The sequence below is a fragment of the Anolis sagrei genome, chromosome 6, assembly GCF_037176765.1.
Source record: "Anolis sagrei isolate rAnoSag1 chromosome 6, rAnoSag1.mat, whole genome shotgun sequence".
Taxonomy (NCBI): Eukaryota; Metazoa; Chordata; class Lepidosauria; order Squamata; family Dactyloidae; genus Anolis; species Anolis sagrei.
In genome coordinates, this window is record NC_090026.1 from 109,874,734 (window position 1) to 110,451,449 (window position 576,716).

Here is a 576,716-nt window from a genome sequence, read left to right on the forward strand (position 1 = left end):
TGCCCACGTAAAAATGACTTTCGCATACATAAAAATAACCATTTTTGAACTTGGTTCCAAACATATGGAAGTGTATTTATTCCTTATGAGTTACCCTGGGCAAATATCCCAGTTTCCCCGAATGAACTTAATCATTTTAAATACAGGCTACATGTAGGAAAGTACAAAAAGAGTACAGAACCCAGGAAGAATGTTGTAGGTAAAGGTAGGGACTGACAGCAGGAGCTCACGCCACTCACCGGATTTGAACCTGCGACCTTTCGGTCAACAAATTCAGCAGCTCAGTGCTTTAACCCACTGCGCCACCCGGATCTAGACTCCCTTTTTTCGCAAGATGCAAATAAATGTCTCTCATTCATAGGCCATGTCTCTCTGCTAGTACCGTGTCAGATCTAATGCACAACCAACTGCACCAGCTGCATGTCTGCCATATTAATACACTGTTTAATTTTTTTCACCTTTCCCCAAGAAATCAAGAAATAGTTTTCTAAGATCTACAGAGACACTCGCTGGAACACCTCAGCAAGTGAGAGTCCAAAAGTGGCAGGCTCAATCCCAGAACCTCAATCAACGGCTGATACCAAATGAGAGACTCCCCCCTGGGCACACAGAGGACTGGGTGACTTGGAAGGCGCTGAACAGACTGCGCTCTGGCACCACAAGATGCAGAAACAACCTCAAGAAATGGGAATACAAAGTGTAATCCTCAATATGCGAGTGTGGAGAGGAGCAAACCACTGACCACCTGCTGCAATGCAACCTGAGCCCTGCCACATGCACAATGGAGGACCTCCTTGCAGCAACACCAGAGGCACTCCAAGTGGCCAGCTACTGGTCAAAGGACATTTAATCAAGTACCAAGCTTGCAAACTCCATTTTGTCTGTTTGTTAAAAATTTGTTTAAAATGTAATACAATTGTCTGGTTGATACTGACACGATAAATAAATAAATAAATAAATAACCTTTCCCCAAACATGGGATCCAAAATGGCTCGTTGTGTTGATTAAAACAGACTGTAACTAGAACTATATATAGTTTTTATTCTTAATGACCATGAAACCAGCTTCATTTATGGTGACCCTATGAAAGAGAATCCTCCAAGAGACCCTGTTATTAATAGCCCTTCAAAATTCTTGCAAACTCAGGCTGGATCTACACTGTCATATAATACACTCTCTGAATCCAGATTGTCTGTTTTGGATTATATGAGTCTACACTACCATATATTCCACTTCAAAGCAGATAAACTGGATTCAGAAACTTGATTATATGACAGTGTAGATGGGGCCTCTGGCCTGTGGCTTCCTAAAGTCCATATACCCGTAGTACAAGTCATTTCTGGTGTGAGAGAATCGGCCATCTACAAAGACGTTGCCCAGGGAATGCCCGGATGTGTTACATAACATCCTGCAGGGAGACTTCCCTCATGCCTCCCGTGTTTACTCTGCGAGTGTGGAGAAGAGCAAACCACAAACCACCTACTACAACACAATCTGAGCCCTGCCACATGCACAATGGAAGTCTTTCTTACAGCGACACCAGAGGCACTCCAAGTGGCCAGCTTCTGGTCAAAGGAAAGTTAGTATAATGCCAAGTTTTTACCTTCATTTGTGGTTTTTAAAAATGCATTATAAGTATTCTCAATTCACTTCTGACACAGTAAGTAAATGTAATGCAACCTTCCCTTTCTGCCTTTGGCATTACCACATATTACCATATTTTGTAATTAGTTATTTTGTCTCAAGAAATCTCAGCTTAATTATTTGGTTTTTAGAGGAAAATACAGGCTTGATTAGCTCTTGTACTCATTTGGGGGTTTTTTTTTGGGGGGGGGGGGGGTTGGCAGTCCAGTGTCAGTAGAACTTTCTTCCATCACATTTCAAATGAGTTAACTCCCATCAATATTCTTCATTCTGCAACTTTCATAATAACAGTCAGAAATACTATGACATGGATAATTTTGACTTTGATATTCAGTATCTTTCCACTTGAGGATCTTATCTAGTTCTTTCATAGCTACCCTCCAAGTCCTAGATTGTCACACTACATTGTTAAAGCGTTGCTACCCTACTTTAAATTCTATGGCAGCTTCCTGCTGAATCCTGGGATTTACAGTTTAGAGGGGTCTGGTCTTTATAATTCTCAACCAGAGAGGTCCTAGGCCTCAGTAAACTACTATTCTGATTTATTGACTGAACCAAGGTATGGAAACCTTTACACTTTTTGATGTCTTCTTCATCCAAGCTCCATAACAAAGAACTCAACTAAAACATTTATTTAAAACAATTGGAAACACATTTAAAGCATGGCAAATAGATGAAATCATGCCACACCTGTTTCCTTTTTGCCGGACTCAGGTAAAATTTCTTAGCAAAAGCATCTCACACACCCTTATGGAGTGCTAAACCAGTCTAATTGTTTCAGGGGATGGAAATGCTGATATATAGAGATTGTAATGGGAAAAAGTAGCCCTCAGTACTGCAATGGGCTAAACCCTTGTGCCGGCAGGACTGCTGACTGAAAGATCAGCAGTTCAAATCCGGGGAGCGGGGTGAGCTCCCATCTGTCAGCTCCAGCTTCTCATGCGGGGACATGAAAGAAGCCTCCCACAGCATGGTAAAACATCTGGGTGTCCCCTGGACAACGTCCTTGCAGATGGCCAATTCTCTCACACCAGAAGCGACTTGCAGTTTCTCAAGTCGCTTCTGACATGAAGGGAAAAAAATGGGAAAGAGAATCATAATCTGAGATCTCAAAGATCTGGTACTCATCATTGTCAAGTAGAAATGTATACTGCTATAGAAGCAGGTTTTCTGCTTCTATACACATATGAGATTCCTGTTGCTTACATCTGTGCTGTGGGATCTTTGCATAGTAAATACAATTGCTGCAGAAGGAAATATTTACTGTAGATTCCAAAGAATAACATGGCTAATAGTAGTCCTGCATGTTTAAACATGGAATTGAAATATGCATCAGAAATATTACAAAGTCCCCACTTAGGGGAAATCAATTGCTGTTGTATTTTGTTAAACAAGAACAGCAGAACATTATAAACATTAAGGGGTTTTTGATCCAATTTTCCCCACTCATCGAGAGCAAAACAAGATTCGTTACTGGTAGAATAAAGCTTACTATACACTAACTTTGAAAAACTTACTCAGGAAAAATATGCCTCATAATCTGCTCAGCTTCCAAGCACCCTCTGTAAACAGCTCATAAAGTCCTCACTGTGTAGCATTTTATGGTTGGGAAGGCTTTACATTTTTAGTATAACTATCGTTCTAGGCTGATAATCACAACTTTATTTTCCTCTTACTAAAAAATTAACCAGAATTCCAGTTACTTATTGTAGTAATATACCATTCCTTTTTAAATTATTTTTTATTAATTTATGTAACATATAGATGTTAAACAACATGGGGGACAATACTGAGCCCAGCGAGATCCCACAAGACAAAGGTTGTGGGGACGAGCGGTGTCCCCCAACAACATCTTCTGAGAGCGACCCTCCAGGAAGGACCAGAGCCACTGCAAAACAGTGCCTCCAAGCCCCATTCCCGTGAAGCATCCTAGAAGGATACTGTGGTCTAGTTATCAAAGGCCACTGAGAGATCCATGAGAACCAACAGTGAATACAATAGATGCAATGCATAATCAAAATCGATTGAATAAATCAATGATATCAATTGGATTGGATCTAGCCCAACAGTTAGGATAGGTTTAACTATCTGAATTTCCTTCCAGAGATTTGCCCTTTCAGGTTTCAGCAAAAGGGCTGTGATTATTTGGGGAACTATGAGTATTAATATTTAAGCAGTTGATCCAGCTTTTAAATTAAATCACTTTGCATAATGAATTTGTGGTTCACTATTAGTGGCAATTAACATTTTCATGTATCCCCAAAAGTGCTCTTTTAAACCAGCTCATTACAAATGACCATTTCAAACAAATATATCATCTCTCTTGAGTCATTTAGCAAGCAGACATGACTACCAAATTCATTATTTCAACAAGTGTATTATAAAATATCTTAAGGATAAAATAGACTAAGTCTCTCTTGTACTTAAAACACTAGTGGTTCGTAATGTCCTTGTGAAATAATTTTAAAAAATATACAGGGAACCGTTTAGAGTAGGAGTAAACAAAGTATGGTCTACATAAGGCATGGACAAACTTCGGCCCTCCAGGTGTTTTGGACTTCAACTCCCACCATTCCTAACAGCCTCAGGTCCTTTCCTTTCCCCCCTCAGCTGAGGGGGGAAAGGAAGGGGCCTAAGGCTGTTAGGAATGGTGGGAGTTGAAGTCCAAAACACCTGGAGGGCCGAAGTTTGCCCATGCCTGGTCTACATGCTATATGCAAATCTCGCTTCTTTTTTCCAGACTACCATAGGGAAAAAATAATTAAAAAATAAAATGAAACTCACCGTTACTATTCAAAATTCAGTGGTGAATACAGTAATGTTGTACTTGGCTAATGTCTCTTCCAGACCAGTCTAAGGAAGAATGGCTTTTTGAAATAGTTTGCAAAGGCTATGTTATAGGATCTTTATGAGGAGAATATCACAAAGATCCCTGAACTCCTTGTTGGATGGATGGGATAAAAATGAAAGACATAAATAGTATACGTACAGTGTGTGATGAGAGTATGCCTTCCAGTCGTCGGTCGACTTATAGCAACCCCGTGAATTTCATGGGCTCTTCTTCAGCAAGGAATACTCAGAGGTAGTTTTGACAGTTCCTGCATCTGAAATAGTCACTCGTATTTACTGATGGTCTCCCATCCAAGTACTCAGTATAATTGACCCTGCTTACCTTCCAAGATTGAAGTGGAGCTGGTGTCTTCAGGATATTTAGGCATGCAACATGTGGATCCCTCTTTGATAGGAGGCTTTGTCAGGGGAGGCCCTGCTATTGGTCCCACCTCCTTTACAGGTGAGACTGGTGGGGATGAGACAGGGCCTTCTCAGTGGTATCCCTTCGTCTATAGAACTCCCTCCCCAGTGAAATTAGATCAGCCCCCTCCATCCTGACATTCAGAAAAAAACTAAAAATATGGCTTTGAGACCAAGTTTTTGGTCAGTCAATTGGAGCAGTGCAATAAGAGATTACAAATAACATAATTAATGACTTGGAATGGTCCTGGAGTACAACTTGGATTGTGTGATTTTAATTGATGTTTTAATGTTTGATGTTTTAATTGTTTTGGATTTTAATGCATTTGTTTATTTATCAATATGTATATGCGTGGCATTGAATTGTTGCCTTTGTAAGGCTCCTCTGAGTCCCCTCCATGATAAGAAGGGCAGGGAACAAGTGTACTAAATAAATAATAAATAAATACATATAACAAATTGATTGATGTTATTTATTTATTTTATTTATTTATTTACAGTATTTATATACCACCTTTCTCACTCCTGGGGGCACTCAAAGCAGTTATCACATTCAATTATCTGCTTATGGCTATACATGTATGTATATGCCATTGACAATATAAAAATGGCCCCTATGAAATAATTTTGTAATATGATGTAATTAGACAAGTTTGCTTACTAAACTGATTAATTATTATTAGTTAATTTTATCCGACAGTGCCTTGCAGTACCACCTTCAGTTACAAGGTGGCAGACTTCACCCTTCCATAGACATTAACCTGCAGTTAAACTTGATATAGTCAGTCACTTCTTCAGACAAATTGTAAACAAGTAGTATTTCCCTTTATAGGAACAGCAAACAGCTTAGAACATTTGGGAAAGGGGGGGGGGGGGAGTAAAAGTGAAAATGAAGAATGATTTCAGACGTTTCAATTACTCTTTATGTTAACAGAGGAAACATTTCCCCACTGCTCTATCATCTTTAAAAAATAAAAACCCCTTTTTTCTGACATTTTTAGAGCACATTTCACTTATTGCTTTCTTCATATATCTAAAAATGAATATTATGCACCATCAAGGAATTAATGAGACATGTAAGATTCACTTTAAAGCCCACTAAAGCTGCTTTTCTCTGAGATATTTGAGTACATTATAGGCAGGAGGTTGTGAATTCCACCTCATTTTTCCTTATTTGAGAATAGCTTTCCCCTACCACGTGTTGATGTGGCCCAGTCTGGTGATCTAGAAAATAAAGTAACAAGAAAGTGTTGGTTTCTGATATATGTGATTTCTTTCTGCTTGTGGATAAACAGTATTTCTTGCTGTTTCTTTGCCAGTGTTGATGTAGAGATTGTCTGGTTTGCCTACTCTGGAACATGCAACATATCATTGTCCTTCTTTCAAATCTATGATACTATATCTGTGTGTGTAAATGATATATATCTATCTATATCTATGGCTGGATTGCTCTTTGTCAGGAGGGCTTTGATTATATTTTCTTGCCCTGGTGAAGGGAGTTGGACTGGATAGCTTTAAGTATTTTCTGTTGGTCATGGGGGTTCTGTGTGAGAAGTTTGCCACAATTCTGTGAACTATAAATCCCAATAACTACACTTCCCAAATGTCAAGGTCTATTCCCCCCAAACTCCATCTGTGTTCATATTTCGGCATTTTGAGTATCAGTGCCAAGTTTGGTCCTGATCCATCATTGTTTGAGTCCACAGTGCTCTCTGAATGTAGGTGAACTACAACTCCCAAATTCAAGGTCAATGCCCACCAAACCCTTCTAGTGTTTTCTATTGGCCATGGGAGTCCTGTGTGCCATGTTTGGTTCAATTCCATCATTGGTGGAGTTCAGAATGCTTTTTGATTGTAAGTAAACTATAAATCCCAGCAACTACAACTCCCAAATGACAAAATCATTTTTTTAGTGATGGTCACTCCTTGGGTGAGTAGGTGTCTTGTGGCCAAATTTGGAGGCAATTCGTCCAGTGGTTTTTGAGTTCTGTTAATCCCACAAACAAACATTACATTTTTATTTATATATAGATTTTATAGTGTGACCCCTATATCTGTGGAATCTGTAACTGTAGTTTCACCTATCAGGATTTGGCAAGATCTGTGGTCTCTAGGAATTTTCTAGGCCCTCCAGGCAATTCTATGGTATGCATCTCCTGTAAGTTACTTCTCTGGAGTTTTTAGTTCCCCAGCAGAGTTTTATGGTAACTTCTGGCAGAAGGTATTAATTTCAATAGGTTAGAATCATAGAATCATAGAATCAAAGAGTTGGAAGAGACCTCATGGGCCATCCAGTCCAACCCCCTGCCAAGAAGCAGGAATATTGCATTCAAATCACCCCTGACAGATGGCCATCCAGCCTCTGCTTAAAAGCTTCCAAAGAAGGAGCCTCCACCACACTCCGGGGCAGAGAGTTCCACTGCTGAACGGCTCTCACAGTCAGGAAGTTCTTCCTAATGTTCAGATGGAATCTCCTCTCTTGTAGTTTGAAGCCATTGTTCCGCGTCCTAGTCTCCAAGGAAGCAGAAAACAAGCTTGCTCCCTCCTCCCTGTGGCTTCCTCTCACATATTTATACATGGCTATCATATCTCCTCTCAGCCTTCTCTTCTTCAGGCTAAACATGCCCAGTTCCCTAAGCCGCTCCTCATAGGGCTTGTTCTCCAGACCCTTGATCATTTTAGTCGCCCTCCTCTGGACACATTCCAGCTTGTCAATATCTCTCTTGAATTATGGTGCCCAGAATTGGACACAATATTCCAGATGTGGTCTAACCAAAGCAGAATAGAGGGGTAGCATTACTTCCTTAGATCTAGACACTATGCTCCTATTGATGCAGGCCAAAATCCCATTGGCTTTTTTTGCCACCACATCACATTGTTGGCTCATGTTTAACTTGTTGTCCACGAGGACTCCAAGATCTTTTTCACACGTACTGCTCTCGAGCCAGGCGTCACCCATTCTGTATCTTTGCATTTCATTTTTTCTGCCAAAGTGGAGTATCTTGCATTTGTCACTGTTGAACTTCATTTTGTTAGTTTTGGCCCATCTCTCTAATCTGTCAAGATCGTTTTGAATTCTGCTCCTGTCCTCTGGACTATTGGCTATCCCTCCCAATTTGGTGTCGTCTGCAAACTTGATGATCATGCCTTCTAGCCCTTCATCTAAGTCATTAATAAAGATGTTGAACAGGCCCGGGCCCAGGACGGAACCCTGCGGCACTCCGCTCGTCACTTCTTTCCAAGATGAAGAGGAAGCATTAGTGAGCACTCTCTGTGTTCGTCCACTTAACCAATTACAGATCCACCTCACCGTAGTTTTGCCTAGCCCACATTGGACTAGTTTCCTTGCCAGAAGGTCATGGGGGACCTTGTCGAAGGCCTTACTAAAATCCAGGTACGCTACATCCACGACATTCCCCGCATCTACCCAGCTTGTAACTCTATCGAAAAAAGAGATCAGATTAGTCTGGCATGACTTGTTTTTGATAAATCCATGTTGACTATTAGCGATGACTGCATTTGTTTCTAAGTGTCTGCAGACCGCTTCCTTAACAATCTTTTCCAGAATCTTGCCCAGTATCGACGTGAGGCTGACTGGACGGTAGTTGTTTGGGTCATCCTTTTTTCCCTTCTTGAAGATTGGGACCACATTGGCCCTCCTCCAATCTGCTGGAACTTCTCCCGTTCTCCAAGAACTCTCAAAGATGGTTGCCAATGGTTCCGAAATGACTTCCGCTAGTTCCTTCAATACTCTGGGGTGTAGTTGATCTGGCCCTGGGGACTTGAACTCATTCAGAGCGGCCAGGTATTCCTGGACGACTTCTTTCCCAATTTGGGGTTGGATGTCCTCCAATCCCTCATCCACTCCATCTTGCTGAGGTTGAAGACTCTCTTTTTGTGAGAAGACCGAGGCAAAGAAGGCATTAAGTAGTTCTGCCTTTTCCCTATCCCCTGTCAGCATTGCCCCATCTTCTCCTCGAAGAGGTCCTATCGCCTCCTTGTTTTTCCTTTTTCTACTGACATAAGAATAGAAGCCCTTTTTATTGTTTTTAATGTCCCTGGCAAGTCTGAGCTCTTTTTTTGCTTTAGCCTTGTGGACCTTTTCCCTACAGGTGTTGGCTATTTGTTTGAATTCTTCTTTGGTGATTTCTCCCTTTTTCCACTTCTTGTGCATGTCTCTTTTGTGTCTTAGCACAGTTAGAAGTTCTTTGGACATCCATTCTGGCTTCTTTGCACTTGTCCTATTTTTTCTCTTTGTTGGCACGGTTTGCAATTGCGCCTTGAGTATTTCACTCTTGAGAAATTCCCATCCATCCGTAACTCCCTTGTCTTTTAGTATCTGTGTCCACGGAATGCTGCTCAGCGTTTCCTTCATTTTTTGGAAATCAGCTCTCCTAAAGTCCAAAATGCGGGTTTGACTTGTCTTAGTTTCGGCCTTCCTTTGTACCTCAAATTGCAGGAGCACATGGTCACTTGCCCCTAAGGATCCTACTACTTCGACCGCATCGATCAGGTCCTCCGCATTTGTTAGGATGAGATCAAGAGTAGCCAATCCCCTTGTTGCCTCTTCTACCTTCTGGACCATGAAATTGTCTGCAAGGCAAGCGAGGAATTTGTTGGACCTTGTACTCTCGGCCGAGTTTGTTTTCCAGCAAATATCGGGATAGTTGAAATCGCCCATGACTACTACATCTCTTCTCTGTGCCTGTTTGGTCAACTGTTGGCAGAAGACTTCATCAAGTTCTTCCTCCTGGCTTGGGGGTCTGTAGTAGACGCCTACAACGACATCTTTTTGAGTCCCAGTTCCCTTGATTCTTATCCAGATGATTTCAAGCTGGTTTCCCATATTGCTGTCTGGAATTTCTTCTGCAGCATAAGAGTTTTTGACATATAAGGCTACTCCGCCTCCTCTCCCCTGTGTTCGGTTTCTGTGAAAGAGGTTATACCCCTCGATATCTACATTCCAGCGATAGGAGTCATCCCACCAGGTTTCAGTGATCCCTATGATATCATATTTGTGGTGTTGTGCTAAAAGCTGGAGTTCGTCTTGTTTATTTCCCATGCTCTGTGCATTAGTGTAAAGACATGTGAGCCCCTGAGATCTTCCCTTGAGCTGTTTAATTGGGATTATTGTGCTTTTGGTACTTGGTCTTTGTTGTGTTTGTGCAGCCCTCCGTTTAGCCTTCTGGCAATTCCCAGACATTAAGGTTCACTGTTATCCATGTTTTTTTCTGTTTCCACAGTAACTTCAGAAACATATTTCATGAATATGGATATTATCTGCTTTGAACGGGATTATATGGCAATATAGACTCAAAAAATCAAATTCAAAGCAGATAATCTGGATTCAGATTACAGTGTAGATCTGGTCTCTGTTTTTACTGCCGAAGAATGTGGGAACATCTTCTCTTTGCATATTCTGTGGTTTATTACCTGACTACTATATAATCACAACCAAATCCCATACGTGTTTGGGTTTTCAGGCAATTCAGACAGGCTCCTGAACTTGTCTTTTTAAATATAATTATCACTTTTCTTTTAATCTACAGCAGTGAAAACAGGTTACTGCAGTGTTGTAAAACCTCAAAAATCCATTTGATGTCCGCTTTTTTGGATCACAGCCAGCTTGATCAGATCCATGAAGTGGGTTGAATCCATGAAGAATGATACCACAATATAATTATTAAAGTCTCACCTGGACCTTTGTTATTTTTAGCTGTGTCACATGGATATCACATTTAAGCCAGTATCTTTACTATCGTTCAATATATGGAACGATATATTGCACTGGCAAGCACTAAATGCATCTTGCATTCAGCATGGAAATACACCACACATGTTGATACCCATCTTTATTTAAATACCATGCTCACTGAACAGAGCATTTGCAAATTTTCTTCTTCTGTATGTGTGGGACTTCCCCTCTTCAGAACAAAACTTCCCCTCAAGGATTATGTTAGTGTTACCAGAACTTGACTGGGAAATTATATTAGTGAATGGTAACAAATTCTCCCCAAGGAGAATACCTATATTGCAACTGTGACCTAATATTCATCGCTTTTTTGGTGTGGTAGTAACGTTCAGTTAATGTTACAGTTACAAGAGTCTGTAATTATGTGCTTCTAGGTGTTAATAGTGGCTGTTTTTGATAACTTTTATGTGATATTGTTTTTATACTCATAGACCGTTTATGTTATACATTACACTTATAGTGCCTTTGTAAGCCACTCAGAGTCCCTTTTGGGAGATGGTGATGGGATATAAATTATTATTATTATTATTATTATTATTATTATTATTATTTTGCATAGAATTATGGAAAAAATAAACCCCTGTCTGATTCCACAGCAAGCTGGCTTCAGGAAAGGCAAAAGCTGCACGTCGCAAGTGCTGAACCTGACTCAGCACATAGAAGATGGCTTTGAAAGGCAGCAGATCACAGGAACTGTCTTCATAGACCTGTCAGCGGCTTATGATACTGTGAACCACTGCCTCCTCCTGAGAAAAACATATAATATCACAAAGAACTACCACCTCACCCGCCTCATAAGAAACCTACTACAAAACAGGAGCTTTTTGTTGAGTTCCATGCCAGAGAAGCAGATGGTGAAAACAGAAGAACAGCCTGCCTCAGGGGAGCGTGCTCGCTCCATCAATGTCCAACATTTACACCAATGACCAGCCACTGCCAGAAGGGACAGAGAGTTTCATCTATGCTGATGATCGTGCCATTACCGCTCAAGCAGGGAGCTTTGAGATGGATGAACAGAAGCTCTCCGAAGCTCTAGGTGCTCTTACTGCCTATTACAGAGAAAACCAACTGATCCCTAATCCATCTAAAACACAGACATGTGCCTTTCACCTTAAGAACAGACAAGCATCCCGAGCTCTGATGATTACCTGGAAAGGAATCCCACTGGAGCATTGCAGCACACCCAAATACCTGGGAGTCACTCTGGACCGTGCTCTGACCTACAAGAAGCACTGTCTGAACATCAAGCAAAAAGTGGGCGCTAGAAACAATATCACACGAAAGCTGACTGGCACAACCTGAGGATCACAACCAGACACAGTGAAGACATCTGCCCTTGCGCTATGCTACTCTGCTGCTGAGTACGCGTGCTCAGTGTGGAACACATCTCACCACACTAAAACAGTGGATGAGACATGTCTCATGTCTTAATGAGACATGCTGCATTATCACAGGGTGTCTGCGCCCTACACCACTGGAGAAATTACACTGCTTAGCCGATATTGCACCACCTGACATCCGCCGGGAAATAGCAGCCAATAGTGAAAGGACCAAGGCAGTGACATCTCCAGCTCATCTCTTGTTTGGGTATCAGCTAGCATGTCAATGACTTAAATCAAGAAATAGTTTTCTTAGATCTACAGAGACACTCGCTGGAACACCTCAGCAAGCGAGAGTCCAAAAGTGGCAGGCTCAAACCCAGCACCTCAATCCGTGGGTGATACCAGATGAGAGACTCCCTCCTGGGCACACAGAAGGCTGGGCAACTTGGAAGGCGCTGAACAGACTGCACTCTGGCACCACGAAATGCAGAGCCAATCTTAAGAAATGGGGCTACAAAGTTGAATCCACAACATGCGAGTGTGGAGAAGAGCAAACCACAGACCACCTGCTGCAATGCAACCTGAGCCCTGCTACATACACAATGGAGGACCTCCTTGTGGCAACACCAGAGGCACTCCAAGTGGCCAGATACTGGTCAAAGGACATTTAACCAAATACCAAGTTTGCAAAATTTGTGGGGTTTTTTTAAATCTCATTGTTTGTTTTGTTCTGTTAGAAATGTGATACAATGGTATGGTTGCTGATGACACGATAAATAAATTATTATTATTATTATTATTATTATTATTATTTGAAACACAAGATTTGCAAACAACAAACAAGGTCACTATGCTGGCTGTTGTATTGGATCACACATAGGATACTCCCCAAAGTGTCTAGGACTGTGTGATATATCAGCAAATAATGCATGCAGATCCCAATAGGGTGGCCTTTTGCAGCTGACAGATGGTAATTTTGTCAGCGCCGATTGTGCTTAAGTGCAGGCCAAGGTCTTTAGGCATTGCAGCCAGTGTGCCAATCATCACTGGGACCACCATGACTGGCTTGTGCCAGAGTCTTATTATTATTATTATTATTATTATTTCTGAATGCAACCCTATCATGCATTTTTTGCAAGATTTGTTCACAGTGGCTTTGCCATTGCCTTTGTCTGAAGTGTAGAGAAGGTCACCAATGGCTTCCATGCTTGAGTGGGCATTTGAACCCTGATCTCCACATTCATAGTCCAACACTCAAACTGTTACATGGCTCTAAGGACATGGTTTTAAATCCTCGCTAGTGTTGTGCCAACATGCTTCTATCACATGTTCTTTTGCAGGTATTAAGAAGGCAGTGTGGTGTGGGGTAGAAGACTGTATATTGTTTCACGAGTGAGTGACTTACAGCATACAAATCTTTTCCACAGATCAAGTATTTTACTTGATCAATAGGAATGTCAACAATGGCTATTGAACATTGCAGCTGAAGCAGGAACTTACTTCTGGAGGGTTGAAGCAACAATCAGAACTTGGAGAGATACAGATAAAATTAAGTATTTACAAAGAGCCTGAAGATACATCTACACTGTAGAACTGTGCTTCCCAATCTTTTTTTCTGTCTTTTTTTGACCAGGGACCACTTTGACCAGGGACCACTCTTCAACATTAGTACCAAAAGGGTTATGTAGGGGCGGCTCAACCCAGGCCCGTAGCCAGGATTTCGTTTCGAGGGGGGGGGGGGCTGAATTTTTTCAGGGGGGGGTTTAGGGGGGCTGAGTTTGGGGGGGGGGGCTGAGTCTGAGTGAAAGAGAGTCTACCCTAGCAAACCTTTTGTATCATTACCCCAATACCCCCATGCATATGGGATATATTGAGTATGGTGATCAGATCATGATATGAATAAACATAACAGTTTAAGTAATGCACCAGTAAGGCCTTTTCGCGAACCACCTTTTCGTGACCCCCCCCCCACACATGCCTGGCTTAACCCATTACACAAAGTAAGCATTTGCAGTATAGTTGATTTTAGTTTATTTTACCCAGGGGTGCTCTTGAGGCACTCTTGAGGGAAAATACAGCTTGACATATGCGAGTTGTAGTTACTGGGATGTATAGTTCACCTACAATCAAAGAGCATTCTGAACTCCACCAATGATGGAATTGAACCAAATATGGCACACAGAACTCCCACGAGGAACAGAAAATAGTGAGTAGTTGGGGGGGGGGGGGGCAAAGTACTGTTTGCTTACCATTGAAAATGACCTAGGGCTGCCACGAATCAGTTTTTGGTCCACTTTAGATTCGGTTTGGTTATTTGGGGTGCTGATTCATAAAATTGCCTTGGATAGACCACATCTGATTGCCCAATTTGTGTGCAGAGCAGGGCTGGGCCAACTTGGGCCCTCCGGGTGTTTTGGACTTCAACTCCCACCATTCCTAACAGCCTCGGGGCCTTTCCTTTTTCCCCTCAGCCGGGGGAAAGGAAGGGGCCTGAGGTTGTTAGGAATGGTGGGAATTGAACTCAAATCACCTGGAAGGCCCAAGTTGGCCCAGCCCTGCTCTGGATAAATACCACATTTGAAAATGCAAAGTGGAAGGAGGGGGAATCCCTTTTTTGTGTGCCGAGATCTTTCGACACAGCCGTGGGCCCCGCCTCGGCCCCGCTTTTTATCCGCCTAGTGAAGCGCTTCTCCTCCTCCTCCTCCTCTTCACTCTCGCCTCCAAGGCTTCCTCCCACGGAGCCCCGCCACGCGAGTCCGGCTGAAGCCTCGTTTCAGACGCCCCCTGCGGCCTGCGTGAAGCCGGCAAGGTAACAAGAAGGGGCTGCGCTTGGGAAAGGGGTCCCTCTTTCCCCCCTCAGCCTCCTCCCCGCCAAAAAGAGCGGGCTTTGGGACCTGCTCCCTTTTGAGAGGGACAGAAACTTTGCAAGCAGAGCGCAAGGGAAGTGGCGGGCGCCGGGCAGGTTGCGACAGCCTGGCTTGAAGGCTGAATGTTTGTGAGCGCGCCTTCAAGGCGACGCCTGGAGACCCCGAGACTTTCCAGAGGGCTCTCTGGGGGCAAGGGGCGCTTCCTCTGAAAGGTAGCCAACGCCACCAAGTTTATGTGTGTGCACGCCTTCAAGTAGCCTATGAACCTAGAGTAGCCTCATTAATTTCATAGGGTTTCTCATCACACTATTCCCTGTAGTCACCTACGGATGTGAGAGCTGGACCTTAGGGAAGGCTGAGCGAAGGAAGATAGATGCTTTTGAGCTGTGGTGTTGGAGGAAAGTTCTGAGAGTGCCTTGGACTGTGAGAAGATCCAACCAGTCCATCCTCCAGGAAATAAAGCCAGACTGCTCACTGGAGGGAAGGATACTAGAGACAAAGTTGAAGTACTTTGGCCACATCATGAGGAGACAGGAAAGCCTAGAGAAGACAATTATGCGGGGGGAAAGTGGAAGGCAAAAGGAAGAGGGGCAGACCAAGGGCAAGATGGATGGATGGCATCCTTGAAGTGACTGGACTGACCTTGAAGGAGCTGGGGGTGGTGACGGCTGACAGGGAGCTCTGGCGTGGGCTGGTCCATGAGGTCACGAAGAGTCAGAGACGACTGAACGAATGAACAACAACAACTCATCACACTAGAGCAGGGGTCCTCAAACTGTTGGAGGGCCGGATTATAATTTGAAAAAAAACATGAATGAATCCCTATGCACACTGCACATATCTTATTTGTAGCGCAAAAGATACTTTAAAACAATATAATAATTAAAATGAAGAACAATGTTAACAAATATAAACTTATTAGTATTTCAATGAGAAGTGTGGGCCTGCTTTTGGCTGATGAGATAGAGTTGTTGTTGTTGTGTGCTTTCAAGTCATTTCAGACTTAGGTTGACCCTGAGTGAGGGCCGCATCCAGCCCCTGGGCCTTAGTTTAAGGACCCTTGCAGTAGAGAATGAATCCACTTAAAATCCAGTTGCTGCCTCCTGCAGAATTTTGGGGTTTGTAGTTTAGGAGAAGCCTTTAACAGCCTCACTAAACTACAAACCCCAGAATTCTGCAGGAGGCAGAAACCGGATTTTAAGCGGATTCATTCTCTAGTGTGATGAAATTATCAGAGAGTATACTCAAAGGTGGCTTTATTAGGTTAGTCAACAGCACCGTAGCTTTTGTGTATGTTTCTTCAAGTCTCCCCTGGACTTGTGGCAACCACATTGGGTTCATAGAGTTTTCTGAGGCAAGGGATACGCCACCCAAAATACCTAGCCTTTTGTGTATGTGGTGTGTGTGTCATCAAGTTGCCTGTTGACTTCTGGCAACCCATGACATTTCATAGGGTTTCTGAGGGAGGGATACTCAGAGGTGATTTTGCCAGATTTTTCCCATGAAATGTGGCCAACAGTACCTATCTATTGTGTATCTTCAAGTCTCTTGAAGTGGCCACATTCCATAGGGTTTTCTGAGGGAAAGGATACTCAGATGTGGTTTTGCAAGGTCTTCCTCGGAAATGTAGACAACAGCAGCTTAGCTTTTGTGTGTGCAGTGTCTTCAAGGTGACTCCTGGGAACCCCAGGACTTTCCATAGGGCTCTCTGGGGCAAGGGGTGCATCCTCCGAAAGGAAGCTGACAGCACCTAGCTTTTGTGTGTGCACACCTTCAAGTAGTCTATGAACCTATGGCAACCCCATGAATTTCATAGAATTTCTCAGAGAAGGCATACTCAGAGGTGGCTTTATCAGATTCTTCCTCTGAAATTTAGTCAACAGGACCTTAGCTTTTGTGTATTGTCTTCAAGTCTCCCCTGGACTTATGGCAACCGCATGGGTTTCGTAGAGTTTTCAGAGGCAAGGTTTACTCAGAGGGCCTTCTTCTGAAATGCCACCCAAAATACCTTTTGTGTGTGTATTCAAGCCGCCTCTGGTCTTATGGCAGCTACATACATTTTGTAGGGTTTTCTGAGGCAAGAAATGCTCAAAGGTGGTTTTCTCAGGTCCTTGCTCTGCAATACAGCCAACAATATGTTTACTTGTGTGTGTGTGTGTGTATTCAAGCTGTCTGTGGTCTTGTGGCAATCATATGGATTTCATAGCATTTTCATACTCAAAGGTGATTTGGCCAGGTCCTTTGAAATGAAGCCCAGAGTACTTTGGCTCATGTGCATGTGGTTAGGAGCCTTCAGGTTGGCGGTGGACTTACGGTGATCCCATAAATTTCATAGAGTTTTCTGAGGCAAGAGAAACTCAGTAGGTAGTTTTGTCAGATCCTTCTTCTAAAATAAAGTCTATAATGTTTTGGCTATCATGTTTATGTACACGAGCCTTCGATTCATCTGTCAACTTATGGCAACTCCATGGATTTCTTATTATTTTCTCAGGGAAGGGATATTCAAAGGTAGTTTTGACATGTCCTTCTGAAATACAGCCTATAGTATCTTTGCTCTTGTGTGAGTACATATTTATATGTATGTGTATGAACTTTCAAATGACCCATGGAATTATGGCAACCCCATAACTTTTTATAGGACTTCCTTAGGTAAGGGAAAGTCAGGACCTTTCCACACAGCCTTATATCCCAGGATATCAAGGCAGAAAATCCCACAATATCTGGTTTGAACTGGGTTATCTACACTCAGATAATGTGGGATTTCCTGCCTTTATATTCTGGGATATAGGGCTGTGTGAAAGGGCCCTCAGATATAGCCTTTGCCAGATAGCTTCATCTGAAATACACCCCACTGCACCTGCTGTTCCTTAGCTTTCTCTCATTGTAGTACTTACTTAGGCCTCTTCCACACAGCTGTATAAAATCCCACATGATCTGCTTTGAATGGGGTTATATGGCATTGTGGACTCAGATAACCCAGTTCAAATGAGATATTGTGGATTATCTGCCTTCATATTCTGGTTTATATGGCTGTGTGGAAGGGCCTGACTTTTAAAATGTGGTAGTCTGAAAAGATTTTGTATTCTCACTTCTCTTCCTGTAGTTTACCAGCTCTGCAGAACTTCCTGCCCAGAAATTTGCAAAACCCTCTTGCAACACAGAACAACCACAAAGTTGATTTCAAGACCAACTGTATTTGAAAAAGGGTCATAAAAAGAATTGTGTCTAGTATCTGATGATAAAGGAGAATTAAAATGGGCTTCCCCTTTGCTTAAGGGTGTGAAAAGGGTTTCCTTTATTATATTTCCAAATATATTGAATGTAAAAGAAGAGGTATTTTCGTCACCATCACCCCACATAATCCTTCCACAAGCCACTGTGTGACTTTTCACATGTTTTTCTTTAGCAAAGTGTCCTGTGATTATGAGCCTTTTTGAGCAGCATGTAGGGAGTGAATCATGCATTCATTTTCTTTGGAAAAGTACAACATAAAGGTAAAGGCAAATAGCTAATGGTCATGCAAAAAGAAATAGTATCCCAAAACAAAACTTGAAATTTGTATTTGGACAGTCGATTCAGATGCCACAAAATCATCTTGCACTAGCTTTCTGTGTTCTTTACATTTTTCATTATTTTTCTTGACAAAGAGCTGTGGAGAATGTGAATGCTTGTACAGCTTTATATGATTCTTGAAATGGGTTAGTAAAATTCTTGCTCAAATAAGGATGGTAAAAGACATGGATCCAGCATGATATAGTTGTTTGAATGCTAGACTACAATGTTAACTTCCTTTTTTTCATGTCAGAGCGACTTGAGAGACTGCAAGTCACTTCTGGTGTGAGAAAATTGGCCGTCTGTCCAGGAAACACCCAGATGTTTTACCATCCTGTGTGAGACTTCTCTCATGTCCCTGCATGAGAAGCTGGAGCAGACAGATGGGAGCTCACCCCACTCCATGGATTCGAATCTCCATTGTGCCTCCAGGGCTCCATATTCACTTCCATGGCTTAATGCTATGAAATTATGGGAGTTGCAGTTTGGTGAGGCACCAACTCCCATGATTCCGTCGCATTCAGCCATGGAAGTTAAAGTGGTGTCAAACTGCATTAGTTCTACAATGTAGATGCATCCAGTATTTTCACTTGCATCTTATTTGAAGTATACAACATTGGGCGTGTTGCTTGTTATTCATATTATAGTGAAAGCATTTCTTGTGGTGCGTGAACAGTTGCAAGGTAGTTTCCTCAAGCGAGGCCCTGATACATTTTGAAACTGAAGCCATATGACTTGAACTTGCGTTATTTTAATTGGTTGTTTATATTTGATATTTTAGCTATTGATTTAAATGTAAATTGTTATTATAATGGCCAATTCTCTCACACCAGAAGTCTTGCAGTTTTTCAAGTAGCTCTTGACACAAAAAAAAATCCAGCCTGTTGTCCTTGGCAAAACTGTAAATTCCCTGATTATAAACTGTCTTTTATCGGGGGGGGGGGGGGGGGTGTCACCCTTGACTACAATAGGGGCTGTTCACAATAGGATTTGTAGTCCAAAGATATATGGAGGGCCACATTCTCAACCTCTTCTCTCAGGACATAGTCTCTGCACCTTTTAGAAATTTAAAAACAGAGAAGTTATGGTGTATCTAGACTGTAGAATTAATGCAGTTCTAATCCACTTTAATTTTAATGGCTCAGTGCTATGGGATAACAAAGTTTTACAAAGTCTTTAATCTTTTTCTACCAAAAAGTGCTAGTGCCTTACCAAACTATAATTCCAAGTGTTCTATAGCATTGAGTCATGGCAATTAAAATGGTATCAAACTGCATTAATTCTACAGCAAAAATTCACCATTATTTGTCTTGACATGGAGGTGTCGTGATGAAGATCATAGCACCTCTTTCTTTCTTTCTTTCTTTCCTTCTTTCTTTCTTGTATCAGGAGTGAGTTGAGAAACTGCAAGTCTCTTCTGGTGTGAGAGAATTGGCTGTCTGCAAGGACATTGCCCAGGGGACGCCTGGATGTTTTGATGTTTTACCATTCTTGTGAGAGGTTTCTCTCATGTCCCCACATAGGGAGCTGGAGCTGGAGCTGGAGCTGACAGAGGGAGCTCTTTTGCGACCCCCCCCCCCCCCGCCAGATTCGAATCTCCAACTTGTTGATCTTCAGTCCTGCTGGCACAAGGGTTTAACCCATTGCGCCACCGGGGGCTCCTCATGATTTTAACTTTCTTTATAGTTTTCCCAAAAGCACAGCGTTTCTATGCATAAACAGTAGATAAACAATAAAGTACACAATGTATGTCTTGTGTACTTTAAAGATGTGCTCCTTGGCTGGATGGCTACTGCATTTCTTATATATTTTCAGAACTTTATCAATCTTGCCTGTTCCATTAGTCTGGATCACCACTGAATAAGTCACTGTTGCTCATAACTAGTTCTGAATATGGAAAAACATAATATGAGCAACAAGACATCTAGATATTTTTCCAATTATGGGTGATTCTAAACAGATAGAATTACCCCAAAATCTTTAACATATTTTTTCCTGCAAAGAAAAAAAAGTAGGAACAAGCAGTGGGAAAACATGGTACATTATCTGGGAACACCCTGCTCCATAATATTCAGTGAAAGAGGTAGAAGGGTGATACATTGGAAGAATTGGGTGGAAGCAATCTCTGATTCTAATGCAATTTTTTATTCCAAAATTATTGTTCACCAACAGAGTAGAATAGCCTTTTAGGTTACTTGACAAGCTGCTAGAAAAAAATTATATTCCAGGAGAAGACTAAAATGTCTCTTGTAGATGCCTAAATACATTGTTAGATCTATGGTATGCTTCTAACCATGTATCTCAATAAAATAGTGAAGAGTAGAGACATCACACTAGCAACAAAGATCCACATAGTTAAAGCAATGGTATTCCTCATAGTCACCTATGGATGTGAGAGCTGGACCATAGGGAGTGAAGGAAGATAGATGCTTTTGAACTGTGATGTTGGAGGAAAGTTCTGAGAATGCCTTGGACCGCGAGAAGATCCAACCAGTCCATACTTCAGGAAATAAAGCCCGACTGCTCATTGGAGGGAAGGATAGTAGAGGCAAAGATGAAGTATTTGGGCCATATAATGAGAAGACAGGAAAGCTTGGAGAAGACAATGATGCTGGGAAAATGGAAGGAAAAAGGAAGAGGGACTGACCAAGGGCAAGATGGATGGGTGGCATCCTTGAAGTGACTGGCTTGACCTTGAAGGAGTTGGGAGTGGTGATGGCTGTCAGGGAGCTCTGGCGTGGGCTGGTCCATGAGACCACAAAGAGTCAGAAACGACTGAACGAATGAACAACAACAACAAACTGTGTATGCTTCTAATGGAAGCAAGGGGTTAGATTGGAGGACTTAGATTTTTAAAAGAAGGAACTTCTCTCAAAATTTGCAGGTAGCTTCTAATAGAAATTCATCTCTATAGGGTTCACTATTATTCATCATTTCTTGTTTCCACAGTAAGTTCAGGAACATATCCATTGGGGTATGGGGGAGGGTCACATGTTTTGTGCCCTTTTTCCATATTTTCTAAGTGACCCCACAACACATGAATAGTAATACAAAAACAACTATATCAAGCATCATTACAATGAGCAATTGAATACTAGTTCAGTTCAGAACATAACAGAGCAGTCCAAATAAACAATTCATTTCTGTTATACAGTATTAACATCATAAAATGTAAATGCATCAATAAATAGTCAACTGATAGAATGTATAGACTGTCAAAATATATGAGAGAGTCGGATATGACAGATGCAGCCTCATATCAACCAATAACAGAACCAGCATTTAGTTCATCAAAAGGGTCAAGTGTAGGAAATAGTAATGAGATGAATAGTAAAACTAGCAAATAAATACAACATAATTTGGAGTTGGGAATGATGAGATAATATGCTGAATATCTCTTCACGTTATTTCTTCTATAGCTTCATACTCTATTGAGAGTACAGAAAATACATCTGGCAGCACTCGCAAGCAGGGGCTCCTTGTCCCAGGACATGCAGTAGGTTATAATTATACACTGTAGGTTTGTGTGTGTGTGTGTGTGTGTGTGAAAGACTGCATTCAGATAGCTTACCCTTAGCCTACAATTTCTCCCTAATAGGTAACATGTATCAAAGGGGTTGTGCAATTGAACATACCCTGTTTTTAGATATGTTTTCAACTGCCCAAGCTGTGTGTGGATGTGTTCTGATAAGGAAAAATGTGTCATGTAAACTCCCATACGCTGAGTTTTACCATGGCTCTGTCTATACTTTGAGTGCATCTATAGTGTACAATTAATGCAGGTCAATGCTACTTTAACTGCCATTGCTTAATGCTATGTCGTTTTACAAGATCTGTAGAAATAGTCTCTGCCAAATAATCCTGGTGTCTCACCAAACTGTACATTCAAAGATCCCATAGTGCTCAGTTAAAGTGTGTCAAACTGTGTCAATTCTACATCATTAATGTGCCCTCAGTCATACACCATTGCACCATTTAGCCTAGTACACTCAAAGTAGTTCTCTAGGCTCTTAGGCAGAGGGTTTCCCCATCATTTATTTACCTGATCACCTATTTACCTGTTCCTTTTTAACTTGAGATGTCAGTGTTTTAGTTTGGGACATTCTGCTTGCAAAACATGTATGGTGTCCTGATTTCTGTGGCAATTTTAAAGTGTGTGTTGTGGCTGAGATGTTTTCTGATGATGAGGATGATGGGATTCAGATTCCTACTGGGATTCAGATTCCTGGCTCTGTGTCTGTGCCTCAAATCTCTGGGCCTGCTTCTGAGGCTCCCACAGACAGTGCAGTGTCAACACAGCCGTTCCCAGCAGAAAGGATTTTTAACGAAGGAGATAGCGAGCAGGTGCCTTCCCACGCCGATACCGAAAGTGTAGATAGTGACTTGACCTGGCAAGCTCGTCTTGATCTGAGGGTCAGGCGGAGTTCTTGTCTGGCCGGCAGACGAGAAGCCAGCTCGGTGAAAGGTCATCGCAATGCTTTTATGATGATGAGAGCCTAATGTTTTCATGTTAGAAAGGTATTTAGGCTTCTTGCAAACCCGGAGAAAGCGTCAGTTCAATGTAGCTTACTAGCCTGAAAGTTTCATGGAATAACCTTAGCCTGGAAAGCAGTACGCTTGGGATTTCTTGCTTTGTGATTCGTGGGGCAATTGTTTCATTGCTTGTACCTGGGACTCTGGTTTGAACTTTACCAATAGGATTGTGTCTCCTGCTTTTACCTGAAGATCTTTGGAACTATATTCTGCATTTAACCTTAATCTTTGGAAGTTTGCAATGCTTATTTTTTATTTTGACTTGGATTTTTTCCTCAATAAACTATAAAACTACAGCTCTTGTGTGGTGGTATTTGGAAGCAAGGTGAAGCTTACTCTGAGTTGCAACAGTGTGTTAGGGTTGTTAACGCCTCTGTAAGGTGTCCAATCCACCATGTTCTTGTTTGTATAGTGTACCATTGTAGCCAAATACATGCCGAAGGAGGAAAAAGTGGCAAAAGCGATTGTATTCAATGACCCAGTGTTGTTATATACTTAAATTGAAACCGCCCGTATAATAGATTCAAGTACTTCTGTTTATAGTGAAACTAATATTCAGCTCTTGTGGTTCTTAGCTGCCAGTGAATGTCCCTAGTCAACAGATTTCCATGCCGGGAATGTACCAATGCAGTTTACTTCTGTTCTCCCATCAGACATAAGAGGCACCCACTAAGGGCCCTTCCATACAGTCCTATATCCCAGAATATCAAGGCAGAAAATCCCACATTATCTGAGTGTGGTCTCAAATAACCCAGCTCAAAACAGATATTGTGCCTTGATATTCTGGGATATAGGGCTGTGTGGAAGGGCCCAAAGTCTGTATTTCAAGATAGATGTGTTGCCAGGTCATAGTGGAAAATAAATTGTCATTTTCAAGGTGTACGAAGGAAGGTTCTCACTGGAGCACTATTGAGAACAGTGAGCTAACCCTTGATCCAGAAAGCTTCATGAGGGGTGTGGAAGGATCCTATTTAGCAATTGGAGGAAAAGCCGTAACTTTTTAATGGTTAAGCCACCGTTACGTGAACTTTTGCATTAGAGAGAAGATAAACATCTTGGAATGAAATTGTGGTGTCTTTACATGACGAGCTAAGGGTGAGATGGTGGATAGAAGATTTCTCTGAAAAGATAGCTCTGTATCTTGAGGAGGTAACTGTTTATTGTCTATCAACTTGGGCTTAACAACAGACACAACAAATCAATCAGAGTTGGAATAGAAAGTATTCTAGAATTAACAGTAGCTCTTTAGATAGCAATAAAAATTAAGAGGAAATAATGTGTAGACTCTTTGCTCATTTGCACCCTGTTTAGATGGCAAAGGACTACTACAACAGTCTACGAACCTGTGGAAGCCAGGAACGAGGACAATGAATATGTATTAATCCTCTTCCCACCTCTGTGCATTCGGCTTGTATGGTTTCGGGCTACAAACAGTCTCCAATTTATGAACAAGATAGGTTCTGTAGGTCTGATTTTAAGTTAAATTTGTATGTAAGTCAGAACAAGTACATTTTTAAGTGTGACTCCAGATAGATAGATAGATAGATAGACAAACAGACAGACAGACAGACATAAAAGCTTTGAATTGGATAAGGAAGGGTTAACACTCTGTGGTGCTTGTTTTGCTATCTGTGCCCCTGTTCAAAAGATTTCACCTCACTTACTATCCCTGTGATAATTGGATTTTGAAAAATATGACTTGTTATGGAAACAAGGATTTGAAAAAAAGCTTCGGTGGAGACCCCTTTTCCCCATGATAACTCTTTCAGGAGTAAATTTCCCTTCCAAGGGGTAGATTTCTCTTACTTCCTGTTGTCTCATCCCTGTTCTTAACTATGAGTCACTTTTAAGTTGGATGTTTGTAACTTGGGAACTGACTGTACATTAAAACGGGAATGGTATCTTCCATACAGTTGTTGATTCCTATGGGTAAATTTCCTTTCATTGTCCTATGCATGCAAAAGAGCATTTCAAAAATATTGTAATGTTTCTTAATTTGTCTTAAGTATTATCAAAAGTGTACATAATGCTCCTTTACCATATTTGTGGTAGCTAGGAATATGTGTCTTCCCATTTTATCTCTATTTTGCTGTTCACTCATGCTCGGGGAGGAACTTTGGCGGTAGTTGCAGTTTATCTTGCCTGTTGTATAACTACAACTACAATAGAATCCTGTGGCTCAGTATTGTCAAATCCCAGGGGTCATAGTTTTACAAGGTCTTTGTTTTGTTTTTATTAACTAAAGTGTGCTGGTGCCTCATCAAACTACAAATCCAAGGGTCCATATAATTGGGTAAAGAATTGCTCTAAGATTTCAACTTCCAGTTACTAATAGGCAGGAACCCGAGTCTCTGAGATAAAGTTGGCAGATAACACTTCCTCTTTTTAAACATTTCTGCCTGTTGCATTAATAAAATCATTCATTTGGTTTTTTTCTTCACATTTTTGAAGTTTGTTATGTGTCCAGGTTTTAGTTTTCACTTGTGAAACTGCAGTTTCTAGTAATGTACATTAAGCATTTCTCAGATTTTGAATTCTCTCAGGGGCTTTTTTCAGAAATTTCTGAAGTTGTGATATGCAGACTTTATACAAGAAAGTAACTACCGAATGTATTAAATGAAAGGAGGCATTTGAAGAGGAACAATTTGTGGTCAGGTTCAAACAAGTTGGACTTTTTTTTAAAGTAGCATGTATATTCCTTTTGTTCTTTTACTGATATTAGACATGCGTACAAAATTCATTCCTACCATTTCTACTGTTCCTTTCATGTCTTTCTTTTCCCCTCCCCACATGAAAATTTGCTCAACAGGAAAGCCTGCTTTTGTGTGCATCTGAAGTTACCTCCTTGCCTTGGAAAGAGAGTGCATGTGTGGCAGGGCGTGCAGGCAGGCAGACCTGGAGCTTGGCTGCAAGCACGCTCTATGCATGCCAACACGCCCCACCATACACGCACTCTCGGAGAGTGTGGCAGGGCATGTATGATGGGTTGTGCAAGCAGACCTGGAGCGTGACTGCAACCGAGTGCCTCTTACTCTAGAGTAAGAAGCGCTCGGCTGCAGGGACTGGCAGGCGCGCACACTTTCCGGGCCTTCCTGCATGCCCCGCCACACACACACTCTCTTTCCAAGAAAAGTGCATGTGTGACAGGGCATGCAGGCAGGCTCGGAAAGTGTGCGTGTCTGCCAGTGCCTACAGCCAAGCACCTCTTACTCTAGAGTAGAAACAGTGGGTACCAGGTAAGAAGAACGAATGCCGGGAAGGGGAGCCAGTGGCTGGGGAGCCCCCTCTCCCCTAATGGTCCAATTTTCGGGCCCTGAAACAAAAGAACCACAAACAACCCTCCCAATTTCATGTTACTTACAAAAAAAATGGATCGGGGCCCCCAACGAAAGCCGGGACATGAAACGGGACAAGATTTACACCGAATGCACATGTCTAGTAATTATTACGTGCTTTCTAGTTCTTTGTTTTGTTACTTTCCAAATTAGAAAATACTGGGTACGTTAAGGGTAGAAACTGGACCCATCTAGATTACAAGCTGTGAGTCTGTCAGTAAATGCATAATAGACCAGTGGGATTGTGCTAATTGTGTTGCTCAGTGCTGTGAAGCAGATTTCCACTCTTTCTAATGGAGCCAATGCCTGTTATATCAGGCAAGGATTCCGAGAGCTCATACAGCAATACTCATGCTGGGCAATAAGAGCATTGTTTTGACTCTTCCTGTTGTCTCCCACAGTCTAAATACTCAGGAGCTTGACTCCACAATTGTTCTTGATGGATACTTTTGACTCTAGGGTCAGATGCATGGCATATCTCTCCAACTTCATAGCATGGGCACTAGTGGAAAAATGCCTTCTGTTCCCCTGCTTTCTGCCATGTGATGCAGTGCCAAATTACTTTTGATCTGCCACCTTGTCTTCTACCAAGCTCACAACTATGTTCCCATCTTACTACTGCTTGGTGCAAGAAATCTGTCTCTACATTTCCATCCTACTGCTTTACGGTTCCAGTGCTGCACACTTATCCCAATTCTTATTGTGGAATATGGCCCCCACAATGTGAGTCTTATAGAACAACAATACACAACACCGAACTAAGTAAGGAAATAGCCATGTTAACAAATTTCCCAATTAGAAATACGCATCTGAGCTCTTGTTGCTGTTTAGCATAAAGAATAATCTTTGGATACCTATAAATCCATCTTGCCTGAAGGGAATTTTTTATTTGATTTCACACTAATCAGTTGTGGATGTCAGGAATTACAGTTGCGGATAGCCTATCTGTTTGTTGGTAAGATTGCAAATTTCTGGTTTGTTTGTTTGTTTTAGAGTGAATGCAGTGAATGCTAAAACAAAGGAAATAAGGTTTCTCTCACACATTTCTCTTACCACTTACTAAATTATAAAATAGCATTCGAGAAGAATCCTTCTGAGTTTCCTACATACATTCTAAGCCAATGAGGTATGATAGGGAAGACTTGTCTGTCATTTTTTTTGGTATACGGAATAGCACTGGACTTACAGTTAAGTTAAAATGCTAGTCTATTTCATCCTGTGTTTAAAGCATGACGATTTTCTCCCAGTAATGTATTATTGGGGTGAGTGGCATGTTCTTTCTGAAAGAATTTTGAAATGCTCATTGTACATTCCTCATGAGAAACAATCTGATTGTTTATACTATGTTGTTATATGGTTACAAATATCCCACTTACAAATAACTCACAGTTAAGAACAGGAGTAAGACAACAGGAAGACAACAGAAATTCACTCCTGGAAGATATATTATTATGGGGAAAAGGTGTCGCCACTGATGCTTTCTCTCAAATCCTTTTTTCTACAATAAGCCATTTTTTTTTTCAAAATCCAATTCTCACAGGGACAGAAAGTGAGGTGAAATCTTCTGAATAGGGGCACAAACAGCAAAACAAGCACCACAGGGGCGTGTTAACTCTTCCCTATGCTATCCAAAGAGTTTCTGCTATCTGAGACTCTACTGTATACGCATGTATATACAGTAGAGTCTTGCTTATCCAACATAAACAGGCTAGCAGAACACTGGCTAAGCTAAGATGTTATATAATAAGGAGGAATTAAGGAAAAGCCTATTAAACGTCAAATTGTGTTATGATTTTACAAATTAAGCACCAAACCATCATGTTTTACAACAATTTGACAGAAAAAGCAGTTCAATACGTGTTAACGTTATGTAGTAATTACTGTATTTACTAATTTAGCACCAAAACATCACAAGATGTTGAAACAGCTGTGGATCCGGGTAGGAAGCAGACTGCGTTGGATAATGCAGAACATTGAATGAGTGAAGGTTGGAAAAGCAAGACTCTACACACACATATATATGGCTGGAGTTACACTTGTACCTGTTCCGACTTACAAACAAATTAAATTTAAGAAACCTACAGAACATATCTTGTTTGTATAATGATTCGATAACTGTGTTTAGCACAGTTTAGACAGAGGAGACATTTGTGCAATTTGAGATACAGATCAGACTATCTCCTATAGTGCAAATATGTGATATTACATTGAAAAAAAAATTAGAAAAGAAATTAATGCCAAGCTTAGGTGTATTAAAAGTGACAGTTCATATTACAGATATAGAGTGTTGCACAATGTAATGCAATTACATTGTGTTACTGCTGCATTAATACAATGGGGCATTGAATTGCATGTCATCAGTTATCAGCACCCTCAGTAACCTGAAATGTGAGGCAGGAACAATTTTGATCATACAGGAATTCAGGATTTGCTTAAGCAGAAGGATTTGAACTCATCCATGGTGCTGATAAGCAGAAGGCAGTGGCCTGCGAGCATTTACTAAATCGCACCATTTGGTTTGCTGTGTGAGGTGTTTTCTGGAAGGCTGAGAGGGAATTGGCCAAAGGATCCCATCTATTTCCCAATCAGTGTCCTAGACAAAGTGCTATGCATTTTTCTGATAATGTGCAAGTGTTAGTGGATTTTGCCGGAAAGCTTCACCACAGCTGGCAATGGAAGAATGCCACTTCATCAGCAGTCGTGCATTCATTTTTGTTGCTCAAGTGAAACCAGCCTCATTGAATAGAGCTGCCCAATTGATATTAACCTCATCTTTATCTCATAAATATGAACCAGTCTAAATGACATCTTACTAAGCTATATGCCTAAGGGGCCTTCTTGCTCATTTCTTTCCCTAGCAATTACCATATCTGCTCAGATCACTGATCTCTTCCATGTGTCAGTAACATACTGCATTGCAATTGTTCATTTATAGCATTCAGAGCCTTGTGGGGTATCCTGGAATATTGCAGGCATTTCTCAATTGCGTGGATATCAGCCATAAACTCATGACTGGAGCTATTGCTTTCCAGAAGAGAATGGACCATTTTTCTATCTATTAATTCTGAGCTTGGTTAATTTTTCTCCGTGATTGGCAATAGGTTAAAATACTGAGAGCAAGAGAGAGAAATAACTGACATTTACTATGGCAGAATGTGGAATAAGCAGTCACTTTTCATCATTTGTGAGATTTTTCTTGCCACATGAACTAATTCTAAGGACCAAGTTCTGATTTTATTTGTTTAGAAATTCAATTGAGTTCAAAGATACTTACTTCCAAAGTGGATTTTGGCTTATGTTTATATCTCTTCTTTTAAACCAACTTAACCACACTTTATAAATACCTAGATAATTAATTATGAATATTAACTCTGTGTGTGTGTGTGTGAGAGAGAGAGAGAGAGAGAGAGAGAGAGAGAGAGAGAGAGAGAGTGCTGTTGGTTTCTGCACACACACATGAGTAAGTCTTGTAGGGATAATAAGTCTGGTAGGGATAACACACACACACACACATTAATAAGTCTGGTAGTCAATAACACAATGCTGCTTTTAGATCTGATCTCACAACATTGAACATTGATCACTTGTTAGGCAATTTTCTCCAGACAGAATGAGAAGAAAAAATCTGGGATGAATTTAACCATTTTTCTGCTATTCCATTTCCATTTTTCCCTGGAATGATTCATTTCCACATGTAAGAAGTATCAGAATTATGACTTGTTTCTTCCCCTTCATAATCATGTGGTTGGTATATACTTTCTTTATAATGTCTTAGTTACGAGTCTAAAGGTTTGCTGTTTGTCTTTCCTGCTGGAAGCTATTCGACTCATCTGTTCACCCTTTTCTGCATATTAATTTGGTTGTATTTCTCACATTACGTAGCATCATTGCATTTGTCAGCTTTTCTTCATTTGTGTGTTTTGGTTCAGAAATTTCCAGACAGCTTCAGGATAAAAAACAGATCCTTTTGAAGTTCAAATTATTCCATTCTACTAGTAACAAAATATCCTGGATATTAACTGTGGACAGAAATAGTTGAAAAAATGATGACTGTTATTCTGAGAAGTAGCCTTGCTTAAAGTTGAACAGACCTGGCAATAGTTAATTGCCTGACTTGAAAGTTATCTTCATATGCCACCATAACATGTTAAATTCATCCATGACCAATTCATGTGACCAGGCTAATGAATCATGGCCAATAAGTTCAGTGGTCATATCTTCCCAAGTATCTAGTACTTTGTCGTCAGTCTTGTGACCGCCATTCAGTTCAAGTAAATCCTGTTAAAATTTCAGTCCTGATCAAGATGGTAGTCAGATTATTATAAAGTTTCAATTCTTTGTAGATTTGTAGTAGAGGTTAAATAATGCCCAACTTTTCACTGGAGGAAAAGATGAAGTACTTTGGCCACATAATGAGAAGACAGGAAAGCTTGGAGAAGATAATGATGCTGGGGAAAATGGGAGGAAAAAGAAAGAGGGGCTGATCAAGGGCAAAATGGATGGATGGTATCCTTGAAGTGACTGGCTTGATCTTGAAGGAGCGGGGGGGGGGGGGGGACAGCTGACAGGGAGCTCTGGCGTGGGCTAGTCCATGTGGTCACGAAGAGTCAGAAATGACTCAGTAGAGATTCTCAAGATACTGTTTTTCAAAGAATAGCCATGTTTTGGAAGAATAAATAAGAGCTTTTAATTTACTTGAGTTAGATTTGAGGTCTAACTCAAGACTATGATATTGTTTCTTCAGAAAATGAAAAGGTCATCCTAGCTGATCATTGGACCACTTCGAAGAAAGTTTCCCAAATATTTTTTTTAAAAATGAAATAGTTCATTACTTGGTATTTGGGGTAGACTCAAGTTGTTCATCATTTAAATCCCATCAACTTCAATAGGTTTACTCTAAATGTGACTTCACCTGGTACCAATGCAGAAAGGAGAAAGGAAGAGTTAGTATTAAATACAATATAGCAGTAGTTCCCAAACTCTGCTCTGCGGAGCTCTTAGGACTCTGCAAAGCAAATTGAGGGCTCCATGCTTCACTTCCCCTCCTCCAGCCATGCTTGGCCAGAAGCTTCCGCTGCTGAAGCTCCTGCTGCTAAAATTGCCCTCTTGCCATAAAGTCCCATTTCCCTTTATCTCCACCCTGTCCAGTTCCTTTTCACTTCAATTCCATCCAAAACCCTTTCCCTTCACCTCATTACTGCCCAGACCCTTTCCCTTTGCCACCACACCATCCAGACCCCTTTACCTATGCCCTATTATTATTATTATTATTATTATCATCATCATCATCATTATTAATTATTACAAAGGCTGGATGGCCATCTGTTGGGAGTGCTTTGATTGTGTTTTTACTACATGACGGAACAGGGTTGGACTGGATGACCCCTGGGGTCTTTTACTGAAATATTGTTAAGTTTCTAGGTTCTTGTAGGTTTTTTCGGGCTATCGGGCCATGTTCTAGAGGCATTTCTCCTGACGTTTCGCCTGCATCTATGGCAAGCATCCTCAGAGGTAGTTTTAAAACTCACTACCTCTGAGGATGCTTGCCATAGATGCAGGCGAAACGTCAGGAGAAATGCCTCTAGAACATGGCCTGATAGCCCGAAAAAACCTACAAGAACCTAGTGATTCCAGCCATGAAAGCCTTCGACAATACATTGTTAAGTTTCTGTTGGTTAAAATTGCTCTTCATTTTAAATATTGTATTGTTCTTTCTTTCTTTCTGCACTTCAAATAAGATATGTGTAGTGTGCACAGGAATTTGTTCATTTTTTCTTCTTCGATTAGTTCGCACAAACACTCTCCGTCCATCTGCCACTCACCTGGGATGTCGGTCAAATTTTAAAATGTAGTGCAGCCCCTGTGTCCAAAAGTTTGCCCAAGTTGGATATATAATGTATATATAACATTTCTTCTAGCTTCATGAGAAACTTTTGCTTCAAAAAAGGGCTCTGCAGCTGAAAAAGTTTGAGAGCCCCTTTAATACGGTGTCCCTTTCTGTTGCAGAAATGCTTGCTGTGTTCTTTGTAAACAATGGAATGGAGCATTCTCACCCATGTCTGATTTTTGCTTTTCAGATGGAGGAAGCATGTGATGATATAGATCAGATGTTCAGCAACCTATTAGGGGAAATGGATTTGCTGACCCAGGTAAAGTATGTCTTCATAACTGAAAGAAAGAAGAGAGAGAATCTTGTTTGCTGTGTTCCTCATTTCCTCTTTATTTAATAAGCATCAGAAATTAATTGTAGTGTACAAAGATTGGCACTCATTTGATGCTTTCACGTTGCCTGTGCAATGATTGCATTTAGACTCTAGAGTAAACCACCTCAGCACAAACAGTATGTTTTTCAAACCTTTTCACCTGAAGCAAAATATGAAAATGTCTCTTATACTTAGGAAGGGAGTTAGTCTATCATTTCCTGTTTTTGTTCAAACCTTTCCCCCCATCTTTTGAATATTATTATCTGTCACTTACTGCTTTAGACCCAACTTGTAAATGGAATTAAAAACAGAATAGTCCAAAACTTAGGGAGAATCTTTTTCTATGTGGACTGAGTTGTAGAATTGATACAGTTTGCATTCGTTCTGCAGTGTAGATCAGGCATGGGCAAACTTCAGCCCTCCAAGTGTTTTGGACTTCAACTCCCACAATTCCTAACAGCCAGGGAGTTGAATTCCAAAATACCTGGAGAGATCATTTCCCCCCACATCTGGTGTAGATGCACCCTTCATAATAGACAGATGTTGGAGGATAGGAGGAATTGTGCATGTGGAGCAATGCACAAACCTGAGCCAGTGTGTGTTTCTACACCAGGTGTGGGCAAACTCTGGCCCTCTGGGTGTTTTGGACTTCAACTCCCACAATTCCTAACAGCCTACTGGCTGTTAGGAATTGTGGGAGTTGTAGTCCAAAACTCCCAGAGGGCCAGAGTTTGCCCATGCCTGTTTTACACCTTGCGGCTGTTGCCTGAATCAGCGTAGAGCATTCGGAGGGATAGCATATGTAGCAACAATATTGCTGTCACTCTCAAGCATATTCATGGTATGATTGGCCACAGCCATCACATTGAATCTGTATCTAGCTTGGGATGGGCAACATTTTTCAAGCATTCCCTTGGAATTCATCATTGGGGACCACATATTTGTAGAAATCTGGGTTGCAGCTAGATATGGACAAGGCACATTTTCCTCTTGATGCTACTTCTGTCTGCCTTCTTCTCCTCTTTTCTCCTTGCAAAGAGGGTAGCCAGGGAAAAAATAGGTGGCTCTTTCAAAGGACTGGATCATTTATGTGCAAAGGATTTGTGAAAATAGGCCAAGAGCTGCATGTAGCCTTATAGGCATAGTTGCTGACTCTAATCCAGATGCTCTAGTGATACAGTGACAAAGAGGACCAACATACAACAACACATTTAAATAGTATTGCATTGAACAGTGCCAAGCAAATGCTATCCAACTGACCAGTTTAATTTAATTTAAAATCATCTGGGCACAACATTATTATCTTAAAGCCATTCGTTTGAAATGGTCCATAGTAAGTTCTTCTGAGATGATCTTACACCTTTGTTGGCTATGTACATTTTGTTTCCTTTCATAGATCAAAAATAAGATCGCACCCATTTCCTCATTCCCCTAAGTGTTAATTTTGAAGAGGAAGTGGTATTTCTTACCAACTACCATTTTTTATTTTTAGCCTGGGAAAATCTATGAAATTTTGATAAAGAGAAAAGGTAAATGAGAAATAATTTTGAAAGACGAGGAACTTCTACCCATTTTCTTGATTGGAAAATCCACTCCTTTTACCCAATACTTTCTATGATATGTTTTAATTCTATGAGGATTATAGACAGCAAGATGGTTTTAATTTAAAAGGCTATGTAACATTCTGCCAATAAAAATTAGACCTGTCTTCTCCCTGTCATCTCTTCAGCTCTTCATTTAGACAGGCCTTTGGAAACTCACCAAAGTTGCTCTGGAAGAGACTTTTAATTAGACTGTGGTGTTTCATTTTTCTTTTGTTGATGTATTTTGAAATATGTTTTAGTTGCTTGTGTTTTCTTTGATTTTATTGTTGTTAGCTTCCTTGAGCACTTTTTGGAGGAAAGGGGATATAAATTTGATTTTTTTTTCGTGCGAGGAGTGACTTGAGAAACTGCAAGTCGCTTCTGCTGTGAGAGAATTGGCCATCTCCAAGGGCATTGCCCAGGGGACGCCTGGATGTTTTACCATCCTGTGGGAGGCTCCTCTCATGTCCCCGCCTGAGAAGCTGGAGCTGACAGACAGGAGCTCTCCCCGCTCCCTGGATTCAAAATGCCGACCTTTAGGTCAGCAGCCTTGCTGGCACAAGGGTTTAATCCACTGCTCCACTGGGGGCTTTATACCTTTGATAAATAAAGTACTTATCACCCTGCAGTAAAAACTTGACATCATATTATTTTTTCTTTCTTTCAAAGGAGCTTCAAAGGATCCCAAACTAGAAGAGAGACCATAATCCACCTCTCTCTGCCATTTTCTCAGTCAAAATTTGTCTGTCTCAAATTACTTCTTGTCATACTGGGACTTTGAAGAAAGTGATTAATACAGGGAAAGGGCCTTCTAACACCTTCCAGTGCAATGGCTTTAATACAGTGTGCAACCATTTTTACAAATAGCCCCCCCCCCCCACTTCACCTATTTGAATTCCTCCCCATAGATTTTCCATAAAACAGAGATCAGAAAATGTGTAAAATGCTCAATTGTATTTCACTTATTTATGGATTTGAACAAAAAGCATTTGTGGGCTCAGTGCTCAAAATCAGGACTGTGGCACATACCAGTTTCTTTTTCTTTTTCCCTTTATCAGAGTCTGGGCATGGAAACTGTCCCACCTCCAACTAGAAAAGAATCTAATGATGGATTTAATTTTGCAGTTGGTTTTAAAGATTTAAATGGTAAGTTCTAGTCTTATGTACTCCTAAGCAAATAAAAAAAATAAGAGGATAGGTTGTGATTTGTGGGGAGGGAAAAAAGTGACACCAAAAGCTGAATGGGCTTTGTTCCCCTTCTAAAATTGTTAGTCTTGAAAAGTTTGAATTATTTGGTGGGGAAAGACCCTAGTTCTGTACATTCTCCCAAACTCTCATGGTTTTGAGTTTCTTCCACTTTATCATTCATTTTCTGTGCAAGTCAAGTTCCTGATACTAAAGCCTGATGGGTAATAACAAGGAGGCACTTGTGCCTGATGTTCTGGGGAGGGCATGATTTTGGTGGCTGCCATGATCAGAGATCAGGAAGTTTGCATGTGGTTCTGGGTGATGGAACATAGTACATGAGGGAGGCAGGATGGTAGGCAATGTAAGGCCTGCCTGTCCCTTCATGTGCCTCATTTGATTCCTCTTAATGTTTACTCATTTTCCTTGATGGAGAGCACTTGGGATTACTCAAGGGAATTTACAGGCTCTGCATGATTTTCATCCCATTCAGGGAAGGTGGGTCATATTGCCATGCCAAATTGACACGGTGAAGGTGATGCCCAGTGTTTGGGTAGACTCTGTAAAAGAGTAAACTGAGAGCTCTGAAATGCTTTACATGGAGGATTAGGTCACTTTCTCACATATCTTACATCTGTTTAAAGCTCTACAGGGCTGATGTCAGAAGAAGACACTTTGATCTTTCTAGAAGACTTACAATAGGGAATGAGCATCTTATTGGTTAGTTTGATAAGGGAAAGTGCATAAGCAGATGTGTCAGCAGGGAGTGAATGTAAGGCTTTGGTGTACATCCATGACACCTTTTTAGTGAAAGTTAGGGATCTGGAATTGTCTACACAGGTCCTATGACCTGAAGAGGTGGTGAAGGAGTGTACAGGCCCATCCAGACAGAGCCAAAAAGTGGGACCTGTCTCGGTTTTACCTGAGACGTCCAGACGATGCTTCTGGCAAAATCAAATTAATTTGGACCAAACCAAGGTTCCCCTGCTTTGTTCCAAATTAATTAAACACCTGGTAAGATCCATGTCTTTCCAGGTGTGGAACCAGGGACCGCATCATGCAATTCCCAGGCCCAATCCGTGTGGCCATCTTGGGTTTTTGTGTTCCAGGAGCCTGAAAAACCAAGAGGATGCCCACCCCCTCCTCCCAAACCCAAAATTTACCCCTAAAAAGTTAAAAATAAAACCTTACCTGGCCACCATAACATTCCTCCTTGTGCCAGGAACGTGCAAGGAAATGATGTGCCAGGAGATGGGGAGGAGGGACTTTATGGTGACCAAGTAAGGTTATGATGACCAAGTAAGTTTTTTTTATTTTTTAGGCAAAAATTTAGGGGGCTTGGGGGTGGCTGCATGTAGCTGCCACCCCCATCCCCCAGAAACCCTGAGTTTTGTTTTTGTTTTTTTTGGGTGGGAATGGGGACAGAAATCCACAACAAAGTGGGTTTTAAAACCCGCATTGGCACAGAATTCTGGGCTGTCTGGAAGTGCTCTACATTTCACACTAATTTGGGGGTTTTGCTCTCATTTATAAGCTCCTGTGATTTTGGTGGTAGTACCCTGGGTTTATCTTCCATTAAGTGGCCATCTGTGGAGCAAACTATCTATTGGATTGCCCTTAGGACTCTGGTGTTTCATCCAAAGGAAGGCTTGAGAAGGTAGTCTAGCCTAAGCTAGACCTGCATTAGTTCGTTTCCCTCTCTTGTTCTTTTTATGTCTTGTTATGGGCTACTCATTAATATTACTGAATGTGTTAAAACGACAAATAGATTTTCTTCAGTGGAAAAAATCTCTGATTTTTTTTCTGTAATAGAATCCCTAAATGCTCTGGAAGACACTGATTTGGATGCTTTAATGGCTGACCTTGTAGCAGACATAAGTGAAGTAGAAAAATCTACACTCCACCTACAAAAGGATACCTCCAATAACCAGCAAAGTGCTGGGAATCAGCCTCCAGCAAATGCTGCTGCTCCTTATGAGTATCAATCAGATTTCCCAAATATTCCTGTTACATATGTTGAGGATGACTTACCACCTCCCCCTGCAGAAGCAACCTTTGATCTTCCACCGCCACTGCCACCACCACCACCTTCACTATTGACTCCTGAACCACTCACTCAGGTGAGTAGATGGACGAATCTCTTTTCAAAACGCTCCTTACTCTTTTGTTTTTAAATAGTTCTGAATATACTTTCATTGCAACAAAAAAACTTGCTGTTCTGTATTGCAGTTATGGATTCATAACCTAGTTACACATGTGTTAGTGCTCTGTATTCCATAACACTATGAAGCCACTATTGTAAATGCCCACAAGCCCACCTTAACAGCCAGCAGCTGTGCCAAGCAAATCCCTTCAGCTGGCAGTTGGGATACAAGGAATGGGATGATGCCAGCCTTGTCTCACAATCAGGAGCAGAACAACTGCTGCAATTCGTTGTAACAGTTTTTCTTGCATCACCTTCCTTGTGCCCTCAGAGTCTTCTTTCACCATACAAGGCTGCTGGCTATTAAAGTAGATTTGGAGGATTGCCCCAGGAGATGTTACGTATGCATTTATAACTAAGTAGCCAGTGCAGAGTAATGGCAATAATCTATACTACTCATATATTTGTCCCTGATGTATTAAATGTAATTTCTTCTGAGCTCCACCCCTCTGACTTTTGATGAAATCACACTATAATTATATAGGAAGGGTTGGAATGTTTTGGTTCACAAAGGGGAAAAAAAATCAGATGATATGGAGATCGCCCTGCATGAAGTAGCATAGTTATTCTTACAGAATAGTCTTGCCATTTCAAGTGGCATTTCTCACTTTCAGTTGTTGCACAGGCAACCTGGTGCTCTCCAAATGTTTTGAAGTGTATCCAGACTATTATTTGTTCTGCTAGCTGGGGAACGTGAGAGTTGAGGTCCCTGCCACTGTAACCATAATGAGAATAAGTGAAAATATCAGATAATTGACATTTCCAAGTAATTTGTTTTGCTGGAGATGCAACGGATTTCCCCACATATCTTTCTGAAGCCTTTCTTCAGCAGTGCTGGAGTCTGCAGTGAAAGCCAATGGGAATTGTTCTATTAAAACATTCGATGGGGAAGGAATTGTTACTAAATAGAGAATATATTATTAATGTGTCGGTTATCTGTATGATAGCCATTAGTTAGGATTACATAGTAGCCCAGAATAAATTAACCAAATATAAAATAGACTAGTAGTACTCAATACAACAAAGTTTAAGAATCAATAGAATACCACCAATAAAATATTATAATGATAGAGAAAATTCTATCATTGATGTGAGCTAACAATGTAGTGTGGCAGCTTTAAAAGTCAATGAGATTTTGGCCTGCATAAATAGGAGTATAGTGTCTAGATCCAGGGAAGTCATGCTACCCCTCTATTCTGTCTTGATCAGACCCCACCTGGAATACTGTGTCCAATTCTGGACACCACAATTTAAGGGAGGAGCGGCTTAAAGAGCTGGGCATGTTTATCCTACAGAAGAGAAGGCAGAGAGGAGACATGACAGCCATGTATAAATATGTGAGGGAAAGTCATAGGGAGAAGGGAGCAAGCTTGTTTTTTCCTGCCCTGGAGACACGGAACAATGGCTTCAAACTACAAGAAAGGAGATTCCATCTGAACATGAGGAAGAACTTCCTAACGGTGAGAGATGTTCAGCAGTGGAACTCTCTGCCTCGGCATGTGGTGGAGGCTCCTTCTTTTAGGGCTTTTAAACAGAGGCTGGATGACCATCTGTCAGGGATGCTTTGATTGCGATTTTCCTGCTTCTTGGCATTGGGTTGGACTGGATGGCCCATGAGGTCTTTTCCAACTCTATGATTCTATGAATTCCTTTTTGTTATTTTAACTATTTGTAAAAGATGTAGTATGCAAGCCTTGCTGAACAAGGAGAGCAGAAAACCCCCAATGACATTTTCTAAAAGTAAAAAAAAACCTTTAAATGTTTGTGAAATGGTGGGGGAGAGGGGCCTCATTGAAGACTGGCACCTTTAAAAGGGGAAATACAATCTTACTTCCTCTTTCTTTCAGGAAGACCAAGAAGCACAAGCAAAAGCAGACAAGATTAAGCTTGCACTAGAGAAATTGAAGGAAGCCAAAGTTAAAAAGGTGGGAAGTGAAAGTTAAAAAGGTTGTGCAAACTATTGATGTTTATAAACTTAGTACATTTTCAATATTTTTTTCTAAATTTATCCACTATAAATTGTTTTTCCAAAGCATGTTATTTCCAGAAACTGTAATCAAAGGTTAATATGTTCAAATCACAAAGATAAAGGGCAAAAGAGATATACAATAGTCTTACTTATCTGACATAAACGGGTCGGCAAAACGTCTGATAAACAAAAATGTTGGATAATACAAAGTCTCCTACGCATCCAACACAGTGCTAGACACCTAGAATACTAACTACAAGAACTCAAAGAGTTAAGGCAAGGCAACACCTCGGGGATAGAACAGCCTAGCAGGAAATGCGAAGAGTAGCATGGAAATCACACAGGGAAGGTGGGAGGATGTTTCCGCTTCCAATCCTGCCTCTTTTCCCCCTTTCCTCCCCTCCTCCTCCTCCTTGTCTTGCCCTTTTCACTTATTGGGAATGGAGAGAGAGTTGGGGGGCATCCTTTAATTGAAGGGGAAATGCTGGAGGAAAAGGGGGGCTGTTGGATAAGAGCATCGGAAAAGATGGAATGTCGGATAAGCAAGACTCTACTGAATATTATAAAGTGTCATCACTTGATTTGACATCCACATTTTAAAATTTTGTCAGTTTAGAGACGACTTTTATAGATGTGTCTGCCAGGGCAATTTCCCACACAGTTTTAAAGTTCAGTAATAAAATATACAATAATAACATAAAGCAAAGATGCACCACTGAACAAGTAAAATCTGTAAAAGAAATGACACTATTAAATAGCAATGAATTAGAACATTAGCGTGAAAATTTTCGTTTCTACTTTTAAAGTCCGCCTTCCTTCCTTCCTTTACTTAAAACAGAAGTAATACTAATGGCATTAATGAAGTTTAGGCATTATCTGGCATGCTGTAAGGATGACAGGCAGATACATGTCGGCATGCATTGAAGCAATGCTCCTGCGCCATCAACTCCGCTGGACTGGCCACATTGTCCGAATGCCTGATCACTGTTTCCCAAACCAGTTATTATACTCCCTACTCAAGAATGGAAAACAGAATGTTGGTGGACAGGAAAAGAGATTTAAAGATGGGCTTAAAGCTAACCTCAAAAACTGTGGCATAGACACCAAGAACTGGGAAGCCCTGGCCCTTGAATGCTCTAACTGGAAGTCAGCTGTGACCAGCAGTGCTGTGGAATTTGAAGAGGCACGAATGGAGAGCAAAAGAGAGAAACATGCCAAGAGGAAGACACGTCAAGCCAGCCTTGACCAGGACCCCTCACTGTAGAAGAACATGCGGATCAAGAATAGGGCTCCACAGTCACCTACGTATCCACTGCCAGGGCACTAAACTTGGAAGGCCATCATACTCAGACAATGAGGGATCACCTAAGTAAAGTAAATGGCAGACTGTAAGGATGCAAACAATGCACCATTTATTTTTTAAAAGGAATAATAGTAGCAAATGTGATTAGTAGGTGTGTTCCCATAGAAAAGAATTGAACTGGAAACAATAACCTTAAGATACTGTAAACGCCCTGTTTGTTTTCCATGCAACACCCCAAACTTTGTCCCTTCCATTAATGCAATTGAAACCTATTCATGGAAAGGGACTTTTGTGCAAATTATCATACAGAAAGGTTTTGTGGTTAAGAGGTTCTTGGAAAATTTGGGGGACTTACATAAGAATGGGAAAAGCCGTAAATATTATATTGCCTCTCCTTTGACTAATAATAAAAGAGCAATTTGAGATCAGAACACTTTCATGTTTTCAGTCTTAGTGATGAGTAAAAGAGCTTTTTTATTGGAACAGAAATGTTTGCGGAGTTCCACCTTTTCAGTCTCCCTGTTCTGTGCTTTCCCCGATGATGTGACAACCTCCTTTTTGTATAACCAGTAATATAGTATTATAGTACTATATTATCGACTTTAACTGTCCAGCCTTTTCTCCTTTTGTTTGGTTATTGATATATTTATGTTAGTGATTACTGTAAATATTTTTGGAGCCCTTTTAGTATTTTTTTTCTTTAGTAAAACAAGAAAGGGGCATGTGTTGTTTTCCAAGTCCATTTTTGATACATGGCACATTTGAATCGGTAATGATCTCCAGCGCTTATCAACCCAGGCAGAATCGTCTGCACGCTAGCCTTTTAGTCCATGCTGAAATTAACTGACTCGTCTATTATCCTCTCCCAGCTTGTTGTCAAGGTGCACATGAATGATAACAGCACAAAGTCTCTGATGGTGGATGAACGGCAAGTGACACGTGACATCTTGGACAATCTCTTTGAAAAGACCCACTGTGACTGCAATATTGACTGGTGCCTTTATGAAATATACCCAGAGCTACAAATTGGTAGGTTGCAAAGCATTTGGGGATCTTTTCTCATCATATTAAATCTGTACAGTTTTTTCCAGAAAGCAATTTGAAAATGTTGTGTTTGATGACATTCTTCTGTTGTAACTGAACTCCTATTACTTTACATATGAAATTATAAGGTATTGGATCCCATTCTTACAAATAGCTGTGCCCTTGTGGAAACTGTACAGTGTTAGCCGCCTTGGCCCTAAGGGGAAATAGACGGGATGGTGATCATCATCACTATCTTATTTTAGTGGTTTGCCTCAAATTTGGAAATATGCTTTGGCATTGGAGTTTGGCTTTGCAATTAGGGAAGGATTATCTTTAGAGTGCCACATGCTGCCCATAAGCAACTGCAGAATGGTTAGGGAATGGGCAGGGTCTGATTTTTATCACTGTGGCTCCCCTTCTGGTTGAACTAATGTCATATCACTTTTCTGTCTGATTGTCACTCTTATCTTTCTACCCAGGGTTTTTTGTGTTATGGGAAATAATTCCACACATTTGTGACTGGTTTTGGCTGGAAATTAATGGAAAATGTTCAGTTTTTTTCAAAAGGGTTGAAAGCTTTTGGGGGACATCAGAGGCTAGAGAAATGGGACTGGGGGCATTCACCACCCTACCATATAGAATCATAGAATTGGAAGAGACTCCAAGAGCCATCCAGTCCAACCCCCTGCCATGCAGGAACATTGAATCAAAGCACCCCCGACAGATGGCCATCTAGACTCTGCTTGAAAACCTCTATGGAAGCAGATACCACCACACTCCAAGGAGGTAGCATATTTTACTGCTGAATAGCTCTTCACATCAGGAAATTCTTCCTAATATTTAGGTGGATTCTGTTTTCCTGCAGTTTGAATCTATTGCTCTGTGTCCTAGTCTCCAGAGCATCAGAAAACAAGCTTGCCTCCTCCTCAATGTGATATGCTTTCAAATGGCTCCCAAGTCCCGTCTCAGCCTTCTTTTTTCCAAGCTAGAGCTTAGGAGCCTTATAACCAAGGTGAAAGAAGATAGTGAAAAAGTTAAACATCTAAAAACCCAAGATTATGACAACCAGACTGATTGATAACGGGCATATAGAAGGAGAAAACGTGGAAGCAGTGACAGACTTTGTATTTCTAGGCCCGAAGATTATTGCAGACGCAGACTGCAGCCTGGAAATCAGAAGAAGTTTACTTCTTGGGAGGAGAGCAATGGCCAATCTCGATAGAATAGTGAAGAGTAGAGACATCACACTATCAATGAAGGTCTGCATAAGTAAAGCAATGGTATTAACTGTAGTAACCTATGGATGTGAGAGCTGGACCATAAGGAAGGCTGAGCAAAGGAAGATAGATGCTTTTGAACTGTGGTGTTGGAGGAAAATTCTGAGAGTGCCTTGGACCGCAAAAAGATCAAACCAGTCCATACTCTAGGAAATAAAGCCCGACTGCTCACTGAAGGGAAGGATATTAGAAGCAAAGATGAAGTATTTTGGCCACATGGTGAGAAGACAGGAATGGTTGGAGAAGATAATGATGCTGGGGGAATTGGAAGGAAAAAGGAAGGAAAAGGGAAGAAGGGCAGACCAAGGGCAAGATGGATGGATGATATCCTTGACGTCACTGGCTTGACCTCGAAAGAGCTGGGGGAGGCAACAGCGGACAGGGAGCTCTGGGGTGGGCTGATCCATGAGGTCATGAAGAGTTGGAAGTGACTGAACGAATAAACCATAAGCTGTTCTTCAGAGGGCTTGGACATGTTGTCCATCCTTGCAGTAGAAGGTTTGCCTATCAAAAAAACCACCATAAAATACAGGGAATTAATTAAAACATAAAAATAGAGGTAAATTTGGAAAGCTACTATATTCTGGAAAAATTGACTTAATTTGGTCTTACATGTTACAAGGGCATAAGTATTGAGACAAGTTGTTTCTTTCCTTGGCGAGAAATTAATCTTAGCTCTGATGGAGCTAAGCAGGTATGACCTTCCTGGCTATACATTGCTTCTTTCTTTATTTCTACTGTTTCCTTTATGTTCTTTCCAGAAAGATTTTTTGAAGATCATGAAAATGTGATCGGTGTTTTATCTGACTGGACTCGGGACACTGAAAACAAGATCCTATTTCTGGAGAAAAATGAAAAATATGCTGTGTTCAAAAACCCACAGGTGAAATAATACAATATGAAGCAAACTGGCTGATGTCGACCTTGTTAGTTTTTACAGTGAGATAATACCACAGAATCATAGAATTATTGAGTTGGAAGAGATCTTGTGGGCCATCCAGTCCAACCCCCTGCCAAGAAGCAGGAATCAAATTCAAAGCACCTCCAACAGATGATTATTTTGTATTTGCTTTGCATTCAGATTGTAATGATGAAAGGTGCAGAAAGCCATCATGATCGATATCCTGAAAAAGGTTTGAGCTTTTAAAGCAGTGGTTCTTTTAAAGCAGTGGTTCTCAACCTTGGTGGTTTTGGACTTCAATGCCCAGAAATCCCAGCCAACTTACTAGCTGTTAGGAACTGTGGGAACTGAAATCCAAAACACCTGGACTCGCAAAGTTTGGGAACCACTGCTTTAATTGATAAAAATGCAGAAGTGAGGAACTTTTGGCCTGCCAGATGTTTTGGGTCATTTATTTAATTTTTTACATACCTTTCTACTATCAAATGCCCTTTGAGTGGCTGAGGAAAGGTCTTCCCCTCATATTATACTAACTCGCACTTCTCCGACTTCTTTGGGAGAGAACAGCACTCAGCATTTTCTGTACCTAATCCCTTGCTCCCACTACCATCCTCCTTTTTCTTTTGATTCATGTCTTTTAAGATAAGATTGAAGACACTTTTAACAATATATAAGATGCTTGGGTGCCTTATTGGCTGAAAGACAGGGGACAAGTCCTAATTCCTTCTCCAAACCCATCCTCATCCATTCTCCTGGCAATCTGAACTTGGGTTAATGATGCTGAGTGGGGTGGGGGGTGGGGGGGTGGGAGGGGTCAGGCCTGGAGAGGTTCCATAATTAAGTGTAATCTCAATGGCTGATAGAAAATACTGGCTGGTGATTTATTTATTTTTTATTTGACTGGCATGTTGTTTGACTACAACTCTTGTATTCTTCATCATTCGGCATCATGACTAGAGTTGATGAGAGTTGTGACAGAGTAACCTCTGGAAGGCTGCAGCTTGTTCTGTTTAGTCAGGACACTGGGGTTTGAATTTAGACAAAAGACCTGTGGATATGATGTCCAACTTTAAAATGTCCTTTAACCTTTCCCCAATTCCAAAGCCACATGTGCTGTGGGGCTGCAATTGCGTTATCCTAGTCCGCATGGCAGATAATAAAAAGTGATGGGAGTTGTTGTTCAATAATATCTGGGGACCAAGATTGAATAAAATGTAAAGAACACCAACCATCATGTAAAAAAATTAAATAGTTGGCCCTCTGTATCCACGGATTCTCCATTCATGGATTCAACAGCCCTTTGAAGGCAACCATAAGGCTGATGAAAATGAGTTTGATACCCCTGGCATACAGCCCGCAATTGTGATTTATGGTTGGCATTTCATCTTTTATTACTTGAAATGTCATGAGGCGCCACCTCCTGTGACATCATCTCTGGCCCCTTCTACACCGCCATATAATCCAGATTTATTTATTTATCATGTCAGAAGCAAGTTGAGGAGTACAGTTATAATGTATTTAAAAACACAAAGTTAGAAACTTGGCATTATACTAAATGTCTTTTGACCAGAAGCTGGCCACTTGGAATGCCTCTGATTATCAAAGCAGATAACCAAAGCCGATAATCCACATTATTTGATTTGAACTGGATTCTATTAGTCTACACTGCTATTTAATCCAGTTCAAACCAGATAATCTGGATTTTGTACGGCAGTGTAGAAGGGACCTCAGATTTTGGTCTTGAAATCTCAGAGTGTGAGATAATCCTAATCTGGCAACCTTACTTGTAGGGACTGTGAAATTTCTAGCCCTCTTGTTTATGAGCCCCTAGTGGCGCAATGGATTAAACCCTTGTGCCAGCAGGACTGAAGACCGACAGGTCGGAGGTTGGAATCTGGGGAGAGCTCCCTCTGTCAGCTCCAGCTCCCCATGCAAGAACACGAGAGAAGCCTCCCACAAGGATGATAAAGCATCAAAAACATACAAGCGTCTCCTGGGCAACATCCTTGCAGATGGCCAATTCTCTTACACCAGAAGCGACTTGTAGTTTCTCAAGTCACTCCTGACACGAAAAGAAGTAGATACTGAATGTGTATTGGGGTGGTGACTCATTACAACTTGGGGTTGTTTTTTTTTTGTGGCAAAATATATTGAACTCACACTGGTGGCTACTACAACTAATACTAATAAAAAAATTGTAAAATGTATTTTTAACCCACCCTTTGTCCCCAGAGTGACTTGGGGAATACCTCACATAGTTCCTCTTTTCAGTAGGATTAAGTTGATCCAAAAGATACGGTATTGTAAATCCAAGTTTTAGGAAACTGGATCATCCAAGCTTCAGCTTTGTATGATTGAGGGCTATGATCATTGTCCTATAGGGATTTTGTAGGGAAAAAATGATTTGGTGTTCAGCTTACATGTAAACCATTGGACCATAGAATCCACTTCTCTTTTAGTAAATTGTGTGGCTGTTGTGCTGTTAATACGGAAGAACCAGGTGCATTCACTCACAATGAAAATATAGATAATTACACAGCTGTCTGCTTCATACTCACCAACCTTCCTGTGTACTGGTGGATGAAGGGTGATCTCATAAATAATTGTGTGCAATGTAACATTTTCTCAGGAGATTAGATTTAATAATGAAATGTTAGCGTGGAGGCTTCCTGGCATACATGTTTTTGACCTTTGCGTGGACTAACTCAGTTTCTGCTTGTAAAGAAAACAATGGAAATGTGACAGCTGATGAATTTGTGGCCAATAAAGATTCATACATTAAAATAAGTTAATCTTTTGGAGAATAAAGTAATGAATAATGTCTGTTTGAAAGGCATAATTTTCACTTAAGTTTTCAGTAGGAATCACAAACTTAAGAAACAGAGGAAGCCCCCCCCCCCCCCAACATTGGAAAGTACAGTGGACTGCTATTTGAAGTATGGCTCAGGATACCAAAATCTATGGATGGTCAAATCCCAATGGTGTAGTAAAATGCTGTTTCTTATATAAAGGAACAGAATCAAGGCTTGGTATTAGGATTTTAAAATATTTTCAAGTCATGGATGGTAGAATCTATGGGTTCAGAATCCGTGGATATGGAGGGCCAATTGTAGATAGAAAAGAGAGATGGAAACTTAAATTTAACCAGCCTTTTTAAAAAAGTAGAATAAACAAACATGAATTTTTTTCCACATCTTTGGCATCATATATCAGGAAGCTCTGACCTATTCTTGTATATGTGTGGTGCTGGTGTCACAAGCTTTGCTATAGAAAAATGCTTGAAAGTTTACATATGTCCACATACACATGTTCACATTGTAGTAGTGCTGGTAGTAAAGCCAGCTTATTTGGACCTCTTCACACAGGGCTTTTTTGTGCTCTTTTTTCTTCTTTGAGACAGGGCCTGCTGAGCATCATCAGATGACATTGGCTCGGCTCTGTCCACATTCCTCCCAAAGTGAACACCACCACGGGGAGGCAAATGTATTTTGGGTAGCTCCACATTTTGTGGCTCTTTCTTCTATATGATGGGGAAAAGAATAATGTTGCTGCTCTTCCACCCTCATGATAGGGACGGGGCGCCAGTGCACCTTGTCCTATCCCCATCATATGATGGGGGAAGGAGGTGAAGAGGACTGGCTGGAATAATGTGTTTCTTTATTATTTGTTAGAGAATGAAATCTGTATTAATTGCCATTTTGAGATAGATTGCTGTTGGTTCAGGCAACACGTCAGGAGAAGGGAAAAGGTAAGAGTGAGCAGGCAGCTTTACAAAAAAAAAGGACATTCTGCACTCATTCAAGACAAGGCTAAATTCGGTTTGGGAAGTAACAGATAAAAGATAAGACAGTTGCAAACTCTGAATAAACAATAGAATTCAGTCTGAAGAATCTGGGACATGCTCAGTGTGGCAACTGGAAGGGACAACTAAGAGGTGGAACTTGGAGGAGTTGAGAGGTGGGACTAGAAGAAAAGAATGTTAGTGTGTTAGACTACTAACCGGAGCCAGCTATAGGGAGCATGCGGTGCCCCTACTAAAGCAGCTGCATTGGCTGCTGATAAGTTTCTGGTCCCAATTCAAAGTACAAGTTATCACCTATCTTTGTGACCGTATCCCCCCAATGAACCGACGTGGGCTCTAAGATCTGCTGGGGAAGCCCTCCTCTCAGTCTCGCCACCATCACAAGCGCGGTTGGTGGGGACAAGGGAGAGGTCTTTCTCAGTAGTGGCCCCCCAGCTTTGGAACTCCCTCTGCAGGAAGATTAGACAGGGCCCCACACTCTTTTCATAGGGACTTGAAGATGTGGCTCTTCAATCAAGCCTTTGAGAATATTTAGTCCTTAGTTGTCCTGGATAGTAGTTGCACATCCTGCACTGAATCCCATGCCCTCTCTCCATTATTACAACTGACACTTATTTTATTCCAATGTTTACAAACCGGCAATGGTGCCAGTAATTTACCACCATGGTTAGAGGACCGCAGCTTGCTTGAGTTTGAATTGATGTTTTTATATGCACACGTGTTTTATTTTATTGTATTTTATGTTGTGTTCACTTTTATATTTGTTTTTAGGCATTTTGTGCCATCTGTAAGCTGCCCCAAGTCTCTTTGGGGAGATGGTGGCAGGATATAAGTATAAAGTTGTTGTTGTTATTGTTGTTATCTATGTGATTGACTGTGTCCTGTATAAATTCTTCTGCCATTTTCTTTGTTCCTTGTGGCACACTTGGCTGTTCCAAAAGTCACCCATTAGTTTTCTACTGATTAAATAAAATTCTGTAATTTATAATCTCCTCATTCCTGATTTAAATTTGGAAACAAGGCCAGGACTATTTAAAGGAAGTTCTGACTTCACAGAGGGAGGGCATGCGGGGTGCCATGAGTTGCCCCAGATGCCTTTCCTTTTGCCGGCGACTGCTGGCAAAAACTGCACAGCCCTAGAGCACGTGTAAAGAGGTCCTTTCTCTGCTCCTATTAATATTCTCCATTTGTGGCATGCACGTCCCTGAAAATGTGACAGGAATCAACATGATATTCTTTTGAATATCAGGTTAAAGTCTATGTGTTTTTCCAATCATTTTAAAAATGGTTTATAAACCTGGTTGATGCCATCTGTCTGTTTCATGTACGTTCCAACTTTTGCTGCAGAATCTGGGGTTACTGTTTTCTTGTTCTTTTTAGTTGTATATTTCATCAAGATTTCAAATTGCTTTTTGTACTGCCTGCTGCTATCATAAGGTAAAAGGTAGTACAATGAATACATAAATGAATGGATTTGTATGGCCCTCTCAGAAGTATTTTTTCTTATGCCGTCTACAGATTGCAAACTACTTGATTTCTCAGACACTATTTTCCTCCCATTGTATGTTCAGAAAGCAGAATCCCCAGAAAGCCTCCTATTAGACCTGTGGCCTCCTTCACTGTTGTTGTAATCGGTTGGGGACCACACAGTGATAAATGCACATGAACAGCATGCAGCTTCCTCTTTTGGTCTGGCCTATTTATTGGAGAATCCTTAATTATAAGCACTTTTCCTTTTCAAAGATGGGAGAGAGGTGTGTCAAATAAACAACAAGTGAGAAGAGGCAATGATAAGTGACACGCAAAATGATAGATACTTTTGTCTTTACAGAGACGTGAGAATCAATGTCATATGCTGTTGACCAAAACTTGTCAATTGTTTGTCAGTGCCAAAATGTAGTCTATAGCATGAACTCTATAGACTCTGGGTGGTCGATTTCTCTCTCCCTCGATACCACAAAATAAATGCCAGATGCTTAGATGTAAATTGCTTGTAGTCAGAGGAGGTTCTTCTTTCTTTCTTTCCCTTCCAGTTTGTCAGCAGCTGTTTTGAGTTTGTTTAGCGGTGTGACAATAACAAGACACAAAATGGCTTGTTCGAGTATATACAAACTAAAGCAAACAGTGCAGGTCTCTTTCTTGGGGATATTAGGTCTAATTGAATATGTTTCCTGTGCAAGCCTCATTGAAAGTGTTGGGAACTGTACAAGAATAGCATAAAATAACCCAGTATGTACTCCCTTAGAGTTAAAGCTCCTTTGAAATTCTGACATTTCCCCAAGTAAATATAGCTGGGATTTGTTTATAAGTTATATACTTATGCATGATTCATGCAGAAATCAACTCTTTTTCTCAGTGGGGCATTTTGAATTCGACAGGATCCTGTGAATTGGAGTAAATTTTCGTCCTTTGTTTATCCGAGCCTTCTCTCCCGTTATGTTTTTCCTATAATTTTCCCCCAGTCTTCACAGATTAGAGTCTGTATAATAAAAGTAATGACTCTCATAATGGGAATGCACATATTGATATGTAAAGTGTTTGGAGGACAACAAAATAAAATGGCTTCAAACTACAAGAAAGGAGATTCCATCTAACATTAGGAAGAACGTCCTGATTGTGAGAACCGTTCAGCAGTGGAACTCTCTGTTCCAGAGTGTGGTGGAGGCTCCTTCTTTGGAAACTTTTAAACAGAGGCTGAATGGCCATCTGTTGGGGGTACTCTGAATCCAGTTTTCCTGCTTATTGGCAGGTGGTTGGACTGGATGGCTCATGAGATCTCTTCCAATTCTATGATTCTATGATTGTATGATTCTATAAATCATTTTTAAAGTCCTACTTTGCCATATAGGTAAAGGCAAAGGCTTCCCCTTGACATTAAGTCTAGTCATGTCCAACTCTGGGGGGTACTCATCTCCGTTTCTAAGCCGAAGAGCCAGCATTGTCCATAGACACCTCCAAGGTCATGTGGCCAGCATGACTGCATGAAGCGCCATTGCCTTCCCCGAGAAGTGGTTCCTGTTAATCTACTCATATTTTGCATGTTTTTGAACTGCTAGGTTGGCAGAAGCTGGGGCTAAAAGCAGGAGCTTACCTTGCTCCCCGGATTCAAACCACCAACCTTTCAGTCAGCAAGTTCAGCAGCTCAGCGGTTTAACCCACTGCACCACTAGGGGCCCCATAATTTAACATGTATCTTTCTGTTTTTATCGCTTTGTGGTGTAGTGCTGTCACTTCTTGCATGCTGGAACATTATAGCAAGTAATACATAATGCAAAATATATCTACTAATAGCAAGTCATTCATATGTCAATATGTGGCTAGTTATAAGATCTATTTTCCCCATTTGCATCTTAATTCATATACTTTTAATATCCAGCTTCAGAAACTTCTGGATGAGTTTATGGTTTTTCTTTTCTACCACAAGATAGCTTTTTTCCTCTGTTTCCCCCAGCCATTTCAGGGTACATTTCTAGCTGTCTTTCTTGCATATGGTTATATAGTACTAAACACAAGCAGAATCTGAATTGGCCAGACATTTGGAAAACCATAATAGCATACATTGTGATAGAAAACTATACTTAGATTTGGTTATGTGAAACAATAAAGTAACATTGTGCTAAATAACAGATGTGAATCCACCTTCTTTAAAACATTCACTCCGAAGGTGTTTATATTTACGATTGAGTGTTAGTAAGTGGTTTAAAAATATTATTTAAGGGCTATTGACACAGCACTGCTTGTGTTTTAGAGCCTGGACTGAAGTCAGCTTTTTAATGCTTTGCTTGCAATGTTCCAATTCTTTTGAAACCCCCCCAGGATTAATGTAATTTGTTATAACATATCAGGATTGTTGTGGTCTGTTTCACAATTAGCCACCGTTGATATTGTACACGTGACAGGGCATGGAAATGAGGTGCCAATGATTCACTGTCAAATACTGACAGTCATGGAAACTTTCGTGTGACTTAAATCGGAACCACGTGTGAATTATACAAACAGTGTGATTTGAAGCGATGGGTGGCAATCACTCCATTCATTTTCTATATTCGATTTCACTACTGGATGTTCATTCTGGAAGGTATTGGGGGGGGGGGGGGGGCTCTTAACTTCCCAGTTATTCTACCACCACTTCATCGATGTTGCCATTCATACAGCTGTGCCTTGTTGTTGTGTTGGGAGGACTGAGTTTTCGGGAGGAAGACTGTAACCTGTTCAGATCTGTAAAAGATACAGGCTTTATTGTTGTTTTATAGTTCCTCTACTAGCTGTTGGTTTGCTTTCCTGGTAAGAAACCAGTAATCAAACAGGCAGTGGCAGTTGCCAGTACTTTCCATCTCCAGAAATTTTGCTTGCTTACCTCCTCTGGTTCAAGGAAGAGCCAAGTTAACAACAAGTTGCAACAGCATAGAAGCAGCTCTAGGACATATTTATCAATATGCCATTTGCTGGGGACACTACATCAGTAACTACCTCATCAGTAACTACCTTGTTGCCTGCTCTATCATACTTGTACTCTACTTGGAGCTTCAGTTGGCCATCAACCTAGAAAGTGGACTCTGAATTAGGTAGCCAAAGACCAAATGCAACTATTGTCTAGCACCTGTTTGTTTACAGTCTTAGACATGTGCAGTTTCTGATCATTATCATCTTGCTCACATCCTTTCTCTGTGTTTTTTATTAGAACTTTTACTTGGCAAACGTAGGCAAACATGAAAGCAAAGAAATGAATGAAAAGAGCAAAGAAGCATTACTCGAGGTATGTCAAATATGGGTGAGAAGTGGTACATTTGGTTATAACGAGACTCCTTTTATCTCTCTACACATTGGAATAGAAATGTTTTACTTCTTTGTTATTATAGAAAAACAGTTTGTTGTGTTATATACCGTATTCCAAAATGTAAATGCATTTCAGATACTCCCATCTGTTGTGGAACATGGCCTGGACCTGTATGTTTGAGATAGGCATAATTAGAAGTGATTCACAAACCCATACTTGTATGCTTCATAAAACTTACCAGTCCTGTGACAAGTGATTAAAGGTAAAGGTTTCCCCTTGACATTAAGTCTAGTTGTATCTGACTCTGGGGAATGGTGCTCATCTCCATTTCTAAGCCAAAAAGCCAGCATTGTCCATAGACACCTCCAAGGTCATGTGGCCGACATGACTGCATGAAGCACCATTACCTTCCTGCAGAAGTGGTGCCTATTGATCTACTCACATTTGCATGTTTTTAAACTGCTAGGTTGGCAGAAGCTGGGGCTAACAGTGGGAGCTCACCCCACTCCCCAGATTCGAGCTACCAACCTTTCAGCCAGCAAGTTCAGCAGCTCAGCAGTTTGACCCACTGCACCACTGGGGACTCAAGTGATTACAACACAATGAAAACAAATACATTCAAAGATATGATAACTTGCTGTATTCTCCAAACATACTGGAAAAGCGCATGCACCAGCTTCCTTTTCTACAGGGAAGGCTTTCTCCTGTGTTCATTTTGATAAAAAACAAATGCATTTGCCAATAATTTTCAGCCCAATAGTAATTATCTTGTTCTTCCTCCAGTTGTGGCAGATTAGCTTTTTTAAACAACACGTTAAACAATACACAAATATAAACAATGAAAAAATGTGTAGAACAAAGATGAATAAATCTAATATGGCATAAATAGGTGTGAAATCCAGTGCTGTTCATAAAACACATGGACTGCTCCCTATGTTTATGTGCAAATGTGTCTATATGCAAGAGAAGGAGCATGAATGTTATTTTGGAGTGCAGACCATGACAGTTTTAGATAGGCATGAAGATTTGGAAGAACAGAAAGCACTGATAAGGATTACCTTAGTGGTAGCCGATCACAAAGTAACTGTTATGTGATAACACTGACATCTTGCATTGATAAGCTAATGAACAGACTTTGTCTCATAAAAAATGGGCATCAGTACAAACACAAAACAGTCTATGTAGAATGTCAAAATATAATGTCAAAAGAGCATATAGTATGCTAATTAACAAAATCCCGAGTATATAGCTCAATTCAGTGGCCCAAAACAAAATCAAAAGGAGCAACCGCTCTCAAATGTAACAGTTCCAGGTCTAAACAAGGGTACCACTGTATATAGGCTTAAGGGATACATACAATGAGGTAAATCATACACAAAGTAAGCATAGAGTCATGAGGCTATATTGAAGATGGAGCACCACTCTCAAAAATCTTCATGGAATAAATCCAAATTAAGTCCAGTGAAAATGGAGCACTGCTTCTCAAAATAAGTCTCTGTAGGAGAAGTCCGAATGGCATTCAACAGGGGTGCCCGGGTATTTTTGTACCCTGTTTCGGGGAAAGAGATCCCCTTCTTCAGGAGTTGAAGTAATCAGCAACTCTAGACTCTTATCTATAACAAGATATAACATAACATAGAGTAACAAGTATTCTCCAGCAAAATTACAGAAGTAAAAATAATCCATACAACAAACATGTATACTCACATCATGCCAGATAGCATTTACAACAAATGACTCTGCTAGTAGTACATTCACACTGCGAGTACTTCTGTAGGTTCATCCACAGGTTTATAAAGGGTAATTTGAAACTTAAAGGAAACAGCTAAAATTAAGTGACTCATTAAGTCCCTGAGGGGAAAAGGTTTTCAACTTAAAGGTCCAATACATTTCCCTTTGGGATAGTAGTTTTTCTAAGTCCATGTGGGGTTTTGGAATGATGCATTCCAGAGCACAAAATTTAAAGGAGTTAGGTGAATGTTTGTATTGTGTAAAGTGTGAATATAGGAGGGACTCAGTAGATAAACATTTTATTCTGGATTTATGTTCAGACATTCTAATTCTCAAAGGTCTGGTTGTTTTTCCAATATACCACAAACCACAGTCACATGTTAGAAGGTAGATAAGGTTACTGCTATTACAATTGGAAAAATGTTTGAGTGTGGTGCCCACTTTGTTCCTATAGTTGTGTACCTCCTTAGTTTTCCATGATTGCGGACAGCATTTACAGCGTCCACAGGGGTAATGGCCTCTCAAAGTGCTTTTAGGTGTAGTAGTAGTAGTAGTTAAATCTGTATGAATTAACAAGTCTCTTATGTTTTTAGTACGCCTATTACCAAAAATGGGTGGTTTTTGGCAACCTGGAATATCTTGGAGAAGATGCCAGTGTTTTCTGATGATTCTGGTAATCTGTTTGGAATAGTGCGATAGTTCTTGTGTCCAAATAATTTGATTTTTTATGGGTTTGGGGCATTCTTTCAGTAAGGTAGTCCTATCTATTTTATCAGCTTTGGTTAATGCTTTCCTTATTACATGTTTGGGGTAGCCTCTATTTCTGAACTCATGGCTTAAAGTGACACTTTCCTGAATAAACTGTTCCTTGGTGCTTGAGTTCCGTTTAAGTCTGAGGAGCTGTGAAAATGGAAGATTGGTTTTTAAACTAAAATGGTGGAAGCTGTTGTAATGAAGATAAGAATTTTTATCTGTGGGTTTTCTAAAGTTCTTGACTAAAAGTTTATTGTGATCTTTATAGACTGTGACATCCAGAAAATTAATATGTGCCAGGTTGAAATGGCTGGTGAACTTAATAGACGTATGTATGGTGTTGATCCAATTAGAGAAACCTACTGCGGCCTCGGTTGATTTAAATACCATGAATATGTCATCAATAAATCGTCCATAATATATAATATTGGTGTGATACATATTTGAAGATGGATTTAATAATACAGTGTTCTCTAAATTAGCCATAAATAAATTGGCAATTGAGGGGGCCAATGGACTGCCCATTGCCACACCAAAGACCTGAAAGTAAAATTGATTTTGAAAACGGAAATAATTTTTCTCTAAAACTATATCCACCAGGTCCATAAGGAAATGTGTGGGTGGATGTAACTTGGTTCTGTTATGGAGGACATTCTCTATGGTGGTACGGGCCTCATCTAATGGAATGTTGGTGTAAAGTGAGGTGACATCAATAGTTACTAAAACACTATCCTCCTCTACTTTGAGGTTTTCTATAATATTAATGAAGTGCTTAGTGTCTTTGATATAGGAATCACAGAGAGGGACAAAGGGTTGGCAGAAAGAGTCCAGATACTTAGCGACTGGTTCCAACACTGAAGAAGAACCTGAAATAATGGGTCGGCCTGGGGGGGGAATAACACCTTTATGAATCTTTGGTAAAGTATAAAAGATTGGTATTCTAGGGAATTCTTTCTGAAGATATTTAAATGTAGAAGAAGAGATAAATCCCAGGGATAATCCCTCTTGGCACACAACCCTAATAAGGGACTGTATGTGTTTAGTGGGGTCTGTAGCAACAGGTTTGTAAAATTTACTATTAGATAACTGGCAGTTGATTTCCTTAATGTAATCTTTTTTGTTGAGTAGCACTATAGCTCCCCCTTTAACCCCACATGGACTTAGAAAAACTACTATCCCAAAGGGAAATGTATTGGACCTTTAAGTTGAAAACCTTTTCCCCTCAGGGACTTAATGAGTCACTTAATTTTAGCTGTTTCCTTTAAGTTTCAAATTACCCTTTATAAACCTGTGGATGAACCTACAGAAGTACTCGCAGTGTGAATGTACTACTAGCAGAGTCATTTGTTGTAAATGCTATCTGGCATGATGTGAGTATACATGTTTGTTGTATGGATTATTTTTACTTCTGTAATTTTGCTGGAGAATACTTGTTACTCTATGTTATGTTATATCTTGTTATAGATAAGAGTCTAGAGTTGCTGATTACTTCAACTCCTGAAGAAGGGGATCTCTTTCCCCGAAACAGGGTACAAAAATACCCGGGCACCCCTGTTGAATGCCATTCGGACTTCTCCTACAGAGACTTATTTTGAGAAGCAGTGCTCCATTTTCACTGGACTTAATTTGGATTTATTCCATGAAGATTTTTGAGAGTGGTGCTCCATCTTCAATATAGCCTCATGACTCTATGCTTACTTTGTGTATGATTTACCTCATTGTATGTATCCCTTAAGCCTATATACAGTGGTACCCTTGTTTAGACCTGGAACTGTTACATTTGAGAGCGGTTGCTCCTTTTGATTTTGTTTTGGGCCACTGAATTGAGCTATATACTCGGGATTTTGTTAATTAGCATACTATATGCTCTTTTGACATTATATTTTGACATTCTACATAGACTGTTTTGTGTTTGTACTGATACCCTACAAGTACTCTGGGATATTGTATAGTCATAAAAAATGGGCCCCTGTTCAAGCCTCAATGATAAAGCTGAACTTCTCAGCTGAACTTCTCAGTTGTTCTGTTGTTTTGCATTGAAAACTATTTTTAAGATCCTTTCTTCAAACACTAAAACTGTTTGAAGACAGTGACAACACAATTCTGTAAACGATCAATTCTGCCGGAAAAGAATCCCATGCTGTTTTTTCCAATCTTCATTCCGGGAGAGGAAAGAGTCTCTCTTGTTAAAACTGTGACAAGTATTCCTGCAGACCATTGTGACAAGTCTTACTTTAAGTACATCTTTCTAAATTCTCTACCACTTTCTCAATTCCTTTTAGTAGATAAGTCATGTGGCTGACCTTTTGAGAATGTGCAGCTCATCCTTGTCAGGTGAAGGCATTGCTTAAGGGTTCAAGGACCTATCTTGTGTATATATTTGTTTCATGTCAAAAGCATTACATAAATAAGTATAAAATTGATAAAAATAGAGGAAACACAAGCAGTTAAATAATTTTTGACCAAAAACAGGCAACAGGAATCACATTGTCTGTAGCTTTAAACAGTACTTCATCTGTGCATGAGGCAGGGCATTGTGGACAAGCATATTTGATTACATATTTGAATGTCTTGACTTCCGTTTCCATTTGGATGGTGCCTGCATTGTGGTATAAACAACTTTTAAATATTTCAATGTCCTTTTTAAAAATTGTGGATGGTTGAATCCATGAATGTAGAATTGGTGGATATGACAAACTGTTTATTGCTTAGGAGTCCTCGTGGGCTGGGTTTTATTTTGTGTCAAAAGCATTACATAAAATAGTTTATCTAAAACTGATAAAACAAAGGGATCACAATCTGCTAGATAATTTTAGACCAAAAATGGGCAACAGCGACCGCATTATCTGTAGCTATAAACAATTCTTCCTCTGTGCATGAGGCAGGGCATTGTGGGCAAGCATACAGGTGCAGAGTTGTTTCTTCTGCTCCACAGTTGCTCAAGGTGGAGGATTCTTCTAGGGAGTACCATTTTGCCAAGTTGGCCTTTGATCTGCTCATTCCACTTCAGAGTCTGTTCAGGGACTTCCAAGTTACCAATTCTTGGTTTGCCCCTGGAGGAAGACCCTCGTGGGGAGTCATCCATTTGGGATTTCCTGGTTTAGCTTCCCAGAGGGATACTCTTGCTGTTGCTGGGGGAACATTAAGAGGAGTGGTGGTTCTCATGAAGCTTTTCCATGATTTGAGTCTACTGGGATGAGGCTGATAGCCATGCAGAGGATGATTTTCACAGTCTTCAACCTTATTTCTCTCACAGTAGGCAGCAACTTCCTGTCACACTTTGAGGGGGGCGGGATGCCAGCTAACTGATAAAGACTATGGACAGGTGTAGGTTTGAGACATCCTGTGATTATTCTGCATGTTCCATTCAGTGCTATATTCACTTGCTTTGCACGGGCAGACATACTCAGCAGTTGAGTAAGACAAGGCCAGGGCTGCTGTTCTTATTAATTTTGGGTCTGCACCCCATGCGCTGCCAGTAAGTTTCTGCAGGATGTTGTTGTGTGCAGCTACTTTGTGCTTGGTGTTCATACAGTTTTTCCTAAATGTTGGTGTTCAATCTAAGGTGTAAATTGAAGGCCACAAATCCCATCATTTGCATCCCCACACTACAGAATTATAGTGCTATTGTTCCCATTTAGCTGCCATGGTTCTGTCCTATGGAATCCTGGGATTTGCAGTGTAGGGAAGGGCATTTAGAATTGTCAATTCGTTCACGCCAGTGCTTCACCAAACTACAATTCCCAGAATTCAATGGGATGGAACCATGGAATAATAGATCGGGGGGGGGGGGGATCCTTTTGGAAACTCTGGTGAGCTATTGCCAATCAGTGTAGACAGTACAGAGATTGATCAGTGGCCAGACTTGGTATATTGCAGCAGTTTCCTGTGTTCCATTCCTGATTGGTGTAATCTGATTTTCACCCCACAGGAAAGCTTCTGTGGCACATCTGTCATTGTACCAGAGGTTGAAGGAGCCCTTTATTTAAAAGAAGATGGCAAGAAGTCCTGGAAGAGACGTTATTTTCTTTTGCGAGCTTCTGGAATTTATTACGTACCCAAAGGAAAGACCAAGGTCAGGCAAGTCAAAGAACCCCTTTCAAGAAATAAAGCCATTCTTGAAGGTGGAAATAAAGAACTCCCAAAGTGGCATTTTTAAAAAAGCATATGGTGCACCTGAGAAGGGTTTCTCTTTGGACTGCAACACTTGTGCAAATACTGGGATGGAGTTGTTGAACTCTCTTGACACTTTGCCTCCCTCCATTCTTATTTTTTTAAGTCGATAACAAAAAAACTGTATTTATTTAAAATCCGACATGAAAAAAAATGAAAACCCTGAGCCGACAGTTAGGTCATTCACAACAAAACTGAGCCATTACTTTTTGTCTCACTCCCTATAGAAAGGAATTCTTTTACAGCTTACAAACAGTCTGGATTTTTGTCTGTCGAAATACAGACTTGATCTTTGGCTTATTCAGAGTAAGGCTGGAGAGAAAATCCTCATGTGGCTTTAATAGAGTTTTCTTTTGTTGTTTTCTTAGTCCTCTGTACTTTCTCTAGATCTTTCCTTCAGGGACTTTGGAATCTGTATATGCCAAGCCTTTCTTTTAGAACAACATATAGAAAGGTATCAGAGGTAAGACAGTTTGGCAGGGTTTCCGACCTCCAAGTGGGGGGAGGGAACTTACCTCCTGTTTTTCAACTCAGTCTCAGACATCTACATCTGATTTTCAGGGTTTTTTTTCTGGACCTATTTTCTTTGTTTTTAGGGTTGTTTGCATTTTTAACTATATGGGTCCTCCAGCCAGCTTTGTTAGACAATTTGGGATTTATTTTTCACACAGAAAGGAGTGCAATGGGAAGAGGTGAGATGGATGCAACTTGCAGGCACAAAATGTTGGTTGGGATTGCACATAGTCCCTTCATGCTTCACTTTCCCCACCCCAGCCCAGTGATTGTGATGATGGGGGATATTTTAAAACTAAGAGCCCTTCCACACAACCCTATATTCCAGAATGTCAAAGCAGAAAATCCCACATTATCTGAGTGTGGACTCAGATAACCCGGTTCAAAGCAGATATTGGGGGATTTTTGCCTTGATATTCTGGGATATCAAGACAAAAGGATCCCACAAAAGGTCACAGGTTTGAACCCAGGGAGCGGTGTGAGCTTCTGCTGTCAACCCCAGCTTCTGACAACCTAGCAGTTCAAAAACATGCAAATGTGAGTAGATCAATAGGTACCGCTCCGGCGGGAAGGTAACGGCGCTTCTTGCAGTCATGCCAGCCACATGACCTTGGAGGTGTCTATGGACAACGCCGTCTCTTTGGCTTAGAAATGAAGATGAGTAGCAAACCCCAGAGTCAGACACAGCTGGACTTAATGTCAGGGGAAAACCTTCTGGGATATTGGGATGTGTGGAAGTGCCCTATGCTACTGAGATCTGTGTCTATAGCTCTAGATTTCGACTGATTAGTTTGGTTTGAATCCTAAGAACTTATTTTTTTTTCCTTCTTTGTAGTCCATCTGCCCCCAAAAGTCTGAGGGAGGTTAGGGTGTTCCCCTCCTTGTTTGATTCTATTAGTAGGCAAGGACTTTTTCTTATTTCAATTAAAACCTGTCAGTTATTAATTGAATCACTTTAAGAGCACTTATACTGCTTTAATTGCAAAAACATGTTAATATTTAATAATTTAATTCTATTTTAATGTTTCTCTTTGAATGTTTTAACTGTGCCTATGTGGAGCCCTCCGTGGCGCAGTGGGTTAAACCGCTGAGCTGCTGAACTTGCTAACCGAACGGTCGCAGGTTTGAATCTGGGGAGTGGCATGAGCTCCAGCGTTAGAATCATATCGTTGGAGGAGACCTCATGGGCCATCCAGTCCAAACCCATGCCAAGAAGCAGGACAATTGTGTTCAGAGCACCCCCCAACAGATGGCCATCCAGCCTCTGTTTAAAAGCCTCCATAGAAGGAGCTTCCACCACACTTTGGGGTAGAGAGTTTCACTGCTGAACAGCTCTCACAGTTAGGAAGTTCTTCCTAATGTTCAGGTGGAATCTCCTTTCCTGTAGCTAATCCCAGTTTCTGCCAACCTAGTGGTACAGTGGATTAAACCGCTGAGCTGCAGAACTTGCTGACTGAAAAGTTGGCAAATCGAATCTGGGGAGTGGTGTGAGCTCCTGCTGTTCACCCCAGATTCTGCCAACCTAGCAGTTTGAAAACATGCAAATGTGAGTGGATCAATAGGTACCGCTCCGGGAAGATAACGGCACTCTATGCAGTCATGTCGGCCACATGACCTTGGAGGTGTCTATGGACAATGCTGGCTCTATGGCTTAGAAATGGAGATGAGTACCAACCTCCAGACTTGGACACGACTGGACTTACTGTCAAAGGAAAACCTTTACATTTACTTATACATAAGTGTACCTGTTTAAAATTAGTAAGCTGCCTTAAGTCCCTCTTTTGAAGAAGCAATAGATATGGACAAAAATGAAATAACGATAGTGGCCAATATTTGAAGAGAATGGATGCAAATTAAGGGTGCATCTGCACCAGGCATGGGTAAACCAGCGCTCCAGGTGTTTTGGACTTCAACTCCCACAATTCCTAACAGCCAATTGGAGGGCTAAAGTTTGCCCATGCCTGATCTACACTGTAGAATTAATACAGTTTTATACCACTTTAACTGCTATGACTCGATGTTAAGGAATCATGAGATTTGTAGTTTGGTAAGGCAACAGCATTCTTTGACAGAGAAGGCTAAAGACCTTATAAATCTACAACTCCCAGGATCCCGTGAATGCACACCTTGAGATTTGTTAATTTTTATAAATAACCATGCATGCTAAATCTAAAGTTGAATTTAACATCACATCTAGCTTCAGCCCCAATGGTTTGCTTTAAAGCATGACTAAATCTGGGGAAATTCAATGGCATTGAGCCATGGCTGCATTAATTCCACAGATGTTACCAGAAAAGATATATAGGATCATTCAGGCATGGGGAAACTTTGGTCCTCCAGGTGTTTTGGACTACAGCTCCCACAATTCTGATCTGGCCATGGTGGTCCACGCTCTGGACCACCATGGCCAGATCACTATACATCCTGGATAGATTACTGCAACGCACTCTACGTGGAGCTGCCTTTGAAGACTGTATTTTATAACTAATGCAGTTTATATCCACTTTAAGTGTCATGGCTCAAGGCTATGTAAATCTGAGAGTTATGGAAGTTGCAGTCCAAAACCCCTGGAGGGCCAAAGTTTGCCCATGCCTGGGATCACCCCAACAGACCTGTTCCTGTTTCCCTCCCAACCAGGAAAAGATTCATCCAGAGGAAGCTGTTGTGTGTGAATGCACACCTTGAGATTTGTTAATTTTTATAAATAACCATGCATGTTAAATCAAAAGTTGAATTTAACATCACATCTAGCTTCAGCCCCAATGGTTTGCTTTAAAGCATGACTAAATCTGGGGAAATTCAAAGGCGCTGTTATTATCCTTCCATTAAGAAGCATAACATGAGCGTCTGGATCTGTCAGAGACGATGCTTCATCCGCATCTGCTGGGCTCAAAAGCAAGGTGTGCAAGGAAGAGAAACTTGGTTGCTATAGCAACCCATTAAGAACAGGTTATGGTTGTTTCACAGCAGCAGACAAAAGGCTATTTGAGGTGAGAGGAAAACCTGCCCTTTTGCTGCAGCGCCCGAGGAGCAGATTTATAGATTTACATTTGCACTTGTTTACAAATACACCTTTGAACACAACCCTGAGAAAAGGCCTTATTTTTCAAAGATACTTTGCAAAAACAAAAGCCACCCTGTTATTGGGATGAGGAAGGAAAAACAAAAAGCATCCTACAGGAAAGCAAAAACACCTCTTTTCTGATCTGAAAAGAAAAGAAGTGTTTTGACAGAAAAGAAGAAGTTTCTACAGAGCCTCAAGTATTGAATCGTATCAATAGCTGTCTTTATGATCATGTGCCGGTTCTCTGGTTCAGTATCTAATGCAATGTATGTTTTGAATTTTTTTTTAGACATCCCGGGATCTGGCCTGCTTCATACAGTTTGAGAATGTAAATGTGTATTATGGTGTTCAATACAAAGTGAAATACAAGGCACCTACGGACTACTGTTTTGTCTTAAAGGTTCGTATAAGAAAAAAAATATTTCTGAATCGATGCATAACCCCATATCACATTTGCAGTGCATTGGGATCACCCATGAATAAGTTTGAAAGTTTCAAAAGTAGAGCATCATCTATTCATAGCTTTATCTATATAAGATGTTAACAGTGTAGTGCTATACATATCTCCTGAGCAGTCAATTCCAAGGTGGAGCCCCCAGTGGCACAGTGAGTTAAGCCCTTGTGCTGGCAAGACTGATGACTGACAGGTCGGAGGTTCAAATCCAGAGAAAGCGTGGATGAGCTCCCTCTGTCAGCTCCAGCTCCCCATGCGGGTACATGAGAGAAGCCTCCAACAAGGATGATAAAAAATCAAAACATCTGGGCATCCCTGGGCAACATCCTTGCAGATGGCCAATCCTCTCACACCAGAAGTGACTTGCAGTTTCTCAAGTCACTCCTGACAAACACACACACACACACACACAAAACAAATTCCAAGGTAAGCCTTTCTGCACAGTTTGATCTGTCTGCTTGGAAGTGCCATAGAAATCAGTGCAAGTTTACTTCAGAATAGACAGGGATATATAGGTCAATATTTTTACAGGTACTGCATATGATGCGTCTCCACTGTACAATTAATGTAGTTTGACTCCACTTTAAGTGGCATGACTCAAGGCTATGGAAACCTGGGGACTTCTAGTTTCCCCCCAGATCCATTCACTTTAATTAGTTGACTCCCTTCAGTCCTCCTACCTGTGTTGTGCCCCAAGGTCTTCTGGGAATCCCTCTTCTCCTTCTCTTTGAGACCCTGGGCAACGTCCTTGCAGACATAGTTTGTAGTTTGACTCCACTTTAACTACAACTCCTGGGAGTTTTAGTTTAGTGAGGCCCTAGTGCTATTTAGCAGAGAACTCTCAAGTGATGGCTCTGCATTTTTTTTACAGAGAAGGCTAAAGACCTTCTAAAACTACAACTTCTAGGATCCCATAGCATTGAGCCACAGCAGTTAAAGTGGGGTCAAAATGCATTAATCCTACTCTGCACCTGCACCCAATGCCCCATATTTCCTCTGCTTATAGTGGTAGAGAAACCTCAAACTTTAAATCTAGGTACCCTAATCCAGCATTTCCTAATTTGTTGCCTTCCAAATTCGTTTATTTATTTACTTTTTACTTTTATCCTTCCTTTTCTCCCAATGTCGGAATTCAAGACAGCTAACAATAAATACGATTCAGTGCAAATTGAGGGTGCATCTACACTGTAGAGTTAATGCAGTTTGATACTGTTTTTAACTTCCAAGGTTCAATGCTATGGAATCATGAGAGTTGAGTCTAGCAAGGCTTCAGCCTGCTCTGCCAAATAATGCTGGTGCCTGACCTAAATACAACTCCCAGCTAAAGTGGTGTCGAACTGCATTAATTCTTCAGTGTGGGTGCACTATAGTGACACTGTGAGTAACCTGGTTGTGAGAAGTTGACTCACAAAGCCTCCTGTCTTTTGTGCCCATCAAGGAAACAAACTCCTGGTATCCTCTTTAGGATAACGTCCTATAAATAGACCCCATTAATTTCAGTGCATTTGCAGCCATGATTCATGTGTTGTTTGCAATCCTTTCTGAGACCAAGAGACTAAATTCAACTTCCAAGCTGGATGGAATATGGCATTTCTTCTGCCATTTCAAAAAGCCACTGGCACAAAACCATAGCCTTAGCTTCTAAAAAAAATACAACCCTCAGTCGACAGTAGCAAGGTAATCTATATGTAAATTGGCTCGTTTAGTCAGTCTGTTGTGTCTCGGATACTGGGAGAATTTAATTATGCGTTTATTGGTGAAGGTTTTGCTTGAGTAACCTGAGAGTAATGGTGCATAATGTGGAATTAATCTAGGGTGAAAGAATTGGTGCCCTGGGAGCAGACTGGCACAATAGTATCAACATACACCATTTCTGTTCCTTAGTACCTGCCATTTTAAGACATCCTGCTGCATTTGTTTAATAACCTTCAGAGACATATTTTGTTGATAATCTCTACGAAATCTACTACCATTTTGGTTCATAACAGCCGTCTAAGGCTAGATCACATCACCTTATTTTATGTATAGTTTACCATGTTTTTTAGATACAGTGTAGTATAGAGGTCGCTGTTGTTGTTTTCATTGTTTTTATTTTGTACTCTGCTTTTCTTTCTGGACTGAAACTCAAAGATATATTAGACCAGTGGTTCTCAACCTTCATAATGTCACAATGCCTTAATATAGTCCCTTATGTTGTGGTGACCCCCAACCATAACATTATTTTCATTGCTACTTCATAACTAATTTTTCTACTGTTATGAATCATAATGTAAATATCTTATATGCAGGATTTATTTTCATTTGCTGGACCAAATTTGGCACAAATACCAGATATGCCCAAATTTGAATTCTGGTGGGATTGGTGGGGATTGGTTTTGTCATTTGGGAATTGTAGTTTCTGGGAATTATAGTTAACTTACAATCAAAGAACATTCTGAACTCTACCAATGATGGAATTAGACCAAACTTGGCACACAGAACTCCCATGACCAACAGAAAATACTGGAAGTGTTTGGTGGGCATTGACCTTGAGTTTTGTAGTTGTAGTTCACCTACATCCAGACAGCACTATGGATTCAAACAATGATGGATCTGGACCAAACTTGGCACAAATAGTATGTCCAAATGTGAACACCGGTGGAGTTTGGGGAAAATAGACCTAGACATTTGGGAGTTGTAGTTGCTGGGATTTATTGTTCACCTACAACCAAAGAGCATTCTGAATCCCACCAATGGTAGAATTGTGCTAAATTTCCCACTCAGAAACCCCAAGGACTCGCTGGTGTGAACCTCCATCCACCCTCACATGCTCTCCCTCACCCGCACATGCGCACTACACTGCCATGTGCCGAGCATGCCTGCTTGAAGTCTCAGAAACAGTCCTCTTATTGGGTGAGAGGCTGGTCAATCACAGCGGATAAGGGCTTTTGGTGGGAGGATTCACCATCTGTTTCCAAAAAGGAAGAGAAGAACAGGAGAAGATATCTTCAGCTTTCTCTGCCAAAGGAGTTCCTAAGACCATCAGAAATGTATGTTTTTGGCCACCCCTCTGAAACCCTTTTGCACCCCCCCCCAGGGATTCCAACGCCCAGGTTGAGAAACACTGCATTATATTGTTATAATGAGCCTTACAAGATCTGAGTTCTAATCCTTTCCATGGGTGCATCTACACTGTGAAATTAATTCTGCTTGACACCTCTTTAACACGTTTGGCTCAAGGTTGAAGTTGTAGTTTTAGAAAATCTTCAGCTTCCTGAGTCAAGACTATAAATCCCAGTGTTCCATAACATTGAGCCATGGCAGTTAAAGCGGTGTCAAATTCCATTAATTCTATTAACACCAGCACAATATAAAGCCGAAAGTTGTAAACTGCATCTCAAGGCACCTCCTTGGAAATGGGTGGGGCAGGAAACAGCTAGAGGTTTCTAGTTGATCTTGACTGCTTTACAATTAAGTGATGAGAGTTTTATCACATAGTAAAACATGTGGGCGTGGTTTATCACCTGCTTTGGCTTCTTAGAAACTTAGGGTGCTTGTGGTGCTGACTTAGAAGCAGGCAATGCTTATTTTTTGGGCTTATATTTGAAAAAGTGAAAGGCTGTATTTTCCTCAACCATCTGGGCTGAGGAAAATCTGTCATTTCTTGCATTGAAAGATCTGCCATTTCTTGCAGTGAGTAGTGTAGACATCTCTCCCTTTTCCCATTTTGTCCTCACAATAAATCCTAACAAATAGGATCAGGCTGAGAGAGTGTGCATCTGACCCAAAAACACCCAATGAGTGTCATGTCTTGGACTGCATCTACACTGTAGACTTAATGCAGTTGGGCATCACTTTAACAGCAATGGCTCAGTGCTGTGAAATACTGGAAATTTTACTTCTCTGAGGCATCAGCAGCAAAGGCTAAAGACTTTGTAAAACTAAAAGTCATGATTCCATAGCATTGAGCGAAGGCAATTAAATTGGTATCGAACTGAACTAATTTTACAGTGTAGATTAGCGTTTCTCAACCTGGGGGTTGGAACCCCTGGGGGGTCATGAGATGTCAGAAGGGTCACCAAAGACCATCAGAAAATACAGTATTTTCTGTTGGTCATGAGAATTCTGTGTGGAAAGTTTGGCCCAATTCTATCGCTAGTGGGATTCAGAATGCTCTTTGATTGTAGGTGACCAATAAATCCCAGCAACTACAACGCCCAAATGTCAAGGTCTATTTTCCCCAAACTCCACCAGTGTTCACATTTGGGCATATTGAGTATTTGTGCCAAGTTTGATCCAGATTCATCATTGTTTGAGTCCACAGTGCTCTTTGGATGTAGGTGAACTACAACTCCAAAACACAAGGTCAATGCCCACCAAACTCTTCCAGTATTTTCTGTTGGTCATGGGAGTTCTGTGTACCAAGTTTGGTCCAATTCCATCATTAGTGAAGTTCAGAATGCTCTTTGATTATAGGTTAACTACAAATCCCTGCAAGTATAACTCACAAATGACAAAATCAACCCCCCCACCCCCAACCTCACCAGTATTCAAATTTGGGTGTATCAGGTATTTGTGCCAAATTTGGTCCGGTGAATGAAAATACATCCTGCATAACAGATATTTACATTATGTTTCATAATGGTAGCAAAAATTACAGTTATGAAATAGCAACAAAAATAATGTTATGGTTCAGGGTCACCAGAACATGAGGGACTATATTAAGGGATCATGGCATTCGGAAGGTTGAGAACCACTGGTGTAGATGCACCCTCAGTAGGGATCAAAAGTCAGCTTTTCTGAAGCCCATTCAAAGATTGTGACCTCTTTGAGTCTCAGTCCAGAGATAATATCAGAGCACAAAATAATGATGATAACAGCAACAACAACAACAACAACCTCTGTATTACACTGTCTCTGAAAACCACTGCATTTCCTGATACCCTTCCTTCCACATATCCTTGAAACAGAAGCCCTTTACTCAGAAGTAGAATATCAGTGTTCACCTTTACAAAAGTATGCCATAGCCTTTGAGAAACTTGAGCCAGATTGCTTTGAATTTTTTATAGTTCTAATGAAAACATTTGAGAGGGAAGAGGACTGAGCCAGAGAGTTTAAGTAAACGTTATGCACCTTCAAACCCATGACACTATTTCAGCTTCCTTCCATTTTTCAGAGATGAAGGTTCTTCATGCTTTTTGATGGGAGACAGATATCATTTCTAAAATAAATAACCAAATATCTGCATTAATTCCTGATTATGCACCCTAAACAATATGTCATGGGATAATATTTATCTTTAAATATTAGGATTACTGAAACATTTCAATTAAAATACATATTTTACAAAATTGTTCTTCCAGCTGCTAACTCTGGAAAATAATACAGTAGCTTAATCAAAGTGAATTGTGGTCCATGAAAGCTTATGCTATAATAAATGCCTTTAGATTTGGCACAAATTCACAAAACTCAAACAGAAAAACAGTATTTGGCAGGTCTGGAAATTAAAACATTGAAAAGTATCTGATGCCATCTGCTGGATGTCACAGGTTCCTACAACCTGACATTCAATAAGTTAAAAGTTTTCATTATTTAATAGTGGCAAGATTAAATTCTAAATGCAGGCTGATTTATTTTTATACCTTGTTGTATAAAAATTGTTGTAGCAATTTCAAATCAGGCTTCCACCCAACATATGTATCCGTTATAAAACAAAACCTTTTGTAACATGTTGCACAAATATTGACAGCAAGCAATGCTCTGGTGTGCTTTATAATGCCTTGCTCAGGCATGCGTGCTTAATTAATTTTCTGTAAATTTGAAGGCATTCATTTTCTTTAATTTGAAGTTTATTTATGCCTTATTGTAAAATTGGTTTTATAGGTTATTGTTATAGGTATGGTTTACTTGTATTGTTTTAAAATATTGTGAGCCACTTTGGGTCCCATTTAGGGAGAAAAGCATGATACTAATAAAGGATTGTTATTATTATTATTATTATTATTATTTGTATTTATCTATGAGATCTTTTTTGCACTGTTGATTATACTTATGTCATTGTATTTATGCTGATGTGTTGTCAGCATGTGGCACTTGGAGTGCCTCTGTGAGCCAGCTCGAGTCCCTTTGGGGAAATGGTGGAGGGATGCAAATAAATATTATTATTATTATTATTATTATTATTATTATTATTATTTCAGGAGATTTTATTGGTAAAGTATTCTTCTTATTTATTATTGCCAGCACCCCCAGTTACAGAAGGAGTCACAATATATCAAATACTTGTGCTGTGATGATCGGCAAATGCTACATCAGTGGGTAACTGGCATAAGAATAGCAAAGGTAAGGAGGAATTTTATTTCTTAATAATACAAGAAAAACAGAATGAAGAAACGTAAGCAATAACCATAAGCTGGTATCTTGTTCTTGAGCTTCCACCATTGCAACTCACTTTTTGGGGTATTGTGGAGGTTGAAGTTTTGGTCCGATTACAAAATTGGCCAAAATCCCCTTCCAGGACTATCTTTTAAATAGCACAGCCTATGTTTGTGTTGTCAGAAGGAAGGGAAAGAGTGGGAACATTTCCAGATGCGTGCTACTGTATGTCTAGCTACAGGAAAATAACCTGGATACACCCCTGCTCTCTGCCATGTTGGTGTGGGGCAGGTTGCATGCTTGCAAGGTGATGGTGAAGGGTACCAACAGAAATGTATCCATGGAGACATAACTACATGATAGTAGTGTGCCTTCAAATGCAGGGTCTTACCCAAGAAATGTTACACTCTAGTTCGATACTTCTCAGGACATCAGATGTGGGGCACTGACAGTTTTCCCCTAATATGCCACAGATTTGGATCATGTTTGTGCCCACTGGCTAAGAAAAGCCCAAACTCATGATAAGTCAGAAATTACTTGAAGACATGTCACAACCATTATATTCATGGACAAAACTTTATTTGAAATTCCTCCCCATGAGCTCAGGCCTGATTGTGCCACACGGCTCTTCTCTCCCTACCTTTAGTTCAAGCAGATACCTGGAATTACTGTTCACTAATGTTTATTTGAGGCTGGATGAGCTCAGTAGTCACCTAAGCCCTTCCCTAGCCTCCCGTTGTAGGGTAGTAACCCCTCCATATAGAAAATATTGAAACTAAAGCATATTGGTGCAAAGAAAAATGCAGATTTACATCCATGTTTTCTTTAGTAGTATTGTTCTGTTATTATTCTTGTCAAAAATCCAAAGCCGTCCAACAATGGCAGGTTGGGCATGGCATGAAAGAGAATGAAATTGAGTTTTGCACAATTATTGTAATTATAGCATATTTGAACTTACTAGAATATCCCCCTTTTCTGAAGCAGTCTTCTCATTATGAGAGAATAATTCTGCGTACAGAAAACCTTCCAGTTGAAAATAATCTTAATTTTTATTCATTACAAATGACTAGATGTAAAAGTGAGTTCATCCAGTGTACTTGCACTTAAACTGATGTAAAGTGGGTTGAAATTGATTAAAAGGGTATATGAAATATTTAATGCAACGGGTTACAAGTAAACTCTAAAGTGGACTATGGTTTTATAGATGAGTTTTAGACACCCACATGCCTGGTTTTCTCCAGGGATTAAAATTACATTATGGTGGTCACTCACTTGTAGATGATTAAAAATATTTTAATATTTGTTTTCCCAGTATGGCAAGACACTGTACGATAACTACATTTGTGCAGTGCAAAAGACTGGCTTAGCTTCTCGATTGGCAAAGCCAGGGAATAATACTGTTTCAACTGTGGGATCATCTTCAAAAGGTACTAGTATATATTAAACTATGTATGTACTTGGTGTGCTGAAGGGTATTCTGTAGATTCTGGACCATATATCTAAATCATTATATAAGGAAATACAAACAAGATTTACAAAACTGTTCTGAGAACTCTTTATCTCATGAAGATTAACATATGATTGTAAATGTTATAAGTAGATATAATACATACTCTTTGATAACTTTGTTCAATTGAATTGGAGTTAGTTCCAATAATGCATTTGTAAATCTGTTGTTGTTTTTCTCTTTTACTGCATCATAGGTATTACTCATGCAAATGGACAGGTCCCCCAAATCATAAATCCAAATGTGGCAGTTTCTTCAGTGAGTGAGAAAGCTGCTGAGATACCAAAGGTACAAATAAAATGTATTAAGAACATTCTATTACAGTAGGGCTGGAACAGAGTAGATCTGGGTCGGCTAAAATACCGCTTTTTTCGTCTCAGGAGCGACTTGAGAAACTGCAAGTCGCTTCTAATGTGAGAGAATTGCCCGTCTGCAAGGACGTTGCCCAGGTGATGCCCTTGATCTTCTGATGTTTTATCATCCTTGTGGGAGGCTTCTCTCATGTCCCCGCATGCGGAGCTGGAGCTCATCTGCACTCTCCCTGGATTCAAACCTTTGACCTATGGGTCTTCAGTCTTGCCAGCACAAGGGTTTAACCCATTGTGCTACCAAGGACTCCGAAGCTGCTGAAGAATTCGGATAGAATTAGGCACATGCCCAAGTTATATCCCATGTGGACTACTATAACAAAATATAACTTGTAGCACCCTAAGATTTATTCTTTGAATATCTTGACTGTGTGATTATATTACATCTTCCTGTGTTGGTGGAATGGATGCATTGCAGTTAGATTTTATCCTGTTCATATGCAAGTGGAGGTTTGAATCAGTACTGAAACAATTCTGCAGAGGAATACAAGCAAAAACAGGAAGTGGTCAGGAATCGACTGAGCCTTCATTTGCATAGTAACTTTTAACTGCCAGCTGCCACCTGCAGAATGAAAGGGACCTGTGTATATTATATCCCCAGTTGGGCTCTCTTCATCTTAACAAGTCCAGTGATACACAGTGAAGACAAATTTGTCCAATACTAAGCTAGTAGCATGATAGCCTAGGTATCATTTTTTTATTTACCTTATGCGATGGATGCATTGCAAGAGATCAAACACCCTATCTCTCTTCTGTTTCTATACAGCATTTAAGTAAAGGTTGATAAATTCCAGTAATTTTGGTTATACCAAGTGTCTTGACTGGCACAAAATGCAGAATACGTAGGATCCTGACTTCAGCAAAATGCTAGCAAAGAAAATCCCACCCACCAGTCTGTAGTATACAGACCATAGAAATGCAACCTGAGGTTATACAGCAGTTATTAAAAACTCTGAATCCAGATTTATGTGCATGAAACTCTAAATGAGTTGATTTCCCCATAACAGTCCTTCCCCCTCACTTGAAAATGTTATATAGATAATGGGTACATGTCATATGGAAGGGATACCCAAATATCAGGCAAATGCACTTATTTGCAGAAGAGTTTGGTAATAGAGTTGAAAGAAACCTCCTGGGATATCCAGTTCAACCCCCTGACAAGAAGCAGGAAAATCACCTGGTATTTTAAATTATGTTGATTGCAAAGAAATAAAAAAACTAGTAAGTATTGTTGAAGGCTTTCATGACCGGAATTACTGGGTTGTTGTGAGTTTTCCGAGCTGTATGGCCATGTTCCAGCAGCATTCTCTCCTGACGTTTCACCTTCATCTAAGGTAGACATCCTCAAAGGTTGTGAGGTCCTCATGCTGGACTGGAGACAGCACTGAATATCTTTTTATCCTTCCGTAGCTATCAAAAGCTCTCTTGACAGCTATGTTGTTTCAAATGCCTGGCATTTCCAATGAGAACAAAACTTTCTAATTAGAGATTGTATCGTCGAGGTTTTCCTAAATTAAGTGGTGATCAGTAGAATTATGACACTCTAATCTGAAGCTTCATATTTCCAAGTAAATGTAAGGCAAAGCTAAAATAATGTTAGTGGGTGGACCAAGACTTTTTTTTTTTAATTGGAACCGATAATAGAGAGGCAGGCTTTCTAGAGGGTGGCTTTCTATCAGGGATGCTTTGAATGTAAATTTCCTGCTTCTTGGCAAGGGGTTGGACCGGATAGCCCACGAGGTCTCTTCCAATTCAATGATTCTATGCTTTTGAAAATACATTTAATTGGTCCTTACCTGAAAGAGTGTACAAATGTGAACCTCCTAGCTATGCATTCCTCCTGTCAGCATGATACTACAGAGCCATAGTTTCTACAATATCCGTTTAATCTAAACATTTTTGGAATTATTGTTTCCTTTTGTTAAAAGGTTAAGAAGCCAGAGAGTGTCACGGATGTCAGGCAATCACGGCCACCTCCCATGCCACAATTCAGGCAGCATAAACCTGGTGGGTTACATCCACCACCCCCTCCGCAAAGACGATCTTCTGCAGTAACTACTTCTCTGAACTTACCAACTCACACTGAGAGAAGGAATACATCTTACACTTTTGAAACAGAATTTCCACCTCCGCCTGAATTGTTGCCTCCACCACCAGAACTGGATGAACTGCCACCACCACCTCCACCACCTCCTGAATGCTATGAAGCCCCTCCTGATTTCATTCCTCCACCACCGCCTTCCTACATTGCTGACACAGGCAGCCCGGAGATGATGATGCCACCACCACCTCCACCTTCATTCCCCGCTCCTGATATGCCTCCACTAATCAGGAAAAAGCCCCCGCCTCCTCCAAGAAGACAGGAAGACAGTGAGGGGCAGGCAGGAAGGCCAAGGCAAAGTGCACTTCCAAGGGGAGATGGAGTTGGACAAGGAGGAGATTTCATGTCTGATTTAATGAAGGCATTAGAAAAGAAAAGGAGTGAAACATCATGAAATAAACAGATGATATTCTTGGGTGTGGGATCATGGAGAGGATGCTCCTGAGAAATTGTCTGGAGAGCACTTCCTGGTGGTCCAAAGGAGTACATGGTACAGAAAGTCAATTTCATCAGGTCAACATTTCTCGAAGACTTTTTGAAACAGGGACTTCCAGTGCTTCTGATTCTTAGGGTGAAAATGTCTGCTGGGGAAAGGCAGATTCTACAGTGTTGCCTCATTTGATCCAGCAATTAGTTGACAGAGATGTGCAGCAACATAGGGTTGGACTAATTTATTGACATTATGAACATGGTGCTGAGGCACTTCTAGAAGTAAAAGTGTGAATTCTGAAACAGAAAAATGATAGCCTAAAATTTTTGTAAATATCCATTCTCAACTGGCTGGAGCTACAAAAACCATTAAGCCAGGATCTACCTTTTTGCTTCCCATTTTTAAATAAAAAGTTGATGATGCTGCCCATTACTATTATTCATCCTGATCACAATGTATCACACCTGATTTCTTGATTACTTTGAGATTAAGAACCCCCCAGAAGTGTTAATGATTCCAGTATGAACACCTGCAGGCAACACCTGTACTAATGCTAAAAACTCTGAAAATGTTTGAAGTTTTTAATCTAAGTAATTAATCTTTTCCTACCTCTCTGTCATTTATGAGTCACCCAAATTCTTGACTTTTCTTTTTGACAGTGTTCACTTCCATTAATAAAATTCTCTTCTGTCTTCCCACTGGTGTCAAAATTAATAAGCAAGCACTACTTTTTTGTTTAAATACAGCAACAACACATTAGAGACCACCTCTAGGAAAAGTGGCTTTATTACCCGGAGCCTTCCTATTTACATTCAGATTTTGACTTCAATCCAATATACCATTAGTGTTGCATAAATATCTGCAGGCAGATCTACGCTATGTTGAGCAATATATCCACCTCTCCACTCCTGACATACATTGAGATCCTTGAAGCTGTCTCCCCATAAGGCCCTGGAGCTTTGCAACAAACAGGCAAGATCAGAGAAGTCTCTGGCTACATCCCCCATAGCCAGGTGCAAAATGATGACATGAATCCTCCACCTGTCTCAGCCCTGTTATATTTATTGTGTGCCTGGCTATGGCAGATGTAACCAGAGACTTTGCCGATTCTGCCTGCTCAGCATGATGCATGGAATGGCGGAATGGAGCACCTTGAGAGCCTTTTCAGGGAAAGAAACAGTGCCCCAAAAAAGCATAAGGGACACTTATGCATGCGGTATGCTCCTAACAGAATTCTAGCCTTCAAGTTTAAGATAGTGGTAAACAAATCACCAGCATGGCATTGGAATATGACTAGAATTTGGGGTTTGATTCCCCACTGGCCATAGAAACCCTCTTGAGCAGGTCACACACTCTTAGCCCCAGTAAACCTGTTATAGGTCCGCTGTGCGATGGAAATGACTTGAAGGCACACAACAAAGAGCTCTCCAGATAATGTTGATGTAGAAGTCCTATCATTAGCCAATGGTGGAGATTAGTGTAAGCAATATCTGAAGAGCCACACTTTGCCCAGCCTTAGTTTATGGTGTTACAGTTCTTGTAAGCCACTCCATTGTGACTTTAAATTGAGAAGCGGAAATAGCCCGAAGGAACTAATAGTTCATGTATGGAATGAGCATTGCCATTTAGGCTGTTCAGCATAGCGGCAGGTGGCATTTTTTTTTTTGCTAGCAAATAAATGGCAAATAAAAAGAGGAAACTGGTTCTTGGCCTCAGGAAGCCCACATAGTCTAAATCAGTCTAAAAGTTTCACTAATTTTCTCATAATGCCACAGGCTTTGCTTGACACATGCTATTATCCTTGAGGCAAAATATTCTTTCAACCGAAGGGATCGTTACTAGATGATTTTGTTCTAACATTTAGAATACTGATTTCTGGTGCCAATTATCCTCAGCAATAGTTATTTATAACATTTTCCAAACGCAAGCTTCCCCAAGCTTCTAGATCAGAATCTGGGTGCCATTTATACAAAGAACCATCTGTTGAATCTAACTATTCTCATGACTATGGCACCGCAAGAAGAGGAAACTTATGTTGTGATCATAATAAGATAAATGGCTGAGACCAGTCTTTCTCTACCTGGGGGTCGGGACCCCTGGAGGCGTCGTGAGGGGATGTCAGGGGTCGCCGAAGGCCATCAGAAAACACAGTATTTTCTGTTGGTCATGGGGGTTCTGTGTGGCAAATTTGGCCCAATTCTATCGTTGGTGGGGTTCAGAATAATTATAGGTGAACTATAAATCCCAGCAACTACAACTCCCAAATTTCAATATCTACTTCCCCCCAAACTCCACTAGTATTCATATTTGGGCACATTGAGTATTCGTGCCAAGTTCGGTCCAGATCCATCATTGTTTAAGTCCACACTGCTCTCTGGATGTCGGTGAAAATACAACTCCAAAACTCAAGGTCAGTGCCTACCAAACCATTCCAGCATTTTCTGTTGGTCATGGGAGTTCTGTGTACCAAGTTTGGTTCAATTCCATTGTTCGTTGAGATCAAAATGCTCTTTGATAGTAAGTGAACTACAAAATTCTGCAACTACAACTCCCAAATGACAAAATCAACCCAACCCCCCCCCCCAACTCCACCAGTATTCAAATTTGGGTGTATCAGGTATTTGTACCAAATTTGGTCCAGTGAATGAAAATACATCCTGAATATCGGGTATTTACATTACAACTCGTAACAGTGGCAAAATTATAGTTGTGAAGTAGCAAAGAAAATAATTTTATGGTTGGGGGTCACCACAACATGAGGAGCTGTATTAAGGAGTTGAGGCATTAGAAAGGTTGAGAACCACTGGCTTAGATCATTCTTCCAATGGAGAGGAATCGAAATTGCCAATTTTGCAGGGCAATTGGAGTAGGCAGTGAGGCAGGATTATCTTACTAAAAGATGGTGGTCATTCTATCTAGCCTACTCCACTAGATGGCATAACCACCATCTTTTAGTGGTGCCTAATGGAATTTCAATTTCCACCAATCCTGACAATGGTGAAAATTGTAGTTGTAATCCAACATTTCTAGAAAGTACTAGGCTTTCTAGAAATGGTCAGAATAATGCATATATATACAGTTCTTTGAAAGAAGGAAGAGAATAGAGCCACTGAGTGACACAAAAGGCGCAGCAACAGATTACAGATGTGATAAAAATATCATTTGTGTGTCCTTTTGCATTATTCAAAGGTTTTATATCTTTATTCAATCTTGATTACAAGATATTTTTATCAAGATGAACAGCTGATTTTAATGTCTTGGGCCCAAGCAGGGGGGCGGTGTGCATAACCAGCTCTCTCAGCCACAGTCTGCATCTGAAAGGGTGACTGTAAAATCTGTTGCAAGAGGCGGACCTGAAAATAAAATGATGTTACAATTATTATGGCAAAGCTACAAAATGAAGCTGATCTTACTCTCTTATATCTGCCTTTTAAACAGTTACTGATGAACTCCACATTAATGTAGTTTTAGATCTCTCAAGTACAAAGGGTAAAAGTCAGCATGACCATCTTACTTCCGAAAAATCATTCTTTTCAGCTTTTTGGGCAGCCGATTCTGCCATCCAATTTCGGAGCACATACCGAGGATTAATACCTGAAACCAAAACAAAAATTTTAGTTGTGTGTATAAAATTAACTAAGGCTTTTCACTAGAGATTTATTATACTCAAATCCATGTTCTTTAGTAGAGATAAAAGAAAGCAATTAACATTTTCAAAGGGCTGGAAGTGAACCAAAAGAAAAATTCAAACTAACTATCTGTAATTCCATTTTCCATTGTCTAGAAATTAAGCACTATCATTTCCTTTAGAGGGAGCCCCCGGTGGCATGGAGGGTTAAACTTCTGAGCTGCTGAACTTGCTAACCGAAAGGAGCAGGATGAGCTCCTGCTGTCGGGCCCAGCTTCTGCCAACCTAAGCAGTTCAAAAACATGCAAATGTGAGTAGAGCAATAAGTAGCGCTCTGGGGTACATGCAGTCATGCTGGCCACATGACCTAGGAGAAGTTTATGGACAACGTCGGCTCTTTGGCTTAGACATGGAGATGAGCACTGCCCCCCAGAGTCAGACACGACTAGACTTAATGTCAAGGGGAAATCTTTACCTTTTTCCTGTACTAGAACAAACGACTATACTTCTACACCAGTGCTTCCCAACCTGTGGACCGCAAGACCTAAAATAAGGTCTGTGAGACATGCGGGGACATTTGGCGCCAGGGGTGTGTGCCGCCGTTGGAGGAGAGCTCTAGATTATTAAATATGGTTTTCTATGGACAAGCAGATGGTGACTACTGGATGGCATATGTTCTGTATCAGGAACTACAGCTGATGAGGTCTATCCAATGGGATTTTCTGAATCAGCACCCCAAATAACCAAACCAAATCTAAAGCTGACCAAAAACTCATTCGTAACCCTTTTACACCAATTTTTCCATTCCAATTTTTCCTGAATCTATTTTTATAAAAAGAGAAACAATTTATTGCAGGTCCTTCATCCCACAATTCTGCCTATATTATGCTTCCAGCGTTACATTGATTATATGGGAAATGATGTTTTCAAGCGAATTTGCATAGCTGTAAAAATTAGACACATGGTGCCAACTATATAAGGACTTCTGGGATCCCCATCATATCATAGAATCATGGAGTTGGATTGGCCATCTAGTCCAACTCTCTGCCATGCACGAAAAGCACAATGCAATCCCTGACAGATTTCTATCCAGCCTCTGTTTAAAAGTGGTGCTGTGGAGAGCCCTATTCAATCCAAATGAAAGATTTGTCCACTCCCATGTCAATGAGGGACATGCTCCACGTCAAGAGTATAAATCTGTCTGGTTACTTCCTAATCCCTACTTCAAACAGCATGAACTCCAAATGTAGATGATAGTTAGCTTGTCATCTAGTGACTAAAATGGTACCAATGCATTGACCCTTAAATGAATTTTGAAAGAGACCAAGCTGCACACGACTGCACTCTCCTGAATATGAATTTTTCCAGAGATCCATCATTCATGGTCTTGGGATTATGACTCAAGAGTATTCTAGCTAACAATATTTTTATTAAAGCATAAGAAGGATATCCGCAAGATGGAACATGTCCAGAGAAGGGCAACCGAAATGTCTAGATGTCAAACCCTATGAGAAGGGGCTTAGGGACCTGAGTATGTTTAGTTTGGAGAAGAGAGGGTTAAGAGGACGCATGATAGCCATCTTTAAATATTTGGCTGTCACACTGAAGAGGGGGCAAGCTTGTTTTCTTCTGCTTGAGAGTCTAGGTCACAGAGCAATGGATTCATATTGCAGGAAAGGAGATTCCACCTAAACATTAGCAAAAAACATAGTGATGTATGAGAGAGCTGTTCAAGAGTGGAATAGGCTGCTTTGCTTCCACCTAGAAACTGATGCCCTCACTGTGGGAGAAGATGCAGATCAAGAATAGAGCTCCACAGTCACCTACCCACCACCAGGATACTACACTTGGAGGACCATCATCCTTGGACTACAAGGGATCGCCTAAAGACCATAAAAAGGATGAGATATGAATAGTTGTCTATGCATATGTGTTTATATCTAAGAGAGAGAGAAAAAAGAAAGTGGGAATGTGTGCGAAGGAAACCAACCATGGCACCTCCTACTCTAAACAGCAGGACTGTCCTCCAGGAATTTGCTCCACTATTAAAGGCTGGCAGCTTCTCAGTAGCTATAGAGTGTATCCATGCATACATCTTGGCATGTAAAGGCTAGAAACAGGGGACTTTATAACAATCTTTTTTTTTTATTCCCCACGCCTGCCTTTAAGCTGATTAAATGTAATAAACAATTCAGGGAAAATTTGAAGGCAAATTCTGCTAGATCAGTAATCCACTATCTATCCAACAGAACAAATGCTCAGAAACAGAAGCATTTACACTGAACTGTGAGATAAGTAGACATTCTTGGAAACAGAGAATTTAATTATAAAGTGCCTAGTTTATAAAACTGGAAGAAGTGGCAGGGTTCTTCTTTAATTAAAAGTATGACTTCAAGTTTCATCCCTTAATTATAAAGAACACACAAAGATGGTTACGGGTGAAATCCGCAGCAGTACTGAAATCTTATCCATATTTCAGAGGGCAGTGGGGGCCTCTACAAAATAAATCCAGACTATTTATCTACCTGGTTATTTATTGGGCAATTAAAAGTATACATGCTTGTGGCTACAACTTTACTTAGTTATAAGGAAACGTGTTTTATAAAACATAACAAAAATAATTCAGTTAGGGGAACACTAGTAATAAACAAATTACCATGTAAGATATATAAGGCAGCTAGAAATGCTAATCTAAAGTTATGGGTTCATGACTAGTTTATATTCACTATTCCTATGTATTCACTAGTTTAGGGAATATATATGGAACGTGAAATGTTTTTCAATCTGCACCAGACAGTAGCTACTGCAAGTAACAGGTGTCAGTTCCTGTGTTGACTAACATTACCATCTCCTCCTGCAAATTATCTCTATAGAAGATTTGCACAACCAGTGGTCCTCTAGAGGTTTAGGACTCCAACTCCCAATAGCCCTAGCCAGCTTGTCCAATGGCCAGGAATTCTGGGTGCTGAAATCTAAAACACATGGATTATGCAGAAATGCTCTAGAAATGCTCTAGAGCAGTGGTTCTCAACCGGTTAACAACACTAACAATATAGATGATGGGAAAAGAGAAGAACTGATCCACATATTAAAATAACAACAGAAGTACTTTCCTATACGTACATGCGTTTGGAAGCCCACCATAATATCATTATCTTAATTAAGTGACAGGAAAGAGTCTGGTCTGTATTAGGAGATTGTGAATACTTCAGAAGACTTTTTTAGCTTGACTCACCTGTCATTCTTCTTCTTCTCTCTGAATCTAAGTCACCTGTATTGCTACATAATACACAAAAAAAGAGAACCAGAAAATTCAATTTGCGTCTCTTGTTTTGTATGTCTTATCTGAACTAGTCCAGACAAAACAATCTTGGGCTGCTAAAACATAGCTGACTGAACAGGGAATAAACATGAACAAGAATATAAAACTAACAGAATCAGATTTTAATTATGATTTATTAGGTCAACCACTTAAAGACAGTAATAAAATGTTCAATACCTAAGATATGATGCAACATGCGTAAACATACACTGCCAGCAGCATCTCATAGAAAAAGTGTCTCTTGCTCTTTTATTTTTAAAGGAAAAATGTTATTTTTAAAGGGGAAATGTCTATTGACTGCCATGAACAATTCTATCCTACACAATTTTTGTATGAATTCACTGCACATTCTCAGCAGAATTCAAGAATATAAAAGAATCTACTTTATTGGTAATCAAATAACAGAGCTCTCAAAGACAGTAAGAGTTGTCTTTGCTTCTGAAAGTATTGCAGTCTGAGGGAACACTTTTTTCCAGCCAAACCAGGAACTTCAGGGACACAACCAAACAGGGAAAAGATGGTCCCTCCGATGTTATGTTATGTGCTGTGCACTAACTCATTCAATAGTCACCAAATAAGTATATTTACATGTATTCGCCTGCTTTGCTCTATCTATTGCTTCTATTAGTGTGGCCTGAATGTCTATTCTTGTTGCAAGAGATGGAAGAAACCAGACGGACAATCTTTAGTATTGAGCAGAAACTGGTGCAAAGTCACTTTTCCTTTTTTTGCAGAACTGCGACTAGACAGGAAAGAGTGGGGCATGTTTGGCCCTTCAGATGATGCTGGATTGTAACTTTATTTATTTATTTACTCTATTTGTAGCCGACCCTTCTCAACCTCACAGGGGACCCAAAGTGAGTTTACATACGGCAACTATTCAATGCTTTTGAACAACAAACAGTTCAAATACATTAAGTTAAAGTTTCAATATTAAAATTAAATGCACCTTAAAAACATATAAAACATTACAATCACTACTAAAAATCACGCCATTCACAAGTGTAATCTGGGGCCATTCCAAAAGTCATTGCACATAATTCCGTATTGCACCCTAGTTAAATCTCCAAAGGCTTGACCCCAGAACCAGGTTTTTACTTTCCTTCTGAAGGCCAAGAGGGAGGGAGCTGATCTAATATCACTTGGGAGAGAGTTCCACAGCCGAGGGACCACCACTAAGAAGGCCCTGACTCTCGGCCCCACCAGGCGTGCCTATGAAGGATGCAGGACCGAGAGCAGGGCCTCCCCAGACAATGTTAATCTCCAAGGCGGTTCATGTGAGGAGATACGTTCAGACAGTTAAGGTGAGCCAGAAGTGTTTAACTCCCATCATCCTTACAACTAAAGCATCATCCACCAGAACTGATGTTACATGAAAACAATCTTCTTTTAAACATTATTTTAGGTGGCAATATCATTCTAAGCATTGTTTAAATGTGTGTCCAGACCTCTAAAATATCTTGGGAGATGTCCAGTGCCTTTTCCTTTTCTATATATACAATCTATCTCTTTAACTATCTACCTGTGTATTTGCAATCACTATAAATTGATACAATTGTATTTTTTTTACCTTTTCAACCTCAAGAGATAAAGATCCACCCAGCTGGAAAAGAACTCATGTTCAGCCACGTCCTGTAAAGCCCAAAAATCCTACATGGAAATAATTAGTTATATATAGTTACACAATGATAATAAAACATGTGTTGCTTCATGATATATATATGAACAACATAAAGCAGTGATAAAATCATCTACAAGGATTTCTGGTGATCTGCAACAGTACTGAACAAAATTTCCACATTATGAGCTCCATATCTACCATCTTTGCAAGATCAGGAGTAAGAAGACAAGCATATGTTATCAGACACACAGTTCTGTTGTTCCAGCTATGACTATCCACCCTATGAGAAGATGTGAGAGAGGGAAAAGAGAGACATGTGGCCAAAACTCTGCAAGGATGAAAGATTCAGTAACAAACTAAAAGGATTTCCGACCAAGATGGATGGTAGAGGCATGGTAGAAAAGGATTACTTGCAAGTGAGAAGCAGTAGGCAGGAAAGGATTACTAAAACTTCACCTTAACTAATATGTTCCCTTGGCAATCCCTTTTATCTTAGATGCTTTTCTTTAAGTCCTGCTGCAATTCATGTCATGAAAGCATCCAGGGAGGTCAGCAGCAAAGACAGTGCAGAGAAAGGTCTTGCAGCTCATTTGAGATGAACTGCGAGAAAACAGTCAACAGCATACGTTTTCATAAACTAAGGGTGCATCCACATTGTAGAATTAATACAGCGTGATACCACTAACTGCCATGGCTCAATGCTATGGAATCCTGGGAGTTGTAGTTTTACAAGCTCTTTAGCCTTCTCTGTCAAAGAGTGCACGTGCCTCACAACTTCCAGGATTCCATAAAATTGATCCATGGCAGTTCATGTGGAAATAACATTAATCCTATAGTGTAGATGTACTCTAAATCTAGTTCGTCTATTGCATATGGTGAAATAGACCAACTACATCACACTAGAGAATGATTCCACTTTAGATCTGGTTTCTGCCTCCTGCACAATTCTGGGATTTGTAGTTTAGGGAGGCTGTTAAAGGCTTCAACAGTTTCCATCACCATGCCTTAAAATCGAATTTATCATATAATCAATTATTAAGATTAAAGCATAACACTAGCCTACAGGAAGACGTCGAATCCATAATAGAGCCCTTCAAAGATTCATTAAAGATGAGGGGATATCCAGAAAGAATATTGGATTCAGGATCCCCCAAAACAAGGACATTGTACCCAGGATTACTTCTTGTTGTGTTATGTATATATACCAGACATTTGGACATTTCTCCTTTTCATACTTATGTAGGTTATGTTTCAGGAGTTACAATATATAATGTTAGTACCCAGGAGCCCCCGGTGGCGCAGTGGGTTAAACCCCTGTGCCGGCAGGACTGAAGACCGACAGGTCACAGGTTTGAATCCAGGGAGAGGCGGATGAGCTCCTTCTATCAGCTCCAGCTCCTCATGCGGGGACATGAGAGAAGCCTCCCATAATGATAAAAACATCAAAAATCATCCAGGCGTCCCCTGGGCAACGTCCTTGCAGACGGTCAATTCTTTCACACCAGAAGTGACTTGCAGTTTCTCAAGTCGCTCCTGACACGACAAAAAAAAAGTACCCAGTTGGGACTGTAAAGCAAGATTATAAAATTGTTTGTGAATTGTCTATTTTATTTCTACCATTTTTGATCTAACTTTAACCTCTGAATACTCACTACTCCTTCTGTCTGTCACTTCCCTTATGCACAGGAATCATGCATAATTCATTATTGTCATTTCCTTGACAGTCTGAAATGCTGATTTGATATTCCTTGGCTCAGAAATGTTGGATTTAAGAATACCTCTTACAAATAGATGCCTCATTCAGCTCAAAGGAACTTTCCATTGTTTTTTTGTTGTTGTTGTAAAACCAAGAATTATTTGGGGAAACTTTATTCTGTCTGAAGCTCATTCATTTAAAAAAGTAAATTCAAGTCCAATTAGTGGGCCAATTCATTTTCCATTCAATCTCATGATGTGCATAGGTTTATTTGGTGAATCCACTAATAGTTCCACTAAAATAGCAGGTCTGAACATTGTGATGTTCTAACAATGGTTTTTAAGTCCCGGTGGCGCAATGGGTGCTGGCAGAACTGCTGACCAAAAGTTCGGCGGTTCGGATCTGGGGAGCGGGGTAAGCTCCCGTCTGTCAACTCCAGCATCTCATGCAGGGATATGAGAGAAGCCTCCCACAGGATGGTAAAACATCCAGGCATCCCTTGGGCAATGCCCTTGCAGATGACCAATTATCTCACACCAGAAGCGACTTGCAGTTTCTCAAGTCGCTCCTGACCTGAAAAAAACCCCATATATTGCATGCCATATCCTCCTGCATATTATCATTTTCTACTCTTCTGTAACAAATTTTAAAACAGCACAGACAAGTTGACCCCAAAGGCTGATCAAAACAAGAACAAAACATCAATTGGCATATGTACTTCTTAAGCCTTCAAGAAGGACATATGCCAATGGATGTCGTTCTAAATATGGTTGAAAAGCAAACTTATTCTGTTTTGGAATGAAGAGAAATCTTTAAATTACAATTGTATGCTATTTTAAGAGAGGTTTAAGCCAATTTGGGGCCCCTGGTGGTGCAGCAGGTTAAGCCGCTGAGCTGCTGAACTTGCTGACTGAAAGGTCAGCAGTTCGAATCCAGGGAGCGGAGTGCGGTCCTGCTGTTAGTCCCAGCTTCTGCCAACCTAGAAGTTCGAAAACATACAAATGTGAGTAGATCAATAGATACTACTTCTGTGGCAAGGTAACGGCACTCCATGCAGTCATGCTAGCCACATGACCTCAGAGGCGTCTATGGACAATGCCAACTCTTCGGCTTAGAAATGAAGATGAGCACCACCCCCTAGAGTCGGACACAATTAGACTTAATGTCAAGGGGAAACCTTTACTTTTCCTTTAAGACCATTTATGACAAGTACAGGACTGTATGGTTAGCTACCCAATTTTTTTTTAATGCTTCAGCTTATTACAAGTTTTCCCAAATGTCAGTCGACATGATTACAGTGCTCCTTGAAACAGTCATGTACCTTTTAAACAGCATTACAGAAATACATGCTGCACAGAGAGTTGGAGAATTGCCTTTTCCAAGTGTGGAAAGGGCTTCCAGTCACCACTTGTGATGTGAATTAATCAATACAAGCCCTCAAGGCTTAGAAAATACAAGAGGCAGGACTAATGAAAACATAAACCACAGATTTTATCTCAAACCTATCTGAGTTTTCCATTTGTTAGGCTAATGATTTTAGTCCAAGGAGGATAGGGGGCTAAATCCAATTTTAGTCTTTTCCAACTAAAATCAATAGGACTGAGTTTAGTTGTGATTATGACCCATTCATTTAAATCAGCCTATTTTAAGTAGCATTATTTAATGCCACATTTTTTTCCTTCAAAGTACTAAAGGGATGTTTTAAAGGACAAGAATTACTCCAGCACATGGGAAGTAAAAAAAATCCTTGTAATACTCTCTCAGTCTTAAGTGGAAAGCCATGCTAAACCTCCTCGGACTAAATCTTGCCAAAAAAAACCTCTATGATAGGTTGCCATAAGATGGAGTCAACTTCAATGACACAAAACATCAATTTTAAAGATTCTGTCTAGGACAGACGCTTTGAAGTGAGCTATTGGAATTAAGACAGGGCAAGGTGTCAGTAAGGGACCAATCCAACCTTAAGCTTGCTAATGAAAACAGGGTATTATTAGATTATGGGATCAAGGCGAGTTAAAAAAATAAGCTCTCCAACCTTTATGATTCTGTAATTGGTGTCGATTGTTCGCACTGCAAATACCGTACGGACCCCCCCCCCCCCCCCGATCCATAAGGAAAACATTCTCGGACTTTGCATGTACACATGACGTCGCAAATAATACCAAACATTATTATTTTCAATGGGATGAGCAACAGAGATACTGAAGAGCATGTACAAGAGGCACTAAGTAAATAACTGAATTAGTGAAACTGCATATATTGGTTGCATGAATATGGGGATTGTTATGCTCCCTCTCCTTTGGCTCCTGCTTGGAAAACAGTCAAATTCCTGGATGCTTTGCTACCATGGAAACAGAGATTGAGAAAGATCCACAACGGAACAGGCAGCTGTTTCACTGAGCTTAGATACTCTTGTCTCCCCAAAACAAACAAAACATATCCATATCCCTCATTTCTGCTTTCAATGCACAATATTTTAATTTTAGCAACCAACCACACCACCTTTGCAAATTACTCTTAAAAGAAACAAATACCTCCTAATACAGTCATGGATCCAGATTTAAAACCATTTACACATTCTTCAAATGCAATGTATAAGTACCTTAGGGATGCTAAGCTCCTTCAGTTGGTCTTCTGAAATCTCACTGAGCTGTCGAAAAGTCATGGTGAAATCTGCTCTCGAATCTTCCATGAGCTAATAAATATTAGCAGATTTCTGTGTCACCTTTTTAGTTCTCTGATAAACTGCAGTTCAAATATTTAACCGGAGAAAGAAACTCACTTTAAGGAGGAATGCAATTAAATAGTTATCACCATCATCATCGCCTAGGAGACCTAATTTTCGTTTGAATATTTCTGAAAAGCTAAGAGTCAACAGAACAAAATGTATTAACACTACAACACTGGAAATGCCTGATATATTTTAAGTGAAAAAGATGATTTTGACTATTACATACCATCTATAATATTGCTCAGAATATCCCATAAGTATCTGAGAAGCCCTGTTAAATGAAGATGTGACATGCTCGATCAAAATGTATGCTAGATATAAAACTAGCAAATCAATTACACAAAACTCACAGAATCATGTGCCATTTTGTAATTCTTCTTAAAAAGACAGAGTGATTAGCCAGCTGGTTCAAGAGTCGGATTAGGATTCTGGGAGACCAAGGTCCAAATCCCTGTTCAGCCATGGAAATTCACAAGATGACTTTGGCCAAATCAAAGTCTCTCAGCCCCAGAGGAAAGCAATGGCAATCCCGCTCCAAATAAATCTCACCAAGGAAACTCTATGAGAGGGTTGTCATAGATTGAATCGACTTGAAGGCACATAAAAAAATATTTTTATAAATCAGTAACTTTACCCTGTTAGTTTAAAACAGAGTATTCTACTCATGACTGAATCTTACTTTCTTTTCTTTGTAAAAATTCCACACAATGTATATACCATATATACTCGAGTATAAGCTGAGTTTTTCAGCCCTTTTTCATGCTGCAAAAGCCCCCCTCGGCTTATACTTGATTCAAGGTAATTAATCATTTAATCTGTTGTTGTTATTATTATTATTATTATTATTATTATATTTATTATTTTACTCTATTATTATTACATTTATTATTTTACTCTATTTATTATTATTATTAAATTTATTATTTAATTTTTATTATTATATTTATTTTATCTATTATTAGTATTATTATTATGGTTCCATTATTTTACTCCATTATTATTATTATTACATTTATTATTTTACTCTCTTTATCATTATTGGAAGAATACATAAGCATATTTACATTGAAGAAGGTTAGAATAATGGTTTAATCAGAGTTGGACAGTCTTAGCTTAAATTACAGTTTTATCTAAAGATTCAAAAACATTTAACCTACTGATGCCTCAATTAATGACATTTTATTGGTATCTATTTTTTATTTTGAAATTTACTAGTAGCTGTTGCATTTCCCACCCCCGGCTTATACTTGAGTCAATACGTTTTTCCAGTTTTTTGTGGTAAAATTTGGTACCTGGGCTTATATTTGGGTTGGCTTATACTTGAGTATATACAGTGTGTGTGTGTATGTATGTTTGTCAGTGTTATGCAACAAAATGTTGACTTTACAAGACGCGGTAGGTTTAACTTGGAGAATTAACATCTTCTATTTTATGCTGTTTTAATTCCATTAATTTGAAACATAACACTTTTGGAAATGAGCCCTCTGCTAGGAAAAGCCATATTGCAAGACAAAATCAGTTGGGTTCCTTCAGATGTAACAGAGCCAGAAATGAATATTCAGCCTGCATGCTGCCCTTTCCTTATGTGCCAGTTTGGGCACTTCGGTCTTGCAATTTAAAATCACATTTTAAACATCAAGCCAACATTTCCCAGACATCCTGGGACACTCACATAAAGGAAGCACAATTGAAGTACTGAAGAATACATGAGCAGAAGAGGAGAAAATTCAGGATAATAATAGCTCTTTTTTTTTTTTGCCTTCACTATTAAGTAAACCAGGAATGTTACATCTGAACTCACAAACCTTGTAAGGAACAATATGTAACTGGTCCCATCCTGAGATATTCCCACAATATCATTAATTGGTTATTGTTGTGTTTATTTACTTAATTTTTACCCAACTTTTCCCCCGACATATGGACTCAAGACAGCGTATTACGGGGTTTTCTTGGTAAGATTAATTCAGAGAGAGCTTGCCTTTGATTTCTCCTGAGGTTGCGTGGGAGTCCACAACTCTACCGTGGCTCAAATATTCAATTCTGGAATAAATACTATACATTTCCTATTACAATTCCCATTACATGTGTTCAGATGTCTACTGTGGCTAGATACACAAGGAACTGGAAACTGCATCAAAGCAATGATGCCTTATCAGGACAGGAATAGACACAGTGTTTTCCCCCCTTCTTCTTAGAAGAGTCAATGCTGCTAACAGAACAGATGGAAAGGAAGCTTTCAAGCTGACCATGTACAAAAACACTGGTGGCCAAAGAGACCTCTTTTCCATTTGGCTCCCCAAACTAATTTAATCAGATAAACATCTTTTTAAAGGCATCTTAATTGCTGGTGTTTTAGTTTTGTCTTTTCCATTTGGACAACAGCAGCAACACCAGGCCAAATCTATGAAAGGGAACTACCAATATCTGCCAGTTGTATGCATGAATTTCTCTTTTCCTCCTCTTGTTTCTTGCAAGTTCTGTCTTCTGATTTCCAAAACCATTTCTTCTAACGAACCATCTTTCTCTTCTCACATATGGCCATTAAAGCATGTCTCATCTCACTGGCTCTTTTAAGTGTGAAGACATTTCAAAGGATTACTTACAGCTGCTTTTGTCTGGGATCCAATAAACGGTTTAGAGCCTGTAACAGCTTGTTCAGATTAAACAGCCCAACATTTGCCTGGTTTCCTATTTTATATCGTCTTTCATCGTCAGATGTGTTTGGGACAAAGTCTGAAACAAAATGGCATTTTTATGTACAAGAGAAATTCAGAATTTGAGTAGGTTAATTTTTCATCTTGATTGAAATTAACAAAAATCCTCCAGGCCCTATTTTTTTTATCTACAATTCTACAGATATTCATTTAGCCCTAAGAACTAATATTTGCCAGAGAAAGAACATGTTGTTAGCACAGTAGTTTACAGATGACAGTTATGTTCTTTTCTTTTTACAAATGGAAAACAACCATAGGTTTTGAAGGCATCCCTTTCTTCAATGTCTTAAAAACCTACAGTTGTTTTCCATTTGTAAAAAGAAAAGAACGTAACTGTGCCTGTAAACTAGGCATCAATGTAAGGCATCAATTTCTTCAATGTGGAGCCCCTGGTGGCACAGCGGGTTAAAGGGGCGGGCTGCTGAACTTGTTGACCGAAAGGTTTGAAACCAGGGTGTGGGGTGAGCTCCCTCTGTTAGCCCCAGCTTCTGCCAACCGAGCAGTTCGAAAACAGCAAATGTGAGTAGATCAATAGGTACCGCTTTAGCGAGAAGGTAACAGTACTCCATGCAGTCATGCTGGCCACATGCTCTTGGAGGTATCTACAGACAACACCGGCTCTTTGGCTTAGAAACTGAGATGAGCACCAATGCCCAAAGTTGGACACGACTAGGCTTAATGTCGAGGGGAAACCTTTACTTTTTCTTCAATGTATTTTGAATGTTCACTGATATGAACATTGGGTTACTGTTAGAATAATACTGCTACCTACCATTCAAAAGAGAAAGCAATATCAAAACTTCAATTTTCATGTTGAGTCGCCAATAGGTTGAGAAAGGTGGTATACAGATATAGTAAATAAATCAATTACACATATATTATTTTTCCCACAGTCATTCTGCAACGGCAAGATTTCCCCAATGTCCAAAATCCTTTGCCATGCCTTTAAGTAGAAACACACAGTCATTCAGTAAATGAACACACAGACCTCTATCAAATGCAGATTAAAAGACTATATGTCTTCTATAGAGCAGGGGTCCTCAAACTATGGGCTGGGGGCAGGATACGGCCCTCCAAGGTCATTTACCCGGCCCTCGCTCAGGGTCAATCTGAGTCTGAAACAACTTGAAAGCACACAACAACAATAATCCTATCTCACCAGCCAAAAGCAAGCCCACACTTCCCATTAAAATACTAATAAGTTTATATTTGCTAAAATTGTTCTTCATGTTAATTATTGTATTGTTTTTAAGTGTGTGTGTGTTTTTGCACTACAAATAAGCTACGTACAGTGTGCATAAGGAATTCGTTCATGCTTTTTTCAAATTATGATCCGGCCCTCCAACAGTTTGAGGGTTTGTGACCTGGTCCTCCATTTAAAAAGTTTGTGGATCCCTGCTATAGAGTGTCCATACAAGTGTGAATAAGAATCATGGGAATCATTCAAAAAGCAGATGCCTGGGTCCAGTGTTAAAGGAATTTCTTGAAAGCTTTGCTTCACTTGTTTGGTGTAGCTTCCAATGTGAAACAAAATGACCACTTTGGTCATATTTGTAACAGGCCAAAAAGACTAATGTCTCGTTCATATATAGCTAGCTTCCACACATGAAGAAAAATACCCTGCTGACTTTGTGGCCTTCACTTCCTTTGTGCTGACAAGCAGGGTAGTGACAACTGACAGCTATTCCTGCCAATTGCACCCTAGAGAAAAGACATAAATTGTCATTCAGCAATTCAGAATCACCCCTGGCACATATCAGTTGCCAAGCAGGATAATCCATGCTGAGACACTGCTCTCCTGCTAAATGTTTGCTTTCTAGGTTATGGTGTTATTGTCATTTGTATTTGTTGCTATGCAGCATCCATTATGGATTCCCTTTAGAGGGCAGTTATTGGTAAAGAAAATTAAGTATTCAAAATAAAGCCACAAAGGGGCTTTTAAAAAATTATGAATGTAACAAACTGGATTGGTTTCTCAGCATGTTAGATACTCTTTTGTCCCACCGTAATCAAGAAGGTTCCACTAAATATAGCAGAACTTAGGAAAGTTGATGACACAAAGCTTTTGCAGTTGTGTGAAAGAATAAATTTCAGGAAACAATAAAGAATGAGAATGTATCACACAAACTAAACACATATACATGCACCATTTGTTTAAGATTCTGTATTTTTTATCTCAGGCAAAATCAATTCTGCATTCATGTAAGCTGTACTCACCTGGGTCGTAAGAATCCATGAACCCAAATGGGCCATAATCTATGGTTATAGATAAGAGGCTGAAATTATCAGTGTTGCACACACCTAAAATTAAATAAGAACATTATTTATTTATTTATTTATTTATTTACTATTTGAGAAATTTATATCCCGCCTTTCTCTGAGCACAGACCCAAGGCAGTTACAACAGAATAAAAACATACAATACAAAGTTAAAACCACCCTTTAAAATATAAATATTCGAAACAGCAAATGCAATAAAACCATGTGGACATTAAAATCAAGATAAAAACATAAGAACAACCAAGGTCGGGTTTTCCCTTGACATTAAATCTAGTCGTGTCTGACTCTGAGAGGTGGTGTTCATCTCCATTTCTGTGCTGAAGAGCCAGTGTTGCCCATTGTCTGTAGACACCTCCAAGGTCATGTGGCCAGCATGACTGCATGGAGTGCTATTACCTTCCTGATAAAGATGTACCTATTGATCTACTCACATTTGCATGTTTTTGAACTGCTAGGTTGATAGAAGTTGAGGCTTACAGCAGGAGCTTACCCTGCTCCACGAATTCGAACCACCAACCTTTCAGTCAGCAAGTTCAGCAGCTCAGTCACCAGGGGCTTCGCCAAGGTGGATGAGATCAAATTATTATTATTATTATTATTATTATTATTATTATTATTATTATTCCACAGGAGATTCAACTTGAGGGCATCTAACAACTACAACAATAAATGAAGTGCAAAATGCCAGGGTGAAGGCTTGGGGGAGGAAGATTTCATCCTATTTGGGAGATTTCACTCAATTTTAGCAGAACCTAAGGTATGTTAAGGAGCCCCCGGTGGCGCAGTGGGTTAAAATGCCGAGCTGCTGAGCTTGTTGACCAAAAGGTCGCAGGTTCAATTCCGGGGAGCAGTGTGAGCTTCCGCTGTCAGCCCTAGCTTCTGCCAACCTAGCAGTTCGAAAACATGCAAATGTGAATAGATCAATAGGTACCACTCCGGCGGGAAGATGATGGCACTCCATGCAGTCATGCCGGCCACATGACCTTGGAGGTGCCTATGGACAACACCAACTCTTCAGCTTAGAAATGGAGATGAGCACCACACCCCAGAGTCAGACATGACTGGACTTAATGTCAGGGGACAACCTTTACCTTTTAAGGTATGTTACATTTGTTTAAAAAAACCCAAACAATACCACAAATATATCTCACCATGAGCAAAACCTACTGACATCCATAAGGCCATCAACTTTGCCGTCTCAGACACTACTGTAGAGAAAAAGGCCTGAAACAAAACAGAAAGGTTTGCATACTATAATTCAGATACACTTTTGTCAAACATATGGCAACAACTCTGCATCATCCACTTTGCTATTTGATGATGAATCCCAGCCTACATTTTTACAAGAAATATCTGAAAACAATTAAGTCTCAAGATAAACTAGATATGAAGTGAGAACCCTACAGTGAATTTTTGCCACAATTTATTTAGAAATCTGGGAAAACCAAATAACTAATACTAATGACTTCATCACATTAAAACAGAGATGTGTTTGGTAGAGTAGAGCTCAGTCAGACTCGGTTTTGAAATGATAACAAATATTTCCCTACCTTCATCACATTGTTAAATGTATCCGTGTTACTCAGTTATATGCAACATTATTTCAGTTCATCTGCCATCACACTGTAATTGTTAGGCACCGCCCACCAGTCCTCCCCCTTGTTCTTTGTGGGGAAAACCCTCCTCTCTTTGAAATGTCAGCTGTTATGTGTCTTCAATTCTGAAGCAAGGAAGCAGGGAGGGAGGGAAGGAAAGCAGCCCTCTCAGCTGCCCCACAGAGAAGGGTATGGACCTTAGAAAACTATAACTCCCGGGAACAGCATAGTATGGAGACATGGTATTTAAAGTAAGGTCCAACTGCATTCATTCCACAGTGTAGATACACCCAGAGAAGGGTATGGACCTTGAGAAACTATAACTCCCAGGACCACATAGTATGGAGCTATGGTACTTAAATTAAGGACTGCACAGCATGGAGACTTGGCATAATAATAATAATAATAATAATAATAATAATAATAATAATGATAATAATAATGGTATTTACAGTGGGTCCTAACTGCATTTATTCTCCAGTGCAGATGCACCCAGAGAAGGGTACTTTTGGCTCTTCCCACAAATTGGGGAAACATTTCATTTTAAACCTGAGAACAACGAATGCCATCACATTACAGATCATTACTAAAGATCCACTTTCCCACCATCTCCTCAAACGTTTGAAAAGAATGCTGCCCCCCACACTTAAAATATGCAAAGAATGCTCTATCCTACACTTGAACCCAACCTAATGTGATGAACACAGTGGCTTACCACATTCTAAGTGTAGCACTCAGTGATATTTAGTAAATGTGATAAAGTGGTAAGTATCACTGTAGCTGTATGCTTGTGGGAGGCTTGGACCTGAAAGAACAGTCCAGGTGAAATGGGTTAAGCCCTCTTCCACAGTGTGCATTTCCCAATCTTCAAAGTAACCACCCAGGACTACTAATTATTCACAAGTAAGTGGCCACTGTGATTACATGCCAACTTCATTGTGTTGTTTGGCTTATGGAATGTCACTGTTAAATATGCACCAACAGCAATATTAGTATTGCCATAGTAAGAAGTAGTAAATATACAAAGTGCTTCCTTTTAACTAGAAGAGAAGGCAGAAAGAGAAAGAGGATAGATTTAAAGTTAATTGTGAATTGTACATTTTTCCTATCTGTATTACATACATATGTATAAAAATGTTTGCTATGGATGTTTATGGAAACATCTTGTATCTTACCAGATATCTATTAGAATCATTCCGTTTTATTGATGGAAAGTGTTCATCAATGACAAGATCTAGCAGAGTTCTAAACAAACAAAAAAGGACATTCCATCAATGATAATGTGAAACAAAAGTGAAAGGATTATTCAGTTTAATCCTTTATCTGGAAGCCGAAAACATCATTTTATTTAACTGCTCATGTTAAATAAAATTAAACTGGGCTGTAAGAAACAAGAAACTTCTTTAATCAAGAAGTATTGTGTTTGTTTATGCTTATATTCTGTCTTTTTCACCAAATTGGGTGTCAAATTATATATTTTAAAAATCCATTTTAGTTATTTGGTACAGTCATCCCTTCGTTTCAAAAGATTCTGTTTAGTAAAGCTCTTCTAGAAAATCTCTTCAGTGTTGGGAACAGCTTTTAGAACAGTGGTTCCAATCTTTTTTTGACCAGGGACCGCTCTCCAACATTAGTACCAAAAGGCTTATGAATCAGTTTTTGGGCAACTTTAGATTCGGTTTGGTTATTTGGGGTGCTGATTCAGAAAATTGCATTGGATAGGCCACATCAGCTCTTGTTTCTGATACAGAACATATGCCATCCAGTGGTTGCCATCTGCTCGGCCACAGAAAACCATATTTAATAAGCCTCGGCACTTTAAGAGGGTTTTGAGAGAACAGTCACTCTCATTGTAACTGTGTAGTAATGGTGAGGCCATGGACCATATTTTAGTTCTTGCAGACCACTGGTGGTCCACGGACCACAGGTTGGGAACCACTGTTTTAGAGGATGCAAGCATCTTTGATTGAAAGGATTTGGCTGGATGATGTTTATATATAAGTGAGCTTTCAGAAACCTGCTTTTGCACATCAGCTTCTATATTATATTGCCCAGGGAGAAATATAGATATAATACAGATGAATAAAGATTATAATAAGGAAGAGTTCATTTCTAACCTTAGCAACTCCAGTTCTCCAGAATGAGCTAATATTTCTAGTGATCCTATTCGAAACCATGATTTGGCAACACGTAGGACAATTGCACCTAAAATACAAATGCATGAGAATATTATTCAATAAAAAGCACTCTGAACTAGAGCAATGTGTCTGGACCAGCTCTAGGCATACACTTTGTGGGAGACACAATGAAAGAAGCAGCTCTTCTTGTGCAGTGGAATCATTAAACAGCATTGGGAGCCATATGGGGTTGCTGAGCTGCACTTTACCCACTTCAGTTTAATTTTACATATACACACAAGTGCAAAGCTTCAGCTGTTCAAATCCAGCTTTAGACCTCAATGGAATAACATATAAAAGAATAAATAATTCATTATGTTAACATACTCAAAGCAGAGAAAATGGATGTAATACTGCCCAATGTATTTTTCTGAAAGGCGCACTCCAGAAGCTATTGCTTTAAGATCTTAAAAACATACTTTTAGCACTGAGCAAACTAGGACAGTGAACAACGCACTCTTTTGTGCAGGTCTTAGAAGGTTTATGCACCTTTTTTCCTTCAAGATTTTTTCTGTTACAAAAACAAAATGCACAAGTGTGATTTAAAGATAATTATCTGGAGAGTCACAGTGTCACCAAACAGTTAACACAAAAGGTCAAGCTTACCTCTTTCTTTCTTAACATTTCCATTGTACAACCGATCCCGCCACACATCATCGTCACTGACAACTAAGCTTGGAAAGAAAAACAAACCAGCAATTAACCATGAGGCAGGTTAAATTGATTTCAGGAGTGTGTATTATCGTAAGCCTGCTTCACCATTTGATCTGGAGCCCCCGGTGGCACAGTGGGTTAAACCCCTGTGCTGGCAGGACTGAAGACCGACAGGTCGCAGGTTCGAATCCGGGGAGAGGCAGATGAGCTCCCTCTATCAACTCCAGCTCCTCATGCGGGGACATGAGAGAAGCCTCCCACAAAGATGTTAAAAAACATCAAATCATCTGGGCGTCCCCTGGGCAATGTCCTTGCAGACGGCCAATTCTCTCACACCAGAAGCGACTTGCAGTTTCTCAAGTCACTCCTGAAATGACAAAAAAAAACCCATTTGATCTTGGCTGTAACTAATTAGTTAGGATGGTCTTTTTGCAACATCACTGTTATGATTCTGCTCTCTGGTGTTTTCATAGTTGGCTATCAGACTCTCTGCTAAACCGAACACGCACAGTGCCTATTAGGCCTTATCAAAACAGCAGCTAAATCCAAGGTTATTTCTATGGGTCTTTCGACATAACACAGTTATAGCACCATGATTTCACTTTAACTGCTATGACAACATCCTATGCGATTCTGGGAGTTGCAGTTTAGGAACTGGCACTTAAGATTTCTCAGCCAGAGAGTTATAATGGATTACCAACTATAAATTATGGGATTCCATGGGATGCAGCCATTGCAGTTAAAGTGAAATCATACTGCTAAAACTGTGTGGTGTAAAAAGATCCCAACTTTACCATGTCAGCCCAACGAGAAACTGCACTGTTAACAGGTTTAATCCTCCAGATTTTTGGACCTCTTATTAATCTTTATGATCATTTTAGGTTGAAAAAGATGAAAAGACTTCCTTTATCCCATGCCTTTGTTGGTTCGCATATTATTTAGCTGGGACTTCATATTTTATGTCTTGTGTTAGACATTGCTACAACTGGGAGCACAATGGCTCATTTGTGTTGCCTTGTCTGTTTATAACTCGGGACTATGTCGGTTCTCGTTTTTATTGTATTTTAAAGTTGGTTGTATTGTTTAATCTACTGCTGCAAACCGCTCCGAGCCAAATTGGGAGTGGCAGTATACAAGTCTAATAAATAAACGAATAAATAAATAAATAAATAAATAAATAAATAAAATAACACAATTCTTCAACTGCTTCTTGTGTATAGAGCTGTCCATTTTCTTATCCTTATAAAGGAATCTACATCTTTTAATGCAGTGTTAGATCTGTTTATTTAGGTATTGCAAGCTACTTTTTGGGTATCATAATGAGGACTCTATGTTCCTTTGGTGGAGCTTGCCCTTTGGTCTTCATAATTTTGGAATGCTGCCGAGTAGGTTTTGAAATGTGTATTAAATGCTTCTCTGCAGATTCTTTACCAGTACAACTTGTTTAGAGGCCGTTATGTCAATGCTATCTGACAAAACACCAGGATTTTCAAGTTTCTTCCAACAACTATACATTATAAAGGTATTTACAGAATGCATGGGACTCCTATTTGGAGGAAGCAGAAGCAAAACAAAAATATTCTTATGCTGAAAAGGAGCACTATCTGATGTGCCTGTAAAACCAACTGTCCTTCGGTATACCTCACAAGTTAACTCTAACACCAGGGTTTAGCTCTTTTGGAACTGTTAACAATGCTTAGGAATAGCCTTAGGAGGGCAAATGTAGCTGCAAGTAAAGAACCTTATCTTTAAAAAGCAAGGCCTTTTAGGCAGATGTGATGGCACAAGCCTGAAATCCAACAGCTCTGGAGCCTGAGGCTGGTGGATTGATCTTAGAAGCTCTCAGCTATGCTGACTAGTAGTCTGTACTAAATTCGACATCAAAAATGGTAATCCTCAGGGACCTGGGAAACACAGTCTTGCCTAAAGATGGCTGAACGGGCTCACGTCAGAAGCAGAGCAGTCACAACTTCTGTCAGGATAATGCCTGTGCATAACCCCAAATCAATGCACTGAGACCTTTTAAAGGCTAGCTGGAGGCAAAGTGAAATAATTTAGAATTTGGGAGAGTGACTATGGGAAAAATGAATGATTGTACTAAGGAAAGAAGCAAAGTTCATATTAAACTTTGAAATAACTAACGCTGACATAATTCATAATGTGGTCTGAATAATTCCTATAAATGAGAGGAGTGGAGACTATGAGGCTTTCCAAATGCTATTCAAGTGTAAGTCCAGCAGCACAGGCTAAAACCTTTTTATTCAGGCATGTTTTTAAAGAAGAAAGATTTTTTTTTGAGAAAAGGTGAGTTTTATTGTTGTATTTGTTATGTTGTTGTTTTATTGAGGGCCTTGGCCTTTGTAAGCCGCACCGAGTCCTGCAGGAGATGTTAGCGGGGTATAAATAAAGTTAATAATAATAATAATAATAATGGATTTAATGTTGAAGATTAGAGGATTGACTGAAAAATGCTGGATGATCAATCTAGCATTCAAAGTCAACAAGTGCTGTGATTACAAATACATGTACTATATAAACCTATAGTACAATCTTAGCTTTCTTGGACCTCTCATAGATCTTTGGGACCACTAATATACTCGGATTAGACTCAGAAAATAAGTCTGCTTCAAAAACTAATGTTGCAGAAATTATTCTCTGCCCCATAATCCTTGGCCAGCAGGTTCCAGGCCATGCATATACATTAATTCTACATCTATATGAAACTTTTGAGAAAACATATCTACAGTTTCAGACCGAATAGATGCTGGGAAATAGTTTTGGGATGGATGAGTATAAACATGCTGTAGTTTAACCCTTAGAAGATCTAAGTCTTGTCAGCAAATAAAAGGGTTCAAATTGAGATGGTGCATGTGGGAGGTCGGGACAGACAGGATCTAGGACTACCTTTTACCAACACTGGTTGATGTATCAGCTACAACCTCACCACTAACGGCGATAAAGGCACTAGCTAGATCAAGGTTTCACAACTTTAATACACTCTATGTGGGACCACATTTGAAGCATCTACAATCTTTCCTGTGGTCATTCAAATTCTTATTGTGGCTAGATGACTGGATCATATTACACCAATTTTGCACCATCCTGAACATTTAGATTCACCATATATACTTGAATATAAGTTGAGTTTTCCAGTCCTTTTTTAAGGCTGAAAAAGGCCCCTCTCAGTTTATACTTGAGTCAAGCTTATTTAGTATTTTAATCTGTTATTATTATTTTATTATATTTATTGTTTACTCTATTTATTATTATCACATTTATTATTTTACTTTATTATTATTGTTATTATTACATTTATTATTTTACTGTACGATAATTTTCATTACGTTTATTATTTTACTCTCATTATTATTGGAAGGATACTTAAGAACATTTACATTGAAGACGGTTAGAATAATGGTTTAATCAGAGTTGGACAGCCTTATCGTAAACTACAGTTTTATGTAAATATTCAAAAACATTTAACCCGATGCCTCAGTTAATGTAATTTTATAGGTATCTATTTTTATTTTGAAATTTACTAGTAGCTGCTGCATTTTCCATCCTCAAATTATACTCGAGTCAATACGTTTCCCCAGTTTTTTTGTGGTAAAATTAGGTGCCTTGGCTTATATTCGGGTTGGCTTATACTCGAGTATATATGGTACCTATGAACCAGCTCAATATCTGTGTCATTTGCTCAACAAAAACCTGTCTTGCTAAATTAAGTTAGTAACACCAATGACGGAAGTAGTCTTGGCTTCCACAGGAATAATTTCTTGTCAAAAATAAATACTCAAGCACTATGTACCACTCCGATTGTAGAAAGTGCAATTACTTCTCCTGAAAGCAAGGTGCAATCAAGAATCTGTTGCTTAGATTTAAGGCAAGCAGCCAAATCTCTTTCTGAAATGAATTTCTACATGAACAGAACAGAGATTTGGACAAACTTATGCTTAGCAGAAGATAACATCTTAAAACTCTCTATGGGGGATTTGACCGTCCCTTGAGAATATTTTAGGAATTCTATTTAAAACGCTGTCCCCTAACAAGTAAAACAAGCTAAACAAATTGATGTCCGACTTAAAGTATTTTTAAAAAGGTACTTTTTAAAAAGAATTTTACCAAAATATGCAAACTGGAAAATGAAAGAAGACCAGCTATGGCCAACTAGGAGGACTAAATACATAATCCACCTAGCAGGAGAAATCAGTATAACTGTGAAATAAGTTAATACTGTATCACTCCACTAGATCTTACTGTTTACTTTAGAAACACAAGTTTATAGATCTGAAGATATTGGATTAATATATTATATTATATATATTAGTATCTTATATCACTCTATGACTGTAACTTTCTGTTGTGAATATAACAATACACAGATCTAACAGTACGGTTCCATCTAACTAGTGTTCTTGGATAAAGTACATGCTGTTTCCAACTCTTCTGCCAAGACTCAGCACGCATTTTTGAAGAAACTGCAGCAGCTGAGACACAACAGCTTCCTGTTGGCAACAACAGCTTCTCATTGGTAAAGATCTAGCTATAAGCATGGGGAATTTGGGAAATGGGGGGGGGTGAGTTAATTATTTATGAAGGGAAGTCTGGAAAAGTTTCCAGAATGTTGCTCCCCGACTAAGTAGCCATTTTATTATAGAGATTCAAAACAACATGCCAGAAACAGAAGGGAAAAAAAACCTAAATTCTGATTTAATGCACAATGCCCATGCTCAGGATTGCCTTTTAATTGAACTGTGTCACAGCAGTGTCCAAGAATAATAATTAAGTCAGTAGGAGCTTTCATGCTCATCTTGTGCACTTTGCACCTAATGATGGGTCTGAGAGATCTGTTGTTGGAAGAACTAAGCAGATCTAAAAAGGATGTACTTCAAAAAGCAGATGTTGTTTTCCCAGCTAATGCTAGGGAAAGCTCTATATATACTTGGGAGGGAAAAAAACCTATTTGAACAGCCAGGAAGGACCTTAATATACAAGCACACTCGGTATCTTCTCATTCCATTGCAGGCCTTTTAGAGTAATAGGCATTAATGTTCCAGTGACAGAAGCAAAGCGCATCACACATATTATAGGAATAACAACTGAGTTGTAGTTTCTATATTGTAACGTGCAGCATTATCTACTGCATGCACACAGAAATTCCTCAATCATTTAAACAAGTCAAATCTTGTGCCTATTTAGCAAGCAGAAGCAGAGGTACTTAACCCTTTATGTACCGGATAATTACAGTTGCCATATCTCTGTTTTCACTGCAATCCAAGACAGTGGGAGGTGGAAGGGAATGCAACATATTTATTTATTATTTATTTGTGCTGGCTCGCACAACCTGGGGATCACAACCAGGCATAGTGAAGTCATCTACCCTTGCACTTTACTTACTCTGCTTCTGAGTAGGCATGTCCAGTGTGGAACACATCTCACCACGCTATAACAGTGGATGTGGCTCTTAATGACACATGCCGCATTATCACAGGATGTCTACACCCTACATCACTGGAGAAATTATACTGTTTACCTGGTATTGCACCACCTGACATCAATCAGGAAGTAGCAGCCAACAATGAAAGGACCAAGGCAGTGACATCTCTGGCTTATCCCCTGTTTGGATATCAGCCAGCATGCCAATGCCTTAAATCAAGAAATATCTTCCTAAGATCTACAGAGATACACCTCAGCAAGCGAAAGTCCAAAAGTGGTAGGCTAAAACCCGGAACCTCAAGCCATAGCTAATACCAGATGAGAGACTCTCTCCCCTGGGCACACAGAAGACGGGGTAACTTTTGGTGTGAGAGAATTGGCCGTCTGCTCTCTGGCACCATGAGACACAGAGCCAATCTCAAGAAATAGGCCTACAAAATGGAGTTTACAACATACAAGTGTGAAGAAGAGCAAACCACAGACTACCTACTACAATGCAACCTGAGCCCTGGCACATGCACAATGGAGGATCTTCTTATAGCAACACCAGAGGCACTTCAAGTGACCAGCTACTGGTCAAAAGACACTTAGTATAATGCCAAGTTTTTTTTAAAAAAAAACAAAAAACCAAAAACCTTTGTATCTTTTAAATACATTATAACTGTCAACAACACATTACCTATACATGATATAGACCATAAAATAAGCATAATAAATAAACATTTATCATTATTATTAAAAAAAATCCCTGGGCCTCAGGCCACTGAGGTTGCCTTTAAAATATTATACTAAAAATCACAAAGCTCCGAATCTTTAGCCGTATGAACCTAGCCAGAACAGATGGCCTTCAGTGATGGATCTCAGTAATAATCACTGGCTGCCTAGTTGTAGCTTATTGTGGGTTGTCGGGAAAGGCTTGTTTTTCCATAGAAAGGTTTTAACCTGGGAGCGAAAGGCCAGTAACAAGGGGGCCAAACACACCTCTTTGAGAAGGGAGTTCCAGAGCCGCGGGGCCACCATCACCATCTTTCGCCTTTAGAATCTATTAGCTTGGGAAATGAGAGTATACTTGCAGGGAGTTAGTGGCAGAAAGATTAAGCATTCCTCTTCCACCAGTTTAGCAAATGTTCTCCCCTAGGTCCTGCGTTGTTAGCAATATGAGACAAACATTGATTTAAGCCTATCTGCTGTACTTCCATAAGAAGTATAAGCTTTCGCACAAGACAATTAATGGGAATGATAAAACAAAGCTATTTCAACCTTTTCTCAGTGACATTTGTAGAAGCATAAAATCTCATCTTAACAATGAAAAAAGCACAAAAACAGATTATATACCTAGCAGCTCGGCTTGTAGGAATTCCAAGATAATGCATAGCCTCACTTCCCAAAAATTCTCGAACAGAAGAGTGAAGCACAGCTCTGCCATCCCCATTTCTATGAAAAAGAAAAAAAGCAAAACACATTTTCACAGAAACGGTATGTCTTCAAAGAAAGCACTTCTGTGGCACTTTTAAGACTGACTAATCTGTTTTCAGCACAAGCTTTTTGTGAACCACAGTCTATGGGGAATTAAAATATTACCCTCTTAGAATTAGAAAAATACTGAACTTCATCTAATTTGTATCCTTTGAACGCAGAGCTTGGAAATGTTGCATTACAAGTAACAATGTAACTTGCAATGCACTGAATACTGTTTATACAGTAATGACGTTCGTAACATAACAGTTGCTAAAATGTAACTTTTAAAAGTTTTTTAGTTACTCCTACAAAACTATGGGTTTGGTGAATCATAGAATCATAGAGTTGGAAGAGATCTCATGGGCTATCCAGTCCAAGCTCCTGCCAACAAGAAAACATAAATAACCTTATATAAAAACACTAGCTGTGCCCTGCCACGCGTTGCTGTGGCCTATAGTAAAACTTATCAAAGTTGAGGTAGATATCTGGACTATTATGAAAGAGAGGTCCCTACCTATTCCTTCCCCCTTTTCCTCCCCCTTTCTCTCCTTTCTTCCTTCTCTACCTCTTTCTTTCTTTCTTTCACTACTTGGTTTCATCCTTCTCTCTTTCCTTCATTCCCTCCCCCTTTCTTCCTTTGCCTTTCTTCCCTCCCTGTTTGCTTCCTTCTTTCACTTTTTATTTCCTTTTATTTTACCACCATCATAACAATAACAATAATGCAATACATTGCCTCTGGGACCTGACACCTCTCCCATTCCCCCAGGGTCTCATAGGAACAATAGCATAATAATAATAATAATAATAATAATAATAATAATAATAATAGAAATAACAACCTTTACCCGCCACGTGTTGCTGTGGCCAATCTTCCCTCTTTCTCTCCTTCTTTCCCTCCTTCCTTCCCTCCCATCTTTCCTTCTCCTCTTCTTTCTCTATCTCTTTCCTTTCTTCCCCCTTTTTCTTTCTTTTCTGCTGTCTCTCTTTTCTTTCCTTCCATCTTTCCTTTTCTTTCCTTTTCTTCTTCCTTCTTTCTCTAACTTTCCTTCCTTCCCCCTTTTTCTTTAACTCCCTTTCTCTTTCTTCCTTCTTTCCTTCCTTCCTGTCTTTCCTAGATTTTGACAGGGCGGGAAGGGGCGGGGTGGGGTTTGGAGGTGGCGTGAAGTAAAAGGAGGTAAGATTGGGGTGGGGGAGTGATGGAGCGTGGGGTTGCGTGTGTGTGTGCGGCGGCGGGGGGAGTGATGGAGCGTGGGGTTGCGTGTGTGTGCGGCGGCGGGGGGAGTGATGGAACGTGGGGTTGCGTGTGTGTGTGCGGCGGCGGGGGGAGTGGGGTTGCGTGTGTGCGTGCGGCGGCGGGGGGAGTGATGGAATGTGGGGTTGTGTGTGTGTGTGCGGGAAGCGGCGCGACGGGGCTTGGAGTGAGTTGTTTTTCATTTTGAGTAGATATGTTTGTACCTTGTGGGTTGTGTTATGGGCATGGGAATTTTGGTTAAGTTTCGTTGGGGGATTTTTGAGTTTTGTTGTTTTGCCGTTTTGTGAGTGTGTTGTTGTGTTGTTTTTCATTTTGAGTAGATATGTTTGTACCTTGTGGGTTGTGTTATGGGCATGGGAATTTTGGTTAAGTTTCGTTGGGGGATTTTTGAGTTTTGTTGTTTTGCCGTTTTGTGAGTGTGTTGTTGTGTTGTTTTTCATTTTGAGTAGATATGTTTGTACCTTGTGGGTTGTGTTATGGGCATGGGAATTTTGGTTAAGTTTCGTTGGGGGATTTTTGAGTTTTGTTGTTTTGCCGTTTTGTGAGTGTGTTGTTGTGTTGTTTTTCATTTTTAGTAGATATGTTTGTACCTTGTGGGTTGTGTTATGGGCGTGGGAATTTTCGTTAAGTTTCGTTGGGGGGTTTTTGAGTTTTGTTTCCTCGTTGGATGCCCCTAACAAATTTATATATATAGATTTATCAAATACAGTTATTGTGGGAAACTCATCAATACAGGTGGTAAACTATAGCTATCTGACCATCTTTCATCATGGTAGCACTAAATGCTGGGGAAAATGGAAGGGAAAAGCAAGAGGGGCCGATCAAGGGCAAGATGGATGGATGGGATCCTTGAAGTGACTGGATTGACCTTGAAGGAGCTGGGGGTGGTGACAGCTGATACAGAGCTCTGGCGTGGGCTGGTCCATGAGGTCACAAAGAGTCGGAAACGACTGAACGAATGAACAAGAACTAAATGCAAGATCTCCCAATATAGATCTGATTTTACCTCCCACATAATTACCTTTTGGCTATTATGATAAATAACTAATTATATATGGATCACTCATTAACCAATACTCTTCCTTTCAATTATCTCTTACATTAGTGGTTGTCAGAAAATATAGAAAGTCGAGAAATCCTGCTACTCAGTATAGTAAAAAAACAATTTCATGCACATCTGCAGTTTATTCTATAAGTTGACCCTAGATTTTGAGGTGGCTCTTAATGCTGGAACAATACATGAAACAAAGGATTTTGCTGTACAAGAAGAAACTGATTGAAATCCCTCTCCAAAATACGCAACAAACCTAGAGTAGGGAGTTCTTCCTGAACCTTTGAGCTGTAGTTCCCAACTAACACCAAACCTGCAAAAACAATATTGCTATTAGTAATGTCAACAAATTGGGCAGCACAGCAAATAAGTGTGCAAGTCCAGAAATCCCGAATTCACGTATTGCTTCAGTCAAAAACTCCATATCCACCTTTGGACACTGCCAATTTTAGACTCCAATCTCCCACACTCAATCTTTAATCTAATCTGCAATATATGTAAAATAAGTACCAATATCCCTCTGAAAGACTGTTAGAAGGTTTACTACAGCAATGTAATTTCTTAAAAATCAATATTACCATTTATTATTTATTTCATATCAAAAGCATTGCATAAATTAGTATAAAACTGATAAAAATAGAAGGAGCACAAGCGGCTAAATATCTTTTGACCAAAAATGGGCAACAGCCAATGCACTGTCTGTAGCCTCCAACAACTCTTCCTCTGTACATGAGACAGATGCGGTGTTGTCTGTTCTGGTAGAGGATTCTTCTAGGTAGTGTCATTTTGCCAGGTTGTCTTTTGATCTGCCCACTCCACTTCTGAGTCTGTTCAGGGACTTCCAAGTTGCCCATTCCTGACCCCAAAGCATTGCTTTTAAACATTTTAAGTATTACCATTAATAATAATAGTTACTAATACATTTTCGTGCACATCATGGTTCATTATATATTTACCTGTTTGTATAAACGCCAATCAAATGAGCCCTTCCATCACCCAGCTGGCCAGCCCAGCTACCAAACTAACAAGAAACAGGAGATATTAATTAATTATTAATCTGTTTTATTTCCAGCAAATGTACATAATCCCATATTTAAAAAGCAAATTCTACATATTTTCAAAAACAGATTCAGTGGATGTCAAGTGCCGTGATAACACTATCCTCTTCAATTTTGATGGTGAAATATGGCAGTAGCAGGCAATGAGAAATTGAGCTTATTTTTTCAGTCATTATTAGAGGTTAGAGCTCTGATTCACAGAAAGTTCTACGAGTTTGTAAACCTTGTCTACGAGTGTGCATATGAGGTCTCAGCCTATCAAGTGAATTTTGGTGGAAGTTTCCCACACTTCTTTACTATGGTCATGCTGTCCTAATAGGCATTCCTATCCAAAACATCTGCAGGACCAAAGTTTCCATACTGATGAAATATATGAGAGGAGCATTGTGAAAGAAGAAAAGGAGACAGAACAATGAAAAACCGAGAAGTACAGTTTTCAAACAGAAAAGCTTATTGATACTGTTATTATTTACCTGATGTCCACCATATCTATGGGCCAAGGGAAGAGATCCCCAAATCACTTTTGCACCGCTGACAAGCTGTAGAAAATCTTCTGAATCTGACACTGATACATCTAGGTCCAACATGTCTTCCATGACTTCCTGAAAGGAGACAACAATGCAGGAATTACTAAGCAATAACATAAAGTTCCACATAGTCTGACATGCAAAGACTCCCTTTCTATGAATGGATTTTTCATGGCTGTAGGCCACTTACAATAGTGAGTGTTAAGCCAGGCTTAACACAAGACATTTGATGCCCCACTTTTACCAACCCCAATCAAGGTGGACATCTGGGATAGAAGATCTCATAAGCCTCTCTTCCTATCCTAGGCAGTAAAACAACAACACATTCACATTATATTTTAATGTGTAATGATGATGCATTGTGCTATTTTGTATATTACTGTATATGAACACATGTTATGAACCGGCCTGAGTCCCTCCTTGGAGGTGAGAAGACCGGTATATAAAACTTCCAAATAAATAAAAATAAATTCAATAAATATAATACTATGCAACAATACATATTATGTTTATTATTGTATATATGTAGTATGTTGGAAATAGCAACCGTCTTCAAGCCTCCGTTAGTAATTTGTTATGTATATAATTCAGATTCCTTAGAATAAAGGAAAAGGTTTTCCCCTGACATTAAGTCCAATTGTGTCCAAATCTGGGGGTTGGTGCTCATCTCCATTTCTAAGCCAAAGAGACACCTCCAAGATCATGTGGCTGGCATGACTGCATGGAGGGTCATTACCTTCCCGTCGGAGCAGTACCTATTGATCTACTCACATTTGCATGTTTTTGAACTGCTAGGTTGGCAGAAGCTGAGGCTAACAGGGGGAGCTCACCCCGCTCCCCAGATTCAAACAGCCAACCTTTTGGTCTGCAAGGTCAGCAGCTCAGTGCTTTAACCCATTGCACCACTGGGGACTCAGATTGCTTACTGTATTGTATATGTGTAAATTGGTATGAAGTTTTCCTTTACTCTAAGTTGCGAGAGGGGCTGCTGACCACGTGACCAGATCTGGGACATTTCAGATCTCAGACTCCACTTTTGAAGTCAGTAGAAACAGAATGCTTTAGAGCAGGGGCCCTCAAACTTTTTGAACAGCGGGCCAGGTCACAGTCTCTCAAACTGTTGGAGGGCCGGATTATAATTTGAAGAAAAAAAACAAAACATGAATGAATTCCTATGCACACATCTTATTTGTAGTGCAAAAAAAACCCCCACTTTAAAACAATACAATAATTAAAATGAAGAACCATTTTAACAAATATAAACATTAGTATTTCAATGGGAAGTGTGGGCCTTCTTTTGGCTGATGAGATAGGATTGTTGTTGTTGTTGTGTGCTTTCAAGTCATTTCAGACTTAGGTTGACCCTGAGCGAGGGCCGTGTAAATGACCTTAGAGGGCCGTAATGCCCCCCAGACCTTAGTTTGGGGACCCCTGCTTTAGAGACTCTATCAGACTCTCAGAACAGAGATGCTTTAGACTTTGGACTGTTGAGATTCGAAGAAAGATACCCTGTGTTATCTGCACAGAAAAACTACTTCAGCCTTATATGTAACTGAACTGATAAGCAATTTACCTGTATGCTGAATACATGAAGTTTGTGAGTAAACCAACTATGTTATTTTAACAGAGACTACTTTATTTTGGTTTCTTGAGAGTATGATTCAAAGGAATACATTTTATGGGAGAGTAGATGTTTTTGAGCAACCGAAGTAACACTTCTGAAACACTGGTTTTGTGCATTGGCCTGTAGCGTGGTTAACCAAATCCCCATGCTAAGTCTATGAGATGCAAAAAATTAAGAGTCCCTCCAGAACTGCAAGCACTATCTCAAGCAGATATTGACAATTTATTCACACTGTCATTACTTGCCACAATAGCCGATGTAGTGAAGCAACCAAGTTGGGTGTGTGTGTTGAATGCTCTCATTAAGGAGGCCAGACTTGGTGGAGGTGGTTGACAGGGGCGGAGCGGCAGGCTATTGAAGGCTGCTCTGCCCCTGCTGTGCTCTTTGCTTGAGCATGAGCTAGGAGGCAGGTTTCAACCCTCCCCCCCTTGAAATTTTCAAACCCCTCCCCAAAAAAATTTGACCCCTCCCAAAAAAAATTTCTAGCTACGGCCCTGGCATTGGCATATCTTTGTTCCTAACAGTTCAATGCGATATCTAGGGATATCAGTCTAACAGCTGAGAAACCTAATTGCCTTGCATGAATACTAGTGGATATTTACCACTAAGGAGAAGGGTGACTCAAGCGTGTTTTTAACTCTTCTTAGGAAGATCATACTTTACAAAAGATTACTATCTCAAACAAGATCATGCCTTTCCAAAATATTATGATTATTCCAAATGCCGCCCCAAGTTGCCTTCAGGTTGATATGGGTGGGATAGAAATAATGTAAATAAATAAATGTAAATAAATAAATAGTGTGAATACCAATTAATCTCCAAAAAGGGTCATGGCTCCAAAAGCCTGTGGAGATTCTTGGTTTTCCCAAATTGTCATGAATGCCATTTTCCAACACACTATTGTGAACACAATAGCATATATTATGAAGGTTGTATTATGAGGGTTACATTTTTGTTCTTGAAGATTCCATTTTTTAAATGAAGACATTCTTAAGTAAGGCAGCAACAGTTAGCACCCAGGAGAAAAAAAAAATAAAGCCTAACCTTTGAAACGCCTACAAGCAGAGCTCTGGATTTAAATGGAGTAGGGTAGACAACTGAAAAAATGGAGTCACGAACTTCACGAACATAGTTTTCCTGAATGGAATCAATAGGAAGGGCAACTAGAGAAAACAAGCAAAATCTTTTAATGCCGTGTTCAGTAGACGTACAGCAAAACAAAGTAAAACATGACTGGGCCTGCTCATGAACGCCAAACCCCTTTTGAGCAGTATCTTTCATATCAACCCAAATGCCATGGAACAATGTGCTAGATTTGGTTTATGTCCTCAATGGTACAAAAGGTAGGGGATGAAGAAGTAGGTCAGGTGTTTTCCCACAGTTTGCATTTCAAGCCTAGTCTTAATATGGATATTGCAAATAAATTAACGGTAATGCTCATATTAAATTGTTCCCAATAGGGGAATATTTGGTTTTCTGGATTTTAATATGCAGACCCCAGAAAGCATGGCAAGGGACTGTGGTATTTATTGTCCAAAAGATGTGAAGGACTAAAGGTTTCCGATTCCAGGATTATAGCAAGGATTCTGAGGGAGATATGCAATGGCTAGTACCAATTTCTAGAGGTAAAAAACCCTAGCTATTTCTCTGAACTAAATTTGGTTTTGAATGAAACATGGGCATTCATGGTTAAGTATAAAGAAACACTGCAGACTTTATCTTAAGTAAAGGTAAAGGTTTTCCCCTAACTTTAAGTTCACTCATGTGATCATCTCAATTTCTAAGCCAAAGAGCCATTGTTGTCCATAGACACCTCAAAAGTCATTTGGCCTGCATGACTGCATGGAACACCATTACCATCCCACTGGAGCGGTACCTATTGATCTACTCACATTTGCATGTTTTCAAACTGCTAGGTTGGCAGGAGCTGGGGCTAACAGCAGGAGCTCACCCCGCTCCCCAGAGTCGAACCTGCGACCTTTCAGTTAGCAAGTTTAGCAGCTCAGCGGTTCAACCCACTGTACCACCAGGGGCTCCAGTATTTTTCTTAGCAAACATAAAAAATTAAGTTTGGATGATGGAACTAAGCCAGTGGTGGGAATTACAAGGCCATGCAATCATTGTTAGGCTGTTGTGAACTCACACCTAAATCCCACTAAAATCAATTGGTCAATACATGTATTTCTAGGTAAAAATAGCTGTAATTTAGGACCAGGCATGTTCTCCTCTCTTCCCATTTTAATATATTTTAAATTAATTGCTGGCAAGTACATAATCTTGGATAAATACAAAGAAAGCTATCGAGTACCTGTAAATTTTTCTGTAGAAAGTCTCCATTCACCCAAACTAAATAACTTCCTTTTCCTTTCACAGTAGTCTTGCTCTAAATTTGATGTATTGATGTATTTCTGAACATAGCTAAAATTCCTTGCAGCAGTTAAAGAGTCCAGGAGGTAGCATCCAGTCTGGCATACTAGCATTAAACACGTGAACAAGCATTGAACTTCGGAATGTCTTGACATACTGGGTCCTCGAATTTTTCTAACTCAAGTCTGCATAGAATCAAAAACAAATAAAATAAAAAACAATTATGATTATTTAGATTCAAATCTTTTATGTTGAAGAAACTGTCTGTTAATTAATTCAAAGACATAACTTTGGGCCATTCTATACTGACAATATAATATAGTTCAACGCCAAATAAAAGTACGAGTACAATAGACTATCACGAAACCGACATAAAAAGCAACCTAGATGATGACTTCAGGATTGCTGCTATGTTCTACATGTTTTAATTTGTATTTTATATGTCCATTTGATGGAGCCCCCAGTGGTGCAGTGCACTTTTACCAACCCCAATCAAGGTGGGACAAAATTTGGAAGCCACACTGAACCCCCCTCGTAGTGAGATAGAGTGGGATTTTTGTTGTTTATTTTTCAGTTGCTTCCGACTCTTCGTGACCTGAGGGACCAGCCCACGCCAGAACTCCGTCGGACGTCACCACCCCCAGCTCCTTCAAGGCCAAGCCAGTCACTTCAATGATACTATCAATCTATCCACCTTGCCCTTGGTTGGCCCCACTTCCTTTTTCCTTCCATTTCCCCCAGCATCCATGCTTTCCTGGCTTCTCATTATGTGGCCAAAGTATTTCATCTTTGCCTCTAATATCCTTTCCTTCAGTGAGCAGTTAGAGCCTGTGACTTAAGAGTCTGGAAAAGTTACTATTTGCACATGTTGATGGGAGGGACTTTGGGATATATAGCCTTCATAAATAAATATTTTGAACTTTTTCTAACTGGCAATGGCATCTAGACTTTCAGGTTGGAAACTTTTTCTATCTCTGCTACTGAACTCTCTTGTTGAAGAAGTGAAGGACAGAACCTGAGTCCTTCTGCACACAAAGGATGGGGTTGACCACTGAACTATGGCCACCCCCAGCTCCTTCAAGGTCAAGCCAGACACTTCAAGAATACCATCCATGCACCTTGCCCTTGGTTGGCCCCTCTTCCTTTTTCCTTCCTTTTTCCCCAGCGTCATTGTATTCTTCAAGCTTTCCTGTCTTCTCATGACATGGCCAAAATACCTCATCTTTGCCTCTAATATCCTTCCCTCCAGTGGGCAGTCAAGCATTATTTCCTGGACTATGGGCTTGTTAGGTAGTTATTGTTGTTTATTTGTTCAGTTGCGTCTGACTCTTCCTGACCTCATGGTCCAGGCTCCCTGTGCACCGTCACCACCCACAGCTCCTTCAGAGTCAAGCCAGTCACGTCAAGGATACCATCCATCCATCTTGCCCTTGATCAGCCCCTCTTCCTTTTTCCTTCCATTTCCCCTAGAATCATTGTCTTCTCTAAGCTTTCCTTTCTTCTCATGATGTGGCCAAAGTTGCCTCTATTATCCTTCTCTCCAAAGAGCAGTCAGGCTTTATTTCCTGAAGTGTGGACTGGTTGGATCTTCTCACGGTCCAAGGCACTCCCAGAATTTTCCTCCAACACCACAGTTCAAAAGCATCTATCTTCTTTCGCTCAGTCTTCCTTATGGTCCTTATACCTTATGTTAGGTAGATATAAAGTAAATAAAGTAGAGCGGGGTTACTTAATTACTTATTTACTTAGGCAATCCCTTGTTGGCCGAGTAGGATAGTCTTTCAGGATCAGTATTCTTGTGTCTGTAGGTGACTGTGGAGCTCTATTCTTGACCTGCATCTTCTCCTGCAGTGAAGGCATTGGTTTCCAGGTGGAAGGCGGTCTCAGTCGGGGTTGGCTTGACATGCCTTCCTCTTGCCACATTTCTCTCTTTTACCCTCCATTCGTGCCTCTTCAAATTCTGCAGCACTGCTGGTCACAGCTGACCACCAGCTGGAGTGCTCAAGGGCCAGGGCTTCCCAGTTCTCAGTGTCTATGCCAGAGTTTTTAAGGCTGGCTTTGAGCCCATCTTTAAATTTCTTTTCCTGCCCACCAACATTCTGTTTTCCATTCTTGAGTTCGGAGTAAAGCAACTGCTTTGGGAGACGGTGATCAGGCATCTGGACAACGTGGCCGGTCCAGTGGAGTTGATGGCGGAGGACCATTACTTCAATGCTGGTGGTCTTTGCTCCTTCCAGCATGCTGACATTTGTCCGCTTGTCTTCCCAAGAAATTTGCAAGATTTTCCGGAGGCAGAGCTGGGTTGAGATAAAGTAAACAACAACAACAGCAACAACAACAAATAACGTGAAGGTATAGTAAGAATCTCCAAAGCCCTCAAATTTACTCAATATGCCCAAATGTAAACACTGGTGGAGTTTGGAGAAAATAGAATCTTGACATTTGGGAGTTCAGAGATCCCTGTGGACTCAAACAATGATGGATCTGGACCAAACTTGGCACGAATACTCAATATGCCCAAATGTAAACACTGGTGGAGTTTGGGGAAAATAGAATCTTGACATTTGGGAGTTCAGAGATCCCTGTGGACTCAAACAATGATAGATCTGGACCAAACTTGGCACGAATACTCAATATGCCCAAATGTAAACACTGGTGGAGTTTGGGGAAAATAGAATCTTGACATTTGGGAGTTCAGAGATCCCTGTGGACTCAAACAATGATGGATCTGGACCAAACTTGGCACGAATACTCAATATGCCCAAATGTAAACACTGGTGGAGTTTGGGGAAAATAGAATCTTGACATTTGGGAGTTCAGAGATCCCTGTGGACTCAAACAATGATGGATCTGGACCAAACTCGGCACGAATACTCAATATGCCCAAATGTAAACACTGGTGGAGTTTGGGGAAATAGAATCTTGACCTTTGGGAGTTCAGAGATCACTGTGGACTCAAACAATGATAGATCTGGACCAAACTCTACAAGAATACTCAATATGCCCTAATGTAAACACTGGTGGAGTTTGGGGAAAATAGAATCTTGACCTTTGGAAGTTCAGAGATCCCTGTGGACTCAAACAATGATGGATCTGGACCAAACTCTACAAGAATACTCAATATGCACAAATGTAAACACTGGTGGAGTTTGGAGAAAATAGAATCTTGACATTTGGGAGTTCAGAGATCCCTGTGGACTCAAACAATGATGGATATGGACCAAACTTGGCACGAATACTCAATATGCCCAAATGTAAACACTGGTGGAGTTTGGGGAAAATAGAATCTTGACATTTGGGAGTTCAGAGATCCCTGTGGACTCAAACAATGATGGATCTGGACCAAACTCTACAAGAATACTCAGTATGCCCTAATGTAAACACTGGTGGAGTTTGGGGAAAATAGAATCTTGACCTTTGGAAGTTCAGAGATCACTGTGGACTCAAACAATGATGGATCTGGACCAAACTCTACAAGAATACTCAATATGCCCTAATGTAAACACTGGTGGAGTTTGGGGAAAATAGAATCTTGACCTTTGGAAGTTCAGAGATCCCTGTGGACTCAAACAATGATGGATCTGGACCAAACTTGGCACGAATACTCAATATGCCCAAATGTAAACACTGGTGGAGTTTGGGGAAAATAGAATCTTGACATTTGGGAGTTCAGAGATCCCTGTGGACTCAAACAATGATGGATCTGGACCAAACTTGGCACGAATACTCAATGTGCCCAAATGTAAACACTGGTGGAGTTTGGGGAAAATAGAATCTTGACATTTGGGAGTTCAGAGATCCCTGTGGACTCAAACAATGATGGATCTGGACCAAACTTGGCACGAATACTCAATATGCCCTAATGCAAACACTGGTGGAGTTTGGGGAAAATAGAATCTTGACATTTGGGAGTTCAGAGATCCCTGTGGACTCAAACAATGATGGATCTGGACCAAACTTGGCACGAATACTCAATATGCCCAAATGTAAACACTGGTGGAGTTTGGGGAAAATAGAATCTTGACATTTGGGAGTTCAGAGATCCCTGTGGACTCAAACAATGATGGATCTGGACCAAACTTGGCACGAATACTCAATGTGCCCAAATGTAAACACTGGTGGAGTTTGGGGAAAATAGAATCTTGACCTTTGGGAGTTCAGAGATCACTGTGGACTCAAACAATGATGGATCTGGACCAAACTCTACAAGAATACTCAATATGCCCTAATGTAAACACTGGTGGAGTTTGGGGAAAATAGAATCTTGACATTTGCGAGTTGTAGTTGCTGGGATTTATACAATCAAAGAGCATTCTGAACCCCACCAAAGATAGAATTGGGCCAAACCTCCCACACAGAACCCCCATGTGGGCCACAGCAAGGCGTGGCAGGGGATGGCTAGTACATAGTAAGTAGAAAAGAAGACTCTCCAAAGCTCCCACCATGTATGTTGCTGCCTTCTTCCTCCCCCTCTTCCTCCTCCCTGACGAGGCCTTGCTCGGCCCACATTTCCCTCCGGCGCCTCAGAGAAGAGAAGGAGGAGCAGGAGGAGGAGGAGGCGGTGGCCTTCCTGCCGGCCTCCCACGTGTCGCCCCAGGCCCGGGCTTCCGCGTCCGGGTCGAGCAGGCTTCCCTGCTGCTGCTCCTGCCAAAGCGTCGCTGGGCCCGAGCGAGGAGTAGCAGGGCGAGGCGGCGGCCATGGCCCTGTCCTGGAGGCTCCTCTGCTGCCGCTGCCCCTGCGCCCTACCCCGCTTCTGGAGGAGCCTGGCCTGGAAGAGGAAGGCCGTGAGTGAGGAGGGAAGGAGAGAGAGGAGGGAGAGAGAGAGCGCGGGGAGAATGAATGGCAGGGAGGGAGGGAAGGAAGGAAGGAAGCAAGGAAGGGCGAGGCCTGGCTGCCCTTGAGAGCACAAGCAAGGTTGTCATTCATGCCACCTATGAGTCCACCCAGGCTGAGGAGCCCTTCTCTGCAATGCCTGAGACTCCTCTGTTTGTGTTTGGTTTTTGGAATCTTTGCATGATCCTAGAGAGAAGGCTTACAAATGGGAGCCAAGGCTAAATCAGGAAAGTCCAGAATATGATATTATCTACTAGCCATCCCCTGCCACGGGTTGATGTGGCCCACATGGGGGTTCTGTGTGGGAGGTTTGGCCCAATTCTATCATTGGTGGGGTTCAGAATGCTCTTTGATTGTAGGTGAACTATAAATCTCAGCAACTACAACTCCCAGATGTCAAGATTTTCCCCAAACTCCACCAGTGTTCACATTTGGGCATATTGAGTATTCTTGTAGAGTTTGGTCCTGATCCATCATTGATCTTTGGATGTAGGTGAACTATAACTCCAACAATATTGAGTATTCTTGAACTATAACCTCAACAATATTGAGTATTCTTGAACTATAACTTCATCAATATTGAGTATTCTTGTAGAGTTTGGTCCAGATCCATCATTGATCTTTGGATGTAGGTGAACTATAACTCCAAAGCCAAGGACACTGCCCACCAAACCCTTCCAGTATTTTCTGTTGCTCATGGGAGAACTGTGTGCCAAGTTTTGTTCAATTCCATCATTGGTGGGGTTCAGAATGCTCTGTGATTGTGGGTGAACTACAAATCCCAGCAACTACAACTCCCAAATGTCACATTTGGGCATATTGAGTATTCTTGTAGAGTTTGGTCCAGATCCATCATTGTTTGAGTCCACAGTGATCTTTGGATGTAGGTGAACTACAATTCCAAAACCAAAGGACACTGCCCACCAAACCCTTCCATGTGTGCCAAGTTTGGTTCAACTCCATCGTTGGTGAGGTTCAGAATGCTCTTTGATTGTAGGTGAACTATAAATAATAATAATAATAGTAATAATAATAATAATAATAATAATAAATCTTTATTTATACCCCGCTACCATCTCCCGCAGGACTCGGTGCGGCTTACAAGAAGCCGAGCCCAAATACGTCATAAAACATAACAACAACAATACAACAATAAATAACTCATAATGCTCTGTGATTGTGGGTGAACTACAAATCCCAGCAACTACAACTCCCAAATGTCAAGATTCTATTTTCCCCAAACTCCACCAGTGTTCACATTTGGGCATATTGAGTATTCGTGTAGAGTTTGGTTCAGATCCATCATTGAGTCCACAATGCTCTCTGGATGTAGGTGAACTACAATTCCAAAACCAAAGGACACTGCCCATCATTGGCAGTGTCTAACCTGTATAAGTCGTATAATGGCTGAGGTTCAGTTTTCTGGAATATTGAATGTCCTGTTTAGACTTGGCTCCCTTCTCTAAAACTTCTCGTTATGAACATGCAAATATTCCAAAACCCAAATACTTCTGTCAGGCACTTCCACACAGGCTGAGGTTTCTTCCTCTGAAATGCCTGAGAGGAGAAGTGTTTGGGTTTTGGAATATTTGCATGTTCATAGAGAGAAGTCCTAGAGATGGAAGCCAAGGCTAAACAGGAAATTCCAGAATATTATATTATCTATAGGACTTATACAGGTTGAGGTTCCATTCTTAGAAATGCCTGAGATAATTGTTTGGTTTTGGAATATTTGCATGTTCATAGAGAGAGAAATCTTAGAGTTGGGAGCCAAGACTAAACAGGAAGTTCAAGCATGTTATATTAAATATGGGGTCTATACAGGTTGAGGAAACCTTCTCTGAAATGCCTGACAGAAGTATTTGGATTTTGGAATATTTGCATGTTCATAAAGAGAACTTTTAGAGAAGGGAGCCAACAGGAAATTCAATATTATTAAATTTTGGAATATTTGCATGTTCATAAAGGGAAGGTTTAGAGATGGGAGCCAAGTCTAAACAGGAAATTCAGTATTATAATATCTATAGGGCTTATACAGGATGAGTTCCCTCAGGGAGAGAGGACTGAATATAAATAAAGTATTATTATTATCAGAGAGGAGAAGTGTTTGTGGTTTGGAGATTTGGGGGATATTTTCATAGATGGGTGCTGAGTCTAAACAGGATGTTCAAGCATATTATATAATATTTTTGGGGTCTATACAGGCTGAGGTTTCCTTATTTGAAATTCCTGAGATAAGTGTTTGGGTTTTGGAATATTTGCATGATCATAGAGAGAAGGCTTAGAGACAGGAGCCAAGACTAAGCAGGACATTACAGCATATGATATTATCTATAGGGTCCACACAGGCTGATTTCCCCTTCTCTGAAATGCCTGAGAGAAGTGTTGGGGTTTTGAAATATTTCCATGTTCATAGAGAGAAATCTTACAGATGGGAGCCAAGTCTAAACAGGAAATTCAATATTATAGTATTGTGCTCGCAGAATTGCAGACCAAAAGGTCAGCAGTTCGAATCCGGGAAGCAGGGTGAGTTCCCATTTGTCAGCTCCAGCTTCTCATGCCCCTACACGAGCGAAGCCTCCCACAGGATGGTAAAATATCTGGACATCCCCTGAGCAACGTCCTTGCAGACGGCCAATTCTCTCACACCAGAAGCAACTTGCAGTTTCTCAAGTCGCTCCTGACACATACACAAAAATTAAAATCAAAGTGATACAAAGTTTATGGTATAATATTAGTTAGGCGTATTTTTATAGTAACTCTCAAGCAACCAGAAATTACACTGATGCAGCATCTACCAAACACCATGGATACCAGTTAAGTGACTTTATATACAACATTTCTAATCTTTTTGTGAATGAAACAAGGGGTTCATATATACTGTAAAAATTAATGCAGTTTAAGACTTGTTGAAATTCCATGACTCAGTGCCATGGAATCTTGGGATTTGTAGCATTATAAGATCTTTGGATTTCTTTACCAAATGGTGCTAATATCTCATCAGACTACGGCTACCAGGATTCCATGGCATTGAGCCAGGGCAGTTAAACTTCATTAATGCTACAGAGTAGACGCACCCAAAGTTTGTGTCCATTGAACCATCAGCAAATGAAAGTGTCCCTCTCTCAGCCACCCATATGAATAGTTTTGGAGCATTTGGGATTTCTGAATAATGATACTCAACTTGTAACAGGGTTGTTAAGCAGAAGTGCGATAGCTGGATTGGGGTCTTATATTATCAAGATATATAACCATCATTTTAAAAGTTGAAAGTTAATATTAATAATGTATATATATATATTTAAAAAATAGGCAAAGTATCAGGGTGAGGAAGATGAGTGATGTTGGGAGATTTCCTCCCTCACCAAACTAGGGGTAGAATTAAAGGGGGCAAAATTATTTTATTTTTCATATATACCTTATACACATGGCTTGAAGGAAAGGGTAGCATTTGCATGAAACATATCGTTTATATACAGAATATCAGAAAGCAAAGATGTCACTTTCTCATCCACTCGTGGACATTTTCAGATTTTGGAGCATTTTTTATTTCTGGAAAAAGGATACTCAACTTGTGGTGAGGGACAAAGTTGAACTCATCCTATAAAATGATGACAGGTGGCCAAAATTGCTAATTTACACACCTGCAGAATGAATTGAATGTATTTGTTAAGTTAACATTTTATTGTCAATTATAGGTTATTATATTCTGCCTTTGCTTCTATTGAGAGGAAGGCAGTGTGGAATGGTATTATTTTTTATTTATTTATTTCATCTACTTATACCCCGCCCTTCTCACCCCGGGGGGGACTCAGGGCGGCTTACAAAGGAGGCACAATTAGATGCCCAAATCACACAACAAACAATACAAAATATAACAGTTCAACAATTAAAATGAAACATCAATACCTATTAAAATCATAAAAACTATCTCATGTCAGAGTCCATATATCAGAGTCCATATATCCATTCCATTCCATTGTCCTTGGTACTATGTTTCATATCTTTATATGCACTGCAGCCCTATGAAGTAGGGCAGGCTAAGTGTGATTGGGTTGTTGTAGGTTTTTTGGGTTGTATGGCGATGTTCTAGAAGCATTCTCTCCTGAAGTTTCACCTGCATCCTCACAGAAGTTGTGAGGTTTGTTGGAAACTGGAAAATAGGGTTTATATATCTGTGATTGGCCCAAGGTTCTGGATTCTGTTGTTCTCTTGAAACAAAAACGTAGACTTCTAGGCTAATATACACTATAGTCAACTGTCTACATTTGCTGGGGTTAGGGCAGAGCTTTCCAAACTACATGTTTTGACACATTGGTGTGTTAGCTGAAATGTGTAGGTGTGTCATAAACATTAGTACCAAAAGGGTTACGAATCAGTTTTTGGTCAACTTTAAATTCGGTTTGGTTATTTGGGGTGCTGATTCAGAAAATTGCATTTGATAGACTACATCAACTCTAGTTTTTGATACAGAACATATGCCTTCCAGTAGTCACCATCTGCTTGCCCACATAAAACCATACTTAATAAGCCTCGGCACTATAAGAGGGTTTTGTGAGACGGTGTAGTAATGGTGTGGCTGCGGACCATATTTTAGTTCTTACAGACCACTGGTGGTCCAGTGACCTCAGGTTGGGAACCACTGCTCTAGAAAAACGTCCTATAACATATGTTATACCGAAAATTGTGAGAAGATGTGAGCATAACTCCATTCTATGCTTCTTGGGCCATGCACCCATGTGTTTTGGCAACTTCGGAGCTTGTGTAACATCTTTCAGCTTCGTACAACAAGAACAGTATAGATTCAGAATGCTTATATGGAGACTGCAAAATTCTTGCAGATTTGCTTTTGTCATAAGAGGAAATAAACCAATAGCAGTGAGAAATGGGGAAAAGTCTTGAGGATGTAAAATGAAGACACTTTTCATTGTAAGCACTGTACTTCCTTGTGTATACTGAGCGTCAGAGTAGAATTTTGTAAATTGGAATTGGTTTAATCATTAATCTTAAGCTGTTACTATACTATAGATGGCTAACATAGGTAGATGTGATAGACTGGCAGATAATGTATGTAACATTTTCAAGGCCACATTCAATGACTCTGAAAAATTATTTTCAAATGAACACTGATCTCTGTTTTCCTTTCTTTTTTCATGTAGACATCAGATTTTCTAAGAGAAAGTTCATCTTTATCATTTCCAAGAATGCCCAGTATATTTTGGCGGTAAGTTCAAAACATTGTATTGCATGATTGTCAGGTCCTTTCAGAATCTGCAAGGCAATTGACTTTTACTGCATGCTGACAAAACTTTCCAGTTCCTGCCCATTTGGTCACTACATAGCCCTGCATCCATTTGTCTTTGCCCATTTGTTGATGTCATGTACACTATCTACTGGATGTCATAACTAAATAACTTATGGCAATCATAAACAAGAGTATTTGATAGACAAGGTGAAGCTTTTTAAAGGTGTAACTGCTATTGATGCTCCCATTACCAATATAACTATAAATCGATACATTATTTTACAGTCACATTCACAGATCTCCTTTTGTCATGCACTAGTTTGGAAAGTTAAGTTCTTGCCTTCCCTTCACAATCAACTTGGTTTAATTTCTACTTTAATTTCTCTAAAAATGCTGAGTCATGTGGATGCCATGTTTGGAACACTTCTCACTGGGATGTCCTTACAGGATCCTACCAACATCACAAATTGTTTTGCTTCTAGACGTGTTAGTGTTCCTCAAATGACTTTTCCCTGTTGTGATATCAAAGCTGAAGTAAAGATAGTAAGAGTTGGGAGAAGATCATGCCAAGAACAATTTTGTTAGATCAGATCCTGCACTTTGCAGGCACTACATCATTTAGGATCCAGAGGAAGTCTTAGTTTGATTCAGAACTGGACATAGAATCCATAACCCATCAGGAAGAATAAAGAAAATCCTATCCATATATAGATCTTGTAAGATTTTCATCACTGTTTAACATATCTTGCTGGAACATTCATAGTTTTAAGTGTTCATCAAGTCTTTCTGCAAGTCTACTTTGCCTCACTTGTCAGTGATATTTTGATACACAAGCTTTATTCTATTTCCTGTTTTACAGCCTAGTTGCCCTTGCTGTAGGGAGTACTGAAACAAGTCACTGGTTTTAAAAAAAGTATTTTATCTGCATCAAGGCTAGTGTGTGATGCAGTTTGTCTCAACTTTCTGTCATGCCATATACCTCAACTATGCCTGCCTGACTGCAGAAGGCCTGTTAAAACAAAATTAACCCACTAAAATACATGCTGTGTAGGCCCCTATAGTGTCTAGAGCTGGTGTGTGTTTGGAGGCATGCACTGTGCCCTGAATTTTAAAACATTTTCAGAGGAGAAAATATTTTTTTAAAAAAACAGGCCTCATGACCTCACAATTTCTAATTTGCTTTCTTTTTCAAAACCCCTTTCCTGGCTCTAAAACATCCCAACAATACAGCTAAATCATCCCCATGCTGCCTAAGATTTCAAAATATGTTTCAGCTGCTTGTGGGCTCTTGGGGGCCTAATAAAATGGCCATGCTTTGCATTCCACTGTTCTAGATGTATGGCTAGATAATGCATTTGTGGACTCCACTAAATATTTATGACTGTTTAGTGGCATAGTTCCCAGTGCTGATACAGAGGTTATAAAAACAAGCCAATCAAACTGTCAGTTACTGGAGGTCAAATTAGATGCTGTGGAAGATATGGCTATGGTTCCTTCACTCTTCTACATCTTTTGTTAGATACCACAAGATGGTATGAGCTGTGATGACATACAGTTGGCCCTCGGTATACACCGATTCTGCCATCCACCCATGGATCCTTGGGCCCATTCTAATTTGTTTGTTTGTTTCATTAATATACTACTATTCTCACCCCTGGTGGGGGACTCAAAGCGGTTCACAACAAAGTATACGGTAAAATTCAATGTCTTACAAATTATAAATGCATGACATGACTAAAAGCATACACGATAGATTAAAACCAATAAACTATAAAACATAAAACATCAGATATAATCTTCATAAAACTCAAAACATTCAACATTGCACAAATTCCAAATATATCTTGACTATTTGATCTCACTCCCAGCATGCTTGCTCGAAAAGCCACGTCTTAAATTGTTTCCTAAACTCCAGGAGGGAGGGGGCTGATCTAATCTCGCTAGGGAGGGCATTCCACAGCTGAGGAGACACCACTAAGAAGGCCCTGTCTCGTCCCCACCAGTCACTCCTGAGAAGGCGGTGGGACCTAGAGCAGGACTTCCTCAGCCTATCTTAATGCTTTAATAGGCTCATAAATCTTAAATAATAAATAGTGTCTTGCATATCTCCATTCAACATTACTTGAAGAGGATTGGGAAATGTGTGCTGTGATATCGCATCCATGTTGTTTGTATTAGGAATGCCACAAAGCAGAGGAACGAATTGTGTGGAGCAGCAGATACTCCATGTCTTTTATAATATCTAGCTTGGCACAAATCCTTGGATATGTACCTATGACTTACCAGTAGAGAGAAAGCTAAGCTCAAAAAACTTGTAACATTTACAGTATTAGAGTTTTCTCTTTGTAGAGCTCACTAGAGGGTTACAGAGGTTTTCACTTTCAACACAGCTGCTGGGCCCTTGTTTCATCACATTCTCACATCTGCTTCTATAAACCCGTACATGGAAACAATGGTGCAGCAGTAGAGGATTTTATAACTTTAGAACGAAAATTACGCAAACTAGAAAGTGGGGAATATGCTTTTATTGGGCTGCAGTTGATTTTATTGGATTTGTTTTTATTGAGGCAGCTTTATTTTTTGTTTTTGAAATACAAGCAGTATACAATGCTCAGAAATTAATAAATTCTCATCAATCCTTATCAATGCAGCTAATGGTGAGGAATGATGGGAACTGTAGGCCACCAATGTTTGACGGGATATTTTTCATTCCTTATATAAATTGCTTGGAGTTCATGATTGCAATGTGAATATTTTGGCTAATATTACTTCCAGGTTTCATCACACAACAGTGCGAACACATAGCTGTGGTAAAGCGGTCAGTGATGAAAAATACAGAGATCCTTTTAAACTCGGAAGGAAAGACTTAAAAAATCTCTATGAAGATATTCAAAAGGTAAGTTACTCTTGCAGGGTCGGTTCTGCTAAAGAGACTCAATCCATTTATATTTAATTGACTTACACTACTAGAGCAATTGCCCAGAGTTGCTTTTTTGTTTGTTTACAGGAATTACGGGCATCCACGACAGATCTTAGAGAAATGTGTGAATATTACTTTGATGGAAAAGGGAAGGCTTTTCGACCAATGATTGTGGTATTAATGGCTAGAGCGTGCAATTTTCATCACAACAGTTCTGGGTAAATACTTAAAAGGTTCTTTTGAAGTTCTTCTAAGTTCCTCCAGAAGTTTTACTGTAGCACTCAAACCACTACGCCACCATGGGCTTTCTCTTGTTGCACTTCATTATTAGAGTTACTAAAACCCACTTTGTAGCTTTTGGCTGTTAAAATCATTAAGGGAAACTGCCCTAAAATATAGCAGAGAATTCAAAAATCAAACAGGATACTAAAAGCTTGAGCATCAATGTATTGTCGAAGGCTTTCATGGCCGGAATCACTGGGTTGTTGGTAGCCAATATTAAAAACTCTAAAATTACAACAGCAAAACAACAGAGAGGAAATAATCAAGGACATCTAATCGCCTCTCAACAAAAGATTGCCCCAGGCAGTGCCAGGCCATCAAATGCTAACCAAGGTGGTCAGTTGAAACATTCACACCTAGCTCCAACAGACAAGAGTTCTTTGTCCTACTCTGGTCATTCCACAGATATATAAACCCATTTTCCTAGTTCCAACAGACCTCACTACCTCTGAGGATGCTTGCCATAAATGCAGGCGAAACATCAGGAGAGAATACCTCTAGAACATGGCCATATAGCCCGAAAAAACCTACAACAACCCAGCTTGAGCATCAGCTCATTAGTGAGCAGAGCGTGAAGTGCCATGTGGCTGTAAATAATTTAGAGCTTAAGAGGTAAACATGCAGAGTCCAATCTTAAAAATCACAAAAGATTTATTTACAGAGATAAGAAGGGAAGAAGGGAGGAGAAAAGAGGAGAGGAAGAGAGAGAGGAGTGGGCGGAGCTATACTGTACATATACAGTATAGCGTCCCTACATCGCAGTTTTTCACTTATTGCGGGGGTTCCTGGAATAAGTGAGGGAACACTGTATATGGTTCCATGGGGACCAATTAACTTTTACTGTGCCTAAGCTCCAAACCATGTAAAACTTTGGGTGCTTTCTTCGTCAAGCGTTTTAAAGTGTTGTTTGCAGACACACATAATAGAAAAGTGGATTTTCTATTGATCTAGTCTGGCCCAACATTCATTCTGATCAGGTACTTTCCCTAGATAAACTTTGCAGAGTCTAATGGAAATAGTCGTCCAGTAATTGGAAATTTCAGTTTTAGCGACTGTGGCTCACATTCATCAATAAAATCAAAGAGGATAAATCGAGCTAATTCCTTAAGAGCCCTTCATTTTACTTTCCAGTCCACCATGCTGTGAAATAAAATACCCTATGTTTCATGAAGAAGTACCGTATATACTCGAGTATAAGCTGAGTTTTTCAGACCTTTTTAGGGCTGAAAAAGCCTCTCTTGGCTTATACTTGAATGTGGGTCCTGGTCGGCTTATATTCAGGTCAGCTGATATTTGGGTCCTGGTCGGCATATATAGTAATCAGAGTTGGACAGTCTTATCTTAAATTATAGTTTTAATATTAAATATTCCAAAATATTTAACCTACTGATGCCTCAATGTGATTTTATTAGTTTCTATTTTTGTTTTTTTGAAATTTACCAGTAGCTACTGCATTTCCCACCCTCGGCATATACTCGAGTCAATACGTTTTCCCAGTTTTTTGTGGTAGCATTAGATGTCTCGGCTTATATTCAAGTCAGCTTATACTCAAGAATATACGGTACTTCATTTCTCCCCTACTAGATAACCAAATGTTAATATTCAGAATAAGAGGATAGTTTCTCACTCTACATTCATTCTGCACTATTGTGTCCTTCTAATCTCCATATTATCTACGAGATCAGAACTACTTTTTAAAACCCAATTTTGAGTGTTAAATGCTGTGGCTTGAAGGAAATAGTAAGTAAGTCTGCATGATGGAAGTTTATTGCAGAGGCACTGAACATTGAAATATTTGCCATGAACCACAAATTTGTGTTTCGTGTCCTGTTCCGATCAGGATCCATGGCTTACTTTCTCTTGATCTCACCCCCTTTCCATTTTAGGGAGGTGCAGGCAAGCCAGCGTTCTATAGCTCTAATTGCAGAAATGATCCATACGGCTAGTCTGGTTCACGACGATGTAATTGATGATGCAAATTCACGAAGAGGAAAACTGACAGTTAATCATGTCTGGGGAGAAAGGAAGGTGAGTTTAACAGTGCAAGAACTTTTGCATATGGAGTGTGGGTTTTACGTGAAAAGCCAGAACCGTTTGAGAAAAAGTATACATTCAGTAATAATGGAATAAGAAGTGAGGGCAAACATTACCTTATACTTCCAAAACAAAATAATTGAGGATAGAAGTTTTAGATGGAACAGTTTCTTTTATACCAATATGCTGTTGTGGCTCAGTCTGAGTCTGAGTCTGAAACTGAACTGTTTGGGCCTTTGGGGCCTGAGCTGGGCTTTCTGAGCCTGACTTTCTGCAGGATGACGAGGAGGCTGATGGGTTACAGATTCCTTTACATCAGTGGTTCTCAACCTGGGGTCCCCAGATGTTTTTGGCCTTCAACTCCCAGAAATCCTAACAGCTGATAAACTGGCTGGGATTTCTGGGAGTTATAGGCAAAAAACATCTGGGGGATCCCAGGTTGAGAACCACTGCTTTACATGCTCCAGACGGGGCTGATAGTGTTCTGAAGAAGAAACAGCAAACCTGTTCCCCGGGGAAAGGAATGTGCCTTTAGATAGAGACAGTGAAATCCCACAAGTGCAGGTGGAGACTAATTTCGGTTCCCAGAGTGATCTGGCCCAGCTGTGCCGAGATAAGGAGTTGTATAGCCTTGAAGATAATGGTGAATTAATGAGCAGACAGGACCATTTATAATTAAGGCTTCGCAGAAGCACACGCCTTGCTAGCAAGAGGGAAGCCAAAGGTCAACGCAATGCTTTAATGATGTAGCTGACAGGCATTTCTTGTCAGTCCAATGTTGCTTCTTACCCGTGAACTTCTGTGGAATTGCTTTGGCTTTTGCAGAACGCTTCTGGCTTCTTGAAGACTGGGATTCTGATCCTGTTTTTACCTGTTTGCCATGGACTCTTGTTTGACCATTGCTAAGGGATTATGCTTTATGTTATTTGCCTGTGGATCTTGGATTTGCATTTAAGACACTGTTTTGCCTATTGAACTTTTGCATCTTTATTTTTCTGTTTTGATTTTGCTTTTTCTCAATAAACTACAAAACTACAGCCTTGATGTGTGCTGCTGTCTTGAGCAAGGTGGAAACTACTCTGAGTTGCGACATATGCTTTGAATTGCAACCAATGCATGTTGTCTGTGGAAGTGGGAACCCCAGCCACACACATACATAAAATTTTTCATTAGGTATATAGATTATCAGGAGAAGGAGACAATTTTGATGCATTCTAAAACAAAAAGTTTCTGTTTTAAAGCAATTCATTCTTTTCCAGGCAGTCCTAGCTGGTGATTTCATCCTGGCCGTAGCATCACAAACTTTAGCACGTATTGGAAACACCACCATTGTTTCTGTGCTAACACGGGCAATTGAGGATCTGGTGCGTGGTAAGGCTTTTTAAGAACATATCTAGCGAAACGTGATGACATTTTGTCTAGGTAACCAGTTGAATGATATCGGTGACCTCCTCTTTTATAGGTGAATTTCTTCAGCTGGGTTCCAAAGAAAATGAAAATGAGAGATTTGCTCACTACCTCGAGAAAACCTTTAAGAAGACCGCTAGCCTTATAGCACACAGCTGTAAAGCAGTATGTACGTTCCGTCTTTCCTGTTGTTAATAATACTGTGATGTAGAGATGAGATTCTGGCACTTCTTTTCTTTGCTAGCTTAAAGATCTATTTACTTCCTGCTTCTCTGGCACTAAAAACCAACTTATTGCAAACAATTTGCCGATATGTGTCATGCCTTAGAGCAGGATGGATGAAGTACGGTCCCCAGAGATGAGATTTTGCTTTCAGAGTCTTCCAAGGATCAAGAAATTGCACTCAATGCCCTTCAGAAAGCCTAGGTGGCATTTTCTTTATATTATGAGCCTGCTTTAAATCCAGGAAAGGCATTTTTTAAAACGTGAAGTAAGCAGGAAGCCAAAACCGAGTTCTGGGAAGACGGCAAACATGGTGAAAAATGTCCTCCACAGCCCTTACGACTTAGGGACAAAAAAAATTGAGGTTCTTTGAATTGGGATTGGTTGTGCTCCTGCCCCCAAAATCTGATATATTAATGCCGCTTTGCCCTTAATATCACACAATTGGCCATCCATCCCTAGCAGGATGAAGGGACTTAATAGCTATTCAGCCTTTGTTCATGTCAGTGTCCCAATCTAAGTGTTTATCCAGCAATGTTTTGCAATGTTTATTCAGCTTCATAAACATTGATCTGTTTATGAAGAATTCCTAATTCTGGTATTATGATACCAGAATTCTGCTGTTTGTTATGTTACATTTTGCCCTTGAATGACTGGTTTCTCAGTGTCTCCCACCTGATTATTTGTTTTGATTTTTTAATAGAGACTATAGAATATATATATGCACATTATTTCCTAGTTCTAAGAGTTATTATCACTAGTTCAAGTTTTGACTCAGGCTAAAAAGTAAAGGTAAAGGTTTCCCCTTGACATTAAGTCTAGTCGTGTCCGACTCTGGGGGCTGGTGCTTATCTCAGTTTCTAAGCCGAAGAGCCACCGTTGTCCATAGACACCTCCAAGACTATGTGGCCAGAATGGAAGGAAGGAAAGGAAGGATAATGGAAAAAGAGAAGGAAGGAAAGAGAAAAGGGAAGGAAGGAGAAAGGAAGAGAAGAAAGGAAGGGTGAAAGTGTGGAAGGATGGAAGGAGAAAGAGGGAGGGAAGGAGGTAAGGAGGAAGGAAAGGGAGAAGGAAAGTCAAAAGGGATGGAAGGATGAAAGGGTGGAAGGGAAGGAGGAAGGAAAGAGAAAGGGAAAGAAGAGTGAAAGCATGGAAGAATGGAAAGAGAAAGAGGGAGGAAAGGGAGGGATGTAAGGAGGAAGGAAAGAGAAGGAAGGAAAGACAAAAGGGAGGAAAGGGTGGAAGGGTAAAAGGGTGGAAGGGAAAGAGGAAGGAGAGAAAGAAGGGTGGAAGGGAATGGAGGAAGAGGTAGGGAAGGGAGGGAGGGAGGATCAAAAGAGAGAAGAAAGAAGAGAGAAAGGGAGAGAGGGGAAGATGAATAGGTGGAAGGGAAAGGAAGGAAGGAAAGAGAGAAGGAAGGAAAGACAAAAAGGAGGAAAGGGTGGAAGGGAATGGAGGGAGGAAGAAAGGTAGGGAAGGAAGGGAGGGAGGATCGAAAGAGAGAAGAAAGGAGAGAGAAAGAGGGAGAGAGGTAAGGAAGGAAGGATGAATAGGTGGAAGGGAAACGAGTGAAGGAAGGAGGGAGGGAGGAAAGAAGGAAGGAAGAATGAAAGGGTGGAAGGGAAGGAGAAAGAGGGAGGGAAGAAGGAAGAAAAGAGAGGAGGAATAAAGGATAGGATGGTGAGAGAGAGGAGGGCCTGAGAAAAAAACCTAAGGGGCCGCAACCGGTCCCCAGGCCTGGATTTGCCCATACCTGCCATAGGCAGTATCTTTACCATTCTTCTTAACTCCCCATGTTCCCAATATATATTTATGCATGTAGTGTTCAACTCAAATTGTCATTGCATTAGCAATGGACAATCAGCTTGCAAGGCATAATTCTGCCTTGGCAGTGATATGAGCAGCCATAATAAATATTTAATCGGGCTAATCTATATTCAGAGCAATTTTTTTCATGCTGCAGTCTGTCTGGCTTCATGTTTTTTTTAATAGGTCTAGGTTTGTGCGTACTTAAATGTGTAAATAGTTTCTGGGGGTGGTCAGGAATGCAACTAATGAAGACTTCTCTCTCTTCAGGTGTTTACTGTTCCTGTGCCACATGTACAAACAGTGCACATTAACAAGCTGTTTTCTTTTGTTTCCCTTTCAGGTATCTATTCTAGCTTGCCCTGATCCCAAAGTTCATGAAATAGCGTACCAATATGGAAAAAATATTGGAATAGCATTTCAGGTAGGGCGTACCATCGGTAACTAAGGAAACACTCATAAGAAGCAAGTTGTAGTAACAAACTGAAAGCACATATGTTATAACTATTCCGTGAGTGCTTTGTTAGAAGATCTTAAGGTGTATACTGTAATAACATTGGTTGTTCTCTGTTTGCAGCTCATAGATGATGTGCTGGATTTTACATCCTGTTCTGAGCAGTTAGGGAAGCCAGTGTCAGCAGACCTTAAGCTTGGAATAGCCACTGGTCCTGTATTATTTGCATGTCAGCAGGTAGGTTTAATAAAGAAACTGTCTTCTTCATAGGTTAAACAGTTCAGCTGGCACATGAAAGATGCCCATTCTGCAAATCAAGGCTTATATTTAAGGAATAGGATTTATGGAATAGGATTGCCAATCAACACAAATATATGTCTTCTGGACTAGGGGAGCGGGTTTTGATGTTTAGGAGGTATAGTTCAGTTTGCATGGGGTATGTGTGTGCTTAGAACCAGCAGGACTGGGGGTGGTGTTTCCCAGCAGGCATTAGCCCTCAGACCTGCCGAAGTTGTCCACGCCAGTTCTAAAGTAACATTCAACTCTTAGTTATAATGTCCCACTTTCTTATGACATAGTCAAAAATAACGAATGTAGTAGGGTTTGTTGATAGGCTAGAGCAATCTTGCCAGCAGGACTGCTGACTGAAAGGTCAGTGGTTTAAATCCGGGGAGCGGGTGAACTCCCATCTGTCAGCTCGAGCTTCTCGTGTGGGGACATGAGAGATGCCTCCCACAGGATGGTAAAACATCGAGGTGTCCCTGGGCAATGTCCTTGCAGACCACCAATTCTCTCACACCAGAAGCAATTTGCAGTTTCTCAAGTTGCTCCTGACATGGAAAAAAATCTTGCCATATAGTTCTTGTAGGGAGGAGTTACTTTAAAAAAATATTTTCCTTTTTTAAAAAACAGGAACTCAGTCACATTCAGGTTCACTTTGTTTGACAAAGAGTTTTCCCAAGGGAAAAAAATCATGGCAAAATTATCATGTCCCCCGCGGTGGATCTGCAAGTGTACTTTTTACTAACCTGCTCTAATCCATTATTGATAGTTTCCAGCCACTGTAACCATTCCCTCTTTTTTCTGATTTGTAGTCTAATTCTAAAATATATTACAATCCACCCTCACAACTGAATTAAAACATAGATCTGTGAAGTTAGGTACCTGTTACATAAATCACATTTACAGAAATATTAATCTCACTTAGCCTGATTTGCATGAAAATTATCTTTTTGGGGGAAAGTTTGGGACTAACTTTTGGGAAGGTTTTGTAAATCTGCTTGGATTGTGAAGCAAAAGGGTAAGATGATGCTCCCCAAGTTTGCAATCAGTTGAATACAATGCTGTATACTTCAAGGATAGATTTTTGGAGGTAGAGTTAATCTTTGTTCTTCATTCTGCTCAGTTTCCAGAAATCAATGCTATGATAATGAGGCGATTTAATTTGCCAGGAGATGTCCAACGTGCCCAGGAATATGTTTTACAGGTAAGAAAAGAATAACATAAAACAGATCGTATTCACTATAGTGTCTTGTGTTACAGCTGTTGTTCCCAACCTTTTTTTGACCATGGACCACTTTGACCAGGGACCATTCTCCAACATTAGTACCAAAAGGATTACGAATCGGTTTTTGGTCAACTTTACATTCGGTTTGGTTATTTGGGGTGCTGATTCAGAAAATCGCATTGGATAGATCAAATCAGCTCTAGTTTCTGAAACAGAACATATGCCATCCAGTACTTGCCATCTTCTTTCAATCCTGTGGCGGCTGCCTCCTGCAGAGTTCTGGGGTTTGTAGTTTGGAGGGACAGGACTTTTCCCATTCTCAGCCAGATAAGTCCTGGGACTCACTCAACTACAAGCCCCAGAATTCTGCAGGTAATTTTAAAGTGGGACTGAAGTATAGTGTAACCAGGAAAGTCCTATCTGATCTTGGAAACTAAACAGAGTTAATATTTGAAAGTGAGACCATCAATGAATACCAGGTGAAGGAATTGGAAAAAATCACTTTGTGAGGCCGACTCAGCAACGACTGAGTTGTTTGGCTTCAGTAGCAGTCTAAACTTGGGGTAGGGGCACAGAAAATGTTTTAAAAGCAAGTAGCTTCCCTCTCTGTGATTTTCCTCCTCTTTTTCCCATGGCTGCTCCACGTGGTGCTTCTGAAGCAACTTCTCCCTTTCCTTTGGTTGGGCACTTAGATGACCATAATATTCAAAACTAATGTGCACCCTAATTTTAGCAATGTTTTTTAGCCAAAAAAAGAGAGAGATACACATAGTAATGTTTTTTAGCCAAAAAGGAGAGAGATGCACGAATAAAAACGGTAATTTCCACTTGCAGACCTTCAGCGCTGTTTCTTTGTTTTTCAGAGTGGAGGTATACAGCAGACCACTTACCTCGCCCAGCGCTACTGCCATGAAGCAATGAGAGAGATCAGCAAGCTCAGGCCCTCCCCGGAAAGAGATGCCCTTGTTCAGCTGGCAGAAATTGTTCTCGCCCGAGACAAATGACACATCTCCTTCCATTCATTCTGGCAGCTAATTTACCAGACTGTGCCTAAAACTATATTTGCAGAACATCTTGGCTTACTTCCAGCACAGTAACCATCCTTTTTTAAATAAAATAAAATAAGTTATCCTCACTGAAAGAAATATAACTAGGGTTTATATGAAGTACAAATGTTTTATTGAAGGAAGCCATACAAAAAGATGAAAACATGATCTGTCTGTTAAGCTGGTAGCAATGCCCTGTGTCTGCGTGGTCTCTCTTCTTTTTTTCTCTTTTTTTACAAGGAGGGTTCTTGTTTCACTGGGCACTGTTTACATTGTTCAATATTGACACTGAAGGCCACAAAGAATAAATACAATCAATGTGATGAAAAAACTCATTTCTGTAATCCCTGGTGTGTTGCTGGGACTACAAAAATACCTTGAGTGACCTAATTGCCTGTTAGAATCTCAGAGTACCCAGAAAATTAAAGGAGATCGGTTTATTATAAAAGACTGTACATAAAATTTTGTAATTAAAACAGGTTATATACAGATGAAGAGATGGTCCAATTTATAAAGGGAAATACAGAGATTTTATGGGATGCTAATTCTTCTCAGAAATAACATGTTAACAATTAGGAAAAGGCAAAAAAGCATTGAATATAATTAGATTTTTTTTAAGGTAAGGAGACGAGGACTCCTTCAGTGTTTAATGTCACACTAGAAAATAATTGCAACCGCTTTCACACATCCAGTACACCTGCTTAATATCCATCAGAGCAGCACTGAATGCCCCAAATACAGGTTTCCTAAATAAAAAGAAACAAATCCCTTCCTAAATCATAGTCTGTCTTAGAGTATCTAAGTAATACAAATTTTGTACAAACAAACTAGACATTTCGGCTGACCTCATGCTCAAAATGGAGGTGTCAAAGTGCACACTTTCTCAAAGGAGCAAAATAAACTGTGACAGCTTGTGTCCTAACCTAGGTGAGCTGATATTGGCTCCTCTCAAGGAGATGCATGGATAAGCACCTCTGATATTGCTCACCTCCATCTGGGCCCACAGGTTCTGTGTATTATTCATAGAGACATCTAACCCTCACCCCAGTAATCTACTTCAGTACAGTGAATGTGGACAAGTCAGTAGCAAATCCCTCCACTGATGCAGTTTTACTTTCAGCAGGATATGAGACCTTCATAGTTAAATGGACAACGCTTAAGTGATGTGGTAAATGAAGAAAAACAAATCCCCCGCAACCCTGTTATTACCGTGCTTGTCCTGACACTAACTATTCAAAGAGGCATAAGTGGTAGTCTTCTGATGTCATCATTTCCAGTCACAAAAAATGAAGCTAAGGAGTTGTGCAATTTTACATAAAGAAACTTCATTTTCCTTTAAGGCAGCGTTTCTCAACCTGAGGGACGGGGGGTCACAATGTATTTTCTGTTGGTCATGGGGTTTCTGTGTGGAAAGTTTGACCAAATTCTGTCATTAATGGAGTTCAGAATGCTCTTTGATAGTAGGTTTACTATAAATTCCAGTAACTACAACTCCTAGATGTCAAGGTCTATTTTCCCAAAACTCCACCAGTGTTTGCATTTGGGCATATTGAGTATTCATGCCAAGTTTAGTCCGAATCCATCATTGTTTGGGTCCACAGTGCTCTCTGGATGTAGCTACATTGAGCTCCAAAACTCAAGGTCAATGTCCAACAAACCCTTCCAGTATTTTCTGTTGGGCATGGGTATGCTGTGTGCCAAGTTTGGTTCAATTCTATTACTGGTGGAGATTAGAATGCTCTTTGATTGCGGGTTAACTATAAATCGCAGCAAATACAACTCCCAAATGACAAATCAACCCCCAACAGTATTCAAATTTGGGCATATTGAGTATTTGTGCCAAATTTTGTCCAGTAAATGAAAATACGTCCTGCATTTCAGATGTTATTACAATTCATAACAGTAGCAAAATTACAGTTGTGAAGTAGAAATAATTATATAATTAAATAATTTTATGGTTGGGGGTCACCACAACCTGAGGAACTGTATTAAGGGGTCGAGATATTTGGAAGGTTGAGAACCACTGCTTTAAGGGGATGTTTCATTGCAGACTTGTAATCAAATGGCAACCCTGCCGATAAGGGGGAAGTTTGCTAAATCGCTGCTTTAATATTGCTTTGCAAGGCAAGCCAACAGACGTAATGGACAAGACCTTTGGTTCACTTATGTATTTTATGAATGGAAAATTCAATGCAATTTTACTCCAAAAAAATTAAAAAAAATAAACCTCAGGTACAAAGTACATACACATCATAAGACCACCCATCTTTGATTCACATGAACACCTCAGAGACTCAAATGACTCATTGGAATAAACTTTTAGTGAAAGTACTCCAGGTAAAAGATTACAACAAATTGGAAGCATCTTGGATTTTTCTGGAAAAAAAGTATAATTCAATACATAAGTTTGTATGCATGCTTTTAAATGAATACTATACTTGGAGGATGAGCAGGAATCTAAACAAAGGTAAATGACCAGCACTATCAAAATTTCCAACCAGATTTAAAGTTAGTCTAACATAGTTGTTAGTTTACCATGCTGCACTGAAAAAAAAAGTAATGGCACAATTTGATTCATGAGTCATTAAATATTATATACCCTACTTCCCCAGAATATTTAGGCTGGCCATAGAAATCAACAATGCATTAAGTAAATAAGCATAATCAGTAATAAACAGTTGCTCGTTTTACAAACTCTGTAGAGACAAATGCTTACGGATGAACATTCAATCATACCATTTAAACAGTATGGCCTGGAAAGATGGGCACGTTTTAAAAGAGTATTAAGACAAGTGTTAACCTTTTAAGTTTACCCTTTGTAAATAATTATGGCATGATTGAATACAAGACCTGGCCTGAAGAGGGACCTTAATCCGCATAGTGCATGATTGATTCAACATAGTTTCCAGGAAACAGGCCAGTCACTCTGTTGGAAACGCCTTCATACCAGCCGTCATCGTTCTTCTTGATAACATAAATGATTGCACCCTCCATGAATGACAGCTCATCATCCTTGTCCTTTGTGTAGTCATATATGGCAACAACTAGGAACGAGAAGAAAAGAGTCAAAATGGATTTTGTCGTAAATCGGGCTCAAAGCTGCTTCAAGAGCAATAGGGCTGACAGCAATGGTTTCGGAATTTAACCTGCAAACTCATTCCAAATGGACAGATGCACACTAACAACCAGAACTAGACTAATCTGGCATTTTAAACACCAGCATCTGTATTTTAATTGCAAAGTGATCACTTAGTAGCAGAACATATGGTATGCATGCATGGCATCGCAGATTCAATGTCTGGCACCTCAAAGGATCTTGGGCAAAAGGCCTAAGAATCATTCTTGAAGAGCTGCGGCCAGACCAACAGAAACACTTCATTATAGGACAGTTTCATACATTTCCCCGTATTTTATCCATAGACGATACAGGTGAAATCCAACCCCCACCAAATTTAACAGACTATCTCAGTCCCAATGTGGATCCTTCATTGTCATAGACATATATTGGAGCCCCTGGTGGCACAAAGTGTTAAACAGTTGTGCCAGCAGGACTGCTGACTGACAGGTCAGTGGTTTGAATCCAGGGAAAGCTCCCTCTGTCAGCTCCAGCTCCCCATGTGGGAACATGAGAGAAGCCTCCCACAAGGATAGTAAAACATCAAACATCTAGGCATCCCCTGTTTAACGTCCTTGCCGACAGTCAATTCTCTCATACCAGAAGGGACTTGCAGTTTCTCAAGTTACTCCCGACATGAAAAAAATAGACACATCTATCAAGTGTTTGGGCATATGGAATCAAAATAGCAAGTCCTTTCTAATATTTTGTCAGAAACCATGCCTAGATTATATATTTTATATACTTCCCCCATTTACTCAAATAATAGTGTCTATTCCAAATCTTCTGTTGTATGCAACGTTAAATGTTCAGTTAACAATTCCAAAAAGTCTGAACCCTACCAACAATAACAATTTACTGGATCATGTGGTATATGGTGAATCAACGCTTACAAATTCTCATTGATGCAATAGCTCTTATTCTATATAAGACTATCAATAAGATTTAGGCCAAAGCTTGCAACACCAGGAACAGTATCCAGAATATTAACAGAACAATATTACTTAATATTTACACATTTGCTTACCCACATGCCCCTACCACCTTCTTGGCCATAACAAGTCATATTATAGATTAGCCTACCACAAGGCTGGAGACTATACTAATCAGATTTCAAAGTTATAACGGAAAGACCAGAAAGAGCAGCATCCTGCAGGCATCTGCTTCTCCTTTTTAGATAGTTAACCATTCCACAATCAACACAAACTACACTGAGTGTGAAATCTATATTATGGCACCACATTGTGTTCAACTATTCTTATCATTTTCACCCACCTACAGCCACTTTAATAATTCAGGAGTGTATCTGCTGGCTTAATTTTCCAAGTTACCAAGACAAGACCTCCAAGAAGTAGCATCAGGAGCTGCTTTGATCAACATGTTCATGTGAGTAGCACACTCACATGAGCTGAATAACAAGACTCCCAATTAGAGTTGGCCGTTTTGCCAACCTCTTCCTACAGTAAGGTGTAGGCCTTAATAATGATTCCTTTGGAGCAACCAACAAAATATTTCTCCATGCCCCTTCTGTTACAGATCTGGTCTTCCTGACTTCAGACACCCTTCTAACACATACACAGCTTCACTCAATGTATTAATATTAGAGAGCTTACGAACTTCGCCATGTGAGGCAGACTTTGCCTGTTCTCTCCACCATCTACCAACACAGAAGCAGGATGTTTTATTGCTGTACACCTTTATACAGCAATCAAGAGAGTACTAACTTCTGTTGCTACAGGTAGTTTTGCAATCAGATTTTCAGAGCCAAACCATGCCAAAGTTCTATACCGATGAAGACCTGCCATATTCAACCTGCAGAGGAATTGGCATTCTTGCTGCTGCTCGTAACAGAAGAAAGAAGGAAAAGTAAGACACCTAAGACAGAAAGGGCATGCTCATTCCTTGTTCATGGGAGACACTTCACAAAGAAATTTATGGGGGAAAGGAATTATGATTAAAAATAAAGGCCATACTTGCTCACTGAGATTTACATGCATAAGGAGGAATCACAATTAAATGCAAAACAGAATTTAATCCAAGGATTTAAAAATCAATGCCAAATAATACTGAGTTCTCTTACAACAACTAAGGCACTCGTTCTATTTTGTTTTATTTTTAAACCAAGAGCTAGGTCTCATATTGGCAAGACTTTAAAAGCCACTGTGAAAAAGTGAAAAAGGCTCTTAACTCATTTGGAAAGTTATTTCTGGAAAACCATCCTTCTGAAACAAACAAGCTAAACTAAATCCAATTTGCCTTATTAATGGATTATTTGCCTTCTCTCATTACTAAGTGCTTAAAGGTATATTTTAAGATTATGCTATACTTGTTTTTCCAAAATGAACTTGACCACTGTGAGAAAGAGAACTACTACATCTTGGTCCAGATTGGAAAGAGATCCTCTAATCAGAAATGACTTTGATACGCCCTTGGAAACATGTGCATGTTTGGTTCCAATGACCTAAGCCCATTTATTAAACAGCTAACTAGATCAGTGTCTTTGTCACTTCTTTGTAATCATGCATTTCAATGCTGGAAGTATTTCTAGAACACTGGTCGTACTTAAATTTCATAGTAAACCGCAGCAAAGAACAACAGGAACAGATTTGTGCTCATGTTTCTTACCACCCTCAACATGATGACACTGCTTATCTAACCATGCCCAGTTGAATAGAAGGCACATGGCATTTCTTGTTAGAAACTCTAACTTACGTTGAGCCTAAGGTGAATCTATCATTTTTTTTTCTACCAAAATTTACTCAGAAAGTTTTTGCCAGTGCATTCATATAAGAATGACAGAGCATGTCTTGCTCAAAGACAGCCAAAAGGGTTTGAGGCCTGTGCAAGGATTCAAATTCTGCTCTCCTGGAGATCTAGCCCAACTATTTATACCACGCTGAATCAGGTTAAGTTAAATCTTAACTATACTCGCAGGAACATCTCAGCAAGTGAGAGTCCAAAAATGGCAAGCAAAAACCCAGAACCTCAAGCCATGGCTGATACTGAATGACAGATTCCCCCCTGGGCACACAGAAGACTGGACAACTTGGAAGGCACTGAATAGACTGCACTCTGACACCACGAGATGCAGAGCCAACCTTAAGAAATGGGGTCACAAAGTGGAGTCCATGACATGCAAGTGTAGAGAAGAGCAAACCACAGACCGCCTATTACAATGCAGTCTGAGCCCTACCACATGCACAATGGAGGACCTTCTTATAGCAACACCAGAGGCACTCGAAGTGGCCAGCCACTGGTCAAAGAAATTTATTTATTTATTTATTTATTTATTTATTTATGGCATTTGTAGCATGCCTTTCTCAGTCTTACGGCAACTCAAGGCAACTTACAGAATTGGCAGAATTTGATGCCATACATTCACAAAAATAAGAGTTAAAAACATTCAACCTAATATTATAAAAACCATATAAAACCATTAAATATAATTTAATATAATGCCAAGTTTTTAAACTTTGTGTTTTTTTAATACAACTGTACCCTTGGTTTGCTTTCAATATAAAGCAACTTAATTTTGTGGTATAGAAATCTAATTCCTTTTGCTAAAGCCTATAAATCACTATTCTAGTGTAAATAATTAGTCAGCTGTGGCTAGGTAAAGTGGACAGTTCCAAAAACTCCTTTTCTCAGCCATAAGAGAAGACAAGAAAGAGATGAGGTAAGCCTGAGGTTGTTGTGACTCATTCACAATATGGTAAATCACAACATTAAAATGGTTCGGACATCTTATTGATTCTTAGGCTGCATCTACAGTAGAATTAATACAGTTTGACACTAGTTTAACTGACATGGCTGAATGCTATGGAATCATGGGAGATGTAGATTTACTAGTACTTTAGCCTTCTCTGCCAAATATTGCTAGTGTCTCAACTCCCATGATTCCATAGCATTGTAGTTAAAGAGACATCAAAGTGCACTAATTCTACAGTACTCTCAGAGTTAGCCTATGAGCTAGGGCAAACTTTTCCCACTGTGTATTCTTAGTTGTGAGGCATCTGTGGCTGTAAACTAGTCCTTCACATAGATTTTGCCATAGGTTTGTTGTGAGTTTGGCATTAAGCACAGCTGGCTAGAAAGTACAATTTTTAGATATGTGCTGGTCAATGACCGAAATAAGTGATTTTATTTGATTTGAATTTTTGGATATCCTGCAAAAGTGCTGTGAGGATAGCATAAGGAGAAAAGCAGGACATGTATATATTAAAAAATAAATCAGTCACACGTAGGGGTCATATTGTTATCTTCCAATACAAATATGTTAGAACTTCACCTTTCTCAATATAGCTTTTAGGCGCCCAAGCAGGATCTCCATCTGCGTATGGATCATTGTACTGCACTACTGCAGCTTCTTCATCTTCATAGTCCACTGGAGGTGGAGGAGGAGGTGGAGGGGAGTCATCAAACATAGGCATCTCATCAGGTGGAGGTGGCGGAGGCGGAGTTGGACTGTCGGCAACTAGAAAGTCAGTGAAAGGAGGACCTCTGTTAGGTATTGAGCAAATACATATAAATGCATGGCCAGGGCTCCATATCTTCTACAGAAGCTAATGGCATGCACTACGGTATCATGCAGAGATTAGAAATGAATGCTTGATGTGTTAAATTGCTACAATATACAGCCTTGCAGGTTACTGGCAGCCACATAACTATAGATGCTATTTTCAAAGCAGACACTTCAAAGGCTTAAGCTGACCTCTAGCATGATGCCAAAGATGATGATGCCAAACATTGCATCACTTCCTGTTTAACAGGCTGAGATGGAACCTGCTGATGATTGCAAGCTCAAACATAAATGTGTCATTCTGGTCATTTCGACGTTGCTTTATTTGAGGTTTTAATATAGACATAGATATAACTACTGCCAAAGACAACCCCAGGACAATTATAAAAGTAATATAACAATAAATCCATAACACCAATAAACCACAAGGGTAAGGGTGACCTTTTAGATCAGGCATGGACAAACATTTTTGCCCCTGGCTGCACTGTGGGTTCGGCTGAAAGGACCGAGCCAGGAGGGAGGGAGGGCAGCCAGGCCTGAGCTGGGTGAGAGGGGCCAGGGAGGGAGGAGGCCTGTGAGAGGATGGGGCTGGGAGGTGCGGGGTAGGGCCTGGATCATTCTAATGTTTTCCTTTTGGCATAAGGATGGGGCTGCTCACCCCCATCCTTATGCTGGGAAGAAAACAAGACATGCGGCGACTGTCCCTATCCTCCTCCCCTGATCTTCGGGCTGTCCTCTCGGCATTATGCTGGGAGGAGGGCGAGACAGGCGATGACCAAGAGTGCTCCGAAGGGCTCTCAGCCGCTGCGTGCCTTCTTCGGGGTGTCCTCTTGACATAAGGATGGGGCCACTCACACTGTCCTTATGCCGGGAGGAGGGCGAAACATGTGGTGGCTGAGAGCACTCCAGAGGACTCTCCGCTGCTGCGTGCCTTCCTCCCCTGTCCTTTCTGCATAAGGATGTGTTGGGCCACCATGGTCTTACGCTGAAAGTACAGGGAAAGTGAGGAGGGCCAGCCCACAGGCCTTAGTTTGTCCATGCTTATTTTAGATTATTACTGGATTCCAACTGCCATTACCCTACCAAGCACAAGTATGGGGAAAGGGAGTCCCGCTTGAGGGTCACATGTGCCTCATCTTCACTTTAGACTGTTTTATAATGTCAGAATTCTCAAAATGTCTGAACAAAAGGAAGTGTATCACTCTGGTATCTGATAGAGCAAATAACTGGTTCCAATCATACTTCCTTCAAGAGGGCATTTCAGAGTTCAGGTGCCACCAGAAAGAAAGATTCCTCCAAATTAATGAACTTCTAGACAGAAAGCCAGTGGTATGAGTAAAACTTCAAGTTCAACACCATCCCCCAAATATACTGATGGAAGAAGATTCTTAGGTAATCTGCAGTGTCTCTTGCCCTCTTATTTTGGTATCCTACATGACTGAAAACTACATACTGTACACATTGAGTGGTCTACAAGATTCAGGAAGCTTCACCACAGTCCTATAGCTCAATCCGGCAGGCATAGCCCACCCACCCTCTGACAAGTCTCTGCATCTCCAATTTATATCCCAACATGTGCAACAATCATTATCCTAAATGGCTCCTCACTGTAACACAACAGCAATGTGACTCTGACATGTACAGCAGTTGTGGATCAGAGCAAATTCACTTATAGGCATCTAAATCCAGCCTGTAAATCGCAGAAGTAAATCCATTAACACAGCATTGATGGTCAAAGAACCCAGTACATAGAGTGGATTAAGAGAAGCCACTAAAGAACACAAAGAATATTTTGGTGCAACTGAGGTATTCTACATACATTGGAATATCAGATGCCTGGAAACATCTCTGCAATTAGCAGATGCTAGAAGAGATGGGCCTTTGATACAGCTTGGAGACATTACTTTTTTAATGATATGCTAGTTAGAAGATTCTGGAGGCTGTAGTCTAAAATGTATTCTTCAGACAAAATCCAACTGCTCATTACAGTCAGGACAGACCCATTGGCTCAATGGAACATACATTTGACTTTCCAAATTCCTGTTGATTCAATTGAGTTTATTTTAATTGAAGTAAACAACTGAATAAAGGCAGTAATGTGGTTCTCTGCTTCCTGAGACTACTAAAAACTATTCTATACAGCCCCTTCTTTTTGTATGCAGTAGATAAGAATCTGATTCATTTTTTTCTTCCATCCAGTCAAATGTAAAATGACAAGTATATCCTGAGAACCTCTACCATCAGACCTACTGAAATGGGTGGGGATGCCACTTTTCCAATACAAGTTTGCTGCAAATTGCAAGCATTACATTTGTTTTGTCCTAAGCCATTTAATGTAAGAAACAGGCAGTTACAGAAAAGTAGAACAGGCAATGAACAGGATCCACAATGACTTTGAGCGGCAATAAATATTCCAGAATTTCCTTGAGCTTAAGAACAAAACAAATGCTATTGAGGGTCAAGCATTTCTCATCTCCTACAGGATGGTAAAACATCCGGGCATCCCCTAGGCAACATCCTGGCAGACAGCCAATTGTCTCACACCAGAAGCAACTCACAGTTTCTCAAGTTGCTTCTGACATGAAAAAAAAATCTCATCTTACTCCAGCAAATGAAAATATTTTTGTGCATAAAGGAGCCATCCTATACCAAAACTTTTCAACAGGTACTGGAATATAGTTGGAGTGCACTGCTTTTCTCCTGATACCTCAACATAATGAAGAAAAACATAATAAAATCTATAAGTCTCCATGTACCTTCATTTAATTTACATTTTAAGCAGTTGAGTTTTTAAATCACTAATCAATACTTTTCCATTTATTCATTATTTTAAAATGTAGGGAGAAATGCAAAAATAATTGCTTGGATTTATCTGAACTAAGAAGTGCAGGCCCTTATATTCTGCAACTTTAGAAAGTTGCTGAGCAGAACTCATTAGCCAGAGTTAATTTCCCCTTTATAAAGTGTACTCTTTGCATCTGAATTTCACATAAGCTTACTGCACAGATGATGGTTTCACCTTTGAAATGCTCTGGAGAAATTTAATCCATCTAATCTCAATTCTGCAGTTGCATTATTGGCAAAACTGCGGCAGGACACTTTTTCAAGATGTACATAGTATCTTACCACACACACACACACTCAATCCACTAACAACAAATGTGTATTAAACACTTCCGTTAGATGGGATTTTTAATAATGATCTGAAAATACTTGTAATGAAGTGTTTCTAGGATACCATAAAACTAAACCAGATACCCACCTTTCAACAATCAAGAGCAAAATTAATTAGTCCTATAGAGCAGTGGTTCTCAACCTGGGGTCCCCAGATGTTTTTGGCCTACAACTCCCAGAAATCCCAGCCAGTTTGCCAGCTGCTCGGATTTCTGGGAGTTGAAGGCCAAAAACATCTGGGGACCCCAGGTTTGAGAACCACTGTTATAGAGTATTCTCAGCTTGTTATTGAAAGTTAAGTAAGATCATCCCGATCTAGTATTTGGATCGGAGACTGACCAAAAAAATTACCCATTTCTGAATTACCTAAGAAAACCCTGTGGAATACATAGGGTCACAGTAAGTCAACAACTGACTTGGTGATATGAATATATACACATAGAGCTTAAAGGTGAACAACCAAAGCACATGCAGTCTTTCATAGGATTTCCTGTCCTAATAATTTTCCATTAAATAGCCAGACATCAAAATGATTATTTATGTAAATATGGGTGTGCATGTGTAGAATATGCTGGACTGCATAATACATGCATTTGTTTTGAACACATCTTCAATCACTTTATTAAATCAGATGGAGCCCCAGTGACGCAATGAGTTAAACCAGTGGTTCTCAACTTGTGGGTCCTCAGATGTTTTGGCCTTCAACTCCCAGAAATCCTAACAGCTGGTAAACTGGCTGGGATTTCTGGGAATTGTAGGCCAATACACCTGGGGACCCACAGGTTGGGACCACTGGGTTAAACCCTTGTGCCAGCAGGACTGCTGACCAACAGGTCAGTGGTTCAAATCTGGGGAGATTGGGTTAAGCTTCCTCTGTCAGCTCCAATTCCCCATGAATTTCCAGAATTTCCTTTAGCTTTAGAACAAAACAAATGCTATTGAGGTCAAGCATTTCTAATCTTTCACAGGATGGTAAAACATCCAGGCGTCTCCTAGGCAACGTCCTTGCAGACGGCCAATTGTCTTACATCAGAAGCAACTTGCAGTTTCTCAAGTCACTCCTGACATGAAAAAGAAAATCAAAATTAAATCAGCTTCAATTTTAGAGGATCCTTCCGGGATCCAGACTTCACCTGAAGACAGGGTTGTCCTCTCCAATTTGTTGTTGTTATTTTTTTCTGTACACTACACACACATACATTTATGTGTTTGTATCTAGGAAGAAAAATAATCATGTGCATATACATCTACACCATTCCCAGTCAATGAGCATATTCATAGTGCCAAAATGTCACTAATAATAATAGTAATTCCAGGTGCTATTGGAAAAACTGAGAAGGCATCCTTCAATTCTACAACAGCAGTGGACTGCAAAACATCATTAGCACCTGGGGAAGGAAACAAATTCAAATAACTCGCCCAAACAATAACATCTATCAGCAGAGTCTCAGTGGCCAGCCATGCATGCTAAGAGAGAGAAAGAAAAAGAGAGAGCCGGCTCTACTCTTTGGTGAAGCTGAGCTGCCCAACTTACTGTTTTCCTGCACCCTGGCCACGAAGCCTGTGAGAGGTATCTGTGGAGTCAACTGAGGCATAGGGGGAGGGGGCGGAGCAATAGTAACTGGAAGCAACACACACCACAAACAGGGGAGTAAACACAGATACAGGAAGAAAAAAAAGGAAAACAAAAACAAAAAGCAGCTGTCAGTAACAATGGATCACAAAACAAGGTATGCAATGAACAACAAAAAGGCACACAACAGGACCTCATTCAAAGTTTGCTTTCCCAATAATACAACTACTGCTGAACTCTATTTTAAGTCAACTGGAAGTTGAAAAAAGGGAAAAAGCAACTACATGGAGAAAAAAGTGCCACCAACGCTCTGGCTTTCACCAAAATTACGTGACTCTTTCAAATTCTTTTATTTGTTTGTTTATTTAATTTTTTTCACCCTGCTCTTCATTCAGAGCAGCTTACAGGCTTATAATCTACGATCTTTGCTTTCAACATGGAAACAATGGTGTCACGGAAGGACAAACATCTTATAGCAAAGTCTGATAGTACAAGAGAAAAGCTGTAACTTTTGATGCAGATGTTGCAATAAGATTCCATGGTAAAAAAAAAAAAGGAAAGCCAGCAGGTACCAACTGTGTTTTACAATTGGCCCTAGAACTTAATGTTCAGAAAATAGATCAAAAGCTTTAAGGATGATATTTGCCATTATATTTCTTTAAAACAACTTTGCATATAATTGAAGCCTGTTAGAAATGATTGGGTGCACATATCAATATGTATCATAGAATTTCCTTTTTTTTTTTTTACACCTAGCCTAAACATTCCAAGAGGACATATTTGCTGCAACCGTACCTCAAGAAGCCTGATTTGGCCATAGTGGTCCATGCTTTGGTTACATCCAGATTGGATTATTGCAATGCACTCTATGTGGGGCTGCCTTTGAAGACGGCCCGGAACCTGCAACTGGTGCAAAGGTCGGTAGCAAGGCTTCTAACTGGATCTAATCACAAGGAGTGCATGACGCCCCTATTAAAGCAGCTTCACTAGCTGCCAATACGTTTCCGGTCCCAATTCAAGGTGCAGGTTATGACCTACAAAGCTCTAAACGGTTTGGGCCCCACCTATCTTTGTGATCGCATCTTCCCCTATAAGGCAGCACGGGCTCTAAGATTTGCCAGGGAGGCCCTCCTCTCGCTTCCACCACCATCACAAGCACAGCTGATGGGGATGAGGGGGAGGGCCTTCTCAGTAGTGGCTCCCTGACTTTGGAACACCCTCCCCAGGGAGATTAGGCAAGCCTCCACACTGTCCTTCTTTTGTAGGGATTTGAGAACCTGAATGTTCCAGCAAGCATTTGAGATTAATTGGTCCATGCCCAGTCCCTAAGTTGCCATATTGTACTCTGTTTTGCACTTCATCCACTTCTCCGGCCCTATGGTACACTATTTGCACTATCCCTTGCCCTGGCCTTTTTATAGCTTGATCATGCCCATTTTAGAAATCTTGGTCATTGTTTATGTTGAACCTGGTCTGATGGAGCTTCAATGTAATCTGTTCTATTCTGTTATATCTAGTCTGTTTCATCTTGGCTGTTGTATTTTATGATGCTCCTATTTTAATATATTGTGTTTTATGGGTTGTTTTTGCTTTTATGTCTTGTGGACATCTTGTCCCATTTGTAAACTGTCCCAAGTCCCTTTGGGGAGATGGTGGCAGCATATAAGAATAAAGTTGTTGTTGTTATTGTTGATATAATATTTGCGATGGGCTTTGTTTATTGCAGCATTTCAATTAAATCAAGATGATAGACTTTCAATTTCTTTCAACATACTATGCTCAACTGTCAAGAATTTTTTCATAACTTTGAACTTGCATAAAAGCATCATGTGGATGGTTCTCTGTCATTGGCAAAGCAGTCAACATCAACAAGTTACATAATGCAATCAAAATGAGATCTGTGTGCAAGGAAAATTCTAATTATATATTTTTAAAAATACTTAGGTTGATGAGAAGGTTGAATTGTGAACTGAAGGTTGAATTGAGTTCTAAGTGAACTGTGAAAGAAATGGTAGTGATTTGAAAGAAAGATGTCAACAAGGAGCCAAAAAAGTGGATGTTATCTCTGTGTATTATCTGTACATCTTTCATTCTGAAACTTGCCTAACAGAAAATGCCAAGCCTCCTCAAACACAACACAAGTATGCTAAATCTACATTAGAAGAAGACAAAACCTATATCTCATTAATTCCACAAACCTACTTTTTGTATATTTGTGTCCAATCTGCATCTAGAGAAGTGGTTCTCAACCTGTGGATCCTCAGATGTTTTGACCTTCAACTCCCAGAAATCCTAACAGCTGGTAAACTAGCTTGAAGTTCTGGGAGTTGCAGGCCAAAACACATGGGAACCCACAGGTTGAGAACCACTGATCTAGACTATTAAGGTCTTCCATTGTTCTAGCTTTTTATTTTTTGAAGTACCTTTGCTTATGGCCTCACTAGCAAGTTTGTAACACCAGTAAGACAGTCTTTAAAATTCTCAGAGTACCAGGATACCTTTCTATTGTAGCATTTCTTCAAATCTAAATTCAACATGTCTCAAAAGCTCTGTGTTCAGCAGAGTAATATGACTGGAATCACAAGTTTGAAACAGGTTCTAGATTTCCAAGTACATCAACATTTTAAACAGTGTTATCACTCAATATTTGTAATTTGACAATTAAATCCAGCACCCAGGTGACTTCAAAACCATCTTGTGCCAACATAAACAACACACAACACAACGAGAACTTTTACAAAGATTTAATTTCCAATAATCATTTGTTCTTGCCCTCATTCCCCCAAACTAGATGTTTCTCTTGGTATGAAACATTCAGCCAAAGGGAATTGGAAACTTGGAGGTGATATTGTTAATACTGGGGCATTAAATTAGACGTTTCAGGGGAAAAAACCATTAAAACAACCAGCAAATTAAAATTAAATGCCAGTAGTAATATTTAGTGATACAGTAAAAGTATGTGCTGTTAAAAAAACCCATGACAGCATTAAACAACGAGGACATTTTCTAATGATGTTTTTGTCCAACTGAAAAATTACTTATACTTCTTTAATGAACATGGAATATAAACACTAATATCTATCTAGCATCTCTCAAAAGTATGGACTGGGTTGGAAATTTAATTTCATCTTATGATCCACCTCATCACATGGAGAGGAGCAAGAACCCATCTATCCATTGTAACTGTTAACCTCCACCCAAATATCCCTATATATGAAGAAACTGCACTGTGATATAGACTGATACAGACTGCAAACATACAGCCCAATATGTAGAAACTGATGCAGCACATTCAAATGTATTCAATGAAACAGACAATCAGTTGCATCAGTCTTGACTATACCTGTACCGTTGTTCGATACAGATCACTTCAAATACAAAACTCCTACATGAATATGCAAGTTCACTGAAGATGGCACTTGGGATGTGATGAGAAAAATAAATTCACTCTTGCTCCACTCCACATGACCCACCAGACCAGTATGAGAGACACTCTTGCCATAGTGAGAAACAAAGAAAACTTAAGGTGAAGAAAAGAAATAGCAACTTTGATACCAGTTTGAAGAATTAATCTTTCAAATGGTTCTTGCTTAGTACAACCACAGGTTAAATTCTTAGGTCCATTCAGATGTAGTGATCTTAGTTCTAATAAAACCATGGTCAGAGATTAGGCTACAGTTTCCCAGTTCAGGTGCAACAGGAAACTGTGGTTCATTAAACCATAACAGTACTGCCAAAGCTAAACACACAAGGGAAGGGAGCGACAGACATATAGCATGCCAGCTCAAGACTGGTCCTTGGCTCAATAAATCACGTTTTATTAGACCAAGATTGTTATATCTGAACAAGGCCTGAATAAACTCCAAAGCAATGTACGACCTTCAAAATGGTTTCTGCAAAAGCAGCCCCAGGAGTTTTGTGCTCTGCAATAACCCAGCAGCTTACTTGAATTTTGAGAATAGAGAGGCCCGCCATTAACATGAGGTTGAGCAGAAAATGAAGCGGTCACAGAAGGATTCCGCCTAAATCCACCAGAAGAGGCCGAGGAAGTAGTAGAGTTGTGTCGGGAAATCTGCCTGGTCATTGTGCCGTACTGGGAACCAGGAGCTGACCCAGGAACAGCTAAAACGTAGGAGTCAAAAGGAACCAACAAGACATAAGCCAAAAACAAAACCAAAAAATAACACCTTAGGACAGACTGAGTGTAAAAAGAAAAAAAGCAGATGCGAATGGAGATGAATTAAGAGATATATGAAGTCCGAAGTACAGCAAACACATGAAACCCAAAACCACAGAGTTCACGGAGAAGATTAAGAACACCTAACATACATTTGTGCCTGTGCGTGTTCAGTGGGGAAAGGTGATTATTCACCCTGCTAATATTTCATTGAGGGATTCAGTCATTTAAATATTCAGACTATGGTACCGATAAAACTGATTTGCCTACATTGCATTCAGAAAATTAAATGCAGTATCTTTCATATTATCAAGGGAATGAAAAGAATGAGATGGAAACCACAAACACGTTTAGCTTTTTAAAATTCAAGGGATTTCCATTTACCTCCAAAAGGAAAAGAAATAAATTAATAAATTTGCAAACATAAACCTCCTGCAAGGAACCAGGTCAAGCTTGCCCCATTGACTAACTCTCAGCTTTTCTCCCAAAATTGTGATGACCTTATCCTCAAAATCTTCTCAGGTCTTTAAAGATGAGAGTTTTAAAGATAGCATTTGTTATTAACAGATTAGAATCGCCAACAGCCTTCATTGTCAACTTAGAATGTATTGGCTACCTAAATATGAATTAATTTTTTAAAAGACTGCACATTAAAACTGCTATATAAGTAATGATGATCAGTCTATTCACAATTCTCCAAGTTTACTCAAATAGCAAAGGTGATGAAACACTTCATGCTTTTAAATCTAAAGTGGCCTTGTAAAGCATGCAACTATCTTATTTGCTAACATATAAGACTTCTTCCTTTGCAGTTCACAGTTCTGAAATAAAATATCACTATATACAGATAAATATGTGTTACAAATATATATGGCAATGGTCTAAAGACTTTCCACTGATAGATGTTTCCGTTTTCACAAGCTAGGGAGCCTGCCAAACTCCTTATTCACAGCAAATGCTTGAAAATTGCTGCTGTGGGGAAATCCTGTAAAATAACACTAAAGATGGTATGGAAGGATGCAGCAGGTAGAATCAGTCAGCAATAACTGGGTGCCGTATTAGGCACAACTGGAAGTACTTACCACAAAGCCACAACTGGATCCAACCCTGTTGGACTTTTAAGATTAACAGAATGTTCACTAATGTTATCTGGGTCAAAGCCTCTCAAGTTCATGTTTTGTAAATGTCAGCATGACCAGAGCAAAATAATCAGCTTAAGTATATAAAGTACAGATCTTAGAAAAGTTACAATTTGATTCTTGCAAAAACATGTATTCTTAAGCAAATATTTCAGCTCATTTCTATAACTTATGCAAACATGGACAGGAAAAAGCAAGCCACCTAAATTAAGCCTACCCTGATATACAACACATATTAATTTTTATCATGCTGCTCTCTCTCCCTCAGATGTGTTGGGCCACATGGCTTGATCATGTGGACTAGGAGAACAGAAACTATCTTGGGGACACTTGGTTGGGGAGAACTACAATATTCATGTGGATGAAGTCTATGATAGACTATGTGCCTGTATACAACAATCCTTGGTATGTCCTACAAGAAGATTTTTGATCAAGACCAAGAAAACTGTCTGCCTGAAATCTTGAGGCAATACTGACAATCAATGTGCAGATCATTCTGGGCTCAAAACAATAGGTCTCCTTCCTGCAGTATAAGGAAGGTTCTTGTATTTTTGTTTAAATCTTCAGAGACTTTCACCACAGAAATATTAGTTGGGATTAAAGTCGTTAAATCCCTAATACTCCATTATTATGCTAGATCATATATATACACACAATAAAACATAAAGTTATAAATGCATTAGTTGGAAGAAGAGGAGGAAAGGAGAGTAGGATTATCAGGTGTTATATCAACAAACTGTTGAAATTCCAGCACACTCAGAAGATCTCACCTATCATATTGCCCATCATGAGAGGCGGGGGCACTGGAGGTGCTGGTGGAGCTTCGGGAGGAGAAGGAACAGATATGTGTGCTATTAAAACAGTTCAAACTGCCAAGTCAAGACTTGGTCCAGAATTCAAATTTTCAAGATACTGTGAAGACCCTGATTGGATACAGGTGTCTGCACTTTCGTCCCATGTCCTAGTTCATTAGCTACAACTTGCATTATCCTATTCCGTTGTTCCTGTGTACACTTGGCCATGTTTTTATGACTGTTCTCACCATAGGTTATTGGGCAGTGTTTTTGAGCTTAAATTATTGTTTTATATGCCATAGTGCTGGATGTGGAGAAATACCTGTATTTCAAGAAAGGATGGAGACATCCCTTTGTAGACACCAAAGTCTGCATTCTTTCAAGTACTGCTTGGTGAACTGATAGAAATAGGAGGAATGTTCAATCCCATGTTAGAGTTTTTTAGAGATGAGACTTGGATACTAAAGGATAATGACTGTTTTGAACCATTTGAGGAGTATTAAGAGAACGAAATGAACCAACTAGCTCAGAATCTATATGTGGTGGAATTGCAGGATACATTGCCAAAGTCAGGGAGGGAATATGAAGAACATCATGTAATTCTGAGAGCAGGCAGGGAACTGAAAATCATAATCCAAGAAGATGAATGAGGAGATGGCAGAGAATCTTGACATTAGTTGAGGAGGAAGGCTTCACTAAGCATGTGGGTGAAGATCAGGCTGTTATGACTCATTGGAAGTAGGAAAATTATGAGATTGCTGAAACTGTGATTAAAGTGATCAGGGATGGGAATTGGAGAAGGAAAATGAGATGAAGAGGGAGAATGTTATAGAAAACCACATCTAAAGTATCTACTGCTAAGTGTGAGGCATTTGCCTCAATCTTTTGCCAACTTTGGAGGGGAGCAAGGGAAACCCTGTGTTAAGATCAAGATATAACCTGGATTAAAATAGGTTTAAATGGTGTCGACATGGAGCTGATTTATGTAGTAATCTTAAAGTCAAGCCGTTAAGATAATTAACAAAATAGGGACTTAAAGGGATTAAATGGTCTTGAAGTAGATTTTTTTTCATTCACCCAAGTAATATGAAAGTTTATGTTGAGGTTACATTATGAGAAAAAATAGAATTATATAATGTGGATAATGGATTTCTGCCATTAAAAAGTGATCAGAGTAATGTTGTTTGACTAATGTGTATGTTTTTTAACCAAGACACTGAATGTGTGCCTTCCTTTTTTGTTTGCAAGCACGCTTTCCTTCAGGAAAAAACTAAAATCATGGTTTTGGAACCAGGCTTTCGGCTAGTGGATGCAGCAGCACTTTGGAACATGGAACGGGACCTGACAACTGTTATGATAATTTGGAAATGGATATGTGATTATGTGATTATGTGTTTATATAATTAATTGTTACTGTTTTTAACCTTTTATGTATTTATGGTTTTATACTGATATTTATTGATATTGTGGCATCAAATTGCTGCCTGTGTTAGCCGCTCTGAGTCCCCCGCCCCGCCCCGCCCCCCTGGCAAATAATAAATAAATAAATAAGTCCCCTCTGAGATATAGGGTGGTCTATAAATAAGGCATTATTATTATTGTTATTATTATTATTAATATTATTTGATATACAACAAGTTTAATACATAGCAAACAAGATCACTATACTGGCTTTTGTACTGGATCACATATCAGACACTTCCCAAGTGTCTAGGACTAATAATGCATGTAGATCCAAGTAGGGTGGTCTTTTGCAGTTGACAGATGGTGATTTTGTCAGTGCTGATTTGTTTTCAAGTGCTGACCAATTGCAGTACCTAAAGATACTGCAACCAGTGTGCCAATCACTACTGCGACCACCTTTACTGGCTTGTGCCAGAGTCTTTGCAGTTCGATCTTTAGACCCTCATATCATGTAAGCTTTTCCAGTTGCTTCTTATCAATCCTAGCGTTGTCTGGGATTTTAACATCGACAATCCATGCTTTGGTTTTTTTCCACGATTGTGAGATCAGGAGTATTGTGCTCCAAAACTCTGTCAGTCTGAATTCGGAAGTCCCAGAGTAGTTTTTACGTGTTCATTTTCTATAACGTTTTCAAGTTTGTGATCCCACCAGTTTTTTGTCACAGGCAGATGGTATTTATGGCACACGTTCCAATGGATCATCTTATCATAATAATGGATCATGGATGTGTTAAATTGTTAATTTTAATGTTTAAATATAAAATTTTAGTATGAGCTCAGTTCTGAAAAATTGAATATTGCTTTGTTTAAGTAGAAGTAATTATTATAATTAACTACTGTCAACGGATGGGAATTGAAAATATGGTTTTTATTACATTCCTGCAGGATAACTATTTTAATATTGCAAGTTTTATTTTATATGTGTATTAATGAAATTGATAGATTATAGAGACAAGTCTATTTCTATAAGTGGGAGGCACTTTTCGTTTTTCTTAGTGTTCTTTTTTGGTTATACCTTCTACCTTTCTGAACATTATAAATGAAGGTGTTATGTTCAGAGTGACCTTTTTGCATCTATATACCAATGACTGCATTTATTCAGAACTTGCCTACAAAACTGAAATAGTAAAGAATGAAAATCTCACATGTAATGTTTTTTTAAAAAATTAAGGTGTTCCTCTGAACCAAACAAGATGATCAGAAGCATCTGGATCAAGAAAGGATACTGCCAAAAAAGGCAGTCAAGAAAATACCTTGGCCAACAGTTGGTGGCGAGGGTGTAGGCACGGCAATGGGAATGCCAATACTGCTGCTTCCGCTGTTTTCTCGACTGCCACTTCCTCCACTACTACCACTACAATAAACAAAACAAAACAAAAAGAAGAATGCAAAGACATAAGCAGTTGTTTTGCAAGAACAGCAACTTTAAAATGAAATCAATAGCGAGACAAATTATCTCAATTTCATGACAAAGCCATGAGCTATAAACTGGATCTATTCAAGACAGAGAGATCCGTGCTGCTTATTATCATATCAGCAGAGCAGAATGCATGAAATTGCAACAGATACAGATGTAATTAGCTAGGTCATTAGATACTCACACACAGGCCCAGTTTTAGCTTTCTTAGTATTTAATTAAAAAGTGTAAAGAACACTCTGAGAACTAAAGAACTATTAGACTACGTAATGTTCTAAATGATTACAGGAAGCCTGAAGTAATTAAGGGTGATAAACTGCATGTTAAGTAGCTTCGAACACATGATTTGTAGTTGTGGTGTGATGGGCACTAAATAACTTTTCTTGAACAACAGGAAGGGCCTAAATCCCCTGAAGACCTCAGATCGCATCTGATTTTGGAAGCTACACAGTGCCAGCTCCATTTAATACTTAGATGGGAGGGTGTCAATGAATGCCAGGTGCTGTAGGGTATATTTCGAAGGCAGAAAACGGTAAAACCACCTCTGTATATTACCTAAGAAAACTCCACAAAAAATTACAAATTGAAAGGAGACTTGGAGGCACATATCATAGACTTGTGTTGTTGAAGGCTTTCATGGCTGGAGTTTTCCAGATTGTATGGCCATGTTCCAGAAACATTCCCTCCTAATATTTCGCTCACATCTATGGCAGGCATTCTCAGAGGTTGTGAACCAATTAGAGTCAGCTAACACCTCCCAACAAAGGATCCCCCCAGGTAGCAGGTAGTAACCAGCAAGCCCAGGTAGCAACCAGCCAGGCTTTGAAGCCAAAAGGCTGTTAAATGCAAATCAAGGTGGCCATTTGCAACATTCACACTTGCCTCAAGCAGACAAGAGTTCTTTCTCCCACCCTGGACATTCCACTGATATATAAACCTAGTTTCCAACAGACCTCACAACTTCTGAGAATGCCTGGCATAGATGTGGGTGACATGTCAGGAGTGAATGCTTCTGGAACATGGCCATACAGCCTGGAAATCTCATAGCAGCCCATATCATAGACCAGTGGTTCTCAACCTGGGGTCCCCAGATGTTTTTGGCCTTCAACTCCCAGAAATCCTAACAGCTGGTAAACTGGCTGGGATTTCTGGGAGTTGTAGGAGTTGAGAACCACTGTCATAGACTGTCAGCAGCAGGAGGTGTCCACTCTTCCCAGCCACACCAAAGCAAATTTTCCACCACTGGGCAGGTCCCAATTTCCACCCTTCTCCCATTCCATAGATGCCATCTACGAGAGTGACAGGGAGACCGATGTCAAGGTAGACATACTCTCTTCCTTATTTCATTCAATGTGACTGGTAAAGGAGCTGAGAGGAGCAAGACCACACCATCATCCTTGTAGCTGGCAGCGACGGGGTGGAAGAGGGCAGGACAGCCATCCTACAGCCTCAAGCCACCTGAGCACGAGGGAGCATGCGATGGCTGTTTGGACACCCAATGCTGATTCCACACAGGAATAAGCAGTGGGTGTCTACATTGCCTGAACACAGGAGAAAGCATGAATCATAGTGCAAGATTTGGGTTATTACCTGCATTTTAAAAATCTAGGTGCAAGCTACATTAAGCGACTTTCCCTGGGTTAAACTGGATCAGCCTGTGTGTGTTTTGTGGCCTCTTGCAGGCCGAACCACACTCACACCAGCCCTAAGTGTAGAAGGGGATCAAGAGATCTCATTCTGCCAATGAATAAAATGTATAAATCAAACAACACCAATCAGTGGTTTGTTGTGAGTTTTCCAGGCTGCATGGCCATGTTTCAGAAGCATTATCTCCTGACGATTCACCCACATCTATGGCAGGCATCCTCAGAGGTGGGCAAAATGTTAGGAGAGAATGTTTCTGGATCATGGCCATACATCCCCCCAGTGATTCCAGCCATGAAAAACTTCAACAACACAACACCAATTTGCATGAAGAAACAAGGACTAAATGATCTCCCAAGCACAGAACTGAGAATGAGGAGGTGCTATGCATCCAACAAGCCATTAATGCCTCCAGTTCACATACCCAACTGAGTAGGATCTGAGATCCCGCCTCTCCCATGGAAAAATGGAGCTGCAAAGTGCCCCTGGGTGGGTCAGAATTTAGCTGTAGGAAACTAACCCCAGAGATTCAAAGCAAAATGGAGAGTTAAATTAGCTGTTACTTGCCAGTTGACATTAAGGCTACTGAATGCATTAAAATGTAAACGAGTCATGCAGAAATATATTAAAATACAGTTTCATTGCATTCTGCATACTCGTCCAAAACAAGACACTGTTAATCCCAAGCATTCAAAATCAGTGACACACAGAGCTGCATAAAAGAGATATCAAAGATTGTAATGAGAATCAGAGCTCGTTCCCGCAAAAATTAGTGCTCTGCGTGCCAAAGATCCTGAACTTGTTGCCATGGTTACAGCTGAATTTCGTACCACAAACCACTTGTGACACTGAAGAGTCCATTTCCGTTGCCTCACATAATGCGTGCACGAGAAGGCACTTAATACAACTGTTTTAAATAAGACAATGTTTAACTGACTGCAGGCACTCTCAAAATAGAACTGTTGTCGTTTTACAAGATCTACAGCAAATGTTGAACTTTCATTATGCAGCTCAAACAAATTCACAGTGCTGCTCATTAAAATGACCACTGCTATGCCTTTTAGCCATTAATGCAGCCCAAGAAACTACCGTACTGGAAAATCTTGCCTCGAGTTCCCTAAAGCGAGCAGCTGCAGTATATTCTTCTCCAGAGGATGGCTGACACTTCTAGGAAGCAAATGTGAAAATGTTCCTGTTCATTCAGAAGAAGCCTGGGCAATGTGGAACAAGCGAGAAATACTGCATGCCTTTTCTAGGGAGGATTTAGAGACCATTCTACATTATTGGGAGGGGGGGGGGGATCATATGGGAATTCCTGGGACGGTAACATAGCAAACTAGAGGAATGGGAGTGGTTCGCATATGTCATTTTTCCTTGACTTAATACTCTGAATTGAAAAGTAACTGCATTGAAATGCAAGTTTTGCATGAAATGAGAGGTGATTAAATGTGATTGTTCAACCTAAGGACACATTCGAATAAGAACCCCTTTAGAACTTGAAGGCTGATGGGAAATTATGCCATGGGCTGGTAACTACAAGGCTGATAATTACTATTTCCTGTGCTTGTCATAGAATTAATACATTTTCTCCAGCTGGAAAGAAAAACCAGTAACATTCAGCTGGCTGTGGCACAAAAGAAGCTTCAATAGAAATTTGGCATGTTTGAATAGAAGTAAATAAACGTATACAAGAACTTACATAGTGCTGCGAGCTTCATAAAACTGAACAGTTTTCAGTCTGATAGATATGGCATTTTTGACTCCTCGCACCACCTAATACAAAATTTCACTCTCCCAAGTTTAACTGAGAATAAGATACAATTCCCCTTCGTATCTGATGGGAGTTTGGATTTAGGACCTCTGCTCCTGGATACCGAAGTCTGTGGATGCTCAAGACCCACTATATACAACGGTATAATGAAATGGTGTTTTTTATATAAAATTGCAAAATTAAGGCTTACTTTTGGAATTTTGTTTTGTTTGGGGAAGGAGTTATTGATGGTTGAATTGGTGGATATAAAAATTGTTGATATGGAGGAACAAATGTATGTGTTTTTGTCTCTACAAAATACTATTGCTATCAATTTTATTTTATTTGAGGGGTGTTGTTTTTTTTCAAGGGAAGGAATGGCACACAGCAAGTCAAATATTGCTCTGACTCTAATATCTTTAATTTTAACTCCAGAGTATGCATTTTTGGGCGATTATTCAGTGGTGTAATTTAGCCTGCCATTTTTTCCAAACAGCTCAGGGTAGCTAGCACTCTGATTCTCTATGCTAGACCACCAACGATTGAGGTCGTTATTGCTAGCTCTCCATTCTGGAATTTGGCAGAAAGTTAGAAAACTATTTTTTAAATCTGCCTTCAGCCACATCAGTCTACCTCCTGACTAAAAAAAGGCACGCAGATTGAATCCATAGTTCTATTTGGCTCTTCCTTTCAAAGAATCATAGAGTTAGAAGAGACCTTGTGGGCCATCCAGTCCAACCTCCTGCCAAGAAGCATTAAAATTGCATTCAAAACACTCCCGACAGATGGCCATCCAGCCTCTACTTAAAAGCTTCCAAAAAAAGGAGCCTCTACCACACTCCGGGGCAGAGAGTTCCACTTCCTTTGTCCAAAGAAAGACCAGCACTACTATCGAAGACCACATATTTCAGTACATCAGAGGTTCCCAATATTTTTTTGACTAGGGACCACTTTGACCAGGGACCACTCCTGACAGACATCCAACCTCTGTGTAAAAAGTACCAGATTGTATAAATTGTCGTAGTGTACTGCATAATATGTACCCAGCACCCTTCAAACATTTGCTATAAATCCCTGACCAGTACCTATGCTGACGTAGTCCAAAAGGTTTGAAACCCTAAAGATCTGAATAGCACTAGGTTTCTTATTTCTTCATCATTATTTTAGACTGAGCTAAATCTAAATCCAGTTTCTTATTGTGTCATTTGTAAAGTCTCAAAATCCACCTGTGTGTTCTGGGTCTCTGGTTCAACGATGCTGTCCTTCCAGGACTGTGCTGGCTTCCAAGTCTTGCCGGACTGGTCATGTAATCATTAGGGACTGTTGGTGGCTTAACGGGCTCCAAAGTCTTATATGGAGTATTCCGCCTAGATACACACAGAGAGAGACAAAAGCCTTCTTAGTTTACAAGAAAAACAAGTTACTGTAATGCTACCCTACAGCTTAGTATGTGTCACTGAATGAAGTAAAGGTAACGGTAAAAGCTTTCCCCTGACATTAAGTCTAGTCGTGTCCAACTCCTGGGGGTTGGTGCTCATCTCCATTTCTCAGTCAAAGAGCTGGCATTGTCTATAGACACCTCCTAGGTCATGTGGTCGGCGCACTGTTACCTTCCCGCCAAGGCAGTACCTATTGATCTACTCACATTTGCATGTTTTTGAACTGCTAAACTGGCAGAAGCTGGGCATTACAACGGAGGCTCACCCTGCTCCCTGGATTCAAACCACCCACCTTTCGGTTAGCAAGCTCAGCAGCTCCACAGTTTAACCTGCTGCAACACCAAGGGCCCCTTACTTAATGAAGAAGGCTCATATATGTTCAGAGAGTGGCTGGACTTTTAAGATGTGTGAATATAATATCATACTTTAGCTATCCGAGCAGTAACAGGTTGATGCTTTGAGAAGCATCCCGGTCATATCTACTATAGCTATTGATATGACAGCTACGGAGCAAAGGATTGTATTGGTATTGGTATAACATTATTCTTACACAATTTAACAATGAAGGAGAAACCAACTGCAAAATATACAGCCTTTCAATACAATGCAATTTAATGCATTTCCATCACCATCTTTCCCTTGAAATTCATAGGAAAAATTGAGTTAAGGGAAACATAAGTCCGAAAGATAACAATTAAAGTTATTTCAGGAGAATACACAACCTCTCCACGTGTGAAGCCAAAGGATGTGTCCCCGAAAACGTTCCCATAGGACTACACCTCCCACTGGACTACAGCTCTCAGAATCACCCAACTTGTACAGCTGGCGAGAAGATGCTAGGAGGTGTAATCCAATTCTGGAGAAAACAAGACCCATTGCTATTTCCCATATTATTATTATTATCATCATCATCTATCATCTTTATTTATATTCTGCCAAACTGGGATTCAGGGCATCTTACAAATCAAATGAAGCACAATATAGTTAAAATATTACAAAGATCAACTTTAAAATATAATTACATTACTCATAATATTTTAAAAAAAGGAAAATAATAAAAAGAAATGAGAAACAGTACAATTAAAACAATAGTGCATCCTCTTAAAACCTCTTAAGTTCTAGAAGGCCAATCAGAATATAGGTGGGACCCATTACATTAAAGAAACATATATAAATGATGTCTGGGGGGAGGGACCGCATTGAATGAAGTTTATTTGAACTTGAACTAGCAGTTTTATTCAGGCACAGGTTGGGTTAGGCATATCAGGTAAAAAGAATCAGGGAATTCTTCATTTCTCATGATGGAATATGGCAGGCAGGATACAAGGCTGATTAATCCTGCTCTGATGCAGTCTATCAATTAGAAGTCAGCTGGATAAGAAAGCTGCCTTTCACCTGCCCTACGTTTATCAGAATGGGTGTTTCTCAGAAAAACAGCAATATTTTTTAAGTTTCACAAATATTTCCTGTGAGATTATGTAAGGCAAACAGGAAAGCTGTTGTTGTTCATTCGTTCAGTCGTCTCCGACTCTTCGTGACCTCATGGACCAGCCTACGCCAGAGCTCCCTGTCGGCCGTTACCACCCCCAGCTCCCTCAAGGTCAGCCCAGTCACTTCAAGGATGCCATCCATCCATCTTGCCCTTGGTCGGCCCCTCTTCCTTTCGCCTTCCACTTTCCCCAGCATAATTGTCTTCTCTAGGCTTTCCTGTCTCCTCATGATGTGGCCAAAGTACTTCAACTTTGTCTCTAGTATCTTTCCCTCCAGTGAGCAGTCGGGCTTTATTTCCTGGAGGATGGACTGGTTGGATCTTCTCGCAGTCCAAGGCACTCTCAGCACTTTCCTCCAACACCACAGCTCAAAAGTATCGATCTTCCTTCGCTCAGCCTTCCGTAAGGTCCAGCTCTCACATCCGTAGGTTACGACAGGGAATACCATGGCTTTGACTAGGCGGATCTTTGTTGCCAGTCTGATGTCTCTACTCTTCACTATTTTATCGAGACTGGACATTGCTCTCCTCCCAAGAAGTAAGCGTCTTCTGATTTCCTGGCCACAGTCTGCATCTGCAGTAATCTTTGCACCTAGAAATACAAAGTCTGTCACGGCCTCCACGGTTTCTCCCTCTATTTTCCAGTTGTCAATCATTCTTGTTGCCATAATCTTGGTTTTTTTGACGTTTAGCTGCAACCCGGCTTTTGCGCTTTCTTCTTTCACCTTGATTAGAAGGCTCCTCAGCTCCTCCTCGCTTTCGGCCATCAGAGTGGTGTCATCTGCATATCTGAGGTTGTTAATGTTTCTTCCAGCAATTTTCACCCCAGCTTTGCATTCATCCAGCCCCGCACATCGCATGATGTGTTCTGCATACAAGTTAAAAAGGTTGGGTGAGAGGATGCAGCCTTGCCGTACGCCTTTCCCAATCTTGAACCAGTCTGTTGTTCCGTGGTCAGTTCTGACCGTTGCTACTTGGTCCTTGTACAGATTCCTCAGGAGAGAGACAAGGTGGCTTGGGATGCCCATCCCACCAAGAACTTGCCACAATTTATTATGATCCACACAGTCAAAGGCTTTAGAATAGTCAATGAAGCAGAAGTCACGCTTGGTCTGACCTCTCTGCCACAACCGTCCCGTCTTGGGTGGCCCTTCACGGTTTCGCTCATGACATCATTGAGGTGCTCAAGCTCCAGCGCCCCGACAAGGCGGTGATCCTTTGCTGGAGAACAGGAAAGCATACAAGGCCAAAGTATCTACACAATCTGTTTTGTTCCCTGGCTTTGTTTATTACATTCGTAACTGCTTTATGACTCAGTTTTGAGTAGGTTAGCAAAGTATGAATTTTACACAGCAAAAAACGGTACTCTGCAATTACGATATCAGGAAACCTGATAAATGTGCTCAGCAATTACGCAAATCCTTTCCTACCATATAGAAACAAGTAAAATATGTTTAAAATGCCGATATGATACTGAAACTGAATGAATTTATGTGCCCCTCTGCTGCAGCATCGTTTGAAGACTTTTGACTACCAAGGCAGGAAAATGGCAATTGCTGTCAGGAGGTAGAACTTTCTTCTCTCTGCTGAATGACCCTTGACTTATCCTAAGGCGATATTAAAATCCTTAATTTTGGCTTCAAAACTCACCCTCAACTTATACATGAGGTTGAGCTATACACAAGTATTGTATGTATAAAATTAATACTGGAAACAGTTCTAGATAGCAAGACTTCAGGATGTTACATGGATTCACCACACTACTCTATTTAGTGCATGCATGGGCAAACTTTCTAACTTGGAGGCTGCATGTTGGGCCAGAGTGGGGTGGGTGGGCCGGGCGAGAGGGAAGGGGTTCTCCCCAAGTCCCCTCGCTGCCCTTTCCTCCCCTTCCTCTTATTTTTCGGAGGCAGAAAGTGAAGGAAATAAGGAAAGCGTTTGGATCCTGAAAGGGTTGGTGTTGGTCAGGATGAGATGGTGGAAGGGGGAGAAAAAAATATATCCATTAGACCCCGTATTGCCTACTCCTGATATAGAATCCTAGAGTTTGAAGAGACCTCCAAGGGCCACCCAATCCAATCCCCGGCCATGCAGGAAGACACAATCAAAGCACTCCCAATAAGCCTCTGCAGAAAAGCCTCCAGAGAAGGAGACTCCAACATACTCTGAAGCCACCTATGCCATTCTCCAGGAAGTTCTTCCTAATCTTTACAGTCGAATCTCGTTCTCTACCATTTGAAACTATTGCTTCCCTGTGGCCTGGTCTCTGTGGAGCAGGAAAAAAAATCAGTTTTTCTCCTCCTCTTCCTCCTCAATAGGACTTTTAAATCCTGAAACATGGTTCTCACATTCCCTCTCTACCTTCTCTTTTCCCAGTTAAACATTCCCCAGGAGGAAAAGAGGAAGGAAAAAGAGAAGGAAGGAAGGGTGGAAGAGAATGAAGGGAGGGAGAAAAGAGAGAAGGAAGGAAAGACAGAAGGAAAGGAAAGGAAAGGAAAGGAAAGGAAAAGAAAGGAAAGGAAAAGAAAAGAAATAGTGGGAGAAAGGGAAGGAGGGGAGGGAAGAGGGAAGGAAGGATAGGATGGAGAGAGAGAGAAGAGCCTGAGAAAAAAGCCCAAGGGGTTTGCCCATACCTAATTTAGTGGGATAAATCAGTGGTTTAAATGTCACTCTGGTGTAGTGTTGGCCCTAAATATTTATTTATTATTTCTTTATTTACAGTATTTATATACCGCCTTTCTCACTCCTGGGGGGACTCAAAGTGGTTTTGACAAAAGACTCTTAAGTGTTGCTTTCCCTGCTCGAATCCAAAAGAGGGTTGAGATACACTATTAAAAATACACCCACCTATCCACATTCCTTCATCTCCAATACATCTAAATCACTAGCTGTAAAAAATCAAAAATTACTCCTAGAATTAGTGCACAATAAAATAATTAATTCCTTCAGTCCTCTTAGCACTAAATAGCACTTACTGGCATTTCTACAAATTGATGGCTCTTAACACTCTTTTTTTCCAGCTCTCAGCAACTTCTGTCTGCTCAGTGCATATTTATACATCCATCCATTCCCATCTTCTGCTCTGTAAAATGGTGTTGCGCTAATGGCTCATTTCTACCCTGCACTGTCGTCTTGAATTTTAGTTCTGTGAAACATCCGCCTACAACCTACATTACATAGTTTCTGCTCTGAGTGAGTTCAGTTTGGCAGCTTCTGCTTTTAATGATACATACATATAGCTTTAAAAATTATCATATGGTCTGTTTAAACTTCCACTAAAAATCTAAAACGGATAGAAGGCAATTAGAAAGCAGAAAACAGCATTTTAAAAATAAACACGGTAAAAGCCGATTCACGCACAAAGACATCCCCAATTTTTAAACTTTTTTTAAAAAGTGTTTCAGTCCCAAATCAACAAGTCAGCTGCACATTGGGAGGAACTGTAGAGCCAGCTCTTAACTGAAGTTCTAAATATTAAATGCATTTAGATATTAAATATTAAATATATTTGGATGCACCTCTACAGTTCAAGTATCCATTAAAGTACTACCAATTTCATGCCAGGTCGCTGAAGCATAAATTTGCTAAACTGGCTTTGTACATTTCCCAATGATGATGAGTGACATTATGCATTAGTTTCTATCCCTAGCAAAAGAGTTATGCCTTCTACACACATAGAGACGCACAAATGCTTTACTGAGCCAGAGTTAAAGTCTTTTTTCAGGCTCAATGTTTGTCTTTTAGCTCAGGCAAGAGTTCTTAAATGTCTTAAGCTTATTTATTTGAAATATTCATACAATCAGCCCTCCATATTTGCTGGAATGAGAGGATTCCCATGTAAGTATAAAAAACATGAATAAAAAAAGCCTTTACAAAATACGTGAGAGATTACCTTTCTAGGAATCCCTAGGTCCTCCAGCAAAACCTCTGACAGAAGCTGACAATAAAGTTGAACTGGAGGACCTAAATATTTCTACACATTAATCAAATCCATGAGTAATCAAATCTGCAAAAGTTAAACCCACAAATACAGAAGCACAATTGGCAATGCTCAATTAATCAAATGGTTCTGCTAATATAAAAGCAAAAATAATGACTAAAATCACAACTTTTATCATTAAAAAGTTCAATCACTCAAACATCATCAAAAAGTACTTGCAATAAAATTGAAACAGACTAGAAAGAATAAAAATACTGAATCCCTGCTGGAACAGGAAAGATCTAAATACGAATGCCAGGTTGAGCTCTTGGACTTTTCAACTTCTACATCTACCTCGATGAGTGACAGATTTCACTTGGCTCATTTTCCAAAATCCACAGATTTGCCATCCAAGCCCAGAACTTCAAGGAATTAGCTCTTCAAGGGCTGGCTTTGAGTCCTTGCTTGATCAACCATTTCTGTGTTTCTGAACTGGGGATTTCTCTCAAATGCTCCTCATCTTTAACAGCTATTATAATACACTGCTATCCATATTGGGAATAGCTGCACTAAATAAATTTGGCCAGTGCAGTTGGGTGAAAAATGTAGCTGGTTCATTTTTGAGACCTTTCTAAAATTCAGAAATTGTCTTTCAATATTTGAGAGGAAGAAAACAAAAACAAACAAAAAGAATATGTGAAAAAGTGAAAAGGCCAGATTCATTATTCTGTATTTACAATATTACCCCACAATTCAATGCAGCAATTTGTGTGGTGTGTACTCATAAACTGCCAATAATACATGTTTCATAGCAGGAGTGCTTTTTTCCTGATCATCCTTCTCATAACTTATCTGACTCCTCCACAAAGTGGAGTGAAGCATATAAACAGAGCATCTCCGTTATCAAAGTACTGCTTGTTGGATTCCCATCCACATTCTCCAAGAGCATGACGTCTATCCTAAATACTGTTTCCAGCCCTGGTTGATCATTCATGGCACTGGCAGAAAATGCCCCAGTCTTCTGAGAAGCCTCCCAGTCATTGATTTGGAAATTATTGAGTTACTGGTTTAACTCCAGCAGCACAGCCACTTATCTAAAAACATTTGTCTGGGTTCGCTACTTGACTTCCTTCCTGATGAGTCAGTAAAACAACTTTTCCCAGCCTGGTGGCCTCCAGATGTCTTGCAGGATACAACTCCTATAACCTCCAGTGAGAACGGCCAGGCTGATTGAAGATGATGGGAGCTGCAGTCCATCTTATCTGGACAGGATCTGTTTTGGAAAGGCTGCAGCTGAGTGTATTCACCCATAACAAGCTTTTGGATTCTAATGTTCCTGTGTTACAAACAATGTCTCATCCTAGCCAAGGCTTATTTCTCCCAAGCCCCTTTTTAGTTTTTATTCCAGATCCTTAAAAGTGTTCTAGGGAAGTGGTTCTCAACCTTCCTAATGTTATGACCCTTTAATACAGTTCCTCATGTTGTGTTGACCCCCAACCATAAAATTATTTTCGTTGCTACTTCAAAACTGCAATTTTGCTATTGTTAAAAATAGTAATGTAAATATCTGATATGCAGGATGTATTTTCCTTGTTAATTCTCCTTCTCCATGGGATTTGGCCTTGGAGGGGTCACTCCACCCCTCTCTAAGCCCTGCTCTCCCAACTCACCTTCTCCCTCCTCTCCTCCTCCTCCACCTTTACTCCGAAACAAACCTCCTTTGCTCCCATCTCTTCCTCCTAAAATGGCAGAGGGGTGGAGGGGGCGGGGCTGAGTGATGTCACCACCTTCCTTTGGAGAAGAAGGGTCCTCTGGGAAGTGAAGGGGCGGAAAAATGTCCATGGTGTATCGGTTCCTAAAACCATTGGAAATGTGTGTTTTCCCATGGTTTTAGGCAACCCCTGTGAAAGGATCGTTCGATCCCCAAAGGAGTTGTGACCCACAAGTTGAGACCCGTTGTAAAGCCAGCTACAGGAAGAGAAAATATCCACTGGATTAAATTGAGCACATGGACTGGATACTTATTTTCTGAAATTGCTAGACAGTCTAAACAGAACAATCTAACTATTTCAGAGGTGTCCTTTTCAGAAATAAGAAATCTTCATCTTCAGTTCAGACAAGCCAATCTGCAATGTTCTCACACAAACTGCAATCCCATACATCACTCACTCTGGAAATAATCCCAGTAAAATCAGGTTAAATTGCTTAAAATGGGTCAAGACAGCCAATTATTTAACACAATCTGTAGCTCCTTAAAAAGCTCAATCCTAATGCTAATATTTCATATCAGAAGTGAACTGCACACAGTATTTAATATCCGAAGACAGCAGGACCTCACATGCTAGATAATGTTGATCTAAGCAATTTAAACTGTGTTCTTTGTCAACATAAAAGCAGAATGAGAAGTCTTATTCTTACCCCAAAGTTCCCCGGCCTGACATGGGAGGACTTGGTGGTTTTTGTGTAGGCGGATTTGTTCTTGACAAAGTGCCAGTTCTCGCAGGCTGATTGTTTCCGTGCTGAAAACAAGAATAACGCTTTAATTTTTGGGGATGGAAATAGCTCAAACTATATGTGAATGCAATGCTTCAATACACTAATGTGAACTGAGGATTCCCAGACAGCTATTAGACCGCAGCTTCTGCTACTGCATACTGGATTAAACAGAATAAGAGAAATCAATGTCTAAGCTTTTTATTCTCTCTCCCACCCCACATCACCATTTGCAATTTCATATTTGCTGTAAATGAAACCTAAGCTGCACTCAGCATAAATAATGGCTCAAGAACCAAACCTTATTTCAGTGAAGGTTTTTGATCCACCAAATGTATTCTGTATTCAAGGTATACTAATTCATTTACTTAGTCCAGCTATCTAATTAGCATAGGCATGCAAGTATTTCCAGGAAACCTTATCTAAAACACAGATCAACAAAAGAAAAAGCATCTACTGAATGAAAGCAAAGCACTATGTATGTTAGAGGAGTTAAATGTTATCTATAGGTAAAATGCATATGTCAATATATCAGTGATATATTAACTGTCAGTTGGAGCTGAATTTGAGCATGTCTAAAATAACCTATGGGGAGGGAGGGAGAGGAAGAGCAGAGAAATACAGGAAAGAGAAAGTGCTAGCTTTCAGGTGTAACGGCTCAGCAGCCTCTATTGTCATGGGGTGTGGTGGGTCAAATGAGAAATAACTCCTCTTACCTTGGCTTTTAGCCACTTACGTTGGCAAAAAGAAAAGGAGGAAGAAAAGTACACATTAATGGCAAAGCTATTACTCTCCATGGCAGGTTCATATACTAATGGCACAATACTGGTAGTAGCATTTCCCCCCTTTTCACTGTACAGTCCCACTGACATTTACAGTCCAGGTACAGGAATACACTTTTAATTTTGCATAAAGCAGGCATCTGTTGTAATACACTTTGGTGTTTTTTTCAAAAAAAAAATGGTGACAGAGCTTCAGCAATTGGGAAACACTTCTGAAACAGACATTTAAGTACTGTTCCATTATCCAGGTGGAAGCCACTGGGGGGCACTAGAGAGAGAGATGGATAGTCAATTTTATGGGTGGGGAGGAGTTGAAAGGGGAAAACCATTTATCCCATTATAGCCAGTTATGCCCCTTCCCTCTCCCATATTATAAACAAGGGTTGTTTCAATGATGGGGACATGGGTGAGGGAATAACAGGGAAATAGGGTAAAATGGTTTTCCTCCTTCAATCCACCTTCCACCCACATAAAATGGACTATCCTTCTCTCTCTCTAGCGTCCCCTTGTGGCCTCCACTCGGATAATAAAACAGTACTGACATTTCACCAACAAATGCATTAAAAATCCTGTAAACACTTGAAAGAGATGCAAGAAGATAGTGCTTCGGGAGAAAAACCAGCACCCTTAAGAATGTTCTTTGGTGCATGTCTGCCTGGCCTTTAACCAAACAGAATCCTATATAACAATGAAGATTACATGAAAAACACCCCTCCCTCCAAAAAGGATGATCTTCCAGTTCTGGGCATTGTCTAATAACAACACAGACTAACAAATATTTGAATAGATATGTGTACCATCTACAGCAAGTCTTTTTATCCTAACATATGCATTTAAGCCCACTTTAATTAATTATAAATATATCAATTATGTTCTAGAAAATCAATCTTCTTTGCAAGCAACATATACTCAGAAAATTAGATCTAATTAAGAAGGTTATATAGCTCTTCATATATTTGCATTAATTTATTTCACAGCAACAACCTTGGGGAAATTCTCCAACTGTTATCTGATGCAGGAATTGGAGATAAGATTAGAGATATTGCATATTTTAATGCACAGGAAGGCACGTTGTCCACGTATCTGCATTATATTTGGTACTCTTCCAGAACTTTAAAATATTCTGACTTTATGTAAGCTGTATTAATGTCCTTATATTCTTTCTGGCATATCATGGGTGTTGCTTTAAAAAGCACCCAGAATAAAAAGCTTCTTCTGCGCCTTCACGTTCTTTCCAACTTATGGAGACTCTAAAGTGGCCCAGACATTGGGTTTCTTAGCTGAATTTTTTTCAGAGGAGGGGTTGCTCTTGCCTTCCTCTAAGACTGAGAGTGTGACTTGCCCAAGGTCACCCAGTCAGTTTCCATGGTCGAGAGGCAATTCACACTCTGGTCTTCCAGTGTCCTAGTCCAAAACTCAAACCACTAGACTCTGCTGGCTCTCAACTGTTCTTTATTTTTCCTAAATACTCGAAGTGGGTTCAAGTGTTAGCACTCTATAAAGTTAAATTATAATTACACCCAGGGCTTGGATAAGTTACATTTTTGAATTACAATGCAAAGTGTCTCTCAGCCATCATGGCCACTGCTGTCCCAAAAAAGTAGCATGTCCAGTCTCTGTTTACACTCATATTACAAATGAGGGGGCTGGAGCCAAGACATCGGGTCAGTGCCTTTCAGATGAGTATCAATGAATTCATGGTTGGAGGCAGCAATTTCTAGGGAATTCCAAACCCATGCTTAATTGTCATAAGTACTCCAAATGGTCCAATAATCGTATTAACTGTGGCAAACGGCACCCCATTGTAAAACATAAATAAACTATTTATAAATAAATAAATAAAGTATTTATTTATTTACTTTATTTCTATACCGCTTTTCTCAGCCCTTAGGCGACTCAAAGCGGTTTACACAACAATGCAAAATATCACAAAACAGTATAATGCAATTAAAACAGATTATAACATCAACAATTAAAAAGTATCTAGTATGATGATACTTTGCAACTATTAACACAACATTGTGGTATATACAGTAAATGTGTTGGAGGGATAGGTAAATTAGATCACATTTTCAGATTTTGGCATGTCATAAGCTAAGTCACAAAGTCATCTCTCCAATTTTATCCTACTGTTGGGAGAACTATGACATGGAGCTCTTTTCTGATATAGTCACATTTATATGGAACCAAAGCTTGGGAAGGGATCTAAAATTTCTGCTTTTTTTCTATTCCCTTTCTTTAAAAAGAAACAGAATCCTGTGATTCTGGAAAGAAAGGTCCATGTTCTTCTGACATTGGTTTCCATAAAATTTAGCAGAGACATATAAGCTTTTCATTTTGCACTTTAAAACACTGCTTGACTGTCTGGTTTAACATGCCTCTGAACTCATTCAACATGTGTTTACATGAATTGAAGGAAGTGCCTTGCAGAAATTGCTCTGCTGGGCCAGAGGGTGGTTCTACCAAGGCATGCAGAGATAACTAACAGTCTGTAACTGTAGCTCTTTGCATGGTCATCTATGCTCTCACACACATGGGTCCGTCAGTGCCTGGTAATGTAGGATGGCATGAACATAACTGATGACTACACAAAACCTGGGATCTAGAACAACACCAATGATTCAAGCTGGAACATGTCCTTAGAAGGATGACAAAATTTGGTGAGATGCCTGAAGGTCAAGCTGTATGAGAAGCAGCTTAGGGAGTTGGATGTGTTTAGCTTGGAGAAGAGGTTGAGAGGGGACATGATACCCATGTTTACATATTTGAAAGGATGTCACACTGAGGAGGGAGCAAGCTTGTTTTCTAGTGCTCTGTTGCTGCCCATGACTAAGCAGAGAGTATCAACCCTGATAACTGCATTCCTGAAGTTCACAAAAGTACTCTATGTTCATATAAGTGAGGGATTTTCATCCCATCAATTCTGGGGTGGGGTTGAGGGGGCAATCAAGAAAAGAATCACCAACCAAGATGGGGAAAAAACAGGTTAGTGAGGCGTAGGAAAACACAGAGGTTGTAAAGGTACACTAAAAGAGGGGAAAAGGAGAGAAACTACCCAAGTTACGACCACTATTTCTTCCGGTGCCTGAAGGAGCTGGGTTAGAAACAAAAGCTACTGAGTTCTGGTGCATTCAGTTTGGATCTCTGTAGATTAAAGATCTATGTTTGTGATGCACAGAGATCATGAAAACTTCCAGTTCTGGATGTCATATAGAGAGCATAAACACAGATTGAAACCCACAGCAATTGCAACTAGTTAGCACATTGTCACAGCCATCTCCAGGTTCAGACACTCCCTGTTCCCTTCTATTTCTCTGATGTAATCAGGAAAAAACTGGAAATCCGTACTTCAGTTTTAGGCTATTCACAATTAAATTCAAATGTAAAAAAAACTGTTGTTAATCTTAGCTATTGATAGCTAAATGAAATAAGCCAATTTTGATACAAAGCTGATGAATCTGGGCTGTTTCAATGACCCATACTTGCCCCAATTTAAGGTTTAGACACCATGCTAGCTAGTGATTAAATGACAATGTTGTTTTTTGCTACATCTGAATCACACCATGGCCTTTGAGGTTTCTTGTTTTGCTATCCTGGTGCATCCTTAAAGGGATTATTAGTGCCAGTTTGGCATATAAAATTGAGTCATGTTCACAAAGATGACGGAGCAAGATGTAACTTTTAAGTGGTATCAAACTGGGCTATGTTTAATAGTTCTTTAACCTTTTAGGACTACTTTAGATAGACTAGATGTGTCAGCTAACTTAATAATTATTTCAAATAATTGAGCATGTTTGGAAAGAGAACACAATTCTTACCTTTACACCATGGCCCACATCATCCAACACCGTGTAGTCTATAGGTTTTCGAATATACCTTACAGGACGCTCCATATTTGCAGGAGCAATGATTTTGTGTGTTCTGGATGTATTTTTATTGGTCGTCAAAATGCCAATTTCTCTACGGGCCACCTTCTCTTTATGGATGTCCACCGTCTGCAAAGGAAAAATGACATATTTATACCTGAGGAGGAAAGTTTTGATCCAAAACAAGACATCAGTTTACAATATTTATTTTTATTTTTGTTATACATCCTTTTATTCTTTTCTCTGTATCAGTTTAACTTGCTGAATAACACAGACTTTCAAGTAACTGAGACATGGAAAGAAACTGTATGTGGAATACTTGCCACAGATCACTTTAAAACTAATTTTCTGGAGTGGTCATGTAATTTCAAGACAGCTAGTATTGTCATGCTCGGATGGATGTCTATTGCCCCTTGCAATTATGGTGCAATTACACTTATAGGATTACTGTATACCTTTCTGCTTATGGAAAGAGGAAAGGGTACACAATAGTCCACATCATTTTATGCTATAAGGACAATTTGAGAAGTAAGTTACACATTCCCCCAAACCACATGACAGTGAGGAAATTGAGCAAATTGCTGCAAAGAAACCAAGAGAGGCTGAGCAGAACAGACCTCCTCTGGATCGATTAAAACCTGAGACTATTAAACCCAAACTCAAATAAAGAACCTGTACCTACATTTTCAGACCATACAATTTTTTTTGAACAGAAACTGCCATGACTGTGGGTTTTTGAAACCTTATCTTGTTCTAGTTATAGAATTATTTTTGTGTGTCAGGAGCGACTTGAGAAACTGCAAGTCGCTTCTGGTGTGAGCAAATTGGCCATCTGCAAGGACGTTGCTCAGGGGACGCCCGGATGTTTTACCATCCTGCGGGAGGCTTCTTGCATGAGAAGCTGGAACTGACAGAAGGGAGTTCACCCCACTCCCTGAATTCGAATGGCCGACCTTTCAGTCAGCAGTCCTGCTGGAACAAAGGTTTAACCCACTGCACCACCAGAGGCTCCAGTTAGGAACAGCAATGTGCATTCCAAGTGAAGTTAACAACTATGAGGATTATGCCCAGAGCACATAAGATGCATACTGAGACAATGCTATTTCAGAACTCTTTCATTTCCAGCTTCCTACCCACATCCCTCATTTGGCCATTTTCTTCCAATTAAAATGTAATTGGGAAAGACAAATTACTATGTTCCTTGGCTAGGCAATCTTTGTCACCGTGTTAAAATGCTGCATAAAATTAGTATATATCATCACGGCGGGGGGACGGGGGGACGGGACGGGGGGACTCCAAGACCAAAATATAACTAGTCAATCTGGATACAACAGAGAGTAGACTATTACACTGGTATTACACACACGCACTCCTTCTCAGACCAAGAGCAAAACAGCTTTTTGATAAATGTAAATACATAGTGGATACTGAATATATGCATACACATTCAAAGAACGTTAACTCTCATAAAGCCAGAACTATACATGGAAAATACAACACAGAAATACAGTATAAATTCATCAGGAAGAGATCTGTGTATAAACTATTCAATAGCTATACCCCAGTGGGGAAACCACAGCCTCCTGATTCACTGAACTGCAGTTTATAGGAGACCTAGCAAACATAGCAAATCGTGCAGATCCTGGGAGATGCATTCTCATAATATATACAAGCCTGAACTTTGCTAAATCCTGAGCAATATAAAGTAGTTCCCAGCAACACAGCCTTCAGTATTCCTGTTCAAAAAAGATACAAATGTGAAATTCTCTTCCCCACCCCCCCTTCTGAATAGGAAGGAATGGCCATCCACATGCCTTGACAGGTGCCAACGCTCATGTATAAGGCACTGTTGCAGCAGCTGGCTCCAATCCAAAAAAGAACACACTAAAGCCCTATTAAAACTGATAAATTACTCATAAGTAACTTGTCCTTTTGATCTGAATGAGACTTATGCATAACTAGCTTTCACTGGATTGAAGCCATCATGTCTGCATTAAGGCCGTGATTATTTATAAAGGAGGAATAGCTGTCTTCTGTGACATTTTAAAATAGAAACGACTAGTTCTCTGCTCTTTAATTATACAATAACATGAGATAATACACACGAGAGAGCGATGGGATGTAGTGTTTTCAGCACTGGACTACAACTCTGGAGACCAAAATTTGAAATCCAGCTTGGCCTTTGAAACCCACTGGGTGACCTTGAACAAATCACTCTCTTCTCTCTCAGTTTCAGAGGAAGGCAAAAGCACATAATCTCTGAACAAATCTTGGCAAGAAAATTTCAAGACAGGTTGATGTGAGGATCGCCATCAGGCAGAAACAACTTGAAGACACAGAGCAACAATATACACCAAGTTCAATTATATGACCTCCATAAATGAGACAAAGTGCACCTCATGTTGCTGCTGGTACTCTGATGGAAGAGCAAAAACGTCTGATGCTATATCTCCTATATTGGAGAGAAATATCAGCTCAATAGTACATGTAGCTTCTAAAATTTGATTTTAGAAGGCTACCCACGTCATACTTTTAAAACCAGGCATGAGGTCTAGAAACTTTTCATAGAAATAACATCCTGAAACAGGTGGGAATGAATCAGTCGACTTCTAGACCATGCTAATTTTCCATGTACACTTTCATAACATTCACTGTTATCAAGAGATAATTGCCAAACTTGTGAAATTGCCTCATGAAAAATAGTTTTTGTCTTGGAATGGACCAATTTTCGATTTTCATAGGAGAGATGAACACAATTTTCTTGTAACCTAACACTGAATTAGCTGAGCAGCAAAACAAATAACAGATAAGCCTGACCTCACCTTGGTTATACAATATACACAGAGGGAGATAATAGGACAGGAAACTGAAACCTTTTCTACTTCACTTATTCCATGTCTTAAAAGACGGTGGCCTGGGGTCACACATTATATCTATACAGATATACCTCACAATGCAGAGACTGAGAGGTTCAAGTGCCTGCTCTCCGCTTATTGAGATTGGAGGTGGGATGTGAACAACTGAATTATCCCCTCACCAATTTACGTAAGTGAGGAAATGGCTCTTTGCTCCCTAGTCCATTTGTCCCGCTTTCACTCTGCTAAGTGATTGTTGGTTAATAGAGTGAGATCAGAAGAAAGAGTGACACTACAGGGCATGCCAATTATCACACATTGCCTATATATGAGTCAATAGAGAGGCGAGCGAAATATGGTCATGTGGCACCACAAGCATTTGGCATGAAAAGCAAATGCTTTTTCTAGGAACACTAAGAAGTGGCGAAAATATGCACAGATCAGAGGGCATTCCCACTTAACTTTAAAAAAACCAAATTGGTTTTACAGCCACTGTTTTTGCTTCTTTTAGGAATCAGTGAAGCCCCTGGATAGCCTGGGGCAGAAAACTAGCCATTAGACTCAGAAAATATGCCCATTGTGATTTAATGGTATGATCCCTCCTGACAGACACTCATACAGGCATATTTCCAGCACTTGGCTTTTCTTCATAGGGATTAACAACAAAATGAAGAGCCTTTTCAATTTGATCAACAGCATATATACCTATGACTATTCTAAAGAATAATGCATGTCCATTGCCTCCATTAGTCGGAATGGGATATTTGTGCAAGCATTTCAGTTATGTATCTTGTTTTGTACTAGCTTTAAGAACCTATTTCTGAGTTGCAAATTGTTTGTCAAAGGTCTTCACTGAAGCCTTCTGGAGCCTTTGGTCATTAGATATTTGGAATACAACTCCCAAGTTTACCAATGTAAGAAAAGGTGGTACTTGGGATCTTGATATCATTTGGAGAACCAAAATTTGGAGTAAGGTAGCATTATGTCGATTTCTGATGTTCAGTAATATCAATGATGTCTTGAAGGCTACCCAGCTCTAGATATAACTGTGGTCCTATTATTTCCTTAAGTACAGGTCAGGAAACACTAGAACAACGGTTCCCAACCTGTGGTGAGTGGACCACCAGTGGTCTGTAAGAACTAAAATATACGGCTCTTGCAAAACCCTCTTATAGTGCCGAGGCTTACTAAATAAGATTTTCTGTAGGCAAGCAGATGACAACTACTGGATGGCATATGTTCTGTATGAGAAACTAAAGCTAATTTGGTCTACCCAATGCAATTTTCTTAATCAGCACTCCAAATAACCAAACCGAATCTAAAGTTGATCAAAAACCGATTTGTAACCCTTAATGTTAGAAAATGGTCCCTGGTCAAAGTGGTCCCTGATCAAAAATAGGTTGGGTACCACTGCACTAGACCCTCTATATTTACTGGACAACGAAATGGTAAACTTTATAAATTACACTAATAACGTGCTTTATAGACCCAACATTTTCTGAGTTGATGAGTATAAAGCTGATGCGTCTTCCCTAACGCTGCCTCCCAGTATATTAGAGTACAGCTGCCACTGCTCCAATTATCATGGTCGCTGGTTATTCTAGGTGAGTGATGGGATTTGTAGTTCCAACATGTATGCCGTGTGCTAGGCTGGGGAAGGCAGTGCCATAGCTGAAGCGCAAGCTACATAATAAAGTGAAAATAGTGAAAAAAACAGCAGCAGAAGTAATAGTAGGCCTTTCAAGCAAAGTATTAGGGGGCAGGGAGGAAACCCAGAAGAGGTTCACCATATGTATCCAGCAATATTTATCTCATGTTTGACACTGTTCATAATAGCACGCTGCCTGATGGACAAGAAAATACCCTCAGATAAGAAGTGAGAAAAAAGAACAGAGAAAAAACATAAAACAAAGTGCATTGTTGAAGTTTTTAAGCATAATTTTCTTTTGACAGCTCTGAGTCATTTCACGTAGTCAGCTTCTAGACTTAGCATGAATTGCTCTGAGACACAAAGTGTCTCAGAGCTGTGGGCAAATGCATTGAAATACCATTTAAATTCCAGCCGCAGACTCATGTAAGAATGGAAATTGGGACTTAGTTCGCACACTGATACTTCAAGCTCTGCTTCATTCATACAAATGCTATATTACGTGTATTGTGGAGGAATTGCCAACTCTGCAACAATTCTCTGCACATCAAACCTGGCAACTTTCCAAAAAATATATTCATCTTCAAAAAGCAAAGGGAAATTGTTGTGTGCTGTCAAGACATTTCTGACATATGGCGACCCAAAGGCCATCACACTGCTTTATGGCAGAACTTATTCAGAAGGGGTTTGTCCTTACTTTCCTCTGAGGCTGAGAGAGCATGATTTGCCCAAGGTCAGCCAGCAGGTTTCAATGGCTGAGTAGGAATCTGAATCCTGGCCTCCTTAAGTCCTAGTCCCAACACTCCAAACCATGACACTATACTGGCTCTCCAGGGACATACAACTGGAAGACGTAACCTAATCAGGATTCCCAAACACATTTGCACAAAGATGTGCAATGTGCATTCATATATAAATTCGACAGAGCTCTGTTTCCTCTAGGAAAACTGGCATAAAACTTACATTTCCCTTAGAAAACTTAAGCCACTCTAGGTCCTTAAAAAATCAAAGGAGTTATCTGTTTTAGACCCAATACCTGTATAGTGGAGGAGAATAATATCACCATTTACAAATGTTAAACACACATATTTTATGCAATACATATCCATATGAGAGTTCAAACTAGCAGATGTTCTACAGCAACACACACACACAATGATAATAATAATGACTTTATTTCTATACCCCGCCACCATCTCCCTGAAGGGACTCGGGATGGCTTACATGTGGGGCAATTGTCCATAGAAACATAAAAGGAAAGCAATCTACATTGAGTGGGCCCAGATATCACTTGAAACAGCAGGGTACACAAGCAGAATCCCCAAAACGTCACTGTTACCCACATTCAGAAGGGGTACACACACCGTTTAAATAAATGAATCCATACCTATCAACTTCCTATGCCTTCTCAATTGCCAAACAATGCTTCATCTTATTAATTTCAAATACGAAATTAATAGTACCACAAATCCTTAAATTGACTTTGTCTATAAACTTGTCAGTGATGTGTACAGTAGAAACTAACAAATTATGTACAAAACCAATCTGTGTTAGACTGTCAAGATACATAGCTTGGTGGGCATCATGACCACAAAATACCATCACTAATACATTATCTCAAACAACTGAAAGCAGAATGACAGGAACCTCTGTCTACTGACCCATTTCTTGTCACTGTGAATCTTAAGTGATGAATAAAACCATGTGTCTCTTCTCAAAGGAAAACTGCTCTACAAGCCCATTTTAGCTGACCAGTCACATTAATGCTTAGCGTCTCCCAAAATAAACTACTCATAGTTGGTTGTAGCATGCTCATGACTCACTCTACAGTAACCCTGGTGACATAAACATCTGTAGGAGACAATAGCTTATCAAATTTTAAGGCCAGCAAAGATTCTGCAGCTCCCCTACTTCATTTTAAAATATCTGACTGTCAAATTATAACAATGCAAAATTCCAGCAATTTCTGGCAAACAAGAGGCAGACACCAATGTTCTCTCCTGGGAAATGTGAGCTATAATTGACAAGTTTCAGGGAACCTTCACAGGATTTTGGGAAAACCCATTTTTCTCTCTGTCTTCAGACAACTGCTCAAAAACACAGGAAACCAATTTGGAGACATATCTAGAGGGGACTGTCCCAAGGGTTCTAGAGTTCCCCCATCAATCTGAAACCAATTGAGAGCAAACCATCAGAACTCTGAGGAACAGGGATGAAGTCCTGTGCATGAGCCTTAGGGTGGTGATTTTGACTGCAAAATAAAATGGGGTCTCAAAATACACAGCACCTTAGGCCCCTTCCACACAGCTGTATAAAATCCACATTGCACTGGATTATATGGTAGTGTGGACTCAGATAATCCAGTTCAATGCAGATATTGTGGATTATCTGCCTTATATTCTGGGTTAGATAGCTGTGCGGAAGGGCCCTGAATTTCATCAACTCATTCACATCTACTCAGTGTCCTGTCTTCCTTGAGACCCATTTGAAGAAGAGCTTGAAAAGTGCCTATGGGAAGGAAGTAGCATGAAATACAACTCTCTAAATCTGTCAGGGTTGATTCAGTGAACGGACATGTAAAAAGTTACTTTTCTGAGTTCTACTCTGTACTTTCTAATTCCCGACAGCTTTCACTTGAGGCTTCAACACTGAGCAGGTCTGAAAGCACTATTTAAGAGATCCTTTGAACCTTTATCTAAGAAACTACTGGCTTCTTTGCAAGTTTTCACTAAGAACTTTCCTAAGTCCTGTACAACCAGTCTGTTAACTGGAAGGAACCAGCAGCAGAAACTTTGGTGCCCCTGAAAGAGAACGGTTTTTATCTATGAACCTAAGCCGTCAGACGCCAGATTATATCACACCATTAAATCTATCAGATCTGGCACCCTGTCTGTAAAGTGGGTAGCAGCTGCTAAAGCTGCATGTGGAGAAAAATGGCTTTCATTCTGAAACAAGTCTATTGTACAAAGGTGTTTCATTAAGAAATGCCACATGGGAAGGAAATCCTTTTCCCCTCCAAGCCTTTTTGCAGTCTCCTATACAAATGGCCCACCATGAAGAACAAGAGCTTTCCTTGTCTCTCTTCTAAACCTCCAGATGCAACCCTCCCCTACATATAGCATATTTTCACAATGAAAATAGTCCTGCAGTTTGTAGTATCTTTCATTCTCTATATCATTGATTCCCAACCTGCGGTTCGTGGACCACCAGTGGTCCACAAGACCACTCACCAGTACTACACCATTGCCTCGAAACCACGCAGCAACGGGAAGGACCGGTCTCACAAAACCCTCTTATAGTGCCAAGGCAACGGGGATGTTGGGAGGGAGAAGCTGCCTACCCATGAAATATTACTACTACCACATCAGCTCTAGATTATTAATTATGGTTTTATGTGGATGAGCAGATGGAAACTACTGGATGGCATATATCCTGTATCAGAAACTAGAGCTGATGTGGTCTATCCAACACAATTTTCTGAATCAGCATCCCAAATAACCAAACTGAATCTAAAGTTGACTAAAAATCAATTTGTAACCCTTTTGGTGCTAATGTTGGAGAGTAGTCCCCTGGTCAAAGAGGTCTCTGGTCAAGTGGTCCCTGGTCAAAAAAAGTCGGTAACCACTGCTCTATATTGTTGCCATAGGAAACACCACTGTATCATATATAATGCACTGAGCATGTTATTACCAGAAACAACTATTTTGTAGCCCATTAGTAATGGGAAGTTGTAGTCTTCAGAAAGCTGCACTTTTAGAGTGTAGCACTCATATGTAATGAAATACCGAATCATCTATTTGAACCATACACTCACTTAATTCAAACAAGGTCTATACAAGAATTGCACCATGTGACTTGCCCAAGAAGGGCAGGCCATTTGACAGGCTAGGAAATGCCTCTGTACCAAACCAGAATTTCAGGAAAGTCATACCTTGCACTCAAATACATAGCATGTGAAAACTAAATCTTTAAAGGGCTCACTTGTACTTGTGATGGCAATGTTTTTTCCTCCTCCAGTTCAAAAGGACATAATGACATAGTTAACAGAGCAAAGCGCACGCTGTCAGAGTTAATCCAACTTCGAAGTTCTGCCAGTATAAAAAACTCAGTGTCTGCCCAAATCGTTCCTTTGTGCGGCACAGCTCTTGTGAAGTGAAGAACTCATTTTTGGCCTGAGAGAAAACGTTTCCATGATTGTAACCGTAGAGCAGGAAAATGCCACTTAGAAGAAATGTCAGTAGGTTGAGAATTTTCACGGACATTAAAGTAAAACAAATCATGTAGCTAGCTTTGATATTCTTGCAGTTGACTATACATGGTGCACCCTCTTCCTCAGTGAGTATACTCTCAAGGGCCAGGAGTTCACTTTTGCATTGATAAGGGGGGAAGCCTACTAGGTTATAACAACAGGAAAATCTATAAGGCCCCAGTCTATCTAGTGATATTCCACTTTCCTGAATATTTAAATATGTAGTGCTGTTTTCCTTCAAGGAATTCTGCTATACCACTGGTCCCCTGTACCTCAGAATTCTGTATCCATGGATTCAAATACCCACAGCTTGAGAAGATCCCCTTTTGATTTTGAACCTTTTCGTAAAGGACACAATTTTACCACACAAATTTATATCAAAGGATATCCGGGGGGGGGGGGGGGATCCTGGAACCTAACCCCAGCAGATACAAAGAACCGAGTATGTTTTTAAATAAAGCATTTAAAACTACTGGCAATCACAGGAATATAAGTTATCTAAAGAAAAACTCCCCAAATATAGAGATATAATATAGACAAGCTTCCAGAGAAAATCTGCTTTTAATAGCCTTTTGAAGGAGGACAGTGAAGGGGTTATTCTAATTTCCTTCGGGAGAGAGATCCAGAGGTGGGGGGAACTGCAAGGAAGGCCCTCTCTCTTGTCTTCATCAACCAAGTTTGAGACGGGAGTGGGATCAAGAGGAGGACCTCCCCTGATGACCGCAGCGTCCAGGCAGGTTCATATGAGGTAATATTCTTTAGCGTTTCTCAACATTCCAAAAAACTTTTTCACAATTTCTGGAATTGTGAAAAATTCCAGAAATTGTTATTCCTACTCAATAAATAATATACATAACATTGAGATGTATGCAGAAATTAGAAATGTTATGCGTTTGGAGTACAAATCCCACTGACGACACCGGCTGGAGAATTCTGAGAAGAAATCTGGAGAATTCTGGAATAATTCAAAAATAACTTTCTCAAATGATATGTGTATGTGTGTGTGTGATATTCATAGAAAACACTGGTCTTGTACTTCTAATCTGATTAAGGGAAATATTCCAGAGGCAACAAACTTCAGATCTCTGCTTGCTGTATTGCTTGAGTGAATTTGTGAAATTATAATCTCCAATCTTTTATTAATCGATTGCTATGCAACTCTGGAAAATTCCAAATACATGCAAAATATGACTTTGTCTTGATTTTCTCAAAGAGGATTTCATGCAGCATACTTTTGGCTCCAACACCTAGTTTGTTTGTCTGTCCTGATTTTGGGTTCAAAATGACAAGCTGTGGCTTTGGATGTAGGCCCTCCTGGCAGTAACCATACACCATATTCCCAAACTCCTGCTCTGTTGAATATTCCCAAGGTTGAACAAAAGAACTAGTATTGTATCTTTTCCATCAATACTGCCTACAGATTGGATGGGACAGTAGAGGCCTCCCAAGGTAATACACCACCTACTGATAATTGTACACTGTACAGGTATACCGCAGTTAACCAAACTTTTGACAGTGAAGTCATTTTCACAACTCCCAGCTCCTCCCTTTCCTTCTCAAGTTATGTATAGCTACAATTTAATCAGGAGCATTGGCATTATAAACTTTTTTATGATATTTCTGCCTCTGGCACCAAAATTTTAGTTACAGTAGTCAATAGACAGGAACAGATCTACCTCACTAAGTGATGTCTACCTGTACTATCTTTATATTATCACTAGCTGTCCCCTGCCACACGTTGCTGTGGCCCAGTCTGATAATTTGGAAAATAAAGTAATGAAGTGTTGGTTTTTAATATTTGTAATTTCTTTATGCTTGTTAGAAAACTGTATTTCTTGCTGTTTCTTTGTCAGTGTTGATGTAGAGATTGTCTGGTTTGCTTACTCTGGAACATGCAACATATAATTGTCCTTCTTTACAGGTCCCTTTCAAATCTATGATACTATATCTGTGTGTGTATGTGTGAATCGTATACATCTATCTATATCTATGGCTGGATGGCTCTTTGTCAGGAGGGCTTTGATTAAGTTGTATTGTCCTGGTGAAGGGAGTTGGACTGGATGGCCTTAAGGCAGCATTTCTCAACCTGGGGGGGGGGGGGCAAGGAGTGTCAGAAGGGTCGCCAAAAACAACCAGAAAACACACTATTTTCTGTTGGTCATGAGGGTTCTGTGTGGGAAGTTTGCCCCAATTCTATTGTTGATGGGATTCAGAATGCTCTTTTATTGTAGGTGAACTATAAATCCCAGTAACTACAACTCCCAAATGTCAAGGTATATTGCCCCAAACGCCATCTGTGTTCATATTTGGGCATATGGAGTATTTATGCCAAGTTTGGTCTAGATCATTCATTGTTTGAGTCCACAGTGCTCTCTGGATGGAGGTGAACTACAACTCCAAAACTCAAGATCAATGCCCACCAAACCCTTCTAGTGTTTTCTGTTGGTCACGGGAGTCCTGTGTGCCAAGTCTGGTTCAATTCCATCATTGGTGGAGTTCAGAATATTTTATGATTGTAGGTGAACTATAAATCCCAGCAACTACAACTCAAAAATGAAAAAAAAAAATTTTCACTGATGGTCACTCCTTGGGTTAGTAGGTGTCTTGTGGCCAGATTTGGTGGCAATTTGTCCAGTGGTTTTTGAGTTAGTATATATATATATAGAGAGAGAGAGAGAGAGAGAGAGAGAGAAGACAGACAAGACAGGGACAGAGAGAGAGATTGACTGTTAACACTGCAAAAGGCTAAAATACAGGGGTATTAATTTTTTCACAATGTTTCACTAAGTCACTTCCCTGTGGTAGCTAATGTAAGGTGAAGAAATATTATATCCTATCAAAACACAAAAACGGACGAGTGGGTGCTAACCTTCTGGCCTCATGGGAATCTACCTAAAACAAGTTGGTCACAGGTATTGATAAAGAGGCAATGTGTTTTATCTTTACTGTAGCAAAACCTAGCAATGTAGGCATGCAATAGTTTATCAGATTGCTTGGTAAGAGAAGTTCCTCTCCCATTCCGTTCCAGTATTGAGATAATTTAGAAGCATCAAGAGCCTCTTTTTTTAGCAGTAAGGAACCAAGCTTAAGGCAAAAGCAAGTGTGCATTTAGAAGAGGCACTAGCATAAGTATACTCTTGTTGAGGCTCTTGTTGCATAAGGCTACAGATATGTAGCAGTCCACCAAGAGCTTTTCCATTTCATTTGCTAAGTTGCAGAACTTAACTAACATCTGCTGGCACATACACAACTTTGGAAATTTGCCCAAGGGAAGGACCTCAAAAGCAGCAACATCAACTTCCATGTAAATTCCTTAGGGATGAACTGCATATTTCCCAGGCTGGGCTGCATGCCCTGTTTTGGAGGATATTGCGAAGTGGGATCTAGTAGCGGAGTACAAAGAACTCTCAGTCAAACTAGAAATCAGGACAGACAAACAAACTAGGTGTTGGAGCCAAAAGTAAGGCCAGAAATGCTTGACAGTCTAGCAGCTCTTGTTGCTGAAACAAAAAGTGCTTTGAGAACGGTGTGGTGATTTGAGCTCTGAAGTAGGACTCTGGAGATCAGGGTTCAAATGTCCGGTTAGCCATGGAAAGCTACTGGATGACCTTGAGCAAGTCATGCACTGGGGAAGGCAAAAACGAACCTCTTCTTAAGAAGAATTGGCAAGAAGAAAACCCGATGATAGGTTCTCCTTAAAATCACTAAGAGTCAGAAACCAACTGAAAGGTGCACCACAGTTTATATCCCATATGCACGCAATGGCCAAAGTGATTGGAGAGAAGTAAATCTGCAAGGTCCTTACTAAAAAGGATAACACTGACACATCAGGAAGTCACCACCTACAAGGGCTCTACACAATTCCAGAAACTCTTGTTAATGAAGCCAGGGCATTGTGCCTTCTGTGAGTTGGCTCTTTTCTCCCTTCCCTCTCTATTACCTTGTGTTATAATATCACACTGCATGTCACAGCCTCTGAGATGATATCACGGGCTAGGTAATTCAAGATCTTATGATCAAATAGTTAAATGGGGTCCCCTCCCCCAAGACTCTTTCACAGCCCTTGGACCACACTCAGCACCCCCCCCCCATTCCCAATTTATTTCTCTCTGTCGTATTTTCAAAGAGCTTTTTTCTGTTCTTGCTTGTTCCCAGAAGTCATGGTATGTGTATAACACGGTGTACAATGGCCCAATCCTCCAAAATGATGTAACCCAAAAATTATAATGACAAGTTATCTGACTATTTCAGTTTCACTTTTTGAAAATAATTTATTTTACTTTACTTTGTAATTTTTCAGCTAGGTATGGCTTGCAGCTGTGACATAAGAAGAAAAACTGTCGCTTTGCCCCACAGAAGTCACACATTCCTGCATTATGGGATAGGACACAGATACTTTGGAGGGGGAGACAACCCTGTGTTTGTGTTAACATCTGAATACTGGCACACAGTATTCTCCAGTTATGCATATTTTGCTACATGAAGAGCCAATAAGGAAACCTGTTTTTTTTTTTTAAAAAAAAAATTATAATTATATGGCCAGGCATAAATTAATGAACACAACATCCAGGGGAGGGGACCACACATTCCTATCAACAAAATCAAAGGAGAGCTATTCAATTTCATTGCTATTTACTGTTTTAAACTGGGGAATGTTAAAAATGAGCCTTTTGATTACATGCACTCTAAGCCACAAAGCAGAATGAAATTATAGATCTGCAAAGCTTCAGTCCTCAGTAAAGAGAACTTAAGAGGCTCTCTTCTCATACTTCTAATGCAGACAGGAGAGGAATGAAGAACATAGGAGTATGTTTTATACTTTTGACTACTGGTCCATGTAACCTAATATTCTTAACTCTCAACTACAACATTTCTCCAACTTTTCAGCCAGGAGTATTTCCCAGTTTTATCATAAGATTGCTGGCATTTTTGTAGTGTCCCATCCAAGTAGTAACTATGCTTGGCCTTGATAAATTTCTCAATTCTGGCGAGATTGTGTATGTTCAAGGTCGCATGGCAAAATGCTATATACGCAGTTTCATCTGTCATGGTCAGCATCTCACTTTTAAGTAGAAGTAGTAACCTTTCTGGGGAAATACTGATGCAGGAAGGACCATAGTCTCTAATACTATGGTCCTTCCTAAAAAAAATGCTTCCATGTGTATTAACCATGACTGTACATAGATACTTTAGGTCACAATGCAGATATTCGAGGAAACCATGTGCAATACTTTTCTCTTCAGTTGTTGATGTCTTAGAAAATCCTTTGAGATCAGTATTTGGACAAACTGCAGGTTCACAGCAGGTCACCAGCACTGTAACGGCTTGCATGTTTCCCTAATTATTAAACACTAACATTTTCTTTAACCCTATCTAGTAATAAATTGTAAATCCATGTTTAATTTTCATAGATTATTTCAAAACCTTTTAATAATGTTTATATGTTTTTTAATTTTATGTTTATAATGTGTATGTTTATTTTATTATTTGTTGTTTGAGAAGGCATTGAATTGTTGCCAATTGTAAGGCCACTTCAGGGTGAGAAGGGTGGGGTACAAATGTGATAAATAAATCTATATAAATAAAAATGTAATGTTCGCTTGTGGGATTAACATAACACAAAAACCACTGGGTGAACTGACACCAAATTTGGACACAATACACCTATCAGGCCAACGAGTGACCATCACTCATAAAAACACTGAAAAACACAGCAGAAGAGACTTAAAAAGCAAAAAAATAATAAAAATACAACGCATGCGCAAAACCACATATATATACACATATACACAAATATATACACACAGATATACACACCCAAAACACATATACACAGACTGGGCCACAGCAACACGTGGCAGGGTACGGCTAGTAAATAATAAAATTTGAGGCACAGATTTCATCATCTTGAGACCCATGGATTTCATCTTTTTATTCTTCTTCTTATTATTATTAATAATAATATTATTATTATTATTACCTTTTTATATCATGTCCCTTGCACAAAAGACAGATTTGACAAATCTCAAATCACTCCCACCATTTAGGTCCTTTCTCTCTATTCTATTCCTCTTTCTCCCATGAATTCTTTACCACATTCTAACATTTAGTCTCTGGTCTCCTCAACTTGTGATTACGAAAGTCAATTATTACAGCCTAGCTGCTACCATGCTTGTGGCTAATAATATATGCACAGAGAGCTTAAATAATGTGCACTGTCCCTGAAAAAAGAATGTTCGTAGTGATTTTTTTCCCTAATTCTGAATTAAACGTACCTGCACCGAGGAGATTAGACTAGAGCCTTGAGCCTTAAGACTAGAGCCTTAAACACTCATCTTGAAGCTCTAAAGAGAGACTTAAATCATTTAAAATTTGCATATTTCCTTTTTGGTTATCAATAATAGGAGAAGAAAAATCCATCTGATCCACCTCATTTATCTCTATCTATTAATCCCCCCTTCCCTGAAGCAAGCTTCACAGACTAGAAGTCACACAGATTAAAATGGTTTCAGCAAAAATGATAGTACAGCACATCCCAAAACAGTTTTGGTTAAAGGCATTATGAATTCCCTTCTCAACTATATGTGAAGAACTGGTTTCAAAAAGCTGATCTCACAATCATCACTGTTGCCCTTTGTAGACTGTATGCGGATTGAAAATGGAAATTAATGCCTATAGTCGGCAATGGCCTATTGTCCATTTCATCCATGACAGAATGGCAATCTTATGAAGTCAAACCAATTAAGGTGGATAACCCTGGTATCTTGTGTGTTATCGTTTTTGTACAAGTTATGTAATTGTTTTATATGGACTAAGTTATACCTACTATGTTCTGAGATTTCCCCAACCTGATTCTACCTTGGAAGAATAAAGATCACCAAGCACTGGTTTCTTAGTGCAAGTCCATTTCAGTTCTTTGCACACAGGTTTTAGCGACTGATGCATGTTTAGGATTGCAAAAGGTGATGTCAACTGAATATTGTATATATATATATATATATATATATATATATATATATATATATTTTTACCAAATAGCCGCACTGTGAATAATTTATTATTCAATTTTGGCAATAAAATAATTGCTAAATTTCAACAAGATATATCAGAACAATGTTTTATTAAAAAAGACAGAAAACTCTCATTACTTTATATGCCTCTTTTGCTACTTTGGCTAAAATCTCCACTTCCCCAAACTGAAAAGTATTCAAAGACATAGCTGTGTTAGTTTGAACACTATAAAAATATAGAAATAAATCATGTAGCATCTTTGAGGCCGAAAGAAATTTCTAGCATTAGCTTTTGTGAGCTCCTGTCTGCTTCATCACATGCATTTCAAATTGGAATGATTGGTTCTAATGATCATAGACACCAAAGCCTTCCTTTCCAAGGGTTATTGTGAAGTGTTTTCACGGGAAATATTGTTTTGCCCAATAAAATGATTTATACAAGCTATGACAGATAAAATACTGGCCAGAGGGATCTCTAAACTGCAGTTCAAGTTACTTATCCTTCAGGTAGGATGCAAATCTTTTGAGCAGGTAAACACACCTCTGGTCACCAAAAGGTCTGTGTATTCTCTACTTGAGGTACTCAATATAACTGAAACATGTTGCCCCTTAACAGTTTAACATGTGTATATGCTCTTAAAAATAGAATTTTGGACTGCTTGAGGAATTCTTTTTTCAGCTTGATGAATTCTTTTTCTGCACACAATAGTCAATGATTTGAATATTTCAAATAGGGAGGGAATTAATGTTCAAGGGGAAAGGATATACTTTTATGATAAAAAAAACCCCCAATGAACATGAATGAAATGTATTCTACTGGGCAATTAATAATGTTTTTTCTTTCATACTGTATACATTAAATAAAGCTCTGCCAAAAGCATATATTTAAATGCAGATAAATTATACTGTGGAATATATTGTTGAAATGCCAAAGGAATTCTACCAGAGTTCAACTCAGTACAGAAGAAATAAAACTTGAAATACACAAAATAGGAAGGTCAGACACAGTGCCATGAAGACAGATGGCTTTTCTGAAAGCAAGAGAAGTATCGTCTATGCACATGTCATAATCTGTCAAAGTCATATGGCTGAAACACAAGAGAAGAAAACAGGAAATGTGGAGTCTATTTATGGGTCTGTTATCCCACATGGACTGGGGCAAATACTCATCACTTTGGGTTTGCACTTGAAGTAACCACAGCACATCATGTTTTGTACTTTTTTCGTGTCAGGAGAGATTTGAGAAACTGCAAGTCGCTTCTGGTGTGAGAGAATTGGCCGCCTGCAAGGATGTTGCCAAGAGGATGCCCAGGTGTTTTACCATCCTGTGGGAGGCTTCTCTCATGTCCCAGCATAATGTTCTGTACTGATAGACAGACAAGCCTGGTGACCAAACAATCCAGAATTATTCTGAACAGCAACACCATGAATATCCAGAGCCTTTGCTCTAGTAGACAAGTGTTGAGAGGGCACAGGTGTGTGTTTGCAGTTTAACAACAATATTCAGACTATCCGCACTATCCACAAGACTACAAGAACACAAGATCTGATCAGATCAAGACTATATCTAGTCCACAGTGGTCAACCAAATGCCTATAAGGATCCCATAACAGAAAAAGAAGGCAGTAATACCCCTCCACTGTGGTTGTTTGCTAGAAAAAAGTCCCATGAATCATAATCCTTGATAGTGAACTGGTTCCATTATTGTATCTTTCCTGTATTTTCTCCCACTATCCTTTGTACAGGTGCCCCCGGTGGTGCAGTGGATTAAACTGCTGAGCTGCAGAACTTGCTGACTGAAATGTTGGCAGTTCAAATCTGGAGAGCGGGGTGAGCTCCTGCTGTTAACCCCAGCTTCTGCCAATCTTGCAGTTCGAAAACATGCACTTGTGAGTAAATTAATAAGTATCACTTCGCGGGGAAGGTAACAGTGCTCCATACAGCCATGCTGGCCAAATGACCGTGGAGTCATCTACGGACAACGCCGGCTCTTTGGCTTAGAAATGGAGATGAGCACCAACCCCTAGAGTCGGACACGACTAGACTTAATGTCAGAGGAAACCTTTACCTTTTTATCGTTTGTACATCCACAGTATTCCTGTGGTTGCATTACGGATTTGTATAAAGGCATTACAGTACTGGCCATTTTTAATTTCTTCCCTGCAGACACTGCATTTTCATGTCACGCAAAGTGCTGTTGCAAACATGAACTATCAAAGATGACCCCAAGATCCTTGTCCTGGTCAGCTGCCACCAGCTCAAACCCCATCAGTGAATATGTCACATTTGATTTAGTTATTTTTGCAACAAAAAGTACACTACTTCACCCTTACTTACAATGAACTATGTTTGCCATGGTCCCTTAAGAACTCTTTGCAATCTTTAGAAAAATATGCAGAGATATTAAATATCAGCTGTGCAGATAAGACAGTCAAAGACATTCGGGTCAGAATTTTTAAAAGGGTAAATTATCAAGTTTTCAGTTCTGGGTGCATTCACACAGCTGGGTTCAAAAGGATTAGTATAAAAATTCAGAGCATGGATGGGAATCATGCAAACTTCCACATACCATTGAACTGCAACTCCCAAGAGTCCTAGCTGACATTGCAAAAAGTAAGAAATGCAAGGAATTGCAACCTATCAGCTGGAATGCCACAAAATTCCCAATCAGATACTGTTTTGTAGTTGCTTTAAAGGGAACTGATTTATCAGTGAGTTTATCATATATTTGCATATCACATATTTGCATATCATAAATTAATTAAATATATACTATAAATCACACATATTATGAGAAAAAATGTAAAACCAATTTCTGAAAGAACCAAGCTACCCCGGTTTTTTTAACAACCCAAAACAACCAAAAACCTAGAAAGAGAAAAAATGTTGGCAGATCTGAAGTAATCCATACACCCAACAAGACACACCCATATCAAAGAAGCATTCAGCGGGAGTGAAAGGGGAAACTAATGCAGACTCCAATGGATTTCATTTTGTTCTTAATGTGTCACAGCGGTTCTCCATTCTACCACTAAGTAAGTGATCAGACTGTGCACCAACTGTTTACATTAATACTTCCTTGGTCAGGATTTCTTATGAGGAACTGACAATGATAATTCCCACTGACAAATTATGTTATATGTGGAATCCTGCAATTTGTTTATTTTTTGTCATGTCAGGAGCAACTTGAGAAACTGTGAGAGAATTGGCTGTGCACATAATATTGGTAATATATTTAAAACATGGTTGACTGAAAAAATCTGAAGTCTTCTCTAGCAGTTGGGAGTCTTTTACTACCTCACAATGGGAACCGAACTCTGTGTTTATGTTCTGTGAATAGTAGTTTACATGCCAAGGAGCCACAGGCAACTTCTGTACAGAAGCATATGCACAAACTGTAAAGAAAGTAGCAGGTGGCTATAGGAGAAGCCAACAGGGAGGGGGACTTCTAAAAATAGATTTGGGGGGGGGGGGGCTATACAAATTTCAAATAAACTTCACATCTTGAGATTTCAATGAGAGCTGAACACCAGAAAGTTTCAAGATCTTTGACATAGAAAGTGAACATACAAAAAAGTGTGCATTTATTTATAACATTGTACGTCACTATAAAGAATGATTTTAGTAAATGCATGCAGAAGTATACTGAGCACGTTTGAATACTGATAGGCTTAAATTTAAAAGCATATAACATTTGACTTGGAACATAATTCAAAGTATGCAAAGTATTTGCAGCTTTTGGGCCCAATCCAAAGGAACCCATTTCCGGATCTTTGTTGTGAGGCACTGAGGAACCAATGATACCACAACTTTCTTGGTAAAGGGGTTATTTTCAATTTATTTATCAAGCAATCTGGTAAGAATACTGCCTCCAACTGTTCCTAGAAAAGCTCAAATACATAATTGGATATGTGTAGATCCTGGAGTATCTCCAAGGATAGGACTTCTGGGAGTTGAAATCCAAAACACCTTACCAATATACCCAGGATCACATAAAAATTTCTTGGGCCAAAACAAGTTGTGAGCGGAAACGTTTTTAAAGCCCAGCTGTAACACACCTCTATGATAATTTTGGGGGAAGCATATGATAGAATCGCCTGGAGGATGAGAACATTTCTAGGGGGACTGTTCCTCCCTATAGTTGCAAACACTGTAATTACATTCACAACAAGAACACTTCTCTTGATTAATACATACTCACAAAACAAACGAGATGTGAAATAGGTTACACCCATTGCCTTTCACCACTGAAAGCTATTAACTTCGACTTCAGCAAAGGTATCCAAAGAGCAGGCTAGCTATGATGCCACATATGGTAGTTATCTTAATAAACAAGAGGGAAGTGACAACAAATGGAAAATAAAAACATTCTCCCCACGCAGATCATTTACTCATAGAAGCTACATGAACTCTATTTTCCTCACATCAGCACATATCCGAAATTGCTGTCATACACAGCAGCTGCTTTCTCTATAGCTTCTGTCTTCAAGGAAATAATGCACAGATTGAACACGTTTTGCAGACTCTCTCGCTGTACTAAACAATAAACTAGCAGCTGAAACTATGTTCAGTTTGTTAAAAAAAAAGATCATGTTCATTACATAACTGGATTTTTCTATTTGCCTCTCTGTAATTATTTTTTAAACTACACTGAGTGTGTATAGCAGGGGTCCTCAAACTTTTCAAACAGAGGGCCAGGTCTCAGTCCCTCAAACTGTTGGAAGGCCAGATTATAATTTGAAAAAAGCATGAATGAATTCCTATGGACACTGCACATATCTCACTTGTAGTGTAAAAAACACTTAAAACAATACAATAATTAAAAATGAAGAATAATTTTAACAAATATACATGTATTAGTATTTCAATGGGAAGTGTGGGCCTGCTATTGGCTGATGAGATAGGATTGTTGTTGTTGTGTGCTTTCAAGTCGTTTCAGTCTTAGGTTGACCCTGAGTGAGGGCCGGGTAAATGACCTTGGAGGGCCGTATCCGGGTCCCGGGCCTTAGTTTGAGGACCCCTGGTATATAGCATTGACATTTCCATAAACAGGGGGTTTAGGAAGATTGAAATAGTTATTTCTGATCAAATCAAATTCATATTACAAATATTTTTTTATCTGGGCTTTGGACAGATGACCAGGTTTTTAGATTCATAACAAAGTTTTCTCTGAGACATGTTTGGAAGAAAGGATGGTGAACACCTAAAAGACATTATTGAAAAATCATCACTTATTATGGTCTATAACAGGAAGTCCCTGAGTTACAAGCATGCAAGTTACAAACGACTCAAAGTTAAGAATGGGGGTGAGATAATAGGAAGTAAGAGAAATCTCCCTCTAGAAAGGGAAATTCACTCCTGAAAATTATAATGAGGAATAGGTGTCTCCACTTAAGTTTTATCACCAATCCTCGTTCTACAACAAGCCAAATTTTTCAAAATCCAATTATCACAGGCATAGAACATGAGGTGAAATCTTCTGAACAGGAGCACAGACAGCAAAATAAACACCACACAGGTGTTAACCCTTCCCTATGTTATTCAAAGCACCCACGCACACACACACACATATTGGCTGGAGTTATCCTTAAAATGTACCTGTTCTAACTCACAAACAAATTTAACTTAAGAACGAACTTACAGAATCTATCTTGTTCATAACTTGGGGACGACCTGTATTAATTGCTCAAAAGCTTACTTTATGGTAGTGTTTCTCAACCTTCCCATTGCTATGACCTCTTAGTACAGTTCCTCATGTTGTGGTAACTTCCAGCCATAAAATTATTGCCGTTGCTACTTCATAACTATAATTTTGCTGCTGTTATGAATCATAATGCAAATATCTGATATGCAGGATTTATTTTCATTCACTGGACCAAATTTGGCACAAATACTCGATATGCCCAAATTTGAATAATGCTGGAGTTGGGGGGCATTGGTTTTGTCATTTGGGAGTTGTAGTTTCTGGGATTTATAGTTAACCTACAATCAAAGAGCATTTTGAACTCCACCATCACTCGAATTGAACCAAACCTGGCACACAGAACTCCAATAACCAACAGAAAATACTGGAAGGTTTTGGTGGGCATTGGCCTTGAGTTTTGGAGTTGTAGTTTATCTACATCCAAAGAGCACTGTGGACCCAAACAATGATGGATTCGGGCTAAACTTGGCATGAATACTCAATATGCCCAAATGTGAAAACTGGTGGAGTTTGGGGAAAATAGACCTTGACATTTAGGAGTTGTAGTTACTGAAATTTATAGTACACCTACTTTCAAAAAGCATTCTGATCCCCACCAATGAAAGAATTGGGCCAAACATCCCACACAGAACCCCCATGACCAACAGAAAATACTGTGTTTTCTAATGGTTTTTGGTGATCCCTCTGACATCCCCTCACAGCCCCCCCCCCCAACAGGGGCCCCGACCCATAGGTTGAAAAATGCTGCTTTATGGGATATATGAAATGACATCCTAAATGAGCAGATACAGGATAAAGCTCTTAGAAAGTAAGCTAGGCTTCATTTTCACTTTCATTTGAAAATGGCATGAATCAAGTCATAAAGAAAATTCACAGGCAGATTAAAACTTTGAGCTGAGCAGCTTCAACACTAACCCTGTTACTCAACTGAATAAACTCTTTGATTATTGGCTTATTGTTTCAACAACACTGATCATAATGAAAGAGGGTCAAGTCTATTTTCAAAACTGGAACTTTTGTACAACCAGCTGGACATTTAATCCAATAAGTAAACAGAAGCTCCATCTGGAGACTTAATGCATGGTTTTGAAAGTATTGTGATGATGGATTTTTGAGCAGATGCTGAGAATATGTATAAACCAGGAGTGCATTATACACCTAATTGAAATCCTGTAAACATATTTGAACCATGTCATTTGATGCATCATAATTATTATGGCTTTTCTTTTACTTTCAAAGAAATTGTAAAATATGTCCATGACTCACTAACGATGTGTACTGTATGACGATCCAGCCCTTGTGTATACCCAAACACAGTACATTAGTCTTAAAGCTTAATTAAATCCACTTGCAAACTCCAAGTAAATTCAGCACAGAGAGCAACATAGCAGCATTCGGGATAAGCATTTTTATACGTCTGACATCAGCAAATTCATTTGTAATACTGATAGACTGCCTTTCCAATAGCATTCAATATTCCTGACAAAAGCATATGTTCTCACTTATAGTATATCTCCTGCAATTTGGGAAACAGCATAAGACGCAAGTGTGCAGAATTAGCACTGCAACTAAATCAAATGTATTCTGGAGAACCAAAGTTTTTGAACCACTGACATAGCAATACCTCAATGGTAGCGGGCCATACTGCCTTTGTTTAGTTACAATCCTTTGTTTTTTAACATGTAATTCTCGGATTTTTAACAAAGTGAATAACATCTTTGCACAGTACTGCTTTCCATGTTCAAAATGTGATCCGTCATGGTACATAACCTCCTATTGTCTCAATGGGGCAAGGACATCTAAATCCTCTGCTGACCCAGTTTTTCAGCTGCTTTCGAAATGTCCTGTATTCTCTCTCTTCCTTCCACTTTCTCCCCAATTTTGATTGCTGTGAGCTGAATTCAAAGCTCAATAGTACTTTGCATTCAGTGAGCTCAGCAAGGAGGGAAGGATATTAGAGGAATAGATGAAGTATTTTGGCAACATAATGAGAAGACAGGAAAGCTTGGAGAAGATAATGATGCTGGGGAATATGGAAGGAAAAAGGAAGAGAGACCAACCAAGGACAAGATGGATGAATGGTATCCTTTAAGTGACTGGCTTGACCTTGAAGGAGCTGGGGGTGGCCACGGCTGACAGGGAGCTCTGGTGTGGGCTGATCCATGAGGTCATGAAGAGTCGGACGAGCTCAGCAGGGAGACAAGAAGACAGGAGGGGGAAAATCCCATCGTCCTCATTAAATTTAAGACAAAAGTAAATCACTGTCTTCTCCTAGTTTGTTCTTCTTCATTAATACCTTTTGCTTTCTCAGTCATACTCTGATGGTGCTTAGCCTCACATGATCCAGTTTTATCTGTGAATTGTTGGAGGATATTAATGGTGTATTGCTAAGCTTCTTGAAGGAATGCAGTAAAAGTGTTGTTTTATTTGCAACATTTTTGTTATTCTAACACTTTAAATATTTGTTTGTCAATATCTGTTCATTCAATTGACCTATTTGGATTTACCTTTATAAAATTCTATTCTTACTCAGCCATCTGGCTAAAATGTGCAGTCTTTGAATAGTATCATAGATACAGATTGAACACATCAATTCTAGCATATGTACCTAGCCCAGATAGTTTTTGTTTTCTTCAGGATCTTAACAATGTGAGATTAGCTGGAAATAATGAGGCAGCAGTTAGTGGGAATTGCTTGTTTCTGTGTTTTATTTATTCTATTCAATCCTAGCATTACAGCTTTAGCAAGCAGCCCCCATGGCAACCCAAGTTTCCAATGACATGGGAATACAAAAGGAAAAAAAGAAGCCAAATCTCTGGAAGAATTTCACTTTAGTTATAAAAACTAGATGAGCCAGAAAAAATGAGAACATCCATTTTGCCATCTACTGCTTCTGGGAAGCAATAGATCACTATTACAAAGCCTTGAACTCACACTAGGGCCTGTGATATTAGATTTCATGAGGTCATCCCAAGACATGTTTCAGAACATATTTGATTTCCATGAAGATTAGTTTTGAGATGGTTGTGTTTAAAAATACAGTGGGGTGGGGTGATATAACTTAAGTGAATGGATAGATGGGTGGATCATAAGGGAACATCTGAACATAGTCATGCACACAAATACAGGATTCTGAAGTGACTCATTACTAAAGGCAATCCCACATACACTTCTTGAAAATCTGAATTAGTTTTGCATCCAAATAAAAGCTATTGTATATACTCAAGTATAAACCAACCTGAGTATAAGCCGAGACACCTAATTTTACCCCAAAAACCTGGAAATACTTATTGACTCGAGTATAAGCCGAGGGTAGGAAATGCATCAGTTACTGGTAAATTTCAAAATAAAAATAGATACAAATAAAATTACATTAATTGAGACATCAGTAGGTTAAATCTTTTTGAATATTTTCATAAAACTGTAATTGAAGATAAGATTAAATCATTATTCTAATCTTCTTCAATGTATACGTGCTTACGTATCCTTCCAATAATCAGGATAGTTTATTTTAACTGTTCCCTTGCTCCTTCGCGGTTCGCTTACTGCAAACTCGCTGTTTCACGCTTTTCCCTGCACGGCCCTCCTCCTCCTCGCCTTTCATAGAATCAATAATAGAATCAAAGAGTGGGAAGAGACCTCATGGGCCATCCAGTCCAACCCCCTGCCAAGAAGCAGGAATATTGCATTCAAATCACCCCTGACAGATGGCCATCCAGCCTCTGTTTAAAAGCTTCCAAAGAAGGAGCCTCCACCACACTCCGAGGCAGAGAGTTCCACTGCTGAACGGCTCTCATGGTCAGGAAGTTCTGCCTCGTGTTCAGATGGAATCTCCTCTCTTGTAGTTTGAAGCCATTGTTCCGCGTCCTAGTCTCCAGGGAAGCAGAAAACAAGCTTGCTCCCTCCTCCCTGTGGCTTCCTCTCACATATTTATACATGGCCATCATATCTCCTCTCAGCCTTCTCTTCTTCAGGCTAAACATGCCCAGCTCCTTAAGCCGTTCCTCATAGGGCTTGTTCTCCAGACCCTTGATCATTTTAGTCGCCCTCCTCTGGACACATTCCAGCTTGTCAATCTCTCTCTTGAATTGTGGTGCCCAGAATTGGACACAATATTCCAGGTGTGGTCTAACCAAAGCGGAATAGAGGGGTAGCATTACTTCCCTAGACACTATGCTCCTACTGATGCAGGCCAAAATCCCATTGGCTTTTTTTGCCGCCACATCACATTGTTGGCTCATGTTTAACTTGTTGTCCAAGAGGACTCCAAGATCTTTTTCACACGTACTGCCTCCCTCCTTGCCTTCCTTTCTCCACTGCTTTCCTTCCTGTGGCTGTGGGAGAAAGAGGAGGAGGAGGAGGAGGAGGATGCTGGGGCCGGGGAGGAAATGGAGGGAACTTCCTGAGCCACTGCCACTGGGCCCAACAGGGGCAAAAAGGTCTGGAGCAAAGGGCTGTCCAGGCTGTACTGGGCTGCCACCGGAGGAGACCTGGCTGAAGTGCAGCAGCTCCTGTAGAAGCAGCACGAGCCAAGCAAGAGGGACAGGAGGAGGGAAAGTGGCGGAGGAAGGAATTTCATAACATGCATTTGAATCTTTCTATCATAAATGTATCTATTCCACATGTACATTCATGTATAGAAGACATGAAGCAAACTTTAATACGTTATCTTTCATCTTGTTTAACTGTTCTCATTTCATAACTATGACTCTCTAGAGCAGGCATCCTCAAACTGTGGCCCTCCAGCTGTTTGGGCCTCCAACTCCCAGAAGCTCCAACAAGCTTGTTCAAATGTCAGAAATTCTGGGAGTTGGAGACCCAAACAGTTGGAGGGCCGCCATTTGAGGATGCCTGATCTAGAGGTTTACAAGCAGTGTACTTCTCTATGAATTTGTTAGGCAGTTAATTGTAGACAGCACACTATCCAGAAATGAGCACCTCAGTTCTGAAAAGAGTGATTACAAAACCTGGCTCTAATGCCACAGATAGGTTTTCAGTTGGAGCTATTTTGCCAGAAGCACATCATGAATTATTTATAGAATACATAAATAATGGGTTATATCATTAGATTGAGATGAAACTCCAAAGATTTATATTCCATTGTTTGCTTCCTTGAAAGCAGCTCTTCCTACAATGTTATCATGACTTATTTACAGAGCAGGGGGCGGGGGAAGAATTAGAGCACTTACCTGCAGCAAATACATGTTTTTCCAGTATGGAGCATGCTTTTAGTACTTGGAGAACACCCACTTGAGCAAGATGTCAAGTGATCCACAAATTAGCCAAAGGTCCTTGAGGCATCTGTGTGGGCAGTAACAAATCTCATGGGCTTGACATACACATAAAGATGCATTACACAGGCCCACCATGCAGAGCTTTTATGCCTCTACATGATTCTTCCTCATCAAAAAAAAAGTCAGAGACATTAATACAAGCGAGGTTTTCATTTTATGGCTATCTTTACACTGTAAATGCAAGCTTGACTACAAATTATACTGGCCAGTGGATTCTACATGCTTCAGTTCAAAAAAGGTAGCTTTTCCACCAAGTTCTAGTGTGTACATTGACATGGAATGCTCACATTATATTTTCCATTATGCACATGATAAAAGAAAAAAGAAAAACAAAATGTGGAACCACTGATCTACAGATTTGGGGAGCTTTTTAAAGTCATTGATTCTGTCATTAGCTTTTTTAAGTCACTTATATCTTATGCTCGCCGTTGGGAAGCTGCTGTAAGACAGTTTTCTCTTGGCAAGTCACTGACAAATATGCATACTGAAAAACTGCTACCATGCTGATAAGTTTTGGCATGCTGTGACTAGACACCCCCACAAACCCACTAAACAGTCAGGAACATGGAGCAAGGTCAAGGCTGTAGACACTGTGTTAGACACTGCAGTCTGCACAGCAAGGGATTTTGCATGTTACACCAAGAGAGCAGAAGACTCTCCGCAGGTTTACTACAAACTAACAGCATGGCAAAACCTTTAAATGTGGTGTCACTATGGTAGAAAGATTATCTGCAGGAGCATGGTTCTTTAACAGCATACAGTGTTCCCTCGCTACTTAACGGTTCACTTTTAGCGGACTCGCTGTTTCGTGGGTTTTTGAAAATATGAATAAAAAGTATTAAATATTTACGTCCAGTGGAGGCCAGGGACCCCGGAAGTGTGGCGGCCTGAGCACGCCAGGGAAGGCTTGCCTCCCTGGCCTGTTGCTGCCTGCGTGGCTCTGGGGTCTCTGTGGAGGCCAGGGAGGCAGGCAGGCACCGTTGGATGGGCCGGGAGGTGGGTAAGGAAGAGCGGGTAAGAAAATAATATATAAAATATATAAAATAATGTATAAATATTTAAATTAATATGGAATCCCTACTTCATGGATTTTCACTTATGGTCCTGGAACAGAACCTACACAATAAGTGAGGGAACACTGTATACCTAACCTCCCAAATAAAGTAGACCTCTGCTCATAAGAAGAATATTCAGTCATTGACAAAACTAAATAAGGTAAACCATTCACTACGTGCCCTTCCATTAGGACCCTGGTATCTTATCATTCACCTGGCTGACTGTAGGCCAAAACATCTGGAGGACTAAAACCTCCCCACTTCTGTACCACTTGCAAATACATTGTAAAGTGCTGTAAAATTATTTTAAATACTGACAAATCAAAGTAACAAGATACAGTTGGTAACCTGTACGTTTGCTTTTCTTTAATACAGTTTCAATGGATGATATGGATCATAGTTTCTGGGTTCTAAATGTCATTTCCTAATTGGTTCTATCATAAAAAATGGAAAAAGTTTATTAAACTGCAAAAACTTTGTTTTTGGGGGAACATTCTGCAACACATTTTGCTATAGGTTGTCAATGAATATTTATTTATTATTTATTTCAAGTATTTATATCCCGTCCTTCTCATCTCTGGAAGGGGACTCAGGGCGGCTTGCAAAAGTTAACCATTAGATGCCAGCAATATACAAGTAAAATATCACAATTAAAACAGCAATTAAAACAATTATGTACATTCAATTTAAGACAGTCCGCCAGTTCAAACTCATAGTCCAGATCAGACCATAATCGGTCACTTAAAACAATCTCTTCCTAGTTTCTACATCTACTGCTGAAATGCTTGATCCCACAGCCAGGTTTTGAGTTTTTTTTACGAAAGGCCAGGAGGGAGGGTGCAGATCTAATTTCATTGGGGAGGGCATTCCACAGCCAGGGGGCCACTATGGAGAAGGCCATGTCTCTCGTTCCCACCAGTTGCATCTGCAAAGAAGGTGGGACTGAGAGCAGGGTCTCCCCGGATGATCTCAATGTCCTTGGTGGCTCACAGAGAGAGTTATGTTCGGACAGGTAAACTGGACCAGAACCGTATCTCATAGAGTCTTAGCCACTTCAACATAGTTTGTATCAGCCACAGAAACAAATTTTCTGAAGTATAACAACTACTTTCAAAGTAAGTACATACAATTAAACAGGAAATAACACTTTCAAACAAAGACAGGTTTTTTTTCAAATTTTGTTATGTAGTGTAATGGTTGAATGTTTTCCTGCCTGCCACTACTCTGCACGTCAGAGCAGGTTCCACATCTCACTCGCAAATTTCCAGCATAATAGTTCAAACACTACTACTACTCTATCTAACATTGGAAAGGAAGACAATCTGGGGTGTGATGGGACTGAGGAGGCTAGAAGGGAAGCATAGCTCTCCTGCTAACCTATTCTCTGCTCCAAACCACTCCCACTAAATCCAGGCCTTAATCTTCTATTTTTCAACACTAAAAGCATACCTAATTCTTTTAACCTTTTTCTCATATGCAACACTGAATAAAAAGCCTAGGTATGCTTTTAGTGTTGAAAAATAGAAGATTAAGGCCTGGATTTAATGCCAGTCCTGAAATGACCCAGTGGTGGCAGATTCTGCATTCTTGCTCTTGCAACTGGCAGTTCAAGAAGTAATAGGTTTAAATTACCAGATGGTACATTAGAGTTTACTAAAGGCTTAACTCATCATTGTATGCAAATGATTGCAACACAATTCCGGCATAGATGTCTCTGTTGCTGGCAGGAGAATTCCGTTTTCTATGGAAGCAGTTTGGAGCAGAGAATAGTTAAGGGCAGTGTTTCTCGAACTGTGCTCTTCCAGGTGTTTTGGACTTCAGCTCCCAGAAATCCCACCCGGGTTATCCGTAGTTAGGAATTGTGGGAGTTGAAGTCCAAAACATCTGGAGGAGCAGTTTGAGAAAGGGTTATATTTCCCCTCTATCCTCCCCAGTCAACTGGCTGTTCCTGGGTTTCCCATGTCATCAAGCAAATATAAGTCAGTGGTATTTGGAGCAAAAATATGACGTGGCAGTGTTTCTGCTTAATTGCGTGATCTCTCAGCCCCATCTTATCAAAGCTAGGTCAATATTTTATCCAACTTTATAGGTCAAAAGCAAGTTAATGTGCTTCAAAATATTTGAGGTACTAGATAAATCCCAACTGATGGTGATTTAAGGTACACTATATACCAGTGGTTCCCAACCTTTTTTTGACCAGGGACCACTTTGGCCAGGGACTGCTGTCCAACATTAGTACCAAAAGGGTTATGAATTAGTTTTTGATCAACTTTAGATTTGGTTTGGTTATTTGGGGTGCTGATTCAGAAAATTTAATTGGAAAAACCACATGAGCTCTAGTTTCTGATACAAAACATATGCCATCCAGTATTTGCCATCTGCTCACCCACAGAAAACCATATTTAATAAGCCTCGGCACCAGGGCCGTAGCCAGAAAAAAATTTCGGGAGGGGTTGAAAATTTTGCAAGGGCGGGGGGTTGAAAATTTCGCGAGGGGGGGGGGGTAGGGTTGAAACCTGCCTCCTAGCTCACGCGGAAGCAAAGAGCACAGCAGGGGGCAGAGCAGCCTTCAATAGCTTGCAGCTCTGCCCCTGTCAACCATCTCCACCAAGTCTGGCCTCCTTAATGAGAGCATTCAACACCCCCCCCCCAACTTGGTTGCTTCACTACATCGGCTATTGCTGCAAGTAATGACAGTGTGAATAAATTGTCAATATTTGCTTGAGATAGTGCTTGCAGTTCTGGAGGGACTCCTAATGTTTTGCATCTCATAGACTTAGCATGGGGATTTGGTTAACCAGTTAAAATTCATGAGTAAACCAGGTTTTTTTAAAATCTGAAACATTTCGGGGAGGGTTTGAACCCCTAAAACCACCCCCTCGCTACAGGCCTGCTCGGCACTATAAGAGGGTTTCACAAGATCAGTCACTCTCACTGCAACAGTATACAGTAGTAACGGTGAGGCCTTGGACCATATTTAAGTTCTTGCAGATCACTGGTGGTTCACAGACCACAGGTTGGGAACACCGCTATATACTGATGCATAAGTCTAGTAAAAACTAATCCAAAAACCTGGGTCAACTTATCTACAGATAAATGTAAGTACTGTACCTTAATCCTTATTAAAAAGGAAGCATTTCTTTCTCTGAGTATGGTGGCTAAAAGAGGGAGTCAATCTTGGGAGAATCTAAAACATGCACTGGCCTCATCTACTCTCTCCATCATGGCAACATTTCTGACCTTTTTCAATGCCTGGACAGGGAAATTGCAACAATGACATGGGGCAGTTGGACCTGAGGCAGCATTGGTGTTTTCCCCTCTCTGTGAAATGATGCTTGACTTATCAACAGGTCCTATCATATATATGGGCCCCCAAATCTACCCTTGATGAGGTAGACATACCTGAGTATATACAATACTAATCATCATTATTATTAGAGGCTAAGAGAAACCTCGAACCCTGGTTTCCTAATTGCAAGAATACTGTATATCAGGATTATGATAATTACTGAGGCCTAACATGATGCAGATCATTTAGTAGCTGTGAATACTGAGATAGATATAAAAGGAACTCCTGGTTCAAAAGCAGCTTTTGGATTTATGAGAAAATTATATCCACCAAAACTGACATAAAATAGAGCTATATGAATATGAGTACCAGTTTTTTCTGTTAAGTATGCAACTTTCTGAAGATGTATCAATTGTGCATTTAGTCATTATAGCTTCATTTAAACAGTCTCAGCAGTAATTGCTGCTTTTTAGGACTTTTTTCAAAATTATCAATACTCCAAGCCTGGGGTGAAAGTGGAGATGGAATTGTGTCTTAAAATAAACTAGAGAACTACACAATATACATTCAGAAAATCTATACCTACCGATAAAAGAACAGTTTCTTTCTCTTAAAAAATCATTGGTACACGAAATAATGTGCTCATTTTATAGCTGTAAGGAAGTTGTTTTCAAATGATCCAACACTATCAAAATGATGCAGAGTGCAGAAGATATATTTTTGGTTCTTGGTTTGGTGTTTTCCATCAGGCTAGATATACGTTCTCCAAAAATAGCACAAGTTACAAAACTTCTTGAAGCCATGCAAATGATCAGCCTTAATCGTGAACTGTCAAGATAACTTCCTACTTAACAGTGGCTTTTTGTGGCCTGCATTAAATGGGATATTTAAAAGGCTTATTTCTAAGGCATCTGTCTATAGTTCTCATTCTTACATCATTTTTATGCAAGCTGCCATCATATATATGATGTAAATTGCAAACACTGAAGGCTGTAAGATTGAAAGTAATTGCTTGGCTCTACATGTAGAGGATGTGTAATTAAATGTGACACTGATACTTCCAATGTTTTTGTAAAAACAGTCTTCAGAATATTACATATCCCATGTATAAAGTGAATAAAAAAACTTTAAAGTCGAGGTTAACATTCCTCTGGGAAACCTTTTCCTTTTCTGCCCCCTGGACATTAGAAGATTTCGGATAAAGTGTTCACTATTTGGCCCATGTCAAATTGGGACAGGCTTCTTGGAAGTCATTCAGCCCCACACGGATGAATCATCTCTGGATCTCCCCCATTACTTCCCAAGAAGATCTCTACAGACAGCATCTCCTAACAACATAAAATACACCACTGTTCCACCTGTCAGCTTTCCATTGAGTTCTCTGCTACCTTCAGTTGAGGAACTGGAAAGAAGTGGAAACTGATGGCCCTTCCAGGCAGGCCCTATATCAAAGGATCTGATCACAGGTTTTCTGATTTAAACTGGATTATAAGAGTCCCCAGGAGATCTCTGATAAAATTTGGGGAACTCATCTGTCAGAGAACTAGTTCCTGATCTTTCCATTGAGCTTTTATCTCTAAGTCTTCTTGGAAGTTCCTGCAGTCACCACACAGGATTATTCCAAGGCACTTTGCTGACCAGAAAAGGAGCAGAGAGTAGTCGCCTCCCATTTCTGTATAAAGAAGCATATTGAACTGGCAGTTGAATGGCATTTTATCACTGGCAGTGAGAATGCCTTCTACTGGATCTGAAGGCAGGAGTGAAGCCACATGGCACCAAAGAAAGTCCTGTCCTCTAACACTTTGCTTCTGAACATCCCCTCCAGCTGTTACACTCTTCTTCTTTTTTTTTTTTTAATATTTTTATTGAATTTTCACCATAATTGACATAAAGAAAAAGTAGCACATACAGACCTCTTCATCCCTCCACCACACACATGAATCCCCAGAGCTCCCAAAAAGAAAGAAAAAAGAGAAAAAAAATTAAAAAATTAAAAAACAATCAACATCCTAATCTACACCCTAGTGTGACTTCCTTTCTTCTTACTTTCCTCTAATATATTTTCCGTTTCCTCCTTGTCTTCTTTTTCTCGCTTCCATCATCTTTAGTTAATATATTAACCAGGGGGATTTATATACATTTCTTTCACACTCTCTTATTTAGCTTTCTTTTAACCATTCTCTCTTTACAATATATTCTTCCATAAGGTTCCAATCTGTTTGCTTCATACCTTGTCCATTACATTGTCTTAACCAATATGTTAATTCGTCCATGTCTTTAATATCAATGATTTTTTTGATCCAGTCCATTTTTTGAGGGATTTTCTCCTGTTTCCACACTTTGGCTAAAACCATTCTTGCCGCTGTGGTTAAAAAGGTAAATAACTTTTCACTATTTTTATCTTTAAATATATCAGAATCAAACATGCCCAGTAGATACATTTCTGGCCTAAACAGAAGTTCCATTTTTAATATTGCTTTACACTCTTTATGGATCATTTTCCAATATTTGTTAATTTTACCGCACGACCACCAAAGGTGGTAGAAGGTGCCTTCTTGGCTTTTACACTTCCAACACTTATTGTCGACCTGCTTATTCATAGTATTCAATTTTTGGGGAGTCATATACCACCTATGTAGCATCTTCAACCAGTTTTCCTGTTACACTCTTCTTAATGATGAAATTGGCCTTGTTGCAAGAAGCATATTTTTAAAATACATTGGTCTCCCAGATACACGATTTTCACAGCCCCTAACATTTCACTCCAGGAATCTTCATATTTAGAGGATCACTCCCAACACTGTTCAGTTTTCTCAGAAAACTACCATGTTCCCAAGGCACCCGGGACAAATGGGGAAAATGTGCACACCACATGATGTCCCAGAATGTTTATATGGTGAGCTTACTTTAGTTACGAAGGCTGCTTCCACAAATTCCACCCTCCACATATTGAACGCCCCAACCCCCTCCCCCCAAAAAACCCCAAAAAGCAAACCTTGATTTTACCATTTTATAGAATGAGGATTTTGGTCTTCTGAAATAAAACCTCAGTGGATACCAAGAGTCCACTGCACCATTTTTCACTGAAGCATCATTATAGAAACTGATGGCAAAAAGATAATCAAATATTTATATAACCTATTTTCCCTCTACATATAGGCACCATTTATAGGCATTTACTCATTACAATGGCTCTAAAATAGAAAACAAAGGCCTGGTGTCAAGTTTAGCTTTTTAGGTTAATGGTATGAAAGATTTCGACCTCTCAACCTTTGGGTGGAAAAAGGCAAACCGCCCCAACTAGGCACAAATTACTCAAGCCAATTTTATAAAGAAGTTTGAAGAGGCTTATAGAAAGGGGATTAATTTCAAAGAGACCTAACAACAACAAAAAGTTACAAATGGTGTTGCTAAAGACTACTGAAAAGCTTTACAAAGCATGAATTGTTCATAGTCTTTTAGCAAATAGTTCATGTATCAGGTGAATCAACAGCTTTCTCCATATTAGGGAACTTCAGCTGAAGCCAAAAGTTAAACAGAAGGGGTTGTGCTTTTGTACTAGTGGAGATTTCAGACTATGGCATAATTATTAATAATTACGATTAATAATGAAATTTTAAAACTACAAACTATCAGTTTACATGTATAAACCTAACAACATCCTACTGTCTTTTTAAAAGATGTGATGGACGCACTGTATATGACTAGTAACACAGAGAAGCAGGGTGCCCCCCCCCCCCCATGAACACCATTACACGAGATGTGCAGATAGGTATATTTGCACTAAGACTTGTATCCTTTTAAGAATCACAGGTAAGGAAGTGGGAACCTCCTTTAATTTTGATAATTAGGACCATGCTTAGCTATTGCAAATTTGCAATGAAACGTTTAATCCTAATTTCAAGTTTACTTGGCATTGTAAAAAATATTTCAGCATTTCAAAATTATATTGATGCCCTATATATTGTTTTAAAATAGCTTTTGAGACAATGTCCTTCTTAAAGCAAAGATTAAAATAATGTGAATATGGTAAAGAACTGCTGTTTGCAAATTTGAATGCATACAGACCAAGGCTGGGCTGGAGGGACCACATGCAGCCTGCAAGCCACACTCTGACCCTCCCTGATATAGACTGATCATTACATCTTTCTCAACCTGTTTGAAACCTCAACGTTCATCAAGCAGGATATATTTTGAAACTGCAATGACCATACTGCAGTTTATAGCATCTAGAGGCAGGTGAAATTGCAAGAAAGAAGGGAAGAACTGCCCTGCATGACCATCTTATCATCTCTAATTTAAAGTTAGTAACACTTACGGTACTAATAGGACATAAGTGGTTTCTCCAAGCTTCAGCACACTACATTAGAATGAACTAATGTTGCAAAGGTGGTCCATTTATTAGATGGGTAAAGCTGCTGTACTTAAATAATGTGGTTTCAAATAATTTCTAGTTAATGGTGACACTATCGCAAACTTAATACAGGGGTTTCTTGGCAAGATTTGTTCATAGGCAGTTTGTCTTTGCTTTCTGAAAGAGTGTGACTTGTAGAAATACTTTATTTATAACCCGCCCTATCTTCCCGAAGGGACTCTGGGCGGTTTCCAGCGATCACGGAGAAGGTCCCCTCTCTCGTTCCCAGTAACCATGCTTGAGATGGAGTGAGACTGAGAGCAGGGTCTCCTCCACAGACCGTAGTGTTTGAGCTGGTTTCTATGTGGAGATGCAGTTTTTCAAATAGTCTGCGCCCAAACCGTTTGCTGGTAGTCCAATCCTCAAACTACTATGCAACAATGGTTCTCTACAACCACCATCACCGATATCAGGAGGTAAAAAAAATTAAGATACGCTGGGTTACATTCTCAAATAACCATCCAATAGAAAAAGCAAAAGAACAGAGCTGACATTATTATATTTCTCATTCAGCAAAGCTGTAGCCAACCACTCCAAATCATTGTGTGAACCTCAGCTTTCTTTAACTTTTAGAGACACTTTCCTTAGGTCACTTTCAAGAAAATTTGGAAGTTCTGTGTTATAAACATCTCAATAAGCTATGCCAATATTTTCCTAGAATTAAACATCTTCTGCCAATCCAAACCACCAAACAGCCTGCCAAATAAAAGACAGTAGTTCAAAGTGCAATTTACATTAGTAATAAAGTGCTAGAGCCCATCCTATTAATCCAAGAAAATGGGAAAGTCTTATTCATTTATCCTAAAATATTGACAGCTTACAGTTCAACATAACAGCATGCAGAAAGAAACACAAATCCAGGGCATAGTCTTTGAGAGATCTCAGTTTTACTGAAGATGTTCCTTCTTTCAATATTGATATCTTCTCCCATGGATTTATGTGACTACTGTACAAAACCATGATTTCACCTTACATGGATGAGACCATGGTTGTAAACAGTACATCAAAAGACATCAAAGTTTGCCATTCCATCCAGATGAGCAAGTGTTTTTACAATTGCTTTCTAAATAAGAATTCAAATAATGACCAAACTGTTTTGGATTCTGGTTTGGAGGACTTGCGATCAAAAGAAGGAAATGTGAGCATGAATGAGGGAGACAGCATTCAGCCTGTGTTACTTAGGCAGTACCAAGATGTGTTTTGATATTGTACATGAACGAGCTGAAAGGTCTTCTATATCTTCTAGATTTTCTAGGGAAAAGTATATCCCTAATAATAATTCTCTATGGAAAGATTACCTGGGAAATGTGATTGATTGATGACTCCATTCTCCGGAGCTGGGATGCTTGGATATCCAGTAGTTGGAGCACATTGTTGGCCAATGCATTGATCTGATAAGCGACACTGGCTAAAGATTGAGTTGTATAAGCTTTGGTTTCTTCTAATGCTTTCCTCTTGTCTGGAGCCTGAAGGAGTGGAGAGAAAGAAAGAGATGAGTTTTTAACTTCCCGGAGGGAGAGAAGAGACTCTTAAAAAATTTAGATCACCCAGACCTCAACCTTTGTTGTGCAGTAAAATAAGGTAGAGTTGTAAATCTACATCAAATAAAACGGAGACAAAATAATACAGCACCCATATAATCTGCATTCTCTGTTGGTACTTCAGTAAAAGTATTGAACAACCAAGAAGTATTCAGTAAAGAGCACCTCTCATAATTCATCAGAGCAGCACTTTATAACTCCCTCACATCCTTCATTCTTAGTTGAATATGGAGAGCGATGCACAAAAAATAATATGACTAGAAAGCTCACCACATTTCTTAAAACCAGAGTAATTAAAAAATAAAAATGCAACACATTCGCATTCATACAAACAGATGTCTAAAAGCTGCCTAGAAAAAGCAACCACCTTTCATGTGTTAGTGGGAAGCACAGAAAGCCTAGTACATATTTAAATTTTTAAGTTACTACAAAAAAGTGGGGTTGGGAAAAATCTAGATGCAGCTGGTTTGTAATTCCCATAAGCCTAGTCAGAATAGAAAATGGTGAGGAATGCTGGAGCTGATTCCACACAGCTGATTAAATCCCACATTTTCTGCTTTGAACTGGGATATATGGCACAGATAACCCAGTTGAAAGCAGACATTGTGGGATTTTCTGCCTTGATATTCTGGGTTATATGGCTGTGTGAAAGGGCTCAGAGAGTCTGACAAGAATTGGAGGGTTGGGATTTACCCACCATCGACTATGAAACTCAACATCGCTATTACTATAACAAGAACAAAGTCAACTCACAAAACAAGCATTTTCCCAATATCCTTTGCAAACTGAAGTCCAAATAAAAAGATATGGTTGGTATGCTATTAACGACTTAGTTCATTAGCCAAAAGATGTAATGACAGCCACTAACTGAGATGACAAGTGTTAGACAAATTTACTGGTAATGGCTACTGCTCCTAATGGTCTTGCAATACAGGGATAGGGAGAAAGATAAGAGAATTGCTTAAGGCCACCCAGTGAGTTCATGGTTGGCCTGAGATTTTAATCAGGGTCTTTCTGATTAGAGTACTTACGCACTTTGCCAAGGAAGGTATATCAGTTCTTAGAACAGGGACATGTAAGAAAGTCTGACACAAAAAAAAATAACGAAAGAAAACCCCTAAGCCAAATTGCAGCTTTCTACTTGCCTGGAATGGAGATCGCTTATGAACTAGCAGTTTGCTAGATCTACCATATAGCTTACACAACAAGTTGGTATAGTAAAAAGTATTTTAAGGGAAGATAATTTTTTCTGTATCTAACCTGCAAGACTGAAAGAGCCAAAATATGTGATATCTCTGTATTCTAAAATTCAACTAATCCAGGCATGGGCAAACTTTCTAACTCAGAGGCCACAAGGCAGGCAGAAATGGGGTGGGAAGGAAGGAAGGAAGGAAGGAAGGAAGGGGATTCTCCCCAAGCCCTCTTCCTGTCCTTTTCTCCTTTTCCTCTTCTCCTTTGGAGGCAGAAAGTGAAGGAAAGACAGAAAATGCTTGGATCCCAAAGGGGTTGATCTTGGTCAGGATGAGATGGTGAATGGGAGAGAAAAAGTGTATCCATTAGACCCTGTATTGACTACTCCTGATATATAATCCTAATCCTAGAATCCTAGAGCTGGAAGAGACCCCCCCCCCCCCCAGAACCATCTAGTCCAATCCCCTGCTATGCAAGAAGGTACAATCAAAGCACTCCCGATAGACAGCCTCTGCTGAAAAGCCTCCAGAGAAGGAGACTGCACCACACTCCAAGGCAGACTATGTTACTCTCCAATAGCGCTTACTCTCAGGAAGTTCTTCCTGATCTTTTCAGTCAAATCTCTTTCCCTGCCATGTGAAACCATTTCTCCCTTATGCCCTGATCTCTAGAGCAGCAAAAACTCAGTTTTCCCCCCTCTGTCCTCCTCAGTGGGACACTTTAAAATCTTGAAACATGGTTCCCATGTTCCCTCTCTACCTTCTCTTCTTCCAGCTAAACATCCCCCAGGAGGAAAGAAAAAGAGAAGGGAGGGAGTGAGGAAGATAAGGATGGAAGGAAGGAAGGGTGGAAGGAATAGAGGGATGGAGAAGGAAGGAAAGTAAAATGGGAAGGAAGGAGAAAGAGAGAGAAGGAAGGACGGAGGAAAGAGGGAAGGAATGAAAGGTGAAAGGGTGGAAGGGAAGGAGGGAGGGAGAAAGAGGGAGGAAAGGAAGGAGGCAAGGAGGAAGGAAAGAGAAGGGGGGAAGGAAAGAGAAGAGAGGGAGGGTGGGAGGGAGGGGAGGGAGGAGAGAATGAAGGAGGGTGGATTTGAATGGAGGAAGGGAGCAAAGAGAGAAGGAAAGAAAGACAAAAAGGAAGGAAGGAAGGAGGAAGAGAGAGAGGGAAGGATAGAGGAAAGAAGGAAAGAAGGACGGACAAAAGGATGGGAGGGAAGGAAGGAAGAAGAGAGGGAGAAAGAGAGAGATAAGGAAGGGAGGGAGGTGAGGCAGAAGAAAAGAGAGAAAGAAGGTAGGATGGGATGGGATGATGTGAAATAAGAGGTCCCCTGATAAAAGAGCCCAAGGGGCTGCATTTGGCTCCCGGGCCTGGGTTTGCCCCTACCTGGACTAATCTGTGCATTTTAAGATCCCATGTCTTTGGTTTCTTAGAACTGTGGCACTCTTAATGTTGCCAAATCTCTTAATCAAATGTTGAGAATACATCACTTAGAGTTGATGAGTGTTCACTCAACAAGAGCAGCAATTCACCTTCTCAGAATTATTAGTATTGAAACAAGCAAACAATGCAGACAGACTACCATCAAGATACTAAGGAAGGAAGAAACAGTATTTCATTTTAAAGTAGCACTTTAGCTCTACCAGAGTGCTTCAGAGGTGGAAATATGAATGTTGGCAAATCGAAATGTGCAAACAGGAAGACTGGTTTTCAACTACTTAAGAGAATGCGCACACAGTTCTATGCAATCGGTTTTTTAAAAAAAAAATCCCTGAAGCATACATAGCCAGGAAATGCAGCACTCAAATGGCACTCAAGTCAAATGTTATATTTCCTGATGTCAGGACATGCAAACTTAAACTTTAAACTTTGCATAATTCACCTCCACATCTTCATAAACTAATAAACAGCAGTAAACCTAGAAAACAGGACAAGATGAGGGAACCATGAAGCAAATTACTTCTTTTGTTTCCACAGTAGCAAAAGGAACTAAGAGAGCAGCATAAGAAGTCTGCAGTACTTTCTCCTTTGTTTTCATTTGTTTCTGATACACAAAACCAGGTTTTTCCTGGAATATCAATATCAACTTTGATCTCTAACGTGAGTTGAATACAACAATGTTTGTACTGTCAGGGAAAGTGTTTTAATCTGTATTGTTTTCAAATGCGCTGTTAGGTACCTTGGGTCTCACAACAGCAAGAAAGGCGGGAGGTATGAATGTAAAAATAATTTAAGAAAACTCTGGACTTTGTAGTTAGTATGTTTCCTACATTAATCTTCCATTTTGTCAATACTATTGTATTTGGGTGGAGATTCACACGCACACACAAGACACCTCAAGGGGATCATATTATATCTGAATAAAGATATAAACATGTCTCATACCAAGTAGTTCTCCCTCAAGGGAAAATATATTTTTCATTTACTACTGTCTCCCTAAAGGAAACTTTCTGCAATTTGAAACCTGACTAGCATGGTTTGCTTACAATCTAATTAACTGTCTTGTGAAATATATCTCTGGCACTGCACAGATAAAAGCAAGAACATGACTATAAAAGCTCTATTCCGATACCAATGATCACTCTGTACACCGTGTTACAGTACACTATCATAGGCTCTTCCCTGCTGGCTTGAATGGCATATTCATGCTGTCCACTGATTTAAAAGGTGGGCTAGTGATGGTTGGAGCTATCCTAGAAAAATATCCTTCTTTTCAGTTATCAATTCGTTTTGAAGGTAGAGGTCAACAACTACAGCAACTAAGGTAGAGCTCAACAACAACTGCTATGGTGCTCAATCACATGAATTTTTAGGGATAGCGGCATTTCCAGGAATAATGTTTTCCCCTCCCCTCCAGCTTTCACAGCATAAGGAATCTTTTTAAGGCTTCTGAGATCTTTTCAAGCTTAAATATAATGGAGGGGAGGCAGAGGTGGGTCATGACTGAGGACGAAAGGACTAACTTGTGCTTGTGTTCTTTCCACTCATCTGTCAACGTAAGGTAACTTCATCTATTCCATAAAGGTTTTTTTAGACAAGGAAGACTCAGATATGATTTTGCCAGTTCCTTCCTAAGAAATATAGCCTACACCACATCCAAATACTAGCCAAGCCCTGCTGAGCTGCCAGGAGCCAATGGGATCTGGTGCCTTTGTGGTTTTGAGGCCCTAAGAGATAATTCACCTTTCACCAATGCTATGAAGTCTCCTTGATAAACTTACCCCTCCCTTGCCTCACACAGGTTTAACAAGAAACATCACTGGCACCAAGACATTATCTTTAAAAGATGAAAGAAGAGGAAAAATGTGTGAAAAGAGGTAGGAGTGCAAGGCAATCAGTCCCAATGTGCTTGCCCAAAACTAATCCAGTTCGCAGGCTGAAAAAAGGGCCATCACCCCTGATCTCAATGCAGGGGTCCAGAAGATGTACAATCCTGATGAGAAATGCATCACCTGCACAACAAAATTTGAATTTAATTCTTCCAGATGCTATAGAGTTTTACTTTCCTTTTACTGATGAACATTTTAGAATGTACAACTGTGCAATCGAACATTACAGCAAGCATAAAACAAATGGAGAAAGGGAGTACTGCATTTACTGATTGCTTTTAGATTTAAATATTTAATTGTGGTCACTTCCAGCTCTGATTCTATGAGTCTATGAATTATGTGATATATATTTTAAGCTGTTGTTTTAATGGTTTATTTGCCATTTATCACTCTGAAAGAACCTACTAAGGAATGTTTCATAAACTTAAAGAGCAAACAAACCATAAGGAGTCCCTGCAGTCTTAGTTGTGCCAAGAACAACAACATTTACAATCCAAACTAATAACATGGAAACAAATTGATTCTTATTTACCAGGGAGAGAAAAATGAGGACTGTCTCTTGCAGACATGTGCAGTCAGTATATTTGCAAGTTTTCAGTGAAGATGCGGCACTTTGTGGGTAATCATGATGGCAAAGTTGTGTCAACCCGTGCCTTGGCAACAGTGCTGTTGCTATCAACGTCCTAATTATTTCAAGCTGGATGATCAGGGTTGGTGTCTTACACATCTGAATGGATGCTAGGTTGGAGAACATAACTGGGAAATTCTACGATAATCCAACAAATATCTTTTTCCAAGATCTGCTAAACACTAAACAAAAGCTATAGTCAGTCCTTCACATTCACTGGTTTTAGGGGAACAGGACCTCTTTAGAAATGGGAAAACCATTTTTAAAAATTTAATCCGAAAGAACACATCTCTGGGAATCTCTCAATCCTCCATTGTGACACTTGGCAAACTTCTGCTAGAGAGACCACATTCATCAAATCCTTAAATAATCTAATCTGTAAGAGTTAAACCCACAAACATTTTGAACTTTCTAGAGACCATCTGAAGTCTTCTTCCAAAATGCTACCAGTAATGACTTTCTTTCACCACTCAATATATATATATATATGGCCAAACATATAGATCTTTTGTTATTGTTTTTCACATATTTGGGGGCAACTGCTGAGGTGGCTTATCTGGTCTCTCCTTTTCTCTCTGTTTTGCTATTTGTACATAGTAAGTACAGGCAGCTGCGGTTTACCCTGCCTGTTATGTGCAGCCACATACAGAAGATTAGGCTCTGCTAAAGTAAAATCCAATTTTTCGCAATTCGAGCTTTATTATTTTGTATTGTTTACTGTTGATACTCTACAGCACCCAACATCAAGAATTCTACTTCTTCAGCCCTCCATCATCCTCCCAATACAGTTGATGCTAAAATCTTCTACTTGTCTAAGAAAGAAAAGGGAGCTGGGGAGGCATAAAAATAACTCTGTAAAAGGAATATCTGCTGTCAAGATACCTTGTTAGCGGAAGTATGTCTAAATCTGGTAAACAATATATTTTATTTCCTTCTCTGGGAGCAGGAAAAAATAATTGCTTTGGAGAATACATTTTAGGGACTGACTGAGTGGAGGTCATTCTAGGTCCTGGAAACTATATGAGAGAAAGCTCAAAGTACTAGAGAAGAAAAAGATCACTGATATGCTGCCAGGAGCAATGACAGGAAGGAAAATTAAAGAGAGGGGGAGTGAAGAGCATGGAGATGATGCAGAAGTGACAAAGCAGCAAAACAGCCAAAATGGAAGATAGACAATCACAACGGAGAGAAATTAAGGAAGGCAGATTATTATCCCAGCAAGGCAAATGCCAAGACTCACTTTTTTAAATGAATTAAATTTTTATTTCAAACAGGGGTCTGTTTCAACAGAAAAACACAAAGGGGTGGATGCAGCTCCAAATTTATTTTTCTACACCTTCGTGGGCGAAGTCAGCATCACTGGTTGGTTTTCGATCTCATACAATTGAATGGCAGAAAAAATTCAGATAGTTCAGTTCATAGGCTAGATGGCTATGCATTTGTATTTTACCTTACTGTGAGCAACTTCAAAGACCTCATGGCTGAAAGGAAGCACATTTAAGCATTTTGATGGGTCAAGTTCAGAGCACTGGCGAGTTGCAAATACACTTTCATCCTACCTAAACTCCCAGAACCCTATAATCATTTCCTGGTGACCTGCCAGCTTTCTATAATGCTGCCCGAACAAGGGGGGGGGGGGGGAGACACCGCTACACAAATATGTAGGATTTTCACTTTCAAGATATTTAAACCAGTAAAAGGGTGCTAGATCAGCATTTCCCAACCTGAGGGTCGAGACCACTGAGGGGGTTGTGAGGGAGTGTCAGAGGGGTTGACTAAGACAAGAAAACACAGTATTTTATGTTGGTCATGGGGGCTGCGTGTGGGAAGTTTGGCCCAATTCTATTATTGGTGGGGTTCAGAATGATTGCAGGTGAACTATAAATCGCAGCAACTACAACTCCCAAATGTCAAATCTATTTTACTCAAACTCTACCAGAGTTCACATTTGGGCTTATTGAGTATTCATGCCACATTTGGTCCATATCCATCATTGTTTGAGTCCACAGTGCTCTCTGGATGTTGGTGAACTACAACTCCAAAACTCAAGTTCAATGCCCACTAAACCCTTGGTCATGCGAGTTCTGTATACCACGTTTGGTTCAATTCCATCATTGGTCGATTTCAGAATGGTCTTTGATTGTAGGTGAACCATAAATTACAGCAACTACAACTCCCAAATGACAAAATCACCCCCTCCCACCTAATCCGTGTTCAAATTTGGGCATATTTGGTATTTGTGCCAAATTTGGTCCAGTGAATGAAATACATCCTGTTTATCAGATATTTACATTACGATTCATAACCAAAATTACAGTTATGAAGTAGCAATGAAAATAATTTTATGGTTGGGGGTCATCACAACATGAGGAACTGTATTAAGGGGTCATGGCGTTAGGAAGGTTGAGAACTCCTGTGCTGGACAGTTCCTACTGAAAAGAGGTGTTAGATTTAGTCCAGCAGACAGCTGTATAAAGCCACTAGCCGGTAAAAAAGCAAATTAGATTACTTTAATCAGTTTACCTATGCCTAAAACAATTTGTCCACAGCACATTATACTCAACACAGGATGCTGTAAAGCTACAAGATTGTGCCAAGGAAGACAACAGCCAATGAGCTCACATTTCAGAAATGCACTTCCCTTAATTCACATCCCTTGTTGCTTAAGGGACACGCAATAAGGGATGTGAATTAAGGGAAGACTTCCCAGTAAAGAGAAGACTCTGACAATTTCACACATTTCCCTTTATGATCTACTAGTATATTCTGTCTGTTCAAATTTAAAAAGGGCTTAGGCTATCTCTCAAGAAAACTTACGTTTTATTCCCACCATTTTCATTTTATTGGGTTTCAGTGAATATCAGAAGATTTCTGCCCAAATAAAAGTATTACAGCATCACAAGAGAATATGCTTTTACTCTCAAAAACCTGTGCAACGTGCACGGGTGTTCAACAAAACAAATTTTAAAAGGGCTTAGGATATCTCTCAAAATTAAAACCTTCCTTTATCATTAACCAAATAGGATGGCTTTGACACACATTAGGATGTGTTCTAACCTGGATGCTATAGTTCAGCGTTTCTCAACCTGGGAAACAGGACCCCTGGGGGGCTCGTGCGGGGGGTGCCAGAGGGGTCCCTATCAGAAAGCACATTTTTTTTCTGTTGGTCATGGGGGTTCTGTGTGGGAAGTTTGGACCAATTCTATCATTGGTGGGGTTCAGAATGCTCTTTTATTGTAGGTCAACGATAAATCCCAGCAACTACAACTCACAAATGTCAAGGTCTATCTTCTCCAAACTCCATCAGTGTTCATATTTGGGCATATTGAGTAGTTGTGCCAAGTTTGGTCCAGACCCACCATTGTTTGAGTCCACAGTGCTCTCTGGATGTAGGTAAACTACAACTCCAAAAGTCAAGGTTAATGTCCACCAAACCCTCCCAGTATTTTCTGTTGGTCATGGGAGTTCTGTGTGCCAAGTTTGATTCAATTCAATCATTAGTGAAGTTCAGAATGCTCTTTGATAGTAAGTTAACTATAAATCCTAGCAATTACATTTCCGAAATGACAAAATCAATCACCCCCAACCCCACTAATATTCAAATTTGGGTGTATTGGGTATATGTGCCAAATTTAGTCCAGTGAATGAAAATACATCCTGCATATCTGATATTTGCATCATGATTCATATCAGTAGCAAAATTACAGTTATGAAACAAAAATCATTTTATGGTTCCACAACAAGAGGAACTGTATTAAGGGGTGGCAGCATTAGGAAGGTTGAGAATCACTGCTATAGCTGATACATATCCAATGGACAGAACTTTGGACCCTACTTGTCTAGTGATTATTACTTTGTGTACGCTGAAGATGCAGACAGAACTCTTGGAGAGGTTAAGAGCCACCAAATGTCTCTCATTATTTCTGTGGTATATAGCTAGCATATTTTGAAAAATGACATTCATTAAGAAGCACACATAACCTACAATGACTTGCTGAAGGTAAGGTAAGAAATCTTTATTAAGCCACTTCCATGATGATACAGTCTCAGATCAGTGACTGTGTAACAGTTCCTGCTTCTAAAGAATGGGAGAGCCAATTTTCATAAACATCATCTTCTCATGGCTTCACCCAAATATTTTTAGCAGCAGGATGAATCCTGTTTTATCAAGGGATGACCTGTGAGATGTAAACTGAGCACTGTTTTAACAGTGAATCTTCAATTAAGCAAGAGTCTGAAGTTAACAACAGGAACCATATGGTAAGAATATAGAAAGTGTAACTGTGGGCTGTAGGAGGAGATGAGGGTGAGAGGGAGCAGGAAATAACTGAAAATTGGCTGCTGGTCTGCTTCCAAGCTAAATACAAAGTGCTGGTTCTAACTTTTAAAGCCCTAAATGGTTCGGGTCCAGACTATTTGACAAACCGCATCTCCCACCATACACCAACTCGGACATTGCGGTCATCGGAGGAGGCCCTCCTCTCAGTCCCACTCCCGTCCCAAGCATGGCTGGTGGGAACGAGAGAAAGGGCCTTCTCCATGGCTGCCCTCCACCTCTGGACCCCCCCCCCCAAGAAGTTAAAGATGGTCCCTTCCCTCCTCACTTTCAGGAAACAGCTGAAGACGTACCTTTGCTCACTGGCTTACCAGGAGTTGGTAATACTACCATTATACCTCTGATTAATAGCTACCAAACGTATCCGTGCCCTGCTCGCCCCACCAGCTCAATAGACATCTTGAGCAATGATCAATCTATTTGCCCCCAAGGAACTGGGAAATTATTGCTTCTGTTCGATGTTTGATTTTTGTCTTATGTTTGTTATAACAGGCTGCGTTTTTTATTTAATTTTAGTTCTTAAGTCATAATTCAGGTTTATATGTTGGTTTGTTAAATGTTGTTAGTATGAATGAATTGTTGCTGTATTCGGGCATTGAATGTTTGCCTTTTATGCTTGGAATCTGCCCTGAAACCCTCTGGGGAGATACAGTGGAATATAAATAAATTTATTATTGTTATTGTTATTGTTATCGTTATTATTATTATCATCATCAACATTTCCTTTCTCAATCTTCCTGTTGCTCAAGTTAAGTGCCGATGAAAGTGCAATCAGGGTAAGGAAAAGATTTAGCTTTTAGGGTTATGGGGACAAGGGCCTTCAATGGGATTGAATATACTCGGTGGTCACAGAAGCCTGACTGATTGTAGGCAAAAATGAAAAATGGGGAGAGGGGAGGCATGCAGAAACTGAAATCCTGCACAGCTTCTCATATCCCAAGGGGTTTTTAAGGCCAGCCAAAAGAAAAGCCTCTTACCTACCATTTCCAATGTTCCGACTGAAAATTATTCTTTCAGCAGAAAGATCTTGGTTCAGATTGGTTGTCTGCAAACAGTGTGTTCCTACATCAAGTATGAAGCATCAATTTCCGTATTCCATATATCATTAAGAGTCATCACTGGGAGACAGACAATCTTATCAATCATGAAAGTAACTCTGCATACATTAAGTAGTAGTGACACATTTGATATAACATGATACACTGTTCAGTGCTTCTGCATATCTTGAAACCTCAATCTGATGCATAGTTCTTTTTAAGATAGTAAGTTGTTCTTGATATTAGGTTTTACGTCTTAAAATCTATATAAATAAAAATGTAATGTTCGTTTGTTGGATTAACATAACTCAAAAACCACTGGACAAATTGATACCAAATTTGGACACAATACACCCATCAGGCCAACAAGTGACCATCACTCATAAAACACTGAAAAACACAACAGAAGATACTTTAAACAGCCAAAAAACAAAAAAATACATTACAACGCATGTGCAAAACCACATATATATATATATGCAAACACGCATATATACACATATACACAAATTTATATACACACAAAACACATCTACACAGACTGTGCCACAGCAACGCGTGGCACAGGACGGCTAGTATAAGATAAAAAACTAATATGAAGTTTTAACACCAGATTCAACAATGTTGCAGAAACAGTTCATTTTTTTTCCTTCCATTACCTTGAGGAGTTCCTGTTAAGCGGTGTCTCATCTTTCTGCAAGTGATCTGTGACAATATGTCCCTATGGTTTAATTAACTCATTCACGCTAGATAATATTTACCTACTGTGAGCCAAGTCCAACTGGTGACAACTATTAAGATTTGCATATCCAGAGGCTGCTTCAAATAATTATGGAAGCTTGATATTTGGAGGTGGAGTGAGATACCGTTAAGATTTTTGTTCTTCCTTTACAAAGCTGTTAAAGGTTCATAGCAGGAACTGAGCCTTGCCATTACAGACCACGAGCAGGTCTGCCATGACCTCAATACATAAAACAAGGAAGAAAAATGCCAGGTCAGCAGTTGCAACAGCAGTAGCCAAGAAGTTCTTTGGTACCAATGGGAACAACCAGGAGATGAATATTTAACACAGCAGAAGAAAAACATGGCTACACAAGGCTGCTCTTAAAATACTGACTGCAGGCAGCTTGCTCTGCACATATTAGGGAAAGATCTACAAGGCCGTGAAAATGAAACATGCAGAAGCAAGGTCTAGCTAACAACTTCAGCCGGTCCAAAGAGTTGTGGCCAGATTGTTAAATGGGGTTGGCTACGGGGAACACACAACTCACATGTTGCAACAGATCTGCTGGCTGCTGGTCTAGACCCAATTCAAGTGATGGTTACAAACTACAAAACCCTACTGCAACACATTCTACGTGAGGTTGCCTTTGAAGACTGTGGTCCAAAGTGGTCCAAAGGGCGGCAGGCAGATTTCGATCTGGGGCAACATACAGGGAGCATACAACTCTCTTGTTACTCCAGCTACACTGGCTGTCAGTCTGTTACCATGCACAATTCAAAGTGCTGGCTTTAGCCTATAAAGCCCTAAACGGTTCTGGCCCAGCTTACGTGTCCGAGCGTATCTCTTTCTATGACCCACCTCAGAGATTAAGATCTTCTGGGGAGGCCCTGTTCTCGATTCCACCTTCTTCGCAAGGGCGACTGGTGGAGACAAAACAGGCCTTCTCAGTGGTGGCCCCTCGACTATGGAACTCCCTTCCTAGTGAAATCAGAGTAGTCCCCTCCCTCCTGACATTCGGGAAGAAAGTACAAGCGTGGTTATATGAACAAGCTTTCGGACAACAAAGCTCGCAGTGCAATAAGATAATAAGGAATAGTGAACGGACCAATGGAACTACTACGGACTTGATTTTGGATGGTGTGATTTTAACAACTGTTTTTAAATTGTGTTGTTTATTGGTGGGTTTTAAAATAAATGTTATTATATTAGCAGTGTTTAATTTTTATGCTTTATGTGTAAATGTTCTTTTATGTTTACGTTAATTTGATTAGGTTAATTTATAGTTACATGTTGTTGTCTTGCTATTATCTTTTGGTATTCACATGTATGTACCGCATTGAATTTTGCCTTTATAATGTTGGAAACCGCTTTGCATTTCCTTAGGGGGAGAAAAGCAGTATATAAATGTAGTAAATAAATAAATATCCGAAGGACCACACTCTCCCGCACAAGCCATGCTATCTTTTGAAATCTTCTGGAATCCTCTCTATTCCACCACTTTGATATTAGATTTGGTGAGAACATGGGAGAGGGTCTTCTCAGTGGTTGTTCACAGGCTCTATAATTGCATTCCTACAGAAATTTGATTAGTATCCTTGCTATCTCTCCACAGGCAGGTAAAGATCTTTTTGTTATGATAGGCCTTTGAAGACTGCTCCACTGAGCCCTTAGGGCTCTCCAAAACAGGGCCAGGAGCCCCCGCCCCCTCACCTAGGTAGCATGGGGCTTGTGGAACATGCCACTGGCATGGTCTGTTGGGGTTTGCCATCCCCACCATGGCCTTAAAGGCTTCCCTGCCGCCACTTTGACTGTGTTTCCTGCATGGCAAAAACAGATTGGACTCGATGGCCCCTGGAGTTTCTATTATGATTATTGCAAAGGCTGGCTGGCCCCTGGGGTCTTCCAATGAAATATTGTTAAGTTTATGTTAGATAAAATTGTTCTTCATTTTAAATATTGCATTGTTCTTTCTTTCATTTTCCCCCCACTTCAAATGAGGTATGTGCAGTGTGCATAGGAATTTATTCAATTTTTTTCCATTAGTTCACACAAACACTCTCCATCCACCTGCCGCTGGCCCAACCCATCTGTCAAATTTTAAAACAGAATGCAGCCCATGTCCAAAAGTTTCTTGAGGCTCCACAAGAAACTTTTCTTTCAAAAATGGCTCTGTGACTAAGAATTTGAGAACTCCTTAAGCCTCCCATAACATGCCGTGCTGTTTTTCTTTTAACTATTCCTATCTTAACTGGCTTTAATTTTTGGATAGTTTAACAGTATTTTTAACTTTTGAATGCTGTGATTATTTTAGGTATGTTTATATGAATGTTGGCAGCTGCCTTGAGATTCAAACTGAGAAAGGCAGGATAAAAATAAAGAACAGGGAACCATAGACAATATAAAATGTTATCCTGACCACAAAAAAATGATAATGATAATTCATAACACGACAGGGCCAGGCAGTATGTTTCTTGACAATGACATCAGAATCCTGGTGGAAGGGAGCATCACTTTTATGGGGCAAACCCAGAAAATCTTCAAAGCAGGATCAGGCGAAAGCATGACTTGCTGTAAATAAGGATGGGAAGGGAATTGTCATGCAGAAGGGAACACATGGATAAGAGTCTCCTTAGCCATAGTTCCTGCAATAGTGAAGCACAGCCCTGTTTTCATTATTTCAAGAGCACTGAAATATGAAATAGGATATATTATCCCATGTTAAATGACTTTAAACAGATTTAGGTGATTGGTCCTTTTCTACTATTTCTACATCACACTTCTCCAACTTTATACCTGTTTGAATTGCAGTTCCTATCATTCTAGAACACGTGCCATGTAGAAACCGACACCTGTAATATCTGGAAGAGCTTGAGGAAGTCTGATTGGTATGGACCAGAAAAAGTCTTGGGCAAACATCTCTTGCCTTGTTTTTGCTATGTCTGAAATCCCCTTTTGTCTGGGAGTGCAAGGGGAAAAAATCTAGCTCTTTCCAACCGAGAAAAGGAAGAAAGCTTTGATGAGAGATATACCAGTTCTGCTTTTGAATATTTTGTACAAGCAAATATGAATGCGGCTAACCCAGTTTTGCAAGGAGCCCCAAAAATATCCTGGAGGGAAAAGAAACAAGGCATCATGCCATCTTGAACAATCCAGCTTTCTGCTGTTATTGCAGCTGGTTGCAAAAATGGCCATTAAGCTGAGACAGAGGGGGAGAGCCACTAATGCCTCCTTGAGGGCAAATTTTGATTACAAAATGGTGGTTGCTGAAAAATACTATTTTGCAGTTAAGACATTGTCATAACCAGTTAAAAGAAAACATGCAAATTTTGTTTTTGGAACATGTTCTGTCCTACATTCAGTAAAATCTCCCAAAACAAAATAAAGAGTGTCGTGTAAGATGTGATTTGTTTAGCAGGATGAGTTCATGCATGGAAAACACAGAGAACATATTTGGTCAAAGACATTAACTCTGGATGGAACAACAACAAAAAAAACTCACTCAAATAAGAAAGGTAAAAGATATCTGAGATGTGCTTCTGTGGGAAGGTGTAGTTGTCTGAGTATTGATCTATAATTCTGGAGACCGTGGGAACGTCACTCTCAGAGCCCTTCCACACAGTCATATAACCCAGAATATCAAGGCAGATATCAAGGAGCCCCCAGTGGCACAATGGATTAAACCCTTGTGCTGGCAGGACTGATGACCGACAGGTCAGAATTCAAATCCTGGGAGAGTGCAGATGAGCTTCCTCTGTCAGTTCCAGCTCCCATATGGGGACATGAGAGAAGTTTCCCACAAGGATGGTAAAACATCAAAAATATCCGGGTGTCCCCTGGGCAATGTCCTTGCAGATGGCCAATTCTCTCACACCAGAAGAGACTTGCAGTTTCTCAAGTCTCTTCTGACATGAAAACAAAAGGCAGATAATTCACAATATCTGCTTTGAACTGGGTTATCTGAGTCCACACTGCTATATAATCTAGTTCAGTGTGGATTTTATACAGCCGTGTAGAAGGAGCTTCAGGGGAAGGAACTGGCAATCCTAATTTGAACAAATCTTGCTTTAAACAAAAAAAACACCTGTGCCAGGTTTGCCAGGTCACCATAAATTGAAAACAACTTGAAGGAATCAAACCATTTCAAAAAGAAAACTGGGAACATAAACTTTGCTTTCCAGGCTCAGTTTGGTGATCACATTTTTATCTCATTACATTAGCTCCAGATTCAAGGTTCAGTTGAAATTTGTCCTGAACATACAGAAAAAAGTGTGTGCAGAAAGATGTGGATAGAAAAAAAGTTTTTTAAAAAGTACAAATGACAGTGGCTGGAATAAGGAAATATTGTTTACTGTTGTGCATAACATAAATATCCAATGAGATTTGTATGTAACCCTGTGCACATATCCTGCAATAAAAAGGACATCAGAGAAGAACTGAAATATTCACTCTGGACGAGCTAAAAAGAAAACAAGGGTAGGAAAGAAGGCAGGGTGTGCCAGGTCTGTCTTCAAAAAATGTTTACATTGTGGCTCATGAGGATTATATTTAATTTAGTCATGCTGACTCATAAGAACTGTAATTTATTTTTAGAGACCTAAAATTCATTCAATGACATAATACACATTGAGACCACAAGGAAGATAGGAAGGTCCTCTCCCTATAAGACGCCTCTTAGGAAGGAAAGAAGCAAGAGAAGATCTTCTCTGCAATGACACCACAATTATGAACATCTTCTTTGCCTTAGAGCAGTGTTTCGGGACCCCTGGGGGGGATCGCAAGGGGGGTGTCAGAGGGGTCAACAAAGACCATTAGAAAACACAATATTTTCTGATGGTCATGGGGGTTCTGTGTGGAAAGTTTGGCCCTATTCTATCATTGGTGGGGTTCAGAATTTTCTTTTGATTGTAGGGGAACTATAAATCCCAGCAACTACAACTCCTAAGTGTCAAGATCCACAGCGCTCTTTGGATGTAAGTGTACTACAACTTCAAAACTCAAGGTCAATGCCCACAAAACCTCCCAGTATTTTCTGTTGATCATGGGAGTTCTGTCTGCCAAGTTTGATTCAATTCCATCATTGGTGGAGTTCAGAATGCTCTTTTATTGTAGGTTAATCATAAATCCCAGCAACTACAACTGCCAAATGTTAAGATCAATCCCCTCCAACCCCACCAGTATTCAAATTTGGGCGTATCTGTTTTTTGTGCCAAATTTGGTCTAGTGAGTGAAAATACATCCTGTATATCAGATATTTACATTATGATTCATAACAGTAGCAAAATTACAGTTATGAAGTAGCAACAAAAATAATGTTATGGTTGGTGATCACTGCACAATGAGGAACTGTATTAAGGAGTCGCAGCATTAGGAAGGTTGAGAACCACTGCCTTAGAGGTACAATAGGTACCAGTGTTAATGTCATTCCAGTATCCAATAAAAATATAGTTGTTTTTTAGTCATTAAGTCTGGCTTAATGTCTGACACAAATCCATATATGTGCATAGTTTTAAATCATTTTTAACTGTTTTCATTTGTTTTAAATCATTTTTAACTGTTTTCATTTGTTTTATGCTGTCTTCTTATCACTTATTACATTATTTAACAACCTTTTAAAATTATTTATATCATCCACATTCTTTAGACTGGTCAAGCTGATTTTTTGCATGTCTCTCTAAGAACTGTGGACATTGTATGGGATACAAATACTGTACTTGAATGAATGAATGATTAAAAGAGGAAAAACATTTAACTGAACTCTTTTAGATTATTTCAATCTAGAACCTTTACTCAAGGGGGGGAAAAATATTATTTATTTATTTATTTAAATCATTTATATTCCGCCATTCTTACCCCGAAGGGGACTCAAAGTGAAGCACAGCATATACACGGCAAACATTCAATGCCGGGACACAAATTCACATACAATACATAAACATTAAAAACATTTATCAAAATATTAAAATACGCCATTTAAAATTGTCCCAGTCATCTGCATCAAATCTAATTGGCCTGGTCTTAAATAAATATATGTATATATATATATATATTACATGAGATGTAATGTTTAAAAACCTGTGCCTAAGAAATTCAAACCACCCTATGAAATGACTGGTAGTGGATATTCAGAGCTGTGGATTGAGGTGTCATTTATATGCAGGCAACTCCCAGCTGTCACTCTTCTTTTCATCAAATTCCAGTGAAGCAGTGTATGTTCTGAATCACCGTAGGCTTTGGTAATGGATTGGATGAAGGGAAATAATCTGAGGTTCAGTCCAGACAAGAAAGAAGTGGTTAATGAATGGTCTGTCTCTGTCTGAGCGATGCTCAATCTGTTCCATTTCAGTTTGCACTTGAAACTCACATTGTCAGTAGAATCTTTATATCTTAGAGCTGCAGTTCTTAACCTTTTATTTCTCACAAATCCATTTTGAATGTATTTATTGCCTCTCAAAAATCTGTGGATACAGTGAGCCAACTGTATTTTATAATGCTCTTCTATATATATTTTTCAAACTCTTTTCTTTCACACATAGTTGTTTGGCTCTCAGGCAATACAAAAATGCAGTAAATAAACAGAACAGCACAGCAAGAAAGGAGTGGTTGCCAAAAGAGAAATGCAGCAAGTTTCTTCCCAGCCATTGGAAGATTCCAAAAAAGGAGGACAAGGGGGAAGTCAAATTCAAAAAGCCGTCCCAGGAACACTAGTTTGATGATAGATGAAGCCCACAAAACAGGAGAGGGGATACTGGAATAAGATGTGTACACTTTTAAAAACATCATGACTTTTTGGCCTAAAATGCATAACAAACCACTTTTTTTTTTGTCGTGTCAGGAGCGACTTGAGAAACTGCAAGTTGCTTCTGGTGTGAGAGAATTGGCCGTCTGCAAGGACACTGCCCAGAGGATGCCCAGATGTTTTTGATGTTTTACTATCCTTATGGGAGGCTTCTCTCATGTCCCTGCATGAGAAGCTGGAGCTGATAGAGGGAGCTCATCTGCGCTCTCCCTGGATTTGAACCTGCAACCTGTCGGTCTTTAGTCCTGCCAGCACAGGGGTTTAACCCACTGCGCCATCGCTAATTAAATAAGATCCCGGAAAGCTATGGTAAGAATTAAAAAGGATTGGTTTTTATGAATGACACTGTCACTCTTTATAGAATGTAGCACAACTCCTTCCCTTCTACATCCCTCCAAGCAAACCTTCCTGTAACTTCCTCTTGAACTAAATAAATAAATAAAAAATGCATTGAGGCTATCAATATAAAATCATACAAACAAACATGAATCAGAGAGTGATCTTATGGGTAAATGTTTATATTCTATATGCACCTTGAGGAACTAAAAAGGTAAAGGTTTCCCCTTGACATTAAGTCTAGTCAAGTCTGACTCTGTGGGGCTTATCTCCATTTCTAAGCCGAGGAGCAGGCGTTATCCGTAGACACTTCCTGGGTCATGTGGCCAGCATGACTGCATGGAGCCCCATTACCTTCCCGCAGAAGCGGTACCTATTGATCTACTCACATATGCACCTTTAGGAACTAAAAAAGTAAAGGTTTCCTCTTGACATTGAGTCTAGTCATGTACAACTCAGGATGATGGTGCTGATCTCCATTTCTAAGCCGAAGAGCCGGCATTATCTGTAGACACCTCCTAGGTCATGTGGCCAGCATGACTGCATGGAGCGCTGTTACCTTACTGCAGAAGCAGTACCTATTGATTTACTCACATTTGTATGTTTTCGAACTACTAGGTTGGTAGAAGCTGGGGCTAACAGTGGGAGCTCACCCTGCTCCCCGGATTCAACCACCAACCTTTCTGTCAGCAAGTTCAGCAGCTCAGCGGTTTAACCCACTGTGCCACCAGGGGGTCCCCTTAAGGAACAAAGCACTAAACAAATAGGATTTTGAAAAAGGCATAAAACAAGTCAAACATTTTAACATGTGTCCTTCTGCTATCTCATGAGTTTCGGGACAAGTAGGTTCTCAAAACTAATCTGTTTCAGACAATTCTATCAATTTTAGCAAATTTCAATGAAAGCAGAATACAAACTGTATTTAGTTAACAAGGAGATGGCATCTTCCCTGCAAATTTCCATCCTTTGTAGGGCATAAACAGGGGACCAGACCCAAAACAGCTTATACAACTATCTCCTGGGACATATCAATGCTGTTCAGACACTTTTTTAAAGAAACGTATTAGCCATGACAAGCCTTTCTGTTCCAGCAGCAATATTTGAAAGTGTCTGGGAGAAGATGGTAAAGATTACAGTGACATGAAATCTTTGAGAAAGTTATTGTTCTAGTACATAATTCTTCACAATTAAAGTAAAACCTGTCACAGCCATAACATCACAGTTTGAGTTTTAATTTTTGTTGTCATTTATGAAGGTAGTAGTAGTCATGGCTTAATTGTTGTACTAATTAAGCCAGACCACTGGAGGGTGTGCATTGGCAAGTAGCAGGAAAACCTGCTTGACACCTTGCCACAGAAAAGTTCTGTTAGTCATGGTTTGTCTTAATATAACCACGATTACTGGAAGGCTACTTCAAATTATACAATAACTTTAGACAACACAACAAGCTAGTAAATCATGGGATCTCTATATGTTGTGAATGGCATACTAGCGAATGCACTTCACTCCCACAAGTCAAAGCATTGCACATTGTAATAAGGTTAGCGCTACTGAAGTCTGGAATAATTGATTCACTGCACCCCTGACACAGAAAACACCAACCAATAATGTTTGTAAGTATTAGTCCTTCACATAAATTAAGAGAGTAACAGATATACACTTGGGGAGGGGGACCAACATACAGATTGTGTATGTTGTGAGGCAGTGGTTCTCAGCCTTCCTAATATTTATCTGTTACTCTAAAAGGATAACGTCAATGCATTAACTTTTGCAATAACCATATGTGGTTAGCTAAAGAACAATGCACACCAATGTGGTATTATTATGCCCTTCTCCCATCATTACCAAGCTATTTGTTCTCGGGTTTAGCTAACTATCGAAACACATTTGTGCAACGCAACTATCTGGCACCCAATAAACCACAGCCATCACCAGCAACTTCAATGCAAGTGGAAAGAGAGGCATCAGCCTATGTTATGTTTCTAATTAAATCAGGGAGAATTAGAATTCTAGAAAGACACCTCTGGATCAGATATAAGTATGCTCAATATATATGTCTGCATTAATGTGGAGAGAGAGAGAACAGGAGAAGAGTGTTGAGTTTGGGTTACAAGCCAATTACGCGCATAGCTACTTGATGGAGAAATCCATCTGTGATTTCATCAAGAGCATTACAAAAACTGTTTCCCTATAGACTGTCTAGATATTATTGATTATTTTTCCTGTTGCTGCTGTTGTCTGTCACTAATGGGGCTTGAAATTAAAACAGCTATGTTTACTTTGCAGACTACCATTTACAACACAAGCTTGTCTCTAGGAACAGACTCTGTCTGTAGACACCCAACAAACCCCTGAACAGGTTTACAGAAAGAACAGGATTTTGTGCATTTCACATTTGAACAACATTCATAAAACCTGACTATTTAGTATTATTTCATTTTAATAGCTTGCTAATAGGAGGGATTTCATTCATACCCAGGAATGCAGCATAATTAGTACCATCCTGTGGTTAGCTATGAGCAGTGATAATGGTTGATTAGAATGAAACTTTTTAGGAACTATCAGCCTCGGAGAGCTGACTGCTGTAACATATAAAATATTTAACGAATACATAACTGACTGAGTTAAATATAATTCCTTGCTAAAGAAAAACATTATGGAGTAAAAAGAAAATAAATGCCAGCTTTTTAAAACTCTGTGTTATGGATCTCTACATCTAAAAAACACTGAAATACATACTAGAATAGCTAAAGCCATTATGTACATCCAAAAATAGAACTATGAACCACATCCACTAAGGTATAAAAACCTTTTGCATTACTAACCAAATTGGAGACAAGGTTCCATTAGTGGCTGACTCTCCATTCTAGCGCTTCTCATTTCTGTACAGTTAGAAGTATTTTTATGTTCTCTCTATGCTAAAAGCATAGGTATTTGATTGTGTGTAATCAGTTGATAGTACACAAAGCCAAGGTACTACAAATATATTTATCAAGAGCACTATATTTTGCATGTCTATATGCCAGCATCCTCTTTGGTTCTGTATAGTTATGGTACATGTTCACCATATATACAAAACAGCATGCTGTAAGTAAGCCTCATTGTGTCAACAACAACCAGCACAATCTTCTTTCATTTCAAACCACATTTTCTGTCCTATATTGCAAGTTTTTTGGTAGGTTTTATACTTTAACAACTTACAGTGTAAACAAAACACAAAACAGTGAACATTTTACAAACATATAACCCCCTAACCCTGAACAAGTATCCTTTTCTTGACATTTATTTATAAATCAATCATTAATCAAATGTCATGTCCAAAATTCCTGACAAAAAAGGTTATACTGTTTTTCATTTTCACTCTGCAAGTTGAGTATCCCTTATTCAAGAAACATGGGATCAGAAATATTTTGAAATTCTTGTATTTTTATGTCTTACAACAGTTCTCATCATGTGGAAATCTTCAGTTATTTGAGTATAAGTCCCAAAATTTAGGACATTTATTTTGGCATATTTATATTGCTTAGAAGTCAAGGAGGAGAGAACCAAGTGGAATAGATTGCACTATCTCTCCAAAGACTTCCAGGCACTTCTGGGGCCTCAAGTATCATGCTGAAAAAATGGAAGTCACAATTCATTTATCTGATCTTACTAATCCAAGACGCTGACTGAGTAAGAATCAAAATGCAGTCATGTTTGCGTGACTCTCATGGGAAGATGGCATTATCAACTTAAAACAGCAAATTCTATTGACTATAATAAAACCATATTTTCTGTTAAAATGAGCTTCACACAATCAAAACAGAAATATGTTTTCTGATTGTACATGTTTTATTGTTGAATTGTCTTTTAAATACAAAATTAAGTTTTATATTTTGTTTTCAGTGCTTTTGTGCAATGCCTTGAGTGCTATTTTTCCAATGGAAAGGAAGAAGAGAAATGTAATAAATACAGTCTAGCTGAATATAGTATGTTTGGGTCATAAAAGGGGGCACAGGAACATTCTACTCACCAGTCATGACCTGCTTGCCAAAATTGTAACTGGCAAAACCACCTCTGAGTACTTTTTGCCTAAAAGAAATCCTATGACTGTCATGCAATAAGGGATTTGAGTTTGAAGGAACACATATGCAGTTGCGCGCAAACACAGAGAGTTCGAAAATGTGTCATTTCTACATAAATTCTTTGCTGTCAGTGGAAATAAATATTGAAAGAATGATGGGGTTTGCAGCTCATTTTTACAGGTCCTTGAATATTACTAAAGACCAGTCCAATATTATTATCATGCCATTATTTACATGGATAACTGGGCTTTCCCATTAGACTTAATGTCTTTGACCGTTTCCACCACCTTGGCAGCTATCTCTCCACAAAAGTCAACATTGACACTGAAATATAACACCGCCTGAGCTCTGCAAGTGCAGCATTTTTCTCGAATTAAGCAGAGTGTTTGAGGATTGGGACATCTGTAGGGAGACCAAGGTGCTTGTTTATAAAGCTATTGTCCTCCCCATACTGCTATATGCCTATGAAACGTAGACTGTCTACAGGCATCACACTCAACTCCTAGAACTATTCCATCAGTGTTGCCTCCGAAAAATCCCACAAATCTCTTGGGAAAACAAGCGGACAAATGTTAGCATGCTGGAAGAAGCAAAGACCACCAGCACTGAAGCGGTGCTCCTACGCCATCAATTCCGCTGGACTGGGCACGTTGTCCGAATCCCCAATCACCATCTCTCAAAGCAGTTACTATACTTCCAGCTTAAGAATGGGAAACATAATGTTGATGGGCAGGAAAAGAGATTTAAAGATGGGCTTAAAGCTAACCTTTAAAACTGTGGCATAGACACTAAGAACTGGGAAGCCCTAGCCCTTGAGCACTCTAACTGGAGGTCAGCTGTGGCCAGCAATGCTGCAGAATTCGAAGAGGCATGAATGGAGGGCAAAAGGAAGAAATGTGCCAAGAGGAAGGCATGTTAATCCAACCCTGATCGGGGTCACCTTCCACCTGGAAACAGATTTCCTCATTGCGGGAGAAATGCAGATCAAGAATAGGGCTCCACAGTCACCTACATATCCATCACAAAGACCTACCCTTGGAGGACCATCATCCTCAGACTACAAGGGATCACCTAAATAATGCTCTTGACAGGATTTTGTTTTCTTTTTCTGAGGGATTTTTCACAACAAATCAAGACCTTATCTCTAGTAGCCATCCAAAACAAGGAAAACCTCTACAGAAACATTTAACAAATGAGCAGGTTCTCATGGGAGCAGGCAGTTCTTTAGTTTACTCGGTCCTGTTTCATTAGGGCTTTATAGCTGATAAGCAGCATTACGAATTATGTTAACAAATTGTTAGCCAATGCAGATCCTGCTCAGAGTATCCTGAGCGGAATATTTTTCAGTCTCATTAACTACCACATTCAGGTAAAACTTCTGAACCACGTAGTTGGGGATAGAAGCCAGAATCCTGTTACTACACTGCATCGGTGTAACAGGCTTCCAACTTCTAACAAATAGTTGAATTAAGACAGCTGTAGGTACCAAATGTTCTCTGAGGAATCTGTTGGGTGGCACAAGCCTACACCATGTCATTCAGCCCTGCCTTTACACAACATATTGAAAGAACACGTTGGAATAATGCCAGCTCCTTTAAAATTGCTGCTACAATTGGGAATGGAGGAAACTAGGTACCAATTACCAATTATCTGGGCTGTAGTGGGAAGCCCTGTTCTCCCTGATAACCAGAATATCAGAACCAGAGCCTTCCATGACTTCTTGAGGGAGGAATAGAAATCCTCAGGGCTAATATCATTTCCCCCAGCAAAGTCCACATAAGCACCCTTGGATACCAGGAAAACAAATTCCTTTTTCCCAGGCTTTTAAGAAATGCTAATGCTTGTATTTTTAACTGAAAGTATTTTAATTGAACTGTTTGAACAGACTCTTGCTATTTTAGTTTGAATGTTTATTAATTCTGTTAATATGGTATTTCTGTTTATGTTAAAGAGGCCAGATACAAATTATGTAAATCAGAAAATAGCTGGATGTAAATAGGTAAATAACTGGCTGATGTAACCTGATGGTACATTTTGTACTGAAAAGAGCCCAGGCTGATTTGTTATAGTCTTGCTCACGGAGAACCTCCGCCCTTGTTGTGCGATGCCAGTATTAATACAATATTCCCTATTCGGCAACAGTACTCCCAACAAGCTGAAACATACTTGCTCATCTTCCAATAAAAACAGGCTTTACTACTGTTTATGCTTGTTTTGCCCTGTAGACAAAACAGAAGAACAGCTGGAAACCTATCCTGGGAGGTGTCTCCTCAAGCAAAAATGCTAAACTACATTCCACTTCAAAAACATTTTCTGTCCGGAAGACTGGGAGGGGGGAATATTGCTCAATTTTAAAAAGAGTAAATACACAACTCTTGCATGTATGTACACTGCCGTAATCTGAAATAAAGAACTTTCAAGCTCTCATAACTTTGGGGTCAACTGGATTGGAGCATGGCAAGCCCAAGAGTTGCAGACAGTGTCAAAAGGGATCTGTGTATATATACATACACACACACATAAAAAGACAGGGAGCAAAAAAAGACTTTAACATATATACGGAGGGATAGGAGAAGGCTTTCAGGTTAGTGTGAAAGGACACAGATAAGGCTTCTCCTCTTCCTAGCAATGCAATGAATTCCCTCTTCTGATGCTGCTTTTAGTAGCACAGAAAGAATGATCTTGGATGAGAGGAGTCTCAGTATCCTCTTCCTCCCAACAAATGATGTAGTGATGGAAATCCCTTCTCAAAAGAATACCACCCCACCCTAAAAAAAATTGCATGGAAGAGTTGGTGGTTTACTCATCTTTTTCTTGTGTCAGGAGTGACTTGAGAAACTGCAAGTCACTTCTGGTGTGAAATAATTGGCTGTCTGCAAGGATATTGTCCAAGGGACACCCAGATATTTTATCATGATGTGGGAGGCTTCTCTCATGTCCCCGCATGAGAAGCTGGAGCTGACAGGTGAGAGCTCACCCCACTCCCCAGATTCAAACTGCCGACCTTTCGGTCAGCAGTCCTGCTATCACAAGGGTTTAACCCATTGCACCACCAGGGACTAAACTTGAAGATGCTGGTTGTACCCTGAGTGTTCACTAAGAGTAATGTAAGAACATACTGTATATTCCAGCATATAAGATGACTGGGGGTATATGATGACCCCAACTTTTCCAGAGTTTGGGATATACTTGCCATATAAGACTACCCCTCTTCCAACACACACCAAATAAAAATTTTAAAAGCATCAGATTTGATTTCAATATGGTAATTTTCCTATTACTGTACCTCCTTCTCTGCCTCTCAGATCTCGCACATGCACACCTGCACCACTTCACTGCAGTCTTCAGGAGCAAGATCTGAGAGGCAGAGGAGGAGGTACGGTAATAGGATACAAGGGTGGGCCAGACAGGTAAAAGAGGTGTGTTTTTCTGGGCCCAGAGTCACTCCATCTCTTTTTTCCATACCCCAGGTGCCCCGGACGCCTGCAGCTTGCTCCACCCTTCACTTACACCTTCCCGGTGAGGCACCCCTTCACCTCACCATCAGGACCGCTTTAAGTCCACGAATCCTGATGAATGGATTTTTTTCTACCATACTTGTACAGCGTCGCCCTTAATGCTTTCATACAGTCGCTGCATATGGCAGGGATGCGGCCACTGCCATTTTTGAGCTCCCCACACAATATGCAACAACCACAGATTCTCCAATCCGGATTGAAAGTTTCCGCACCCGTTCTATAAGACAACTCCTGGTGTATAAGACTACTCCCGCATATAAGATGGCTCACATGCATAAGTCGCCTTATACTCCAGTGTATAAGACGACTTCAGTGTATAAGACTACTCCCGGGAATAAGACGACTCCCGCGTATAAGGCAACCCCTGACTTGAGATTTTCTTGGGTTAAAAAGTAGTCTTATATGCCAGAATATATAGTATTTGCTTAATTTCTACTAGTGAATTACTGCTATGCCTAAATACACTTAGGTCCTGTCTGATCTTGGGAGCTAAGCAGAGTCAGCTCTGGCTAGTACTTAAATGGGAGACTGCCAACGAACATCAGGGACTGGAAGCTATATTTTAGAGGAAGAACTGGCAAAACCACTTCTGTGTATTCCTTGCCTAAGAAAACCCTATGAAATTCATGTGATGGCAATAAGTCAACAGATGACTCGAAGGCACATACACACATAATTGTATATGAACATTTGATTCTTAACACTGGTGGCACCTCATTAGTATACTGCTACTAGCAGAGATATTTATATGAGAAAACCAGAGAAAGGCTTATTACACAGTCAAATGCCTTCCTGTTGAGTGGGATGCCATTGCAGATATTATGTTTGTGCTTGTTTTTAAAACAACACGGTAGCAAATTTCATATCTGTAGTTCACAACAGGAAACCTATAAAACTGTTGATGGTGTCAGGAAATTTAATTCAGGTAGCAATGGAAGTTGATTAGCATTTCACAACATTATTCATTCAACTACTCATAAAGCACTTTCCTTACTTGGCCACGGGCCATATGTACCCAACCCACCCAAATTCCCAGTGTTAAGTGCACTGATACTAGAGACACTACCCAAAATCAATACCTCGCACGCTGCTTCCTGCATTATGGAGCAAGGCGCACTCAGCACTGTGAGAAACATCAAAAATTCTTAACTATCATCAACTCTGAGGATGCCTGTCATAGGTGCAGGCAAAACGTCAGGAGAGAATGCTTCTGGAACATGGCCATATATCTCGAAAAACTTACAGCAACCCAGTAATTCTGGTCATGAAATCCTTCGACAACACATACTTAACTATATTAAAAGAGGGAGCTTGAAAATGTTACTAGACATAGTTACATGGCCATTGACCAAGCTGGGTGGTCAGATTCAGGGAATTTTCTCTTATTTTTGGACCGCATATTCCAGTCTCTCGGTCACAGTAATTAATTTCTGTGAGAATCTGTAGCCATGTTCAAGCTGCAATATAAAACGAACAAGATAGCTACAGTTCAACTGAAGCTGTACAAATTAAGCATATTTCTCTGTGCTAATTGCTTATGACTGAAATGGTCCATTCATCCCTAGATATGAGGCACTTGGAAAAGGAGCAGGACTCAGAAGTGCTTGATTCACTTCCCAACCTCAGTGACTCACACTTATTCACTAACTTTACCCTTTACTCATCTGGAAATGAAATATAATACGAGCTATTACACAGAAACATTGGCAGATTTCACTGAATGACTAGCAAAATAACTGCATTTTTCTTGTACTAAGAATACCCATCTGCCCTTCAAAAATAAGCATACCTTGATCGAGTAAGATCAGGGATCCTCAAACGTTTAAATTCTTTTCAACTGTATAGTTAACTGCCCTGATGGATTATATTCCATAGGCCAAATCTGGCCACCTATCCTGTCACTCTTGACACCACCCACTTTTTTCATTGAACATAAATATGATAATATCCCATTTAATCTTATTTGTGAAAACTTCTCTCCACTTGTTGGTTCATGGGAATGCTTATACGCCATTATTATTAAAAAAAATTAAAAATGGAAATATAATTTTCAGTACACCCCAGTCAGCATGATCATTAGCCATTCTGAGTAAGAGGTTCTGGGAGATAATGTCCAAACAAATAAATTTTCTAAGTTTTGCTTTTAACTTATGCGAAATTTGAATAAACATAAAGAAACAAAAGACTGCATCAAAAACAATACGTAAAATTTGCTTCAATGCTTGGCCTAATCCAGTGAAGAGTTTCTCTGTCATACTTTTTCTGGCAGTCTTTGTGAGAACATAAGGTAACTATAAAGACATTAAGTCCAGTTGTGTTCACCTCTGGGGGGTAGTGCTCTTCTCCATTTCTAAGCAGAAGAACTGGCTTTGTCAGTAGACACCTCCAAAGTCATGTGGCCAGCATGACTGCATGGAGCATTGTTATTTTCCCACAGAAGTGGTACCTACTGATGTACTCACATTTGCATGTTTTCAAACTACTAGGTTGGAAGAAGCTGGGCCTAACATCAGGACCTCACCCTGCTCCCCAGATTGGAACCGCCAACTTTCGGTCAGCAAATTCAGCAGCTCAGCAGTTTAACCCGCTGAGCCATCAGGGGGCCTTATATGTCTGATACGTGAGAACATATCAGACATTAATAGAAAATGAATTTTTACTGTGTGAACTTGAGACTGGTATGCATAGCTTGCCCCAATTTATCACAGACTATCCTTTCTCACTGCCACTAAGTGATAAACATATCTTGATGTATTTATAGTTTAGAACTGGGAATGCACAACTAGGCCAGTGTATACGTGGGTACTTTCTTTACCACACCAAGTATACAAACAGGCATGCAAAGCCAGGCAATTATTTTCTCATTCCCAATGAGCCTGGGGCACTCTCAATCAGCTGAAAGGATGTGAGCTGTCTTTGCCTTTAGGTTTTATTACTGCAACTCCTTTAATGTCTCCATGTCATCAATAAACCACAATTTTATTTCGCCTGTGATTTCATTTCACTTTGACAAATCCTTGAACTTGGCTGAACTGGGACCTGAGAAAATCAAGTCTGTTACAGCCTTCAAGACAATACAAGATACCTAGTAGTTCTAGCCATTCTGATGCCCAGCTATATTTTCATATTTACAGTTGATCAAGTCCACCCTGACCTTCAGGAGCGGGTCTCGGTTTCATCTGTTGCCAGTCAACAATGGAGGTCTGTTAGTAACCAATGTCTTCCACATACAAGTCAGATCTGGTCAGGAGGATGGCAGAACAATGTTTGGGAGAAAGAAGCACCACAAAGCTTCATAATGAAGCCAGTAGGCAAATAGAACACCGATAACTGGCAACAGGATAAAGGGATGAAGTGCAGGCTTCACCCGTTTTTCCACCCACAAATCATTTGAAAATGCACTGGCACCCTTATGAACTGCTGTCTTTCAAACGGATGACAGAGCGGCCATTGATACTACGGGAGGACAGATAAAACTCAGGACAGCCTAAAAGCAAACATCAGTTCAGAGTGGAAGGGAAGATACTGCATGTTAGATGGTAATAAATATTTAATAATGTTGAAATCTCTTCTTGACCAATGCACTGCAGTACTTTCCATATCACTGCACACAGCCCAAAGAGACCTGACCCAGGAAAGGGGATTTTTGCATGGAATTAATGTGTTGCAATAAAAAGGGCTGAGTTTTCATGTTGTTGCGGGAATGTCAGTGTTTCCAGAAATAAAGTATGCCAGACCCAGGGACTGAAACCAGAATCTCTTGGTGGCCTGAAGATAACCTATGGATTATGACCAGATTCCGTTGGGCCCATCTCTGGCAGGGATTCTTACAAAAATATTAGGCTAAGCATGACCTGGCATGTACTATACTTTGAGCAAACCATAGTTTATTTTTAAGAGTTTCTTATCACAAACTCCTAATTTGCAAATTTAATATATATAATATATACATCATATACATGCAAATTTAATATATATAATATATACATCTTTAATATGCATTTTAGCATTTTTAAATAGTACAGCACATCACTGTGCAATCAGTCCATTCCTGTCTCATAAAGTCAATGATTCAGCTACTACATTACAATTACAAAATAAGAACACTTCCTTGGTGTTATGTCATATTTCCTCAGGACCTAGTGAGACATAACTGGGCAGAAATGTTTGGAATCTATTATAACAATTCCACATTTCCCTTTGGGAGCACAAAGAGGTGCACAGTTTATATGTTTCATAAAAATCAGTAAGGTTTTATTTACATTAAGTCTAGTCGTATCATCTCCATTTCTAAGCCGAAGAGCCGGCGTTGTCCGTAGACACCTCTAAGGTCATGTGGCGAGCATGACTGCACGGAGCACTGTTACCTTCCCACAGAAGCAGTACCTGTTGGTCTACTCACATTTGCATGTTTTCAAACTGCTAGGTTAGCAGAACCTGGGTCGAACAGCAGGAGCTCACCCTGCTTCCCGGATTTGAACCGCCGACCTTTTGGTCAGCAAGTTCAGCAGCTCAGTGGTTTAACTCGCTGCACCACCATATTATTAGTAGCCAAATGATCAAAAGTGTGGAAAGAAAGATCAATTAAGTAGTTTGCAGATAATAGATTTTCTGCCACCCAGCTGCACCATCATCCTGTTGCCTGCAGTTAAATGCACATTTATTTCATCCAAACTGCCTCCAGTCAACCACAAGCCCTGCCCAGTACCCCCTAGGTAAAATCATGCATGATACCTCAAGTAAATCAGTGTAAGACAATGTATATCACTAGCAAAATGTCAGACAGAAGTCTTAATAGATACTGTATAAGTAAATGATTACGGTATACAACATTCTTTATTTATTTCTGTTTATAATATTTTAAAAAATAGCAGCAGAGTTCTCTGTGTATATCTGTCTGATTGTAAACTAAATTATCCCCCCTCTATTTCATCTAGATAGGTTTTTATCTATTTCCACAATAGTGAAGCCTATAAAACAAGATTTGGAAATTTAAGGCAGATTTACAAGAACGCAGCTCTTACACTCTTTCCCCCATTACTCAAATCCTAAAATCCCCCACAGTATTTGCATTAGCTTCCCTTTATTTATATTCAGTTCCTCATGCCTCTTCCCCCATCCAGCAGCTGACAGGCACTTTTAATTTCCTCAGCATTGTGGATTCTTTGAACCTCACTGGATCCTTTCAAGTCCCTTCCACCAGCATTCCCTTTTCATTCCGTTCAGATAAGCGCTGATTACCTAGAAGGCTTATCTGACCCAAAGGGCTAGGTGCGCTGCTATCTGGAATTCTGCTTGGTTGCTGCCTGCGTCACTGCACATGGGAGCCAGAAGCCACTTTCCAGTATAATACAATATTGGCAGCTACACCTTCAGCAGACAGAGGCAGAGAAATAAGATTCAAATCCAAAAGACTGGGAGCCAACCCTTTTCTGTCTTAAAGTGATTAAATTTAGAATGAACGCTGCCAGCCTGCTTTAAGTCACACTTGTCCAAACAAAGAATGCAAGGTGTCAAACGTATCTATCTGAGTGAGACACTTCCAGCAGATCCCCCAATGTTTTGGTTGAAGAGACAGCTGAGAGACAAAACCTGTTCTGTCTTCCACTTGGCAATGAAGAGTTGATGACACAATGAAGTCACCCTCCTTTGTTGGGGTGAACGCTGTACTCCCACCACCTCTCCAAAAGATACAGCATGATGCTGAAAGCTTGAAGGAGACCTCAGTTATGAAAATTTAGGTGTCTTAGACGGAGGTGGATTAACTAAGATTACCAAACCAGCAACTGAACTAATGTTTACCCAAGGCTTACATCATATTGAGACTTACATCTGAGTAGATTCCCATCAGTTTACAGTGCTAGTGAACTTAAGCGCTCAGGATGGGCTTGAGTCAAGGCCCCTCCCATTCATGCCAATTAATCTAACCACTACAATGGCACTGTCTTATACAGGGTGAGGCAGCATAACTTCCTTTTTTCAAAACTTAATAAAACCCATTGTATGAATCAGAATTTTTTTTATAATGTAGGTGCATAGCTAAAGTTTTGTTTTACGTAGTTTTGAAGATCAAATTAGGTAGGTGACGTCCCCCATTCTCCATACACCAAATAAACCGATTTCTGGCATTTGTCATTATTCTTGCCAGCATAGCAGGCGTTATGTTGGCAATTTCTTCCTGGATGTTGGTTTTCAAATCTTGTAGGGTCCTTGGACGGTTCACATAAACACGGGATTTCAAAAAACCCCATAGAAAAAAATCACAAGGGGCCAAATCTGGAGCGCGGGCCAGCCACTCCAAATCCGTTCGAAAAGTAGGCCTCAACGGCAAAAGCACGCTCCTCACTGTTCCAACGCATGATGGTGACTGAACTGTGTCAGGACAAAAGTTTATACTCCCGTCTCTCGAACGAGACCACTAGTGCTCTGCTACATCTTCAACCGACTGAATGGAGCGCATTTTAAAAAAGTTATGCTGCCTCACCCTATATGTATGCTACATTAATACTAAAATTATTTCACTGTGTAAGTATGTTTGTGGATTCAAGTCACCTGTTGATTTACGGTGACCAATGAGTTTCATGGGGTTTTCTTAAAAAAAGGAATACTCAAAGGTGGTTTTATGAGTTCCTTCTTCTGAAATATAGTCTACAGCACCTGGCATTTGTTGACATTCTCCCATTCGGTTTGGGTCCAGGCTATTTGTCCAATCACATCTCCCTACATAGGCCATCTTGTGCACCGCGGTCAGTGGAAGAGGCCCTGCTCTCGGTCCCACCCCCATCTCAAGCACGGCTGGTGCGAACAAGATTGCTACCCAATCTTCGTGATTGCTCCCCATTTCTGGAACTCCCTCCCTTAAGAAATAAAAATGGCCCCCACCCTCCTCTTGTTTAAGAAACTTTTGAAAATGCATTTATGCACTTTAGTGTATGGAAAGGAAAAGGACTAAGATACCTTCATCCATAGGAATGCTGGCAGATCCATTTGCATTATACGATGGCTATGATACACTTTTAATAAACACCTGTGCTAGCCATTTCAAATGCAATTTATTTCTAACTGCTTTTAATGATATATGTTTAATGTTCACGCATGTCTTAGTTTATTATCTAATTGATTTATTGCTACCTAGTTCCCATTTCAACGTTCAATCTTTTTCATTATAAGTTTGATGTTATTATTATGCATTATTTTGTATTATTTCTGATGTTGTTTGTACTTTGTAAGGCATTGAATATTTGCCTGTCTCTGTCTATAAACCGCCCTGAGTCCTTTTGAAAGAGAGGGAAGTCTAGAAATAAATTATTATTATTATTATTATTATTATTATTATTATTATTCAAGTAGTAACCAAAGCTAACACTTAGCTTCCAAAACTGAGCTATTATATTGTTACATTATTACACTGAGTTACATTGAGATATTCTGCAACAAAATATTCCAGATCTATTTAGAGTCAGCCCTGAATATCCACATATTAGGCATCCACCATTCATAGCTTGAAAATGTTTGAATTCAAAAAAGAAAACCTTGATTTTTATCACACCATTTTACTATGTTATTATATATAATAGTATTTGAGCATCCATGGATTTTCAAAAGCACAGGGTCCTGGAACCAAACCCAGGTAGATACCAAGGGCTCACTGTTTTTTGTAGCCATACGTCTCCTTCAGTTCTCCACCCTATTGTAAGGATAAGAGAAGACCATCCTTGTCAATGAAGAATAGAATTCAGTTAAGACTAACGTGGACACCAGTTGTATAGACTTCCTTACCAGTCCTCAGGATATACACACAGACACCCAGCACTGCCTGGCCTTGTGTGTCACACACTCTAATCCTAGGGCAGCCCCGTCAGCAGAGACACTGACACTACAAGCAAATCAATCCTCTCAAAAAGTAATCTCTGCACTAGTCCAACTGCAGGACAGATGGCTTTGTACAACTGCTGATATAACTCTGTCTTACACTAAAAATCAAATCGGTATTATCAACTCATTTATCACTTTAATACAGAATTGGGCTAAACCCACATAAAGCAGAAAAAATTAGGGATTAGCCTAAAAGATGCCATTCAGTTCTTTCTTGTATACCTTCACACCGAGAGACACCTTTCCCCTCTCCTTTCTTCACCGATTGTTAACATCCACTTTTGCTTTCAAAATATGATCAGCAGGCTGTGTGTGTGGTTAAACAAGTTACCATTAATTTTTAAATAAACTTTTCTGCTTCAGGGTAAAGCCTGTGCCCTTTTGAAACCATTTTGAAAACAGCCAGCAATACCACACAGGTCTGCCAAAGTTTCATCCAACAGAGAAGGAAGGGGGTAACCACACACCAAGCAGGTCAAAACATGTGCTGCGGTTGCCACACCACTGAATTTGTCATATCTCCTATGAGAATAACTAAAAGGAACCTCGCCTTTTTTTAAAAAAAGCATTTGTATCAGCAGCTTTCCTTGGGTGGAGCAAGAACTCTTTGAAGCAGAAAAACAGTTCAGCTCTTATCACTGTAAATATATAGAGAAGAGTTCAAACTCTGGCTGCTGACATTTCCAAGAGTTAAAACTTGCTCTCCCTCAAGGACTTTCTGGGTAAATTCCAATGAAGTCTAAACAGGAAAAACATTAATACTCCTTTGCAAAGCAATATTCAGACTACATGCTAGTTTGTGTGAATTATGACAGATTTACACCTCATCACAACTTTTTCACATGTTTTTTTCTCTGTTATGCAAAACATACTGTTTCAGGCATGTTTATAACCACACTTTTACCATACTGACATTACTGACCTATCCCAGTAGGATTTCCACAGCTCCTAAATTAGATAGTTTTAAATGCAAGTGAAAAATGTTATGCAATGTCCAGATACAGAAAAAGATTTTAGCTAAATTATCAGTCCATGCAAATCAGCAATAGAACCAAAGTGCCCCTTCCTCACTGGCCCTGTAATTTGATTTCTGCCTTACTTATTAAGGCATGGTTTAGTTACACGTAGATTACATATGAAAGACCTGCACTGCTTAGCATTTGTTATCTGCGCTCAACTCAAGGTGTTAATTCTTAACTTTAAGCATCTAAATAACTTAGGACCTGGTTATTTCCAAAGACAGCCTTGTTATGGAATCAGTTCAGTTATTACAATCAGCAGAAACCACCCGTTTAGAGAGTTGGGTTATGACTCTAGAGGCCAGGGTTCAAATCTACTCTCAGACATTGGAAGGTCTTAGGCAAGTCTTGCTCTCCCAATGTGAGAAGGAGCCAAATCTGGCCAAGAAAACACCATGATAGGGCTCCAATGGATCAGAAACCATTTGAAGGTACCCAACAACAATACAACAAGGACCCATGAAAGAAAGGGCTTTCACCTATATCAATACGGGGGCCCAGTGGCACACTGAGTTAAACCCTTGTGTCAGCAGGACTGCTGACCGAAAGGTCAGCAGTTAGAATCCGGGGAGCAGGTTGAGCCCCCGTCAGTCAGCTCCAACTTCTCATGTGGGGACACGAGAGAAGCTTCCCACAGGATGGTAAAACATCCGGGCGTCCTCTGGGCAACATACCTGCAGACGGCCAATTCTCTCACAATAGAAAAGACTTAAAATTTCTCAAGTTGCTCCTGACATGAAAAAAACCTATCTCAATCCCAAACTGTACAATGCTTCCCCTCAAAGTTGAGATTGTACCTCATGCTCTCAGCTTTTGGGGGCTGCAACACATTTTTACAACTTGCCCCTTTACATTGCTTTAATCATTTCAATGTTGTTTTTAATGTGATTCCACTGCTATTTTTTAAAATATATATTATTACTGTTTACTTGAATTCTTGTATTCCACCTTGGTGACCTTCATCATTCATATGTTACGTTATGGATGAAAATACCAATGAATCAATTATGTTTAAAAGTTAAGAAGCTTAGCATAAGAATTATGTTATCATGTGGATTTATAGAGGTAACAGGAAGGAAGGGTTTCCAAATTGTGCACACCACAGCTTACCAGAAAATCCACAACTTTTCAATTTATTGTGACCTCTTCTTCAGGAAATTAATTTAACAAGGAGGAAGGAACTCTGAGGAAATAGGAAAAGAAATGTGGCTGCATCTTCAAAACTATCTGGTTTTTATTTCCGCATAAGCTTTTCTGGATACAAACCCATTTTTTGGATGCACTGCAGAGCAATAAATGTTATAGAAGCCACACAGAGAAGCCTCTAAAATACCCTCCAGGTTACAGACTCTCTCCAACAGATCTGTTATATCACAATGTACTTTGAACAGTGAGGCTGGCATCACAAAGAATATTTAACTTTTTCAGTCAAGTAATCTATTACTAGGCTATTCCAAAATCTCCAATGATGCCTGATAAAATGTTTTCCTGCTTCTCAAAATGCTTTAATATGTATATAACACTTTTCATTAGCATTCCACAAACATTATCTCAATTCTTGTAAGAACCCTGTGAATTAAACTGGAATTATCCCCAATGGAGACAGAAAAATAGCTGTCAGCCTAAAAATATTCAACTGACTGTTTTTTTAAAAAGCAGGGACTTTTTAGCTGACAGCTCCCTCTCTTCATGATTGTGATATATCATATGTAAATATACAGCTTTCAAAAAGTTTCCTGCACAAGTTTCACTTTGACTAGGACTGATGAGTGCCGCAAGTTTATTATTTGAGGTGGGGATGTAATGCACAATTTCAAAAGCAAAGCCATTCGGAGTTAGACTTTCCTTTGAGATCAGGCATGGGCAAAGTTCATCCTTCCAGGTGTTTTGGACTTCAACTCCCACAATTCCTAATGGACGGCTGTTAGGAATTATGGGAGCCGAAGTCCAAAACACTGGAGAGCCAAAGTTTGCTCATGCCTGTTTACATCCTGTCACTCATTTCATAGCTTCTCAATATTTAAGGTTATCAGCGTCACTACACCTCCTATATCCAAACAAGTATTTATGTCATCTCTCTCTAGAGCAGGGGTCCTCAAACTAAGGCCCAGGGGCCGGATACGGCCCTCCAAGGTCATTCACCCGGCCCTTGCTCAGGGTCAACCTAAGTCTGAAACTATTTGAAAGCACACAACAACAACAACAATCCTATTTCATCAGACAAAAGCAGGCCCACACTTTCCATTGAAATACTATTAAGTTTATATTTGTTAAAATTGTTATTCATTGTAATTATTGTATTGTCTTGTTAAGGGTTTTTTGCAATACATATAAGATATGTGTAGTGTGCATAGGAATTAATTCATGTTTTTTTCAAATTATAACCCGGCCCTCCAACAGTTTGAGGGCCCGTGACCTGGCCCTCTGTTTAAAAAGTTTGCGGACCCCTGCTCTAGAGACTATATACTAGTCAAGGGCCTGAAATTTGTCCCGTTCATTTCATTCTTGTTTCTATGTCGTTCTGTCCATTCAGAGGGCACGAAACGGAAAGGCCCCTCCTGAAACGAAAAATGCAATCGATACGAAAGGCAGGTGGGCCTGCCTTTCAAATGGATTTCGTGGGGCTTGGCAGAGTTCGCAGCCAAGCACTGAATAAGGAGCGGTCCCTGCCAGACCTGGGTGCGTAGTCCCAAAGCCTGCAAAGCACCCAGACCTACGGGTGCAGACTCTAGTCTATGCGCCGGGGCTTAGCAAGGTCTGCATCTGAGCGCCAAATAAGGAGCGCTTCATACTCGGCGCTTGGCTGCAGGCCCGGGCACATAGGCCGGGAAGTCTGCACCAGTAAGCCCACAGCGCCCGGGCCTAGGGGTGCAGGCTTTGGGTCTACACACCTGGGCCTCATAGGGCCTACAGCCAAGCGCCAAATAAGAAGCACTCCTTACTTGGTGCTCGGCTGCAGGCCCTGCCAGGCCCGGGTACATAGCCCCAAAGCCTGCACCCGTAGGCCCAGGCGCTTTGGATCTATTATTTATTTATTTATTTATTTCGGGTACTTTTACCCCACCCTTCTCAACCCCCGAGGGGGGACTCAGGGCGACTTACAAAAAAGGCACAATTCGATGCCTGTACAAATTACACATAATGTACAAAACCATAGTTAAAACAATTATCACAGTTAAAACAATCAAAACAATCAATATACAACACATCATATAAAACTATGGGTGAAGCCCCCCCCCCCCCCCTAAAAAGAATGCAGACAAAAACAAAAAACAAATATTTGACCTCCTGATTTTGGGAGGTTCAGACGAAAATGGATCGAGGTCCCCATCGAAAGCCAGGACACGAAATGGATCAAAGTAAGTCCTAAATGCACATGAGTACTACATACTCTTTCCTCCCTATTGGTACCCGTATCTCAATGGACACAGACTACATACAATCCAGTTACATTTGGGGAGAGACCTACATGAAGAAACCCATATTCTGATTTTGATTGCTTAGGGAGTTACTAGGTATCGTAACAGCGGATCTGTGTGTTTCAGCATAGAACTGGCACCAAATATTTGGAAAGGGGATAAATGTGTGATGAACAAATAGCACAGATAAGGAGGGAAGAATCCTCCTAATGTACACTCATTTCCTGCAATTTCCTATCATTTTTCTCCTAGGCAGACACACACAGATATCGGAGTTCATCTGAGGAGAACCGCACCACAGGAGAACAGACAATGAGGAGGTACCCTGCAGACAGACACGACATTTCATGTACTTCTCAACAGACTTCTATACTTCATAAAAACAGACCCCCATGCTCATATTTCCATGCAATTTATGTTTGAATAATACTGTGCCACAGACACAAGTACCTCGGCCTTCATATTTGCAAATAAAAGATCACAGAGGAGCAAAGGCAATGCGAGGAGCAATGAGAGAGCCGTATTTCCTCCAGAATGCCATGTACACAAGTGAAAGTCTGAAGAACAGTTGAACTGTACATACAAAGACTAGAAAGGACAGCTAATGCTGACCTCAGGAACATTAGCAGGCAATGGCTAGAGTCAGACAGACCTGCAACAGGTTTCGTAAATGTTTGATCTAGATAAAAATCCATGCAGAATTATTAAACTGTGGTTTCTAAATATTAATCTGAACAGAAATGCACAACAATATTGCCAATAGAGATTGCAGCTGTAATCCTATACACATTTGTCAGGGAATGTTAGTGTGATATCCACACTGGGTTATGCTATGCATGTTCAATTAGAACACATACAGATCTGTACATCTATGGGGATTTTTCCCTCTTTGGGGGTGCAAATGGGTTTATATCAATCAGGCACATATATTAAAAAAGGTTTCAGGGAGAACAGACAAAGAAATTACAGGAAAAATGGCATTCCTTTACTAAGTAACTAGGAAACTTAAAGATAATATCAGGTTAAAATATATATCTGTATGTATTGTCGAAGGCTTTCGTGGCTGGAATCACTGGGTTGTTGTTCGGTTTCCAGGCTGTATGGCCATGTTCCAGAAGCATTCTCTTCTGACATTTCACCTGCATCTATGGCAGGAATCCCCTGAGGTTGTGAGGTCTGTTGAAAACTAGGAAAATGGGGTTTAAGGTAGCTTCCTGAGGTAGGTGTGAATGTAGCAATGGGCCACCTTGATTAGCATTTAATGGCCTAGCAGTTTTCAAGGTCTGGCTGCTTCCTGCCTGGAGGAATCATTTGTTGGGAGGTGATTAGCTGGCCCTGATTGTTTCTTGTCTGGAATTGTTTCTTGTCTTGTCTCCCACCCTGGATATTCCACAGATATATAAACCCCATTTTCCTAGTTTCCAACAGGCCTCACAACCTCTGAGGCTGCCTGCCATAGATGCAGGCGAAACATCAGGAGAGAATGCTTCTGGAAAATGGCCATATAGCCCGGAAGCAGCACAACAACCCTATATAGCTGTGGGTTGTTTTAATTATGAAAAAAAGCAAATCCATGCAATCAGAGGAATAAACGAGTGAGCTCTTTCTCCTGCTTGCATGCCTGGCAGTTCAATTCTCCCATATTCAGATCATTTCAGTATCGTTCAGCACAGCATCATGTCATGGACGTAATTCATTTAGCCTTGGTAAAAATTACACGCCAAATATTAAACAAACAGCATCCCCAGAGAATTCATTTTGCCTTATTAAATTACATGAAGTCATTCATGAGGGAGAGTCTGTATGCGCCTGCATACAGAAGAGAAAAAGAAGAGGGGATTGCTTCTCTTTTTATAAATACGGGATTTCTTCCCATTGCTACGTGAGTGAATGTGCCAAGCAATTCTTCACTGGTCACTTGCAATCCTTTTTCACCCCCAAAAATGGGGTGGTGGTGGTGGATAGATTGGATCTGCCCACTTGAATATCCCCCCAAAAGAAGCCGGATGTCATTATGCACTTCCATTCGGAGGCCAGCTTTACCACTGGCTTTCAAAATGCACAAATACATGAACGTTGTATCACTACCCCAAAGAGAAACAAATAGGGAAGGAAGGAGAAAGAGAACAAGTGAGAGAAAGAATGAGGAACTCAGCATGAGGAAGAAAAACAGACAGCTATAGGCTCCGGATTAAAGCAGTGTACTGTTCCTCCCCAAACACAGCTCTGGACACATCCAGAAACACAACACAAGGAAGCCTGTCTCATACTAAAGAATCCCTAAAAGGCACACCCTTAGATCCAAATGTCAGGGGGGGGGGGACCAGGCTAGAGGCACATCTGTACTATAGAACTGGCGCAGTTTGACACCACTTAATACTACAGGAATCTTGGGGTTGGTAGTTTGGTGAGACATTCATTGACAGAGAAGACTAGAGACCTTGTAACACAACAGCTCTTGCAATCCCACGGATTGAGCCATGGCAATTAAAATGGTAGCAAACTGCATTAATGCTATAGTATAGATCAGGCATGAGCAAACTTTGGCTCTCCAGGGGTGTTGGACTGTTAGGCATTGTGTGAGTTGAAGTCCAAAACAGCTGGAGGGCCAAAGTTTGCTCATGCCTGGTGCAGATGCATCTTCTGAGACATTGTGTTGCCTTCCCACACCTTTTCTCTCCATGCAAGTATCTGCAGAGATACTTGCAGGACTACTTCAGCAAGCAAGACTCCAAAAGTGGCAGGCTAAAACCTGGAAACTCACGCCATGGTTGATACCGAATGAGAGACTCCTGCAAATCACTTCTGTTAGCTTCTGGTGTGAGAGAATCAGCCACCTACAAAGATGTTGCCAGGGGGATGTCTGGATGTGTTGCAATCCTCCAAGGAGGCTTCTCTCGTGTGTCTCCTCTCAATGAAGAAATCGTTTTCTAAGATCTGCAGAGATTCTCACAGGAACACCCCAGCAAGCGAGAGTCCAAAAGTGGCAGGCTAAAACCCAGAACCTCAAACCATGACTGTTACTGAATGAGAGACTTCTGCAAGTCGCTTCTGGTGTGAGAGAATTGGCCATCTACAAAGACGTTGCCCAGGGGACATCTGGGTGTGTTGCAATCCTTGGGGAAGCTTCTCTCATGTCTCCCTTCAATCAAGAAATAGTTTTTTAAGATCTGCAGAGATACTTTCAGGAACACCTCAGCAAGCAAGAGTCCAAAAGTGGCAGGCTAAAACCCGGAACCTCAAGCCATGGCTGTATCAAATGAGAGATTCCCTTTCCTGGGTACATAGGAGACTCTGCGAATTAGAAGGCGCTGAACAGACTGCACTCTGGCACCACGAGGTGCAGAGCCAACCTTAAGAAATGGGGCCACAAAGTGGAGTCCATGACATTTGAGTGTGGAGAAGAACAAACCACATACCACCTATTACAGTGCAGTCTGAGCCCTGCCACATGCTTCTTATAGCAACACCAGAGGCACTCCAAGTGGCATTTGATAATGCCAAGTTTTAAAACTTTGTGTTTTTTAAATACATTACAACTGTACTCTCGGTTTGCTTCTGATACGGTAAATAAATGGACAGGCATGAGCAAACTTCGGCCCTCCCGGTGTTTTGGACTTCAACTCCCAAAACTCCCAGCCATCTTACCGGCTGTTAGGAATTGTGAGTTAAAGTCCAAAACACCTGGAGGGTCAAAATTTACCCATGCCTGGTGTAGATGCACCTTCTGAGACATTGTGCTGCTTACCCCCTCTCTTTTTCTTCATCTTTATTTCTCTTTCCTACCCCCTTATTCTCTCTCCCTGGTTTGCCCTCCTCTCTTACCTCTTTGAACCAAATTTGGCTTCTTCTCCCCCCCCCCCCCCAAAAAAACCCCAACCATCTTCAGCACTCTTCCAAGTGTACATCTGCATCAGGCATGGGCAAACTTGGGCCCTCCAGGTTTGCCCGGGCCTGATCTACACTTTAGACCAATGGTTCTCAACCTGTAGAGCAGTGGTTCTCAACCTGTGGTTCCCCAGATGTTTTGGCCTTCAATTCCCAGAAATCCTAACAGCTGGAAAACTGGCTGGGATTTCTGGGAGTTGTAGACCAAAACACCTGGAGACCCACAGGTTGAGAACCACTGCTGTCGACTTATTATAGTTTGACACCACTTGGACTGCCATAATAGTAATAATAAAACTTTATTTATAACCCGCCCTATCTCCCCGAGGGGACTCAGGGCGGTTTCCAAACAAAAAAATGGCAAGCATTCAATGCCATAATGAAAACAAAACCAAATTGAACCAATGAATGAAACAACATCAATATAAACTTATAAGCTTACTAATTGGAGCTAGCTATAGGGAACATACCCAAGCAGCTCCTCTGGATTCCGACAATTTTCTGGGCTCATTTCAAGATGCAAGTTATTACCTACAAAGCCACATATGCTTTGGGTCCTTCATCTCTTTCTGTGAACCAGCGTGGGCTTTGAGATCAGCAAGGGAGGCCCTTTTCTCGGTTCCACTACTGTCTCAAGCATTTTCTTTGTCATGTCAGGAGCGACTTGAGAAACTGCAAGTTGCTTCTGGTGTGAGAGAATTGGCCGTCTGCAAGGACGTTGCCCAGGGGATGCCTGGATGATTTGATGTTTTTGTCATCCTTGTGGGAGGCTTCTCTCATGTCCCCGCATGAGGAGCTGGAGCTGATAGAGGGAGCTCATCCGCCTCTCTCCAGATTCGAACCTGTGACCTGCAGGTCTTCAGTCCTTCCGGCACAGGGGTTTAACCCACTGCGCCACCGGGGACTCCGTCTCAAGCATGGTTGGTGGGGATGAGAGAGAGGACCTTCTCAGTAGTGGCTCCCTGGCTCTGGAATACCCTCTCAAAAGATATTAGGTTAGCCCCCACCCTTGACTCTTTCCGATCCAGCCTAAAAACATTGATTTTTAAGCAGGCTTTTGGCCTTGAGTAGGCTGAAATGGGCCCATATGAGGTTGACACTTTGGCACTGTAATTGTGATTTGAAGGCTGCTAGTTTTAACTACAAATGTTCTGCATTTTAAACTGTGTTATATTTTATTTTATGTGTTAATAGTGGTTGTTATTATAATTGTTGTGCTATATTGTTTTTATACCCATGTACCTTTTATATAATATACTACATTTGTAGTGCCTTGTTTCTCAAGTCACTCCTGACACGACAAAAAAAAGTGCCTTGTAAACTGCCCTCGTTCCGTTTTGGGAGATGGTGTTGGGATAAATAAAGATTATCATTATCATTATTATTACTAACCAAAAGTAAGTAAATTAAAACAACGTAATTACTTTAAAAGCATAATAAAACTGCCATGGCTCAGTGCTATTGAATTCTATGAATTGTAGATTTACAAGGTCCTTAGTCTTCCCTGCCAAAGAATTCTATAGCCTCACCAGATGACAACACACACAATTCCATAGCGTTGAGCCATAGCAGTTCAAGTGGTGTGGAACCCCAGTACTTCTACCATGTAGGCTGCACCCCTGGTCTGGTCCACCTTAGGGTGCATCTATACCAGGCATGGAATATTGTGTCCAATTCTGGGCACGACAATTCAAGAGAGATATTGACAAGCTGGAATGTGTCCAGAGGAGAGCGACTAAAATGATCAAGAGTCTGGAGAACAAGCATGTTTAACCTGAAGAAGAGAAGGCTGAGAGGAGATATGATAGACATGTATAAATATGTGAGAGGAAGCCACAGGGAGGACGGAGCAAGCTTGTTTTCTGCTTCCTTGGAGACTAGGACACGGAACAATGGCTTCAAATTACAAGAGAGGAGATTCCATCTGAACACGAGGAAGAACTTTCTGACTGTGAGAGCCATTCAGCAGTGGAACTCTCTGCCCCGGAGTGTGGTGGAGGCTCCTTCTTTGGAAGCTTTTAAACAGAGGCTGGAGGGCCATCTGTCAGGGGTGATTTGAACGCAATATTCCTGCTTCTTGGCAGAATGGGGTTGGACTGGATGGCCCATGAGGTCTCTTCCAACTCTTTGATTCTATGATTCTATGGGCAAACTTTGGCCCTCCAGGTGTTTTGAACTTCAACTCCCACAATTCCTAACAGCCGGTGGGCATTGCAGTCCAACACTAGGATTCCTGGGAACTGAAGTCCAAGACACCTGGAGGGCTGAAGTGTGCCCATGCCTGATTTACACTGTCCATTTATTTATCGTATCAGAAGCAAACTGAGGATACAACTGTAATGTATTTAAAAAACGCATCCCTTGGGTGACGTCTTTGTAGACGGCTGATTGTCTAACACCAGAAGCGACTTGCAGCATAGAATCATAGAATCAAAGAGTTGGAAGAGACCTCATGGGCCATCCAGTCCAACTCCATTCTGCCAAGAAGCAGGAATATTGCATTCAAATCACCTCTGACAGATGGCCATCCAGCCTCTGCTTAAAAGCTTCCAAAGAAGGAGCCTCCACCACACTCCGGGGCAGAGAGTTCCACTGCTGAACGGATCTCACAGTCTGCAAATTCTTCCTCATGCAACCAAACAAACAAAAACACTGTCCAGCAAACACAGTTTGACACCACTGTGGTTGTTGAGGCTCAAGGCTATGGAAACCTGAGAGTGGTAGTTCCATAAAAGTCTGTCCACTACAACTCCTAGCATTGAATCCTGACAACTCAAAGTGGGGTCACAATGCACCCATTGGAAGTGGGCAAGGGCTCTTGCAAAGGGAGGAAGGCCTGGCTGGCCTTCCTCCCTTTGCAAGAGCCCTTGCCCACTTCCTGTAAGGCGAGTGGCTCCTTCCCCCCTTCTTCCTCCTCCTGCCATGGAGGCGAGCAAGAAGGAAGGAAGGAAATGAAGGCAGGCGTGGGTCTTGGCCCCTTCCAAGGCGAGCCTGCCTCCCTCCCTCCCTCCTTGGCTCTCCCTTCTTACCTGGATGTAGTTGTTTTCGCAGTAGTCGGCGACCCTGGTGAGGTTCTGGTAGCTCTCGAGCAAAGCCCGCTTCCCAGAAGGGATTTCCTCCTCTAGTAACATCTGCAGCTCTGCCATTTTCCTCCCCTCCGCATCGCTCCCTTCTCCCTTCCAGAGACAGGCGCCCAGACCCCAGACCCCGCTCTCTCGCTGCCTTCTCGGTTATGGCGAGGGGGGAGATGCCGCCTGAGCCTCAAGAGAAGGAGAGAGAGAGAGGAAGAAGGAAGGAAGGAAGGAGAACAGAGGCGTCGCTTTCCCCACCCACACTCCCTCCTCGCCTTGGGCTTTTTTTTTTCCTTCCTTTCCTCCTCCTTCTCTTCCTCCCCCTCCTCCTTCACAGGAAAAGGCGCTCGCAAGGCACGCTGGGAGGTGTAGTTCACAAGGCTTCCTTCCTGGCCAGAAAGTGCTTCTCTGTTGCTGTCCATCCCTTGGGTTCAGCTGCACTGGTTCTAGGAGGGGAAAAGTTGTCCTGTCAATAGGAACCTGGGAGTATCAACACTGGCATATCATGCAATTTGAAAGTGGACTATATGGTCAGTGTAGCCCAGTACAGCAAGGCAGGGTACCCTCACCCAGGCCTGTAGCGAGGGGGTGGTTTTAGGGGTTCAATCCCCCCCCGAAATGTTTCAGATTTTTTTAAAAAACCTGATTTACTCATGAATTTTAATTGGTTAACCAAATCCCCATGCTAAGTCTATGAGATGCAAAAAATTAAGAGTCCCTCCAGAATTGTAAGCACTATCTCAAGCAAATATTGACAATTTACTCACACTGTCATTACTTGCAGCAATACCTGATGTAGTGAAGCAACCAAGTTGGGGGTTTATGTGTTGAATGCTCTCATTAAGAAGGCCAGATTTGGTGGAGTTGGTTGACAGGGGTGGAGCTGCAGGCTATTGAAGGTTGCTCTGCCCCCTGCTGTACTCTTTGCTTCAGCGTGAGCTAGGAGGCAGGTTTCACCCCTCCCCCCTGCCAAAATTTTCAACCCTCCCCGAAATTTTCAACCCCCCCTCCCCCGAAATTGTCAACCCTCCCCGAAATTTTTTTCTGGCTACGGCCCTGCCCTCACCCAACCTATTCTGCTTGTATGCAGAAGACATCATGCGACGTGCGGGACTTGATGAATCCAAGGCTGGAGTTAACATTGCTGGACGAAACATTAGCAACCTTAGATATGCAGATGATACAGTAGAGTCTCACTTGTTGTTGTTCATTCGTTCAGTCATCTCCGACTCTTCGTGACCTCACGGACCAGTCCACGCCAGAGCTCCCTGTCGGCCGTCACCACCCCCAGCTCCTTCAAGGTCAGTCCAGTCACTTCAAGGATGCCATCCATCCATCTTGCCCTTGGTCGGCCCCTCTTCCTTTTGCCTTCCACTTTCCCCAGCATAATTGTCTTCTCTAGGCTTTGCTGTCTCCTCATTGTTGCTACTAAGAGGTTGTAACGTACTTTATCTAAGTTGTTGTAAGGATCAATGTTGTTTGTGCTATAACTTTAAGTTGCTGTAAAGTTCAAGGCTGTTTGTGCTACAGCTGTTTGAGTTAATTGAAGAGTTAATTGAGAGTATTATTTTCATGTGTATAAAGATAGCTACTGTGTGTTTAGCTTCTTTGCCATTGTGCATCTATGCCTCTGTGCCATTCTGCCTTGTGTAAGCCAGGGACTATGCTGCAGATGTCCTGCGAAGACACAGCCATGGGAAGAGGACAAGGATTCCTGCTTATCACAGCTGAGTAATGATATCTCTCAGAAGATATTGTTTCATGTTACTTTTGTGGAAACAGCAATCCTGCTATTTTGTTTTGTATGCTGCCAATACTACAATATTTTTCTTTTCTACTCATGTGTTTTTCTTTTAAGAGCCAATTCATCACACACACAGTTAACTGGGCTAGAGTCAATCTGCATGCTACTCATGCTAACGCATGACACTCATGATGTGGCCAAAGTACTTCAACTTTGTCCCTAGTATCCTTCCCTCCAATGAGCAGTCGGGCTTTATTTCCTGGAGGATGGACTGGTTGGATCTTCTCGCAGTCCAAGGCACTCTCAGAACTTTCCTTCAGCACCACAGTTCAAAAGCATCCTATCTTCCTTCGCTCAGCCTTCCCTAAGGTCCAGCTCTCACATCCGTAGGTGACTACAGGGAATACCATGGCTTTGACTAGGCGGATCTTTGTTGCCAGTCTGATGTCTCTACTCTTTACTATTTTATCGAGACTGGACATTGCTCTCCTCCCAAGAAGTAAGCGTCTTCTGATTTCCTGGCCACAGTCTGCATGGTCAGTGTAGCCCAGCACAAAAGCTGGGTTGCAGCTAAACATTAAAAAAAAAAAAACAAGATTATGGCAACAAGAATGATTGACAACTGGAAAATAGAGGGAGAAAATGTGGAGGCTGTGACAGACTTTGTATTTCTAGGTGCAAAGATTACTGTGGCCAGGAAATCAGAAGACCCTTACTTCTTGGGAGGAGAGCAAGGTCCAACCTCAATAAAATAGTAAAGAGTAGAGACATCACACTGGCAACAAAGATCCGCCTAGTCAAAGCCATGGAGACCCATAAGAAAAAGATCTACACCAGTGCAAAAACTAAGATCCAAAGAAGGACAAGAGAACTTAAGAACATCTCATGGACAAAGAAGGCTGAAGAAATCCAACACCTGGCAGATACCCGTGATGCTCAGGGATTTTTCACAGCCACAAAGGTCATCTATGGACCAAGAAACCATGGCATACAGCCTCTACGCTCATCAGATGGAACCAAACTCCTGAAGGACCAAAAATCAATTGCACTACGTTGGAAAGAACACTACCAAAGCCTCCAGAACCGCAGCTCGAATGTGGCCAAAGAGGTTCTCCCACAAATCAGGGATGAGTTTGCAGCACTGCCTAGTTTGGAAGAAGTCAGCAATGTCATCAACCAACAAAAAATAACAAAGCCAGCAGACCTGATGGGATCCCTTCTGAAATCTTTAAAGAGGGAGGACCTGAGCTGAGAGGTTGGATGGCCATCTGTCGGGGTGCTTTGAATGCAATTTTCCTGCTCCTTGGCAGGGGGTTGGACTAGATGGCACACAAGGTCTCTTCCAACTCTATGATTCTATAATTCTATTATTCTACATGCCAAATAAGAATATCAAACTATCCCAAATTGGACTTGTTCCAGAGATCACTCTCTTGAGGACTGAGTGGAAAAATTCCAGATACATCCATTTCTAGTTTGGTTTCAGTCCACAAAAAGATTGCTTGGCCCTAATAGTTAATCCTAGTATGAAGAATAAGGTTGATTGGTTTTATTGTACATGTGTTGTTTGACTGTTTTATGCGTATGTGTTGGTCTGTTTTTGTTTGTTTGTTTTTTGCTTACTCTGTATGGATTTGTGTTTTTACAATTTGGAAACTGCCCTAAGTCCCCCAGGGGAGATAGAGTGGTATATAAATAAAGTTTTATTATTATTAAATATTCCTTTGATTTTGATACAGTTTTTATGCAATCTTACTCATTTCCATGGTATATGTAATGCAGGCAAATACTTTTAGCCCATATATGTTTCTTCGGGAACATGATCTGCTAGTACACCTAAAAATGAAATATGTATCGCATTAATCTTAAATAAAATGCAGTAATTAGATGACAAAAATAGTGCAGATACTGAAGCCGCATTTTTAGTCCTTTCTCCCCCAGAAATGTAAAGGGCAGAATCAATGCTATAATGTTTAAGGTTAGAATACCCACACCGGATGCCAACATTCATAATTTTGTTCATAGAGTTTGCAGTAAAGCATCTCTTTCCTCCTCCAAACACTTATTTATCATGTTACCGGGGCTGTAACCCCATGACTGGCACAAATGCATTTTAGGATGGAAGCCTTGATTCTGAAGCCTTGCCATCTGCTTTGCTTATGGCTTCATGCTGATTGATTTTCATATGGAAAGAACATCAAAGGGATCATGACGGGACATTCCCTTTCAAGGCATTCCCAGAATCCTCAGCTTTTTTTTCTTTCCTGCAGAAGACTCCAGCGAGAATGCCAATTAGGGCCAATGGCAAAGATGGTTATAACATGTGCAAAAGATCACAATGTACTCTCCTGGAGGTTACAGATCTGAAACAAAACTGAATTTCGAATTTCATTGTGTTGGTGGAGAAACATTCATCCACTTTATTGAACTAGTGGAAGATCTATGGATTAAATTGCTGAATTTCGGGTTCTAGTGAGTAGATGGTGAGTTATAACGTTTATCTCTGCATAATGAGAAGCTTATTTGCCAATTCTTCCAAATCACATCACTGTTGAAAGAACTGCTCTTAAAGGTCAACTGAAAAGCCAGCAAAAAGTGCTAATTCTAGCAGGCCTGACCCTTTTATTCAACATTATAGTATATACACTATAGAATTAATGCGGTTCAACTCTACTTTAACAGCCATAGTTTAATTCAATTGAATCATGGGAAATGTAGTTTTACAATGTCTCTTGTTTTCTCTGCCAAATTCCCATGATTGAGCCACGGCAGTTAAAGTGATGTCAACCTGTATTCATTCTACAATCCAGACACATCCAGAATGGACAATCTGCTTTCCATAGCCGATTTTGTGTATCACTTTCATGAAAAAGAAGCAGATTGTTTACTTTTTCTATTTTTATTGCTAGGGATGAGAGCAGACCTTGGAAAAAATCTGTGAACTACACTTCCCAGGTATAACTTGTCTAATTTCTGGCCTTAGATCAGTGGTTCCCAAACCTTTTTTTTAAACCAGGGACTACTTTGACTAGGGACCACTCTTCAACATCAATACCAAAAGGGTTATGAATCAGTTTTTGATCAACTTTAGATTCAGTTTTGGGTGCTGATTTGGAAAATGGCATTGGATAGACCACATCAGTTCTAGTTTCTGATACAGAACATATGCAGTGGTCAGTAAAAGGGAAGGAGTGGCAGCCAATGCAAAAGGAGTAGAAATAAAATAAAATAAAATAAAATAAAATAAAATAAAATAAAGAGAAAGGAGGCTCACAGACCAGATTTTTGTCCTCATGGTCCACAGTGAAGACATCTGCCCTTGAGCTTTGCTACTCTGCTGCTGAATACACATGCCCAGTGTGGAACACATCTCACCATGTTAAAACAGTGGATGTTACTCTTAATGAGACTTGCCACATTATCACAGGATGCCAGGAAGTAGCAGCCAACAATGAAAGGACCAAGGCAGTGACATCTCCGGCCCAACCCCTGTTCGAATATCAGCCAGCCCGCCAGTGCTTTAAATCAAGAAATATTTATTTATTTATTTATTTAGTACACTTGTATACCGCTAATATCTCAGCCTAAGACGGCGACTCATTGCGGTTTACAACATTTAAAAACAACAATATTCCAATTAAAAATATAAAACACATACATATACAATACACAGTATTGGGCCACCAATACAGACCAATGCATCTCTTAAATTAAAATCATAATCCAATTTCGTTGTCTGTGATTGCCAGTCCTTGATCAGAGATTTCATCGCATCGGATTAGCCGAATGCTTGCTCAAACATCCATGTCTTGAGTTTTTTCCGAAATACTAAATGCCATTTGATATAAGATCTACAAATATAAGATCTACAGAGATACTCGCAGGAACACCTCAGCAAGCGGGAGTCCAAAAGTGGCAGGCTAAAACCCAGAACCTCTGATATCAAATGAGAGACTCCCTCCTGGGCACACAGAAGACTGGACAGCTTGGAAGACACTGAACAGACAGTGCTCTGGCACCATGAGATGCCGAGCTAACCTTAAGAAATGGAGCCACAAAGTGGAGTCCATGACATGCGAGTGTAGAGAAGATAAAATCATACACCACCTACTACAATGCAACCTGATCCCTGCCACATTCACAATGGAGGACCTTCTTATAGCAACACCAGGGGCACTCCAAGTGGCCAGCTACTCGTCAAATGGCATTTAGCAAAAGCCAAATTTGAAAACTTTGTTTGTGTTTTTAAATACCTTACAACTGTATCCTCGGTTCACTTCCGACACAATAAGTAAATAAATAGAAGAGAAGGAAAGGGAATATTCCCCATCTCTGGAGGTTCAGGCAAAAGCAAACCACAGCAGCCTCTCCCAGCTTACCTATTCTTCCTTATGGATAACATTTTGCCATTTTGAACACATTCTGATGTTGCCTGTTCACACAGGCAACATCAGGTGTTCATCTACAAAATGTTTGAGGGTATGATTGTGACTGGAGGATTCTTGGTTTCCTTAGTCCAAACCAGTAACTTCTTGGAGGACAGTGTTTTCCTGGCTTCCTTCCAGGTGAGCTGCCTAACCAGGGCAAGGCAGCCCACTCTTAGTTGCCTGTTGCTAGGCAGCTGGTGGCATTTTTTTGCAGCGGCAGGAGCAAGCAGACTGCAGCCAGCCATTGCTAGGCAGCCAAAGCTGGTGGGGAGCCCAAAAATAAATACAGCATCGCTGGTCTGAGAAAGAGAACAAAATACAAGGGACAAAAATAAGCTGTGCAACAGTGTGTCGTTATGTAACTTGCCCTTCTTCCCCCTCCATCAATGAATACTTTAATTATTTGGTCCCTTTATACTGATCCCTCACAGTGTTACTTCTTCCTTTCACCCATTCTTTGTCTTCTGAGTCTGACTTTTTATGTAAACGAAATATACACAAATATCAGTCTAGACATTCTGGCTATTCTTTTTGAACATACTGGATGGAATAATGCTCCAACTGTCTCACACCTTCAGAAATGGATGAGAGCTAAGCAAAATCCTTTCCCAACATTGTGCTTTTCAGACATGTCAGACTACACATCTCACCTGGAAACACAATTGTTGGCAACAGGTGCAGATATTACAGCCAATGGCCATGCTATCTGGGGACAGCAGGAGTTGTTGTCCAAAATATCTGGAAGGGACGAGGTTTGTGAGAATAATAAAGTGTACTGAGAATGAGCCAGATAGTAAAGAAAATCTGTTCCAAGAAAAAGTGTTGATTTTTTGCAAAATAGATAAGGACAAAAAGCTGTAATTTCTGACCGCTGCATCTACAGTCGCCATATGGCAAAGCTTGTAAAAGGGGTTTGGGGTTTGTTTGTTTTTTTTACTAACATTCCCAGAATCCCCTAACATTGCAGGCAGTGGTCATACTGTCCAGGTCAGTGTTTCTCAGTCTGTGCTCCTCCAGGTATTTTAGACCTCAGTTCCCAGAAATCCCTGCAGGTTTACCAGCTGTTAGGAATTATGTGAGATGAAGTCCAAAACATCTGGAGAAGTAGTTTTATAACTTCTGGTCCAGGTGATTCTCAGTTCCCCAAGAAGCTATGATAAAAAGCAGAAGGATATCACTACTTCTCTCTGTCAACCGGTCTACCTGCTAGATGGGGAATTTTGGTTGCTAAAGTCAAAAAAGTATCCCCCCCCCCAAACTCTGCTATTTGGATTGATTGAAACCAAATGAACTGCTTGACCAAAAGCAACGGAAAAAAGTGCAAATGGATTAACAAAGGGCTTTCCCTAGCCCTTTCCTGGGCTATTAAAATTAAAGCCCCAATGTAAGTATCATTTTATACACACACACACACATACATACATACATGCATACACTGATGGCTCTTTAGTGTTGCAGGATATGGGACTGTCTCCTAATCATTATCTGCTTTTGATGACGGGAAGCTGCCTGGGACTATTAATGAGCTATCTGCCTACTGACGGAATGCACCAGCTATTTAGCAATCCTAACGAGATCCTTAGAGAACCCCTTAGGAATATATTATGTGTCCATTAGGAACTAGGGTCAGTCTGCTAATGAACCTTCTCAGGGATTTCAGAGCTCCTTTTCAACATGATAGCACATAAATGAGTCCTCTAACAGGACCCAGCTATAGTTATAACATCTAGTATAATCTTCACATATCGGCATATTTTTTATTCAGAAAATATATTTGAGCACTACATAGGACAGGTATCAAGCTCCAGAAAGACTGGAAGAGTTATTAAACATATATGAAAGTGATATGGTGACATTACCATTACATGATGGCCATAATTATTAGCAGCAAATGAACATTAAGATCCAGTGTGGTGTAGTGGTTTGAGTATTTAACTATGACTCTCAAGACCAGGATCTGAAACCCCACTTGGTAATTTAACCCACTATGCAAGTCACACTCTCTCAGCTTCAAAGACAAGGACAAACCCTCTCTGAATCAATCTTGGCAACAAAGCCCTGTGATAGTGTTATGGGTCACCATAAGTCAGAAACAACTTGAAGTCACACAACAACAGCAACAGCAACATTATCTGTTATTAAGACAAAAATAATCTTCAATTTTTGCTTTCCTTCAGTATCTTTTTGCTGTATAACAAAGGTGCTCCCCTTATCTCAGAAATTAATCCAACTCAATTTCTACAGTAATCAATCCCATCTTAGTCAGTTATTGCCTCTCAATGCACAATGAGGGCTGCGTCTTAATTACCGTGAAAAGCTTCCTTACACTTGAAAAGATGGATAACTCCCTGGGGAAAATATAATGGCTGCATTATGGGAAGATACTTTGGTTCAGCCCTTCAACTACACACATAGTTCACGTCTTCTTATGGTCAAGGACATTTTGATTCTCCAGACTAAGAATCCCCATAACAATGCCTCCCAGTAATTAAGCCCCTTATTCTTTGGAGATGGTTTGTACCCCTCCTCCTGTGAAACATCCAGCTGTTCCCCCCCCCCCCCTTTCCATTGAACAGCAGCTTGGATATATCTCCCCTCCATTTACACACTGATGGATTAGGGTTAGCGTGCCAAGGATAAATTAGATTAGACTTTGGCTGATCATGCAGAACTGCTATTATACAGTGATCGTTCTACATTCCTGCATACATTAAAAACAAAACAGGAAATGCTTCTATTGAAATATGAAACAAATATCCACAGACTCCAATGAAGATAGTTGCAATTTCCTGTCCTCGTTCCTAGATCATCTTTTCCAGATAACACTCTTCCCCAAACTGCTACCCTCCATGTGTATTGAATTACAGTTTCTATGAACCCTCAAACAGCTCCATTCTGAGTTGTTAAACACAACCTCACACTGAAGGATTTGACAGGTGTTTCACAAACTCTAGTACGGATTGAGCAAAACCCTTGCCCAGAATTTTGAAATATCCCCAAATCCAACACTGATCACATGGGTGGCTGAGTTAGTGACACTTTTGCCTTCTAATGGTTTACTGGACACAAAATTTGTTTCACTCACTATATTATTTGTTAAATTCTTGTATAAAATTACATCCAGGTGCTATAAAGTTTATATAAAACATAAATGAGTTCTGCATTTAGACTTGGGTCTCATCATATACATAAATACAGTTCTTCCAAAATCCAAAACACTTTCTGGTCCCAAGCTTTTCCCAAGGGTTATCCAACCTGTATCCACTCAACAAAGTAAAACAGCAACAATATATTGAGACGACCCTGCCGATATTCAGGTATAATTTACTTCAGGACAGAAATAAGAGAAAATCCCTTGTTTCAACCTACAGTTTCCTGCTGGAAATACTCAAATAAATCACTAATGAGGCACAGTCAGCCCTGGACAAAGGGACTCGAATAGGAAGCCTGCGCTTGCTGACAGACAATTCTCAACTACTGCAGTCATTAACAGCAGCATGCTATGCAAAAAAAGATGTAAATCCAGGAGCTAGATTCTGTAACTAAGGGTGCATCAACAGTGTACAATTAATGCAGTTTGACACCAGTATAATTGCCATGGCTCAATGCAATGGAATGCTGGGATTCATAGTTTCGAGAGACAGCAATACTATTTGGCAGAGAAGGCTAAAGACCTCATAAAAATACAATTCCTATGATTCCAAATAATTTTGTAATTTTTGGGTTTGTTCCCTTTGTAAGCCGCCCCAAGTCCCCTTGGGGAGATGGTAGTGGGGAATAAATATAAAATTGCCATTATTATTATTATTATTATTATTATTATTATTATTGAGCCATGGCAGTTAAAGTGGTGCCAAACTGCATCAATCCTACAGATGCAGATGCACCCAAAGCCAGACATGGCAGTACCAATACAGAATCTCATGTTGAACTAGAGTAATTTAAAACAGCCACAGATAGTGAGATCCAGGCTGCAGATAGCGGAATCCAAAGCACAGATACCGAGTCCCATTAAGTGGGTAGCTGATCCTGGCAGTGGGCTGCCTGTGGATCCAACTGCCTGGTGAGACGAAGAAGCTAAACCCAATGTTCTCAATCAAGAAATCTCACCAAGTTGAAGAAAAGCCACTGAGGAAGTTTATCCAAGTCAACTGTCAGCTTGCAGTAAGCCGCAGAAGAAAGTTGAGATTCTTGACAATAATAAAACAGACATTTTTATATAGTGTGTCCCTTTGAATTTCCAACATCCACCCTGCCAGGGCTGGCTTTGCCCTGATTGGTGGAGCACCCTGACGTCATGAACGGCTGGGAGGGATTCCCTCTGGGATTCCCTACTGGCCAATCAGAGATCATTCCTCACTTCCGATGGAGATTTCCAGTCTTCAATGGCTAGCAAGGAGCCAGCTGATGGTATCAGACAAAGAAGACATAGTTTTATGTAAGGATTACAATGTCCCAACACCAGGATGAACAAAGAGGGGCACTTAGGCCCCATTGGTTCTATTGTTTTGAAGATTGACTTGATGAGCCCAAAAGTCTCCTCTTCTCCTGACTTTCTCTTCAGCCATTGGGACAAAGAAGGAGAGAGAGCCCCTCCGGCTGGAGGTATCTCCCACCTCCACTCCCTCCTTTGTTTTTGCGCCTACCTTTAGGAAAGGTGGGCATCTCCACCTCTCTCTCTCTCTCTCTTGGTCCCAATGGCTGAGGAGAAAGTCAGGAGAAGAGGTGACTTTTGGTGCACAAACCGGGGTCTTCAGGCACGCTTCCGGACCCAAAGCGAGCCAGGCAAGGGAGCAAGTGCGGCAAGTGTAGTTACTGGGATGTATAGTTCACCTACAATCAAAGAGCATTCTGAACTCCACCAATGATGGAATTTAACCAAATATGGCACACAGAACTCCCACGACGAACAGAAATGATTGGTTGGGGGGGGGGGGCAAAATACTGTTTGCTTACCGTTGAAAATTACCTAGGGCCGCCTTTGCAAAAGAGGAAGAGAAAGTCACAGTTGTCAAAGAAGATACATAGAGATACATAGAGTCAGTTATAGAGGATAACACACTGAAGTGCACATTTATTAAAGTGTTACTTGGTGATGAACTAATAATGAAATAGGGGAAAGATTGTAGCAAAATGTATCACTGGCAACTGCTGTCGGGCTCCCAGTAACTTGCACGACTCTCCGCCACGGTACTGTCTTTGATACTTATATTTTGATACTTATATTAATGTCACCCAAACATCAATGTATCCTCAGATATTCTGTTCTTATGTCATTAGTTGCTATGGACAATTTGTCAGCAGATTTCCCAAGATCGACTTTCAACCAATGAATAGATAAGGCCTGTGCAAACTTGAACCCTCTATGTGTTTTGGACTTCTACTGCCACAATTGGAGTTGAATTCCAAACTCCTGGAGGGCTGAAGTTCGCGCAGGCCTGCTCTAAGACCCCAACCACCTCAGCCTGGCATTATTTGGAGAAGAACCCCCCAATACTTACTTAGGCTAGTAAGTATGGAATGGAAGAGATGCAGCTCACATTGCAACAAGGAATGTAAACCTTATGAAGTTGGTAAAATCTCCAAGCGATTGTAAACATTTCCCACTGGCAGAGTTTTCAGAAGAGCAGGGTTACCTTTATGGCCTGGATTCAGAGAGGATGCATTGCCAAACACACACTTGAAAGTTTGGATAATACTTCCTACATCTCATGGAATGCCCAATAATCTACAAAACAACTGCAAAACCAGGCAAAAGATTATTACGGAATAAGCAAGCACCGTATAGAAAAGAAGAGACACTTGTGAGATGAGTCACAAATGACTCAACTGTTAGCTTTTAAATATTTAGTTTAAAAGGTTTATTAATTTCTTCATCTCCAATTTAGTTGAAAGATAGCTAGGTTATGTAAGTGACATTCAAAAGGCATATTTTATTAATATTTCATTATTGTGACTCAGTTCAGTTAATACTACCATTAAATGCTGAGGAGCCCCTGTAAATCTCAAATTAAATCTCCTAAATTGTAAAGGGAGAGAAAAGATTTATTTATTTCGTACATTGAAAAAAAAAGTATAAAACTGATAAAATAGAGGAAGTGCAAGCAGCTAAATAATTTTAGACCAAAACTGGGTAACAGTGACCACATTGTCTGTGAGCAATTGTGGGAGTTGCAGTCCAAAACACATGGAGGGACAAAGTTTGCCCATGCCTGCTTTAAACAGTTCTTCCTCTGTGCATGAGGCAGGACATTGTGGGCAAGCATACAGATGCTGAGTGGCTTGTTCTGCTTCACAGTCACACAAGGTGGAGGATTTTTCTAGGCAATGCCATTTGATCTCCCAACTCCACTTCTTAGTCTGTTCACAGACTTCCAACTTGCCCATTCTTATTTTGCCCCTGGAGGAAGACCCTTGTGGGGGGCCATCTGTTTGCAATTGCCTGATTTTGCTGCCCCTTATGGATATTCTTTCTGTTGCTGGAGGAACATTAAGCGGAGTGGTGGTTTTTATGAAACTTTCCCTTGATTTAAGTCTACTGGGAGGAGGCTGATAACCATATAGTGGGTGGCTTTCACAGACTTATGCTCTTCTCCACAACTTATTTATATGAACAAGGGTTTTCTGTTTTGTTGGTAATTAAAAATAAGTCCGGGAATCGATTGAGAAGACAGTAGAGTCTCGCTTATCCAACCTTCACTCATCCAACATTTTGCATTATCCAACATAGTCTGCCTCCTGATTGGATGCACCGTTGTTTCAATACATTGTGATGTTTTGGTGCTAAATTTGTAAATACAGTAATTACTACATAACATTACCATGCATTGGACTGTTTTTTTCTGTCGATTTGTTGCAAAACATGATGTTTTGTTGCTTAATTTGTAAAATCATAACGTAATTTGCCGTTTATTGGGCTTTTCCTTAATCCCTCTTTATTATCCAACATTTTCCTTTATCCAATGTTCTGTTGGTCCTTTTATGTTGGATAAGCAAGACTCTACTGTAAGTGATTACACGTGTGTAGCTTTGAGCAATAATATTACCCTAAGATAACCCAACTTGTAAATAAGATGAAAGCTCAAAAATCACATTGATGCAAACTGAATGTTCTTTTTGAAATGTTCTTTTTAATATCACAATAATACTCTTAATTCAAGTTACTATTAAGTTTAATGAATATGTTTAAAGTTTCGGTTAAAGTTTATTTTTAGATTAACACAGTTTATTATTCTTGAATAGTCCCTGCTAACAACAACAACAAAAATCAAAGTGGTCCCTGGTCAAGAAAGGTTGGGAACCACTGATCCAATGTGACACTGAGATATTTAGGGTGGGAACAGTGTTCAAGCTCTTGGCCTTCCCAGGTAACTTTCAGTTACCCATTGGCTTCACAGTTATGTACGTGGAAAACACACACTTGTGTCTTGGCAGTGTTGGGCTTCAAGTGGTTATCTTTGTAGTAGCTGGAGAGATCTTTCAAGGCGTTAGTAAGTTGGTTTTCAACTATTTCAAAGTCTTTTGCTTATGGGTTGCTGTGAGTTTTCTGGACTGTATGGCCATGTCCCAGAAGCATTCCCTCCTGATGTTTCATTCACATCTATGGCAGGCATCCTCAGAGGTTATGAGTCGCCTTAGGGCTGAGAATGGCGGTATACAAATGAAGTAAATAAATAAATAAATAAATAAATAAATAAATTATGAGGTCTGTTGGAAGCTAGGCAAGAGAGGGTTATATATCTATGGGATATCCAGGGTGGGAGAAAGAACTCTTGGTGATAGTATGATAGCTGGGTCCCAGTGTCACTAGCATTACGCTGTTTCCGGAATGCTGCTTTGAGTACCCAGATTGCGGAATGCAGGCACGGGATGATACCACTGAAGTAATTTAACGCAGGGGGGACACAAATAATAGTGAAGGAATGTAACAGTTCCTTAATGAGAAATGGTAAACAACTGTTTGGGAAACTGTTTGGGAAGACCTTAAACTGGATAGAAATCAGCAATCTGACCCAAAATATTATTAAACGCTTCAATCTTGTTCCAACACCACATCCAGGCTGTCCATAAACTGTTGGGCACAAATTCAACGTGCTTGCCAAATATGGCTAGCTCCGTTGTCTGAAAGTGGTCAATAATCTGGATTACATTCATTTTACACCACTCCTCGTATTTCTCCCCCACTTTCTATCCTTCCTTCTAATACAACTACGAACTATTTCCCCGACTTTGTCCCCCCTCCGCCTCTCAGTCCGCCCACTCTCACTCTGCCCCCTCCCTTGACCATGTGGTCGGACACATGTTCCCTTCTCTCATTCACAGCCGCCATTGTGGAATTAGCGTAACGCTAGCGGCACTGGGACCCAGCTATGATACTATCACTGAACTCTTGCCTGCTTGAAGCAAGTGTGAATGTTGCAATTGGCCACCTTGATTAGCATTTAATGGCCTTATAACTTTTCTGAAGCTCTAGGTGCTCTTACTGCCTATTACAGGGAAAACCAGCTGATCCCTAATCCATCTAAAACACAGACATGTGCTTTTCACCTTAAGAACAGACAAGCATCCCGAGCTCTGAGGATGACCTGGGAAGGAATCCCACTGGAGCATTGCAGCACACCCAAATACTTGGGAGTCACTCTGGACCGTGCTCTGACTTACAAGAAGCACTGCCTGAACGTCAAGCAAAAAGTGGGCACTAGAAATAATATCATACGAAAGCTGACTGGCACAACCTGGGGATCACAACCAGACACAGTGAAGACATCTGCCCTTGCGCTGTTCTTCTCTGCTGCAGAGTATGCATGCCCAGTGTGGAACACATCTCACCACGCTAAAAAAATGGATGTGGCTCTTAATGAAACATGCTGCATTATCACGGGGTGTCTGCGCCCTACACCACTGGAGAAATTACACTGCTTATTAGCCGTTATTTCACCACCTGACATCCGCCGGGAAGTAGCAACAAATAGTGGAAGGACCAAGGCAGAGACATTTCCAGCTCATCCCATTTGGATATCAGCCAGCATGTCAATGACTTAAATCAAGAAATAGTTTTCTAAGATCTACAGAGACACTCGCTGGAACACCTCAGCAAGCGAGAGTCCAAAAGTGGCAGGCTCAAACCCAGAACCTCAACCAATGGCTGATACCAAATGAGAGACTCCCCCCTGGGCACACAGAAGATTGGGCGACTTGGAAGGCGCTGAACAGACTGCGCTCTGGCACCACGAGATGCAGAGCCAATCTTAAGAAATGGGGTCACAAAGTGGAATCCACGACATGCGAGTGTGGAGAAGAGCAAACCACTGACCACCTGCTGCAATGCACCGTGAGCCCTGCCACATGCACAATGGAGGACCTTCTTGCGGCAACACCAGAGGCACTCCAAGTGGCCAGATACTGGTCAAAGGACATTTAATCAACTACCAAGTTTGCAAACTTTGTGTTTTGTATGTTTGTTTCTTTGTTAAAAAAATGCAATACAACTGTTTGGTCCGCTCAAAAGAGAGAACACGCTCCAGTTGCAATGATGGCTCCCAACCACTTGGTGGCGCTTCAAACGTGTTGTATTCAGGCAGTGTGTGTGTGTGTGAGAGAGAGAGAGAGACGGGAGGGGGGTTGCCATGGTAGCCAGGATGTCAGAGACCGGAAGCACTAGCAGACGGACTACATTTCCCAGAAGGCACCGGAAGGGGCGGGGCAAGAACGAGTGCCTAGCTGCTGTTAGAAGACATTAACAGAAAGCAAAGCCTGGCTGTGGGCAAAGGTTACGGCTTCAAGGTAGGAATGTCAGGCTGTGCTCTTCTATTTGCAACCTGACATTTGAAGGAAGGGAAACAAAGTCAAATGGAGGCTTAGCTTTCCTCCAGAGTTACTGGATTCTTGGCCTACTTCTTTCTACTATAGGAAGTTGGGGGGAAATCATAGATTGGCTCTTGTTTGGCCTTGTAATTGTTGTGTTTTGGCTGCACTTGGGGGTCAGGTTATATTAGAGCCCCTTTGGGTGCATCTACACTGTAGACTTGACGCAGTTTGACACCACTTTGACACCACTTTGACAGCCATGGCTCAATTCTATGAAATCATGGGAATTGTAGTTGTAAATGTAGTTTTATTTGTAATTGGAGCATTAGTACATTGGCAGAGGAGTTTGCCCAGGCCTGTACTATAGCCTCCTCCGCCAACGTGCTAATGTCCCAACTACAAATCTCATACTGCATTCATTTTACCATTCAGACGTATCCTTTTTTGTTCTCTCCCTTTCCAGAAGAGTAATAGTAAGTTAAAATGGGAGCGTTGTGAGGGCAGGAGTTAATTACGATGTTTAAAATAGCTTTGCACTGCAAAAATAGGGCAAGTCAAATTGTTGGGAAGTCGTTGTGACTAGTTTCCAGTTTAGTGGGGAGTTTGTACATACAACCAAAGACACTACTTTACTCATAATTAGGTGTAAGTAAGGATAATATATAGGTATTGTGTTGTTTTTAATCAGCACCGTGAAAGAACTGGACAGAGAAATTGTTTAATTTTAGGGTTGATTGCAGGAAGAAGCAGAGATGGGTGTAAAGAGTGTATCTATATCGGATTGAGCCCACTTCGGCCCTCCAGGTGTTTTGGACTTCGTCTCACAATTCCTAAAAATTGTGAGTGTTGATTTGCTGTTGTTTGGCCTTGTAATTGTTGTGTTTTGACTGCACTTGTGGGTCAGGTTATATTAGAGCCCCTTGGGGTGCATCTACACTTAGTGATAATGTTGAATATTTTATTGCCTATGTTTTATTCTTAATTGCGTTGTATTGTTGTTTATTGTCTATATTGTTGTATTTGGGCTCGGCCTCATGTAAGCCGCACCGCGTCCCTTGGGGAGATGGTAAAAGGTAAAGGTAGTCCCCTGACATTAAGTCCAGTCATATCTGACTCTGGTGTGTGGTGCTCATCTCCATTTCTAAGCCAAAGAGCCAGCGCTGTCCGTAGACACCTTCAAGATCATGTGGCCGGCATGACTGCATGGAGCGCCGTTACCTTCCCACCGGAGCGGTACCTATTGATCTACTCACATTTGCATGTTTTCGAACTGCTAGGTTGGCAGAAGCTAGGGCTGACAGCGGAAGCTCACGCCACTCCCCAGGATCGAACCTGCGACCTTTCGATCAACAAGCTCAGCAGCTCAGTGCTTTAACCCACTGCACCACCGGGAGCTCCTGGGGAGATGGTAGCGGGGTAAAAATAAAGTGTAATAATAATAATAATAATAATAAAGACCAAAGCACCTGGAGGGCCGAATTTTGCCCTTGTCTGATCTACATAGTAGAAATAACACAATTTGAGACCACTTTAACTGCCATGGCTCAATGCTGTGGTGTTGTTGCACTTGTAGTTTTACAACGCCTTCAGATTCTCTTCCAGAGAGTGCTGATACATCACCAAACTATACAAATCCCATTATTTCATTCAGCCACAGTATTTAAAGTGTTGTCTATTTATTTCTTTTGCATCAAAAGCACTTCATAAATAAATAAAACTAAGTAATTTTAGGCCAAAAATGGGCAACAATGATCACATTATCTGTAGCTTTTAACAGTTCCTCTGTGCATGAGGCAGGGCATTGTGAGCAAGCATACAGATGCGGAGTTGTTTGTTCTGCTCCATAGTCGCACAAGGTATAGGATTCTTCTAGGTACTGCCATTTTGCCAAGTTGTCTATTGCACTGCCAACTCCATTTCTGAGTCTGTTCAGGGACTTCCAACTTGCCCATTCTTGATTTTCCCCTGGAAGAAGACCCTCATAGGGTGCCATCCAGTTTGGAATTGCCTGATTTTGCTGCCCACAGGGATATTCTTGCTGTTGCTAGAGGAACATTTAGAGGAGTGGTGGTTCTCATGAAACTTTTCCTTGATTTAAGTCTACTGGGAGGAGGCTGATAGCCATGCAATGGGTGGCTTTCACAGTGTTCAACCTTATTTCTCTAGCAATTGGCAGCAACTTCCTGTTGCACATGGGGGGCAGGGGTAATTCCAGCTAGCTTATAAAGTCTATCAACATATTTTATTTGTCGTGTCAGGGCAACCAGTCAATTGGATTACATTTCTAACAGAACAAAACAAACAAACAAACAGACAAAACACAAAATTTGCAAGTTTGGTAATTGATTAAATGTCCTTTGACCAGTATTTGGCCACTTGGAGTGCTTCTGGTATTGCTGCAAGGAGGTCCTCCATTGTGCATGTGGCAGGGCTCAGGGTGCATTGCAGCAGGTGGTCTGTGGTTTGCTCTTCTCCACACTCGCATGTTGTGGATTCCATTTTGTGGCCCCATTTCTTGAGGTTGGCTCTGCATCTCGTGGTGCCAGAGTGCAGTCTGTTCAGTGCCTTCCAAGTTGCCCAGTCTTCTGTGTGCCCAGGGGGGAGTCTCTCATTTGGTATCAGCCATTGGTTGAGGTTCTGGGTTTGAGCCTGCCACTTTTGGACTCTCGCTTGCTGAGGTGTTCCGGCTAAGCAGTGTAATTTCTCCAGTGGTGTAGGGCGCAGACAACCCGTGATAATGCAGCATGTCTCATTAAGAGCCACATCCACTGTTTTAGTGTGGTGAGATGTGTTCCACACTGGACATGCGTACTCAGCAGCAGAGTAGCATAGCGCAAGGGCAGATGTCTTCACTGTGTCTGGTTGTGATCCCCAGGTTGTGCCAGTCAGCTTTCGTATGATATCAACAGGTGTAGGTTTAAGACATCCTGCGATTATTCCACATGTCTCATTCAGTGCTGTTAAAGGGCATTAATTCTGCAGTTTAGATGCACCCAGAGTTAGATGCTGTTACATCCTGAAAGACTAACATTTCACTGGGCTGAGAAAGTGTGTTGTTGTTCATTCGTCTCCAACTCTTCGTGACCTCATGGACCAGCCCACGCCAGAAGGTACCAGTAAATCTTCTAAAGGTACCACATTCTGTTTGATCTTGGAAACTGAACTAGCTAGCCAACAAATATCAGGTACAATAGGCTGTATATCAGAAGGAAATAGCAGAAACTACTCCTGAGTATTCCTTGCCTAAGAAAATCTTATGAAATTCATGTAGTCACATAAATCAACAGGTGATGCACGCATACACCATTTCATATGCAAACCTTTTTAGTGCATACCATTCCTTGAGACTTTTAAAATCACTTTTTTTTGGACTCTATAACTGGGGTAGTCAAAGAAAGGTTAAAAACTTTGTCTCCACCCATCCACATCTCTTCCATCTCTTGTTGTTAATGCCAATTCTCAGGCTAGGACACTATGGAGCCATAGATTCAAGCTGCAGGAAAAGTGATTCCACTTCAGTATTAGGAAGATCTTCCTGATTGTAAGAGCTGTTCAGCAGTGGAGTATACTGCTGCCTTGGAGCATAGTGAAATCCCCTTCTTTGGAGGTTTTTTAATCATTTGAATGGTCATCTCTTGGGAGTGTGCTGTTCCTAAATGGCGGAATGGGGTTGGACTGGATGGCTCTTGTGACCTCTTACAACTCTATGAGTCTTCTGAGTAAACATACTATATAATCTATAAATCTGCAAGCATCTATGTAAGTTTTATTGAAAGAAATCCCCAGTGATCTCAGTGGAGTTTTCCATCCTAGCAACATGTGTAACATCACATTGCACAATATCCAGTGCACTTTTCAAAAATATACTGGGAGATGAACCTAAATAAGAGAGAAAACTAGTAGTACTTTTTCTTCTCATCCTTGTGCACAAACATTTCCCAGGTTCTTATTTTGACACCCCCTGAAATAATGGTTATTTTCTGTTTATTGTCTCTCCATCTTCCTTGTGGATTACCTCACTGGGGGCCCTTCCACACAGCTGAATAAAATCCCACATTATCTGCTTTGAACTAGGGTATATGGCAGTGTGGACTCATATAACCCAGTTCAAAGCAGATATTGTGGGGGTTTCTGCCTTGATATTCTGGGTTATATAGCTGTGTGGAATTACCTTCAGTCTATGTGTATAAGGCAGGCATGGACAAATGTTGGCTCTCCAGGTGTTTTGGACTTCAACTCCCACAATTCCTAACAGTCGTCTGTTAGGAGTTGCAGAAGTTGAAACCCAAAACACCTGGAGGACCAGAGTTTGCACATACCTGGTATATGGTGTATATGAAACAAATACATTTGATTCTAAGATCTCTCATGATGTCTATGCAAATAAAACTAAAATCGTGTGTGTGTGTGTGTGATCCAAAACGTTTAAGTTTCCAAGTATTTTGTATAAGGGATACTCCACATATACTATGTCCTCCGCAAATTCTTATGGGGTGTATCCACACTGCAGAATAAATGCAGTTTGGCTGCACTTAAGTGCCATGTCTCAAGGCTATGGGGTCCTGGGAGCTGTAGTTTGGTGAGGCACCAACACTCTTTGGGAGAGAAGGCTAAACACCTTGTCAGCATCCCATAGCATTGAGCCATGGCAGTTACAGCGGTATCAAACTGCATTCATCCTACAGTGTAGCACCCATGGATGTTGACTGAATTGAAACTAAGGAAGAACTAGTGGGGGGAGGGGGGTACTTGTATCTACACTGTAGAATTAATGTAGTTTGGCACCACTTTAACTGCCATGGTGCAACACAATTGGGGATCCCAGGAGTGGCAGTGTTGCAAGTAAAGCCTTCTTTGCCCCCCCCCCCAAAAAAAAACCAAGAAAGAAAGGGAAGGTGCATCATCCGAAGTACAAATCCTAGAATTCCATGGTCAAAAGGGTGCCAAACAGTGTTAATTCTACAATGTAGATACCACTATGGGCTTGGGAGGACACTAGAGTGACTGAGGAGTGAACTGAGTCCTCTGCTGGGGTTTTCTGCGTCTCGGTGTACTAGTATACTAGTTTCAAAGGTGTCTGAGACTTTTGCATCTCCTCTTCCTTGTGACTCTAATATTTCTCGTTCTCCCTTGGTTGCAGGCAATTTCCCCAGGAAGGGAAGAAGAAGCAGAAGAACAACACTCACAGGCGACCTCTTTAGGGCCCTGGAGGCGGAGGAGGGGGTCAACATGGCGGAGACAGAGGCCGAGTCCAGTGCTGGCCTCTCCGTCCACGAGACCCGCTTCGAGGCGGCTGTGAAGGTGATCCAAAGCCTGCCAAAAAACGGTGAGCAGGTGCAAGCTGGGATGGGCAAACTTCGCCCCTCTGGGTGTTTTGGACTCCAACTCCCACAATTCCTAATAGGCAAAGTTTGCCCAGGCCTGTATTTACCTCTTTTAATTTTTTTAAAACATGAACATCAAAGTGAGTTGTGTTTTGGAATTATTTAATGTTTTCCGCTTCAATTAAAAACATGCTGTTAAATTGCTCCCATAATGGCACGTGTTTCAATATGGGGTGAATAGAAGAATAAGTCCCATGGCAATCACAGCTGGAAGCAGCTAGACTACAATATCCCAGTCACTGATATTCTAAATGGGATAAAAACATTTTATATTAAAAGCCACATCGGGTTTTCCCACTGCAAAGTATGTCTGTCAATGGCTGTGGGTGTAATAAGGTTTCAACACAGGAGATATGTAGGTAGCTAGGTAGGCTGTCACAGAGAAAGTGCCATTGTCCATTCTTTTGTAAAGCTAGCATGCACAGTCTTTTTTCATTACATTCACTCAGGGCCCTTCTATACTTCCATATAATCCAGAATATCAAGGCAGGTAATCCACATTAACTGATTTGAACTAGATAAACTGAGTACACTGCCATATAATCCAGTTCAAAGCAGATAATCTGGATTTTATGCAGATGTGTAGAAGGACTTCAGAGGAAGTTGAGAAAAACAGTGGCCTAAATCCTGCTGCTAATTCCAGCTGGAGCAAACTTTTTGAATCAATTTACAATTTAAACGCTAGATCAATGAGTCTACGACCCCTTCCACACAGCTAAATAAAATCCCGCATTATCTGCTTTGAACTGGAATATATGGCAGTTCAAACCAGATATTGTGGGATTTTCTGCCTTGATATACTGGGATATAGGGCTGTGTGGAAGAGCCCTACTTCAACGGTCTCTTAACAATTGGATTTAATCCAGTGATACCTGAAAGTGAATGTGAGTGGGGTTTTTGTGTGTGTTTATACAAAGATACAATGACCAGCCACTAGATACTTTTAGCTCATAAAGTAAACATAGACAAGAGCTCTAATTGGGTTGATGTGGGTAATGGAAAATCTTAACTGAAACACTTGCAATGTGTGCTGTTAGTTCTCAGTATCCCTGTACTTTAAGCAATGCTATTTTGAATTCAAACAACTTTTGTATTTAAGAGCTGTTGTCCTAAAAGTTACATAATTTTTCTGAAAAAAAAAAACCTTTTGTGCAGGTTCCTTCCAGCCAACAAATGAAATGATGCTCAAGTTCTATAGCTTTTATAAACAAGCAACCCAAGGACCTTGCAATAGTCAGAGACCTGGATTTTGGGACCCTATTGGCAGATACAAATGGTAAATATGATACTTAAGAGCAAAATATGTTGTAAGCTGTTATTTGTAGACATGCCGTGCTCAGAATAGGCGAGGGCTGGCTATACTGTTTTTTTTTCCTGTGTTTGTTTTTATTTCATAAGTAGTCACAAGGCTCATAATTAGTCATATGTATGTGTGTGTTTCTATAGTAAGTTCCAGGCTTAATCCTTGGGAAGTCTAGAAAAAGACTTTGGAAAACCATTGCCAGCATAGACTATACTGGGTTAAGTGAACTAGTGATCTGACTCAGTATTAGTATGTAGTCATGGGCACAAAATTTGTCTCATTCATTTCAGCTGAGCACCGAGTAAAGGGCGCTTCTTACTCAGTGCTCGGCTGCAGGCCCTGCCAGGCCTGGGCACGTAGGCCCAAAGGCTGGACCCATAGGCCTGGGCGCTTTGGGCCTATGGGTTCACGCTTTGGGCCTATGCACCCGGGCCTGGCAAGGCCTGCTGTCGAGTGCCAAGTAAGGAGCGCTCCTTACTCAACACTTGGCTGCAGGCCCTGCCAGTCCTGGGTGCGTTGGCCCAAAGCCTGCACCCATAGGCTCAAAGTACCCAGGCCTATAGGTGAAGCCCCCTCCCCCAATAATGGGCCGAAAGAAAACAGATCTTTTGGGCCCGAAAATGAAAAACAAATATCTGACTTCCCGATTTCGAGAGGCTCAGACAAAAACGGATTGGGGCCACGACTGAAAGCCAGGACACAAAATAGATCAAGTGAAGTCCCGAATGCACATGACTATTAGGCCATGTTCTCTCACTCCTTTCATTTGAATCTTAACAGTAAATAAGTGCAATGCCTAATAGTATTAAATGGTATAAATGTGTGTTGTTTCATATAAATGTATAATGTAAGTCCTGCTTGCTGCCTTACCTCTTTGTATTTTAAATCTACCCAGTGAACAATATGAAGTTACTGGAATCAAATATAACATTCATAACAGAGTAGGAGAGATAAGAGTTGACAGTGGAGAAGGAAGGCTGGGTTCAGTGCATAAATGAATAGCACTAAGGGCGAATACAAAATAAAAGTAGAAACTTGAGGATGTTTGTGATGTTCGTTGTAGGGATGCATGGAGTGCTTTAGGGGACATGCCGAAAGAAGACGCTATGATTGCCTATGTTGAAGAAATGAAAAAGGTAAGAGTTGTGAGTACTAACATAAAACAAATGTCCCAATCATTTTATTTTTGGGCTCTGAAGCCTTGGAACTTGGTAAGCTTGAGAGGAGATTTCTGCACTTCATTTCATGGACTTTACCTTACACAACTGCCACAGTGTCAAGAGTTTTTAGGAGTGCTGGGATGAAAAAGTGGCCATTGGTTGTATAGTAGTTTAAGAAATGCTTGTGGTGCTAAGCAACCTACAGTGGACTACTGGAACTGGAATTGCTTTACAGCAAAATAGAGATGTAGAAAGACATGAGGCACTCTGATATGTTTGTTTTTAAAACTTATGATCTAGATTGGAAGTACTTTGGCTTTACAGAAACTCTACCAGGCCAGTTCAGATTTGACACAGATGACCAAGACAGTTTTAAACGGTGTATTTTAATATTTTGATAAATGTTTTTAATGTTTTTGTATACTCATAGGAATTCTTGTCCCAGCTTTGAATGTTTGCCATATATATGCTGTGCTCCACCCTGAGTACCCTTCAGGGGGTTGCCTTTGAAGACGGCCCGGAAGCTCCAATTAGTCCAACGGGCGGCAGCCATGGTATTAACAGGAGCAGGGCGCAGGGAGCATACAACTCCTCTGCTGTACCAGCTCCACTGGCTACCGATTAGCTACCGAGCCCAATTCAAAGTGCTGGCTTTGACCTTTAAAGCCCTAAACGGTTCTGGCCCTACATACCTATCCGAACGTATCTCAGCCTATCAGCCCACCAGGACCCTAAGATCTTCAGGAGAAGCCCTTCTCTCCATCCCGCCTGCTTCACAAGTGCGGCTTGCGGGAACGAGAGATAGGGCCTTTTCTGTGGTGGCCCCCCGGCTTTGGAATGCCCTCCCTACTGAAATAAGATCAGCCACCTCGCTAATGGCATTTCGGAAAAAACTGAAAACTTGGATGTTCGAGCAAGTTTTCAACTAATTCCGATGTGATGATGTTTTGATCATGGACTAGCAATCAAGGATAACGAATTGGATTACGACTTTAACTATGAGATGTTCCGGTCTGTATTGGTGGCCCAATACTATGTATGTATATGTATGTATTTTTATATTTTATTTTATATTTTTAAAGTGAATATTGTATTTTTAAATATGTTGTAAACCGCAATGAGTCGCCGCACAGGCTGAGATATTAGCGGTATACAAGTGTACTAAATAAATAAATAAATAAAATAAATAAATAAATATAAATGTTTAAAATGTTTAAAATAAATAAACAAATAATAAATACTTGAATCTTAAATGAAAAGTGTTAGCCTTTTTAAAGCCATTTTAATGTAATTGTATCTTAATTGCTTTTAGGGTATATGTTGTAATGTTTTACATGTTTTATTTTGCTATGTCTTATTGGATTGTTTTTAATTATTTGCATCTCGATGCTTAATTCTTTGTTGTAAGTTTACTGTTGTTACTGTGCATTATCTTGTATTATTTTGAAGTGTTTGTATTCATTTGAGGCACTGAATGTTTACATTTTTGTTTTGTGTCTTTAATCCACCCTGAGTCTCTTTGGGGAGAGAGGGTGATCTAGAAATAAAGATTTTTATATTAAGAAATGCATTAACAAAGTACTTAAATGCCTTGAAACTTGGAAAACCTGAATCTTGGGTAACTATGTAGAACTCCTAGTCTGATCTCTGTTTTTGTAAATGTGAGCTGAATGCCTATGTATTTCTTTGAGGCACAGATAGATTCCAGTGCTTCATAGTAAACAGATCCCAAAAATGTTGACACCTACTGTATATACTCGAGTATAAGCCAAGTTTTTCAGCCCATTTTAAGGGGGGAAAATCCCCCTTCAGCTTATACTCAAGTCAAGGTTATTTATTATTTTCCTCTGTTATTATTTTATTGCATTTATTATTTTACTGTATTATTATTATTATTATTATTATATTTACATTATTTTACTCTATTATTATTTTATTACATTTATTATTTTATTCTATTATTATTACATTTATTTTTTCTCTATTGTTATTGCATGTATTATTTTACTCTATTATTACATTTATTATTTTAACTCTTTATTATTATTCTTACATTTTCATTGTTTTACTCTATGATTATTATTTTATTACATTTATTATTTGTTTCTATATATTTTATTATTACATTTTCTCTATTTATTGTTATATTTATTGTTTTACTCTATTATTAGTAGTACATTTATTATTTTACTATTATTACTGTTACTACATTTCCATTATTTTGCTCTATTATTGTTGTTATTACATTTATTATTTTACTCTATTATTGGATGGTTATGTAAGCACATGTACATTGAAGAAGGTTAGAATAATGGTTTAATCAGAGTTGGACAGTCTTATCTTAAATTACAGTTTTAGGTAAATATTCAAAAACATTTAACCTACTGATGCCTCAATTAATTTTATTGTGATCTATTTTTATTTTGAAATTTACCAGTAGCTGCTGCATTTCCCACTCTTGGCTTATATTTGAGTCAATACATTTTCCAAGTTTTGGGGGGTAAAATTAGGTGTCTCAGCTTATATTCGGGTCAGCTTATACTCGAGTACATACGGTATTTATTCTGTGAACTGGTTGCTGATCTTACTTCAATCAGAATTTTGATTTATCTGATCTTTAAATCAATGTGAAACTGCTAAGGATAAACACTCCTTGAATTGCCTAAGATGAACATGAATTAGCTTTGGATGAATACTCCGCCTTGCCTCTTACACCAATAATTTTGCCTTTAACTCCAGGTTTTCCTATTTGTTGTAAAATGAACCTCTCTATAGCATCTCTAATGAAATGTTGGAGGGTAATATCAACACAGAAATGTATAGGCTGGTTATACAACATGATTTGTTCCTGTTAATCCTTCCCAAAACAAAGATTGAGTTTGGCTCATACATTCAAGCACAGGAGGAGTATTCATCCAAAGCTAATTCATGTTCATCTTAGGCAATTCAAGGAGTGTTTTTCAACAGCGCTCCATTCTTGAGTGATATATGTGATGAAAATAAATTCTGGCCAGGATCCAAAGTGTTGGGAAAGTAGTGCTTTAGATATTCTCTTGATAATGCTTCCACTTGGTAAACTTTTTTGAAATAGAAGTTTCATAATTTGTTGGTGATCTTGTACAGCTATCAGGTTTTTTTTCCAAATAGAAGCAATCCTCAGAGATGAATGCAAATCTCTTTGTGTACTCAGGTCCCTTCCACACAGCCATATAACTCAGAATATCAAGGCAGAAAATCCCACAATATCTGCTTTGAACTGGAATATATGGCATGTGGACTCAGATAACCCAGCTCAAAACAGATAGTGTGGGATTTTCTGCTTTGATATTCTGGGTTATATGGCTGTGCGGAAGGGCCCTCAGTTGGCTTTTGGGATTCCTGTCAATATTGTCAGATTATAAATGTTAAGGACAATGGTTTTATCAGGCTTTTTGCTGTGCAGATATGAGAATAACAAAGACATAGAAAGTCTTGATGAGAAGAATGTTTAAAAGCAGAACTTTCCGAATCAGGTTTACCTTGAAGAATACTTAACACATTTTATCCATGAGTTTTCTAAGACATTGCTAAACCTATTCAGATTTTTCTGAAGTTGCTCAGCAACTTGGAAAAATGAAAGTGAGGATAAATTATGAATTTAAACTGTTGTGCAAGTCTGGCTAATTTCAATGAAACTTTGCAAGAATAGCATGAAATAGATATGTTCCAAGACTTTACTTTTTAGAGAGAGCATTTGATGCCAGAGGCAGAAATAATATGGAAAGAACAGGGATTGTTTCTTGTCAATGTTCTTCAGCACATCTTTTATTCAAAACTTAACACCATGCACATATGAAATAAAACAACTGGGCCAGGTGAGCCTTGTATAAAGTAGACAAAAACATTTTGAACATTCTAGAGACCACGTGAAAGCTCTGCCAAAATGCATCCAGGGAAGTCTTTCTCCCCCCAACCCCCCAATTTTCCATTTCTTATGATTTTGGTGACCAAATGTAGAGATTTGGTTTTTAACATGCTGGCATGACTACATGGAGCGCTGTTACCTTCCCATCAGAGCAGTACCTTTGATCTCACATTTGCATGTTTTCAAACCGCTAGGTTGGCAAAAGCTGGGGCTAACAGGGTGCTCACCCCGCTCCTCAGATTCAAACCGCCGACATTTTGGTCAGCAAGTCCAACAGCTCAGTGGTTTAACACACTGTGCCACTGTGGGCACTGAATCAACAATAATATATTTAAATATTTGATCTGTTAAAAATAGTTCACATAAATTGCAGTTGGCGGGCAACATTATTACTTGCTGTGCTGTTTTCAATCCAATAACACTTAACGTGAAAGATAAGCAATATAGTAAATATGTTTAATGTTGTCCAAATTATCACTACCACATTATTATACCTTCACCAATATTTTCTTTCTTTTTAAAAACAGCTTGACAGAAATTGAATTTAAACTAGATGAAAAAAATAGCATACTATGCTTCAAGCACAGAATGAATTTGGTGAATGGAAGTATTCAAGGGATATTTGCTTCTTCTTACATTTGGGTTTTCTTTATTCTCTGTTATATAAATCTACACTTTTTGGGATTAAGTTAAAATAGGAAAAGCCCCTAAGACATTGTTTGATATTATTAGACATAATGAAAAAGGTAATGTGGGACTCTATGAAATGTACTTTTGCCCTATTCCTTATACAGGTGCAATTGGTAGGAAGTCCTTGTAAACTTTTGGAGGGGCTTCTTTTAAAATATGTAGAGTCAGATCTTCATAGTATAATTGTATATTAAAATTCAGAATCAGCTAGTAGGTTTCTTTGTGTTTAGGAGAAATGGCCTCCATGGCCTTCAAATGGTCTGGGAGTCAAACAATTGTCAAAACGGCCTGCCATAACCTAGAGGAGATATTTGGGTCATTCACCCACCCTAACCCTAACCCCAAATCCAGAAAAAATCTGTCTCCTGTAGATCACAAAACCAGCCACAACCTGCACTTTCCTTACTGCTGAATTACATGTTCTGCTTAGGACCATTTTGTTTTGCTTATAGATGTACAGGACTTTCTTCTGGTGCCATGCTCATGTGTGTCCTCTATCTGACATGCATTTTGTGTTCCTACAGATTCTTGAAAGTATGCCAATGACAGACAAGGTTGAAGAATTGCTACATGTACTAGGTCCCTTCTATGAAATTGTAGAGGACAAAAAGAAGAGAATATCTGACATCATAGGAGGTAGGGATTTTACACTCTTACTTACTCTGTTTTATGACACACAAATCACGTTAAACCACAATAATTTTAAATGATGGTGTGTTACTTGTCAGGGCAGTAGTCATGTGCACAGCCACCTCATTGTGATATGTTTACACCTACAAGGGCATCAACTAAAGGGCAAGAGGGGGGAAACTCTTGTGCAAATGCATCGTTTTCTGGGTGGCTGTGAGTTTTTCGGGCTGTATGGCCATGTTTCAGAAGCATTCTCCTGACATTTTGCTTGCATCTATGGCAGGTCTCCTCAGACGTTGTGAGGTCTTTTTCTGTTTGGCATGTTATAATTTTCATTCATATGTGTTGACAGCACTGACTTGCTACACCGAAAGGCTATCAATTTCCCAATCCTGACAATTTTTAAAATTAAAATTGAATCTATTTATTAAATGTATGCCTCAGATTTGCTCACATTTTAAAAAAACACCCTGAAATAGTGAGATTAGTTATTCCATGGTTCTATTTTTGAGAGAGGGACTGGGTATACATAGTTCAAATACTTTTTTTTTAGTTTATATAACTTTTGATATTGCTATTTTTAAATTGTTTTTAAATTGTGTTCGATTTTAGCCTGTTCTTGTAAGCTGCTCTGAGCCCCAGGGGAGTGGCGGCATATAAGTTCGAATAATAAATAAATAAATAAATAAATAAATAAACAGTAACGTACCATGTTCATCTTCCTTGGAAGCAATCAGAGGAGAGAACTGGCAAAACCACCTCAGCATATTACTTTCCTGAGAAAACCCTGTGCAATTCATGGAATCGCCATCAGGCAAGGCGTTTTAAAGTCACATACATTCTGTGGGAGGTGTTGGTTAAAGCAGTGAAACAAAATACTTTTGAATTTTGTTTTAAACTACTTTTTAAAAACAACTGTGAACTACTCAAATTACAAGTGAGGTTTGAAAGCCATGCTAAAAAAAAAACAACCCTAAAATGGTGTGTGTTAAAATTTTAGTACATCAGGATCTCAGGAAGTCATATAAGCTGGCAAGACATTCAAAATAGTAGCATTAAATTCAGATCTAGGTCATTGATTAACCTACTCTGATGTGGCACAATATACAAACATTGATTAAAAGACCCATTCTAGACGAACAAACCAAAATATCCTAGGTTAAAGTACATTAAAGAGGAAAAAACCTCCTGCAGAACATGTAAATATTAACTTTACTAAAGATTAAACTTGTCATAGACAGATTCTCAAGCTGTTTTTGTGACAGTACTAAAACATTAATATTGAAATTTGCATATAGTCCATTGCAAATGTGGAGTGGGTGTTAAGCATATTTTCATTATCTGGAGCAAGTGAATGAAAATATTTAACATCTCAAGAGGATATTTTACTGAATCAACTCTTTTTAAAGAAACACATCAGTCTTTAAAAAAATATTTTTACTGGGTTGTTTCCATTATTTCCCAGTGGTGGCTTCTTGCTGTTTTTGTGTTGTTTTGAAATTCATGCATGAAAACTGAGTATCACTTAGTGATATTTCTGAGTAAAGTGTTCAATCCAGGAGGGTTAATGGGCCATATCCAATATTTGTTGTTTTTGCGTGCCTTCAAGTTATTTCTGACTTAAGTGAGTAAAGGTAAAGGTTTCCCCTTGGCATTAAGCATAGTCGAATCCAACTCTGCGGGTGGTGCTCATCTCCAGTTCTAAGCTGAAGATCCAATGTTGTCCACAGAGACCTCCAAGCTCATGTGGCCGGCATGACTGCATGGAGCGCCGTTACCTTCCTGCCAAAACGATACCTGTAGATCTACTTACATTTGCATGTTTTCAAACTGCTAGGTTGGCAGAAGCTGGGCCTAACAGCGGGAACTCACCCCACTCCCTGGATTCGAACTTCCGACCTATTGGTCAGCAAGTTCAGCAGTGCCACCAGTGGCTCTGACTCAAGTGAAGCTTAACACAAACCCGTCGTAGACCCACAGAAATAATTTATTTCTGCCTTGTTCCATTTAATTCAATGGATCAGATAGGAATAATGCTGAATTTAGCCATATATGCCTGGATAAGGGAGAGAATATACATTTGGGGAGGATATATCTTGTCCCAGCTTTCTTTCAATGTAAAACAAACTACATGGCAAATTTGCAGGCATTGTTTACAACTGTGCAGATGGCACTATTCTAGAATGTTTTGTGGCAGAACGAAGTAGACTTTGCAACAAAATGTGACTCTGAAGTTCAACAAATGTCCAACTGTAGTGTACAAAGGTTAAAGGACAAAAGTGAGGTATGCTGAATCCCCAGCTGTTCAAGGGTAATTCCCCATACAGCTTTCCTTGAAGATGCACTGCTGTCACTTCCGCTCAAGTAACCACCTCAGAAGCAGGAGAACTAAGCATTCCCACTAAGTGCCAGGATAGATAGGGTGCTGAGATTAAACTGATGGTTGGATATTTACTTCTTTGACGAACTACATTGACCTCGTGAAAAAAACACAAAAAATTACACTTTCCCCTCTAGACTGGTGGTTTCAATGCAGGCAACAAAAATTAACTTGTTACAAAAATAAGCTAAAGACAGTTCTTTAACAATATATTTTGCTTTCACTTCTTTAAAAGTTGGGAACAGAGTAATACATTGAGTACAAATGCTACACAATAAGCACTATTAACCCAATTTAGTATTGTTGGAGAATTATTTGGGGACACCCATTTTATATAAAGGCTGATAGGACGTGGGATTCTTCATCGCAGATTCCCGTGCCTCTTTTGCATTTAGAAATTTGATAGGTTCTTTCTTCAGGAGCCCCATCCACCTCCTATGGGTATATCTGGCAATTAAAGTAATTAGTCTGGTAGGTTTTATTTATTTATTTATTTGCGGTATTTATATTCCGCCCTTCTCATCCTGAAGGGGACTCAGGGCGGATCAAAGAACACATATATGGCAAACATTCAATGCTGATTATACAATGATAAGAGAGACAACAGATAGAGGTATATGTATAGGCTTTTCCCCATCTTTCTGCATTTTTGGAGGCTGTGCTCGGTTCTAGCCACAGGGGGGGTGCTGTCACTCCATCTCCCTGCCGAAAAACTTTCTTTGTTCATAAACTTTCTCCTTTTTCTGATCGAAATGCCATGCCTAAGATACCTTCCCGCTTTAATGCGGTTCCTATTTATTTGCTCACACTTGTTTTCGAACTGCTAGGTTGGCAGAAGGTGGGCTAAAGGTCAGGTGCTCCCCCTAATCCGGGTTTCGAACTGTCAACTGTGCAGTTGGCAAGATTTATTGCAGCTTGGTGATTAACCTGCTGTGCTAAAGCCCGACCCTCTTTTCCTCTTGCATGATCCTGAAAGCAGCATGAATGTGTATGCTGTTCTGTTCACGTTGAAAAGACATCTAAAAAGACAGCAACAGCAACAACAATGCAGTTGGGGGGAAACCTGTTGGCATAGGCCTTTTAAGGTTATACAGGGTTAGTCAAAATGCATAGGCCAATAAGCCATTCAATTGAATGGCTTATTAGCCTATGCATTTTGACTAACCCTGTACTATACAGTTATACTATATAGTCATAGAAAAATTAGCCATCTTCACTGCGGCAGCAGTGGTAGTAACTATGGGGAAATTTCTGTTTCAATAGAATTATAACATTTGGGTCAATGACCCATATTTTTGGCTATAAGAAGAGTTTTGACTGTTCCAAAAAAGGAACATTGGTGCACGGCCTCATTCCCACTCATGAGAAAGATGCTGCTTTTAATTAGATTAGATTCTGCTAGTATCAGAATGTTTCTGTGATGCTTAAAAAATCTTCCCTAAATGAAATCAGTAGAAGTCTTATTACAATGCTAATATTTTAATAGTTGTTAGTCAACCTAAGAAGTGTGAAAGAAGTATGTTGAAATGCAAAAGCTTCTTAATGTTCAATGTCAAAACGTAATCCAGCACAAAGCCTAGGCTTGTTTACTGCGTTAGGTTTTCTAAATGGTTGTTTGCAGAAACAAGTTACTCCAGTTTGCTCACATACTACAGAGGTATGAAATACTGTTTACAGTTTTCAGCTGGAGACTACGATCTTTAGCCTCCAAAAGACAATGTGCATATGGTTAGTGGGAGGAGATTAGGGAGTTTCTCTTTTGTATGTATTTTCCCACTGGATTTCATTTGAAGACTGTATCATATGCGCACTTACTTTCAAAACACATTTCTCCTGTAAGCATAATCCCAACCTTACTATTCAGGTCTATAAAAACATTTAAAAGAAGATCAACATAAGGCCACTAAAAGAAGGATGTTGATCAATAAGTTGCTGGGTTCAGATGGCATGACTGGATAACTTTTTGCTTGGAGCTTTTGGGAGCTGGAAGAAAAAAAAATCCAGTTCATGGGCCTTATCTGACAAATGAAGCATTTCTCTTGGGATTCTAAACTGATTAACTTGTTAAAAGATTGCATTCCAGTGCAAAATGCAATCAAGATTTTAAGAAATGGTTCCTAAAATATATTGTATTTGCACCCGCTGCAAACAACGCTGAGGGGACAGATAAGAGAAAAACTAAAATGTAGTATGGACTTTAGTGGCTGAAATATCTTAAAGCAGTGGTTCCCAAACATTGGTCCACAAGAACAAAAATATGGTCCACAGCCTCACCATTACTACACTGTTGCCTTGAAACCACACAGCAATGAGAGCAGTTGATCTCTTGAAACCCTGTTATAGTGTCAAGGCAACAGGGATGTCGGGAGGGGAGAGCCTGTCTACCCATGAAAAATTACTATTACCATATCAGCTCTAGATTTTTAAATATGGTTTTCCATGGACAAGCAGATGATGACTAGTGGATGGCATATGTTTTGTATCAGAAAATAGAGCTGATGTGGTCTATCTTATGCAGTTTTTTGAATCAGCACCCCAAATAACCAAACCAAATCTAAAGTTGACCAAAAACTGATTCGTTGGAGAGTGGTCCCTGGTCAAAGTGATGCCTGTTCAAAAAAAAAAGTTTGGGAACCACTGCCCTAAAGGAACCAGATCCCATCCGATCTTGGAAGCTCAACAGGGTCAGCCCTGGTCAGTACTTGGATGGGAGTCAGCCAGTGAATACCAGGTGCCATAGGCTGTATTTCAGAAGAAGGAACTGGCAACAATGGTTCTTTGTATTCCTTATCTAAAATAATTCTATGAAAAGTTTTCCGTAAGATTTCCAACTTGAGCAACTTGAAGAAACATATGGATAGAAGGAATTTTAGAGCTGTATGCTAGGTCTATTAATCAAGCAGATAATTAAATTAAATTAAAACCATTTTCATTATAACTACATTTGTTGTTGTTATTGTGTGCCTTCAAGTTATTTCCAACTTAAGGTTGGAAAGATAAGCCTTTCACTAAGTTTTCTTGGCAAGATTTGCTATTGCCGTGCTCTGAGGCTGAGTGTGACTTGGCCAAGATGTCCCAGTGGATTTCCATGGCTGAGCAGAGATTTGAACCTTAATCTTTCCGCGCTCTGCTCAAACTTTCAGCCACTGTGTTGTGCTGATTCGTGCTCACTGCATTTACAGTGATCCAAAATGCCACAATATTAAGGTACTTCCTTGAGCCTGAGGAGACTTTGGACTTGTTTTCCCCTAAACATCCGTTCTTATCGTGCCACTGACATGTCAGATGGAAATTGCTTTTAGGAATAGGCAGCTAAGTATGAAATCTGTTGGTGACTGTTGCAAAATATAGCCATTCTATTTAACAGGTTTGGAATAAGTCTAAGCAAAAAAAAAAAAAAAAAAAAAAACCATTATCTTACTATCTGCATTAAAATGACAGGTTTTTGCTGACTTAGCTTCAAATAACATTTCCCCAGGAAATTATGTACAAAGAAAACTACCTTCCATTATTAAAGCTTAGTGCCTACTACTTGAATGTTAAATATTTGAAGAAACACTCCACACATTTCTTACCTCTGAATGGTGCTACTGTGTTTTTTTAATTCTTCAAAGCCTCTTACGACTTCATCTGAATGGCTTCTTATTTGCTAGGAGTTTTGCCCAATTTCCAACACTAGCAGACTTTCTGTACTACAATTATTTTTCTTAGTCTGGACAAAGCAAGCCATGATTTGGACATCTGTTTTGTTACTACTGAGAAAACAATATAGTTATAATGCAGCAAAAAGCCTTGAAATAACAGAAGTCTTAGAGTCCTTTAACCTAGTGAACTTCCTTTGGCTCTGCTGTTTCTATTCTCTCTAACTACCTCTACTTTTTTTTACTTGCTGGTCTTTCTCACTCTCTCCTGAAGTCCTTATTATTCTTAGGTTCACTTTCCCCCTTCTCATCCTTATTAGGCAGTAGAAAGTCTGTACTTTATAATAGTTTGGAAGTTCAAAAGACAGAAGCTGCTGAGAACTCCCTGAAGATTTAACTATACCAGCTCCAAGTGCAACTTTCCTTTTGTTGGTTAGAGAAGGTTAAGAAAGTCTGCCATCTAGTGTGTCAAGGCTACAGGTGGATTTTAATGAACTAAGATTGCTTCATTCTAAAGACAAAATGACCTCAAGGAGCACACACTTAGGTTTTCCATAGTTTCTGTGCAGTTTCAGGTGTCCAACTTTCATGATCTCAAAACTGGCAGAAAAGAAAAGTTTGGATATAGATGCTCTCAGTAGCCATAAATCAGAGCTCACTTCTTCTGTCACCAGAAGTGGACTGTAGTTCACAAAAAGTGTATGCCACAATGCATTTATTGGTCTTTGTGTGTTATCTTTTTCCATTGTTAGCTTGGCTGCATCAGTCAAGTAAGCCTACTCCACTGAAAACGTGTACATTTTGGATCTTGCCTTTTAAGCAATTCACATATAACAGTCCTAGTTCTACGCAATTCTGTGGATCACATTCTCTTGTGCTTAGAGCTTGCCTTTGGATTGATGTTCGTCTATCACAGTGGTATCCAACCTTCTTTTGACCAGAGACCATTTGACCAGAGACCACTTGGACCAAGAACACTCTACAACGGGTCCTCAAACTATGGCCCGGGGGCCGAATACGGCCCTCCAAGGTCATTTACCCGGCCCTCGCTCAGGGTCAACCTACGTCTGAATTGACTTGAAAGCACACAACAACAACAACAACAACAATCCTATCTCATCAGCCAAAAGCAGGCCCACACTTCCTAATGAAATACTAATAAGTTTATATTTGTTAAAATTGTTTTTAATTTTAATTATTGTATTGTTCTAAAGTGGTTTTTTTTTGCACTACAAATAAGATATGTGCACTGTGCATAGGAATTCAGTCATTTTTTTTTCAAATTATAATCCACTCCTCCAACAGTTTGAGGGACTGTGACCTGGCCCTCTGTTTAAAAAGTTTGTGGACCCCTGCTCTACAACATTAGTACCAAAAAGGTAATGAATCAGTTTTTGATCAACTTTAGGTTTGGTTTGGTTATTTAGGGTGCTAATTCAGAAAATTGAATTGGATCGACCACATCAGCTCAAGTTTCCGATACAGAACATATGCCATCCAGTAATATTTCATAATCTAGAACTCATGTGGTCTATCCAATGCAATTTTCTGAATCAGCACCCAAAATAACCCCAGTAACAGGCCTAAAAATGAAGACACCAAGGTGCCCCCTGCTTCCAGGCACCACATGGAACAGCTCTGCTCAGAAGGAGGGAGGAGGAGGAGAAGCAGCAGTCTGGACATTTGTTGTCATGCCTTTTGTGGGTAGTCAGCCTCTTCTCTTTCGACATCCCTGTTGCCTCAGCACTATAAGAGGGTTTTGTGAGACCAGTTGCTCTTGTTGCAACGGTGTGGCAACAGAGAGGCTGCAGACCATAGTTTAGTTCTTGGGGATCACTGGTGGTCCACGGACCAAAGGTTGGGAACATCTGGTCTGTCATGGCTAACCCCCAAAGTGTTCAGTTTAAGGCCCTCTTGGTCAGACTTGCCATGCCATCCAGCTCATCTATAACCAAGAATCCTGTCTAAAAGAAAGTGAAGGCTGTGGTTCCAGAAATCAAATCTCTTCCATTTTCATTTATTAAGAAAGTGTATGTGGTCAGAGAAGTACTTATGAACAACATTTTTAGTGTATTATTACAGTGTGTTCTGCAAAAGTTCCAATTTATTCATAAAACCAAGACATGGGAAGATTTTATGTTTCTACAAATAATGAAAGGACCATAGACATGATTGCCGTAGCACAGGGTCATATGTGTTTTTGTCATTATTCTGTTTCCTGTGTTATCTTCGTGAGGTGCATAATTCCTAAGATTTTTATCTTCATGGTTCCATATCAACAACCTTCTCAGAATCTGAGATGTTACAAGCTTATTTATAAATCTAATTTCAAGGAAACATGGTCTAAGTCACTGAATTGTAGGCAGATGGCATTGTGTTTTACTTGTGTTTTTCCTTTTAGTTCCTCATTATTTATCTTGTTACAGATTGATTTCATTGCAAGCCTGATTTTCAGTATATTGCATTACATTATAATGATACATATGTGTGATGTTTAGTCATTAGATTGATTAAATTTTGAGATGTTTTTAGCGACTTGGTTTTGTGTCTCTAGATACAATTGCCGTGTAATTCTTGCCTTTTCGAATAAGGATTAGTATCACCCACCTTCAACTTTGAGCTATTAATAAAGAAAAAGTGTGATTTCAAGCCAAAGATACCTATTCATTCTGTGTTATTAGACATAGTAGAGAAAGTAAAGTTTAGAAGAAATAGAAAGGAAGAATTTTAAAATTATTTTTGTTATTTATATATATTTCAATATTTTAGTTCAGAGTATTTTATATGTAGAGTTTAATAAAGCGTGTGTGTGTGTGTGTGTATATATATATATATATATATATTACTCTTTATTATACAATAGCGTAGGGAATTAGTATAGAATTTATTAAGGATTTTAAAGGCTTAGTTTCTGTAATCTTATTTTTCTCAAAATTTATTGTTAGTTTCTGGAAATATCATAATGTCTGTCCCAGCTGTAAATGGCAAATCTGAAAGCAGTGACAGTGGAGCAGAATCAGAAGAAGAACCACACCAAGAAGAAATCATAGAATTACAAGAGATTGAAAAAGGTATAGATTTCTGAACTGCATTTGTCTTTTATATATGGAAATACATAATGTGAGTGAATTGTGGTATTTCTTCTTGCTGCTTTATAATCTAAGATCTTTCCTTGTATGATTTAGACTTCTCAAGCAGAAACTAGCCATGAACCTTGTGAATAAAAGAGGAAGTATTCCAGGTTGTTTATGCAATTTCCTTTTCCCAGTCAACAACAAGGAGAGAAATGTGCTGGGCTTGGCAGTGGTGATAGCTACACAATGCTGAGAAATCCTCCTTGTACATTTTAGTCTTTTTTGAAAAGATAGCATTTTTACTTTCAGTGGAACTCTTAATAATTGTGCATGTGTTTACTAATCTTTCAAATAATGTATTTGCTTATTCAAAAGTCGATATTTGTAAAGAAACAAACTGAGCTGAAATACAAAAAGCAGTTTATTTGATTTTTTGTACTTTATCATAATTTATATCTTGCCTTTCTCCCAAGGTGTTATTTCTGAATTCAGTATTAAACATATCTGTGGAAACCTTAGAAACACAGTGATAAAAAGCAACACATTCTGCAGTGCGCTTTTCTTTCTAAATGTGCAGTCTTTTGATTTTACAGAAGAGCCGGAGAGCCTGCAACAGGACTGCAGCCCTGATAAGGAGCTGGGCAATGTTGTTGCCAATGGCTGCTGTGATGATGTGCCTGATATTAATCTGCAGAATGGCATACAAACTAAATCTGCTCTGAATGGTATCAGTGTGGATGAAGAGATAAAGAAGGGAGCGAAATATCTGGAACTACCTATCAAATCTAATTACAGTTCCCCTCATCAAGGTAATCTCATTATTTAAATTTGCCTCTGTGATGTGAGAGTTTTGCTTGTCAGTTTAGAAAGACCATTTCCCAATGTTTGTCAAGCTCTTGGCTGAGGATAAAAAAATATTTGTTTGATATAATTCTGTGATTGTTAGTGGGTTGTGGGGATAGGACATATTGTCTATCATTTTTCATATGCATATGTGCATATACATACATATATACAATAGATAGGCATAGTCTACTGTTTCTGGTAACTTAGGTATTAAGCATGATAAAGGTTTCCCCTTGACATTAAGTCTAGCTGTGTCTGACTCTGGGGGCTGGTGCTCATCTCCATGTCTAAGCCAAAGAGCCGGTGTTGTCTTTAGACACCACAGAGGTCATGTGGCCAGCGTGACTGCATGGAGTGTCGTTACCTTCCCACAGAAGCAGTACCTATCAATCTACTCTTTGCATGTTTTCAAACTGCTAGGTTGGCAGAAGCTGGGTTTAACAGCTCCCCGGATTTGAACTGTTCAACTTTCGGTCAGCAGCTGAGCAATTTAACCCATTGCACCACCAGAGGGCCCAACTTAAGCATGATATTAAAATTTAAATATCAACAAAAAATGTATTATTCTGTTTAAATAATGTGTTTGTTTCATGTGATGGTGAAATACTATACATTTCTTTGGAGGAGGCAGGACAAGCATTGGTCCCCAAGGGATGCACTTTGCTATCGCTGCTACAAGGGGTCAAAATATGAAACCTTTTGTGTGTCAGTGTGACAGAGAGACAGGGAAGTGCTCCATATGTCCTCCCTATACACCAACAGTCATTGGAATGTTTGCCCTGGATGTATTCTTTAATAACCATTCACGACCATTTTATAGCTTTTTTATTGTTAAATAGTTTAAATAAGATATGTTCATCCTAGATAAAACAAAAAAACAGGTTTTGACTTGGCACAAAATTAATCCCAATGTGTTGTGTGGGTAACTTACAGTATATACTCGAATATAAGCCGGGTTTTTCGATCCTTATTTTAGGCTGAAAAAGCCTCCCTTGGCTTATACTCGTCAAAGTTATTTATTATTTTACTCTGTTATTATTGCTATTATTATTATTATTATTATTATTATTATTACATTTATTATTTTACTCTATTATTATTTCATTTATTATTTTTCCCTATTACTATTGTTATTACATTTATTATTTTACTCTATTATTTTTATTATTACATTTCCATTATTTTACTTTACTATTATTACATTTATTATTTTACTCTATTTTTATTATTACATTATTTTACTCTATTATTACTGTTATTATTACATTTCCATTATTTTACTTTATCATTCTTGTTATTATTATATTTATTATTTTACTCTCTTTATTATTATTGGAAGGATACGTAAGCACATTAGAATAAGAATAGGTTAGACTAATGATTTAATCAGAGTTGGATAGGCTTATGTTAAAGCACAGTCTTATGTAATTATTCAAAAATATTTAACCTACTGATGCCTCAATTAATGTAATTTTATTGGTATCTATTTTTATTTTAAAATTTACCAGTAGCTTCTGCATTTTCCACCCTCAGCTTATACTTAAGTCAATAAATTTCCCCAGTTTTTTGTGGTAAAATAAGGTGCATCGGCTTATATTCAGGTCGGCTTATACTTGAGTACATACAGTATTTTTGAGTTACTGCTTTATTTGTTCCCAAACTGACCAACTTGGACTTGACTAGTTGATCATGTACTTATAGGCACTGAACTGAAGGAAGATAACACTGAAGAGGTCTCTGGAATTCAGCACTTGACAAGTGATTCAGATAGTGAAATATATTGTGACTCCATGGAGCAGTTTGGACAAGAAGAGGTAGAGTTTGTTACATTTTCTAAGTTATATGGAAGAACCAATACATTTACCACAATCTAAAGAGTCAATAAACTTCTGAATTCTATGAGATTGTTGTTGTTGTGTGCCCTTGAGTCGTTTCAGACTTATGGGAACCCTAGGGTGAATCTTGCTGGGTGAGTGAGCTTATTAACAAAAGACCCTCTTCGTAAATATACAGCAGAGTAACTTATTAGCAGCAGCGTGACCCAGCACCAGTAGCCCAAAGTGATAAAATCAACAAAAACACACAGACCAAAGTTATCTCTTCTATAGGAGGCTTTTCTTTATAGTAAAATAATATGGTTGCACTATTTACAAGAACAAGGTTTCCATAACACAAATAAAGTTTCTTTACATTTCTTTCTTTGCTTCCATGCTGGGCTTCTTTCTCATGCAGATAAACAGCTTTGCTCTCACAGAGTTTCCTCTCACACCAAAATTACACAGGAGCTTCACATAGTAGCTTCATACACACAGCCTCCTTCACACATTGAAGCTTCACACACAATGGCCTTCAACCTGGGGTTTCTCTTTCACAAGCTTCTCACACCAGGCCTACTCACACTGAGGCAAGCTAACATTGAGACTTTCTCATACTGAGACCTTTCTCCGAGAGACCTTTCACAGACCGAGAGCTACTAAACTACAGGCACAACTGCTTATATTAAACTGCAGCTTTTGCTGAGTCATTGTATCCATTTAACCCTTTCAGTCCTTGACTCACATTTTTGTAATTAAAAATACTTAGTTAATTTTTAATATTTCTGACAAATCTATCACAACTTTTTGACAAGATTAGTTGAGAGACAATTTGTCTTTGCTGTCTTCTGAGGATGAGAGAATGTGACCCTAAAATTACACTGTGGGTTTTTATGTCCAAGTGAGGATTTGAACTCTGGTCTAAATGAGAACTTATTTCCTTAAACACTAACCTTTTCGCAATTTCAAAAGCAGATTTGACATAGTATAAAGACAACTTTCTAGAGGCAAAATATGTATCTTTGCATTTAGCATGCACTTTATTTATGCACAACAAACTATCTATCTGTAATATATGTTATATTATTAGCATAGCAAAATATTAGCATTTATATTACTATATTGTACTATATTGTACTCTACTGCTATACTGTAATATTAGTAATATTGCATGTAATATATAATATATAATTAATATTATTATATTATGTTATATTGTATTAAATTATATTATTATCAATTTTATATGTATATACGATATATTATTTGCGGAGCACAATATTAGTATTATATGGTACTATATTGTTGCTGGGGGGAGGGGCCCCCAACTGATGGTAAAAGAGTTGGAACTGTCTTCCTGGCTTCCCCTCTTCACTCTGGCCCTAGAGTGGCTCAGAGGTGGCCATTAATCATTGTCTGGAGAAGTGTATAATTTGGAGAAAGGGAGTTTAGCTTTGTCTTCTCCTGCTGTAGTTCTGATAAAAATAATTCATACATACCATTCTGGAACAGATTTTTCTCAGTCCCCATATTATTTGCTGAAACAGATTGTCAGATTGTCATTCAAGCTGTGTTTCACCATTCCCAGCATCTTCCCTGTGGTGTATTTGTACTTGAGCTGCTTAGAACACTATTTTTATCTATTACTAGTAGAGTTATCAACACTTCTTTTCTAATGCTGGTTCCCCAATAATTCTAGAAATGGTGACTAGGTAATAACAATCAACGAGCAAACTGTGTTCACAATATAGCTCTCTATATACTGTATATATGATATTCCATGTATGGTGAAGGTTGGAGAAAGGGAAACTATTTTTCTTGGAGAATTATTGGTTCCAAACATAATAGATGCTTTTAATTTGTAGATGTTGGAAATCAATACGTCAACAAAAGAATTTTCAAAACATCCGTTCCATTTCTCAGAAGGAGATCAAAGTCTGCTAGAAACCTCTGGTTTTCTGGATCTTGGAAACTACAAGGTAGAAGGTATAAATGAAGCTGCAGTTGAAGGAAAAGGGGAAGTCAAGTGTGGCGGTGAAGATGGCAAGGCGAGTGATGGAGGCCCTCACAAAGAAAAAAAAGGTGGCGAGAAGGTTGACTTCTACGGAATCAGAAGGGGCCGAGGTACTGTTGGAATGTGTGCTCTGCTGCACCCGACGTTTTCTGTAATTTGTGGAATCTTGAACTCTTACTTTCACACTGTAATCTTTACATAAACTACGTTTTTATTTCTAAAGGTGTTTTATTCCCCCTCTTTTGTTTAGGACAAAGAATGCATCCTTTGGGTGATAGTGCTCAAGGTGGTCAGATGGGCAGTGGAGGAGATGGAGAACGATGGGGTTCAGACAGAGGGCCACGGGGCAGCCTCAATGAACAGATTGCAGTGGTGCTCATACGGTTACAAGAAGATATGCAAAATGTCCTACAGAGGCTACATGCACTTGAGACATTGACAGCCTCACAGGTAAAGCATCTTCCATTTTATCCTAGAAGTCAAAGTGGTGATATCCTTATGCTAGGGTAGATGTTTGCATACAGAAGGAACGATCCATAGATATGGTCAGGTAGGACTGGGAATTATACCAGCATGATACCCTAGGAAACTGTGGAACTCACCATAGATAATGCATGAAGTAATGGATCAAAGTAGCAGCATCTATTATTCAAATTAATATTTATTTTTAGAAACCTTTTTAGCTAGAATAGATATTGGAGATCCCTTCCCCCACCCCACAAATCTTTGTGAAAATTGTTCATAGGAATGCAGATGATTTTTTGAAGTATATGCAGGAAAGGCAGACTACTTAAACCATGAAAACTAGTGCACTGTTTGTAAAGGAAACAACTTACATGTAAGCTGTTTCATGTGTGAAAGTTCCAAAATCACTGTATTTTATTGCGGTTGGAAATATTTTAAAGCTTCAAACCAGTTGGGAATTGGTTTGCGCATGGAAGAACCTTGCTTGAAAGAGCACTGAGTCCTTAGACCAGTGTTTCTCAACCTTCCTAATGGTGCAACCTGTCAATACAGTCCCTCATGTTGTGGTGACCCCAACCATAAAATTTTGCTACTGTTATGATTTGTAATGTAAATAAATGATGTGCAGGATGTATTTTCATTTACCAGGCCAGATTTAGCACAAATACCCAATAATCCAAATTTGAATACTGGTAGGGTTGGGAGGATTGATTTTATCATATGGGAGTTGTAGTTGGTGGGATTTATCGTTCACCTACAATCATTTGGAACCCAACCCACAATGGACATGCACCAAATTTGGCAAACAAAACTCCTATGACCAACAGAAAATACTGGAAGGCAGAAATTGAACTTGAGTTTAGAGTTCACCTACATCCAGGGAGCATCCAGGAACTCAAACAATGATGGATCTGGACCAAACTTGGCACGAATACTCAATATGCCCTAATGTGAACACTGGTGGAGTTTGGGGGAAATAGACCTTAACATTTGGGAGTTGGAGTTGTGGGATTTATAGTTCACCTACAATCAAAGAGCCCCTTGAACCCCACCAATGATAGAATTGGGCCAAACTTCCCACACAGAACCCCCATGCCTTGAAGGCGCAAGCCTTCCTCCAGCGTTGCACGCTCTCCCTCACCTGTACATGTGCACCACAGTGCCATGTGCCAAGCACACCTGCTCCTTCAGAAACAGCCCTCCCCTTGGCTGAGAGGCCGGCCAATCACAATGGAGGAGGGCTTTTGATGCGAGGATTCGCCGTCTGTTTCCAAAAGGAAGAGAAGGACAGGTGGAGAGATCTTCAGCCTTCTCTGTCAAAGCGGTTCCTAAGACCATCGGAAATAGATGTTTTCTGATGGTCTTTGGTGATCTCTCTGAAACCTTCTCGTGACAACCCCCCCCTCCCCGGGTCCTGATCTCCAGGTTGAGAAACGCTGCCTTAGACCAAGCGTTAGTCCCAGCTGGAGGAGGAGATGTACTGAGTTAATAACATTCACTAAAACTTGGAATTAGCTATAACAATGTATGAAGAGGTCTGAAAATGTATGACAATGAGAGCCAAGGTGGAAGGTATGGAAGGGAACAGAAAAGCCTATAGCCTTATGCTGAATCTTTACATGTCATATTGTGGATGAAAGTGAAGAAAAATGTTAATACTTTTCCCATGCCATAATATAAAGCCATGAAGAAACATTTTAAACTTGATTTGTATTTGCAGGCAAGAACTGCAAGCCTCCATTCAAATGATCAGCAAATTTCACCTGTTAAGGTAAGAATTTGTCTACTTGTTAAAAAAAGCCATTTACATGTTTTTTAATGGGGGGCTTTAAAGCTAGGATGTCTTTTGACATTAAGGTCATTATAGAATGTGTTGTATGATATTGAGATAATCATTCTATAACACAGCCTTTGAAGTGCTACTTTTAGCTTCTGCTAAAATGAACTCTTTGTGTGTGTCTTTATTGTCATGGCAAATTCCAAGAATTCCATACAAATTTGCAAAAACATAATTAAGTTACTGGTATAATTCAGTGCAACAGAAATTTTACTGACTTTTCCTTTTTAATGAAAAGGATGTTGAAATTGTAAATTCTGTGTATGCTTACTTGAAAGTAACTTCTGATGCTTTAGTTGGAAATTTCTAGGTAGGGTGCTACCAGAAAATGCTTCTGTCAATATTCCCAAATTTGCAAAGAAGACAGATTTCAGGTGGTGGAGCAGTCATTGATGATGTCATTCAGTGTTAGTTGAGTCTTGTACTTTATTATAAAGACAATGTTTTAAAACTCAAAAGAAATTATAATAAAACATAAACACATACACATTTTAGATCCTTTGAATTTATAGTAAAGTATCTATAGTTCCTAATCTATAATTTGCATTAACCATTACTGAGTTGGCATGTACCTACATTTTGTATGACTGACTAGATTGTTGGGCGAGTGGGCTTATTAATGAAAGACACTCCTCATAAATGTACAGCTGAGTAACTTAGCAGCAGCAGCGTGACCCAGTATCAGTAGCCAAAAGTGATCAAAAGAACAAAAATACACAGATCAATGTTATCTCTTCCATACCACAAATAAAATTCACCCTTCACACTGGAGCTTCACACGACAGCCTTCTCATACTGAGGCTTACTTCACACAGAGGCTTCTCTCACAGACACCGTGAAGCCTTTTCTTACAGAGTAAGGCCTACCTCACACTGTGGGACCTTCCTAAGACCTACCTCACACTGTGAGGCCTTCTCACAGACTGAGACATTTTTCCCACTGAGGCAAACTAACACAGAGGCCTGCTAAGCTACAGACACACCTAATTATATAGAACTGCAGCTTTTGCGGACTCATTGCATCCTTTTAACCCTTTCAGTGTTTTGACTCACATTTTTGTAATTAAAAATACCTAGTTATTTTTTAATATTTCTGACATGGATGACACTTGTGTATTTATTTTTGGTGTTTAGAGACCATCATGGTGGCCCTTTGAGATCTCTCCTAATACTTTAGCCTTTGCTATTATATGGCCCTTTGTTGCCCAGTGGCTGGTGCATGTATATCTTCAAAGGAGAAGAAGGTAAGCCTTAAAAGTATGAAGATGCCTATATTTTAGTTTGATACTTTTGGAGAAAATTGAGTGACTTACATATTATATTCGGATTTCGTTCTGCTATCCCAGAAATACTTTACCATACTTTGAGGTTATTGTGTGAATTTAATCAAATTTGCTGCTAGGTTTTTATTACCACAATCACAATCACAAGTGTCATGAATGTGAAATGTTTACAGTATTTCTAAATTCATACACCTTCTCAGCAGGAGATCATACTGAAGAAACTGTAATGCAGACTTATTTTAATATTGAAATATAGCAAAATAAAGAAGTTCCATAAATCAAGTACAGTACTTCATTTTATACAGCAGTATCAGAGGATGATTTAGGTGGGCGCAAAATGTGGCCCATATAATTTGAAGACTAAGCATTCAACTAGTAAAATAGTGCAATAAGGATAATGAACTAATGGAATTGATAATTGGACAGGCCGTGGACTCAGATCTGGATTATGTAATTTAAATTGATGTTTTAATAATTAATGTTTAATTGTATGCTTTTAATTGTATTTGTTTATTTTTATTTTTATTTATTTACTCTATTTGTTTCCCACCTTTCTCCACCCTGAAGGGGGCTCAAGGCAGCTTTATATGTATTGGCATCGAATTGCTGCCTGCTGTAAGGCCACCCTGAGTCCCCTTTTAGGGCGAGAAGGGTGGGTTACAAATATGTGAAATAAATATAAATAAATAAAAAAGAAAATAAAATATTGCGAAGTGTGTGATCCTGTTTTGTTAGGAATACATGGAAGCGATCCAAAATGGTAATATGCATATTTTTTTTCTTTTCAGAAAACATAACTGAGGGCTGAATCTCACGTTTTACTTAAGGACTGCTAATATTTGGAGACTCTGGAAATCTAGAAGAACTTCAGGCTCTGGGACAGCTAACTCTTCCATCTAGTTTTTTGTTTTTCCCTTTGAACTACATGAATAACCCATTTCTCTTAGAATAAACACAGCTATCCCACTGAGCACTCACATGAACCTTAACTTAATTATTTCAGAATGTCCTTTATGGGTCATTATTGCACAGAATCGAAAGATCTTAATACAGCTCCTGAGAGCAGTTCAGTCAACTTTGCAGAGAAGGAAAAGCTCCTTAAACAACACAACATGTTTTAGTACATTGTTACTTCACCAGAACCCAACTATTTTGTACTGTCATTCAAGCCTTTCCAGATAGCACATGATAGGCAGTAGTAACTATAAATCTAGATTAATCCAAGTGACTGGATGATACAATACCACTTAACATCCTAGTTTGGGCAAATTTAATTTGTAATTGCTGCTATAAAGACGAGGTAACATTTTAGTACGTAAAGTAAAATCAAATGTTTGAGGCGGTGGGTTGTGCTTGCATGAATACAATCTCCATTATGTATATGTTTTTAAAACTTGGTAATCCAATGCTTCACCGTATTAAAGCAGCTGAGTTTGAATATGGCATTATATATATTGAATAATCCAATCCAGGAATGATGACTGTGCAGCCGTTAGCCAGATTGAAATCATGACTTTTAACAAAAAGTAACTTTCTGAAGTCTGTTTATTTTGGTGATTTAGGCATCAAGAGGGAAGGATGCATTTATTGAAAACCCTTTCCTTTATAAAACAAAATGGTTTTAGCCGAGTTGTATAACATAAGGTGCTGAAAACATGTCCTAAAACTAGCTACCATCTGTTTCAAGTGTATTTGTAGAAAGACTTTTGCAAATGGACTGAGGTTAGTGCCTATGCAAAAGGTTACATCTGAGGAGCCTGCCTTTTAGGCTTTGTAGATACACAGGCAGTGCTTCATTTGTGCTATCGTTGTGGCATAGGGTACAGAAAAGCAAATCTCTTGAAACAGGAAATCAACAAGCATCTGGTTGCCACGAAAGCCTGTATATCTGTGATTGAGCTGTACTAATTTATATAGCAAATATGGACCCAGTTGATAATCTCTTGTTCATATCAAAATTCTCATCTTGGTAGAAAATTCGGTTGGAGCTCTTCTCCGACATGGTTTTAATGTGGAGGTTTTCCTTTCAAAAAGTCAAACATCCAACATTGAAAACTCCCTTCTGCTGTTTGAGGTAACACTGGTTCGGTCATTAAGAAAATGGAGAGTGGCATTTGCGTGAGATCAGGTAGTTACTTACTGTTTATGCAACTGTGATGAACATATGCATCTGATTCAATGGAGCAGCAACTAACACATAGTCTAGTTTTCACTTGATTATTTTAGCAAGTGTGATACTAAAAAAAATATCCCTGTGTACCTAATTTGTTTGATAACGAACCCCCTACCATGACTCTTTACATCTCTGCCTCCCTTTAAAGACAATTTTTGCATTGTCACTTTATTACATTTCTGATTATATGTTTAAATAACAGCGTGTTTAGTTATAAGATTTCTGAGCATATGATTTGGAAATCAAATAATGAGAGTCAACATTACTTTGCGTGATGTTATAAAAATCAAACGTAAGTGATGGCTTCTTATTTGCTGCGGTCAAAAGAAAAATTGCAGGCCTGAAAATAGTGCCACACCACAGAAGTTATGTGACTCTGATACATAATTTCAGGATTGTGACATATTTTGCACTATAGAGTTCTTTGGACTGATAAGAAGCTCATGATCTTGAAGTTTGAAAAGCACCTTCATATTTGTTATATGCTTTATAATACATGTAATTATGGGATTGAAGTTTCTGCTTTGTTTAAATAGAAAATGGTTTAAAAGTTCAGTTTTTAAAAATTAGCTCATCTTCATCTATTGTAAATAACATTCATCAAATAAAGAATGACAGGAGCAGATTGCCTGAGAATATTTTACACGTTTTTTATGACTGGATGTGATGGTGAAAATTTCAGAAATATGGCAAGGTTATCTACACTGCAATGGCTACACTGTATGCAGAAACAAAAACACATAGGCCAAGATTAATCTGAGAACTTATATCATCTTCTCATGAAGTAAACCGCTTTAGATGGAATTATTAAACAGCAGGACATCTACTAATGCTCATGTTGCCATTCTGCCAGAAGAAGGCAAGAATGAAATCAGTTTGCGAGAAAAAGCAGCAAAAACAAGGCTTCTTCTCTGCTGAAAGCCATGCATAGAATACTTGTTCTGGAAGAGATCGTTGTGTCATCCAGTAGTCTTGACATCCTTTCCTGCTCTTCCTGTTCTCTAAACCACCACTTCTGAAGATTTAAATCTACGACAGAAAGTAGGCTCACAAGTCTCGCTTTGTGTCTCACTTCTTAATTTGATAATTAGTTAAGCGGTTTCAGAATAAGGCTAAGTGCAGATCACCAATGCTATCTAGGACATGTTTGTTTATTTTTATATGAGGTTCTGTAAATTACTCAGATATTTTGGGGACTGAAACACAAATTATATTCTTTACGGCCCTTGGTGGTGCAGTGGTTTAAACTGCTGAACATGCTGACCAAAAGGTTGGAGGTTCAAATCTGGGGATTGGGGTGAGCTCCCACTGTTAGCCCCAGCTTCAAAAACATGGAAATGTGAGCAGATCAATAGGTACAGCTCAGGTGGGAAGGTAACAGCACTCCATGCAGTCATGCCGGCCACATGACTTTTGGAGGTGTCTATGGATAACACCGGCTCTTTGGCTTAGGAATGGAGATGAGCACCACCTCCCAGAGTCAGGCACAGCTAAACTTAATATCAAGGGAAAACCTTTACCTTTTTTAGTTAGCTAGAAGTAAATAACTGTCACCGTATGGATCACACAGCCCATATTGTGATTATAGTGTTAACTTCATAGGAAAAAAGGAGGACTAGTCAAACAAATTCTACTAGGGGGAAGACCAAAGAACACTGCACTGACTATTTGACCAGGACGAAAAGTAGTTAAGACAGTTATACTTCCCATATGCAAGCAGTTAATTTCCAGTCCTAAAATACATGCTAACGATATGTGATCTGAAGTTTATCGTGATCAAAAGCTGAACCAGTCTGGCTTGAAAAGGGCTAAGCTGATGCAGTACCATTCTGAAAGAACACAATATAGCAATTTCTGGCAAATTGCAAGCATTCAATTTTTTTTGACTTACTTGTGATAATTTCAACAGTAGAAAAACAAATCAAGGAGCATTAATTTCCATCCAGTCGACCCTCCACATCTGTGGATATGATTTATGTGCTATCTAAAAATTTCTAGGTTCTCCAGTGAAGCTTCCACCAGAAACTAAGCATAGTTTCACACTGGAGGACTTAGAGATTCCTAGAGAGGTTTTCTCAGGTAAAACATACAGCATTTTTATTTGCATTGGCTCTGTGCCCCCCACCCGAGTGAATGTAAATGGTTGACTTTATATTTCCATATCAAGGGAATAGAGCAAAGACTAGAACAAAATTATCAGCTGGATGTAACTACTTGTATTACTTAAAAGGCGGCTACAAGGTATGTCTTACAATATTTTTATTTAAATGGTTTAAAAGATCAGTTTAAACTTCATATTTACTAAAATCTCACCTGATGTTCTTTATTTCATTCAGTTATAAATCTATAGTCTTAAATATACACAGGATGATTTTCATTTTGATTAGGTTGTTTACCTGGCTTTCAGAATAACCAAATGACTGCTTTTCAGTATTTAAACCTGTTGCATCCAGAAATCACAAGTAGGACATACAAAACCTACTTGGAGTGGGGAGGGATTTTGTAAATAAATAACGGAGTTAGGAAAAGTAGACATTGGCAATAATATGAGAGACAGTGGAGAATACTGATAGCTTAGCAGCAGAACCAGCAACACATAAATGACCCAAAGTGCCCGAAAGTGTGCATCCTAAATGGACTGGCACATAGGAGAAGCTGAACTGAAAATCTAGAAGTTGCTATGTTATATCATTAAAGTGGCCTAAAATCAACCTCAAATAGATTCTGACATGGAATTCCATCTGTACTTTGAACTACCTGCACATAAATAAACACATTGCTCTGCATATACTGTACTTGTCATGCCTATGATGACGGCCCCTCTCCCACAATTAGAAATACACTCTAGCAGCAGAAAACAATTTTTAGTGACTCATACCACCATTACCTATGTAGGATTTACATAAAGTGCAGTAACTACAGTAAAAGTACAATCGGGAGCTGTTTGGAACCAAACACGTCAACACCTTCGAATGAACTAAAAGCAGACCAGATTTTAAAAACAACATGGTTACAAAATAAGAAGCAAACGAATGCAAGGAAGGTTCATACATGTGCAACCCACTGAAAAGTTCCATTGTGTTGTTATTACAAGCTGAATCCGGACACTGTTAGATGCTGAGCATTATTCCTAGCTTCAAAATAGGTAGTGTCGGTCTCATCGTTAGGTTGGGGTATGAAGGGCATAGGCTGGTTGTGCAGATTTTCCCAGTCTACGCCGTGAAAGAACGGGTGACGCTTCAGCTCTACAAAAAAGAGTGTCCACAAACATTGTAAGATTTCCTTGTGCAAAAGCCTCACACTTCCCAGGTTCTTCAACTCAATTTTGGCTGTATTTAATGTGTTTTTTCTTCTAAATTCTGAAGACAACCTGGCTCAAGGTTTAAATAAATGCTGACTTTTCCTTGACTTTCTCCTAATGTTTAGAGTAAATTCATTTCTTTTCAAACGTCTGATTTTAGAATAGTAGAACAATACATTTTCATTCCCAGGACTTGTTGTTAGTCTTTCCCCTTCCACACATTACCATGGAGTGATTTCAATGAGTGAATTCACTAAGCAAGTGGCAATTTAGTGGCCCAGTAGTGGGAAAATGGCAAAGAACATGATGATTAAAATTAGAAGCAAAAAAGTATTTGTTGCTGATAAAGGGGCAAAAGAATTCTGGACATAAATCACTGCTTGGCCATTTTTAAAAATCATGTCAGAAGTAAATAGAGAATATACTGCAAGTCGCTTCTGGTGTAAGATAATTGGCTGTCTGCAAAAATGTTGCCCAGGGGATGCCCGGATGTTTTACCATCCTGTGGAAGGTTTCTCTCATGTTCCCGCATGGAAACTGGGGCTGACAGACGGGAGCTCACCCTGCTCCCCGAATTCGAACCACTGACCTTCAGGTCTTAAGGTCAGCAGTTCACCTGGCACAAGAGTTTAACCCAGTGGTTTTCAACCTGTGGGTCCCCAGGTGTTTTGGCCTACAACTCCCAGAAATCCCAGCTAGTTTACCAGCTGTTCAGATTTCTGGGAGTTGAAGGCCAAAAACATCTGGGGACCCCAGGTTGAGAACCAATGGTTTAACCCATTGGAGCATTGCAGCCATGTAGTCGTGTCAATGTGGCCTTTGAATAAGTCTATTTTATCACAGGATTTTCCATTGCTGCTGTAAAGCACCAACCATAAGCATGAATTCTAATTCTAATTCAATACAATGCATAAATCTGGCTTATTACACTATGTAACACATTTTTGTTGCATGGTTATTAATGCCATTTCCTAATTGGTTCTATCATAAAAACATGGAAAACCTTTCTTAAACTGCAAAAACTTTGTTTCTGTGGCACATCCTGCAGCACATTCTGCTATCGTTTTTCTAGCGTCGCAACCAATTCAGCATAGTTTGTGACAGCCACAAAAAATAACAGTAACACTTTCAAACCAGGAAAATATTTGTCAAATTTTGTTCCATAGTGCAATGTTTCTCAAACTGTACTCCAGATGTTTTGGACTTCAGCAGTTTGAGAAACTCTAACATAGTTGTCCCTCCATATTTACAGTTTTGATTTCTGTGGATTTGATTATTCATAGATTTCAATAAAATGTTTTCTATATGTTCTCCAATTTGATTCTATTGTCAGTTTTTTTCAGTCATATGGCAGGACCTAGAGATTTCTAGATAGAAAAGTCCTCCAGTGTGATTCTATGGTCAACTTCCAGTGAAATTCTATAGAGTCATCCTGGAAGGCCTAGAAATTCCTAGAGAGGTGTTCCCTCATATTAAAAAGATAGCAATTTCTTTATTCATGTTTTCCCCCTCATTTTTATAAGAGTCCTGTGCCCAGCAAATGTGGAGGACTAACTGTATTGCAAACATTCAACAGGATGCTAGCCTTTGTTTTTAATATTACAATTAGCACTGCCCTCCACTGTGAGCTTGTTTTGTTTTTCAGAGTCCTAATATTTGATCTCCTTTATGCTCCAAGAAAGGAAGGTAACTGAAATATCCTATATCCTTGAGATACCCTTCAGGGACTATTGGAATGTGTCCAAAAATAGGTTGCTGTGAGTTTTCCAGGCTGTATGGCCATGTTTCAGAAGCATTCTCTCCTGGAATTTCACCTACATCTATGACAGAGGTATCCTCAGAGGTTGAGAGATCATTCACACTTGCCTCCAGCCGACGAAGAGTTCTTTCCCCCACTCTGGACATTTCACAGACATATAAATCCCACTTGCCTAGTTTCCAACAGACCCCTCAATCTCTGAGGATGCCTGCCATAGATGTGGGTGAAACGTCAGGAAAGAATGCTTCTGGAACATGGCCATACAGCCTGGAAAACTCACAGCAACCCAGTGATTCCAGCCATGAAAGCCTTTGACAACACATTCAAAATATTTTAACATTTTGGTTTCTGGACTGTCAAATGAGCAAAAAGTGAGGAGTAAAATGGATACTGACCCTTAAATCCAGCTCGTCTACTACTTTCAATGGTTAAAAGGATATCTATTGCATTCTGAGCATTATCTGACAATTTCTCTTCATCTTCAGGCCATGGAATATCTAAAACAAATGCACAATCAATTAATACATTGGTATTAATGCTAAATAAACAACTTTTTGGCAAAACAGGCAATTTACCTCTTTTCAGAATATTCTGAAATACTTGATGTGCTGTTTCATCATTGAATGGTGGAATTCCAGTTAGGAACTCAAACAAGCAAACTCCTAGTGCCCACCAGTCAACTCCATGACCTGAAGTGAAGAAAGTACATATATACAAATCCCACAAGATGTACATGCAGTTTTATGTCTATATTTAGTAATGAAAGGCTTTGTTTATGAAATTAATAGGCAAATTATACCAAAAGGCACCAATTTTTTTCTGATTTTGGAAGCTAAGCAGAATTAGCTCTGGTTAGTATTGAGTGGAAAAGCACCAATTAATACCAGATGCTGTAGGCTACCTTTCAGAGGAAGAAAATCTCAAAATAGCTCGTATTCCTTGCATAAGAAAATTGAATTAAAGTTATGTCTGTATGATACATTGTGGGTTCATACACTCTAGATTTAACACAGTTTGACATCATTTTGCCATAGCTAAATGTAGGGGATCATGGGAGTTGTAATTTTTTTTTTAGCTTTCTCTGCCAGAATGATGGTGTTCATCACCAAGCACTGAACCATGGCAGTTAAATTATATTATTTCTCCAGTGTAGATACAGCCACTGTTTGGCAGTCTCAACTATTGGGTTGACATCTGTTAACCGAACAACTAATTCAAGAAACCTCAAGTTGGGATTAACCAACAGGATCCACCCTGTACCATTTTATTAAAGCTGTTCCTCCAAAATTAATATCTACCCAAATATTCCATGGTGGAAAACAGTCATCTCCAACATACTAAAACTTTCAAAAGCCAAGTGTGTCCTTGGAATGAACACACTCAAAACTTCAAATTCAGAGGTAATAAGAATTTTATGTTTCATTTTTAATACTTTTGCAATGCAATGCATGGTCTTTTTTTAAGTATATGTATCTTTTCTAGTTTAGACTCTGGTGAGAACCTAGAACTCAGCATTGTTTCCAATATATCTTATCTGCTGGTTGAACAGCTATCACAAAAGGAAAGCCAGTCCCTGTGAAACAAGTGCAGGGAAAGCATAAGCGAGCAAGGATCCTGAAGCACCACAATCCATTAAGCATCATGCATCTTGCAGCTGCCGCACTGCTAAAGTGCCAACTGGCCCATTATGTTGAGAACAAAGGATGCACTTGCTGTGAGAACTTGCCTGCACTGCAGTTACATACCCAAACTTTGAGGACAGGTTCAGACAATGTTCCTTGCTCATTCATTCCTGTTGTGGCCCGGGTCAATCTCTGGAATATGGAGGCGACCAGGGTGGTGGACATAATTGCCCCTGAATGCCCCCTCGCTTAGCAGAGCCAGCTCGTCTCCTTAGTTTACCAGGGAACTGGTGGTGATGAAGCAAGCAAGGTGGAGACTAGAGTGCATCTGGCGTAAGACTCAGGACGAATCTGACCTAACGCAAGCTAGAGCCTCACTTAAGGCCTACTCCACAGCAATAAAGGCAGCCAGGAAGGGCTTCCTGACTGCCCACATTCATCTGCAACAAATAGCTGTTCTGAGTGGTTAGGGGACTCCTCCATCCTGGCTCTCAAGAGGAGATTCCTGATCACTCGGCAACTTGATGTGGTGAGTTTGCCCATCATTTTGCAGATAGTCACTCAGATACATTCCGATTTAGACGTTAGCTTTATGGTAGTACCAACAGATATACCTAAAGCATCTCTCTGTCCTATTTTGTTGGATTTCTTTCAGCATGTTCAGCTTGATGACATGGAAAAGATTCTTGGAGCTGTGGGAATGACCACATGTGCTCGGGACCCTTGCCCTTCCTGGCTTATCAAACTTGCCAGTGGGGGATTGGCTGCATGGCTTAAGAGGATTACAAATGCCTTGTTGGAGCAGGGACTGTTACCACCTAGCTTTAAAAAAGCAATCACAAGGCCAATTCTTTAAAAACACCTCAATATTAAATAACTATCAGCCCATTTCAAATCTCCCTTTTTTGGGCAAGGTTCTAGAACAGATGGTGGCCTCTCAACTCCAGGGATTCTTGGATGAAACTGATTATCTTGATCCCTTTGGTTTTAGGTCTGGTTACGAAACAGACAGCTCTGGTGAATGATCTCCGCAGAGAACTGCATAGGGGGAGTGTATCCCTTCTCGTTCTCTTGGACATTTCAATATCATCAACCATGGTATCCTTTTGGGTCAGCTCTCTGGAATGGGTCTTGTGGGCACTGCTCTGCATGGCTCAGCTCTTCCTGGAGGACTGTACCCAGATGGTGATGCTGGAGGACACCTCCTTGGACCCCTTGCCATTTACCTGTGGGGTCCCCATGCTATTTAACATCTACATGAAACCGCTGGGTGAAGTCATCCAGTTTGGGAGTTGGGTGTCATCTCTATGCAGATGACACTCAATTCTACTACTCTTTTCTACCCCATTCCAAGGAAGATCCCCGTATCCTGGACCAGTGACTGGTAGCTGTGGTGGATTTGACGAGGGCCAACAAGCTGAAGTTTAATCCAGAAGAGGCAGAGGCCCTCCTGGTCAGTTGTGAGGTTGATCAGGATATAGGGTGGCAACATGTGCTCAATGAGGTTACACTCCCTCTGAATACACAGGTCCACAGTCTGGGGGGTCCTCCTGGACTCAGCGCTGTTGCTTGAAGCTCAGGTGTCGGTGGTGGTCACGAGGGCCTTTGCGCAGTTAAAACTGGTGCTCCAGCTGTGACTATACCTCAAAAAGACTGAGAAGACTTTTCTAGGAATCTTTAGGTCCTGTAGTGCAAATCTATGATGACATTCCACCTGAAGGATCTCATTGGGGAACCTACATTTCCTCTGGTGGAAATGGGCCTTAGAGTTACACTGGAGGAGCTAGAGCAGTTCCGTCAAACTTGTGGCCCTTCAGGTGTTTTGGACTTCAGCTCCCAGAATTCCAGGCCATTGGACAAACTGGCCTTCTGAAAGTTGGGGCCCCCAACCATCTGAAAGTTTGGCATCTCTTACCTAGAGAGTTCTAGAGACAATATATTAATCAAATCCATAAATGTGGTTGCGGACAGTATATGAATAATTTTCAATGAAGGTTAAAAGTGTCAGATTTGCTTACATGATGAAGAAACAAAGTCTGAACCAGCCAATTCATTCAAATAGCTCCTCTAAAAATACCTTGAAAGGAACTTCTGTTTACTTCTTGGTCTACAATAAAATTACATCCAGAATCAATGAAGCACAGAGAATTTATTTCCTTCAAGACAACTTGGATGTTTTTCTTCAAATGTTTAAAAATGGCAAAATCTATTAATATTGTGTTCTGCCTAAAAACCTGAGAGAAATGTTTTCATATCTGATCAAATTCCAAAATAGTATAGACCAAAACTTTTCGAACCAAGCTTGGGAACTTTAAGTCCATCGCGCAATTCTTCTAAAATGACAATTTCCCAGCTTCTACTTTGAGCAGTGCCATTATGCCTTGTTCTGCACAGTGCTATAAAACAAACTTACCAACGGTTTGAATTCCTGTGTGTGAAAAAAACATTAGGTAAACACTGTGGTATGTCTACATAAAATTTCACCACATTGCACTGAATTGTTAAATGCTAGTAATCTAAAGGGACCCCTGAGACATCTTTCCCATGAAATGACTGCTTTCCAAATACAATTATCCAAACTTCCTTCCCTTAAAATTTATATATACACACCATTTAGCTAATCTATGTTTGAACTAGATTGAAGATGTACTGTCTGTAATTAACACACTTTGCACACACAAATATTCATGTACGAAACAAAATATTCAATTTTGGGTTGCGGTGAGTTTTCCGAGCTGTATGGCCATGTTCCTGACGTTTTGCCCACATCTATGGAAGGCATCCTCAGAAATTGGGGGATCTATTGGAAACTAGGCAAGCTTCAATGCCTGACTGATTGCTGCCTGGGGAATCCTTTGTTGGGAGGTATTAGCTGGCCCTGATTGAAGCTACAAGGCCATTAAATGCTAATCAAGGTGGCCATTTGCAACATTCACGCCTGCCTCAAGCAGACAAGAGTTCTTTCTCCCACCCTGGACTTTCCACTGATATATAAACCCAATTTTCCTAGTTTCCAACAGATCCCTCAACCTCTGAGGATGCCCGCCATAGATGTGGGCGAAATGTCAGGAGGTAACGCTTCTGGAACATGGCCATACAGTCCAAAAAACTCACAGCAACCCAGTGATTCCAGCCATGAAAGCCTTCGACAACACACATTCAACTTTGTTTGTAATGTACCCCCAAAATATGTCTTTCCCCTTTATAAACTCCATACATCCTAATTTTGTCAGAGAAAGAACAAACTTAGGGACATTTTCAATATCCAACAGAGCAGCAAGAAAAATACAAGTAAATATAAGGAAAAGAGAACACTTATAACCATAGAAATGTTGTCAACAGAAACAGAATGAGGTTGTATTTGCATGGGTGTCAGTATATCAGAATAATGTTTTTTTCCCTCAAGAAGCCTTACCATGAGCCTTTGCCAAAAGCAGTTCAGGTGCCAAGTAATCAGGAGTTCCTAAAATGCGTTCCCCGTCAACCGGAGCAGCTCCTCTTCGGACACTTTTTGGGGTCCTGTAAGGTGTACCAGCATTTGTCTGAGGAGTCTAATGACAACAATAAATGTCAGGTAAATAGCAAAGTAACAATTCACTCTTTCAAACTAGTTGTAGGCTCAGACAGTGAGTTGCAGACTGAAAAGAGGTGTATTCAACCACACAGTGTAATATTTTCTGCATCTAGCACATTCATCACTCGTATGGTTCCAAAACATGAATTCAGACTTCTCCAGCAGAACACTTCTGTTCTTGCTTCCTATGCCAAGTCATCTACATATGATGATGCCTCTTCTGAGTGCTATTATTTTAGTTGCCTACTATTTAGTTAAATATTTATTTTCTCTTCCTGCCTGGAAGTTGAGTCGTTCTGAGTACTCAGCTTCAGAGCCAATTGAGGACTGTTTTCCAAATACATATGCTACATGAATTCAGTCATTTCTGCCATCCCACCACATGCACACACAGATATATATGGCAATGTGTGCACAAGGATACATACACCCCCTACCCACAAACTACACCCAATTTTGTAGCAATTTTCTATGATATAGCTGTTTAAGAATTTAAAAAATGGATCTAGCAGCATCTTTAACATTATCTAAATTGTATTTCAGCATGAGCTTTCATGGATTTCAATCTACTTCTTTAGGAGCATTGATAAAATGATGTTAAAGCCATTGGTTTTTGAACATGTACAGACAGTTGTGTGAAAAAAAGGTAAACTGATTTCCATAGGAGCTTATGCTAAAATTTAGAGATTGAGATTGTCCTTTATCCAAACTACTTGGGACCAGAATTTTTTTAGCTTTCAGGGTTTTTGGAGCAATTTTGAAATACCTGTATTAGAATACAAACATACATACATACATACATACATGAAATATATAGGAGACATGGACCAAATCTAAATATTAAATTCATTTATGTTTCACATATACCCTACACCACTAATACTCAACCTTTTTTTTTTAACCAGGGGCCACTTGAACAGGAGCCATTTTGACCAGGACCACACTTTAGATTCGGTTTGGTTAGTTGGGGTGCTGATTCAGGAAATTTCACTGGATAGCTATAGTTTCTGATAATGCATGCTATACAGTAGTCACCATCTGCTTGCCCATGGAGAACCATATTTAATAATCTAGAGCTGATGTGATAGTAATAATATTTCATAGATAGTCAGCTTCTCTCCTCCCGACATCCTCATTGCATCAGCACTATAAGATGTTAAAGCCATAGGTTTTCACGAGACCGGTCACTCACGTTGCCGCGTGGTTTCTAGGAAATGGTTTAGTAATGGTAAGGCCACAAACCATATTTGTGTTCTTGCGGACGACTGGTGGTCCATGGACCACAGGTTGGGAATCACTGCTATACACATAGCCTGAAGATTCTTTTAGACATTTAATAATAATAATTTTGTGCATGAAATCATGTTTGTGTACATTGAATAATCAGAAAACAAAAGTTTGCTACCTCAGTCAACCATGTGGATAATTTCAGATTTTGGAGTATTTCAGAATGCCAAATAAAAGCTGCTCAACCTATATTACAGTGGTTCTTAACTTGTGGGCTGCAGGCCACCATTGGTCCACAAGGATGAAAATCTGGTCCACGAGCCTCCTTCCTCCTTATTTATTTTACTTTATTTATTTATTTATTTTCCACTCCTTTAGCCCCACCTGCCACTGCTTCCTTGTCCCTGACCATGGCATATGTTCTGTATCAGAAACTAGAGCTGATGTGGTCTATCCAAAGCAATTTTCCGACTTGGCACCCCAAACCGAATCTAAAGTTGACCAAAAACTGATTCGTAACCCTTTTGGTACGAATGTTGGAGAGTGGTCCCTGGTCAAAGTGGTCCCTGGTCCAAAAAAGGTTGGGAACCACTGCTGTATTAGTTTGGCTTAATATTGCTGCTCACTTTCATTTTTCTCTCACTTTTTATTTTGTAGGGTTCTTAAAATGATATTGCAACGTACCTGGTATACTCTATAGGATGTCCCCTTCTGTGCAGGTGTGACAGTCATAGGATAAGAGCCACTGCAAGCAGAGACATCCATTCCTTCTACAGAAATCACGCTTCTTGATGGTTCGGACATATTCGACATATTTATCATGCTGTTATAACTCTGAAAGGCAACCACGTTTTTCTTGAAGAGGTTTAGGGCTTTGTGTGACTCCACTGCCGAAGATGAGTGAACACGAGTCTGTGTTTCGGTTGCACTTTTCACACTCCTGTCCTGATCATGTTGCTGTAGTTTGCTCTCCTGGAGAGCGCACTTCTCATTACCTCTTGAGCAACATGGGGATGTTGTGGACCCAACCTCTGTTTTTGCTTCCTCAAAGGTAACATCTTTAATGCTCTTGTCTAAATGACTGTCTGCAGTAGACACTTCTGGGAGGGACAGATCTGAGTCCAGACTCATACTTGCCAAAGGCTTCTCATCATCAATGCACAAGAAGCTGGAGTTAGCGTGATCCTTTTTGCCATTTTTTTCACAATCTGCATCTAAATAATCCAAGAGATTCTTAGCTATAAAAGGAGTGGCTGCTTTGCTGCCTTGGTTTTGGTGCGTCCAACTGCAATCTTTCGCTTGGCCACTGTCTGTACAAGTCTTTTGCAAACATCCACCAAATGTAAGGCAATCGATTTCAGATGTTAAGCCTGTGCTCTGTTTTTCAGGGATTTCAGTGATTTTACAGCCACGTTTGAAATCTGCATTCTTTTTTTTAACAAGGAAAGATTCTTGAGAAGGGCTGGTGTCAACCAACCCAAAGCGTCTTTTGACACCTGGCATCTCTACCATCACTTCCTCTTTTCTTTCTTTCAAAAGATTGCTGGAGTTCAGAGGGGACAGCTGGTCATTAGAGGATTTTGCCAGGGCAGGCTTTCCTGTACAGCTCTTTCCTTCCCATTCTATATATTCCGAGAGACATTTTCGGACCAAATCTTTGACATCACAATTTCTTACAGATATTTCAGGTGCATTAAAGGATTCAGTTCTTTCACAAACCCTGTTCCCTGATTCATTGCTGCTAATGGGAGAGATGGCACACTCCAGAGCCTTTCGCTTCAAGCCTTTAATACCATTGGTAAGCAATAAATCTGTATTCTTCGGTGTTTCTGATATAACTCCTTTGCCTGAGGTAGAAAAGAGTGCATCTTCTGCTTCCTGAAAATTAAGTATTGGTGTTTACAAACATGATGACACAAGTAATAAATAATAATAATAATAATAATAATAATAATAATAAATCTCATTTGCTGCGACATACTGTGTTTTTGTGTCAGTAAAATAATAATAATAACTTTATTATTGTATCCTGCCTCCATCTCCCTGAAGGGACTCAGGGAGTGTATCTTCCGCTTCCTGAAAATTAAGTATTGGTGTTTACAAACATGACACATAATAATAATAATAATAATAATAATAATAACAACAACAACAACTTTATTATTTATCCTGCCTCCATCTCCCTAAAGGGACTCAGGGCGGCTTACATGGGGACCAAGCTTAATATAAACAAAGTTTACAAAGTAACACAATTAAAAACATATAACAGTAAAATATATTAAAACCATAAAACCAATAAAATGTAAGACATCATAAAACATAAACCAAACATCAAACAACCAGTAGCCGAGAAAAGTGGGCATGTGCAGATTTGAGACTAATAGAGCAGGACAATAGAGCAAACACAAACTGTAGGGCCAGGGCTGAGAATAAAGTGCTGGAGATCCAACCCAAAGATTAGGGCTAGCCAGACTTAATCAGTAGCTAAACCATTATTCAAAGGCACACTGGAACATCCATGTCTTCAAGTATTTCTGGAAGGTGGACAGGGTGGGGGCTAATCTAATCTCCCTGGGAAGCGAGTTCCAGAGCTCTTAAAGAAGAGCTCAGTTAAATAATTCTGGAGATATTGTCAACCAAAAAATGGTTTCTCCTAGTTCAGGAGTATTATCCTATGAAGGATGTGTGTGTGTTCAGTTGTACATACAGTGAGGAAAGGAGACACATGCCCTCTGTCATTTGAAGCAACCCTTAGAGGGTGCTTGAGTATATAGGAAAGATCCCCTTAACACCTAGAGAACTAAAAATTCAAGAGAAGGGAAATGAGCAAGAAAAGTATATCTGCTCATCAACGTCTTACAGGACTATCATGCCTCAGGGCGAATTTTTAAAACGTCTTTGGAATGTCTCACAGCCCCAGAGTGCACCTTTGAATCATTTATTTTGAGCAACTCAGAGGAAGCAAAGCCCCAAGAGAAGGAAAGCAGGACGCCTGACCTGAACGTCTTTCTCCCACCGGGGGCTGCTGCAGCACTCAGATTCCATGCTGGACAATTGCGTGCGGGAAAGGCTGCTGGCGCTGGAAGTCCCATACCTTTTTCTGGACTGAAGCAGAGTCGGGGTCAGGCACCTTGCTGGAATGGTAGGTGTTATGACAGATGCATCGAGGCCTTCAGGGGGAAAAGAATCATTTTTGAAAGAAATCAATATGCACCATTTAATTTCAGAACATACTAATGGTGGTATGAGAATTAGATAATGATCTCCCTGGGAAGCGAGTTCCAGAGCTCTTAAAGAAGAGCTCAGTTAAATATATTCTGGAGATACTGTCAACCAAAAAATGGTTGATATAGTGTGCTGCCTGTGTAGTTTTACATCCTCTCACTACTCAGTCAATTCTTAGGCCCTAGAAGAAGCATTGATGGGGAAAGGCTGAGGCATTTGGCGCTCAGCTGCAGGCACTGGTGCTTTGGGCCTGCAAGCCACACACACACTCTCCTTGGAAAGAGAGTGCGTATGTGGCATGCAGTCCCAGAAAGCACCCACACCCGCCAGTGCCGTTTTCAGGAGAGGTGCTTGAAAACGAAAACAAGATCTTACAAATGAAACAAACAGAAACAGATAGTGATTCTATACAAATGCACAAGACTAATAAGAAACAGCCGCCGCCACCTCTCCTGCAACTTGGCAACTGTGGGGAAATTTCTGGAGAGGACACAAGCCCAAGAGAACAGTGAGTTCTATAAAAAAAAAAGATATACAGGATATGCACACAAGTCCCAAACAATTTTTATCCACAATGCTTAACTGTCAGCTTGTCTCTTCTGACTGCAAAGGATCACCCCCTTCATTATTTCATACTTTCTGATTTTTTAAAAAATTAGGATATTCTATAGATAACGTAACAAAAGGAAAAAAGTGCTAAGAAAGTTAATAAAATATAGCACATTAAAATCTGTTCTCAGGTACTATCAATCGCATCAAATTATAAGAAAGAAAGGGGGGGGGGCGGCGGAAAGAATAACATACTAATGGGAGTATGGTTACTCCTCTACTCTTCACTCTAGACTTTCTCTAATAATAAGGCTGCTAGATTTTTGTCACAGACTTGAGTGATTTGTGCAAAACAATATTGGAATCTGAACGCCTCCTGTTAAAGATCTAGTGCTTGGCCACTATATCTCTTTGACTTTTTAGCTAGAGGAAATTTAGGAGTCGCAGTACACAGATAACATGATCTGGCCTTTACAAATCTTTCCAAGGCAGCTTACAAAATAGAAATATGTCATTATAATAGTGAAATAACACGCATGCATTGAACAGCAAAACAACGGACAAAACCAGTGTAAAATCAATCAAGATTTAAAAACCTTCAGTGTGGGTACATTCCCAGAAACGCTATGGAGAGCTTTCCATAAATGGCACAACCACCAGAAGACCCATTTTTGGGTGGTTGTTAGGGAAAACTCCCAAAAACACAGCAGAGCATCCAAAATACAGACAGGATACTTATAGTTGAGCATTCAGTTCACAGCAAGCAAAGCGTGATGTGTTGTGGCTGGAAAATAATTTAGAGCTTAGGAAACAAAGATACAGAGCTCAATCCTTAAAATTACAAAAGGTTTATTTACACTGATAATAACAAATAAAGTCATTCCAACTATTATTCAGGAGTCAGGGGGAAGGGATTCCCTCAGCCTATTCTAAAGCTAACTAACTGTTCATCATTAAGGATTGCAGACTTGGGCAATGTGGGGTTCAATTCCTACAGTTATTTACTAAAGTTCTCATTGAGAGGAGAATTTGCAACATCAAAAGCTGTGATGATTATTCTTTATATAGCCCAATTCATGTGCAGATAAGCAATTCTTTGATCTGTAAAAATACTTACATGCTCTCAGGAGTTTATTTGATGTAGCTGGGCAGTCTTTTTGACTTACAGATAAGGGGGAAACAAGCCCTTGAGAAACCTGAGACATGTCTGCACAGATAGGACTTGGACTAGGTGTGTGCACTTTTCCTCCAACTGGAGTTTGCTGTCAAGACAACAAAAACATTTTCAGAAGATACAAGTAATCAAAACTATTATAAAAAATAAGAATTAGAATTTCATACTTCAGTAATGAACTAAATACTACTGACTCTTTACAATAGAATGCCTTTATAACACTTTATAGAAAAGAGGATACAATGTGGCACACGGAACTCCCACGACCAACACAAAATACTGGAAGGGTTTGGTGGGTGTTCTAGAGTTATAGTTCACCTGCATCCAGAGAGCACTGTGGACTCAATGATGGATCTGGACCAAATTTGGCATGAGCACTGGTGGACTTTGGGGAAAATAGATTTGACATTTGGGAGTTGTAGTTGCTGGGATTGATAGTTCACCTAGTTTTCTGATGGTCTTTGGCGACCCCTCTGACACCCCCTCGTGACCCCCCCCCCGGGTCCTGACACCCAGGTTGAGAAACACTGAACTCTCTGCCCCGGAGTGTGGTGGAGGTTCCTTCTCTGGAGGCTATTAAACAGAGGCTGGATGGACATCTGTCAGGGGTGCTTTGTATGCGATTTTCCTGCTTCTTGGCAGGGGGTTGGACTGGATGGCCCACAAGGTCTCTTCCAATTCTATGATTTACTACCACCTACCAAGGTGGACAACTCAGTGAGTGATGTGAGAAACTGCCCAGTTATTCCAAAGACAAAGCAGCTCCCCAGGGAATAAAGAAGAATCAATTTTGCACAGAACTAAGGGCATAGTTTGCTCAGTTCTTCTTAGAGCCATTTTATGACAAGCAGGGAAGTCTCCTGAAGAGAACACCAGAACAACACTTTGATGAGTGTGAAAAGTACAAAGTGAAATAGAAAGTTTGTGGCTTTCCAGACTCAGTTTGACTAAAGCTCCCAACCTCCCATAAGTTGCAGTCCTTCACTCTTTGGAGGTTCACTTAATTCCCACTCCAGGCATAGAGGAAATTCATCTGAATACATACAAAACCAAAAGAGCTGATGAGAGACAAAACTTGTCCAGGGGTGCGTGAATAGTCTTGCTTTGGTTTTGCCATGGATGGTGTTGTAAGGATATCCATCATATTGAGGTCTGAGTGGAAAAAAATAATAACATGTTTTATTATCATTTAATCAACAAAATATCATACTGATGAAAATGCTCTCCTATTATTCACTCTGGATTTGCCTCAGACCTTGCAAGACCAACAGAAATGCCAGGAAGTGAGGGAGGGAAGCATTAATATACTATTCACACCAACACAGAATTTATATTATAACTATAGAAGTTGGCTTGAAAACAGAAGCTCTACACCTCTGTCCGCTTTCTTGTCTGCTGCATCTACTTGCCTCTCAGGCCCCTTCTACACAACTGAATAAAATCTCACATTATCTGCTTTGAATTGGAATATATGGCAGTGTGGACTCATATAACTCAGTTATATGAGTTATAACTGATATTGTGGGATTTTCTGCCTTTATATTCTGAGTTATATGGCTGTGTGGAAAGGTCCTCTGAGCAATGCAACACTTTCTTCTAAGTCACTCAAGGAAGTGTGACTGGTCATATTTTCTGGAGTGACTTGAAAGTGAGCATTATGTCATTCTGAAATGCTGGTGGGCGCAGCAAATAGAGGTAGATGCATCAAGTACAAAACCCTGTGACAGCCATTGCATTAAATAACAAATACAATAGTGTCATTGCCTTGTTTCTCACATTCTCCAAAAGTAATAGGCATCATAATATTTTGCAACACACAATCTCTAAGCTCTTCAACACTCCCACTTTGGACCCACAACACCAAACGCTGGTTCTACTGCACTGATTGTTACAATCTGTTTGGGACATTAAAAAGTGTGGGACATAAATCTAAAAATAGCTAAATGATGTTATAGAGATACACTTGCATCTCTCAGCAGATCTCACTAAAAGCCAAAGTATTACTTCGCTCAAATTTCACAAATGTCATTTTGGAAATTACTTTTAACGGTCACCATTGTTTCAAAGTTCGTTAAATGGCTTTCGATGGGGAAATGAATTCCAACTTCTCTCCAGACATGCAAACCAGTTGCACCCTTCTTTGGACATAGCTTACATTCTACAGATAAAAATGCATATTTTAAATGTGTTTATGGATAAAATAATATTGCCTATTGTAACAAAGAGTAAACATTCTCATAGTTGGGAAAGCTCTCTCTCTCCTTGTGTGCGCATGCACACATACACACAGACACATATATAATGGTGTTACCTCTGTTCAGTGTAACTTTGGACAATCCAAAATCTGTCAACTTAATGTGACCCTGATTAGAAATCAACATGTTGTCTGGTTTCAGGTCCCTGTAATGATAAAGAAAATGAAATAAATATGAGATGTTTATTGTTTCAGGATCACCCTTAACAAAAATCACTCTACATCATAACGTTTCATAGTATATGTCAATTATCTATTGATGCAGGTTGTATCTGCACTCACTTGGTAGCTCTACACACCAGAGACAGTTTCACACGACAACTCTAGCATTATGATCCCACTTTAAGGGCCATTTTTCCATATGGAAATGTGAATTTTGCAGCTGGTTGTTGTTGTGGGCCTTCAAGTCATTTCTAACTTATGGTGACCCTAAGGTGCACCCAAAAAAGCCTTCTCCTATAATCCCACCAATGAACTACTGAAAGTAGTAGGATAAAGAAAAGGGCCTCTGAAGCAGATCTCAAAACATACTCATATGGACCTGAGTCATTTGAGAAACTAATTAGTTCAGTCCTTTTTAGATTAGAAACTCCTCAGGCTGACCAGGGGCTCTTCCACACAGCCCTATATCCCAGAATATCAAGACAGAAAATCCCACATTATCAGAGTGTGGACTCAGATAACCCAGTTCAAAGCAGATTTTGTGGGATTTTCTGCCTTGATATTCTGGGATATAGGGCTGCGTGGAAGGGCCCCAGGATGGGATGCATAAAAAAAAAACCTCCACGAAACAAATCTTACCTGTGGATTATCCCATGTCTGTGAAGGTAATCTAGAGCCAGGGCTACCTCAGAAATATATTTCACAGCCACGTCTTCATCAAAATAGCCATATATGTGAAGAAGAGATTTAACATCTCCCCCAATGAGATACTCCATTACCTGTTAATGAAAAACATTACTGTAAAATATTTTCATATTACTTTTAGTTCATGGCAACAGCTGGTCCTTATTCTTGTTGTTAATGGACAACCAGAGGTGATAGGAGTAAACAAATCACATTCCTCATACTTCTTAAAACTTATTATTTTTTCTTTTAAAAAATATTTAAGTGCCTTTATTCTTCAAATCTTTGTTAAAAATCCCAATTTCTGAACTTTTTGCTCTCTATAAATTGCTTTTACAAAAAGTTTCAAAGGAGGGAGCAAGCTTGTTTTCTGCAGCCCTGGAGACTAGGACGCGGATTCCATCTGAACATGAGGAAGAACTTCCTGACTGTGAGAACCCTTCAGCAGTGGAACTCTCTGCCCTGGAGTGTGTTGGAGGGCTCCATCTTTGGAAGATTTTAAACAGAGGCTGGATTGCCATCTGCCAGGGGTGCTTTGAATACAATATTCCTGCTTCTTGGCAGAGGGTTGGACTGGATGGCCCATGAGGTCTCTTCCAACTCTATGATTCTAGGATTCTGTCTTTAAAAGCCTACCTGAATAAAAAGGTTTTAGCTTGCCATCGGAAGAAGAGCAGGGAGGGGGTTGTTCTGACTTCGTTCCAGAGTTGAGGGGCGGCCACCAAGAAAGCCCTATTTCTCGGTCTCACTTTGCTTGATGGAAGTGGGACCGAGAGAAGATTCTCTCATGAAGACATCATGGCCCAGGCAGGTTCATACAAGGGGATGCAGTCAGCTAAATGTCCTGGACCTGAAATGTCTAGGGCTTTAAAGCTCATAACCAGGACTTTGAATTGTGCCCAGTAACAGACTAGCACCCAGTGGAGCTGCTGCAAGAGGGTTTGTCCACTCCCTGCAGCCAGCCCCAGTTAGCAACCTCTTTGGGCCAGCTTAAGTTTCTGAGCACTCTTCAGAGGCAGCCCCATGTAAAGCGCATCACAGTAGTACAGACAGGATGTAACTATGGCATGTACCACCATGGCCACATCTGTCTTCTCAAGGAACAGGTGCAGCTGGCGTAGAAGTTTCAATTGTGCAAAGGCCCTCCTGACCATCTCCGAAACCTGGGCCTCCAGGTTCAGCACTGAGTCCAGGAGAACCCCCAAACTGCAAACCTGTGTCTTCAGGGGGAGTGTGATCCCATCCTGATCTGCCTTCCAACTAACCAGGAGTATCTCTGTCTTGTTTGGATTAAGTTTCCATTTGTTTGCCCTCATCCAGTCCATTACTGATCTGGGGTTGACAAGACTGAAGCACAGACCATGAGGAATTGGTCCTCCCATTGACTTTACTTTTTTATTGTATCAGAAGTAAACCAAGGGAACAGTTGTAATGTATTTTAAAAACATAAAGTTTAAAAACTTTGGCATTATATTAAATGTCCTTCGACCAGTAGCTGGTCACTTGGAGTGCCTCCTCTGGTGTAAGAAGGTCCTCCATTGTGCATGTGGCAGGGTTCAGACTGCATTGTAATAGGTGGTCTGTGGTTTCCTCTTCTCCACACTTGCATGTTGTGGACTCAACTTTGCAGCCCCATTTCTTAAGGTTGGCTCTGCATCTCGTGGTGCCAGAGCGCAGTCTGTTCAGTGCCTTCCAAGTTACTCAGTCTTCTGTGTGCCCAGGAGGGAATCTCTCATCCAGTATCAGCCATGGGTTGAGGTTTTAACCTGACACTTTGGGACTCTCACTTGCTGAGGTGTTTCTGCAAGTAAATGGGTGATAGTATGACAGCTGGGTCTGGAAGCTCTGAGCATTACGGAAATACCGCAAAGGCGGCTGTGAATAAGGGAAGAGAGGGGGTGGAGTGAGAACGGGGAGAGCGAAGGAAGGATAGAAAGGAGGGGACGCTTAGGGTAAGGGTTGGGGTTTGGGTTAGGTTTATAGTTAGGGTAAGGTTTAGAGTCTGGGTTAATGTAAGGGTTAGGGTAAGGTTTAGGGTCTGGGTTAACGCAAGGGTTAGAATTTGAGTTAACGTAAGGGTTAAGGTAAGGTGTAGGGTTTGGGTTAGGTTTAGGGTTAACGTAAGAGTTAGGGTTAGGGCTTGGGTTAGGGTACGGTTTAGGTATAGGGTTAGGGTTTCACCATGAAAGAAGTCTTCCATTCCTTCTATATTATCTGTCTCGGCCTGGCTTACATTAGCTAAGGAGCAATGCAGCATCTCCTAACGCTTGGAGCTTCCAGACCCAGCTATCATATTATTACCAAAATAATGTGATAAGATGGCCAATTTTCTCACACCAGAAGCGACTTGCAGTTTCTCAGGTCACTCCTGACACGACAAAAAAAAAAAAACCAAAAAATGTGTGTACACTCCATGTACGAAGAGTTTACTCACCAAATAGACATTGTTTGCAGACTGGAGGGAGTAGTATAAGTGGACGATGAAAGGGCTTTTACTAAGAGCCAGGGCGTCTCTCTCTGCCTGTACTTGATGGACCATATTCTTGTGGATAAGATCGGCTTTCTTTACTACCTGCAAGGCAAGGCACACATACAGGGGGATATACATGTGGTCTCTCTTTCCCTGGATTCCCCTCCTGCCTCTCTCCCAGAAAGGCTGCTGCTCCCCTCCCACCTTGACGGCGTAGAGCTTCCCGCCCTTGCGGCCCAGGTAGACCTTCCCGAAGGCGCCGCGGCTGATGGGCTTCAGGATGGCGAAGTCCTGGATGGAGGGCGGCCGGGGCCTCTCTGCCTGGGGCCCTTCGCCCGAGCTCTTTTGGGCCGCGCCGGCCTCCATCGCCTTCCAGCGCCCCCCTCCCGCACTTCCCCGCTCTCTCCCCTTCCGCAGCTTCTCCCCGCGACAATTCAAAGCTAAGCCCCGCCCCTTCGACTGCCTACGTCACGCGTCAACAGAAAGGAACGCGTGACGTGGCTCTCGCTCAGCCCATTCCTAGAGAGAGAGGGGTGGTAGGCAAACAGCCCTGCTCCTCCACACGTCCGGTTTCGTATTAACTAGCAAGCAAAAAAAAAAAAAAAAAAAAAACCTCAAAAACTACAGCAGCAAAACAACAGAGGGGAAACAAACAGGCACATGAAATCACTCTCAACAAAAGATTTCCCCCAGGCGCTTCCAAGCCATTGAATGCAAATCAAGGTGATCAGCTGAAACATTCACAGCTAGCCCCAGCAAACAAAAGTCCTTTGTCTCACCCTGGTCATTCCACAGATACATAAACCCATTTTTCCTAGTTCCAACAGACCTCACTACCTCTGAGGATGCTTGCCATAGATGCAGACGAAACGTCAGGAGAAAAATTGCCTCCAGAACATGGCCATATAGCCCGGAAAAACCTACAACAACGCAACTCCTATTCTCTCTCTCCCCTGCCTCTATTCCCCCATTGGACTTCAGTTCGCAGGATTCCCGGCTGTTTTCTAAGATGGTAGGGGATTCTGGGAGTTGAAGTTCAAAACTGCTGGAGAGCAAAGTTTGGAGGCCACTGACTACATGGGCATTCCAGCCTCTCGAGCTGCACTTGCGCTGTAGAATTAATGCAGTTTGTTTGTTTGTTTATGTATTTATATTTCACTTTGTCTCTCCATAAGGAGACTCAAACCGGCTCACAATCTATCTATATAAATAAAAATGTAACGTTCGTTTGTCGGATTTACATAACTCAAAAACCACAGGACAAATTGCCGCGAAATTTGGCCACAAGACACCTACTAACCCAAGGAGTGACCATCACTAAAAAAAAATTGATTTTGTCATTTGGGAGTTGCCCACATTTGAATACTGGTGGGTTGGAGAGGGGATTGATTTTGTAATTTGGGAGTTGCCCACATTTGAATACTGGTGTGTTGGGGAGGGGATTGATTTTGTCATTTGGGAGTTGTAGTTGATGGGATTTATAGTTAACCTACAATCAAAGTGCATTTTGAACTCCACCAACAATGGAACTGAACCAAACTTGGCACACAGGACTGCCATGACCAACAGAAAACACTAGAAGAGTTTGGTGGGCATTGACATTGAATCTGGGAGTTGTAGTTCGCCTACATACAGAGAGCACTGTGGATGCAAACAATGATGAATCTGGACCAAACTTGGCACTGATACTCAAAATGCCCAAATATGAACACAGAGTTTGTGGGAAATAGACTTTGACATTTTGGAGTTGTAGTTACTTAGATTTATAGTTCACCAACAATCAAAGAGCATTCTGAAGCCCACAAACGACAGAATTGGGGCAAATTTCCCACACAGAACCCCCATGACCAACAGAAAATACTTAAGGCCATCCAGTCCAACTCCCTTCACTGGGGCAAGAAAACATAATCAAAGCCCTCCTGACAAAGAGCCATCCAGACAGATATAGATAGATAGATAGATATGATTCACACACACACAGATATAGTATCATAGATTTGAAAGGGACTCCTAAAGAAGGACAATTATATGTTGAATGTTCCAGAGTAGGCAAACCAGACCATCTCTACATCAACACTGACAAAGAAACAGCAAGAAATATTGTTTACTCATAAGCATAAAGAAATTACATATATTAGAAACCAACACTTTCTCATTACTTTATTTTCCAGATCACCAGACTGGGCCACAGCAATGCGTAGCAGGGGACAGCTAGTTAAAAATAAAGTCTAGCCGTGTCCAACGCCAGGGAGGTGGTGCTCATCTCCATTTCTAAGCCGAAGAACCGGTGTTGTCCATAGACACCTCCTAGTTCAGTGTTTCTCAACCTTCCCAATGCTGCAACCCCTTAATACAGTTGTGGTGACCCCATAACTGTAATTTTGCTATTATTATGAATTGTTATGTAAATATCTGATATGCAGGATATTTTGTTCACTGGACCAAATTTGGCACAAATACCCAATATGCCCAAATTTGAATACGGTGGGGTGGGGATGGGGGTTGATTCTGTCATTTGGGAGTTGTAGTTGCTGGAGTTTATAGTTCACCTACAATCAAAGAACATTCCAAACTCCACCAACAATGGAATTGAACCAAACTTGGCACATAGAACTCCCATGACAAACAGAAAATACTGGAAGGGTGTGGTGGGCATTGACCTTGAGTTTTGGAGTTGTAGTCCACCTACATCCAGAGAGCACTGTGGACTCAAACAATGACAGATCAGAACAAAACTTGGCATAAGCACTCAATATGTTGTAACGGTGGGGCCGTGGACCATATTTTCGTTCTTGCTGACCACTGGTGGTCCACATGGACCAGTGCTATACAGGAAACCTAAACAGTGGGACTCAATGCCAATTAAATGAATGTGTCTACTATACTGGAGAATCGATGCAGTTTGAAACTTTAACTTTCATGGCTCAAGGCTATTATGGCTTTCTAGCAATTGTAGTTTTATAAAGCCTTCAGCCTTCCCTGCCAAATATGCTGGTGCTTAACCAAACTAGAACTCCCAGGATTCCATAGCATTGAGCCATGGCTGTTGAAGTGGTATCCATTCCAGCTGTGAAGATGTGTCCACATTTCATTCACCAGGCTTTCTAGAGAAGAGTTCCTCCCCTAAAAATAACAAATCACTTTGTTTTCCCCCCTGTAACAAAGTGCCAATCTACTTTGACGGAAAGAAGAGGGAGGGAGAGGAAAGAATTGTGTGTGGGACAGAAAGCGGAAGTGAGGCCTAGGTGAGGCCTGCGAGGCGCATCCGGAGCAGGGCAATTTCCGGAAGTGACGTCGGCGCGTAGATCGGCGTCCGGCTCTCCGCCTGTGCCGGCAGCAGGAGGCGGCCATTTTCCAACCGAGCGGAGCAGCCGCTCCCGAGTCGCGTTAGTGGTCGAGGACGGGCCCGGAAGCCGAGAGGCCGCCGGGAGGGGTGCCTCCGAGGCCGGCCACCGGGCAAGATGTTTTCTTTCTCCACCACGGTGCAGCCTCAGGTAAAGACAGGCCCGGGGGTGGGCCCATTGCCTCGCACAGGAAGCCGCTCTATTGTCTAGGATAGTGAAGGCCCCTCAGGATGCCGAGCAGAGGAAGGAGAAGAAAGATAAGGGGGGGAGGAAGGAGGGAGGGAGCACGGCTCCATGCTAGGAAGTCACCCACACCGCTGAATAATTGTAATACTTCTTACTCCTCATACTCTTACTCTTATTATTATTATTATTTTAACTGCCATGGCTCCATGCTATGAAATCATTCACACAGCAGAGTAATTCTAATTCTAGTTACTCTTCTTACTACTATTACTATTATTACTATTATTTTAAGTGCCATGGTTCCATGCTATGAAATCATTCACACCACAGAATAATTCTAATTCTAGATACTCTTCTTACTATTATTGTTATTATTATTATTTTAACTGCCATGACTCCATGCTATGAAATCATTCACACCACAGAATAATTCTAATTCTAGTTACTCTTCTTACTATTATTGTTATTATTATTATCTTAACTGCCATGACTCCATGCTATGAAATCATTCACACCGCAGAATAATTCTAATTCTTTTTATTATTATTATTATTATTATTATTATTATGAACTTTATTTGTACCCCGCTAGCATCTCCCGAAGGACTCGATGCGGCTTACAAAGGCCAAGGCCTCAAAACACAACATAACAATACAAAAACCTAAAGCAAATTAAAAACAATTAAAGCAATATTAAACAACAGCCAATAAATAATACACCAAGACACAATAAAACTGGGCCGGGCCAGAGTAATGGGTACAGAATTAAAAGTGCTGATGTGACAGGTGATATGTAAGGATTATAGGATAAGTGCAGTGTTCGGCAATCTTAATTCTACTAAAGTGCTTTTGGGATTTATTATGGAGTTTTCCTATTCTGGGAAGGCACAGAATACTCTTCTTACTCTTCTTACTCTTATATCATTATTATTATTTTAACTGCCGTGACTTCATGCTATGAAATCATTCACACAGCAGAATAATTCTAATTCTTTTTGCTCTTCTTACTCTTCTTACTATTATTTTAAGTGCCATGGCTCCATGCTATGAAATCATTCACACCGCAGAATAATTCTAATACTTTTTACTCTTATTATTATTATTATTATTATTATCATTATCATTATTATTATTTTAACTGCCATGACTCCATGCTATGAACTCATTCACATAGCAGAATAATTCTAATTCTAGTTACTCTTCTTACTATTCTTACTATTATTTTAACTGCCATGACTCCATGCTATGAAATCATTCATACCGCGGAATAATTCTATTTACTCTTCTTACTATTATTGTTATTATTATTTTAACTGCCATGACTCCATGCTATGAAATCATTCACACCGCAGAATAAGTCTAATTCTTTTTACTCTTCTTACTGTTATTACTATTATTGTTATTATTATTTTAACTGCCATGATTCCATGCTATGAAATAATTCATATGGCAGAATAATTCGAATTCTTCCTCTTACTCTTTGTCTTACTATCATTATTGTTATTATTTTAACTGCAGTAGCTCCATGCTATGAAATCATTCACTCTGCAGAATAATTCTAATTCTTCTTCTTACTCTTCTTCTTAATATTATTATTGTTGATATTATTTTAACTGCCATGGCTCTATGCTATGAAATCATTCACACCGCAGAATAATTCTAATTCTTTTTACTCTTTTTACTCTTCTTACTGTTATTACTGTTATTATTATTATTATTATTATTATTATTTTAACTGCCATGATTCCATGCTATGAAATCATTCACTCTGCAGAATAATTCTAATTCTTCTTCTTACTCTTCTTAATATTATTATTGTTATTATTTTAACTGCCATGGCTCCATGCTATGAAATCATTCACACCGCAGAATAAGTCTAATTCTTTTTACTCTTCTTACTGTTATTACTATTATTGTTATTATTATTTTAACTGCCATGATTCCATGCTATGAAATAATTCATACGTCAGAATAATTCAAATTCTTCCTCTTACTCTTTGTCTTACTATCATTATTGTTATTATTTTAACTGCAGTAGCTCCATGCTATGAAATCATTCACTCTGCAGAATAATTCTAATTCTTCTTCTTACTCTTTTTCTTAATATTGTTATTGTTATTGTTTTAACTTCCATGGCTCCATGCTATGAAATCAATCACACGGCAGAATAATTCTAATTTTTTACTCTTCATACTATTATTATCTTTTCTTCCTATTATTATTATCATTATATGGCTCCATGCTATGAAATAATTCACATTGTAGCATTCTTATTTTTCTTCCTATTATTTTTATCATCATTATTATTACTATTACAATGATTTTAACTGCCAAGGCTCCAGGCTGTGAAATCATTCACATGGCAGAATTCTTCCTCCTCCTCCTCCTCCTATATTATTATTATTATTATTATTATTATTATTATTATTAAAATTACTATGTCTCATTGCTATGAAATCGTTCACACTACAAAAGTATTACAGTAGAGTCTCGCTTATCCAACATAAACGGGCTGGCAGAACATTGGATAAGCAAATTGTTGGTTAATGAGGGATTAAGGAAAAGGCTATTGAATGTCAAATTACGTTATGATTTTACAAATTAAGCACCAAAACCTCATGTTTTACAACAAATCGACAGAAAAAGCCGTTCAATACACAGCAACATTATGTAGTAATTACTTTATTTACAAATTTAGTACCAAAGCATTGCAATGCATTGAAATGGCTATGGATCTGGGCAGGAGGCAGACTACGTTGGATGAGCGAAGGTTGGATAAGTGAGACTCTACTGTATTATTGTTGTTATTCTTACTGCCATGGCTCCACACTACAGAATTATTATTAAGAATTATTTTATTTGTTACCTGCCTCTCCTCAAGCACAATTAAAATGCATACATGAAAGCAAGAAAATTAAAACACTTATCTTAAAAGATAGATATAACACCAAAGCACATTAAAATTAGAGTGAATGCAGTTTGACACTGCTTTAACTGCCAAGGCGCCTTGCTGTGGAATCATGGAGTTTTACAAGGTCTCTGCCGAGTAGTATTAAGGCAGTGGTTCTCGACCTGTAGCTCCCCTGATGTTTTGGCCTTCAACTCCCAGAAATTCTAACAACTGGTAAACTGACTGGGATTTCTGGGAGTTGTAGACCAAAACACGTGGAGACCCACAGGTTGAGAACCACTGTATTGAGGCCACACTAAACTACATCTCCCAGGATTCTGTAGCATTCAGCCATGACAGTCAAAAGTAGTGTCAAACTTCATCAATTCTCCAATGTAGATACACCTGAGGTTGGTTCAGACATTTGGCAGGGCAGTTAAGTATGCCAAAAGAGCCCCACTGGATCATCTTTTGACTTGTGGAGTATCTAGGAAAATTCCTTGAAACTCTGAGTTTGCTGATAAGGTTTGTTAGTTTACCTTATGCAATATGCTTGTAACCAGAAGTGTTTTGGATTTACTATATCTCCCAGAGTTTGAAATACCTGCATTGGCAAATGTAATAGGTTCACTTTAGAGTCAGCAGATGTCAGAAATTATTTGAACGCACACAACAACGGTGGAGACATCTCAGTATGGAGAATGCTCTTTGGACACTGAATCATGTAATCTCATGTAGTAGAGCGATGAGGAAATGAGCTGAAGGAGAGGGAAAAAAGCCACCATGAGTATCTGAAGGTTTTATCTATTTTAACTGTGCTTGAGGAGAGGCAAATAACAAATAATATCATTATTAACATCATCTTCAAGTATCTGAAGATACCAGTTGCTAGCTTTCTGAAAATAGTTGGCTTGAACAGTTAGACAGAAAGAACACACAACTCATACTGAATTCAAGATTGTAAATATGGATAGTGGGGAAAGTTTGTTGTGCTGTACAAACAGGGGTATTAGTTTCTGAGTTAGGCAGAAATGACAGATGTTTTTAAGTGTATAAAATGTATCCGTCTGATGTAGAAAACAAGTGCAGTACATTTTTGGACTTAGATTGAGTAAAATAAATACACTGAAGTTATTTTAAAATTATTTTTGTAAATTAAATGCATATGACTTGAGGGTGACTTTAATTTCATTTGCTGCATTTAAAAAATCTCTTTTAAGAGCATATGTTCTTATTGCTGCTACCCACCTTGCTGTCTGAGTGTTGCATATATTTAAAAGGCATTGTATATTATTCAAGATTAGAATTCCTTCATATGCTTTTAAAAGAGGAATGTTTTACTCAGTGGTTTTATATTACGATTTATATTAGGTCACAGTTCCTTTGAGTCATCTTATCAATGCCTTCCATTCACCCAAAAGTTTGGCACCATCATTCACTGCAACATCTAGCCAGTGTGTGCAAAAGGAAGCAGTGCCTGAATCTGATGTGCAGAATAGTGAGGTAAGAATTTTGGAAAATGTCATGTATTTATTTATGTTGCTGTATTATTTATCATGCTCACTTTTGTTTTTTCTCTTATGTTTTTTTTATTAAAGAGTGTTCTCAAATATAGCTGATTTAATATTACTGTATCTGAGACCACTGTATAACATTTTTGAAGTGTATAGTTGTTTTATAGGTAATCATTTATTTGCATGCAGTTGATTTAAAATGTTTACTCCATGGAAATAATTTTTAAAAATTGCTAATAAGTGGAGTTAAATTCTCTGCAACATGATTTTGTAAAGAAGAACATTTGAGGCTGTAATTCTGCTCACACTTGGAGTATGTCCTGTTAAACTCAGGGCCTATGGAGATTAAAGAATAACGCAGTGAGCCCTTCTTGATTGTGTGTTGTCGATGACAGGAATCACTGGGTTGCTATGAGTTTTCCAGGCTGTATGGCCATGTTCCAGAAACATTGTCTCTTGACGTTTCGCCTGCATCTATGGCAGACATTCTTAGAGGTTGTGAAACTTCACAACCTCTGAGGATGCCTGCTATAGATGCAGGTGAAACGCCAGGAGAGAATGCTTCTGGAACATAGCCATACAGTCCAGAAAACTCACAGCAACCCACTTCTTGATTATGTTAGTGTACCTTTTATGGCATAGATACGAATCATTTTTTCCTTACAGATGTTCCATAATGTTTCACTCCTGACTGTAGCTTCTGAGAGTTTTATTTTGGAAACATGCTGGGGACTGTAATAATTTCTGCCATTACTTTGTCGGATAATGGTCCTATACAAATCATGGCAGTCATGAAAAACCTGTGGCTTTTCAATTTTTATACTTTGTATTTGTAATCAATTTAGAAAAATGCTTGTGCTTGAATGTGGTAGGTCTTGCTTTCTTTTATATTTAAGCAAAATTGAGATGTCAGCATTATATTGGGGGAATATGGTTTAAATAACCATTTATAACAATTTTATATGGTTTAAATAACCATATAAATATGTGAACATACTGAACATGGGGATCAGAGGAATACAGTGAAAAAAATGTGTGATTTCCAGTTTGTTTTTATGCTTAGGAGAATTGTATTAGATTATGGGACTCAAAACAGTTGGACCTTACTTTCAGAATTACATATTGTTCTTTAAAAAATTGAATACTTCTATTTATTCTTTTTACAGCCAGTACTTAATCTACGAGACCTAGGACTTTCTGACTTGAAAGCTAGCCAGCTTGATGAACTAGTGGACAGGCTACTTCCTGGCTATTGTATAGAAAACAAAACCTCTTCACACTGGCAAACCTCTTATATATCTGCACAGTCCTTCTTTGAAAATAAGTATGGTACGTCTTAGGAAATTATATTGGCATACTGCATTAGTTAATTCACTTAATAAATTGAGTCATAGGCACACCACACCTTTGATACTCAGCTCCACTAGTGACCCAGAATTAATACTAGCGTTATTTATTTACGCGCGCACACACACACACATGTATGGTAGGCCCAGGGTGATGGGGTGGTAGATCATTCAGCGTACCACAATTCCTCATGCAAGATTGTAACCAACCAGGGTGTACATCCCCCCCCCCCCCCCGGTTTTCTGGGCATGAAAGCTTTTATAAATTGAGGCCTGGCTTCTCTTTCAGGCTACAAATTACTAACATAAGTAAATGTTGGTGAATATCCTTTCTATGGGCCAATATTTGATGACTTTTCAATGGTTTGCAGTTGCCCTTAGTCATGACTGTACTGTGTCTGGTTTTTTAGATTCTCATAGTATTATGTATTATGCCCCAATTTATAGTATTATGCCCCAATAGGGCTCAGTTGAAAGTTGAAATAGATCAGAGCAAACTGTACATTCAGAAGTGAACCAGATTGATTTTACATTTATCTGCATATAAATCTCTCACCTTATAATTTTTAATTTTGCTTTGTTCTGATTCAGATTTTCTGAGGCTCATTTTGATTTCATGTTTCAATCTTATAATATCTATAAAAATAATGACCTGACTTTTTAAGTTTGGTGCCTAAAAAATGAAATTGTGCTTTTTTATCATTTTCTAGGTTTTGAAGAAGTATTTAGCACCTTGCGTTCATCCTATCTATACAGACAGCATCCTAGCCCATTACAGAGTGTATGTTCAGATCTTCAGCGTTGGCCAGGTATGAAGAAAGAACTTTTGCAGTGGAACTCTGCTGATCACTTGAAGTCTCTGTGGCTTCAGGAGGTTGGGAGAACCTTTGGAGCAGTTCTTTGCTCCAAAGCTTCTCTTTGCTCTCCCTTCCTTTCATGGAGGGCTCTGTGAGGATATCAGTTCCTTTCATTTGCACAAGTTCAGTTATACCCAAACTCATAATATGGTTTTTCATACATTAATATACAGTATTATTAGACTAGTGTTTTAATTTTTAAAAACTTACAATATTTTATTTTCCATTATTCACAAGAGTAAAAAGTCATGCTTTTTAAAATTTCATTGTTTCTGGGAATGAGAGATTTTTGGAGCAGAATGAGTTATTGAAGCAGAGGCCAATTTTAGCCCATGCATTCCCACAACAGGTCAAAGTGCAACGTTTTCCTTCCCAAATTGCAGTTTGAAATTACTTCTTATTGCCTTTTCTGCATTGGGGGTGGGCAGGTGTTTAAACTTAATCTGAGTCTCATGTAGGCTTCAAGGGTTTTATGGAGCTGTTAAGGAAGTTTGAGGGCCATGAAAAAAAGTAAATGAGATCCCCAAGCTACTTTCCCCCATCTCTGCTTTAGAAGTTACTAAAGCTTATTTCCAATAGGATCAGTTAATGTAATGTTAAAATGGCAACTAAACCATCAGAGTTTTCTTTATTTCATAAATAACAAAATGTTCACAAAAATTTAAGGCCAAAAAGTTGGCATGTGAAACTAGCACCTTTCCAAGCAACAAGAGATACATGTCTCTGAATACAAGTTTGCGTTTTGAGTTTCTATATATTACGAAGAGTAGCAACTTTTTTATATATACACTTGATCCGTATGTGGTGAGAACATATATAGGAAAACAAATTTTAAGCCTTGTTTAAACAGCTCTTGTTTAAATAGAATCAGGTATGATTCAGTTACTGTTTCATTTTGTTATGTTACCTAGTGTTGGTTTCAGTCTTTTGACTGAAGTGACTGGGAGTTTGCTTCATTCAACATACAATCACTTATATGTGGGAAAATGTTAGAATTCCTTTAATAATTAGTGTACCAGAGATTCCAATAACTCCTTGGAGCATATTGAGAGGGATTTTGACATATATTCACAGTAGAAGCCTCTTCCCAGTGCACTGTCAGAACCTGCTTTGGAATCTGCTCAGTTTCCTATGTTGTTGCCAACATAGGAAAAATACTGCTTTTGGAACTATAGCCACAAACCAGCATGCAGCTAGTTATATAATGCATTGGATTCTTTTTTAAGTGCAGGATTCATCCATAAACCACTCAATATTTAAAACTTAAGATATATAACCATGGAAGAAACTGCTGAACACACATCTGCATCTTTTTAAAAAAATGCCAGATTTAAATATAACACATCTTTATATATGTTAAGTTTTCATTCAGTCTCGAGGCTTTAAGACTCTGAAATCAAGAGCAAGACGGCTGCAATCTACATCAGAGAGATTAACAGAAACAGAAACTGTAGCTCCCTCCTTTGTAAAGGTAAGCCTGAGAAACTTCTGTGTCCTGGTCATCTTTTCTGTCATTATAATGTATTCTAAAATGAGATAGAACAATTAAATAGTGTAAAATGGGCTTATACATCGACATGAGTTTGCAAACATAGTTATATAATTAAGAAATTGATGATAAAAAGAATAGATTATGGGAGAAATTACATCAGACATATTCCTTTGATAATGTACTCAAGCAGAGGGTATTCAGTATATCTTACTATAGGTGGCACAGCAGGTTAAACTGCTGAGCTGCTGAACTTGCTGACTGAAATGTTGGCATTTCAGTCAGCTGAATTTGCTGACTGAAATCCAAGGAGTGGGGTGAGCTCCCTCTGTGAGCCCCAGCTTCTCCCAGCCTCGCAGTTTGAAAGCATGCAAATATGAATAGATCAATAGGTACCGTTTCTATGGGAAGATAACGGCGCTCCATGCAGTCATGCTGGCCACATGACCTAGAAGGCTTCTAGACTTAATGTCAAGGGGAAACGTTTACCTTTACTATAGGAGAAGTCCCTCTGAAATATGTACATAATTACCTGTGAAATTAGCATCATCTAAAATTTTAATTACTTAATTACCTGTTCTAAGCATTTTCTTATCTAACAGATAAGAATGTCCTGTGTTTCAATAGTTGAGATTTGGACACAGTACTAGGATTATTTGTGCCAGTCAGCGGTTTGAATGAACAGTGCTCCATTACATTTTTGGGCAAAGTAATGTATTTCATTGTTCGTATAAGAATTGATTGCTACATCAGTTTTTTCAATCCCATTCTTAGGGACTTCTACTGAGAGATAGAGGATCTGAAGTTGAAAGTTTAGAGAAACTGATGAAAACAAAAAACATACCTGAAGCTCATCAAGATGCCTTTAAAACTGGGTTTGCAGAGGGTTTTCTGAAAGCACAAGCACTTACACAACGGACAAATGGTTAGTTGGTCCTATTTTTAAGCTTATTTATAGTGTAAATGAAAAAATAAAATTACTTGGGGAATTTACTTTCTTTGTCGTCTTTCCCCTTCAGTTAAATATATAGTAGTAATTATATACTCCCTTTATTGTTTTCATAATTTTACAGTTCTTCCATTATTTAATCCTTTAGTTTGGTATCTTTATCATCCAGGAAATTTATCTTACTGGATTTCTTGTTTTCTTCTTCAGATTCCTTAAGACGAACGCGTCTATTTCTGCTCATTCTGCTGCTGCTTGGTATTTATGGTTTGTCAAAAACCCCATTTTTATCTGGTAAAGGCTCCTTTTCTGATACTGGTTTGTTAAATGTTCATTTTTCTGAATCCTTCACTTCTATTTGCATTTTTCTATCAGATGTGATCATTTTGATTTCAATTAAGATTACAAATTGAAAAAAAACAATAAGATAATAATTTTCTCAGTATATGCTACCCCATGGGAGAGATCTAGCACTTTACTTTTTTGAAACCAGTAATAATTGAAAAGAATATATCTTTAGATCAAATACATCTCATGCTGGATGCAGTTCTTCAGTACAATACCCTTAGCAGTTTAAATAGTGTTGCAATGTCAAGCCTTTTCCCAAAGCTTGACATTGCAAATTCATTCAGCTTCTTGTTGTTGTTGTTCATTCGTTCAGTCGTCTCCGACTCTTCGTGACCTCATGGACCAGCCCACGCCAGAGCTCCCTGTCGGCCGTCACCACCCCCAGCTCCCTCAAGGTCAGTCCAGTCACTTCAAGGATGCCATCCATCCATCTTGCCCTGGGTCGGCCCCTCTTCCTTTTGCCTTCCACTTTCCCCAGCATAATTGTCTTCTCTAGGCTTTCCTGTCTCCTCATGATGTGGCCAAAGTACTTCAACTTTGTCTCTAGTATCTTTCCCTCCAGTGAGCAGTCGGGCTTTATTTCCTGGAGGATGGACTGGTTGGATCTTCTCGCAGTCCAAGGCACTCTCAGAACTTTCCTCCAGCACCACAGTTCAAAAGCATCGATCTTCCTTCGCTCAGCCTTCCCTAAGGTCCAGCTCTCACATCCGTAGGTGACTACAGGGAATACCATGGCTTTGACTAGGCGGATCTTTGTTGCCAGTCTGATGTCTCTACTCTTTACTATTTTATCAAGATTGGACATTGCTCTCCTCCCAAGAAGTAAGCGTCTTCTGATTTCCTGGCCACAGTCTGCATCTGCAGTAATCTTTGCACCTAGAAATACAAAGTCTGTCACGGCCTCCACGGTTTCTCCCTCTATTTTCCAGTTATCAATCATTCTTGTTGCCATAATCTTGGTTTTTTTGACGTTTAGCTGCAACCCGGCTTTTGCGCTTTCTTCTTTCACCTTGATTAGAAGGCTCCTCAGCTCCTCCTCGCTTTCGGCCATCAGAGTGGTGTCATCTGCATATCTGAGGTTGTTAATGTTTCTTCCAGCAATTTTCACCCCAGCTTTGCATTCATCCAGCCCCGCACATCGCATGATGTGTTCTGCATACAAGTTAAAAAGGTTGGGTGAGAGTATGCAGCCTTGCCGTACGCCTTTCCCAATCTTGAACCAGTCTGTTGTTCCGTGGTCAGTTCTGACTGTTGCGACTTGGTCCTTGTACAGATTCCTCAGGAGAGAGACAAGGTGGCTTGGGATGCCCATCTCACCAAGAACTTGCCACAATTTATTATGATCCACATAGTCAAAGGCTTTAGAATAGTCAATGAAGCAGAAGTAGATGTTTTTCTGAAACTCCCTGCCTTTCTCCATTATCCAGCGGATATTGGCAATCTGGTCTCTCGTTCCTCTACCTTTTCTAAACCCAGCTTGAACATCTGGCAACTCTCGCTCCATGTCTTGCTGGAGTCTTCCTTGCAGGATCTTGAGCATTACCTTACTGGCATGAGAAATAAGGGCCACTGTACGGAAGTTGGAGCAGTCTTTCGCATTTCCCTTTTTTGGTATGGGGATATAAGTTGATTTTTTCCAGTCTGATGGCCATTCTTGTGTTTTCCATATTTGCTGGCAAATGGCATGCATCACCTTGACAGCATCATCTTTTAAGATTTTAAACAGTTCAGCTGGGATCCCGTCGTCTCCTGCTGCCTTGTTGTTAGCAATGCTTTTTAAGGCCCATTCAACCTCACTCCTCAGGATGTCTGGTTCTAATTCATTCACCACACCGTCAAAACTATCCTCAATATTATTATCCTTCCTATACAGATCTTCTGTATAGTCTCGCCACCTTCTCTTGATCTCTTCAGCTTCTGTTAGGTCCCTGCCATCTTTGTTTTTTATCATACCAATTTTTGCCTGAAATTTACCTCCAATGTTTCTAATTTTCTGGAAGAGGTCTCTTGTCCTTCCTATTCTGTTGTCTTCTTCCACTTCCATGCATTGCTTATTTAAAAATAGTTCCTTATCTCTTCTGGCTAACCTCTGGAATTGCGCATTTAACTGGGCATATCTCCCCTTATCCCTGTTTCCTTTTGCTTTCCTCCTTTCTTGGGCTACTTCCAGTGTCTCAGCAGACAACCATTTTGCCTTCTTGGTTTTCTTTTTCTTTGGAACGTACTTTGTTGCCGCCTCCTGAACAATGTCGCGGACTTCTGTCCATAGTTCTTCTGGGACTCTGTTTACTAAATCTAGTCCTTCAAATCTGTTCTTCACTTCCACTGTATATTCGCTAGGAATGTTAGTGAGATCATATCTAACTGGTCTGTGTATTTTCCCTGATCTCTTTAGTTTTATTCTAAATTGGGCAATAAGAAGTTCGTGATCTGAGCTACAGTCAGCCCCAGGTCTTGTTTTCACCGACTGGATGGATGTCCGCCACCTTTGGCTGCAAAGGATGTAGTCAATCTGATTTCGGTGTTGACCGTCTGGTGAGGTCCATGTGTAAAGCCGTCTTTTAGGTTGTTGGAAGAGAGTATTCGTTATACACAGCGAGTTTTCCTGGCAAAATTCTATCAGCCTGCGTCCCGCTTCATTTTGTTCTCCCAGACCATGCTTGCCTGTGATCCCTGTTGTCATTTGACTTCCCACCTTGGCATTCCAGTCTCCTGTAATGAAAATAATGTCTCTTTTTGGTGTATTATCCAGTAGTTCCTGCAGATCCTCATAGAACTGATCTACTTCTGCTTCTTCAGCAGCTGTGGTTGGGGCGTATATTTGGATCACTGTAATGTTGAAAGGCTTTCCTTGCACTCGAATTGAGATCATTCTGTCATTTTTTGGGTTGTATCCAAGCACTGCTTTAGCGAATTTCTTATTAATTATGAAGGCTACTCCATTTCTTCGATGTTCCTCTTGTCCGCAGTAGTAGATCTGGTGGTCATCTGATGTGAAGTGGCCCATTCCAGTCCATTTCAGTTCGCTGACCCCCAGAATGTCTATCTTTAGTCTTGACATCTCACCAATAACAACATCCAATTTGCCCTGGCTCATAGATCTTACATTCCAGGTTCCTATGGTGTGTTGATCTTTAGAGCATCGGATTCGTCGTTCACCTCCAGTACCGTCGGCCGCTAGCCTTCCTTTCGGCTTTGAGCTAGCTGCGTCATCACATCTGGGGCTAGTTGAACTTATCCTCTGCTCCTCCCCAGTAGCATTTTGGCCATCTTCCGACCTGGGAGTCCCATCTTCCAATGGCATACCGACATATCTCTGTTTGTACTGGTCCATTTAGTTTTCTTGGCAAGGATACTGGAGTGGTTTGCCATTGCCTTCCCCAGGGATCACGCTTGGTCTGACCTCTCTGCCACAACCGTCCCGTCTTGGGTGGCCCTTCACGGTTTCGCTCATGACATCATTGAGGTGCTCAAGCTCCAGCGCCCCGACAAGGCGGTGATCCTTTGCTGGAGCTTCTTAGGTTATGTCAATATGTGTATGACAGTTTGGACTGTGAAGCAAGAGTGTCTTAATATATAGGCATTATCATTGTACTTTTCATTATAATCAGCCCAAATATTTGTCATCTTCACATCAAAAAGTGCACTCACCAGGAGAGGAGGTGCACAGGTGGTATTTATACAGAATTTATAAGATGTTTGCAGAAGTAAACTCCTTTGTGTTGGTCTTTACACATGATAAATGGCTAAAAACTGTATAGATCATGGGGAAACAAAAGTTTTATTTAGTTGCAGCTTGTTTCATTTGTGAGACCAGTTTATAATCAATTGAGCAGTTATGGGAACCTCAAATAAGAGAGAAGTACAGCTACAATACATGCTGTTTAAAATGGTTTATTTGTACATTGATCGGCAACATATTGTTAAGGGGTAAAAGTATTAGGACAATTAATGTTGGCATAAGTCTGTCTAAATAGTAATTTCAGTGCTTACTTTGCCAACAGTACGTTTTCGAACAACATCTGGGCTTGATGCAGCAGTAGACCCTATTCAGATGAAGAATGTCACCTTTGAACATGTCAAAGGGGTGAGTTTAAATGTTTGATGTCTCGTTCAGGGGGAATAGGCAGCTGTGAAAGGCTAAAAAACCACTTTATTTACCCAGGAGATGCTGGAGGGCCTTACCTAATGTATATGTGTAGGATCCAGCATGCTGTAGTGTTTTAAGCTCTTGACTATGACTGTTGAGACCAGAATTTGTGATCAACCAAGTGTAAGTTCACCTTAGAGTCAGAAATCACTAGAAATTACACAACAATAATACCAAATTTATTAATTAAAATGACACCATTTGCCCTCAAATGCCTCTAAGAGACAACATGTTATTTTTTTGCATTCTGGCCAAATGAAAGTTTATCCCAATTCTCTGGTTGCATGCAGTGGAGAAATCCACAAAGTACTGGGTTATATCTTCTAATCTTTGAAGCCAGCACAAGAAGATGTATCACAGTTCTTCATGGATTGCTATTCTGCACAGCCAAAAATGAATATTCACAGTGAGTACAGACACCTAATTGCTTTTCACTTTCACTTCTCATATTAGTTACCATTCAATCCCTGCTGATTTTAACAAAAAACAGATGATAGAAAAAATTCTATAAATAAATTTTAGACTTTCAAAAAAATAAAGATCTGTTGCTTCGTTTATACTAGAAGAGACTGCTGGTTTGTTTTCCTTTTAAATTGTTTAAACATTAGCTTATACAAGGTCAAAGTTGGCGTTTCATTTCTTGTTTTTAGAAGTGTAACCTGAGATTGAGTATAATAATCCCTTTGTAGTTCTGGGGGCTTTATACAATGTGTACTTTTGTTTTGGAACTCATTTTGCAGTATGCTTTGACACTGAATAATTATGTGTGCTTAATTTATTATATGTTAGAAACAAAGATAAATTTATACTTATATACAGAGTGCTTTGGATGCTCAGAGCAAAAGACTAGTTAAAGTACATCACAGGGCTTTGTATTTCCTAAGAAAAGGTCAAGTAGCATTGCTCTGCATCTTTCAAGGTTATAGCCAAAGAAAATTATTGTGGACCTTCATTGTATTCTTTAAATTTCTGATACTGTTCATTAATAAATATATCTTTTTATTTAACTGAACATAGGTTGAAGAAGCTAAGCAAGAGTTACAAGAAGTTGTAGAATTCTTGAAAAATCCTCAGAAATTTACTGTACTGGGAGGTAAACTTCCTAAAGGCAAGTGAACTTTTGGCTATTGGCAAGTTGCTTGATGGGAATGTTCAACCCTTTGTCTTCTTTGAGCCCATTGAGGCAACAAATATTTGGGAAGTGTGGCACTTATTTGTGTTTTGGAACTTGTGTTTAGTTCACCAATTTTGCTTTGTTGTTGACCATGTCACAAAGTTAAAAAAATCTAAATAAAATGATATTTTAACTGTTTGCTGATAATATTTTTCTCTGTTTCAAGTAATTTTAACTTTTATATACATCCTATTCGTAAGCCAAGCTGAAATGGGCTGTTATGTGGTTTCCCATAAGGTGCCATTCTATTTCCAGTGATCTTTAATATTTACAACAGCTAAATCAGCTGTCTCAATGTAAGACACACAAATGAAGACCTATCTCTTCCTGCAGACCTAGCCAGCCAGTCGAAAGCATGAATGTTATACTCCTGTCTTGTGTTTTGGCCTTTGTCCTGTGTAATTAATGTATATATTTTCAGAAATGTTTTGAGGCGTATATTTTGCAGAACTGCATTTTTATATGTGTGTTTGTAGAATTTTTATAGTATTTGTGTTTTGATTGTGTTGACGCTCGCCTCAAGCCATGGGGAGAGGCGGGTAAGAAATAATAATAGTAATAGTAATAGTAATAATAACAATAATGTCCAAAGAGCAATTGTTTTCATTTATCTAAAAGAAAAAATCCAAAACATGCTGCAAACATAATCTGATGTATTTTGGTTTCTATGTCTTTATTTTTCCAGGTATTCTGTTGGTGGGACCCCCTGGTACTGGCAAAACCCTTCTTGCCAGAGCTGTGGCAGGAGAAGCTGACGTTCCTTTTTATTATGCATCTGGGTCTGAATTTGATGAGATGTTTGTTGGTGTGGGAGCCAGTCGTATCAGAAATCTGTTTAGTAAGTTCAGCTTAGCTTTCTCTTAATTTGTTTTTTTCCCCTATTAGGAGTATTGACAGGCACATCTAAATGGTTTGTGCATTTTAGCTGAAAAAATGTTATCAAATTTTGTGTCTAAGTAATACTTGATATGTCTCACAGAACATTTTTTTTCGATGTCTGTATTATATGAAGACTTTGAATTCTGTTTGACCACTTGCAATCTGAAATAGATTTTCCAATCCAGAGTGAGCTGCATATCTTTTGAAAAAGTAGCAATAATGGCCATTTTTCTTCTTTGAAAATTTGTTCTTTTTGGAAAAAATATGATAAAAAGCTCATGAATCTCACTGAAAACATGAAGAGCGTGAACTACTGTACTGCAGCATTAAAAACTAACCTGACATCTTTCTTATTAGGGGAAGCCAAAGCCAATGCACCTTGTGTTATATTCATTGATGAACTAGATTCTGTTGGTGGCAAAAGAATAGAGTCTCCAATGCATCCGTACTCAAGACAGACTATAAATCAACTTCTTGCTGAAATGGATGGGTAAGTAGTCATTTTCTTTCAATGTGGTGTTCATTATGTTATAATTGGATAAAACAAAAACATGGGTCTTAGTGTATTTCCTTAGATGGGAATAATGTGAAACCAGATACGTTCCTTAGGAAGGGAGTATTTCAGCATTTAGGGCCAATCCATACGAGTAATCTCTCCAGATTTGTCAGTGTTCAGGGCAAAATTCCACCCAAATACAAGCAGTCCCCGAATTACAAACATCCAACTTACAAACAACTCACAAACAAGAATGGTGGTGAGACAACATGAAGTGAGAGAAGTCTAACCCTCGGAAGAGAAATGTATGCCTGAAAGAGTTAACATGGGGAAAAGTTGTCTCAACTGAAGCTTTCTCACCAATCCTTACTTCCACAACAAGCCATTTTTTTTTCAAAATCCAATTATCACACAGACAGGAAATGAGGTGAAATCTTCTGAACTTCTGAACAGGGGCACAGATTGCAAAACAAACTCCACAGGGGTCTTCAGCCTTACCTATGCTATCCAAAGCTAAAAAATTACATATTTTTGGCTGGAGTTACACTTTAAAAATGTACCTTTCCGACTTAAAGTGTCAACTTAAGAACAAACCTACAGACCTAGGGCCCTTCTACACTGCCATATAATCCAGGAAAGAAGGAAGCAACTGGATTATATGAGTCTACACTGTCATATAATCAAATTCAAATCAGATAATATGAAATTTATATGCCAGAGTAGAAGGAGGTCCTGTTTTGTTCATAACTTGGGGACTTTAGAAGACAGTAGTAATTGCTTCTTGAGCATCATAGTCCAAAAACCTAATTTCTTCCACTTTTTAAAACTTTAACTATATGACTATTGTTTCTAAGTGTTTGTGTTCGTCCTTCCTTGCTGGCTTCACCCACTTGGTTAAGAGCCCCAATATAGAATAACTCAAGCAATGTTCTCCTGTTTTTTTTTGTTTTGTTTTTTTTAGCTTTAAACCTAATGAAGGCGTCATCATCATTGGTGCAACAAACTTCCCCGAAGCATTAGATAAGTATGTGTGTGTGCGTATATATGCATAAAATGTAACTTCGCTTGGGTTGATTTTGTGCATATATGATTTTGAAAATGTTGAGCAATAACACAGGTGCATGAATAATGGAAAGGACTTACTAATACTCTCTGCTCATGGTTTTATGATCTTTGAAGGCAGCGCTAAAAGCAACTACCCACACTAGCCGCTTTGGGTCTCTTAAGAGAGGAAAGTAAGATAAAAACAAATAAAATAATAGCCTGCTTGATCGAGAAGAGTAATATTAGATGCATGACGTTGGCTAAAAGTTATGAGCTAGAGCAGGCATGGGCAAACTTTTTGTGTTTTGAACTTTAATTCCCACAATTCCTAACAAACTACCGGCTGTTAGGAATTGTGGGAGTTGAAGTCTAAAATCCTTGGAGGGCCGAAGTTTGCCTATGCCTGGGCTAGAGCTTGTTTGAACTAACCATTAGTTGACATTAGGAATATATCAGCTGAGTATGTGTGATGTGCTTTACCAATCACATTCTTTCTTCTCTATTTAATAAATTCTTCTAAATCTGCTAGGTAATGATTTTAAATATGCTCTATGATTCACAAGAATTGTTTTTCTTCCCCAATTAGTGCTTTAATACGTCCTGGTCGTTTTGATATGCAAGTTACAGTTCCTAGGCCAGATGTTAGGGGCCGAACAGAAATTCTGAAATGGTACCTCAACAAAATAAAGTATGATGAGTGTAAGTATAAATATACTGTATATACTTTGTGAGATGAAGATTCTTATAATTCCTGGCAACATGGGCAATAAATGCATATAGATTTCATAATTGAAGCTCAGGACATTTTCAGTGTTATGTTATAAAAGTAATCAATTCATGCAGGTCTGAAGCCTTGCATCCTCCAGATGATTCCGGTTGCATCTCCCATAAACCTTTACCATTGTTACTAGGAGGAAACTACAGTTTAAAACTTCCAGAGCAACAAAGTTTCTTTGCTCCTAAGTTTAGCCTAGGACTTTGTATGAGTACTCATAAATACATGTATCATAGATAGAATAATGTAATTTCATTCTTTTCTTATACTTTGCATAAATTCATAACTGCTATGTCTCTTGTATTGGCATATTGTTGCTGCTTTCATAGACTAGCTTGGGTTGCTAGTGGAAGAAACTATTTTTCCCATTTAAATAGTTCCTATCTCAACTTCATCCTTGGTTCTCTAGAATTCCATTTTATGATTATATTGTCAATAAAGTAATGTATTTTCACTTGGAATGAAATGGTATAATACGTGCAGCTTTGCGTTTACTGTGCATTCTCATCCGGGAGACTATTATTTGTGTTGATGTAGAACTTCATAATTAAGTTTTCATGTCTTCCTATTCGTACAGCTCTTGATCCAGAAATCATTGCCAGAGGTACAGTAGGATTTTCTGGAGCCGAACTGGAAAACCTTGTGAACCAAGCTGCATTAAAAGCTGCAGTAGATGGAAAAGATATGGTTACAATGAAAGAGCTAGAATTTTCAAAGGACAAAATTCTTATGGGTAGGTTTTCTTCCTATGGTAAACAAAGCTTAACTGTGATACTGACTTTGATAAGACACCGACAGGTACTTTAAAATACGATGTCTCCCTTTATCAAGGAAGATATTTTATATGGCTTTTGAGAACAACTAGTTTTGGGTTCATAAGGCAGAACTTCCGTTCATACACATTTTAATCCCAAATTGGCATTTTATTGTAGTAGGTAATATTAAGTGTGTTAAACGTTTGGTCTTTATTATTGAAAAATGGGGCAGGAATATATCAGCTGCTCCCTGTACCAAATAATTTTTACAGTTCTTTAGCGCTAAGGCATTAAAATCTATACCTAGTTGCTCATCCTCTTGATTGGTGTTTACATGTATGCCCAACTTCTTTCTGTTCTGATGAGTATTTTGGTTGTCTACTATTTTCCTTTCTTGACATTTTAATACCTTGCTAATTATATACAGTCTGTTTTTTTTTCTTTTTAGATTGCATTTTTAAAAAAATTAGTGTGGATTTTCTTGGAATATCCATAGTCAAAATAGTTATCTAAGATTATAACTATAAACATTAATACAAATTGCTATGTATCCATCAGATAAAAATTTCATCCAGCTCACAGCAAGTGTAGATTATTACCTATAAATCCCTATATGCTTCAGGTCCAACCTATCTTCAAGACCGCATCTCTTATGAACCAGTATAGGCCTTGAGATCTGCTGGAGAGGCCCTTCTCACAGTCCCACCACTGTCACAGGTGCAGTTGGTGAGGACAAAAGAGAGGGCCCTTCCTAGAGAGATTGGATTAGCCCCAAATCTCCAAACCTTCAGTTTGAGCCTAAAAACATGGCCTTTGATCTGGAGTAATATACTATGGGCATGTGATGATGTCAACCATTATTATTCAGTACTTCAGTTGATGTTTGAAGAAACTCAATGACTCACAGATATGGCGGTGTTTTAGAAATTTTATTTTTTTAAAATTTTATCAATGGACATCCATGGTTTGTATTCAGTCAAATTGTGTATTGTTTTGATGATATGTAATTCTATTTTATGTGTAGTACCTTGAGTGCTTCGTTAGCCACCCTGAGTCCCTTCGGGGAGATGGTGGAAGGGTACAAATAAATTATTATTATTATTATTATTATTATTATTATTATTATGTATTAAATTCTACATGAGTTAGAAAATATTATCTAATGCCCCATGAACAGAGTTTACATGCCATGAAATTCTATTTGCGGAGTTGACAAGGTTTTAAAGTGGATGTTTATTTTCAAATTCAAACATAACATCTATCATAAAGTGGTGTAATAAGACTTTATTTGTATTCTGCCCTATCTCCCCAGGGGGACTCAGATGGATTCCAGCAAACAAAAAACAGAAACAAACATTTGGTGGGCAACACTGGTATAAACACAAATACATACCTTTTAAAAGAGCTCTTGGAAGTAAGAGCGGCTGCCCAGGGTTCTTTGGAACATGAAGGCCCAGCTTAACCTCTCTTTTGAGGCTAGTTATTTCAATGGATTTCAAATTATAAGCATTGGAACCAGTATGAATAGGTTTAGTTTGACAACTCATAAAGTAATAGTGAATTAAGTGACTGTTACGCCCAGTCTGCCAAAAGGCACCATAAGGGAAGGCAGACAGGAAGCTTGGGGCAACCTTGAGAATATGCAGATGTGTAATAAAATAAAATAAAATCTAAACATGGAACCTCAAAAGACTCTAATTAAATGCTAAAAATAATCCTGGCTTTAAGACAGTGGGAAAAACCTGAAATTTAATATGAAGCAAGTGAAAAGGAATATTTATTTATTTATTTCCACTATTTCTACCCCATCTCTCCTCTACCCCCGAAGGGGGACTCAGGACGGCTCACATTTGGCAACGATTCTATGTCGCTACATATAAACAACTATAATAATACAACAACAATTAAAATACATAAAACATTAATTAAAACAGTACATTAAGCATTAATTAAAACAATAATACAGAATATTCTTGAAGACCGTTTGCCTGCTTGCTAGAACCTTGACATATGTACAGTACAGGCAACACTTTTTTGCACGCTTCATTGATAAATGGTAACTTTTTGTGTTACGTTTTTTGCTTTTCCTTGATTTCAGGCCCAGAGCGTAGAAGTGTAGAAATTGATGATAAAAATAAAACAATTACAGCCTACCATGAATCAGGACATGCCATCATTGCATATTATACGAAAGATGCAATGCCGATTAACAAAGCCACAATTATGCCACGAGGACCAACACTTGGACATGTGAGGATTTTGAATGATAGAGAAAACCTACTTTTGCATTAATGTTTGGTCAATAGACAGCTTCTGATTATTGAGAAAAATTCTCAAAACTAATATTGTGTATGTCATTTTAAAATGCCACAGCATAAAGTAATCATTGGGAGTTCGGTATTTTTCCCTTCCAACTTTAAAAGTTACTGTAAGCAGTAGGCTCGTGTTAGCTTAGGCATGGGCAAACCTTGGCTCTCCAGGTGTATTGGAACAATACAGAGCACTTGCTGGCTGAATCCAACCTGCCATGTCATTTTATGTGGCCCTCTAGATGCTGGACAACAATGCTTGTATTCTTCATCATTTGACATGATTATAGCTGATGGAAGATGTGATACAGTAACATCTGGAAGGCTGCAGCTTGTTCTGCTTAAGATAGTGGGGTTTGAATTTAGATACAAAGCTTGTTGATAGGATGTCTGAAGTTAAAATGTCTTTTAATCTTTCCCCAACCTCGGAGCCACAAAGGTTGTTGAGTTGCAGTTCCCATTATCCTTAGTCTGCATGGCAGATATGTATCCATGGATTCTCCATCCATGAGTTTAACAGTCCTTTGAAGGCAAGCATAATGTTGATGTGCCCTCGTAAAAATGAATTTGACACCCTGATATAATGGAAGACTAGGGAAGGATACATGGGATGGCTAGTAGTTGTTTGGCTCATTGCTCACTGGGGGGCAGCCTCTGCTCATTTCACATTGCATTACATGGCCTACGACAATTCCAGTTAAAATCCAAGAATTTTGATGCCCCTTGATACTGCAGAAATGCCAGGTATTCACTTTTTTGACAGCAGGTTCAGCCAGTAGCCTATTGCCGTAAGTCTCAGAGCAGCGAGGCAAGGGGTATCTTCTGTCCTTAACTGCTATTTCAAACTCAGTAGGAGTGGTAAATATCTAATGTGTTTTGCAAACACTAATATCTTGTCATGCAATTTCTTATTAAAGGTGTCTTTACTGCCAGAAAATGATAGATGGAGTGAAACTAGATCTCAGCTTCTTGCACAGATGGATGTTAGCATGGGAGGAAGAGTGGCAGAAGAGCTCATATTTGGAGGTGATCACATCACAACAGGTCAGTAGAAATCAAAAGGATATTATCTGAGGTCATTGTATCAGTTTTTATGTATAATGTAACTTCATGACCAGAATTATTTTTTTTCTGCTCTTTTCAATAGGGGCGTCTAGTGATTTTGATAATGCTACTAAAATAGCAAAGCTCATGGTGACTAAATTTGGAATGAGTGAGAAGGTGAGATTGCATTTAAAAATAAATGCCTTCCTCATGTTCAGGATGGTGAAAGATTAAACTGCCAAAGAACTGACATGTGTTTTGTGACTTCACTCGATCCTTTTCTTTCAATTATCAGCTTGGTGTCATGACCTACACAGATACTGGCAAACTCAGCCCTGAAACCCAGTCCGCAATTGAACAGGAAGTAAGGACACTTTTAAAGGTAAAAATTCTTGTTCTCTTATTCATGAAGTATAACTGTTTGGTTTGAATGACTTTTAACATGAACAGCTAGTTTTATCTCTTCACTTCATTTAGTGGTAAATCTACTGTGTGGCTATCTTCCTTATGGTAAAAACATTTGTTTACTGGAACCATCTTAATAATTTGGGTGATTGGCACTCTGCTGTTAACAGTAGTCCTTTTGTCCCAAACACATATGATGTTGTGCCTTATTTTCATTCCATCCCTTGTCTTGATATGCTCTTAGAATTCATTTACAGTATATAAATGCCCCTGGTGGCGCAGCGGGTTAAATTGCAGAGCTGCTGAACTTGCTGACTGAAAGTTTGGCAGTTCGAATACAGGAAGCGGGGTGAGTTCCTGCTGTTAGGCCCAACTTCTGCCAACCTAGCAGTTCAAAAACATGCAAATGTGAGTAGATCAATAGGTACCACTCCGGCGGGAAAGTAATGGTGCTCTATGCAGGCATGCTGGCCACATGACCTTGGAGGTGTGTACGGACAATGCCAGCCCTTTGGCTTAGAAATGGAGATGAGCACTACCCCCCGAAGGTGGACATGACTAGACTTAATGTCAAGTTTCCATTTACATAATGAGATGTTTCCATTTACTATGTAAATGTATATGTATAGGAATAAAGCCCAACTAAAAATATCAGTTTGTCTCCAATGGAGATTCTGGAAACAGTTTTAGTATACATTTTCTAGTTTCCATATTTATTTTAATTGTTTAATTTACTTTTAACAGGACTCTTATGAACGTGCAAAGCATATATTGAAGACCCATTCAAAGGAACACAAGAATTTAGCAGAAGCATTGCTGACATATGAGACTCTGGATGCCAAAGAAATTCAGATTGTTCTAGAGGGGAAAAAACTAGAAGTGAGATGATAACTTAACTCATCAAGCATCCTGGCGACTTCCAAGAATGCTGTAATCTCCTTGTGAAGTGTAGCTTTCTCTTCTTTCTGATACGTGTGATAATAATCACATTTCTTAAGGGAAAAACCAATTTGTCTTGTGAGCTTTTGTTACATTTTATTGATTTTTGTCTTCTTGGAAAGAAACACAAGGAGAAAATGACGTTCCCACAGAAATAGATGTCAGATCTCAGGGTTGAATCTAGCTTGTTTGGAAACCTCATGTAATGAACCTTAATAGTATGTTCTTAATATTAAGCTTCCCTGGTTAATTATTCCATGTGGACTGGGAGCGTAGCTGCTTTCTATATTCCATCATGGAGCATAAGAGTATTGATGACAACTGGCCATAATGACCTCTAATATCGGAGTTAATAGGTACCCAAGTTACCCAGGGAACATAAGCAAGGAGGGTTTGTAGGTGAGCTTCCCAGAGGCATTTCACCACTATTGTGCAAAAAGCACGCTGGATTAATTGCTCTGATCCAGCATTGCTTCAGTGTCCTTAGTCTTGAAAAATCTTTAAATGCGACAGTGGAGTGTACTTCTGAAATTTACAAAAGATGAAATAATGTATTTAGCAGGTCAGATAATATCTGGAAAGTTGGGGAGAGACATCACTGTACCAGAATTACTTTCCCATCCCTCTCCTTCATACCTATGCCAAGATGTTAGAATCCTTTGAACAGAGTCGGAGGGCAGAGAGGTGTAATAGAATTTATCTTACAGATGCCTTCCATTCATGTGAATATAACTTAATATTGAGGTGGGTGGGATTGAGAAGAAGAGATGTGTATCAAAGCTGAGAAGAACTACACTGTCGCCTCAGAGGCAGTATTGGGGGAGATGTTTCCATTTTTTTTTAGAGATACGGGGTGTGCTGCTGCAGTCCCTTGCTACTGTCCATACTATTATAGGTTTTTTTAAAAAATAAAAAAAGATGTTGTGGCTGCTTGAGGTTTTATCAATTTTCTCACTGGAAAGATGTCGATCAGTTAAAGAACATTTGGGATGACTTTTCAGTTTGGGTCATCTTCCCTCTGAGTTTGAAGTCTTCAGTTTCTTTGGCACACATTATAAGCACATGCTACCAAAATGCTTTAGGTAAAAAGTGTCCTCCAAAACAGATATGGACAAGTGCCAAAGGGTCTGGGGCTCATAGCCTCTGCTTTCCTCCAATACTGTATCATTTCATTTTCCAAAACTGAATTTGAATTTGGTTATTTCTGAGGTGGGGGGGGGGGGGTTCTTGGGGCCCCAGAAAGTGAGGAATACAGATTAAGGGAAAGGTATGCAACTCTCCATGTTGGGATAACACAGCAGTTAGGGACAAAGGCTTTCGTGGCCAGAATCACTGGGTTGTAAACTGTTTCAGCTGTATGGTCATGTTCCAGAAGCATTCTCTCCTGATGTTTCACCTGCATCTATGGCAGGCATCTTCAGAGGTTGTGAGGTCTGAGACCTCATAGTCACTGGGGATGCCTGCCATAGATGCAGGCAAAATGTCAGGAGATAATGCTTCTGGAACATGGCTATACAGCCCGAAACACTTTACAACAACCCAATTAGGGAAAACTTCAGAGAGGCCTTGACCAGCTGCTCTGTTTCCTTCTTGTAGTATAATGTTGAAATTGCATATAAGTCAAAATATCTTTCTTCCTCAAAACTTTTGTTAGATGTCTGGTCATGAGTGGATTTCATTTTCCAAAAATTGAACTCCAGCACTTCTCATTTATAGGAAGGTTTTTTTTGTTATTCTTTTTTGAAAAGTGCATTGTGATCCACGATGAAAAAATATAATGGGTAATGTTATTTTTGGAATTGGTAGCAAATCTTAATTACAGCAAAACCAATTTCAATTCGAATTTTATTTCTTGCTTTTTTCATCCAGTCAACTTGGGATCACATGGAAGGACCTCAAGAGCATTGTTTAAACAGAGTACCAAACTACTATGCTGAAAGGTTATAAATGTATTCTTTTTTAGTAGCACACCAGAAAAGATGAGCAATTGCAGCAACCTTGGCGCTTCCTATATTTTTGAATAAAGCTTTGTTTTAAATATGCAGAATGCTTTCTCTCTTTTTTGCAATTGTAAATTGCTTTAGCTCTGATTTCCCTCTTATGTAAACTGAGGTGTATAAAACATATCTTAAACTTGTAAATAAATTTGAGAGTTAAGCCAGTGTGTACGTTTTTAATGAATTGTTTTTAATTAGGAGGAATTTTATCTGGTCCCACTCACTTTGCTAAGAATCTGAATGTATCCACTACGACCCTACACAATTGAAATTACATTCCTGGCTAAATAGAAGTTTCTCATTATTGTTTTATGCAATGTTTGGCCCTGGTCTTTTGTCTTTGCTCACAAATAGAGGAGTGGAAATAGCAGCCTTGAGGGAAAGTTGAGAATATTTATTGCCCTGACTTGAGTGGAAGGATGTAGACACAAATGACATGCTATTAAATAGATAGACAGGGTCCTATTTGGTATTTTCAAGGCAAATAACCATATATTTGGATCGGAAGTAGGTGCTTTTAGCATGCTGACAAGATTTGTTATCTAAAGCTTTGGTTCTCAACCTGTGGGTCCCCAGATGTTTTGGCCTTCAACTCCCAGAATTCTAACAGCTGGTAAACTGACTGGGATTTCTGGGAGTTGTTGGCCAAAACACCCGGGGACCCACAGGTTGAGATCCACTGATCTGAAGGGTATTCGTTGCAGTCTCAGTTATTTTATCTAGGCCAAAAAGACTGATTAAAATATATAACTGTGTTGAATGGTTAGGGAAGAGTTATTAAAAAGATAAAATTGTAAATTCTTCAGAAGCATAAAACACGGCATTTTAATATATCAACTAACTATTGGCACAACTGGTCGACACTCCTTCGAGAGATAAAGCGAGGTATTAATCATAATCATCTGCCTGCCATGGTGCAGCTTTTAGCATTTTTTAACGTTGCAGCAGTCTTAGGTTTTTCCCAGTAGACCAAGCTTTCATCTTTCACCACTTAGAAAAATTGATGTTTTTGTTTTTGTTTTTTTCAAAATAAAAGTGAATACTGTGCCTTCAGGAAATAAAGCCCGACTGCTCATTGGAGGGAAGGAGAATAAAGGCAAAGATGAAGTACTTTGACCACATAATGAGTAGACAGGAAAGCTTAGGGAAGACAATGCTGGGGAAAATGGAAGGAAAAAGGAAGAGGGGCTGACCAAAGGCAAGATGGATGGAATCCTTGAAGTGACTGGCTTGATTCTAAAGGAGCTGGGGGTGGTGATGGCTGATAGGGAGCTCTGGCATGGCTGGTCCATGAGGTCACTGAGAGTTGGAAGCAACTGAATAAACAACAAAACTGCCTTAATTTTTATCAAAAAAGGAACTATCCCTTTGAGTGGCAAAAGGCCTTTTTGAAGAACTGATTTTTTTTTTTTATTTTGCCTGAAATTTCAGAATAATTCAACCTGTGCTTTATAGATAGCCTGTGATGGCTTGTTTTAGAGAACACCCAATGGTTCAGGTGCATTGTCATGACAGAATATGGAGCAATCATTAGTTTTGCAGTATTGTGCTGAGGAATGTTTTCTCTCATTTGCCTTGACTTTAACTTACAATCTCATGCCAACATTTGTCTCTTGAGTTCTGGTTCAGTAAAATCTTTTTAGAAGCTCCCTTGAGAAATTCCAAAGAAGGTTAATTAGAAGGCAACATTTTACTTGCCTTTAGGGAGTGTGGTCTAGGGGCCCACAAATTTTGATCATATTTTTTTGGGAAGGCAAAAACAAATCCACAAGTTGAAACAAGAAGAAACAAATCATTTGTTTAGAGTTTTCCAAATTCTAGTGGTAAATATTTTTAAAGCCAGAAAATTGCATTATTATTATTACTATTATTATTATTATTATCTTTATTTGTACCCCGCTAGCATCTCCCGAAGGACTCGATGCGGCTTACAAAGGCCAAGGCCACAAAACACAACACAAACAATATAACACCAAAAGCAAAATAAAAAACAGTTAAAGCAATATTAACGACATGCAATAGACAGTATATCAAGACACAATAAAAACTGGGCCGGGCCAGAGTAATGGGTACAGGATTAAAAGTGCTGATGTAGCAGGAGGTATACGAGGATTATAGGGCAAGTGCAGTGTGCGGTGTGCAATAATCTTTGTGTTGTTCATTCGTTCAGTCGTCTCCGACTCTTCGTGACCTCATGGACCAGCCCACGCCAGAGCTCCCTGTCGGCCGTCACCACCCCCAGCTCCTTCAAGGTCAGTCCAGTCGCTTCAAGGATGCCATCCATCCATCTTGCCCTTGGTCGGCCCCTCTTCCTTTTGCCTTCCACTTTCCCCAGCATAATTGTCTTCTCTAGGCTTTCCTGTCTCCTCATGATGTGGCCAAAGTACTTCAACTTTGTCTCTAGTCTCCTTCCCTCCAGTGAGCAGCCAGGCCATTTTACATCTGGTTATTCAAAAATTGCTGACCCTTATGGTAAAGTGCTTGTAGCAAAATCACCCTTGAAATCCCTTAGCAGAATATATAAACACTAGCTGTGCCCTGCCACGCGTTGCTGTGGCCTATAGTAAAACTTATCAAAGTTGAGGTAAGATATCTGGACTATTATGAAAGAGAGGTACCTACCTATTCCTTCCCCCTTTCTCTCCTTTCTTCCTTCTCTACCTCTTTCTTTCTTTCCTTCTTTCACTACTTGGTTTCATCCTTCTCTCTTTCCTTCATTCCCTCCCCCTTTCTTCCTTTGCCTTTCTTCCCTCCCTGTTTGCTTCCTTCTTTCGCTTTTTATTTCCTTTTATTTCACCACCATCATAACAATAACAATAATGCAATGCATTGCCTCCGGGACCTGACACCTCTCCCATTCCCCCTAAAAGGGTCTCATAGGAATAATAGCATCATAATAATCATAGAAATAACAACCTTTACCCGCCATGCATTGCTGTGACCAACCTTCCCTCTTTCTCTCCTTCTTTCCCTCCTTCCTTCCTTCCTTCCCTCCCATCTTTCCTTCTCCTCTTCCTTCTCTATCTCCTTCCTTCCCCCTTTTTCTTTCTCTTCTGGCCTCTTTCCTTCCTTCTCTCTTTCCTTCTTTCCTTCCCGCCCTCTTTCTCTACATCTTCCCCCTTCCTTCACTCCCTCTTTCCTTTCTTCGTTCCCTTTTTTCTTTCCTTCTCTCCTTCCTTCCTTTCCCCTTTTTCTTTCTCTTCTGGTCTCTTTTCTTCCTTCTCTCTTTCCTTCTTTCCTTCCCTCCTTCTTTCTCTACATCTTCCCCCTTCCTTCACTCCCTCTTTCCTTCTTTCATTCCCTTTTTTCTTTCCTTCTCTCCTTCCTTCCTTCCCCCTTTTTCTTTCCCTCCCTCTGTCTCTCATTTCTTCCTTCTCTACCTCTTTCCTTCCTTCCCCCTTTTTCTTTCTCTTCTGCTGTCTCTCTTTTCTTTCCTTCCATCTTTCCTTTTCTTTCCTTTTCTTCTTCCTTCTTTCTCCAACTTTCCTTCCTTCCCCCTTTTCTTTATCTCCCTTTCTCTTTCTTCCTTCTTTCCTTCCTTCCTGTCTTTCCTGGATTTTGACAGGGCGGGAAGGGGTGCGGTGGGGTTTGGAGGTGGCGTGAAGTAAAAGGAGGTAAGATTGGGGCAGGCGAGTGATGGAGCGTGAGGTTGTGTGTGTGTGTGCGGCAGCGGGGGGAGTGATGGAGCGTGGGGTTGCGTGTGTGTGTGCGGCAGCGGGGGGGGAGTGGGGTTGCGCGTGTGTGTGTGGCGGTGGGGGAGTGATGGAGCGTGGGGTTGCGTGTGTGTGTGCGGCGGGGGGAGTGATGGAGTGTGGGGTTGTGTGTGTGCGTGCGGCGGGGGTGTGTGTGTGCGGGAAGCGGCGCGGCGGGGCTTGGAGTGGGCAAGGCTTCCGCAGAGGGAACTGTGTGCGCGCTCCAGGGAACTTGCGGCTGGGCACCAATGCGCATGCTCAGTTGTTTTGCCGTTTTGTGAGTGTGTTGTTGTGTTGTTTTTCATTTTGAGTAGATATGTTTGTACCTTATGGGTTGTGTTATGGGCATGGGAATTTTGGTTAAGTTTCGTTGGGGGGTTTGTGAGTTTTGTTGATTTGCCGTTTTGTGAGTGTGTTGTTGTGTTGTTTTTCATTTTGAGTAGATATGTTTGTACCTTGTGGGTTGTGTTATGGGCATGGCAATTTTGGTTAAGTTTCGTTGGGTTTTTTTGAGTTTTGTTGATTTGCCGTTTTGTGAGTGTGTTGTTGTGTTGTTTTTCATTTTGAGTAGATATGTTTGTACCTTGTGGGTTGTGTTATGGGCATGGCAATTTTGGTTAAGTTTCGTTGGGGGTTTTTGAGTTTTGTTGTTTTGCCGTTTTGTGAGTGTGTTGTTGTGTTGTTTTTCATTTTGAGTAGATATGTTTGTACCTTGTGGGTTGTGTTATGGGCATGGCAATTTTGGTTAAGTTTCGTTGGGTTTTTTTAGTTTTGTTGTTTTGCCGTTTTGTGAGTGTGTTGTTGTGTTGTTTTTCATTTTGAGTAGATATGTTTGTACCTTGTGGGTTGTGTTATGGGCATGGCAATTTTGGTACAGTTTCGTTGGGGGGTTTTTGAGTTTTGTTTCCTCGTTGGATGCCCCTAACAAATTTATATATATAGATACCCAAACTGACTGACTTGACAGAATACAAAATCTTTCCTACATATCAGGGGAAAGATAGGTTGCTTACCTGCAACTGTGATGGTTTGGTCAAAAAGAAAATGGGGGTTTGGCTGGATCCGTCTATTTGAATTGGTTGGGAGAGGACAGAGCTACCACCAAAATTGTATCTTTAAAGTTTTAGAAGTTTCCAAGAGTGCTCTGCACAGGCACATAACGGTCCATTTGTGTGATTCAGAGACCATGACGAAAAACAGTTATGTACTGTATACTCCTGTCAAATTTCTTGCAATAATATTTTTCATATATCAGAAGGCCAAAGTTTGTGATATATGCAGTATATGGATTCAGTCCTAAAAAAAGAGGAGGCAGATTTGATGAGGCAGACCAAAAAGGAAACAAAAGTCCCCAACTGTTCTCCATCTAATGCAGTAAACGCCCATGGAGTTTCCCTATTACACAACAGTCTCTAATCCATCTTTCACTACATCAAAATGAAACTAAATTAATCTCATGACAATGGATAAATATTTGAGTACTCTTGTAGGCATACTGATACTTCTTTGTGTTTTTATTGTTATTGGTTAACACATAGCTATGGGTAACAAGGAGATTCTATAGAAGTTGAAGAACTGTTTTGAACTTTTGGGAATAGTTCAGTTAACAAAACTTTGTTTTGGGGATCCCCTTTCTAAGTGAGTCGCCTGCTCTGCCCTTCCAAGGAAATGGTGCATTTCTAAAAATAGTTGTGGAAACAATGTATTATTAAATTTCCTTGTTTCACCATTGATGCACTATTTCAGCAATGAGTAAGAAACAAATATTTGAGTATCCTTGCAGACACTCAAATATTTCTTTGTGTTATTGTTATTGGTTAACCCACACCTATGTTACCAAGGAAATTATGTGGAAACTCGAGAACTATTTTGTATTTTGGACTTTCACAATAGTTCCATCAGCAAAAGTTTGTTTTGAGGATCCCTTTTTTAAGTGATTCAACTGTTCAGCCCTTCCAAGGAAATGTTGCATTTCTAAAAAAAAGTTCTGTGGATACAACTTTTCCTGTTACACCACTGATATGCAATTTCAACAATGGGAAAGAAATGGAGGACCATACTGAGGCCTCTCTGAAGCTCTCCCTAATTGCTGCAAAAATGTGAGCTAGCATAAAATGGAGAGTGGCACCCAGCAAGGGCACATCTTCCATAAGTCTATGTCAGCCTTCCCATGGCACTTGCTCCATACTTTCTGGGGGTCTAAGGTTCCCTCCCACCGCAAACTCAAAAGTGAGCATCTAGTCAAAATTGGATTTGAAAAAATGAAATGATATGGAAGAAAGCAGACCAGCTGTCATCCATATCTGTTTTAGAAGATGCCTTAACAGTACTGCAAAACCACGCAAGGAAGATTGGATTGCATATACAAGCACTTCGAAGAATGAGCTATAAAATAAATATTGCAGACCTCCATCGTTCAGATCTTATTGCTGTTGTTGCACATGCAATGTATGTGTGTGTGTATATTGCACACTACTCTCATCATTTTCTGTTTAGTGTAATCCTATGCATTCTGTCTAGTGTAATCCTATGAATTGCTGACAGAAATGGCAGAAGTTGTCCCACTGCATAAGAGAAAAGAACGGATAATGCTGCTGCCAACAGTACCATGACACACTTCCGCTCCATTCTGCTCACTGATGCCACCTTTTCTCCAGAGTTGTACCATCTACAGAAAAACAATATCTGCTGTTCTTCAGAAAGGCCATCTAGGCCAAGATACCTAGCTTTGGTGGATCAGCACTCATATACTCAGAGAAATGTTGAGAGAGCCAGTGTGTCCACCCCGGGCCTCCAGGAACCCTTTTTGTGGTTTTTGCCACTTTATTACAGTGTGGAGGGTAGGAGGGAGGACTTTCTGAGAGGGCAAGGTGTACTTCTCCTCCCTGTATGTTGACAGTTTGTTAGTAATTATCAGTTTCTTATTTACCACAGCATTTAGTCAAACTTTATAAAATCGTACATACGAAGTTTAACCATTTTGACTTCTAAATAGAGTTCAAGCTTGGTAATTTGCTTTCGGGCCTATTTATTTGTCCTTTTGGGGATTTACAGTATCTGCAGAACTCTGCTCCAGCTTTCCATTTCAAAAGATTTTCTTTTTTTTCCTACCAGCTTCACTGTGCAGCTTTCATAACCATACTCAGAAACTGGAAATACAATGGATTTGATTATTTTGACATTGAAATTAGTGACACATGATTTCAAGTGATAATCTCCTATCATTTTTGATAGCTGCTTTTCCAACTTTCATTCTTATTTGAATTTCTTGACTTTTGCTTTCATTTGGATTGATGCCTACATTGTGTTCTAAACAACTTTTAAATATTTCAATGTCCCTTTTTAAAATTGTGGATGGTTAAATCCATGAATGCAGAATTGGTGGATATGGAAATTTGTTTATTGCTTAGGAGCCCTTGTGGGCTGGGTTTTATTTTGTGTCAAAAGCATCCGTTTTATCTAAAACTGATAAAGGGATCACAAGCTGCTAGATCAATGGTTCTCAACCTGGAGTCCCCAGATGTTTTTGGCCTTCAACTCCCAGAAATCCTAACAGCTGGTAAACTGGCTGGGATTTCTGGGAGTTGTAGGCCAAAAACATCTGGGGACCCCAGGTTGAGAACCACTGTGCTAGATAGTTTTAGACCAAAAAAGGGCAACAGCGACTATGTTATCTGTAGCTTTAAACATGCATAAGGCAGGGCATTGTGGGCAAACATACAGGTTGCAGAGTTGTTCTGCTCCACAGTTGCACAAGGTGGAGGATTCTTCTAGGCTGTGCCACTTTGCTAGATTATCGTTTGATCTGCCCACTTCACTTCGGAGTCTGTTCAGAGACCTCCAAGTTGCCCATTCTTGGTTTGCCCCTGGAGGCAGACCCTCATAGGGGATCATCCAGTTGGAATTGCCTGATTTTGCTGCCCACAGGGATATTCTTGCTGTTACTGGAGGAACATAAAGAGGAGTGGTGGTTCTTATGAAACTTTTCCTTGATTTAAGTCTACTGAGAGGAGGCTGATAACCATACAGTGGGTGGCTTTCACAGTGTTCAACTTTATTTCTATTGTAATTGGCAGCAAATTCCTGTTGCACATCCGGGGGGAGGGGGGGGGGAAGAGAATGCCGGCTAGCTTATAGAGTCTATCAACAGGTGTAGGTTTAAGACATCCTGTGATTATTCCACATGTCTCATTTAGTGCTATATTTACCTGCTTCGATTGGCCAGCTGATTTATACCAGACCAGGTAGGCATATTCAGCAGTTGAATAAGACGAGGCCAGGACTGATGTTCTTATTAATTTTGGGTCTGCACCCCAGGCACTATTACTAAGTTTCCACAGGATGTTATTGCGTGCAGCTACTTTGTGCTTGGTGTTCATACAGTGTTTCCTAAATGTTAGTGTTCGTTCTAAGGTGAGGCCAAGATTTTTAGGGTGGGAATAGTGTTCAAGCTCTTGGCCTTTCCAGGTAACCTTCAGTTTCCAGTGGGCTATAATACTTTCTATAAATACATGATTTTCTAAATAATAGGAAGGTAGAAGGGACAGTTTGGATTTGAAATCATCAAGAAATCATATGAAATGAAATGGTGCAGGACAGTTGTGAGTACCCGAGAGAAAACAAAAGAACATAAAAGGAAACATGAAAGAGAATAGAGAAGTAAGTATAGGGAACTATACATGAATCATTCATTCCAGCAAACAACTGTAATATGCCATAATGTTTATCTTCTTAAGCTACTTGCTATTTGCGTAAGTGAAATCTGAGAAATGGGGAATTTGCCGCACATTGATTTGCATGATTCGGGGGCAAGATGAGCCTCCCTAAATAAACCAGAGATTATCCAGTCACTATTAAATAGAAAGAAATTGCCACAACCTTATTTGGTTACAGATGTAGAAGTAGTCATGCATCCGGATCTACATAATCCACATGTTGATTGATTGAGATAGCAAATCCAGCCCAATGCCAGATTCCTTCGAATGACACAGGATGGTGCAGCTAGATGCATCCCCAACCATCAGGGGGTGTAGATAAGGTATCTACCTCTAGCTCAGTGGTTCTCAACCTGGGGTCCCCAGATGTTTTTGGCCTACAACTCCCAGAAATCCCAGCCAGTTTACCAGTTGTTAGGATTTCTGGGAGTTGAAGGCCAAAAACATCTGGGGACCCCAGGTTGAGAACCACTGCTCTAGCTGGACAGGACTGGCTCCATGTCACATACTCCAAACCCCCTAAGGAGACGTCATATTATGCCAACGCCTGATAGATACTGGTCACCCAATCCTGGATCAACAACCCATGCCGACCACCATAAAAATTGGTCTAATGGGATGAGCTCTTGTGGCCCACCTTCCACTAAACTACTAAAGTACCCCCTCCACAGCTGCAAACAAATAGATACCAGCCACCCGCCACACCATTCAATAGGGATCCACATCATTTTGCTGACACTCTGTGTCTTCCATGCTGAATTATCTTCCATCCTTTATTCTGTTTGCCATTCTTGTTCTCTTTCCAGCATATATTACCTTCATAGAAAGAGATCTCAAGGGCCATCCAGTCCAACCCCTTTCCATCCTACAAGTACATGCAATCAAAGTACTCCCGACAGATGGCCATCTAGCCTCTGCTTGAAAGCCTCCAAAGAAGGAGATTTTACCGTACTCTGAGAGAGCATATTCCACTGACACACAGTAATTATCATCATATAGTTCTTCCTAATGTTTAGGTGGCATCTCTTTTCCTGATATATGAATCAATTGCTCCATTGTGTCCCAGTCTCCAGAGCAGCAAAACACAAGATTCCCCCCTACTCAATGTCACACCTTTTCAAATATTTAAACAGAGCTATGAAGTCCCTTCTCAGCCTTCTTTTCTCCAAGCTCAACACACCCAGCTTCCTAAGTAATTTCTCATAAGTCTTGGTTTTCAAACCTTTGATTGTTTTGGTTGCCCTACTCTGGACCCCTTCTAACTTGTCAATATCCTTCCTGAATTGTGGTGCCCAGAACTAAACACAGTATCCCAGGTGAAGTCTGACCAATGTAGAATAGAGCGGGACTTTGGGTTCCCTTGAATTAGACACTATATTCCTATTCACAACCTAGAATCACATTGGCTGTTTAAGTTGCTGCACAATGCATGTTTCAGTTTGTCAATATCTTTCCTTAATTATAGTGCCCAAAACAGGACACAGGATTCTTGGTGAGGTCTGACCACAGAAGAATAAGGTGGGGTTATTACTTTCCTCAGTCTAGACAAAATATCCCTAATGATGCAGCCTAGATTTGCATTGTTTTTTTAAGCTGCTGCATCACACTGTTGACTCATGTTCAGCTTGTGGTCTACCAAGACTCCTAGATACCTTTCTCATGGATTGTTTTCAGGTCAGGTGCCACCCATCCTATATCTGTGCATTTCATTTTGATTGTCCAATTGTGGTAATGCACATTTTATTGTCTAAGTGTGGGATGGCACATTTCTCCCTGTTGAAATTCATTTTGTTAGTTTTGGCCCACCTCTCTCATCTGTTAAGGTCCTTTTGGATTCTCATCCTGTCCTTGATCAGTTTCCATCCTTCCGGTTGCTGCTTGGTGTCAGTCTTTAATGTTTCCTTCTCCCAGAGTTAGACATTGCATTTACTACATCCTTCCACTGCCTCCGACTCTAGTTGACACTGGATACCAGTTGGGCATCCAAGTGTTATTCTGGCTGAATGTATTCTCATATTTTCATATGGCTTGGATTTGTACTGTCTACCTCATGTTATGGTTTCCTTGGGAAGGCCACAATCTGATGCCACCCCTATTCTAAAAGAGTGCCCCCCCCCCCAATATCCAGAGCTAAACACACACTGCCATGAATTAAAATGTACTAAGTGGTGTGCTATCTAAATGGGCCAGGAACAAGAGGTTGCATGCCCAAATACCTATGCAAAACCTGGACCAGGCACAGTACTTTCTCATCCAGGCCCTGAAGCATGACCCCTACGCTGTGGTCACTTTTTAACCACCAAAGAAGGATACTATTTATTTATTGTGTCATAAGCAAATTGAAGGTACAGTTATTATGTATTTAAAAACATAAAGTTAAAAACTTGGCATTATACTAAATGTCATTTGGCCAGAAGCTGGCCACTTGAAGTGCCTCTAGTGTCGCTATAAGAAGGACCTCCATTGTGCATGTTGTAGGGCTTAGGCTGCAATGTAGTAAGTGTCTGTGGTTTGTTCTTCTCCACTCTCACATGTCATGGACTCTACTTTGTAGCTCCATTTCTGAAGATTGGCTCTGCACCTCATGGTGTCAGAGCACAGTCTGTTCTGCACCTTCCAAGTCGGCCAGTGTTCTGTGTACCCAGTGGGGAGATTCTCATTCGGTATCAGCCATGGATTGAAGTTCCAGGCTTTAGCCTGCCACTTTTGGACTCTCACTTGCTGAGGATACTGACCTCGTCTTTCTCCAGCTTTTCAAAACTGCCTCTCCTCATGCTGATTCCTCTGAATAAATGTAACATCTGTTGGCTGCTGCTCTATTTCCTCAAATGTTAAAGTTTTCAGACAGGACAGTATCCAATTCCATAATCACATTGAAAGTCTGATGGAGCTTTGTCGTAGACTCAGCCTTGTGCGAACGGAGAGAAACGATGCCGAAAGAGGGATTCTTTATGGACTCAAGCAGTTTTGCTGTTTTGAGGCATTTGAGGTGTTTTCCTCAAAAAATATTCTTTCCATTCTAGCCACCATTTTTGGGTACTTCTGTCAGCCTTTGGATTCCCCTAAACCAACTGCTTCCTTTTTCATTTCCATGTGTCTATGTATTTTGACAACATAAATAACTGCACTCCTCTAAACAGTAACAATAAAGGGAATGAAAATTGTGCATGGAAACAAATCTCAGAAGTAAAACAGTCTAATCCAAAACTTTTGCCCAGATAATATCTTATATTGAATATAGAACAACTGACAGGGTAGAGATAAATGTTGCAGTTTTAACATTTGTGCCCCAGAGCCCCTTATTGCACTGCTGAGAAGCCCTGACCATAGTTATGAAATCACACCCTTTATCTTTTGACTCATTACAAGTCTTTTCCTTGGAAAAGTGAGTTGGTCATCTTAAATTTCTGCCAACCAGTTATCTTGCTGATTAAAAATAAATACACTTGTATAAAATGCAAGAGTCTGCTTTTCCTTATTAGAGGGATATTCTGACATTTGCATCACATGGGAATTTCCACCCAGCTATAACTGAAAGGCTTCCAATTCTAAGCCTGCACGGGCCAAAATGAAACCAATATAAAGCAAAGCAAGTGAAGAAACTTGACAGATGTGATTTGTCTGAGTGATGACAAGACAAAAAAGCAGCAGTAACATAACTGTGTTTTAGTTTGTGGATTGCCATTGCATAAGTTTTGCTTCTTTTCTTCTGCTCACTTCTGAAAGCTGAAAGAATGGCAAAATGTAGAAGAGAATAACCTGCTTCTGTAAGTACTGATCATTTCAATATGAAACATTCCTACTCCCTCCTTTGCTGTACTTTTAATTTTCTTCTCAGATTGTTTACCAATGGGGTGGAAATCTTGGATTAATATGTTCTTAATTAAAAGAATGAAACTTTTGACAACTTTTAGCTTTTGTGCAGTGTTTCTCAACCTTCCTAATTCTGCGACCCCTTAATACAGTTTGTGGTGATCCCCATGCATAAAATTATTTTTGTTGCTACTTCATAACTGGAATTTTGCTACTGTTATGAATCGTAATGTAAATATCTGATGTGCAGGAAGTATTTTCATTTACTGGACCAAATTTGACACAAATATGTGCCTAAATTTGAATATTGGTGGGGGGTTGATTTTGTCATTTGGTAGTTGTAATTCTACCTAGAGTCAAAGAGCATTCTAACCTCTACCAACAATGGATTGAACCAAACTTGGCACACAGAACTCCCATGACCAACAGAAAATACTGAAAGGTTTGGTGGACATTGACTTTTGAGTTTTGGAGTTGTAGTTGATCAACATCTAGAGAGCACTGTGGACTCAAACAATGATGGATCTCGAGCAAACTTGTCTCATATACTCAATATGCCCATATGTGAACACTGGTGGAGTTTGGGGGAAACAGTCCTTGACATTTGGGAGTTGCAATTGCTGGTATTTATAGTTCACCTACAATCAAAGAGCACTCCGAACTGAGCCCACAATAGATCTGCACCAAACTTGGTACACTACCTACCTGACCAACATTGAATACTGGTGGGGTTGGGGGGCTGTTTTAGAATTCTGGGAATTGTAGTTCACCAACACTAAAAAGGAAGAGAAAGACAGATAGATCTTTAAGCTTCTCTGCCAAAGGGGTTCCTAAGACCATCAGAGATATGAGTTTACTGATGGTCTTTGGCAACCCCTCTGAAACCTCCCTTGCCACCCCCAGGGGTCCAGACCTCCAGGTTGAGAAACACTGCTGTAGTTGGTGAGATTATAAAAGTTCTTTCTTTCACATTTAGGGTTTTTCTTAGTGCAAACTTGTTGCAGGGGGTGGAAGAAGACTTTTGTATATTCTGCATACTATGTTAATAAGGCTTGCTTCATTATTAATGATGATAATATTTGCAAATATTATTTACATGGCTATTTTACAGCTATAGAATCTTAGAATTCAAAGACATTAGTCTTTCCACTGAGTTAAAACCTAACATATCTTCTGTTATTAGGATAAGTGACTACTCAACATTGACTTCTCAGTGGAGCAACACTCGATCTACAAAGAAGAGGTAGTTGTTTCTTCTTTTGAGTAGATTCCTGCTTTTAAAAGGACAATGTTTTAATAAATGAATGCATTTGGAAGTTCTGGATCCAGTGCTGCAAACTATATAATGGCAATCTAAAGCAAGCATGGGCAAACTTCAGCCCGCCGGGTGTTTTGGGAGTCAACTCCCACTATTCCTAACAGCCTCAGGCCCTTTCCTTTCTCCCTCATCTGCTTAAGCGGCTGATGGGGGAAAGGAAGGGGCCTGAGGCTGTTAGAAATGATGGGAGTTGAAGTTCAAAACACCCAGAGGGGCAGAGTTTGCCCATGCCTGATCTAAAGTAACATGTGGATAGTGTTTTCAATGTTGGACAGAGACTCTAAAGTCAAAGGTTAGAATACCAGTTTGTCCTTGGAAATGGTGACTCTGGATAAGTTATACTCTCTCAGCCTCAGAGGAAGGTAAAGCCAAAACCCTGTCTGAACACATCTTTAAAAGAAAACCTTTGATGGAATCACCATAAATTGGAAACAACTGGAACAAGACACTCTAACAAACCACGATATGCTGAGGGAGAGCAATTATGTTACAATGGAACAGAACACTAAAGTAGCTATGTTAATACTGAGTATTCATCACTGTCAATGTAGAAATTATTTATAAACTACAGACACAATTCATACAAAATTATAATCTAAACATTACGGACAAATTAACCAAGTTAGTTAGATGCATATTCTTTGAAGCCCTAAACAGTTCTGGCTCAGTCTATCTATCTGAACGCATCTCTCCCTACGAACCCCCAGGAACCTAAGATCGTCTGGGGAGGCCCTGCTCTCAATCCCGCCTGCTTTGCAGGCACGTCTGGTGGGGACGAGAGACAGGGCCTTCTCTGTGGTGGCCCCCCGGCTGTGGAACTCCCTCCCCAGGGATATTAGATCAGCCCCCTCCCTCCTGACTTTCCGAAAAAGAGTAAAAACTTGGCTCTTTGAGCAAGCATTCAGAACCCCGGAGTAAACAGACAAACTAGAAATGGAAATTGACCCAGGAACGGCCAAGACAATGTAACGGATGAAGATTTGAACAGAGGACATCGTTTCTTTTTAAATTGTTATTATGCACTGTCGTTTATGTTTAATTGCACTTAATGTTTTTGCTTTATCAATGTATGTATTTTGTTTCAGCATCGAATTGTGCCAACTGTGTATACCGCCCTGAGTCGCCTTCGGGCTGAAATGGGCGGGATAGAAATAATGTAAATAAATAATAAATAATAAAATAAATAAACATACGGGAGAGAGAAATGTCATGACTTCTAAAGACCTTCTTTTCTCCCTTAAAAATTCCAAAGTAGCTATTTGTTTGTGTAATGTGTAATGTGTATGTTTAATATTTTATATAAATGTCAGTAGCACAACAAAACATACTAAAAATAATGTTTGAGAGCCAAAGCAGCATGATATTAAGCATGCCATTAGCCATTTGGTAGAATTTCCTTAAAGATAACAGCCATCAATTTCCTAATCTGGATTGAAAACACAGGGAGGGAAAGCTTTCTACTATCTGCCTTGATATTCTGGGTTATATGGAAGAGCCTTTCGTAACTATTGCAGTTTGACACTACTTGAACTGCCATGGCTCAATACTATGGGATTCTCGGATTTGTAGTTTGGTAAGGCAACAGCATTCTTTGAAAGAGAAGGCTGCAGACTTTTCAAAACCACAACTCCCATGTTCCATAGCACTGAACCAATGCAGTTAAAATGGTGTCAAACTGCATTAATCCTACAGTTGTAGGTGTAGCCTAAGTAGCATGGCCAGCCCTACCCATAGGGGAATGAAGATGCCACAGCAGATGCCAATTTAAAAAAACAAAAAAAACAAGGGTGGACTTAGAAAACCCAGTACAAAGAAGATATTATGGGATTTTCTGCTTTGCTATTCTGGGATATAGGGCTGTGTGGAAGGGTTCACACTGCCGTATAATCCAGCTCAATGTGGATTTAATACAACTGTGTGGAAGGGCCCCAAGGCAAATGAGACTCTTTCCATATGTCCCCATTAGAGCGCTTGTGTCCCCATAGGAAACATTTAACCAATAATAAAAATGTGTATTAATTAAAATGTTTTTTTTTTCAAATTTCAAAATAACAGTAAACAGTGATGGAAACACAAGATGAAATTGCTATTGTGGGAATTGGATGCAATTTTCCTGGAGGTATGTACTGTGTACCATTCTAGTATGCTTTTAACAGTTTTTATAACTGCTGTTTACATTTTAAACTACTTAAGAGAAAGGCAACCCAAACTTTAAAACATTTAAAATAGGTAGTTTGTACAAATATTATACTGAAGGATATTTTATGTATTATTGTGTTCAATATGAGCCTTTTGGCTTCCAAGATCATTTTTGGATTTGGACGAATTAGATCTTTAAATCTATGAGTCCTTCCACAAAGCCATATAACCCAGAATATCAAGGCAGATAATCCACAATATTTGCTTTGAACTGGGTTATCTGAGTCCACACTGCCATATAACCCAGTTCAAAGCAGGTAATGTGGGATTTTATAAGCTGTATGGAAGGGGCCCAAGACTGCACAAATTATAACTAATCTCCAAACCAGAATGCAAAATCATAATTCAAATTTCATTTCCAGGTTTGTTTTCTGGGAAATGAAACTCTAGCTCTCCTTATATCAACATCAAGAACCATGGTTAGGGTAAAGCAAGGGATTAGAATTACTTTGCATACCTTTATGACAAGTATTTTATTTTGTCTGTAAACATTAAAGACAGATTAACTATCTTTAACCAGTTATATTTGTGCTTTGTAAATACAATCTTCAGACAAGCATTGGGCAATCACAACTTTTCATAAAATACTATTTTGCAACAGGGGAAGGACTTGATAATTTCTGGCAAGTTCTGGTGGAAGGCAAAAACTGTGTTCGAGAAATACCTCCAGAAAGATTTGACACAACAGACTGGTATGATACAGACAGCAACAAACAAGGAAAAACAACCACAAAACATGCAGCCCTTATTGAAGAGTAAGTTTTAAATATTAATAATTAGCTTAGGTACCCCCTGGTGTTTGGGTTAGATCTTTGATAATGATAAAAATTAGAAGTACTCATTGTCTGTTTTGGGGTTTTGTCACAAGAAATATAATGTGGATTTGATATGTGTGGGTATAAATGAATTGAATGAAAGGTGAATGAATGTCCTAATCCCACTTCCAACAGTTGTTTTTTCTCTCTCCCTCTTTCTGTATGTTATCTTAAATTACTACTAGACATTTCTTTAGTAGCTTTGTAAATAAAAGTTTTGGTAGTGTCATCATTTGGAATTCTGTTTCTTAGGTTTAATGCATTTGACAACAGACTTTTTGGAATTAATGAGGTGGAAGCGGAGTATATGGATCCACAGCAAAAGTTACTCCTGGAATGCACTTATAGAGCATTGGAAGATGCAGGGGTCACTAGAGAAAATATTAATGGCTCCAAAACTGGCGTTTTTGTTGGTAAGATTCTTAAAACATGTATGTTTTGATGCCGCTATTCAATTACATGCTACTACACCATTTGACTCTACTCACTGAGGGTGCTTCTAGATAGCACCAAAACATGAGATTCATATGCAGGATAAACAAACCTGGGACCTCAGAGCAGGGCCCCACACAGACCTGCCAGCCCTGGGCTTTCTCCCCCCACCATCCTCACAACCCTTCAGTGTCTTAAGATAAAACTGAGGACAAACAAGGGACATCTGCTGGAAGTATTTTTTAAAATCACCCAATTATGCGCTGATGCAAATACCTTAATAAAAATATGGAGAGATTGCTATGTGTACATATAAGCACCAGTACATAATGGCGGGGATTTTTTTTTAAAAAAATGCAGCCGGATTTCCCTCTTTCCCCAGATGCTTATGCACAATCTATTTAATATTATAAAGTTTAAAATAAACACTTCTAGAGAGCTCTAATGGCTCTCCACTTCTCCTCTCTTGAAACAAGCTAGAAATGAGATGTGTCTGCATGGAAGCCTGAATAGCTGACCAGCTTTTTCGGGCTTTTTAAAACCAGCAAGTGCGGGAAGCAGTCTCCACAGGGGGTAAAGAGGGAAATCCTGAACTTTACATGACTGCAAGGCCACACAGTCATGGGAAAATTTTGTTTTTTTGCCCAGAATCAGGATAAAAGAGGAACTTTTTGAATTGGGGTTTCCCTCCGTTGCTGCGAATGAGCATTGTGCACAAATGTCATCTGGCCACCCCCCCCTTTAACCCTTTCTCTCCTAAATTATAGGTATTGTCTGGAAGCACAATGAATTCAATTTTACATTTACAGAATAAAGAAGAGATAATAATTAAGTTAACAGAAATCGGTTCACCTGTATGTTAATTACACTGATTGAAACATGTTGTATTCTTGCTCGCTTTCTCATAGGCCATCTATTATTTTCACAGGCATGATGAACCAAGACTATAGACTATTAAGGAGTAGGACCAGCTCTACAATTAGCCATTATGATGGCACTGGGACATCAATGAGCATATCTGCAAATCGGATTTCATATATCTTTAATCTGACAGGACCTTCAATTGCCATTGACACAGCTTGTTCCTCATTTCATTATGCTTTACATATTGGTTTGAATGCAATTAAACAAGGTAAATTAATCAGAGTGGTTAATATTTATGTAGTGAAATTACTTATATTCTGCCTTTTCTCAAAGGAATCCACAATGGCTTATCTGACCTTGATAGTCATTGCCTACAAAACCTTTGAAATCATGGGATCATGCTAGCCAAAGAACCACTTCCTCCCATACAGTCCGGATGTGCTCAGTTTCTGAGACCTGTCTTATGTGGGATCCTAGACATTGTTAGGGTCCTAGACATAGGACGGAGACTTCTCTCCATTTCTCTGTGCTGCTGAAAAACCATAGAGGCCATCACATGACGCAAGGCCACTTCTGGTAGTTGCCTGTGGCACTCTGTTGTGGCAGTGCAGGGAAACGGAGGGAAGACTGCACTGTCAGGAGTAGGGTGATACCCAACTCTCAATGGGAGAAGCTAGGTAGAAGCAGAGAAAGGATGTGAGATGGTGGCCATCCCTGAACACTGAAAGTCACAATATCTGATGGTAGGGAATGAAAGAAGACGGTTTCCTCAACTTTCCCCTGCTTTCCCTGCTTTCATGTGATGAGGTACATAATTCTCTATTGTGATACTTAACTTGTGGAGGCTCCCTTTCTTTTAGCTTTAGGCAAAACATTAAGGCATTCAGTTTCCATATAGAGTTGTTTATTCTCATATTCTTGCTGTGCCACCTGTTCTGGTTTGGTACTATAGAAAGGTCGCTAGAGCAGTATTAGTAGTTTGGATATGTTGCATGACAGACAATAGTTTTCAATAAGTGTTTCATGGCCTGACAGCAACACAACATGTGGCTCCAAAAATCCATCTGTAGGAAGTCGATAACCAAGCACAATTTGAAATGAAGTATAAGTTCTCTGTCGTTTATTAAGTGACATTGTTTTTTGAATTATATAGTGGTTTTTTTGTTTTTGCAGAAAGCCAAACAGTGAGTGTAAAAGTGCCTCAAACATATATTCTTTCATCCCGCAGGAGACTGTGAAGCCGCTCTTTGTGCAGGAGTTAGCTCTATCATAGAGCCTGGGGTTTTCGTATCTCTTAGTAAAGCAAAAATGATATCTCCAGAAGGAATTAGCAAACCCTTTTCTACAAAAGCTGATGGATATGGAAGAGGAGAGGGCTGCGGGGTTCTCTTGCTGAAACCTTTAAAGAAGGTAAGTATGCCACATAGAATTTGCTTGATAAAAATCCCACATATTTTCATGAGAGGGGTATGGCTCATTTAATGTACATTCCGGTTATGGCTTTTCAAATGGGTATGCAATGTTCATAAAAAAGGGATATAATTTTACAAAATATATATTATTGCTGAAAAACATGGTTTTTGGGAGGCTTAATAATGGTGTCCTATTGTCCTTCTTCCAAAACAGGCACAGGAAAACTTCAGCAAAATATGGGGAGTTATCAACATGAGTGCTGTCAATCAAAATGGAAGGTCTGTCACTCCAATCACCAGACCATCTCAGCAGGAGCAAGAAAATTTGCTGCGCAGAATTTATCCAGTGTGTGTTGATCCGTCCACAGTACAGTATGTTGAAGCACATGGCACAGGAACCCCTGCAGGAGATCCTGTTGAAGCAGAGAGTGTAGGCAATGTCATTGCTAAAAAGAGGCCTTCTAACTTTCCACCTATCAAGATTGGCTCTGTTAAAGGGAACATTGGACACACAGAGTCTGCGGCTGGGGCAGCCGGCTTAATCAAAGTACTTCTCATGATGCACCATGGCAAGATTGTTCCATCCTTGCACTTTTCGGAAAGTACCAGCAGCATAAATACAGAGAAATTAAACCTTTCCATTCCAACAACAGTAGAGAAATGGGACGAGCCAAGTGAATTTGGAAGAATAGCTGGAATCAACTCTTTTGGATTTGGAGGAACCAATGCCCATGTGGTTGTCAGGCAGTTTAAGCAAACCCAAGTTCTTCCTTCAGTCAAAAGGCCTGTAGAATTATTTCTTATCTCTGCAGCTTCTGTTAATTCCCTCAAATTGACAATGGAAGACATGGCTAGATACCTTAAAACAAGAGACACCACAGCACTGCCAAATCTGGCCTATACTTCAGCATGTAGAAGAAGTCACGTAACCTACAAACACAGAAAAGGATTTGTGGTATCATCTCTCCAGCAGTTAGAACAAGAACTTGGTTCTGGGGCAGAAATGAAAATAGTTCCTGCAAAGAAGCCTCCACAGCTGGTTTTTGTATTCTCTGGAAATGGCCTGAATTTGAAAGGAGCATTTGAGACTTTATTGACATTTGAGCCAGTGTTTAGAGAAAAATTTAATGAAATTAAAGCAATATTTCAGAAATATTCCACCATAGATATTTTAAAATTAATGAAAAGTGAACAGGAGGATTTGTCAAGGCCTGAGTTTGCCCAGCCCTTAATCTTCACATTGCAAGTAGCTTTGGTTACCCTTCTGCAGTATTGGGGCATCAGGCCAGTTGCAGCTGTTGGGCATTCAGTTGGCGAAGTTGCTGCTGCCCATTGTGCTGGTTTGATATCCCTGGAAGATGCTGTCAAAGTCATCCATCACAGGAGTAGGCTACAAGCTAAGGTCACTGGAGGGAAAATGTTAGTTGTTGGTAATATCCCTGTTGAAGAAGTGTCAGCAGCCCTTGCCACATACTCTGACAAGGTCTGTGTAGCAGCATTTAACAGTCCTCAATCTTGCACTTTGTCAGGGGATGCTGATGCCATTGATGGGGTGCAGAAGCATCTAGCTGAGCGTTTTAGCACAAGAAGCATATTTCTTCATGTCTTAAATGTTCCAGCTGCATACCACAGCCACATGATGGATCCAATACTGACAGAGCTGGCAGCAAGCCTGTCAAATTTAAAGAAAGGGAATCCAGAAATTGACTTGATTTCAACCACAACAGGGAAGGCTGCTTCAGATGGTGATTTTGTCACTGGAAACTACTGGGCCAGACAGGCTCGAGAAGCTGTTTGTTTTGCAGAGGCCATTGTGATGTCAGCAAAGGACAAGGACAATATTGCATTTGTAGAAATAGGACCACAAAGAGCCTTGCAGAGGTACATACAACAAGCCTTAGGAACTCAGACCAAAGTATTTCCTTCTTTGCAAATTTTCAAAGAGCATGAAACACTTCTCAATTTAGTAAAAGGCCTCTTTGAACTGGGATTGAATCCATCCTGGGACCATCTCTTTGAGGGATATCAAGGTATACCAGCATCCTATCCCAGGTATCAGTTTGATCATAAGACGCTTGGGTCATTTAATAACCAGGACAGACATACAACTGAAAGAGCTGGAAACTTAAATCATTTGTTAATCCACAACGTTAGCCATGATAACACTGAATTCGGGTGCTCTTTATCCACGGCACTAACTCCTTACCTGTTTGAGCACAAACACAACGGCGTTGCTTTAGTCCCTGGGGCTCTTTTTGTGGAGCTTGCTCTGGCTGCTGTGCTGACTGGCTCCAGACCAAAAATGCCCATAAATTTATATCAGCTAAGCATTAAGTTCACCTCACCCTGTGTTTTAAATGAGGATCCCCATAATTTAAAGGTAAAATTGGACTCGCAAAAAGAAGGAAGAGATTTCAAAATACTGTCTTCTTCATCAGATGCAGTTTACACATCGGGACGAATCAAACAGAACTCAGAAGTCTGTATTGAAGAAAAGAGCATTGCATATAAAGATATTTTTCAGCGGTGCAAATTGTGTGTCAGCAAGAACGAAGTATATCAAACACTATCAATTTTTGGATTTCATTATGGTTCGATATTCAAGCAGCTCAGTGATGTGTTCCTTTGTGAAGAACTGAAGGAAGCGATAACCATTATTAGAGTGAGCAAAGAGATTAGGGAGGAAATGCATGAGTATGTTATCCATCCAGTGCTCTTAGACTGTTTTATGCAAATGATCGGAGTTGTGACTCTAAAATCTTCCAAAAGTGGCATGTGGTTTCCATCAGGCATAAACAGTTTGGTAATTCTTCGGCCTTTAGAGGAGGAAATGATGATATATATGAAAATCAACAAATCTACTGAAAACTACCTCGAGTTTTGTGGCTGCTTCACAGATAAACATGGCTCTGTTTTGGTTGAGATGAAACGAGTTAGTATAACTCTCATCAAGGAAACACCCAGGAATGAAAATAATTTGCTTTTTGAAAACAAATGGAAAGAAGCTCCACATTCTACAATGATCCAAACCCCAGGAGAAGGACCCAGATTTGCAGTCTTAGCTGACAAGACGGGAGTGTCTCAACAGCTGAAAAAATACTTGCACAGAAGTTCTACCTTTCTGATGTATGAAGAGTGGGAGGAATTATTAGAGCGCAGGAGCCCTGAATCATCTTCTCTGGACAAAATGAAGGCAGAAGTACAAGAGTGCGGTGATGTTTTGTTTATGTGGGGAATCCAAAGACTGAATGAAAAAACACCAGACACCATTGTTGCAAGTTTATCAAAGTGCTGTGAAGCTTTCCGACAAGTTGTTATTGCATTGAAAGAAATGAGACACCCTCAATCGTCCATCAAGCTCATCACTTACAGGACTGCAGACAGGAATGTTGACCACGTGAACCCTGGCTTCGCTTTGTATGGCATGGTACGAAGTTGCATGCTTGAAGCTACCGACATTGCTTTCCAGATGATTGATATCAGCTCAACAAGCACCATGGACATCCTGGCCTTAGTGGATGTTTTAGGAGGATACAAAGCAGATCTTTATCCTGAAATCTGGATTAATCAGGGAAATATCTACACTTCTGAAATCAGGCGCACTCAGGTTAAAGATGTGAGTTACAATAATCTTTCCCTTTCTATTGGTCATAACTCTAAGCTGGAGCCATTTCGTCTTTATACATGTGAGCCTAATGCAGCAAGAGGCATGTTTGCTCAGACGTCTAATTCCACTGATTTTCCTCTTGGTAATCACAGTGTAGAACTGGAAATTAAAAGAATACATATCCATACAGAAGAGTATTATCCTGTTAGTGTTTGCAGCAAAAACTTTGGAAATGCTTTGTATTGGAATTCACAAACGGTTGATAAGTACCAACTCATGGCTTTGGATTTCAGTGGAAAGGTAGTTGCAACAGGCACTGATGTGAAGAAGCTCAAAGTGGGGGATGATGTTGTTTCATGCTATCCTGTGGCTGGATCTTCAAGAGTCATTATTCCAGAAGCAGTATGTTTTAAAACTCAAAAAATGCCATGTTTTGAAATAGTCCCCTGTATGTCTTTTTTCAGGATAGCATGGGAAATTGTGCATCAGATGCTTCCAAAAACCAAGCAGAACAGATCCTTGGGCATTATTTCTCCTGATCCAGAGTCAGTGCTGTGCAAAGTACTTACTCACTCAGCCGAGGAAGCCGGCTGGAAAACAGTGTGCACAGCACTTGACGGCAAGCTGGAGGAACGTGTAGCTCAGTGCAATGCACTTGTTTTTCTGGCTCCTGTGGATAGATTACCCAAAGAAAAGTTAGTAAATCTCCCACATCTCCGGGATGTTGTAGTCCTACCAGATAACCACCAGTCTGAATGCATAAGATCTCTGATTGGAAGTGATCATGAAAACTTTAGAATTCATCTTCTAAACCTTGCCACCATTTTCCAGAAGGCTTCTTTGAAACATCCTCAGAAGGCTTTCTCCAACTGGCTGAAATCAACCGAACTGAAGCAGTTTAGGAACATGCCCTGTTCCATTTTCCAACAGGCAGGGAACAGTGAGAGGTCAGACACCGTGACCTCATCCACTTTTGCCTGCAGGTCTGTCCCACTTGCTGTACTGAAAGGCAATGTTCAGAAAAGCAGTATTTCTGACATACCAATTTATGAGTCCCAAAGGAAAATATTTAAGCAGAACACTGTTTACATTGTAACAGGAGGGCTCACTGGGCTTGGCTTTGAAACTGTGAGATTTATTGCTCAAAACGGAGGAGGGTGCATTGTCATTCTTTCCCGGAGAAAGCCCAGTCCTGAGAAGCAAAACGAAATACATAATATAGAGAACCAGAATGAAGGGAGCCGGATAATCAGTCTGCAGTGCAATGTAATCTTTCAACCGGAAGTTAAGCGTGCTATGAGTGCAATCAGCAAAGTTTTTCCAAACTGTCCAATCAAAGGTGTATTTCATAGTGCTATGGTTTTACATGATGCAGTCCTTGAAGCTTTGACTCTCGATACATTTGAGAAAGTTTTAAGTCCAAAGGTTGCTGGAGCTATCAATCTTCACTATGCCACTGAAGGGCAGGATCTCGACTACTTTGTGTGCTATTCATCCATTTCTTCCTTTTTGGGGAATTCAATGCAAGCAAACTATGCTGCTGCCAATTCCTTCCTGGATCTTTTCTGCCATTACAGGAGGAACTATGGATTGGCAGGACAATCCATCAACTGGGGTGCCTTGAATCTTGGAGTCTTGGAAGATCAAAATGACATTCAAAATCTTTTGGAATCAAGAGGTATCGCAACTTTGCAACTGAATGAAATTTATGAGTATCTGAAAGAAAGCTTATTTCTTAACAATCCCCAGCAAGCCGTTGCAAAGCTGAACTTTAGGGCTTTGAGCAGTCATTACTTTTCTCGAAATCAAGCCTTCAAAAGCCGTATGTATACAATTGCAGTAGAATTAATGGGAAATGAAGCTGAGCTGCCAAGAAAACATGAAGCTCATGCTTTGGTTCCTGAGAAAGCTGAAGACTATATCTTGTCATTGTTGAGCCAACTCACTGGTGCAGACCCAAGTGATATCTCAATGAATACATCCCTTTTTGCTGCTGGAATAGATTCTATGTTAGCTATGTCTTTACAGAATCACATTTTTCAGGAACTAAAGGTTGATGTACCCCTTGTGAAATTACTTGACCCAGAGACTACAGTACTTAGGTTAGCATCACTTGTAGAAGAAAAATCAACGGAGGCCATGATTTCCAAAATGTAATTAGTGAGTAATTAGGGAATGAGAACTGCTGGAAAAGCAGGACAAACATTGATAATATTTCTTTCAGTTTTAAATGCTGCTACTACTAGAGATGTATAATTAAAATCTGCTAAAATTGATTAGTTTATGTCAATTTCCTGAAACAACTAATTCTGGAAGACTGCCTTTGCAATGTTTGTCCTACATTTAATGTTCATTTTCATTTGTTGCAACATCTAAATTAGAGAGTTTCAGAGGCTATGTTTAACTCCAGCAATTTTAAAAGTGGTTTGAGAATTTAATCTCAAATATGCCTAGATGGCCCATGCGGTCTCTTCCAACTCTATTAGTCTATGATTCTGTATAGCATCTAATGACATTATGTCAGTGTATGGAGTTATACCTTTAGCATGTATACCATATTTCACTCCAATATCTAAATGTTTTATAAAGTAATTGTAGGAAAGTAAAACCAAAGTTCTAGCTTTGATGAACCAAAGATGTGCTTTTATATAATGGAAACTTTGTAATAAAATATAATCACTAAATATGCAATTTTTAAAAACAAATTATTTCCTGATGCAATTAATGTTGGGGGAATCAACCTTCTCAAGACTCCTCTATATGATGTTTGTTTGTTTTGTAATGTGTCATTTTATAACCTGCAGTAGATATATATATTGTTTTGCAGTTTCCTTATCTCTATATACCTAGAGCAGTGGGAGTGGCTGCAGGTCACGTGACTGACTCAGTGACAGTGCTTGTTTGAATGAGCTTGAGTTTAGAATTCTGTCAGAGTGTAGAAGCTCATGTTAGGAAACTGTTGAGGCTTCTGTTTTATATGAAAGTAAACTCTTATTAAAGAGAGCTGTATAAAACAACATAGTTTATGAAGAAACTGTTAAAGACTATAAGTTCAAGATACAAACTCTCTGAAATGTTACTGAAGTTTTTAATCCTTGACAAGAAATGTGCCTGTATCTTTAAATACATGAAGTTATCAATAAACAAAACTTGTTATCTTTAAAAGAAGTCTTCTTGCATCATTGTCTGCTGAAAGCATCAAACAGAAACAAAATATTGACATGCCCAGTGATTATTTATTAACAAATAAATTGTGCTACCCAGAGCAGGTTGTGATCCTAACAGTTCATGATCAATACCCTGATGGTCAGTGATCCTAACAAGTCATGATACATCATCCCCAATATTTAAGGCCTTTACACAGTTGATCGAAGAATATATAACTGTTAACTGACATACTGTCAACATTTATGCTGGTTTTAATCTATTAATAAATTCAAACTGCTTGTTTGTGCTGAATACTGATTTTTAACCACATTTCAAACATTACTGCAGTTTTTGATTTTAATTTAATCTCATCCCCTGCCTATTTTCAGGATGTGTCCATCCTGTTTCCAAGTTCTCTAATCTTCTATTATTCCTTTTTAAATAAGTCCTAAAATTACAGTGCTAAAGTAGTGAACCATAATGGTGCTATTCCTATGTTTGTTTCCTTTGAACAAGATGATCTGCACACACTTGGAGGAGACTGTGGAGGGAGACCTGTCTGCATCTATCTGTGTGTTTCTGTTTGTGTGTGATATTGATGTTTATTTTGTTCTTGAACACTAAAGAGGCATAGTGGTTTCAATAAATTGTCAGGCTTTACTTTTAAAGAGAATGGTTCTTTACCATGAGTTTCTTAAAAGCAATGTTCCACACACATGAATACAAACAGGTTATTTTTAACCTTTTGAAATCCTCTTTCCACACCAGCACTCTAACTCTATAGAGGCCTACTCTATTTCTTCTCCTTCTCCCTGAAGGCTTTAACTATTTTCCTCAAAGAGGTATCTTTCTAACAAACAGTTCCCAAACCTCTTCCTTCCTTCCCCTTCAAATCTCCTAACCTAACTTTTAAACACCAAACTCCCAACCGACTAAACTATGATTAGCTTAGCTCTTTCCTTTCCCTCTGACTCAATCCATCTCTGGTTGCTATCTGGTTACTCCAATTCCATCAGCCTATCAAACTGCACTTCCAGTTATGAGAGTATTCTGCTGATGTAGTAAATAATTGTTCTGTTTGAAATTATCTTGAGTCTTCACAGATGTGGATCTCCAGGTAACAAACCATTGTGTTCTGGGTTTGACTTGAAAAAAGCATTGTGTTTGTCTAATGTAAACAGATATCATTTCCTCAAAAGTTAATCCAGTTTCTGGTCAGCAAATGTGGACAGGTGTAAACAGATGTAAACATTTCTGTTATAACTTTCACAGTTCTTATCACAGTTTATTATGCATTTCAGTTCTGATTAACAACTTTTAATTACAGTCCAGCAAGCAGGTAGTTAGTAATTGCAGGCTTTAATATTTTTAAACTTGTATCTTCAAAATTATTAGGTCTCATCATACACCTTTCATTCAGTTCCATTCAAATCCACACATATCATATCAAATCCACATTTATCAAATCTACACATTATATTTCATGTGACAGTATCTCACAGTGTATCTTCACTGTATAATTAATACAGTTTGACACTGCTTTGACTGCCATGTCTCAGTTATATGGAAACATGGGAGTTGTAGCTTAGTAAGGCACCAGTACTCTTTGGCAGAGAAGGCTAAAGACCTTACAGAATTGCAACTCTCAAGATTCCATTAAGTGCCAGCCCTCATTAATTCTACAGTGTATCTGTACACTTAGACAGGTAGGCTCCAAACTGAGTGTGCCTTTAGAGATTTAACCCAATATTTTAAACCATGCCTAAAAGAGCAGCTGATAACCAAGATAGGCTTTTCAGTATGTAAGCAATACACTGGACCACTGAGAGACTTAGCTGTTAAGTATGGTACTGACTGAAATACTGGAGCATCCTTGAAAGACAGACCACACAGAGCACATTATGGAAGTCAAGTTATGGTGCAAGGCATTAATGATTTATGAAAGGCGAGTTAAACTGAGGAAAGATCACAGCTGGTGCAACCTGCAGAACTGTGCAAGAACAAGCTTTGCCACTGATATCACTGGGGAATCCAGGAACAGCAAATACCAGACTATGAATCTTACCTTTCAGGAAGAGCACAACACCTTACAGAACTGGTTGCAAACTAGTTCCCAAGCCACCTTCTTACTGATAACAGAAATGGCATCTTGTTTGGTTTTGAATTCCCCGTGTTAAAAGTGCTGGTTTGTAGTCCAGAAGATGAATATAAATATCTTTTAGTTGACAAGATTTGCATGTAGTGCTAATTCTCGTAATTCAGAATTGATATTACAAAAGAATATCTTGAGGAGGAAATGCTGAGATCTGGAATGAAAATTCCTCCTTGTCCCGTTGCATTGCACTACAGACATTGTAGGTCATTACACATTCAACATCATATTCTTCAGCCCTGAAGAATGATTTCACGTACACTATATATTAATGTATAAGTCAACCCTATGTATTAGAACATTACTCCACAGGTGGGAGGGAAGCAGGGGAAAGCGTATGGAAGAGTTGGGTCTCGTCTTACTCCAGCAAGGTCCATCTTTGGGGACAGCGAGCCATCCCACATCCTTTCTTCATCTTCCCGCTTCCCCATGCTCCCCCCCCCCCCCCCCGTTTTCTTCAATTAAGAGTTGAGTAACATCCAACTCCTGAAAATGAAGTCTTCTCTCTGTTTTTGCATTCTGGCAAGATGGATTCCTACACATGGACAGCAGAAGTGGCCATGATTCATGGGATGGCCTCTGTGGGATTCCATTTTGCCAGCATGCAAAAACAGAAAGAAAGAAAAGGTGTGTGTGTGTGTGTGGGGGGCATACATGGGATAAGATCCTATGTCAATGGGAGGTTTGTGGACTATGGAAAGGTAAGGGTCATTCCACAAAGAAGAGGAAGAACCAATGCCATCTCAGAGGAGCCGTTACCTTTTGCCACTACTCTTTCTAGGCATTCAAAAAGGCTAGTAGAGTGGGGTTGGTGCTTTTTTTAGGTTCTCCCAGGACAGACTAAGCTCTTGCTTTTCACTGCTCATACAATGATCAATTTTTGAGGTATGTGTGATTTTTTGACTAAAATTTCTAGATTTATATACATGTGTATATAGAGTAGTAAGGGTACTATCCAGATTTAGGGTAGTAAACTCTGTACTATCGGCTATATATGTGGTCTCCATCATCTTACTCACCTTATGAGTTGCTGCTCCTAATTCTGATAGTGGCACACATTACAAGGAACATTAGGATCTGTTGTTTTTTAATTAGTGGTATGGAGATTTTACGGCTGTGGCTCTGATGCTACTTCTTTGTCACAACAATTCTATCTTTCGAAAGATTAGTCATGTTTCATGAGGTTTCCCGGATCTGTGATGCTAGAGAAACAGCACAGCATGACAGTACATAGTCGTGTATTGCCTACGTGTCAGGAACTATAACTGGTATAACCAGCCAACCTAATCTGATCATATATAAAAATTTTTTAGGACAGCTAGGTGCCTCAAATGGATTCCTGTACAGAGTTAGGAATGGTGATCTTCAACATGGGAACTATTTGCGACTTTTAACTGATCTCTGTGAAGAGTATACGAGCCCTGAGAAATCCACACCTCAGGTAGGTCTTACTTAAACAGATTATACCTTTATTAAAGAAATAAAATGTAGTAGAGAAATCAAATTAAATGTAGCATGGACTTTATTTCTTTGCTTGTGTACTATAGTAAAAAGTTAAAGGTTTTCCCTTGACATTAAGTCCAGTCGTGTCTGATTCTGGGTGTGGTGCTCATCTCCATTTACAAGCTGAAGAGCTGGCGTTGTCCATAGACACCTCCAAGGTCATGTGGCCATCATGACTGTGTACTATAAGCATAGTATTAAATAGCTTTTTCTTGTATATCATATGTGTGCGTGTGTCTATAGCAGTGGTTCTCAACGTGTGGGCTCCCAGATGTTTTGGCCTTCAACTCCTAGTAATCCCAACAGCTGGTAAACTGGCTGGGATTTCTGGGAGTTGTAGGCCAAAAACACCTGGGGACCCACAGGCTGAGAACCACTGGCTTATAGTGATCTAAATACAATATCGGCCTCATTGAACTAAAACAAAATTATTTTGATTTCAGTGGATTTATTCACAAAATTTCTTTGAGCATTCCTTGCTTTATAAAAAAACCCCATTTAAATAGACAGATGACTTTAAGGCACATACACACACTATGAGGATTAACAATGGATCCAACACATGATAGATGTGCATATATAAATGTGAGATAGATCAGATCTTTCCCACTTGGAAATGATAGTTAGGATTTGGTTTTGTAGTTATATCCTGGTTGCATGATTCTGAACCACGTAACAAAACATGTGTGGCTAATGTCCTATAAAATGAGGTGCTCCCTCATTCACTTGGGAGTGCCTCACTTTATAGGACATGGAGACATAGTCAGTGACAGTGTGTAAATGCTTAATATGTTCACTTTTGAAATTCTCTTAAAATTTAAAGTGGAGTAACAGTTAATATTTTATTTAACCTAAATACTAGGAATGCGCAATCAATAAAAAAGTTTCAAAGGTCATTACAAAACGAGGGAGGGAGGCCTCTGGTGCTTTGTTTCTAAATGAAGGACAAAGGATGCTATAGGATTAAGGATTGATCTGATATGAACGGCCACCTTATTCCCATAAATAGAATAATACACATGATGGGAAACAAAAATTGGATTAAAATACTAGGGTGGAATAATAAATTGAAACAAGGAAAATATGGAGAATATATAGGTAGGGAGATGCTTTTGAACTGTGGTGCTGGAGGAAAGTTCTGAGAGTGTCTTGGAGTGCGAGAAGATCCAACCAGTCCATACTTCAGGAAATAAAGCCCGACTGCTCATTGGGGGGAAGGATATTAGAGGCAAAGTTGAAGTACTTTGGCCACATCATGAGGAGACAGGAAAGCTTAGAGGAGACAATCATGCTGGGGAAAGTGGAAGGAAAAAGGAAGAGGGGCCGACCAAGGGCAAGATGGATGGATGGATGGCATCCTTGAAGTGACTGGCTTGACTCTGAAGGAGCTGGGGGAGGTGATGGCCGACAGGGAGCTCTGGCGTGGGCTGGTCCATGAGTTCACGAAGAGTCGGAAACAACTGAACGAATGAACAACAACAACAACATAGGTAGGGAGAGTATGATGGAAGATATATCCTGAAAAGCACAGAGTTCAGAGAAAGGGCTGACTGGAGTAATATACAAAGGGATGATCAAAGATGAGGAATATATCATAAGAACATTACAAAATAAATGGCAAAAAGCGGCAGTACTTACAAGATAAATAATAGAGGACTTAAAACAGTGATTTCCAACATTTTTGACCTGTGACGACTTGACAAGGGGTCACTTGTTCCAGGGAACACTCTGACCAGGGACCACTCTCCAACATTAGTACCAAAAGGGTTACGAATCAATTTTTGGTCAACCTTAAATTCTGTTTGGTTATTTGGGGTGCTGATTCAGAAAACTGAATTGGATAGAACACATCAGCTCTAGTTTCTGATGCAGAACATATGCCATTCAGTAGTCGCTATCTGGTCGCCCACAGAAAACCATATTGAATAAGCCTCAGCATTATAAGAGAGTTTTGTGAGACCAGTCACTTTTGTTGCAATGGTGTAGTAACGGTTCCAGACCACTGGTGATCCACAGACCACAGATTGGGAACCACTAACTTAAAAAGAAAGGCTAGGAAAATCAAAATAGAGAATTACAAATGGAAAGGGAGTTTATTTGGAAATGGTATTAAACCCCAAGCACAACTATCAAATATGATTTTCAGTAAAAGTTCAACATGCTGGCACTATGGATTAAGCAAAGGATGGTATGTTCTCACATGGTGGGGAATGTTTGGACCCAAAGGCAAAAACATTTTGGGAACAAATAACAATAAAAATTGGAGAAATTACTGAAAATACCACTTCGAGTAAATATGTACCTAATGTTGATGGGAATATTAGGAAACAATAAGATCAATGTAAAATATCAATATTTATTCAAAGCAACGTGTTGTAGCTCAGCATCCTGACAGAGCTGCTACTCCTAGTAGCAGTGGGGAAAGGTCTCCTCGGGAGTCAGAGAGTGAAAGGCAGCGTCAACATGTTAGAGAAATCCTCTTGGCACCAAGCGACAGTGATATGTTTATGGGCTTCTCAGATTACGACATGGGGAATGGGGAAGCATTTAGAGGTGTTAAAAGGACTGTTTGTGAGCCAGAATCTGAAGGAGAAGCACAGAGGAAGCGTATTCGGGAGTTACTTAGGGAACCCACTTCTGAGGAGGACTTTTTGGGCTTTGAGGGGGATTTGGGGTCTGGAAGTGACATGGAAGGGGAGGAATTGGATTGGACTCAGGTACAGAATATAAGAGACATCTGCAACCAGCCCACTTCCAGCGAGGAGTTCGAGGGGTTCATGGGGGACTGGCAGCCAGGTGATTCTTGGCAGAATCTGACCCCTGATAGTAATTGGCAAAGGTGGAGAGATGGGCATTCAGCTGCAGACTTGGAAGGAGGTGATAGCGATGATGAAAGGGTGGGGAGCTCATCAAGCTCTGACAATGAGCTTTAAGTTCAGGAAGTTGCATCTAGTTGCAGGAAGCAAAGTGTCCAAATGGGACCTTATTCTTTGCCTTGCTAAACTCTCACCTTTGGGTCCCGGGCTCCAGCCTCGTGAGTTCCTGTTGTTCCAGCTTTCCAGTTTTCCAGCTTTGATTCCTTTGGATTGACCTCAGGACTGGTTTGACCACGCTCTGGCTTTTCTGGACTTTATGTGTTTATATTTTTGGGACTGAAACATTCTTTTGTTCTGAAACTGATTTTCTTGCTCCAGTGACTGTATTTCTGCTACATATTGATTTTTAAGCAGTTTGCTTCATTTTTAGTTTAATCTGGATTACGAGTCTACACTATAATCCAGATTATATTTTAGTTTGCTCTATTGACTCAATTTTGGTGTCAAACTACTCCAGTAGACTTCAGCACTGCTGTTAAGTGCTTTTCAAGACTTTTTGTTAACAATAAAGCTGTGTTTTACCATTTGAACTGTGTCTGGTGTGTTTGAAGGCATCTGGGTCCTGACACAACAATTCTTGCAGGAAAGGCCGTAATAACTTGGGGTTGGAAAGATGAAAAAAAGGAATATAGTCCATTGGAACAATTACTTGTTTGATCAAGACCAATCAGAAATTGTAGCAAGTGTTATTTATAAGGATAAGAAGGAAGATAAAATGAGAAAAAATTAAAGAGAATTGGTCGATACATATGGAATTGATAAAAAGAGGCAAAGCCAATCTAAATATTACACAGAGATGGGAAAAGCTGAGCTCATGGATGAAGTTCTCATGGCAATTGTGGTATTAGTATGGGGTGGGGAGAGGTGTGGTGGGAGGTAGAAAACAAAAATAAAAGTGAACAGAACTAAGAAATAATAGCTAAATGAGTGGATAATAAAGAATGGAGGAAGAGTGAGAAACAAGAAGAGGGCAAAGAAGTAGGTTTATAGATAAATGATGTGCATGGATTAAATGTACAAAATCTATTCATATAGCAAAATCTAATATTAATAAAATATTTTAATAAAAATAAATAAATATACATTGCAAAATTGTAGAAAAAGCTAGAGTTTGCCTTTTTCTGTTAGAGGGATATTCTGACATTTGTATCACACAGGAATTTCCAAGCCAGCTGTAATGGAAAGGTTTCCAAGCCAAAGCCTGCACGGCCAAGCTGAAACTTGGCAGATGTGTTCTTCATTTTGTGATGTGAATCATTACAGGACCAAAAGGCAACAGTCCCAATAATTTGGTTTAGTATTTGGATTGCCATCACTAAGATCTTTGATAGTTTTGGGTTTTTCTTTTCTGAACACTTTTGGAAACTGAAAGCGTGGCAAAACGTATGAGTGAACAACCTGCTTCTGGAAGTACTGATAATTTAAATATTAAAAATTCCTACTTCCTCATTGCTACACTTTCCATTTTCTTCTCTGATGGTTTACCAGTGGGGTGGAAATCTTGGATTAATATGTTCTCAACTAAAAGAATGAAACTTTTCAAAACTTTTCTCTCTTATGGATGGGTGTAACGTATTGCCTACTTTGCGAGGCTAGTGTGTCAGGGATGGCTGTACAAGGTTTGTTTGTTTTTTTAAAAAAAAGGTCAAAAGCCAGGCATCCATTTTGTGAGCACAGAGCTGAGCAGATGGAGCCAGCAAGCAGCCTTTCGGGCAGTGGTTCTCAACCTTCCTAATGCCGCGACCCCTAAATTCAGTTCCTCATGTCGTGGTGACCCCAACAATAAATTATTTTTGTTGCTAATTCATAACTGTCATTTTGCTACTGTCTCTTTTAAATGGTCTTTTAAGTTATGACGATGTTTTAGTTAATGTTTATCTGACTTTTTATTATTGTTTTTGGCATCTAATGGTTACCGGTTATAAGCCTCCCTGAGTGCCACCCCCCCCCCCCCCCCGGATGAGAAGGATAGGATATAAATGCCCTAAATAAATAAATAAATAAATAAAGTTATGAATTGTAATGTAAGAGCCCCACGAAACTTGGCACACAGATTGGCCATGACAAACAGAAAATACTGGCAGGGTTTGGGAGGAATTCACAGAGATTTAGGGGAGATGTAGTTCACCTACATCCCGGAGAGCACCGTGAACCCAAACCACTATGGTTCTGGACCAAACTTGGCACAAATATTCAATATGCCCAAATTTGAACACTGATGGAGTTTGGGGAAAATAGATCTTGACATTTAGGAGTTGTAGTGCTTGGATTTATAGTTCACCTACAATCAGAGCATTCTGAACTCCACCAATGATTCAACTGAACCAAACTTGGCACACAGAACTCCCATGACCAACAGAAAATACTGGAAGGTTTTTTGTTTTTGTTTTTTGCTCCTGCAGACACTCCAGAAGACTATTATTATTATTATTATTATTATTATTATAAAACTCAGTTGGAAGGAAACTCCAAATCCAGCCTCCATCTTTCTGCCAGGCAGGAAGATAGAATTACTATTCTATTATTATACATCATCATCATCATCATCATCATCCATTATACAGTATACAAATATGTGAAATTAATTAATTATGTGCATGTGTTTTGAACTAGGAGTCTGGAGACTTGGATTCTAATAAATGGCAATGGAGTGCCACTGGATGACCTTGAGAAAGACCCACTTTCTCAACCTCAAAGAAGGCAAAGGCAGACTCCTTCTGAAAACATCTTGCCAAGAAAATCCAGTGCTAGGTTCATCCTGGGGCCCTTCCAGATGGGCCCTATATCCCAAGATCTGATCCCAGGTTACCTGCTTTGAACTGGATTATATGTATCTTCACTGCCAGATAATCTGGGATAAACAGAAAACCTCGTATCAGATCTTGGGATATAGGGCCAGGGGAGGGAGGGAAAAGAAGGAAGGAAGAGGCAAGGAGATCCTGGGGGGGGGGGGTGCCTCCAGGGATAAGCTTTTCATGTGCTGAAGGGCTGAGGAGAGGAGGAAGGAAAGGAGGATAAATTGCATTAATCACTGTTTGGTGTGGCTCTTTTTGACCGGAGGCTCCAGATAAGCCAGTCAGCCGTTCCGGGGAGGGGCCCAAGGAGGAGGAGGCGACCCCTCAGAAATGGCCTAACGACCCCCCTGGGGGTCGGGACCCCCAGGTTAAGAAACACTGCTTTAGGGCATGTAGCACCACCTGATGGGTCAATAGCTCTGGAAGGAGTCTTCTCAGTGAAGAAAGTGGGCAGAGCTAAGCTGAGACAAGGAGGAAAGGAACTACTTTAAGTCAGCCTGGTTTTTGGAGTTAGGGTTAGAAGGCTTATGTTAGGAGGAGTGTAGTGGTGTGTCTTAGCTGAAGACAGAAATCCTCTTTGAGGAAGTGTTTTAAAATGAGAACCAGTCTTCATGAAGAAGAGCTAGGTTTCTAAGGTAACAGCTTCTGAGAGACAGAGTGCTGGGTTTTGGGTTTCTCTAGATGGGGAAGGCCCAGGGACAGTCAAACTGTCAAGATTAGAATTGTGAGTTGGAGGCTCCACAGTTTTTTCTTCAATATAGGATGTGACAACATCATGGTTCCAGGAGGAGGACTCCAGGAAAAGTTTTATTCAAGTGAACTGCATGGGTATAAATAGAGTGGGATGCGGTAGGGTAAATTGGCTTATCCTGAACTTATACTACCAGGGAGTTGGTAAGTGGTTTCCATTGAAAAGGTATCTCATCAATACAGTTTTCATGGAAAAGGATTTAGCTTTTAAAATCTATGTAAGCAGCTAAACTCACATAGGCTTAGATAAGATCTATTGTGTATATTAAAATGTATGTGCAGGAGCATTTTTATGAAAATGTCTTTTGCAAATTGTTCTGTTTCTAGGCTTGATGTGCCCAGGTAAACTGTGTAAGTAGTTTAATAACCTAGTGCTATTTAGAATGTATTTTGTGGGATGTAATTTATTGGACTGTATTTTACAAATTGCTTTTGTGTAAAACCTGCTTGTTGCACCTCAGCTAGGCTTCACCTTGCTCAAACACTCACCAGGAAGCCAAAAGTAGGGATAAACTGTTTTTTGAAAAAGCACACACTGTAAGAGAGTAAAAAATCCAAATAGGTAAGATAAAAAGAGTCCCAAAAGTCAGTTAAATCTCCAATGCAACGTTTAAAGCATGAACATAAATCCAAGGAGCAGGAAAAATAATGAGCTTGAATAATACAAAAGACAAGGAATAAAACGTCAATTTGAGTAATCCAGGAATCAAAGAACAATACATGGGTTTGTGTTCATGGTAAAATCCCCAAGACTTAAAGCAAAACTTGACCAGGGCATGGCTTGAAGCGAGAACCAAGGCAAGAGTTCCTTGCTTTATCTGCTATGATGCTTGATCTGAAAACCAAAAGCTATTCTTTTCCTAATTAAGGACAGCAAAGCATGAAAGCATTCCTTCGACCTTGAGTAGTCCCTCTCGGTCTCACTTTCCCATAGCCTGGCTTGCACCTGGAATTCTTCCCCCGCAGAAACAGCCTTGATTCTCTATCTAACCTCTCTTCCTGCCTGTCAGCTTCTAAAACAGTTTCATTTTCACACAGAGAATCACCCAAATCCCCCTCCATTCTCCCAACTAGGGAATCACCATCCTCTTCTAACATCCCCTGTCTGAGCATCACCAGAAGCATCAGGCCTTGCAGGCCCTGCACCCTCAAATCCCTCATTATCGTCCTCAGCTGGCTGAACTACACCAAACCCCTCATCCTCATCTTCAGCTGGCTGAGCTACGCCATTGCTGTAACCAGAAAGTATTGGTAAGTTTACTATTATATAAGTGCAGATACATTTGTATATCATTTAATTGTGTATTTTAATCTGAAATGTTTTAAAATGTGTCTGTTGACAATGCAAATAATTTCATTTTCTTGCCCATAGCTTCAGAAGAGGGCTTAGAATACCTCATCAATGATGCTCTGTCTTGTTAAATGGGAGGGAGGGCGGCAAATGTAACGTATTGACCTACTGTGCAGGTCTGGTGTGTAAGGGATGGCTGTAAAATGTTGGTTTTTTTTTTAAGGCCAAAAGTCAGACAACCATTTTCTTAGCTCAGAGCTGAGGGGATGAAGCGAACAGGCAGCCATTTTGTGAACACAGAGCTGAGGGGGCGGAGCCAGCAGAAAGCCTTTATGGTATGCGGCACTACCTGATTGGTCAATAGCCCTGGAGGGAGTCTGCTCAGTGAAGTAAGTGGGCAGAGCTAAGCTGATGCCAGGAGGAAAGGAACCATTTTAAGTCAGACTGGTTTTTAGAACTGTAAGAAGGAAGGTTTTTGGAATTTGGGTTAGAAGTGGAAGTTCAGTTTTATTCTTAAATAGTTATTTCAAGAAAGAACTATTGTTTTAAACAGACCCTGGTGATTGGGCTGTTTGTAATTAAGGAACTGTTTAGTGAAAGACTAAAAGTTTCTTGGGTTTTAAAGGTTTGACTGGAACCTGAAGTTTTAAGCTTCGAACTACTTTTGAAACCATAATGCTCTGTACCAGTATACTGCAACCATGAAGCTTCTGTGCCTGTTCTAAATAAATAAACAATCATCTTTCTCTGTTTGACCCAAATAAAAATCTCTGTGTGCCTCACATACAAGCAACACATATAAGGAGTTAGCCTACTGAAGAAATCTTAAATTGGTGGCAGCGAAAACCAAACATCATTAGTAATCCTATAACAGGATAGGGTCGCAGTTAAGGTCCCCTACCCTACTCAGTCATTTACATTTTGGTGGCAGCGGTGGGATGTCAAAGAATTGTGGGATATCTCAAATAGCTGGCCAGAGAGAAGGGAATTCTTTTCAGTGGGATCACTGAAGTTCTTTCTTTCATATTTAGGGATTTTCTTAATGTGAACTTGTTGCATAATTTTGTAAAATATTGGGGAGAACATTTTTGCAAATTGTGCATAATATGTTAACAAGGCATGTTCTATTATTAAACATGAGAATATTTGCAAATATTATTTACATGACTATTTCACTGTTATAGAATCATAGAATTAAAAGACACAGACTGGCATTGAACATGTGCCATTTTGGGTTGCTCTGAGTTTTCCGGGATGTATGGTCATGTTCCAGAAGCATTCTCTCCTGACATTTCACCCACATCTATGGCAGACAATCTCATAGGTTGTGAGGTCTGTTGGAAACTTGGAAAGTGGGGTTTATATATCTGTGGAATGTCCAGGGTGGGAGAAAGAACTCTTTGTTTGTTTGAGGCATGTGTGAATGTTGCAATTGGCCACTTCAAATCAAAGCATTCAAATCAAAGCATGACTGCTCCCTGCTTGGGGGAATCTTTTGTTGGGAGGTTTGCCATTTAACATTGGAAGCTGCCCTGAGGAGAGAGAGGACATGTTAAAAATAAATTATTATTATTATTATTATTATTATTATTAGTCTTTCCACTGAAGAAAACCTAACCCATTTTCTCTCTGATGCTTGGATGAAAATACTGCTCACCACTGAGTATTCAGTGGAACAACACTTTACCTACAAAGGAGGGTATAAGATGGTTTGTTTCTGCTTTTGCGTGGCTTCATGCTCTTAATAAATAGGCTGTGTTTTAATACATGAACTATATACCCAGCATATATACCCAGCATTGCCTGCTTCCTCCGTTCTCCAGCTCTGAGACAGCCTCCATGGCAACACTGGGCAGGCTCTCTTTGTGGCTTTTCCCTTTCTTCCTCCCTTTGATTCATACATATGCCATCTTTCTTTCCCAAAGACATCATAGAGGGCCACTTCACCTAGCAGGAGCCAATCCTTCACTGAGCAACAGACAATCCAGTGACATCATAGAGGGCCACTTGATGTAGCAACAGCCTTTCTGGTACAAACAGGCAGACGTACATATATATATACTTTGACTTTTACATATATAGAATATTTATCCATTGATCAATCAATCGATTGAGCAATAGATAGGTAGGATGGAGAAATGTCATGGTTTATAAAGATCTTATTTTCTATCTTTAAAAAATTCGTTTGTTGTTTGTGTATATTTAATATTTTATCTAACTATTGGCTGCAGTTACTGCTAATCTTGATGGAACATACTAAAAATGATGCCTGGGTAAAAAAAAAACACGGATAACATTAAACATGTCATTAGCTGTGTGGTAGAATTTCCTTTAAAACAGCAGCCATTGATTTCCTAATGTGGATTAAGAACATAGCGAGGGGAATCAGTTTTCTAACACTCTCCATTATGTTACATTTCCATATGATTGCAGCACTTTCCATACCTCCCCTTCAGAGTATTCATGTTGCCTTAGAAAACATTTACCCAAAAAATAAAACTGTATTATTTAAAATGCTTTTTAAAATTTCAGAATAACAGTAAAGAATTATGGAAAAACAAGATGAAATTGCTATTGTGGGAATTGGATGTAATTTTCCTGGAGGTATGTATTGTTTACAATGCTAAGTGAGATATTATTGTTTGCTTGTAACCTTTTTATTGCTGAGAAATACAATTTGGAGTTTAAAACTTTGAAAATAGGTACATATTTGGTACATTTTTTAATTATTGGGTATATTTCATGCATGGTTGTACTAAATATGGCTGGATCTACACTGCCATATAATCCTGTTCAAAGCAGATAATCTGGATTCAGAAACTGGATTATATGGAAGTATAGATGGGGCTTATGACCAAATTAACTGCCAAGATCATCTTCAGTTTAGGACAATTTAGATCTTTGAGCCTTTATAGTACTCGTTATTATGTCTTGGATAGCTTATGTTTCATGAGGAATTATTCTATATATCTTATAAAAAGTAATACTTTTGATATGGAATTTAGACCCAATAAAATGAGAAGGAACGGCCTGGTGAGCTATGCCAACCATGATTAACAAGCAACGTTCCAGATTAAAAATTCACCAGTGAAGCTAAGACAAAGGACAAAGGTGTTTTATTGCATCTTGGCCAAGATGTGATGCTTGCAAGCTCCTGCTCCAAATTTACAAGCATAAGAGAGCCTGTGCTCCACACAAGAGTCGTCATACAACAAGGTCCATTGTTCCAGTTTGAACCATCCCTCTTTTGTTTCTGATTGGCTGAGCTCTGATGATGTGGCTGGAAATCTCTTCCCAGCCACGTGGGGAAGGTTCTGTGGGCAGAGGAGTCTCCAGGAAGTGCTGGCATTCCAGGCCAGTAGGGGTACACAGTGGGGATGATGGGAGTATGAATGTCAGGCCCTGGAGAACAATGGAAGCTGATCTCTGTGATCTTGGCTTAGGATAGGTAAAGAAAAATGCCTATTGCTTGTTATATTCTTTGCCCTTAGGCTGAGAAAGCATTCCTGACTTTGGCTTGAGTTAGGCAGTTTAGTTTCTTATATTTAGTATATTTAAGAATAAGGCAGAATAAAAATACAGTTTATACATTTCAGATTTGAGAAATAGATGCATTATATATTAAAGGATAAAGATTACATAGAAAAGGATAAACATAAGTCTTGGCTTTGGGTGTCTATGCATGGTTATATCTTTTTCTTGTCCAGCCAGATAAAGGATGTTGCAATGCCTCAAAGTCTCCTGTGTCTTCAGCCATGCCTGTGGCCATTTGGCCTGTGGCCAAAACCTGGCTTTTTGAGCAAGCGTTTGGCTAATCAGCGCAATTGTACACAGAATGACGGTAAACTGAACATAGGAACGGTATAAGGATATGAGACTGGATCATGTTTGCGATCGAGGCATTGTATGAATGGTTGTGTGTTTGTTATTGGGTATGCTGTGTTTTAATTGTTATTGTTGTGGTAATTAATATTGTGTAAACCGCATTGAGTCACCTATTATAGGTTGAGAAACGCGGTATAGAAATAAAGCAAATAAATAATAAATAAATAATAAATAAATTTTTCAGTGTGAAACAATGCTGTATAATTTGCTTCCTGACCTAAGTCAGGTAGAGCTTAATGTTTTTCTCTTCCAAAAGTAAAATAGATCTTGTTTAATAGATTTATAGGAATAAAAGTGGAATAAAATATAGTTTAGAGAGGAGAAAGTGAGGTCTGGAAGTGATCGGGAGGGCTAGGAGTTTTATGCAAAGGAGAGAGCCATTGTATCTCATTCTGGCTTGTTAGTCTTGGAAACCTACACATCCCTAACTATAAATCCTTTTTTAAATTAGGGAAGGAGGCAATGGTGTCGAATAACACTTTCTTTTGGAAATGTATGCATTAGTATTTACTGCATAGGTACAGTGTATATAAAAAAATTAGATCATACACAACCTCATAATATCTCTATCTGATGTGGGAAAGTGTCATATTATCATTACATTAGAAATAAAAAGGTATTGTGTCTCAGATCCCATCACATGTTCTTTCTTGCTTTTTCTGTTTTCAGATTTATCACACAAACAGTTCCTGCCCACTCAATAAAAAAACACCTTGGGGAAAAAACTTTGGGAGTAGACCTTTCCTTCCAGTCCCACTACTTTCGAGTAGACCGGAGGCACTGTTCTAATTAGACACCACTTTGAGGACACAGACTTTCCCTTCTAATCCTGCTACTGTTGAACGGACAGGAGGCATTGATATGCATCTTCCCATCCTCCTTTGGGCTCCTCTCCTTCCTCCAATTTCATTGCTCTCCAAACAAAAGTTAAAAATCTAACCATAGCACAATTTTAAAAACCAAGATTCCTATGAAGGGGAAATGACAGGAAAAACAAAGTGGTGATATTTGGAACACTTTTTCCTTCATGTCACTGAAGTGATTCAACATGGGCAGATTTGACATCCCCATTTTTTTCAGTTTCATAGTGATTCCTAAACTCAGAAGTAATCTCTGCCTCTCCCCCACCCCCAACACCCCTGTTTCTAGACAATTCAGATACACTTTCTTCCAGCCATCTTTCCCTGTCATTTTTATTCGTTGAGTATTTGGTTGACGTGAAATTCTCAGGGTGGTTCCACACAGCCCTTTAATCCGGGAGGCATTTGGACATTCTCAATTTTGAACCGGGAACTCCTGGGATAAAGGTACTGTCTGGATGGGCACCTAGTGAAGCCAAAAAGTCATTGATGTAAGAAAATTTTATAAGGAAGAGAAAAAGGGGGTTGATTATATTTTTTTTAGTGTAATTGATTTGAGACAGAGAAAGACACTATTTCATTATCAAATTATACTCTGATATTTACTTTGAGGATGTTTATTGTTTCATTTCTTCTGTAAACATTTCAGTTAGGTTAATTGTCTTTAACAAATTATATTTATACTTGGCAACTTTAATGTTGGGAATTTAATATTTGGGAATCATTAATGCTCCTAAAATATTATGTTGCAACAGGGGAAGGACTCGATAATTTCTGGCAAGTTCTGGTAGAAGGCAAAAACTGTGTTCAAGAAATACCTCCAGAAAGATTTGACACAACAGAGTGGTATGATACAGACAGCAACAAACAAGGAAAAACAACCACAAAACATGCAGCCTTTCTTGATGAGTACGTTTTAAATATTATATCATATTTTCAAGATGGACCATAAACAATCTCCAAGCATATACTAGCTTATTTTATTTGCTGCAGCAGATGTCGGTATCTGAATGTGACAGCAAGAAACAAGATAATTTAGTATGTGCATTTCACATTTCTTGCTATTATGTAGCAGGAGATTATGCTTGGCAGAATACCAGAACCAAATATCTAAATATGTTTTTTATGACATCTAGTTCTAAGTATACTTCAAAAACATTTTGTGGGAGGAAAAGTTAGGAATAAGCAGTCATCTTGTCATAAATATTATATTCATTCTTTCTAAAAAGAAAGCATTTTATTAATTCTTGAAATGTGTAGATGTTCCAAATCACTGGAAGAAAAGGAGTAAAGCCATCCACAGATTTTCTAGCTTTCTTCTTTTCAGGCCTTCATGCTCCTAATGAAGGCCAAATTTGGACTCAGTTATTACTCATGCATATTACAAAGTGGAATAGATGAACCATGTTTATCAAACATTTTATTGTTCTAAAATCAAATATTTCATAAAAAAAATTTCTTTGGAAAATACACAAGAAAAAAATGTCTGCTAGTTCTCTTTTTGCTTTAGTTTACTATTGTTATATTTATTCATATCCTGCTTTTTCTTTCTTTAAAGAGACTCGGAGCTGCAGATCTTCTCATACAGTTTTTACTCTCACTCAGTACTTTGAATTTAAACTTCTTTGTGTGTGCATTGTTAACTGAATGCTTGGTCTCCACTGCTTTGGACCTCATCCCACAAGGGGACTTCATCCCACTTCTCTCCATAGGATCTCCCCCCCTCTACTTTGAAAGATACCCATATTCTATGTGCAGGGAGAGGAGTGGAGTTGATTTCTACCCATCTTCCTATTTATTTATTTATTTATTTATTTATTTATTTATTTATTTTATTTATATACCTATTCTCAACCCCTGGGGGGACTCAAAGTGGTTCACAACAAAGTAGATGGCAAAATTCAATGCCTCACAAAATATAAATTACAACACATAACTAAAATAGCATATAACAGTAGATTAAAACGATATAAAACCTCAAACATAGACAACATAGAACATTGGACATTGCACCAATGCCGATGTTTTCTTGGCTGCTTCATCTTACTCTCTAAATGCTTGCTTTAAATGCCACATTTTAAAGTAGTTTCCTGGACATCAGGAGAGAGGGGGCTGATCTGATCTCGCTGGGGAGGGGGTTCCACAGCAGAGGTGCCACCACTGAGAAGGCCCTGTCTCTCGTCCCCACCAGTCACGCCTGTGAGTGTGGTGGGTCCGAGAGTAGGACTTCGTCAGCTGATCTTAATACCCTGATTGGCTCATAAAAGGAGAGACATTTGGATAGGTAAGCTGAACTGGAAACATTTGGGGGTTTATAGGCTAAAGCCATTACTTTGAACTGTGCTTGGTAGCAAACCAGCAGCCAGTGGAGCTGGCTCAACAGGGGGGTTGTATGCTCCCTGTGAGTCATTCCAGTTAGTAACATGGTTGCTGCCCACTGGACTATTTGAAGCTTCTGAACAGTCTTCAAAGGCAACCCCACATAGAGCACATTGCAATAGTTTATTCGAGATGTAACAAGACTGTGGACCACCGTGGCCAAGACTGACTTCCCATCCATTTTTACACACTGCAGAGATGGAATCCCTTAGGCAACCACTAGATGTAGTCTTCGTCATTTGCTGGGCTCTGTGGGATTCTGCCTTTGAAGTGTGTAGAAATGGAGGACAACTTTCATCTGATGGGGTCCAAGATCCCACTTCCAATATAAGGTCTATTTTTTTCACCCTCTTTCGCTGTTCTTTAAACAATTACTGGAAATATTTCTAAATGTGAAAATATTTAGTTGCCTTGTAAATGAATGTGTTGGCAGTATGATATGATCATTTATGTTATTATTTGGGCTTCTGTTTTTTTGTTTTTGTTTTTAGATTTAACACAATTGACAGTAGACTATTCGGAATTAATGATGTGGAAGCGGAGTTTATGGATCCACAGCAGAAGTTACTCCTAGAATGCACTTACAGAGCATTGGAAGATGCAGGAGTCACTCGAGAAAACATTAATGGTTCTGCAACTGGAGTTTTTGTTGGTAAGATTCTTAAAACATTTATGTGTTTATGCTATTAAATGATTATATGCCACTACACAATTTGACTCCACTTTACAGAATAGAGAAGAGATAATGGTTCAATTAGCACAAATCAGTTTAATGGCATGTTAATTATACCAGTGGAAACATCTTGCATTTCTTACTTCCTCATATGATATCTATTGTTTTTACAGGAATGATGAACCAAGATTTTAGGATAATAAGGGGCAGGACCAGCTGTACAATTAGCCATTATGATGGCACTGGGACAGCAATGAGTATCGCTGCAAACCGGATTTCATATACCTTTAATCTGACAGGACCTTCAATTGCCATTGACACAGCTTGTTCCTCATTTCATTATGCTTTACACCTTGCTTTGCATGCAATTAAACAAGGTAAAGTAATGAGAATGACTACTATTTCTTTAGTGAAATTACTTGTATTTGCCTTTTTACCATGAAACTCGAGTTGGTTTGTCTGACCTTGATTGTCATTAGAGCTCTTCAAGGCTACATAGAGCAATCTGAAATCAGATGAATATCCCTTATGCAAAATGCTTGGAAACAGAAAGGTTTTGGATTTTTGAATCTTGTACTTGTATATATGTACATATTGAGATATCTTCGAGATTAAATACAAGACTAAACATGAATTTCATGCATGTTTCATATCCAATTTAGACCACATCTGCACTGCCATTAAATGCAGTGTAGGATTCGCATTAGCTTGATGCATCCCCACAATACACACAGGATAATGCAGTTGAACCTGGAGTAAGCTACTGTAAGTAATCTGGTTTGTTCCCAGGTTAGAAAAACACCAGCAAAGCTCCATATTGTCCTGGAAAGTTTGGACCTTTCCAAGTGTTTTGGCAGTGTGGTCTGCTATCTCAGGTGTTATTCCCCCGCCAGGTCGACCCATTATTTCAGGTTCATCTTCAGTGCTGGAACCAGTTGCTAAGTATCTGGACTCTTTTTGCCAACCCTTTGTCCCTCTCTGTGACTCCTATATCAAAGACACTAAGCACTTCATTAATGTTATAGAAAATCTCAAAATAGAGGAGGATAGTGTTTTAGTAACTATTGACGTCACTTCACTGTACACCAACATTCCATTAGATGATACCATAGAGAATGTGCTCCATAACAGAACCAAGTCACACCCACCCACACATTTCCTTATGGATCTGGTAGATATAGTTTTGGAGAAAAATTATTTCCGTTTTCAAAATCAATTTTACTTTCAGATCTTTGGTGTGGCAATGGGCAGTCCATTGGCCCCCTCTGTGGCCAATTTATTTATGGCAAATTTAGAGAAGACTGTATTATTAAATCCATCTTTAAATATGTATCACACCAATATTATATATTACGGACGATTCATTGACGACATATTCATGGTATTTAAATCAACCGAGGCCGCAGTAGGATACTCTAAATGGATTAACACCATACATACGTCTATTAAGTTCACCAGCCATCTCAACCTGTCACATATTAATTTTCTGGATGTTACAGTCTATAAAGATCAGAATAAACTTTTGGTCAAGAACTTTAGAAAACCCACAGATAAAAATTCTTATCTTCATTACAACAGCTTCCACCACTTTAGTTTAAAAACCAATCTTCCATTTTCACAGCTCCTCAGACTTAAACGGAACTCAAGCACCAAGGAACAGTTTATTCAGGAAAGTGTCACTTTAAGCCATGAGTTCAGAAATAGAGGCTACCCCAAACACGTAATAAGAAAAGCATTAACCAAAGCTGATAAAATAGATAGGGCTACCTTACTGAAAAAATGCCCCAAACCCACAAAAAATCAAATTATTTGGGCACAAGAACTATCGCACTATTCCAAACAGATTACCCGAATCATCAAAAAGCACTGACATCTTCTTCAAGATATTCCAGGTTGCCAAAAACCACCCATTTTCGGTAATAGGCGTACTAAAAATATAAGAGACTTGTTAATTCATACAGATTTAACCATGTCTACTACTACACCTAAAAGTACTTTGAGAGGCCATTACCCCTATGGACGCTGTAAATGTTGTCCGCAATCATGGAAAACTAAGGAGGTACACAACTATAGGAACAGAGTGGGCACCACGCTCAAACATTTTTCCAATTGTAACAGCAGTAATCTTATCTACCTTCTAACATGTGACTGTGGTTTGTGGTATATTGGAAAAACAACAAGACCTCTGAGAATTAGAATTTCTGAACATAAATCTAGAATAAATCTATGGAGTCCCTCCTATATTCACACTTTACACAATACAAACATTCATCCAATTCTCTCAAATTTTGTGCTCTGGAATGCATCACACCAAAACCCCATATGAATTTGGAAGAACTATTATCCCAAAGGGAAATGTTCTGGATCTTTAAGTTGAAAACCCTTTCTCCTCAAGGACTTAACGAGTCACTTAATTTTAGCTGTTTCCTTTAAGTTTCTGATTACTCTTTATAAACCTGTGGATGACCCTTCAGAATTACTCGCAGTGTGAATTTACTGCAAGCAGAATCACTTTTTGTATAAGCTACCTGGCATGATGTGAGTATATGTTATATGTTTGATGTATCCATTATCTTTACTACTGTAATTGTGCTGGAAAATACTTGTTACTCTATGTGATGTTATGTTTTGTTATAGATAAGAGTCTAGAGTTGCTGAATTTATCAACTCCTGAGGAAGGGGATTGCTTTCCCCGAAACAGGGTACAAAAATACCCGGGCACCCCTGTTGAATGCCATTGGGACTTTTTTTGAAGACTTATTTTAAGAAGCAGTGCTCCATTTTTCACTGGACTTGAGTTGGATCTTTTCCATGAAGATTGTTTTGAGAGTGGCGCTTCATCCTCATTATTGTCTTCAGTTTACATATAGCCTCATGACTCTATGCTTACTTTGTTTATATGACTTTTCTCATTGAATGTATCCCTGAAGCCTGTATACAGTGGAATCTCTATCCAAACCCAGAACTGTTATGTTTGAGAGCGGTTGCTCCTTTTGATTTCTGTGTACCACTGTATTGAGCTATGTACTGGGGATTTTGGTAAATAGAATATTATATGTTTTCTTGATAATACACTTTGACATTATGCATAGATTGTTTTGTGTTTGTACTGATATCTTACAAGTACTCTGGGATATTGTGTAGTACTGCTATCTCAGATCACCATGTGAGGTCATGGAGGCGTGGGGTGGCAATGTTTTCCTGCCCCCCAGCAGCCAAATATGAGTCTAACAGTGTCTCCCACAAATGTTTTTTTCATCCCACAGGAGATTGTGAGGCTGCTCTTTGTGCAGGCGTTAACTGTATTATAGAGCCCCATGTATTCATATCACTTAGCAAAGCAAAGATGATTTCTCCAGAAGGAATTAGCAAACCCTTTTCTACAAAAGCTGATGGCTATGGAAGAGGAGAGGGCTGTGCTGTACTTCTGCTGAAACCTTTAAAGAAAGTAAGAATGCAGAATAATATTTGTTTGACAAAAATACCACTTTTTTCATGAACTCTTAGTTATACTTCATGAGTATGTTTTATTTAACTCCAGTCATAGTTTTCAAATGGATAAGTATTGTTCACAGAAAAATGGTATAACTTTGTAAAATATAAATTATTGCAGAAAACAGGATTTAAAAAAATCTTAATAAATGTATTTTCTTGTTCCTTCTTCCAAAATAGGCGCAGGGAGACTTCAGCAAAATATGGGGAGTTATCAGCATGAGTGCTGTCAATCAAAATGGAAGGTCTGTCACTCCAATCACCAGACCATCTCAGAAGGAGCAAGAAAATTTGCTACGCAGAATTTATCCAGTGCATGTTGATCCATCTACAATACAATATGTTGAAGCACATGGCACAGGAACCCCTGCGGGAGATCCTGTTGAAGCAGAGAGTGTAGGCAATGTCATTGGTAAAAAGAGACCTTCTAACTTCCCACCTATTAAGATTGGCTCTGTTAAAGGGAACGTTGGACACACAGAGTCTGTGGCTGGGGCAGCCGGCTTAATCAAAGTACTTCTCATGATGCACCATGGCAAGATTGTTCCATCCTTGCACTTTTCGGAAAGTACCAGCAGCATAAATACAGAGAAATTAAACCTTTCCATTCCAACAACAGTAGAGAAATGGGACGAGCCAAGTGAATTTGGAAGAATAGCTGGAATCAACTCTTTTGGATTTGGAGGAACCAATGCCCATGTGGTTGTCAGGCAGTTTAAGCAAACCCAAGTTCTTCCTTCAGTCAAAAGGCCTGTAGAATTATTTCTTATCTCTGCAGCTTCTGTTAATTCCCTCAAATTGACAATGGAAGACATGGCTAGATACCTTAAAACAAGAGACACCACATCACTGCCAAATCTGGCCTATACTTCAGCATGTAGAAGAAGTCATGTAACCTACAAACACAGAAAAGCATTTATGGTATCATCTCTCCAGCAGTTAGAACAAGTACTTGGTTCTGGGGCCGAATTGGAAGTAGTTCCTGCAAAGAAGCCTCCACAGCTGGTTTTTGTATTCTCTGGAAACGGCCTGGATGTGAAAGGGGCATTTGAGACTTTATTGAGATCTGAGCCAGTGTTCAGAGAAAAATATAATGAAATTAAAGCAATATTTCAGAAATATCCCACTATAGATATTTTCAATTGGATGGAAAGTGAACAGGAGGATTTGTCAAGGCCTGAGTTTACCCAGCCCTTAATCTTCACGTTGCAGGTAGCTTTGGTTACCCTTCTGCAATATTGGGGCATCAGGCCAATTGCAGCTGTTGGGCATTCGGTTGGCGAAGTGGCTGCTGCCTATTGTGCCGGTTTGATTTCCCTGGAAGATGCTGTCAAAGTTATCCATCACAGGAGCAGGCTACAGTCTAAAGTTACTGGTGGAAAAATGCTAGTTGTTGGGAATATCCCTGTTCATGAAGTGTCAGGAGCCATTGGTGTATATTCTGGCAAAGTCTGCGTAGCGGCATTTAATAGTCCTCAATCTTGCACCTTGTCAGGGGATGCTGATGTCATTGATAGGCTTCAGAAGCATCTAGCTGAGTGTTTTAGCACAAGAAGCATATTTCTTCATGTCTTAAATGTTCCAGCTGCATACCACAGCCACATGATGGATCCAATATTGACAGAGCTGGCAACAAGCCTGTCAGATTTGAAGAAAGGGGATCCAGAAATTAACTTGATTTCAACCACAACAGGGAAGGCTGCTTCAGATGGTGATTTTGTCACTGGCAACTACTGGGCCAGACAGGCTCGAGAAGCTGTTTGTTTTGCAGAGGCTATAGTGACGTCAGCAAAGGACAAGGACAATATTGCATTTGTAGAAATAGGACCACAAAGAGCCTTGCAAAGGTACATACAACAAACCCTAGGAACTCAGACCAAAGTATTTCCTTCTTTGCAAATTTTCAAAGAGCATGAAACACTTTTCAATTTAGTAAAAGGCCTCTTTGAACTGGGATTGAATCCATCCTGGGACCATCTCTTTGAGGGATATCAAGGTATACCAGCATCCTATCCCAGGTATCAGTTTGATCATAAGACGCTTGGGTCATTTAATAACCAGGACAGACATACAACTGAAAGAGTTGGAAACTTAAATCATCTGTTAATCCACAACGTTAGCCATGATACCACTGAATTCGGGTGCTCTTTATCCACAGCACTAACTCCTTACCTGTTTGAGCACAAACACAACAGTGTTGCTTTAGTCCCTGGGGCTCTTTTTGTGGAGCTTGCTCTGGCTGCTGTGTTGACTGGCTCCAGACCAAAAATGCCCATAAATTTATATCAGCTAAGCATTAAGTTCACCTCACCCTGTGTTTTAAATGAGGATCCCCATAATTTAAAGGTAAAATTGGACTCGCAAAAAGAAGGAAGAGATTTCAAAATACTGTCTTCTTCATCAGATGCCGTTTACACATCGGGACGAATCAAACAGAACTCAGAAGTTTGTATTGAAGAAAAGAGCATTGCATATAAAGATATTTTTCAGCGGTGCAAACTGTGTGTCAGTAAGACCGAAGTGTATAAAACTCTGTCAAAGTTTGGGTTTCATTATGGTTCGATATTCAAGCAGCTCAGTGATGTGTTCCTTTGTGAAGAACTGAAGGAAGCGATAACCATTATCAGAGTGATCAAAGAGATTAGGGAGGAAATGCATGAATATGTTATCCATCCAGTGCTCTTAGACTGTTTTATGCAAATGACAGTAGTTGTAAGTCTAAAATCTTCCAAAAGTGGCATGTGGTTTCCATCAAGCATAAATAGTTTGGTAATTCTTCGGCCTTTAGAGGAGGAAATGATGATATATATGAAAATCAACAAATCTACTGAGAACTACCTCGAGTTTTGTGGCTGCTTCACAGATAAACATGGCTCTGTTTTGGTTGAGATGAAACGAGTTAGTATAACTCTCATCAAGGAAACACCCAGGAATGAAAATAATTTGCTTTTTGAAAACAAATGGAAAGAAGCTCCACATTCTACAATGATCCAAACCCCAGGAGAAGGACCCAGATTTGCAGTCTTATCTGACAGGATGGGAGTGTCTCAACAGCTGAAAAAATATTTGCACAAAAGTTCTACCTTTCTGATGTATGAAGAGTGGGAGGAATTATTAGAGCGCAGGACCCCTGAATCCCCTTCTCTGGACAAAATGAAAGCAGAAGTACAAGAGTACGGGGACGTTTTGTTTATGTGGGGAATCCAAAGACTGAATGAAAAAACACCAGACACCATTGTTGCAAGTTTATCAAAGTGTTGTGAAGCTTTCCGTCAAGTTGTTATTGCATTGAAAGAAAAGAGGCACCCTAAATCGTCCATCACGCTCATCACTTACAGGACTGCAGACAGGAATGTCGACCACTTGAACCCTGGCTTCACTTTGTATGGCATGGTACGAAGTTGCATGCTTGAAGCTACCGACATTGCTTTCCAGATTATTGATATCAGCTCAACAAGCACCATGGACATCCTGGCCTTAGTGGATGTTTTAGGAGGATACAAAGCAGATATCTATCCTGAAATCTGGATTAACCAGGGGAATATCTACACTTCTGAAATCAGGCGCACTCAGGTTAAAGATGTGAGTTTCAATAATCTTTCCCTGTCTATCGGCCATAACTCTAAGCTGGAGCCATTTCGTCTTTATACATGTGAGCCTAATGCAGCAAGAGGCATGTTTGCTGAGACATCTAATTCCACTGATTTTTCTCTTGGTAATCACAGTGTAGAACTGGAAATTAAAAGAATACATATCCACACGGAAGAGTATTATCCTGTCAGTGTTTGTAGCAATAAATTTGGAAATGCTATGTATTGGAATTCACAAACCGTTGATAAGTACCAACTCATGGCTTTGGACTACAGTGGAAAGGTAGTTGCAACAGGCACTGAAGTGAAGAAGCTCAAAGTGGGGGATGATGTTGTTTCATGCTATCCGGTGGCTGGATCCTCAAGTGTCATTATTCCAGAAGCAGTATGTTTTAAAACTCAAAAAATGCCATATTTTGAAATAGTTCCCTGTATGTCTTTTTTCAGGATAGCATGGGAAATTGTGCATCAGATGCTTCCAAAAACCAAGCAGAACAGATCCTTGGGCATTATTTCTCCTGATCCAGAGTCAGTGCTGTGCAAAGTACTTACTCACTCAGCCGAGGAAGCCGGCTGGAAAACAGTGTGCACAGCACTTGACAGCAGGCTGGAGGAACGTGTAGCTCAGTGCAATGCACTTGTTTTTCTGGCTCCTGTGGATAGATTACCCGAAGAAAAGTTAGTTAATCTCCCACATCTCCGGGATGTTGTAGTCCTACCGGATAACCACCAGTCTGAATGCATAAGATCTCTGATTGGAAGTGATCATGAAAACTTCAGAATTCATCTTCTCAACCTTGCCACCATTTTCCAGAAGGCTTCTTTGAAACATTCTCAGAAGGCTTTCTCCAACTGGCTGAAATCAACCGAACTGAAGCAGTTTAGGAACATGCCCTGCTCCATTTTCCAACAGGCAGGGAACAGTGAGAGGTCAGACACCGTGACCTCATCCACCTTTGCCTGCCGGTCCGTCTCGCTTGCTGTGCTGAAAGGCAATGTTCAGAAAAGCAGTATTTCTGACATACCAATTTATGAGTCCCAAAGGAAAATATTTAAGCAGAATGCTATTTACATTGTCACAGGAGGGCTCACTGGGCTTGGCTTTGAAACTGTGAGATTTATTGCTCAAAACGGAGGAGGGTGCATTGTCATTCTTTCCCGGAGAAAGCCCAGTCCTGAGAAGCAAAACGAAATACATAATATAGAGAACCAGAATGAAGGGAGCCGGATAATCAGTCTGCAGTGCAATGTAATCTTTCAACCGGAAGTTAAGCGTGCTATGAGTGCAATCAGCAAAGTTTTTCCAAACTGTCCAATCAAAGGTGTATTTCATAGTGCTATGGTTTTACATGATGCAGTCCTTGAAGCTTTGACTCTCGATACATTTGAGAAAGTTTTAAGTCCAAAGGTTGCTGGAGCTATCAATCTTCACTATGCCACTGAAGGGCAGGATCTCGACTACTTTGTGTGCTATTCATCCATTTCTTCCTTTTTGGGGAATTCAATGCAAGCAAACTATGCTGCTGCCAATTCCTTCCTGGATCTTTTTTGTCATTACAGGAGGAACTATGGATTGGCAGGACAATCCATCAACTGGGGTGCCTTGAATCTTGGAGTCTTGGAAGATCAAAATGACATTCAAAATCTTTTGGAATCAAGAGGTATCGCAACCCTACAACTGAATGAAATTTATGAGTATCTGAAAACAAGCTTACTTCTGAATAATACTCAGCAAGCCGTTGCAAAGCTGAACTTCAGGGCTTTGAGCAGTCATTACCTTTCTCGAAATCCAGCATTTAAAAGCCGTATGTATACAATCACAGGAGAATTTATTGGAAATGATGCTGAGCTGCCAGGAAAAACTGTTGCCCATGCTTTGGCTCCCGGGCAAGCTGAAGACTATGTCGTGTCATTGATAAGCCAACTCACTGGCGCAGACACAAGTGATATCTCGATGAATACATTCCTTTTTTCTGCTGGAATAGATTCTATGATAGCTATGTCTTTACAAAATCACATTTTTCAAGAACTAAAGATTGATGTGCCCCTTGTGAAATTACTTGACCCAGAGACTACAGTACTTAGGTTAGCAACACTTGTGGATGAGAAATCTATGGAGGCCAAAATGGCATAATTAGTGAAGGAGAACTGCTGAAAAGCCAACACAAAGATCTTCTCTTGCTAAAATGTTGATAATTTTTCTTTTTTAAAAATATTGTACTACTGATAATAGAGATGCATAATTTAAATTTGATAGCAATTTGTTCTTCTATGTTGATTTCTTGAAACTACCAATTCTGGAATACTTTCTTTGCAATGTTTGTCATATATTTAATGTTCATTTTTGTTTGTCACAACATCTAAAATAGAGAGTTTCAGGGCATTTTATTACTCCTGAACCTTTTAAAAGTAGCTGTAGTGTAAGATTTAAGCTCAACTATGACATTTTTTTGGGGGGGGGGTCATCCATGGCTGGGTAAAGAGGCATTCTGTGCCATCTTGAGAGCAAAATAGAAATAAGCAGTGAAAATGAACTGTTAAAGAAAATGGACTGTTAAATAAGTGAAAATGATGTCTAATAAATTAAGAATATCAACGCTGAACACCAGAGGATTGAAGAAAGATGCAGCAGACATTATTTTCTTACAGGAAACACACCAGAATAAACCAGGATCGAATGTATTAAAATCGAGCTGGAGAAGAAGCTATGAAAAATATTTTGGGTCGTCAAAATCGAGAGATGTAGCTATAATAATTGCAAAGAAATGTAAGTTTAATCAACAAGGTATTGATAGATGAGGAAGGTAGATATATAATAATGTTTGGTGAAATAGGGGAGGATAGATATGTCTTAGTAAATGTATATGCACCAAATGTAAAACAGCAAGAATTTTATGAAAATGTACTAGGTCAGATAGAGAACTATCACCAACAATATGTAATTTTGGAGGGGATTGTAATTCTTATATGGATCAAAAAAAGATAAAACTACGCAAATGACAAAAATTAGAAATAGTGAAACAACTGACTTAAGTAAAGTGATAAATAAATGGCAATTAAATGATGTGTGGAGAATGGTAAAGGGAGAGGAAAATATATATATATACACACTACTTGGCCGAACGTAAAGTTTATACAAGAATATATTACATTTTTGTTTCTAAAAATATATTGCATAAATTGTAATATTGGAATTATTAAGGTTTTGGATCATGTCCTGGTGTCAGTTGAGATTGCTTTGAAATGTGATTATGATAAAATGAGGAGGTGGAGATTGAATGTGAGAGAGATTGTGGATAGAATGAAAACAGAATGGCAAGAAATTTGGGGATTTAATGAAAGGGAAATACCAAAAGGAATACTATGGGATACAATGAAAGCGGTGGCGAGAGGGTTATGCATAAAAGATACAATCTTTAAAAAGGCAGGAAGAAAGGAAAGGGAATCTAGAAAAAGAGATAGAGGAGCTGGAAAAAGAATATGCAATAGACATATACAAACTTATGTAAGGTTGAGAGCTAAAAAAAGAGGAATTGAATAAAATGGAAATAGATGAAGTATAAGAAAATGTAATATACTTAAGAAAAGAATTTTTTGAATTTAGCGATGGGAATTCAAATATATTAGCCAAATTCAAACAGAAAAGGAAAATGGAAAGTATAATAAATATGATTAAAGATAAAACTGGTAAAATATGTAGATCTATGAAAGAAAAACTGAAAGTCTTTGAAGAGTTTTACAATGATCTATACCAAACGAAAGCTAGTTCCATAGAAGCAATCAGCAAATGTGTGGAGGAAATTTGGGAGAGGAGGCTGGAGGAAAAAGACAAAGAACTATTTGAACAATCTGTTAAGAAGATGGAAATAGAGGAAGTAATTAAGAATTTAAAAGCTGGGAAAGTTCCAGGTCTGGATGGTCTGGGAACAGAATACCATAAAAGTTTTAGAGAAATATTGATTCCATAACTATTAGAACTGAATAATGGAATAATGAAAGGAGAGAATATGCCAGAATCATGGAGGAACTCCTTAATAATATTGAATACCAAAACCTGATAAAGATTTAACAGACCTAGGGTCATATAGGCCCATATCATTAGTTAATCAGGACGCGAAGATTTGATCTGCTATAATAGCAATAGAATGAATCAATGCATGCACAAGTATATAAAAAAGATCAGCGTGGGTTTGTAAAAGGAAGACAAATATCAAAATTGATAGGGAGAGTATTAAAAAAAATGTGTGTGTTTCAAGAGAGGAAGATAAAAGCAGGGATATATTTAAAGCTTTTGATTGTGTGGGATGGTGGACATAAGGGAGATTATGAACAAATTTGGAATAGGAAGCAGAATAAACGGATTATTAGAACAACACTATTCAAAAAATTTAGCGGTAGTAAGATAAATGACGGAGTGACAAAAGAAATAAAAGTGACAAGGGGAACAAGACAAGGATGCCCTCTATTGCCAATTTTGTTTGCTCTGGTGATAGAATTATTTGCAAATGCCATTAGGAAAGATAAGAACTTAGAAGGGGTAGGAATAAAGGAAAAGCAGAAGGTGAGCTTATTTCCCGATGATACATTGTTATTTATTGAAAATATAGTAGGTAAAATAGATAGAATAAAGGATCATTTAGAGGTATTTGGGATAACGGGTTTACAAGTTAATTGGAATAAATCAGAAATGATGTTAAAAGAAATGGAAGAGGTAAATGTAGTAGCATTGAGGAAAGTAGTTAAAAATTAATAAGAGAATGAAAATATTCATTTATCTTGGTTTGGAAAAACAGCATTAGTAAAAATGAAAATACTTCCGAGGATCAATTTTATATTTAGAATGCTGCCCCTTCAGATTACAGAAGCAGAGCTAAATAGATGGCAACAAATGATAAATAAATATTGTAATGGTAGTGAAAGAAATAGATTAAACAAACAGTTATGGTACAGATCGCAAAAAGAATGATTAGCACTTCCTAATATTAAAAATATTAGGTCACTGCACACTGCACATCGCACTTATATTTAACCCTACATCCCTCCTGCCACACCAGCACTTTTAACCCAGTACCCTACTCCGGCCGGCCCAGTTTTAATAGTGTCTTGTTGTATTGTTTACCATTATCGTTTTTCTGCTTAACTGTTTTTAATTTGCTTTGGGTATTGTTTGTTGTATTGTGTTTTGGGGCTTCGGCCTGTGTAAGCCGCATCGAATCCCTTGGGGAGATGTTAGCAGGGTACAAATAAAGTAATAATAATAATAATAATAATAATGAATCAAACATACTGAGATGGGTTATAGAAGGAATAATAATAAAAAAGGTGGGTATCAAATGGCTAAAAAGGGATTCGGAAAAAGTGGAGGAAGAAATCTGGATATTTCTTAAGAGTATATGAGAAAAGAAATTAGGAAAATCAGAAACCCAAAGTTGAGCAATATACTAGTAATATGGAACAAATACAAGAGAAAGTTGATAGTGGATGGTTCAATAATAACCACAATTATAATGAAAAAGAAATTTCCAAAAAAATGTAAATATAATAATGAACAAAAAGTTAAGGGGAAAAAGCTTGGACAAAATAGGGGATTGGATAAAGGTTGGAATGAAGAAGAAAATGATTATGGAAGAATTTAGAGAAATAAAATTTACATGGTTCCATTGCATACAATTAAAACAATGGTTTAAAAACGGTAAAAAATAATAAAAATGGAAGTAAGATAAATTAATTCGAACAAATAATTCAAAATGGAAGGGATACAGAGGAGTATGAAAATTTGAAAGGAATAAGAAGATTAAACTGTGATGCCGAATAAGGGAGGAGGAGCCAAGATCTGCTGCCACATGGTCCTGTTACGGACAGGAATCCGTGATGGCTGGGCCCTTGCATTTATGGACATTCAAACTAACTGTAGAAGCCGGATGGCTGAAGGAAAGAGCTAAAAACGGATCTGCACTCAAGTCTTGTGAAGACTGCAACATTTTGTGTGTGTGTGTGGGGGAGGGGGGGTGGCTCGACATAAATGTAATAGGCAAGGCACCCACAAACAAGTCACCCACAAATGAGCTGACATCCCCATTTTTCAGCAGAAACTCATTCTTAAAGTTAGAAGTGTGTTTCAACAGGGAAGCATCAAGAAGCAATATTAAATGATGTGATATAAAGTGGCACAAATTGCCAATACTGACGAAACCTTCATTGTTGCTCTGTGGGTAGACATTTAATACAGCATAATAATACACCTACGCTTATAATATGGGCAAGTGCTACACACCAATAATCAATATTCTATTTGGATGAGAGGGACCAACAATGCCTGCATTTCATTTATAGCAAAACTCAGTGCTGCACTAGATGCAAATGAATAAATAGGAGCATGATTTTTTAAATCCAGGTAATGCAATGGACTTGGGTTTGTTTTTTTAAAAAAATAAAATAAAATCTGTAGCATTTTTAATGCTATAGAGGTAATTTCTTTATTATATCATGAATCACGTTTCATAATGTCCTGAAATCTTTAAAGGAGAGCAATTTTTTTCTCCAAATGACAGAAAACAAATTTAAAACAAGGTGCACAAATGTCAACTTATATTAATTAGATGAAGACTCAAATTGCTGTGCATGGCCTTGGCTTAGCACTGATCTCGAATGGATATGCCAGAGTCCATCAGCATGTCCCAGCAGAAAGAAAGAAAATATTCATGGGTTACAATCGATCCACAATCAGTGGATCTTTGTGGTCACCATCCTAGTTTCTGAACGGTTTTTGGGTGCTCCACTGCAAATCAGTTTTCTATAATTCACATCTTGACTCAGTTTAAGTGGCTGTGTAGAACCACCCAGAGATTCCATCACATTCTGATAGATAGTATCTTAGGATGCATCTACACTGTATAGTTATTGCAGTTTAAGACCACTTTAACTGCCATGGGTCAATACACTGGAATCCTGGGGGATGTAGTTTGGTAATCCACCAGCACTCTTGGGTAAAGAAGGCCAAAGACCTTGTGAAACTGCAACTTCCACAATTACTTCATTGTGTTTTTTTTTTCGTGTCAGGAGTGACTCCTGGTGTGAGAGAATTGGCCGTCTGAAAGGACGTTGCCTAGGGGACGCCTGGATGATTTTTGATGTTTTTATCATTATTGTGGGAGGCTTCTCTCATGTCCCCGCATGAGGAGCTGGAGCTAATAGAGGGAGCTCATCTGCCTCTCCCCGGATTCGAACCTGTGACCTGTCGGTCTTCAGTCCTGCCAGCACAGGGGTTTAACCCACTGCGCCACCGGGGGCTCCATGCATTGTGTTGAGTCATGGCAGTTAAAATGGTGTTGAACTGCATTCATTCTACAGTATAGATATACCCTTTAGGTTTTAGTGGTTTAAACCAACATTTTAAATCAGGCCTGGAAAGTAATACCAACTAGGGAAAGTGTTTCAATACAAAAGAGATATGAGCATTACACTACACACCACTTAGCAACTTAATTGTTAAATATGGCATCAGCTGAACATTCTTCAAGGACAGTCCATGCCAAGCACATCCTAATAATACTCAAGACATCTGGACAGGTGAGTCCATCTGAGGAAAAATCACAGTGCAATAAACAGAAGTGTCCAAGAAGAAGCTTTACCTTTGCTTTGATGGGGGAGTTCAGGAACAGCACAGTCAAGGAATAACGTCAGAATATGCATCAGACCTTTCAGGGAGAGTTTAATTGTTGGGCGAGTGGGCTTAATAACAAAAGGCCCTCCTCATAAATGAACAGCAGAGTCCTTACTTACTTACTTAGGTGTCTATACCAGAGATTTTAAGGTTGGCTTTGAGCCCATCTTTAAATCTCTTTTCCTGTCTGCCAACATTCTGTTTTCTGTTCTTGAGTTCGGAGTAGAGCAACCGCTTTGGGAGACGGTGGTCGGGCATCTGGACAACGCGGCCGGTCCAGCGGAGTTGATGGCGGAGAACCATCGCTTCAATGCTGGTGGTCTTTGCCTCTTCCAGCACACCGACATTTTCCGCCCTTCTTCCCAAGAGACCTGCAGGATTTTCTGGAGGCAACACTGATGGAATTGTTTCAGGAGCTGCACATGACGTCTGTAGACCGTCCACGTCTTGCAGGCATATAGCAGGGTTGGGAGGACAATAACAAGCACCTTGGTAATGTCAGAATATGCACCAGACCTTTCAGGGAGAGTTTAATTGTTGGGCGAGTGGGCTTAATAACAAAAGGCCCTCCTCATAAATGTACAGCAGAGTAACTGAGCAGCAGCATTGTGACCCAGCACCAGGAGCCCTAAGTGACAAAAAGAACAAAAACACACAGGCTAATGTTATATCTTCCACAGCACGCTTTTCTTTGTAGTAAAGCAATATAGTTGCACCATTTACAATAAACAGGTTTCTATAACACAAATAAACAAATCAATAGTAGCTTTACATACAACAGCCTTCACACTGGAGCTTTAAACACAAGGCTTCTCTCACGCAGATTGGCAAGTTCCCTCATTGAGGCAAACTAACACTAACTGGCTTTGGCCTACTAACTCTCCTCAGGGCGACGCTAGCTGTGGCCGACTGACTCTAACAGGCTTCGGCCTACTAACTCTTCCAGTGCCTGACTCACACTTTTGCAATCAAAAATACCTAGTTAATTATACCTATATAAATAAAAAAGGGGATTAACATAACTCAAAGACGACTGGGCGAATTGACACCAAATTTGGACACAAGAGACCTACTAGGCCAACAAGTGACCATCACTAGAAAAATTGATTTTGTCATTTGGGAGTTGTAGTTGCTAGGATTTATAGTTAACCTACAATCAAAGAGCATTCTGAACTCCACCAATGATGGAATTGAACCAAACGTGGCACACAGGACTCCCATGACCAACAGAAAACACTAGAAGGGTTTGATGGGCATTGACCTTGAGTTTGGGAGTTGTAGTTCACTTACATCCAGAGATCTGGACCAAACTTGGCATAAATATTCCATATGCCCAAATATGAACACAGATGGAGTTTGGGGGAAATAGACCTTGACATTTGAGATTTGTAGTTGCTGGGATTTATAGTTCACCTACAATCAAAGAGCATTCTGAACCCCATCAACGACAGAATTGGGGCAAACTTCCCACACAGAACCTCCATGACCAACAGAAAATGCTTAAGGCCATCCAGTCCAACTCTCTTCACCAGGGCAAGAAAACATAATCAAAGCCCTCTTGACAAAGAGCCATCCAGCCATAGATATATATAGATATATATGATTCACACACAGAGAGATATAATATCATAGATTTTATAGGGTCCCCTGAAGAAGGACAATTATATGTTGCATATTCCAAAGTAGGCAAACCAGACAATCTCCACATCAACACTGACAAAGAAACAGAAAGAAATACTGTTTATCCACAAAACATCAAGAAATTACATATATTATTTCTCATTACTTTAGTTTCTAGATGACCAGACTGGGCCACAGCAACGTATGGCAGGGGACAGCTAGTATTTAATATTTCTGACAAGAATATCTTCCAGATCTGGCTGAATCCAGCTTCCAAGATGCATTTCTACGGATAGCAGAACTTGCATCTTCTTGTGGTTTAATTTCAGTATGTTAAAGGTCAGGTATCAGTTTGTGTTCCATGTGATTGATGTAAAATTTAAATACCTTTTTAGATGAATCCAAGACTGGAGTTAAAATTTCTGGAAGAAACATTAACAACCTTAGATATGCAGATGATACTACTTTGATGGCTGAAAGCGAGGAGGAGCTGAGGAGCCTTCTAACCAAGGTGAAAGAAGAAAGTGAAAAAGATTGGTTGCAGTTAAACATTAAAAAGCCAAGATTGTGGCAACCAGACTGATTGATAACTGGCAAATAGAGGGAGAAAACGTGGAGGCAGTGACAGACTTTGGATTTCTATGTGTGAAGATTACTGCAGACGGACTGCAGCCTAGAAATCCGAAGATGTTTACTCCTTGGGAGGAGAGCAATGACCAACTTTGATAAAATAGTGAAGAGTAGAAACATCACACTGGCAATGAAAATCCACATAGTTAAAGCAATGGTATTCCCTCTAATAACCTATGGATGCAAGAGCTGAACCATAAGGAAGTCTGAGCGAAGGAAGATGATGCTTTTGAACTGTGGTGCTGGAGGAAAATTCTGAGAGTGCCTTGGACCTCAGGAAGTTCAAAGCAGTCCATACTCCAGGAAATAAAGCCTGACTGCTCACGGGAGGGAAAGATATTAGAGGCAAAGATGAAGTACTTTGGTCACATAATGAGAAGACAGGAAAGCTTGGAGAAGACAACAACGCTGAGGAAAAAGGAAGGAAAAGGAAGAGGGGCCGACCAAGGGCAAGGTGGATGGATGGTATCCTTGAAGTGACTGGTTTGACCTTGAAGGAGCTGGGGATGGCCACTGCTGACGGGGAGCTCTGGCGTGGGTTGGTCCATGGGGTCATAGAATCATGAGTTGGAAGAGACCTTGTAGACCATGCAGTCCAACCCCCTGCCAAGAAGCAGGAAAATCTCATTCAAAGCACCCCTGACAGATGGCAATCCAACCTCTGCTTAAAAGCCTCCAAAGAAGGAGACTCCACCACATGCTCTTGCGAGATTTAAAAACAATTTTGTACCTGCCAGTAATAGGTTCACTTGATCACCACCTTTTTTTTGCAAAACAAAAAAAAAATACATCAAGGGAACCACTGACCACATAGGGAAGTTGATGAGGAAACACAACATACAAACTATCTACACACCTACTATGAAAATCCAACTAACGCTACATTCAGCAAAGGACAAGAGGGACCCTTTCATTTCTACAGGAGTCTACTGTATAGCATGCAGCTGTGGACAAGTCTACATAGGGACTACCAAATGCAGCATTTCCCAAACACGAATCAAGGAACATGAAAGGCACTGCAGACTACTTCAACCAGAGAAGTCAACCATAGCAGAGCACCAAATGAATCAACCTGGACACAGCATATTATTTGAGAACATACAAATGCTGGACCACTCCAACAATCACCATGTCAGACTACACAGAGACCAGGGGCCACTCTTCAACATTAGTACCAAAAAGGTTACAAATCAGTTTTTGGTCAACTTTAGATTCGGTTTGGTTATTTGGGGTACTGATTCAGAAAATTGCATTGGATAAACCACATCAGCTCTAGTTTCTGATACAGAACATATGCCGTCCAGTAGTCACCATCTGGTCACCCACAGAAAACCATATTTAATCATCTAGAACTGATGTGGTAAAAGTAATCTTTTGTGGGTAGTCTTCCTCTCTCCTTCTGACATCCTGTTGCCTCAGCACCCTAAAAGCGTTTTGTGAGACTAGTCACTCTTGTTGCCACATGGTTTCGAGGCAATTGTGTAGTAATGGGTTGTAGTAATGTGTAGTAATGGGTAATCCATGGACCACAAGTTGGGAACCCTTGATATACAGGGTACTAAGGGCACTCACAAATCACTGCTCGTAATTCTGATAATGGCACACATTACAAGAAAAATTAGGATCTGTTGATCTTCTTCAGGGATCTCAATACAGTGGTCCCTCACTTATCGTAGATGTTATGTCCCTGGAGCTTCCGCGATAAGTGAAATTCCACAATGAAGGGGCACCCCTCACCTTCCCTCCACACCCCCTTATCTTCCTCTCCCTCCTTCTTGTTGCCGCATGGGGCCTCTTGCTGTCGTTTGGGCCCCACAATGCCTCCTCAGTCACAGGGCCCAAGCGGGAGCAAGAGGTCCCATGCGGTGATGAGGAGGAGGAAGAGGAAGGTAAGGAGGGTGAGGGGACGGCTCTTCTTCCCCCCTTGCCCTCCTTACCTACCTGATCCTCCTCTTCTTTGCCACCTGGGGTCTCTTGCTGCGATGCCGCATGGGGCTCAAGTGGCAGCAAGAGGCCCAGGCAGCAAAGAGGAGGAAGAGGAAGGTAAGGAGGATGAGGGGATGGCTCTTCTTCCCCACTCGCCCTTCTTCCCTTCCTCCTCTTCCTCCTCTTCGCCACCTAGGGCCTTTTTCTGCGACATTGCATGGGGCCAAGCGGAAGCAAGAGGCCCCAGGTGGCGAAGAAGAGGAGGATGAGGAAGGAAAGGAGGACAAAATTCTTTTTTTTTTTTAAATAAAAACTCTCGCAAAACAGCAAGTCCACGATAAGTGGACCGCGAAGGAGTGAGGGATCCTGGTATTTTATTAGTGGAGCTGCGATTTTGTGGCTGTGGCTCTGCTGCTACTTGTTTGGATCTCATCACATTAGAGAAGGCAAGTGGAAACCTTCTAACTTGGGGGCCACATACTAGCACTCCCTGCTAGAAGGACTGGCTGCCTGGTGATGGAAGGAAGGAAGGAAGGAAGGAAGGAAGGAAGGAAGGAAGGAAGGAAGGAAGGAAGGAAGGAAGGGAAAGAGGAAGGAAAGAGAGAAGAAAGGGAGGGAGGGAGAAAGAGGGCTAGAGGGAAGGAGGGAGGAAAGAAGGAAGAAAGGAAAGACCAAAGGAAAGGAAGGATGAAATGGGTGGATGGATGGAAGGGAGAAAGGAAGGAAAAAGAGAAGGAAGGAAGAAAGGGATGAAGAGAAGGATGGATGGATGGATGGATGGATGGATGGATGGAAGGAAGGAAGGAAGGAAGGAAGGAAGGAAGGAAGGAAGGAAACAGTGAAGGAAAGAAGGAAAGAAAGGAGGAAAGGGTGGAAGGGAAGGATGGAAGGAGAAAAAGGGAGGGAAAGAGGAAGGAAAGAGAGAAGGAAGGAAGGATAGGATGGTGTGAGAGAGGAGGGTCTGAGAAAAGAGCCCAAGGGGCCAGGCCCGTAGCCAGGATTTCGTTTCGGGGGGGGGGGGGCTGAATTTTTTTTCAGGGGGGGTTTCGGGGGGGGCTGAGTTTCGGGGGGGGCTGAGTCTGAGTGAAAGAGGGTCTAGCCTAGCAAACCTTTTGTATCATTACCTCAATACCCCCATGCATATGGGATATATTGAGTATGGTGATCAGATCATGATATGAATAAACATAACAGTTTAAATAATGCACCAATAAGGCCTTTTCGCGAACCACCATGAAAATTTCGGGGGGGGGGCTGAAGCCCCCCGAGCCCCCCCCCCCCCCCGGCTACATGCCTGCAAGGGGCCACATCCGGGCCTGGGTTTGCCCATACCTGCGCTAGAGAATGAATCAACTTTAAATCCGGTTACTGCCTCCTGCAGAATTCTGGGGTTTATTGTTTAGGGAGGAGCCTTTAACAACCTTACTAAATTACAAACCCTAGAATTCTGCAGGAGGCAGAAACTGGATTTAAAGTTGATTCATTCTCTAGTGTGATGAAGTACTTGTCACAATAAATTGGTCTTTCTAAATCTTAGTCACATCTCATGAGGTTACTTGGGTTGTGATGCTTGAACACCATTAAAAACACCGTTTAACACTACAGTACATAGTCATGTACTGCCTACGTGTTGGGAACTACAACTGGTATAACCAGCCAAACCTAGTCTGAGCCTGTGTCAAAAATATTTAGGACAACTAGGAAGTGCATTAGTATGGATTGCTGCACAGAGGTAGGAACGGTGATTCTTTGACATCGTTCATTTGTAACTTTTCTTGAAATTGATCTTTATGAGCCCTGAGAAATCCATGCCTCAGGTAGGTCTTACTTAAACAGTAATTACGTATTTGTTAAGGAAATAAAATTTAATAGAGAAATCTACTTTAAAATAATATGGACTTTGTTTGTCTGTGTACTATAATTATAGTAATGGAATTCTATTATATAGCTGTGTATCACATATCATATTTGTGTATTTCTGTTTATAGTGGGCTAAATCGATTAGCCTCATTGAACTAAAATAAAATTCCTTTGATGGCGGTGTGTCTGTTGGCATCTCTGAGCATTCCTTGTCTAGGAAAATCCATTTAAATTCATGGATGGTTTCACATAAGCTGATAGGTGACATGAAGGCACGTACTCCCTATAAGGAGGATTAACAATGGATTTAACACATCCTTGAGTCCCCCTGGGGAGAGAGGGCAGAATATAAATAAATTATTATTATTATTATTATTATTATTATTATTGACACAAAAGCACAGTATGTCACAGCAAACGAGATCTATATGCTGAATTTCGTATCACAAAATCACAAGTCGAACACTTCCCAAGTGTCTTTATTATTATTATTATTATTATTATTATTATTATTATTGGTAGGGTTCTGTTTTGTAGTTGTGTTCTGGCTGCATAGTTCTGATTCACATTACACAGTGGTTCTCAGCATTCCTAATGCTGTGACCCCTTAATACAGCTTCTTATGTTGTGGTGTCCCCCCAACCATAAAATTATTTGCGTTGCTACTTCATAACTGTAATTTTGCTACTGTTATGAATCTTAATGTAAATACGTGATATGCAGCATGTATTTTCATACACTGGACCAAATTTGTCACAAATATGCGATACAGCTACATTTGAATACTGCTAGGGTTGGGAGGAGGTTGCTTTTATCATTTGGGTGTTGTAGTTGCTGGGATTTATAGTTCACCTACAATCAAAGAGCACTTTGAACTCCACCAATAATGGAAGTGAACCAAACTTGGCATCCAGAATTCGCATGAACAACAGAAAAAAAACTGGAAGGGTTTGACCTTGAGTTTTGGAGTTGTTTGAGAGCACTGTGGATTCAAACAATGATGGTTCTGGACCAAACTTGGCACGGATACTCAATATGCCAAATGTGAACACTGGTGAAGTTTGGGGAAAATAGACCTTGACATTTTGGAGTTGTAGTTGCTGGGATTTATAATTCACCTAGAATCAAGAGCATTCTGAACCTCACCAGTGGTAGAATTGGGCCAAAGTTCCCACACAGAATCCCCATGACCAACAGAAAATTCTGTGTTTTCTGATGGTCTTTGACAGCCCCTCTGATACCCCCCTCGCGACCCCTCCAGGGGTCCTGACCCCTAGGTTGGGAAACGCTGACATAACAGAACTTGTGTGCATGATGTCCTGTAAAGCAAGGGACTTGACACACTAGCGATGTCTCATAGAGGCAAATGGGTGGCGAAATATGTCAATATGTCAAGTGTTTGTCATTATATTGTATCATGTTTTTCAATAATGTTATTATTTTTGAACTTTTGAAAACAAATGTTTTGGTTTAATCTTTCAAAAATTATTGTAAACTGCTTTGAACCCCACCTTAGGAGAAGGGATAAATTAATAAAGGGATACTTCCAATTCAACGGAAAAAAATGCATTAAAAATGCTCTCATATCCCCGAAAGAACATTTGAAGGGGTATTTGAAGGCATATAATTAAAACTTATTTTTATCAAGGGTGAAGAAGGGAGAGAGGCTCCTAATGTCATGATCTAGATCAGGCATGGGCAAACTTGGGCCCTTAAGCGGCTGAAGAGGAAAAGGAAGGGGCCTGGGGCTGTTAGGAATTGTGGGAGTTGAAGTCCAAAGCACCTGGAGGGCCCAAGTTTGCCCATGCTTGATCTAGAGTATGTTCAAAAAAATCTACAGTGCAAGGTGAATCTGATCCAGAGTACTAGTGTTGCTAATAGAAATGACGTATTAAAATTGGTGTTTGGTATTCATTGTGATGAAACTATGACATTAGCTCTATTTCAGGTTTTGTTGTGGTATAAACTAATTAAAGTGTTGACATAGATATCTAGGTGAAAGGCCTTTGCCTTCATGCTTTGCTCGTAAATCTCCCAGAAGCTTTCATCTGTCTCCTGTTGGAAAGAGAATGGTGGTGTTGAAGCACTTTTGATTGCACTTACATTATTATTCATTAATATGGGGGGGGGGGCACCTTTTATGGGTGCATCTGAGGGGTTGCAGGTGGCGCAATGGGTTAAACCTTTGTGCTGCTGTACTGCTTACCTGAAGGCTTGTGGTTCGAATCCACAGGATGAGGTGAGCTCCCTCTGGTAGCCCTAGCTCCTGCTAACCTAGCAGTTTGAAAACATGCAAATGCGAGTAGATCAATAGATGCTGCTTCAGTGGGGAAAGGCAAAAAGGCGCTCCATGCAGTCATGCCAGCCACATGACCAGTAGGTGTCTATTGACAACATAGGCTCCTTGGCTTGGAAATGGAGATGAGCACCTCCCCCAGAGCTGGAGATGAGCACCGCACCGCCTCCAGAGCCGGAAATGAAAAGGGAAGTCTTTGCCCTCTGCCTGTGTTATTTGTGTCCTATTGTATTTCATTGTAACAAGGCACTGAATGTTTGCCTGTGTCTGTTTATATGCTGGTGAATAGGTAACTACAGAATGAGACTTTAACAGCTTGAATAACGGATTATGCATTTTGGAAAACGATTTGAACATGAGATTATGGCCTGGCATTTTATATGGTTTTAATCTGTTTAATTGATGGATATGTGCTTTAATTGCTTATATGTTTCGATTGTTTATATTTTGAAGATATGTGTTTATTGTTTACCTGTGAGGCATTGAATTTTGCTGGATTTGTAAGGCGCCTTGAGTCTCCCCTGAGGTAGAGAAAGGAAGGGTAGAAATGAAGTAAGTAAGTAAATAAAGAAAAAAAATCCACTCTGAGTGTCCTCAGGGAGAAGGGAGGAATATAAATAAATAAATAAATAAATAATAATGATCTATACTACAGAATTAATGCAGTTTGACACAACTTTAATTGCCATGGTACAATGCTATGAAATCATAGGACTTGTATTTTCACAGACTTTAGCCTTTTCTGTTAAAGAGTGCTGGTGCCTCATTAAACCAGAAATCCCAGGATTCCATAGCATTGAGCCTTGGCAACTAAAGCGGTGTCAAACTGCATTAATTCTATAGTGTAGGTGCACCCTGAATTACATTTCAAAGGTTTTCCCTCCTACAGCTGCTATAGCTGTTCTACTGAATTCTTAAACGGATGTTTGCTGCTTCTGCTTGTTGGTTCTAGTCATTCCCCTTATGTACAAATAGCCAGTTATAATCTATAATCAAAATAAAACTGTCCACAAACAACAGCGTAGAAATGGCAATTCTGAAGTAAAAAATGTAACTCAAATAAATTGCATTAAAATGATAACAGTAACAGCCTAACATAAACTGATTGCTGCAAAGTTTGAGAATGTGAAATATTTCAAGGAGGAATGTTGTCTTCTGCTGTGATAAGATCAAGGGGAATGAAACAGAGATTGGATCATAATTAATTACGAGGGCGTAATTCAAATAACTCATCATGACTCATTCTTGGAAAGGCATTGGTCCCAAGTCTTTTAGAACATGTGATGTGGAATCGTATTCAATTTTCTTTATTGTGCCTTGCATAAGGAGGATAGTTCTGTGTATATAGGAACCCCTTATATAAAAATATGGCAGCTCAGGCACTGCTTGTGGCTAAAATCTGAATGAACTGGTCAAAAAACCAGAAAGCACTTGAACAACAATTTTAATATAATTGTAATAGATTCTTAACATAATCATAACATAGTCGAGACAATGTGTTGTTGCACTTTCAGTTGGCCGCAGAGATAAATGTGTTTCAAATAATCAGAACTTCCTAATTCTTGCATGGAAAAGCACCATAGCAATTAAAATGATGCCAAGGAGTATTAATTCTACAGTGCAGATGCATCCCATATTAAAAATACAATTTAACTTAGCTATTCTCACTGAGTGATTAGATCTCTAATTAACGAGATGTAAGATTGTCATGCACTCATTTATCAGAGGTCTATATTCTCTCAGCTTTAGTAGAAGGCAAAGGCCAACCCCCTCCGAACAAGTCTTGTCAAGAAAGTCCCATCCAAGGTTTGCCTTCTTCTGTAGCCTGTGGCCTGCCATCTGCTGTCTATAGTATATGTGGGACACACCTACACTGACCACTTGAATCCGCTCCCTGTGGCAGCTAAATGCACATAGATGTCAATACCTCTGGGTCCCTGTAAGTGAGGGATTGTCAAGCATTACCCAAAAAGGGACTTGTGCACATCGAAGTTAATAGCTCTGCACCCCGGAAGTAAAGGAGTGTGCTTTGTGATCCTTCACTTCTGTGGAGCAGAGCTACTTAAATTCTTAAGCATTCTATCGCACATTTGCTATTTAACAATACTGGCCCTATACCACTTGAATAGTGATAGCTTTCAGAATATTGTAGATGTTAAATGCTTAGAATACGTAAAGATCCCTACCAAGAACAAAGAAAATAATATTTTGTTCTAGAAATTAATAGTTGTTTTGCTTTCGTATTGACAGTGCTTTACAAATCTTCAATATATATATGAGGGTTATCTGGAAAGTAAGGTTACAAGCCATGTAGCTCTTGCGGGGAATTGTCACGGGGGAAGTTGACATCACTGCCATGTAGTGGGAAGCCAGCGGAAGTGAATGAGCAATGCCAGTTGTCAGTAGCTCATCGACTTGTGTTGTGGTGAAGGTTAGAGATGAGCGTCCTCATTTCATTTCCCTCCAAGTGCAAAGTTCACACTGTAATACATTGAAGCGATGGTCCTCCGCCATCAACTCTGCTGGACCAGCCACGTTGTCCGGATGCCCGACCACTGTCTCCCAAAGCAGTTGCTCTACTCCGAACTCAAGAATGGAAAATGGAATGTTGGTGGACAGAAAAAGAGATTGAAAGATGGGCTCAAAGCCAACCTTAAAAACTCTGGCATAGACACTGAGAACTGGGAAGCGCTGGCCCTTGAGCGCTCCAGCTGGAGGTCAGCTGTGACCAGCAGTGCTGCAGAATTTGAAGAGGCATGAATGGAAGGCAAAAGAGAGAAACATGCCAAGAGGAAGGTGCGTCAAGCCAACCCCAACCGGGACCGCCTTCCACATGGAAACCAATGCCGTCACTGCAGGAGAAGATGCAGGTCAAGAATAGGGCTCCACAGTCACCTATGAACCCACTGCCAGGACACCGAACTTGGAGGACTATTATCCTTGGATTACGAGGGATCGCCTAAGTAAGTCAATGCTAAATGTATGAACGCCGCTGCGATTCATTGTGAAATTGTTTCAGTTTATGGACAGGATGTAATGTTAATATAGTAAAGGTAAAGGTAGTCCCCTGACATTAAGTCCAGTCATGTCTGACTCTGGGGTGTGGTGCTCATCTCCCATTCTAAGCCGAAGAGCCGGCGTTGTCCGTAGACACCTCCAAGGTCATGTGGCCAGCATGATTGCATGGAGCGCTGTTACCTTCCCGCTGGAGTGGTACCTATTGATCTACTCACATTTGCATGTTTTCGAACTGCTAGGTTGGCAGAAGCTAGGGCTGACAGCGGACGCTCACACCGCTCCCCGGAATCGAACCTGCGACCTTTCGATCAACAAGCTCAGCAGCTCAGTGCTTTAACCCACTGCGCCACCGGGGGCTCCCCTAATGTTAATATAGCATATGACAAAATGGGTACAGAATACATTGTGAGACCATGAAGATACTTCGCAGAGCCATCCGAAACAAAAGTCGTGGAATGCTTATGGCGGGAGTCTGTCTCTTTCATGATAATGCACATCCGCACACTGCTCATGCAACACAAGAGTTGTTGACTTCATTTGGTTGGGATGCCACCCCTCTCACAGCCCTGATCTCACACCCAGTGACTATCATCTGTTCTCTAAATTGAAGGAACAACTTGGTGGAAAACACTTTTCCAACAATGACGAGGTGACAAACTGGCTGAAAAAGGCAAAGGGAAACTTCTATAACACAGGCATCAAAAACTTGTCCCACAGATGACAAAATGTATTGAACTGAATGGTGATTATGTGGAAAAATAATGTAATACCTATACTACAATCCATGTACATTTTATTAAAATATATTCATTCTTTTAAAAAATATTGTAACCTTACATTCCAGATAACCCTTGAGGAATCACAGGTGCTTTATTCTGACACATTTGAAGCCAGACACATTCATCATAAGGAGCTAAAATTACTTTGTTAACAAAGAGTCATTCTGAAAAAGTCCTTATGTCTCAAAGTCAGTTTGCACAAAGTCAGTCAAGCACGTATCCTCTCATTATTTATCATTCTCTTTTATTTTCTAGGGGCTGATTTCCTTGTCTAGCAGCCAGCACAAATTAAAACATAAAAGATGACATCTGAGATTCAAGTTGCTATTATGGGAATTGGATGCCATTTTTCAGGAGGTAATCCTATGATAAATAAAAGCGAATTTACCTGCACATTTTCCCTTTTCCTCATTCCTCAACTTTTCAGTTACTCTACAGAAAGAGGTATTGTACACTTACCATCTTCATAAGAACTTTGGTAATTCAAACTAAGGACTTATGATCTGAAGTTAAACATAAAAGCAAAATAGAAAGGTTATACATCTGTAGCTATGATGCTTAAGATATTGTGGCATACTGGAAACACCACCAATTGATCCACTACAAACTGGGGATTTGGCATTTCTTCAAGCACACTTCGTATCTTTGATTTCATTTACTACTTAAACTCTGAATCGTTCTATTTCTCAAACATTTGCTATTTAAAAATAATGGCCCTATACTCCTTGAATAGTGATACCTTTTCAGAATATTGTAGATGAATATTTAGATTATGTTAGTGGTTCCCAACCTGTGGTCCATGGACCACCAGTGGTCCGCAAGAACGAAAATATGGTCTGTGGCCTCACCATTACTACACCGTTACCTTGAAACCATGCGGCAATGAGACTTACTTTTACTTAGGCAATCCCTCATAGCCCAAGGATGATGGTCCTCCAAGTGTAGTGTCTTGGTGATGGGTCCATAGGTGGCTGTGGACCCCTATTCTTGATCTGCATGTTCTCCCTCAGTGAGGACATCGTTTTCCAGGTGGAAGGCAGACCTGGTCAGGGTTGGCTTAATGCACCTTCCTCTTGGCATGTTTCTCCCTTTCGACCTCCATTTGTGCCTCTTCGAATTCAGCAGCACTGCTGGACACAGCTGACCTCCAGTAAGAGTACTCAAGGACCAGAACTTCCCAGTTCTTGGTGTCTATGCCACAATTTTTAAGGTTGGCATCAAGCCCATCTTTAAATCTCTTTTCCTGTCCACCAACATTAAAATTCCTGTTCTTGAGTTGGGAGTATAGTAACTGCTTTGAGAGATTGTGATCGGGCATGGCGTAGGAGCATCAATTCAATGCTGATGGTCTTTGCTTCTTCCAGCACACTGACATTTGTCCACCTGTCTTCCCAAGAGATTTGGAGGATTTTTCAGAGGCAACACTGATGGATCGTTTTAGCGAGACCAATGAGAGCAACTGGTCTCGCAAAACCCTCTTATAGTGCCGAGGCAACTGGGATGTCAGGAGGGGAGAGGCTGACTACCCACCAAAGATTACTACTACCACATCAGCTCTAGATTACTAAATATGGTTTTCTGTGGGTGAGCAGATGGTCACTACTGGGTGGCATATGTTCTGCATCAGAAACTAGAGCTGATGTCGTCTATCCAATGTAATTTTCTGAATCGGCACCACAAATAACTAAACCAAATCTAAAATTGACCAAAGACTGATTTGTAACCCCTTTGGCACTAATGCTGGAGAGTGGTCCCTGGTCAAAGTGGTCACTGGTCAAAAAAAGATTGGGAACCACTGGATTATGTAGAGATCGTTACTAAGAACAAATACAATAATTAATATTTTGCCATTGAAATTAATATTTGCTTTACTTTTGTATTAGCAGTCATTAACAAATTTTCAATATACGTAGAATCACAGGTGCTTTATTCTGACACATTTGAAGCCAGAAACATTCTTCATCAGGAGCCAGAATTTAGTATACTTAGTTAACAACCAGTCATTCCGAAAACGTCCTTATGTCTCAAAGTCAATTTGCACTGTGCCAAGCACGTATCCTCTCATTGTTCACCATTCTCTTTTATTTTCTAGGGGGCGATTTCCTTGTCTAGCAGCCAGCACACATTAAAATATAAAAGATGACATCTAAGATTCAAATCGCTATTGCGGGAATTGGATGTAACTTTCCAGGAGGTAATCCTATGATAAATAGAAACGAATTTACCTGCACATTTCCCCCTTTTCCTCATTCCACAACTCTTCAGTTATTCTATAGAAAGTGGTATTGTACTTTTACCATCTTCATAAGAAACGTCTGTAATTCAAACCAAGGATTTATGATGTAAAGATAAACATAAAAGCAAATCTAGAAAGGTTATACATGTGTGGCTATAATGCTTGAGATATTACTGTGACATCCTGGAAATTCCACCGATTGATCCACTACAAACTGGGGGCTTTGCATCTTTTCGATCACACTTCAAATGTTTGATTTCATTTCCACAATAACAAGACATTAAAAATGCTTCCCTCCCATTAAAACTATTTGAACTCTGAATGAAATCCCAAAATATTGTGAAAAAGAGGACATTCCATCTGCTTTTTTCTTGAAAAAGTATAAGAGGATGTGGAATTAGGAAACTTCTGGGCACAATTTCAAATTGGCTCCCAAGTTCAATTTTTACTCAACTCAGACTCACTTCTGGTTTCCAATATAAGCTTTTAAAAATAATACCAGGCATTGGAAAACAGTTTCTGAAAATGCTCTGGACGTCATCTTTGGCTGAAATCCTTGTTTAGTGCCACACATATTAGCCAACAGTACCTTCATTTCAACATATATTGTGAATGTTACGAAATATAATGAAATATATTATGAAAATATATTATGTATAGGCAGTTCGGCTTTTACACCCTAATTAAAATCATAAAGTTAAGTCTGTAGGAAACTACCATATATACTTGAGTATAAGCCAACACAAATATAAACTGACTCATCTAATTTTACCACAAAAACCTGGGAAAACGTATTGACTCGAGTATAAGCTGAGGGTGGGAAATGCAACAAAATAAAAATACATACTAATAAAATTACATTAGCTAAGGCATCAGTAGGTTAATTGTTTCTGAATATTTACATGAAAGTGTAATTTAAGATTAGACTGTGCAACTCTGATTAAACCATTTTTCTAATCTTCATCAATGTAAATGTGCTTGTGCATCCTTCCAATAATAATAAAGAGAGTAAAATAATAAATCTAATAATAACACTAATAATAGAGTAAATAATAAATGTAATAATAATAATAAATAGAGAATAATAATAAATGTAATTATAATAACACAGAGAGAAAAATAATAAATGTAATACAAATAAAAATAATAGAGTAAAATAACGGAAATGTAATAACAGTAATAATAGAGTAAAATAATAAATGTAATAATAACAATAATAAATAGAGGAAAAATAATAAATGTAATAATAATACATAGAGAAAATAATACATGTAATAAAAATAATAGAGTAATGTAAGTGTAATGTAAGTGTAATAATAATAAATAATAATGTAAGTGTAATAATAATAAATAAAGTATAATAATAATAATAATAATAATAACGAAGTAAAATAACAAATAACTTTGACTTGAATATAAGCCAAGGGGGCTTTTTCAGCCTTAAAAAAGGGCTGAAAACCCCAGCTTATACTCGAGTATATACTATCTCTTAGGCGATGTGCTATCATCAGGGTTAATTTTGTGCAAGATTTTTTTCTCAGATGTAATGCACTCCCCTACCAAATTATATGTTATTCATACATACAAATCCCAATTACTAAGATATTTGCACTCTGAAGTAAAACCACCCTCATTAGGCATTTTTAAGTAATGACAGTATACGCAAATTGACATCCTGTCCTGACTTTTGGACATGACAATGAATGGATACATTTTAATCAGCAAATTTCAGATGGATTGAACAGGAAAGGCATGGCATTTTGGAAATAAAGACAGTACAATTAAACATACTTCCTTTGTTTGTCTGTTTCCTCATTCAACAGGTGAAGGACTGGACAATTTCTGGACAGTGCTGGAAAATGGCAGAAACTGTACTATAGAAATACCTCCAGAAAGATTTAACATTAGCGAGTGGTATGAGCCAGATAATAACAAGCCAGATAAAATATGTACAACTCGTGCTGCTCTTCTTGATGAGTAAGTCTTAAATCTTGCCAATAAAGTACAGGCAGCCCCGAGTTACAAACATCTGACTTACAGATGACTCATAGTTAAGAACAGGCTTTTTTGTGTCATGAGTGACTTGAGAAACTGCAAGTCGCTTCTAGTGTGAGAGAATTGGCTGTCTGCAAGGATGTTGCCCATAGGACACCTGGATGTTTTGATGTTTTACAGTCCTTATGGGAGCCTTCTCTCATGTCCCTGCATGGGGAGCTGGAGCTGACATAGGGAGCTCCAGCTCATCTGCACTCTCCTCAGAATCGAACCTCCAACCTATCGGTCTTCAGTCCTGCTGGCACAAGGGTTTAACTCATTGCGCCAGACAACAGGAAGTGAGAGAAATCTGTCCCTCAGAAGGGAAATTCATTCCTGAAAGAATTATCATGTGGAAAAGGTTTCTTAATTGAAGCTTTCTCACCAATCCTTGTTTCCACAACAACACATTTTTTTCAAAATCCAATTATCACAGAGACAAAAGTGAAGTGAAATCTTCTCAACAAGGGCACAGACAGCAAAGGAAACACCATAGGGGTGTTAATCCTTCCCTATGCTATCCAAAACTAAAATATATGCATGTTTGGCTGGAGTTATACTTCAAAAATGTACCTGTTCTGACTTACAAACAAATTCAACTTAAGAACAAACCTACAGAACCTATCTTGTTTGCAACTGGAGGACTGCCTGTATTGACACTTTCTAGATTTGCAAATTGAGAGCAAGGCAGAGTTTCCATCTGAACTGAGAGGATAACTGCTTTAAAAAATTCTTATTTCTTTTTCAGAGAAAATTCTCCCAGTTGTGTTTTTGGTATTTATTTAGTATTTATTCAAAAATAGATAAGAATACCATAAGAAGGCTGTGCTTTTGGTATTTATTTAGTATTTGTTGAAAAATAAATAAGAATACCATAAGATCTGAGCAGAAAATTGATCATAAGCTATGGGGAAACATGTGCGTATTGGTAATGTACATCTCTCTTTTCACGCTTTTTTGGTGCATGGTTGAGATCATGTATTGTGCTTGCATAGTGTAAATTTCCACTGATATGTCAATTTCAATGATGCATCAGGACTTCAACTAAGAAGAAAAGACATGGAGGTGGGGGTGGGGGGTTATTGTGGGCGTGGCGGAAGGCACTGCATAAAGTGAGCTGTGTCTGTTAGGTTAAACATCCCAAGTCCCAGAGAGTATTTTGAGAGAGTTTTGTTGGGTTTAGGTTTAGGTTGTTGTGTGAGCAGACACAGCCAATAGGGACGTGTGGGACTTTTTAGCTGGGAGTTTTAAAGAAGAGAGCTGGAGTTCTGTTTCAGTGCTCAATTGAGACAGCTAAATGTGGATTGTGAGAGACTTGCTCCAGCCACCTGCAAAGGCTATGGTACTGTATGTTTGTGTTCTTGCCACAGGAGTGGGTAATTATATTTCCAGCAAGTGCAGTTGGTAAATAAGTAAGTAAAGTAAAACTTTATTTATAACCTGCCCTATATCCCCATGGGGACTCAGGGTGACTCACAACATAAAAGGCAAACATTCAGTGCCATAAAAACACAACAATAAATTAAACAATACAGATAAATAATCTAAAACATTCAACCGTATAAACAAATCACACAGAGAGCAATAAAACACATCACACAATATCAATAAAAACAGGGTTAAAAGCAATATCCATATTTCATTCCTTGTTTCGTGGGCAAGATCTTCAAACATTCACCTCTCCATATGCCCGGGTGCATAGAAAGGTTTTTAGTTGCTTCCTAAAAGGGTACATTTCTGGGGCCATTCTGCTGTTTGGGAAGGAGTTCCAGAGACAGGGAGCAATTGCAGAGAAGATCCTCTCTCTTGTCCCCACCAACCGCATTGAGATGGAGGTGGGACCAAGAGGAGAGCTTCCCCTGATGAGCACAAAGTCCGGACAGGTTCATATGAGGAGAAGCGATTGGCCAGGTAGTCTAGACCTGAACCCTTTAGGGCTTTAAAGGTACTTTAAAGTACCTTTAAAGCACTTTAAACAAGCACTTTAAATTTCACTTGGTAGCAAACCGGAAGCTAGTGCAGCTGCCGTAACATGGGAATTGTTCTCTCCTTGTATGATGCTCCCATTAGTAACTTGGCTGCAGACCTCTGAACCAGCTGAAGCTTTCGAGTGCTCTTTAAAGGCAGCCACACATAGAGCATATTGCAATAGTCTAGTTGAGATGTAACTAAGGCATGTATTACCGTGGCCAGATCTGGGCTCTCATGGTACAGGTGCAGCTGGCGCACAAGTTTTAGTTGTGAAAAGGCACTTCTGGCCACTGCTGACACCTGAGGCTCCAGGGTCAGCGATGAATCCAGGGTCACCCCCAGGCTGCATACCTGTGTCTTCAGGGGGAGTGCAACCCTGTCCAGCACAGGTTGTATCCCTATACTCTGGTCTTTCTTACGACGGAACAGGAGCACTTCTGTCTTGTCAGGATTTAATTTCAATCTGTTTGCCCTCATCCAGTCTATTACTGTTGATAGACATTGATCGAACAGCTGAACGGTATCCTTGGCTTTTGGTGGAAAGAAGCAACAGAGTTGGGCATCGTCTACGTAAATGTAGCACCAAACTCAAAAACTCTTCAGTGGTTTCATGAAAATGTTAAACAGTATGGGTGACAGAATCTTTGAGGGACCCCGCAGGCCAATAGCCAAGGGGTCGAAGAGGAGTCATCCAGCACCACCTTCTGGATTCAGTCCTCTAGGAAATAATGGAGCTACTGTAAAACAGTGCCTCTTAATTTCATCCCAGCAAGACGACCCAGAAGGATACCATGGTTGATGGTATTGAACTCCACTGAGAAGTTCAGGAGAACCAACAGGGAGACACCCCCACTTTGTAGATCATCTATGTTTCAGTTCAGTTCAGTTGGTGACCATCTTGGAAGAGAAGGTCCAGCAACTTGAAGGCCTTGTATCTACTCTTCAGCACTTTAGGGAGCATGGGTAGAACAGATTGTCCTGAATGACAAACACACAAGCAATGTCTCTGAAAAGGAGGTAGAAATTGAGAGGAATGTGACACATAGAAAGACCAAGAACCATTCTGTGAGTTCAAAGCTGCAGAATTAAGCTGAAGCTTTCTGCCTTATCACTGATAATGAAGAAGAGGAACAGAATCTCCAGAAAACTTTCAGATTACCTTGGAAAATTCAGAACATGGAATGGTTCCTCTCAATCCAGAGTGGAGTTGTGTTCTACTAGGGGACACACTACAGATAGGGACAGAAGCCATGATTTGTAGGCCTGATGGAAAGTCTCAAGAGGTGTGCTGTCTTTCTGGAGCAAAACTCCATGATGTAACAGAAAGGCTAACAAGACTCCTCAAGTCCATTGATGATTAACCCCTTTCTTTGATATATGTTGAAACCAGTGCTACTTCAAGGCACAGCTTTCAAGATATCATAAGGAATTACAAGGGTCTGGATAGAAGGATGGAGGATTTTGAGGCATAGGTTGTCATTTTGTTTCTCCTCCCAGTTGAAGAACATGGTGAAGAAGCGAAGGAATGGTAGAGAGAAACAATGGGCTCTGCAGATAGTACCACCAGGACCTGGGCTTTTTGGACCATTGTCTAAAGTTTCATGAAGACAGACTTCTGGCAAGTGATAGGCTGCAGCTCACAGAAGCTGGCAAGAATGTTTTTGCTAAGAGGTTTAGTAACTTGATTAGGAAATGCTGGCATATGAAGAGCAGCTAATGAAGTTGGGTGTGTTTAGTCCTGAGTAGAAAAGGTTGAGAGATGACATAATAGGCAGGTTAAAATATATAAAAGGAACAAAACTCCATGATGTAACTACAATATTTAAGGTGATGAAAGTTTGTTTTTTGCTGGTCCAGAGACTAGATCACAGAGCAATAGATTCAAACTACAAGAAAAAGAGAATGCACCTAAAGATTAGGAAAAACTTATTTATGTTAAGAGCTGTTTGACAGCGCAATACACTACTGTACTTTGGAGCATGGTAGATACTTCTTTGGAGGTTTTTAAACAGAGGCTAGATGGCCATCTGTTAGAAGTGCTATGATTGTGTATTCCTGTATGATGGGGTTTGTACTGAATGGCCCTTGTAACTCTAGAATTCTGCCTTTTTTCTCTGGTGCAAACTTTCCAAGCCAAATGCAACATTGGATTGGGTATAATCTCTGCACTACAAAAATAATATTAGGATAGTAGCTGCTGTGTCTCGTCTAGACCATTTTTATGTTAATATCAACAGCATGTGGAATTACACTTTCATTGATTAAAGTTTCACTTTGTTGCATTAAGTTGTTAGTTGTTTATCAGTAATGCTGAATACAGCATATTCTCTTGCTTTCAATTTTTTTTATTTTTTAGATTTAATGCATTTGACAATCAGTTGTTTGGCATCAGCAAGAAGGAAGCTGAACACATTAATCCCCAGCAAAAGCTGCTCCTCGAATGTACCTACAGAGCACTGGAAGATGCAGGAGTCACAAGAGAAAACATCAGTGGCACCAAAACAGGAGTTTTTGTTGGTGAGCAATTGAACAATGCAAAAGACTTCTCTGATTAAATTACATAAACTGGGATCAGCAATGGGCTTCATAGATGCAGTGTTCTGCCATCATACTTATTTACTTTGGTGATCCCTTGTAGCCTGAGGAAGATGGTCCTCCAAGTTTAGTGTCTTGGCAGTGGAAACGTAGGTGGCTGTGGAGACCTATTTTTGATCCGCATGTTCTTCCACAGTGAAGCTTCCCAGCTTTGATGTCTATGCCACAGTTTTATGGTTAGCTTTAAGCCCATCTTTAAATCTTTTTTCCTGTCTCCCAACATTCTTTTCCATTCTTGAGTTGGAAGTATAAATAATAGCTTTGGGAGACAGTGATTGGGCATTTGGACAACGTGGCCAGTCCAGTGGAGCATCGCTTCAATGCTGGTGGACTTTGCTTCTTCCAGCACGCTGTCATTTGTCTGCCTGTCTTCCCAAGAGATTTGCAGGATTTTTCGGAGGCAATACTGATGGAATCATTCCAGGAGTTCAGTGTGACATCTGTAGACAGTTCATGTTTCGCCGGCATATTGCAGAGTTGGGAGGAAAATAGCTTTATAAACAAGCACCTTGGTATCTCTACGAATGTCCACCTTGGTATCTCTGCCCTCTAAGGTGAAGTGACATACAGACACCTGGGTATGTGTATGCATGGTTTCATCAGCTCTAGCTCTCTGAGTGCCCATTAGTAGAAACTCAGGATTGATGTGAAACAAATAAGTGTTTGGAAACACATTAAAGTGTTAGTCAGTGATTGAAAAATATAACATCTATATCCACAGGTCTAATGAATCGAGACTATGAGTCCATGGCCAGCAAGGCAGTTGCCAAAACAACCAATTACGATGGCACAGGGACAGTATCAAGCACAGCAGCCAACCGAATTTCATACACTTTCAATTTGAAGGGATCATCACTTGACATTGATACGGGGCACTCCTCATTCCTTTCAGCTTTACATCTTGGCTATCAAGCCATACAACAAGGTATGTGAATATTTGGTGGGAGTGTTCTAAAACACCCACACCCCATTTAATTAATTAATGATTTAATTGTTTAATTTTGAATCAAAGGTTCTGCTAGTAGAATCAAGCCAGGGATTTGATTGCCTACAGAAAAACCGCTGGGTACAAGATAGGATCTTTCACACCTAGCTTTGTGTTGAAGCTGGCTGGTTTTTATCAAAGCTGAATTTCTCCCAAAATTCTTCACCCCTGCTTTCTCAAAATGTTATTAATAAGGGAATCTCACTTGGAGTTCTATTCTGCCTGCCCTCTGCTATTGCAGGAGGTACTAGATTGAGCTTAGAGGGGGAAATTCAATCCCATGAATAAATAAAGTTTCCCCATGTATGGCATGCAGCCCCCTGAATCTGTTATGATGTGCTTCAAAACCTCAACATTCTTTTTTGGGACAGAAAACAAAATGAAAAAAATGTGTTGAATTGAAGCCCCAAATATTTTATTTGCTATAAAAACCAAGCCTTTGAATTTAAAGATTCCAGGAGTAGGAAGAAACCCACTTTTACATAGGTTGTAAGATCTCCTTGTAATACTTTACACAAAACAAACCTCATTTTGGGAGCCAAACTTGACTTCTAGTGATTTGTGGGAATTAAAAAAAATGTGGCCCTGTGGATTTAAAACTGACCCTCATATCTGCAAAGGTTCCTGTTGGGTTTTATCCCTGGACTGCACATGTCTTTGTGTCATCAAGTTTCTAGTCCTCAATAAGTAGCTAGTCTAGAGGCCAGGGCCAAGCTTAGAGATTCCTTTCCCCCACACTCCTATGCATGTTTTCCCAAAGGACTGTTTGTCCTTACTGTTCGTCACTGTCTCTTTCCCCTTTGATGATGTAGTAATTGAATTATATGAGTTATATGAATTATATTCCTCTTAAGTTTAAACTGTCCCCGGGAAGACCATGCTTTCTGCTTTTTCTTTCTTTCTGTGAGGATGTATTTTGCCTCTCTGTAGGCAAAATGTAGCTGCATGGACTTTGTTTACCTTTTACCTTCTTTAGAAGATGAGATTTAGCAAGATAGTTAGCTCCAATACTTTTGTATCATGAATATATTTCCTTTTGCTTAAAAAATATTTTGAGCCTAAAGTTTGGTTCACCTGCAGTCCTAAACCATCCTAAAGATTAGAAGGCTATCCCTTCATACCACATGTAAGTTCCTGCTGATGGTGGAGTTTATTCTTGGTACTCTGCTATATTTTGGTGGAATTACCCCAACAGTTAATACTGCCTTGACCAAAGGTAAAGAACATTTTTCTGCCAAAGGGCTGGATTCTATTCCAGACAAAATATTCATTACTACAACCCAGGGGGAGGAGCAAAGGAAATAGAGTATGGCCAAAACTATCAGCGTAGTTTAGATTAAAGCTTTTATTGCCAGTAGCTAAGTATAAATGAGATTAGAAGACATTTCGGCCTTTTAGACTGGAGCCCACCATTAAGCGTTTATTGCCAGTAGCTAAGCATAAATGAGATTAGGAGACATTTAAGCCTATTAGATTGTATCCCACCATTAAAGTGTTATTAGACTGTATCCCACCATTATCTCACCATTGGGAGAGATAAAAAGAGAGAAGCTACTCTGTTGTGTAACTCTAGTTGTAGCAAGCCCCTGGAGAGCAGTTTGATGTCCATGCTGGTTTCCTTTTGGCGCTTTGTAGAAGACAATGTTTATCAACCTCTTTGGAGCCTAAATGTTCACTCCAAAGAGCTTGTGCACATGGTTTAAATTGTTTTAACCTATTTTGATCTATTTAAAATACCCCATACTGATTTCACTTGGATGCAGGGTGGGATATTAATATTTAAATAAATTCATAAAAGACGTATATGACAAAAAATATAACAAGAACTATGCCATAAATGTGACCTCTTCTTGTGCATATAAATACGATACCAGTTTTAAACTGTTTCTGCCTTAGTTTACCTTTTTATTCATTTGATACAGGAGACTGTGAAGCTGCTCTTTGTGGAGGAGTAAATTGCATCATAGATCCTTGGAAGTTTGTCTCTCTCAGTAAAGCAAAAACGTTATCTCCTGACGGAATCACTAAACCATTCTCCAAGAAGGCAGCTGGATATGGAAGAGGAGAAGGATGTGGTGTTCTTTTGTTGAAGCCACTGATGAAGGCAAGTGCTTATTTATTTTTTTTACTCCTCATTTCCACAAGTGGTGATACATGATAGATTACACTCTGGGGATTTATAGTTTTTAAAACATTTATTTTAAAGAATGCAAGCAGAACATAAATAAGAATACTCCCTTTAGATGGCAAACTGGCAATTTCATCACAGGCTCTCCAAGAGAGTTGCTGGGTCACAAGATTCTCCACTTTCATATGGTGAGAATAGCAAACTAAAATTGAGGAGACCACAGTTCACATGTCTACTTAGCCATGCATGATGTTCCCTGTGTGACTTTATTTCTCAAGCCCCTTCCACACAGATGTATAGAAACCCACATTACATGCTTTGAACAGAGTTATATGGCAATGTGGACTCAGATAATCCAGTTCAAAGCAGATATTGTGGATTATCTGACTTGATATTCTGTGTTATATGGCTGTGTGGAAGGGCCCTCAGCTTATTTCACAGTTTCTCAGCCAAGGTTTCCTAGAACTTTAATCTTCCATATGAATTTTCTAGGGGTTCTTCAAAAAATATTTCAAAGCTGTAGATGTATTAATTTTTGTGCAGTGGTTTCCTAAGACTCGACCCTCGTGCATATGGTTGTCATGGGAAGTGAGTAGAGGACAAGGAACATATAAACTGTTGGATATCTTTGGGCCCTTCCACACAACCATATAACCCAGAATATCAAGACAGGAAATCCCACAATATCTGCTTTGAACCTAAATATATGGCAGTGTGGACTCAGATAACCCAGTTCAAAGCAGATATTGTGGGGTTTCTTGCCTTGGTATTCTGGAATATATGACTGTGTGGAAGGGCCCTTTGTAGGATGCATACAAGAGCTATTGACATTATACATCATTATGTATTTCTTGCCTCTTTCCTTCAATCACAGGCCCAGGAAGATTTCAACAAAATATGGGGTGTCCTCAGCATCACTGCAGTCAGCCAGAATGGAAAAACAGTCTCCAATCTGCTTCAAGTAGAACAAGAAAAGTTATTGCTCAGCATTTACCCAACACAAATCAACCCATCAGCAGTTCAATACATTGAAACCCACAGCATAGGAAACCCTGCTCAAGACATTGTAGAAGCGGAGAGCTTAGGAAATATCATTGGCAAGAAGAGGCTTTCTAATTTGCCAGTTCTCAAGATTGGTTCAATTATGGGAAATATTGGACATACAGAATCTGCCGCTGGAGCAGCCGGTTTGATCAAAGTACTTCTCATGATGCACCATGGAAAGATTGTTCCATCCTTGCACTTTTCAGAAAGCAGTAGCAGCATAAATAGAAAAGAATTAAATCTCTCAATTCCAACTACAGTGGAAGAATGGGTTGAATCTAGTGAATTTGGCAGAGTTGCTGGAATCAACTGTTTTGGATACGAAGGGAACAATATTCACATGGTTGTCAGACAGGTCAGGCAAAGTGAAGTTCCTACTCCGGTCAAAAGGCCTGTTGAATTATTCATCCTTTCTGCAGCCTCAGGTTGCTCCCTCAAACAGACAATGGAAGACACAGCTAGATATGTTAACAGAAATGACTCAATAAACTTGCAAAATCTGGCCTATACATCGGCATGTAGAAGAAGCCACATAAACTATAATTATAGAAGAGCCTTTCTGGTGTCTTCTCTGCAACACCTTCAACAAAAGCTTATATCTGCAGCTACAATGGAGGTATCCCCATCTAAGAAACCACCACAATTGATTTTTGTGTTCTCTGGTAATGAGCTGGATTTTAAAGGGATATGCACAGTTCTGCTGAAATCTGAGCCTGTCTTTAGAGACAAATGTGCTGAAATCAAGAAGGCTTTTCAACAGCTTTCGCCCACTGAAATTGAGGAATTAACAGAATCTGAGAACAAGAATTTGTCCAAACCTGATATTGCCCAGCCCTTAATTTTCACGTTGCAGGTAGCTTTGGTTTCCCTTCTGCAATATTGGGGAATAAAGCCAATTGCAGCTGTTGGGCATTCAGTTGGAGAAGTGGCTGCTGCCCATTGTGCTGGTTTGATTTCCCTGGAAGATGCTGTCAAAGTTATCTATCACAGGAGCAGGCTACAGGCTAAGTTCACTGGGGGTAAAATGCTTGTCGTTAGGAATATCCCTGTCCATGAAGTGTCAGAAGCCCTTTCCCCATACTCCGGCAAAGTCTGTGTAGCGGCATTTAACAGTCCTCAATCTTGCACTTTGTCAGGGGATGCAGATGCCATTGATGGCCTTCAGAAGCATCTAGCTGAGCACTTTAGCACAAGAAGCATATTTCTTCATGTCTTAAATGTTCCAGTTGCATACCACAGCCACATGATGGATCCAATATTGACAGAACTGGCAGCAAATCTGTCAGATTTAAAGAAAGGGAATCCTGAAATTGACTTGATTTCCTCCACAACAGGGAAGGCTGCTTCAGATGGCGATTTTGTCACCGGCAAATACTGGGCCAGACAGGCTCGAGAAGCTGTTTGTTTTGCAGAGGCCATCGTGACGTCAACAAAGGACAAGGACAACATTGCATTTGTAGAAATAGGATCCCAGGGAGAGCTGCAGACATATGTCACTGAAACCTTAGGAGCACACCACAAAGTTTTCAGATTCATGCAAATTGACAGAGAATACATGTCTCTTCTTAATATGGCAAAAGATTTGTTTGAACTGGGATTCAATGTTGATTGGCAGCATTTTTATGAAGGGTATCAAAGTATACCAGCAGCCTTTCCCAGATATCAATTCGAACATAAAAAGCTCAGGTCGCATCAAAACATCAGCCAGCAAACAAGTCATAAAGATAGACACTCAAGTCATCCTTTGATTTTCAGTACAAATAAGGAAAGCTCAGAATTCATCTGTACCATCTCTGAAGCCCTCACTCCATATTTATTTGAGCATAAGAGTCACAATGTTGCTTTAATTGCTGAGGCATTCTTTGTGGAACTAGCTTTGGCTGCTGTGATGACTAGATCAAGACCAAAACTGCCCTTACGTTTTTGCCAAACGAATATAATGTTTACAGAACCATATATTTTAAATGAGAATCCCCATGTCTTGAAGATAGGAATGGAGTCACAAGAAAGACTATCTGAATTCAGGATCCTCTCTGAATCAACCAATGTGGTGTATGCATCAGGCCAGGTTACTAAGTATCCTGAAACACCACTTGAAGAAAAGATGATTTCTTCCAAAGACATTTTTCACAGGTGTAAGTCTGTTATTGGAGAAAGTGAGGTTTATGAAGCTCTGGCACAGCTGGGATTTGAGCACGGTCCTACCTCTAGGCAGCTACGTGACATATTTTACTGTGAAAATCTGAAAGAAGCTATAACAACTTTAAAGGTGAACAGACAAATAGCAGTGGAAATGCATAAGTATTATATCCACCCACTACTCTTGGATTGTTTCTTACAGATGGTGGTGGTGCTGGCTAAAGTCACGAAAAAGAACAAAATAGGCTTCCTTTCCAGCATAAAGAGTCTCATAGTAGGTCAACCTCTGCAAGAGGAAATGATGGTGTATGTAAAGTTAAGCAAGTCTGCTGATAACTGCTTACAGTTTTGTGGATGCTTTCTAGACAAGCATGGATCTGTTTTGGCAGAATTGACAGGTGTTCAATTCACTTTTGTAAAAGAAACTCCAAAGAATGAAAATGAATTTTTGTTTGAAACTAACTGGAAAGAGATCACTTCTGAGCAAACAATGCAAAATCTACCAAAGGCTCCTAGAGTTGTAGTGTTTGCTGATAAATCGGGGATAACACAGCAGCTCAAGAATTACTTACACAGTGAGTCTAGATTTGTCCCTTATCATGAATGGGACAAGATGTTAGTAGGCAAGAGATCTGATGTGAATGCACAGAATAAGATTAATCTAGAGCTGCAAGGATATCAAGATGTTCTGTTCATGTGGGGTATCCAAAAACTGAATGAATCTTTACCAGAAAAAGTGGTGAAATACTCAGTGAGGTGTTGTGAAGCATTTCGCCAGGTTGTTATTGCATTAAGAGAGAAGAAGTCCAATTGCTCCATTACAATAATTACCTATAGGACCTCAGAAGGGAAAGTCGATCACATAAATCCTGGTTTTGCATTGTATGGCATGACTCGAGCTTGCATGTCTGAAGTCCCTGAAATTTCATTTCAGATTATTGACATCAGTTCTACAAACACAATCGATATCTCAGCTTTAGCAGATGTTTTAGTCAAATATAAAGCACAGGATTACCCAGAAATCTGGATCGATGAAGGAAGGATCTACACTTCTGAAATTGGACGCACACAGATTGAAGCCGCTGCCTTCAGTACACCTTCCTACCCACTCCAGGATTCTGAATGGTGCATTCTGTTCACAGCAAATCCATATGATGTGAAGGATCTCTCAGCAAAAGTGACCAGCTCACAGATCCAGCTTGATAAGCACAGTGTTGAGGTTCAAATTCAAAAAATAAGTATCCACTCAGAAGACTATTTTCCTGTTAGTATGTCAAGTTGTATGTTTGGCAAAACCTTGTACTGGAATTCACATACAACAGATACACACAAATTATTAGCACTAGATATTAGTGGTGTTGTAACTGCAACGGGTGCAGAAGTGAAAAAGATAAAAGTAGGGGACCATATTGCTTCATGTTATCCAGTTTCTGCAGCGTCAAGGATGAATATTCCAGAAACCATTTGCTTCAATACCCAAAAATTTCCATTCTTCAGAAACGTGCCCTGCATATCATTCTTCTGGATTGCAAATGTTGTGTTTCATCAAAGGTTGCCGATGCCAAAACATGGTGAACTATTGGGTATTATTTCCATTGAACCAGAGTCAGTTTTGTGCAAAGTGCTTACTTTTATAGCCCAGGAATTAGGATGGAAAACAGTAATTACCAACCATGTGACTGGAGTCTGGCAACGTGTTAATCAATGCTCTGCTCTCATTTTCCTGCCTCCGCTAAATAGAATATTTAAAGAAGCTCTAACTTGTCTTTTCCATCTCAAAGACATTGTACTTGTTTATGGTAACAAACAGCCAGAGTGCTTAAAGAATCTGACTGGAACTGATCATGAAAACATCCAGATCCATACGGTTAATCTTACCCATATTTTTCAAAAAGCATCTCTATTGCGATCTCAGAAGGAGATCTACTGCTGGCTTAAATCAATGAATATGAAACCATTAAAGCAGCTGCCATTTTCCCTTTTTCAGCAAGGAGGTGAGAGGTCAGATAATACGGCATCCTATTTCAACTGCAAAAGTGTCCCAGTTGCAGTGCTGACAAGTGATGAGGTAAACAGTAAGATATCAGACATCAGAATGCTTGAAACAGACAGGCGATTATTTAAGCAGAATGCCATTTATATCATTACAGGTGGACTCACTGGGCTTGGTTTAGAAACTGTAAAATTTGTAGCACAGAATGGAGGAGGTAAAATTGTGATACTTTCACGAAGAAACCCCAGTGCTGAGATGCAAAAGGAGCTAAATGATCTCCAAGATCACTGCAAATGGAGCAGAATAGTTAGCCTGCAGTGCAATGTTATTTCCATGTCTGAGGTTGAGAAGGCCATGAAATCCGTTGGTAAAATTTTCCCAAACTCTTCTTTTAAGGGTATATTTCATTGTGCAATGGTTTTACATGACGGACCTCTTGAAACACTCACCATGTCTCACTTTGAAGAAGTTTTAAATCCAAAGGTAGCAGGGGCAATCAATCTTCATCGTGCCACACAAGGGCAGGAGCTTGACCATTTTGTATGCTACTCCTCTTTTTCGTCATTTCTTGGAAATGCAACTCAATCAAACTATGCAGCTGCCAATTCCTTTCTGGATCTGTTTTGCCATTATCGGAGAAACAGTGGGCTTGCAGGACAATCCATTAATTGGGGTGCTTTAAATCTTGGAATTGTGCAAACTCAGCACCAGAGTCAAAGTAATGCACAACATACTAAGGGTTTAGAGGATCTACAAGTGAATGATATCCACGAGTATCTTAGAAAAACCTTAATTCTAAACAAGACTCAGCCAGCTATAGTAAAACTTGACTTTCAAAGATTGGCCTGTCATTTATTATCTGAAAATCAGTCACTGAAGAGTCGTTTTTATAATCTTGTTTCCAAAGAATTGGGTAGTAATAATCCTGAATTCCCTGAGAGAGTTGCATCCCAGAATCTGCCTCTAGAGGGACCTGTTGATTATGTTGTCTCGCTTCTGAAAACCCTGGTTGACACAATTCCTGGTGATCTATCATTACACACACCACTCTTATCACTAGGAGTTGATTCTGCATTGGCCCCTGTACTACAGAATCGTATCTTTGTGGACAGAAAAGTCAAAATATCTCTTGCAAAATTACTTGATCCTCACTCAACTGTTGCAACTTTAATTTTAAACTTGAAAGAACAGTCCAGCACAGCAGATTACCATGCAGCTGAAGGTACTGATTCTGGAAGCTGGTTGTAGGAACGATTTTCCCTTCTAAGATTGCAAATGAAGAGCACAGCCTAGAAAACTCACAGCAACCCAGTGATTCCATCCATGAAAGCCTTCGACAATACATTCCAAATGAACTTCCCTAGCATTTTGCCAATTATTTCATTTCAGAAATAGTTTGCCATGGAAGACAGGTTGTTAGTTGTAAACAAATCTGTCTACAGGACATGGTCTGCTGATCTTTAATGTGATTGGACAAAAAAAATGTATAGAAATCGATTACCATTATGCTAGTTAAAAAGTCTCTAATTGGACAGATAGATGCTGGGGGCATTATAAAACTAGCTCTAGAGAAGTGGTTCCTAACCTGTGGTCCATGGACCACCAATGGTCCGCAAGAACAAAAATATGGTCCGCGGCCTTACCATTACTACACTGTTGCCTCGAAACCACACAGCAATGAGAGAAACTGGTCTTGCAAAATCCTCTTATAGTGCTGAGGCAACTGGGATGTCAGGAAGGGAGATGCTGACTACTCATGCAAGATTACTACTACCACAGTAGCTCTCAACCTTTGGGTCCCCAGGTGTTTTGGCCTACAACTTCCAGAAACCCCAGCCAGTTTACCTGCTGTTAAGATTTCTGAGAGTTGCAGGCAAAACATCTGGGGATCCACAGGTTGAGAACCACTGTACTACCACATCAGCTGTAGATTATTAAATATGGTTTATTGTGGGTGAGCAGATGGTGACTACTGGATGGCATATGTTCAGTATGAGAAACTAGAGCCAATGTGGTCTATCCAATGCAATTTTCTGAATCAGCACCCCAAATAACCAAACCAAATCTGAAGTTGACAAAAACTGATTCGTAACCCTTTTGGTACTAATGTTGGAGAGTAGTCCCTGATCAAAGTGGTCCCTGTTCAAGTGGTTCCTGGTCAAAAAAGTGGTTGGGAACTATTGCTCTAGAGGTACCATTGTGACCTCAAATGCCAGCCTCTCACATATCAAGATAGCTGTTTTAATAGGTGATAAATGGGTTGCTGGTAAGAAATGGGCTATTCAAATGACAGTAATAATGATGGTGGTATTTCTTATCCTTGTGCTTTTATGTTTTCAAACACTCAAGATTGTAATGCCCATGGCTAATGGTTATTTTCCTTGCATGCTGGTGTTTACTTCACAGAGAAAAGCAGATGATATACAGGCAGTCCCCAAGTTATGAACATGATAGGTTCTGCAGGTTTATTCTTAAAGTGAACTTGTATGCAAGTCAGAACAGGTACATTTTAAAAGTCTAACTGCAGCTAGCAAGATATACACTTTGGCTAGCATAAGGGTTAACACTCCTGTGGTGTTTCTTTTGCTGTCTGTACCTGTGTAGATTTCACTTCACTTTCTGTCCCTTTGATAATTGAATTTTGAAAAATGTGGTTTGTTGCGGAAACAAATATTGGTGAGAAAGTTTCAGTGTAGACACCTTTTCCCCATGATAACTCTTCCAGGAGTGAATTTTTCTCACCTGTCTCACCAGCTGTTCTTAACTATGAGCCATTTGGAAATAGGATGTTTGCAACTCAGGGACTGTCTGTACACGTTCAATCCACATTAAAATATGATGCCATGTCTGCAGTGTAATGTAATGTGCCGCAAGGAGAAAATACACGTGTGTGTATGTGTATGTGTGTGTGTACTTATTTTCTCTTTCAAGTCATTTCTCCCTTCATCTTTTTGTTTAGTTAGGTTGGCTTACCACTCATCAATCAGTGCCCATGTCCTTGGAATTATGGAAACATTCCTGATTTATGTTTTGCTACCTTTATACTCTGTAACAGGCATGGGCAAACTTTGGCCCTCCAGGTGTTTTGGATTTCAACTCCCACAATTCCTAACAGCTTATATGCTGAAGTCCAAAACACCCGGAGGGCCAAAATTTGGCCATACATGCTCTATAACCACACTATTCAGGCTTCACAGGCTGTCCATGCCTTATAGAGCTCCCCCAATCACCTCCAATGGGAAATAAAGTTGCATCAACATTGTACAATTAATGCAGTTTGACTGTGCTGACTCAATACTATGGAATAATGGGAAATATTGTTTTACAAGATCTGTAGCGTTTCCGCCAAATCGTGTTGGTGCTTAACAAACTACAAATTTCAGGATTCCATAGCATTGAGCCAGGACAGATAAAATGATGAGAGACTGAATTAATGTAGATGCAATCCGAGGCTCAGCCAATGCCTCCAAACACTGGGTTAGACCAGCAGCTTCATTCCTCTTCACCACATAAAGGTAAAGGTAGTCCCCTGACATTAAGTCCAGTCATGTCTGACTCTGGGTGTGGTGCTCATCTCCATTTCTAAGCTGAAGAGCCAGCGTTTTCCGTAGACACCTCCAAGGTCATGTGGCCGGCATGACTGCATGGAGTGCCATTACCTTCCCGCCAGAGCGGTACCTATTGATCTACTCACATTTGCATGTTTTCGAACTGCTAGGTTGGCAGAAGCTAGGGCTGACAGCGGAAGCTCACGCTGCTCCCCGGAATCTAACCTGTGACCTTCGATCAACAAGCTCAGCAGCTCAGTGCTTTAACCCACTGCGCCACCGGGGCTCCTCTTCACCACATAGGGCATAGGGCTTACTAAATAATTCTGGGTTCTCCACTTGCTATTGTTCTGGTAACTATATTATATTGTATTAATTATTTATTTACACTATTTACACCTTGCCTTTCTCTACCTTCAAGGGGACTCAAGGCGGCTTACATAGAGGAAATTATTCAATGCCTTAAAAGGTGTACAATTCCAAAATATTAAAAATTAAAATTAAATCAAAATTAATAAATATGAAACATTTAAAAACATTCCGTTCCATTCTATAGCAACAAGATAGCTGTTCAGTAGTTCAACCCCATCCAGATTTTTTAGTTCAAACATGGAGTTTTTTTTAAAGATGATTTATTTTTCAAGTCTCTACCAACATTGCCAAGATACAGTACAAGGGTTTACAAGTGATGAGAACTGGACCGCACCCTCTCCTCCATCACAATTTATTTCCAAGTAATCTTTTCTGATGAGCAAACCATATGAATTCTCGATATTTACTACAAATTGCATTATAAAATCTAATATACTTATAAATAAAAGCTATAGCATATCAAAGAGCCCTGTTTTCCTAGTAAATAGTAATTTTATATATATTAAAATTAAAAGTAGAACAACAAAATAGAAGCATTAACAATAGTTACATCAGACACTCAATATATTTTCAAGATTTGGAAATTCAAAATGAACCCCTTTGTCATTATTTCCTCTGTTGCATTAATCCTTCCCAAGTGGACCCATAGGTAAGTAGAAGGTTTTTCCCCTCATTTTTTTTCATTTACATTAGAAATCAGTAAGAACCGTGTTACCCAAAAGATATTCTTCTTCTTCAGTTCTTTTGTTTGCCATCCTTGCTAGTAGGGTCCCTAAAGTTCATATTTTCCTTGACAGTTTCTATCATAAAATCAATTGAATGTTCTTAATCTCATTACCTGCATACTTTTACACCTATGGTGCAATAAGGGTCTTTGGACCATAATAAAATGTTGTTTTTGTTGTTGTCACAAAAAGAACAATTTGTCAGCAACCATACAGTACTTTTATGGGATAACTATGTCTTATTTCATAGGGAAGCGGTAATCAAAATCTTTGGTTTGATTTATTTCAGACGTTTCTTTTTATACCCTTTAAAAATCCTTCAAATGGCATTGATCCAGATTAAAAAATAGTATGCTACATATATGTATAAAAGCTTCTTTGGTGATAAAAATGCAACATAAGTTGGTTGAAAATATATCAAGTTTCTTCCATCACAACATCACTGATTTTCTAGACATGTCTGACAAATGTGGCATTGAGTGAAGACATGTACCCAATTAAAGGACTGACATCTTCACATTCAATACTGAAAGTGTCTTAGGTTTCAGAAGTAATCGTACTGCATGTTACACATTAAACCACATATGTCAAATGCAAAGTCTACAGGCCAAATCCAGCCATCTATGTCATTTTATGTGGCCTACAAGGCTTTCAGTGCCAAGGCACAATAGTTACATATTACAGGTAAAGGTAAAGTTTTCCCCTGACATTAAGTTTAGTCAAGTCCAACTCGGAGTGGTGGTGCTCATCTCCATTTCTAAGCCGAAGAGCCAGCATTGTCTGTAGACACCTACAAGGTCATGTGGCCAGCATAATTGCATGGAGCGCAGTTACCTTCCTGCCAGAGTGATATCTATTGATCTACTCACATTTGCATGTTTTTGAATTGCCAGGTTGACAGAGGCTAGGGCTAACAGCGGGAGCTCACTCCATTCTCTGGATTCGAACTGCCAACCTTTCGGTCAGCAAGTTCAGCAGCTCAATGGTTTAACCCGCTATGCCACCGGGAGCTCCAGTTACATTTATACAGTCTTGCAATTACAAACAGCCCTTTGAAGGAACCTTAAGGCCAACATGGTCATCAGAGAAAATGAGTTTGGCAAGATATCCAGCATGAAGCTGATAGTGGGTCCTTAATTTAAAAAAAAAACTTAGATTTTTCCCCTGAATACCCTAAATAAGGCTTATTTGGGAACACCCTAAGATAATACTAGTGATATAGCCACTTACTGAACTTCGGTGACTTCCATTAATATTCTTCTCTAGAACAATTTCACAACATTTTGTTAAAGAATTATTTCAGACAGATATTACAAAAGCCCACACTCTAATCCACAATAATGCTGAGAATATCACAGAAAACACATGGAAGATATGTGGTGAGAGAAAATGATCTTGCAGTTCCTCTAAAATTGCAATCTAGAAAAAATAGTTTTAGAAAAATTACATTGCAGAAAAAATATAGCTAAATGACAACATTCATGTTAAAAGTGCATATCCCTTGCAATTAACTGCATCGGGATTGTAAAACATTTAGAGGCATTTTGAATTTTCTTAGTGCAAGAAGTTTTAGCTTGTGTATATGTGTGCATGTGCTGTTAAACCACCTGATGACTTGTGGTGATCCCATATATTTCATAGGGGTTATTAAGCAAAGAATATTCAGGCGTTTTTGACAGATCTTCATTCTTCAGCACCTGTTATTCATTGCTATCCCCTCATCCATGGACTAACTAGGGCTATTCCTGCCTAACTTCCAAGATGAGATAGGATCTGATTGCACATGAGACAGTGGCATTCCTTTTCCATTTGAAGTATGAGACCCTTCCATAGCAGATGGCTGCTTACTAATGGGATACTGTGTCTGGGATGAACTACTGCAAAAGCCAAATAGTGTTAAGAACACAGGAATAAAAATGAGACCATGAGCGGCCCCAAATAAGATTACTAAAAACATGATCTTAAAAAAGGTCCTGAAAATATATGTGGTTGCCATAGAGAGCACAGCTACTCCCAACACTGTGGAAACTGCTCCCTGTAGAACAGGGTAGCCAAGATGGTAGAGAGCATCCACTGCCTTCTCATTCCCACTGGGCTTCTCACTAGAAACAAAGGCATAAGAAATATGAGCAGAAAAATCGACGGAAAACCCAATACAAATCACAAGGTTGATCATAGATATGGAGTCAAGATTCACATTCCAATAGGTCATGAAACCTGCTACACCAACAATAACAGAGGCAATAGCAAATGTGACCCACAAGGAGCAGATGGGATGGGGAATGAGTAATAAGGAAATAAGCAACATAACTCCTGTAGCGATCAGAATATTTTGAATGGTGTTCTGAATTATTACAAGGTACTGATCAAAGTAAATAAAAGCTGGGTGATAAACTATCATTGGTATCTTGCAGTCTTCAGCAAGATCTCTCAGTTCATTTAAGAGGATTTTTTCATCAACTGCAGTAGTAACATTAACTGTCTGTATGAAGAACCGTGATGCTGATACTTCAGTAACATTATAATTAATGTCCCACTCAGAATCTGGATTTGCTTTAAACAATACAGATAAATTGTCAATGAAAACATTGCTGTCATTTATATTTATGGGCATTCGTTGAGCAATGCTTTCATATATCTTCAGCCAAGACTCTGATAATTTTGCATCCACGTAAGATGAATTTTCTAATGCTTCCATGCAGTTCTCTATATCTTTACGAACAGATGGATCCCAATATGCTACACTTTCAGTGACAACAACCATAACCCTTGGACCATAGCCAGAAAAGTACTCCTTTTCCCAGTCGTAATACGGAACGACATAGGAATGGTCACTAGCAAGGTTTCGAAGATAGATTCCCTCTTTAATCTGTATACACCCATAAATGCAACTTCCCAGGTAAATAAGATACAGGATCACTACCACTGCTTTGGTCCAAGACTGTACAAGGAAAGGGCCATAGTACTTTCTAAAAAATCCATTCATGGGATGTTCAGGCTCTGCTTCATTGGACTCATCAAAAGACCCTCCTACACAGCAGATATTATACAGACAGCCCTGAGAATCCTGAGGCTCACGATTGACTTTCATGAAGGTGAGCCAATGTCTGTTGCTTTCTTCTCTTCTACCATTTAGAGCAAGGACAGCCCCAAGGAATGACAGGTTGTAAATGTAGCAGAACACAAAAGCGGTTCCTGTATAGATGCAAAATGACTGAACTGATTGGAAGGAAGTTGCAATTCCAATGTAGAAAGCTAAAACATCAGTAAGTGTTGTGATGGTAATGGAGACAGCTGCCTCTGCGTAAGTATCAGCCATCCGATTTCTGATGCTGTCCTTGACTCTTGTGTGTTGCCAGCAGGACACCAGGATGAACATGTCATCAATACCAACTCCTAAAGAAAGCAGATAAGATTATACATCAATTTCCACAAAGCATATAGATCACGGGTGTCACATGCATTGTCATGAAGGGCCACATCAGCCTTATGGTTGCTTTCAAAGGGTCATCTGTAATTGTAAGACTGTATACATGTAAGTATGTTGCCCTGGCATTGAAAGCTTCACAGGCCACATAAAATGATGTGGCTGGCCAAATTTGTTCTGTGTGCCTTGTGTTTGACATACGCGATACAGATCAAGCAAGAGAAAAACTGTTGTTGGGTTTTTTTCCAAATTATGGCAACTATAAATTTTCTTGGCGCAATTTGTTCAGGAGGGTTTTGTCATTGTCTTCCTCCAGGGCGGACTGTGACATGCTCAAGGTCACTCCATTGATTTATGTGGCAGAGTGGATATGCAGCCTTCTAAACAAGTGATCATTTTCCATGAAAGCTTGTGTTTAAATAAAAAACAGTTAGATTAAAAGGTGCTTCCATATTTGTTTTTCTCTCTCTGCTTCCTTCTTCCTTCTCAAGCAATTGTCTATTTTTTCAGATGGAAATAATAGAAATTTAGTAAGTAATATAGATGTGTTGGCTAGCTTACACCAGAAGGCTGGAAAAATACTCAAAGCAAGTGGGGGAAGTAATCCCGACTAGATACTTCTCTAAAACGAAAGAATAAAGAAATCAAAAGAGAAATCCGGTTGAAAAGTACCATTTTGAGTAGCAACGTTAAAAGGAGGAAAAACCCATGAGAATGAAGCACAGTAAAATAGCTAATATTCTTATTGAAATGGCAGAAGTGGACATTTTTCACTGACTCTTATTGAGGTATACCCATCAAAAGCTTACAGGGTGCATTTAAATGTGTATACAGAGAGCCTTCTCGGTGGTGGCCTCCCAACTCTGGAACTCCCTCCCTAGGGAGATCAGACACGCTCCCACCTTGTCCTCCTTTCATAATCAACTAAAAACCTGGATGTTCTGGTGCGCTTTTGACTAAGCAGCTCACCAGTAACTTTCTTGTCGCTATTTGAAGTCCCGCACTTTACATTGGCATACGTTCTACCTCAACATGTGTTACGACAGTATTTCCTGTCCAGTTTACTGTATTGTTGCACTTTCCTGCACTCCTGTAAAAATGTATTGCACTCATTGAATCTGTACCTCAGCTATGTTTCTTTCAGCCGTATTGTTTTTATATTGCTTTCAATTGTGTTGTTATTTGTTTTATCTGATGTTTTAATTGGTTAAAGTGTTTTACATGTGTGCTTTAATTGTAATCTTGGGTGTGTCCCTTGTAAGCCACCCCGAGTCCCCTAGGGGAGATGGTTGGCAGGGTATAAAAATAAGGTTGTTGTTATTATTATTGTCCCTCCAAATTTTCTGTTTTGACTTTTATGGACTTGATTATTCATAAATTTGATTAAAATGTCTCTAGGAATCTCTTATTTCATTCAGTGTTACTCTTTGGTCAACTTCCTCTAGTCATCCTGGAGTCTAGGAATCTCTAGGTCAGTGGTTCCCAACCTGTGGGTCCCCAGATGTTTTGGCTTTCAACTCCAAAAAATCCTAAGAGTTGGTAAACTGGCTGAGATTTCTGGGAGTTGTAGGCCAAAACACCTGGGGACCCACAGGTTGAGAAGCACTGCTCTAGGTCCTCAAGTACAAATGACCAATCTCCAGCAGAAGTTGACCATAAAGTCAATCTGGAAGACCCAGAAATGCCTAGAGATCATTCTCTGAGGTAAAAAAAAATATATATAGAAAATTCAGGTAAAAAATTATCAATTTTTTAAATTCACATTTTTCACTTTTACAGGGGCGCTAAGCCCTTAATCCTAGCAAATGTGGAGGCTGACAGTAGTTCCTCACTTACCTAGTATAAGGAATGGTGCATTTGCAGCCGTGATGACAAATGGCACCCCACAAAACAGCAGTAATCCAAAGCTGCTGAGCACAGAGAGGCCTGAGGACAGCACTCCAAAAGCTGCGACCCACACTTTTGTTCGTACACAGTCAAACCTGCAAAACAGATTGAGAAAAGTGAAATGAAAGTTTCACAAAGCATTTACATCCAGAGTATCAAAATAGCCAGATATACAACATTTCCAATAACCAAGGAAATGAAAACAGTTATTTTTACAAACGGAAGCTGACATTCTCAGATATTGATCAAGGCTCTCTACACATTCAAACACTGCCTCTAACATTTTTCTCTGTATGTTGAGTGTAGGGCCAACCTTATCATCGGCTGCAAAGAGAGAGGCAAGTAGTCATGAGACATAATGTTAGGAAGACAACCTTGTATATATTATAGTCTACAACAAGCTCAATACAGAACAAGTAGTGTTTCATCTACTTTAGGTCCAACAATTAACTGTGTATTACTTGTTAAATATAAATATCTCACGCTTATTGACTATGAGCTACAGAGAGAAAGTTGGGTAGAATGGGGAGGGGGCTCACACAATCACAATGTAAGAATTTTTTTCTTTCTTCCAACAATTACCTTGAGCATGACATAATTGAAAAGAATATCGTTAAGGTATATGTGATGGAAAAGAAAGGGATCACTTCCTTGCTGTTTTTTTCAAACTCTTGCTGTCTAGATAGCGAAGTAAAATAGGCCACCTGTCCGAATAACAAAAAGAGAGAGAGAGAAGAGAATCACCTGTTAGATATTTTAGCTTACTATTAGATAAGGTCCCAATCCTATGTCCACTTACCATTGCCCTAATGGTTTTATTTCTGAACAGGCTTGTACTATAAACACTAGGGCTCTGCAAAATTTACATTTTCTATTATAAATTGGATCTAATTTGTTAGATTTGTGCATATGATGCGATAACTGAAACGCAGGCATTGCACACGCCAAAAATTTAAGAATAAATTTTTTTACCTGGTATTTTTTTCTAAGTTACATAATTTGTTACTCTTGTTATAGTAACAAAACAGACACAAAACTTTAGAAATTACTCACCATCGCCCCCTAATTTTGTAATGGGTATTGAAACTTTTTTTCATCAAATGCACAGGCCTAATAAATTCATACAGTCAGCTCTCAGCATTTGCTGGAATTAAGGCTGCAAGACCCTTGCAGAAGTGGAAAAAATGTGAATAAAATATAACTGGAGAGAACACTCTCTAGGAGAACCCTAGGAATTCCAGTGTAATTCTAAGTTCAATATCCAACACAGTTTTAACATAAGTCCTGGTTACGCTGCCATATAAAATCCAGACTATCTGTTTTGAACTGGATTATATGGCAGTGTAGACTAATATAATCCAGTTCAGAGAAGATAATCTGGATTTTATACAGCTGTGTAGATGGGGCCACAGAGTCACTTCAAAGGACTTGAGATTTCTTGCGAGAATACAGCAATCAAGTCTGCAAATGATCAAATTTCCACAAGTGAAACCTGCAAATATGGAAGGATCATTGTATTCGGAAAAGTTTAAAGGATATTAAAGTTAATTGATGCAAGAAGAATCTGCAACAAGTTTTGGCATGTCCTGAAAACTTCATTCTAGTCCTTTTCCCCTGGTGTCGTTTTACCTCTGAATGCATAGTTAGGATTCTGTGGCTGTTGAGCTCTTTGTCTGAAGTGTTTGTTTCACTGTTTTATTTTTGTTTTGCCCAACAACGATTCATTCCCATGAATATGCCAACATCTCCCACTTGTTTCTCCAGTGTCCACACTTTGGCTACATAGCCATCAGCACTTTGCATCTAAGCTCACTAATGGGAAATATGATGAACAGAAACTAATAACAATGGTAATAACAATAACAATACATCCTTCCTCTCAAAATTCAAGGTTGCTGGCAAGCTACATAAAAGCATAACAGTTAAAATTACAGCATTACAGGCTGTACCTCTCACGGTAAAGCTCCTTTTTATGCAATCTTTTTAATAGATTAGAAATGTCCACAACATAATAAAATCAAAGCAAGCATGCAGTGATGAAACAGTAAATATTTAATTATTTCCTGGATGTCATTTTTAATTACAGAGGATTAAAAATTAAACAAATATGTGATATGTGTGCGCGCGTGTAGTTCTCTTCTGAATCAATCTTACCAAGAAAACCCTAGGATAGAGTCATTGTAGGTTAGAACCCACAGAACAATAAAGTGAAAATGACCCAAACACAGGCACTAAAAAGAACTTCATTGTATTGCGGCCACCCCCAAACTGGTGTCTTCCAGATGTGTGAAATCTGGTGTCATCTCAGCAGCTGGCGAAGGGCCCTCCCTGCATCCCAACTACCCCTGCCCTGGCATCACAGGGAGAAAATAGGGAACCAATATAGTTCCATCATGCTTAGGCCCAGAAGCATATGAAAGGCCATCCCTCTGTGTTGTGATTTTAATTGTTTTGAAAGTTATTTTATTCAGGGTTTTTAAAAAAATGACTGAGATTTGATGTTGATCCATTTTGAGAAAATTAAGCCCAGACTCTAAAATACAACCTGCTGTGCAGTCTTTTGAAATGAACGCAAGAGAACACTAGTCAACTCTAGATAGGAAATGATTGTGATATCACAATATTGTGGAAATATAGATAGCAAACTCTGTTGTTATAGAAATTTGTTTCAAGCAATATGGGGGAGGGGAATCAGGTTTACTTGGATTGTGGGCAGGGCTTTTGGACAGCTGGTAAATCACCAGCAATGATAAGATCTACCAACCAAAAGGTTGCTAGTTCGAAGCCCAGCTTGGCATGAGCTCCCGACTGTCAGCCCAGCTTACTGTTGAACTAAGCAGTTCGAAAACAGATTGAGCTGTAAGTAGTGAAATTAGGTACCACTAAAACAAGTGGGGAAGGTATTTTACGACACCATAAAAAAGAGGGATGGGGATGGTCGGGGAAGGGGCCCTTTGATGCCACGCATGGAAGGACAGGCGTGGGAAACCCTTTGAGGTATAGAAAGGGCCCCCAAAGGCCATCCAGTCCAACCTCATTTTACAGTAAAGGAAGACACCATCAAAGCCCTCCCGACAGATGGTCAACCATTTGGAAGGGAGTCCCAGAGGCCATCCAGTCCAACCTCCTTTGTCTGTCTGTATGTCCATCCATCCTTCAATCCATCAATCACTCCATCTACATATCTATCTACCTACTACATACCAACCTATCTATGTTCTATCCATCTACCTTCTGTTCCATCTATCAATGTCCCTTCCATCTGTCCCTTCTGTCTATTGCTTCAACTGGAATTCCTCTCTTATCTGAGGGTCACAGCAACGTGTGGCAGGGTATAGCTAGTTATATATATATTAGGCCAGGAGCGACGAGAAACTGAAAGTTGCTTCTGGTGTGAGAGAACTGGCAGTCTACAAGGACATTGGCCAGGGGATGCCCGGATGGTTGATGTTTTATCATCCTTGTGGGAGAATTCTCTCATGTCCCTGCATGGGGAGCTGGAGCTGACAGAGGGAGCTCAACCCGCTCTCCCTGTTGGTCAACAGTCCTGCCGGCACAAGGGTTGAATCCACTGCCCACTGGCGGCTCCCAGTATGATGAGCTCCCAAGGCCCCAAGGCTCCCATGTCCAGGAAAGAATGGGAAGGCAGTGTAAGGACTCCAGTATGATGAGGTCCTTACATTGCCTTCCCATGCTTTCCGGGACATGGGGAGCCTTGGGAACATTGGTTGGTACAACCATTCCCTCCAGTGAGGTCTTCTAGGGAGGTGAGGAGGCAGAGGACCTGAGACAAGGGAAGGATGAGGGAGAAGAGAAGTGATTGGGGAAGGAAGTGGGGCAAAGAGGAGGATTGGAGGAGGAAGAGAGCCAATCCGGAAAGGGAGGAGAGAAGAGGAGTGACTGAAGAAGGGATGGGGGAGAGGGCAGGCAATTGGGGAGGGGAGGAGGGAGAGATGGGAAAGGGAGAGAATGGGGAATTGGGGAAGGGGAGAGTGGGGGGAGATTCCTTCTCTCCCTCTTCCCCATCCCACATCACTTCAGGTGACAACCACCTGGTGGGACCCTTGTCATTCCTGGAGCTGCTGTAACAGGAGAAAGTCGGGAGGCTGTGCAGAGGTCATGAACTGAGTTGGGTACCAGAGGGCAGTTGGGACACCCTCTTACCTCCACAGCAGTGTGATGGACTTTGGTGGTGGAGGATATGAAATTCATCCCAAGACAGATCCTATATGCTCCATGTGGATGGCCCTAGGATGAGGGTTGTGTGTAGATTAGGCATGGGAGCAAACTTTGGCCCCCCAGGTGTTTTGGACTTCAACTCCCGCCATTCGGAGCCTTTCCTTTTCCTTTCCTTTTTGGGAAATCTGAGCTTTTCGAGCTATGTATCTCATCCACTTTGTTTCTAACGATGTTTTAAATCCTTTGTTCCCTCACACAATATTCAACTAGCCAGTTGTCTGGTTTAGCATTGTAAACTGCAATCAAAACAAAGGGAGTAAATTACAAAGGAAAAAAAAGTCAACCCTTGAACATGCCCAGAGAAACAAAAAAGTCATGGGAGGATGGGGAGAAGGAAGTAAGGAAGGAAAGAGACAAGGAAGGATGGAACCAAAGAGCAAAGGAAGCGAGAAAAGAAACAGGTAAAGAAGGAAGAAAGATGAAGGGAAACAAAAAGAGGGAAGGAAGGAGAGAAAGAAAGAAGAAGAGAAAGAGGGAGGGAAGGTTGGCCACAGCAACGCATGGCGGGTACAGCTAGTAAGTAAGTAAGTAAATAAATAAATAAGTAAGTAAGTAAATAAGTAAGTGAATGAATGAATGAATGAATGAATGCCTGGTGTAGAAGCGCCCTTGGGCCTGCCCTGAACCCCACCGCCACTTACCTCCAGGGAGGTGAGCTTCAAGGAGCGGAGAAGCTGTGGGGCGCTGTCGAGGAAGTCGTGGAGCCAGCGCTTGCTCTGCTCCATGGGTCCGGCGTGGTCCTCCTGCAAGAAGTAGAGGAGGCGCAAGGCCTTGGCGGCGCGGACGGGGCGGGAGGGGTGGTCCCCGGGGTGGAGGGCGACGCCTCCCAGGAAGGGTCCCAGCGGGAAGCGGCCCATGAAGAGCGGGAAGGTCAGCTTGGGTAGCAGTGTCTGGATGAGGTCGGGATTCCCTTGCACGGCGCTCAGGAGCGGGTTGGGGCTGGTGCAGTTCCCGCCGGGGCCGCTCCTGGCGCAGACCTCCTCGAAGGAGAACCCTGCGCCCCTCCGCACCGCCGCGTCCAGCGCCAGCAGCTCCGCGAAGGCTTCCGGCGTGAGGATGGAGTCTTTTCCCGGGGCGGCCACGGCGATGATAGCGGCGTAGGAGCCTTCGGTGCTGAGCCTCTGGGCGGAGAAGCGCCGGCTGTCGTCGGTGGGGAAGTCCGTCTGGACCAGGCGGCGCTCGCTCTTAGCGGGCCCCTTGACCGGCGTGAACTGCTCCTCGATGTCGTTGGCTTCGCGGGCCTTGAGGTGCATGAAGCCGGCGCCCAGCCCCGCCGAGAGGGCCAAGGGCAGCAGGAGGAAGGGCCACGGGTGGGAGCCCACACAGGCGCCCAGGGCCCGCAAGGCGCGCGAGAGAGGGCGCTCCACGCAGTCCGTGTGGCACCTCCGGCCCGGCATCGCTCCTCTCTGGCGCGGAGAAGAGAGCTCCGTTACTTTCGGTTCTCGGCTCGGCTTGAGGAATGCTGCGGGAGGATGCGGCTCTATTTTGGGCTCCCAATTGCCGCGCCTCCCTCCCTATCTTCTTTCTGGGCGTGGCTGCCATTTCCGAGCAACCGCCTGGTCGAGCCAGGCTCGGAAAGAGGAGGCGTTGCCATAAGTGCAAGGCGGGGGCGGGTCTTGGTTGAGAGACAGCCAGCGCCCATCCTTTCCCCAGAAGAAGAGTCAGGGGAAATCCCCGCCAGACAAAAGGCCCTTCAGTTATATACGTTTCTCTTCTGCGAACTGCATTTTCTTTTCTTGGGGGAAATTCTAGGAAATCCAAACTGGAGTAGAAGAGACACTGCCTGTTGCACTTGAGCTCTGAACAGGCCTGTAGCGAGGGGGGGGGGGGGGGGGGGTTAGCGGTTCAACAAGTATCTGGCCCCAGCCTGGTTACAGCCTGTGCTGGATGGGGTCGCACTCCCCCTGAAGGCTTGGGTGTGATCCTGGATTCATCGTTGAGCCTGGAGCCCCAGGTTTCAGCGGTGACCAGGGGAGCATTTGCACAGCTAAGGCTCGTGCGCCAGCTGCGCCCGTACCTTGGGAAGTCTGACTTGGCCATGGTAGTCCACACTCTGGTTACATCCTGTTTAGACTACTGCAACGCTCTCTACGTGGGGTTGCCTTTGAAGACGGCCCGGAAGCTTCAATTAGTCCAACGTGCGGCAGCCATGTTACTTACAGGAGCGGGACGCAGGGAGCACACAACCCCCTTGTTGTACCAGCTCCACTGGCTGCCGATTTGCTACCGGGCCCAATTCAAGGTGCTGGCGTTGGCCTATAAAGCCTTAAACGGTTCCGGTCCAAGATACCTATCCGACCACATCTCGACATACGAGCCCACCAGGACTTTGAGATCTTCCGGGGAGGCCCTGCTCTCGATCCCACCTGCTTCACAAGCACGGCTGGCGGGGATGAGAGATAGGGCCTTCTCGGTGGTGGCCCCTCGGCTGTGGAACACCCTTCCCGTGGACATTAGACAGGCCCCTTCCCTGTTGATATTCCGCAGGAAATTAAAAACTTGGTTGTTCAAGAAGGCGTTCGAACAAGAAGTGCAATGATTGGTAATGACTACAGGAATGGAATAACGGATAATGATACTGGATGGTGATTTGGATGATGAGACGACGCTGAATGGTTTTCGTAGTAATGACAATGCTTTGTGTAATGCTTTTGTATAATGTATTTGTATAATGGTGAGAATTGTTTTTATACTGTGTTTGTATTTTGTCCTTCCCATGTTGTACACCGCTGTGAGTCGCCCCTGGGCTGAGAACACCGCTGTGAGTCGCCCCTGGGCTGAGAACAGTGGTATAGAAGCAGAGTAAATAAAATAAAAATAAATAAATCAACCCCCTCCCCCCAAATGTTTCAGATTTTTTTTAAAAAAACCTGGTTTACTCATAAATTTTAACTGGTTAACCCAATCCCCATGCTAAGTCTATGAGATGCAAAATCTTAAGAGTCCCACCAGAACTGCAAGCACTATCTCAAGCAAATATTGACAATTTATTCACACTGTCATTACTTGCAGCAATAGCTGATGTAGTGAAGCAACCAATTTGGGTGTGTGTGTGTGTTGAATGCTCTCATTAAGGAGGCCAGACTTGGTGGAGGTGGTTGACAGGGGCGGAGCTGCAGGCTATTGAAGGCTGCTCTGCCCCCTGCTATGCTCTTTGCTTCAGCTTGAGCTAGGAGGCAGGTTTTGACCCCCCCCCCGTGAAATTTTCACACACACCCCCGAAAATTTCAACCCCTCCCAATTTTTTTTTCTGGCTATGGCCCTGGTTCTGAAACACATTTTCACCACAGACCAGATAATCCAGTAAGTCAAAGTTTATTTACACCAGTTGTACCCATACCTTAAGAAGTCAGACTTGGCCACAGTGGTCCATGCTCTTGTCACATCCCTGTATAGATTACTGCAATGCACTCGGCGTGGGGCTGCCTTTGAAGACTGTTCGGAAGCTTCAATTGGTTCAAGGGATGGCAGACAGGTTGCTCACCAGAGCAACTTGCAAGGAGCACACAACCTCACATTACGCCAACTCCACTGGTTGGCAGTTCAGAGTGCTGGCTTTAGTTTATAAAGACCTAAAGAGTTCCGGCCCTGCATACCTGCTTGAGCGTATCTCTATGAGCCACTTCAGAGACTAAGATCTTCTGCAAAACTAACAAAATGAAGTTCCAACAGACCTCACAACCTCTGAGGATGCCTGCCATAGATGCAGGTGAAACATCTGGAGAGAATGCCTCTAGAACATGACCATATAGCCTGAAAAAAACCTACAACAACCCAGTGATTCCGGCCATGAAAGCCTTTGACAATAAATTTAACAAAATGAAGTTCAAGTGACAAATGCAATATACTCCACTTAGGCAGAAAAAATGAAATGCAAAGATACAGAATGGGGGACGCCTGGCTCGAGAGCAGTATGTGTGACAAAGATCTTGGAGTCCTCGTGGACAAGAAGTTAAGCCAACAATGTCATGCGGCAGCAAAAAAAGCCAACAGGATTTTGGTCTGCATCAATAGGAGTCTAGTGTCTAGATCCAGGGAAGTCATGCTACCCCGCTATTCTGCCTTGGTTAGACCACATCTGGAATATTGTGTCCAATTCTGGGCACCACAACCTGGCAAAACGGCACTACCTAGAAGAATCCACCTTGTGCGACTGTGGAGCAGAAAAAACAACTCTGCACGTGTGTGCTTGTCCACAATGTCCTGCCTCATGTACAGAGGAAGAATTGTTTAAAAGCTGTTGCTGGTTTTGGTCAAAAATTATTTAGCTGCTTGTGCTCCTTCTATTTTAATCAGTTTTATATTTATGTTTGCAATGCTTTTCATATGAAATAAATAACAAGCTCTTTAGCTTTCTCTGCTAAATAGTGTAAGTGTAACTATAAACTACAAATCCCATAATTCCATAGCATTGAGTGGTTAAAGAGGTTTCAAGCTGCATTAATTCTATTGTGTAGAGCCAGTCTAGGTGACAAACCCAATAGTGGCAGGTGAAACACTGTCTCTAGTCTCAAACAGCTGTGCTTTCTCTAGTTGGGCCAGTTGTGGTCACAGTAGTTGAGCAATTTCATGAAAACAGGAACTGAGCATAGCAAAAGGAGGGGTTGAAATGACTTCTGTGCAGAGGCTGGTTTTTCTTTTGTTGTTTCTGGTTCTCCCTCTCTTCCCTCCCTACTCTCACATAATGCTCTTTTTTTAAAGGGAAGCTTCAGGAAAACCCAAATGACACACCACAGATCCTACATGCTAAAACCTGGGTTTAAAGCGATTAGTATTGTCATTATTTTTATCCAAAAGAGGGGCCATCTTTGCTGGGAAATTCCATTTCCTTCCTGGAAGCTGGGTTTAGAAACAAAGGCCGCCCCAGATGTTTGTAAGTAATAACAAAATTGGAATGCTACAATTTGGCACATGTTTGAGAAACTGGAAGGCCTTTCCAACACAACGAGACTTGCAGATCCACACCCCACAATTATAGTACTCTGATGCCAGCTGAATTTCCCTAACCCCACAATCTAAAGCAGCATTTCTCAACCTGGGGGTCAGGACCCCCTGAGGGGTCATGAGGGGTGTCAGAAGGGTTGCCAAAGACCATAAGAAAACACAGTTTTTTCTGTTGGTCATGGGGTTCTATGTGAGAGGTTTGGCCCAATTATATCATTGGTGGGGTTCAGAATGCTCTTGATTGTAGGTGAACTATAAATCCCAGCAACTACAACTCCAAAATGTCAAGTGTTCACCAGTGTTCACATCCACCAGTGTTCACATTTGAGCATATTGAGTATTCGTGCCAAGTTTGGTCCAGATCCATCATTGTTTTAGTCCACAGTACTCTCTGGATGTAGGTGAACTACTACTCCAAAACTCAAGGTTGGTGCTCACCAAACCCTTCCAGTATTTTCTGTTGTTCGTGGGAATTCTGTATGCCAAGTTTGGTTCAATTCCATTGTTGGTGGAGTTCAAAATGCACCTTGATTGTAGGTTAACTATAAATCCCATCAACTACAACTCCCAAATGACAAACCCCTCCCCAACCCCACCAGTATTCAAATGTGGGCATGTTGGGTATTTGTGCCCAATTTGGTCCAGTGAATGAAAATACATCAGTTATTTACATCACAATTCATAACAGTGGTAAAATTACAGTTATGAAGTAGCAACACAAATAATTTTATGGTTGGAGATCACCTGACACGGACCCTGCTACATGATCTTGGAGGTGTCTACGGACAATGCTGGCTCTTTGGCTTAGAAATGGAGATGTACACCACCCCCCAGAATCGGACACATCTAGACTTAATGTCATGGGAAGCCTTTACCTTAACTAAGTGGTTTGATTAATTTTTTAAAAATTATTCCACCCACATATTATAGACCACACTGCAACCAGGTTGTCTTTAAATTGTTTTATATTTATTATGAATTTTTAAATTGTTTTGGAAATTACCTTGGGCTTTGCTTTGGGAAAAAGGCATACAAAATGCAATGCATAAAGCAAACAGACAAATAAACAATAAATAAATAAATAAATACATACATACATAAGAATTCTGATTTCTCAAACACACACCTACTTTGCTCAAGTTGGCATCACCAGCTGCCACAACTACGACCAAACTGCATTTCTTTTCTGTGTCACATCCTCTTTCCACAAATGCATTTGCTGGCTGTGATGATTTCCAGCCGTGAATATAATTAGTGGTGTTTGTGGTTTATTTTTCCACACTGACAGGAGGCAACTGCATAATGTTTGCATCTACAATATGAGGTCTTTCAACATTTTATGACTTGGTGGTGATTCTAACTTTCGTAGCTCTCATTTACAAACCAGTACAAAAACCAAAAAAGGTTAAAAACACAGGAATAAAAATGAGACCATGAATCGCCCCAAATATGATAACCAGAGACATTATCTTAAAAAATGTTCTGAAGATGTATGTGCGTGACAGAGAGAGAACAAGCACTCCCACAAGGGTGGAAGCAGCTCCCTGCACAATTGGATAACCAAGGAGGTATAGAGCGTCTACTGCCTTATCATTTACGTTGGGTTTCTCACTGGCAACAAAGGAGTAAGAAATATGAGCAGAAAAATCGACAGAAAACCCAATGCAAATCACAAGGTTGATCATAGATATGGAGTCAAGATTGACATTCCAAATAGCCATGAAGCCAGTCACACCAACAATAACAGAAGCAATAGCAAAAGTTACCCACAAACAGCAGAGCGGATTGGGAATGAGTAGCAAGGAAACTATTAACATGACACCGGTAGCAATCAGAACATTTTGAATGGTGTTTGGAACTATTACAAGGTACTGATCAAAGTAAATAAAAGCTGGATGGTAAACCATCAGTGCTATCTTGCAGTTTGCAGCAAGGCCTCTCAATTCATTTAAGAGATGTTTCTCATGAACTGCATCGGTAATATTGACTGTCTGTATGAAGAACCGCGAAGCAAATATTTCTGTAGTACTCGAATTAATGTCCCACTCAGAGTCTGGACTTACTGTAAACAGGTCAGATAGACTACCAATGAATATGGTATGGTCATTTATATTTATGGACATGCGTTTAGAAACAGATTCATAAGTTCTCAGCCACGACTCTGATAAAGTTTTGTCTATGTCAGATGAGCTTTCTAAAGTTTCCATGCACTTCTCGATATCTGTGCGTACGGATGGATTCCAATATTCTACACTTTCAGTAACAACAACCATAACCCTTGGACCATATTCAGAAAAATATTCCTCATTCCAGTCATAATACTGAACAACGTAAGAATAGTCTACAGCTAAATTTCGCACATTTATACCTTCTATGACTCGAGTACACCCATAAAAACTACCGCCCATGTACATGAGATACAGGAGAACCACTACTACCTTTGTCCAGGTGTGCATAAGAAAGGGTCCATAATGGTATCTGAAGAACTCATTCATGGGATGTTCAAACTCTGTTCCTGTGGTCTCATCAAAAGATCCTCCAACGCAGCATATATTATATAGAACGCCCTGAGAATCCTGATGCTCACGATTAACTTTCATAAAGGTGAGCCAATGCCTGTTGCTTTCTTCTCTTCTACCGTTTAGAGCAAGAACAGCCCCAAGGAATGTCAGGTTGTAAATGTAGCAGAACACAAAAGCGGTTCCTGTATAGATGCAAAATGACTGAACTGATGGGAAGGGACTTCCAATTCCTATATAGAAGGCTAAAACATCAGTAAGTGTTGTGATAGTAACGGACACAGATGCTTCCGCATAGGTGTCAGCCATCCGATCTTTAATGCTTTTTTCCATTTTGGTGTGTTGCCAACAGGACACCAGGATGAACATGTCATCTACACCAACACCTGGACAAATGGTAGAGATATTATGTGTCACTTTCCACATGCCAGATGAGACAGAGGAACAAAACCAGTAATCAAGAATACAGAAGACAATGGTGCATCGAGTACAAGAGCTGGTGGGAACAACAGCAATGCTGGAAGAACATTTTGGAGAAACAGAGAAAAAAGAGAACACCCAGTGCCCTTATTCACATCAGTGGAAGCAAAAGCTAGACTTGGGATTTGGTGGCTTAGAGAAAGGAACAGATGAAAATACATATAAATGGAGGGTTAGCACTTTGGCAAGTTTCATAGGTGGAGGAGAGGTGGACCTGGAGGGGGATATGGATCAAGTGTATGGAGATACATCTTTACATCTTATAGAGAGACTATATGTACCAGACTCAGTAAGGAAGGCCCGGGAGTTTTGCAGAAGAATACAGTTGTCTCTCCACATTTGCAAGTTTAACTTTTGCAAATGTAGTTATTAATTATTAATACTTATTATTAATTCTATTACTTCAGCAGAAGTTGACCATAATGTTGCACTGGGGGACATAGCAATTTCTAGACAGACCACTTCTTGAAATATTTGTAGATCTTCCGTTGAGGCTCTTTGGTCAACGTCTAGTGGAGTCTGATCAAGGACCTCATTATATGGAAGTTTCTTTTTGTTTCTACCCGTTTCTACACACTTCAAAGACGGAGCCTATCAAACAACGCTTCTGGTGATTGCTTGTTGGACTCCATCTCCACAGAGTGTAGAAACATTTGGAAAATGGAAATCTCCAGAACTTTTTGGAGATTTTATGATATTTGGAAGTCACCACATTTTGAAAAACGATGCCATAACCTCTTGGTAAAATCGTCACCTGTTAGTCATAACTTTTTAGGAAAATTGCATTCATGCAGACAAAGATACAGAATTTCAGACGTGTTCCTTTTAGTTGCCCAAAAAAATCTGCTCTCCCTTAAAATATATTTGTCTTTAAATCATGCTCTCAAGAGAGAAAAATAAGCAGACTTCTTTAAAAGAAATATAGTTGGTTTACTCATAAACTTCATGTATTCAGCATACAGGTACTTTGCATATCAATCCAGTTACAAGTAGATTTGAAGTAGGTTCTCTGTATTGGTAATGCAAGGCATCTTTTTCATAACCAACAGTCCATAATCTGAAGCATCTCTCTGTTCTGAGAGTCTAATAGAGCCTCTACAGTCTGTTTTAACTAACTTCTAAATTGTATTGGTTTTACTGAAGTCTCTAAGCAAACAGTTCCTACTGAATTCTAAAGTGTTTCTAAAATGGAGTCAGAGTCCTAAACAAACCTAGTTCTGATCACATGGTCTGCAGCCCCTCCTACAACAATGCGTTAAAGTAAAATTGCAAACTACTATAGACATATAGAATACAGTAAACAATTATATGTAAAATAAATAACTAGTGGCAGCTTGAGAATATTGCTATTTCACCTGTGAACTTGACCTTGCCCCCTTCAATTTTACCTTTGCAATGCACACCAGGCATGAAAATGGTAGCGGACACTGCTTGGCACCTGGAGTGACAATATCATGCCGCTCGTCAGCTTAGAAATGGAGATGAGCACCACCCTCCAGAGTCGGACACGACTAGACTTAATGTCAAGGGGAAACCTTTACTTTTTATATATAATTATTTTATTAGACTGAACTTGAAAAAAAAAACATAGATCAACCCAGAATTCCCTTCACAGCAAAAGGAATGTATAGATGGAGAAAAGAAGAAGTTCAATTTTGTGCATAAGCATAGATAAGGAAACCCCACAAGAAATATATATACTTGCTCACTTACCCAATATAAGGAATGGTGAGTTTGCAGCTGTGATAACAAATGGCACGCCACAAAACATCAGCAATCCAAAGCTACTGATGACAGATAAGCCTACTGACAGTACCCCAAAAGCTGCCACCCACACTTTGCTTCTCACACAGTCCATCCTATAAAATAGATTAAGAAAAACCAAATTGGATTGTGAGTTTCATGGTCCCTACCAAACTGTATTGGCTGCAGCATTGGTCAATATTTGAGTTACATTCTCCATACCCATAAGGGAAAAAATGCAATTCATTTTTGAAACAAGCCCAGGCAGTCCCCCAGTTGTATCAAAACTTCTTAAGATTTAAACATTGCAACAAGCTATATGCGGGACTTCATGATTCAGATCAGAACTGGGATTTATAGACTGAAAACTTACAGAATATCTCAGTTAGAAGAGACACATTAATTAATGGTATTAACACTAGTGCTGACATACTATTCAGTAAATGACTGTTGGGCTTATCTAGATGGGACAACCAACAGGATTAACTCCCAAAATTACATAAACACACATATTTTTGTATATTGGTTACAATCTTGGAAATATAAGTCCCCCTGCAATTCAAGTGCTACATACTTTATATCAGGACTGCACTCAAAATGCAGTTTCCACTTGTTTTCTACAGAGGTTTAGCAATATGTTTTGGAACCCTGGGTAATCACCATGCCTGTCTTTTCAGCAATATGCATAAGGAGAGTCCGAAAACCCAAGTAGCTTAATGGCCTATATTCTATCAGTTCTTGATCTACGTCAGGGGTAGAAAGCTAGTGGATCTTGCTTGATCAACTCCAAGCCACTTTCAAATACTTTAGATTACCACAGGGATATCCTCACAACAATATATTGTTGCTGGGGAAATCCATGTCCCATCTGGCCTCTGTGGGGACTGCACAGAGAAATCAGGGGGAAGAGGAGAATTCAAGGAAAAGGGTGTCGGATGATGTCATGGGCTCTACTAATGTAAAAGTATAGGGATTTCTGGGTTGCTGTTAGTTTTTCAGGCTGTACGGCCATGTTCCAGAAGCATTCTCTTTTGATGTTCCTCCCCCCCTTCCTGACAACATGGCAACCTGGTCAGTTCTTATTTTATTTTAAGGCTTTGTGTGTGTGTGTGTGTGGGAGCTGGGTGGCGGTGGCGGCTCCATTCCAGTGTGGCAATTACTGCACTGGAAAGAGGAAAAGCTCTGGGAAAGCTCATTTCTTTTGAGTACCTGTGGGGGCTTAAACCCACTTTGGAGCAGGTTTAAGCCCAGTGTGGAAGTGCCCTTAGATTAGTCCTCCAGGTGGGTTTTAAATTACCTTTGATGAATAAATCCCATTCATTTATATGGGTCTACTTTAGACAGGACCAATTAACCCCCAGCTTTTTGCTATCTCGATTTTGCTCGTCCAGCCTTTCCTAGAGAACAGTGGTTCCCAACCTAATTTTGACCAGGGACCATTTGACCAGGGACCCCTTTCCAACATTAGTACCAAAAGGGTTATGAATCAGTTTTTGGTCAACTTTGTCGGTTTGTTTATTTGGGGTGGTGATTCAGAAAATTGCATTGGATAGACCACATGTGCTTGCCCATTTAATAATCTAGAGCTGATGTGATCTATCCAGTGCAATTTTCTGAATCACCACCCCAAATAACTCCAGGAACAGGCCTAAAAATGAAGGTGCCAAGGCATCCCCACTTCCAGACACCACATGGAACAGCTCCGCTCAGGGGGAGGGAGGAGGAGGAGAAGCAGCAGTCAGGAGGCTTGTTGTCACGCCTTTTGTGGATAGTCTTATAGTGCTGAGGCGACATCCCTGTTGCCTCAGCACTATAAGAGGGTTTTGCGAGGCCAGTTGCTCTTGTTGCAACGGTGTAGTAACAGTGAGGCTACAGACCATATTTTAGTTCTTGGGGACCACTGGTGGTCCATGGACCACAGGTTGGGAACCAGTGCCCTAGAGTGTCTAGCTACATAATAAAGGGAAAAGTCAATGTCTCCCTCCTCCCAAGACAAGGGGGAACACATTACCTTGAACACAACACAATTGAAAAGAATATTGTTAAAAAATATGTGATTGAGACAAGTGGGATCACATCCTTGGAGATTTTTTCAAATTCTTCCTGTCTGGACACTGAAGTAAAATACGCTACCTGTCAGGTTGGGGGTGAAAACAAGAGGAAGAAAATAAAGAATTAAATATGTTTTCTTTCTTAAGGGAAGTCATAATACTAACATTAATAAGAGTAACAACAACAACAACAACAACAACAACAACAACAAAGAGGATGGAATTATACTAAGAAAGTCAAAGAAGGTTAAGGCAAAAGGGAGGGAGGAATTGGAGGACTTAAAAGAAAGTTGAAATTCTCTGCCAGTCAAAACAGCAGCACGGCAGGGATTTTATATAGGAAATTGAGGAGATGAAAGTGGGGAAAAGGTTCAAGAAACAGGACTTTATTACCTAGCGAGAAGGGAGGGAGAGCGCAGGAAGACAGGGGGAAATTGTTGTGGAGAAATGGAATGAAGATAGATAAGAGGCACCGAGAGAAAAGGACAAAGGAGGCAGAGAGGTGTGGATGGAAGGAGGGAGCTTGCATGCACGTGTTTTAGAAACTTTAAGAACCTGTAGTATAAAAGGCTGAGTTGCATCTCAACCTCATGGCACTTATTTTCCCTGTTGCACACCCAATAGCTTTGCTCTGGCCAAAATAACTCGGCTGCATTTTAATCTCCTTGCCTCTAGTGTCAGACTGAAACAGAGATACTAGGGATTTGGAGCAGCACCTAACCTCAACAATAATGTTATTTGTTACTTACTGAACAGGGTACCCCAAATCATGTAGGGCTTTAAAAGTCATATCCACACTTGGTACTTTGCCTAGAAACTAATTGGCAGCCAATGGAGTGATTTTAGTATAGACACAACATACTCCCTCCTAGATGTTCCCAACCAATCCGGCTGATCTGTTTTGAACTAACTGGAGTTTCCAAACTTGGTACAGAGGAAACCCAATATACAGCACATTGCCTATGTCTAACCTTGGGCCGATAAGTCATTGCACTACTGCTTTTAGATCTTCCAATTCTAGGAAGGGGCAGAACTGAAGTCCACAATAAGCACTGCTGACCATCTCATCTACCTGGACCAACATTTGGAGATACAGATTAAAAGAACTGGAAATTCTGGTGGCCTGTGTGATGAGGTTGAAAGGCTGTTGGGTTGCAATTCCCATTATTCCCCATCTGCATGGCAGATAATCACAAGTGAGGGGAGTTGTCCTTCTAAGGCAGCGTTTCTTAACCTGGGGAATTGGACCCCTGGAGGGGGGCGTCATGAGGGGAGAGCACAGGAGGCTGGAGGGAGGCTTGCGCCAGCAAGTTGCAGGGGTTCTGTGTGTGGTTCAGTTTCATCGTTGGTGGAGTTCAGAATGTTCTCTGATTGTAGATGAACTATAAATCCCAACAACTTCAATTCCCAAATGACAAAATCAATCCCCTCCAACCCCACTAGTATTCAAATTTGGGTGTATCGGGTATTTGTGCCAAATTTGGTCCAGTTAATGAAAATACACCTGCATATCAGATAGTTACATTATGATTCACAACAGTTGCAAAACTACAGCTATGAAGTCACAACAAGAATAATTTGATGATTGAGGGTCACCACAAAAGTGGCAGACTCAAACCCAGAACCTCAGCCAATGGCTGATACGAAATGAGAGACTCCCCCCTGGGCACACAGAGGACTGGGTGACTTGGAAGGCGCTGAACAGACTGTGCTCTGGCACCACAAGATGCAGAGCCAACCTTCAGAAATGGGGCTACAAAGTGGAATCCACGACATGTGAGGACATGCGGAGAGGAGCAAACCACTGACCACCTGCTGCCATGCAACCTGAGCCCTGCCACATGCACAATGGAGGACCTTCTTGCAGCAACACCAGAAGCACTCCAAGTGGCCAGATACTGGTCAAAGGACATTTAATCAACTACCAAACTCACACATTTTGTATTTTCTCTGTTTGTTTGCTTTGTTCTGTTAGAAATGTAATATAATTGACTGGCTGCCCTGACACGAGAAATAAAATAAATAAATAACCACAACATGAGGAGCTGTGATGATGGGGTCGGGGCATGAGGAAGGTTGAGAAGCTGGCCCTCTCCCTCCATGCCCTCTCCCTCCATGGTTTCAAGGCCCAGGGAGGGTGAGGTGGTGTTAGGGGCGCCCACTGACCCGGATGGAGGTGAGCTGCAAGGAGTAGAGGAGCTGTGGGGCACTGTCGAGGAAGTCGTGGAGCCAGCGCTGGCTCTGCTCCATGGGTCCGGCGTGGTCCTCCTGGAGGAAGTAGAGGAGGCGCAGGGCCTTGGCGGCGCGGACGGGGCGGGAGGGGTGGTCCCCGGGGTCGAGGGCGACGCCACCCAGGAAGGGTCCCAGCGGGAAGCGGCCCATGAAGAGCGGGAAAGTTAGGGTGGGCAGCAGCGTCTGGATGCGGGCGGGATTCCCTTGCACGGCGCTCAGGAGCGGGTTGGGGCTGGTGCAGTCCACGCTGGGGCCGCTCCTGGCGCAGACCTCCTCGAAGGAGAACCCCGCGCTACTCCGCAGCGCCCGCACCGCCCCGTCCAGCGCCAGTAGCTCCGCGAAGGCTTCCCGCGTGAGGATGGAGTCCTTTCCCGGGGCGGCCACGGCGATGATAGCGGCGTAGGAGCCTTCGGTGCTGAGCCTCTGGGCGGAGAAGCGCCGGCTGTCGTCGGTGGGGAAGTGCTTCTGGACCAGGCGGCGCTCGCTCTTGGCGGGGCCCCTGACCGGCGTGTACTGCTCCTCGATGTCGTTGGCTTCGCGGGCCTTGAGGTACATGAAGCCCGAGCCCAAGGAGGCCGCCACCACCATGGGCAGCAGGAGGAAGGGCCACGGGTAGGAGCCCACGCAGGCGCCCAGGGCCCGCAAGGCGCGTGAGAGAGGCCGCTCCAGGCAGTCCGTGTGGCACTTCTGGCCCGGCATCGCGCTCTCCGAGGGAAGGAAGGCAAGCAGGAAAGAAGGAAGGAAAGAAGGAAGGGGCTCCCGGAGACAGTTGGCCCCTCAACCGCCCCTCCCTCGCCTTGGAAGCATTCCACCGGAGGACCAGAACGTCCGCGTCCAGGACCTTTCTACACTTACTCATCACACGAAGCAAAGAATCCACTGAAAATCCGGTTGCTGCCTCCTGCAGAATTCCCGAGGTTTGTAGTTTAGGGAGGAGCCTTTAACAGCCTCCCTAAACTACAAACCCCAGAATTCTGCAGGAGGCAAAAACAGGGTTTTCAGTGGATTCATTCCCTGGTGTGATGAAGTGTACAGGCAGTCTCCGAGTTACAAACATCCGACTGACAATCAGCTTGAAAGAAAGTAAGGGCACACACACATACACAGACACATATATTTCTCCCTCGAGGCACATGCGATTCATGACATTGCACTGCAGACAAGGCATCATGTTTTCATGTGGATTGAGCATGGGCAAACATCTGAGTGACAAATTATGAACCTATATTATGTATAGGCCCGGGTGCTGAATGTGGCCCCTTGGGCTCTTTTTTCAGCCCCCCCCCCTCACCATCCTATCCTATCCTTCCTTCCTTCTTTTCCTTCCTTCCTCATTCCCTCCCTCCCTTTTTTACCTCCTTCTTTCTCCTTCCCTTCTTCCCCCTCTCCCTTTCTCCTTCCTTCTCTCTCTCTCCCCCCCCCCCCCTTTTGCCTTTCCTTCCTTCTCACTTCCCTTCCTCCATTCCTGTGTTTCTCAACCTGGGGATCAGGATCCCTGGGGGGGGGGGGGGGGAGAGAAGAGAGGGATCGTCAAAGACCATCAGAAAACACAGTATTTTCCTTTGGTCATGACCGGAAAATTCCGTGGGTCGGGGTGAGCTCCCACAGTTTGTCCTAGCTCCTGCCAACCTAGCAGTTAGAAAATATGTAATGTGGATAGATCAATAGGTGGGAAGATAAAAGACACCCATGCAGCCATGCCGGAAAAACATGCTCAGGAGGGTCTACGGACAACAAGCTCCTTGGCATGGAAAAACGGAACAAGAGCACCTCCCCATGGCCAGAGTTGAGCATTACCTCCAGACACTAGAGATGGAAAAGGGAAACCTTTGCCTTTGTGTATTGTATGTCATTGTTCACTATATAAGAAGGCATTTAATGTTTGTCTATATATGTGCATACTGTAATCCGCTCTGAGTCCCCTCGGGAAGATAGAGCAGAATAATAATAATAATAATAATAATAATAATAATAATGTGATACATAAGAAGATTAGTACACAGCAAACAAGATCACTATGCTGGCTTTTGTATTTGATTACATGTCAGAAACTTCCTAAGTGTTTAGGATTGTGTGATGTATAGGCGAATAATGTGTGCAGAGCCAAGTAGGGTGCCCTTTTGCAGCTGACAGATGGTAATTTTGTCAACAATAGTAGTGACAGTGAGTCACCCGGGAAAATTCCTGCCTTGATGTTAACAGTTCCATAGCTTTCATTGTCCACAAACAACTTAGTTTTCCATTGTTTCATTGCATTTCAGTGAACTTGCTAATATTTTCACAAACCCCAATGACATCCAGACATTTGATGATCCAATTATGTGGCAGTGAGTCAAATGCTTCTTTGTCTTCTTCTTCCTCTTCTTCTGGATTACTTCATTGGCAGTATGATAGACAAGATGACTCTTGGGATACTTTCCATCTATACAGCTTTATAATTCTATGAATTGCATATGGTAGTCTGACACAGTGTGCTGTGCAGTTGGGGTTGGATTGTGTTTGTCCCCATGACAAAGGAAAGCAGTTTGGATCCTTTGAAAATAGTTGTGATTCACACAGAAGGATTCGTCCGAGAGAGAAGAAAACATATCACAGAAATCAAATAAATATATGCTGTTTATTATGCACCCCTCCTATTGACAACAATTCAGAAAGGACTGTAGTAATGATACAGCATGGATCAATATAGCTAAATGACACACACTAAAGCCAAATATAATATATCTGCAGAGTTAAAAGAAAGCCTAACTCCACCTTGAGATGAAACACCAGGCAGAGCTCTCATTTTTCTGGTCAGTCGTGTTTTTAAGTGTTAGCCAGTGATGCTTGTGTATATACGCTGAGTACCTCATACTCTCCTCTGAAAAGGTGGGATGAAACAAAAACTAAACTAAATAAATGAATAAACTGAGGAGGATAATTTAATTTAATACTCACACAAGATATATGCAAATCAGTCCTCTTGACACTGCAAGGGCATTGCTTACTCAAAGATATTTTAGATTTAAACATTTGAAGCTATGAATCTTGCCGAATATTTACTTCTGATAAATCCTACTTCGATGGTCTCATCTCATTTATAGATGAAAGGAACTTTGAACTGGGGTAGTGCATAACATAGACTTCCCTTGTTAAAACATAAGAGCCCTGTCTCCTTCCAAGATGAGTCCATTTCCTTTGACATTTAGATCTGGACTTGATTTGCCATATACTGCGTATTCTCAGATATTCATTCCATTGAAATCAAAAGGAATTATTCCTGGCAGATATGTTAACAAAGAACTACAGCCTAAGAAGGACAATTCTGAGAAACAACGATAATACAGAACTTTTGTCAGTTAAGGAACTGGATGTAAGTTATTTCGTGTTCACAAGATGTTCACCAAATATCTTATGCAGAAGGTAGAAACAATTTATGGATTTAGCACATCACTTGCCCATCTTTTTCTTCCATATTTATGTTATGACTGGCATGACTCTGAACTGTGAGCAGCATCCAAGACTCTAATACAGGAAGGTTAATGAATCGTCACAGTGATGTATAGATTGTTAAGTAGAATGGCTCCAAATAAATCCCATCATCTCATTCTATATTAATTTAGGGGTGTACCACATTGTACATGAATCCTTGTGGCATGTCATAATGTACAAACATGTAGTGATCTTCCCAACAAACCACAAATCATTTATTATAAGTATTATGCTCTACTGAAAATAGGTATTCTTTGCTAAGGAGCAGTTCTTGTGCTACAGAAGAAATCCTAGTGAGATGCCTTCCTCGTTCATTAAAAAGCCACATGATCATAAGGCCTTGCATTTACGGCAGCTGTTATTGATTTTTTTCATATTAGCGGTAGCCTCATTTCTAGTGTTTTGATCTAAAAATATGGCACTCCTTAACACGGGGACTTTTGACATCATTGTTTTTGATGCCGTCTGTTTAACAATTAGGCACAGCTTCTAAAGAAAGTTAAGAAAACAGGAATAAAAAGGAGACCATGAGCAAGCCCAAACATAATCACTAGAAATATTATCTTAAAACAGATTCTGAAGACAATTGTGTTTGCCAATGCTAGTACAAAGACTCCCACAAGGGTGGATAAAGCTGCCTGTATTATAGGATAACCAAGTCGATACAGGGCATCCACTGCCTTCTCATTCACTTGGAGTTTCTCGCTGGAAACAAAAGCATAAGAAATATGTGCTGAGTAATCTACGGAAAATCCTATGGAGATAACAAGGTTGATCATAGATATGGAGTCAAGATTAATGTTCCAGTAGAACATGTAACCAGACACACCGACAATAACAGATACAATTGCAAACGTTACCCATAAACAGCAGAAAGGATTGGGAATCAGCAATAAGGAAACCACTAACATGGCACCAGTTGCAATCAGAACATTTTGAATGGTGTTTTCAATTATCACAAGAAATTGATCATATAATATAAAAGCTGGATGATAAACTATCATTGGAATCTTGCAGTCTTCAACAATGCCTCTTAGTTCAATTAGGAGATTTTTCTCATCCACTGCAGTCCTAACATTGACTGTTTGGATGAAAAACCGTGAAGCTGATATTTCAGTAGTAGTAAAATTAACATCCCACTCATATTCAGGATTTAATCCAAACAGGGTAGCTAGATTTCCAATGAAATCATTGCGATTGTTTATATTTAGAGATATTGTCGAAGTGACCATTTCATAAATCCTGAGCCATGACTCTGATAAATTCCCCTCTATGACGGATGAATTTTCTAGTTTCTTCATGCAGGACTCAATATCATTACGAACAGATGGATCCCAATATGCTACACTTTCGGTAACAATAACCATAATCCTTGGACCATACTTGGAAAAGTATTCCTCTTCAAAGTCATAATATGGAATGATGTATGAATTATCAACAGCTACATGTCGAAGATCCATACCTTCTTCTACTTGAATACACCCATAAACACTACTCCCTATGTAAAGAAAATACAAGATTGCTACAAACGCCTTGGCCCAATTGTTCATGAAGAAAGGCCCATAATAACTTCTAAAGAATTCATTCATAGGGGGTTCAAGCTCTGTTCCAGTTGTCTTATCAAAAAATCCTCCCGTGCAACACATACGATACAGACAACTCTGAGAAGCCTGAGGCTCAGGATCCATTTTCCTGAAGGTGAGCCAATGTCTGTTGCTTTCTTCTCTTTTACCATTTAGAGCAAGGATAGCTCCAAGGAATGTCATGTTGTAAATGAAGCAGAAGAGGAAGGCTGTCCCAGTATAGATGCAAAATGACTGAACTGACGGGAAGGCAGTTGCAATTCCAATGTAGAAGGCCAGAACATCAGTAAGAGTTGTGATGGTAACTGATACGGCTGCTTCTGAGTAAGTGTCAGCCATCCGTTCTCTGATGCTTTGCTTTACTTGCGTACGTTGCCAGCAGGATACCAGGATGAACATATCATCAATTCCAATTCCTAAGAGAAGGAGGTTTAGAAATAGACGGTATAAGTACACACATGCCCATTTGAAGAATGTATAGGCAAACTGGGCATGCTTAGGAATTAATACTTATTTATTGGAAATCCTAAATACAAGTAACAAAGACTAATTTGCTATGTGTTCATTCCACATCTCCAATAATACAGTCAGTCCCCCACATTTGCTAGAGTTAGGGGTTCCACAAAAGTATTTATTTATTTATTTACTATATTTATATACTGCCTTTCAAACCCCGGGGGGGACGGGGGGACGGGACACTCATGCTGGTTTACAACATACTAGTATAGAAAAACTGAGAATAAAAAACAACTGCTTTCTCTTGTAGACAACACCTCTTTAGGAATCCCTAGGTCCTTCAGCATAACTCCATGGCCAACATCTACCAGAAGCTGATATAGGATTGTACTGGAGGACCTACACATATCTAAAGAATTTTATGAATATTTTGGCTTTCCGGTGCAACTATTATTTATTTATTTACAGCATTTATATACCGCTTTTCTCACCCCTAGGGGGACTCAAAGCGGTTTACACATAGATAATGGCAAAAATTCAATGCCTTAAAACTACAATATTAAAACCATACTTTAAACATAAATCATATTAAAAACAGTACATCATCAAATATCAAAACAGTTATTAAAACCATAAAACAATCTCATCAGTTATGGTTAACTACCAGCAAAAGTTGACCACAGCGTCACGCTGGAGAACATGGAGAGAACATAATTCACTTCGGGTCCAACCTATCTTCGAGACTGCATCTCCTTCTACTAACTGGCGTGGACATTAAGATCTGCTGGGAAGGCCCTTCTTTCGGTCCTACTACCGCCTCAAGAAAGGTTGGTGGGAATGAGAGAGAGGCCTTCTCAGTGGTGGTGGCTTCCCGGCTCTGGAATACCCTACTTAAAGAAATTAGATTAGCCTCTTCTCTTCAGGCCTTCTGGGTGAGTCTGAAAATATGGCTCTTCAGACAGGCCTTTGATGCTGAGTAATCCATGGCCAATGTGATGAATATGAGAGGTTGCTTACCTGTAACCGTAGTTTCCCTAGTGTTGTGCTGTGAATTCGCACTAATGGTACTTCTGCGCATGCGCAGCCTCGCTTCGGAATCTTCAGTTAATTTTTAAAAAGAAAAGCGGTTGGCCCCGCGCACACTCCCCAGGATAGCATAAATAGCCCGCGGCTGGCCAACCGCCTCCAGATCTCTTCCGCCGCTAAAGCAGCCAGAAGGAGGAGGCATGACAACTGCGGGGAGGATGGGCGGGGCCGTGCGAATTCACAGCACAACACTAGGGAAACTACGGTTACAGGTAAGCAACCTCTCATTTTCCCTACGTGTCTGTGCTGTGAATGCGCACTAATGGTAAAAGACTAGCGAGCTACCCACCTTGGACGGCGGGAGTCATGCCACCGCAGAAAAAAGGACTGCACGACCAAATTCCGCGTCCTTCTTGGCCTGGAGATCCAACTTATAGTGTGATACGAACGTCAACGGTGTTGACCAGGTAGCGGCTCGACAAATGGCATCCAAGGGCACACCCTTCCAAAACGCTGTCGTAGTAGACATCGCTCTCGTTGAATGGCCTCTTACGCCTGTAGGAAGCTCACGTCCAGATTTTTGATATGCCAACTTGATCACTGAGACTATCCATGATGACAGGCGTTGCGATGATACAGGGAGGCCGCAAGAGTCCTTCCTATACTTAACAAAAAGTTTTGGTGTTTTCCTGACGTCTTTCGTTCTACTAAGGTAGAACGCCACGGCCCTGCGGACATCTAACAAATGAAGACTACGCTCCAAAGGGGAGACAGGATTCTGGAAAAAGGATGGCAAAATAATCTCTTGTGACATATGAAAGAAAGATGTCACCTTGGGAAGAAAGGAAATGTCCGTGCGGAGCACAATTTTATCTTTGTGGAACCGGAGGTATGGTTCATCCGATCTAAGTGCGCAAAGTTCACTAACACGTCGAGCTGACGTTATCGCCACTAGGAAAGAAGTTTTCCAAGAAAGATGTGACATATTGCATGTTGCCATAGGTTCATAAGGCGCACTTTGAAGGGATGAAAGGACAACCTCCAGGCTCCACGAAGGGATAATCGGGACTACTGTTGGCTTAATGTTCCCGCACCCTTTAAGAAAAAGCTTTACTAAATAATCTGCAAAGAGGGAGGGCATACCCTCTTTCCTCCTGTACCAAGATATGGCCGCCAGGTAACACTTAAGGGATGATACTGATAAACCTGAATCTGATAACGAAGCTAAGAAATCTAACACTGCAGAGGTTGACGCTCTAACGGGATCATGGCCCTGTTCCTTCATAAACTTGGAGTAACGTGCCCACTTATATACATAGGAGCGCTTAGTCGATGGCTTTTGCGCTGCATCTAGTATAACTCTAACCTTACTAGATATATTCAAAGATGGTTCTAGCTGTCTGGGGTGATCCTCCAAGCAGTGAGCCTCAACATGTGGACGTCCGGGTAAAGAACCTGTCCGCCCTGTGATGTCAGTAGGTCTGTCCTGTTCGACAGACGTCTGTACCTCCCTCTGGACATCTCGAGAAGAAGTGAGAACCATGGTTGGCGGGGCCACCATGGTGACACTAGAATGCAGTTCCCCCCGTCCCTCCGTAGTTTTGAAATGACCTTCGTCAACAGTGGAAAAGGAGGAAACGCGTAGAGGTAATCTCCGTTCCATTTGAGAAGGAACGCATCCCCCAGGCACCCCTGTTCTAGAGCTGCTCTCCTTCGTGCACAATATAGGGGACACTTCGCGTTCTCTCGAGACGCGAACAAATCTATTTTCGGGACTCCCCAGATCCTGAAGATCGTACTGAGTTCCTTTTGATCGATAGACCATTCGTGGTGTGACATGGGGGCCCTGCTTAACTCGTCCGCCAGAGTGTTCTCCTCCCCTGGGAGGTGAACGGCCATCAGGTAAATCTCTCTTGCTATACACCATTCCCAGATGTGCATTGTTAACCTCGACAGAGTCTGAGACTTTGTCCCTCCTTGCTTGTTTATGTAAAACATTGTTGTCGTATTGTCCGTAACCACCTGCACTACCTTGCCCAACAGTGCCATCTCGAATGATTTTAACGCCTTTTCTACTGCAAGCAATTCTAGTATGTTTATATGGGCTGTTGACTCCTCTGGGGTCCACACACCCTGGGCAGTAAGACCTTCGTAATGGCCGCCCCATCCCCTCAAAGAGGAATCTGTTGTGACAACACTTGTTGGGTCGGGAAGCTGGAAAGGCAGACCCGCAGATACATTGTTTGGTTCTGTCCACCACAATAGAGAACGCCGCACTTCTTCCGGCATGTGCAACCGCGCATGGGGGTTGTCCAGGCCAGGGCGGAAAACCGACAGAAACCAATTCTGAATGGGTCTGAACCGCAACCGGGCATACGGCGTGACTGCAGTCGTAGACGCCATATGCCCCAGTAACACTTGAATTTTCTTTGCTGACACCCTTTCTGAACAGAGGATTCGCGCAGTCAGGGACTTGAGCGACGTAAACCGGTCCTCTGGTAGGAACGCCTTCTGTTGAGCTGAGTCCAAGATCGCTCCAATAAACTGAATCCTGCGGGTAGGTAGCAGATGGGACTTTGCTGTGTTTACCACGAGGCCTAGGGACTGGAGAAGAGAGAGTGTTATATCAATGTGTACATGCAGGCGATCACATGATTTCGCTACCAACAGCCAATCATCTATATACGGATAAACCGTAATGCCCCTAGTCCTGAGGTGAGCAGCGATCACCGCCATACACTTTGTGAAGACCCTAGGAGCTGTGGTAAGGCCAAAAGGCAGGACGTTAAAACTGAAGGCCCGGTCTCCAACCATGAAGGCGAGATATTTCCTATGATGCTCAGCCATAGAAATATGAAAATATGCGTCCTTCAAATCAATTGTAGCGAACCAAACATCTTTATTTAGAAGAGGGAGGATCATAGAGAGAGATACCATGCGAAACTTCCTGGAATCAATGTACATGTTCACTCCCCTTAAATCTAGAATTGGACGCAAACCACCACTTTTTTTAGTTACTAAAAAATAACGAGAAAAGAAACATTCACCAAACATAGAACGGTCTATAGGAGAAATAGCCCCTTTAGCCAAAAGTGTTTCAACCTCTTCCAGCAATGCTGGAGACTCAGGACTTGCTTCCAAATGGCCCAACGGGGGCAATGAAACAAACTCTATTGAATAACCCTCCTCAATAATTTGGAGGACCCACCTATCGGTGGTAATCGCAGCCCATGCGTGCGTAAATGGTCTAAGTCTATCTTTATACCAAATGTGGCCAACAGGTAAGGAAGGGTCAGATGAAATAACCCTGGGTTGCTGACTAACACCAATAGAGGAGTCGTCAAAGACGACGTCTTGAATTCCCTGTGTTCTTGGCCTTAGATTGGTATGGTTGATACCTAGACTTCGAACCATAATTCTGTTTACGATTAAACTGGAACTTGGAAGAAGTATTCCTATTTGTCTGATTAGCATTGTACCCATTGTAATTTGTCCTACGGTAAAATGGTGACGTCTGCTGCCAACGAGGCTTCTGTTGGTTACCTGGCTGCCATGGGTATGGGTACGGGTATTTAGCTGCTTGTAGGACCTCCCGTGAATGTTTAATCTTTTCGTCTGTTGTTGGATCAAAAAGACCCCCCTCATTCATAGGGAGGTCTTCCGCCAACAAGCGGCTTTCTTCCGATAAAGTGGAGGCACGAAGCCACGCATGGCGTCTTATAGCCGTGGCTGAGGCGAGAAGTTTACCGGATGCCTCTGCCATATGCTTGGCAAAGTCTTTCTGGAATCTAGAAAGAATAAGAGCTTCTGCCTGGTACGCCTTAGGAAGACGACGGTCTTCAGCCGGCAGGAGATCAATAAAAGGCAGCATTCTATTCCAGAGAAAACTCTGGTATCCGCTCATAAAGGTCGCATAATGAGCCATCCTAGCGAACAACCCCGCAGCTACATGGACTTTCTTCCCAAGGGAATCAATCTTTTTGCCCTCCTTATCCGGGGGTGTAATAGAATACTTCTTAGGCCTCTTTGACCTAGCTGCCTCCGCCACCACCGTGTTAGGTGGAGTGGGGTGGGCAATCCAGCGTGCCACTGAGAGATCCACTTTGTAAAGGAGATCTACCCTCTTTGGAACAGCAGGGGCAACCGACGGAGACATGTCGGGGACCTTAGTTAGCTTTAACAGGTAAGGCAGAGTTGGAAGCAACATGGATGGGGAATTATCCTGCTCTTCAGATGGAAACATGGGATCGTCCACTGTGGAAACTGGTTTAGGAGTAACAATGCCCAGGGCAGTTATCATTCTTCCAATCATCTGTGCAAATTTATTATAGTCCTCAGCACGGTTTACATTTGAGTCCTTGTCCTTCCCCACATTTGAAGAGTCCATCACTTCCACCGAAGAATCAGAGTCCACATTGTCAAGAGAATGTTGATCCTCAGCAATAGATGGCAATGGAGTATTCCTTTGAGAATAGCAGTTTCCCTGATGCTCATGTCTAACATGCATAGGGAAAGTCTCTTGATGTTGCAGTAATCTACAATCTTTATTTTTATGTCTTGGATGGTGAGTAACCTTCTGGTTTGGTGGCATAGGAGGAGGGCCACAGTAAATAAATCTTCCTTGGGGGGTAATTTCATAGACCCCTGGATGAGGGAGAGGAAGATCTCTTTCACCTCTTTCTCTCCATCGGGAGGAATGTGTGGATGAAGCAGACCTGGCCCTGCGGGCGCGTGCACGCCTGCGCACCCTTGCAGAACATGAGGAGTCAGAACATGAAGTTGAGGAAGTAGATGAGGAGGAGTCGCTGGAGCTGGAATCCCTGCGTCCCCTTTTTCGCTTATGAGTGCGCGAGGGAGCGCGCGCACGACGCCGAGACTGGGTCCCAGCGACTGGCATCCCTGACGTCGAGGCGGCAACAGGCATCCCCGACGCCGAGGGAAGCGTTGCCATGGGCGCCCGTCCTGGCTCCTCCCCAGAACCTGCCTCTTGAGCTGTAGGAGGAGCCGGCGCCGAGAGTGTAGGCATAGGAGGCGTCAAAGTCTCCTCCTGCGCACGCGCGGGGCGTGCTCCAGCCGGCCTCGGCCCTCTTTCAGTTTCACTTTCCTCCCTTGCTCGCACGGGGCGAGCGGAGGTCGATGCTGGCTCCGTTCTAGCTTTGGAGCCACGTGGAGGAGTCTCGCTTCCCTTCTCAAAGGGAGAGGCTGTCTTGGAAGCTGTGGCCTCGGTTTCTACGGCCTTCGGGAACTTAGCAACGGCCGTTTTGCTTTGGGAAGCCTTGGTTTTCTTGGATTTCTTTATGGCACCCGATTGGGCCGCCATTGCAGGTAAGGCTTGCTCTTTTTGGCTATTATTTTGATAAAGGTCAGGGAGAAGCGCCCGTTCATACAAGGCAGCCTTTAAACGGATCTCCCTGTTTTTCCTCGTCTTTGGTGTGAAGGACTGGCAGATCGCACAAGCTTGTGTTAAATGTCCTTCACCGAGGCATGCGATGCATAAGGAATGAGCATCATTGTCTGGAAAGTTGCCCTGGCAGGCAGAGCAACGTTTGAAGCTTTTTGTATTAGACATCTGTGCTATTTAGCAGAGATAAATAATAATAAAATAATAAAAGAATTGATCTGAGATGAGAGAAGATCCGAGCTTGCTGGCTTTAGCGCGGATGAAGAGATCTGGAGGCGGTTGGCCAGCCGCGGGCTATTTATGCTATCCTGGGGAGTGTGCGCGGGGCCAACCGCTTTTCTTTTTAAAAATTAACTGAAGATTCCGAAGCGAGGCTGCGCATGCGCAGAAGTACCATTAGTGCGCATTCACAGCACAGACACGTAGGGAAACATTGATAGCACTGGACCATACTTTGATTGTTATGACATATAGCCAGTTGGCAGGTTCCTCTGTGTTTTAGGAATTTTATAATTTTCAATTTTTTATAATTTTATTAATGAGATTTTTATGCATTGCTGATTATACGTATGTCATTGTATTTATTAAATCAGAGATAAGAATCACATGCTCATCTAGATGTCATTGGGCGGGAAACCCCAGCAGCCTTAGCCAGCTTAGCCAGTAATGAGGAATGTTGAGAAATGAAGTTAACCAGCTTGTAGTGCTACATGGTTCTGTGAACTCCTAAATCAAATGTTAGGAGCATACCCTTCCTTGGAGGAACAACTGATTATAAAATGCCTCTTTTCTCAATTTGTATGAAGGGAACATACAAATTATCCGACATAAATGGGCCGGCAGAACACTGGATAAGTGAAAATGTTGGATAATAAGGAGGGATTAAGGGAAAGTCTATTAAACGTCAAATTATGTTATGATTTTACAAATTAAGCACCAAGACATCATGTTTTACAACAAATTGACAGAAAAAAGGCAGTTCAATACACAGTAACATTATGTAGTAATTACTGTATTTATGAATTTAGCACCAAAACAGACAAGGGTTCTTTCTTTCTCCCACCCTGGACATTATTCCAGGCGGGAGGCAGATTGCATTGGAAAATACAGAATGTTGGATGAGTGAAGGTTGGATAAGAGAGACTCTATTGTACATGTAACTGTGACCGTATTAGGTAGGAGGAACAATTTGGGCCCCAACCTGATATTTGTTAATATATATAGTGAATGAATATAGTCTAAAATGTGTGTTTTTTCCTGCAGAAGGAGTCAATCAAAATTGTCGGTGTAACCTTAACCGATTTCAACTTGGTCTGTTATTGTGAAAATATCAAATATGGATTTGCCTTCAGAATACAAAGGGCCATGAAATGGGGAAGACTGTACTTTTGCTGGAAAAAAACGACTTTCTCTTTCTGTGTATTATTAAATGGGAAAAGCTATCTTATGTGAGAAGCAACAAGATCAAAAATCTGTATGTGCAAAAATGCAAATCTCAGTCTATGGCTTTCTGTGAAAAGCAAGATAAGAGGAAGAAATAAAAAAGGAAGATGCAGTTCAAGTGTAACATTAGTGTCTGGCAGAAAAATAAACTGGATTTGCATTATACAGCATGATCCTATTAATGTATTCTCAGATATTCATTCCATTGAAATCAAAAGGAATTATTCCTGGCAGATATGTTAACAAAGAACTACATCCTAAGAAGGACAATTCTGAGAAACGACGATAATATAGAACTTTTGTCGGTTAAGGAACTGGATGTAAGTTCCTTCATGTTCACAAGATGTTCACCAAATATCTTATGCAGAAGGTAGAAACAATTTATGGACATGCTCACTTACCAAGTATAAGAAATGGTGAATTTGCAGCTGTGATAACAAAGGGCACACCACAAAACAACAACAAGCCAAAACTGCTGAGGACAGCTAATCCTGATGACATCACCCCGAAAGCTGCGACCCATACTTTTGTCCGGACATTGTCTAACCTGCAAAACAGATTAAAAAGAACCTGGTTTATAAAAGTGAAGAATCTAACAGAATTCTGATTCATTCGACATGCCTCTGCCTTCTTGAACAAAACTACAATGCCACCTACAGTTGCTACATGGAACATGTACTGATACCAATCTCCAGGCCAGTGGTTCTCAGCCTTCCTAATGCCATGACCCCTTGATACAGTTTCTGATATTGTGGTAACCTCCAACCATAAGATTATTTTCATTGCTACTTCATAACTGTAATTTTGCTACTGTTATGAATTGCAATGTAAATATCTGATTTGCAGGATATATTTTCATTCACTGGACCAAATTTGGCACATATCCGCGATACACCCAAATTTGAATACTGGTGGGGTTTGGGGGGGGGGTTGATTTTGTGATTTGGGAGTTGTAGTTGCTGGGATTTATAGTTTACCTACAAACAAAGAGCATTCTGAACTCCACCAACGATGGAACTGAACCCAATTTGGCACACAGAACTCCCATGAACAACAGAAAATACTGGGTTGGATGAGCATTGACTTTATGTTTTGGAGTTGTAGTTCGCCTACATCGAGAGAGCACTGTAGACTCAAACAATGATAGATCTGGGTCAAACTTGGCACAAATACTAAATATGTCCAAATGTAAACACTGGTTTGGAGAAAATAGACCTTGACATTTGGGAGTTGTCGTTGCTGGGATTTATAGTTCACCTCCAATCAAAGGGCATTTTTAACCCCACCAATGATAGAGTTGGGCCAAACTTCCCACACAGAATCCCCATAGCTAACAGAAATACTGTATTTTCTGATGGTTTCTGGCAACATTTCCGACATCCCCTCATGACCCCCCCCCCGGGGTCCTGCCCCCCAAGTTGAGGAATGCTGCTCTAGGCTTTGAAACATTGCCTTGAGCTTGAACTTTTACAATGCAGAACAAGACAAAGATATATCAATTCCATGAGTCTCACAACGCTGACTTGGAATTGCTTCAGCAGGCTGGATCTTTATCCTTGCATGGCTCCATTTTTCCTATGAGGCTGTAGGAAGATTAAAGTCAAGCAAGACAAGTCCAGAAAAGGTGAAGCCCTCTTAACCCCATCTGTCCCAAAATGTTTTATATTGATGTTGAATTTTGCTGTGTTCTGTGTTTTGTGAACCGCTGTGAGTCGCCTTCGGGCTGAGAACAGCAGTATAGAAGTAAAGTAAGTAAGTAAGTAAATAAATAAATGTCATAAGCAAAACATATTTTGGTAGACTAGGTGCATTCATCTACCATACTTTCTTAGTACTAAAACCTCACTTAGGAGTAGAGATGTGTAGGATTACATTTAATATGTATTGCCTCTACACTTGCAACAACAGGATAAACACATTTGGGAAGACACACAACTACAATGATAAGGAAAACAGATTTCCCCCTTCCTCCCAAGAATAATGTGAAAGGTTACCTTGAACATGATAATATTGAAAATAAGATTGTTAAAAAATACGCAACAGTCACCAATGGGATCACATCCTCGGCAAGTTTTTCAAATTCCTTCTGTCTGGATAATGAGGTAAAATAGACCACCTATCAAGTTGGGGGCAAGAAAAAAAGGAAGATAAACCATGACATATTTTGACTCCTGTATTTTTCAGTGTTCGCAAGGGCTTAAAAAATAGGCTGTATCAAGCACACAAAACTATTGTGATTGTTGGGAGGGTGACAAAATGCAGCCTTGCCTGATGCCCTTGCCAGTTGGAAACCATTCTGTCTCTTTCTATTCTGCCCCAAAAGTAGCCTCTTGACTTGCATGTATGGTACTCTCAGAATAATAAAATGTAATGGCCCATCCATTTCTTTAAGAGTGATCCAAAGTTTTTCATGATCTAAACAATCAAAGTGTTGCTATAATCTACAGAACACAAGCTGATTTTCTTCTGACATTTTCCAGTGTATGCTTCCAACATGATCACCAATGCTTCTTCTTTTTCTAGACCATGCTTGGGCACCTGCAATACTAATAAGTTTAGATTTGTTAAAACTGTTCTTCATTTTAATTATTGTATTGTTTTAAAGTGTTTTTGCACTACAAATAAGATATGTGCAGTGTGCATAGGAATTCATTTATGTTTTGGGTTGTTGTAGGTTTTTTCAGGCTATATGGCCATGGTCTAATGCCTCTAGACCATGGCCATATAGTCCGAAAAAACCTACAACAACCCAGTGATTCCAGTCATGAAAGCCTTCGACAATACATTTATGATTTTTTAAAATTATAATCTGGCCCTTCAACAGTTGGACTATGGACTGTGACTTGGCCCTCTGGTTAAAAAGTTTGAGGACCCCTGGGTTAGGGTAAGGGGTTAGGCTTAGGCTTACAGTACGGTTCAGGGTTAGGGTAAGGTTTAAGGTTTGGGTTAGGGTAAGGGGTTCGGTTTAGGCTTACGGTACGCTTCAGGTTATGGTAAGGGTTAGGGTTTGGGTTAGCGTAATGGTTAGGGTAAGGGTTAGGATAAGGTTTAGGGCAAGGGGTTAGGCTTAGGCTTATGGTATGGTTCAGGGTTAGGGTAAGGGTTAGTGTAAGGGGTTAGGCTTTGGCTTACAGTACAGTACTGGGTAAGGGTTAGGGTTTCACCATTAAAGAAGTCTTCTATATTCTATATTACCTGTCTCTGGCCTGGCTTACATTAGCTAAAGGGGAGTGATGCGGCATCTCCGTAACGCTCGGAGCTTCTGGATCCAGCTATCATCAGGGGTGGCTCAACCCCTTACGCAAAGTAAGCATTTGCGGTATAGTTGATTTTGCCTAGGGGCGCTCTTGAGGTGCTCTTGGAGGAAAATAGACCTTGACATATGCGAGTTGTAGTTACTGGGATGCATAGTTCACCTACAATCAAAGAGCATTCTGAACTCCACCAATGATGGAATTGAACCAAATATGGCATACAGAACTCCCACGATGAACAGAAAATATATATCAGTGATTGGTGGTGGGGGGCACCAAAATACTGTTTGCTTACCATTGAAAATTACCTAGGGCCACCTCTGGCTATCATACTATTACATCTGGGGGGCCACGTTCGTCCAGACCTACCTACCTCTCATCATTGCATAGCCATGAGCAGGCAAATACTAAATATGTCCAAATGTAAACACTGGTTTGGAGAAAACAGACCTTGACATTTGGGAGTTGTTGTTGCTGGGATATATAGTTCACCTCCAATCAAAGGGCATTCTTAACCCCATCAAAGATAGAATTGGGCCAAACTTCCCACACAGAACCCTCCATGACCAACAGAAAATACTATGTTTTCTGATGCTCTTCAGTGACCCCTCTGACATCCCCCTGCGACCCCCTCAGGGGTCCCGACCCCCAGGTTGAGAAACACTGGTTTAAATAATGCACCAGTAAGGCCGATGCTTTTGAGCTGTGGTGTTGGAGGAAAGTTCTGAGAGTGCCTTGGACTGCGAGAAGATCCAACCAGTCCATCCTCCAGGAAATAAAGCCCGGCTGCTCATTGGAGGGAAGGATACTAGAGACAAAGTTGAAGTACTTTGGCCACATCATGAGGAGACACCAAAGCCTAGAGAAGACAATGATGCTGGGGAAAGTGGAAGGCAAAAGGAAGAGGGGCCGACCGAGGGCAAGATGGATGGATGGCATCCTTGAAGTGACTGGACTGAGCTTGAAGGAGCTGGGGGTGGTGACGGCCGACAGGGAGCTCTGGCGTGGACTGGTCCATGAGGTCACGAAGAGTCGGAGACGACTGAACGAATGAACAACAACAAAGGCCTTTTAGCGAACCACCATGAGAACTTCGGGGGGGGGGGGGGGAGCTGAAGCCCTTCAAGCCCCTCCCCCCCCCCCCCCCCCCGCTACATGCCTGGCCATGAGCGATGCCAGCGCCGATGTGGGCCAAAGCTCAGGAGGCGAGGTGGAGGGAGGGAGAGAGGGAGGGAGAGGGCGGCCCTACCTGGAGGCCGGTGTGGTTGAGGGCGCGGATGAGGCGGGGCGCGCTGTCGAGGAAGCTCTCGAGCCATCGCTCGCTGGCCTGCTTGGCGTCCTCGCGGTCCTCCTGGAGGAAGTAGAAGAAGCGCAGGGCCTTGGCCGCCTGGACGGGGCGCGCCACCTCCTCCCCGGGCCCCAAGGTGAGCCCCCCGAGGAAGTAGCCCAGGAAGAAGCGCCTTTGGAAGAGCGGGAAGGTGAGGTTGGGCAGGAGCGCCTCGATGCGGCGGGGGTCCCCTTGCAGGAGGTCGAAGAGCGGACTGGGCTCCCAGCAGCGCCCGCTCCGCCGCGCGCACAGGTCCGCGAAGGCCTTCCCGTCGCGGTTCCGCACCGCCCGCACCGCCGCGTCCAGCGCCAGCAGCTCCGCCAAGGCCTGGCGGGTCAGGAGGGAGCCGTTGGACACGGCCACGAGGGTGGCGTAGGTGCCGGGGCTGCTGAGCCGCTGGCCGGAGAAGCGCTGCGCGTCGTCGGTGGGGAAGTGCTCCTGCACGATGCGGCGCTCCTCCTTGGCCGGCCCGTCCACCGGCGTGAACTGCAGCTCCAGGTCTTTGCTCTCCCGCTCGGGGACCAGGATGAACCCGCTGCCCAGCGCCCCCGCCAGCAGCACAGGCACCAGCAGGAAGGCCCACGGATGCGAGCCCACGCAGGCGCCCAGCGCCCGTAAGGAGCGCGACAGGGGCCGCTCCAGGCAGTCCGTGTGGTACCGCCGCCCCGACATCGCCCCCACATCTGCCCCCGGGAGCCCCGGGCACCGTTGGCTTGGCTTCCTCCGCCCGTTCTTTCTCGGAAGCTCCAGCCGTCGGGATTCCAACACGGGTGGAATACGAAGGCCAAGCCAACGGCCCTTCCCAGCCATCCGTTCGTTGAAAGCCTACCACTCTGGGCGGCCTGTCATCTCTCACCCGAAATACAAGTAGACCCTGAGACAGGCCTGGGCCAAATTCAGTCCTCCTAGCGTTTTGGATTCCAACTCCCACCATTCCTAACAGCCTCAGGCCCCTTCCTTTTCCCCCTCAGCCGCTTAAGCGGCTGAGGGGGGAAAGGAAGGGGCCTGAGGCTGTTAGGAATGGTGGGAGTTGGAGTCCAAAACGCTGGGAGGACCCAAATTGGCCCAAGCCTAATCTATTTAGGTGTAACATTCAAGGGGAACTATAACTTGCCTCCTCTCACCCAAAACTTGCCAGGATCAAGCTGTACTTCCCTTCCTTGTCCTTTCCAACATAAGGACCACCCCCCTCCCCTTAAAGTCAACCTATCAGAGGTCAAAATGAGCAATATTTCCCATCTATCACACTGTTTCTCAACCTTCCTAATGCCGTGACCCCTTAACACCATTCTTCAGGTTGGGGTGGCCCCCAAACCATAAAATTATTTTCATTGCTTCTGCATAACTGTCACAATCGTAATGTAAATATCCGATACGCAGGATGTGTTTTCAAATTTGGCAGAAATATTCATTCATTCATTTATTTACTTTATTTGTATACTGCCTTTCTCAGCAACTCAAGGCGGTTAACAGGGCAAAATTAAATGCTTATAATGTCATAAATACAATTAAAAACATAACGTAATAAAAACTAAACAAATCAATAAAATATACATTCATAGTGTCTCCTTGTTAAAAATGTCTGCACTCATTGTTTAGTCGTTCCATTTTCCTATGTCAGTTAATCTGAATTTGCAAATGCTTGCTCAAAAAGCAAAAAATACTTTTTCCCCGGAATTTTAAAAGGGAGGGGCTGATCTAATATCTATAGGGAGTGCATTCCACAGCCAAGGGGCCACCACCGAGAAGGGCCTGTCTCTCGTCTCCACCAGACGTACTTGTGATGAAGGTGATAACGAGAGCAGGGTCTCCCCAGACGATCTTAAGGTCCTAGATGGCTCATAAGGGGAGATGCATTCAGACATGTAAGTTGGCCCAGAACTGTTTAGGGCTTTATGGGCTAAAGCCAGCACTTTGAATTGTGCCCAGTAGCAAACTGGCAGCCAGTGGAGCTGGTGCAACAGAAGAGTTGTACGCTCTCTGAGCGCCACTCCTGTTAGCAATCTGACTGCCGTTCGTTGGACCATTTGAAGCTTCCAGTCACTCTTCAAAGACAACCCCACGTATAGCGCATTGCAGTAGTCTGTACCCAATACGCCCAAATTTGAATACTGGTGGAGTTGGGTGGGGGATTTATTTTATCATTTGGCAGTTGTAGTTGCAATCAAAGAGCATTCTGAATTTCACCAACAATGGAATTGAATCAAACCTGGCACACATAACTCTCATGACTCACAGAAAATACTGATATGCAGGATATATATTTTCATTATTACAAATTGAATATAATTAAAGCGTAGTGATTAATCACAAAAAACAATATGTTTGGGGGAGTATGGACAATGGATGATGGGATTTCAACCACTTCAGCTCTGACTTCCACAGACCCCCACGAATGATAGATCTGGACCAAACTTGGCACACAGAACTCCAAGTTTGGGAGGAATTGACAGTGCTTTAGGGGAAAAACACTGATGAATCTGGACCAAACTTGGCACAAATACTCAATATGCCCAAATATGAACACTGGTGGAGTTTGCGGTGGAGTTCAAAGAGCCTACTGAACTCCACCAATGATGGAATTGAACCAATCTTGCCACACACAACTCCCATGACCAACAGAAAATACCAGAAGGGTTTGGTGGCATTGAGCTGGAATTTAGGAGTTGTAGTTCACCTCCATCCAGAGAGCACTGTGGACTCAAACAATGATGGCTCTGGACCAAACTTGGCACACAGACCCAATGTGGCCAACTTTAAATACTTGCAGGGTTTGGGGAGGATTGCCCCATGATTTTATGAGTTGAAGTTCACCCACAGGCATGTAGCGGGGGGGGGGGGGGGGGCTTGAGGGGCTTCAGCCCCCCCCCCCCCGAAATTCTCATGGTGGTTCGCAAAAAGGCCTTACTGGTGCATTATTTAAACTGTTATGTTTATTCATATCATGATCTGATCACCATATTCAATATATCCCATATGCATGGGGCTATTGGGGTAACGATACAAAAGGTTTGCTAGGGTAGACCCTTTTTCACTCAGACTCAGCCCCCCCCCCCGAAACAAACTCAGCCCCCCTGAATCAAAATCCTGGCTACGGGCCTATGCATTTTCTAATGAGAGCATTAATAAATTACATAAATTGCTTCTGCTGCTCCTTCTTATGATACTGCCAGGCCACTCTCAGTCCCACATTGTGCAGGCACTTTCCTCCCTGCCTTGAAGGAACTTCTGATCCTCCCTCCAGCCTCACACACTCTCCCTTGCGCCGTGCACTACTCTGCCATGTGCTGAGCATGCCTACTATCCCCTCCCCACTTGGAGTCTCAGAAACAGCCCTCCCCTTGGCTGAGAGGGAGGGCAATCACAGCAGAGGAAGGCTTTTGGTGGGCGGATTCACTACTGTCTGTTTCCAAAAAGGAAGAGAAGGACAGACATCTTCAGCCTTCTTTGCCAAAGGGGTTCCTAAGACCATCAGAAATATGTGCTTTCTGATTGTCTTTGGTGACCCCTCTGAAACCCCCTCATGACCCCCGCCCCCAGGGGTCCTGACACTGTAGTGTAATGCTCCTATGTACTTTCAAGTCCTCTCCAACCTATTATCAATTGGGGGGCGGGGTTTCTTGGTGAGATTTTCTCAGAAGAGGTTTGCCTCTACCTTCCTCTGAGGTTGAGAGAATATGATGCCCAAAGTTACCCAGTAGGTTTCTATGGCTGAGCAGGGATTGGGTTCCTGGTCTCTAGAGTCTCATCACCCAACATTCAAAGCACATTCAAAGCATGATACTACCTTGACTGCCTTGGAAATGACAGTTTAGTGGCCAGTGGAGTGCAGGAATAATGGCGAGGCAGAAACTGGACACAGAATGGGATCTCCAGAAAACACCTGGGAAGGTGCCTTCCTCGTCCGATAGATTCCATCAACGGAATCATGGCAATTAAAACAGGCTCATAGTGCTATAACTGTGTAATGTGAAAGGGTCCTTTGTCAATTTACCTGTCCGAATGCATCTCCCTTTACGAACAACCATGAAGACTAAGATCTCACGACCGCTGAGGATGCTTGCCACAGATGCAACAACTGAGTGATTCTGGCCATGAAAGCCTTTGACAATAGACAATCTTCTGGGGAGGCCCTGCTCTCGGTCCCACCACCGTCACAGGCAAGTTTGGTGGGGACGAGAGACAGGGCCTTCTCAGTGATTGCCCCAGCTATGGAACTCCCTTCCTAGCAATATTAGATCACTTCCAATGTTTGTGTATATTTAAGGTTTTATGTCCCGGCATTGAATGTTTGCTGTATATATGTTGTGCTCTGCCCTGAGTTCCTTGCGTGGTGAGAAGGGTGGAATATAAATGTTTTAAATAAATAAATAAATAAATATTTTTTCCAGTTTTTCTGGTGTAGGTTATATACTTGGTAGAGATTCCAAGGGCTACCTGCTATGCAGAAATGCACAGTCAAAGCACTAATCACAGATGGCCACCCAGCTTCTGTTTAAAGACATCCAGATGTTAATTTTGATTAACACACTGGAGCAGACTGTTTTGGACACATCCATTAACTAATACGAAACGAGAAAACTATTACCCAATGAAAGAAAAACGTATGTTCCCCCTCTCAAGGATTCAGGGGCAAAAGCTGAAAATTGATAAAATTGAAAAGGATATTGTTATAAAAAGTATGTGACAAAATGCAACTCTTTCTGTTTGAACAGTGAAGTCAAATAGGCCAGATGTTAGGAAAAAGGGGAAGAAAGAAGATTATTTTTTACAATAATACGAGGGTTGAATGAAAAGTAATGCCTCCACCTTCATAACTCCTCAACAGATGGCAGTACTGGTATACGGCAGGTACTGGCTTGTTCAGTAGACTCTCTTCTACACTTCCATTTTGGCGAGAAGCCTTGGCATTGAATGGTTGTGTTGTTAAAGTGTGAAGTATGGAACCCTGTGCAGACGGTCAGTCAATGCAACTTAAGCAATGTTCTGTCGTTGAATTCTTGACAGCAGAAGGTGTCGCCCCAAAGGGGATTCATCAGAGAATGCAAGCTGTTTATGGTGATTGTGTTGATGTGAGTACTGTGCGTCATTGGGCAAGTAAGTTTAAAGAAGTTGAGGTGGGAATATATGACTTGCGTGACAAACAAAGAGTTGGATGTCCTGTGACAAAAACCACCAAGTTTCACAAGCAAAGGGTTGACAGATTGATTCAGGACGATCATCGTATCACTCAGAGGGAAATTTCAAGCATAATTTGCATTTTTTAATGCACTGGCAAAATCTCTGTTTTTCTAATAGATCAGAGTTAACAGGTTATTCAGTCTAACAACTGAAACCATTGCCTTGCATAATTATATCTTCTATTATGAAGGGTCTTTTTGGCTCTTTTCTGAAAGGTCATGCTTTCCTAAAAAGTTATGATCTCCAAATTGTAATTTTTCAAAAGGGAATGAATGCAATTTTCTAAAATTTTGAGTGTTGGACTACAATTCTGAGGACCAAAGTTTGAATCCCAGGTTAACCATGGAAACCCAGTGGATCATTTCAGCAAATATAATTAGTCTTCCACACTTGTGGATTTGATGTTTTCAGATTCGTGAGTTTGAGTAGCATACTTGCTCTAGGCATTTTTACATTTTCCAATGTGACAGAAGACCTAGAGATTCCTAGAGAGACCATAATACCATAATACTTAAACTCATGAATTGGAAAATGTCAAATTTGCAAGTGGAAGTTGAACTGGAAGACTCAGAGATTTCTAGAGATGTAGTCTTTCAGATAAAGAAGTGTTTTTCAATAGGTGATTTTCCCACTTTTGTCAGGGGTCCTGGACCCCTAACCAAATGGGGAGGTCAGACTGTAATAGCATATCAGGCTCAGAGGAAGGTCCTGCCAGGAAAGTCCTGTGATAGCATTGCCTTAGGGTCACCATAAGTCAAAAACAACTTGAAGCCACAAAACAACAATACAAAATAAAGGACATTTGGAAGTACTTGGAACCCACCAAATTAGAATTAGTATATAATCTCTGTAATTATGTTTTCCCAAGTCATGGTTCACCAAGGCTTATGTTTGTCTTTTGTGTTTCAGATCTGAAGCAAGGCAGTGTTGCTTCCTTTACAGTAATGACTTTCTGCAGAAAACCTTTGATGTGAATGTATGTGTCCCTGTGCCAGAAAGGCAGCACTCAGTGCAGAAACCAATTGAGACAAGTGTAAAAAAATGACATAGGCTACGGAGAAAGAAAATCAGCACATTATGGCTATATTTGAAAGCATGTGCATGACATAAAATATAACAGAAATTACTATGCACTGTACAGGAGTGACTCCAGTATCAAGTGGAGCGATGGATGTATGGCTTTAGCTAAATAGGATCAACATCTGCAATGAATGGCTTCAATAGAAGGCACTAAAAAAATCTGCATATGTCAAACATACTGAAATAGCAAGCGTAACACTATTGGAAATGGTGCATGAAGCAAATGGGGCGTGAAGTATTTTTATTTTCCTTCCCATTTTCAAACTCCTGGTTTTAATTGCTAAAGCTCTAATAGCTTCAGATCTCATTATGTGCAGGGCCATCTGCTTCCATATGAGGCTACCCATACATTAAGGCCTTCAGAGAACCTGTTCAAAGTGCTTCTATATAGTGAAGTGAGGCTTTTTAATGGCAGCGTCCGTGTTATGGAACAGCCTACTGTACTTTAGATTGGCTCAGTTGGAACCATTGTTACTGTCTTTTTGGTACTTGTTGTTTACTTGGGCCTTTAAAACAGCTACGCGTTGAGCACCCCTTATGTGGAATTCCAAAACTGAAAATCGTTTCAAAATCTGGGTTGCTGTGAGATTTCCAGACTGTATGGTCATGTTCCAGAAGCATTCTCTTCTGATGTTTCATCCACATGTATGGCAGGCATCTTCAGAGCAACCAGCCAGTCTTTGACGCTACAAGGCCATTAAATGCTACTCAAGGTGGTCAATTGCAACATTAACACTTGCCTCAAGCAGACAAGAGTTTTTTCTCCCACACTGGACATTCCACAGATATACTATAAACCTCCCTTGCCTAGTTTCCAACAGACCTCACAACCTCTGAGGATGCCTGCCATAGATGTGTGTGAAACATCAGGAAAGAATGCTTCTGGAACATGGCCATACAGCCCAGAAAACTCACAGCAATCCAGACTTCACAACCTCTGAGGTTGCTTGCCATAGTGATTCTGGCTATGAAAGTCTTCAACAACAAAATCACTTGGAGGCCGAGAAAGAACGCTTCTCTAGGCTTTGCTAGATGCTCCAGTGTGTTTCTATATTATGCTGTGGAAGCCCAAGATATCAGGTAAGAAAAATAGGACTCCAATTTATATGTGAAAATCATATTATACAAAGGATCCCGGAAGGGATCTCTTGTATAATATGTGGTCCTACTGTACATGCCCTCTTGAATCCTACAAAATGTGCCTAGTTCCACGATTTGTTGACATTCCTCCAAGTAAGAGGAATTATGTATATTGACCACATGATGGCACCAAACACTCAGCTATAAAAAGGGCTACAGTATTCTTATGGTCAAGATTATTCTGCTTTTCAGCTATTTAGGTGCATCTATGCTGTAGAATTAATGCACTTTGTCAGCACTCTAATTATCATAGCTCAGGATCACGGGAGTTATAGCTTTGCAAGGCCTTATTTGCAAAGAGTGCTGGTGCCTCTCCAAACTACTATTAAAAAAATGCTGAGTATGCACACCCAATGTGGAATACATTTCACCACGTTAAAAGAGTGGAAGTGGCTCTTAATGAGACAATGCTGCATTATCATAAGATGTCTACACCCCAAACCACTGGAGAAATTATACTGTTTAGCTGGTATTGCACCACCTGGCATCCGCCAGGAAGTAGCAGACAGTAATGAAGGCAGTGACATCTCCAGCCCATCCCCTGTTCGGATATCAGCCAGCATGCCAACACCTTAAATTGAGAAAAAGCTTTCTAAGATCTACAGAGATACTCGTAGGAACACCTCAGCAAGCAAGAGTCCAAAAGTGGCAGGCTAAAACCTGGAACTTCAATCCATGGCTGATACCGAATGAGAGACTCCCTCCTGTGCATACATAAGATTGAGTGACTTGAAAGGTGCTGAACAGACTGCACTCTGGCACCACAAGATGTAGAGCCAACCTTAAGAAATGGGGCCACAAAGTGGAGTCAATGACATGCGAGTATGAAGAAGAGCAAACCACAGATCACCTGTTACAATGCAATCTAAGCCCCGCCACATGCACAGTGGAGGACCTTCTTATAATAACACCAGAGGCATTCCAAGTGGCCAGCGACTAGTCAAAGGACATTAGTATAATGCCAAGTTTTAACTTTGTTTGTGTTTTAAAATACATTGCAACTCTACCCTCAATTTGCTGCTGACATGATAAATAAGTAAACCAAACTACGATTCCCAGGTTTCCATGGCACTAGCCCATGGCTGTTAAAGTGGTATCACACTGCATTAATGGTACAATGTAGATGCACCTTCCAACTTAATCCTTCCCTTTTCAAAAATATTACATTAATTAAAAATGAAATACAGGAAAAAAAGTATGCCATTGCTGGAAAATATCTTAGTACTGTACTAATCAACACCTGTCACTCTTAAAGTCCTCCTTCTAAATATTGAGTTATCCAGAAAGGAAACATGACTTTAACCACCTATATCATTTCTAGAACGTTTGGTGATTTGCCTTCTATATAATTCCTACATTATGATGTTGTAGGATAAACATCTAGATTCTAGAAAGCTATTCCCTATAAACTTAGAGCCATCATGATACGCAAGCTGCTTCTGTAGGAGCTAGAAGACAGACAGATGAAGGCACTGCCAAGTGGAAAATAGATGGAAACTTGAAAGGTACTCATATAAGTAGCGAAGTACAAGAACCTATGGTAATACAAAATGTGGACATTTGCCAGACTGCGCTATTCAGCACAGACATTAATGAAAAGTGAGAGGGGCTGCAGTCCAATCCCATCTGGAGTTCAGCTTTTGGCATGTGCTTGGCTGTTGCAAAGGGGAAGTAACAAAATCTTTCATTATTTCATTGTTGGGAAGTGTTGACAAACTATACCCTTTGACACAATGTTTGATTGTTCCTCTAGGTGCATCTACACTGTGGATTTAATGTAGTTTGACACCACAGCTTTGCTACGTTTCCAGATTAACTTTGGCCTGCTCATAGGTACAGTAAATTTCGTTTCAAGAAATTTGCATTATATAGTTCTGCAAGGATGTGTCATAAGTTGCAAAAGATACTGACCAGAGCAAAAAAGAGGGTTATATAGGGGTAAGCCTTATTGAACATAGTTGGACTTGCATCTTAGAATTGTGTGATATGTTAGATTTGATTGACATTTGGGCAAAGAGAGGATTTAGAAATAATTACATTTTTGCCTTCAAAGCTGTCACAAAACAGACCAGCAAACTCAAGGAATCACTTCCATACTTCCTTAAACACACCTGTGATTTGAAGCTAAGCTGGATTTGGCCTAGAATCATAGAATTATAGAATCAAAGAGTTGGAAGAGACCTCATGGGCCATCCAGTCCAACCCCCTGTCAAGAAGCAGGAATATTGCATTCAAATCACCCCTGATAGATGGCCATCCAGCCTCTGTTTAAAAGCTTCCAAAGAAGGAGTCTCCACCACGCTCTGGGGCAGAGAGTTCCACTGTTGAACGGCTCTCACAGTCAGGAAGTTCTTCCTCATGTTCAGATGGAATCTCCTTTCTTGTAGTTTGAAGCCATTGTTTCGTGTCCTAGTCTCCAAGGAAGCAGAAAACAAGCTTGCTCCCTCCTCCCTGTGGCTTCCTCTCACATATTTATACACGGCTATCATATCTCCTCTCAGCCTTCTCTTCTTCAGACTAAACATGCCCAGCTCCTTAAGCCGCTCCTCATAGAGCTTATTCTCTAAACCCTTGATCATTTTAGTCGCCCTCCTCTGGACACATTCTAGCTTGTCAATATCTCTCTTGAGTTGTGGTGCCCAGAATTGGACACAATATTCCAGCTGTGGTCTAACCAAAGCGGAATAGAGGGGTAGCAGTACTTCCCTAGATCTAGACACTATGCTCCTATTGATGCAGGCCAAAATCCCATTGGCCTAGTTCCTAATGGGATGGGAGGCCACCAAATGATCTCTGACACCTCAAGATATGGTTAGGGGAAAAATCCTGTTGTAACCTTGGAAATCTATTTCCAGGCAGAGCTGTCAATAATGGACTGTTTGGACCATGAATCCAACACAATATAAAGCAGCTTCAGGACACACTTATGCTCTTCGCAAACCTTGTGTAGTCACGTCACAAAGGAAATCTGATTGTTTTGAGAATCAGATACCACGCTGTAACACCAAAGATTCATAGAATCATAGAGTGGGCCATCCAGTCCAATCCCGTTCTGCCAAGAAACAGGAAAATCACATTCAAAGCACCCCTGACAGATGGCCATCTGGACTCTGTTTAAAAGCCTTCAAAGAAGGAGCCTCCACCACACTCTGGGGCAGAGAGTTCCATTGCTGAACCGCTCCAACAGTCAGGAAGGTCTTCCTGTTGTTCAGGTGGAATCTCCTTTCCTGTAGTTTGAAGTAATTGTTCCACGTCCTAGTCTCCAGGGCAGCAGAAAACAAGCTTGTTCCCTCCTCACTATGATTTCCTCTCATGTATTTATACATGGCTATCATGTCTCCTCTCAACCTTTGCTTCTGCAGGCTAAACATGCCCAGCTCTTTAAGCCGCTCTTCATAGGGCTTGTTCTCCAGACCCTTGATGATTTTAGTTGACTTTCTCCAGACACAATCCATTTTGTCAACATCTCCCTTAAATTGAGGCGCCCAGAATTGGATGCAGTGTGATTTCAGGTGAACCAGTAACTAAGTCCCACTGGTTCTACACAAAGGACTTTCTTCTGGTTAAACACAGGACTTGGCAGCATGTATTTCGCTGATGTTCTCTCTGTCTGGTATTTGAATGTGGGATGCGGGAAGAGGTAGGCATTGATGTTCTTTCCCTCTTGAAAATAGCTTTTCCAGACATTGATGTCATCCCCAAAGTAGGAGTATATATTGCTTTTTATAGAATTTTAGGGTCCTTCCAGACAGGCCCTATATCCCAGGATCTGATCCCAGGCTTTCTGCATTAAACTGGATTATATGAGTCCCCATTGCCAGATAATTTGGGATAAACAGAAAACCTGGGATCAGTCAGTCAGGGCCCTTAGAGGAGAATCATAACGTGCTGCTGGAAACCTCTATACACTTTGCATATTAGCCGAGGGGAGGTTTGAGGGACAAAAATATAGATTTGGATATGACCCATGGATAAATTGAGGGCCATTCCATAGAGAAGGGAAAGTGTCAATGCCAGCTGCCCCTTATAACTGCCACAATTTTCCCAGCCAGGCATTAAAGAAGGCCAAAAGTGGTGCCATTGCAGAGAAAGTAAAGGGATTGGTACTTCTCTTAGTCTCTTACGGGACAAACAAAGCTCACGCCTTTCACCATTCTGTTCCTAGAGGGGATGGATTCCTTCTTAGGTAAAAGGTAAGATACAGTACTTATACTGTGTTCTGTGGATATATTGTCCTGGGCTTTTGGGGTGGATTTTTTTTCTAGACATATAACTGAGTATATGTAGTATTGCTTTTTGTGTGTCAAGAGTGGCTTGAGAAACTATTGTAGTGAGAAGTTGTTGTAGTGTGTAGTGGTGTAGTACTGCTGAAAACATGTTAGGTACTTGAGCGAAGAATTAGGCTACCGTATTATTAAACTGCTGTGCTGCTGAACTTCCTGACCAAAAAGTTGCCGGTTCGAATCTGAGGAGCAGGGTAAGCTTCCACTGTTAGCACCAGCTTCTGCTAATCTAGCAGTTCAAAAACAAGCAAATGTGGGTAGATCAATAGGTACTGTTTCTGCAGGAAGGTACCAGCGCTCCATGAAGTCATGCTGGCCATATCACCTTGGAAGTGTCTATGGACAATGCGGGCTCTTCAGCTTAGAAATGGAGATGAGCACCACCACCCAGAATCGGACATGACTAAACTTAATATCAGGGCAAAATATTTACCTTTTATATATAATACTGCTGAAAACATGTTGGGTACCTGATCAGAAAATTAAATTCTCAGACTGGTGAAGGATACCATTGAAAGGGTCACTGGATGTGATGGATTGCACCACTTTGCTGTGACTCAGAGGAGTAGATTTTTAATATTATATTTTATGACATTCTTTTTTTATTTCTAATTAGTAACTGGCAGACAGCCTGAAACAATAAAGAAGAATTGTATAGCCAAAATGCATTCACTGAGCAGAAAAATGAAACAAAAGTTAATATGCTGATTCTATTAGGAAACTATGTCTTCATTTCAAATAATATTCGTCGCTTTAAAGAAAAGAAGAATTCTATTTTCTAAGATCAGAGGTGGGGTGGTTTGCTTGCATAAAACTGCACCGTGCATATTTGCTTTGATAACATCTCTGAACTATTTCATTAGCGTTTGAATGATCCTGAAGCCTTTTCATGTCTCTAGGAGGAGGATGCATTTTCTTCTTGGAACCCTGCTTTTAGCGTGAATGGAAATTGCTTGTGTGTAAGAATGTATTTGGCAGAATACGCCTTGCCTGCTTAAAGTTCAGACAAAGAATTCAAGTGAAAGAGGAACAGCCGAAGAACTATATTCAGAATGAATGAGTGAAAAATAAGCAACCGGCCTTTGATTTCAGGTCCAACATGATCATAGGAATTTAATGACCAATATTTTCACAGGAATATATTCAGAGGTTGGAAATGTTACATTTTTGGACCGCAGCATGCCCCTTTCTCAAATTTCCCAGTAGCCATGCTGGCTGGGAGTTATAAGGTACATACTTTAGTGACACGAATTTGGAGTACTGTAGTGCACTCTACATGGGTCTGCCTTTTAGGACTATTTGGAAATTTATGCAGACAGAGTGTTAATAGGCAGGTTACAAGGACCTTACATTTCCCCAGATAAAACAACTTCACTGACTGCCAATCCCTTTCTGGATACAATTCAAGGTGCTGGTTATGACCTTATGCTATGTGATGGCACACCTGAGCCTTTACTTGGGGGTTGTATACCTTCTGTTAAGATTAAGACTCTTAGCAGACAGAGGCACTTTAGGCAAGGTGAAAAACCAAAATGAGTTTACTGCAAACAAGATGAATAGACGGTTAACTCCACCTGGGACTACCATAAGATAACTTTTTAAAAAATGCATTACAAAAGGAGATTTTGCTGGTTGCAGTAATCTCTCTGGAGTCTTTTATAACCATCGCTTTTCTGCAGAAAAGCAATGATTATAAACTGTCTTAATCTTCTTTCTTGTGAAGCATAAGATGGTCATAAGCTTCTGTTGTCCTTTGTACTGGTGGTATAAAATACTGCTGAATGTAGGTGCTAAGGATGCCTGTTTTTGGATTGCTAGGCCTAGGGTTTCCAGACAATCCCAAGCCTAAGTCACAGTAGCTCTGCTGGAGAAAGAGGAGGAGTCCAGCAAGAGAGCTCTATATGGGGAAATGGAATAGACCATTTCCTCTGGCCTCTGGGGGGATTTTAAGCTCCACCCAAAACTAATACAAAGAAAGGTATCTACACTATTGGGAAAACCTATGAACAGGGGGAACTGAAGTGGAGGAGAGGAAATGGCAGAAGTAAGACTTCACAGGCTATGACCTAAAAAGCTCTGTAAGTTCAAACTGTTTGATAGATCCCAAGATCTTCAGAAGGGAATCTCAGTCCTATCACTTTCAAAGGGTCTGTCCAGATAGTACTTTTATCCCATGAGCTTCCTCAGCAAACAGGATGGTGGCCAAATGCTATTCCCTGTAAATGTGGAAGCAATAGCTACAAAAGGCAAAAACAGCACAATTCCATGTGCAGGAATATTGCTGTTTTGAGCCCAATGTGCAGATCTTTGCATGTCTGTATGTCCCTGCACTTGGAAATCATGGGATTTTTTTAATGTGTGTTTGTTCCTGGGTTTTAGATGTTTGTTCCCGATTGGTTGGTTCCTAAAAAGAAGGTGACACTTGCGTAGAACAAAAACTTTGTTTGTGTGCCAGAAACGTCATTAAATGTGTGGAGAGCACATTTTCTCTGGCCAGGACAAAGTTGTGGCCCTATAGTCAACATTGCACATCTTTTCACAAGAAGAGCCATGTATAACCCAGGAACAGCACCCTGTTATTTGATGCCACAGGTACACAACCAAATCTGTCGGGACAGATGGCCAGGCAGCCAGGCTCTAAGAAGTGTCAATAATGACAAAAGTCTGTTCCTGGCTTGAAATTGTGTGTTCCTGTTTGATTGTGCAATGCTAACTTGGGCAGACATGATCTTATCTCGTAAACTTTGTTTGTGTGGCAAACACTTCATGAAATGTCTGGAGGGCACAGTTTCTCTGGCCAGGACAAAGAACAACTTTTGCAGTGATTTTCTGCAGTGATTCTCTGCATATCCGCATCTTAAGGTTTTGAAGTCCCGAAGCTGCCATTTTGGGAGCCTCTAAATCTCACAACAAAGCAACAAGTCTGGACAACAGAGGCAGAAATCCCGGGATTTTTTTGCTACTGTTTAAAATCTGTGGTTTAATGCTATCTGGAAGTACCCATATACAAGTTTGGTGGGGATATGAGAGAGGGCCTTCTTAGCGGTTGCCCCTGGGATCTGGAACTCCCTTCCTATGCAGTTTGACACAACTTTAACTACCATGGCTTTATGCAATGCAGTCCTGTATTTTGAAGTCTTTGAAAGAGATTGTAGGGGAATCTGAGCTGTTAGACTCAAAAATAACCCTCAGTTGGGGTAATTCCACTATCAATACAGCAGAGTACCAGAAGTACACTTCATAACCAGCAGAAACTTACGTGTGGGATAAGCTTTCATTGTTAGGATGGCACACAGAGTCAGAGCATTAAGTTCAAAATATTTATTGAAAAGAAATATACGTATAGTAAAGCTAGGATAAGCTTCTATTCTTAGGATGGCACACAAAGTCAGAGCATTAAGTTCAAAAATATTTATTGAAGTACAAGAAATACATTCTAGATAGAAAAGGTCTTGGAACTAACTAGCTGACTAAGTCTCATTTTCTAAGAAAGGTAAAAGGGTAAAAAGTAAAAAATACCCATGCAGCTACATTTTTGCCTAGAGAGAGAGGCAAAATGCATCTTCACTGGAAAGAAGGGAAGAGGCAGAAGAAATAATGGAGGATGGCCTCATGGCCAAGTCCAGGGCAATAAAAATAGCTTTAAAAAGGAAGTTCCTCACAAAGATTCCATTGCTACCTGTTCCATCTTCCAGGAACTTGGTTTGCATTGCCCCTTAGTTGCATGAAATACCATCTTTTTGCATTTCCCCAGGGTTGCTACAGTCTCAGCAGCACCCTGAAAGTTAACTATTAACAGGGGCTTAAAGCCAGCCTGCAAAAGCCTTTTGTTGTTATTGGTTTTAAAAAGTATCTTTTGGTCTAGAGTCCACCCTTTTTCCTGGGGATGAGATCTCCATTTTGGAGAAGCTCTCCTGCCTTCTTCAGTATAGAAAAAGCCTCCGATGTGCTAGTGGCCAAGCTAGGCAGCTCGGACAGGCCATTGTGAGTACCATTACCCTCTTGCCTTGGAAACTGGTGCGGAGTTCAGATAAGGGAAGACCTGCTCTTTCTAAAAGGTAGCAGCTTAGCGCTGGGGCAGAGAATTTCTCCCAATTTCTCTGCCATTACTTCATCCCCAAATTAATCTTGAGCTTGGATAGGGGAAGACCTGTTCTTTCTAAAAGATAGCAGCTCAGGGTTAGGGTAAAAGATCCCAGGATTTTTCTACCGTTGGGGAAAGTTAACTAGGCAGCTGAAGGAAAAGGGAAGGAAAGAACATCTATATGGTTTCCCAAGTTGACTGTTTGTGTTTGTAACTTCGCCAAGCTGTGCCAAGTCTGTCAAGGACTTTGAGAAATAAATGTTCTGTTTGATGTTCAAATCTGGACTGGCCTCAGTTGCTGGGAATTCTGAGCTTCTAAGTAAGGCACCCGCAGTTCACCCGGATAAAGGGAGAAGCACATCTTAGTTTTAACTTTATAGTGTCTGGGTGTGAAGGCACACTACCTATTCAAAAGAGATAGTGGTGAAGAGAAAGAATAGAGACAAAGCCCTTTCTGGGAAAGCATACATAGGAATGTGGGGGGGGGGGGGGGAGGAAACCCTCACTCTAATCTTATCTCTAGTCTAGCTACTCATTGAGGTCTGGAAACGTGTCAAGACTTGTGCAGTCCAGGGATGAAACAGAGATAAGTAATGACTTTGTGAAACTACCACTCTCATGATTCTGTTGCATTGAGCCATGGCAGTTAAACCACTGTCAAACTGCATTCATTCTACAGTGTTGATATACCCGTGGAGGCCCGAACAGCCCTTTCCCTGCCATCCTTCTGTTGGCAAGATTTTTTTAAAATCCAGACATGCTTTTAAAAAAGAAGGTTTTTAAAGAACAAGCTTTTAAGAGGGTATTGTACTGTTGAAATGCTGGGATTACCTCTTTCTTTTTTGCAAATTTAAGTAGGTTTCGAATACCAGTTTTTCTCCAGTTAGAAGGAGAAATTGTAAATTGGTCCCATAATTATAATATTCAATTATAATTATGTTTCTTTATGATATTTTGCATTTAAATCTTCATGCAGAGACTATTTTTCCTAGCGTGGTTTATTAATAGCTTACTGGAAATTATGGATTACTAACTACTCTCTGTATTTTGGCTCCAGCTAGAAACCCATCTTTCAAGGACATTTCCTTTCTAGCTGTTGAGAGATACAACAAGCTTGAGGCCTTTGCACTGAATAGCTGAATTCATGAGGGAAGGCAACCTGAGCCAGTGGACGCTGTGATGGATTTGTGCTTTCTAAAAGAAAGTGTGCAGTATGTGGATCGTAATAGCGTAGTCCTTGAATGTTGGAGTGTTTCCAGTTACATTGGGGTTATATATGTGTATATGTGTTGTTTTGTGTGTGCAAATTTCACATTTTAATAGTATTTTTAATGTTTTGAGGGTTGATAGCTGCTAGCCAAAAGCAGGGATATATCCAGATCCGGCACCATATTATTTTTTATTGATTACATTTTATTCTTCCTTTCCTTTAAAGAATAGGCTTTACATTTCGGCCAAACCTCAATCTGTTTCTGCTCACCAGATTCTGGTAGACCATTTTTGTGTGCCTCCTGAAAATGGGCAGGTAGCTGGATAGGTGTTTTTGGTCCGCAGCTGAATAATATGGCTAGATCCGGCCCATTGGCGGCAATAGGGAACTTACAAGGTTCCCCTTTCCATTCCTGGCACCCTTTCCTTTTTCCCTTCAAGGAAGCCTGTGTTTCAGCAATAGAGTTAAGGAAACACACTTCTGGGACCCTTTCCTTTCTGGACCACGTGGAAGCCGATTACTGTTCTTTCTCCTCTATCAGCATCACTCGATGTGCAAAGATGATATGTCCCTTCAAGGGAGCCTGGGTTTCAGCAGCTTGCGTAAGACATATCATCTTTGCACACCGCGTGATGCTGATAGGGGAGAAGGAACAGTGATCAGCTGCCACGTGATCCAGTAACAGACAAAAAATAGTGACAGCTGGGTCCTTGCCGTTACGGCCATCTGATCAAGCTGAACAAGCCAAATTGGCCAAATGGAACCAACTACTCCGAATCCATGCACAAGCCTATTAAAGAGTATGAGACACTATTGGCCCATTCCACCACTCTTTTTATAATTACAGCTCTGTGAAATAGCTCTGGTTGAAAGAAAGTGATGGCCCAAATTCACACTGTAGGCTGAATGCATGTCAGATACAGTTTCTGCTTATTCCTTTTAGAAGATCAAATGAATCCTTGCCGGCTACTAGCTATGATAGCTGAGAAATTCTAGGATATACAATCTAAAACAGGCATGGGCAAGCTTTGGCCCTCCAGGTGTTTTGGACTTCAACTCCCACAATTCCTAACAGCCGGTAGGCTATTAGGAATTGTGGGAGTTGAAGTCCAAAACTCTTGGAGGGCTGAAGTTTGCCTATGCCTGGTCTAAAAGCATCCTTATTCTAATATCAAAGTATGTTTTATGGGAAGTGCAGGTTTTCCATTATGTTTGGTCCTGGTTCTCTAAAGAAAAGGACTTCCATGTGTTTTGGGCAAACATTGGGAATGCCTATGTACACTTAAGAACCAAATTTGACAAACAGATTATATAACTGAAGGGCATTCATATTCTCTTTCAAACACACACTTTTCCAGATATAACACAGAAGAGAAGGTGGCTCCTTGACTTGTAACTAAAGTGGGATTTATTGTGGTATGAAGCCATCTGATACTTTTCAGGTGCACTAAGAGCAGACTTGATAGATCTGCCAAAGAAGGAACATTGTGTACAGTTTCACAACCCAAATAAATTTTACTTTACTTTACTTTAGTGGAATGACCTATAGTCATCATTTTTAGTTAAGACACTTTTTTGGATATATGTACTGTCTGCATTGAGCTTCATTAACAATATTGTGAACAAGCTTGGGTTCTATTTTATTTTGTTTCTGCTTCTTCCAATTTCTCTTTTTTTCTGTTGTTCCCTCTACTTTTCTGCCTTCTTTTACTTCAAAGAGTAAAATACAACACCTGTTCTTACAATCACAATCGGCAAATTACCACTCCAGTGATTTGGAGAATGCATTCATATTTACACGTGCATATGAATACATATTAAACTCAAAACAAGTTTGCTGTAAATTTTGAGAGTGTGAAATTACAGTAGAGTCTTGCTTATCCAACATAAACAGGCTGGCAGAACGTTGGATAAGCGAAAATGTTGGATAATAAGGACGGACTAAGGAAAAGCCTATTAAACATCAAATTATGTTATGATTTTACAAATTAAGCACCAAAACATTATGTTTTACAAATTGACAGAAAAAGGAGTTCAATACACAATAACGTTATGTAGTAATTACTGTATTTACGAATTTAGCACCAAAACATTGCACTTTATTGAAAGAGCTGTGGATCCTGGTGGGAGGCAGACTGCGTTGGATAATTCAGAACATTGGATGAGCAAAGGTTGGATAAGCGAGAGTCTACTGTATGTTGATATTGTTCATTTCAGTGTTTATATTTGAGAATATGGGGGTTTCATGAAAATTGCATTAACTAAAATGGAACCATGGAGAGAGGCAGAGATGGATCTTCCTGCTCAACTTCACTACAAACAGTACATTGGTAATTAAATCCGAGGAGCTGAGCAACACAGGAAAAACAACTGGCAGTGGTAGTGGATCTGTAGGTGTAATGCTGAACTCAGCTGAACCATAATCTCTTTTCCACCATAGTATATGTGAATGTGCTTACTGACATAACTGCTTAAACATATCCTTTATCAATTATTACTTTCTCACCCCCTCCATCCCATAATTAAAATCCAGGTTGTCAGGTGATGTCTCTCTTTACCTTTAAATTCTACCTGGTGAACCACATTATAATGTTCTGAAGATTATAGCAGCTGTTTCAATAGAATATACCAAGTGTTACAAAACAGCGAGGCAATGTTTGTCTTTTGTTCTAGGGTGATGTGTTTTTCATGTAACAGCAATTTGATAGAAACTACAGATTTTTTTAAAAAAACCCCAGAAATAATGTGGAACATTTAACTATCCTGAAATAGAAAGGAAGAAGAGAGGACATAGGGAAGGAGGAAATGAGGGAATGACTCAATCACAAAATATAAGTGACGGAAACATTGTGAAATTGACAGCTCTTGGTGCATTTTGCCTGTTAGTAGTGGGGGATGAGTTAATTGTGGGGAGGAGGCAGACCAATGGGATGCCCATCAAGGTGTGATGAGGGCTGTCACCAAAGGTGAGAACCAATCCTCAATGCTAGTTTGCCTCACTCATGCAATAAAGTCCCGATAAGAAGGCAGAAGTTGTATCAAAGCACACAAGTAATACAAATGGAAGAAGTTGATACTTGGACATAACTTCTGCCACTCTGATAAAAGTTTGGGAAGAAGGCAGTGAAACTGCATAATAAAAGTCTCTTCTGAAACAACAATAAATCACTATGAGTCCCCAGACTCTGAGGATTATCACTATTTCTCTTAACGTTCCTCTTAATGATCCCCCAGCAATAGCAAGAGTATCCTTCTGGGCAGCTAAACCAGCCGAATCAACCCTGGCGATCAATGGGGTGACAGATGTCACAGCCAGATCGCCCTCACATCCCTAAACCAGGAAATCCCAATTGGATGGCTCCCCACGAGGGTCTGCCTTCAGGGGCAAATCAAGAATGGGCAACTTGGAAGTCCCTAAACTGACTCAGAAGTGGAGTGGGCAGATCAAAAGACAACCCGGCAAAATGGCACTACCTAAAAGAATCCTCTACGTTGTGGAGCAGAACAGACAACTCCGCATCTGTATGCTTGTCCACAATGTCCTGCCTCATGTACAGAGGAAGAATTATTTGAGGCTACAGACAATGCGGTCGCGGTTGCCCGTTTTTGGTCAAATGATATTTAGCCGATTGTGTTCCATCTATTTTTAATCAGTTTTATACTAATTTATGCAATGCTTTTGATAGCAAATAAATAACATCATTATTTCTGTATTTGTGTGGAGCCAGTAGGTGGCAGTAAAGAATCATTAGGCATTGTGTTGCTCCTGGATTTTGTCTGATTGTCAGTGAAATTTCGTGTTTTCTACAGACATTTCTCGTGTGTCGGCCTTTGCATAATCCCTCTGCAGTTATCATTTTCCAGTGGAAACATGCATGGTGCATCTCTCTTAGAAACAATCACATCAGCAATTGTCTTAATAGAAAATCAGGTGGCTACTCATGGCCTTTGTCTGTGTTGAATCCACAATGGCAACTGTCCAGGAAACTTTATTGGCCACTCTTTCATCACTGAGTAGTGGTGTTAGTAGATTTAACTCTCTCCAGAGAGGCCTAATTCTGAAGCCAATTCTACAAAGAGCCCTATCTAGGTAAAAATGTAGAAAAGTTAATTTTTGAAACATAATGACCAGAATCCTCCAGCCATGACATACTAATTAGGGCAGTGTGAGATCTACTCTTCTGAATAGTCACTTTTGCAAGTTCTGGTCAAAACTACTTTTGCAGAGGGAGGGAGGGGGGGAAGTATCAACCACTTCCTCACCCCAATAATAAAAATAAACTATATTAACTCCCTCCGCCTTCTGTGACTGTGGAGCAGAACAAACAACTCAGCACCTGTATGCTTGCTCACAATGCCCTGCCTCATGCACAGAGGAAGAACTGCTTCAAGCTACAGACAATGTGGTCACCAATGCTCAGTTTTGGTCTAAAATTATTTAGCCGCTTACGTTCCCTCTTTTTTTTTATCAGTTTTATACTAATTTATTTATGTAATGCTTTTGACATGAAATAAACTCCCTCAGAAATCTGTATTTGTGGTATGGAAGGTGGAATTAACAGCACATCAAATCTATCAAAGAGCTTTGGACTGTAAGCAAAATGTCATTCAAATCAAAATTAATTCCGTCTCTGCAGACAAAGGTTTTCCAAGTGCCAAGTCCTCGAACAGGTGCATAATATATCGAAGACGCAGAAAAAAAATTCAGCCATGACTTATTTTCTCTGGGACAAAGAAGAGGTCATTAAAGCCTAAAATATAGAATAATTTTGTTTCAAAACTGTCAGGCATGTACTCCAGCATCTGGAACATATTGTGTGCCAGTCTCATGTGTTAAGTAGGGAACCTTAACTGTATATGAGAAAATGGGGTGAGAGATATGCACACGCACACGCTGTCCACCTGAAAAAAGTAATAAAGGAGGTACTGAAGAAATAATAAATCATCCCTCTCCTCACCCTGTGAATAAAATGTTCCTCAAATGAGATCGTTTTCCCTGCAGGATTTTATTATTGTAGTTTCAGGGACTTTGTGTTCTCTCTTTGTGCTTTTGCCCAGGGCCATTGGTCCCAGGCAAGGGAAGCTGTAAGGATTCGTACCCAAATGGGAATTTTATTTTTTTTAAACTGTATTTGTGTGCCACCTTTCTTTCAGTTCACTCAAGATGGCATAAGCAGATTTTCTCTCTCCTGATTTTGTCCTTATAACAACCAAATGATGTACGTCAGGTGCAGAGAGACAGCACCTGGTCCAAGGATGTCCAGTATGCTTTGTGACTCAGATTGTTTTCATACCAGCTTCATCTTCTGCCAAAGCAGTGGGATATATACCATAGATATGCTATTGGGAAGAAAATGTGTTTGTAAGTGTTTAAGGAAGCAGATATTACTGTCTACTCAGAAGACAAATGAATGGTCCTCAGATCAAATCAGGCCTGAACTCCTAAAAACAAACCAAGATGACTAAATTGAGGCCATCATACTTTGGACATATGATGAGATGGCATGACTTATTGGGAAAATGATAATGCTTAGTGAATTTGAAGTCAATAGGAAAAGAGGAAGACTACACTACATGTGAATTGAGTCAATTAAGGAATCCATACCATGGAAATTGGTTGACTGATTGAGAATACACACACATACACACACACACACTGCCCTTCAAGGCCCCTAAAGCAGCTTGCAAATTGTTATTTTGACCATTCCCTGCCCTCAGACTAATATATATATATAAGACACAAAATATAAGGAAACGCAGAAGGCAGGAGGGAAGGGAATTTGATTCGTAAGATGCTGGCTGCTCTTCTGTTTCCATAGCCAGGGCAGTGACAGTTGGAAAAAATGGCGGGCTTCTCACCAGCTGTTGGACCAAGGCATGATATTGAGCTGTGTCTGGCTTTTCTTTTCTTCCTCCATGGGAGTTAGGATGAAGGGAAGGATTTTCATCAGAATCAGGCCTTGTCACAATGGAGCTATGTTGCCTCTTTTTCTCTCCCTCTGAGGCCAGGGCTTTGGCAGTTGGGATGAAGGAAAGGATTTTCATCTGCTCCTGGCTCTAGGAATGATGGAGTTGTGCTTCCCTCTTCTTCTCTTCCACAGAGGCCACAACAGCAACAACTAGGAGAGTTTGCGAGACCCAGGAGGGTAGCTAATGATTGAGGCTCTTGGAGGTCTCCCATTTGTAGGGTTGCCATCAAAACAAATAACAAATGAAAACAAATGCTTTTGGGATTGTAATGCTACTTTTGACACTTCAGAATTAGTCTCATAACTGTACCAAACATTTGTACTATAACTTTCTTGCACACTGGGCAATTTTGGATGGCCACTCATGACCTCCTCCAAATTTATTTATTGATTTATTTACCCTATTTATACCCTGCCTTTCTCTACCCTGTAAGGGACTCAAGGCAGCTTACACATGGGCAATTATTCAATGTCTTAAATCACATACAATGTAGGATTAAGAAAAGGGTGACAGCCCTCCAGGAAATGTCCAGATAAATGACCTCATCACACTGACCAAATCAAACATCCTATGATGCCTCCAGCCTGCTTTGGAGACAGAGCCCCATGCCTACCATCACAAAAGGTCATGTGACTTCCAGTGGAGGGCACACCCCCAACTGGGGTTGAAGCGACCCTTCAAACAGATGATTCCATGCTTTTGACCTTATCACATAAGAGAGCCTCCCCCCATGTCTTTTTGCCAGTAAGCGTAATGAAAGGGCAAGCATGAGGGGCAACTCTGTCACCCTGAACACCACTCCGTGTAGAGACACTTCTCCCATCACACAGGGGAAGCGTTGTCCAAACAGTGTTTGAAGGAAAGCGTCCAAGGATTCTTCAACTCTGGTTGGGAGTGGTTCCTCCACTGGAAGTCACACAACCTTTTGTGATAGCAGTCATGGGGTTCCGTCTCCGAAGTAAGCTGGAGGCATCCTAGGATACTTCATTTGGTCAGTGTGATGAGGTCCTTTATCTGCCATTTCCTGGAACACTGTCATCCTTTTCCTCATCCTGCATTTCCTGCTTTTTTTTCACAGGCATAATTGGGCTACAACATTCCTTTAACATGCTCTAGAGCTTGTGTATTAGCTGCACCACTATAGTGGTAGAGTACAGTAGTGTGTTTTTTCAAAGAAAGAAACACGGGGCATATTGTGGCAATTCTCAGGGTGCATGAGATATTGGGTGCATATTTGTGGGAGACATCACTGCTTTCTCCATTATTTAAGGTAGAAATGCAAAATATTTTACATATGTGGGGTCACAGGGTCACAAATGGTGTAGCCCTTTTTGCTAAATCTGCAGAATTTGAACCTTTATTAAGACTATGTCCAACAACTACAGCCAAAAATTCTGGCCTAAATGGAGAACAGAAACTTAAAAATGTCTCAGTGTTGTGCAGTAAAAGAAGCCATTATTGACACACACTCATTTTAGTTAATAACGACAGTGTATTTCATTCAAGTCATTTAAAAAGCATCTTTATTTCTGCAGAGGAAAGAGAGGAAATCTTCTAAGGTTCTCTAATGTAAACATGTGCTGACATTAATTATTGTAATATTTATCTGCAAAACAGATGGTAATGCTTTCCAAAAATGTGCAAGCAGTGATCAGAATGAATTTATGGAGGCATTACCGTTTCTACCGTGTTCTCATCTAGGTGTAGCCTTGGACTCTGGTCCATGCAAAGGGCTGCTTTTTCAGTGAAGTTCTACCAGACAGATGGAAAACATTATTAACTACTGTTTTCCTTTCTTGTCAGAAATGTTTTGTCTAATCATCACATAATTACACATCCATATTGTAGTAAATCACGCTATATAAACATTTCAAACAGAGTGGAACTATTAAGGTGAAATGCAAAATATTCCAGACTTTAAAACAAAACAAATATGAAGTGAACCGTGCTGAGTAAGAAAACGCTAAAATCAAGGTCAGACAAAAATATAGCTCTACTATTTTGGTATTTGGCTTTCATAGAGCTGCCTTCTGCTAACCCACAGAAAGTAATGTCCTGGGTGCTTTGAAAGTTTTCCATCCCACTCCTGCTTTTACTATGCTAGTAAAGAACCTGTGATTTATAGCCACTGCACCCTCCACAAAAGTGAGTAAAGGGATGGATTGGGTCCATTATCCACATGGGTGTCCTCTTCCTGGCTCAGATTGAGACTAGTCTCTGAGATTGATTTCTCTCTTGACATCATTACTGCCTTCAGCAGACAGTCCATCACCTATCCTTCAGCAACCTACAGACAAAAATAGAGAGGGGCCACTTGTTAATGTTCATGTTCTGAAAGCCCACCACCAATACACATTGATGAAAAAGATGACTACGGAATATGTGGTGGTCTGAATGTTGTTGGTTTGCAGCTCAGCAGCCAGTATATCCAGTTGTGAGGAGTGATGGAAGATGAAGCTCCACAACATCTGGAGGGGCACATGGAAAGCATGTGTTTATAATTTGAAGGGAGGACAGCATACCTGGAAAATCACTTGCTCCACTTAAGAGTTTGTTCTTCCACCCTTTTGGTTTTTTTTTTTTTGCTGTTAAGTTATCTTTAATATATGATGATCCTATGAATGATAAACCTGCAAGAGCACTGGTTATTAAACATCCTGCTCAGGGTTATGGTTTCCTTGGTTGAAACAATCCATTTGTAATGTAACTTTACTTTCTTTTTGTAACTGACTTCATTACAAAACATTATTTGTTTTATCTAGTGTATGGGTTCTCAAACTTTTCCAGCTGCGGAGCCCTTTTTGGAGCAAAAGTTTTTTGTGGAGCCTCAATAAATGATTATGTTGTTTCTTCATTCAGTCACTTCAAACTCTTTGTGACCTCATGGACCAGCCCACGCCAGACCTCCCTGTCGGCCACTGCCACCCCCAGCTTCTTCAAGGTCAAGCCAGTCACTTCAAGGATACCATCCATCCATCTTGCACTTGGTCAGCCCCTCTTCCTTTTTCCTTCCATTTTCCCCAGCATCACTGTCTTCTCCAAGTTTTCCTGTCTTCTCATTATGTGGCCAAAGTACTTCATCTTTGCCTCTAATATCCTTCCCTCCAGTGGAGTATGGACTGGTTTGATCTTCTTGTGGCCCAAGGCACCCAGAATTTTCCTCCAACACCACAGTTCAAAAGCATCTACGTTCCTTCGCTCAGCCTTCCTTATGGTCCAGCTCTCACATCCATAGGTTACTATGGGAAATACCATTGCTTTAACTGTGCTGATCTTCGTTGCCAGTGTGATGTCTCTACTCTTCACTATTTTGTTGAGATTGTTTATTGCTCTCTGCCCAAGAAGTAAATGTCTTCTGATTTCTAGGCTGCAGTGTGTCTGCAGTAATCTTTGCGCCTAGAAATACAAAGTCTGTCACTATCTCCACGTTTTCTCCCTCTATTTGGCAGTTATCAAACAGTCTGATTGCCATAATCTTGAGTCTTTTGATGTTTAACTGCAACCCAGCTTTTGCACTTTCTTCTTTCACCTTGGTTACAAGGCTCCTCAGCTCCTCCTCGCTTTCAGCCATCAAAGTGGTATCATCTGCATATCTAAGGTTGTTAATGTTTCTTCCAGCAATTTTAACTCTAGCCTTGGATTCATCAAGCCCCGCACATTGCATGATGTGTTCTGCATACAAGTTGAATAGGTAAGGTGAGTGTATACAGCCCTGCCGTACTCCTCTCCTAATCTTGAACCAGTCTGTTGTTCCGTGGTCTGTTCTTACTGTTGCTACTTGGCATTATTCAGATTCCTCGGGAGACAGACAAAGTGATTGCTATTCCCATACCACCAAGAACTTGCCACAATTTATTTTGATCCACACAATCAAAGGCTTTAATAAAACAGAAATAGATGTTTTTCTGAAACTCCCTGCCTTTCTCCATTATCCAGCAAATATTGGGAATTTGGTCTCTTGTTCCTCTGCCTTTTCTAAACCCAGCTTGTACATCTGGCAACTCTCACTCCATGTATTGCTGTTTATATATCATGTTATATATTATATAATATATATCATTATATATAAAGGAGATTATATATAAAGGCGATTCCATCTGAACATTAGGAAGAACTTCCTGACTGTGAGAGCTGTTCAGCAGTGGAACTCTCTGCCCCAGAGTGTGGTGGAGGCTCCTTCTTTGGAGGCTTTTAAAAAGAGGCTGAATGGCTATCTGTCAGGGGTGCTTTGAATATGATTTTCCTGCTTTTTGGCAGGGGGTTGGACTGGATGGCCCAAGAGGTCTCTTCCAACTCTATGATACTATATCAGATATGGGCCAGGCCACTGGCAGATGGATAGTGAGTGTTTGTGTGAACTAATTCACAAAGTGCAAAAGAAAAAAGAAAAAAGAAAAAAAAGGGAAAGATAGAACAATACCATATTTAAAATGAAGAACAATTTAAACCAACACAACAGTATTTCAGTGCAAGATCCTTAGAGCCATCCATCCCCCTTCTGCCACTCAGGAAAAGTACAATCAAAGCACCCACAACAAATGGCCATCTAGCCTTTGTAACAACAACAACAACAACAACAACAGCAGCAGCCAATTGTAAGCCTTCCTGAGCCCCCCTTCAGAAGTTGAGAAGGATGGGATACAAATGCTCTAAATAAATAAATAATAGAAATCCCAGGTGCCATCTAGTCCAACCCCCTTCTGCCATGAGTGGTGGGAGGAAAATTGGGTTTTAGAAGCACAAAAATGGGGAGGGGGATCTGGGTGGTGAGAAAAAGAGTGTGGGCAGTGAGTGGTGGGGTGAGGGAAAAGGGTCTGTGCTCTGGGAGGGTGCTGCTGTTGCTGTTGTTTCAGGCAGCTCAAAACTTTAATTTCCCTGCATTCCTCAAGAGGAGGAAAGAGGAGGAGATGGGAAGCAGATTGGTGTTGCGGAGCCCCTCACTATCATCCACAATGCCCCAGGGGCTCAATGGAGCACAGTTTGAGAACCCCTGTTCTAGTGAATTATATTGTATCGTGATGTCTACAGTACGATCACCTCAGTCATCTTTGCTTCTGCGGCATTTCAGACTTTGTTTGCTTTAAGACACATTCATTTGGTTTTTTTTTTAAAGCAGTCAACAGTATCTGTAGATCTCTGAAATTAACATTATCTGGAAGACTGTATATTCCCATCTCTGTCCTTTACTGCATGGTGCCTTAGTATTTAGGTGATATCATTTCAATGCAAGCATCTCCCTGCCTTTTTGCTGGTTTTGCGGATGTCCTTTTCTGACATCAGCAGAGGCGCCCACACAACTAGCAAGAAGGTGCTTCTTGTTGATGTCAGCAGAAGCTCCATGGTTAGCTAGGACAACGCAGTACAGGAGATACACTCCCAGACATTGGCCCTGGTTTGGCTATTGTTTTGAATCTGGGATTGTTCCAGGACAGATTTACAGCAGGCTAAATTGCCCAGTGGAGTTGTGCCCTTAGTTTTAAACTTTTGACAATGGGAGAAACTCTAATAGTTTTAGCTTGATGGAAGTAGACTGTGGTCTGGGTTTGCAAGTAGTCTGGGTTAGATGCAAAGTGGTGGGGGGGGGGGGGATAATTCCTGGTCCATTAAAAAGGCAGTCTACAGCTAGACCTATTCAATATGTAGGAAACAATTTATGAACCTATAATGTTCTCATCTTTAGCAGAAAGTGAACTCTGGCTGTCCCAGCAAATCTCTCATTTCACCCACACAAACAGACCTCTTGCTGTGCTTGAAAGACGATGCACTAAACAGAAGGCTCACAGATTCAGGTTTTTTTGGAAAAAGGAGAAAAAGGAGATGGGGAAATTGTTTCAGCAGAAAGCACCCTGTTTACAAAGGGCAAGTCCCAGAGTATGAGTTAGAAGTGGAATTCATAACATAGACTATAGCTAAGTAGCACTCTAGTGAGTTTTTCATTTGGAATCCACTTTGAAGCCCAAAATAATATAGATTCAGAAGCTGGATATTAAAAACTATATATCTATAGTATGTGTTCTCTGTTTCCTCTGTTAAAATGGAGTGGGAGGAGAACACCTCATTTTGGGATCCAGATGTTCCTGCTGAAACTTGTATCTAAGTCTGTAGTTTGGACAGGGTGTTTTTTTGTATAAGAAGTCTGGTTTGAAATTCATGCTTTTGGCACCATAAAAATACCTCAGCTATAAAGCTAATGTCAGTCTAACTGGAAAGAGAGAATCGGATGACAGGTTCTTCTCATTCAGTATTTTGTTTTCCACATAGCAGCAAACAAGATGCCCTTGTGAAATCCTCAAGCAAAACAGGAATGTAATTCCTCTGGTGTGAGGTTGGTTCATTTATGCTTATCTCAGCTGTCTCTGTTGCCATTTTGGAAATAGATAAGGCATTATCATGTGGCCAATTCCAGGTAATGTTCACCCCCCCCCCAAAAAAAACACTTAGAAAATAACTAAAATGTGCAATAATGTCCTTGTGAACCCCAGCTTTCATTAGAATTATTTTATTATTTTATTTTATTTACAGTATTTATATTCTGCCCTTCTCATCCTGCAGGAGACTCAGGACGGATTACAGTGCACATATACATTGCAAACATTCAATGTCATAGACACACAACATATATAGACAAACACAGAGGCAATTTAAGCTTAATGAGGGTATGTTCAAATTCTGGCCACCAGGGGAGCTGTCGCTTCACGGCCCACTTGTGGCACCAAGTCCTTGATGGAGTACTTCCTCATTCTTTCGCCCGCTGCTGGAGATTTTTATGGTGTCATAAATTAATTAAATTAGCCTCCCTGCATAAGTGGTACCTAAATTTCCTACTTGACAGATGCAACTGTCTTTCGGGCTGCAAAGGTCGACAGCAAGCTAGACAAATGGTCGGGAGCTTTCTCCAACCTGGGCTGGCTTCAAACTCATGACCTTTTGATCAGTGGTGATTTAATGCAGCTGACTCCTAGCCAATTGTACCACATCCTGGAATCATTCTCAAAACAGTGATGGGATGTGTTGTGGCTTCACTACTGATCATCATTTTGGGGGTGATTCTAAAGAAAAATGGAGGTGTTTTAGTGTGCCAGTGGGATTTATCCCATAGAGAACTGGAAACGTCCATGCTAAAAGGTGGATTCTGGAAGGCATAATAATAAAAAACAAAAACAAAACATTTTGAAGTTCAATTCTGACCCTACATGTTTAAAAATAGGTAGCTTATATCAACAGAAGCTAATTTAACTATCATTTGCAATTATTAAATATTGTATTTCAAACATGTGTAAGAAGTGGGAAAAGAACATATTGTGAAGAAAACGAAAGCATCCGTCATCATCGCATGTGTTATTTTGGTGCTCTAAACACCACATAACTGGCCATCTTGTTTCCTTTACTTACTTCCATGGCATCTGGACATCTGGAAATGGTATGAGTTGTGGCAAGCATTAATAAAGATTCAAAAAATGCCATTAAAGTAAACGTTTGCCAGAAAAAAAAATTAAGGAAAATTAGTTGAAACTAATCAAAAACACATCCTACTGAAACAGTAGATTGCCAATGGAAAATTCTGGGAACATACTTATTATGATAGCATAGGAATATGTATTTACACATTTGTGAATATTAGTCAAGCTGTATTGTATTACCTAGAAGTATATAAGGAAACCATTTGGATGAAAAAGGGGAGAGGATTGTTAAAAGGTTAGAGAAGGCAGGAAATGATTCATAATGCAAAACTATGGAACCTAGAATCACTCCCTATGGCAAATACAGGACATAATATAAAAAAAAGAGATGATTTAAACATTAAATGTCTTGTTATAGCAATTGCTAATGCTACAGACATGAAATATCCATAGACATCAGAAACCCATCGAAACTGTGGGATCTGCTAAGACGTTTGGACACTTTCAGATGTTGCAAGATCCAGAGTTGTATAGCTTAAATTATAAGTTTGACATTCACAGAAATGTATTGTCAAAGGCTTTCATGGCCGGAACCCAATCACAGAAATCACAGAAACCAATTAAAAACTAACTGAATCACACATGTACTCCTCATATTATCAGGAAAGTGTGTGTGTGCTAATGACACTCACAAGTCCCACCTTCTAATTCCCTTCCCAACTGAGTTGCAAAGTAGAAGAGTAGACTCTCAGTTAACCAAAACTCAAGCAACCAGGACTCTCAAGCAACTGGGAAAAACATCAACAAAGAAATAATACTTAAAAATTAAATACAATTGTTAGCAAAAATTGTGCATCTAGTTAAATTTGTCTTTATTTGCTTTTAATTACTGCATTTCAATATTAATATGAAGTGTATATGGAGTTGATGGTATAGCATATTATTAGATCTATTTTTAATAGTAACTCTCAAGCAATTGGTGGCCCCTGGTAGCGCAGTGGGTTAAACCGCTGAGCTGCTAGATTTGTTGACTGAAAGGTCACAGGTTCGAATCCGGGGAGCGGTGTGAGCTTCCGCTGTCAGCCCCATAGACACCTCCAAGGTCATGTGGCCAGTGTGACTGCATGGAACACTGTTACCTTCCCATTGAAGCGGTACCTATTGATCTACTCACATTTGCATGTTGTTCAAACTGCTAGATTGGCAGAAGCTGGGCCTAACAGCGGGAGCTCATCCCATTCCCCAGATTCAAACCACCGACCTTTGGGTCAGCAAATTCAGCAGCTCAGTGGTTTAACCGGCTGCGCCACCAGGGGCTCCATATACTGTCGCCCATATAACCTTCTGAACTCCCTCAGGAGGAAATGTGGCTATGTCATACTCTAATAAAAAAATCTAAAAGAAAATCTAAATAAATAAATGTGTAGCTATTGTAGGTTTTCCTGTTAATAGAAGGCAACGGGTTTATGTCACAATGCCAGGGCTCAGGTAGAGGTGAATCAAAAAAACACCCAGTTTGTATCAAACAGTTTAATTAAATCAGCACTAACTTTCTGGCTGTTTTAATAGTCCTAATATAAAACACAAAGATAGTACTCAGTCACAGAATATAAAACAAAAACTTATAGCAAACGCTACACCATAGTCAAAGTGTCAAGTCCAGTGGTCAAATGCCGAGAGTTCAATGAGCAAAGTCCAGGGATCAAGAGTCTATACTGTAGTCAAAAGCCAGTTCAAAGATTCAAGGTCCCAGGTTTCCAAGAGTTCAGGAGACAGGTCAGGAGAAGAAAAATCCAGAAACCTGGTGGAAAATCAGCAGCATCTACCACCAAAATAAGACAAAAACCTTTCTCCCAAATATCAGTTCCAAGGTTAGCTCCTTAAATCCAGTAACACCCAGCTGCAACCTATCCCTTGCATGCCTCCACCCTTAATTGCTTTTACCTGTAAACTGTTACTTACAAATTACTCAGCCCTTTAGAACTGTGACTTACATTAACCCTTCCATCACCAACTGCTAGGTCTGCTACTACCAACCACCATCAACTGTGGGACATGATACATGACAGTTTCTCACAGGAAGGAAGCAAACCAGTAACAGGATGCATATGGTATTGTGAGAAACTAGCCTCAATGCTAGTTTGCCTTCTTTGTGCGATAAAGTCCTGAGTCTCTGTGGTCCAATTCTGCCAGGTTATTTCAGGGATGGGGGTTAATCACATCCTCGATCAACAGTGATATTCTTTGGTTGTCAATAGCTTGATCCCATTCAGATGAACATTGGGATTTTTACTGAAATTAAAACATAAAAATGTATATCATGTTTATTGTAGATCTGAGCTTGTCTCTAATTCTAATGTTCCATAAAGTGGAATTTTCACTGCAAGCAGAAAATACTTCACAACTCACTCAATGCAATTCTTGAGCTTAAAGTAATCCTTTAGAGGAGGTTGTTTGGTTACTGTACTCAACCTGGTGTCATTAGGGCATTTTGATTGAACCCTTTATTTTTCCTGCACTTTGCTGCCTAAGTTCTTTGTATGAACAAACCTCTTCAGGCTTTGTTACTGAAACCATTTCAGAGTTGTTCAGCTGGAATCTCAACAAGGGAATCTGTCAGGTTTGCAGACCTGAGCCATCTTGCCAAACTGATTTGTCTGCAGACAATACCTGGGCATGGCTCCACAATGTGAGATTATGCAGATGTCTAGATGTCAACATACATTTAGCTTTGATCATTCAGCACCTAGCAGTGCAGAGAGGTCTCAAATTTGCAAATTAGACATTTGATTCTGTCATAAGAAGTGATTGGACAAGGGTTTTGGCATTCCGGTATGGAAAACATGAAGTACCATAGTATAGTATGTTAATTTTATTCAGTAGGACTGGTACCATGGCTTTGTAGCTTTTCAAAATGCATATACTGTATTGCAGTAAGCCAAAGACAGTGTGTATATGGCTGTCTAGTCATCATTGGTCCACTGTATTTCACCATTGACAATGCTGGTTATAGTCAATGGGAATTGCTATCCAATAGCATTTGGGAGGAGAACAAGGGGGACAACTGCTTGACCTCACAACCATTGTGTTGTGGGGTCCCGCAGGGTTCTATATTGTCCCCCATGAAGCCACTGGGGGAGATCATCTGGAGTTTCGGGGTGTGGTGTTATCTGTACGCAGATGACATCCAACTCTGTCACTCCTTCCCACCTGCTACTAAGGAGGCTGTTCAGGTCCTGAAACGGTGCTTGGCCGCTGTGATGGTCTGGATGAGACCGAACAAATTGAAACTCAATCCAGACAAAACAGAGGTACTCCTAATTAGTCGCAAGGCTACAGGGTTACAGCCTGTGTTGGATGGGGTTACACTCCCCCTGAAGATGCATGTTCGCAGTTTGGGTGTGATCCTGGATTCAGCGCTGAGCCTGGATCTAGAGGTTTCGGCAGTGACCAGGGGAGCATTTGCACAATTAAAACTTGTGCGCCAGCTGCGCCCATACCTTGGGAGGTTTGACTTGGCTACGGTGGTCCACGCTCTGGTTACATCCCGTATAGATTACTGCAACATGTTCTACATGGGTTGCCTTTGAAAATAGTTCAGAAGCTTCAAACGGTCCAGCGTGCAGCAGCCAGGTTGCTAACAGGAGCAGCACTCAGGGAGCATACAACTCCACTGTTGCGTCAGCTCCACTGGCTGCCAGTTTGCTACTGGGCACAATTCAAAGTACTGGCTTTAGCCTATAAAGCCCCAAACGGTTCCGGCCCAGCTTATCTATCCAAATGCATCTCTCCCTATGAACCCACCAGGAACTTGAAATCGTCAGATGAGGCCCTGCTCTCGATCCCGCCTGCTTCACAAGTATGTTTGGCGGGGATGAGTGACAGGGCCTTCTATGTGGTGACCCACTGGCTGTGGAACTCCCTGTCTAGGGATATTAGATCAGCCCCCTTGACAATATAAGGTGTAATGGTTTGAGCATTGAAGTATGCCTCGAGAGAAAAGGACTCAAATCTCTCTCAGCCATGGAACTATTGGGGCCCTATCTACACTGACATATAATGCAGTTTGAAACTGCAATATGTGGTCAATGTAGACTCATATAATGCAGTTCAATGCAGCTAAACCAGGCATGGGCAAACTTTGGCCCTCCAGGTGTTTGGACTCCAACGCCCACAATTCAGCTTAAGTGGCTGAGGGGGAAAAGGAAGGAACCTGAGGCTGTTAGGAATCATGGGAGTTTGGGTCCAAAACGCCTGAAGGGCTGCAGTTTTCCTATGCTTGAGTTAAACTGTATATTATGAGCCTACACTGTCCATATAATGACCTTCAGCAAGACACATCCTCCCATCCTCAGAGGAAAGTATAAGTAACCCACATCTCAACAATCCTTGCCAACAAAAATCCTAAGGTGAAACTTTAGGGTTGTCGTAAGTCAGAAGGGGCTTGAAGATATACAACAACAAAACATATTTAGGGCATGCACTCACTTTCCCTATTAACTGAAGCATTAGGTGGAGGAAGAAAAGCAAGGATGTGTAGAAGAAACTAGGAGATAAAAGGCTTATTGTGTCCTCAATCTTGAAAGGATGCATTTAACCTTAACTTAACCAGGATCAAACCTTTTTGTTTATCTGGGCATGTTCAAGGGTTGACTTTTTTCCCCTTTGTAATTTACTGCCTTTGTTTTGATTGTAGTTTACATTGCTAAACCAGACAACTGGCTAGTTGAATTGGAAATATATTGTGTGAGGGAACATATGATTTAAAAAATCATTAGAAACGAAGTGGATAAGATACATAGTTCTAAAAGCTCGGATTTCCCGAAGCTTAAAAAATTGGGTGTATTTATTTTTTTACTAAACAGTTTTGTTATAGAAAAAGAGAGAAGTTGGCAGAAACAAGGGTATTAGGTTTGGCAGGAAACAGTCTGTATTACTCGCAGTTAGGCACTCGAAAAAGAATGTAAAGAGTACAGTGGAATGAGATTTTGTGTGGCTCCAGTAGTTCCTTTTGTTGCTAATTGCTATCAAGTCGTTATTGAAGGATATATGTAAGCAAAGCAATAAAAATGACAGAAACAGTGTAGTCCAAAACAGTATCTTCCAAAGAGTACAGATAGTCCATGAACTTCAGGGTACAAAGGTAAAAACACAAGATCCAAAGATGCAAAACCCAAAAGAACAAGACAGCAAGGAGATCCAATGCCCAGAACAGGAACCTGGCAAAACTTGAAACATGAAACTAGACATTCACTTGGAAACAAGACTGTCATGAAACTCCAATGTTGACGAAACTGAGCTAAAATCCTTTCCTCATATGATATAAAGCTTTTCCTCTCCCATGAATTGAAAGGAAAGCATTCAGTTTCCCCGTATTACCAGGTAAGGATTTCTTATCTCACTTTTCTAGCAGATGGACTGACCTTCGCCAATCTTGAGACCTGTGTCTTAGTTTACAAAAGTCTTGTTTTCTATCTTCAAACTCATTAAATTCTGCACCTGACAAATCATCCTCCAAAGACAGTTTCTCAGAGAAAGACTGCTGTGGGCCTCTCCTAGGAATTTGACATTGGGAATCTACAGGACAAGCACTCCATTCATGAGAAACCTCAAGACTCTCAGCTTGACTCAGGCCCAGAAAAACCCTCAGCCCCACTGATATCAGACACAATCACAGGCTGAACTACAACACTATCCTAAACAGCCCTTCTATTCCCTTCCGCCTTCCCAAGCATCATTGTCTTTTCCACTTTGTCTTCTCTTTTCATAATAAGTTCAAAGTATAACAATCTTAGTTTAATAACATGGTCCCAAGCCATATAGGACATCCCTTCTGTTGTGCCAGCTCCACTGGCTGCCAGTCTGCTACTGGGCACAATTCAAAGTGCTGGCTTTAGCCTATAAAGCCCTAAATGATTCTGGCCCAGCTTACCTGTCCAAATGCATCTCTCCCTATGAACCATCTCAGAGATTAGGATCTCCGGGGGAGGCTCTGCTCTCAGTCCCATCTCCTTCGCGGGCATGGTTGGTGAGAGCGAGGGACAGGGCCTTCTCAGTGGTGACCCCTCAGCTCTGGAGTTCCTTCCCTGGTGAAATCAGATCAGTGCACCCTCCTGGACTTCAGAAAAACTGTAAAGACATGGCAATGGGACCAAGCCTTCAGGCAGTAAAGTACAGCAGTACAAGAATGAATACGTGCAATTGACAATAGGAATGACTTCGGATTACGATTCTGGATTATGTGATTTTAATGTTATATTGAGATGTTATAATTGACTTAAATGTCTGTTTATGTTCTATGTTTAATATGATTTTAATGGTTCAATTTATAGTTATGTTATTGTTTGGTTTCATATATATGTTGGCATTGAATCTTGCCATTACTTGATGAACACTGCTTTGATTCCCCCCAGGGGTGAGAAAAGAGGTATATAAATACAGTAAATAAATAATAAATAAATTAGTTTAGCCATCTTGTTTTTTTTTTTGGGGGGGGGGGGGTCAGGCTTGATTTATTCTTGGACCTATTAGTCTTTTAAGCAATCCATGATTTCTGTAGAACTGTTCTCCAGCATCACGTTTCAAATTAGTTGATTTTCTTCCTAACAGCTTTTTTCATTGTTCAGCTTTCACAGGTACACATAGAAATGGGAAATATGGTGATAAATACCACCCTAATGTTACTATTAAAATATATCAACTTTCTTCACAGGACAGCTTTCAAAATTGCAATCCTTAATAGCTGTCATTCCAAGTTTTCCTTAGTCTAAGTTCATAAATGTGGTTGTGGATTTGAAGTCATGAGCAGACTATCTTGTTTTCGGACTATTCCATATTGAGTTAAGTTCAGACTTTATCACCAAATCAGATTCTGGAAATAATTAGAGAAGAGCTCTATTTTTATTTTAGAGATGGAAACACGTGGTTCTCCAAATACTATTGGACTATAATTCCCATCATGCCTCATTGACTATGTTGGCTAGAATGGATGGCAATTGAATTTCAACAGCTGGAAGGTTACTTGTTCCACTAATAATGGTTATGAGAAACAATACTTTAACCTGAGAGAACTAGATATTGAGCTGCCAATTTTTTTTAAATGCACTAGACAATAACCTTGAGGTTTTGTTTTGCTAAGAATGGAAAGAATACCCCAAAATATTCAAAATCTTGCTGAAAAAAACACGATTGTTTGAACATTAAGAAATCAAGACAAGATGAATCTTAGATGGACAAGAATCTCTGTAGCAGCAAAAAAAGCCAATGGAATTTTGGCCTGCATAAATCGTATAGTGTGTAGATCCAGGGAAGTCATACTACCTCTCTATTCTGCCTTGGTCAGACCTGGAATTACAATGAGTCTAATTCTGGGCACCACAATTGGAGGGACAAGCTGGAACGTGTCCAAAGGAGGGCAGCCTAAATGATCAAGGGTCTGGAGAACAAGCCCTATGAGGAGTAGTTTTAAGAGCTGGGCAAGTTTAGCCTGCAGAAGTGAAGCCTGAGAAGAGACATGATAAGGGCCATGCACAAAGATGTGAGGGGAAGTCATAGGGAGGAGGGAGCAAGCTTGTTTTCTGCTGCCCTGGAGAGTAGGATGTGGAAAAAGGCATTAAACTACAGGAAAGGAGAATATTAGGAAGAGGTTCCTAACTGTCAGAGCTGTTCAGCAGTGGAACTCTCTGCCCCAGAGTGTGGTGGAGGCTCCTTCTTTGGAGGCTTTAAAACAGGCTGCATGGCCATCTGTTGGGTGTGCTTTGAATGCAATTTTCCTACTTCTTGGCAAGGGGTTGGACTGGATGGCCCACGAGGTCTCTCCCAACTCTATGACTCTATGAGTCTATGATTTGCAATCAAGGGTTTACTTGGTATAAAATTAGCATGTGGATGTATTCCACTGAAAACAGCTTATTTTGTGCAGAAAACAATACTCCTGTGCTCTAAAAAGGCTGTTTCCTATGCATAAAAGTCTGTTTTCCATGCAAATCAACCATCTAACACAGTTCTGAATTGCAAATAGACGTCAAGGTGGTGTAGTTTTCAAAGACCTTCCTCTAGACGGGGAAAACGGCTAAAATAACTCATTCTTTCCCTCAAGAAGAACATTAGCAACGCATTTGCTCCCTATGTTTTGCTCTGTAAAGGGATTCTATGGCAAAAACTGTTACATAAGAAGGTTCTTTCCTAAAGGTGTAAGACTGAAAACATTAAGCTAATACATTGCGACCTCCTAAGAGGAAGAGAGAGAAAAAGAAAAAAAGAGAGATTCCCAGGTTGTTATAAGAGACTCAAAATATGCTCCGGCTTTATGCCTGCCCTCTTTTCGTCAACCTCAGCGTTCAAAACTAACAATGTATCAAAGGTTTTCTAACCAGCCCCTTTCAGTTAGAATAAAAACCATGGATCAATATGAAAAAGAATACATTGAGGGGAAAAAACAACTCAACACAGTGTAGAGATGCATTAAGAAAAATAAAAAACAAAAACTCATGAGTACCTAATTTCTCTGGCAGATGTGGAGTGGAATAACGGGGCTCTTTTTTTTGAAAAGCCAAGCTACATCTAAGGGAAATGTCACTTTATGTTAAATAGTAATCCAAAGAGGTCTACCATTTACCGCGTGCTGTTTTTATCTTTTCATCTGACGGGAAAATCTGCCCTCCTAATTTGACCAATTTTTACCTTTCCAGATTTTAGCCCTGTCAACACCTTGTACTGGAAACCATACTAGAACAGTCGCTAAAAATATATTATGGGCCACATGTAAGTGATTAGCATTAGTGCAATTTTTGAGCTTGGTTGGTGAAAGGTTCCATGTCTAACTTGAAATAGTACTAAAAAGTTAATAAGGATTGGAATTATCTGGCTGATCCAGACCCACCCTGTCCTGCCAAAGGGAGGCACACACAGTCATGGGCATAAGCTATATAGGCAATGTCTCTACAAAATCTTGCCAAAAGTTTGATCAAGCTGTCTACTCTACACAGCCCATTGCACAGTATTATTTACACTGACACACAAAAATAGCAAACTGCCTTATACCATAGTATCGACCAGCAGGTCCCCAGAATTTCTGACTAAAATTCACCCTAGTCTTTCCAGTGCTATAATCCTTTTGATGACATCTTCAGATATAATCTCTGATTATACCTGCATAAGGAAATATCGTGTAATGTCATGCTCAACCCTCTCTGTCAGGGGTGCAACCTTGTCCTCTCAGCTATGGAAACCACCTGGGCACATTAAAGAAAATGGTTTTGCTGTGCAGATGATTACATAGGAAATTCTGGAACCTGTTTAAGGCCCGGATGATGCTTACATAAACCATAGAGCAATTGGTACACGTTAAGGGCTTTCTTTCACGTGCTTTTGAAAGCATTTGTTGTCTAGCCACTGCAGTTTGAAGCTAGCTTTGAATTGCATTAAATGGTCAGTTTAAATGAGGTGTGTGTATCTATATTTATTTATTTACAGTATTTATATCCCACCCTTTTCACCCTGAAGGGGACTCAGAGCTTTACAGAGCACACATATAGCAAACACTGAATGCCGATTATACAATAACACGACAGAGGTAAAGGCAGTTTTTCTCATCTTATTTCTGGCATCTTGGAGACTGTGCTTGACTCTGGCCACAGGAGGGTGGTGTCACTCCATCTTCCATGCCGAGGAACTTTCCTCCGATTGGTGTCCTTTATTACATCCCTGCTAAAAGCTGTACCTATTTTTGTCTATTCGTATTTCTGCTTTTGGCCTGCTAGTTGGGCAGGTGAGCTAGGGCTAAAGGCGGGTGCTCAACCCAGGCATGTAGCCGGGGGGGGGGGGGGGCTCGGGGGGCTTCAGCCCCCCCCGAAATTTTCATGGTGGTTCGCGAAAAGGCCTTATTGGTGCATTATTTAAACTGTTATGCTTATTCATATCATGATCTGATCACCATACTCAATATATCCCATATGCATGGGGGTATTGGGGTAATGATACAAAAGGTTTGCTAGGCTAGACCCTCTTTCACTCAGACTCAGCCCCCCCCCGAAACTCAGCCCCCCCGAAACCCCCCCTGAAAAAAAATTCAGCCCCCCCCCCCCCCGAAACGAAATCCTGGCTACGGGCCTGGCTCAACCCCATCCCAGACGCGAACAGTTGACCTTCCGATTGACAGGAAGGTTTAGCTTGCTATCCCTTTATATCTCTCAAACATAGTGATCAAATTGGTGAGACAAACTGAACAACCAGTCATATGCCCCCACAACACAAGGTCTAGCCACAAATTTGGTCCCCTTTTTATAAAACATATAAATGTTGATTTGCATACAAAAACTTATTATACCAAATACATGATCTATTTAGAAGAAAGAGAGAATACAAAAAATGATGCTAGAAAGGAGTGGATGTAGAAAAGCAAACAAACAGGAAGCAAACAAACCGCAAGCCACCATAATGCAAATTACTGACTGACTTTAGGATGCATCTGCATCTGTAGAACTCCGACAAGCCTTCGACCATGGTTAGACTCTCTAATAATACATATGAGAACCTTTAGATTCTCTATTAGCACTTTACAATTCTGATATTGAATACTGTTGTTTTATCTACAGCAATTGCTGTATTTTATTGTTTATACCAATATGATGTTGTATTGACTGTTTATGTTTTTTTTGCACTTGTATTTTGAAAATCACACCTTGAGTGTTCTGTGAGCTGCCCCGAGTCCCTTTGGGAGATGGTAAAGGGATTAGTGGGATATTAATAAAAGATTATTATTATTATTATTATTATTATTATTATTATTATTATTATCATTGTAGTTTGACACCACCCTAACTGTCATGGCTCAACTCTATGGAATCCTGGGATTTGTAGTGTGGTATGGTATCAACACTCTTTGACAGAGAAAGCTAAGGATCCTGTAAAACAACATCTCTCATGATCTCATAGCATTGATCCACAGCAGTTGAACTGGTGTCAAACTGCATTAATCCTTCAGTGCAGATGCACCCTTAGATGGATGTGTTCACTTCTGCACTGACTCAAATATAGCTCAGACGTTGAGGAGAGCTAAGCAGGACTGGTGTTTTATAGGCCTCTACTATTATAATTCATAGGTATTTACACATTATAGGCAAAGCTATTCACATTGTAGCATTTAAAGTAGCTTTGGGAGGGCTGTGTTTGCGTACGTTTTACTTACGCCTCAGGAAACGCTCATATGGGCTTAGTGAAGACCACTGAAGCTTGGAGCACTCTTTGTTTTCTTGCTTTTATCTTTGAAAAAGGAACAAATGAAAACATACCAGTGTGCCTGTATAGAGCACTGATTTTTTTAAAACCAAGTCCTGTCAAATCTCTTAATCCCATTTTGGTGCTCTGGAGCAATTTATTTTGCTCCAAATCTCTCTTTTCTTGGCTGCCAAACAAAACACCAGGGCACCGTGCGAAGCCCGTTTCAAAACGGAGTCGCCATTCAGTGAAGTCTGCTAGCAGTAAAGTCAACCTGGTTTTCATATCTTAAAAAGAAAAGAAAAGAACAACCCTGTATTGTTATTGCCCTGATTACAAAGCCTAGGCGGAGCCTGAGACTGAAATTGGTTTCCTTTCTGAAATGTTATACTGCTTTTAAACACAGGCCCTGGCATTCATAGAAATACTTTTCCTTAAAAAAAAAAACCCCACATCAATATTGAACACTCTTGTAAAATGCTATTGCACCTGAAAACACTGTAAAGCGCATTGATGGCTTGTGAGAGGATATCACAGGATCTGTCCTCTTAAAATAGTCAAGGGAGCTCCTTCCGCAACTTAAGAGAGACCATCTGGGGAAGGGAATGATGGGGAATCCAGATGGAGGACTAGGGACATAGGCCTTTTACCTACCAGCATTTTCTAAACCCCCCAATGAGATAAGGTTTGACACTTGAATCTCCGTAAAAATATCTATAGAGATAATGTTTGACACTTGGGTCTTCCTCATGGCTCCATTGGGTGATCCATGCTGGAACTAAATAATGGGTGTTAGGAATTGTTAGGAATTGTGGGAGTTGAAGTCCAAAACACCTGGAGGCCCAAGTTGCCCATGACTGATTTATACTATAGAATTAATTTTGTTTGACACCATTTTACGTTTATTTATTCATCATATCAGAAGTGACCCAAGGGTAAAGTTGTAATGTATTTAATAACACAAAGTTTAAAACATTATACTAAATGTCTTTTGACCAGTAGTTGGCCACTTGGAATGCCTCTGGTGTTGCTATAAGGAGGTCCTCCATTGTGTATGTGGCAAGGCTCAGATTGCATTGTAATAGATAGTCTGTGGTTTGCTCTTCTCTACACCCGCATGTTGTGGACTCTGCTTTGTGGACCCATTTCTTAAGGTTGACTCTGCATCTCATGGTGCCAGAGCACAGTCTGTTCAGCACCTTCCAAGTCACCCAATCTTCTGTGTGCCCAGGGGAGAGTCTCTCATCTGGTATCAGTCATGGATTGAGGTTCTGGGTTTTAGCCTGCCACTTTTGGACTCTTGCTTGCTGAAGTGTTCCTGCGAGCATGTCTGTAGATCTTTGAAAAGTATTTCTTGATTTAAGTCGTTGGTGTGCTGGCTGATATCCGAACAGGGATGGGCCGGAGATGTCACTGCCCTGGTCTTTTCATAATTGGCTGCTATTTCCTGGTGTATGACAGGTGGTGCAATATCAGCTAAACAGAGGTGTGGGGTGTAGACATGATAATGCAGCATGTCTCATTAGGAGCCACATCCACTGTTTTAACATGGTGTGATGTGTTCCACACTGGGCATGCGTATTCAGCATCCTGTGATAATGCAGCATGTCTCATTAAGAGCCACTTTAAGTTCCATGGCTCAATGTGATGGCATCATGGGAGAGGTAGTTTTGCAAGTCCTTCATGCTTCTCTGCCAAAATCGTGCTGGTGCCTCACCAAACTATAACTCCCAGGATTCCATAGCATTGAGCTGTGACAGTTAAAGTGATGTCAAACTGCATTAATTCTACACTGTAGCTGCATCCATGGTGATATATGTTCCAGAAAGCTGTCACCTTTCTGAAACTTTTCCTGCTCTAAAACTCCAAAAGACACAGCATCCCTGCCTGGTTTGAATGCTATACTCATTATATTCCTCTCAAAATGCGCAGATCATCAAAACTAGAAAAAGCCTTATACTTCCAAACATTAAAAAACACCAATTTTCTGTCCCTTGAATCCACATTGCATCTTACTGTTGATATTAAGGTGAAGCTACTGCTATGACTTGTTTAACTGTATCAGAATTATCTGTAGAGTTGAGCAGTTTTTAAAAAAGTGTTTTTCAAATGCTCTTCCATAAGATGGCAGCAATTCTTTAGTTGAACGCATGAGACAGATGTATGAAGATGACATGGAGATGGTAACCGGTAGTCATTTACAAAGAGAGAGAGAGAGAGAGAGAGAGAGAGAGAGAGAGAGAAACATATCAAAAAAGAGGCGTTTCATTTTCATGGACTTTACTTTCATTTGCTTTGTGACTTTCCTGCCATCAATCCATCAGATATCTGGCTTTTTATTATTATTTCATCTCTTTCCAATTACACTCCTTGCCCCATGCTGCAAAAGATTCAGGCGCTTGTAACATAACTGTTTTTATCATCTCTTCCTGACATTGATTTATCACTTGTGGAAAAAAAATCAATAGGGCAGAATAATTTGATATATTTAATTGGTTTGTGGTTACGTTTCTGCAGAAGGGAACGCTTCTGCCGAAAGCAGTATACTACAAAAGCAGAATAAAAATAATGGTCTCTCCTCTGGGTTTTTTTAGACACCTGTAGCTTCATTATATTTTCCTTATTGAAAAAAGAGATGAGGATAAAATGCTGTTTTAAAATTCATAAAGTGTTGTCAATCATCACTGAAAGATGCTATAAAATTACAGGGGATAAAAGATGCATCAGTGTAAGTTTTTTTTAATTGTGTCAGAAGTTAATTGAGAAATTGCAAGTCGCTTCTGGTGTGAGAGAATTGGCTGTCTGCAGAGACGTTGCCCAGGGGACGCATGGATGTGTTACCAACCTGTGGGAGGCTTCTCTCATGTCCCCGCATGGGAAGCTGGAGCTGACAGAAGGTAGCTCACCCCATCTTGTGGATTCAAACCTCCAACCTTTAGGTCAGCAGTTCAGCCGGCACAAGGATTTAACCCATTGTGCCACTGTGGCTCCTATCAGTGTAAGTCAAAAGCTTCTGAACACTTGACAATAAATTCTAGTTGGGAGAGTAAAGGACAATGATTTTAGCTTTAAACATAGTAAAAGGTGGATAACTTTATTAATATTTTTACTGAATTTCTCTGCTTTTTATGCTCACAATTTTTGAAAAATTAAGTTTACCATGAGCCAATGTAGCAAATACAGAGAAATCATTTTTTGAAGTTGGTTCTGAATAGATAAAGTCATAGAAACTGCAATTAAGAGTATTTTACAGATGAATGCCTGGCCATTTATTTTTAAGTCTGGTTCTCACAGTGTTCATGTAATTAGTTACCAATATTATTGTTGCTGTTGCTTCAGCTAGGGGGAGTCTATACAGGTAAGTGAAATCCACCTCAAATCCACTGCTGGCTATCCCAATGACATTCACCAACTTCAAGCAAGTTGGTGACGGGTCTTCTTGTTTTACTCTGTCTGAATTTGCCCCACTTTTGGCAAAATCTAGAAACTCTGGAGTATCCCATAACTGTGTGGCAATCAGGACAGCTGAACTGGGTTAAACCCACAGTCCAGATGAACACCATGCTGTCACCTTTTCCCTATGCACAGGGAATGGAGATGATTCAACCCATGTTGCTGCTGCTGCTCCTACGTTGCAATAGAGCTCCATCTGAGCTGCTGTCAGAATGGGGTGCCCCATTCTGACAGTAAATAGCAAAATGGAAAGGGGTGATATATCCTCTTTCTTGTTGGTCACACTGACACACAATTCTGACATCAACAAAGGTGCCAGCAACAGCTAGCAGCTTGACTGGAGCTGCATGGCTCTCAGGGAGTGGTGATGGCAATACAGGGGATGTGATGGTCCAGTGGAGCTTATGCAGTTTGAGCCCAATTGGACCATCTGAACACTAACGCTACTCCAGAGCAGGTTGAGTTTGGTGCATCTTGTCCCAGCTTTAGTGGTCAGTGTTGATTCATCCCTAAAGGGCTGTCATAAGCAGTTCTCTCCTGCCCCTAAAAATCCCTTCTGTAATCAACAGGCTTTGGATTGTCCACTTGCTTTGGTATTTGTTATAACCTACCTTGAGCCACAAGGAGAGGCAGGTAAGAACATTACTACTACTACTACTACTAATAATAATAATATTTTTAAAATAGCAAGGTTAGAGAAGCAACCCTGCTCTTTGCTGCTGTCTTTTGGGATGGGGATAGAGTGTTGACACATTACTTTTAAAAAAAAACCTCTCACCGCTGATGTCTTTGGGCAGCTCTCACTTCCATCCCTAAGGACGTTTAAAAATAGTTTCTCAGCATGAACCAGGAAATGACTTATCCAGAATGAAATGGTTCTTTCTAGTTATATATATATATATCTATGCAGTGCTGCCCTGCTGTTCCAGACACTCCATTCTGTTCTCCCCCTTCTTTGAGAATGTCTGCCTCCCCCTTCAGTTGGCCAACATTTTATGCCATTATTATTAGGATGTTTGGGGACCTTAGAAGGCTGTGCCTAAATGTGTATCTATTTGTGTGCATAACTGCAAATTTAATACTCTTCAATCTTGTATGTATAGTTTTTCCTCTAGCTCTATGATCAGGAAAAGATTTGAATTAATATTAGTATATTTATTTGAAAATCTTAAATATATATCTGCTGATATCCTGCATCTAAGGTTATGATACATAACTTTATGATGCTGGAGCTATGTTTCTCACACAATATACAGCCATCCTACTGAACTGTGGTAATGCATGATATCCCATTGAAAGACATGGGTACCCAATGTCCAACAGGATATGTTGTGCTTGGTATATGCTGTGCTTCTGGACTCATGGTACACTGGACCATTGTGCAATGGCCATGCTGCTTGCTCTTCTTGCAAAGTGGCCCCAATTGTCTAGCTCCATCTCCACTGCAATTCAACTTTACATAATTATAAATGGGTTTACCATTGCATAATGTCCCAACTGAATGCCAGGCATCTTTCATATTACATTGCCTTCACAAGAAGTCTCACAAGAATCTACAAGATCTTAGAACACATGGAAAAGCAGTTATAGTTTCAACATATGGCCACAGCCCTGTTAGGTGGCATAATTATATGGCTATAAGTGATGGGTGATACAGATGGCAGTGTGCAGGCAGGGGTAAAATGGTTGCAGGTGTCATGATGAGGAGGGAAAGAATGACAACGAAGGTGTCTATGCCAGAAAAAAAGCCGATGGGACAGTATTTTCTGGCAACAGAGTTGGCTTTCTGTACCCTCCCATCACTGCTGCTATGCAGCATTCAAAAAGTGAGTTCCAAAAGATTATGACGAATATTCTCCATTTCTTATAAGGATGGTTCTACATTGCCATTTAATGCAGCATAGAGTAACTTTATTCTGTGTGCATCTACATGGGCTGATGCGAGTTAATCCTGGATGAGCCACTTAATTCAGCTGCACCCCAGGTTAAAAAAACACCACATTCTCCTGCACCAGGATTCAGACCTTCCCCTGTGTTGGGGAGGTGGAGATACCCATTCTGGATTCCTATGCAGGATGCTGGATTAGTATCCCCACAGCCATCACATAGGAGCCCCCAGTGGTGCAATGAGTTAGGTCGGCATTTGAAATCCTGAGAGTGTGGTGAGCTCTCGTCTGTCAGCTCCACCTTCTCATGCAGGGATCTGAGAGAAGCCTCCCAAAGTATGATAAAACATCCAGGCATCCTCTGGGCAACGTCCTTGCAGACAGCCAATTATCTCACACCAGAAAGGACTTGCAGATTCTCAAGTCACTCCTGACATGAAGAAAAAGCCATTACATGCTTTCCGGGCTCAGGCAGCATGGGGAGAAGGATGGCTGTCTCTCCTGCCTCCTAGCTCCCTCTGCTCAAGCAGATTTGCTCAGACACATGGCAGCAACCAGGAAATAAACACTCCAGAGATCAGATACATTGGATGCTAGGGAGGTGGAAATCCGCTCCATTTCCAGCCGTGCCAAACTAGCTATGGAGGCAGTTGACAGCACCCATATCTGGCCATTATGTGACCCCAAAATTGGTATGTTTCATATCGGTTTAAGTCCACATTTCGTGCCTGTGTAGAACCGTTTGTAGTTACAAATGCATGGCCAAGTAACATCTCCATACATGACCACACATCCTACCCAGAGATCTAATACAAGCCAATTAAAATCCCTTCAAACAGAACACAGTGCTTCTCAAAGAATTAAGTTATCACATCTGGGGATGAGTTAATGTTGTGTTAATCAGAGATTGTATAGCATTAGAATTATTAAGAACTGTGCTTTGCTCACTTAATTAACTCCATATCTGAGGCTTGGTGGAAAAAAAATCCCAGATCCTTTGCTTTTGAAACCACAAACAAGCTCAAGAATCAGTTTAGTAATTTCACATACTCGGGATCCGATAAGTTAAGACTTTTCCTTCCTAGATGAAGGCATATCACTCCCACACAACATTTGCACACATATAGTTAATAACCATCATTTTGTACTCTAGCAGAAGACTGGACCTTCAGTAAACTGTTATTGTAGATTACCATACATTATGACAAATTTGCTGTTGGGGATTAAACTGCAAGAGATTATCAGGAAAATGTGGAGATCTGATAAAGTTTCATAATTTGCTGTTGATGACACGAGCTAGCAAAGTTTCGTTCAGCATCACATATGTATGTTTTAGGGATAGATTTTATGTCTAACCCAAAGCAGTGGATGGAACCAAATGCTTGAATGTCATTCTGAAAGAATGCATACACAGAGCTTAAAAAAAGAAAAGCAGGCCATGGAAATAATTTGTAATTTAATGTGATCATAAATGTAGAGCCTCATTATGTGATGCCGCAACAGCTCTCCACTGTCTCCTGCAAACTCTTTTTATAGGGGAAATTCGTACTTCTGACTACAACATACAAGCTGTGTGTATCTTTTAACAGCGCTGTGGGTTTGATTGATGTGATATTACTTTCATGAAAAAGAAACACCAGACATGGAGAAGAGATGTCAGTACAAAGTCAGATTTCTTCAGTACACTATATGCACTGAGAATGCCAACCACAAAACGTGCTGCTCTTGTTTTTTGTGGTTGACATTTGGAGATGTAAGTAGAAGGACGTTTAGACTCACTATATATTAGGTCTTTTTTTAGGGATGACCCTATTTACAAACAGCATTCTTACACTCTGTTTTTGGTGTGAAAAATAATAAATAGATAGCAATGGCAATATGTTAGTTTCTTTGACTGAAAGAAAAGGTGTGCAGCTCCATCACAATGTGCATGTTTGTTCTGAAATTGATACGACTGTGTTCCTAGATATGTTTGCACAGAACCAAAATATGAATTGGCTTGCATTGTTACCATTGCTACTCATCCTATTTCTTGGGCCCCTTCCACACAGGTAAATAAAATCCCACATTATCTGCTTTGAACTGGAATATATGGCAGTGTGGACTCAGATAACCCAAATATTGTGGGATTTTCTGCCTTGATAGTCTGAGTAATATGACTGTGTGGAACGGCCCTTGGTCGTCTCTCTCTAAATGTAGGACTTTATTACACAAGGCTGATAAACAGAACTGTGGTAGGATAATAGTGCTTTTGGATGCCACTTACATTTGTTGTGTCTCTCCTATAGTTGCATATAATTGTGTTTGGTTTTCTCTTTTCATTGATAGGAAAACCCATCAGTGAAACCAATATTGGTATAGTTCTCTCTTTGGTGTGCAATAATTTCCTTCTGATGCAGTCCCAATATTGTGAAGTGGAGGAAGGTTTTATGAGAACACAATGATGTGAAATTCTGTAGTTGCAGTACAATAGGGAAAAGAAAAATAGGCACTTGGTAGGGTGAGCATGGATAGGCCTGTATGAGACGTTATAGAAAACCGATAATAATGGGAAATAACATCAACAAAGTGCCAGCCTAGCACAACAGTGTGAAAGTGATTGTTCCAATAATTGTATATTTTCATTTATATAAGCAATGTAATTGCCACAAAACAACAAGCTGGTGTGATAAAGTCCGTAAACTGTATATTCTTATGACAACTATCTGTTTTGCTTCTATGCTGCTTTTTGAACATATGGGGTTGAATCCTAACAGATGGAAGTGAGAATTCACTTGTGGAATGAATGAAACTTTCCCTTCCTGTTGAAGTCCTGTATGTTCCCTGAAAGCCACATCTAGAGATCTTAAAGAATAGGGAGTCAACAAATAGTTCAGTTTCTATTCCCTGACACGCATTTGTGAGAGCAGAATTGTTTTCTATTGATGCTACTGCACCATTCATTCTAACTCAAGAGTATAAAATAATATAATCATAATTCATGTGGAATGGAGCAACAAACAACACACTCATGCAATTTTCTTAATATGATCCATCTATTCGAATCAATTGTTCTCTCCACTTTCATTTTTCACTATCTCTTTCCTTCACATATCTTGTCCAAAAGGACTATTGCTGCATTTGGTTTATATTATTTGTATCTCAGTAAGAGTGGAAACACAGTTACAAGTTGTATGGTTTTCATTTGCTTAATCTTGGTTGGACTCTCATCTTTAGGAATGCAACTGGTTGTAGCACATTCTTATTAGAGCACATATAATTATCTTTGTCTACAGAATATGCTACCGCTTTTAAAACGATAGAACAGCTGTGCGTGTGTTTACTTAATTTTATTCATTTATTATTGTTTATACAAACTCATCATAGTCTTCTGTACTGTTTGTAACCATTAATGCATAGCTCAAATTTTCACAATAACAACAACAGTTTATTTATATTACGCTCTATCTCCCCGAGGGGACTCAGAGCAAATTACAACATACAGAGGCAATCATGCAATGCCTTTAATACAGTGAAATAACAATGACACACAAATACATAGAACAAAGGAAAAGGCTTCCCCTTTCATCTCCAGCTTCTGGAGGCAGTGCTCATCTCTGGCCATGGGGAAGTGCTCTTTTTTCTTTTTGTCTGAAATGTGGCAGGTCCTGCAGAAAAGCAGCACAAGCTGAGCAAAAGGGACAAGAGGAAGGAAAGCAGTGGAGGAAGGAAGGCAAGCAGGGAGGGAGGGAAGGTGAGGAGGAGGGCCATGCAGGCAAAAGTGTTCCTCTTGCCAGGGGAGGGTGGCATGAGCGCCCGAGGGAGGGGAAAGAGGAGAGGAAAGGGAAGGCGAAGTGAGAGAGACAGAGGGATGGAAGGCCAGGAGGAGGAGGATGGCCGTGCAGGGAAAAACGCGAAACAGCGAGTTCGCAGTAAGCGAACCACGAAGGAGTGAGGGAACACTGTATTCACATTTGCATGTTTTTGAACTGCTAAGTTGGCACGAGCTAGGGCTAACAGTGGGAGCTGCTCATCCTGACTCACGGCTTCGAACTGCAGTTCAGCTGTTCAGTAGCACAAGGGTTTTACCTATGTGCCAACTGTGGCACAATGCATTAAACAACCTTACAATTTAAAAAAAACACCACATCCAAGTCATTTCTCAACAAATACAACAAATACAAGATATTGAGATATGTTATATAATGCACTGGTACATTTATGTGCAGCTGACTGAATATGGTATAAAACTAAGTAACTCATATTGATTATTATGCACATTTTCATAACTTATGAAAAAATGACATTTCTAGTCACTGGGACACATGGCATTGAAATTGTGTATTTATAGATGGCCGTTTGAAGGGTGTCCCTATTTGTAAAACGCAATATAGAGGTGACTCCATATCTACTAATTTATCTGTCAACTCAACCATCTGCAAAAAGTTACATGATTTTTGCTTTCAGGAGAATCTTCTATCCACTTCTTCTCAAAACACCAACTCAGATGGGGAGCATGTTCTTAGGACTTCAGGAAGTGTTTAAAAGGTACAATTCCTCCCCCTGCATGTCTCTTCTAGCCCACTAATTATCAGTTTCCCCCTCCAATCTGATACAAAAATACAATTAATGCCAGGCTGCGTTTGCCCATAAGACAGAACTACTTGATCCTTGATCAGGTTCGTATAAGCCATTCTAATGACTAGGATACTGTTTCCAAAGGAATGAGCTATGCTTTATCAGTGTGTATAAAATTAAACCATCCCATTGCGAGTTCAGGGTTAATTAAATTTAATTGGTTCATATTAAATGCCCGAATTCCTACTGCCAACATTCTTACTAGAGCTAGCCAATCAGATCGTATTTTACCAGTTTTTTAAACCAGCTCGCTGACTACATTTTTCCTCCTGGGCTCAGTTCAAGGTGCTCATTTGAACTCCTGAAGCACTAAATGGCTCCCGGCCAGAAAGTCTATAGAGCCACATTTCCCCATATGATCCAGCCTCACAATTTGTAAATTTCCTATCTGAGACCCCTCTCCATTTTTCTACTGAAATGGGGGATGTATTCTAATAACAGGACCTTTTCAGTTGAGGCACCGAAGACAATCTTAAACATCTCCCACAAGAGTCTATCACTGTTCAGTTTTAACCAGTTAGCAAAGCCTTTTGTATTTCAGTGACCTTTTTTTTTTACAGATTTTCTCCTTCTGATTGTTTTGCACTGTTGCTGTTAAATTTTTAATTTTAAACAACACATTTTTGAATAATATAAAACAATATATAAGGAGAAAGATAAAAACCCCAATATGAAATAACCAAACTAGAACTATAATTACAAGAACTACATTAACAGAAAGGTCAGCGGTTTGAATCCAGGGAGTGAGGTGAGCTCCCATCTGGTAAAACATCCAGGTGTCCCCTGGGCAATGTCCTTGCAGACAGCCAATTCTCTCACACCAGAAGTGACTTGCAGTTTCTCAAGTTGCTCCTGACAAGAAAAAAACCCCCCAGACTAAAATAGAAAAATACAAACAACAAAAAACGGTTGAAAGACAGATGACTTCCCTTTTCTCAGCTAATGGCTACAATTGTCCAGTTATCCTAATTTTTATATATTTAATATACATGTATTTCTATCTATTGTTGCAACCTACTACTGTTCCCTAATCAGAGATATAGTGCTCTATTTCATATTGGCCTCTATTCCTAATTTTGCCATCTGGCTTTTCTACTTTATCCGTCAGCCCTGCCCTCATCACTGATTTGCACCAGCCTGCCTGCCCGAGCCCAGAAACTGTTTACTATTTCAAGCTATTGGTTGCTTGGTCAATGGTTGCTTTTATACTGTGTTATGTTGTTGTTTTTTATATTTTTATGATGTCGTTTTATGAATTTTAGCATGTTATATTTTAACAATGTTGACCGGACTTGTCCCCATGTAAGCTGCCCCAAGTCCTTACGGGGAGATGGAGGAGGGATACAAAGATAAAATGATAATGATGATTATTATTGCTATTATTGCTGTTGTTGTTGTTGCTGCTATTACTATTCTTCAAACCCTAATAATGATAACTTCCCCAATTGTCCGATCAAACAATTATTAGTTCCCAATCTTTATTGAAGCGAATAATTTTTCTCTAATAAAAATATATGAGTAGACTCCTATGCATATCAGCTTGGAGATAAATCCCATTTAGTTCCTGTTGGTCTTTATTCCAATTTGATATATGCAGGATTGAAAACTTTGACTACCATTCTGTATTTGCTTACATACACCTGAGCTACATCGAACTCAGGGCCCTCCACATAGCCATACAACCCAGAATATTAAGGCAGAAAATCCCACAATATCTGATTTGAACTGGGTCGTCTGAGGGCCTTTCCACACAGCCATATAACCCAGAAGCTCGAGGTAGAAAATCCCACACTATCTGCTTTTGAACTGGGTTATCTGAGTCCACACTGCCACATATCCCAGTTCAAACCAGAAAATGTGGGATTCTATTCAGCTGTGTGGAAGGAGCCTGAGTGAGTAGATATAGGGAATATTGGAGATTTTTTTAATTGTAAAAGGAGAGTCATTAGTTTGAATTTTTAAAGCACTGCTGTGCGTCTTTGATTGCAATTCACTTTTAATATTTGTTACAAAGGCAGATATAAACGAAAAATAAATATTAAATTTCAGTGATAAATGCACATGGCATAGAATGATGAAATGCATTTGACCCAGTGAAAAATAATGGATACAGTCTGTTTGGTGCTTTCTCTGCTTTACTTTGTGGATAAGAATTGTGGAAAAAGCATGGGCTTTTTTTTTTTTTGCATTCCCAGTGGGATTGTGCCTATTGTTACACAACCTAGACAGTATTTCAATCTCGTGTCAGGTTCAGAAGTGAAACATAAACAGGAATGCATTGTGTTGGTACAAAGTCGTTCTTTATGACTGAAATTGGGAGCTCCTTGAGACGCCCCCACAAATCAATAAAAATCCAATTTATGTACCAGAAATAACTACATATGTTGCATAATTAGAATACCTGCAGGAGCCCTTGAAAAGACTCTCCGTCAAACGTGCTTTTAATCTAGTGTTGTCTCTTCAGATCGCGAAGAGAAACGTAGTGCTCCGTGCCGGGTTATGAGAACCATCTGGAGAGGCTGGCAAACTGCTTAGCTTGAATTTAAGAATACTGCTGGGTGCCTATTGTATACCTTTCCCTGATACTTTAATCCACGATAAAGACAGATGGCTCACTTCTGGAGAATCAAAACCATATTTATTAGCGATAACCTCTCCGAAGGAGATGGGGGGAGGCGCAAAAGAGAAAATCGGAACCAGAGGAAGCCGTTCAAGTTTATTTCCTTTGGAAGAGCGGATATCAATAGAGTTCACTTAGCTGCACATAGGTAAGATAAGCTCGTTCAGCTACCTAATACATTTGCTTGGCAGTACATCTGTTCCAAAACGGTGCATTCAAATAGTGGGGCATTTATTGAGTCAGTGAGGATCTTACTTCAGCTTCCCAATATCTGATTAAGAATTAACACCCATAGATTATAATATATATATTCATGTGAGATGTCGGGGAAGAAAATAATTCAACTTCAATGAATTAATGCAGCAGTTTTCTTACGATTAATGTTTCTTAAATTTTATTTATTTATTTATTTATTTATATCATGCCTTTTCTCAACCCCAAGGGGGACTCAAAGTGGCTTACAGCATAGGCAAAAATTCAATGCCTTAAAATCAATATACCTACAATATACAATTAGATAAACATTTCAAATAAAAAATTAAATGAGATTAAGAGCATCAAATTAGCAGAATCAGATTTAATGCAGTCAGGAAGACCAAAAGAATGGGAAAATTGCATACTGACTATAGCTCAGATGTAACTTTGTTAGAAAATCTTGCTGTGTCATACCGTATATACTCGAGTATAAGTCGACCCGAATATAAGCCGGGGCCCCTAATTTTACCACAAAAAAACCTGGGAAAATTTATTGACTTGAATATAAGCTGAGATTGGGAAATGCAGCAGCTGCTGGTAAATTTCAAAATAAAAACAGATACTGATACAATTACATTAATTGAGGCATCAGTAGGTTAAATGTTTTTGAATATTTACATAAAACTGTAATTCAAGATAAGACTTTCCAACTCCAAATCATTATTCTAGCCTTCTTCAATGTAAATGTGCTTACATGTCCTTCCAATAGTTTATTTTAACCTATAAAGCCTATTTTAACCATAGTTTATTTTAATCTATATTTTAAACTATAACTTATAGTTCATTTTAAGCCTACAAAGCCCTAAATGGTTCTGGTCCAGCTTATCTGTCCGAACGTATCTCCTTCTATGAACCACTATGAAGTTTAAGATCATCTGGGGAGGCCCTGCTCTCGGTCCCACCTCCCATTAACGTGCGATTGGCTGAGACGAGAGCCAGGGCCTTCTCAGTGGTGGCATCTCAACTGTGGAATTCCCTCCCCAGCAATGTTAGATCAGCTCCCTCCCTTTTGACAGTCCACAAGAGAGTGAAAACATGCCTTTGTGACCAAGCCTTTAGATCAGGAGTCCTCAAACCATGAATGAATTCCTATGAACACTGCACATATCTTATTTGTAGTACAAATAACACTTAAAAACAAAACAATAATTAAAATGAACAACAATTTTAACAAATATAAACTTAATAGTATTTCAATGGGAAGTGTGGGCCTCCTTTTGGCTGATGAGATAGGATTGAGTCACTGTTTATTGCTTATTTTTTGTTATGAGTTTTATTTTATTGTTTTGTATTATTTGTTGTTATTGCTTTTATTATTGATGTATTGTGGGCTCGGCCTCAGGTAAGCCGCACCGAGTCCCTTGGGAGATGGTAGCGGGGTATAAATAAAGTATTATTATTATTATTATTATTATTGTTCTTGTTGTGTGCTTTCAAGTCATTTCAGACTTAGGTTGACCCTGAGCAAGGGCCGGATAAATGACCTTGGAGGCCACATCCGGCCCTTGGGCCTTAGTTTGAGGACTCCTACTTTAGATAGACTTGGAACAATGTGCAATGACCATTGGAGTGGCCTAGATTATTCCCGTGGATTACGTGTTTAACTCTGAATGTATTGTTTTTAAATGTTTTAATGTACTTTTAAATTCTATTTTAATATTTATTTAAGTTAACGTTGTGTTTTGGGGCATCAAATTGTTTGCCTGTATGTAAAGCCACCTTGAGTCCCCTCCGGAGTGAGAAAGGCAGGGCGGAAAAGTTGTAAATAAAAAATATATATATACATTTTGGGGAAAATGCTATATGTGTACAAATAAGGAAAAGTGAGAAAGGCTGTTGCCGAGAGAGGAGGAGAGGAAGGAGAGCTGGGTTGCTGTGTGGAGAGGTGAGGGTCCCAGCAGGAAGGCGTGGGGCTGAAAGAAGCCCTTCTTTCAGCCCCATGCTTTCCTGCCAAGACCCTCACCCAAGTATAAGCCAAGGGGGGAGGGGGAATTTAGCCTAAAAAACAGCCTGAAAAACTCTGCTTATACTCAAGTATATACAGTAATTTTCCTTGAGTCCTAAAGAGAGAACACTCAGGAATGAATAAAAGTTCGAAAATTAATCTGCGATTGGTAATAGTTATTAGAGAGCACAGATAAGCCATTATTGGAACCCTTTATTTTCCTAGTTGAGAACCTTCAAAAGAATCTTTCAATGACATTTGATGTTTTGTTATGTGTGAGGCAAGGTTTTAAAAAAGTAAATAAATAGGGTTTATTATTTTGGGACAATACTTCAAATACATTTTTTAAAGCATTGCTTTCTTTATCCAATCACATATGATTTCTATAAAGCTATAAACTAACTTTCAGAACAGATTATCAGATAGTAAACTGTATCAGGTGAAACAGGGAACATGTGAACTGTTTCTAATTAACACCAAAGGAATCCTTTCTCCAGTGACGTTGGGGTGATTTATTTATTCAAAATTTGCAGATTTTTTCCAGGCCACAATGAAGTCTAACAAAGAGAAAATTAAGCGCTCAACTGTCAAGAATAGAAATGCGTCTTGCAGTTGTTGAAAAATGCAAGCTCTGGAAAGGTCTGATGGCAAGAGATTTCCAGTTAGTATGCTATCTGAAAGGTACATTATACAAGGAGCACAAAAAGGTTAGAAATAAAATAATTATTTTCTTTACCACTTGGAATATATTTTTAAAATCTCATCTTGGATTAACATTGCCTTTCGGCATTTGAAGGAAGAAAGACAGAAGTCAGCACTGCAAAATGTTTTGGTAGGGATTGTATGATTATGATTGTGTTTGCCACTTTGGGGCCCTTGCTACACAGCTGTATGAAATCCAGATTATCTGCTTTGAACTGGATTATGTGGCAGTGTAGACTCATATAATTCAGTTCAAAGCAGATAAAGTGGATTATCTGCTTTGGTAATTTTGATTATATGGCAGTGTAGAAGGGGCCTCAGCCTTCCCGGGGAAAAAGTCAGTCATCTATCCATTCAACGTTGGTACATGAAATGGAAGATGTAGGAGGCACTAATTAGTGCTTTGCCTCAGGCATCTTTGGTTGAGAGAAGAAACTGGAAGTAAGACAAGATGTTAAGAACCAAGTGTTTTGGCCCTGCCCATTGTGTTCAATTATTGTGATTTTATATTGCATTAGTTATTGTGATTTTATATTGCACTGGGACTGTGGCACAGCTGTCTGAGTGTCAGCTGCATTAAGATCACATTTGACCACAAGGTCATGAGTTCGAAGCCAGCCCGGATCGGAGTGAGCTTCTGACCAATTATGTAGCTTGTTGTTGATCTTTACAACCCGAAAGACAGTTGCATCTGTCAAGTAGGAAATTTAGGACTACCTATGTGTGGGGAGGCTAATTTAACAAAATTTACGAGGCCATAAAAAAAACTCCAGCAAAGCACTCCAGCAAAAGCATGCGGGGAATGCGGAAGTACTTCATCAGTGTCGCAGATGGATGATGAAAGCGACAGCTCCCCTGGCAGCCAGAAAAAGTTAAATAGCCTCTGACTGTTTGTCTATATCTGTTGTGTGTCTTTGGCATTGAATGTTTGCCATATATGTGTACATTGTAATCCGCCCTGAGTCCCCTGTGGGATGAGAAGGGCAAAATATAAATACTGTAAATAAATAAATATTTTTTTGTATTATTATTTTCATTATATTTTATTGCTTATTTTTTTGTTATTTATTTGCATTGTTGTAATTGTTGGGCTTGGCCTCATGTAAGCCACCCCAAGTCCCCTTATTATTATTATCATTTTGTTTTGATGTGTACAACAATATCTGGGCTGAAATAACAGTAGCCGGCATTCATAAATGCACTGAATTTATTTATTTCTTCATCTCAGTTATTATTGCAAGTTCTCGGGTAAGGTAAAGGTAGAGGTTGTCCCCTGACATTAAATCCAGTCATATCTGACTCTGGGGGGTGGTGCTCATCTCTATTTCTAAGCAAAAGAGCCGGCGTTGTCCGTAGACACCTCCAAGATCATATGGCTGGCATGACTGCATGGAGCATCGTTACCTTCCCTCCGGAGAGTACCTATTGATCTAATCACATTTGCATGTTTTTTGAACTGCTAGATTGGCAGAAGCTGGGGCTGACAGCGGAAGCTCATGCCACTCCCTTGATTTGAACCTGCGACCTTTTGGTCAACAAGCTCAGCAGCTCAGCGGTTTAACCCACCGCGCCACCGGGGGTGCCATACGTTCTCAGGATGACATACAAATAAAATGTTTAAATCAGGATTTCAGTATATTAAACAACTTTACTTTTAAAACAAATTAGTCGATGATTCAGCAGACTGAATTGTCTACTAATTGGACACACATACACATGCACAATTTGAATGACCCAAATGTGTTTCTTCCCTAAATTCTTTTAGTGGAAAAATACAAAACGTATATTTTAAGAAGAGGCAAGATTTTATATGGCAGTGTAGAAGGGACCCGAGATGATAGAGGACATCTTTCAGGGATGCTGGGCACTCATAACTTTATATCCCATTACATTACTTTTCTTCTCAGACTTCTAGAACCTGTTACCTGAAGCCATTTTTTCACCCTACCGAATGGTAGAACTGGCCTTGAGCCATTGTGCTGGGAAGAGGATCAGGTGTCCTGAACTTAAATAGCATTTTGAGCATTGAGGGGGAAGAAAATGATAGATTGCCGGGATATGTGAATGGCTAAGAAGGATGTTTATTTTTGTCATCTATATCCCTCTCTTTGGTTCCTTTATGGCTTTGTCTGAAAATAATACCATTCGCTTTCTATACACTATGCAACATTTCAGTTCAGTTGTTGCTGATGATGATTGTATCCAGCATATCTGAGGTTTCAGAGCACGGCTCTGCATTTTAATTAAGTGATGTTGTCCCATTGACTTGTTAAAAACCTGTCAGCTGTTGTGGATTATATAAGATAAATAGATATTAGATAGCTGGAAAGATCCTTTGACAATGTACCAGTCTCGAAACATTACCCTTCCCTAGACCCCGTGGTTATGAATATGGAGGAAATACTTAAGTCTGTGGTACTGAATGAAGTGATTCAGAAGTGCCAGTGACTTTGATGGGACTTCCAAAGAAACCGAAGTCTTCAGGATCACAGTGTAATTTATTTTATTCATGTGGTTGTCCCAGGACACAGGATCCGGGCTTGAGTGCACAATCACCGAGTTTTGGAATTCTTGAATAATACACACCAATAATGCTCATGGTTGCATTCTGGCCCTGTATGAGACCAAACCTGATTAATGCATTAGTGAATCCTGTAAACTTTTACTACAGTGTCAAAGGACAGCAAGGCTAAGGATAGTCATCCAGTGGGGGTAAAACGAGTTGAGCCTCGCTGGATGATCTGAATTCTTCTCTTGCTTCTATGATTCAGAAGCGAAGTGTGTAAACACCTGCTCTGGCTTGGCCCTGGATTTAGGTTATGAGCCCTGGATTGGCCTTTATAGTAGATGGAAAACAAAAATGTTCAAACATTTAATTGTTGTTTGGGTAAGTCATCATTTCTGTAGAATTTGTTAAGGCACAAGTGTTTGTAATATTAAGACATCCATTTGTAAGCTGTCTCAGTTTAAAGCAGTGGTTCCCATCCTGTGGTCCGTGGACCACCAGTGGCTCCCAAGAACTAAAATATGGTCTGCGGCCTCACAGTTGCTATGCAACCAGAGTGACTGGTCTTGCGAAACCCTCTTATAGTGACGAGGGTTATTCAATATGGTTTTCTGTGGGAGAGCAGATGGCGACTACTGGATGGCATATGTTCTGTATCAGAAACTAGAGCTGATGTGGTCTAGCCAATGCAATTTTCTGAATCAGCACCCCAAATAACCAAACTGAATCTAAAGTTAACCAAAAATGGATTCGTAACCCTTTTGGTACTAATGTTGGAGAGTGGTCACTGGTCAAAGTGGTTCCCAGTCAAGTAGTTCCTGGTCAAAAAAAGGTTGGGAACCACCGGTTTAAAAAGATGAAATAGTTCTCTGCAGTATGTGGACTTTAATGCACAAAGGTGACATTGAAGCAGGGCCATCAGCCCACAATGAAGTCATTGGTAATCTGGTGTCCCCCCATGATGAACCCCACTCCTTGCTATTGACGGGAAAACTCATCAATACTCCCTGCTCACTCTATTGTCCCCTCACTTTCCTCATGGAGAGAACCCAATATGCTTCTCTACTGTCATGCCTGTCCAAATGTGACATCAAGGGATGGCCCTGTTCTGCTCTCCCACTCTCCCCTCAATCCATGTAACAATGATTCATTCATTTTAAAAGTTTTTCCCAAAAATATTTACTAATTTTTACTGACATTGAAAAGTTGCATATAAAAATACTTTTAAAAACTTAACAGAACTTCTGCAGAGAAGAGCTACATTCCTAGTTGGATAGAGAGGCCACAAGCAGCAAATCATCACAGTCAGTTACATGACTATAGAGAGGTGTGATAGCGGGTGTGATCATTCTGGTAAGTTGCCACTATCTCTGATCATGTGAATGCCACAGGATAGAAGCTTCATGCAATAAAATCCTGAATGTTGCTGTCTCCAGCCTACAGCATAGGGGAAATTTGGTCGAGGACTTACAACCAAGATCCAAGTCTTTGTGCGACTACTTATCTATGGCCCCTTCCACGCAGCTGAATAAAATTCCACATTTTCTGCTTTGAACTGGGATATAGGGCAGTGTGAACTCATAACCCAGTTCAAATCAGATATTGTGGGATTTTCTGCCTTAATATTCTGGGCTGGTTGTCAAGACTTTTGATATGCCTGTCATTCACATACCATAGAGATGGAGATACTCAGTCAAGAAAGCCATAGCTCTGGATTTGCAAAACTTGAGAAAGAATGGCCTCTCATTCAAAGGGTCATTATAAATCAAAGTTGACTTGATGGCTATTAACAACAAATAGCAGGGACAAAGAGACAATGGTGCAGATGTGGCCAAAGTAAAGTCCTCCAGATGTTGGTGGATTGGAACTCTGTAACCTCTAAAAAGCATAGCCATTGGAGAGTAATGTGGGAAATGGCTGTCCAACAGCATTAGGATAATGGGTTAAGTCAATGCCATGGATACTACCTGGCACTCTCCAAAAAGATAGCCCCATTTTTGTCTTTTAAAGCCACTAGTTGTAACGTGTTTACATTGACATTTCACTTCTTTGGGATGAAGGCAGGATTTTCACTCAACATAAACATGAGTATCAATAGCCTAACTCACAACAGCTGGCTGCCACATTAGGTAGAGAGATTAGGGGTTTTGCATTCGTAACTTATGCTGATGGGTACAAAGCCTAGATTTCTCCTAGAAACACTGGTTGTGTCAGTAACCAGCAGATAAACACAAAATCTTCCAGGAGTTGGCAAGCTTTCATGCAATGCTTGTTACGTTCTGTCTCCCCAGCTCAACCTGCAATTGAAGACAACTGCTTGGGCAGGCATTCTCAGCCTCTGCGCAATGAAGTTATACAAAGTGCAGAGTGAATGTTTCCAGACATGGCACCTAGTTGCCAGTTTTATTCTGGACTCTTTCATTAGCCTTGTGTTGGCCAGAGACCAATGTGTATATCTGTGAAGCAGCTTTGAAGGAGAGTTTGGAGAAGTTACTGTTTTGAGTACAGAATAGGCCATGGTGGGTGAGGAGTTCTGGGATAGGCACATATGTACAAACAGGCATTATTTTTTTCCATTGTTTTATGGGAGCTTTAGTATTATCTCTATGGTTTAAAGCAAAAAAATCTTTATTCACGCACTAAAAAAAGATGGAGAAAAACTATTGTGTGCCCTAAAATGCAGTTTCCTACAAAAAAAATGGTTTCACAAAAAAAAAGGTTTAGTCAAAAAGGGCACAAAGTGCAAACAATAATTGAAAAAGATAAACACAAAAAATTCACAAAGTATGGAAAACAACATTTGAAATTATTTCTTGGTTCATTGTGAAACTGAAAGAAGCCACCCAGGTAAACTTAAATGCCTCTCTCTTTCTTCCCTGGGGTCACATCTCTTTCCTTTCAGCTCTTTTCTTCATCATCTTACTAGAGAGCTTCATACAGGATTTTCATTAACTCGCTTGGCTGTAGGAACCAGATCTGATTTGCTTTGAGAATTGAGACTATCAGTTCCTGGTTCACCTCAAGCAGAAAAATGACCTAGGACAGTCCAGCTCTTCTATGGGACTTAGCATGACTTACTTCCTTTGGATGGAGACCCTATCATCTACTTAGTTAGCTGTCCAATCCATCGCAAAGGTGGATTGTTGCTGGCTGCACTTTTAACATGAGTATGGAGGAAATCCCCATGTTGTGATGGGAACATGGGAATTGCTATGCCAAGAAACATCCCATTTCCTTTGCTTCCTTACTATCAAGTGAGCAACGCATTCAAAGTGTTTGGTTTCCTCCCCGACCTCAAACCTTGGCAATTGTGTGAAATTGCTAGGAGCTGGAAGAAACGCCAGAGCCTCCACACATTGATGAACAGCTCACATATCCAGTCTTTCTTCTGAATCCTCAGGCAGTTTCAACCTAACATGGATAGTTTTTATTCGAGCTTTTAGTACAGCAGAGGTAGACCGCCATGTTGATATATTCAAAATTTTTAAAAGAATGATATTTCAATGTGCTTTGGGATGCCACAGGAAAATCTGCAGATGGCTTAATAATAAAATGGCATTTTTAATTCAAAGAATGCAAAATAAACTGGCCTGATCATCTGGGCATGAAGGTAGCACCGGGATGGGAATTCTGTGATCTTTCAGATAGAGTTGAGTTGCAGCTTCCAGCAGCTCTATCCAGCACTGCTAGTGGTGAGGAATGATGGGATTTGCAGTCCAACAAATCCCATCCAAATTCTGCAGTATTGGTATGGCAGTATAGGTAGTTAGCTGGATTACACATATGCACTGTTTTCCTTTTCATATCATAGGTAAAGGGGAATGGATTCTTTTCCTTCCTGGTAGACTTAGGCAAAAGTAAACTGCTACAGCCTCTCTTAGCTTGTTTGTCCTGCTTCATTAATAATTTTTGTCATACCTAAGCAACACCAGACTCAGGTGTTGCTTAGGTGTACATATCTCAGTTTCTATCCCACTTTCAGAGAGCATATGAGGTATGGAGATGAAAGTAACTCCTTGGCAAAATATGGAGAAAAAGTTGGTTGTGGGCAGAATCCCAGAAACCAAACCTGAAAGATTGAGAAAAAGTGACAGGGGAAGAAATGGATGCTCCTCCTGGATACAAGGCCAGATATGAATCAACATCTATCCAAACAGATATGAATCAACATCTATCCAAACAGGTGGTGATGGACCTACCTTGTCACTGACTACACTGCTAGGAGTTGTAGTTCAACAATATCGACCCAATACTTTCCCATCTTCCTGACCTGATGACCAAACCAATTCTTGTTTAATGTGTTGTTGAAGGCTTTCATGGCTGGAATCACTGGGTTGCTGTGAGTTTTCCAGGCTGTATGACCATGTTCCAGAAGCATTCTCTCCTGATGTTTTCCCCACATCTATGGCAGGCATCCTCGGAGTTTGTACTTGGAACAGTTTATCCTTGTAGAGATGTTGCTTTCTTTGAATAAAGGTATGCCATGGTGTAAGGGCATTTGGAAGGCCTTAAGATCCACTGGATCTGATAGTTGCTTTGTTTACGAATCATAGAGTTGGAAGGGATCACAAGGGCCATCCAGTCCAATTCTCCACCTTGCCATGCAGAATTGTCCTTGACCCACCTCTGCCAAGAATCTAAGCACCCCATGGCCATGAGCTTGGAAAGACATTCACCAAGATCTCTCCATTCACTTCTGGCAGCAGCAACTGCTGTTTTTATGAAGTGTTGCTCCACTACTGTCAATAATTTAAACCTCATTATTGTCTGTTTTGGAACAACAGCAGGAGCAATAGTAGAAGATCTCTTTTTTCAGATCTGGTTTTATTCAGGCACATATTTGTGCACTTACTAATTACTCAGCCTTCTGCTGGTGCTGTTTTGTCAACATGGCCTGATTTGCTGTTGGGAAAGGCGTGTTCTAATGTATCATTCGCTACTAAACACACAGCTGGGTGCCTATCCACAGCATGCAACTTTTCTAAGCATACGTTCATTGTTTTTTTTTTTTTGGTAACCAGATTTTTTCCCCAAAACAGAAATATAAAATAAAAATCTATCTATCTGTCTAGATCCACAGCCATTGTTGTGAGCACGCAATTAGAAGATAAAGTATGACACACCAGTGCTTGTCTTATTGGTATTTAGAAAAACCTAAATACTCTTCAACATTTTTCCAAAGCATTTTTGCTCTCTCTCTCTCTCTCTCTCTCTCTCTATATATATATATCTCCACCATTTTTGTAATAATATTTGTAATAACCATACATATTGTAATGATTGTAGTGTTAGCTGCTTTGAGTATCCTTTGGAAGAGAAGAACTGGCATATACTACTACTACTACTACTACTACTACTACTACTGCTAACAACAATAATAATGATGATAACAATTATATCACACAGAACTAAAATAATATGCTTTGAGAACCCATCTACATAATTACACAAAAAGCATAATAATAATAATAATAATAATAATAATAATAATAGTAATAATATAGCAATGTACAAACGACTGTTAATGATGGCTGATGGTGCATCTACACTGTAGAATTAATTCAGTTTAACTGCTCTGAATCACTCCTGTGGAATCCTGGAAAATACAGTTTGGTGACACCCCAGCACTCTTTAGCAGGAAAGGCTGCAGATCTTGTATACTTCCACAGCATTGAGCCAAGGCAATTCAAGTGGTGTCAAACTGAATTAATTCTACAGTGTAGATGCACCCCTAGAGCCTATTTCATATGTTTTATAACTTTATGACTCCGTAGTTCTGTTGTAAAAATACAATGAATTCCTGTTAGGGAATTGTAACAATGTGCATCTAGTAAGGCCAAGAAATCTTGAGTATGCATCACACACTTCTGGTGAGTATTGCACACCTCTGATGCACATTGGGAGCTTCCTAGCCAGTGTTCGCTGCATGCCTTGATGTGCCTCATGGAGCATCAGCCACTTCACTGGCTTCCATTTTGCAATAGTTGCCTGTATGTTTTAACCTCTGGTAGTCCCTTGAATATGGACTTCGTGAAACTTCTCAATTCAATTTTGCACATATGTAAGACCATTTATGATAAGGTAAGCTCCAAGCAGAAAATCAGTGTCATTATCATCATCAATAATGTACTTTTTTTAAAAAAATAGTAAGAAATCTAACATTGAAATAATATGAGGCATGGTATAATGTTTTGAGTGGGACACCAGGACTTGGCTCCCCATTGAACCATGGTAACCCACTGAGTGCCCTTGGACAAATTGCACCCTCTGACTCACAAAACTTTACTGCATGAAACTATTATCCCACAATATTCCCACAACCAGGAATAGTGACAACTTATCCACATGATTACCCTCACTATTCCATGCCTCTGAGCATTTTGCTACTACAATGCTTTGCAAATCTACTGCCTTAACCTATGTTTTGGTGTCTCCACTAGTCAGAAATGACTTGAAGGCACACAACAACAATGGTTACTTCATAAGATAGATCTGCAAGCATGAAATAATCTATTATTCTCCTCCTCCTTTCAGTACAATTTAGTTGGGGGGGGGGGGTCAGACCCCTTTTGGGTTTCAGTCTTTTGGTGCTTACTGTTTTAGTTATTTAATATTCAGTGTTTTAGTTTCGTGTATTAGTGTTATGCTTTTCAATTATTTGGGATGTTCTCCAGCCAGCTGAGATAAACAAGGTTCTCCAGTGTTTTCCTTGGATCAGAAAGAAGTGTTGTGTGACACGATATTATCATTCCCCTCACATACAGGGGCAAAAACACTCCAACGAGCTAAAACTGGCCGAACATGATCTTTTTGTGGACAGCAATTTAAAACAATTTCGAGTTTTCATCATGAAGAAGGAAAAGAGAGGGAAAGGCGGTGGTGTGGCTTTTCCAATAACATCTTGATCCTGTAATTCTTCAATATTGTCTTTGCTCCATTAATGAATTCCTTACTTGGGAGATGGCCTTGAAGTAGAAAATGGAAGGGAAAAGCAGCTGTAGCTGTGATTCCTTGGCTCTGCAGTATTCATTATGCTCACTTTTTGATTTTTGCTTTCCAGGGTATTTTTGTGATGCAGTTAATCATGATGTTTGCAGTCCAGAAATGACAGGTTCAGCAGCCCTATGCTGTCTCTCTAAAATGTTTCAGCTATGACATTTGAACATCTCAGAGGGAACATAATAGCACCACAGAAATAAATGCAAAGGTTTTTACTGTGTTAAAGACAATTCATGTGGACAAAGCATTCTGCAGCATATATGCAACTTGGAAACAATGATTTTGAAGAGACTACAAAGAGTCATTTACCAAAATTAGAATGGATCCCAGAGCTGACTAACACGAGCAAACAGTTACTTTGTCTGCTTACCAATTCAACTAAATAGTGTGAGCTTCACCAACAATGCAATTTAGACAGATCTGATCGGAAGTAAGCCCCATTAATTTCACTAGGGCAGTGTTGCTCAACCTTCCTAATGCCGCGACCCCTTAATACAGTTCCTCATGTTGTGGTGACCCACAACCATACAATTATTTTTGTTGCTACTTCATAACTGTAATTTTGCTACTGTTATGAATTGTAATGTAAATATCTGATATGCAGGATATATTTTCACTCACTGGATCAAATTTGGCACAAATACGCCATACGCCCAAATTTGAATACTGGTGGGGTTGGATTCTGAACTCCACCAATGATAGAATTGAACCAAACTTGGCACACAGAACTCCCATGAGCAACAGATAATACTAGAAGGGTTTGATGGGCATTGATCTTGAGTTCTAGAGTTGTAGTTCACCTACATCCAGACAGCACTGTAGATTCAAACAGTGATGGATCTGGACCAAACTTGGCATGAATACTCAATATGCCTAAATGTGAACACTGGTGGAGTTTGGGGAAAATAGACTTTGACATTTGGAAGTTGTAGTTGCTGGGATTTATAGTTTGAGATTGAGAAATGCTGCACTAGGGTTTATTCCAAGGGAAGACGCTTAAAAAATGAAAAATTGTATGAATATGCCATAGTATGTTCTAGGATTTTGACATGATAATGAAAGTAGAATCACAGTGCCACAGCAGTATGACCTGTATTTTCCCCTGTTAAATTTGCCCTGCCCTTCTGATTTCAACAGCAGACCCATTCATAATATTTTTAAAGCAAGAGGAAGTTTTTCTTAACACATAAATAAGTGTCAGGAAGAGCTGCATCTGTTAAATGTGGACATACTAAGATGCTGTGCATCCAGTACAAAAAGTGATTAACCTGCTTCTATTCCCAAGTGCAGAATGGGGCAGAATAACACGTAGGTTAAGCCAGTGGGATCAGCAGTATGAAAGAGTAATTGGGACTGGAATAACATGTATTGCGATATCTCATTAGAAGCGAATGATCCTTAAGAGAAATACTAAGGCTTCATCAGAAACGTTTCCAGCACAGAATATCGGGTTTCAAGAACAGCAACAGCCAAATCGGTGCCCGTCGGCGATATTCTTTTTTGCTTCTCCCGTATATGCTAATCTCTCCAAAACCTGTGGCCCATTTGCAGCTCAAACTGTATTACTGCACATTAAGGTAAGAGTGTTTATTTATGCAACCTCACTTCCAATAAAAGCTGAACTTCGCAGCCGCATTATATAGAGAGCACGGTGGATGCTGTGTATTGCAAGGTCACACCATAGATCAAACCTGAGCTGCCAAACACCCAGCAAGGAACTTTGAAGTAAACTGTAGTAAGAGGCTGAGAAGAAAAACGGAGCCAGAAACAATACAGGTTAGAAAAATGTTTATTTTAGTTAGCCAAAGAAGAAAGAGTTGGACTTATTAGATGTATTTTTCCTACTGTATTAATTCTGGTTTCTGTTCCTGGAAATAATGACTGGCTCAAGCCTTCCTGGAGTTGACCCAGGTCTGTCCTCAGATCACTGCATGCCATTAAAATGGGGGAGAGGTTGGGTCTGAGGGTTTGCTCTGAACCCCTTAATCTCCTGCTTAGTACACAGACACTTGGAACAGGAGTGATAAATGAGCTCTTCTTTGGGGGTGAGGTTTGCTCAAGAAGAGCTGCTCTTGCCAGTTCACTACACCAAGGCACTACAATGTGGCTTTCCATGAGAAGTGGGGCACAGAGATGGAAAAAATGTCATGGAAGAGAAATTATTTCAAGCAGCTCCAGATCTGGTGCACACTCAACCCCCAAGTTGAGTATATCCTTGAGAAGTGGGAGGATCTTGGATTTTGTAGATCTAAAGTATCTCTTATGCTTTTGAGCTGTGGTGTTGGAGGAAAGTTCTGAGAGTGCCTTGGACTGCGAGAAGATCCCACCAGTCCATCCTCCAGGAAATAAAGCCTGACTGCTCACTGGAGGGAAAGATACTAGAGACAAAGTTGAAGTACTTTGGCCACATCATGAGGAGACAGCAAAGCCTAGAGAAGACAATGATGCTGGGGAAAATGGAAGGCAAAAGGAAGAGGGTCCGACCAAGGGCATTGGATGGATGGCATCCTTGAAGTGACTGGACTGACCTTGAAGGAGCTGGGGGTAGTGACGGCCGACAGGGAGCTCTGGTGTGGACTGGTCCATGAGGTCACAAAGAGTCGGAGACGACTGAACGAATGAACAACAACAAAGTATCTCTTAATTCATTCACACCATACCTCCAAGCCTTTCTTCATGTAGGGAACCCAATGCTGGAGGGACTACTGTAAGATTCCCATATTCACAGAATGCATATCCATTTGGGGGGGGGGGGGGAGAGAAAGGTTGTTCTAGAATATTGCTAGATCATCCAGGTATTTCTATGATAGGCTTTCCCAGAAATTACCATGGATTTGTGTTTCAGGTTCTTAGAAACGATAGGTCTCTAGATCCTCTACCACAGTGGTACTCAACCTTCCTAATGCCTCGACCCCTTAATACAGTTCTTCATGTTGTGGTGACACCAACCATAAAATTATTTTCGTTGTTATTTCATAACTGTAATTTTGCTACTGTTATGAATTGTAATGCAAATATCTGATATGCAGGGTGTATTTTCGTTCACTAAATCAAATTTGGCTCAAATACCTTATATGCCCAAATTTGAATACTGGTGAAGTTTGGGGGATTGATTTTGTGATTTTGAAGTTATAGTTGCTGGGATTTATAGTTCACATACAATCAAAGAGCATTCTGAACTCCACCAACAATGGAATCGAACCGAACCTGGCACACAGAAAATACTGGAAGGGTTTGGTGGACATTGACCTTGAGTTTTAGAGTTGTAGTTCATCTACATCAGAGAGCACTGTAGACTCAAACAATGATGGATCTGGACAAAACTTGGCATGAATATTCAATATGCCTAAATGTGAACACTGGTGGAGTTTGGGGAAGAAAGACCTTGACATTTGGGAGTTGTAGTTGTTGGGATTTATAGTTTACCTACAATCAAAGAACATTCTGCACCCCAATGATAGAATTGGGCCAAACTTCCCACACGAAACTGTGTTTTCTGATGTTCTTTGGCGACCCCTTTGACACCCCCTTGTGATCCCCCCAGGGGTCCCGACCCCCAGGTTGAGAAACGATGTTCTACTGCAACTCTATGATGTGCCAGGACTGGAAGTCATGTTATCTAATGGAATTTGGTTATATCTGTGGTTTCAGACAACTGCAATTCAGCTGGGAACCTATTTGTTTCCCCTCCCCCCCTTCACCCTACATATTATGCTTGCAGAAAACATGCATCTTCTAACAATTCCACCACTATTTTTTCTCTCACAAATAGTCAATGCCATTCATCTCTTTTCTAAAGTGCCAATCCTCTGGATACGAACTGGAGATTGTTCCATTAATCAAGTAAGGCTCTCGTTCCATTTACACTTACCTGGGAGTAAGTCCCTTTGAATGGGACTTACTTCTGAGTAAATGTATGTAGGATGCTTCCATCAATGTGAGTGTGGTCATAAAAGCCAATTCACATGATCAAAATGAACAAAATGTGGTGACCTCATGAGAAGGGAATGTATGCGACATCTGAACAAATGGCCAAGAGGGCTTTTGATCACTTTGTCCCTCATGTAGATTACTTTTCCATGTGTAGTAAAGTTATTTCATTTTTCCATTTGCCTCATTGTATGTGGAACACTGAACTTAGTGGGAAAGGGAGCAATCAGTGGTGAAAGTGACAGGAATGTATAGGTACAGAATACTGGCAAGACATCATAGACTTCTGGCAAAACGTTCACAACTTGAGTACCTGGTACAACCTTCCAGAAAACCCTAATCAATCTGATCCACTTTTGCCATTACGATCACTTGCCACACACTTTGCTGTAATGTACATTTGCTTCTTCTAAATCTACTACATGATGACAACCACATCTTGCTGCTTCCAAAGGCCATGGGGTCAGATAGTTAGTATGAAATAAGTTCTCATTAGTTCCACCAGACATGGATCAAAACGCTAGCCTAGTATGAGGGATTGCAAGTGGCAGAAGGAGGCTTTTGTTTTGCAGCTTTGCCAACATTCTGGATCCAGCTCTGTGGGTTTGGATGGACCAAAATACCATCTTGGTAGGCTCCAGGATATATTTTCACCACCTCGAGAAGCTTCAAAAACTAATGTGATGTATTTCATGTCTTTTGCTTTTCCAAATAAATGTATTACCAAAGGATAGAAGTAGAGTCTTAATTTTTTGTTAAAGTCTACCATGTCCCTATAAAGCATGCATGGGCAAACTTGGGCCCTCTGGGTATTTTGGACTTCAACTTGAACAATTCCTAGCAGCCTCAGGCCCTTTCCTTCCCCCCCTCCACTGCTTAGCCCTTAGAAAAGGGCCTGAGGCTGCTAGGAATTGTGGGAGTTGAAGTCCAAAATACCCAGAGGGCCCAAGTTTGCCCATGCCTGTCATAAGAAATAATTATTACCCTGGACCATTCTCTGACCTACAAGAAGCACTATCTGAATACCAAGCAAAAAATGGGCAATAGAAACAAGATTATCCAAAAGCTGACTTGCTCAACCTGGGGATCACAACCAGATACAGTGAAGACATCTGCCCTTGCACTTTGCTACTCTGCTGAGGAATATGCATGCCCAGTGTGAAACACATCTCACCATGCTAAAACAGTGGATGCGGCTCTTAATGAGACATGCCGCATTATCACAGACTGCCTGCGCCCTACACTGCTGGAGACATTACAATGTCTAGCAGGTATTGCACCACCTGACATGTGCTGGAAAGTAGCAGCCAATAATGAATCGATCAAGTCCCATCCCCGGCCCATCCCCTGTTCGGATATCAGCCAGCATGCCTCCTTAAATCAAGAAATAGTTTTCTAAGATCAACAGAGATACTCATAGGAACAGCTCAGCAAGCAAGAGTCCAAAAGTGGCAGGCTAAAACCCAACACCTCAAACCATGGCTATACCAAATGAGAGACTCCCTTCTGGGCACACAGAAAACTGGGCAACTTGGAAGGCACTGAACAAACTGTGCTCTGGCATCATGAGATGCAGAGCCAACCTTTAGAAATGGGGCTACAAAGTGGAGTCCATGACAATGCGAGTGTGGAGAAGAGCAAACCACAGACCACCTATTACAATGCAGTCTGAGCCCTGCCACATGCACAATAAGGGACCTTCTTATAGCAACCCCAGAGGCACTCCAAGTGGCCAGCTACTGCTCAAAGACATTTAATACAATGCCAAGTTTTTAAACTTTGTGTTTTCTCAAATATATTAGTTCACTCCTGATACGATAAATAAATAAGAAATAATTCTGCACTTTTTTTGAGTCAGGATGACATTTTATTTTCTTTGTTTTTGAATAAAATAGACCAAAATACATTAAAAAGTCAAATAAAAGAGAAAGCAAAACTGAAAGATTTGCCTCTCCCTTAAAATTTATTGAATTTTTAGTTGAGCTGTGTGTTGTTGTTTTTAAAATAAATCAGAATCTGCAAATATGCAAATTTGGAAGAAGAGACAGGAAGCTGTGCATACACTTTTGTGTGCAATGAATAAAACAGTGCAGTACTCACAAAAATCACTTTTTTGCCTCAGGGTTTAGTCAGTTAGCATTTTAGACACATATGGAGACCTCATGGGAAGTGAATGTGAGTCAAATCTGAGTAAGTGACATTTTTAATCACTTTGTCACTCATGTAAATCGTCTCCAATAAGTGCTTAGGAAGTAGACTCATTTTGTGAACTATTGATAGATTTATAGCACAAAAAGCTTATGGAGCACAGTAGTGTATGAAAACTTTATTCGCCAGATTTAGCTGCCTAAAGCAATGGTAGGAATTGCAAATCCTTCCAGAGGTGTTAGAACTATAACTCCCAGTGTTCTTCAGTGTTGGGTATATTTGCCAATGGAAGTTGCAATGCAGTACCCTCCAAAGGGTTGTATAAATACCACCCCTGGAGCAAAGGAAAAACTTAACCAGAATTTGTATTCACTGCGATGTGCCTTTATTTGATTTGAAACAAAATGAGCTCTAGCCTGAAGCCACTAATTTCTCTTGGCCAATTGAGGAAAGAGGTTGATAGGCAAGTATTGCTGTTGTGTAACCTTGCCAATCTTTTGCCAGACATATTGACCAGATCCTCTTAGTGTAGGACAGTGTTTCTCAACCTTCCTAATGCCGTGGCCCCTTAATACAGTTCCTCATGTTGTGGTGACCCCCAACCATAATATTATTTTTGTTGCTACTTCATAACTGTAATTTTGCTACTGCTATGAATCATAATGTAAATATCAGATATGCAGGATGTATTTTCATTCACTGGACCAAATTTGACACAAATACCCGATATGCTCAAATTTGAATACTGGTGTGGTTGCCGGGGGGTTGGGGGGTGTTGGTGGTGGTGGTTGATTTTGTCATTTGGGAGTTGCAGTTCCTGGGATTTATAGTTCACCTACAAACAATGAGCTTTCTGAACTCCACCAACAAGGGAATTGAACCAAACTTGGCACACAGAACTCCCATGACCAACAGAAAATACTGGAAGGGTTTGGTGGGCCCACATATGTGCACCACGCTGCCATGAACCTGAACATGCCTGCTTTTCCCCTCCTCACTTGGAGTCTCAGAAACTTGACTGAGAAGCTGGCTGAGAGGCTGGCCGATCACAGGGGAGGATTTTGTTGGGAGGATTCGCCATCTGTTTCCAAAAAGGAAGAGATCTTCAGCCTTCTCTGTCAAAGGGGTTCCTAAGACCATTAGAAATATATGTTTTCTGATGGTCTTTTGCAATCCCTCTGAAACCCCCTGTGGCCCCAACAGGGGTCCTGACTCCCAAGTTGAGAAACACTGATGTAGGACAACTTTTTGAGATACCTATTTTTTTGTTTATTTGCCAAACAAAGTGAAGGATAGGACATTTCTCGAGGGAATGCTTGGAAAATTATGTTATAATGTTTTATCCTAGTCAATAGCAGTATGTGTCTCCCATGGTAGAGTGGTTGCAAATTCATTCTGGGTTTTAATTCACACTTTAAATGAGCTATTCAAGATGCCAAACATATGTTTAGGATGGGTTCAGCACCTTAGATAGCACCTTTGAATTCTGCTTGTTAATGTTGCAGATCATGCTATGATTTGTGCCAAAGTTCAACCCTAGCATTTGTTTGCTATGTGCTCATACTTCAAGTAGACCTAGTAAGAATAGTGCAGCATTTGGCATTGGATTACATATTCAAAACTTTAAGTTCTACTCTAGGATCCTGCCTTGAACAACCAGACCTAATGGCAAGACATTGTGGAATAGCCATACAGTAACGTCTCTAAGCAAGCACAAAGTGGCTTCTCTGCTAATTACAGTCTACATTCCACAGCAATAAAAAGCAGTCATTCCAGCATAGATAGCATGGCTTATTGCTTGGTTATATTGGTTATTAATGATGGATTGCTGGCCATTGTTAATTCTTTTCTCCTTCTGCTACTGTATTGCTTTTGGCCTTCCATTGCTTTTTTAGTCTGTGATTTCATAAGATGATATATTTTCTTTGTTTTACATTTTTCTGTAAGCTAACTCTGAGTTTATTTTATAAAGAAAGGTGGGGTGCAAAATGTTAAAATAAGTAAAATAAAATAAAATACCTTCTAGTTAGCCTTGTTAAAAATCCTGCTCAAAACTGAAAGAAAAACTTTTACTCTTATGAAACAAAACATAGCCACAATATCAGACTTCTGGAACTTTATTTCCAGGAGTTACAACTCCCAGAATTCTTAACCTTGCATGGACAGTAGTAAATATTTGGGGAATTCTGGGCAGAGCAGAATTTTAAAAAAGTAGTTTCCTCCCAGGATCTAGTTTTTTTTATGTCAGGAGCAACTTGAGAAACTGAAAGTCACTTCTGGTGTGAGAGAATTGGCTGTCTGCAAGGACGTTGCCCAGGGGACGCTCGGATATTTTGATGTTTTTAACATCCTTGTGGGAGACTTCTCTCATGTTCCCATATAGGGAGCTGGAGCTGACAGAGCAAGCTCATGTGTGCTCTACCTGGATTCGAACCTTCGACCTACTGGTTTTCAGTCCTGCTGGCACAAGGGTTTAACCCTTTGTGCAACCAGGGGCTTCTCCCAGGCTCTAGTACGGTTTGAGATAATCTCAGAAACATAAATAAGATGTCTAAGAGATGAAACAAACAATTTATTTTCAGGTTCTCATGTATTCATTTATAAATCAGTTCTGTCCCATCTAGATTTTTTCTTTTTTAATCTATACACAAATTCATGTTGAAATCCATACTTTGAATATTCTTTTCCACTGCACATTTTAATCTTACAGCTTTCAGTGACTGTTCTCATATTCTCTGGGCCAAACCTTTATTATTAATATCCGAAGAATAAACTATGGAACAAAATTAAAATCTGAAAAATAACACTATGGAACCAAAAAAAAAAATCCATTCCTGGTTTGAAAGTGTTTTTCCTGTTTAATTGTGCAGTACTTACTTTGAAAGTTGTTTTTATACTCCAGAAATTTTGGTTTTGTGTCTGCCACAAACTATATTGAATTGGTTGAGACTCTACTTGTAGCATTTTACTTGTAGCAAAATGTACTGCAGGATGTTCCACAAAAACAATGTTTTTGCAGTTTAATAAACCTTTTCTGTGTTTTTATGATAGATTCAATTAGGAAATTACATTTATAACCCAGGAACAAAAATGTGTTATATAGGGTAATTGAGCTATCACCAATGCCCCTTTTTTGGACAACCAAAAAGCACAAAACACACCCTCTTCTGAAATGTTTCTCAACCTTCCTAATGCTGCAACCCTTTAATACAGTTCCTCAAGTTGTGGTGACCCCCAACCATAAAATTATTTTTGTTGCTACTTTATAACTGTAATTTTGCTAGTTAGGAATCAACATGTAAATATCTGATATACAGGATGTATTTTCATTCACTGACAAATACCCGATATGCCCAAATTTGAATAGTGGTGGGGTTGGGGAGGATTGATTTTGTCATTTGGGTGTTGTTTTTCCTGGGATTTTTAGTTCCTCTACAATCAAAGAGCATTCTGTACTCCACCAAAGATGAAATTGAACCAAACTTGGCACACAGGCCTCCCATGACCCACAGAAAATACTCTTTGGTGGGCATTGACCTTGAGTTTGAAAGTTGTCATTCACCTACATCCAGAGACCCCTGTGGACTCAAACAATGATGGAGCCAGACCAAACTTGGCACAAATACTCAATATGCCCAAATGTGAACACTGGTAGAGTTTGGGGGAAATAGACCTTGACATTTGGGAGTTGCAGTTGCTGGGATTTATACTTCATCTACAATCAAAGAGCCTCTTGAAACCCACCAATGATAATATTGGGCCAAGCTTCCCACACAGAGCCCCCATGCCTGGAAGGGACTTGCTGGCTTGAGCCTCCCTTCAGCCTCACAATCTCCCTCATCTGCGCATGTGCACCACACTGCCATGCGCCGAGCACAACTGCTCTCTCCTCCCTGCTTGGAGTCTTAGAAACTGCCCTCCCCTTGGCTGAGAGGCCTGCCGATCAAATCAGAGGAGGGCTTTTGGTGGGTAGATTCGCCATCTGTTTCCAAAAAGGAAGAGAAGGACAGGTGAAGAGGTCATCAGCCTTCTCTGCCAAAGGTGTTTCTATATATGCTTGCTGATGGTCTTTGGTGACCACTCTGAAACCCTTTTGCAATCCCCCCTCCAGGGCTTCCAACCCCCAGGTTGTGAAACGCTGCTCTACTGGCTTCTTCATTAGGTAAAATAGGGTTAGCCCTGGTTACAATCTAAGAATTAGCCCAAGAGGGACAGGGGAAAGCCACTTTGCTTTGAAATGTTGAATAAATTCTCACACATCCTTTTGTTGTACATCGAGACATCCCTGTTCTCATCCAATACTTTTGAAAACTGGAAAGGCAAAAACTGTGTTATGCATTTCCATCGGTTCCCTTCTCCTCACATCCAGCTTGCCGAAGAAAAATATTTCATAATCTTCCTTTGGTTGAATTTTTAGAGCTCAAAGCGAAAGGAGCAAAGCTCAGCTAGGTGGTGGTGGTGGTGGATTTTGGTGGCTGTTCCTTTTGTATTCCTAACATTCACATTGTTGACTTTCCCATTTTTCTCAAATGCAACACATGGGAGAATATATGCCCATGGTTATGCCACAGTGGTTAATGAAAGCGTTTCTTCCTCAGTGCTGGCGTCAGATGTAAAGATATGCATGTCAACAAAATGGAACAGAATCCTTTTGGGAAGCAATGTTGTGATTTAATCTCACACCAGCTTGACAAAGCTCTGGAGTGCTTTTCATTAAGATGCTGCACATTAAGCAACCAAAGCAAAAAAATATGTTTAATTCTTGCAGCATAATATCATGAAGAAAGAGAAATTCTTTCCATGACACAACTTTTGCTGACCTTTTCACTCTAGCATATGTCAGGAAACAGCTTAGTGGTAGGCCATTGGAGTACTAATACTGTACTAACTGTAAGTAGCTGCTAAGACTGAAAAATATTACATGAACTTGGCTGAAACAGGAAAAAAAATGAAGGCATCTTGACTTCTTGAGTCTTAAGAGACAGGCTTTCAGGATCTTGGAGTTGTTGGTATCAACAACTGCTGTGGTAGCTTGCAATGCTTTTCCTTGCCAACAAATTCAGAATCTGGGCTGGTTAAGAGACTGTATGTTTATGTATGCTACTCCTGTGGGTTTTTAAAAGCAGCTGAAAACAGCTATAGTTCGCAGCGCAAAATATGAGCATCAGTTGCTAATCTATAACATGAGGAAAAATCCATCCTTGGGTTTCAAATATTTAGAAACATGCAACTGAAGGATATGTTAAGGGGGGAAAAGCCCAGTTGGCTCAAGCTGCTCAACAATGTCAAATAGTGAAGGGCTGGAGGGGGCACGTATTGTAGCTCTGTTGGACACTTGGTAGGTTGTAATGATCCACACAGTGGCAAGTGGGAGTGATGTTTTGGGTGACAGAAAGTCCTGTCTGGTCACCTCTTGAATTCACAATGGACTGTTTTAGAATGACAAAAGTGCTGCTGTTTTTGCTATATTCAAAAAAGGTTTTGGGGATCCTTGAGAACAAGGGCTACATGGAATCTACAATGGCTGCATGCAACATATGGGTTATGTAATTCCACCATTGTACTGGAAAGAAGCTAAACCAGAGTGTAATGCATCCATGAGCTTGCATTAAGTGCAGGCAGCTACCTCAGACAGCAGAGAAGGGACAATAAGTGGTAATTATTCCCCCCGAACTTCTGTTTTTGGCTGTCATAAAACCTGTTGTAAGCCCCCTAAAGCAAGTGGTAGTGGACCGCACTATCCCATTGCTTCTATACACGGTCTCTGTATTGTCTTTACTCAAGTTTATGAAATGTCAAGGCTGGCCTCAGCCTAATGCTCTGATGTGCTCCTAATATCTCAGAGGGCTTTCTCTGTAGTAACTTGTTCTGTGAAACATGTAGGCCAGTAGTTCTCAACCTGTGGGTCCCTGGGTGTTTTGGCCTACAACTCCCAGACATCCCAGCCAGTTTACCAGCTGTTAGGATTTCTGGGAGTTGAAGGCCAAAACATCTGGGGACCCACAGGTTGAGAACCACTGTTCATTATCTGTGCAAATTGTGGCAGTTGTTGTTGTTGTTGTTGTTGACACAAAAACACAGTTTGTCACAGCAAATGAGATCTATATCATTATTATTATTATTATTACTATTATTATTATTGTTGTTGTTATTATTATTATTATTATTATTATTATTATTATTATTTCCCTGCTTTTTTATGCTACTCAGCTCCAGGAATTATTGGACAATACCGGTTATCTGGACTCATCTCAGTCTAGTTTTAGGCCTGACCATGGAACGGAGATGGCTTTGGTTGACTTGGTGGATGACCTCCGCAGAGAACTTGACATGGGGAGTGTGTCCTATTGTCTTGGATATCTCAGTGGCTTTCGATACTATTGGCCATGGTGTCCTTCTGGGATGACTTTTGGGAATGGGTCTTGGGGGCACTGTCTTTCAGTGACTCCGATCCTTCCTGGAGGGCTGTACCTAGTTGGTGAAGCTGGGGGATACCTGCTCGGACCTCTGGCCTTTGACTTGTGTGGCCCTGCAAGGTTCTATTCTTTCCCCTATGCTTTTTAACATCTACATGAAACCGCTGGGTGAGGTCATCGGGAGTTTTGGAGTTCGGTGCCATCTCTATGAAGATGACACTCAACTCTATTACTCTTCCCCCCCCCCCCCCAGATTCTGAGGACATTCCCCCTCCCCCCGGATCCTTGACCTGTGTCTGGCTGCTGTGATGTTTTATTCTATGACTGAAATGTAGATGAGCAACATAGAAAACCCTTCTATATATAGTAGGCCCATTTATTAGGTGAGCTCAATGAGTGTGGTTTCATTTATACATGGGGAGTTGAAATACATTAGAATCGATCTGGAGGAACTAGAAATGCCTTCTTTCTCTCTAGAACTCCAGAATGATTCTATGGTCAACTACAGTAATATGTTAGATCAGTGGGAGTTACATGAGTGTTGACTTTGTTGGTGTCTTGTGCCTTCAAGTCTTTTATGAAATACGGTGACCCTAAAGTGAATTAACCATTCAGCAATTGAGTCAAGAGTGTACTCTACATGGAAACTACTAACTGGATTTAGTCCTTTATCATTCTGATGGCTCCATCTGTGTGCTTTAAATTGTTGTCACTGACTTAATTGTCTTCATTTGGTTGTTCAATTTTGTTTTGGAACATAGAAGTTTGGTCTTAATTGTCAGGTGTTACTTATTACTTGAATAATTTGGAAAGACTGTGAAAACTGGCTGCGCATACAGATTTCTTTCTCCACCATCTCATCTCCTGTTTTTTTGGCTATGATCAAGGTTTATTTCCATATGAGTTACTCCAAAGAACAGCTTTAACAGCTTACATTGTGTCATATTTTATTTAACACAGTAGATTTATTTATATGTGAGTATGGGTCTAGAATATCTATACGACAATCAGATTGTCTTAGTAAAGTTCTCAGTTCACATGACACTACAGCATTGCTGCATTACAGCTTCCAGATGAGCAGAAACAATAAAATCACACGTCATGTAAGTGTATTTAGTTTCAATTTGCAAGCTGCTCAAATGCCAACCATGATTCTCAAGGAAAAACACAAGCCTTGAAACAACTAAAAATAAACAAATCCACCTTATTCATTTCCCATTTCACCCTGTAGTATTTTGTTACCACCACTGCTGTCTGCCTTTGCCTTTGAGTTTTAGAAAAGGGAAATGTGTCATCTTTAAACCTTTCCTCAGATAGACTTTATTAACTAGTGTATATCAAATTCAGTCTTAAAACTGATTATAACCAGGGGAATAAATAGAGCCAGTGTGGTGTAGTGCCATAAGACTTGGCCCCTTCTACACAGCTGCATAAAATTCAGATTATCTGCTTTGAACTGGATTATATGGCAGTGTAGAAGGACCCTGTGACTCTGGAGACCAGGGCTCAAATCTCCACTCAGTTATGCAAACTCCCTGGGTGATCTTTAGCAAGTTACACAACCTCATCACATTGAGGTTTTTACCCATCCCAGGATGCATCCAGTACAGTTCAGGGATGGAGCCCTCCAGACCCCATCAAACGACGTAGAGCTCCATCCCCGAACTGTATTGAATGCATCCTAGGAAGAGCTGGAAAGTGATGCTTTCTTCCATGTGATGGGAAAGGTGTCACTGTGGATAATGTGGAGCATGGGGCGCTAGAATCATAGAATCATAGAGTTGGAAGAGATCTCATGGGCCATCCAGTCCAACCCCCTGCCAAGAAGCAGGAATATTGCATCCAAAGCCCCCCTGACAGATGGCCATCCAGAATTGGATACAGTATTCCAGGTGTGGTCTAACCAAGGCAGAATAGAGGGGTAGCATTACTTCCCTAGATCTAGACACTATGCTCCTATTGATGCAGGCCAAAATCCCATTGGCTTTTTTGCCGCCACATCATATTGTTGGCTCATGTTTAACTAGTTGCCAAGAAGTTAAACATGATCCAAGATCCTTTTCACACATACTGCTCTCGAGCCAGGTGTCCCCATTCTGTATCTTTGCATTTTGTTTTTTCTGCCTAAGTGGAGTATCGTGCATTTGTCACTGTTGAACTTCACTTTGTTAGTTTTGGCCCATCTCTCTAATCTGTCAAGATCATTTTGAATCCTGCTCCTGTCCTCTGGAGTATTGGCTATCCCTCCCAATTTGGTGTTGCCTGCAAACTTGATGATCATGCTTTCTAACCCTTCATCTAAGTCATTAATAAAGATGTTGAACAGGAATTAGGTGACTTCATGTGATGAGGTCCACACTTTCTCAAAGGAAGGCAAAAGCCTAATGAAGAAATCTTGCCAAGAAACCCATGGGATATCACCATCTTAGGCTCACCACAAGTCAGTAATGCCTTGATGTACCAAAACAAACAAAGGGAGAAAAATCTGTTTCATATAGATAGCCAGCTTTTACAATGATGGTTTATCAAGTACAGTCTGAGCAACTCTTACCTGAAATTTTAAAATCCAAAATATTCCAGTCACAGAATCGCACTGATGGAAGTATAGAGGTGTTTTCTCTAGAAATCTCCAGTTTCCTAGACAAAACATTTCATTCAATTTTTTGAATAATAAAATCCATAAATGTCAAAATTGCAAATGTGAAGGGACAACTGTTCAAGAAATATTGATTCGATTCTACTACTCTAACCCTAACTACAACATGAACCCTACTGCTAATTCTCAGCACATGGGAATTCTGATATGGTCCGAAAAGCTCTCACAATTCAGTGCAAGTGTTGCTTCACTGTACACCTTGAAGTAGGATGGGTTTTGAAATGAAAAAGGACAAACCAAGCGTTCTCTCAAATGCCTCCCTCAATGAGAACAAAGCATAAAATATTCAATGTCTGCAGATGAGGATAGGTTAAAAGGCCAAAAGGCCAGTCCTTCACGCCAGGCTAAACATGGATATTCTCTGAATAAAAAGAAACTGGCTCACACAGCAATGTTTATACATCCCCTAACCTCAGATTACTCAGTCACAGTCATTGCCAGTCACAACATCTCAGACTCCTCTTCCCTAAATCATGAGCTGCCACTCAATTCTTTATTCCTAAACACATCTTTGCTCAATGGGATTTTCTACTGAGTAAGTGTATATATTACTGAGTACACAATAACTTGGTTCATGGCAGTTGCATCCAGTTACTGGTTTGTGTGTCTGTTCTTTGTGGATCAGCTGCTTCACATGTAAAGCTCTCCTGAGGTATGGAGATAATAGTTAGATCTGTATAGTATAGATCCGTATAGTTAAAGCAATGGTATTCACCGTAGCAACCTATGGATGTGAGAGCTGGACCATAAGGAAGGCTGAGCGAAGAAAGATAGACACTTTTGAACTGTGGTGTTGGAGGAAAATTCTGAGAGTGCCTTAGACCGCAAGAAGATCAAATCAGTTCGTACTCCAGGAAATAATGTACTTTGGCCACAGAATGAGAAGTCAGGAAAGCTTGGAGAAGATAATAATGCTGAGGAAAATGGAAGGAAAAAGAAAGAGGGGCTGACCAAGAGCAAGATGCATGGATAGATGGATGGTATCCTTGAAGTGACTGGCTTGACCTTGAAGGAGCTAGGGGTGGCCACAGCCGACAGGGAGCTCTGGCATGGGCTGGTCCATGAGGTCACAAAGAGTCAGAAGTGACTGAAAGAATAAACAACAACAACAACAACATGTCTTCTTCCTAGGGCAAATAGCTTGATATTATGTTGACTAAATACAAAAGGCAATAGCCATGAATGTTGAAGATTATCAAGGTAGCTGCATGATCTCAAACAGCCTTGCTCATGTTCTACATCCAAGAGAGCTCCAGTAAATCAGAGATTATAAAAGTTGCTCTTTAGACTACAACTTTCAGACTACCCCTACCAGCGTGGCTAGTATGGAATCAATATCAAGACTCGTTTCACCTAGTCTCTGTACCAGTTCTTTTAAATCCTAGACTAAGATGTTGTATCAGAGCATCACTCTTCATGGCTTCTCCCATTCCCTCTTTTCTGTCCTTGCAAAATAACAGTTTTCCACCCATGGTTAGAGATAGCTCTGCTAAGCCATTTCAGGTATCTGATAGGTGGCATCTGACATATGAATTCCCTTGGAGTTTTAGTAGACCACAAGCTGAACATGAGTCAACAGTATTATGAAGCAGCTAGAATAAAATCCAAAGCTACATTAATAGTAGAGTGAGATTGAGGGAAGTAACAGTACCAGATTATTCTGCTTTGGTCAGTTCTGGGCATAGCAATTCAAGGAGGATATTGGCAAGCTGGAACATCTTCAGAGGATGGCAACCAAAATGGCCAAAGGTCTGAAAAGCAAGTCTTAAGGAACTAGATATGTTTAGCCTGAAGAAGATATGATTAAGAGGTGACAAAATAGCTATGTTTAAATATTTGAAATATTGTCATATTGAGGAGAGGGGAATCTTGTTTTCTGCTGCTCCAGAGACTGGGATATGGCACAATGGATTCAAATGACAAAAAAAAGACATTCCGCAAATATTAGTAAAAGTGCTCTCACAGTAAGAGCTGTTCAACTGTGCTGAAGTGTAGTGGACTCTCCTTCTCTGGAGGTTTTTAGACAAAGGCTGGTCATCATATGTTTGGAGAGCATTGATTTATTATTCCTGAATGGCGGGTGGTTGGGCTGGATAGCCTTTGTGGTTGCTTCCAGCTCTGTATTATATTTTTGTATCCTCTTGAGTAGTTGAGGAAGAGGAGATGGTATCTTCCTCCAGTGTATAACTGTTCCTTCATCCCCACTTGCTTAAACAAAGCCCAGTTGTATTCAGGGGCTGGGCAAAAGATGTGATCACAAGGTCCTTTGGTTAGTTTTTGCTTCCATGAGCAGGCATGTTGACGATGGTGTGACTGAATACCTCCTCTTGCAATATTCAATACTGCCCATATATTTTTGTAATTGGAGGTTATCCTGGACCCAGACTCAATCAACACATGTAAACCACATTGAATCAATAGGTCAATTTTACTTGGATCTATGAATGCAATTGAGACCATTGTCTGAAATCTACCTTCTCCATTGAAAGCAATGTACATGCCACAGTCCTACAGTCTGGAATAGACAAAAGGCCAGAAATGGCCTCGTCATAAGTACTCTCAAGGTGCCCCTGCTGTGAATATTTTTTTTTCAAAAACCCCTGCCACAACAATTAGGATTTCGTTTTTCAGTATTCATTCAAAACATACTGAAGACTAGATGCAGTTCTCATCAGTTGTCAATTAGCAATATCGTATTTATTTTTCATGGTCATTCTGCATTTCTGTGAAATATGTCCAAGGCCAGAAAAGTATTTTCCAACATTAATAAATAGCTTATGTACAATCACGAATATTCTGCATCTTGAAGAACGTGCAAGGGAATAATCAGGTTTGGTACTTTGAAATGAACAGTTTAGGCAATGCGGTCCTTTTGCTGAAAACAATACAGTCCTCGTTATTACATTACAGACAAAAATTACTTACACAAGCTCAAAATCAGCGCCAGATTGGCCAAGTGCAGAATCGCTTTAAAGATAGATTTGTGCCATGTGGCAATTACATGTTGCAATGGTGATCAGGACTGAAAAGGAAAGAAAGAGGGAGATGCATTATGTTCAGATTTTTCTAAAGTGATTGCCTGGATCCTTCCACCATTCAATTACTATTCAGGCTAATTTTTTGCACATGCGATGGGTATATATGATATGAAGTGGAATCCAGTTTGCTCTTCCTTATTACTGAACCAGAGCAAATGTTCTATACTGTCATCTTAGCAAACTGTGAAGGTTTGCTTGCTTACCTGATTAATACAATCTGGACAGTATTGTCCATAGAAGGGTGGATTGAATCATCCGATGGAAACTATTTGGGAATCTGCAAAAAATTACAACGGCAAGCTGTCCACATTCTCATTCTTTCCAAAAATGAGCTCAGGTGGTTGAGTGTATATCACAGTGGATGTGAAACTGGGCCATCCACAAAGAAATGGAAATACCGTCTATATACAACTGTCTTAGCTCCTGGAAGTATATATACAATATTAGTACAATCTTTCCTAATCTACCATCCTCTGTGAGGATCAGAGGCCAACTCCCCCAATGCTGGGCTGTACCTTCCACATGTGAAATTTGTCCAATTTCTTCTGCTATCAGTCTCAAGATGGGGATTTCAATTGATACAAAAATTGTGTGTTGGGACTGCATTATGCCCATCCTTGCTCTAGATGAATGGTGATGAATCTGTGTCAGAAGCTGCATGCAGCGCCCTCTCTCCTGGCACATGCACAGTCATCAGTTTCACAGTAGCAACTGTGAATTGGACAGTAAAGGAACCCAATAGGAAAAAAACCAACTGATTTGAATTGTGGTGATGGATAATACTTCTTCAGATACTATGGATGAGTAAATTATTCTTAGAGCCAATCAAATCTGAACTCTCCCTAGAAGCCAAGATAACGAAACTGAGACTGTCTTATTTTGTATGTGCCATATCTCGCCAGATAAAACAATAATGCTTAGTAAGGAGAAGGCAGTTCAAAAATCAGGAAAATCAAGTAGATAGATTCAATCTATGCACAACTTGAACAGGGCTGTTGATGAGAGACTTGGAAGTCTCTCATTCATAGGGCCACCATGGGCTGAAGTCAATGGAGTTAACAACTGCAACAAAACCTACCTCCATAGAAGCTCCTAGCTAACACAATGCACTTCTTTCTCTGTTCCTCCTTTGCTTAACTGTCCTTTGCTGAGCTTTGATACCACTATGAGGTGTCTGGACTTTCTTGTTTCATTTGTGCTGGTTCTTAGCACCTCATATATTTCAAGGTGGTGTGAGAAAGTGAGGTAAGGAATGAAAACATTGGGAACTCACCAGTGATCACTGATAACCAGATGATCAAAAAGTGTGGGAGACATGTTGAGTAACTCTCTGATGAAAGATGCCTTTCAAATTGGAAGATGTTGCTAATGTGCCCCAGGTTGACCACTTTCCAAAGAGATTCCATTAGAAATCTGTAGCCAAATGATTTCATCTCAGTCTGGTACGGTTTCACAAAACTTGGATACCAAAATCATCTTAATCCTTCCTTGGAAGAACCCAAGCAACCAAGTAGCCAAACTGGTAGTCTCCCTATTGTGATGGCATTCAGGATTGTGGAATTCTTGTGCCTTTCCCTTCTTGGATCTGCAGCGGGCTCAGTCATTTTGTATTAGCTCAGCAAAGCACAGAAAATCATAACAATAAAAACGTTAAATGTACTTTGGAATTTCATTCTGCTTCTATAATGAGCTTAGCAAACCCCCTAAAGCAGAAAATACATAATCTTAACCAGATTTTTAAAAGCATTTTTGCCTGCTTTCTTGGAAGAAGAGCAAGCCAAGTTGACCAGACTTTTTTCTTCAGAAGCAAAAGTAGCGGCTTTATTGGTCTGATGCAACAAGGCTCTGAGTAGTCCTGAAGCCCATTAAAGGTATAGGCAGTCAACGCTGTGTGCAACTGTTTCCAAGGAGAGTAAAAGTTAACAGACTTCATGTGTGTTATTCACCGTTAGATATAGCGTCATGGTCTGGGTTTGGATGGTGACAAATGGAACCCTTGGTGCTCATACGTGGAGACAGAGAACTGGACTTTTTAAATAGCACCAAGTTTTTTCTTTTATTGCAGGACTGTAATGCACACCTCAGCAATAAGTCTTAAGTTCAATAATGTCTCTCCAACAAGTTTCCCTTGGTGCTACTTTAGTAAATGTCTCTCACTTCGCAGCTTGGATGGAGGTGTCTCTTCAACGCATTCTCCAAGATATTCTTTGTATTTTTAGAGATCTGTGGGCAGTGTGACAAAACTATTACTCCTTCTTGTGTGTACCGCACATTCATTTTATCCAAAAGTTGGCTTGAGAAGTTAGAATTTTTAATTAGGAACAATAGGTGAAATGAAAGTTGAAGTAACTCCCTAGCCAAGAGGTTGGAGACACAACATGTTACATTTGTTGTTAATGTTTGTTAATTTGTTAATATGACCACACACCAAAAATGTTGATTTGGGGTGGAAATATAAATATGCATTTTGCATAAAAACAAGCAGAGACATGAAAACCCGTGGAAGGATATGGGGATAATAAAACTAAGCTGGAATAAGGGTTGTCATATTAGACTGGAATACTGAAGTTCCAGATTGAAGTAGATATTGAACCATAAAACACACTAGGTGACATTAGGCTAGACCAAGCATGGACAAACTTTAGCCCTCCAGGTGTTTTGGACTTCAACTCCCACAATTTCTAACAGTCAGTAGGCTGTTAGGAATTGTGGGAGTTAAAGTCCAAAACACCGGGAGGGCTGAAGTTTGCCCATGCCTGGGCTAGACATACTTTCTAAACCTGGATTACCACACATAATTGTTGTGAAAACCCATCACAAAGTTGTTGTAAGGAAAAGGAAGACTAGAAGAGGATCACTTCACCTCACTGGAGGAAAACCAAGATGAAAATATAACAATAGTTTTTAAAGCAGAATTAATTTTGTCCCATTTCCATACTGAATAAAAATATAATCTTTTTCTGAATTTTTCTGACCCCAATTTGGCACCAATTTCTATTGAGTTCGTTTGTGCAAAGTTTCCCTTCTGACCTCCTATTTCTATTCATTATTCTTCCACCTTTGACTTTCTAGAAACATGATTCAGAACAAAAAATGGGTTCTCAGTCATTCTGTAGAGATCCAACAGTATATCAACAAGTATATAAATCTTTACACATCTGTTCCCAATTGTTGTGTACCAGTCCAGATCTTCGGGGTTTTGTGCTGATTTCAGTTAATAATTTTTCTCCATATTTTTTATTGTTACACATGATGACAATCTTGATAAGCTCTTGATACAAACTCTTAAAAA

At 40.3% G+C, this 576,716-nt stretch overlaps 13 protein-coding genes across 25 annotated transcripts; 7 read left to right on the forward strand and 6 right to left on the reverse strand.

Annotated features, from left to right (window-relative positions):
* The first annotated feature begins 14,671 nt into the window (after nucleotides 1-14,671).
* On the forward strand, nucleotides 14,672-74,631 carry APBB1IP (amyloid beta precursor protein binding family B member 1 interacting protein). Its single transcript, XM_060782433.2, has 14 exons — nucleotides 14,672-14,779; nucleotides 32,335-32,406; nucleotides 35,102-35,189; nucleotides 37,041-37,348; nucleotides 39,279-39,356; nucleotides 41,573-41,732; nucleotides 43,768-43,889; nucleotides 52,391-52,465; nucleotides 58,902-59,045; nucleotides 63,010-63,120; nucleotides 69,397-69,495; nucleotides 70,841-70,955; nucleotides 71,232-71,323; nucleotides 73,332-74,631. The coding sequence occupies exons 2-14, from the start codon at nucleotides 32,335-32,337 to the stop codon at nucleotides 73,896-73,898; spliced, it is 2,031 nt and encodes a 676-aa protein (XP_060638416.2). The 5' UTR covers nucleotides 14,672-14,779; the 3' UTR covers nucleotides 73,899-74,631.
* A 2,475-nt stretch (nucleotides 74,632-77,106) lies between these two features.
* Nucleotides 77,107-115,631, reverse strand: LOC132778924 (protein adenylyltransferase SelO-like). 3 transcript variants are annotated; one of them, XM_060782436.2, is made up of 20 exons: nucleotides 115,568-115,630; nucleotides 111,067-111,310; nucleotides 109,803-109,921; nucleotides 107,081-107,209; nucleotides 106,506-106,570; nucleotides 105,806-105,862; nucleotides 103,124-103,222; nucleotides 96,305-96,372; nucleotides 95,639-95,726; nucleotides 94,697-94,766; nucleotides 93,078-93,150; nucleotides 91,864-91,947; nucleotides 89,536-89,665; nucleotides 87,159-87,203; nucleotides 86,984-87,065; nucleotides 86,804-86,896; nucleotides 82,455-82,534; nucleotides 80,798-80,841; nucleotides 77,449-77,528; nucleotides 77,107-77,287 (listed from the first exon to the last, which is right to left on the reverse strand). In XM_060782436.2, the coding sequence occupies exons 2-20, from the start codon at nucleotides 111,278-111,280 to the stop codon at nucleotides 77,165-77,167; spliced, it is 1,743 nt and encodes a 580-aa protein (XP_060638419.2). In that variant the 5' UTR covers nucleotides 111,281-111,310; nucleotides 115,568-115,630; the 3' UTR covers nucleotides 77,107-77,164. The 3 variants fall into 3 exon arrangements, with proteins under 3 accessions (XP_060638419.2, XP_060638422.2, XP_060638423.2); XM_060782439.2 differs by lacking the exon at nucleotides 91,864-91,947 and having other exon boundaries at nucleotides 115,568-115,631; XM_060782440.2 differs by lacking the exons at nucleotides 109,803-109,921; nucleotides 115,568-115,630 and having other exon boundaries at nucleotides 111,067-111,153.
* Nucleotides 115,632-115,730: 99 nt separating this feature from the next.
* PDSS1 (decaprenyl diphosphate synthase subunit 1) lies at nucleotides 115,731-133,216 on the forward strand. The gene is made up of 11 exons (XM_060782453.2): nucleotides 115,731-115,909; nucleotides 121,118-121,182; nucleotides 123,979-124,099; nucleotides 124,211-124,341; nucleotides 126,292-126,433; nucleotides 127,699-127,810; nucleotides 127,902-128,011; nucleotides 130,218-130,298; nucleotides 130,452-130,565; nucleotides 131,734-131,814; nucleotides 132,699-133,216. Exons 1-11 carry the CDS (start codon nucleotides 115,823-115,825, stop codon nucleotides 132,837-132,839), a joined length of 1,185 nt encoding a protein of 394 aa, XP_060638436.2. The 5' UTR covers nucleotides 115,731-115,822; the 3' UTR covers nucleotides 132,840-133,216.
* ABI1 (abl interactor 1) lies at nucleotides 132,992-254,232 on the reverse strand. Of its 9 annotated transcripts, XM_060782450.2 has the most exons (12): nucleotides 253,880-254,232; nucleotides 208,451-208,618; nucleotides 171,587-171,763; nucleotides 167,703-167,717; nucleotides 166,912-167,012; nucleotides 158,873-159,013; nucleotides 154,089-154,189; nucleotides 151,349-151,399; nucleotides 149,208-149,384; nucleotides 145,224-145,310; nucleotides 140,285-140,470; nucleotides 132,992-135,925 (listed from the first exon to the last, which is right to left on the reverse strand). In XM_060782450.2, the coding sequence occupies exons 1-12, from the start codon at nucleotides 253,994-253,996 to the stop codon at nucleotides 135,750-135,752; spliced, it is 1,497 nt and encodes a 498-aa protein (XP_060638433.1). In that variant the 5' UTR covers nucleotides 253,997-254,232; the 3' UTR covers nucleotides 132,992-135,749. The 9 variants fall into 9 exon arrangements, with proteins under 9 accessions (XP_060638433.1, XP_060638429.1, XP_060638426.1 ...); XM_060782446.2 differs by lacking the exon at nucleotides 145,224-145,310; XM_060782443.2 differs by lacking the exon at nucleotides 167,703-167,717 and having other exon boundaries at nucleotides 253,880-254,231.
* Nucleotides 254,233-269,768: 15,536 nt separating this feature from the next.
* Nucleotides 269,769-303,132, forward strand: ACBD5 (acyl-CoA binding domain containing 5). Its single transcript, XM_060782441.2, has 13 exons — nucleotides 269,769-269,875; nucleotides 275,040-275,225; nucleotides 276,439-276,559; nucleotides 277,650-277,722; nucleotides 282,865-282,976; nucleotides 291,937-292,062; nucleotides 292,659-292,874; nucleotides 294,613-294,725; nucleotides 296,591-296,849; nucleotides 296,990-297,189; nucleotides 298,925-298,975; nucleotides 300,175-300,284; nucleotides 301,112-303,132. The coding sequence occupies exons 2-13, from the start codon at nucleotides 275,129-275,131 to the stop codon at nucleotides 301,122-301,124; spliced, it is 1,491 nt and encodes a 496-aa protein (XP_060638424.2). The 5' UTR covers nucleotides 269,769-269,875; nucleotides 275,040-275,128; the 3' UTR covers nucleotides 301,125-303,132.
* Nucleotides 303,133-304,740: 1,608 nt separating this feature from the next.
* Nucleotides 304,741-324,918, reverse strand: MASTL (microtubule associated serine/threonine kinase like). Of its 2 annotated transcripts, XM_067470340.1 has the most exons (13): nucleotides 324,702-324,918; nucleotides 324,462-324,599; nucleotides 321,983-322,122; nucleotides 321,239-321,327; nucleotides 319,973-320,079; nucleotides 318,871-319,015; nucleotides 316,977-317,149; nucleotides 314,664-315,857; nucleotides 312,594-312,729; nucleotides 311,592-311,606; nucleotides 308,132-308,245; nucleotides 307,952-308,053; nucleotides 304,741-305,741 (listed from the first exon to the last, which is right to left on the reverse strand). In XM_067470340.1, the coding sequence occupies exons 1-13, from the start codon at nucleotides 324,861-324,863 to the stop codon at nucleotides 305,584-305,586; spliced, it is 2,673 nt and encodes an 890-aa protein (XP_067326441.1). In that variant the 5' UTR covers nucleotides 324,864-324,918; the 3' UTR covers nucleotides 304,741-305,583. The 2 variants fall into 2 exon arrangements, with proteins under 2 accessions (XP_067326441.1, XP_060638417.2); XM_060782434.2 differs by lacking the exon at nucleotides 311,592-311,606.
* Nucleotides 324,919-327,804: 2,886 nt separating this feature from the next.
* On the forward strand, nucleotides 327,805-353,543 carry YME1L1 (YME1 like 1 ATPase). Of its 2 annotated transcripts, none has more exons than XM_060782454.2 (19): nucleotides 327,805-327,991; nucleotides 332,288-332,419; nucleotides 333,597-333,759; nucleotides 334,487-334,585; nucleotides 335,995-336,104; nucleotides 336,897-337,047; nucleotides 337,279-337,386; nucleotides 341,421-341,503; nucleotides 342,584-342,674; nucleotides 343,426-343,578; nucleotides 343,977-344,109; nucleotides 345,077-345,139; nucleotides 345,746-345,858; nucleotides 346,512-346,667; nucleotides 348,788-348,939; nucleotides 349,916-350,042; nucleotides 350,146-350,219; nucleotides 350,338-350,424; nucleotides 351,192-353,543. In XM_060782454.2, exons 1-19 carry the CDS (start codon nucleotides 327,959-327,961, stop codon nucleotides 351,333-351,335), a joined length of 2,172 nt encoding a protein of 723 aa, XP_060638437.1. In that variant the 5' UTR covers nucleotides 327,805-327,958; the 3' UTR covers nucleotides 351,336-353,543. The 2 variants fall into 2 exon arrangements, with proteins under 2 accessions (XP_060638437.1, XP_060638438.1); XM_060782455.2 differs by having other exon boundaries at nucleotides 337,279-337,362.
* Nucleotides 353,544-365,340: 11,797 nt separating this feature from the next.
* On the forward strand, nucleotides 365,341-379,382 carry LOC132778929 (phthioceranic/hydroxyphthioceranic acid synthase-like). Its single transcript, XM_060782456.2, has 8 exons — nucleotides 365,341-365,557; nucleotides 366,787-366,846; nucleotides 368,977-369,040; nucleotides 369,722-369,875; nucleotides 370,188-370,348; nucleotides 371,296-371,499; nucleotides 372,460-372,641; nucleotides 372,858-379,382. Exons 3-8 carry the CDS (start codon nucleotides 368,986-368,988, stop codon nucleotides 378,405-378,407), a joined length of 6,306 nt encoding a protein of 2,101 aa, XP_060638439.2. The 5' UTR covers nucleotides 365,341-365,557; nucleotides 366,787-366,846; nucleotides 368,977-368,985; the 3' UTR covers nucleotides 378,408-379,382.
* Nucleotides 379,383-390,514: 11,132 nt separating this feature from the next.
* Nucleotides 390,515-407,983, forward strand: LOC132778930 (phthioceranic/hydroxyphthioceranic acid synthase-like). Its single transcript, XM_060782457.2, has 7 exons — nucleotides 390,515-390,724; nucleotides 393,297-393,368; nucleotides 396,265-396,418; nucleotides 398,380-398,540; nucleotides 398,735-398,938; nucleotides 401,828-402,009; nucleotides 402,234-407,983. Exons 2-7 carry the CDS (start codon nucleotides 393,314-393,316, stop codon nucleotides 407,775-407,777), a joined length of 6,300 nt encoding a protein of 2,099 aa, XP_060638440.2. The 5' UTR covers nucleotides 390,515-390,724; nucleotides 393,297-393,313; the 3' UTR covers nucleotides 407,778-407,983.
* A 19,554-nt stretch (nucleotides 407,984-427,537) lies between these two features.
* On the forward strand, nucleotides 427,538-445,439 carry LOC132778931 (mycocerosic acid synthase-like). The gene is made up of 6 exons (XM_060782458.2): nucleotides 427,538-427,629; nucleotides 429,495-429,648; nucleotides 434,033-434,193; nucleotides 434,993-435,196; nucleotides 437,179-437,360; nucleotides 438,259-445,439. Exons 1-6 carry the CDS (start codon nucleotides 427,575-427,577, stop codon nucleotides 443,806-443,808), a joined length of 6,306 nt encoding a protein of 2,101 aa, XP_060638441.2. The 5' UTR covers nucleotides 427,538-427,574; the 3' UTR covers nucleotides 443,809-445,439.
* A 1,284-nt stretch (nucleotides 445,440-446,723) lies between these two features.
* Nucleotides 446,724-458,344, reverse strand: LOC132778932 (patched domain-containing protein 3-like). The gene is made up of 4 exons (XM_067470342.1): nucleotides 457,400-458,344; nucleotides 453,102-453,223; nucleotides 452,469-452,614; nucleotides 446,724-450,601 (listed from the first exon to the last, which is right to left on the reverse strand). Exons 1-4 carry the CDS (start codon nucleotides 458,153-458,155, stop codon nucleotides 448,935-448,937), a joined length of 2,691 nt encoding a protein of 896 aa, XP_067326443.1. The 5' UTR covers nucleotides 458,156-458,344; the 3' UTR covers nucleotides 446,724-448,934.
* A 4,461-nt stretch (nucleotides 458,345-462,805) lies between these two features.
* On the reverse strand, nucleotides 462,806-471,426 carry LOC132779781 (patched domain-containing protein 3-like). The gene is made up of 4 exons (XM_060783451.2): nucleotides 470,662-471,426; nucleotides 468,456-468,577; nucleotides 466,415-466,560; nucleotides 462,806-464,607 (listed from the first exon to the last, which is right to left on the reverse strand). The coding sequence occupies exons 1-4, from the start codon at nucleotides 471,424-471,426 to the stop codon at nucleotides 463,079-463,081; spliced, it is 2,562 nt and encodes an 853-aa protein (XP_060639434.2). The 3' UTR covers nucleotides 462,806-463,078.
* Nucleotides 471,427-474,434: 3,008 nt separating this feature from the next.
* On the reverse strand, nucleotides 474,435-489,360 carry LOC132779782 (patched domain-containing protein 3-like). The gene is made up of 4 exons (XM_060783452.2): nucleotides 488,611-489,360; nucleotides 486,102-486,223; nucleotides 484,509-484,654; nucleotides 474,435-476,197 (listed from the first exon to the last, which is right to left on the reverse strand). The coding sequence occupies exons 1-4, from the start codon at nucleotides 489,358-489,360 to the stop codon at nucleotides 474,675-474,677; spliced, it is 2,541 nt and encodes an 846-aa protein (XP_060639435.2). The 3' UTR covers nucleotides 474,435-474,674.
* Nucleotides 489,361-576,716: the final 87,356 nt, after the last annotated feature.

Bases quoted from the DNA above. Each gene is read 5' to 3' on its own strand.
- LOC132779782 (XM_060783452.2), bottom strand. From the start codon at position 489,360: ATGTCGGGGCGGCGGTACCACACGGACTGCCTGGAGCGGCCCCTGTCG. The intron at 486,224-488,610 runs GTAGGGCCGCCC...CCAACTTGATAG, and splicing joins TCAACCACACCGGCCTCCAG to GTGGTCTATTTTACCTCATT. The intron at 484,655-486,101 runs GTAACCTTTCAC...TCTGTTTTGCAG, and splicing joins TCAATATTATCATGTTCAAG to GTTAGACAATGTCCGGACAA.
- LOC132778930 (XM_060782457.2), top strand. From the start codon at position 393,314: ATGGAAAAACAAGATGAAATTGCTATTGTGGGAATTGGATGTAATTTT. The intron at 396,419-398,379 runs GTACGTTTTAAA...TTTTGTTTTTAG, and splicing joins CATGCAGCCTTTCTTGATGA to ATTTAACACAATTGACAGTA. The intron at 398,541-398,734 runs GTAAGATTCTTA...TTGTTTTTACAG, and splicing joins TGCAACTGGAGTTTTTGTTG to GAATGATGAACCAAGATTTT.
- ACBD5 (XM_060782441.2), top strand. From the start codon at position 275,129: ATGGCGGAGACAGAGGCCGAGTCCAGTGCTGGCCTCTCCGTCCACGAG. The intron at 292,063-292,658 runs GTATAGATTTCT...TTGATTTTACAG, and splicing joins ATTACAAGAGATTGAAAAAG to AAGAGCCGGAGAGCCTGCAA. The intron at 298,976-300,174 runs GTAAGAATTTGT...TTTGGTGTTTAG, and splicing joins AGCAAATTTCACCTGTTAAG to AGACCATCATGGTGGCCCTT.
- APBB1IP (XM_060782433.2), top strand. From the start codon at position 32,335: ATGGAGGAAGCATGTGATGATATAGATCAGATGTTCAGCAACCTATTA. The intron at 43,890-52,390 runs GTGAAATAATAC...GTTTTTTATTAG, and splicing joins CTGTGTTCAAAAACCCACAG to AACTTTTACTTGGCAAACGT. The intron at 52,466-58,901 runs GTATGTCAAATA...TTCACCCCACAG, and splicing joins GCAAAGAAGCATTACTCGAG to GAAAGCTTCTGTGGCACATC.
- LOC132778932 (XM_067470342.1), bottom strand. From the start codon at position 458,155: ATGCCGGGCCGGAGGTGCCACACGGACTGCGTGGAGCGCCCTCTCTCG. The intron at 453,224-457,399 runs GTAAGTGGCGGT...TTATTCGGACAG, and splicing joins TGAAGCTCACCTCCCTGGAG to GTGGCCTATTTTACTTCGCT. The intron at 450,602-452,468 runs GTAAGTGAGGAA...TGCTTTCTTTAG, and splicing joins TGCACCATTCCTTATACTAG to GAGTTGGTATTGATGACATG.
- PDSS1 (XM_060782453.2), top strand. From the start codon at position 115,823: ATGGCCCTGTCCTGGAGGCTCCTCTGCTGCCGCTGCCCCTGCGCCCTA. The intron at 115,910-121,117 runs GTGAGTGAGGAG...TTTTTCATGTAG, and splicing joins TGGCCTGGAAGAGGAAGGCC to ACATCAGATTTTCTAAGAGA. The intron at 128,012-130,217 runs GTATGTACGTTC...TTTCCCTTTCAG, and splicing joins TAGCACACAGCTGTAAAGCA to GTATCTATTCTAGCTTGCCC.
- LOC132779781 (XM_060783451.2), bottom strand. From the start codon at position 471,426: ATGCCGGGCCAGAAGTGCCACACGGACTGCCTGGAGCGGCCTCTCTCA. The intron at 468,578-470,661 runs GTCAGTGGGCGC...CCAACCTGACAG, and splicing joins TGCAGCTCACCTCCATCCGG to GTAGCGTATTTTACTTCAGT. The intron at 466,561-468,455 runs GTAATGTGTTCC...TCTATTTTATAG, and splicing joins TCAATTGTGTTGTGTTCAAG to GATGGACTGTGTGAGAAGCA.
- LOC132778929 (XM_060782456.2), top strand. From the start codon at position 368,986: ATGGAAACACAAGATGAAATTGCTATTGTGGGAATTGGATGCAATTTT. The intron at 370,349-371,295 runs GTAAGATTCTTA...TTATTTTCACAG, and splicing joins CAAAACTGGCGTTTTTGTTG to GCATGATGAACCAAGACTAT. The intron at 372,642-372,857 runs GTAAGTATGCCA...CTTCCAAAACAG, and splicing joins TGCTGAAACCTTTAAAGAAG to GCACAGGAAAACTTCAGCAA.
- ABI1 (XM_060782450.2), bottom strand. From the start codon at position 253,996: ATGGCAGAGCTGCAGATGTTACTAGAGGAGGAAATCCCTTCTGGGAAG. The intron at 159,014-166,911 runs GTAAGAATAAGA...GTGTGTATCTAG, and splicing joins TCAGGCCGGGGAACTTTGGG to GCGGAATACTCCATATAAGA. The intron at 135,926-140,284 runs GTGAAGTTCTAA...TCTCGTTCCTAG, and splicing joins TAAAAGCTATATTGAGAAAG to TTGTTGCCATATATGACTAC.
- YME1L1 (XM_060782454.2), top strand. From the start codon at position 327,959: ATGTTTTCTTTCTCCACCACGGTGCAGCCTCAG. The intron at 336,105-336,896 runs GTAAGCCTGAGA...TCCCATTCTTAG, and splicing joins TAGCTCCCTCCTTTGTAAAG to GGACTTCTACTGAGAGATAG. The intron at 350,043-350,145 runs GTCAGTAGAAAT...TCTTTTCAATAG, and splicing joins AGGTGATCACATCACAACAG to GGGCGTCTAGTGATTTTGAT.
- LOC132778924 (XM_060782436.2), bottom strand. From the start codon at position 111,280: ATGTCAAGACATTCCGAAGTTCAATGCTTGTTCACGTGTTTAATGCTA. The intron at 82,535-86,803 runs GTACTTATACAT...ATTTCCATGTAG, and splicing joins AGGAGCTTAGCATCCCTAAG to GATTTTTGGGCTTTACAGGA. The intron at 77,529-80,797 runs GTGAGTCAAGCT...TTTTGGTTTCAG, and splicing joins GAGAAGAAGAAGAATGACAG to GTATTAATCCTCGGTATGTG.
- LOC132778931 (XM_060782458.2), top strand. From the start codon at position 427,575: ATGACATCTAAGATTCAAATCGCTATTGCGGGAATTGGATGTAACTTT. The intron at 435,197-437,178 runs GTATGTGAATAT...CATTTGATACAG, and splicing joins CTATCAAGCCATACAACAAG to GAGACTGTGAAGCTGCTCTT. The intron at 437,361-438,258 runs GCAAGTGCTTAT...CTTCAATCACAG, and splicing joins TGTTGAAGCCACTGATGAAG to GCCCAGGAAGATTTCAACAA.
- MASTL (XM_067470340.1), bottom strand. From the start codon at position 324,863: ATGGAGGCCGGCGCGGCCCAAAAGAGCTCGGGCGAAGGGCCCCAGGCA. The intron at 322,123-324,461 runs GTGAGTAAACTC...TTTCATTAACAG, and splicing joins CTGCAAACAATGTCTATTTG to GTAATGGAGTATCTCATTGG. The intron at 320,080-321,238 runs GTAACACCATTA...TTTTCCACTCAG, and splicing joins CAAAGTTACACTGAACAGAG to ACCTCAATATGATGGATATC.